The sequence below is a fragment of the Gorilla gorilla genome, chromosome 1 (assembly GCF_029281585.2).
Source record: "Gorilla gorilla gorilla isolate KB3781 chromosome 1, NHGRI_mGorGor1-v2.1_pri, whole genome shotgun sequence".
In the NCBI taxonomy this organism is placed as follows: Eukaryota; Metazoa; Chordata; class Mammalia; order Primates; family Hominidae; genus Gorilla; species Gorilla gorilla.
This window is the reverse complement of record NC_073224.2, coordinates 20,326,343-20,903,058: the sequence shown is the minus strand read 5'-3', so window position 1 is coordinate 20,903,058 and position 576,716 is coordinate 20,326,343. Positions and strand designations below refer to the sequence as shown.

The 576,716-nt window shown below is 41.7% G+C and overlaps 1 protein-coding gene, 2 long non-coding RNA genes and 1 other non-coding gene across 16 annotated transcripts; 1 reads left to right on the top strand and 3 right to left on the bottom strand.

The window, feature by feature from the left end:
* Positions 1-7,951: 7,951 nt before the first annotated feature.
* LOC129529131 (uncharacterized) lies at positions 7,952-51,281 on the bottom strand. Its single transcript, XR_010134359.1, has 3 exons — positions 48,687-51,281; positions 17,194-17,287; positions 7,952-8,057 (listed from the first exon to the last, which is right to left on the bottom strand). It is a non-coding gene; the product is annotated as an uncharacterized lncRNA (long non-coding RNA).
* A 77,481-nt stretch (positions 51,282-128,762) lies between these two features.
* On the bottom strand, positions 128,763-544,055 carry DISC1 (DISC1 scaffold protein). Of its 12 annotated transcripts, XM_019031872.4 has the most exons (13): positions 543,834-544,051; positions 475,896-476,875; positions 468,663-468,732; positions 418,677-418,827; positions 401,580-401,709; positions 397,775-398,010; positions 374,683-374,737; positions 369,537-369,639; positions 351,358-351,546; positions 211,053-211,113; positions 160,984-161,260; positions 143,467-143,584; positions 128,763-133,326 (listed from the first exon to the last, which is right to left on the bottom strand). In XM_019031872.4, the coding sequence occupies exons 1-13, from the start codon at positions 543,898-543,900 to the stop codon at positions 133,187-133,189; spliced, it is 2,577 nt and encodes an 858-aa protein (XP_018887417.4). In that variant the 5' UTR covers positions 543,901-544,051; the 3' UTR covers positions 128,763-133,186. The 12 variants fall into 12 exon arrangements, 11 of the variants coding, with proteins under 11 accessions (XP_018887417.4, XP_055228986.2, XP_063563886.1 ...); XM_055373011.2 differs by lacking the exon at positions 128,763-133,326 and having other exon boundaries at positions 143,341-143,584; positions 543,834-544,055; XM_063707816.1 differs by lacking the exons at positions 128,763-133,326; positions 143,467-143,584; positions 160,984-161,260 and adding an exon at positions 191,130-191,256 and having other exon boundaries at positions 543,834-544,052.
* LOC129529134 (uncharacterized) lies at positions 322,127-359,748 on the top strand. 2 transcript variants are annotated; one of them, XR_008674560.2, is made up of 4 exons: positions 322,127-322,396; positions 336,300-336,497; positions 347,046-347,155; positions 355,571-359,748. It is a non-coding gene; the product is annotated as an uncharacterized lncRNA (long non-coding RNA). The 2 variants fall into 2 exon arrangements; XR_008674558.2 differs by lacking the exon at positions 336,300-336,497.
* LOC115932105 (U5 spliceosomal RNA) lies at positions 499,949-500,064 on the bottom strand. Its single transcript, XR_004068445.1, has one exon. It is a non-coding gene; the product is annotated as a U5 spliceosomal RNA (small nuclear RNA).
* Positions 544,056-576,716: the final 32,661 nt, after the last annotated feature.

Sequence of the window (576,716 nt, the reverse complement as noted above, 5' to 3'; positions counted from 1 at the left end):
GGCATGAGGGTCCTGCCTCGGGGAGCCCCTCCGTGAGGCTGCCGCGTGTGGGAACAGCTGGAAGAAGACCATCAGAAGCTATTAAATATTCAAGGGAACTATTCTGCCATGGAAACAAGAAGACCATAGAGGCCTTTCATTTGTTGAGATTGAAACAATACTTGTGTCTCCAAATTTGTGTGAGCAGCAAGTAGATTATAAGAGTTAGGGAGTTCCTGGCCGGGCAGTGGCTCACGCCTGTAATCCCAGCACTTTGGGAGGCTGAGGCAGGCAGATCACAGGTCAGGAGACAGAGACCATCCTGGCCAACATGGTGAAACCCCGTCTCTACTAAAAATATACAAAAATTAGCTGGGTGTGGTTGGTGCGCACCTGTAATTCCAGCTATTTGGGAGGCTGAGGCAGGAGAATCACTTGAATCCGGGAGGCTGAGGTTGCAGTGAGCCGAGATCTCACCACTGCACTCCAGCCTGGGTGACAGAGCAAGACTCCATCTCAAAAAAAAAAAAAAAAAAAAAGTTGGGGAGTTCCCTGTATTAATCATGTTTGTTTTTTGTTTGTTTGTTTGTTTTTGTTTTTGTGGATTTTTTTTTTGAGACAAAGCCTCACTCTTGTCCCCTAGGCTGGAATGCAATGGCACGATCACTGCAACCTCCACCTCCCGGGTTCAAGTGATTCTCCTGCGTCAGCCTCTGAAGTAGCTGGGATTACAGGCACCTGCGACCACACCCAGCTAATTTTTGTATTTTTAGTAGAGACGGGGTTTCGCCATGTTGGCCAGGCTGGTCTTGAACTCCTGACCTCGGGTGATCCACCCACCTTGGCCTCCCAAAGTGCTGGTATTACAGGCGTGAGCCACCATGCCTGGCCTTAATAATGTTTTATTATTTTCTGTATTTTGATGCTTTAACAACTTTGGGCTTTGCTGACTCTGGAGGGACCGCCCCTCCCAGGTTAACCAATTCAGAGGGAGAGAGAGAGAGAGAGACTGAGTGTACCTTTCATATGCAAAGCAATCAATCCAGAGTTCATACTCCCAACCACTTCCCCTACAGGGTTCTCACACTCTAGGGCACTATCCTCGTGCCCTGGCCAGATGCCAGACAAGTAAGGCCGGCCCTTATGCACCAGAGTCCACTGAAATTATTCAAACTAGCCAATCCTAAGCCTGCTTACCTTACCTTGCCAGTTTCTTCCTGCGGAAATCAAAATAAAAGCTCTTCCCCACAGTTTCCCACCTCCCTCTGTCTCCTGACTGACCCTGTTGTTTCCATATATCTCCATCCCCCACCCTGCATGGTACCCCCCCGCCGCCTCTCAGGAACTGAAGTAACACACTGTTTTTTCAATGGTAACCATTTTGTGATATGTTGACCTTGCTATACTTTATTTTTTAAAACATTAATGCACTCTATTTTAAAACAACCCCAGGTAACACAAACTCATCATTACCTATTTCAGATGTTGCCATGAAGAAAAATAGACACAGGAATTCCTTCCATTGAACAGAATCTGCTCTAATCAAGGAATTTTTCTTGCTCCCAGGTTAGGAAGACCGTCTGGCACAATTTCAAAATCGCTATGAACAAGTAGCTGCCTGGTTTCCCATTCTTCCCTCTTCTGAATGGGAATGTTATTGTTATTTTACGTCTGACCCAAAATTGTATATTGGGAAGGGTGGAGGCAGATAACCTGTGTTTTAAATTCGTAGGCTGTTGGATGATGAGAAGCAGCATAGGGGCCTGACAGAGAGGAGTGCTGATTATCCAGAGATCATGAACTTCCGTGATTGGGTGGGGGTCTTTTTGTCGTTGCCCATGGGGAGGTTAAATTTTTTCGATGTGGAAAAGGAAAGTGAATAACAGTGATCAGAAGAGTGGACCATGGCCTAGGCTACTAAGTTCTTTCCAAGATCTTACGGGTTCACAGCTCATCTGTATGTCCCAGTCTCTACTGGCAATAGGCATGACCACATGCTGGAGTTCAGGCAGGGGGATGAGGTTGAAAAGACGCATACAACTTTTAGCCCTAACCTGGCCTCCTCACTCTCTTCCTCCTAAGTGGCAACTATTAATACATGCAAAGAAGGATTCTGGATGGGCCCTGGAGATGAAGAACTGCAGGTGAAAGAAGCCTGGGTCCCTGAATGACTACCTGGAACAGAGCCCTCTCTACTGCCAATTAAACCTTATGTGAGTGAAAATATTATTTTTTTTCAATGTATATACATTTTTTAATCTTTTAAATGTTTTTATTTCAATAGCTTTAGGGGTGCATGTGTTTTTTGGTTACATGGATGAATTATATAGTTGTAAAGTTTGGGATTTTAGTATACCTGTGACCCAAGTAGTGCACATTGTACCCCAACAGGTAGTTTTTCATGCCTCTCTCCTCTCCCACCCTCCCCACTCTGAGTCTCCAATGTCCATTAGACCACTCTGTCTGCCTTTGTGTACCCATAGCTTAGCTCCTACTTATAAGTGAGAACATGTGGTATTTGCTTTTCCATTCCTGAGTTACTTTACCTAGAATAATGTCCTCCAATTCCATTCAAGTTGCTGCAAAAGACATTATTTTGTTCTTTTTCATGGCTGAGTAGTATTTTATGGTATATATATATATATATATATATATATATATATATATATATACACACGTATATATATTCACACACAGACACACACACACATCTTTTTAATCCACTAATCAGTTGATAGGCACATAGGTTGGTTCCATATCTTTGCAATTATGAATTGTGCTGCAATAAACACATGGGTGCAAGAGTCTTTTTGAATAATAATTTTTTTCCTTGGGGTAAATACCCACTAGTGGGATTGCTAGATAGAATGGTAGATCTACTTTTAGGCAAAAACATTATTTCCCATTAGTGTTGTGACACATGACATTCCTGATGAGGAGAATCTGGAAATACACTAGTTTTATTAGTCTACTCAGGCTGCCAGAACAAAATACCACAGACTAGGGGGCTTCAACAATAGAGATTTATTTTCTCACAGTTTGGAGGCTGTGAAGTCTGAGATCAGGATGCCAGCATGCTTGGGTTCTAGTGAGGGCACCCTCCTGGCTTGCAGATGGCAACCTTTTTCCTGCATCCTCACTTATTGAAGAGAGAACTCTGGTGTCTGTTCCTCTTCGTATAAGGGCACAAGCCCTGTTGGAGTAGGACCTCACCCTTCTGACCTCACTTAAACTTTACCACTTCCTCACAGGCCGTATCTCTAAATTCAGTCACATTCTAGAAAGGGCTTCAACATAGGAATTTGGGAGAAACACATCCAGTTCATGACACCACAAGCCTTACCACTGATACATTATTTGATTCACTGAGCAGTGGTTGAGAACACAAGCTCCAAAGCTCATCCTACCACATATTAGCTGTGTGACCTTGACCAAGTTACTCAATCTACTTTGTGCCTGTTTCCTCACTTACACAATAGGTATTCTAATAGCACATATTTCAAAAAGTTATCATGAAGATTAAGTAAATTAATATTTGTAAAGCTTTTGGAACAGGGCTAGACTTCAAGGTACTATATTAAGCATTAGCTTTTATTTGAATTAGCAGTTCCACTTCTAGTATTATCTTAAAGTAATAATTATAGAGTTATTTACTTACTCAACAAACGTTGAGGGAGCTCTGACAGACATTCCGCTAGTCACTAAGTAAACAGTAGTGAAAGAGTGGTGTGACCAAAGATTTGTAAATAAGAATCTCATGGCCATATTGTTTGAGACAAGAAAAAACTGGAAACAACTTGGATGTCCCCAAATAAGAAATTAGTTAAATAAATTATGCTGTATCTATACAGCAGAATAAAATGTTGACACTAAAGGGATAAAACAGGAAAAGCTTCTAAATGCATAACTACATGGAGAGAGAGTCCCAGTATAAATGTCTGCCTCAGGGCCATTTATTTGCTGTTCTTCCTGCCTAGAAAAGCTGACACATAGTAACTGCTCAATAAATAATTGTTGAATGAATGAACTAACTGAAAAAGATAAGTTGTAAAGTAATATGTACTATATAATTCTATTTCCCAAATACACAGAGAGAAGAGAGACTTCAAAGTTTATACCAAAATATTATAATGACTACGATTGGTCAATAAGATTGTGGATGATTTCTACTTTATCTTTTTTGCTTATCTAGATTTTCTACATTGCATGTAACAACCATGTTTATTTTTATTAAAAGGGCAATTTATTTTTAAAAAGGCAGTTTATTTTGAAATGGGAGTTTATGTACAAAGAATTAAATATAGTTCACTAAGTAAAAATATTAATACAGGCCCCAGAATTTAGATATAACAATGTGACATTTATCAAATGCTGACCATGTGCCAGCCACTGTTTTAAGTGCTTTGTGTACATTATTTACATAACCACAATCTTATATGGTAGTTCCAACAAATATGCAGTAGAATCTGACAGCAGCCACCTTGGGATAACTTGTTCTCCCCAGAACTATGCCAATTTGATCTTAGTTCATGGTCCAACAATTTTTTGACTTTTAAAAATTGTGGCAATATGTACATAACATAAAATCTACCATTTCAATGATTTTTTAAGTATACAGTTCATTGGCATTAAGTACATTCACTTTGTGGGGCAAACATCACTGCCGTCCATCTCCAAAACTTTTATATCATTCCAAACAGAAACTCCATACTCATTAAACAATAACTCCTCCTTCCCTTAAACTTCCTGCCCCCACACAGCCCCTGGAAACCACTATTCCACTTTCTATCTTTATGAATTTGCCTATTCTTGGTACTTCAAATAAGTGGGATCATACAATACTTGTTCTTTTACATCTGGCTTATTCACTTAGCATAACATCTTTCAGGTTCATCCATGTGCCAGAATCTCCCTCCTTTTTAAGGCTGAATGATGTGGCTTAGCTGTGTCCCCACCCAAATCTCATCTTGAATTGTGGTTCCCATAATCCCCACGTGTCATGAGAGGGACCCGGTGGGAGGTAATTGAATCTCATGCTGCTGCTGTTCTCATGATAGTGAGTGAGTTCTCAAAATATCTGATGGTTTTATAAGGGGCTTTTCCCCCTTTTGCTCGGCACTTCTTGCTGCTGCCATGTGAAGAAGGATGTGTTTGCTTCCCCTTCCACCGTGATTGTAAGTTTCCTGAGGCCTCCCCAGCCATGCTTAACTGTGAGTCAATTAAACCTCTTTCCTTTATAAATTACCCAGTCTTGGGTATGTCTTTATTAGCAACATGAGAATGGACTGATATACTGAATAATATTTCTTTGCATGTATAGACCACATTTTGTTTATCCATTCACCTGTCAGTGGACACTTGGGCTGCTTCCACCTTTTGGCTATTGTGAATAATGCTGCTGTGAATATCAGTATACAGATATCTCTTCAAGTTCCTGCTTTTGATTCCTTTGAATACATGCCCAGAAATTGAATTGCAGAATCACACAGAAATGCTGTTGAACTTTTTGAGGAACTGCCATACTGTTTTCCACAGTGGCTGTGCCAAAGCCCCGGAACTCAGAGGAAGCCTGTCTGGTGCCACTTTCCTTAATACCTCTCTTTCTTCCCTATCTCAACACTCCTTGTTTTAACTCTTTAGCACCCTACTGCTTCCCATCACTCTTAGAGAGGGTGGTAGAGGAGAGAGGAGGACACAGTGTGAAGCAGTTGCGGGAGCTCAATGCCAAATTTCAGGTAAGACATTTTTATGATCACTTTCTTCCTGCATAAAGGCGGCAAGACTCTTTGGGCACCTGAATTGTTGAAAATGATGGTCAGGTTGAGATTCCACTATAGAATCTCATTTTTATTTGTGGATCATATTTGTGAAACAATGGAAACAATTGTTGGGGATTCATATGGTTTGGATATTTGTCCCTTCCAAATCGCATGTTGAAGTGTGACCCACAGTGTTAGAGGTGGGGCCTGGTGGGAGGTTTGTGGGTCATGGGAGTGGATCCCTCATGAATAGCGTGGTGCCCTCTCTGTGGTTATGAGTTCACACAAGATCTGGTTGTTAAAAGAGCCTGGCACCTTCCCCCTCTCTCTCTGTCTCCCTCTCTTGCCACATGACATGCCTGTTCCCCCTTTGTCTTCTGCCATGAGTAAAAGCTTCCTGAGGCCTCACCAGAAGCAAATGCTGGTGCTTCGCTTATACAGTCTGCAGAAATGTGGGCCAAATGAACTTCTTTTCTTTATAAATTACCCAGCCTCTGGTGTTCCTTTATAGCAATGCAAAACAAATGATGGGGATGATGAAAAAGTTCTGGAGATGGATAGTGGTCACAGCTGTACAACAGTGTGAATGTACTTAATGCCACTGAACTATGCACTTCAAAATGATGAAAATGCTAGATTTTGTTATGTATATATTATCACAATTAAATATGTATGCATATACGACCATATAGCATCCCCTGGGAAAAATCCCTACTTCAGTTTTCTTCTCTATAAAATACCTTTTCTTTCTGATGCTCAGAATGGTAAGTTGATTACTCCAGATATACACATGCTTAGATAAGAGTAAAACATTATGCAAAAGTATTTTGGTTTTGGTGAAATACTCTTTTTAGCAAGCAATAGTGTCTCACTGTTGGGATAATATTCCTGACCACAGATTTTATCCATCGGGGGACAACTGGGGTAGTGACAAAACCCAAGGCTCCTTCCATCTGACATCCACTGGCTACGGGAAATCCAGTGTGTTACAAATGTTTTTCTTTCCTTTTAGTAGGATTGCCTCTCTCCATTGCACACGACCAGATGATGCCTTAAAAGAGTAAACTCCTGAGAAAACCCTTCTAAAGCAACTGAATTAGAAAAACAACAACGATAGGCCGGGCGCGGTAGCTCACGCCTGTAATCCCAGCACTTTGGGAGGCCGAGGGGGGCGGATCACGAGGTCAGGAGATCGAGACCATCCTGGCTAACACGGTGAAACCCCGTCTCTACTAAAAATACAAAAAATTAGCCAGGTGTGGTGGCGGGTGCCTGTAGTCCCACATACTCGGGAGGCTGAGGCAGGAGAATGGCGTGAACCCGGGAGGCAGAGCTTGCAGTGAGCCGAGATCACACCACTGCACTCCAGCCTGGGTGACAGAGCGAGACTCCGTCTCAAAAAAAAAAAAAAAAAAAAAGCAAAAGAAAAACAACAACGATGGAACTGGGAACCTAAAGGACAATTCTGTCTGCTTTTTAGCTAATTGGAGGCAGGTTTCCTGTATGATCCCTGTGTCCCTTTGCCTTTCTTCACTTCTCCTGAGAGATGAAGTTACACTGCCTCCCAGGGATTGGCCATCCCAGTCCTGCAAGAGGCCAGGCATGCTTTCCTCACTGCAGGGGACTGATGAGTTCATACGACATTAGGGGAGGAGCATCCCAATGACCTCAACAGATGAACCTGGGAGATTTCCCACGGACTGCCCAGCACCGGCCCTGAAGGAGCATAGCTTGGTTTGTAATTTCTCTTACAGATGTTTATTTCTCCGATTTACTGAGATTGATTTTTGGAATGTGCAGCTGCCTGAACTGTGCACACTTTCAGAGTTCGATGTAAACCAGATACACCCTGCCTAATCCATCACCTCAGATTTACATTAACAAGGAGGCAAGCCAGGCAGTAGCAGCCGCCCTCTATCCTCCGTCCTTTTATGCCATTGTTATGATTTTATGCCTCTGCAATAAGTTACACACCCACCTTTTCCCTCACCCCCTATTCAGCTTTGTTTGCACTCCAGGCACAGAAAAAGAGAAAAAACTGCGGTAGATGGAAGCTAAGGCCCTGCAAACCATTCATTCCTAGTTATCCGCTTTTAATACATCACTCCTTTGCTGACAATTTCCACTGATTCTCCATTTTCGTAGATGACAATGTCCTAATGACAGAACCTGGACTTGAGGAGCATATTAGTCTGTTTTCACCCTGCTGGTAAAGACATACTTGAGACTGGGCAGGTTACAAAAGAAAGAGGTTTATTGTACTTACAGGTCCACATGTCTAGGGAGGCCTCAAAATCATGGTGGAAGGTGGCATGGTGGCTGCAAGAGAGAATGAAAGCCAAGTGAAACGGGTTTCCCCTTATCAAACCATCAGATCTTGTGAGAGTTATTCACTACCATGAGAACAGTATGGAGAACTGCCCCCACGATTCAATTTTCTCCTGCTGGGTCCCTCCCACAACACGTGGGAATTATGGGAGTACAATTTAAGATGAGATTTGGATGGGGACACAGAGCCAAACCATATCAAGAGACTACTTTAATTTGCATTTTCAGCTGGATCCCACCCCCTCTCCTATTTGACTTGACCATGAGGTTCTACAGCAGAGGGCCCTGTCTTTCTCATCACTGTGCACGTAGCACATAACACATGCCAGTTGAACAGTTGTTGGGAAAATAAATGAAGCGCCCATCATCTCAAATTTAGTGTCTAGTGAATCTGAAGAGGGCCTGGAAGGAGATGTCCCTGCAATGGTGAGCAGAGACTTAAGAAATCAGAGTGCTTGAACTCCCTTTCCAGTTGTATTAAATGGAGTGCCCTGTGATCCTTCATGCTGGCCAGTGAGAAGAGAGGGTCTGGCTTTTGCCTGTGGATGTTTCCTTCCCAGAAGCTCATAAGCTCTTGCCAATCTTATTAAACTCAGCCGTAAGCTTCTCAGTAATGACGGCTCCCAATTTTGCAGGTGGTCTTGCTGCAGGCAGGCAGGCAGCAGACGAGGCTGTGCACTGAGATCCCATTTCATTTGCTCCAGCTCCTTTCTGAGCTGGAGAAAATGAACACGTGTGTCATCGCTATTTATGTTTTATAAATGCGAATATCACAGTATATCATACAAGATGTAAAACAAATGCACTTACCTGTGATAATGCATGCATTTAATTTAGATGCTAAATACAAATGAATAATGTAATAAACAAGGTGCTGAATGACTAAAATGAACCCTTAATTTCTCACAATTGTTCAAGAAGGAAATTACAGGAAAATATTAATGCTTTTCATAATGATCACTTCACTGCAGGTAAGCAGAAAGCCACTATTTCCTCCTAGGTTATCACTTGTCCCAATTCAATACAATCAATTCAAAGACCCTAGTGTCACTTAAAAACCATTCTTTCTTTAACTTTCATTTTAGGTTCAGGGGTACACATGCGGGTTTGTTATACAGGCAAATTGCATGTCATGGAGACTTTGTATACAGATTATATCGCCACTAGTTAATAAGCATAGTAACTGATAGGTAGTTTTTCGATCTTCACCCTCCTCCCCAACTCCACCCTCAAGTAGGCCCCAGTGTCTGTTTCTCCCTTCTTTGTGTTCATAGGTACCCAATGTCTAGCTCCCACTGATAAGTGAGAACATGTGTTATTTGGTTTTCTGTTCCTGAGTTACTTCACTTAGGATAATGGCCTCTAGCTCCTCCATGTTGCAAAGAACATAATCTCTTTCTTTTTTATGGCTGCGTAGTATTCCATAGTGTATATGTACCACATTTTCTTTATCCAGTCTATCATTGTTGGGCATTTAGGTTGATTCCATGTCTTTGATATCATGAATAGTGCTGCAATGAACATATGCATGCATGTGTCTTTAGGGTAGAATAATTTATGTTCCTTTAGGTATATACCCAATAATGAGATTACTGACTTGAATGGTGATTCTGCTTTGAGTTCTTTGAGAAATGGCCAGACTGTTTTCCACAATGGCTAAACTCATTTACATTCCCACCGGCAGTGTATAAGCATTCCCTTTTCTCTGCAACCTCACCAGCATCTGTTCTTTTTTGACTTTTTGATAATAGCCATTCTGACTGGTGTGAGATGGTATCTCACTGTGGTTTTGATTTGTATATCTCTAATGATTAGTGAAGCTGAGCATTTTTATATGCCTGTTGGCAACGTATATGTCATCTTTTGAAAAGTGTTCATATCCTTTGCCCACTTTTTAATCGGGGTTTTTTGTTTTTTGCTTGTTGATTTGTTTAAATTCATTATAGATGCTGGGTATTAGGCCTTTGTCAGATGCATAGTTTGTGAATATTTTCCCCTGTTCTGTAGGTTGTCTGTTTACTCTGTTGATAGTTTTCATGGCTGTGCAGAAGCTCTTTAGTTTAATTAAGTTCCCTTTGTCAAGTTTTTGTTTTTGTTGCTGTTGCTTTTGTCATGAAATATTTGCCAGGTCATATGTTCCAAATGGTATTTCCTAGGTTATTTTCCAAGGTTCTTAGAGTTTTAGGTAAAAAAAAAACTATTCTTCTACATACATTTTTAGTATACAGACAATATTTTTACATTTTCATGTGGATTCATGGAGTTTTAGAATTAGAAATAACCAGAATGGCCATATAGTTCAATAGCTATCACAGGTGAGGAAACAGAAGACAAGGCAGTTAACAGTTTTCATAGAAGCATTTGTATATATTTCGGAAAAAATGTTTAGAGAATTGATTTTCTTTCCTGGTGCATATGTCACAGAAAATTTTGGCAATCATAAATGAAAATATTTTCTCTGGTTTAATCAACCTTTAGCCAAAAGTTATCTTTAATATGGTACCACACAGGACTTCTTTCTTACTTGCCTTTCCCAGACCAATTTCTTCACACAAAGTTACCAGATTGGATCTCTCTTTGACACCCTCAAAGAGTCAAGGACTAAGGCTGGGTGCAGTGGTTTACACCTATAATCCCAAAGCTTCAGGAGGCCAAGGCAGGAGGACTACTTGAGCCCAGGAGTTGGCAGCTGCAGTAAGCTATGATCACACCAATGCAATCCAACTATCAAAAATAAAAATAAAGGACTAAGTCTGGGACTTAGTCAAGGACCAGGACTTCATGGAAAGTATTCCTCAGGGAAAGGAGATCAGCAGTGATAAGAAACTGTAGTGTGCTTTCCAACTTCTTCACATCTCGTGCCACATAGACTGCTTTATGCGACACACCAGTGTATGCTGACAAGGCTGCTACTGATGGGGAGCGGCTGATTCTGGGAGTTCAGCTGCTCCAGGGCCCACCTGGCAGTCCCAAGAGCTCAGCACATCTGTACCTGTTCCTGAAACACCATTTGGATAGCGTGGGCCTACAGGAGACACAGATGGAGCCCCAGCAAGTGAGGCCCAGTCTGAGGGATCACCCCAAGACAAAGTCACTGAGGCATGTGTGGTATGAATTTATTTCCTGTTTCCTGTGTGTCTACATTTAGCTATCAGAAATTGAATTAAGGCTTAAGTGTAATCTTTACTTAACCAGAGCTGAGCAGTTAAACTCATTGCAAGGTCGTGTCCAGAACACCATTCTGAGGCTGACTAGATTTAAATATTTCATTATTTATAGCGACCTTGGGTATGTAGGAATTACAGCCAGGTGAAGGCACAAAAATTAACCCTGTAGGAGAAAAGTTGGACAAGCAGCTGCCACAGAAAGGCTGATTTCATTCCCCTCTTGATTCCTTTGGTCAGATATATCTCTAAACACTTTCTCAGTTGAGTCTAGACAAAAGAGACCAAAGGTATTGCAGATTTCATTTGATGTATCCTAAAAGAAGTAGAATATTGAAAATACCCAGCATGATGCATTGTTCCGCATAGGCACTCTATAAATAAAAATTCCCTGCCTTTCTTTTTGTTTGCCTCTTTACATAGATTTTTTTTTTAATACTTTCAGTTCTGGGATACATGTGCAGAACGTGCAGGTTTGTTACATAGGTATACACATGCCATGGCGGTTTGCCACACCCATTAACCCATCATCTACATTAGGTATGTCTCCTAATGCTATCTGTCCCCTAGTCCCCCCATCCTCCAGCAGGCCCCAGTGTGTGATGTTCCCCTCCCTGGGTCCATGTGTTCTCATTGTTCAACTCCCACCTATGAGTGAGAGCATGTGGTGTTTGATTTTCTGTTCCTGTGTTAGTTTGCTGAGAATGATGGTTTCCAGCTTCATCCATGTCCCTGCAAAGGACATGAACTTATCCTTTTTTACAGCTGCATAGTATTCCATGGTGTATATGTGCCACATTTTCTCTATCCAGTCTATTGTTGATGGGCATTTGGGTTGATTCCAAGTCTTTGCTATTGTGAATAGTGCTGCAATAAATACACGTGTGCATGTGTCTTTATAGTAGAATGATTTATAATCCTTTGGGTATATACCCCGTAATGGGATTGCTGGGTCAAATGGTATATCTGGTTCTAGACCCTTAAGGAATTTCTACACTGTCTTCCACAATGGTTGAACTAATTTACACTCCCACCAACAGTGTAAAAATGTTCCTATTTCTCCACATCCTCTCCAGCATCTGTTGCTTCCTGACTTTTTAATGATTGCCTTTCCAACTGGCATGAGATGGTATCTCATTGTGGTTTTGATTTGCATTTCTCTAATGACCAGTGATGATACGCTTTTTTTCATATGTTTGTTGGCCACGTAGATGGCTTCTTTGGGGAAGTGTCTGTTCATATCCTTCACCCTCTTTTTTATGGTTTCTTTTTCTTGTAAATGTGCTTAATTTCCTTACAGATTCTGGATATTAGCCCTTTGTCAGATGGATAGATTGCAAAATTTTTCTCCCATTCTGTAGGTTGCCTGTTCACTCTGATGATAAGTTTCTTTTGCTGTGCAGAAGCTCTTTAGTTTAGTTAGATCCCATTTGTCAATTTTGGCTTTTGTTGCCATTGCTTGTGGTGTTTTAGTTATGAAGTCTTTGCCCATGCCTATGTCCTGAATGGTAAAGCCTAGGTTTTCTTCTAGGGTTTTTATGGTTTTAGGTCTTAGGTTTAAGTCTTTAATCTATCTTGAATTAATTTTTGTATAAGGTGTAAGGAAGGGGTCCAATTTCAGTTTTCTGCATAAGGCTAGCCAGTTTTCCCAACACCATTTATTAAATAGGGAATTCTTTCCCCATGCTGATCTTTGACAAACCTGATAGATTGTTTGTTTGTTTGTTTGTTTGTTTGTTTGTTTTTGAAAAAAATGTATCCTTGTCTTAGGGTCCTCAATGTATCAGGAAGTGTATAGCAGCAAAATAGGTCAGATCAGTCAAGTAGAAAAAATAGTACATAAAATATTTTAAAACTTGTTGAGAGTTTGCTACCCTGATAGTCACTATTCAAGGTACTGTGCATGCTGCTGCAAATATGGTCATGCAATACAGAACCACATGTTAAATCAAAGACAGACCACATATGTGATTGTGGTCCGATAAGATTATAATGGAGTTGAAAAATTCCTGTCACCTAGTGGCACTGTAACTTTTGTAATCTCACAGTGTAATTACTTTACTGTTTTCATAGATTTACTGTAGCCTAAGTGTTTATGAAGTCTATAGTCATGTACAGTAATGTCCTAGGCCTTGCTGAACCTGATTCTGCAGGGTGATGAGCTACAAAATTCTTCCCCCACAGAGGAGCCCTCAATAATCCGGTAGACTAGATGAATGTAAGTGAGTCTCTTTTCCCAGAGATTCTAGTGCTTTCCCAGTTGGTTTATTAATAAAGCAGCCATAGAGGCAGAGACAGAGGTTATACATGGGCTCTAATACCGAACTGAATTTCTGCAAGTCTTCTCTAGGTACTACCCAGCAGAAATAAAATTGAGCCCCAAATGCACCACCATAGCACATAAGGACTATCAGCTAACCTGGAGGCAGGTTGTTATTTTTATTTCTCATGGAAAAGCCACATTTTCTAGATTTAAGTTCGTGTTATCTTTCTGCCATGCTTCTGCAAGGAACGCAATCCCTGCAGTTATTATTCACCATGATACCATCTTAACCAACATTGCTTTTATTCAAGAAAGTGGTTTTACAGTGAGCAAATTAAGGCAATGGGCCGATATGAAGCGTGTTTTAAAATATACGATTTATTATTATTCAGGAGTGGTGAGGCCAACAGCTCAGGAGATGTTAGCCATTGAAAGCATAGCTTGTTACAATTCCTAAGGCGTGGGAGCCATGCCATGGCATTGGGGTGGGGGGCACACCAGGAAGCACCAGGTTCAGCCAGGAGGCAGAGGGAAAAACGTGCAAGAGCCCTTATTTCTACACAGAGGGATAGAGAAGGCAAGGCAAGCAGGCTTAGGCTTGGCTAGTGTGAATAATTTCAGTGGGCTCTAAGGCATAGGGGCTATCCCTAGTCGTCTGGTACTTGGCTTTGGGGTGATTAGGGCAGGTGCATAGTAGACCAGAGTGTGAGAGCCAGCTAAAGGAGGCATGGGGGTGTACACTTTGGACTGGTTAATCTGCACATGAAAGGCATGCTCCCCTCTATCTCTGGGGCTAGTCAGGATGGTCCTTGACTATCTAGGAATTGGTTAGTCCTGGGAGGGGCAGTCCCTCCACAGCCAGCAAGGCCTCAGACGCCAATAAATCAGAATACAGAGGATAAAAGACATGATTAATACAGATGGGATTCTCTGCTCCCAGCATGCATCCCTTTGCTCAGAAAGCCTTGGAGAAAACATAAAATGATTGTATTGAAAACTCAGTAAGACTTCTTTCACAAGGAAACACCTTGCAAATGTGGAGTGCTGTCCTCCAGGATGTACTGTATGCTCTTTACTGCTGTTTCTTTTACAACCACTATACATTGTTCAAGAACAAAGGGGTGAAAGTGGAAGTGTCTTCTTGCACTATTACAACTAATGATCCACTTGCAATGTTCACTTCCTATTCCCATGAATTTAGACACTCTTGGGTTAGAGTTCAAAGATGGAATTCATGCCCTGGGGGCCATAGTATAGTTTCTATTAATCCAGAAATGGAGACTTCCACCAAGTCTTTTCACCCTCCTCCTGCCATGGAATGAAAGGCAATAACGGATAGGCTGGTGGATCTCACAATCAAGGGAAACTGAAGCTGCTGCCATACATTGAGGACACGGACCAGGATGCCTGGAACCAGGGTACCCTTTGGGGTGCCTCTCTGTAGTGCCATGTTGACTTGCAAAATTTATCAGATGACCACATCAACTTACAAAACCAAGACAACCAAGGAACCAGATCACTCAAGAATCAGAGTTTTTGTCACTAGGTAAAAATCTCAACCAATTGAGGTGATAGCTGAGGGCAAAGCAAAAATGGAATGAAATGGAGAGGACAGAAGTTATAAATCCCAAATAAAGCCTTGTGATCAGTTGCAGAAGTGAGGACTGCAAAAAGGAAAGACCGACATTTTCTTCCATTCCCCTCCCACTTCCCCCAACTATTTCATAGAGGTATGTTAATAGTGATTCAGTTATCAATTTTGTTCATAGTTAAAAAATATCATGTAGGGATCATGGCTAAATCAGAGGATAAGTGAACATCACCAGACATGAATGCAAGAACCAATGAGGCATTGGACCCCCGTTTTGAGGGAAAGGTTGAGAGATTTTTCATCCATATGAACAATAGTTAAGCAAGAACATATTGGTCTGTAACCTTAAGGGAAGGAGTATGAATATGAATTTTAAGAACCCCAAAGCACAAATTGTGCAGCTATTGCTCAGTTGGCATTTATTATGACCCCCTTCTATTTTTATCTACCTATAATATAGATGCAGGAAAGTTTGTAAAGCACATGTTCCAGACTCCCTTGCTGCTGAAATTTTACCTGTGACCAGTGCTTTCTAAGTCTTGTGGGTAGAAGGGAGCAACCTGGGATGTTGACCTGCATGAAGGGGTTGAATCACCTGACAAGCATGTGAGGCAGTTACAGTAAAGTTTTGGGTCTCCAATAGTTACTACAGCGGTGGTGTTTACACATATGATATGGTTGGGACTATTCACTCTATAGCTTCTAAGCCTGGTTCCCTGGCTCTGAGATATTCTATAGGAAACCTGATATCTTTTAATAAACATTGCTTTCTGCTAAAACTAGTTAGAATGGATATCTTTCTACAACTAAGAGCCTGATTCCATTCAGACTGACCCTCACAGTAACCATATGAAGAAGGCTGTATAGTCACTGCTGTCATTTTACTGATGGAGAAATGGACGCACGGATTAGTCCAAGGCCCCCAAGCTAGTCAGCTGAAAGGCAGGGCTTAAATTTAGGTTATTTAATTCCAAAGCCCTATTATCATCCTCTGTGCTATGTAATATCCAAGGATCTAGCAGACCAGGAGTAGAGGATGAGGGGGAAGAAAAGTAAGTGTAGAAGCAGGTAAAAAAGATCCTCAGAGAATTTTAAATGATTTATCTGTGTAGCCAAAACTGTAAGTGACAGACACTTGGTTCGAACACAAATTTATGGATTCAATTTCTGTATTCTTTTCACTACACCATATGTAAATTACTAGCTGTGTTTATATGAAATTAAGAGCTTATGAAGATGAGGAATTTTAGAACTGTTGGATGAACTGGCTATTTTTGACTATGCTGGAAGGCTTAATGAATGAAAATGACAAGCTCAAGGTTATAAATTCTTAGTTCAAGACATGGTTTAAGTAACAGAATCTAAGATATTCACTCTCCATGTGTGTGCCAGCTTGTAATTAACTTACCGAAAATATGATTCAACCACATTTAGGAATATTAAATATGATTAAATTTAGATATGTTTCTTATAGGGATTACATGAGATTAAGTTATCCTATGGGGACTATTATAAAGATTTGTCTAAATATTTAGAGTACTTATATTTAACATATATGGATCGACTCATACCACTGTAAGTAAGTATATGTAAATGTGAGGTTTGTTTCAACCAAAACTTCAGAAGATGAAGAGTATAATTTTCCATCTCAGCTCCTTGTATCACATTTAAGCCTATATCCCATCTGTTCTAATATGTTCAATGATTTCTCAAAGTTTTTGGTCCACAGTTGGGACTTTTAAAATGTATTCTAGCAATGATGTTTCACTTTTGAAACCCAATATTGTGTCATTTATTAAGGTGAACCTTAAGATGGTGGGAAGGTGGATGAGCTCCATCTGTCATCTTATATTAGAAACATCATAACCAGCCGTCAAGAAGGTGTTTTACCCTGGAATATAAATATTTTATTATTAAAATGTCATGGCTCCTGAGAATATGAATAAATATGTTATTTAAAAGCATACCCAATTATTTATCTATATCAGTTTAGACTCATGGATTCTCATATTATTGTGGGTTATATTAATAATTTATTATTATTATTAATTTTTCTCAAATTTTCACAGATTTGGCCATGAGGAGTCCTTTCAAATTGGTTCTACATACCTTTGATATGTTCCCATCATTTTTTTGAGATCTTCCTTACTTTCTGGCACCTCAAAATGTTTCAGGTTTATCTGGTACTTTCCTTGCCCCAGACCTGGAATCAGAACGCAATAGAAATTTTAGGTAATAGATGATGTGCTTATTGATATTGGGGTGTGATTGCTTCCAGGCCCTCTCAGTCAATGAAACCAGGAGTACATCTGTGATTCCATACTGATATAAATATATAATTGTATAAAGAAATAAATGGGGGAAAAAGAAAGCTTTTTGGTAGATTTTTAACTACAAAATGTAAAAGATATGATGGAAATAGAAAATTACCATTTGGCAAACACCATACAGATCATTATTTCAGTAGAGTCTAAAATTAGCGGACAAAAGAATTAAGCATAATGAGAAACAGAATATTCACATAGTCTCAATGTATCTCCTCACAAGACACTTATTAATTACAAAGAGAAAAATAATCTATTTACAGTGAAGGAAGCTGGCAGACACACAACTTAACCAAGTAATCAAAGTCCCCATCACCAGAAATGGGATGGGCAAATGGGTTGTGTGCTCCTTGTGTGATGCACTGAGAAGTACATAGCAGGACTCTGGGATGTGTCTGGCAGAAGTTCATACATCATCTGAATCTAATCACAAGGAAGCGTCAGGCAAACCCAAACTGAGAAATAGTATCCACAAGAACTAGCCAGTATTCTTGAAAAATGTCACGATCATGACAGACAAAGGAAGATGGAGAGACTATTCCAGATTAACGGGGACCAAGGAAACATGACAACTAAATGCCACGTGTGATTGTGAATCAGATCCCAGATTAGGAAAAGGGCTTCATAGGACAATGGGTGAAATTTGAGGAAGGTCTGCAGATTAGATAATAGGATTGAGTCAGTCTTAACTTCCTGATTTTTGAGAGTTTTCCTGTCATTTGGGAAACCTGGGTGAAGGCTACACCAAAAATTCATTTAGTATTTTGACAACCATTTTCTAAATCAAAAATCGTTTTAAATGAAGAGGTAAAATATTAGAAATATTTTCTAAAAGCATACCCAGAAACAGTTATGTAAAAGGAACCAAATGCGTAGCCATGAAATATTGCTGGCTGTCTGTTAGGGTAGCTGCTCTCAGAAAGACCAGGAGAGCGCCCGGTCTTTCTGAACTAAGGCCGGTTATGACTAACCCTTCTCTTACCTGAGGCTACACTTATTAGCAGCAAAAGGGCAATGACCACAGCAGCCTCTGGAGGCTGGCCCTTCTAGAAGACCAGGTAGGGGAAGGTTCTTATACATCCCGAGTGTACCCTAAGGGATAATTGCATTAGAAAATGGAGTACTTTTTGGCCAGGTGCGGTGGTGGCTCACACCAGTAATCCCAGCACTTTGGGAGGCCAAGGTGGTGGGTCCCCTGAGGTCAGGAGGTCAAGACCAGCCTCGCCAACATGGCAAAACCCCATCTCTACTAAAAATACAAAACTTAGCTGGGTGTGGTGGCAGATGCCTGTAATCCCAGCTATTAGGGAGGCTGAGGCAGGAGAATCACTTGAACCTGAGAGGCAGAGGTTGCAGTGAGCTGAGATGGTGCCATTGCACTACAGCCTGGGTGACGGAGAGAGACTCTGTCTCAAAAAAAAAAAAAAAAGAAAGAAAGAAGGAAAGAAAACAGAGTACTTTTTAATTTAAAATATATATTTAAAAGATGTGTGCTAAAAAAAATTTTGCTACCATCTTCAGCTACCAAAAAAACCACTTGTGACATTATATATTTCAAGCTTATATTGAAATGCACAATTAATGCTGCTATTTTGATGAGCTATCAGTTGTTTGTTTTTCTTTTTTGCAACTTGGATGCTATGGTCCGAATACTTGGTAATATCTGAACTAAGGAATATTTGGATTTCAGGCACTTGTTAAATTTACATTATGAACAATAAGCGCTCTTCTCAGCATGAGAAAATGTTTTCTGAATTCAGGCACTTGTAATAACACGCAAAATTAGTGAAACAGCAATATGTATATTAAATTCTTGAGTGGAAATGACTTTAATGACTCATACGTTACTCATGACATTGAGCACGGAACTTGACTCATAAAAGGTTCTCTAACAGATTTTTAAATGATTTAATATTTATTTATCCTCAAAGTTTATTTGTTTTAGAATATTTGCCTATGCATTGTCTTTTTTTGCAGGGCATGGAGGAATATCTTCTTTGGTTTGCGTGTCCTCTTTGGAATAAATAACTAATTCATCTCCAATACTAGCTTATTTTTAAATCTAAGAGTTCATTATCTTCACTTTCGATAGTCTTTCATTATTGCAATCTCCATAAAGGGGCCCATGGCAAAGCTCCTACTGCTCTGGCCTCTTCTTGAACCCTCGTGGGTGGGACTAGGGTTCCAGACATTCCCTCCTTCTCCAGTGTGTCTAAACATACTCAGAATATCATTTTTTATCTTATAAAAAAGAAGCCCTCTGCTATGCTGAGTATACTTAACAAGGTCCGCAGGGCAAATGTTAATCTATAGGATATACACAGGATGTTTAGAATATGTTTGTATATTATAAACCATATAGCCAATATACCATGTGTATTCACTCATGCACATATACACTCTGCATGCAATTCTGTGTGTTTCTAAGCATATAGCTAAGAATGAAGTGGTTGAAGCTTGCATGGAGGAGGTGGAGACCTTGCTAAAATCATGATGTGTTAGCTAATAAATATAAGTAAAATCTCTGACCACCCACAAATGCTTCAGTGAGAAGAAATGTGCATAATACATTTAAGTGACTGATACATTTTAAATGTTGGAGATTGGCACTGTCCAGGGTAGTGGAAAGAATGTTCGACTTAAATCTAAAATATACAAATCCTAATCCTAGCTCGACCACCTGTTACAGAGTCATCTAACTTTTCTAAGTCTCAGGGGTTTTTTATTTATAAAATGAAGTAAATATGCCTATCTTCCAAATACGAGCAGATTAAACAGAAAATGAATGTGGCCACTTTTTGTAAATATTAAATTGCTTCATTCAGGTATTCCTCAAATATGTATTGAGTGCCTCTGCATTAAATGCTGGGGACACAGCCATAAATAGGTCAGATATTGTCCTGCTCTGATGGACTCTCCCTTCTGATGGAAGACAGACGTTCAACAATTCATTACACAATGTATAGTTTAATTGGTTCTGAAGCCTTTATCAAAGGGACCTATCCTGGCTCAGTCTGGGGAGTCAAAGAAAGCTTTCTTGTATTGGTGTATGCTGAGCTGAGTAAGAATTACAGATGGCAGTGGGAGGAGAGAAGAGAACATTCCAAGCAAAGGAAGCAGCATGTCTAGGGGCTCAGTATCTTGCCCACCGTGGTGCTAACAACAGTAATGCATTTATCTCTAATGCAATGGGAAGTCATTGAGTGTTAGTAGCTTTTTAGTAGCTTTCATTTTTTAAAGCAGTTCTAGGTTCACAACAAATGACAGCAGAAAGTACAGGGAGTTCTCATATACCCTCTAATGTCCTCCAGTAGCCTTCTTGACCATTGACATCCTGCACCAGAGTGGAACATTTGTTACACAATCAACGAACCAGCGTTGACACATCATCATCACCCAACACCCATAGTTTCCATTAGGGCTCACTCTTGGTGTCGTATATTCTATGCGTTTTGTACATTCTACGCAGAGGACATATCTCTATCATTGTAGTATCATAAAGAGTTGTTTTACCACCCTAACAGTGATTTTGATAAAGGGAGAAACATGTTCAAAATTGCCTTTCAGCAGGATCTCCAGTGGCAGCATGGTAAATGAACTGAAGGTGTCCAAGAGTGAATGTAGGAAGTTGATCTAGACTAGAGAAACTTTAGAAATTTGGGTTAAAATCCTTGAAGGTCCATGGAGAGATGAGCTCAAGACAAATGAGGGGAGGAGACCAGAGCAGAGCCCAGCATGGGACAGCAGGAAGTAGCCACAGGGAGAAGGTAACTGGGAGTTCCTAGACAGAGGTCACTCTCACTCTAACCAGAAATTCAATGAGCCCCCTGTCCCTGAGAGTTCAAACAAAGCTCATTGTTCACATGGCTTCTTTAGGAGAATAGCCTTGTGTCCACTCGCTGAAATGTCCATGACTTCGTCATGCCTATCAGGACTTAACGTGTTTAATATTATCAGTTTCCCATGAGCATGTCCTCGTGTTTATTTTCTGAGACACATGATAAGACAGAGATCGGAAAGTGCCTCAGCTTTTCTTAGCTTGACTTTTCCACCTCATTCCCCAGGTAAAAAAAACTGTCCTTAAGAGTGAGGTTTTTCTTCTTTGCAGTTTAGCTTCCTGAGAAAGCAAGGAGGTGTTGCAAGGTCCTACACAAAAGAAGGCAGTCACATTTAGCCAAGGAGAAAGAGAGGGAATACAATCCCAAGTTCAGAAACATTTTCATGTTGACTTTGAGATTTTGTAAGAAAAATTCAAAGTTGGGCAGTTGATGTGTGGCAAAAACTGCAAAACTTTATAGCTAATATGCAAAAGTTGGCTTTTGGAGGGAGTCATTTGCTTGACAAGTACTACTGAGTGCCTACAAATGTAAACTAGACAGACCCTTTCAATTTACCCTTTATCAGCTTTCCTAAACTCGAACAAATGTCAAAGGGCCCTTCTTTCTTCCTTCTTTCCCTCCTTCCTTTCTTCCCTTCTTCCTTCACTTCCCTCTTCTTTACTTTCTTCTTTCTTCATCCCTTCATTCTTTTCTTTCTTCCCTCTTTTCTTTCTTCCTTCCTTTCTTCCCTCCCTTCCTTCCTTCTTTCCTCTCTCCCTTCTTCCCTTCTTTTCTTCCTTTTTTCTCTTTCCATCTTTCTCTCTTTCCTTAAGTTTATTCAAAAGTATGGTGTTTTAATGTTTTCTCCTACTTGAAAACATTCAACTGCTATGTTCTCAACCAAAATATTCCAAAAATGACCTAAAAAAGATCACGTAGAGAAGTCAAGAGGTGAGGTATAGAGTCTTGAGGGAATTCTTCATGTGAATGAGTTTTATTCATTTCCCTGACTTTATCGCTTCATTCTCAGTTGCCCCATTGGCCACTAAAGATCTTTAGCCCTTCCTTTTACTTCTTCAATTGGAGAGATTTGGAAGGGAGGTGGGGACATTTTTAAACAGAGAAGACATAAAAGGAGGAGAAAATATTTGAAAACGCTTGCTTTAAAAAATGTATAGGACACTGACTACAAATAGATTCTGGGGCTCAAATGCTTAGATTCAAAATCCTGCCTCCTCCAACGGTCAGCTGTGTGATTTGAGGCAGATTGTTCAATTTCTCTGTGCCTCTGTTTATTCATCAGTAAAAACAAGATGCTTTGACAGGTTACTTGTCTGGTTAGCAGGACAGTTCTGGGCACATGTTAAATAGAACCTTCCATCACCACTGCTGGAGAAGTGGGGCTCACCACTTTAGTGAACTGATCAAAGTAGCAAAGGGTAAAATCAGAGCAAGGAAATACGTCTTCTCCCTCCAAATGCAGTGCTCTCCCCTCACCATTCCCAGCTTCTGCCTAAGTGGAATCCCCCCAAGAGTGAAGTCTGTATTCAGAATTCTGAATATCTCCCTAGAGTACTTAGCCACAGATGCATATTTCAATTTCTCTCCTTTGGATCACCTTTTCCTTATTGTATTTTACATGTTTGCATTCAAAATTGAAATGTGTTTTCTACCTAAGTTCCCGTCAGTTAAAAATATCATGCAGTACATCCCACTGTGGAGAAGAAATGTATCTAGTTCATATAGTCAGAGAAATATGTGGTTAAAGTCTTTGAATGGCTGTGTAAGCAGAGTGTCTACTCATTAGATGAGCATATACATCCTTTTGTAACTCCTTTTTATTAATAACTCATTCATTAAGCACTGGTTCCAGCAATCTAGAAGAATTACTTTTTAGTTTGCATCTTAGAGAAAATATGAGAGGGAAAGAAGAAACCATGGTAATGTGCCAATGACTGCAAACACAGTGGGACACTGGACCACCCCGATGCAGTCACCCAAGGTTCAGGTTCTGGGGGAAGCATAACAAGACACTCTACCAGCTTCCAAAGAAACAATTCATACAATCAACCTAACCTCGCATTTATCTTGTCTTGACAGTTATTGAGTCATTAATCTTCCCAGTGTCAAGGCATTGTCATCACTGAACCCAACTAAATGAGTATCCATGCAATAAATAGAGTAGAGTACACATGGGTGAGAAAAACCTTGGCAGCAATAAGGACAGCATCACCTAATGAATTACCAGGAAATGTTGAGTAAAACCAGTGGGCAGAAGAGGAGAAGCAGGAAGCGGTGGTGCCAGGATCTCATGACTGCTCCCCACCCCATCATCTTTCTTGAACCAAAGCTACAACATGGCAAGGAGAATCTGTACTAGATTAACCAGAGGCAGAGCCAGCAATGTTTACAGCAAATCAGGGGTGAACACACATGCGCAGGTATGCACACACACCCACTGAGTCAATATTTTTGGGATAAAATTTGATGCAGGATATTAAAAAACATTAAAGTCATCAAAAAGTCAGAATTTTGATCAATTTATTACACTATATTTTAATTACAATTGGGAGGAGAGGGTGTTCTGCCAACTTCTTTTCTTTTTCTTTTTTTTTTTGAGTCGGAGTCTCGCTCTGTTGCCCAGGCTGGAGTGCAGTGGCATGATTTCTGCTTACTGCAACCTCTGCCTCCAGGGTTCAAGTGATTCTCCTGCCTCAGCTTCCTGAGTAGATGGGATTACAGGTGCGCCCACCACACCCAGCTAATTTTCGTATTTTTAGTAGAGACAGGGTTTCACCATGTTGGTCAGGCTGGTCTTGAACTCCTGACCTCAGGTGATCTGCCTGCCTCAGCCTCCCAAAGTGCTGGGATTACAGGCGTGAGGCACCGCGCCCAGCCTTCCCAACTTATTTTCTATGTGTGAGACCTAGAGGCTTCTTCTGGCCCTAAAGAGAATGAAAAGAACACGGAATCAACAGAATGGCAGAGCAAATTGTTGGTGAATACTTGGGAGTATTCACTAAGGTGTTGGTGAATACTTGGGAGGGTATTATGACTCTAAAAGGATAGTTATCAAGGCCCTGAGTATGCTACGTCCTAATATGGCATCACATCTAATGGAAGGATCCCCGTCAGATGACATTCTGGGTAATATTTAATATTATGGGTTGGATGCTCTAAACACTTGATGTCAAAGCCAGGTTGTCCCATCCACGCCTTCCAGGCCCCAAGAAGCTGCTCTCTGGCCTACAGGTGTTCAGCCCGTCGGCTGTACTTCCTTATCCTGCCTCCACCCAGGGGCTGCGTGTACTTCAGGGCACATGAGTCTGAAGCAGTCGACTCCCAACTTTTCTGAATGTGAAGCCCTATTAGTTAAAAACTTTTGAGGATGTGTTCCTTATGTATTGTTACAAATTAATATATTACATTATACACATTTGCTCAAAAGCAGAAAATTTAACAGAATGAGACATTACTTATTTTCTGTGTAGGTCCTATACACAGAAAATAAGTTGGCAGACCATCCTCTTCTCTCATCTGTAATTAAAATACAGCGTAATAAATTGAAAAAATTTCTCACTTTTTTGATGATTTTGATATTATTTTTATAATATCCTGCAAAGATGAACCATTGTAGCTTGCCTGCCTTCTGGGTTATATTCCCCGCCTGCCGGCAGAGACTGTGGAAGCCATGGCTTTTGTGAGTGCCACCGGGCTGGACCTGGGCTCTGCTGGGGCTCCTATTGTGCTGGGTGATCTGAAGTCTGGCCGCTGAATTCTATGATAGGAAGAACAGCTGGGGGAGTTTAGGAATGAGGGGTGGGCCCAAAGGGGTGCTGAATGACTCAAGGCAGATGCATTTAACCAGGTCTGGTATTATCATAGATTTATTTGTTTTGGGAGGAGAAATACAAAATTTTTGGAAAAATGTATCACATAACCAATGGAAATATTTGCAAACTGCTCTCTACGCCACATGAGTTGCTTCTGAAAAGTACTTTCGTTGTTACTGTTAACTTGTCACCTCCACATTGTACATGACTGTGTGTGCTCCTGTGTATATCTTTTCCTTTGTTTTCAAAAACATCCGTGTTCTAGTGACAAGAATGTCCTTATTAAATATTTTCCAAATTTGGCACACTTGTCTTTTTGTAAATGAAAAATTTCTAATTCATCCTTAAACTTTATAACTGTACTTTATTTGCCCTGAGATAACTTAGGAGCCTCTAAGAGGCACAAATTATTTGTATGATCATTCCTTCACCTCATTACAAAATGTGACAATCATCCTATATTCTTAGACGGATGATATCTGCAGGGCTACTGACAAAAGACTCTCTTCTTGACCAAATTCTAGTCAGGCTCCACTGAGCCCCCTTCTCCACTAGGCCTCATCCTTGGCCTGTAAAGGCTTGAACAAACACAAACACAGTTTCTAGCAGCTCAAGGCCACATCCTTAGCATGCCCCTAATCTCCTTAAAGTGCCTGCCTGAGAAATGCAGGGCTGCCCAAGGAATTTACTGTTTGTTTCAGCCAAAACCTGAAGATAAGTACCCTGTCTCGCAGCCTCCAGAAGGGCAGCACTTTGAGAAGGAGCACTTAGAAAACCTAGATAGTTTCCACATGGACCAAGCTTCCTCCCTCCCACCTTTTATGATTTTTTACTTCCCTGACTCTCCTGAGTCCCCACTCACACCTCTCCTCATTCCCTTATTCTTCCTTTAAAATGCCTAGTCACTTCTGCACAAATCAAAGTGCTGATTGAAGTCTCTTCTTACCACTTTAGCTAGTGCCTGGCTTTGTTTATTTTTGACACTGTTTAAGCCAGAAATAGGTTAACTGCCCCACGTCACAACACAGGGGGCATAAAACAAACATGGGAGGTTGGCACCATCAATCCTATTGCCATGGGATGGGTCTGGATGGGTTCATTTCTTCACGGAATTCACAGGGAAAGACAATTGCCTGCTACAGTCTGAGTCAAGACACCAGTATCAATCTGCACATTACCTATCAGTACAACTTATTTTCCTGCTTGTTTTCATTAGATCAAAAAATACATGTAGATTCACCTTCTAGCATTTTCCTTGTACTTCCAGTGGGCCGTATTGCATACACCCCACATTCGGAACCAGGGATCTGAAGAGCAAAGTTATGTAAGGAAAGCGCAATTGGAATTCATGCCCCACAGTCCACACCCCGTAGGAGACGGATTCCACATGGGGTGATTCAGACTTTACCCTGGTTAGCCCTGGCCCAAAAATGCCAGGCTCTTGCATGTGCGGGGCATCATCTGTACAGATGGTATTCCCATCTGACAAGCAGGGCTTTCTTGGATCCACGGGCACTGTGCCCAGTAGATGAAAAATGCGAGCAGCACAGATTCAAGCCACTCTTGTCTTCTTAAAATAAGCAATTCATTTTTTAGGGAGCTATTTTTAATAGCATTAGTTACTTGGCAGCTGTTTCCAAAATGGCTTCCACAATTCTAAGAAGCTGTGATTCATCCTTTGGCCTGGCAGTGTCCTGGGTACATGGAAATTCCAGGGGGAGTTATAAATGCCACTTTTCATGCTTGGAGCTCACCAAGTCCTCTGTGAAGCCAAAAGTGAGATTCGGCAAATTCCATGATAATGAGAAACAAGAACTAGTATTCAGTTGATTGTTGGTCAAACACTCCTGTGTTACCCAGTGTGGGAATCACACACATTAGCAACTGGAAGCCACTGAGGTCTCTCAGTCTGTTCCCTGTAGTCTGGATGGGATCCTTTCTTCACGGTTGTTTTCTGGATTATACTTATTTCCACATTGGCTTGCATTACTTTTTTCTGTTTTTTATTTTTATACTATATTATTTTATAAAATAGTGAAGTATGCATAAAATTTTTTGGTTTTTAAATGTTCTAATTATTTTTATTTGCTTTTCACATTTAGTAAAAATAAAAAATCTCCAATAATACAAAAGTATGGAAAATGAAAAGTAAAAGACCCCAACTCACAACCCCTTCTTCATTTGGCAGAATTAATCACTATTTTGGTTTGTCTTACTTCACTATTTATATATGAATTTATTATACCATATTTAAGATAGATTAGGTAACTATCATTACCATTTTGTTAGATACGCTGCCAGCATTTTCCAAGTAAATGCAAGCATACGCATATATTTTTGTATTTACTATTTTTATTTAGATTTTTCTGTTTTCACTGGGATTATGCTATGTATACTGATCATCATTTCCTGTTTTGCATGTTTTATTTTGCACTTCTTTTTACATTGGCACAATTGCCTTTATAATGGTTGCACGGCACTTCTCTTATGGAATCATCATGATTTATTTAATTGCTCCATATGAATGGGAATTCAGCTTGCTCCAGGTTTTTACTATGACAGTGTGGTGCACCCAACATCCTCACACTTAACAATCTTAGCAAATTGGTCAATTTCTAGACATGAGATCTTTAATATGTGAATTATAAATTGACTAAATAGAACGCAGTTGCATTTGGAGAAAATTTCACCTTAACAGTGCCACCAATCATCATTGCTGTCAGAATTGAGAATTCTTTTAATGTATTTTTAAGTTTTTTAAGTTGTAGCAAAATGCACATAACACAGAATTAGCCTTCTTAAACATTTTAAAGTGTATAGTTCAGTGGCTTTAGTATTACACATTCTTATGGTTTTGCAAGCATTAGCATCATCCATCTACAGAATTCTTTTTATCTTCCCAAACTGAAACTCTGTTCCTAATTTTTTGTTTTGTTTTTCTTGTTTTGTTGTTTTGTTTTGGTTTTGGTTTTTTTTCATGACAGAGTTTCTCTCTTGTTGCCCATCCTGGAGTGCAATGGCGTGATCTCGGGTCACTGAAACCTCTGCCTCCCGGGTTCAGGTGATTCTCCTGCCTCAGCTTCAAGTAGCTGGGATTACAGGCATGCACCACCATGCCCAGCTAATTTTTGCATTTTTAGTAGAGACAGGGTTTCACCATGTTGGTCAGGCTGGTCTCGAACTCCTGACCTCAGGTGATCCACCCACCCCAGCCCTCCCAATGTTCCTGTTAACACTAACTCCCTCTTCCCCCTCTCCACAGCCCCTGGTGACCACTATTCTACTTTCTGTCTCTATGGATTTGATTCTTTAGGAGCCTCATAGGAGTGGGACCATATAGTGTCTGTCTCTTCATGATTGGCTAATTTTACTTAGCATAATGTCCTCAGGGTTCATCCATGGTGTAGCATGTATTAGAATTTCCTTCCTTTTCAAGGCTGAATAATATTCCATTGTATAGATATACCACATTTTATTTATCCATTCATCCATAGAAAAACACTTGTTTAATATATTTTAATATTCACTTAGTTGCAAATTTTCAAATCCTTCATAGTCTAATTTAAAATCAGGAAATTTGAGGAAAACACACATGTATGAGTCCATCATAACTCTATGGTCCCACTGCATGACTTTATAGGTGAAGAGGCACTGATGGTCTGCCTTCCTCCTCTGCAAGTACCTCTGGAAATCTTTGTACAGGCGATGCCATCACCACCCCTCTCAGCAAAGCCAGAGGGCTCAGCCTGCAGCCCAGCCCCTCGTGGCAGGTGCAGCCCTGCTGCTCATCGGAGGGATGCATCGTAGGCATTGTTAACACACAAGAGGAGGTCACTGAAGAATGTGATTGTTCTGCCATTGTGTTTTTCCATGGTTCTTTTTTCTCATGAAACTTCATGGAGAAATTTAAGAAATGTAATCAAAGTATCTGCACTTAAGTTTAGAGCTCACTGCATGTCTTTGTGAGAGTCTGTGGGTTTCTGCTACCACATGACTTAGACGGGTTAGATTTGGGGAGCTCACTTTGTCAAAATTTCCCTGGCATTTTATCTGAAGAACCTAAGTTAATTTTCTTTTTAATGAAACTTTCCTCCAAAATACTTATAAAACACAGAATCTTGATTTATTCTCAATTACTGCCCCAAAACTACCAATTTCATCTCATGACAAGACTAGTAAAAGGCAAAAAGTGAGATGGAAAACAAATTACAAATGTATTCTGGCTGCTGGGTGATGAAAACCAATACATGTAATTTTAAAATAAAGCAAGGACAATTATTTTTCAATAATTTCAGTAGAATTAATAGAATAGGAAAGGAGTCCTGTTTACATTATTTTTGTTGTTCTTGAAGCTCTGGCTTTCCTACAGACATGGCCTTAATAATCTTTCAACAGCACCCTGACGTAGACAAGGTGCACAGGGTGGGAGAACAACCGGGCTTTGGGTAGCACCTGGTCTACAGTTGATAATACGGGACTTATTAAAAAATAATTTTTAGGCAAATAGTAAGGGTAAAGGTTCTCGGTGGAAATTTTCCTATGAGAAACAACCCTCAAACCATTTCTTTTCTAGGCTTAAAGAGCCAGGCCAGCAAGCTTTAATATGCAAATGCAGGCGACTAAAAACTAGGTCCACCCAACATGGCCAAAATGGCAATTCCCTCAGTCTTCTCCTTGTCACCACCTGTGCCAAGTGTCATGGCCGCCTCCAAATAACACCACCTTGTGTTCGGAACATCATGACAACCTGCATTTGCATATTAAAGGAATAAGGTAGGAAGCCCAGGTTTTTCTCTGGCTATGTAAATAACACACCTGGTCAAACCAATCCCCTGGGCGCTATGCAAGCCAAACACCACCTCCTCTAGCATCCCAATATTAGCGACCACTTTTCTGCAGCACAGGAGGTTTCTCTTTGCTCAAATCCCCACTCCCTCTGTCTCTGTACAGGGGAGCTGTTTTCTTCTTTCTTGTCTACTAAATTCTCCACTCCTTAAAATCACTCCATGTGTGTCCATGTCATTTTATCTTAATCGGCGCAATACCAAAAACCCTAGTGTTCCTCCAGTCATCAAAGCCGTATCATCGGCAGGCACTAGATAATTGGTTGCTGGAGAGAAGAGTGAAACACATAACAAGTCATATTACAAACCATAAAAGTTACTTATCCCACCGTTCTCTACGAATCTTTATATTTAAAGCCACAGGCTTTCATACATATGTATTTTGCCAAAACAGAACACTCGGGGTAGTTACAATATTTGATTAAAACCAGTTTATAAAAAGTGTTTATAGAAATGAGCCTCCTGTCAGGAGATCCAGACCATCCTGGCTAACATGGTGAAATCCCATCTCTACTAAAAATACAAAAAAAAAAAAAAAAAAAAAAAATTAGCTGGGCGTGGTGGCAGGCACCTGTAGTCCCAGCTACTCGGGAGGCTGAGGCAGGAGAATGGCGTGAACCTGGGAGGCAGAGCTCGCAGTGAGCCGAGATCACGCCACTGCACTCCAGCCTGGGCGACAAAGTGAGACTACATCTCAAAAAAAAAAAAAAACAAAGAACAAAAAACAAAAAAAGAAATGAACCTCCTAGGGCGTTAACAACATTACTTGTTGTAGTTTACATACAACTTTTTCCAGAAACAGAGCTAGTGTCAACAGTGATACACAATTGCATCACATTTGCTCACAGAAGAGTTCCTGTTTCATTTTGTTTTGTTTCTAGTTGCCATTTTAGTCCCTTATTATAAAATTTTCCCAGAAAAGATGATGGCCCTTCTTTCAGGGAAATGAACAAAGTGTAATATGTTTTAAAAGGTACAGGCCAAAGGAAATTAAGAACTTCCTGGATGAAATTAGGAAGGATTTATTTAAAAACATGGGTAGAAAATAAATCCAGAAATTCTGAGGAAAATGGTTTTTAAGGTGCACAGGTGTCCTGGGGTTGGCTAGCGTGAGGTAGGCAGAAAGAAGACAAAATTACTAGATGTGAATCTGCCCGATGCCACAAATCAAACACGGATCAGCCAATCCCCGCCCCTGCTCAGTGTGTCTGCACACAGGCGCACATACACAGTCCCTATGTGACTTTGGATATTGGCCACGGCTTTCCAAAGTAGCCCCAGAAACATTATCCCCAAAACTCAGAATTGAAGCAGGAGTTGGGGGAAGGGACAGGGGCAGGATGCAGAGAAGTGTGCCTGGGATTCTGTAAACCTGCTCCTAAGCCAAGTGCCCAAAACAGAAGAGCTTTGCGGAACACCAATTTAGTAGAATTTTCCTCCCTCCAGTCCCTTTGTGGCAATTCAGAGATGGCCCAGCTGGCTGATCTTTGGTGGTTATGGAATGGTCACAAAAACAATGACAGAAAAGAGAAATAGGAAAGGCCAGCTTCTGTATCTATTTCATTTTGCCTACATTTTAAGGCAACTAAATTTTTTTTGAGTAACTGAACATCTAAAGGCAATTACGAAAAGTTGACTCATAGTCGTATTTTTTATATACATCGTAGATGGATCAGGCATTAAAGCAAAAATAAGAAATGAAATAATGACATTAAACAAGCAGGTATTCTTTTGTCTCTATAGTGACAATCTTTGGGGAACCATGAGCCACAAAGAAAGCAGGTGCTGTACCACTGAGAACGCTGGGCAGAAGGGCTGCGAGCAGACGCAGTGTCCACTGGGAGGTCAGTGGAGGGGAGGCGCTTTCCTTCAATCCTGGGTCCTTCACTGCAGGAGTTTTAACTTTGGACTCTCTCCAGTTCTTCCAGTGTGAAGACTTCAGCTACATCTCAGCAAGGAGGAAAAAGTGTTTGTTCATCTACAACCCACAGTGTGCTGCACTTGCCTCTGTTTGGATGTAAGTTTTGCTCCCTCTTGTCTTCCTTAGACCCTGCTTAAGTTTGCACTCCCCAGGAGATGGAGAAACAACAGAATGCAAGGAAAGGTCTTTTCCCTTCCAGGCCAGCAGGAGGAAAAACAAACATGGTGGCGCAAGTGATCAAATTATAATGATTAGACACTGCTCTCAATAGGGAGGGCTGAAAATAGCAGGTTTGGGAGGTAAGAGCTCACTCAAGAGAGAGCATAGCATGGCATCCCCAGTGACAGTGACTATGGTGCAGTTCCTTGGAGGGAAACAAGCTAATCTAGGCTGCTGGCACAGTAGGTCAATTTCTGCCTGGTGCCTCCTCTTTTCCCCTAGATAATGGAAAATTTGACTTTCATTCAACGCACCAGGGATACAGCGCAGCACTCAGGGCTTCTGCACTTCTTGCCCCCTTATTGGAGTTGGGTTTAGCCAAGCAGGAGGGAAGTAAGGCTTGGCTGTGCTGGGCCTTTCAGAACTGGACTCCTCAAGACAGCAGCACTCACCGGGGCAGGAGCTATAAGCCCTCTATGTTGACTGACCCTTCTCCAAGACAAGGTGAATATGGAATTCTGGAATTTGGAAAATTGGCCCGGTGTAGCTGCTCAGGAACCCAGTAAGGACAACAGAGACCTTCTAAATGGTGATAAAGTTTTCTTAACTTTTCCTTTCAGGATTTTATTTGCATCTCAGAATATTGTATTAGACATGTCTTTCATTTCCTGTATTTTGATGCTTTGACTTCTGGGGGCTTGCTGACCCTGGAGGGACTGTCCCTCCCTCGCCTCCATCCCCGGGCTAGGTAATTCCTAGAGACAGCAACCAACTTTCCCATACGCAAACCAACCAATCCAGAGCCCATATCCACACCACCTCCTCTAGCTGGCTCTCACACTCAGGGCTACTGTCCTCCATCCTAATTGCCCCAAGACCAGATACAAACAATGAGGGGCAGCCATTATGGCCCAGAACTTGCTTAAATTACTCAAACCCATTGTAAACTCATAGCCCTGCCTTGCCTGCTCCTTCCTGCATAAACCACAATAAAAGCTCTTGCCCACAGCTCTCCCCTCTCCGTCTGCCTCCTGCCAACCCCAGTGCTTTCCCGTGTGCCCCTACCATGGCACGGCATACTTCCTCACCCCTCATCTCAATTCCCCACCCCAGCCCCAGGTCCCATGTCCAGGAACTGTGAGTAATAAACATCTTTTCCATGGCAAGCATGGCCTTATTCTGCATATCAAATTTTCTACTAACACCCTATATTTTCCTAATAGCCCAGGTAGACAGATTTATCAATACCCATTGCAGATGTTGTCATGAAGAAATAATGGACACATGCATTCCTTCTAATGAACAGAATCTGGTCTAATCAAGGAAACTTCTCTATTTCCAGAGTAAGGACTCTTTAGAATGCCTGCCTAGTGGGATTTCAAAGTTGCTATGAAAAGTGGCTGCTTGGTAACTGACTTTTCAATGGCAGTCATCAGTCATTGCCTGATCTGTTGGCCTTAATATACTATAGTCTCAAACAAATTTCAGCCAAAGAGTGTCGCTGAAGACCACTGCAGGGATTCTACAAGAGCTGGATCTGGTCTCAGTGTGTCTTAGTTTAAAATCTAGGTCTCCAGATGTCCAACACTGAGTGAAGAAAAACAAGAAATAAACAGGGCCCAGCACTCAGAATGGGCCCAGGGTGAACCTGTCACGCACATCAGGACCCAGTGCTGTGGGAGGTACTGTCGTTCTGCTGTAGGACCCATGTTTTATTCATGGGGCCCAACCTGCTCTAAACAGCCCTGGGCTCCCCACAAAAAATATTACAAAAAACATTTTTAAAATTATTATTTTCAAATTTCCTTCTATAGGTTTGTTTTTTGGTTAATTATGGTTGCTTTGGGTGTCTTTAAGTAAACTTGGGTGCTCCCATGGTGTTCGCCATGGCTTTCTTACTGTGATCTTCAGATTTACAAAACCAGCCCTGTCGAGGATTTTCTTTTCTTTTTTAATTCAGTTCTCCTTTCCTTTCTCTTTTTTCTTTCTTTTTTAAATAATAATAAATTTTTATTAGATAGCATAATTAGCAAAAGTATTGTGTAGCAATATGCAAGTAATTAAATGTGTTCACTCTTGTAGAAACTGGGACTTCTTGGTTAATATTTGCCTGCAGATCCATTTATCTTCCACAACACTGGAGATGTAATGTTTCTTTCCTGGGCTGGTATTCGAGATCTTGACGTGTGCTTTTTCTGTCTGTAGCTTCCCAGCTACCTGAGCTTTAGAGCAGCTGGGGAATTGTCCTCAGCACTTAGTGTCTCCAGTTCCCATCCCTAGGTACTGCAATCTCTTTTTCAGTTAATTAATTTATTTTTAATTGTCAAATAAAAATTGTATGTATTTATCATAGAATCAGTGGATGATTGGATAAGGAAAATGTGACATATATACACAGCGGAATATTATTCAATCTTAAAAAAACCAAAATCCTCCTTTCCAACTTTTTTTTAATTTTGAAAACTAAACATTTTAGAAAAGTATAAAAATCCTAAAATAAATACATGTGTGTCCACTTCCCAGATTAGAAATTATTGTTTGTCATGTTTACTCTTTTTTAAATAAAAAAAAATGAAACATTTCCAAGTAAAACTGTTACTGGTGGAGGATGGCCAAGTTCTTACCATTTTGAACAAAAAATTGAACAAAACGCACAAACAAAGCAAGGAAGAAATGAAGCAACAAGAGCAGAGATTTACTGAAAACGAAAGCACACTCCACAGGGTGGGAGAAGCCCGAGCAAGTGGCTCAAGGGCCTGGTTAGTTACAGAATTTTCTGGGGTTGAAATACTCTCTAGAGGTTTCCCATTGGTTATTTGGTGTATGCCATATGTAAATGAAGAGGATGAAGTGAGGTTACAGAGTTCTTTACACCTATGCAAATGAAGAGGATGTTTCTTGTCATAGCTGAAGTAGAGTTACAAAGTTATTTACTTGGTCTTAGAAAGTCAGGGTCTTTCCCATTGATTTAGTTCTAGGAAGGCCTGGGGTTCCCTGTCCCCAGACCCTATTCTCCTGCCTCAAAACTGCATATGCCTTTGTCTGCTATGCCCAGGTCTGTCACCCCCTTTTTTTCTAAAAACTATTTACTCTTACCAACTTGATATATGTTCTAGTTCACTTTTTATAACTCTGCATTACATATACATAAATCCATAAGCAAGATAAGTATTATTGTGCTTTAAATTTTATATAGATGGTTTCATGCTATAAACAGTATTCTGTACTTTGCTTAATTGTTTAGATGTATCTGTCTACATCACTGTATGAATGTACCATATTTATTCAGCCAGTCCTCTTCTGATTCTGCAATGAATACTCCTGTATGTGCCTCTCAGGCAGACATACTGGCGTTTTCTTGAGTACATTCACAGAACTAGAGTTTTCTGGGCCTGAAATTATGCATGTTTTAAATTTAAGTAAACATTGTCAACTTGCCCTCCAAATGGGTTATGCCCATTGTTTTTTTCTCCATGAAATTGCTGCAAGGTACATATCTATTTGAAGAAGATTGTTAGGTAGGCCTCCAACATTTTTAGAAAAGAGAGGGAAGCAAATATTTTTGATAAATGTCCAAAGTTTTATTAAAATACTGACAGAAAACATTAACCAGTTATTACGACTACCTTTTATTATGTAAACTTACAAGATATAGTGCCCTGTAAGGTTTGAGGTATAGGATATCTGTGTCATTGCCTCCAACTCTTACCCATAACCACTTCGCTCAGGTTTAGCTTTCCATTTTTTCTAATGGAAAATCCTTACTTTTCCATTCTCTGTCAAGTCTAGCAGTCACAGGACCTGATTCTTGTAACTATACACAACTGTTTAGTAGAGATTCCCTTCTGGAAGCTTCTGTAAAAACCCCATTGTATAGCTGTGACCACATTGGCCACTCTGGGCTTTGAGACATCATACCTTTATGGCTCTCATTGTGTGGCTTGTTTAACTCTTCATCCATGCCCTTAAATCGCCCTTTGAGGCTTTCTGCCTTATTCCTACCTATCCTCATGCTTAAGGCAACCATGAAGAAAACAAAGGTAGTATTTCTTTTAAAAGTATAGCAATCCTAAAATGCTCTTTTTCCAATCAGAAAAGAAGTACCTAATGGGATTTTTACCTATTGATCACTTAGTCATCACTCACTGAGCCAAAAATATAGGGACATTTAAAATATATATATATGTGAGTTACTTTTGGGTTCCAACATTTTAGAAATTGTAACTGCTCTCTCATGTAATTCTCCTAACTCTTAAATTGGATATCTTTCCATTGTAGTGGAAGATTTTAAAATTCATTTGAAGTGAACAAATATATATAATTTTAAAATAGTTTTTAATATTAAAAAATCTTAACAGATTATAATTTCTTCAAATTTTAAGTTTATTTTACACTTTGTATTCATTAAATAACTGACAAGACTCTCAGAAGAAAGCCCCAGAAAAAAATTAGTACTTTTGGAATCCTTCAAGTGCCTACAACTTATTAGATGGTTCTGAATGAAAAAAATAAACTGTTCCTTTTTTCTTCTCTCATACCACAACAATCAATACAGAGGACAAGTGAACAATCAGTGACTGAGTGGATACCAGCTGCATGTCCTCCAATTCAATTCTGATGCAATCTACCTAAAAACAGCATCAGATCCCACAGGTTGAAGATTTATTCAACAAGCCTGTCTCTCTTACTTCCAATGCAATTGCAAACCCAAGGTTGTTTTGCCTGTTCTTCTGACAGACCAGCTATAAATCCCAGGATTTCTTATTTGGATTCAATTAATTTGCTAGTGCAGCTTACAGAACTCAGGGAAATGCTTGCTTATGTTGACCAGTTTATTATTATAAAGGGTGTTACAAAGGATACAGATGAAGAGATGCACAGGGCAAGAGATGCATGGGGGAAGGAGCACAGAGCTTCCACCCTCCAGAAACCTCCTTGTGTTCAGCTATATGAAAGCCCTCTGAACCCTGTCCTTTCGGGTTTTTATGGAGGCTTCATTCCACAGGTATGATTGATTAAAACATTAGCTATTGGTGATCAATTTAATGTTCAGCCCCTCTCCCCTCTCTGGAGGTTGGGGGTAAAGCTGAAAATCTCAATCCTATAATCATGCCTTGGCTTTTTTTTTTGTGAACAGACCCCATCCTGAAGCTGCCCAGGGGCTGTCAGCCATCAGTCAACTCATTAGCATACAAAAAGACACTTATCACTTTGGAGATTCCAAGAATTTTAGGAGTTGTATGCCAGGAGATGGGGACAAAGACCAAATATACATATTTCACAGTATGATACATGGGAAATCTGTTAAGCATTCTAAAAGATGAATTTTCTTTCTATGTAAAAAAAATCACATTTTTAAAAAGTAGCTTATGGTGTCTAGAAAATTCTTAATTATCCAGGGAGCACAGATATAAATCTGTGTATAGAAAATCACAGACATAGTGCTCTGCTGAAACAGTGCCATCTGTGGTTTGCCTGGCCTGCCCTCAGGTCCCTGGAGAGGAATTGGCTATAAACTGCACATTGCAGACACTGGGTGCCATAGCTGGTCTGGTATGATTTCCACAAAGTCTTCTCTCTGCTTCTTCCTATTTGGACTTCTTTGTGTCTGATATGCTGCAATCATTAGGTATTCCACAGGACCTTTGCTTGGTGTTCTGGTGATACACATAGCTATATGTATACAGTCTAGCAGCCTCAAAGGTGTGGTGAAAAATGCTGTGGGTATGCTATACCATGGCCCAGAAAGGGCATCCCCAAAGCAATAGTATTGATTCTTCTAACTTCTGGCCCCCAAAAGAAATAGGTATAATATTTGGAGTGAATCAGACTCAATGACTTTTTTGGTATATATGTCTTCATCAATTAGATCCAACCAGAGAGCTTATATTAAAAAGCAGGATATTTATAACACAGTCCAGAAGCCTTTGATCTATAGGTCTCTATCTTTATATATATGTATGTTTGTTTTTTAATACCTTCACAATAAAGTGACCAACTGTCCTGGTTTGCCTGGGACTGAAGAGTTTCTTAGTGATGCAGGATTGTTTTGCTTCTTAGCTCAGCTAGGTGTGGGTTCTTGTCTCATGGCCAGGAAGAATTAGGCATGCAGACATCAAAGAGTGAGTGGCGTAGAATTTATCAAGCAAATGGAAAGCTCTCAGCAAAAAAAGGGGATGCAGGCAGGCAAGTGCCCCCCTCACAGTTTAATACCTGGGCTTAAGGCACGAATTCCTGGCGGCTCCACCCCATCCTTCTAGTGAACATGCAGGCCCTTAGACTAAACTTCTCTATATTGATTTATTTCCCTTACTGTGCATGTGTTCAGGAATTCAATTTTCCACTGCAGGCATGTTTAGGCAAGCACCCTGTGCAAGTTTCCTTATCTGAACAAAACATCTGATGTAAGCACTTGTGGGGCGGGTAAGAGGTTCTCTGGGGCCCCTTCCCTACTGTTTGCCTAAAGCAAGCTGGCTAACTCCTTTCACTAGGACATGGAATTTCCAATGTTTTTCTTATTGTTGTTTTTAAGAGAAAAGATTTCCCTATGTTGCCCAGACTGGCCTTAAACTCTTGGGCTCAAACTATCTTCCTGCCTCAGTTTCCCAAGTAACTGGGACTACAGTAGCACATCACCCCACCCAGCTAGAATTTTATGTTTTAAAACTGTGAAAGTTCCAGGAAAACCAGGATGACTTGGTCACTCTATTTATGTGTTATAAATATGATTATGAAGTGTGACTACCCCCAAGAGAAGAAAAAGTTCAACCAGGAATAGATGGAGGGGAACAGCTGATTATGGAAGCTCAGGGGAACATTCAGCCGATGAGTGAGGTCAGCAGTCTGGTTTTAAGGCCCGAAGCAAGGCCAGAAAGTGTGGGGCATGATCAGTCAAGATGGACAGAGAATGAGAGTCAAGGTCAGACAAGAGCTATGTGTGCCCAAGGTGTAGGCAAAAGAGTCCCAGCATTTTGAAGAGTCTCAAATAGCATTTTGAAGGTCAAACACTTCCACCTCAAGGCTTCTTTTTTGGTTTTTCTCTTTTTCTTCTCTCACCTATGGACATGCTCTCAAACGGCTTGAATAATTAAGCCAGGTGGGTTGACCTGGCACAGGAAGGTCACCTGGGCAATTATACTCCAGAGCTAGTCTCATGAAGGACAATACACTGATTCATTCTTGGAAAATAAGAATTTAGGTCATTCCCTACCAGATTCTGTCTAATTTTTCAAGGTCCCAGAAATCTTGTAGTTGGGATAGTCATGGGCTGTAGCAACTGGTAATATCTTTCCTTTGCCTAACACTTTCAACTTCTCAAAGTACTTCACATCTGTTTCTACCTACTATTTGCTCTATAGCTCCTAGACGTGCATAGAGAATTATTACTAGCTCCCTTTTGTAGATGAAGACAAAAAAGGCAGAGATAATGATAAGCATTATTAAAATCTCAGGGCTATAAACAAAAGAGCCGGCCTGGAATCTGCGTTTTCTAATTCCCAGTTCTCTCCTAAATTAGGGCTTATATACTTCGTAAAATTACAAATAATATTTTTTTATCAGAAAAAAACTAGAGATGATCTAATGCAATGATTTTAAATGTTTAACATAGCAGAATCATATTGCAAATATATGCAAAATCCATCAATTCTCCCTTTATCCCCATGAACTGCTTCCTAATGCCTAATCTCCCTGGAACCCAGTTTGGAAGTCACTGATGAAGTCTATCCCATTCATTTTCTATACAAGGAAACAGCCAGAAAGACCTCACTGGGATGTGCCTCAGGTTACTCAGCTGGTTAAAGGAAGAACTAGAATCCTGCCCTAGGGTTCTCAATTTTCAGTTTATTATAAACTATCCATCATCGCTTGAGTTTTCTATAGTCTTTTACACCCAAGCAACTATCATAATCTGCATTTTGTTGTTTAAATTCTTTTATTCTCCTGGCTTCATTTGTGATTGCTTATTTTTTATAGCAATAAGTTGAAAATATAAATCAGAAAATTACTTCACAGTTCAGTATTTAGTTTGTTAGTGGAATTCTTTTCAAGCACTTAAAAAATCATATGGGTAAGTTATCAGGGACATCATAAAATATTATAGTTTGCCTAAAAGCACTTAAAAAATCATATGGGTAAGTTACCAGGGACATCATAAAATATTATAGTTTGCCTATCAGTATCAGCATGTGGAACAGAGAAAAATCTTATCAAGAGAAGTATCACAGAGTTACATCAGCAAAATGACAGAGGAGAGTAAACAGCTCCAAGCTCATGTCCCTCCAAAGAAACATAGAAAAACAAGCAGAATTGCCAGAACCAACTTACAGGACTCTCTAAAACAGTCAAAGCTTTACAGAACCAAGTGGAAGCTGAATCCAAACAACAACAAAAAAAGGCAAGTTAAGAATGGTAGAAAAGTTTTGTGGCATTCTTTCATTTGCACTTTCCCCAACCCCTCCCCAACTGAGAAGAGGTCTTTAGGATGGCAGCCTGCATCCCTAGGGTGGGATGCTGATCCCTGGTTCCAGAGAGAACAGAACAAGACTTATGTGTAAATCATTCTGTTTGTCTGCTCTAACTTGTTAAGGGCTACCTGAAGAACTGATGCAAGGTGCTCATCTCTGTTTTGCCTAATGTGGAGATTACTCAAGACAAAAAAGTGGCAGGCATTGCTCAAAATCAATGCAAGATAAATGAGAAACTCACAGCTGCCTTGAGCAAAATATTACAGTCAAGGTTTACAATAGAACACCTAAAGCCTGGGAGAAAAAATGACGATAGTTTCTTTTGGAAATTTGGGCATTCAAAAGCACCTGTGTATACTGGAAAATCTAGAAAGACAAATGGATGCCCAAGGAAGAATGCATTCTCAGAAAACATCTGGGAAGACCCTAAACTTTCACTTTTATCTCTAGACTCAGTGCAAGCAGGAAAGAAAGGTTGAGGCAGGGTTGTAAAGAGCCTGACTAAGTGCTGAAGTGTTGAAGAAGGAGTACACTAGCATAGAGTCATCCACAGAGATGGAAGAGGTGGGGTTTGGAGTTTTTTGTTTTATTTTATATTTTGACTTGTTTAATATTGTTAGCTCTTGATGTTCAAGGAAATCTGTATCAGAACAACAACTGAACACAAGGTAAAGGAACAGAAGTTTCAGGGACACACAATGAAGAATACACAGTCTTCGGAAAAACAGCCTAAAAGAGTCACTAAAGAAACAGATGTGTGTAGCCTTCAACAATCAAAAAGAGCACATCCTGGGGAAGGGGAATAATCTGATTTCCAGAGTTAAACTATTGTAATATTCAAATGTCCGTGTTTCAACAAAAAAAATTGTAAGGCATAAAAAGAAACAAAGAACTCTGGTTCATTTTCAAGAAAAAAACAAATTCACAGAAACAATCCCTGAAGAAGTGAAGTCATTAGCATTACTCTACAACAACCTTAAATCAACTGTTTTAATTATTTTCAAAGAGCTATAGAAAACCACATAAGAACTAAAAAAACTAGAAAAAATATATAAGCAAAATGATGATATCAATAAAGATACAGAAATGAGAAAAAGGACCTATATAGAAATTTTAAAGCTGTAAAGTAAAATAATTGAAATTAAAAATGCAGTAGAGTTTCTCAACAGCAGATTAGAGCAAGCCGAAAAGAGACTAAGTGAACTTAAAGAGAGAACAATTAAAAGTATCCAGTCTAGGAGCAGAAAGAAAAAAAGAATGAAGAAAAGTAAGCAGAACATAAGAACCTATGGGCCTCCATCAAGTGGACCAGCTATGCATTATGGAGTCCCAGAAGGAGAACAGAAAGAGAGATGGGGTAGAAAGAATATTTGAAAAAATAATGGCCAAAATCTTTGCTAAATTTGATTAATGACAAGAATTTACAGATTCAAGAAGCTCAACAAACTCCCATACAATAAACTCAAAGAGAATCCCACTGAAACATGTTACAATCAAACTGTCAAACCCATATACAGAATTTTGAATCAGCAAGAAAGAAATGACTCGTCATGCAGAAGACATCCTCAACAAGGATAATAGCTGATGACTCAGCAGAAGACATGGAGGCCACAAGGCAGTGGGATGACATACTTAAAGTGCTGACAGAAGAAAACTGTCAACCAAGGACTTTAAAACTATCTTCCAAAGGTGAAAATATTAGGATATATGCAGATTTTTTAAAGCTGAGAAAATTCGTTACCTGGAAACCTGCCCTTCAAGGAATGTTAAGGGCAGTCCTTCAGGATGAAACAGAAGGACACCAGGCAATAACCTGAAGCTATAAGAAGAAATAAATATCTACAATAAAGGTTACTAAATAAATATTAAAACCAGTGTTATTGCATTTTTTGTTTGTAACTACACTTTTTATTTCCTACATGATTTAAAGATAATTGCATGAAAATCATTGCAAATCTATGTTATCTGTATATATATATATCATACTACATGAAGATAATATGTATTGTGAAAGGAAAAGAAATCTTGGGGCCCCAAAATCACTAAACTAAAGGGAAAAGTCAAGTGGGGAACTGCTTAGGGCAAATCTGCCTCCCGTTCTATTCAGTCACCCCTCTGCTCACTGAGGTAAATGCATATCTGATTTTCTCACTTGGAGAGGCTAATCAGAAACTCAAAAGACTGTAACCATTTTTCTCTTATGTACCTATGACCTGGAAGCCCCCTCCCTGCTTCGAGTTGTCCTGCCATTGCCTCGGGTTTTCCCACCTTTCTGGACTGAACCAATCTACATCTTACACACATTGATTGAAGTCTCATGTCTCCCTAGAATGTATAAAACCAAGCTGTGCCCCTAATACCTTGGGCACATGTCATCAGGACCACCTGAGGTTGTGTCATGGGCATGCATCCTCAATCTTGGCAAAATAAACTTTCTAAATTAACTAAGACCTGTCTCAGATTTTCAGGGTTCACAGCATCTTTATATTTTATGTTAGGCATACAATATATGAAGATATAATTTGTGACAATAACAATAACATAAAAGGGGATAGAGCTGTATAGAAGAAGAGTTTTTGTTTGCTATTGAAGTTAAATAGGTGTCCGTTCTAACCATATCACTATAAACTTAAGATGGTAAATATAATCCCCCTGGCAATCCCTGAGACTGTGTTTAAAAAATATACACAGAACTCAGCAAGCAGGGCATCAAAACGGTGCAGAAAAAAAAAATCAACTAACCACAAAGGAGGCAGTAATGGAGAAAATGAGCATCACAACAGTAATAAAACATGCAGAAAACATATAGAAAAATAGCAAAAGTAAGTTCTTCCTTAACTTCCTCAAAATTAAATGGATTAAACTCTCCAATCAAAAGGCAGAGTTTGAGAGAATAGATATTTTAAAAATGATCCAACTATATGCTGTCTCCAAATGACCCACTTTAGATCCAAATAGACACAAATAAATTTAAAGTGAAAAGATAGAAAAATATATGCCATGCAAACAGTAACCAAAAGACAGCTGGAGCAGCTATAGGTATCAGGCAAAATAGACATTAGTCAAAAACTGTCAAAAAAAGACACAGAAGGGCATTACATATTGATTAAAGGGTTAACTCATCAAAAAGATTTAACATTTATAAACAGATATGTACCAAACAACAGAGTCCCAAAATATATGAAGCTAACACTGACAAAAGTAAAGGGAGAAATAGATAATTCTATAATAACAGCTGGAAACTTGAATATACAACTTTCAATAATGGATAAAACATCTGGACAAAAGATCAGCAAGAAAATAGACAGCATTAACAATTGTATAAACAACTAGAAACAGACATATATAGAATATCATACACAACAACAGCAAAATACACATTCTTCTCAAGTGCACATAGAAAATTCTCTAGGATGGACCATGCATTAGGTACAAAACAAGTCTCAATAAATTTAAAAGAATTGAAATAATAAAAAGTATCTTCTTTGACCACAATGGAATAAAGATATAAACCAATAACAGAAAGAAAACTAGAAAATTCACAAATATGTGCAAATTAAATGACACACTCTTAAGCAACAGGGGGTCATAGATGAAATGACAAGGGAAATTAGAAAATACTTAGAAACAATTGAAAAGAAAAACACAACATACCAAAATGTATGGGATGCAACAAAGGTAGTATTCAGAGGGAAATTTATAACAGGTAAATATCTACATTACAAAAGATGAAAAGTCTCAAATCAATAACCTAACTTTACACCTCAAGGAACTAGAAAAAGAAGAATAAGATAAACCTAAAACTAGCAAAGGAAGAAAATAATAAAGATTAGAGCAGAGATAAACGCAATAAAGAATAGAAAATCAATAGAATCAATGTAACTAAAAATTGATCTTAAAAACTGACAAATCTTCAGCTAGATTGACAAAAAAGAAAGAGGACACAAATAAGTAAAATTAGAAATAAAAGTGGAAGACATTATTACTGACCTTACAGAAACAAAAAGAATTTAAACAAATACTATAAACAGTTATACGCCAGCAAATTAGATAATGTAAACGAAATGAACAAATTCCCAGAAAAAAACAAATTATCAAAACTGACCCAAGAAGAAATATAAAATCTGAGCAGAATTATAACAAATGAAAACATTGAATCAGTAATAAACCTCTCAACAAAGAAAAGTTCAGGGACAGATGGCTTCACTGGTGATTCTACCAAGCATTTAAGGAAGAATGAACACCCATTCTTCTCAAACTCTTTCCAGAAATGAAAGAGAGGAGAACACTTCCTGATTCATTCCATGAGGCTAGCATTAACCTGATACCAAAGTCAGGTTTCTTGTGATGAAAAGAAATCACAAGAAAAGAAAATTACAAGAAAAAAAAAAAGGAAAATTACAGATCAACATCCTTTGTAAAACAAAAGTACTAACAAATTGAATTCAGCAGCACATTAAACAGATTATGCACTACAACCAAGCGGTAGTTATTCCAGGAATGCAAGAGTGATTCAACACCACCACAAAAACAATGACAACAGCAACAACAACAACAAAAGAAACAATGTAATACAACACATTAATAAAGGAAGGGAGAAAAAATGCATGATAATCTCGATTGATGCAGAAAAAGACATTTGACAAAATTGACACCTTTCATCATAAAAACACTCAGAAAGCTAGAAACAGAAGGGAATTTCCCTATGAAAAACCCACAGATAATATCAGATTCTATGGTTAAAGACTGAAATCTCTCCCCTTAAGTTCAGGAACAAAACAAGAATGTCTGCTTTCACCACTGCTATACAACATTGCACTAAAAGCCCTACGCAGAGCAATTAAACATAAAAAAATAAAAGGCATCCAAATTAAAAAGAAAGAAGTAAAACTATTTTTTTCCTTAGACAGGTTCTTACTCTGTCACTCAGGCTGGAGTGCAGTGGCACAATCACGGCTCACTGCATCCTCAACCTCCCAGGCTCAAGTGATCCTCCCACTTTAACCTCCAGAGTAGCTGGGACCACAGGTGTGTGTCACCATGTTTCATGCGCGTCCGTGTGAAGAGACCACCAAACAGGCTTTGTGTGAGCAACATGGCTGTTTATTTCCCCTGGGTGCAGGCGGGCTGAGTCCCAAAAGAGAGTCTGCGAAGGGAGATAAGGGTGGGGCCGTTTTATAGGATTTGGGAAGGTAATGGAAAATTACAGGCAAAGGGGGTTTGTTCTCTGGTGGGCAGGAGTGGGGGTCACAAGGTGCTCAGTGGGGGTGCTTTTTGAGCCAGGATGAGCCAGGAAAAGGACTTTCACAAGGTAATGCCATCACTTAAGGCAAGAACCAGCCATTTACACTTCTTTTGTGGTGGAATGTCATCAGTTAAGGCGGGGCAGGGCATATTCACTTCTTTTGTAATTCCTCAGTTACTTCAGGCCATCTGGGCGTATATATATGTGCAAGTCACAGGGGATGCGATGGCTTGTCTTGGGCTCAGAGGCCTGACATTCCTGCCTTCTTATATTAATAGGAAAAATAAAACAAAATAGTGTTGAAGTGTTGGGGCGGCAAAAATTTTGGGGGGGTGGTATGGAGAGAGAATGGGCAATGTTTCTCAGGGCTGCTTCAAACGGGATTAGGGGCGGCGTGGGAACCTAGAGTGGGAGAGATTAAGCTGAAGGGAGGTTTTGTGGTAAGGGGTGATATAGTGGGGATGTTAGAAGAAATGTTTGTCGTATAGAATGATTGGTGATGGCCTGGATACGGTTTTGTATGAATTGAAAAACTAAATGGAATAACAGAAGGAGAAAAACAGGTATAAAAGGTCTAAGAATTGGGACGACTCAGGATATCTGATTAGAGAGTGCTTAAGGAGATTTGGCATAGTCCTGCCAGCAAAGATTATTTATTTACTTCAAGAGTTAAGAGTGGCAGTTTGGGGATAGCACCAGGGGATATCAGCTGTGATGGCTTGGAGAAACAGTGTAAACCGGCAGTGTAAACAAGAGCAGGGCATGTATGAGTAGTTGAGAATGGTGAATAGGAGTATAACTAGACAGAAGATAATAGGGATGACAAGTTTTTTGGGGCACAGTCCAAGTTGGTCTGGTGTCTGGAATGAGACTGGGGCCTAATAAAAAGGAGCTCAAATGGGCTGTACCCTGTAGCATTCCGAGGACAGGCCTGAATTCTGAGAAGGGAAAGTGGTAAAAGTATTGTCCAGTCCTTTTTAAGTTGGTGGCTGAGCTTGGTGAGGTGTATTTTTAAAAGACCATTAGTCTGTTCTACCTTTCCTGAAGAAGGAGGACCATAAGGGATATAAAGGTTTCAGTGAATACTAAAAGCCTGAAAAACTGCTTGGCTGATTTGACTAATAAAGGCTCGTCTGTTATCAGACTGTATTGAGGTGGGAAGGATAAACTGAGGAATTATGTCTGACAGAAGGGAAGAAATGACTCCGGTGGCCTTCTCAGACCCTGTAGGAAAGGCCTTTACTTATTCAGTGAAAGTGTCTATTTAGACTAAGAGGTATTTTAGTTTCCTGGCTCGGGCATGTTGAGTAAACCTAATCTGTCAGTCCTGGGTGGGGGCAAATCCTCAAGCTTGATGTGTAGGGAAGGGAGGGGGCCTGAAGAATCCCTGAGGAGTAGTAGAATAGCAGATGGAACACTGAGAAGTTATTTCCTTGAGGATAGATTTCCACAATGGAAAGGAAATGAGAGGTTCTAAGAGGCAGGCTAGTGGCTTGCACTATAGTATAACCTGCCTTTGCTGGTGTGTGGTGATTAGGCCTGGTGGAACCGCCATCAATAAATCAAGCATGATCAGGGTGAGGAACACGAAAGAAGGAAATTTGGGGAAATGGGGTGAATGTCAGGTGGATCAGAAAGATACAGTCATGGGGGTCAGGTGTGGTATCACGAATAATGTGGGAGGCCGGATTGAAGTCTGGGCCAGGAACAACGGTAATTGTGGGAGACTCAACAAAGACTGAGTATAGCTGAAGGAGCCAGGGAATAGAAAGTATATGCATCAGGTATGAGGAAGAAAATAGATTTTGGAAGTTATGAGAACTGTAGAGAGTGAGTTGAGCATAGTTTGTGATTCTGAGGGCCTCTAAAATATTAAAGTAGCGGCAGCCACTGTACGCAGACATGAGGGCTAGGCTAAAACAGTAAGGTCAAGTTGTTTGGACAGAAAGGCTACAGGGTGCGGTCCTGGCTCTTGTGTAAGAATTCTGACCGTGCTAACCACGCCTAGGAAGGAAAGGAGCTGTTGTTTTGTAGAAGGTGCTTGGGTTTGAGAGATCAGTCGGACACGATTGGCAGGAAGAGCACGTGTGTTTTTATGAGAATTATGCCGAGATAGGTAACAGTTGAGGAAGAAATTTGGGCTTGATTGAAGTAATGGGGGCTGTCTGTGAAGCTTTACGGCAGTACAGCCTAGGTAATTTGCTGAGCTTGATGGGTGTCAGGGTCAGTCCAAGTGAAAGCAAAGAGAGGCTGGGATGAAGGGTGCAAAGGAATAGTAAAGAAAGCATGTTTGAGATCTAGAACAGAATAATGGGTTGTAGAGGCAGGTATTGAGGATAGGAGAGTATATGGGTTTGGCACCACGGGGTGGATAGGCAAAACAATTTGGTTGATAAGGCGCAGATCCTGAACTAACTTGTAAGGCTTGTCTGGTTTTAGGACAGGTAAAATGGGGGAATTGTAAGGAGAGTTTATAGGCTTTAAAAGGCCATGCTGTAGCAGGCGAGTGATAACAGGCTTTAATCTTTTTAAAGCGTGCTGCGGGATGGGATATTGGCGTTGAGTGGGGTAAGGGTGATTAGGTTTTAATGAGATGGTAAGGGGTGCATGATCGCTCACCAAGGAGGGAGTAGAGGTATCTTATACTTGTGGGTTAAGGTCGGGGGATACAATAGGAGGACACAAAGCAGGCTTTGGATTGTGAAGAAGGGCGGCAATGAGATATAGCTGTAGTCCAGGAATAGTCAGGGAAGCAGATAATTTAGTTAAAGTGTCTCAGCCTAATAAGGGAACTGGGCAGGTGGGGATAACTAAAAAGGAGTGCTTAAAAGAGTATTGTCTAAGTTGGCACCAGAGTTGGGGAGTTTTAAGAGGTTTAGAAGCCTGGCCGTCAATACCCACAACAGTTATGGAGGCAAAGGAAACAGGCCCTTGAAAAGAAGGTAATGTGGAGTGGGTAGCCTCCATATTGATTAAGAAAGGGACGGGCTTACCTTCCACTGTGAGAGTTACCCGAAGCTCAGCGTCCGTGGTGGTCTAGGGGGCTTCCGAGGCGATCAGGCAGTGTCAGTCTTCAGCTGCTAAGCCGAGAAGATCTGGGAAGGAGTCAGTCAGAGAGCCTTGGGCCAGAGTTCCAGGGGCTCTGGGAGTGGCTGCCAGGTGAGTTGAACAGTCCGATTTTCAGTGGGGTCCCACACAGATGGGACGCAGCTTAGGAGGAATCCTGGGCTGCGGGCATTCCTTGGCCTGGGGGTCAGATTTCTGGCACTTGTAGCAAGCTCCTGGGGGAGGAGGTTCTGGAGGAATGCCTGGCCGCTGCGGTTCAGGCGTTTGGAAGTTCTTGTGTGCTGGAGATGTGGCTGGGGTTTGTCTCACAGTGGAGGCAAGGAATTGCAACTTTTTTCTATTACTGTACACCTTGAAGGCGAGGTTAATTGAATCCTGTTGTGGGATTTGAGGGCCAGAATTTAATTTTTGGAGTTTTATTTAATGTCGGGAGCAGATTGGGTAATAAAATGTATTTTGAGAATAAGACGGCCTTTTGACCTTTTAGGGTCTAGGGCTGTAAAGTGTCTCAGGGTTGCTGCCAAACAAGTCATGAATTGGGCTGGATTTTTATATTTGATGAAAAAGAGCCTAAACGCTATCTGATTTGGGATAAAGAAAAAGGAGCATTAACCTTGACTATGCCTTTAGCTCCAGCCACCTTTTTAAGAGTGAATTGCTGGGTAGGTGGGGGAGGGCTAGTCACGGAACGAAACTGTCAGCCAGACCAGGTGTGAGGAGGGGAGGTGATAAAAAGATTATAGGGTGGAGGAGCAGAGGCTGAGGAAGAATTGGGACCTAGCTCAGCCTGGTGAGGAGCAGGCTGGGGAGGAAGGGAGAGGTCAGATGGGTCTGTAGAAAAGGAAGATTAGAAAGACTCAGCGATGCTTGGGGTTGGTACTGAGGGGACAGGCGGGAGGGAAAGAAGGAAGGTTTGGGACGAGTTGCACTGGGCACAGAGACTAGGAAGGGACTGATGTGTAAAAGAATGCCTGGACGTCAGGCACCTCAGACCGTTTGCCTATTTTACGACAAGAATTATTTGGATTTTGCAGGATGGAAAAATTCAAAGTGCCATTTTCTGGCTATTTGGAACTACTGTCAAGTTTGTACTGGGGTCAAGTGGCATTGCAGAAGAAAATAAGGCATTTAGGTTTTAGGTCAGGTGTGAGTTGAAGAGGTTTTAAGTTTTTGAGAACACAGGCCAAGGGAGTAGAAGGAGGAATGGAGGGTGGAAGGTTGCCTATAGTGAAGGAAGCAAGCCTAGAGAAAAGAGAGAGTAGAGAAATGGAGGGAAGGGGTTCGGGGGTTCTTACCTTCCAGAAAAGTGGGAAAAGGGGTTGGAGCACAGAGATAAGAGGTCGGGGCATGGAAATAAGGGATGGGGTGCAGCAATAAGGGGTCAGCACAGAAATAAGGGATCAGGGCACAGAAATAAGGGATTGGGGCGCAGAGATATAAGAGGTTGGGGCACGGAAATAAGGGATTGGGGCGCAGAGATATGAGGTTGGGGTACTTGCCCCTCCTCTAGAAAAGCAGGACTTGCCACTAAGGGTGAAGGAGAAGGGGTTGAGGGGTACTTGCCCCTCCCCCAGAAAAGCAGAGAAGGGGTAGAGGCAAGGAGAGAAGGGGTTGGAGTACTTGCCCCTTTCCCAGAAAAGCGGGACTTGCCGCTAAGGGTGAAGGACCAAGGCAGGCGTCCCTGCGTGGTCTAACACCTTTGAAACATGGGTGAATGATCAGAGAGGTGTCCCTGCAATGATTAAACACCTAGGGAAGTCTGCCTTCCCAGTCCGTGACCAGCGCCAGAGTTTTGAGTCCACGGATAAAACGTGTCTCCTTTGTCTCTCCCAGAAAATGAAAGGAATTGAAATTAAGAGAAGGGAGAGATTGAAGAGTAGAAAGGAGAAAGTGGTTGAGGGACAGTGAGAGAGGCTGGAGAAGAGAGTAAGAAGAGGCCGCTTACCCGATTTAAAATTGGTGAGATGTTCCTTGGGCTGGTCGGTCTGAGGACCTGAGGTCGTAGGTGGATCTTTCTCATGGAGCAAAGAACAGGAGGACAGGGGATTGATCTCCCAAGGGAGGTCCCCCGATCCGAGTCACAGCACCAAATTTCATGCACGTCCGTGTGAAGAGACCACCAAACAGGCTTTGTGTGAGCAACATGGCTGTTTATTTCACCTGGGTGCAGGCAGGCTGAGTCCCAAAAGAGAGTCAGCGAAGGGAGATAAGGGTGGGGCCGTTTTATAGGATTTGGGAAGGTAATGGAAAATTACAGTCAAAGGGGGTTTGTTCTCTGGTGGGCAGGAGTGGGGGTCACAAGGTACTCAGTGGGGGTGCTTTTTGAGCCAGGATGAGCCAGGAAAAGGACTTTCACAAGGTAATGTCATCACTTAAGGCAAGGACCAGCCATTTACACTTCTTTTGTGGTGGAATGTCATCAGTAAAGGTGGGGCAGGGCATATTCACTTCTTTTGTGATTCTTCAGTTACTTCAGGCCATCTGGGCATATACGTGCAAGTCACAGGGGATGCGATGGCTTGGCTTGGCTTGGGCTCGGAGGCCTGACACCATGCCTAGCTAATTTCTTTCCCTTTTCTTTTTCGTAGAGACATTTTGTATGTTGTCCAGGCTGGTCTCAAACTTCTGGGCTCAAGCGATCCTCCCACCTCGACTTCCCAAAGTGCTAGGATTCCATGCATGAGCCAGTGTGCCAGCCTAATAAGTAAAACTATTTCTACACACAGATTACATTATTCTACACACATGAAATTTCCCAAATAATCCACTGAAAAAGCTACTGATGCTAATGAATGAATTCACTTATTAGCTGAAAGCTGAAAGTCACCACATCAACACACAAAAATCAGTAGTTTCTGTATAACAGTAATGAACTATCTAATAAAGAAATTACAAAAGAAATCTATTTACAATAGCATCAAAAAGAATACAATACCTAGAAATAAATTTATCCAAGGAAGTGAAAGACTCATACATTGCAAACTAGAAAACATTACTTTAAAAAAAATCAAAGAAGATCAAAATAAATGAAAATATTCCTATGATCATGGAAGACAATATTTTTAGGACATCAATACTACCCAAAGCAATCTATAGAGTGAGTGTAATCTCTATCAAAATTAGAACTTCCCTTTTTTGCAGAAATGGAAAAGCTGAGCCTCAAATCCGTATGGAATTTCAAGGCTTGGAATAGCCAAAACAATTTTGAAAAAGAACAAAGCTAAAGGATTTATATTTCCTAATTATACAACTTTCTATAAAGCTACAGTAATCAAAAGTGTGGTATGGACATAATGATAAACATATAGACAAAATGAATATAATTGAGAGCCCCAAAATATTCATTTATCTATGGCCAATTGATTTTCAACAAGGATGCCAAAACCATTCAATGGGGAAAAAGTTGTTTCTTCAACAAATGGTGCTTAGACCATACACACATGTGAAAGAATGAATTTGAACTTCTTCACACCATGTGCAAATCTTAACTCAAAATGAATCAATGATCTAAATATAAGAGCTAACATCACAAAAATCTTAGAAGACAACATAGGGTTAAGTCTTTGTAACCTTCGATTTGGCAATTGATTCTTAAGTATAATACCCAAAGCACAAGCTACAAAGGTGTTGGACTTTATAAAAATAAACAATTTTGTGCATATGTGGGCATAATCAAGAAAGTAAAAAGACATCGTAGAGAATGGGAGAAAATATTTGCAAATTACAGATCTCATATGAATTCAATATTGAGAGTGTATAAAGAACTCTACAACTCAAGAGCAAAAAGAAAACCCCATTAAAAAATAGGCAATGGATTTAAATACACATTTTTCTCAAGAAGATGTACAAATGGCCCATAAGTACAGTAAAAAATACTCAACCTCATTAGTCATTAGAAGAAATGCAAATCAAAACCACAATGAGGTACCACTCCACACTAACTGGAATTGCTAAAATCAAACACCTGTAATCCCAGCACTTTGGGAGGCTGAGGTGGGCGGATCACCTGAGGTTGAGAGTTCAGGACCAGCCTGACCAATGTGGAGAAACCCTGTATCTACTAAAAATAAAAAAATTAGCCAGGCATGGTGGTGCATGCCTGCAATCCCAGCTACTCAGGAGGCTGAGGCAGGAGAATCACTTGAACCCGGGAGACGGAGGTTGTGGTGAGCCAAGATCGTGCCATTGCACTCCAGCCTGGGCAACAAGAGCAAAACTCCATCTCAAAAAATAAGTAAATAAAATAAAATAAAAAATAACTAACCAAAAGTGTTAGTGAACATGTAAAACAATTGGAACCCTCATATGTTACTGGTGAGAATGTGAAATGGTGCAGCTGCTGTGGAAAACAGTTTGGTGGAGCCTCAAAGTTAAACATAGGGGCCCAGGCGCAGTGGCTCATGCCTGTAATCCCAGCACTTTGGGAGGCTGAGGAGGGTGGATCACCTGAGGTCAGGAGTTTGAGACCAGCCTGACCAACATGGTGAAACCCTGTCTCTACTAAATACAAAAAATTAGCCAGGCGTGGTGGCGCATGCCTGTAATCCCAGCTACTTGGGAGGTTGAGGCAGGAGAATCGCTTGAACCCAAGAGGTAAAGGTTGCAGTGAGCCAAGATAGCGCCATTGCACTCCAGCCTGGGCAACAAGAGCGAAACTCTGCCTCTCTCTCTCTCTCTCTCTCTCTGTGTATGTGTGTGTGTATATATATATATATATACACACACACACACACCCCTAAAGAATTGAAAACAGGTACTCAAACAAGTACATATACACATCTGTTCATGACAGCACTATTCACAATAGCCAAAAAGTGGAAACAGCTCAAATGTTCATCAAGAGATGAATAAAGAAATTGTGGTATATACATACAGTGAAATATTATTTGTCCATAAAATAAAGTACTGTACATGCTACCACATGGATGAACCTTGAAAACATGCTAAGCGAAAGTAGCCGGACACAAGAGGTCATGTATTCTATGAGTTTATTCATATGAAATATCCAAAATAGATAAACCCAAGGAGAAAAAGTGCAGGCTGGTGGTTGCTAGGGATGAGACAGGAAGGAATTGGGAGAAACTGCTTATTATTTATGGGTTTTACTTTGGAGTTATGGACATATTTGGAACTAAATAGAGATTGTGGCTGCAAAACATTGTGAATACATAAAATGCCACTGAATTGTTCTCTTTAAAATGGCTAATTTTGTATGAATGTCACCTGAAAAAATTATTTTTTAAAAAAGAAAAATGCCACTCTTCTCAATAGCTTATTTTAAAATTAGCTGAACTTTTGTTTCTATCCAATCTGCAAAAAGAAATCAATAATTTCACATTTAGCTGGCTAATGTTAACATCATCTATTAGCCAATGTGGGCATTATCCGGTTGCATTTGGGTAATATATTTTTCTTCATGTCATTAGGGACCTCGGTTAATAATTCTGATCACCAGATAACCCTAATTGTAGCTAAATCTGACAGCAGATGCCACAGCATATCTTTTCTTTGTTCCATAATTGGTTAGCTCTGGGTTAGGCACAGAGTAAGCATAATCTGGGAATATGTCCTAAAATAATTATCTAAAACCAGGACAGTGCATTAACCATGTGCCTTTTCATTTCTGGTAAGTGTCGTTTGTGAGCTTAGTGTTTCATCCACTTGTATGTTCTCTATAAATTTCATGGCATAAAAGTATATGTTTACTGCATGTTATCAATGGAGAGATACTCTGACTTTATTGCAACTATTATAACCAAAAAAAAAAAAAAAAATCACAGAATGAGCTATGTGGGGAACCTTGACAGGTAAATTGATGCTCAAGCCTTTGGCATCTTGTCACCTGAGCCTGAACCCATGACCTGCTCTGTTGTGTGCATTGAGAGTTGAGTTAATGCCATTGGCAAGCAAGGCATTGAATTAGATAATCTCAAATGATAACTCTTTAATCTCTTTATGAAACAACTGGTCTTGTCTAATTGTTTCCCTATTAAATGTCATAATCAGATTCAAGATGGTGAAAAAATACTGACTTGGTAGCCAGGATGCTAAGTCTAAATTGTATTATGAATAAACTGCAAGTATTACATCAGGAGTCAAAAGGGTAGAGTTTACTCAGAAGGTGGCAATGAACAAAAATGCTCAGCAAATTGCTTGAGCTTCTCAACTGGTGTCGGAATATCTGGTAGTAGATAATAATAACAATAATAATTGGTTATTAAATTCTTACAGAGTACTGGACCCTGGATTAAATGATTTATCTAGACTGATTTCATTTTTATAAGGAGAGAAATAAAAAGGTTAAAGATCTTATTTTTATTTGGCAAATCCATGATTCAAATCCAAGTTTCTGTGATTCTACAGTCTTTAAATGCTTATGTAACACCACGTTCCAGATCCTCTCAAACCATAACTTGGAATACTCTAAGTCTCCAGAGAGATCAGGCATGCAATGGAGTGAGACTGTCTTTCTTGCTAACTTCAATTTGATTTAATGAAAGATAGGAACTAAACAGGTAATTTATACAACTAGCTAGAACTTTTAAAACATAGACATGCATTGCTTAATGATGGGGATACATTGTGAGAAAAGCATCCTTAGGTGATTTAGTGGTTGTGAAAACATCACAGAGCGTACTTAGACACACCTAGATGGTATAGCTCACTCCACATCTAGGCTATATGGTACAGTCTATTGCTCCTAGGCTACAAATCTGTAAAAGTGTGCCTATACTCAATACTGTAGGTAACTGTATCACAGTAGTAATTTTCTATCTAAACATATATAAACATAGAAAAGGTATACAATAAGTATAAAAAATAAAATAGGTATACAAAATAAAAAATGGTCACCTGTATAGGGCACTTACAATGAATGGAGCTTGCAGGGCTGGAAGTTGCTCTGGGTGAGTCAGTGAGTGGGTAGTGAGTGAATGTGAAGGTCTAGGACATTACTATACACTACTGTAGACTTTATAAAGACTGTACACTTAGGCTACACTACATTTACTTAAAAAATAAAGCAATTGCACTACAAGGTTGCAATAGCTACATCACTAGGCAATGGGAAATTTTCAGCTCAATTATTATCTTATGGGACCACCTGTATATGTGGCTCATCATTGACCGAAACATTATGCGGCACATGACCGTATCTCTGAGATTTCTCACCAGGCTTCTGACAAGTTACGGATAAAGAAAAAAACAAAATCCCTCACTTACATTGGTAATTGTGCCTCATGTCCACCAAATGTTTGGTTTTTAAATGTCGATGGGCTGCATTTTTATGCCACAACCTGCCAGTTTGGGATATACATTAATTATATCTTTGGCTCTACAATACCTCAGTGGGTTGGAAGAAAAGAGGCTCACTTTAGTTTTGGGGTTTTTTTTATTTTATAATTTCAATGTTTAGAATCAGGGAGTACGTGGGCAGGTTTGTTACGAGAGTATATTGCATGACACTGAGGTTTGGGGTACGAATGACCCTGTCACCCAGGTAGTGAGCATAGTACCCAATAGGTGGTTTTTAGATCCTTACCTCCCTCACTGTCTCCCCGCCTTAGTAGTCCTCAGTGTCTGTTGTTCTTGTCTTTATGTTCATGTGTACCCAGTGCCTAGCTCCAACTAATAAGTGAGAACATGCAGTATTTGGTTTACTCTTTCTGTATGAATTTGCTTAGGATAATGGTCTCCACCTGCATCCATGTTGCCACAAAGGACATGATTTCATTCTTTTTATGGCTGCATAGTATTCCATGGTGTATATGTACCATATTTTATTTTATACCCAAAGGAAAATAAATTGCTCTACCAAAAAGACACATGTGTTCATATGTTCATCACAGCACTAGTCACAACAGCCAAGTCATGGAATCAACCTAGATACAGCCTAAGAGCATCTTATTCCCTGGCCCAATTCATGCCAGATAAAGAACAACTTTAAATTAACATATGACTCCAGCATTTCTGCTATGAAAGCCATTGAGTGGGGGATCTAATTCTCAATTCACTTCAACTCAATTCTAATAAAATCAAACTCAGTAAATATTCACTCTGTGCCTACTACAGCTTGGCATCACCCGGGACAGATGTAATAAGAATAAGGTCCCTGTTCTCAAAGAACTCACAGGCAAGTATTGAAGTCAGTTGAGTCAACATGAATACCACTCTGGTAGACAGGGGCTGAGACAGAGGCAGAATGTACCAAGGGAAGAGTGGTTGTTGATCCAACCAGGAAAAAAGGAGGGATTTCCAGAGAAGGTCCTCAATGAGCTGAGTTTTGCAGGGTAAGTCTTATCTTGAATGGATAAGAAGACTGTCAAAGGGAACAGCATGTGCAAACTCGAAAAAGCAGCAAGTCAGGCCATAAGCATTCCCAATTCTTTTGCCTCCATCATAGTCACCTAGTCTGGAGTGGCCTTCTAGCAGAATAGTTGGCCCAGGGGCAAGTGATATGACATAGCAGGGCTGTTCAGGAAACCATAAGTAGTTCTAGAAAAGGAGTCTAGCCACACGGTCCTAACCCATCCCTGCACCTTCAATTTTGATTCATCTACCTCCCCTGCATCTGTGTCTCTACCTACCCACAATTCCTCCTTGGCTGAATTTATCCACCACCATTCATATCTACCCGTGGTTTAGAAAAGGACTAATAAAGAACCAGGGCTCACAATGTGGGACTGGAGAAATTGAGAAAAGCTTTACATTCTATTTTTTGTGACTAAACTAAGATAAAAAGTCTTTCCCAGCAAGATACTATTATTATTCTTGGACAGTTCTCTATTTTTAAAATTTGGGCCAGATTATGCTTCTTGCTTTGGAGTTAGGTCAGCAAAGATCATTCTCCTTCCCAGCCCACTTTATTTTAAAAATCTCCATCTGTATTGAATTTGAACTTGAGCAGGGTCTGTTTCTGAGATTATCTTGTCACAGTTGACAATGCTCTAGTGCCCTCTCCCTTGATGTTGGTTGGTTTATAGGGTTTATTGCCAGGTTTAAAAGCTAACTTTCTGGCCTTTCATCTTTGTATGTTCTTATAACAGAAACTCAGAGCAAAAAGGGGTTTTAAAAAAAGGTCCCAGAGAGGGGAAAAAATAGATGAACAGACTATTCATCTAAATATGCTTAGTCTGATATCAAATAAATATATATTTTAGGGGAAAGAATAACAGTATAAACAGAAACATCTCAACCATCTGTCCAAAGTTCTTCCAATATAATTACATCACACTGTGGCTAATGGCTGGTTGTTGATCCAGATATTTGAAAGAGAGGGTAATACCCTCCTGGGATCTCACAGCCATCCACAGCTTCCTGCCTCGTTACCACTTACCAGTTTTTTATCGACAATTAGGATTAGTGAAGAATCCAAAGCTTTCACTGGGAGAAACAGTCTCTGATTTAGTAAGTTAAATTAGCAACTGAGAATGCCTCAAACCTCAGCCTGCATGGTTTAAAGATTTCTTTCTTAAGATAATAGTAAATAAATTCAACCAAAAAAGTGCCCAGGGAAAATGTTGGAGAAAAATCTTCCATGATGACAAATATTAATCATCAAACTCAAGTGTTTATGTACTTCAAGCCTCAGACAGCCTCCTCCAGTTATTAATATTCAAATGTCCTTTCCCTCTAGTCTGCATGCAAGAAGAAAGCATTCAAGTTTCAGGCTTTTATCGGAGTTAAGACAAGAAGATGGCAGACTCTTTTGTTTTTTCCCCTGGAAGTGAAATCTACTTTGTCTATTCACCTTCCGGAGTTTCTGGTGATATATATATTCCTTCTGTAGAGTCGCTGAGCTGAACACCCTCCAGAAACTCAAAAAAGAGGCAAGTCAGGCCCTAAGCTCTCCCAGTTCCTCTGCCTCCGTTATAATCCCCCAGTCTAGCCTGGCCTCTTAGCAGAACAGTTGAGTTTATTTATTTGATCATCTTCATCTCTTTCTTGACAGCTGACTTATCTGAAGCGTTCCTCCTAGGTGATATTTCTTGTACTGGGTCAACAAAAAGTAAGGGGCAGAATTTCAGCCACTTCCAAAGCCCCATAACCCAAATCATTAGGTCTCCCCGAGTCTGTTTATGTTCCCCCTTTTATAAACACAGACGCAGCATGGTAGTGGTGTGGAGTTGATGACAAAGGCTTTCCTTTCTCACCTCCTCCTAGGTTTTTGGCACTTTATCCCTAGCATTCTGCAGCCGACTGCATGGATTCACAGCTGGGAACTGGGAATACAAATCGCTCAGAGAGCTGAGAGGTGAAAGGGCAGCTAGAGTCTCCACAGGGCTCCCAGAATCCCAATTCCCATTCCCCTTATTCCGCTCCCCTCCCCCCAGGGTTGTCACCAACATTAGCCGCTACTGGTAACTGTAGCAGCTCAGGGTCAGCGTTTGCCGCCCCCATGCCAGGCCACTGAGTCAGCGAGGACTGCAGATTGGGAGTGGGGGCCACACTGATCTACTACTGCGCAGAGGCACACTTGTGAGCGGACCGGCTACAGGTGAGGGAGAGGAGTATTGACATTCTCCCCTTAGGAGGGGAAAGGGAATGGTCTTGAGGTCCGCAGGGAGAGATCACAGCTGCAGGCCCCAGTCAGTTCCCTTACTCAAGCTAAGTCAGCGGTGTTCAGGCGCTGTTCAAGTCTTACCCAGCGCTGGTGCCAAGCTATTTCTGATGTTGCATTTCTTGAGTCTAGACTTGAACAGTAAGCATCATTCCTCCAGCCCATGTGGGGTCCAGATGTATATGGCTGAAGGGGAATTCTTTTTACTGCTTCTAGAGGCTCTGGGTGGATAGAAAAATTACTTCACATTCCAGTGTGTTATTTATATGCATTCTTCAGCACTCCATGATAACATGACAAGTGCCCTGAGAATTGGGAATAGAGTTTGTAAAGGAGTTGAGCTGACTCAAGTAAAACAGTGAAGAAAAAAGAAAGACTGGAAACAAATTTGGAGAACTCGACAGAAGGAAGACAAAGAGAAGTAGAAAAGAACTGAGGGCTGGATTTGGGAAGAACCTTGGTTTAGTCAGCTGTTTGTATCATCATCATTAATGGGCAGCATCCATTCAATGGAAGACGGGTAGGAAAATAGTTTAATTGACTTGAGAGAACTCAGGCAGCCTGTAACCATGACCATCAGTCATCTTTCCCTGATGTCGACAATGTTACAGTAACAGTATTAGAGGAATAACACATTTTCTTAGAACTCCCACTTTCAAAGATTCTTTTCTCACTCATTTCTACAGACTTTCATGGGCACTATTTCATTTGCCATCTTCAGTTCTCCATCCCCACCCCAGGGCTCAGAAAGAAGGCTGGGCTTATGGAAAAGGCAAGGGCTGAGAAACAGACAGATCTTGGTTCAGATCTCCACTGTGTGACCTTAGACAAATTACTAAATTCTGACTATCTTCAGGTTTCTCATCTGTGAAATGGAAGGAAACAATGTGCACCTCACATTTTGTTGGGTGGCTTAAAAGAAGCATGCATTAGCATTCAACATATGGTAGCTATTGGCTTCAAACCCATTTTACACACCAGGAAGTTTATCTAACATCACCCACAACTCTGTACTCCAAGCCAAAATGGCTTACCGAAGTCTGTTGCCTCCCAGCCTGCAAATTAAAATAAAATAGGATCCAAGGAGCATTGCAGCATAATAGAATGCATGACGACATGGAGTGAAGACACCTTGATTTGTCCTAGCCCTTCAAGTGCTTACAGAATTGAGCACTTAACATATATGAAGCACTTAACATAGTGTCTGGTATATCAAAAACACAATATCTAAGTGTCCTTTCTCTCTTGCTTCACATTCAGTTGGATAGGAAATCTCATTGGCTCTACCATCTAGATATATTCTCATATATATGTGCATGTGCATGTATGTGTGTGTGAGGCATGGGAATGAGTTATGCCAATATGGGTGGGAGGAGACAACTTATATATACATATATTCTACTCCTTTCCCCAACTCCCGCTGCTACTGTCTGATCTAAGACACACCATTTCTGGCCTGAATGATTGACTATAGCCTCTTAACCAGGCTCCCTATTTGTTCTCTACTTTCTGCTGTCTGTACTTAGCAGCCAGGGTAATATTTTAAAACGTAATTCAAACCACGCCATGCCTCTGCCTTGAGCATTCCAAGGGCTCCTGACTTCATTCAGAGCAAAAGCAAAAATCCTTAAAATGGCCTACAAAGTCCAGCCTAATGTGGCCTCCCCGCCTCCCAGCCCTTACTTCTCTGAGCTCTGACACACCTCTCACTACCCTCCCCCAACTTACTCTACTGTCCCCAACCCCAGGGCCTCCACAGCCAAACCTGGTGTGGGCTGGCTTCTCTCCCTGCTGTGCCTTCCTACTCATACCCGCCTGACTCATTCCCACACTTCCTTGACATCTTTGCTCCAATGTCACCGTATTTAAAATTGTATCTGCTCTGGCTCGCAGCTCTCCTGGTTCCCCTTAGCCTGCTCTCTTTTTCCCACTGCATCACCACTAACCTACCAGGAAAGTGACTTATTAATGGTGTACATTGTCTCCCTGCCGAGGTGTAAGCTCCATGATGGCAGAGATTTTTATTGTCTGCATGTTCGTAGCTATATCCTAAGTAACCCAACCAGTGTCACCCCACAGTAGGGACTCAATTGGTATTTGCTGAATAAATTAATAAGTGGTCACCATCTTTAGAGAGAAAATCTCAACCTCTAAGAGTCTGCAACTCTCCTTTTTCTTTGTTTTACAAATATGGTGGGGAGGAAAATAAGAAGTATGATCATGATCTGAAAATTTCTTTCAGCTCTGGAAGTCAATTTAAATTTACTAAAGCATCAATTTATTCATTCATCAAAGGAATATTTATTGAACATTTACTAAATGCTGAGAATACTAAAAAAGTGAATGCAATAGATTCCCTAATATTCCTAATTTTGTGAGAGAAGTAGACTTGTAAACCAATAAGTGAAGGATACTTAGACAGGTGTTACAGAGTGAAATGAGTGTGGATTCAGAGAAAAGTCTCTAACTTTTCTGGAGTGAGGAGTGAGAGTTGGAAGGCAGAGGACAGAGGCAGAGGAAAAATGCATTTGAGAAGACTTCGTGGAGATGTATCAGTTGAGGCTGGAAAGATGGATAAGAATTTGTAGGTTGACAAAGAGGGATGATATTCCAGGCAAAGGCATGAGGTTCCTGAAGGGGTAGGGTGGGGCGGGGTGGGAATGGTAGGCTTAGGGTAGAGAGGGAACTGAGGCTTTACTCTGCCACTCATGGGAGCCTCTGGTTTGATATTAAGTAGGGCAATTATATAATCATACATAAATTTCTAATACATCACTATGATGTGAAAAATTGGAGGTGGGCGGAATAAAATGGAAGGCGACAGCAATGTTATGGTCATCTCATGTCAGGGTCTTGAGCCTAGGGCTCAAGAGTCAAATACTTCATAAAGGTCACATTCTGAATATATTATTACTTTGTAATCCGCTTTTCTTTCAGTTAGTATAAACATCTTTTCATGTCCTGGACATGAAAAGATGTTTATACTGATCTGTATATACAGATAGTATATGCTAATCTATATATACAGATACCATATACAGATAGCATATGCTATCTGTATATACAGATAGGACATACTAATACTGTACAGATTAGTATGTACTATCTGTATATACAGATATAGATGGACCTGAAAAAATGCTTATACTAACTGAAAGAAAAGCAATTACCCTTAATGACCGCACTATATTCCATTCTCCAGTGTATCTAATGTATTTAACAGGCCCCTTATTGCATATGAAGATATCTTATGAGTTTTTAGCATCTATGTCTACATTCATTGCTTTGATTATACCTATATTACAGTGCAGTCTAAAATAGTCTTAAATAACTTTGACAGATAGTAACTTAGAAATCACTCTCTATGGTAGACAGCATCTCCATTTGATGGATGTGAAAATTAAGCTTTAATGGAATAATTCCCTTGCCTAAAGTCACAGAGCTACTAGTGACCCACCGTGATTTCAACCCAACATATGTGTGGCCTTTGAAGCTCAGCTTATTGGATTAACATTTTGCATAAATACTCATGGAATCCTGTGTCTGGAAAATACTTTATAGTTGTATAATCCATTCTCACTCTAAGGTTTTATAAGGTGGGCAAAGCTCTAACTGAGGATTTAGACCTTTTGTATTTTGACCTCCTTAGTAGACCAATTTTACCCTAAATTAGGGAGCCAGTGACCAGCCCCAAGCACAGTCACTCCTAACCCTCAGGTAGATGGATGCCTTCACAAGGAAACATACTCTATCGGCACCCTGACCCCAGAGGCCCTGATCTTCTGTCCCAGGAATATGTGTGCAGGTGGGATCTTAGCAAGCACATGCTATGAGCTGAACCATTGCTTGCAAGTGTCTTCATCAGGCACTGTGCCTGGTACACACAATTATACACAGCACTTGTCCACCCCTCTTATCACCCACAAAGTGCTGCAGATGAGTATTCCATCTGATCGCAGCAGAAATCATGAATTTGAAGTCTGCAGCTAGATGACATCATACCCTGAAATGGGAGGAAGAAAATGTCAATTTTCATCTACTAAATGTCAAGCAACCAGCTTGACTGATTGTTTTTACTGACTTGACCAGATCGATAGGTTGTTAAGTCATCGTGTTGACACTGATTAAATCAATACAGTTTGATTTGGAAGGAAGAAGCTGATAACAACCGCAAACATTTAAGCAGTGAGCATTCAAATGCTTACTGTGGTGTACCCTGCCGTCTTTGTGCATCATCAGAACTCCTGTCCATTCTCACATTAACCCTGTGAGGTAGGCACTCTTACTATGAACATCTCCATCTCACACAAGAGGAAACTGAGTTTGAGAAAAGTTATACATCTTGCCCAAGATCATCCAGGTAGTGAACAGGCCAGAACTTGAGCCAAGGACTTAGCTATTATGCTCTACTGCTATTGCTAATCGCTTGAAAAATGCTGCAGGACCCAGCTCTTGGTGGAGTTGGATGGCTCCACTGCAGCCTCTGCTCTGCAGGTGAAGGGCAGCAATGGGGCCAAAGTCTTCCGTGGGCCCCCTATCAATAGTGAGCAAATAATTAGCCAGACCACTCTTGCTGTGCTGTCTCAGGGTTTTCTTTTGTTACCTAGTGATAAAAGAGTGTCCTGGAAGTTGCACACAAAGCTAGAGTGAGTTTCTTCATTTGGATTTTTATGCTTCGATGCTTTGAGGTTGGCGGTGGGGAACAATAGAGCTTAAGCCTGGAAAAACTCATTCTGTTGTGTGCCTCACGGGCACAGCTCTGGCCGATGTGTGTGTTTATAGATATTTATTTCCTTGCCTGTGTTGGAATCATTTGAGCCCCCTGTGCTTTGAACTTGAAAGGATCTTCAAAGGGTGACATACCCTCAGAAGTCTGGACACAAAGCTGCTTTCTGCCTGCTCTTCCTCTGGTTGCTGAGCATCACAGTGGGTTTAGGTGGATTATCTTTTCTCTCCCCAACTGTGGCCTAACCGTTCTTACAGCTCCGGAATGTCTTAGTGTTCAGTACCTGTCGTGGATCAAACTGTCCTTAGGTCTGGTATGCTTCAAGCAGAAAGAAAGAAGAATGTTGAGTGCTTTAAAAACTTTCGTTTACCTCTTTCTTGCTTATGATTTTTATTTCAACAAGCAAACATATAGTACTTCTGAAAAGCCAGTTCCTGTTTAGCATCTAGGATGGCCATTTTGATACTTGTCTGTCTTCTGTCTTCCACAAAGATACACTGGCAGAAGAAGAGACAGGGGAACCACTGTAAAGAAACTTAGGGGGGTCTGGGCACGGTGGCTTATGCCTGTAATCCCAACACTTTGGGAGGCTGAGGTGGGTGGGTCACCTGAGGTTCGGAGTTTGAGACCAGCCTGACCAACTTGGAGAAACCCTGTCTCTATTAAAAATACAAAAAATTAGCCAGGTGTGGTGGTGCATGTCTGTAATCCCAGCTGCTTGGGAGGCTGAGGTAGGAGAGTCGCTTGAACCTGGGAGGTGGAGGTTGCAGTGAGCCAAGATTGCACCATTGCACTCTAGCCTGGGCAACAAGAGCAAAACTCTGTCTCAAAAAAAAAAAGAAAAAGAGAGAAGAAAGAAGAAACAACAAACTTAGGGGGACAAGCAATTTGTAACTCAAAAGAGGAGTTCTAAACCTATTTCTGCTCAGTAGGAAGTCCAGTGACAGGTAGAGGGCCACAACATATGATGATAAGGACAATCATCTGAAGCCTTGGATGACTGCCCTACTTTGGAGGAAGCCTGCTTTGGAGTATTGCAATGAAAGAATGAATGAGCAACCCACCCCGCTTTGCAGGAAACATCGCAATGGGACACACTCTGCAGCCAGACCCAAGGCCACGGCCAGAAACAAGAAAGGGTACACAATTTGTGGAGTGTGGCTGTGAGAGGAGATGAGCTGCAGCAAGAATGGTAACGAACCAGGAGACAAAAGACCCGGATTTTGCTTGTTACTCAGCAGTCCCCGCATCGGCTAAATGCAACTGCAAAGCAAGATCATTCAAAGAATATTAAGAATTTGAGAGCTGAAATCTCAAAAAATAGAGGAATCAAAATTACCAGTGTGGGAAAAATCAAAATTTTGTTAGACTTCTTCATGCTTATTTTATGATTTTGCATTGCATTTGTGTTTATTTGTGCACTGGGGAGTTGAGTGTTAGTAGTTGGCATGCAAACTTTTTGATGCCTAGGACTTCTAAAGGTTGGTCTCACCTGGACTTTATCCTAGAAACTTCCATCTTCCATCTAATTCTTGGCAAGTCTGAGGCCCAGTTTTCTTCTTTGATGTTGAACAAGGTTTGATGGAGTGAGGGGTTTGACACGGGGATCAGATGAGGTTTAAACTTAAAAAATCTGGGATCTCAACTAATTTTGACTCTTACATGCTTCCTCCAAGAAAGAGAGATTGCTGATATACACAATATATGGATTGGTTAAAAGAAGAGCCATATTTCAGAAGACTAGCCTGATTGAAAAAGTCTTCTCCTGAAATCAGAAAACCATTTTAACTGTAGGCAGAGGAGGCTTTGTTGGCACTTGGAGTCTACAAAGTGTGAAAAGAGAATAGGTGGGTTTAACCTTAGGAACTATTCCCAGAGATCTCTTAATACTTCTTGTTAGAGATGTGAGAAGGATTGTTTTAAGTATTTCCAGTGAGAACGTCATTGCAATTTCAGGTCTGGAAAACGAAGGAATACTCGAAAAAAAATGCAGATCCACAATTGATTTTTGCAAGCTTTTGTGTTCTCATACCTGGAGGCAAGACCTATAGGAAATGGATCTTCCAGTGCTTCATGCACCATGTAGGAGAGCCAGGCCTCTGTTTCATATTAGATCACTGATGCAGAACCATGATGTAGAGGTGTGTTCTCCTTCTCATTGGGCTTTCTTTTGTGTATTTTATGTAAAGACTCTGTTAAGACCTTGACTCCTTAAAATAGGATTTCCAGTATCTTCCACCCAAGAGAAAGAAATTTATGCCAATCCTTTCCTGCCTGGCTAGTTAACCCTGGGTAAAATCACTCCACCTATACACACTTGTGAAACTAGCCAAGGGGTCCCCGCAGCAGTCAAGAACCCAGAAAGAGCTTGGTAAATTTTGGCTCTCATTTTATTGTTATTTAAGAAGTTAACTAGAATAAAGTAAAGCTATAACAGTTGTCACCACTTGCCATAAAATACCCTTCACTATACACATACAATCTCAGTGGCAACAACACCACAGCCTTTCTAGGCTTGCTGTCTTTACTTAGTGTCTCTTTCCAAAATGAATGCTGGGTTTTGCACAGTTTATTTACCTATTTCATAAATACAAATTCCATAGTCCCACAGATATAATTACCTTCTTCATTCGAGGTGTCTTGTGTTTTTTCAGATGGCCTCAAAGAAACATGCATGATGCTTGGTATGTAACAAAGACTAGCTGAGATGAAGAATTATTTAGAGCTGGCGTGAGAAAAAATTTTGCTAGAGTTCATGATGAATAATTTTGGTAAATGCTCCCAAAGCTAATTAGAACTTAATTAGATACCATCGCACATTATTTGCTGATTGTTTCATGTGTTTATTCATCTTTTCCTTACTGCTTTTTAAGTTCCATGAGCATGGGCCAGGCAAGGTGGCTCACGCCTGTAATCCCAGCACTTTGGGAGGCTGAGGCAGTGGATCACGAGGTCAGGAGATCGAGACCATCCTGGCTAACACAGTGAAACTCCGTCTCTACTAAAACTACAAAAAATTAGCCAGGTGTGGTGGCGGGCGCCTGTAGTCCCAGCTATTCGGGAGGCTGAGGCAAGAGAATGGCATGAATCCGGGAGGCATAGCTTGCAGTGAACCGAAATGATGCCGCTGCACTCCAGCCTGGGTGACAGAGCGAGACACCATCTCAAAAATAAATAAATACATAAAAATTAAAATTAAAAAAATAAGTTCCATGAGAGTAGACATTTTTCACACATATTTAGGTCCACCTTACCTACTACATCTATGCAACATACATATAATTACATAGTAAATAGTTAAGAATAAAGCCCTTTACCCCAGTGTCCTAGACTTACCACAAAAAGGCTTGTATTAGGCCATTCCTGCATTGCTATAAAAGAATACCAAAGGCTGGCTAATTTATAAAGAAAAGAAGTTTAATTGGCTCATGGTTCTGCAGGCTGTACCAGCATGACTTCAGCACCTGCTTCTGGTGAGAGCCCCAGGAGCCTTTTGGTCATGGCAGAAGGCAAAATGGGAGCAGGCACAGCACATAGTGAGAGCAGAAGCAAGAGAGTAAATGGGAAAACCCGCACACTTTTAAACAACCAGATCTCTCATGAACTCAGAGCAAGAACTCACTTGTTCCTAAAGGGATGGTGCTAAACCATGCATGAAGTGTCCACCACCATGATCCAATCACCTCTCACCAGGCCCCACCTCCAACACTGGATATTACATTTCTTTTTTTTTTTTTTTTTTTTTTGAGACAAAGTTTTGCTCTTGTTGCCCAGATTGGAGTGCAATGGCGCTATCTATCTCAGCTCACTGCAACCTCTGCCTCCTGGGTTCAAGTGATTCTCCTGCCTCAGTCTCCTGAGTAGCTGGGATTACAGGCATACGCTACCATGCCCCGCTAATTTTGTATTTTTAGTAGAGACAGGGTTTTTCTATGTTGGTCAGTCTGGTCTCGAACTCCCAACCTCAGGTGATCCACCCACCTCAGCCTCCCAAAGTGCTGGGATTACAGGCGTGAGCCACCATGCCCGGCCTGGAGATTACATTTTAACATGAGATTTGGAGGGGACAAATATCCAAACTATATCAATGTCTTGTAGCATCCTAGTAACTTAGAAAAGACCCCTTTGAATTAACCAGCTTACCTAAAAGAATGCAATTGACCTTTGTGCTCACACACAGGTAGAAAAGTCTGTGAGTAACCCATCTGAACACTGCAGCACCTGACAGCTGCATTTTCCTTGAGGTCCTAACTTTTGTTACAGCTCTGTTTGGAATAATTGTGGATGTGTTATGGCAAAATATCAAGTGAAGGAACCAGAAAAATGAGAGAAATCAGAACTCAGAGGGCGTAAACACACACATACTATTGTTCAATGCACTTGGCTTTAGAGCTGCAGTCTGAACATAAAGCCAAGGGACAAATTCTCTTCTACAGTGAAACTTTCATCAGAAGGTCCCAGCAAGACACTTAAGTTACTTTTGCAATGCTCTCATGCCAAAACTAAGGGTATAAATTGAACAATTGATGTCTTTCATAATGGAGAGTTTTAAAACAGTGCTAGTACATTCTAAGCAGTATGTTTTTATCCTCACAGGAGTTCCACAAAGTAGGTTTTCTTATTCTGCTGTCTAGTTCATGCTGAGCTGCATTCACACTGAAGTGCAGGATGGTGCTTCACTTGCCCAGGGGTCACAGGGTTAGCAGGTGGAGGGACAAAGATCCAACCTTTGTCTGTGCACCTTCAATCATCTTTCCAAATCTTTTCTAGCCTCTTCTCTTCTACCTTCCCTCACTCACTTATCATGGATCCACCAAGCAGCTTCCTTAAGTGGAGGTAGAAGGAGGCATACCACCTGCTCCCATATGGGACATTCCGATTTCATCTTCATCTACATAACAACGTTTTTCCAACTCTGCAGTGCAAAATGTAATTTAAAGTTATTTCTTGGAATAATTATCTTATCTGAAAGTCAATCCACTCCTCTTTTACATGGGATTGGTCTACAAAAAGTAAGATATTTTCTTCAAGGCTTTTTGCTCTTTTCTGCATGTGATGGTGCAGATTCTGGAGGGAATGGTACCACCAAGAATGCTGTCAGATGCTGCAGGAAGTCAGGGACCCCAAAAGCAGGGACTGGATGGAGCCGTGGGAGAGGAACATAAATTGTGAAGATTTCATGGACATTTATCAGTTCCCAAAATTAATACTTTTATAATTTCTTATGCCTGTCTTTACTGCAATCTCTGAACATAAATTGTGAAGATTTCATGGACACTTATCAGTTCCCAAAATTAATACTCTTATAAATTCTTATTCCTGTCTTTAATCTCTTAATCCTGTTATCTTTGTAAGCTGAGAATGTACGTCACCTCAGGAACACTATTGTACAAATTGATTGCAAAATGTGTGTTTGAACAATATGAAATCAGTGCACCTTGAAAACGAACAGAATAACAGCGATTTTAGGGAACAAGGGAAGACAACCAAAAGTCTGACTGCCTGCGGAGTCGGGCAGAATAGAGCCATATTTTTCTTCTTGCAGAGAGCCTATAAATGGATGTGGAAGTAGGAGAGATATCACTAAATTCTTCTCCTAGCAAGGAATATTAAATATTAAGACCCTTAATTACATTCCTGGGGAAAAGAATTACATTCCTGGGGGAAAGTCTATAAACGGCCGCTCTGGGAGTGTCTGTCTTACGCAGTTGAGATAAAGACTGAAATATGCCCTGGTCTCCTGCAGTATCCTCAGGCTTATTAGGGTGGGGAAAAAATCCCACCCTGGTGAATTTGAGGTCAGACCAGTTCTCTGCTCTCAAACCCTGTTTTCTGTTGTTTAAGATGTTTATCAAGACAATATGTGCACAGCTGAACATAGACCCTCATCAGTAATTCTAATTTTGCCCTTGCCTTTTGATCTTGCTTTGCCCTTTGCCTTGTGATCTTTATTGGCCTCAGAAGCATGTGAACTTTGTTCTCCTTTTTTGCCCTTTGAAGCATGTAATCTTTGTGACCTACTCCCTCGTACATCCCCTCCCCTTTTGAAATCCCTAATAAAAACTTGCTGGTGTTGCCGCTCAGTGGGGCATCATGGACCTACCGATATGGGTGTTATCCCTGGTGGCCCAATTCTGCAGCAAAATTCCTCTCTTTGTACTCTTTCTCTTTATTTCTCAGACTGGCACACACTTAGGGAAAATAGAAAGAACCTATGTTGAAATATTGGTGGCTGGTTCCCCCGATAGTCAGGGTGACCTAATCAGTTTCCCAAGGAAGACAGTAGACATCTGTGTCAGGAGCTGAATGTACCTGGGTCCCTCTTAACTCTGTTCCCTTGACATTTAGGGAACTAGCAAGAATGAATGGATGTCCTCGTCACTCTTCCAGGTTTTGGAGTGAAAGAAAGATGGGCAGCATCGCTCTTTGAAGATCGCAAAGCTCCTAATCCAGATGCTAATTCCCCTCTCCATCTGCACGTCCCTTGTGGTTCACAGTGTTCTTAGCTCTACAACCTAAGACAGTGAGGGGTCCTCAGTGACCCTTGAAGAGCTCGACAACACTGGCTTGAAATTCCCAAAGCCCTCTCCAAGTGTTCTTCAAATTCTCCAGCAGCTTTTCTTCTCATGGCTACGCTGGACTGTTTCCAAGCACATTGCCCCACTAGGCGTATTTTGGACTCAGACCAGGAACCAAAACTCCTGCTCAGTCTCCATAAGTAAGATTTATCTCTGACAGCACCCAAGGCAGCCAGGTGCTGAGTTGAACAACTGAAGTTTGAGAGGAAGATGGGCTTACCTCTCATCTACAGCACTTCAGAGGAAGCCTGCTCAGTGCCATCCCGTCACTTGTGATTCACCCCTTATCCAGCCTCCATCACCCTGCATCTGCGAGCTCCCCTTTTCCCATCTCTCCTTCTTTCCTCCACTCAGGTCCATTTTTTTTGATTGATTGATTTTTTACAAATAAACTTAATTTTTTTTTTTGAGATGGAGTCTTCCTCTGTCATCTAGGCTAAAGTGTAGTGGCATAATCTCAGATTACTGCAACCTCCACCTCCCAGGTTCAAGTGATTCTTGTGCCTCAGTCTTTCAAGCAGCTGGGATCAGAGGTGTGCACCACCGTACCTGGCTAATTTTTTGTATTTTTAGTAGAGATGGAGTTTCACCATGTTGGCCAGGCTGGTCTTGAACTCCTGACCTCAGGTAATCTGCCCGCTTCAGCCTCCCAAAGTGCTGGGATTACAGGCATGAGCCACCACACTTAGCCAAACATAAACTTTGTTTTTTAAGGGTGGCTGACACTGCCCATCACAGCAAAATTAAGCAGAAAGTATAGAGATTTCCCATGTACCTCATATCCCCCCTCCCCTGCCCTACACACAACCTCTCCCATTATCAACATCTCAACCAGAGTGGTCCATTTGTTACAGTGGATACAGTGGATACACCTACACTGACACATCATTATCACCCAAAATTCATAGTGAACCCAGTTTACATTAGGGTTCACTCTTGTTGCTGTACATTCATTAGGTTTGGACAAATGTATAATGACCTGTATCTACCATTATAGAATCACACAATCATTGCACTGCTCTAAAAATAGTAGTGCTCTGCCTATTCATTTCTTCCTCCCCACAACTTTGACAACCCCTGCTCTTTTGATCCTCTCCACAGTTCTGCTTTTCCGAGGGTGTTAAATAGTTAGAATCTCACAGCATATTGCCTTTTCAGATTGGCTTCTTTCAGTAAATGCTATGCAATGATGCTTCCTCCATCTCTTTTTGTGGCTTGATAGCTCATTTCTTTTTATTGCTAGATAATATTTTATTTGTCTGGGTGGACTGCAGCTTATCCATTTGCATACAGCAGGCCACCTTCATTGCTTCTAAGTTTGGCAATTACAAATAAAGCTGCTGTAAACATCCCTGGTGTTCAGTTCCTTTTAATAGCAAAATATCAAATCACTCCCCCTTTCTTCTGCAGAGCCCCTTCCTTTCTCCTCTAGTGATTTGGAGCCTGCTGACATAGCCATTCTCAGGGTCTTACCCATCTTGTGGGCTTTTCTGTGAATGCTTTCAAAGATGCTTTTCCCCAAAGAGGATACCGAAGGCAGCCATTTAGATCATTCTTTTTTTCACTATGTGACACAGATGCACTAATTCTTACAATATCACCCTTGTGCCTGACTTATAAATGAGGAAATGCATCTCCACAGAGCTTGAGAAAAGGCCAACATGCAGAATGGTAGATGCTGCAGGTGGGGGCCTGGTACACATACTCTTGGAGCTCACTCTGCCCAGGTCCCCTTAGGTCCTGTCTGTGGCTGCAGCCTCCAAAGCCCTGCTTCTACCAGCTTTGCTACCACGAGCCGTACCTGTAACTTTAGAGAGTCCACATTGGGCGCTAGAGCAGCCTTCCCCCGCATGCCCTTTATGTCTTCCTTCCTCCCCCAGGGCAGCCAGTAGATGTTTTGTGGGTGGTACAAAAGCCCAGCTCCCTTGCCTTGAGGCAGGACAAGCTCTGAGATGTCATTTGCCCTCCAGAGCTCCCCACGAACTCAGGCCGAGCCTGGTGCTTCACCAGAAAGCTCACCTGTGCTTGGCCTCTTCCTCCTTCCTGATCTGTACCCCTCACTCTCAAACAGGTTTCCCCTGGGAGAACTTCTTCAATGAAGTGTTCTCATCATCCTAAAGCCTTGCCTCAGAGTCTGCTTCTGGGCGAACCCAACCTCAGGCGGAATGAGGTTCACCTTTCTCTTAGGCCTGTGAGGAAGGGTTATGGCCTGGGAGTGCTGCATTCTTGGGAAGAGCCCTTGGCTTTCAGGCCCCTGAGGTTATGACACTGTCCACAGGCCTGCCACATGCACAAGGCTGCTGTCAGCATTTCTCTTGCTTCATTCTTCAGAAGGACAGGAATGCCAGATGACTGAAGACCACAAGATATTCAAGAAGTCAAGACCACAAGAGGACCAAAACAAACAAATAGGGGGAAAAAGGACATTGGAATAAATGAGTTAATGGAAGGCTCAGAAAGTAACCAAAATAAGTATAATTCCCAGGGATTATATAAGTTACTGTATCCACAAATGACAAAGAAATGCAATCAGAAGGTGAAAAGGTTTTAGAATTTAACAAATATGAGTGCCAAAATAGGAACAATTTAGTATGAGGATTGGAAGGCAAAGTCAAAGTCATCTCCCAGAATGTAAACCCAAATTATCAAGAGATGGGACAAATAAGAGAAGCGATTAAGAGATGTGGGCCGGGCATGGTGGCTCATGCCTATAATCCCAGCACTTTGGGAGGCCAAGGCAGGTGGATCATGAGGTCAAGAATTTGAGACCAGCCTGGCCAACACAGTGAAACCCTGTCTCTACTAAAAATACAAAATATTAGCTGGGCACAGTGGCAGGTGCCTGTAATCCCAGCTACTCAGGAGACTGAGGCAGGAGATTTGCTTGAACTCAGGAGGTGGAGGTTGCAGTGAGCCGAGATTGCGCCACTGCACTCCAGCCCAGAGGACAGTGCGAGACTCCGTCTCAAAAAATATGTGAAGATGGCCCAAGACCCCGCTATTAAAAGCTATTAAAAGCCAAGGGTTGATGAGTGGACACAAAAGTGCGGCTAGATAAGAGAAATAAGTCCTACTGCCCCATAACACTCTAGGGTGGCTCTCACAAACAACGTCTATTATATATTTTCAAATAGCTAAAAGAGCAGATTTTGAATGTTCCCAACACAAAGAAACAATAAATTTTTGAGGTGATGGATATGCTAATTACTCTGATTGGCTTATTACACATTGTATACATTGTATACACGTATCGAAATATCGGCTGGGTGCGGTGGCTCACGCCCATAATCCTAGCACTTTGGGAGGCCAAAGTGGGTGGATCACCTGAGGTCAGAAGTTCAAGACCAGCCTGGCCAACATGGTGAAACCCTGTCTCTACTAAAAATACAAAAATTAGCTGGGCATGGTGGTGCATGCCTGCAATCCCAGCTACTTGGGAGGCTGAGGCAGAAGAATCACTTGAACCTGGGAGGCAGAGTTTGCAGCAAACCAAGATGGTGCCACGGCATTCCAGCCTGGGCAACACAGACAGACTCCATCACACACACACACAAAAAAAAGAGAAAAGAAATATCACATGTACCCTGTAAATATGTACAATTATTGTGTGTCAGTTTAAAATAATGACATTAAAAAAAAAGTCCCAGGAAGAGATTCCCAAGAAAACAAATACTTTATCAAGAAAATGACATAAGAAAAACCCCTAAACTCATGAAAGACACAAATCTTTCAATGGAAAGTCATATAAATGAAAAAGCTCCACGTCTAGAAACATCATATGACATCCCAGGACACAAGGGATAAAGATATGATCATAAAAGCCTTAAGAGAAAAAGGGAGGAAAAAAATAGTTCTATACTTACAGAGAAATGAGAATCCCACTGACGTTTGCTAAAAGATGTTGGACGGAATCAAAATGGCATCAAAAACTGAAGAAAACAATGATGACAAACTGTCTAAGAAAGATAAGTTCTAAATATCACATCGTTTTCAGCAAATCATGAAGAGTAGGAAAAGGTCCTTTTTAGCATCCTGTGGCATAGAATGTTGACAATGGAAATGCCGAGGTGTGCACATAAAATCGCGCAAACAATTTCAGAAAGCAACTGCCATGCAGAAAGCCATACCAAGGTTCCAAGATAAAGTCTCTGTCACAAGAAGACTCCAGGAGGATGGAGAGAAGGAGGCTGTTATTGCAAGTCACTTATTATACTGCAATTTCCTTACACAGGCACATGGTCAAGTTTTAAAAATCTCTTTGTAACTATACTGCAGGGAATTAAGAGTAGTATGTATTTCATGCCTGACAGTGCTAGAGTGAAAGGCAGCTTTCTCTCTCTCCTCTAGGTTCAACTATTTGGGATTGATGTTAGAGAAGGTCCACTGCCCTCCCTGAGGCCTCCCTGATCCTGAAAGAGTTAGAGGTCAGAAGAGGAGAGTGCATTTAGGGTGGAAATTAGCAGCATACTATCACTCTGTATCCCTGTAAGGACATTTTTTTCCCATTGCCAGCCATGAAAATACAGGTTTTCATGTTTTTTAAAAAATTATTTATGCAACCAGACTTTGTTGAGTAGCTATTATGCACCAGTAGTGTTAGTAGGCATGAGAGGTTAAATACTGAACAAGACAAAATTCCTGCCCTTTTGTAGATTAAAGAAGAAAAATACTACAATTATCCCAAGGATATGGAAAAAGTATTAAACAATACAATTCAAAACTCATTCATTTATTGTAAAAATTCCTTGCAAACTAAAAGTGGAAGGGAACTGTCTTACCATGATAAATTATATCCATCAAAAACCTATGAAAACATCATGCAGAACAGTCAGACTTAGAGGTTGGGAAGACAGAGACCACCCGCACATCACCACTTTGATTCAGCACTGCCCTTGGAGGTTCCAAACGTACAGTTAGAAAAGAAACAAGGGGTAAAAGAAAGAAAAAGAAAAATATGTCCTTATTTTCAGTTAAAATGTTATCATAGATAATAAGAGAAACATTAGGCAATTTATCCAGATTAATATGAGAGTTTAGCAATATGGTTAAATGAAGAGTTTGATGTTACGCAGTAGGGAACCCGGAAACTGACCTAAACATACACTGAAATATGATACAGGGATAAAAGTAGCATTATAACTTATAGGTGAAGAATACATTTTATAATAAAGATGCTGTGATAATTTATTATCCATGTGGACTAAAATAAATTTAGATTTCCTGTCTCACACCACAAAATCCTAAATATATTAAAGACCAAATATGAAACATATAACTTTAAGCTTTTGAAGAAAATATAGGGGAATATTCTGTCACTTCTAAGTAAAAAAAGTGTTTCTTAAACAAAATGGAAAAGACTGACATATTTGATTGCTTTAAAATTTTAAATGTCCATATATTAAACATCATCATAAAGCAAAAAGATAAGCCAAAGCTTGTAATGAAGTTTTCTCACACAACTGGCAAAAGATTAGTACTTAAGATATATAAATATAGATATAAATATACCCATATATAAGATATACACATAAAAATTTAAATACACAAGGTATGTAATTATAGTATTTGAGAAGTATATAAAATTCATTTTAGATATATATGTATGTATGTATAGGTACATACAATGGGAAATGAACAAACCTAATAGAAAAAAAGGGCAGAACAAATATTTCACAATGAGAAAGCCCAAATGCCAATGAGGATTTGGAAAATTGAAAATTCTCATGCAAGTAGACCTGTAAGTTTGCTCAAATCAACATTGGAGAGGAATTTAGCAATACCTAGTAAAGTTGAAATATGAATATTCTTCAACCTAGCAGTTCCACTTCTATGTATATGACCTAGATAAATGCTTGCACATATGTACAAGGATATGCACAAAACTGTTTATAGAAAAGCATTGGGAAAATTCTAAATGGCCATTCCCTCTTCATAGATTGCATAACTAAATTCTCAGATATGCCTATAGTGGAATACTATACAGCAATACAAATGCATAAAGAGAAACTGAAGCTGTAAACACGGATAACTCCAAAAAGAGAATGTTGAGTGTAAGAAGCTAGTTGCAAAATGTCAAACATTGTATATAACATTTATATAGAGTTCAAAATAAAGCAAAACGATCTATATTATTATTATTATTATTATTTTGAGACAGAGTTTTGCTCTTGTTGCCCAGGCTGGAGTGCAATTGTTTTATCTTGGCTCACTGCAACCTCCACCTCCCAAGTTCAAGAAATTCTCCTGCCTCAGCTGCCCAAGTAGCTGGGATTACAGGCACCCGCCACCACGCCCAGTTAAGTTTTGTATTTTTAGTAGAGATGGGGTTTCACCATGTTGACCAGGCTGGTCTCAAACTCCTGACCTCAGATCTGCTGCCGTGGCCTCTCAAAGTGCTGGGATTACAAGCGTGAGCCACCACGCCTGGCCTAAATTATTTTTGATACTTATATGTAATAATAGTATAAAAGCTGTGTGGAAATGCAAGTAGCAAAGTCAGTTACCTCTGGGAAGAAAGACAGGGGCATCTTCAAGGCCCTTGAGACTTCTGCCAATATTACCATTGATGCCCTTCCACCTTTCACTAAAATTCTTTTCAGGATCCTTTAATCCTTCATTGACAGTCTCCTCAAGGCTGCCTGGTCCCAAAGCCAATGCTACAATGTTTTAGCTTTTTTTTGGCCACGGTAGCACCCCAGTCCTGGTACCAAAATCAGTCCCAGTTACTGTTGCCATATAACAAGCCACCCCAAAACCTAGTGGCATACAGCAATCCCTTTATTATGCCCGTAGTTTCTGTGGGTCAGGAATTCAGCTAGTGCACTGCACTCTACAATGTCTTGTGCCTCAGCTGGGAAGGGCTTGAAGGCCATGAATGAATCAGTGGCTGGAGGCTGAAGTTCTCTGGAGGAGTCTTCACTCCTGTCTGGCAGTTGATGCGAGCTGTTGCCTGGGACCTCAGCTACTGGCTGGAGCAAGTTCACACGGCCTCTCCACGTGGCCTGGACATCACAGCATGGCAGCTTCAGAGTAGCTGGACCTCTTACTGTGACAGAACACTACAAAGACATGGGCCTCAAAAGAACCAGGTAGATTCTCAATAAATATTTGCTTAGTTGATAACTCTCATTAAGATATTTCATCTGCTTTTTCTTTGAACAAAGTGACATTATTTTATTGAGTTTACCTTTAAAGATTTGATTTCTCTGGATCAAGATCTCACCGTTCATGACTTTGAGAGAGGGGCTGGCCAGGAAGCAACCTAACATAGTAACAATCCAAAAACGTGTAATGTCTTCAGGGAGAAACAGTGTTAAATAGTTAAAATGATATATGGCAAAGGATTATGAAATTTATTTCAATTTTCTTTCAATAATAACAATAACTCAGGTATAAAATGCTATGAAGTAAAAGTCCTCTAAGAACCTACTATAATGAAAAGTAAAAATGTATGGTAATTAGAGTTTGCATAGAGTTTCAAAAACATTTGTTCTCCAAATGGATGGATATTTTTCTTAAACTTGTATGAATATTATGTGCTTCATAAAGCTTTGCTTTTGCTTAGCATTTTAACCAGGATCTCGCTAGAATTATTTCATATCCAGACATAGCAACTGGTGCAGAACCACAGCAAGGCAATGTCCTACAAGAGAAATGAAGATGATTATTACAGTGTAGCGCTAGTCTATTATTTCATATCCTACTTTCTATATGATCAAGGAATGCTAGGTTCTTATTGGCAGTCTAAGCCTTTGACAGAAGATTTTTTTAAAGGAAAAATGGAAAATATAAAGCGAACTGTAAAACAGGATGAAATGAAAAGTTGGCAGGAAAGAGAGAATCTGAGGGAGGAACAGAATAAAATAAAAGAATGGAGAAAAAGATGAAGGGAGAGTGAAGGGAAAGAGAGAGAAAGAAAAAAGCAGGTAATTGAAACATGATTATAAAGGGGTCAAATTGTTTCTGGCAATGTTTGAAGGGAGAAACATCTGTCTCCATGTGACAGAATGTATTTTTCAGAATGCCGTCTGTATTAAAATTAAAACATGACTGCATGTCATTGCGATGCCCCATCAGAAATATGCTTTGGAGATAACAGTTTATTGGACTAGAGAATCCCACTAATCCTCTCACATCCAAAAAAGCATCTGGTGAAAAATAGCCTCAAAAGACATTCAGAACAATCTGATATTTCTATATAAGCTCCATGAAAAGGGAGTCTTTCAATTAGTGACAGGAATTACATTTGTGTTACTGTAGATTGTATTCACAGTGTGGAAGTGATTACAATGTAGTATATGTCCCTGAAAGCCAAATGATCTGCTCTTTTTAGTTTCTGGTATCAGAAAAAATAGCAAAACTGTCCAACAGATAATCCCCAAATCATGACAAGTAATAAATCTGCCTGCTGAAAAATCTTTAAGAAAACTTCCTCTGGAGGGGAAGGAGGAACGTGGGAGGTAAAACCACATGTGCAGAGTCGCTGATATCAAAATCGTAATATTGCTTCCAGCTCAAATTTCATATTTTATCCTTGTTAAAATACAGAAATGAGACAATGCCGTGAAGGCATCTTTACCGAACTTGAATTTTTAATGCAGCATCGCCTGTGAACCAGACTGAAAGATAACAGCTGGAAGCTGGTACGTTCTGGGCAATTGTTATTTTTGAAAAATAGTGGAAGCAATAAGACATCAAAATGGTCTTTTAAATTCCGTCTTCAGCATGAAGCTTCTACCCTGAAGAGGGGGAATGTAAAACTCCAACTGACTTTGTTGATTAATGGAAATTTATAATCATACTCCATCACCCCTAGGAAGAATGGGCCCGGCTTTGCGGATAGCAAAAGGGAAACTCAGTTAACCAAATAGGGAAGTTTCCTGCTACTTATCTCGCTGGGGAGGTAATGTGGGGGGAAACAGGGGGTGTTGGTTTATGGATATAAAATATGAGTACCCACCCTTTAAGGATTCTATCTCTGGTACTTCCTGACACAGATTTGGGGTTGGGTAGGGAAAATGGAACAGGATGCTGTACCTTATTTGACCTCTCTGTTTTGTTTTGTTTTGTTTTTTGAGACAGTGTCTCGCTCTGTCACCCAGGCTGAAGTACATTGGCATAATCTCGGCTCACTGCCACCTCTGCCTCCCGGGTTCAAGCGATTCTCCTGCCTCAGCCTCCTGAGTAGCTGGGATTACAGGCACGCACCACCATGCCCGGCTAATTTTTGTATTTTTAATAGAGACAGGGTTTCACCATGTTGGTCAGGCTGGTCTCGAACTCCTAACTTCAGATGATCTGCCCGCCTTGGCCTCCCAAAGTGCTGGGATTACAGGTGTAAGCCACTATGCCTGGCATCTGGATCTTCTCATGAATCAAATCTTTACCATGAAGCCTCATAGTTAACTCTTATGCTTCCTCTTAAAACAGTTCTTGGGGCTGGGCACAGTGGCTTACGCCTGTAATCCCAACACTTTGGGAGGCCAAGGTGCATGGATCACCTGAAGTCAGGAGTTCGAAACCAGCCTGGCCAACATGGCAAAACCCCGTCTCTACTAAAAATACAAAAATTAGGAGGGGCACATTGGCTCACGCCTGTAATCCTAGCACTTTGGGAGGCCATGGCGGACAGATTGTCCAAGCTCAGGAGTTCAAAACCAGCCTGGGCAACATGGTGAAACCCCATCTCTACTAAAAATACAAAAAAATTAGTCAGGTGTGGCAGCGTGCACCTGTAGTCCCAGCTACTCGGGAGGCTGAGGCAGGATTGCTTGAACCCGGGAGGTGGAGATTGCAGTGAGCCGAGATTGCTCCACTGCACTCCAGCCTGGGCGACACAGCGAGACACCATCTCCAAAAACAAAAAAAAAAAAACAAAAAAACACGAAAATTAGCCGGGCATGGTGGTACGTGCCTGTAGTCTCAGCTACTCGGGAGGCTGAGGCAGGAGAATCACTTGAACCCAGGAGGCAGAGGTTGCAGTGAGCTGAGATGGCACCAGTGCACTCCATCCTGAGTGACAAAGCGAGACTCTGTCTCAAAAAAAAAAAGAAAAAGAAAAACAGTCCTTGGGCTGGGTGTAGTAGCTCAAACCTGTAACCCCCACACTTGGGAGGTTGAGGCGAGAGGATCACTTGATACCAGGAGTTCAGGACTAGCCTGGGCAGTATACAAGTGAGACCCTGTCTCTACAAAAATATATTTAAAAAAATGAACTGGGCATGGTGGTATGCACTTGTATTACTGCAGCTACTTGGGAGGCTGAGGCGGGAGGATCACTTGAGCCCAGGAGTTCTAGGCTGCAGTGAGCTATGGAGTGCCACTGCACTCCAGCCTGGGCAACAGAATGAGACTGTCTTGCAATATATATTCTAAACGTATTTAGAGTAAGTCTACAATTGTATCCATGTGAATCTGCAAGTCTCACACTTCAAAGAAAAGAATAAAAATATATTTTCTGCCTTACAAACCCTGTCCTCTTCACCACTACTCTTGTCCCTCTCTCAGACACACCTCAAACCTGAAGCGGCCCTTAAAGTCCTCTCCTCTAACTTTCACACCATTCACCATTTTGTTGGGGGTTGCCTGAAGTAGTACCTGCTGTGTCTCTTAAATGTTTTTGCTCACACCTTGGCACCTGCTGAGGCTGAACTAGAGCTGAAGGGACTTGATTTTGGAATTAGAACCTCCTGGCTGAAAAGGTCAACAAACATTAAAAGTGGCTGTGGTGTACCCTTCTCTAGAGATTCTGGGAAAAAATACCATTTTTTTTTTTCTGGGGAATAGCATGAATTATAATCCAGCCCCAAATATGGGAAATGCTGTTAAGGTCTCTTCTACCATTTTATTTCTACCCTCAATGACTTACCCGGGAGTACATAAAAACAAATCTGAGGCTGCCCAGGGCTCTGTTGCCAAGTCTGAGGACTAAGCACTTTGATTTGTCTAGGAAGTAATGAATTCCCACTGTTTTGAAATTAAGACTAGGCCAGGTGCAGTGGCTCACACCTGTAATCCCAGCACTTTGGAGGCCATATTGGGAGGGTTGCTTGAGCCCAGGAGTTTAAATGTTTTTGCTGCAACAGCTTGGGCAAAACAGGGAAACACCTAACTCTACAAAAATAAAGAAATAAAAAAATCAGCTGGGTATGGTGGCATGCGCCTGTAGACCCAGCAACTTGGGAGGCTGTGCCAGGAGATTGCTTGAGCCCAGGAGGTTGAGGCTGCAGTGAGCCATGGTCAAGCCACTGTACTCCAGCCTGGGTGACAGAGTGAGACCAAGCCTCAAAAACACAATGAAATTAAGAGGATTCTCATGTGCTGTGAATTGTACTACAACAAACTGTACCTTTTAATAACAGAAGATCTGCAGGCTTGGTGTGTTTTGAAAGAGAAGAAAGGTAGAAGATGAGGTTGGAGACGGGCTTGGGGCTAGATTATGAGGACTGTGGAAGGGACTTTGAACTTGAAGCAAGGAAAGCAGTCCAAAAATAAAAGTCCAGGTGGGAAATATTTTGGCTTGGACTAAGGTTCCTGCCAGAAGATGAAGAGAAGAGGCTGCATTTGAGATAGTTTTTGAAGTTAGAGCATTCCTGAACTGCTGGTGGATTGGATATTGGACATGGGATATGGGAAGTGAGGGAGAAGAAGGAATCAAGCATGGCTCTAGGATTCTGGATTAGGTAACAGTGTGGATGTGTGTACCAGAGACAAATGGAGAAATAGGTGTGCTGTGAGTGTGTGTGCAAACATGTATGTGTGTTGGGGTTAGATTGACAAATCTAATGACATGTCAAGTATGTGATGGGGTGTGGGAAATGCCACCCCAAAATGTGGTGCCTTGGAAATTGAGAAAACAGCAGAAGCTGGAAGTCCCTCTGATCTTCTCTCACTCCTTTCTCCCTTGAAATGGGACACATAGGAACCAACATTCTCCTCACCCCTTCTTCCCTAAAGCAGACCATCAAACCTAGGAAGGTGACTCTGATCTCCTCCTTTCCTCTGAATACCCTCATGTGTCAGGTATCCTGTTCTATCCCTAGAGGAAAGGAATGTCACGCAGGAACCCCAGGAAGAAACTGAACAAATAGGCCTTCCTAAGTTCCCCCCTTTAGATCATACTTTTTTTTCTCCAGTCATACTTCTGCACCACTGTCCATAAAAATACACGGATCTTCCCATTCCTTTGGTTCTTCATTTCTGAGGGTACTCTTGCCACATAAAACTAATAAAATAAATGTATATGCTCTTCTCTTTTTAACCTGTCTTCTGTTATAGGGGTCTCAGCCATTACTCTCATATTGGGTGAGGAAAAGATACACTTTTTCTCCCCTACATATGCAATTGTATTTTCTGACCTGAATATAAAGGAAGAAATTTAGGCTGGAGGTGAAGATAGGAATAGACTCTGCTTATCTATAATACCTGAAATCTAAGGTGTTGATGACATTGTCCAAGTGGAGACTAAGGAGAGAGAAGAAAAGGAGTAGTGAGCTGGGTCAGATCTAAAAGAAAATATATGAGGGATGGAAGCAGAATAGAAGACCCCATATGATACTAAGAAGTGGTCAGAGTGGGAGAAAGAAAGTCAGGAGAATGTGGGCTTGCAGGTGAAGGTAAGAGAGCATTGAGAATGAGAGGTGATCAGGAATGAGGGTACTGGGAGAGTCCAGAGAAGTAATAAGGAACCCAGTGAGAACTGCTGCAAAGAAGTGCAGTGAGGAGCACCCTGGGCTTCAGTGGAGTTGGGACAGTGTTAGCGTGAAGGGGCAGAGATGATGCTATCTGGAGGGGAATGTTTAAAAGCGTAACTGCAGGCCTGGACACAGTCAAGGGGAGAAGAACACGTGTTGACTGAGTTCGAGGAGATTCCTTTCAGAAGCACAGCTGGAGCTGAGCCTTGAGTGATGTTTAGGATTTCACTTAGCTGAAGGGGAGAAGAGAGATTTTACACATGGGGAATGAACGTGAATAAAAGACTGGACCTACAATTCCAGCATAGTAGGCACAAGCCATACGTAACACCGGGTTCTAGATGTATGCCTAATTCAAATGGAGCTGCACCCTCAGCGCAAAATACACACCAAATGTCCAGGACTTAATATGAAAAAAAGATTGTATAATATCTCATTTATAATTTTATGTGATTACATCTTGAAAAGGTAATCTATTGGATATGCTGGGTTATATAAAAGATTATTATAATTAATTTTATCATTTTCTTTTTTTTACTTTTTAAGTGTGACTATTAGAAAATTTAAAATTACATTCACAGCTCGCCGCCTGTTTCTATCAGACAGTGCTGGCCAGAGATGGAATGAGGCTGCGTGACACAAGGACCACCAGAGGAGAGTGTGTGCTCTGGCATAAAAGAAGATGAGTCTGGATCATTTCAGTGGAGTTTAAGTGGAGAGAATTTCCAAATGCAAGCAAAGAAATGCCAGGAGAAGGCTGTTGGAAGTTCCTAAGCAGGAAAAGGGCTCTAATCTATGGGAAATTCAGGCATAGGGGAGTCTGTGTTTTTAAATAATGAGAAAACTACCCCTTCAAAACCAACCTAAGAAGTCTTCTGTGGAGGGGTGGCCTCTAAGAATAAGCAAGCAGAATGCAGGGGTCCCATGAGCCTTCCTTCTATTCAGTTTCTTTGTCTTCTAGCACTTTAGTCAGCAGACAATCCAGAGCTTGATGTCAGAGGCTGGGGCCTGGAGTTGAACAGTGAACTCACTAGAAGAGAAAGGAGAGCTAAGTCTGTTGGTCAACTCTTGTGAGCATGGCCTGGCAGGAGGTGCCTTATGTCATGGAGTGAGATGGTCAGGCACAAGGACTTGGGAGTCAAGCAGCCTGGGACAAAATCCCAGTTGCCTCTCTTACCTACTGTGTGACTTGAAGTAAGTCAGAGAGCCTCTCTCGGCTTGGTTTTCTCTTTTGTTTAAGGCCTTGAATACTGCACATAGGGCTGCAGTGAGTTCTAATGAGGTCGTATATGGGAAATACATAGCCGGGTATGTATGTACACAGGCGCACTGTGACTCTCAGTTAACATTCATTGTTATCATGGTTGTATCCGTTTAACAGCTCTGCAAGTGGAGGTGTTGAGATACCCATTTTACAGGTGAGGGTGCCGGACAAGGGCTATAATCAGAGCATCGTGATTTCAGGCTCTCCTCAGTAGCACCATGGACAGATCACAGGTCGCTATGAAGTTTAACCTGTGCTCACAACACATTGGGCCAGCTTGGGAGTCACAGCGTGCTGGTCCGTCCCTTCCAGGGTAGATAGCTCCCGAGAAAGAACTGCACTTCCAAAAGAGACTTCCTTGCTTCTGAGAACGTCCTCTCCCCACTTCTCCACTCCTCTCTCTCTTCTCTCTCCCTGAAGGCCTAGAACCCAGTCTCTTAAAAACTGGTAATATGTAGATCGTGTCTTTTTGTTCCTTCATTACTTTGTACTTCACATCTCATGAGTCAGCACAAAGCTTTTCAGTGCATCAGGAGATGTTTATGTTACCCCCTCTTTATGGGAGATTAGGGACAAAGAAGGCAAGAGACTGGCCTTTTTGTGCATTTCTTAAGACACTCCTTCTAACCAGAACCTCTGCAGACAGTGTGAGGCTCCCCATCTTTAAACCTGTATGGTAACATTTGAGAGAAAGCAATTTTTTTTAGTGTAGAAGAATAAGTATGGCAGTGAGAGTGGAGGCAGTGTGTAAGAAGAGAGAATGACCAAGGGCAATGTAAGTGTGAACAAACCTGCTAGCAGGTGAGTTCCTGCTTTGTGGGCAGTCCCTGAGGCTCTGAGAATGACCCACTAAAGAGAGCCAGGCCTGTGGGAGACCCGGTTTTCAAAGACACAGTGTGCAAGAGGGGTTGAAGTCACTGAAAAACCTCTCACCCAAATCTTTATCTCTCCCCACTTGCATTGTATCTGAAATCTCAGCATTACAGCTTTGTTTTTAGAGGTAAGGTTTTATTGTTACTTATGAAGATTTGTTAAAAAGCATCAAACTGCCAGGCACGGTGGCTCACGCCTGTAATCCCAGCACTTTGGGAGGCCATAGTGGGCGGATCATGAGGTCAGGAGATAGAGACCGTCCTGGCTAACAAGGTGAAACCCCGTCTGTACTAAAAAAATACAAAAAAATTAGGCGGGCGTGGTGGCGGGCGCCTGTAGTCCCAGCTACGCGGGAGGCTGAGGCAGGAGAATGGCGTGAACCCGGGAGGCGGAGCTTGCAGTGAGCCGAAATCACGCCACTGCACTCCAGCCTGGGCGACACAGCGAGACTCCGTCTCAAAAAAAAAAAAAAAAAAAAAAGCATCAAACTGTTCACACTAGCAGATAACAGAGGGCCAGCTTAGTGATGTTGCTTATACAAAGTATGACACATCCCTCCCATGGCACATGCCTTAAAGATAGTGATGATGGAGATCTCTGTTGACATGGAAAGATGTTCAGGATATATTGTTTAAAAAAAGGTATGGAAGCAAGATTCCACTTTTGCTTAGGAAAAGTCTTCAAATACACAGATGTACATGAGATGTAATTCAATTTACTATTGAATTATAGATTTTTTCTTTTTGCTTATCTGTATCTTCCAATTTTTCTATTAAGAACAAAGATTTATTCTGTGCTTTAAAATATTTTAAATGCAAGCCATCTTACAAGTTACTTACGAGTTACTTAGTAGGCATTAATTAATAAATAAATTATCCTATTGAGTTCTTGTTTAATTGGCATAGAGTTTCAGCTTTCCGAGATGAAAGAACTTTACGATATTCACTGTACAACAACATGAATGTACTTGACATTTCTGACTTGTACACTTAAATATGGTTAAAATTGTAAATTTTGTTTGTTTGTTTGTTTGTTTGTTTGAGACGGAGTTTCACTCTCTTTGCCCAGGCTGGAGTGCAATGGCGTGATCTCAGTTCACCGCAACCTCTGCCTCCCAGGTTCAAGCGATTCTCCTGCTTCAGCATCCTGAGTAGCTAGGATAACAGGCAGGCACCACCAAGCCCGGCTAATTTTGTATTTTTAGTAGAGACAGGGTTTCTCCGTGTTGGTCAGGCTGGTCTCAAACTCCCGACCTCAGGTGATCCACCCACCTCGGCCTCCAAAAGTGCTGGGATTCCAGGGGTGAGCCACCATGCCTGGCTGATAAATTTTATGTTATGTGTTTTCTACCACAATTAAATATTTTTTAAACCTAAAAAAATGGGGAATAAAGACAGCGGAGAGGAGTATAACAGGGCCAGCAGTGGATTAAAGGCACCCCATTCTCCCAGCACATCTGCAGAAAAATCTTGGCCATGATTCTTATTTTTTAAAACTGGTTTATTGAATGGTCTAAACATCATGGACTTTATTTTTCTTAAACCATTGACTTTTTACATTTTGTTTATTATACTTTAAGTACTAGGGAACATGTACACAATGTGCAGGTTTGTTACGTATGTATACATGTGCCATGTTGGTGTGCTGCACCCATTAACTCGTCATTTACATTAGGTATATCTCCTAATGCTATCCCTCCCCCCTACCCCCACCCTACAACAGGCCCCAGTGTGTGATGTTCCCCACCCTGTGTCCAAGTGTTCTCATTGTTCAATTCCCACCTATGAGTGAGAACATGTGGTGTTTGGTTTTCTGTCCGTGCAATAGCTTGCTCAGAATGATGGTTTCCAGCTTCATCCATGTCCCTACAAAGGACATGAACTCATCCTTTTTTATGGCTGCATACTATTCCATGGAGCATATGTGCCACATTTTCTTAATCCAGTCTATCATTGATGGACATTTGGGTTGGTTCCAAGTCTTTGCTATTGTGAATAGTGCCACAATAAACATACGTGTGCATGTATCTTTCTAGCAGCTTGATTTATAATCCTTTGGGTATATACCCAGTAAGGGGATGGCTGGGTCAAATGGTATTTCTAGTTCTAGATCCTTGAGGAATCACCACACTGTCTTCCACAATGGTTGAATTAGTTTACAGTCCCACCAACGGTGCAAAAGTGTTCCTATTTCTCCACATCCTCTCCAGCACCTGTTGTTTCCTGACTTTTTAATGATCGCCATTCTAACTGGTGTGAGATGGTATCTCATTGTGGTTTTGATTTGCATTTCTCTGATGGCCAGTGATGATGAGCATTTTTTCATGTATCTGTTGGTTGCATAAATGTCTTCTTTTGAGAAGTTTCTGTTCATATCCTTCACGCACTTTTTGACGGGGTTGTTTGATTTTTTCTTGTAAATTTGTTTAAGTTCTTTGTAGATTCTGGATATTAGCCCTTTGTCAGATGGGTAGATTTTAAAACTTTTCTCCCATTCTGTAGATTGCCTGTTCACTCTGATGGTAGTTTCTTTTGCTGTGCAGAAGCTCTTTAGTTTAATTAGATCCCACTTGTCAATTTTGGCTTTTGTTGCCATTGCTTTTGGTGTTTTAGTCGTGAAGTCCTTGCCCATGCCTATGTCCTGAATGGTATTGCCTAGGTTTTCTTCTAGGGTTTTTATGGTTTTAGGTCTAACATTTCAGTCTTTAATCCATCTTGAATTAATTTTTGTATAAGGTGTAAGGAAGGGATTCAGTTTTAGCTTTCTATGTATGGCTAGCCAGTTTTCCCAGCATCATTTATTAAATAGGGAATCCTTTCCCCATTTCTTGTTTTTGTCAGGTTTGTCAAGATCAGATGGTTGTAGATGTGTGGTATTATTTCTGAGGGCTCTGTTCTGTTCCTTTGGTCTATGTCTCTGTTTTGGTACCAGTACCACGCTGTTTTGGTTACTGTAGCCTTGTAGTATAGTTTGAAGTCAGGTAGCGTGATGCCTCCAGCTTTGTTCTTTTGGCTTAGGATTGTCTTGGCAATGTGGGCTCTTTTTTGGTTCCATATGAACTTTAAAGTAGTTTTTTCCAGTTCTGTGAAGAGAGTCATTGGTAGCTTGATGGGGATGGCATTGAATCTATAAATTACCTTGGGCAATATGGCCATTTTCATGATATTGATTCTTCCTATCCATGTGCATGGAATGTTCTTCATTTGTTTGTGTCCTCTTTTATTTCGTTGAGCAGTGGTTTGTAGTTCTCCTTGAAGAGGTCCTTCACATCCCTTGTAAGTTGGATACCTAGGTATTTTATTCTCTTTGAAGCAATTGTGAATGGGAGTTCACTCATGATTTGGCTGTCTGTTTGTCTGTTATTGGTGTGGATAGAAATGCTTGTGATTTTTGCACATTGATTTTGTATCCTGAGACTTTGCTGAAGTTGCGTATCAGCTTAAGGAGATTTTGGGCTGAGACAATGGGGTTTTCTGAATATACAGTCCTATCATCTGCAAACAGGGACAATTTGACTTCCTCTTTTCCTAATTGAATACCCTATATTTCTTTCTCCTGCCTGATTGCCCTGGCCAGAACTTCCAATACTATGTTGAATAGGAGTGGTGAGAGAGGGCATCCTTGTCTTGTGTTGGTTTTCAAAGGGAATGCTTTCAGTTTTTGCCCATTCAGTATGATATTGGCTGTGGGTTTGTCATAAAAAGCTCTTATTATTTTGAGATACATTCCATCAATACCTAGTTTATTGAGAACTTTTAGCATGAAGAGCTGTTGAATTTTGTCAAAAGCCTCTTCTGCATCTATTGAGATAATCATGTGATTTTTGTCTTTGGTTCTGTTTATATGATGGATTAGGTTTATTGATTTGTGTATGTTGAACCAGCCCTGCATCCCAGGGATGAAGCCCACTTGATCATGGTGGATAACCTTTTTGATGTGCTGCTGGATTCGGTTTGCCAGTATTTTATTGAGGATTTTCACATCGATGTTCATCAGGGATATTGGTCTAAAATTCTCTTTTTTGTGTGTGTCTCTGCCAGGCTTTGTTATCAGGATGATGCTGTCCTCATAAAATGAGTTAGGGAGGATTCCCTCTTTTTCTATTGATTGGAATAGTTTCAGAAGGAATAGTACCAGCTCCTCTTTGTACTCCTCGTAAAATTCGGCTGTGAATCCATCTGGTCCTGGACTTGTTTTGGTTGGTAGGCTGTTAATTATTGCCTCAATTTCAGAGCCTGTTATTGGTCTATTCAGGGATTCAACTTCTTCCTGGTTTAGTCTTCGGAAGGTGTATGTTTCCAGGAATTTATCCATTTCTTCCAGATTTTCTAGTCTATTTGTGTAGAGGTGTTTATAGTATTCTCTGATGGTAGTCTGTATTTCTGTGGGATCAGTGGTGATATCCCCATTATCATTTTTTATTGTGTCTATTTGATTCTTCTCTCTTCTTCTTTATTAGTCTTGCTAGCAGTCTATCAGTTTTATTGATCTTTTCAAAAAACCAGCTCCTGGATTCATTGATTTTTTTGAAGATTTCCTTCAGTTCTGCTCTGATCTTAGTTATTTCTTGCCTTCTGCTAGCTTTTGAATGTGTTTGCTCTTGCTTCTCTAGTTCTTTTAATTGTGATGTTAGGGTGTCGATTTTAGATCTTTCCTGTTTTCTCTTGTCAGCATTTAGTGCTATAAATTTCCCTCTACACACTGCTTTAAATATGTACCAGAGATTCTGGTATGTTGTGTCTTTGTTGTCATTGGTTTCAGAGAACATCTTTATTTCTGCCTTCATTTCGTTATGTACCCAGTAGTCATTCAGGAGCAGGTTGCTCAGTGTCCATGTATTTCAGCAGAATTGAGTGAGTTTCTTAATCCTGAGTTCTAATTTGATTGCACTGTGTGGTCTGAGAGACAGTTTGTTATAATTTCTGTTCTTTTACATTGCTGAGGAGTGCTTTACTTCCAACCATGTGGTCAATTTTGGAATAAGTGCAATGTGGTGCTGAGAAGAATGTATAGTCTGTTGATTTGGGGTGGAGAGTTCTATAGATGTCTATTAGGTCCGCTTGGTGCAGAGCTGAGTTCAAGTCCTGGATATCCTTCTTAACTTTCTGCCTCATTGATCTGTCTAATGTTGACAGTGGGGTGTTATAGTCTCCCATTTTTATTGTGTGGGAGTCTAAGTCTCTTTGTAGGTCTCTAAGGACTTGCTTTATGAATCTGGGTGCTTCTGTATTGGGTGCATATATATTCAGGATAGTTAGCTCTTCTTGTTGAATTGATCCCTTTACCATTATGTAATGGCTTTCTTTGTCTCTTTTGATCTTTGTTGGTTTAAAGTCTGTTTTACCAGAGACTAGGATTGCAACCTCTGCTTTTTTTTGTTTTCCATTTGCTTGGTAGATCTTCCTCTATCCCTTTATTTTGAGCCTATGTGTGTCTCTACCCGTGAGATGGGTCTCCTGAATACAGCACACTGATGGGTCTTGACTCTTTATCCAATTTGCCAGTCTGTGTCTTTTAATTGGAGCACTTAGCCCATTTACATTTAAGGTTAATATTGTTATGTGTCAATTTGATTCTGTCGTTATGATGTTAGCTGGTTATTTTGCTCGTTAGTTGATGCAGTTTCTTCCTAGCATCGATGGTCTTTACAATTTGGCATGTTTTTGCAGTGGCTGGTACCGGTTGTTACTTTCCATGTTTAGTACTTCCTTCAGGAGCTCTTGTAAGGCAGGCCTGGTGGTGACAAAATCTCTGAGCATTTGCTTGTCTGTAAAGGATTTTATTTCTCCTTCACTTATGAAGCTTAGTTTGGCTGGATATGAAATTCTGGGTTGAAAATTCTTTTCTTTAAGAATGTTGAATATTGGATCTTGGCCATAATTCTGAGTTGAGCTAATCTTAATAGTTAGGCAATGAGCCACCCCATCAGAGTTACAGTGGGTTCCTGCATTTTGGCAAAATTTACTTAGATCGACAACTAATACCAACTTACAAACTTTCCTCCACAGTCTGCATTGCTCTCTAAATGGCAAAGCTGTTTAACTTATGCTAGAGAAAATTTGATTTGGTGTATTAATGTTCATCTGCTTCATTGATTATTCAGCCTTCTTTCTCTAGAGCCACTTTTCTTCCTGGAGCTTTGTAATATTACCCATCATCATACACACTTTGTTAATAAGCAATATTCTCCTGAGCCATTATTAGAAACGATAGTATGAAATGAGTAAATAATTCCAAAATTATACTAAAAATCCAGAGCAACTGGTAGTGCAGAACCATGTGTATTTACATGGAAAGTAAATCACACAGCAGTATGTGAGCATGGGGAGATGAATGTTCTTGTTTAAATCAGGTGTTACTGAATTGCTAACACTTCTGTGTTACTAACTTGCTAACACTTCAGTGATCACGTGGTCCCCCAAATGGATTCCCTCCAGCACCACCTTACATTGAGGCTTCCACACCCCATTTTTCTCTTAGTCTCTGGCTGGTTTTAACTCTTCTCTAAACCTATTGGTTAAGCCTTTAGAACTTTCTTTTGATATGCTTCCCTTTGCCCTATCCTCCCATTTCAAATCCTGAGTAAGAAGAAAACAAATAAATAAACACAACGACTACAAAATAGCTCTGTAGATAAGTTTGACTGGTCCCTGATGAGCTCACATTCAACAGTACACCTGAACTCCATCCAGCAATTATCATTCTCAAAGGCTCCTAAGCCTTAATAAGCCATCCTCAAAACTCCACATGATTTGTCCTTATTAATGAAATTTTAAAATTCTTCCTTTCTGTTTACTTACCTGGCAATGTTTCTGAAAATTCAGAGCCCTGGCTGTTCAACATTCTTTTCAGTGTTGAACCAGATGCTCACTAAACTCCATCTCATCTTCTGTAACTTAAAATTTATAGGAAAAAAAAAGTGTTCATCTAATAAGATACTTTGGGAGGCCAAGGTGGGTGGATCACCTGAGGTCAGGAGTTCGAGACCAGCCTGGCCAACATGGTGAAACCCCATCTTTACTAAAAATACAAAAAATCAGCCAGGCTTGGTGGTGGGCACCTGTAATCCCAGCTACTTGGGAGGCTCAGGCAGTAGAATCGCTTGAATCCAGGAGGCAAATGTTGCAGTGAGCCAAGATTGCACCATTGTACTCCAGCCTGGGCAACAAGAGCAAAACTCAGTCTCAAAAAAAAAAAAAGAAGAAGAAGATACTTGAAATTAGATGGAAAAAAAATCTTCCAAGTCCTACCAACCTTAACAAAGTTACTTTAGTCTGTATACATCTTGGGATATTTTTCTTACTTGCTTGCTTGCTTGCTTTTTTTTTTTTTTTTTTTTTTTTTTTTTTGAGATGGAGTCTTGCTCTGTCACCCAGGCTGGAACGCAGTGGTGCAATCTGGGTTCACTGTAACCTCCACCTCCTGGGTTCAAGGGATTCTCCTGCTTCAGCCTCTCAAATAGCTGGATTACAGGCGTGCACCACCACACCTGGATAATTTTGTATTTTTTAGTAGAGACGGGGTTTCACCATATTGACCAGGCTGGTCTCGAACTCCTGACCTCAGGTGATCCACCCATCTTGGCCTCCCAAAGTGCTGGGATTACAGGCTTGAGCCACCACACCTGTTTAACTTATGCTAGAGAAAATTTGATTTGGTGTATTAACGTTGATCTGCTTCATTGATTATTCAGCCTTCTTTCTCTACAGCCACTTTTCTTCCTAGAGCTGGCTGATATTTTTCATATGTAGATTTTTTATAACTATAATCAGAGTGTACAAATAATTTAATATGTCTCTTTTTATTTAATACTATATGAACACTTCTCATGTTGTTTCAAAGTTTGTGAAATATAACACGTAATGACCAATGTATTATTTCATTAAGTGAGTTAACTGTAATTTACATAACTACACCTATATTTCAATTATTTGGGTGACTCCTAACTTTCATTTGCTACTATAATAACTTGGTACATGTATATTTTTTCTACATTAGATGATTTGAGTAAGATGCATTCTTAGAATTAATTTTTTTTGGCTGGGCACGGTGGCTCTTGCCTGTAATCCCAGCACTTTGGGAGCCCTAGGCAGAAGGATAGCTTGAGATCAGGAGTTCAAGACCAGCCTGGGCAACATAGCAAAACATTTCCCCCTGAGCCGACATCTACAGAAAATTTAAAAATTATCCAGGCTTTGGGGTGGGTGCCTGTAGTCCTAATTATTTGGGAGGCTGAGGCAGGAGGATCACTTGAGCCCAAGAGTTCAAGGTTGCAGTGAGATGTGATCATGCCACTACACTCCAGCCTGGGCAACAAGGGACACCCTGTCTGTAAAAGAACGAAAACTAAAAATAATAATATTTGGGGGACAATAAGAGACACTTATTTTTGTAGCTTTTGATGGACCTTACAAAACTTTTCTAAAATGATTGTACTGTAAGCCATGAGTAACTAATATGAGTTTATCCCCCCGTCATTTATAAATTTACAACTGAAAAAATATGAAATGCCATTTTTAGACCTTAGACAACAGACAGCACAGGTCTGTGATTCCTAATAGAAGGGGCCAATTGACGTGAGCCTCACAATCACTCCAACCTCACTTTTGGAGATACTTTCTGGATGGTAGTGAATAGGAAACAAAGCTTGAAAAGAGCATAGTGATTTCACTGAACTGAGAAGACAGATATTGGAATCTGGAGTACTGAAGCAGCTAGAATTTGCAGAGGAGGGTAAAAGAGAGAAGAGAGCTGTGGGAAGACTGAACTCTAGAAATCTGTACAGGAATATTCCTGAAGCTTTGGTTAACTACTAAGTATTCATGCACAGAACAAGAAACTACTAGTTCTAGCAAGTAACAACCTTTTGAGATCGAACCACTAAAGAGAGAATATCTACTTGGAAGCTGTGAAATGAACATCTACTAGATTTTGCACAAGCAGGGAGACATTCAAGACCTCCAGCCAGAGTGTAGATACCTCCTTGAATGCCATGAGCATTCAATAGAGACTCCAGCAAAATCATGTCATAGGAGTAAATTAATCTAGCTCTAGGGAAAAAGTTGTTTCAGACCCACCCTAACAAAGTTTTAAAAGCACTCCTTAATAGGATAAAATTTATCTCCAAGAGTAAATTAACAGTCTGCCAGAATGAAAGTTGACACTTATTAAGGATAACAAAAAAAATCTAGACACCAAACAACAGAGCATTTATAATGCCCAGCATATTACAAAAACACTGTCAGATATGTACAGAAACAGTTAAAGGTGAAAAATAACAAGAAGAAAAAAATGTGTTAATAAAAAATTATCCTGAAATGACAGAAGTGTTTAAATTAATAGATATTATAATTATGATAAAGGATTATTACAAATACAATAAAGGATTTAAATGAAAATGTGAAAATAATAAGAGAATAAATAGGACTCAGGAGAGAAATGAGACCCATAAAAATAGAAATTTTAGAACTGAATAATACAACATTTAAAATAAAAATTTATTTCATGGGCTTAATGGCAGATTAAACACAGCAGAAGGAAGGAACAGTGAATTTGAACTCAGGGTTAGGAAAACTATCCAAACTAAAGCATTTATTTTTTTAAATGCTGGTTAAACAATGAAGAGGGACTAATTAAACTGTAGGAAAATAGAAATAAGATTAAAATATATGCAATTGGAGTACTAAAAGAAGAAATAGACATGGGAGAGAAAAATATTTGAAGATGTTATGATCAAATATTTCCTAATTTAGATGAAAGATTCAAGAATATCAACAAAACTCAAGCAAGATAAACATTGAAAACCACACCAAAGCACATCATACTCAAACTGCTAGAAACCAATCATGAAAATTAAATATTAAAAGCAACTAGAAGAAAAAAGATGCATTAAACTCACTTGAGACACAATAAGAATGGTTGCTAACTTATCAGAAACAGGGCAAGTCAAAAGATGATGCAATGATATCTAAATTGCTGTAAGGAAAAAAACTTTCAATCTAGAAATCCAGCAAAAACATCCTTCAAAAATGAAGGTCACCAGACCAAGATGTAGTAAATGCACTTCTTCCTACTCTTCCCACCAAGTTCTTGTAGAACCCAAACCAAGAAAAAACCCACCCCCACTAATAACAAAAACTCTGAATATCACATATAAAACAAATATGAGAAGACTTTGAAAGGTGGAGAGAAGAAAACAGACCAGCGTGAGATCTCAGACCCTAAATAATGACATGGTAGTGAGTCCTTGGTTTCCTCCCCCACTTATATATCCTACATCAGGTGCTGAAGAAGTAGGTAATGTGAAAACATAAAACTAGAAAAGACAAAAAGGAGCCTCAAGAAAAACCTGCTGTGTCTAGCCAAAGGACCAAGAAAGGGGGAACATAGGAAAACAGAAAACCTTTAGACAAAAATTGCGCTACCGCAGCCTCCTACCCCTGCTGGAGTGCTCTCAGAATGGACTGAGTGAGGAGCCAGTAATTTCATTTCTATCAGCAGTAATCAAACACCCCCATACCTGATATCACTGGGGAACATTATAGGGATTCTGAACCCTCAGTCTGCAGTAACGAAGTGCCCCCTCACCATCCTTGCCTGGAGTAATGTCAGAAGAGGCCATATGGGAAGCCAGAACTTTCACCACCATCCAGAATGTTCCTGAACAACCACCCTTATGTAACTGACATTAAGAAACACTGCATCCAGCAACTGTAGAAAACAGTCTTTCCAAGCGTATGTGAAACATACATGAAGACTGAACATATGCTGAGCCATAAAATAAGTCTGACCATGCCTAGAAAGATTGAAATTAATCTTCCTCAATCAAAAAATTAAATAAGAAATCAGTAACAAAAAGAACTCCAGAAAAATCCCCAAGTACTTGGAAATTAAGCAACACACTTCTAAACAACAAATAGATCAAAGAAAAAATCAAAAGGTAATTAGAGAATATTTTGACCTTAATAGCACATATCAAAATTTATAGATTGCAGTTGGAGGGAAATTTATAGCTCTAAATGCTTATATTAGAAAAGACGAAGGAATTTACACCATAGGTTTAAACTGTAAATTTAAAATCCATCTTTAGAGGCAAGAAGAAGAGCAAATTAAATCAATGTAAGTGGAAAAATGGAAATTAAAAAGAAATCAGTGAAATAGAAAACACAAGATCAATAGAGAAAAGTAACGAAACCAAAGTTATTTCTATGGAATTGTTAATGCAGTGATTAGTAATCTCTTAGCTAGAAAGAGAAAAAAACAGAGAAAACCTAACACTGGAGGTTCCAGATTTAGAAAACAACTACTACTAGACCTAAGAAATGAGATAGACAGAAACACAATAATAGTGGGGGACTTAAATACTCTACTGACAGCACTAGACAGGTCATCAAGACAGAAAGTCAACAAAGAAACAATGGATATAAACTATACCCTAGAATAAACAGACATATATATTTACAGAACATTCATCCCAACAACTGCAGAATATACATTCTTCTCATCAGCACATGGAACATTCTCCAAGATAGACCATATGATAGGCCACAAATCTCCATAAATCTAAGAAAATGAAAATAATATCAAATATCTTCTCAGACCACAGTGAAATAAAACTGGAAATAACTTCAAAAAAATCTTCAAAACTATACAAATATATGGAAATTAAATAATCTGCTCTTGAATGATCTTTGGGTCAACAACGAAATCAAAATGGGAATTTAAAAATTCTTTGAACTGAACAATAATAGTGACACAACCTATAAACCTCTGGGATACAGCAAAAGCAATACTAAGAGGAAAGTTCATAGCATTAAATGGCTACATCAAAAAGTCAGAAAGAGCACAAAGAAACACCTTAATATCACACCTCAATGAACTAGAGAAACAAGACCTAAACCCAAACCCAGTAGAAGAAAAGAAATAACAAAGATCAGAGCAAAACTAAATGAAATGGAAACCAAAAAAATAAAAATACAAAAAATAAATGAAACAAAAAGCTGGTTCTTTGAAAAGATAAACAAAATTGATAGACCATTAGTGAAATTAACCAACAAGAGAGAAGATCTGAATAAACTCAATTAGAAATGAAACTGGATATACTACAACCAATACCATAGAAATACAAAAGAGTGGCTGGGTGTGGTGGCTCATGCCTGTAATCCCAGCACTTAGGGAGGCCGAGGCTGGGGGATCACCTGAGGTCAGGAGTTTGAGACCAGCCTGACCAACATGGAGAAACCCTGTCTCTACTAAAAATACAAAAAATTAGCCTGGCGTTGTAGCACGTGCCTGTAATCCCAGCTACTCGGGAGGCTGAGGCAAGAAAATGGCTTGAACCCACGAGGCAGAGGTGGCAGTGAGCCGAGATGGCACCATTGCACTCCAGCCTGGGCAACAAGAGCGAAACTCCATTTCAAAAAAAAAAAAAAGAAATACAAAACAGCATTTAAGGCTACTATGAACACCTTTACATGCACAAACTAGAAAATCTAGAGGAGATGGATAAATTCCTGGAAATATAACAACCCTCTAGATTAAACTGGGAAGAAATAGAAACCATGAACAGATCAACAACAAGCAGTGAGATTGAATCAGTAATAAAAAAAATTGCCTCCTGGCTAACACAGTGAAACCCCGTCTCTACTAAAAATACAAAAAATTAGCCGGGCGAGGTGGTGGGCGCCTGTAGTCCCAGCTACTGGGGAGGCTGAGGAAGAAGAATGGCGTGTACCCGGGAGGCAGAGCTTGCAGTGAGCCAAGATGGCGCCACTGCACTCCAGCTTGGGCGACAGCGAGACTCCGTCTCCCAAAAAAAAAAAAAATTGCCAACAAAAAAAGTCCAGGACCAGATGGATTGACAGCTGAATTCTATCAGACATTCAAAGGAGAATTGATACTAATCCTACTGAAACTATTCCAAAAGATAAAGAAGGAATCCTTCCTAAATCATTCTATGACGCTAGTATCACCCTAATACCAAAACTAGGAAATAACATAACAAAACAGAAAACTACAGGCCAATATTCCTGATGAGCATTAATAAAAAAAATCCTCAACAAAATACTAGTTAACCAAATCCAATATTATGTAAAATAGATAATATATCATGATCAAGTGGGTTTCATACCAGGGATGCAGGGATGGTTATGCAAGTCAACAAATGTGATATATCACATAAACAGAATTAATTAACAAAAACCCATAGAATCATCTCAATAGACAGAAAAAGCATTTTATAAAATCCAGCATCCCTTTATGATAAAAACCCTCAATGAAATAGGCATATAAGGGACTTACCTCAAAGTAATAAAAACCACATATGACAAACCCACACCCAATGTGGGGAAAAAGTTGAACGCATTCCCCTGAGAACTGAAACAAGACAAGGATGCCCATTTTCACCACTTCTATTCAACATAGTACTGGAAGTCCTAGCCAGAGCAATCAGACCAGACAAGAGAAAGAAATAAACGGCATCTCAATTAGAAAAGAGGAAGTCAAACTGTTGCTTTTTGGTGATTATATGACCATATACCCAGAAAACCCTAAAGATCTATCCAAAAAGCTCTTAGATCTGATAAACTAATTCAGTAAAGTCTCAGGATACAAAATCAAGGTACACAAGTCAGTAGCACTGCTATACACCAACAATGACCAAGTTGAAAATCAAATGAGGCACTCAATCCCTTTTACAACAGCTGCAAAAACAAAATAAAACAAAAAACACTTAGGAATATAACTTAACAAAAGAGGTGAAAGATCTCTACAAGAAAAACTACAAAACACTGCTGAAAGAAAACGTAGAGGACGCAAACAAATGTAAACACATTCCATGCTCATGGGTAGAATCAATATTGTGAAAATGACCATACTGCCCAATGCAATCTACAGATTCAATGCAATTCCCATCAAAAATCATCATTCTTCACAGAACTAGAAAAAATAATCCTAAAATTCATCTAGAACCAAAAAAAATCCTGCATAGCTAAAGCAATACTAAGCAAAATGAACAGATCTGGAGGCATCATATTACTAGACTTCAAAGTATACTATAAGGTTATAGTTACCAAAACAGCATGGTACTAGCATAAAAATAGGCAAGTAGAGCAAAGGAACAAAATAGAGAATCCAAGAATAAAGCCAAATACTTACAACCAACTGATCTTTGACAATGCATATAAAAACATAAATTGGGGAAAGGACATCCTACTCAATAAATGGTGCTGAGAAAACTGGCAAGCCACATGTAGAAGAATGAAACTGGATTCTCATCTCTCACCTTATACAAAAATCAATGCAAGATAGATCAAAGACTTGAATCTAAAACCTGAAACCATAAAAATTCTAGAAAATAACATCAGAAAAACTCTTCTAGACATTGGCTTAGGCTAAGAGTTCATGACCAAGAACTCAAAAGCAAATGCAACAAAAACAAAAATAAATAAATAAATGGGACTTAATTAAACTAAAAAGATTCTGCCTAGGAAACGAAATAATCAGCAGAGTAAACAGACAAGTGGGAGAAAATGTTTGCAAACAATGCATCTGACAAACGACTAATATCCAGAATCTACAAATAACTCAAACAAATCAGCAAGAATAAACAAACAAATAAACAATCCCGGCCGGTGGTCGGTGGCTCATGCCTGTAACTCCAGCACTTTGGGAGGCCAAAGCAGGCAGATCACTTGAAGTCTGGGGTTTGAGACCAGCCTGGCCAACCTAGTGAAACCCCATCTCTACTAAAAATACAAAAATTATCTGGGTGTGGTGGTTCATGCCTGTAGTCCTAGCTACTCAGGAGGCTGAGGTGGGAGAATCACTTGAATCTGGAAGGCAGAGGTGGCAGTGAGCCGAGATCATGCCACTACACTCCAGCCTGGGTGATAGAGACCCAGTCTCAAAAAAAATAAAAATATAATATAATAAAAAGAATACCATCAAAAAGTGGGCAAATGACATGAATAGACAATTCTATTTTTCTATGAAAAGATGCTCAACATCACTAATTATCAGGGAAATGCAAATTAAAACCACAATGCAACACCACCTTACTCCTGCAAGAAAGGCCATAATTTAAAAATCAAAAAACAATAGATGTTGGTGTGGATGTGATGAAAAGGGAACACTTTTATACTTCCGGTGGGAATGTAAACTAGTACAACCACTATGGAAAACAGTATGGAGACTTCTTAAACAACTAAAAGTAGAACTACCATTCGATCCAGCAATCCCACTACTGGGTATCTACCCAAAGGAAAAGAAGTCATTATATGAAAAAGACGCATGTGCACAGTTCCCAGTTGCAAATATATGGAACCAACTTAAGTCCTCATCAACCAACGAGTGGATAAAGAAGATATATATATATATATATATATATATATTATGGAATGCTACTCAGCCATAAAAAGAAATGAAATAATGTCTTTTGCAGCAACTTGGATAGAGTTGGAGGCCATTATTCTAAATAAAGTAACTTAGGGATGGAAAACTAAATATTGTGTGTTCTCATACATACAATGTGTATGATAATGTTCTCTGTTATAAGTCGGTGTTAGTTAAGATATGAGGCTGCAAAGGCATAAGAATAATATAATGGACTTTGAGGACTCAAGGGGGAAGCTTGTGAGGGGGCTGAGAGATAAAATACTACATATTGGGCAGAGTGCACAGTGCTTGGGTAACAGATACACTAAAATCTCAGAAATCACCACTAAAAAACTTATCCATGTAACCAAAAACCACCTGTACCCCAAAAACTGTTGAAATAAAAAGGAACATTTTTTTTAAAAGAAATGTTCTGTATCTTGATGGGGGGTGGATACAGGGAGTATGTGGTTTGTCAGAAATCACTGAGACTTGTATATGTCACTATACGTAAATTAAACCCCAATAAAATAATCAAGCTGCAAAAAAGGAAATTCAAACTCTCCTTCCACAAAAAACAAACATCAAAATAATGACTTACCAAATTACAAGGCATTTTACAAATTAAGAAAATTTGCAAGCATTTAATAGATGTAAGTAATATTTTTATTTTATAAACAAATATTGTAAATCAACAAAAGCAAATTCTCTCCAAGAAAAAAATAGGTAGAAGCTATGAAAATCAATTTATAAAAAAAATGATATCCTTTTGGTAACTGTCTCAAAGTCACACAATTACTTTGTTGAAGAACAAGAACTCAAATTCAGATTTCCTGATTCCTTTTCTGTTACACCAAGAGAATGGAGATTGTATCAACAAATGCTGAAAACATTTAAGGGCATGATATTCTCAGAATTATAATAATAATAATTCTCTCCAAATGGATGACATGGTTATCAATAGAATGTTCTTCTATTTTTAAATTAATAAAATTCAAATAATTCTAAAGTAAGACAATTCTGGGAGAAAATTTTAAAAATTGACAGAAGACAGTAAGTTACAAATACATTACAATGCAGTTATAATTAAAGTGTACTGGTGCAAGAATAGACAAATAACTTATTAGGGCAGAATACATACTTTCTTTGTATAGAACTTTTAAAGGGAAAGAGAATATTAGTTAATTAATTACATTGAGATAAGCAAGTAATTTGGGAAAAATCAATTTAACGTCTCACTACACTATACGCTAGTATAAAGTTTTGATATAAATATTTAAAAGTGAAGAAAATAGTATCAAATATAAATGAAATATTTGAGATTAACATTCTGGACACAGAAGGAATTGAAAACAATCTTTAAGGAAATGAGATAGATGGAGAAATTTTGATTTGTTAGGTTATGATGAACTTCTACTGATTGCTGATAAATTCAAAGGTGAAAACAAGAGGCACATTTTGCCGTGGAAAAGTTTATTTTTAAGTAAGATTCTAATTTTAATTGAAGTATAATATTTATACAGAAAGATGCACAAATCTTAGGTGTGCAGTCATTAATCCCTATTCAAAAGTAACCTAACCTATATTCCAACTTCTAATACCACATATTAGGTTTGACTATTTGCAAGCTTTATATACAGGCAATCATATGGTATATATTATTTTGTGCATTACTTAGTTCCATCAACACTATGTGAAATTCTTTCATGTTATTATATGTAGCAGTAATTCATTTTCAAGGCTGTATAGCATTCATTCTGCTGTTTGCCATTTTGATCTATTAAAGTAATGCTTACAAAAACATTGTTGTACATGTCTTTTGGCACACATATGCACAAATGTCTATTGGTATACACTTACGATAGAATTGTTGGTTTAGAAGGAACATATATTATGATGTGTCTAGGTAGATACACCAAACAGCATATGACCCCACTGTTCTATATTCTATACTTGGTACTCCCTCCACCTCTTTTAGCCATTCAGAAATGGAGGAATGGGAGGTATTATACTATCATATTGTGATTTTATATTCCATTTCTTCAATTAATTATGATGTTGAGCTATTTGGTACCATATTTTGTGAAGTATCCATTAAAGTTTTTGGCCCATTTTTAAATTGAGTTGCCTTTTTCTTAATGATTTGAGGAGTTTTAAAAAATATTTTGAATGTGAGTTCTTTGTCATTTACATATACTATAGATATCTTTTTTTCAGTGGATTTCTCATTTCACTTCCCTTTTTTTTTTTTTTTCTTTTTAGGCAGTCTCGCTTTATCACACAGGCTGGAGTGCAGTGGCATCATCTCAGCTCAATGCAACCTCCATCTGTTGGGTTCAAGTGATTGTCATGACTCAGCCTCCTGAGCAGCTGGGATTACAGGCACATGCCACCAGGTCTGTCTAATTTTTGTATTTTTAGTACAGATGGGGTTTCACCATGTTGGCCAGGCTGGTCTCAAACTCCAGATGTCAGGTTATCTGCCCGCCCTGGCTTCCCAAAGTGCTGAGATTACAGGCATGAGCCACTGAGCCCAGCCTTCATTTCACTTTCTTATTACTGTAGTTTTATTAACAGATGTTCTAAATTTTAACAAGTCCAATTTGTCAGTCCTTTTCACTTTGCATATTTAGATCCACATTCCACCTGGAATTTAATTTTTTTTGTACGGTGTGAGGTAGGATTCAAGTTGAGTTATTTCAAATACAGTTATTCATTTGGCACAGCCACATTTATTGAAAAGAACTTTCTTCCTCCCTGCACTGCAGGAACATCTTTGTTATATATAAGTGAACATATATGTACAGCTCTGCTTCTGTTCTTTTTGCTTACTTACTATCTTTGCCCAACACTATGCTATTTTAATTACTGTAGCATTATAATAAATTTTGATATCTGATAGTGTAAATTCTACCTCAGTATTATTTTTTATCTTCTTAGCTTTTTAAATTGCTATATACATATGTGTGTATGTGAGAGAGAAAGTGAGCCAGAGAGAAAGTGAGAATCACTTTTAAACTTTTACCCCCAAAAAACCCACCTTCTAGGTTTTTTACTATGATGGCATTGAATCTATAGGTAAATTGTAGGAGAAATTACATCTTAAAATACTGAGCCTTCCACTTTATGAAAATTGTATATCCTTCTGCTTCCTGCTTATTTATGTCTTCTTTGATTCCTCTCCATAAAGGTAGTTTTATTTTCAGTATAAAGTTCTTGCATGTCTTTAAATACATGTATTTTAAAGATATTTGATTATTTTGTGCTATTTTGAATTCTACCATTTAAATTTTAATTTCTTTAAGTTGCTGGTGTATAGAAATACAAGTGATTTTTGGATATTTGTGTATTCAGTAATATTGTAAAATTCACCTATTAATTATATGTTTTACCTGCATAGATTTTTTTATTTTCTATGTGAAGAATCATTGTTTTTTGTGCATAAAACAGTTTTATTTATTTATTTCCTATGTTATACCTTTATTTCATTCTTTTGTCTTATTATATTGGCTAGATTCTACTATAATAGTGGATAAAAGGGGAGATAGTGGACATTCTTGTCTCTTTCCTGATCTTAAGAGAAAAGTCCTCATTATTTCACCATTAAGAACTTTACTGCAGGCTATCAAATTTTTAAAGTATGCTTTTCATCATTCTTGAGGATAACAGAGATTCTGAACCCTCATATTGTCATCTTTCAAATAATGATGAAAAATTACAAAATTATTTAGATAGGTGGTATTAACTCACAGATTTGTTTTGTACACTATCCATTATCCAAAACTTCCCCTTTTTAACTTTTTTATTTGGATTTTTTCCCTTTAGCTATTGCTTCATAATACTTAATATTATAGATTTTGAATATAGATAAATAAAAAACATAACTGAAATCTATCTACTTGGAATTGAAGATTTAGCCAAAGTAGTTGGTTGGAAACCATCAAAATGAGTTTAGTGGAATAGCATTAGATGTCATTTCTTCATAATATTCCCCATTTCTCTGCATTTCTGTGAAAATTCTGTCAACGGTTAAAAGTTCCGAAGGCCTAGCATTGTTCACTGTCTCTATTTTTCTGAAACATAAATTAATCATCTGGTATGAAAAAAATCACAAAGGAGGGAACACTGTTGTGGTGGAGGAAAAACTGACAGTTGAAGAAGAGGAAGATAATTTGGAATTCAAGAATCAAAAAACTCTGGCTACAGTCAGAAAAATAACTTCATAAAAATTTAACTTTGAATTGTCAATTATTTCAGAATTGGAAATAACTTTTTTAGCCTGGTATATATAGCAGATGCCAATAAATGTTTCATTCCCAGAGAGCTACAAAAATATTTTAAGTCACTACACCACACACTCTGTATCTATAGTAGCTAACACAATGACTTTTGTTTCTTTCCTTATCACTGGCATGCGATTGACCGGCTTAAGTCTAATAAACATCTCCCTGAGGCTGAAGACTTCACACTTCAACGCTCTATCTTTGTATCAACTTAATTAGTCTTCTCACCACTAGAACCATCACTTTCATATACCCATTTTTTACTCACTTTATAAATGAGAAACGGCAAAATGCAAAAAAATAAAAATAAAAAAATTGCATAAGCCGAGACAATCAGCAAAGATGACAAAGGTGCCCAAATGGAGCCACTGGCTGGCAGACACCATGCCCACAGCACCACAGCACCAAGGGGTCCCGTTTTCTGCTAACGTGTCCTGGGACTGGCAGAGTCAGTGTTCTAAAGATTGTTTAGAACTTGACTGTGCAATATTTGAAGTCCTTTTGTAATTACATGCTACCTTTTACCCTCCTCATTTGAAGTATATACAGATAGGAGAGGCAGGGGAAGCAGTAGCCCAGGGTAAAAAAAGAAGTAATCAGTAAGAAAGAACATAGAAACCAGTAAGAAAGAGGTAGGGCTAGGAAAGTACCAGTGAACTGAGGAAGGAGGCCTTCCGCTGTGATTTAAAGCAGGGAGGATTTCGGCTTTAGCAAACTGAACCTAAATAGGTGTAGATATATAGATGTACATATAAATATAATTATGTACTTATGTTCACATACATGAGTGTATACATACACACATATATGGGGGATGGGGAGAGAAACAGTTGAGTTTTTCCATAGGTTCTTCATAACTCTGTGTCCAAAATATTAAGTATTCCTGCATAACAGGAATTCAGGTGTGTTTTTTAAAATATCCCCCAACTTTTTCTCTGAATTTTTTGTACAATGAACAGGTATTACTCACGAGGTCAGGAGTTCGAAACCAGTCTGGCCAACATGGTGAAACCCCTTCTCTACTAAAAACACAAAAATTAGCCTGGCGTGTTGGCATGCACCTGTAATCCCAGCTACTCGGGAGGCTGAGGCGGGAGAATCACTTGAACCCAGGGGCTGAGGTTGCAGTGAGCCGAGATCGTGCCATTGCACTCCAGCCCCGGTAACAATACAAGACTCTGTCTCGAAAAAAAAAGATTTAAATAGAATTATAAAATCATTCATGAAAAATAAATATAAGTAGGGAGTGTGTTATGTTTTCAAGTAGGAAGACCGTGTTGGGGTGGAGAGATCTTCTCTACCTACACAAATACCCCACAGGAGTCTCTGCTGAAGCTCATGGGCCACAGAGAAGCCTGATTCTCAGGAAGTGCCGATTGCTCCAAGTCAGTACATTATTTAACTTATTCATTTTGAATCAAGTTATATCTGGCGCTAAGCCTGTATTGCATATGTTTTAATTTTTCTGTATATTATGTCTTGACATGTTGAAAAAACTTTATGGAGGAGAGAGACAGCCCTCCCTGAGCCAGCTAATTGTCAGAGCCTAATCCAGCTCCAAACAAGCCTCTGATATGCAAACTAACCAACACATCTCCTCTATCCTGCCCTTGCTCCGCAGGAGGCAATATTCCTCTGCCCTAATCATCCCAGGGCCAGGTGCCAGGCAACTCCCTAGTGTGCCACCCCTATAGCTTAGGGCCCTGTGAAATTATGCAAAGCAGCCAATCCTAAACTGTTCACCCACCTTGCCTTTTCTCTTCCCGAAAACTCCAGTGAAGGCTCTGGCCTAAACTTTCCCCCCAGTCTTGCCTTCTTCCTCCCGACCATCCTAGCGTCTTCCCCATGTGGCTCTGCCTGGCATGGTGTACTTCCTGTCTCTAGAACTGTGAGTATCATGAACTTGTTTTCCTGAGCCTCTCCAGTGTCTCCTCTTGTGACCACAGCTGGCTGACCATCTCATAAGAGAACACAAAAGGCCAAACACAGTGGCTCATGCCTATAATCCCAACTCTTTGGGAGGTTGAGCAATGAAGAACACTTGAGGCCAGGAGTTTGAGATAAGCCTGGGCACCATAGCAAGACCCGTCTCTACCAAAAAAAAAAAAAAAAAATTAGGCAGGCGTGGTGGCATGCCTGTAGTCCCAGCTACTGGGGTAGCTGAGGAAGGAAGATTGCTTGAGCTCATGAGTTTGAGGCTACCATGAGCAATGATTATATCACTGCACTCCAGCCTGGGTAATAGAGCGAGACTGTGTCTCTAAAAAAATAAATAAATTGAATAAATAAATACTTTTTAAATAAAAATTACAAAACAAAACCCTCATTTGTCAAATTTGGTAAAAGATTCAATCTCGACTACTTTTTGGGGACCCCTCCCTACTTCCTGCCCCCTTGGGATTTCATGAAAGCCTCCCGGCTAACACAGCCAAGGAAACTAGAGGAGGGCTTCTGCTGTTCAGGCCTCAGAGGCTGCGCTGCCAATGCTCAGGTTCTTGGGCATGTGAAGTTGCGAGAGGGACACCTGCTAATGCCCCCCTCCCCACTCTCCACTGCCAGACTCTGCCACGGGGACATCACTGACTCCTGGCACCCACCACAACCATCCCACCTTGAAGCCCTGCCATCTCCAGGTTCAGAGATCTTCCACCTTCTCCAAGAGAAACTGGAAATCATAGTTTCTGGGAAAATCTCCTCAATATCTTAAAGTTGGCCACCAATTAAACATCTTATGTGCAATGTGGCTGTCTACATGGCCAGGGGTTGAGTTGGCTTGAACTCAGCCCCCAGTGGCCTGGCAATGCTTCCCGTGAGGGTGTTGTGGCAATTCCACATTCTCTCTTTTCTGCTAATAAGCTGACCCAGCAAAAGCAGCAGCACTACTGTTAATTTTTCAGTAACTCATCCTGTTGTGAAAGAAGTATGGGTGCTAACTGCGTGTGTTTGAGGTGCCAGGGAACACCAGTCATTATTTCTAAAATGGGAATAATAAAGCCCTTGCCTTCCAGACTTTACAAGGTTGTTGAGAGGTCAAATGAGTTGGGATGCTACAATGCTCTAGACGAATGCATATATCGTAAAGAAGTTGGGTAGTACCAGGTGGAAGAAGAGAACAGACAGGGAGTACAGGGAGAGCCGCTGGGACTATTGTTGCTCAGAGCCACTCTTGTTTCCTTTACATTTATGATACCTGTTTGCAACAGTAAGCACTGCCATTCTATGTAGCCAAACGGGAAAAGGACAGTCTTTTTCCATGTCATGTAGCTTCAGAATTGCCCCTGTACATAAATGGGATGCATTACCCGGAAAGAACCAAACAGTTCTACGTATCAGCATCATGCTTTATAAATGACAATACACTCATGCCTAATATCCTCTTTTCACTATGGAAGGTCAGGCAGCCATAGTGTGTTTGTCCATTTTGCATTGCTATAAAAGAATGCAATTATAGTAATTGCATTAAATGATGCTGAGTAACTTAAGAAAAGAGGTTTATTTGGCTCATAGTTCTGCAGGCTGTACTAGCATGGCACTCACATCTGCTCAGCTTCTCATGAGGCCTCAGGAAGCTTGCAGTCATGGCAGAAGGTGAGTGGGGAGCTGTCATGTCACCTGGGGAGAGAGGGAGCAACAGGAGAGAGGAGGAGGTTCCAGGCTCTTTTTAAAAAATCAGCTCTTACGTGAACTAACAGTGGGAGCTCACTCATTACCATGAGGACAGCAACGACATATTCATGAGGGATCTGCCCCCACGCTCAAATGCCTCCCACTGCGCCCACCTCAAACACTGGAGGTCACGTTTCAACATGAGATTTGGAGAGTCACATTCAAACCATGTTACCAGGTGTGTCCATTCTAGAGTGGAATGCACAGAAGCAGAGACATGTGGCTGATCTCAGAGGAGAGAGGACCTTGTATCTGTGGCTTAGCCCTCTGGTGCTCAGACAGATAAATGGAACAGAACTAGAGAAATTAATAAAAGAAATTCAGGATATCATATGCACAGAGGCTTTGCTGGCCGTAGTACCACTTTGTGTTTCCTGTTCTTCTTTGTTGTTCTGCTATCATTATTTATTCATGATAACAGGGAATTAGACTGTGTCCTTCAGGGGCAGCCCAACAGATGTGAAATGCAGCAAATGCGAGGGTGTGTGTGTGTAAATGTACCTGAAATGGGTATGGGGACATATAAAAGCTTCAGAAATCACAAGACTACCTTATATGTTTTATAAAACTTTAACATGTGCAAAGCGCTTTTTTATGTGTTCTTTCATAAATTATGCATGTTGATGAACATCATAATTCTGTGGGATTGGGCAAGGGGGGAAAGCCCAAGGTGTCTAGGGTTTCACATTGCAAGCACTAGCTGGAACAGTCCGCTCTTTCTGGAAAAGGCCATCAGACCCAAAGAGGACTCTTCTCTGTGCTGCTTCTACTAATCTATTCTAGATCTGTCCCTTCCCCTGAGAAGTGCTGCTGAGGATGAATGGGCCTGTCCGAGGGTCTAAGAAGGACAAGCAGGGCAGGCTGGAGGAAGCCGCTGACATTGCAAGAGGCACAGATAATGCTGCTTTGGACAACTGCCCAGAGTGGTGCAACCAGCCGGGGCCAAGGGGCCTCTTGCACCAACTGACGTGAATGGCACCTGTTGGAAATTTGCCGATTGTGCATACACATGCTTCATGCAAACCAGGCTGGCTGGAACCACTTTACGCCCTCCTCTTCCCCTCACCCTGCTTCCACAAACACACCCGGACACACACCGACTTACACACATGCAAACACATTCAGGCCCTGTGTCCTCCCAAAGCATCACCTGGCATGGACAGCTGGCTAGCTCTCAGGAGGGAGAGTCAGAATAGAACAGAGCAGATGCTAGCCATAGGAAAATGCTGAAGGAGAAACACAGAGCATGCTGAGCCACGGCAGGAAGAAGGAAAGGTGCTTTAGAAACTGCAGTAGCAATCGTGAAGTAGTACCTGAATCTGGATTGTATACCAGCTTTCAGCCAGAGATCTCAGAGAGCTTTACTAGAATCATTAGAGAGGTTATCATTTCCATTTTGGATGTGGGAATGCACCAAGGGAAAACGGCTGGATCCATCTGACCAAGGGCGAGGAGAAATCCTTATGAGTAAAGAGCCCAAGGTTGTTTCTCCATTAGACTGGTTCAGCTGGTTGAGAATCCAGGCTGCACAGTGACCTCAAACATCCCTACCCTGGGCACTCTCAGTGACCCCAGGTTGCAGGACTTTCCTTTCCATTAATAATGGATCACATGCCACAGAAGAGAGGTCTCTAGTCAAGGGTTTTGTCCTTGGTCCCATCCTGCTAAATATTTTAAACAATTTTTTTTGTGAAAATAAAACCAACCTGATTATCAAATTTGCAGCTGCCAAAAGTTAGGGGAGATGACTCACTTCTTGGATAACGGAATTGCTCTGCAAAAAAACCTCTAACAAGCTGGAATGATCGACCTGAACTAACTTGATAAAATTTAAAAGGAATCAATGGAAAGTCCTAAACTCAGGTTTAGAAAGTCAGCTGCGCTGACACATGACATAGAAAACTAATAATAGCAATCTTTTTGAAAAAGACTTGACATGTTTAGTTGACTCTACAGTTTAGAGAAAAACTTCTAAGAAAGCTAATGCAACCGAAGACACGTTCATAGACATACAGGGTCATGTAGTCATAGAATATTATTACTGAAGGTGACATTAGAAGTCATCATTGCATGATGGAGCAGAAATCCTTCAAGGTTAAATATGAGACTAGATAGAAAGGATATAACATGGGTTCTATCTTGAGCACCAACTCTAATCAATGGCAAATTGCTGCCTGGAGAACCGCTTTTGAGAAGGATTCTGAGTTCTTATCTGGGCTCAGCAGAAAGAAGGGCTGTGAGAACTGAGTGATTCTGTTGTGGTGTAGAGAGGGAGTCCCAGGGCTACAAATGTAGGAATAGAGAGCTCCATGGGCCTGCCTGCTCAGCCCCATGGAGCTCTCTATTCCAGTGTGTCCTGTTGCAAGCACCTGCAACTTCTGCCTAGGCACTTTCTCTTGATCTGCACATGGGGGAGGCTGGGAGTGCTGTGAAGTAAATCCTTCTGACAGATGAGAGTGGGAAGATAAATATCCCTAACATCCTCGCCCCTTAGAGGGAAAAATCCTCAGGTGTGCTCTGCAGCCTCTCCCACAGTTCACCAGCAAGTTAAGTCTCAGTTGCCCATGGCAGTCACCATTGGATGCCTTTCCAGTCTGTCTCACCTCCCCAGTCCTCCACAGATGCTTCCAGGAATCACCTCCCAAATAAACCACTTGCACCTAAATCTTTGTCTCAGGATCAGTTTCTGGGGACACTCACCCAACACAGCTTCTTGTTTGTCATTCTTGATAAAACAAAGAAAACAATAATCAACCCAACACTAGCTGGGCAACATGATCAAGTATAGTGTGAAGCACTAGATCACTGAGAACCTGAGGAGAGAAATCAGGATTATGAAGGGTCTGGTGTCTCTCAGCCAATAAAGAAGAACTCACAGAAAAGGGTGATGATTCTGGGAAGCAGAGAGGGCAGAGGGCAGGAGGCAGTGCTTCAGCTACGTAGAGGCAGTTGAGCATTGAGGTTATCAACACTGAGTTTGGTTTCACAACCCTGAGTATACAGCTCAGAGGTGCCACCTACTAGATGTGTAATCTTAGATATGTTTTTTTACCTTTTTAAAACTTCTCTAAACCTTTGTGTCCTTATCTGTAATATAGACATTGTAATCATGTCTACCTCTTGGTGTGACTTTTGTGAATTAAATGTGATAATGCCTGACTCATAGTAAGTACAAAATAAACACTAGCTACATAAGACAAGCAAGACTTCTTTTTAAGCTCTTGAAGGCATTGTTAGAGCCAGTGTTTCAATATTAAAGGCAATCAGATTCACATTTAAATTAATCAGATCATTATTTTTAAATCATACTGATAATGTGTGTTGTCTGGCAATGAAACTGGCTGCCTTGTGAATGGCCAGGAGGAGGCGAGAGCTGGCTGTGGGTGGGTTTGGGATAAATGCCCCCCTCCCTTGCCCTACTGCCTTCTCCAGCCTCTTTCCCCAGCTTTCTTCCTTACCTCCCCCATTTCCCACCCAAGGCCCTAGACTGTTTAAAATCTCCAGGGACTCCTTTGTTTGCTTTCCTTATAAACATATTCCCAGCAAATGCGTATCTCAAGAGGCTAATTTGGTGCCATCTGGAAAGAGCACTTTCGTCTTCCCCAGCACTTCACTTCCAAGATGCATTTGTACCGAGCCCCAAGGCAAGTGGCTGGGCAGCACAGCTTCGGAGGAACATATGGTGGAGGGAAGCCACCCACGGGGATCCTGGAGAGGAGCTGAAAGCGGACTTCCTCTCTCCACTGATTGGGGTTGTGAACAAAAGGTTCATGAAGACTCCTGCAGCAGGATTGAATAAAACCAGCGTCAGGTGGTCACCCTAGAGCAGGACCCAGCCCATCAGGACTGGGAAGCTCACACTGGCTAGATGTAATTTAAAGTAGACAAGAAACTACCTTCCTTCCTAATCCTCATCCATGCCCTCTCCTCTATGCAGTCTACTTTCACTGTCTCTTCACACTCCACATTGCTACAGGGTCATCTTATTATTATGCTCTTTAGAGAGAGGACACACACAACAAACTGTTACTTTATGAGAATATCTAAAACATGAAAAAGGTATTAGCGCTAGATCATACACAAAATACTCCCACCAACATCAAAATTAACAAAGGATTATTGGCATAGCATGATGTCAATTCCTCTACACATTTAAGGTTATTACTTATTTTAAAATCACTATATTTGAAAGTAATTTGCAGTTTAGAATTTATCACTTCACAAGAATTCCTGAGTAGGCCCAATGATATTAGATAAAACACAGTCAAACGTAAGGGCATTACTTCCATGCTTCCATTGCTAAAGTAATTTTTTTCCATTTAACAAGTGTTGATTGATTGTCTACATGCCAGACATTGTTTTACGTGCTGGGGATTCAACCTTAAAAAAGACAAAGTCGGCCGAGCACGGTGGCTCACGCCTGTAATCCCAGCACTTTGGGAGGCCGAGGTGGGCAGATCACGAGGTCAAGATCGAGACCATCCTGGCCAATATGGTGAAACGCCATCTCTACTAAAAAACACAAAAATTAGCCGGGCATGGTGACACACGCCTGTAGTCCCAGCTACTCGGGAGGCTGAGGCAGGAGAATCACTTGAACCCGGGAGGCGGAGGTTGCAGTGAGCCGAGATTGCACCACTGCCCCTAGAGCAAAACTCCATCTCAAAAAAAAAGACAAAGTCTTTGCCCTATGGGGAAATTATTTCAAACATTAAAAAATAATAAATAAAATTCACTGTGGAATGCAATTCCCTAATGATATATTTGCAATGATTCCGGTGGAAACTATCATAGTCAGAGTACCAACTAGGCCTGCAGAACTCCAAATGCACTAGCCCCAAGTGGCTGCCTTGTCCATTATGTACATTGTTAACTCATAATTAAGGAGAAACAACATGTAGGGAGAATGTGTGAATCCATGCTTTGAGGCCATGTAAAGAAAAGAATAGAGACCACAGAGGTAGCACACCAAGTCATAATACCCTGGAACTCAAGGATGTGTCTTAATTATTTTTATGTTTCCTGCCCCTAGCATATCATAGGAGCTCAACAAGTATTTATTAAACTGAAAAACCTAACATATAGGGCTGGCATTACAGCCAATTTTGTTTTATCCTTGGCCTTTACTGTTGAATATTGTTTAATTCACTGGTTTGCTCAAATTCCCTTGATGGTGTTTCTGCATGAACAATGCTTACCTGCAGTGAGGCATTCTCTTTTCCCTAGATTTGTTCTTCCTCATTTTATCCTTTTAAAACTTATTTTTAATTGCAAGATAAGCCAGGGCTATTGCAGAAAAATCAGCAAAAATCAGCATAAAGAAGAAGAAGAAAAAATTCTCTTCTTTTTCCTGCCACCTGGCAATAATCAGTATAAACATTTTGGTGAGTCTACTTCTATATCTTTTGTGATGTATAATTGGAGGAAGAAAAAAATATATATCCCCTTACCAAGTGCCATTGTCAATTTACAGGGATGAATGGGGGACTATATCCCACTGGGAGTTTATCTGGCCCTGGGCCATTTCTGTTTGGCCAGATCTACCTACTACCCAAAGTTGACCACTGAAAGTCGACGGCTGTGTTGTTGAAAAAGGCACAATGTTAAAGGCTGTTTCCTGTGGTTCAGGGGAGCTTGGGCTGAGCCTGAAAGCAGGAGGCTGAACAAGGCAGAACTGCCATTCTCCCTTATGAGTGTTATCTCCATTACAGGCAGGGAACTTCTGGAAATTATGTTGCATTGAAGAAAATATTTTTTTAATTACTGTGGATTTAAATTGTGAACTCTGTGATGCAAGCCAGCATGTTTTATCTAGTAGATGTCCATTGGAAGGTCACAGAAAGAATCAAGTTGCATAGGTACACCTCAGTGCAGGTGAGAGAGCTCACAGGGTTGGAGGGGGAGGTGGTCAGTGCTGAACTTGAAGTGACAAAGCCCAGCTACTTTGGTGAAGATCCCACCACCCCTATTTACCTCCAGTGATGGTATCTTCACTGAATTGTTTAGAATTGGAGACTAGAGTGGATTACTGAGCTAGGCAGTAGAAGAAAATAGGGTCCTAATCCTACGAGGTGGCAGGATTTTTCCAAAAGAAAAATATAATTTTTATTACTTAAGATAGAGGAAAGTGGATCTCTTTCCAAGAAAAAAAAAAAAAAGAGGGCAGATTTCAATACAGGAGGCAAGACTGTGAAAGCGCCCCCATACAAATTTTAACTTCTTGTTTTTCTTCTCTCTTGGACTCCAAGAATAGTCGTATTTAGCACCCAGGATAACTTGTAGCTACAATCATTCCCTTTCATTTTTTTTAACCTTACGGTCACTCAGGTACAGAGTCACAGGACTTAATGAAGGGGCAGTGAATGAAAATGTGTCCTCCCATATCACCCCTTTGCCGAGGCCAGGGCAGGGTGGCAGTGTATGCAGAGTTGGTCTCTACTCCCAGAGTTCCAGTGATCTCAGATCCTTCTATCCAAGAATACAGTATGACTTTCCATCTGTTTAATTTGGTCCTCATGTCTTCTAGGAGTGTTTCCAAGTTTTCCTTATATAGTTATTAGACATAGACATTTCTTGTTAAAATCATATCTAAGTATTTTATACATCTTTTTGTTATTGTAGATGAGGTCTTTGTTTTCATTACATTTTCTAATTGGTTATTATTTCTGTGTATAAAGACTATTAGATTTCTATATGTTAAATTGTTGGCTAATACTTCAAATACGATATGAAATAGTAGTGACTTTATTGCTCCTGACCTTAGCAGGAATGTCTCCAGTGTCTCTCCATCAAATAAGATGCTAGTCTGGGGGCTAACATGGACAGATATTCAGATACTTTTATATTTTTTTATTTAAGAAATACCTGACTTCTATTTTTTTCAGGGTTTTGAATCATAAATGGGTGTCAATTTTGTCAAATATTTTTTCAGCATCTACAGCTACATCATATAGTTTTTTTTCCCTCTCAGATCTAATAATATGTTGAATTACATTAATGAATTTACTGATATTTAACCAGCTTTGCATTTCTGGAATAAGTTCCACTTGGTCATAATATATTATTCTGTATTATTGGAACTAGTCCATTGTCATAATTTTTCTGGAAGCAAACAGTAAGAAGTGTTTTACTATGCGAATTTATCCATCACATTAAAATAAATGAAAAGAAAAAGGAATTAAATGATATGCAATATATTTTTCTCCTTTTATATGCTTGTCCTTTATAATTTTCTAAAGATTACCTCTATGGCTCTTGGATAATTTCAGCTAGCCCTTTGAGCAAACTGATATATAAATGATTGGGTTTTGGAGATTTGAGCACATTTAATTAATCTGAGCAATCTCTAACTGTATTCTTCCCTCACTCAGTATGTGTGGTTTGCAGAATGTTGCTTTTGACATTAATTAGGTTGCTGATATCCAAGGGGGTCTTTGAAAACTCCTGTATTTTCAGTCCCAAAAGTCTGTTTCCTCTTCAGTTAAGAGGAGTCTTTCCTTTTAATCTTGTCCTGAGTCTAATGCACGAAGTGACATATTTCTATTTTTTTGTCTTTTGGGAAACACCTTTCACTTTTCAATTTTGCTGTTATTGTACTTGTTCCTTGGCTAGTTTGTTTCCTTCATTTCCTGTTATTTTTTGATACATTACTGCAATCAATTATTTTCTGTTTCCAAATATTTACTTCCCACTTTTCTTTCTCTTTTTCTTTTCTTTTTGACAGAATCTCACTCTGTCGCCCAGGCTGCAGTGCAGTGGGGTGATCTCAGCTCATTCCAACCTCTGCCTCCCAGGCTCAGTTGATTCTTGTGCCCTTAGCCTCCCAAGTAGCTGAGACTGCAGGTGTGTGCCACCACATCCAGCTAATTTTTTGTGGGCTTTTTTGTTTTGTTTTGTTTTTGTAGTTTTAGCAGAGACAGGATTTCACCACGTTGGCCAGTCTGGTCTCAAACTCCTGACCTCAAGTGATCCACCTGCCTCGGCCTCCCAAAGTGCTGGGATTAAAGGCGTGAGCCACCATGCCTGGCCACTTCCCACTTTTCTATACTGCCCACTGTTACAGGACTTGTGTACCTCCAATGAGGAGTGTCCATCCTGTTCCATTGATGTTGGCCCTGAGATGTACTTTGACCAGTGGAATGCAAGCAGAGATGCTATATGTCATGTCTGAGCAGAAATGTTGAGCTGTTACAAGTTTCATAATTCATACAGCCCCAAAATGGTTCTAACAGCTTGGGAAGCCTTTTGTTTTTCTCTAATGTTACCACTGTAATGCAAAGCATTTTTGGAGCTCCTCTTTTGGAGTTCACTTCAGAACCATTTTTGAAAACCTTTAATAGCTTCCTATCTATTTTTTGAAGGCATATGTATTCATTGAAAACAACCTAAAGTCAACCACAGCCAAGTACATTTTAATGGGTAAGAGCATGAGCTTGGACTAGGGAAGCTCTGTATTCAAAGCATGGCTGTACTATTTAATTTTTGTGGCAATTTATTCAGGGTAATCACCTAAAAATGGGAGCAATAACAGTGATAAATATTTTTGGCCACCAGCTTTCATTTCCAATCTCTTCTAATATCTTTCCCATATCACAGGAAAGAACATTTCCCAGGTTACCTTGTCTCCAGGCTTCTTGGAAATGGAATGAGATGCTCTGATGTGAAATTCGGACAGGAAGACTGAACCCATATTAGCTTGCTGGTGGCGTACAGTAGTGCAGAGATGTGTGGAGCCCAGGCATTACGAGGCTGCACCGTGACCTCAAGGCACTCCCCTTAAACCCACTCACCTTTGTGCTGTAGGTTGATTATGACCATTGGTGAAGGCTTCTTGTAATTTCCTAACATGAGCAGTAGCAGCAATTTCCTGATTCCTCAGGCCACATGGTGAACCTGAAAGTTAGTGGTGGCCTTTCTTAACGTTTTGTTCTCTAGCCCTTCTCAATTGGAAATTCCTTATATTAAATCACAATCTGTTTAGAACACTTAGCAAGGTTTCCATTTTTCTGACTGATTACTTTTGTCATAGGATTGCTGCCATAAGACTGTCACAGAATTAAATAAAGTAATACATTTAAAATGCTTAAGACAGGGTCTGAAAATATTGCATAGCTATTATTACTATTAGGAAGGTGATCAATATGAACAATACACCCTCAAGTCAAAAAAGGAGGTGACCATCTAGATGAGATTGGTACTCACAGGTGGTATGAAAATTGGATCTGAAGACAATTTCAGAAGAGGAATTAGGCTCCCTAAAATAAGGCTGCCATCACCTGAAAACTCTAAAAAGAAAGATAGTTATTTAAGTGGATGTTTTGATATATTGGTTCTTAAATAATATGTTAATTTTTATTTATTTTTGGAGTATTTTGCTCAGGTTTCCCATCTATGCAAGGGAATGTGAAGGTTGTGAACCAGAGGAAGAGAAGCACCTCCTACCTCCTCCTCCTCTGTCTACTCCTTTTCCTCCTCCTCCTCCGGAAACCCCAGACACAAGGAAGAACTGAATTGACCAACACCTCTTGTATTTTCATGAATTTTTCCTTAGGTCCAACAACACCAGACAAAAATCCAACATCACTGACATTTTAGGAAGGGACTTACCTTATTCACATTCCAGGTGGGTCTTCAGGCTTCCTAGACAATAAGGATAGATATATGAGAAATCAGACTGCAGCAAAAGTACTGGGTGTCTAGGTTGAAGATTGGAAGTGCTTAAAGGGAGAGAAAATAATGTAGAAAGAAGGAGGATCCTAAATATAAACGTTCAGGAAGTTGCAGCCTTGTCAAAGATGGACTTTGTTGCCAAGTACCAATTAAACAATTCACAAATTAACAGTGTGATGCTCATCAGCTCACACTGCTTCAAGGACTGCCTATGAGAATTCCATCATGTTAAACACAAGTTACTTCTGTTGATGTCTTCTTTCTGTGTCTATCTAAACAGTGAATAATAATAGAAGGAGAAAAAGATTAGCTTGAGCATTAGCTAAAAGTTGCTCTATTTTAATCACAAGACACCAAGAAGAGGGAAGAAAGATGTTTATATTTCCTGTTAACATTACTTGGTTTGATATCTGGACTGAGGGAATCCAACATATCCTCCTTCTGCGTAGTGATCCATAAGTTTAAGTCTTCTCACCCATAGAAGGGAGATATTAGTAAGTACCCTGGAGGGCTGTTGTTAGGATTAAGTTGATTTGTGCAAATCATTTGAAAGCTTACTGACCCTTGATCAAAACTCCTCCCAAAGGTGGTTAATTCTTGCTGCCTCCCATGACTGCCTCTCCTGTCCTGTGTCCACCAGTCAGGCTTCAGTCCCAAGTGTGCTGGAGCTGCTGGCAAGAACCTACTGCGGCATCTCTTCCCATTTTTGGGTTCAGTGACGTCATGTTGTTAGCTTGAAACCAGCTCTTTGGGAATATTTATTTCATGGAAATTGGCAAACGCTATAAATCAGGATTTTGTTTTTGTGTCTTGGAGAGCCAGATTACCAGCACCCTCACCCCTGCTTTGTCCCACTTTCCCACTGATTCTGCTCCTACCAAAGTCACTGATGACCTATGTTTAGCTGAGGTCAGTAGTCAGTACATTATCTCCTCTTATTCAAGCTCCCTGAAGCATCTAACCTGGTCGATCGCTGCTCTTTCTTTGAATGTTTTCTTCTCTAGAACTCTACAAACCCACTTGGTTTTCCTCTTACCTTGTCAATTGTGCCTTTTCAAGGTCATTTGTTGGATTTGCCTCCCCTACAGACTTCTAAATGTTAGAGTGGCCATAGCTGTGTTCATTGGCTTTCTCTCTCTGTTAAATACTCTTCTATCCTTATTTGGTCTTACATAGTTTTGTGACTTTAAATATAATCTATAAAACTAGATCTATTTATTTATTTATTTATTTTTGAGACAGGTTCTTGCTCTGTCACTCAGCCTAGAGTACAGTGGCACAATCATAACTCACTGTGGTCTCAAACTTCTGGGGTCCAGTGATCCTCCCACTTCAGCCTCCCAAGTAGCTGGGACTACAGGCATGCATCACCGTGCCCAAGTATTTCTTTTTTTTTCTTTTCTATTATTATTATTATTATTATTATTATTATTATTATTTAGAGACAGAATCTCACTATGTTGCTCAGTCTGGTCTCAAATTTCTGGCTGCAAGCAATTCTTTCATTTTGACCTGCAAAAGTGCTGGGGTTATAGGCGTGAGCCACCACGCCCAGCCGCAATTCAATTTAAACTCATACTGCCTACTCAGCATCTCTGTTTGCATGTCTAATCAACGTCTCACACTCAACATGGCCAAACTACAGATACTCCCCCTCACTCCCACCTGCCCCGCGCAACCTCTGCACAAGTATCTTCGCTTTGCTAAAACCTTTCTCTGTCTCAGCCAATAGTTTTGCCATTTGCCCACTTCCTCAGGCCAAACACCTAGGGCTCTTACTTGATTGTCTTCCCACACACTCTTAACAAATGAGCATAATTTACATGGGTAAAGACCAAGATTCAAGGCTACGGTTCACAGCTATGAACAAAGGTCCCTGTGAAAACAGATGGAAAGTTAGGAATGCAGTCATCCAGAGCAATTGAAAGGAGGTATTCGGCTTGGCGCGGTGATTCACGCCTGTAATCCCAGCACTTTGGAAGGCTGAGGGAGATGGATAATGAGGTCAGGAGATCAAGGCCATCCTGGCTAACATGGTGAAACCCAGTCTCTACTAAAAATACAAAAATTAGCCAGGCGTGGTGGCGGGCGCCTGTAGTCCCAGCTACTCAGGAGGCTGAGGCAGGAGAATCGCTTCAACCAGGGAGGCAGAGGTTGAAGTGAGCCGAGATGGCACCACTGCACTCCAGCCTAGGTGACAAAGCAAGATTCTGTCTCAAAAAAAAAACAAAAAACAAAAAACAGAAAGGAGGTTTTCAAGATGAATCTGAAAGTATAGTTTGATGACAGATAATAATTGTTCTGTAATAAAACAAGTATTCTTTAGGCAATAGAAAAATCACCGGAGGTTTTTGAGCCTGATCTGATCATTGGTTTAGAAAGATAACTTTGGCCATGAATTTAGATGAACAGAAATTTAGAGACAGGGAGACCAATTAGAAACTTACCATGATTGCTCAAGTAAGAGAAGATAAGAATCTGAACTACAGAGTAGACAGAATGAGAGATAAAAACTTCAACTGCTAAAGGCACTAGGACTTGACTGATTGAATATGAGATGAGGAAGAAGAAACAAAAGGTAATCGAGAGTGTTCCAGTTAGTATCTCCTGGAAAACGGAAATGCCGAGAACCGAGGTAAGGAACAGATGAATGGTAGGCAGATTGTGAGGAAAAAAAACAAAAATGAGGTTGGTTTTAGACATAATGTGCTTGAGATGTCTATGAGGCAGTGAGATGGAACAGAGACTCCTCTTAGGGGCCTGCTGGGCACGCCCCACCAAGCTTGGAAATAAAGGAAAATCTTGAGTTCCTTCATGGGAAATTCAAGGCACCTTATCCTTGAGAAGTAAGTGAGCAACCTGAGAAATAAGAAGGTAGTAGTAGCTTAAAACAATCGCCAAGAAAGTTAGTCACAAAATATTTGGTTCCCAGTAGAAACTAAAAATAGCATCTTAACATGTCCTTGAGTTGTTTTTCAGAAACCTGGACCCCCACCACATGAAAGATGTGGCCTGCTGGCACAGAGACTTCAGATGAGGGAAACTGGGTTCTTCCTGAGGGGCCTGGAGGAGGTTACACCCAGGAGCCAGACCTAACGCATCTTCCTACTGACCCCAAATTTTTAAACAAAGCTTTTCTTCCTTAACCAATTGCAATTCATAAAATAGTTAAATCCACCTATAGCCTGTGGATCCCCACTCTGAGGTATCCTTGCTCTTTAGGTCAAACCAATGTATACCCTCCATATATTGATTTACAACTTTGCTCACAATCTCTGCCTCCCTGTCCTTAAAAATCCTTATTCATGGCCAGGTGCGGTGGCTCACGTCTGTAATCCCAGCACTTTGGGAGGCTGAGGCAGGCGGATCATGAGGTCAGGAGTTCGAGACCAGCCTGGCCAACATGGTGAAACCCCATCTCTGCTAAAAATACAAAAATTAGCCTGGCGTGGTGGTGGGTGCCTATAATCCCAGCTACTTGGGAGGCTGAGGCAGGAGAATCACTTGAACCTGGGAAGTGGAGGTTGCAGTGAGCCGAGATCACACCACTGAACTCCACAGCCTGGGCAACAAGAGCAAAACTCTGTCAAACAAACAAACAAACAAACAAACAAAAAACTCTTATTCATAAGCCATCTGGGAGTTGGAGTCTTAAGCATGAGCTATCTGATTCTCCTCACCTGATGCTCTGCAATAAATGCCTCATGTTGTCTCCCTGCAAATCCCAATGTCAGTGTTTGACTTTGCTGCCCCAGGTGGTTCAGTTCAGTAACAGTCGTGATGGAAATGTCCAGCAGAATCAAAGCTCAGAAAAGAGGGCATAACTGGAGAATGATTAGAGGGTACTGATCCATACACAACTTTGAATTTGGGGTTCAATTCGGTACCTAACATGTGGTGAGTGTCCAATCAATATTGTCAATGAATATTATATCTTTGGGAATAATCACTGTGGAGATGTTGTAAAACTTGTTAAAGCAGATTAAATTGCCCATGAGAGAAGAGATCTAGGACAGAGACTTGGAGTATCCATCTTTTAAGCACAAGAAAGAGTAATCATGCAGAAAGATGGATGTAGGATAAGACTATTGGGAATGGAGTGTCACGGAACCCAAGAGAGAAAGGAGGTTCAATAAGGAAGAGATTAGTTTCCACACTGCACATTTCTACTAAAATGTAGAATGGAATGAGGGCAGATAAAATGCTGTTGGATTTGGCAGATCATGTGTGAAAAGAATTTTAATGAAGTGGTGGGAACAGAAACCATACCATGGAGGCTATGGAGTGAGTATGTGATACAAGAACCCAATGGTGCAGTCATGCCTGAGAGTACTGGGTCCTTGTGAAATATCACAGATGTCTCCATAGTCAAGTTTCATAGTTCTGTGGTAGTGGTATAGACAATAATGAATCTTTCAGCCCTTCTGTCCACGCATATAACCCTCTTGTCATGGGCATGTGGAAAATGCCCATCATGACAGTTGTGTCCAGCTTTCTGTCATGTTTCAAAACCAAACCATACATTTTACCCCAATAACTTTGTGTGGCTGACATGGGGACATCACATGTCTGCCTCAGGCAATGTCTGGGGAAGAAAGCTTTCATTCTGACTGCCTTTGTTAATGTTTTTCCTAATTTGGAAAGTCTTTCAGTAATTCAAGAAAATCCTTTCCTTCCTCTACAGGAGAGAGGGATCTCATTATGACTGAGAAAAAAATATCAAGGAAGAGTGAGTCATATTTTCTTGATAGCAAAACAAAGTGACAAATAGGGTGTAGGCAGGTTGAGAGCGACTATAGCAATCTTCTTAGTGGCTAAGAAGATTTCCCATGACCATCATGAATGAATAACGGTTCTACAAGGAAGAGATTTAACAAGAGAGGGAAAGGGGGAGTAGGGAGAGGGTGGGGCTGGGGAGAGCACCTAAATGATTTAATGTTGGTCCCTACCCTCCCCCACTGAATCAGTTTTTAATTCCCCATGTGGCTACTCAAATTAATCTCCCCCAGTGACACTTGCTTGAGATCAATCCTTCCCCTGCCAGGGCCATTTTTCACACGTATCTCTTAGCTTGGGGGTTTCTAGACCACAGAGTCAGTAAATTTGACCCCAAGCCTGTCTGAGAGAAGGCTATCAATTCTTAGGGCAGACTTTTTTTTTCCTCCCAAACCTAAAATTTGGGCTGAGATTTTACTAAGGTTGAAACCTTATGGAAGGAAGGGGTGCCCTGCCTGCCTTTGGAATTTTGTACTGGATACCTGGCATAGGGCTGACTCTGAGGACAAGGACCAGGCCTAAGACCCCGACACTGCCTTGCCCCAGAGCCTCCTGCCTGCTAGTGGGACATAAGGAGTGCATTGGAACACAAAAGAAACAAGTTCACCATGACTTTGCAGACTCACTGAGAATCTTCCTCGCAGCCTCCTCATTATCAAGAAGGACTCAGATCTTCCTAGGCACAAAATATCCAGATGCCTTTACTCAGGTCAAATCTCAAGGCAGGCATCTCCCTGGTAATTGCCAGCTCCTCAAGCCAGGAAGAGATGCCTTTCTACGCTTGTCCTTAAAAGTCAAAACATTGCCTAGCAAGACAACCCTTTAACGCATGCCTTCTGCATTTCTCAACTTCCCTCATGGGAAACTAATAAATCGGAGATGGTTTTCTGTGCATTGTGTGGTACACGCTGTTACATAAAGACCTTGTTAATTTTTTTTTTTTTTTTTCCTCACAGGTTGCAACATGTCATTTGCCTCCCTCTGGCCTCATTGTTATTTTCTCATTCTCTCCTCCCATATTTTGTAAGAGTGCATTGATTTATTGCCATTTTCATTTTTTAAAACATCTTCCTCCTACCTCAACAAGCATTTTTGCCCAAAGTGAGTATTATCAACTTCCCTCCAGTTCTCCTTGTGTTCCTCTGTCAAGTGTTCTTATTCATTCCATTTGTGAAAAAAGGAATTCTCTGGGCCAGCACAAAGCATCTGCTGCTTCTATCCAGGCAAAGAAGGACGGTGGCATGGGGTTTTTATTTACTGAAGGCTGGGACGAATGCAGAGCTAAGTGTGCATTCCTGGTGCTCCTGGCTTTGTAGTTGTTACAGATGCTGTTGTCCTGCTAGGAGCAGAAGCCCTTCACAGAATGCAAAAATCAATGCCTGCGCCTCAGCCTTGCTCTTAAGTGTTAGTAAATGAAAAGGGTGTTTCAGAAGCACTATGAACTCACCCTGAAGTTCTCAAGTAATCAGGAACTGCCACTCTCCCCTTCTCTTCTACAAAGGAAATGCAAATACATGAGGTAAGAAAAAGACATCTAAATAATAAAAGCCCCAAGTGGAAAATATTGGTAAAAATTAGGGAAAAGTTATTAAAGTTAGGTAGAGGCAAAAGAGAATGGCAAATCAAGGGGGTTCATATTGAAATGCACCTTTGGGGAATTCACGAGGGACTGGAATCTGCTTTACCACATTGCTTAGGGGCGGATGATGTGAAACAGGCAGGGGCCAGGCAGTGGAAGGAGGACTGTGGCTAAGGCCATCCCAAGCAAGCTCTGGCTGTGTGCAATTCCCCAAATTGGGGAGGTTGCTCTAGACAAACCCTTGGGCGTTTTTGAGTATTTACCCACAGCTTTGCTGAGCTGAGCAGATTAAATAGAAGTTACCCAAAGCACTTTGCATCTCAAGCATTCAAGTTCTCCCAAGTGTCTGGGACCATCATGAAGATTGGGGAAGGTGGGTCTACAGAACCAGAAATTGAAAATACTCCTTTTTATATTAAGAAATCTACCTGAATTACCAGGTACCTCTTGAGAGTCACTTTTTTAGGTTGAGTACAGTGTTCTCGCTTGACTGGGTTGCATCCCGCTTCAGACGGGTTCTGTTCACTCCGTATAGCAGAAATTTTTTTAAAATTTTGAAGTATGTATGTATATGTTGCTTTTTTTAAAAAAAGATTTTCATATGTATTGGCTCTTTTGAGTTTTTCCACAACCCTGAAAGGCAGGCTTCATTTCGCAGGATCAACAAGGTAAGCGATCAGCTTAAAAAATCACACAAGTGCTAAGTAGAAGAAAACTTCAGTCCAGACCTCTAGTCTTTAAATCCTGGATTCTTCCATGACTCTACACTTTTTATCTGTAGACAAAATAGGAGGAGCACAGACCAATGAGAGCAGTATTGAAGGAGGTCAATACGATATAGCTGTAGGATTGACATTGCTCATTGTAAATGTTAAGAATTGTCCAACAGTGACTCACCTGATGTGGTTATTGTGGATATATTCATGATGAGCAGGAACACCACGAAATCAATTAAACCAGTCAATATCTGGTTGAGAATTCTCCCTGCAGAGGAATGGGCCATTGCTGGGCTGGTCTTTGTCTTCAATTCTGTTCCTAATGCTAATTTCATCTCAACTATACCACTCTTTCTTATCTTTCAGTAGTTTCACTCCTGGGAATCTCTTCACAGGACATAATTTAAAGGAAAGGAAAAGCTACACACATGAAGTTATCACAGCAGCATTACCTGTAACAACAAAACATCGGAAGGATTTAATGTCCAATTATGTGGGAATAGCTATGCTATGGTAGATCAATTTGATAGAATATTATGCAGCAATAAAATAATGATTATAATGATTATATAGCAAAATGGAAAATACCATAATATTAAACACAAAAGAATAATAAAAATGTGCTGGCTACAGTTTGTTGAAAATATAGTTTTGTACGAACAAGGGCTGGAAAAGTGAGAATAGTGGGCTATGCATGAATCTTTAAAAATGATTATTTTACATTTTCTTATCACAAATAAAAATCAAATGAGAAATAATTTTTAAAAACCTGTTGCTCAACATTAATTAAACTGCTGTGTGTGTGTCTGTGTGTAGTTTAATGATTTATTGCATGGATTTAAAACCAAGAGTCCCTGGAGTCGACACTCAAAATTTTCATTGCTTGCTGGATAATTTTCTCTAAGCCTTTTAACCTCTGTAGCTTGAATTCATTCATTTATAGGAAGGGCAATTTTTATAGTAGGAGTTCAATGTTTCTTGAGTGAATAAATAAATAAACAATGGGAAAAGGTCTCATCCCTATAGGAAAGGCTTTGTTTCCAATGAACTCAAGAAGCTGTTTTGTCCTATTGTAAAGCTGAGGGAGGTCAACTGGGCTGTTCTTCATGCTGGTGTTTGTGGTTGTGTCTTTTCCACAGTGGAAAAGTGTATGTGATATGTACATTTAAAAGCACACCTAAAATTGGATAAAACAATGAGTGCATAAGTAGTTCCTGAGGGACAATGAAGAGCAGAATGTGACTCCATTTCCCAAGTCTCCATTCTGCCCACACAATCAATCACCTATCAGGTCTCTTTGATCCAGGGCTCAAAGGAAGGAGACTTGATGTTATTCCCTAACCCAGAAGGGAGAGAACGTGGGTTCCAGAGAGTGCTGAATTTTCAGTACTACACCGCCAGATGTAGTTGTTCAAGAAAATGGCCAGAACAAAATCAATCTCTTGTCTTTAAAGTGATAAAAGTTTCAATGATAATCATTCATTTCTGTATTAGTCCGTTTTCATACTGCCATAAAGAACTGCCTGAGACTGGGTAATTTATAAAGGAAAGAGTTTTAAATGACTCACAGTTCAGCATGGCTGGGGAGGCCTCAGGAAACTTACGATAATGGCGGAAGGCAAAGGGGAAGCAAGGCACCTTCTTCAAAAGGCGGCAGGAAGGAGAAGTGCTGAGTGAAGGGGGAAGAGCACCTTATAAAACCATCAAATGTTATCAGAACTCACTCACTATCATGAGGACAGCACTGGGGAAACTACCCCCATGAATCAATTACCTCCACCTTGTGTTTCCCTTGACACACGGAGATTATGGGGGTTATGAGGATTGTAATTCAAGATAAGATTTGGGTGGGGACACAAAGCTTAACCATATCAATTTCCTTCTCAACTTAAAATCATCTGATCACATTATGTCATAGTTCATACTTGCCTTTTTATCACCAATATCAGGTGCATACCCTAGCACAGTGCTGGGCACACAGTAGGTAAATAAGTAGCAGATGAATCCTGCATAAGCCGCAAGGAGACCTGGGCAACCATTCAACAGCCTGTGTGCCCTGCCCTACTTGAGGGCCTACTCTCAGGCTCATTAATTATGACTTTTTTCTTAAAGAAATTATTTTATTTTTGAACAGGTAAATATATGCATATGGTACCAAATGTTTAAAAGAATAGTATAGAGCAGAAAAGTAAGTCTCCTTCCCATTTTTTTTCCACTAAGTCGCCTGGATCCCTTTCCAGTGATAGCTCTGCAGAGACAAGCACATATGTACACAAAGATTTTTTTTAGCAACTGTAAAGCATTCCATAGTGTGAATGTACAATAATTTATTTAATCAGTCTCCAACTGATGCAAATGAAAATGTCGGTTGTTCTCATTTTTGTCCTTAAAAACAATGCTACAAATGTACACCTGCAATTCTGCACACATGTACCTCTGCAGTTTAAGTGTCTAGACCCAGAACGGCTAAAAGGATGAATGGGAGAATGCATATGGGGGCTAACTAGACATCTGTTGCCCCATTTGGGATCAGGAAATATTTATAAATTGACTGATGGAAATTTTTAAATTTATGATGCCTTCCTATCCAAAAGCTTAATGTGTCTTTCCATGTATTCAATTCTTGTCTCATGTCCTTCATCTTAAAATTTCCTTCATCTAAGGCTTATGCATTTCTTGTATAAATATATTCTTAGCCATTTTCTCTTGCTTTTTGTTGCTATTGAAAATGGGGTCTTTTCTTATACTCAATCTTCCAATTATTGTCTGCATATATGAAGCCTGTTGATTTCGATAGTGTTAATTGTGTAAAAGTTTTTCTGTTGATTCTTTTAGGTTTTCAAGCTTACAATAACATCATCTGTGAATATTAAAGCTTTATTTTTTCTTTTCCAAATTGTAACCCTTCTATATTTTTCTTGCCTAACTAAATTAGCCAGTATCTCCAGTAAAATATTTTCAGTGGTATTATGGGTATCTTTGTCTTGTTCCCAACTCTTAGTGGTAATGTTATTTTCAATTTCCTTAATCTAGGAGTCTGGGAATAGAATATTTCATGATTTTCTGATTTGCTGATATCTGAAAGTAAACACGTGGAATTCTAAAGCATGACTTTATTATAAATGTTTTGTGTGATGTAAGTAACTGTACAATTAATCATCCTGTAACAGAAAGATGAGTTGAATAAACCTGGTACATTTTTCTATCATCCATACTTCAAAGGACAAAAAATCATCAAGGTGCACCATGGCTTGGATATCAGCTTTTATTTTGTATAACAAAAAGTAACCTTAATGAAGCAATAAATTATATGACAAAATTCAAAGATTAGATAAGGTGAGGATATTAAAAGTATTGAATTACATATACAAGAAGGCATTGACCAGTAAATGCATGGTTGCTTTTCTCCACAACACAGAGTTCATAATACTGGAACACTTCTGAAAAACACCAATTGGATGAGGATCTTCAAGAAAGTCAGCCCAGTGTCAGGCTGTGAGTGGTTTTCCTGGGATGACTGGGGAATGGTTAGATTAGGATGATGGTGGGGTGAATAGGTTTGTTGATGCCTGTCTGAGCCTAGACTTCACAGTGAGGCTCCCCTGGCAGTGTGGGAAGCCTCGTTTGCCCCAGGCTCAGTTTCTTTGACTCCCTAGCAAAGATTTCCACAGTGGCCATGAGTTCTTAACCAGGTGAACAAGTAAGTTCCATGGCTCAAAATCTCAAAAGGACATTAAAAGAACTTTAGGAAGAGCACTAGTTAAGAGCATGCTGCCTGTCTCTGACTGTTAGGTTCACTATTACTTCACATTTTACCAGCTCTGTGCCTTAGAAAAAGGGAATTGGTCCTCTTAAGGCTCAGTTGCACCATCTACAAACACCTTCCTTATAAGGTTGATATGGGGATTATAGGATATGACTGTAAGGGGCTTAGCATGGTAAGGGCTTAGCATGGTACCAACCGTTACATGTTTCTGGGGTGGGGAAACCAGCCTTACTGCAGGGAAAGACAAGTTTCCAATATTATATACTAATTTGGAGAAGGATCAATTCAGTTTTGAAATTTCAGAAAGTTGGCCGGGTGCAGTGGCTCGTGCCTATAATCTCAGCACTTTGGGAGGCCGACGTGGGGGTGGATCGCCTGAGGTCAGGAGTTTGAGACCCTCCTGGCCAACATGGTGAAACCCTGTCTCTACTAAAAATACAAAAATCATCAGGGCCTGGTGGCAAATGCCTGTAATCCCAGCTACTTGGGAGGCTGAGGCAGTAGAACAGCTTGAACCTGGGAGGTGGAGGTTGCAGTGAGCCGAGATTGCGGGGCCACTGCACTCCAACTTGGGTGACAGAGCGAGACTCCATCTCAAAAAAAAAAAAAAATGAAATTTCAGAAAGTTGGATGGAACTGGAACTATTACTGATAGATAGCATATCCTAACTCAGGCCAGTGAAAGAAAAATGGGTGACCATTTGAAAGCCAGCATTCCAGCAAGGCAGACAGTATAATATCACACTTACATTCTCATAAAACATCCCAGTCAAATCAGATTCTAACTCCTCATTTCCAGTATGTGCTTTTGCTTGTGGTCTTGGCTATCTCCAACATAAATTTCCATTGTTGTTGTTTTGATGCCTTTAAATCTAAGCCCTAACCTCTCTTGGATATTTTTATGTTCCCCTGACAAAAACTGCTGTATAGTATGATTGAGGATAGACAGTCCTGTGTCTCCCAGGGTCAAAGTGGCTTAAGACAGTGGGGTTGTCCTGAGAAGGTTGTGTAGCCGGAAGAAGCACTCTGGCCCTTAGCGGACTTTCTGAATGACACTCTAAGACCAAGCAAAGACAACAGATGAGTTACAGCTTGTGGTTAAAACATGACTCACCTGCCCAAATACTTCAAAATTTGCAGCAGGGAAATGAACACACTATCTACTAGAGGCACCAAAGAACCCTTATTTCGGGTTCAAACAATTCAAGGCAGTTATTAACTTGCAGAATTTTCAAATACATCATGACCTCACAGAATTATTTCATGATGGTGTCTGAGTAATACAAAACACTTGGGCTAGTGACGGTTAAGATGTCTTGTGTCTGGGAGGCTTTTTGAAAAGACATATGTCGAAGTAGGAATTTGTTATTGGCAATGTGGCCAATCCTGACTCTTCCCAAGTTTTGCTTCACTGGAATTAATTCAAGGATTCCAAGTGCCATGTGACCAGTTCATAATTTTCTTTAGACACAATTATAAATAATTCAGGAATTTGGTTCATCATTGAAAATGAAGTCCAGGAACAAGCTAATTATACTTATTATTAAAATATGTAGAGTGTATTTTGCTCGAGATAAAGCCGTAGGGAACACAATCAGCACATTCACATATTGTGCTTTTGCTTTGTTTCCTGCACCCCAGCCAATTGCTGGCTTAAGCATGGCCATCTCCTTGACTGAGGACAGAAGTGCTGCACAGCATGAAAGCCTGAGCAAAGCACCAGATGCCTTCTGGAAACGCCAGTGTGACTTCAGGAAATGACAAAAATGGTCTCATATCCGTGGATCCTAGTGAAGGCAGGAACATCACTATCCCTAAACACATAAATGAGAACAGAAGCACAAACAGAACAACCACTGGATTAAATTTACCAATCTGTCGCAGGTAGTTATTAAGCTCAACACTCTGCAAAAGTGTGAGTGTGGTTTCTAAAGTGATGTAAATCAGAGTTTGGACTGGGACTTCCTCGGAGAATGCAGTGCTGTACAATACTAGATCTATGGGATATGAATAGGAGTTACATGAAAAAAATTCACGATCCATTAAACTTGGAAAGTTTGAGGTTAGATAAAATCGAGTTTCCTTACTATAAGTTCTCTCTCAGACTAATATGCTACTGTGCACTATGGTTCTCCAAGCAGATATTATGGTATGGTGTATTTACCAAAGGTACTTGACCGGAGAGGGTACTCCTTTGTTTAGAGAGCTTCTCTTGGGGCCGCCTTCCTCAGTGCACTTTGGGAAGTGCTGCCTAATTGAAATCAGCCTGTTTTGCAGCTGTCTCAATAGGAGTCCCAGCTGGGCCAAAGAAGCAGCCCAGCAGGAGCCTGAAATGCCCTTGCATTACTGAGTACTGCACTGATTTTCTGAGTACTACATTGCCTATATAAGTACTCAGTACTTATAGTACTGAGTACTAGCTGCCCTGTGTTACTGAGTACTATGCTGTCCTACTGAACACTACACTGTGTTATTGAGCACTCCACTGCCTTACTGAGCACTGCACTGCCTTATTGAGCACTGCACTGTGTTACTGAGCATTGCATTGCTTTACTGAGTACCGTACTGCCTTACTGAGTACTGTACTGTATTACTGAGTACTGCACTGTGTTACTGAGTACTGCACTGTGTTACTGAGTATTGCACTGCCTTACTGAGTACTGCACTGCCTTACTGAGTACTGCACTGCCTTACTGAGTACTGCACTGCCTTACTGAGTACTGTACTGTATTACTGAGTACTGCTCTGTTATTGAGTACTGCACTGTTACTGAGTACTGCACTGAGTATTGCACTGCCTGAGTACTGTGCTGCATTCCTGAGTACTGCACTGCCTGAGTACTGTGCTGCATTCCTGAGTACTGCACTGCCTGAGTACTGTATTACTGAGTACTTCATTGCCTTACTGAATACTGTACTGTATTACTGAGTACTTCACTGTGTTACTGAGTACTACACTGAGTATTGCACTGCCTTACTGAGCACTGCACTGTCTTACTGAGTACTGCACTTCCTGAGTACTGCACTGCCTGAGTACTGCACTGCCTGAGTACTGTATTGTGTTACTGAGTACTGCACTGCCTTACTGAGTACTGCACTGCTTTCCTAAATGCTGCACTGCCTGGCACTGAGTGAAACAGGTTCCATGGGAAAATGGAACAGGCTCAAACATTTTATACAGGTCCCCTGATCCATCCACAGCCTCACTGTGGGTAAATTTCAGAAAGTCCTGATGAAACAGAGACTCTCAGGGATCCTTTCTTCAGATGCAATCATTGCCACAAAAGGAAAATTGAAAGGTGGCATATCACTGAGAGGCTGTTGTCTTACCAAAATATCTTTTGGAAATTGCATATTAATTTTTCTAAGATAATATTAGATCACAGGAGAAGTAAGGTGAAAAGCTGTTAACTCCAGACTCTGAGGTTAATTAGCTCTCTTAGATTGTGCACCTGTAGGAACGTGTAACAGGTATGATGACAGTCTTATGCTTGGTTTCCTTTTTATAGAATCTTGAATCAGGAAATATTTTAGTTGCAGCAGAAGGCAAATGGCACAGGAAAAAGAGACATTTTTCCAGAATTCACCCCAACTTCTCTCTAATGGGGGCTGAGATGAAACTATTCTCAAATCCTGTGCAAGACATTCCCAAGAATGACATGGAAAAGAAATTTTTGAGTGACATTTAGAAGGAAATTCAGCAAATCAGTCTCTCTCTCCATGTTCCAAATTGCAGACTCCTCAGTTTCAGACTGATGAGAATGAACATGAACCACCTTTCCACTGAAAGACCTCAAGGCTCTGTATCTCTGTAATTGATTCAGGCATCTTAGTTATGCCGGGGGAGGGGAGAGCAGCCCCCCTGGGTCCAAACATGGTGGCCCACCTCCCTCCCCCATCCCGTCACTCCTCAGGCTTGTGCTTCGTGGACACCAGCTGTCATGCAGGAAGCTGCAGCTTCTCTTTCTCCCGCCTCCTTTGCTGGCTGGAGCTGCAGGATCATGGCCTGCAGAGTTTCCTTCACCATCTGGAGCTCCCTCCTGAGAGACTGTGGGCACGTTGTTAAGGAGCATATTCGAAGGTGATCGTGGCCCTCTGCGGCCTCCGAGGGATCGAAGAGCGTGTGAGCCTGCTGGAAGCAGATGGGTACTGACACCTAATTGGAGTTTAAAGTTCTTTCCAATTGTATGAATTAAATATTAATATAAACTTTACACTTTTTCTTTTAAGAATGACCGCAATTTCTACAGTGCCTGAGGTACTGACTCTCTCAAGTCAGATCTTAAAAAGGAAATGGAAGAGTCAGCTCTTAGCGGAGACAGATGGTCAACTCAGATGCTCAATGATATGCAGTTGGCGTGACCATAACTCCGGCTAAGCCCCAAGTTGGGGTGGGGCAACTGTCAGATGCAAATACTCTTGACAGTGGAAAGGGTAGAATGCTTGAAATCAAAATCTCCTTGAGAAATACAGGATTTGGGGTTGCCATAAGTAGGGAGAGGCATACTGGAGCAGACTCAGTTATTAACATGGTCTCTGTTCACCATTAACCAGCCTTGTCACCCTATGCAAACCAGTTAAAGCCTCAGTTTTCTCTTGAAATGATGACTTTGAAACCTCTCCAGGCTCTAACCTGCTGTTATCTGTTAGTATATTCCCAGGGACTAGGAAGGGCACTCAAGACTAGATAGAGTCCATCAAAGGGCAAAGAGAGCTTGCTTTTTCTGGGTTGGTTGGTTGGTTCTTTTCTTGTCTTAAGCTGTTGGGCTCTTAGTTTTCTAACCTATAAAGTTATTTCTCACATGGAGAAAACAATCATAGAGAACTTAGCAAACAGTAATAGATAAGGCTGTAGTTCTCTTAAGAAACGGGTTCTCGTCTGGGTGTTCAAGCAGGGGAATGTTTAACCAACAGTGGTTTTTCCGTCCATACATCATCCAGTTCATCCTTTCCCTTTTTACTTGTAGTCAGAACAACTCTAAGGCAAATGCAGGGTGAGAGTTGGGTTTAACAAGCAAATTGATCCACTTTCATCCAACAGGGACCAAGGGAGAAAGCAGAAATATGTTGACACCACCTAAATATGCTGAAGTCATCACATGAAGCCAGACCACTACAACAGTACTAGATCAGACACGGAGGGAATGGGGAGCTTTGGGAAAGGGAGTCTGACTGTTTACAGACCACCTATGCTACAATGTGATTTTCCCAAAGTGCAATGTCAATGCAGCAAAAAGAGAAAAAGACACCCTTACGAACCACTGTGGAAAGCTTTCCCTTTCTTTTTTCTTTTTTTTTTTTTTTTTTTTGAGACAGAGTTTTGCACTTGTAGCCCAGGCTGAAGTGCAATGGTGCGATCTCGGCTCACTGCAACCTCCATCTCCGGGATTCAAGTGATTCTCCTGCCTCAGCCTCCCAAATAGCTGGGATTATAGGTGTGTGCCATCATGCTAATTTTTGTATTTTTAGTAGAAATGGGGTTTCACCATGTTGGCCACATTGGTCTCGAACCCCTGACCTCAGGCAGTCTGCCTGCCTTGGCCTCCCAAAGTGCTGGGATTACATGCATGAGCCACCATGCCCGGCCTCCTTTGTTTTTTTGAACAAGGAACTCTAGAGGATCCTGGGAATGATGCAAATGAAACTCTTCTAAGCAAACGTGCTGAATGACCCTGAAAAGTTCTGGCAGTTTTTCACCCTCTTGAAGCTTCCCCAGACTCTATCATTTGCGTAATTTACATGCATTTACTGCTAGGGTTCTCTCCTTGCATTTGAACTTGAGGAAAATGGGAGTTGGGTAGGAGGATGATCAGGGGAGGAAAGAATCCAATATTTACCTTTCTTTCTTTCTTTTTTTTTTTAAGAGGCTTTGGTTGCTTCCATTTCTTGCATAGTTCCGCTAATCTTTAGTGAAAACATACCACTTTATACAAGCAAAAGCATAAGTGGTCCCAGACTGAATACCAAACTGGAATTTAATCACAAAGTCATGCTACATCTGTAAAGAGCAGGCATGGAGCTTAAGCAGTTTATGAATCCTGACAAAATCCTGAGATTTAATTACCTTTGACATGCAGCCTGGGACTACATGCCACTATTTGTAATGTGCTAAATGATGACAAAGGTTTTTAGAGAGAGAACTTGAACCAAAATGTGATGTTTCTTTAAAAACTCATAAAACTTCTGGCACTGGCAGAACCCACTGAAAAGGTTAAAAATAAGGAGTGAGAAGTTAACAAAAGCAAAGGATGAAGTTAGTCTATAACTAAATTAACACATCAGCCGCTCCTACAACAATCGCTAACACAGAAGGTGTCAGAAAACCAGCATTTGAGGAGATAACTCCCTAGCTATGGTAAGCTCAGCAAATCAATCAATGCTTAATTATTCTACTTGTAAAATACTGAATCTCGTACCTTCCTCATAGGGTTAGGGTTCAAAGAAATATTTTTTCCTTGTGAGAGTATAGTGTCTTTTGTGAGTCATCATGAGATTTAAGGTTTATTTCTTAATATAACAGATGTAACAAATACCTTAGGCTCTGTCAAAGCAGGGTTAGACATCAGAAATCCTAGAAACCTCATTTAATGAGCCTGTGGGGGGTAATAATCATTAAAATAATAATTAAAATCACATTTTATTTGCAAAGTACTTCTCTCTAACCAACCTGCCTGTAGGATCCCTTACAAAATGTGAGTTACAAAGCATTTTGGATGTACTGAAATGGAAAAGTCCCCAGAAAAAACAATGCAGAATGGGGTGGGGGAAAGCACATTGTAGAATAATTTATATGGAATGATCCTAATTTTGCAAACAAGACTATTGAGATAGCCATTTATAGCTCTAGAAAAAGGCTTCAGGAGGACAAAGTAGTGACCTCTAGGTAGAGGCACTGGGAGGGAAACAGCTTTATTTTCCATACTTCTGTGATATTCACAATGGAAATGCATTGCTTCCATATTTAAATCAATATGTTTATAAAATAAACCACTGGAAACATTTCCCTGTTAAGCAGTTGGGAGAAATGAAAGTGCAGAGAGAGATCCTCTTTCTTTCTTTCACTCATTCAAACATTCAAATGTTTCCTGAGTTTCTACTGTGTGTTAACAAATGTTATGGACACAGCAGCACAGGAGTGAATCAAAGTCACTGCCATCATAGATGGCATAAATACCTATGAGTGCAGCAGAAAGTAAACAGGCGCCATGTTGATAGTATGTCCAGCTGTGCTGTGTTCACAGTGAGATGGGAGCAGCCGTGGGAGGACCTGGAGCAGAGGGGTGACATCGTCAGTTTGGCTGCTGTGCTGAGAATGGATTAAAGAGGGTAAGGGCGGAAGCACAGCGTGACCAGTTAGGAGACCACTGCAATAGTTCAGGCAAGAAACAATCATGGCTTGAACAGGACAGTGGCAGTGGAGGTAGGAGTGGTGGCTAGATTCTGGATGTGTTTTGCAGATACAACCAAGAGCATATATATGGTGACAGACTGGATGTGGGATATGGAAAATGGAAAAGGCATTAAGAAGGACTCCCTGATTTTTTGTCTGAGCAAATAATTAGAAAAACACATCTGTATTTTATTGAGAAGAAGAGGACTAGGAATGAGCATTTGGTGTTTTTGGTAGAGGAGGGAAGGAATTGGATTTTAGACAGGGTAAGTTGGACAAGCTTATTAGCCAAGAGAAGATGCTGAGTAGAAAACAGATATAAGTCTGGCATTCATATTGAACCATAAATTAAAAAAAAGTGTTTTACAACATTTTCTCACTGACTTACAGAAAAATAAACTATCTCATTTGATACATCTAAGCAAGATCTTAAGGCTAAGTAGTAGCTATAATCAGATTTTCTGATCACTAATCCAATAAGCTCATAGTTGAAGCCCATTGAAACACTTGACCTTGACCTTAATTGTTGTCAAAGAGCTGAAAAACAATTGGAATTTTAGGCAAATTGAAATTTTAGGCAAATTCCAAAACTACTGACAATTTAGGCAAATTCCAAAACTAGAATAGAGGTGCTAACTGCACCTAACTGCAAGAATAGGCCTCAAAAAAGCAGAATAATTCTTATGAAGCCTGTGCCTTAGGGGCCTGAGTAGCTAAGTATCTGCCCCCCATAACAGATATGCCACCAAGTACCTGTGGTATCTAAGAAAATTAGCAGATTCATTATAACAACGTCACAGGGATGAACATCCTAACATCTTTAAAACACCTTTGGAACCCAAGGCCATTCTGTACCTCCTTGGAATAGACTATCCACATGGTAGGTAAGCATGTAACTTGTTAAAATGTCTGTGTTTGCAATTAGCAAAGGAGTAAGACAGCAGGACAGGTGCATTCAGGAATAGATGATAAGGCAATATTGTCATTTGGGGTACCATTTGCAAAAGATCCTGGAATTCTTTAGATGGAGTCTTCTGTTTTTATAAGAAAACAATTGAGTGTTTTACTGTCAATGAAGTGTCCAAGTAAGCATTTCAATGGCTTAGTCAAATTTAGGTCTTCGGTTCATCTGACCTAGTTTGATTCAAAAAGAAACAATAGAACAAGTTGAGCATCCCAAATCCCCAAATCCAAAATCTGAAATGCTCCAGAATCCAAAACCTTCTGAGCACTGACGTGATGTTCAAAGGAAATGCTCACTGGAACATTTCAGATTTTGGATTTTTGGATTTGGTATGCTCCACTGGTAAGTATAATGCAAATTATTCCACAATCTGAAAAAAGCAGAACTTCAAAACACTTCTAGTCCCAAGCATTTCAGATAAGGGACCCTCTTATCCTTTGAAAGTGCTGCTCTTTTGCTACATTATTTCTTCTTACCACCATTCCTTCCTGGGTAGCCACTACAGCCCATAGTGCTGGAGAATTTGGTACTGGAGATCCTCATGGAAAAGCCATGAGGATCACAGTCTTTCAAGAGCAAAGAGGAAAACCTTGACTATACCCACGATTGATTCAAAGGATTTGATGCTTGTACACGGAAACTCTGTGTTGCCTACCTTGTGCCAAGCCCACCTCGTGCTCAGCCAGCAGCAGGACAGCCCTGTGTCTACGCCCTTGCCCTCCCCCACCCACTGTGGGGCTCCAACTCTTCCTCGTCCCACTCCAAAGCCAAGTGAGAGCCTAAGGAAAGAACTGTGACTACTATATCTGCACCAGCCCATCACACACAAAGCTTTAGATAGTGTCATCTTAGGCTCTGGGTTTTCTTTCTTTCCTTTCCTTTCCTTTCCTTTCTTTCCTTTCCTTTCTTTCTTTCCTTTCCTTCTTTCCTTCCCTTTTTCTCTCTTCCCTTCTCCTTTCCCTTTTCCCTTCTCCTTTCCCTTGTCTCTTCTCCCTTCCCTTCTTCCCTTCTCTTCCCTTCCCTTCTCCTTTCCCTCTCCCTTCCCTTCCCTTTTCTTTCCTCTTTTCCTTTTCCTTTCCTTTTCTCTCCTTCCCTCTCCTTCCTTCCTTCCTTTCTCTTTTCTTTCTTTCTCTTTCTTTCTCTTTCTTTCTCCTCCCTTCCTTCCTTCCTCTTTCTCTCTCTCTCCTTTCTCCCTTCCTTCCTTCCTTCCTGTTCTCTCTCTCTCTCTCCTCTCTCCCTCCTTCCTTCCTTCCCCCCCTCCTTCTTTGGCAGTGTCTTACTTTGTTGCCCAGGCTGGAGTGTAGTAGTGTGCAATCTCAGCTCACTGCGACCTCCACCTCCTGGGTTCAAGCAATTCTCACGCCTCTGGAGTAGCGGGGACTACAGGTGTGCACCATCATGCCCAGTTAATTTTTGTATTTTTAATAGAGACAGGGTTTTGCCATGTTGCCTAGGCTGGTCTCAAACTCCTGGTCTCAAACAATCCATCCACCTCAGCCTCCCAAAGTGCCGGGATTAAGATGTAAGCCACCGCACCTGGCCAGGCTCTGGATTTTCTTATCTATAAACTACATGAGTGGAGCTCCATGATCCTCATGATCCCTCTTCCAGCCCCTCAGCTCTAGAAGTGGAAAACATCTCCAAGGAGGCAGGACAATCTCCCAAAACTCTCGTTACCTTTGTCCGTTCAAGCTAAAATTTGGAAAGTTGAACTAAACAAGGGTCCTACGGAGCTGTGGTATTTGTGCACAAACCTGGATGTATTTACAGCATGCCCTCAAGCACCACCAAAACTAATCAACTGGGCACCATGCACTCCAAATAAGCAGAGAAACAGAATTCCATAAGGGCTTCCCAGACATGGATGCAAATACAACCACAGATAGAATCAGAGTGTCTCTACCTCGTCTGTGACTGAGGGCCAGGCAGAACTGCCCTGAGGGCTTTGAAATACGCCAAAAATGTACATATCACAGGTGTACTTCTTTTCCTTTGAAAGTGTGTTGTAGAAATTGAAGGAGGAAGAAAATGAGAAAATTCCTGCTTAAAAATCCACCTTAATTTGGAAGGCTTTTGGTTACGATATTTTGAGCGTGGAGGAGACCTTGCACACAGTCAAAATGTTTTTCAAAACATACTGCTAATTAGGACCCCAGATGACTGTGAAAATGCACTAGAGACTCACACTAATGCTCCTGGAAGTCCCCACTTGACTGGCCGTGAAGTCACACCTCCTGTTCCCTTCTCAGGCACAAGGCGTGAGCCACCTCTCCACCACCAGCTCTCCCAATTAATGGTGCAGACTGTTTTCAGACACTCGCTGCCACAGTAGCTGATGGGTTTGTGTTGTTCTTTGGTCATGCTACATGTAATTTGGTGAGCCTGTCAGGACGATGAAGAGGCAAAGGCTCTTTCCTCTCCCTCCTTTGATTTGTCAATCAGTGTCTTCTTGATAAAAGTAGGAGACACCCATGAGGCTGCCCATAACTCGGATATTAAATCAGGAGGCCACAAGGACCTATTTGGAAACTCAGTCCCACTGCCCACCCCTAACCTCTGTTGATGCCACACTAATAGCCCTTATGTACACACATGGTTTATGCAAAAACTGAGTGTTTTCCACACAAAGAATAAACATCCATGGTAGCATCTGTGGCTTGAATCTTTCGGACGTGGACGTCCAATGTGGGCTTACATTAATCACATTCCAATGTGGACTTAGATTAATTGGGTACCCTCTACCTCACATGCACAGTAGGCTCTGGCAGCATGCTTAATGGAACCAAACAAAACACTGCACTCACTGTGCAATCCTTCTGTATTGTTGACAACAAGCTGTTTCTTTCAGCCACACTCAGCATTGTATCTTTGATCAAACATGGAAACACAAACCAGTCAGAGTTTGGCTGGAGGATTCTGGCAGCCTCTCTGAATCTCTAGATAAGCTCTAATTTGAAACAACGGCTTTGATTTGTGTAGGGGAGCCTCCGTAGAGCCTTGTAAACATGTCTTTCTATCTTAGGGCATAATGTTCCACTCAAATTTAAGTGCTGCTTCGTATGAATTCAAAGACACCTTCTGTGTATTTATTCTCAATCAGTGACAGAAGACTGGCATTCGAAGAAAAGTCTGGGTTGAAATCCATATCGTGGTGTAGATTTTATTGGAGGGAGGGAGAGAGCTGACTTCAGTACCTAAACCAGTGCTTCTCCACTTATCACAACAGAGATCAGTGAAATTCTCAAAAAACATAACATCAGTGAAATACTTTTATTATAGCTTAAAAATTTAAAGTAATTGTGTGTTCCATGGAACAGACCTGTCCATTTACTTATAGGCAATGGCTGCTTTCTGATGGGCCAAATAGGACCATGGGGCTTGTGGCTGAAAAGTTCTGCTACTCATCAGAAATGACCTTGTGTCAGCCAAGTTGTTCCCAAGACTTGTTATTTTCAACTGTCAAGTAGGGATAATAATCCCTATCCATTTATAGAAGTTTTATGATAATTAAATGACTTTTCATCTAAGCCACTGTGGAGTTACTGATTGATTCCTTCAAGCATTTATTACAAAATAGTTGAATCAATCTACCTTGAAACTTTTTGTGTATAAATGGGATGTTCTTGGAGCTTGTGACTAATATACTAAGAACTGTGAGACAAATGGACTTGGATAACACTTTTCTACCTAAAATCATGCACTTACCCATGGCTACATTAAATGTACATTGTGAATATAGCCTTATTTAACCCCCATAAAAACCTTAGAGGTGTATGTTATCCTGACATTACAGATGGGAACCCTAATGCTTAAAGAGGCATTATCACTTGTCCACGATCCCGCTGCTATTAAATCTGGCTTCGATCAGCTGTGGAAAAACTAAAAGGATCTTGTTTAAATACTGCTTAACCCCTTTTTTTTCAGGGGTCTTTACTAGAGCTGCCTCCCCAGCTCTAGTAAAAATAAGATCCAATTCCCCAGAATCAAACTAACCTCTTAGAAAATTTCACAATAAGAGACCAGCACAGAACCCTGACTGCAGCCCTCAGAACTGCTACCTGAAGACAGAGGTACAACCCACTTAGGAACTGCCCATCTGCTGAGCTGGGGAACGGGAACTCCTTCAGATCCATTGACTCTCTGCAGCGGGTTCCTCCTCTGTGCCCCATCATCTGCCCATTTGCTGGAAGCCATACCCCCTTACACGTGCTCAAAGATTTGTGACCCCATGAACATGGAATAAATAAAAACGCCATCCTTATTCTATGTTTGTATGCTTCTTTGGGAAACTTTCTGATAATAGCTTAAATACAAGATTTTTAAGAGGCAGGAAATTATGAAGAACAGAATATCTGCTTTTCAAAATCTACCTAAAGCAATGTGAAAATCATTGCAGATTAAGTTGAAGAAATTTTCTGCCCAGCTTAATAAACAAGGTGGAAAATGTAAAGTTATAACAAGGAAGGAAGTGTAGCATTGGCTCTATCATTAAATCACAGTTCTGAGTATTTGTGACTAAGATTAATCCTTGGCCATTCAAAGCTACTTATACACACACACACACATACACACACACACACACAAACACACACAGCCCATAAAGTATGGTAAAAACTGGAATTCTAAAAAGTAAGACAGCAATGACAAGCAAAGACCAAAATAGCTAAATTTCCCACAAACGCATCTAATAAAAGACATTCTACTGAATAGAAAGATGAATGAATAGGGAAGTGTTTTTAGCTAGAGAAGTGTCAACTTGTGATTAAATAACTGAAAGGATACAGGGCTGCATATCCTTTCATCCACTGGGTACCCACCCGTTTGCTCTCAGCAGAACTAACCAGTGACAAACTGCGTCCACAGATCAACATAGAATGGAGTGCTTCATACGGATGCATACCTAAGCCAGTATGTTCTCAGGCCATCTTGCTCACTAGCAGCTAGTTTTGATGAAGGTGTTTGTAGGTGTGACACCAAGGATATTAAGTCTGGTGCAAGAAATTCTATCACCCGGAAGCAGAAAGGACTAAATTGAGTTCAACCATGTGTATATGGTTAGAAGTTGAAAGGAAATAATCTAAAGTCCCGTTTGCTTTGTTACTGTACTGCCCATTACTAGGTAGAGTTGCTAGATAAAGAAATTCAGAGGTGGATTTAGGACGCTTGGTATTGAAAAAGCTCGTAGGAAAATGAGCCAGTCAACTGTTTTCCTTCACCAGGGCCACACAGAGCTGGATTTACACTCACTTGAAACTGCATTTTCTTTGGCTTCCTCGTGTGCATGTCTGAACTTAATTGTTAGTGGTTGGATTTAGCAATTAAAAATACTGAATTGCGGCCGGATGCAGTGGCCCAAGCCTGTAATCCCAGCACTTTGGGAGGCCAAGGCGGGCGGATCACTTGAGGTCAGGAGTTCTAGACCAGCCTGGCAAACATGGCAAAACCCTCTCTCTACTAAAAATACAAGAAAATTAGCTGGGCATGCTGGCGGGCACCTGTAATCCCAGCTACTCAGGAGGCTGAGGCAGGAGAATCACTTGAACCCAGGAGGTGGAGGCTGCAGTGAGCTGAGATCACACCATTGCACTCCAGCCTAGGCATCAAAAAAAAAAAAAAAAAAAAAGAAAAAGAAAAAAGAAAAAAATACTGAATTGCTTACTGAAAACTAGAGCGAAAACGTTTCATACCTGATAATCTCAGAGATCTGAGGTGCTCCGTGCTATAAATAACGGCAGCATCTATTTGTTGCCATCTTCTGAGGCATGAAAAACTACCCTTTAAAGACTCTTTTATAAAATAACTTTGCCTTGCTTAATCTCCAAGATGAAAAGGATATGAATGAGATCTTCATCATGACTGTGGATTGCTGTGTGAAGTTGATCTTCCAAGTACAATAGCTTCTTGCCTATGTCTTCACACTTTTCTCCAAGTTCTGCAGAAAGGATGTAAGATTCCTGGTGAGAGGGGGAAAACAAGATCACTTGTTAGAGCCGTGGACACAGACAGAACACAAAGGGAAGCTTCCTGGAAAGAGCTCTCCCAGTTTCTGCACCTCAGTCAGAATTGTGCTAGGGCCTGTGTCTCCCCTGGGGATCAAACTTGAGAAGTTGTGAACCGATTTCAAGTTACGACCAAAGAATGAGCTTTGTCTATGCAGTTCCACAGGCCACCTCCCTTGTCTGGTCATTTCAAAGTGCTGCTTCCAGTATGTCAAGTCCTGAAGTGGATTTATCAAACAGAAACCCTGAATCTTCCAGCTGTATCAATGGGCAAATTCAAAATTTAATAGGGATTCTTAAAAAAGTGGGGAGAGGGGTCACAGGAGCAACTGGGCTAACCTGTAAGGACAAAGGGAATATTCCTTTAAGGACACAGGAATTGACTAGGGCACTGAACATTTGTTTACACATTGACCACAGTCCCTGAATGCTAGAATTTAAGTGCCATGAGGTGTATACTGCATATAGAGCCGCTGCTACCACCACCATACATGGGAGCTTAAGCCGCATAAGAGCAGGATGATGCAGCACTTTGGGAGGCTGAGGCGGGCAGATCACGAGGTCAGGAGATCGAGACCATCCTGGCTAACACGGTGAAATCCTGTCTCTACTAAGAATACAAAAAATTAGCCAGGCATAGTGGCAGGCGCCTGTAGTCCCAGCTACTTGGGAGGCTGAGGCAGGAGAACGGCGTGAACCCGGGAGGCAGAGCTTGCAGTGAGCTGAGATTGCACCACTGCACTCCAGCCTGGGCGACAGAGCGAGACTCCGTCTCAAAAAAAAAAAAAAAAAAAAAAAAGAGCAGGATGATGATGTCTTTTTGCTGCTATCCCTAGAGCCCCCGGCATAGTATCTGGCACATGACAGGCATGTAGTATTGATTGATTTGATGAATGAACAGTTAAATCTTAGAGCTCCTTCCTTCTCTCACGTTTTCCCTTCAAACTTATTTCTATGAGCCAGAAAAGGGGCTTCTTTATGTCACTTTCCTGCACGAAACCACCACAGAGCAGAGTCTAAACTCTGTCTTCATAGGACCTCGCACAAAGCCCATGGTTCAGCTGTATCCCCTCAACTCTCCTAAAGGCAAGCTAAGCTTTGCCAGCAGGACTAACCCCGTTGCCCTCTCTCATGTTGTTCTTTTTGCCCATGCGTTCTTCCCCACTCTTCTCTGAAACCCAACCTTTCCTTCAAAAGCCCCAAATAATAATTTCACCTTGTAGTGCAACCATTCTGATAAGTTCTGTGTCCACTCAAGTGAGGTAAGGGCCATGGGTTAGTCATTCATCCCAGGGCCCCAAGTTGAATGCTGGGCATGTAGAAGGCCACAGACTTGTAAAGGAAAACAATAAACAAGGTTAAGAAAATGAGAACAGAAGATAGAGATTCTTAGAATAAAGCAGGGGGAGAAGCAAGAAATGAGCTCAGAATTAAAACTTAAATGTAAAGGTAATATTTCCTTAACTAAAAGTGAAAAGCTTAGAAGATACACTAAAAAATTTTTGCAGACCAGACGCAGTGGCTCGCAGCTGTAATCCCAGCACTTTGGGAGGCTGAGGCGGGTGGATCATGAGGTCAGGAGTTTGAGACCAGCCTGGCCAACATGGTGAAACCCCGTCTCTACAAAAAATACAAAAATTAGCTGGGCGTGGTGGTGGGCGCCTGTAATCCCAGCCACTCAGGAGGCTGAGGCAGAAGAATCGCTTGAACCCAGGAGGTGGAGATTGCAGTGATCTGAGATCGTGCCACTGCACTCCAGCCTGGACAACAGAGCAAGACGCCGTCTCAAAAAAAAAAAATTGCATAAGGGAAACTATTAAGATACATATTCAGCTTAAACTACAAGTTTACTACAAAAGCTACAATGAATACCCAACAATAACAACAAAATGCCCAGGTGCGGTAATAGTCACTGTTAAAAAGTCTGGAGATTATGCATTATATAATATTATAATCAGATTCCACAAATAACAATTAAATCCAAGTATATAATTTGATTTTTGCTATGTTAGTTTTAAAATTTACATGCCAATGGCCAACTACTTTAGAATAAAATAGTGCTAATGGGAACTGCAAATAACTTGTAAATATTGGAGAAGTCTAGTATACTGAAGAATGAGCTACAAGCTACAGAATGACTATACGCATTTACTGCAAGTAAGTGTATATAGAAGAGAAATCTAGTGGCAATAACATACAATTGCGGGGACATATGGACACAATTAAAGGAACTTTAATGTGAAGCACCCTTGAAGGTTTACTCAAAATTGACCATAACAGTGGTGAGAAGACAGCAAATACATAAAAATCACAGATAAATATATATATATACACACACACACATATACATATATATGTGTGTATATATATATATATTTTTTTTTACTGACCCTAAAATAATCAGTCAAAGATATGAAATTGAGGGTAGGAGATTACACAGAAGTGTAGACACTGGATAATGAGCAACACCGTCATCACACATGAAATAAATGAGACACTAAGAAAAAGAACATCTGGGAAAAAATGATTGACAGTCATGAAACCACAAATCATACAGGAAGGAGAAAAATACAGTGTTAGCAGGAAAATATATATGACTGAAAACACACTTAAAGAGAGAAAAAGCATAGACTCAGAACAGAAAACCAAGGAATTTAAAACACCCTTAAACGAAATCAAATGACTCAATCTTCATCTTACGGCTACAACAAATATGAAATCAGAGCTAAATTAAACAAATTTAAAATACAGTTTTACATTTCTCCCCCAAACATATAATTCCTGCCTGTTTTCCTTTTTAAATTATGTGCAGATTGATAGTAACGGCATAAATTTTGGAAAGCAATTTCAGACCACATAACAAGCGCTTTAAATTGTTCATATCTTAAGACCCAATAATTTCCCTTCCTGGAATCTATCAAAAAGAAATAATTTGTTCATTTAAATTGAAATAACTTTTATTAAGCCCTTGTAATAAGCATGGAAGAATGTCTATCACATATATCAAATAGAAATAAAAGATTTTTCATGCAAAGATGATGGCATTAAAAGTATAGGAAAGAGGAAATAATTGTCGAACAATAAAGGGAATAGTTAGATAAGTTCTGGTACAGTAGATTTGTATTTAGCCATTAAAGTCATTTTTAATAAAAGAGCATTTAATGATGATGAAATAACTCAAATAGGCAAAACATCAAAATATTTATAATTATTATTTGTGGGGCAGTATTATGGGAAATTTTTATTTTCTTCTTTATACTTTCCTGAACCTTTAACACCCCTAAAATTTGGAAAAAAGTTATCAAAAACCCTAATTCAAACCATAATGAAAAAGGAAGAAATTTACCTGAAATATTTTTTAGTTTTTTTGGAGATTAAAAAACAAACAATGTAGCATAAAGGAACAAATTCAGAGAGCTCAAGTCACCATGTTTGCTAAGAGAAGATCTGTCTGGCATTCTTTTGTGGGGCTGTTTTTCCAAGGCACAAGTTACAGGATCTCTCTCAGGCTTGTGCAGGAAACTCTACTTGTTGGTCTGACAGCTTCTGATTCTGAACTGAGAGGATACTGAATGTGAACCAGGTGGATATGACTTAAGAGATGTATTATTTTACTATAATGCTCTCACTTGGAATCTTGAGAATAGAATTAGTTTAGACCTAAACTGAGAATTGACAGCTGATGAGAGGGTAGATTAATATATTTCTATCAATCTGATAAAAAATTCTGTTCTGTCCAAAGAAATCTGTCTGTCCAGAGAGAGCAGGGTGGGATCAGAACCATGGGTATTGGCTGGGTGCGGTGGCTCATGCCTGTAATCCCAGCACTTTGGGAGGCGGAGGCAGGTGGATCACAAGGTCAAGAGATTGAGACCATCCTGGCCAACACGGTAAAACCCTGTCTCTGCTAATAATACAAAAATTAGCTGGGTGTGGTGGCACAGGCCTGTAGTCCCAGCTACTCAGGAGGCTAAGGCAGGAGACTTGCTTGATCCCAGGAGGCGGAGGTTGCAGTGAGCCAAGATCGCACCACTGCACTCCGGCCTGGCAATAGAGGAGACTCCATCTCAAAAAAAAAAAAAAAAAAAGAACCATGGGTATCAGCTGTGCAAAGTTTCCCAGGTCCTGCCTGTTAGTCCATAAATGAGGGACTAGGCAAAACTTCCTTGGCCATTTCCATGCCATGCCCAGGTATAGCAGAGTGTAGGTGTGGTCATAGCAACACACTTTTCTGGAATATTGCCTCTCCACCATCAAGAAACAGAGTTTATTACTTCTCCTATTAAACCTGGATGGCCCTTGAAATTCCTTCAATGTATGGAACATAGTAAAGGTGACACTGCCTGACTTGCAAAGTCAGGTCATAAAAGGTGACATGTCTTTTCAGATCATCCACCCTGGAACCCAGCCTCCATGTTGTGAGGAAGCCCAAGCTACATGGACGGGCTGTTTGTAAATGTCTGGATGAGAGCCTCAGCTAAAGCCCTAGTCAACAGCCAGACTTGGGAAGGACTGAACCTTCAGATGGTCCCAGCCCCTGTCTTCAAGTCATTCAGCTAACACCCAGACATTGTGGAGCAGAGACACCCTCCTCACTGTGCCCCACCCCAATTTCTGATCTACAGATCCACGAATATCATAAATAGTTCTTTTAAATCACTAAGTTTGTGGTGATTTTGATGCAGCCATAGTAGCTAAAACAGGGGGCTTACATGGGTTGTCCCTACACAGAACCTCGCATGAGTGGATAAAACTATTGCAAAATGCTAGCAGGTAGTGCATCTTCACTGGTACCTAGTTAGGGAGTTGACTGACTAGATTTTTGAAGCTCACTAAAGTGCTAATGCCCAGACTTGTCTCAGGGAGGGGAGCTCCTACCCATGCAGGGCACTATGGCCATTAGGCTGGGAAGTGCAACAAAGACATTACAACAAGTGGCCACTGCCACTGGTCAGTAATCCCAGATCCCTGGCTCCTAGTTCAATGTGTAAGTTCTTGAACAGTACAGGCACATATTCTGAGGGGTGTGTGTGTGTGTGTGTGTGTGTGTGTGTGTGTGTGTGTGTGTGTAGACCAAGTACAGTGAAAATTCCACAGGAAGACATACCACAGTGAGTCCAACATATCTGAGTGCAATACGACCCACAGGGCATCACTTTCTTCCAGCTTTGGGAGAAGTGGCTCTTTCTTCAGGGGACACTTAGCAGAGCAAGGTGCTCAAATCATGAGAGGCAGGTAAGAAATATACAGATTCCTGTCTCCTGGAACCTCACACTGGCCTTGGGGCACACCCACTGCCTAGACTGAAGGACAACATTGCTGTCTGTTTAAATGATCATGTCCTCCTGGTATGTGATGTTTATATGTTACGGTCACACAGGATGGCATAGTCTCTGCAGGAAGCATCAAGCGTATTTCACTACTTCTAGTTTTTCCTTTGCTTGGAAAGCACCTTGCTGGAGTATGTTCTCTCAAACCAGTGGGCTTTAGGCCTTATTCTGCAGAGATCCCCTGGTAGGAGGAAAAGGGTTTTTACTGTCAACCCTACCTCAATTTCTAATTTTATCTGTTTTATTTGCTAAGCCTTCATAGAAAGCTACATAAATAAATAAATAAATAAATAAAGGGAGCTGTTGAAGAGAGTTTGTTTGCTTCTTTTAAAATAAAAGAAACTTTTTTTTCAAAGAAGGTGTCTCAGTGAAAGCTTTGGAAGCACTGACATTTCTGTTTAAGCCAAAATAGTGAGTTGTAAGCCAGGTGTATTAATCAGGAGGCTCTGCCTTGGGTTGTAACTGCAAGAGAAATGGAGCTTCCTTATCTTAACACCATCTTGTTTCCCAGGACAGCAAATGCATTTACAAAGATCTGCCTCCTTCAGGGCTACTAAGAATGTCGGAAACCTTCCCTGAGAATCTTAATACCTAGAAGCAGAGAATGCTGCTGGATTTGGTAGGGGTCTTGGGAACCATCCTCAAGGTTCAATTCCTTTTCTTACATACAAGAAAAGAGGCTTGAAGAGTCACTTTATTTTTTTAAATTTTTTTTTTTTTTTGAGACAGTTTCACTCTTGTTGCCCAGGCTGGAGTGCAATGGCGTGATCTCGGCTCACTGCGACCTCCGCCTCCTGGGTTCAAGTGATTCTCCTGCCTCAGCCTCCCGAGTAGCTGGGATTACAGGCATGCGCCACCATGACAGGCTAATTTTTGTATTTTTAGTAGAGGCGGGGTTTCTCCATGTTGGTCAGGCTGGTCTCGAACTCCCGACCTCAGGTGATCTGCCCGCCTTGGCCCCCCAAAGTGCTGGGATTGCAGGCGTGAGCCACCGCACCTGGCCAAAGAGTCATGTAACTTGGGCAAAGTGGTGATGGAAAGAAATCAGAGAAGCAAACAGCGAGCGCCTGTAGACATGGTGTTCTCTTCCCTTCTACTCTCAGAACTCTGCAAAGTCTCAATTCCTGGAGGGTTCAGTCTTATTAAAGGGATATGCTCCCTCCAGGACTCAGAGGCATAATGAGTGGAGGTGACAATGATAACAGCCATGACAATCTGGAATGCAATGATGGGCACAGGACCTCTCACCCACAAGTCCATAAAATATCAGGCTGGAAGCAGAGAAAAGCAGCGGGCACATGGGAAAGGCGGCGAGAATGTCTCCTTTCCAAATAAGAACGTGAGTATCCAGTCCCATCTCTCCCATCACCTCAGTGGATTCCAAATAAACATATTCTGAACCATGTCCACAATTTCACACACTGAGTGTCTCTCTGTGTGCAATTTGTAACTTTTGCTCCCATTTGTACTTTAAATCAAATGTGACAAAAAAGAGAAAGCCTGCAAGACTGATACTTGATAATTAAAAATACCACCCACTACAAAGCCACTGGGATTCCTAGCAGAAATGGAGTTCTGTAGGATTTGCAATTCTGAATGGATCATTTAAAGTACAGGTTGCTCGGCATTTCAAGGTGTCTTTGAAGACTCTCCAGTAATTTGTCTTGTCAGGCGGTCCTTTCAGCAATTCAAATTATTATTTTTTTCCTTTCTGAACATCCATCCCATCATTTAACCCTAGGAATAATTGTTTTCCCTGTGGGTCAGAATGAAAAGCAGTTACAACAGGTAAATGGTCTGATTGCTACACCTAACACCCCCTCTTTTCAAAACTCTGCAGATTCCACTTCTTCCAGGAACGTTTCAATCCCGAATCTCCAACCCTGCCTACTTCTGGGTAAGAGGAGTTCCTCCCTGTGTGTGTAACTGCCTGTCTCCCTCACCAGATGATGAGGTCCTGGCCCTGCCTCCGTCATCCTACCTTGCTCATAAAAGGTGCTCAGTAATGCTTGTTGAAGTAATGAATGGAGACTCCTGTATCTTATGAGAACTTGGAAGAAGCTATGCTGTTTTTCAGACTACACTTCCAAGAGATCATTTCACCCAAGTATAAAGAGCCAGGAAGGAAAACCAACAAGAAGAACCTTTCTGGATGCTGAACACATGCCTTTGCCTCAGTGCAGCCAAGAACAGCCTTATCTGGGATAATTTTCTTGCCACAGGGACAGCCATGGGGTCCTGGGGCCCTCCACAGTACTGCTGTACACACATGGCTTTTATTGGCCTCCAATAAAGCCCTACCATCTTCCCTGCTGTCCCTCCACACGGGTATGATTCAGTAGCACCGATTCAGCCAGGCAATATTTCAAATATAATTTGCTTAACTCACCTCATGATCAAAACCCGTAGGCCTGAATGTTTGGGCAGAAATTTTCAGCTGTGTTGAATTAGAGCTGATGTCAAATTTCTGTCCTGCTCACCCAACTCAGGGAGCATGATTTAAAAACAGAAAATAGGATTTCCTTTGTTGGGCAGGATTTTCCCATTACAGTGACTTTCAAAAAACATTTTGCTATAAAAGTGTATACCCAGAAAAGCATTCAGTTGCTAGCCTGAGCAGATGTCTAAACCACATGCCCCAGTAGAAGAACAGTCACAAATTCCATGACCAGGGTCTCCAAGGACATTTTTACTTAGTTATAGTTCCCATAAACAAGGCCTAAGTCTTTCCCTATGACATGTGGAAGATACCAACATTTAAAATTTTAGAACTGGAGCTTATATTCAAAGGGTAGGGAATATATTACGAAATAATAATGGTTGTTTTGATAAGAGAAAGTATCTGGTAACTATCTCATCAGGCTGTATCTAGAGTGATGAGGAAATCATATTTATTATTTCTTTTCTGAATAGAAAGTACCTTTGGAAAAGGAAACTGTTTAAGTTAAATTGCTAGGTAGGCAGGTACTACTGTGGCTGCCAATTCTACTTAGGAAAAGCTTCCACACCTAATAGAGCATACATTTGCAGAAATGTTATCATCAATGGAGATTTGCCACAAATTTGAGCAGACGGGTTACACCTTGGGTTGAGTCACTGGATCAAGATGATTTAAACAGTCTATTTCTTAAAATGCTGTCAAGAGTTATTCTAAAGGGAGGGGCTATGTGAAGTCTGTAAGAGTGTCAAGAAATAGAATAAGAAAAATCTCCAAACTGAAGTAAGAAGTACTGCTAGGATTCTAAGATTAATCTGAGAAAACAGGCAGTTACCCTTCAGGTCTCTCTTTCAGACATTGTGCTGGGGGCTATGCAGAGAAGTCATCAGTTACTTCCACCCTTGCTAGGGATCAGTGGTGCAGGGGAGGGGTTAGTACCTGTAGCTCTAGCATGAACCTCCACCTTGGATACGGTACTCTTTGCTGTGACTCAACTGCTTACCCAGATCCTTATTTCCCTCGGCTGTGTAATAAGGCATCAGCAATACCTATCCACAAAAGTATATTTGCCTATCCACAAAAATATTTAATTCCTGCAGTGGAAGTCACAGGCTACACAGTAAAGAAAAAAAAAAAAAAAAAAAAAAAAAAAAAAGGACAGGTGTTCCCTTATGGCCATCAAGCCAACTGTTTACATATTTTACATATTTTGGGGCTATAGCAGTATTTAAGTTTTTAAAAAAAATTTAAAACATAAAATTGAACACAGCACACATACATGCTTACAAGCCAAAAATGCTACTTGAACCTCATAATGGTTGCTACATTGTGAAGTCTCACTCCTTCTCCTCTGGCTTGAGGTAAACCAGATGTGATTACCCCCATCCGTGAGCTTAGCTGATGCATCAAACTATTTCCTTAGTTTAGTATTAAAATCACTGCCTTAAATATGTTCCTTTGGGCTGTTTTCCAAAATACATGCTTGGTAAATACATTTCAGGAATGCGATGTGGTTTTCTCTTTCTTTTTAAAATATTATCTACAAAAAGACTATTTACTTCAAACAAATGCCTGCCCACAACACAAAGAATATATTTCACATGTATTTGACATAGATTTCATGGTGTTTGTCTTTTCATATAAATGCCGAGTTCTACAGTCGTGTAAATGCCAATAAGCAGAGAGGCAAAATTGAGACATTAAGGGTATATCTTTATTACTCTATCTGATACGAGTATTCATCCACATATTCAAATTATACGGTTACTCCCTGAGTAACTGCGTATTTCTTTTAAAAGCATCCAGATGTCGTCAGTGGTAAAGAAAACATCTGAAATATTTAGATCTCTTTAGGTCAGAGCAAGCAATGAATTGTCTTCAAGTATCTGCATGCTTGTTTTGAAGGCGGCTCGGAGAAACGAGCTCTAAATAAAAGTAATTAACAGAACCAAACAAACTGTTAGAAGAAATTGCTTGCTAATTGGCATATGTTAATTGGCCTGTGGTTTCTAGTTTACTTGAAGGGCAACCTTTGAAAAGCTACAGTTTATATTACACGATCATGCAAGAGGATGTGAACTGCTTTTCTTTAAGCACACTGAGTTTGATCGTCAAATCTGAATAAAACCAAACTTCATTAGAACCCTCTGAGAAAATAATCCATTTGAATCCAAAATGAGATTCATGGCACCGGCTAGTACCTAGATACAGTCCGTTTAATAAAAGGATTCAGATTCTGGGGATAGGGACATCCAACCCTAAGGCCCTTTTGTATAAGAAAATAAAAATGAAAAGTGGTTTGAAGGATTCCTTTTAAGGGAATGTGTTCTTTCAGCTAAGAAATATTGAACTGTAAAGGGAAACTATGAAGACAGAATCAAATCCCAAACTCCATCCATGTTCACTTTATAGTAAAACAAATTTGAACTCTAAGTGTTTTATCGTAAACTGTGCAACTATTAAGACTACCATAGTTACTGTTTTTAAATGTCAGTGTTTAATCCTGGTTCTGGATGTCACCCCTTCCAAGTGAGAGCTTGCTTCCCACTCTAAAGTCTCAGGCACCCCTGTAGCTGGAAAGAGATAGGGATGCTATGGTTGGTGGTATCTACTCTTTCCCTCAAAAGGCACTCAGACAAAGAAGAGCAAATGACCACTCTTCTTTTCTCTCACTGTTACCCAAGCTTGTTGGCCTGAGGTTCCTAACCATATCAGCAAAATAAGATCTGCTCTGCCATAATCAATGGTTCCAGGGAATACCTGGGGGCCGGGTGGAGGAGGGGGTGTGGAATAACCAATGGCTGGCAAAGCAGAAATACCAGCATATTCAGAATGGAAGGCATTAAATGATTCACTGAAAAAGGCAGTGCAGTAAGTCTTGGGTAGAGGTAAGATAATTTCACACAGGAGTTTCATGGAACTCCAGTGTTCATCTCCTGCCTGCTCCTAGTTAGGAAGGGCAGGAATAGCTCACGACCAGCTTATGAGGGGACCAGAAGCTCCTGGGGAGTGGAAGCTCTTGACTTTAACTGCCCTGGCTGCCCAGTGGTGGGGAAATCAAATGCACTGTAGCTATGATGAGGGGGCAGGGTGCTATCTCATTTTCCACATTACAAAAATTCTCAGCTACTCCCAGGACACCACTGAGGATTCACTGGATAACACCTCCTCTGTTACAAACGCAGAAAATGAGTCCTTGCCATTCAGGCAGACGCCATCCTGCTATCGATCCCTCAGTCTGCACCAGTGAATGACAAGGAATTTCCAAGGTGAACGGCGTCACCAAGAGCCCTGAGGTTGTTTTCCTTAGAAGCGCTGAACTATTTTTAATTAGTGGAAAAAGGGCCACCGTGAGGCCCTGGAGCATGGGGCAAGGTTCCACCATATTCCGAAAGAAGGAGAAGCCAGCAGATCAGAGGAGTCCCCTTCCTTCCCTTGGGCAGGTGAAGGAGGCTGACAAGCTGATGACAGTAATTAACTGAGAGAACAAGCAGGAGCCAGCTCACTGAACAGAAGAAACACCTCTCTTAGCCACCTGCCAGCTTGTCCCTGGACTCTGCTTTCTCTCTCAAATTCAGTGGCCAGGGCCAGGCCAGGGGCAGGGTCCTGGTAAGCCTGCGCAGTTCTGTTTCTATTGGTCAAGTTGCATTTGTTTCTTAACTTCTGTAGGCCAGTTGTATTTAAATACCCTAATTATACAATCTAAATAAATACTATGTAGAGCGATGAAATACTAATGTGAAAAAAAGTGCTTGTTTCCATAAAAAGCAAGCTGGAAACCTTGGAAAGATTCAATAACATTTAGAGAGAGGGGGAGGCTGAGAATTGTTTTGCAAGTGCTGTTGACGTTTCCAGCCCACTTTAAAGACACCAAAAGTGGAAATTGTTAATGATGCACGATAGGTGAGGTTTACACAAGGAGGGTCATGTGAAAAGCCAATCAGCAGGCTCTACAAACAGAAATCCTTGGTCCTATATCGAATGAATAGCAAATGAGAGGGCACGTTTTCAGCTAGAAACAAAAAGGTTTAAAATACACATGCATCATCTTTTATGATTCTCTGTCTTTTCTGACTTTTTAATTAACCAACCAATTACCAACCCTGGTTGCATCCTGGTTGCTTCTACTGCTCTGCTCTTGGGAAAGATGGCTGGATTTGCAAAACTTCAAAATGTAGTGGAGATAGAACTTTTCTTCATGTCCTAGCTCTTTGCTTTCTCCCCAAAGACATTAAACAAAAAGAGCAAAACCAGCTGATGGGTAAGTGAACATTTTTCCCTTGTCAGTTCTTTTCAAAAGTGGGAGAGATATCAAGAGATCACACATTTTGGGATGTGCTCCTTGGAGAGTCAAAGTGAGTTTCCAGCTGTCCCAGGGCCAGTAAGTGTCAGAGAAAAGAAAGAATCAGATCTGGACCCATTATGGCTGAAGAGGAAGCACTTTTGCCCAATAGAGACATTTCTAGATATAGAAATCAGTTTAAGACAAGGAGGACAAACATCTTCATTGTGGATCACCTTTTCCAGCCTTTTTTCATGTGAAATTGAGTAAAAAGGAATGGAGATACTTATGTTGTGGCTCACAGTATGATACCCCTAAGTGTGACACTTTGGTATGCTGAGTACTTTGAACCAAAGGAGATTGGAAGGCCTCAGAAGCAAGGTCTCTCTGACCTTCTCTTGCCCTCCTCTCTCACACTCCTTTTTCTCCCTGGATGCAAGCCATAGAAACCAGAATTCCTCTTCCTCAAAGCCAGTCTTAGAAACTAGGACTCCTCTCCCTCAAAGCAAACATAAAACCTAGAAAGGTCACTCTCTTCCTTCTCCCTTGAAGACCCTCCATTTAGAGGAGTCCTGCCCCATACCCAAGAGGAATAAATACTATGCAGAGCGTCCAAGAAGAATCTGAACAGACAGGGCTTGCTGGTCCGCTCACCCCCTAGTCTATAACCATTAGATCATACCCATTTTGTCCAATCACATTCCTTCATAGCTGACTATTATTCTGCATTAAACCTGAGCATAAAAATAGTTTTCCCTGGGTCTTTGGGTCTTCATTTCTGAAGCCTCCTGTGCCATGTAAAACTCTGATTAAATAAATGTGTCATGTTTTTCTCTTGTTAACTTGTTTTTGTTATAGGAGTGTTAGGCTTAATGATGGCTGAGGAAAGGTATCACACCTTTCCACCCCTAAACTTACAATGCTTTTTGAAGACCTCAATCTGAACAAATGAGGCTACATGGTTGCGTTGTGTCTTATTGCTAATTCCGTTCATTGCAGCTGTGTTCACACACTGGCTACTCACATACTGCACGCGATGACTCAACATTGCCAGGTCCTCGTTTGGCCTCTTTGGTGAGAGCTACTGGCTCAGAAAGGAAGCAGCTGGGATGAGAAGTCTGGGAGAGTGGTACTGTCCAGGGAGCCCATTATGTAGAAAAAGCAGTGGAAACAGAAAGCACCCCGCAGGCTAGGTTGCAGACAGGAAAGAAAAAAATTACGCAGGTATTATGGCCAGAACAGCCCATACAAAAGAGCCACTTCACAGCGGAGGAAGCCTGGCTCACTGATTTCCCTGGCTCCTGTCTGGCCCCCATTCAATTTCTGTAACATCTATGAACCAGGGCCAACAGCAGCTGATAGTTTCCAGAGTCCTCAGAAAGGCTTGGAGGAGAGCTGTCATGAAACTGGAAGAGGGCTCTTACAATTCGAGGAAGTTCATGCTAAGATTGGCACTGAGCCCTGTTGCTGACTTCCTCTGTAAGAAAGTCCAAAGCAAATTGCTTCACCTTAATGGGCCCAGCTGTAAAATGGGGGAATGGTGCTCAGCAGCCTGGCAAGGACCGTAGACCCAGGAAGGTGTCAATCAACGACAAAGCCCTTGTGATAACAAAGTATCACCAGAACGCACATCACCACGTTGGCCAGATAAGCACGGAAAAGGCTTTGAAAACTCATCTTCCTGTGGACCTCTATAAGAAGTCAGTAATTTTTCATGGAAGATTTGGGTCAAAAAGAAATTGACTGCCTTCAGGGCATCAAGCTTCAGTAGAGAAACCAGTATAGGATGGTCAGACCCAGCAGGGAGTTCTAAAGCAAAACCAACCCAGAGCTGCAAAGCGAATAGACATTTTAGCCACAGGATAAATGCAAAGTACCCAGACTTCAATGGCTCCCGGAAAACACAGGCAGGAAAACAAAAGCACCTTCCTAATGAGACCCTTGTTATCATTTCCCTGTACCTTCTGTAGTCTAAAATCCTGGACCCGAATACAAATGGGAGTTTTCCTTCGTTAAACCTTTCTCTGACTGGGTATCTTCCACTAACTCATTGCTCACGTCTACTTCTTGACAAAAAGTGAGTATATTATACATGTAAAGGAAAATTTAAAAATCTCAAGCACCCCCAAACTCCTTATGCAAAAGGGAAAGTTAAGCCTGGAGACTGAGTCATACAAACAAATAGCTGTAGTTAGCATTATGCATACAAAAAGCATTTTAGAGATGCTTGTGACTGCCAGAAAGAGTGATAGAAACAAAAGTTAACACAAATTAGCCTCTACTATGTATGCGTCTCTCACTTCGTGATGCATCCTTTTATTTAAATCTTCATCACAGCTTCGTGAGATAGTTTTCATTATCCTCTCATGTCGTGGTGGTGTTTTTCTTAACAGATGTGGAAATGCGGCCTGTAAGAGGCCTAACTGAGGATCATGGCAGACTCAGACTCAAGCCTTGTGCTCTTTCCAGCAGGCCAAACTGCGTTTTGATAGTCCTGAGACAAAAGCACTGACTCAAACATCTATAGCCCGGTTTTTAAATAGGTAGACATTTAAAAAAACTTTTTTAAATAATTGTTATAAAGTCATACACAGTAAAATTCACTCTTTCTGATGTAAAGTTATGGATTTAGACATACACACAGTCACGTAACTACCACCACAATCAAGAGAGAGAATACTTCTATCATCCGCCCCCAACTTCCACGCACCAAATTCCTTCCTGTTGCTCTTGTAATGAGTCCCTTCCCCTTTCCTGGCAACAATTTATCTGTTTTCTGGCCCCATAATTTTGCCGTTCTCAGAAAACATTGTCTTAAAATCCATGGCACTCATGAATTCAAAGAACGGCTGCCCTCTCTGTGAAAATAAATCCAGCACTGCGATACAGGAACAGGGAAATGATACTGAAAGCCAGCAAAAGCTATAAGGTCCCCTCTAAAGCACCCACTCACCCCCAAGAAAGCAACAAATAAATATAGGACACCCTCAGCATTTCAGTTGGTGGAGAGGATCTGGGAGGCTTTCTGGGGGACCCCTGGAGCACCCAAACAGCAGCCACCACAGGACCTAGGATAAGGCTCCACTCTTCTTTCATCCTTGACCCCAAGCTTCCTGTTTTTCAACAAATATAGCTCTGTGCTCTTATAGCCAGATAGTGAAATTGACAAGTGCTTATAATGCTATGCAGGAAAACAAATCCTCCTATGCCTGGGAAAGTCTGTCCCCAGAGAGCCTGGAGGGCTCAGGGCTCAGTGGGCAGGGCAGAAAAGGAGGGAGAAAGGGAGGGAGAGAGTGATGGGGTTCAGAATACACTACCCCAAAATATGGCACCTTGGCATTTGAGGAACAGCAGAAGCAGGAAAGTCTCTCTGACCTTCTGCAGCCATTCTTTCCTGAAGCAGGCCATAAATAATTATCTGACCTTCCTCTAAAGTAGATTATAACACCCTCATCTTTAAAGTGTACAACCTATACCCAAAGGAAAGGAGTATCCTTATCTCTGAAGACACAGGGATGCAGCGAAGAATCCGAGCAAACAGGCCTTGCTAAGCTCCCCCCAGTTTATTGCCATTAAATCATACTCCTTTTGTCCAATTATACTTCTCCACATCTGTCTGCTATTCTTCAAACTTAAGCATAAAAATACCCTGGTTTCTGTTGCTTTGGGTCTTCATTTTTGCAGGCTCCTGTGTCATGTAAATTTTATATTAAGCACATTTGTACATTTTTCTCTTGTTACTCTGTCTGTATAGGTGCCTCAGCTGAGAACCTTTAGATGGGTAAAGGAAAGATATTCATTTTTCTCCCCTACAGGAGAAAGGGATCTCTGCTGAATCAGTCCCGGCCTCCAGCAGAATCAATGACCCAGGGACTCCATCACATACCTGGCATGGCTTCTGACTGCCCCACACCGAGCTCCTCCTGGTAGCTCACTTTGGAAAGCCAGACACACCTTCAAAGACTCATTCCCAGAGCCTGCAGTTTCTTCCACCCAGGAAGAAACACCTAAACACTTGCTTAGGTGGCACTTCCCTCCACCCCAGAATATTCTTTCAAGCCATCCACTTGCAGCAGGTGGTAACTTTTCAACACCTCTACCCAGAGCATTGGAGACCAGGCTTTGCTGGAGGATTCCACCTGCAGCACCTGGGTTAACAAATGAGTTCAGATGTCTATAAATTAACGTAGAGCCTGTGACTGGACCAGCAAGGATGCAGAGTGACTGTGGTTGCTTTCTTATAAGACCATGGAATCCAAATATAGGATCAAGGATCGATTTTCTAAGCAGTCCAGAGGCAGTGACTAAGAACACAAATGTCTGCTCTCTGAAGGCCATGGTCCTGCAGATGGGATGTGAGACTGGCAGGGCTGGCCTGGGGAGGTGGCAATTTCCCCACCCACCAGTGGTGAGTCCTGGCAAAGACCCAGGGAGGAAGCACAGCTAACATCTAACATCAACCATGAGACTTGAAAGCCATGTGTCATGATCCTCCCGCGTCTCCATGCTATTTCCTTTCCACACTCACAACACCTGGGAACCTGGGCCAACAAAGAGCTCTGAAGACTCAGGTCATGGCACTGAAATCAGGAAAAACTTCCTAGGGCCTTTTTATGGAAAAGACTCTTGTTAGGGTGAGAGGAGGAAAGTGAGGAGTGGAAGGGGAAGGGAGAGAGGAAAGAGGGGAGAGAAAAAGAAAGTTAAATAAAACCATATTTTAATTTGTAATACATATATCTCAGGCCAAACTTTAGTTGTGTTTATGAAAGAAGAACATTATAAACATTCATTATGATCTGCTTTTGGTAAAAACAATTAATGGGATAAATACATACATTTGAATGTTTCATTCAAATAAATAATAATATATTGTAATATATAGATTCTAAATATATAAACATCATATATGATATATAATATATAATGTATAGTATATACGTTAAATATCATGTATGGCATATATAATCTATAGTGAATATAATAACTATATTATATATGACATATATAATGTATGCTATATATGGTAATTCTATATTAGACTGCATATTCTAATTCTAGCCACTAAATTAGAATGAAAATGGAACTAAATATGCCAAAAGTTGGGTTTTTTTGCTCTTCTATATTTCAAACTTCTACAAAAATTCTACTTTATTTTGTAATCATATTCAAGAGTTATTGAAACTTTTAAAAGTTTATATGCTCAACGGGAAGCCCTCCCAATATTTATTGTTCCCATTTGGAGCATGGTCCCGAAGCACCCCTTAGAATAAGGGTCCCCTCTGGAGGCCATGTGGAAAGGACAGACCTCTTTCTGTTCGCCTCCAGCACAGTGCAGAGAGGGGATGAGGTGAGCCTTCCATTCTTCCAGTGCCTGCAAAGGGGTCTTCCTTTTATCCTCGGAGTGGAGCCTGGGGGGAATAGGAGGAGCAGCTATACAGACAGCTCCCTCTAAGTCATCCATCTGCCTCTCATCTTCTACAGACAGGCTTCCCCTGGCTTCCTGAAGTTGTAGGCTCTGGATAAGCAATCGACAAGCTTCCAAGTCAGCTTCCCACACTTTCCCAAGCAGTGGACACTTGCAGCTGAGACAGAGAGGAAACAAAGGCATAAAAATGAACTCAGTGATGTTTCATCATACCAAGTCGATAGCTTGTCTACCTGGCTAAAAGTCAGCTGGTCATCTTATACTTGGTGACTTAATTTCACAGTGATAAATTATTTCAACTAGAAGATTCATCAGAGGGACCAAATTTGCACACCATCAAGTCACCATGAAATGTGCTGGTCCTTAGCTGCTTGGTCTGCAAAGGCATCCAAAATCCTATGTATTTTTCCAGACTCAGCAGCCCAATACAACACAGTTTCTGCTCATATATGTGTTTCCAGCCCTACTGACTTGCTTTGAATCCTCAGAACTGTCCAACTCTTCCAGGCTAGATCATCTCTCTCTGTCCATTCCCCACCAACACACATATAACCAGGCCTTCATCTGACTAAATCATATTATCTTCAGAACTCGGCTTAAATAACCTTTTTGGGAGAAACATTCCCTGCCTTCCAACTGGAAAATATGATGGATCTCTTAGCATTTTTTACTTTTATTTCAGAGTATTTATGACAATTCTAATTATTTATGTGATTATTGTTTTCTTTTCCCTGAGGGCAGGGCTTGTAAACTATGTTGTTCTCCACTCTATTGCTAGGCTCTATTGTATTAGTCTGTTTTCATTCTGCTAAAAAGAACTGCCCAAGACTCGTTAATTTACAAAGGAAAGAGGTTTAATTGACTCACAGTTCAGTGTGGCTGGGGAGGCCTCAAGAAACTGACAATCATGGCAGAAGGTGAAGGGGAAGCAAGGCACCTTCTTCACATGGTGGCAGGAAGGAGAAGTGCAGAACGCAGGGGGAAAGAGCCCTTTATAAAGTCACCAGATCTCATGAGAACTCACTATCCTGGGAACAGCACTGGGGAAACTGCCCCCATGATTCAATTACCTACTCCTGGTCTCTCCCTTAACATTTGGGGATTATGGGGATTACAATTCAAGATGAAATTTGGGTGGGGACACAAAGCCTAACCATATCATTTCACCCCAGCCCCTCTCAAATCTTAAGTCCCTTTCAAATTTCAAAACCAATCATGCTTTTCCAACAGTACCCCAAAGTTTTAATCCATTCCAGCATTAGCCCAAAATTCCAAGTCCAAAGTCTAATCTGAGATAAAGTAAGTCTCTTCCACCTAGGAGCCTGTAAAATCAAAAGCAAGTTAGTTACTTCCAAGATACATTAGGGGTACAGGCATTGGATAAATGCTCCATCCCAAATGGGAGAAACTGGCCAAAACAAAGGGGCTACAGGCCCCACGCAACTCCAAATTCCAGCTGGGCAGTCAAATCTTAAAGATCTGAAATGATCTCCTTTGACTCCATGTCTCAGAACCAGGTCATGCTGATGCAAGAGATGGGTTCCTATGGTCTTGGACAGCTCCACCCCTATGGCTTTGCAGGGTACAGTCCCCCTCCTGGCTGCTTTCATGGGCTAGCATTGAGTGTCTGCAGCTTTTCCAGGTGCATGGTGCAAGCTATCAGTGGATCTACCATTCTGGGGTCTGGAGGTTGGTGGGCCTCTTCTCACAGCTCCACTAGGCAGTGCCCCAGTGGGGACTCGGTGTGGGGGCTCTGACCCCACATTTCCCTTCCACACTGCTCTAGCAGAGGTTCTCTATGAGTGCTCCACCCCTGCAGCAAACTTCTGCCTGGAAATCCAGGCGTTTCCATACATCCTCTGAAATCTAGGCAGAGGTTCCCAAACCTCAATTCTTGACTTCTGTGCACTCACGGGTCCAACACCACATGTAAGCCTCCAAGGCTTGGGGCTTGCACCTTCTGAAGCAACAGCCTGAGCTGTACGTTGGCCCCTTTTAGCCATGTGTGGGACACAGGGCACCAAGTCCTGAGACTGCACAAAGCTGCAAGGCCCTGGGCACAGCCTACAAAACCATATTTTCCTCCTAGGTCTCCAGGCCTGTAATGGGAGGGGCTGCCATGAAGACCTCTGACATGCCCTAGAGACATTTTCTCCATTGTCTTGGGGATTAACATTTGGCTGCTTGTTATTTATGCAAATTTCTGCAGCCAGCTTGAATTTTTCCTCAGAAAATGGAATTTTCTTTTCTATTGTATCATCAGGCTGTGAATTTTCTAAAATTTTATGCCCTGCTTCCCTTTTAAACATAAGTTCCAATTACAAATCATCTCTTCATGAATGCATAAAAATGCACTGCTTTAAGAGCACCCAAGTCTCGTCTTGAATGCTTTGCTGCTTAGACATTTCTTCCACTAGATACCCTAAATCACCTCTCTCAAGTTCAAAGTTCCCGAGATCTCTAGGGCTGGGGCAAAATGCTGCCCATCTCTTTGCTAAAACATAACAAGAGTCCCCTTTGCTCCAGTTCCCAACAAGTTCCTCATCTCCATCTGATACCACCTCAGCCTGGACTTCATTATCCATATCACTATCAGCATTTTGGTCAAAGCCATTCAACAAGTCTCTAGGAAGTTACAAACTTTCCCACATCTTCCTGTCTTCTTCTGAGCCCTCCAAACAGTTCCAACCTCTGCCTGTTACCCAGTTCCAAGTCTCTTTCACATTTTTGGGTCTTTATGGCATCTTCAACATGGATCATGAACTCAAATATATAGCATGCCCAGCACGCAATGTAAATGTGTGGGGCAGGGAAGGGATGATATAAACCATGACAACTAATATTCAGCCTCAGTGGTAGAAGATAATAGAAAGGAGTGACTGTGGCTAGTTGGGAGTACATATCCCTGTATATGGAGCACATCAACAACTCATCAGCTCAGGCACACTGAAACTATGAGGAATGTAAATTCAATGTTGACAAAATTTTGACTTTTTTTTTGGAAAACCAAAAATCAGGAATTTTCAATGAAAATATATATTTTCACCGATCCAGACAGCTTCATGCTAGATATTTTCTACAGACCTATCTTCCATTTAATAACCCTTCCTTCTACTGTCTTGAATCTGCTGTTCAATCCACTATTGTGTTCTAAGTTTCAGTTACTTTTAATTTGATTTTCTTTTATATATTCCAGTTCTCTGTCAAAATTCTCCATCATGTTCCCTATTTTCTTGGACATATTAATTAACATTCTCTCAAAGCCCATGTCCATAAATGATGAGATCAGAAGGATAAAGAAGGAATTAGGCAGAAGTAATATTAGAAGAGATTATCAGCTAAGAATATCATGTATTGACAAAGAACATCAAACCACACATTTAGGAAACACTACAACTCAAAATAGGAAAAGATCAAAGAAAACACATACCTAGGCCCATCATAATGAAACTTCTAAACATCAAAGACAGAACAAAACTCTTAAAAGCAGTGAGAGAAAAGAAAGGCACATTAACTTCAAAGGAACAAAAATATGGATGACAGAAGTGGTGAAAGCTAGGAGACAATAAAACATCTTTAAAATGCTGAAAGAAATTAACCAGCAATCTAGAACTATGCAATTATTTGAATTTTCTTCAAAAATAAAAGTAAAATAGGCTAGGCATGGTGGCTCATAATGTGAGAGGCATAATGGGACTTCTCTGTACAAGAAGTATTTTATTTCTTGATGGTGAGGATTCCATGAGTGAAAAATCATCAAGCAGTACATTCATGATGTATGTATTTTATGTCTATGCCAATATAAAATAACAAAAAGAGAAAGAAAATATAATAAGAAAAGGAGGAAAGGAGGAAGGGAGGAGGGAGGGAGGGAAGGAAGGAAGGAGGGAGGGAGGGAGAGAGGGAAGGAAAGAAGGAAGGAAGGAGGGAGGGAGGGAGTGAGGGAGGGAGAGAGGGAAGGAAGGAAGGAAGGAAAGAAGGAAGGAAGGAAAGAAAGGAAGAAGGATGGAAGGAAGGAAGGAAGGAAAGGAAGAAGGATGGAAGGAAGGGAAGAAGGAAGGAAGGAAAGAAGGAAGGAAGGAAGGGAGGGAGAGATGGAGGGAGGGAGGGAGGGAATAGATTTTCTGAGCGATGCACTGGAGCAGGAGTGCAGGAATGGGGTCTGGTCCATACTAGAAACAACAGTCCTTAGTTGGGGGCACTTTGGTATTTTTCATTTTCCTAATTTTAGCCAATCTAATAGGTAAAAGGTGGGATCTCGTTTGAAGTTGCATTTCTCCACTAGAATCATTTCATAGCCACTCAGATTTTCTTCTGTGAATTATCTTTTCATATTCATTGCCTATTTGCTTCTTTCTCAGGTTCCCTATCCTTTTCCCAAGGGTTTTGTTGAAGCAGACATTTTATTACCACTTCAGTATCTTTAACTTTTACACTCTATTCAAGTTTTCCATTTATTCTTCTGCCATTTTAATATTTTATATCCTTTATATAAATTAATCCTTTTTTAATGAATTTCAAATGTATTGTTACATGTTTGTTCATATTTTTTAGAAGTATTTAAAAAATTACTTGTTTGTAGATCTCCTTTTCAGTATGTGTTTTACTTATTCTTTTTCTGATTTATCTTATTCAGTCATATCAAAGGTTTGCTATCTTATTACTCCTTTCAAAGAACTAATTTTTCCTTTGTTAATCTTCATATTGATCTTTGTTCACTATTTCATTGATTTGTTCTTATCTTATATTTCCATTTTCCCCATTTCTTTGGATTTATTATCTTACTTTTTATTAGCTTCTGTAAACACTTAACTCATTTGTTTTCTTTTTCATATTTTCCTCTTTTGAAATTTTAATGTTATAATAAGCATATTTAAAGCTCTTGATTTTTGTCTGAGTAATATTTTAACCATGTCCAATATATGTTTATTTAAATTTTTAATTATTAAATATTTTAAATATACAGAAAAATATGGAAAATAATTTAACAAACACTTGTGGGCCTATCACAAAATCTATCAATTTGAAATATTTTTCTGTAATTGCATCATATATATTTTTAGAATTTACAGCATTGTTGTCCAGCAGATTTGACAGACAGCCTTTTCATTATCTTTCCTAATGGTTCCCTTGTTAATTCAAGGGCTGTATAGTGATATGTTTTTTCATTTCTAAATAGAATAAATTTTTTTCACCTCCCTTTTTGTTAGATTAATATCTAATTTTATTGCATACTGGTTGAGAATTAACTCTATAAAATTATCTGAGGGTTCTCCTATCACCTAGTACTTCATTGATTTTTGTAAATTTTCCATATATGTCCAAAAAGAATGAGCATTGTGTTCACTGAATGGAAAGTGAAGGCATATTATGTTATTAAAATCTTTATATATTTGTTTTTCTTGTTGTTTGCTTCATCTATGAGTTTCTGAAATGAGTGTTTTAAATTTCCAACTATAATTCTTGATTCTTCTATTTCCTCCCATAGTTTTATTGGTTGTTTTATGAGTCTCAGATTATGATGTTAGATACCTAGGTGTTCCAATCATTAAATTTTCTAACTGCTTCTTTTCTGTATGTGACAATTTTCATTGTTGATGATATTTTAGCCTTAAAGTCTAAATTTTCTGATACTAAAATTGTTATTCCAACACTCTTTTAATTCAAATTTACCCAGCTTATCTTTTTACCATTCTATTATCTCAGTCTATTTGCATATTTTTAAAATGACTCCAACACAAAATATTTGCTGAATTGTATAAAACCCATTCTAAGATTTTATCTTTGGATTGCTGGTTTTAACCCATGTACTCTCATTACTGTGTAATTATTGGTGTTTTCTTATTGATTTTAGCCAAGTCTTTCGATTAAAAAAATTCCCTTCTTTTTTTCTATTTTTCTTTTTCTTTTTATTAAATTCACATACAATTGTAAGAAAGAGTATAGAGAGATCTCATGTACCTTTACCCAGTTCTTCATAATGGTAACACTTTGCAAAACAGTAGTGCAATATCTTGCCAGAGTATTGACATTGATAAAATCCACTGATGTTCATCAGAGTTCCCCTTGTGTGTGTGTTTTCATAGTTTTATATGATTTTATCACTTGTGTAAGTTCAGGTACCCCTTACCACATTCAAGATACAGAACAATTCAATTATCACATGAATCTCCATGCTCCCTTTTATAACCACACCTGCCTATGTCCCATGCCTCCCCCTCCCTAGTCCCTGGAGACCACTAAGTCTGTTACTACTTTTTAAAATGTTGTCATTTCAAAAATGTTGTATAAACAGAATCATAAAGTAGACACCTTCAGGGATTGGCTTTTGTGTGTGTGTGTGTGTGTGTGTGTGTGTGTGTGTGTGTGTGTGTGTGTGTGTGTGTGTGCTCAGCATAATTCCCTGGAGATTTGTGTATCAATTGTTTATTCCTTTTTAACTACTGAGTAGTATTCCATGTTAGGTATGTACCACAGTGTGTTTAACCATTCACCCACAGAAAGACATCTCGGATACTCCTAGTGTGGGGATATTACGAATAAAAGACGCTAAGAACATCTGTGCATAGGTGTTTGTGTGAAATTAAATTTTCATTTTTCTGAAATAATTGTCCAACAGCACAATTGCTGGGTTGTATCATAGTTACATGTTTAGTTTTGTAAGAAACTGCCAAACTGTTTTTCAGAGTGGCCAACCATTTGCATTCTTATCAAAAATGCATGAGTGATCTTGTTTCTCTGCATCCTCACCAATATTTGGTGTTATAATATTTTTTTGTTTTTGCCATTCTGAGAGGTGTGTAATGTTATCTCATTGCAGCTTCAATTTCCATTACCCTCATTTCTAATGATGTTGACTATCTTTTCACGTGCTTCTTTGCCATCCATACAGCCTCTTCAGTGAGGTGTATTTTATGTCTTTTGCTTCTTTTCTACTCAATATTTTTTAGTGTTGGGTTTTAAGACTTTGTACATTGTACATACTAATACTTTGTCAGATATATATGGTTACAAACATGTCTCCCAGTCACTAGTTTGTCTTTTCATCTTCTTCACATGAATCTTTACAGAGCAAAAGGTTTTACTTCAAAAAGGTTCAGTTTATCAATGTTTCCTTTTACTTGATTGTGCTTCTAGTGTCGAGTCTTAGAAATCTTTGCCTTGCCTTAGGTCTCAAAGACGGACTCCTTTTTTTTTTCCTAAAAGTTTTATAGTTTTATATTTTACAATTAGGTCCTTGATCCATTTTAAGTTAATTTTTGCATGAAGTATGAGACTTAGTTTGAGTTCATCTTTTTCCCTATGAATGTTCAATAGCTCCAGCTCCACTTGTTAAAAATTCTATTGTTCCTTCATTGAATTACTTTTATACCTTTGCCAAAAATCATTTGAGCATATTTTTATGGACCTATTTTTAGGGTTTCATCTCAATTTATTTATAATATGTTGGATTATATTTCTTTGTATATTTTGCATAATAATTGCTCTGTGTATTACAATATGCTGGTGGCATCACCATCAACTGGCACCAATATTTTACTACTTTAAGTATGCAAATAAACCTCCCTTCCATTTCAATCTCTACCTTCTGCACTTTAAAATATTATTGCCTGGCGTGGTGGCTCACGTCTGTAATCCCAGCACTTTGGGAGGGTGAGGCAGGTGAATCACCTGAGGTCAAGAGTCGGAGACCAGCCTGACCAATATGGTGAAACCCCCTCTCTACTAAAAATACAAAAATTAGCTGGACACAGTGGCACATGCTTGTAGTTCCAGCTACTCAGGAGGCTGAGACAGGAGAATCACTTGAACCTGGGAACTGGAGGTTGCGGTGAACCAAGATCACGCCACTGCACTCCAGCCTGGGTGACAGAGTGAGACTCTGTCTCAAAAATAAAATAAAATAAAATAAAATACTATTGTCTTAAGTATCAGATGACATTAAAATTTTTGTCTCAATCACCATAATACAATACATAAAACACATGAGGTAAAGGATATTCTACTGTGTTTCTACTCTTTTTATTCTATATTCCTTTCTGTACCTCCCAGAGAATTTCGTCTAGCTAATCTTTAATCTGCTAACAACAAATACACGGTAGTTTTCTTCATCTGGGAATATATTTATTTCCTTTTCATTCTTAAAGGATAATTTTGTTGTATGTAGGATTGTAGGTTGACAGTTCTTTTCTATTATCATTTGATAATTGTGCCACTTCTTTCTGGCTTCCATAGTTTCAGATGATAAATTCACTGTTATTGAAATTTTGTTTCCCTATAGGTACTAAATCTCTCTGGGTGTTCTCAAGGATTTTTCCTTGTCTTTAGTTTTCAGAAATTCAATTCTTATGTGTCTTAGTGTGGATTTATTTTTATTCATTCTCCTGGGGATTTGTGTACCTTCTTGAATCTGTAGGATTATGCCTTTCACCAAATTTGGGGAGCTTTTAGCCATTGTTTCTTCAAATATTCTTTAGCCTCACTCTCCTTTTCTCCTTTTAGAATCCAGTGATATAAATGGTGGATCTTTTGCTATGTCCCACAGAGCCCAGAGGCTCTGTTCATTTTTTTCAGTCCAATGTTTCTTGTTCAGATTGGGTAAATTCTATTAATCTGTTCTCAATTTCACTGAATCTATTCTCCATCACCTTCACTCTACGATTTAGCCTATGCAGTAAGATTTTTATTTCTGTTTTTGTATTTTTAGTTCTATAATTTACATTTGGTTTTCAAAAAAATTTCTATATCTTTGCTGACCTTTTCTAATTTTTTCATTTGTTGTAATAGTTTAATGAAGCATTTTCATGATGACCGTACACAATTCTTGTCACATAATTCCAACATCTGATTCATCTCCCCGCTGGTATCAGTTGATTCTCTTTCCTCATCCAAGCTGTGATATCCTTGGTTTTTGTTATGATGAATGGTTCCTAATTATATCTTGGGCACGTGGGTCATTATGTTAAAAAACGTTGAGTTCCATTTAATTTTTTTATTTTATGAGGGAATTCTGTTTAGCTTTATCATGCAGGTCCCATCCTACTTTTCTATATGTGGTTCCAATGGAATTTTTATTTTTGAAGCCATTGCAGTGTGGTTGCTTTCGTTTGTTTGCCTTTGAGTTTTGTTTTGGAGTTGGTTGTTTTGTTGTTGTTGTTGTTGTTTTTCTGCTTGATTCATCTGGCTCTAGGAGAACTTCCACTGGTCCCTGATGGTGCTAGCTGAAGGGGCAGAAGGCAGAAGGGGCCTCCCCCCAGGTCAGGTAACTGAATGTCTCTTGGTGCGGGTGTAAAGTCTCAGACTCTGGAGGACAAGAAGACTTCCCTGGCTGGGTACCTACTGTGGCAGAATTCCCCTTGCCCCTGGTGGGGCAGGGAGGGGAGAGGAGAACACTTCCCAGGCTGGGCATCTGTTGTGGCAGGGTCCCTCTTGCCAGGGGCTCCTGGCTAACCAGGTGTCTCTGGGAGGGGAAGGGAGTTGGAGGCCAGGAGGGAAGGAGAGCTCTCCCCTGGCTGCTTATTGTTAGCAGGGCTCCAAATCCAGGGCAGGAATAAACCTAGCTGAGCTGCCTTTGGTTGCTTGGTTGGAGGTCAGGAAATCCAGGTCTAGGTCATCTTTTTTCATGAAGTAGGTATGTAGGAAGCCCCGAAGCTATGTTTTCCCTCTAGGCCTGCAATCCCAAGGCAGATTTCTGTCCTCTCACGGTCTTTCAGAGTTCTCATTTGATCAGCTCTTGCATTATTTTCAGGATTTAGAATTGCATTTAGTGGGAAGAAGCAGAGAGAAATGGTCCATGCCTTTTTTCCCAGACCAGGAATCCTCCCTTACTTTTTAAACATTTTATTTTTTTTCTCTTTTCCTACTTTCCATTGGGTGGATCAAATCTTCTTCTATTGGTCTAAAAATTATACATTATATTTTTGTCTTCTGGTAGTTTCCTTTGTATCTGTAAGATCATATTTATGTTTTTCCATATAAATTTGCTGAGCTTTTCAATTTCTACATCTTCCTCGCAAACAAGAAGAAAAGTGCTTTAATATATTTTCACCTCACTCTCATTCTACCCCATCCCACCTCTGAAGCAATAAATTGATATATATATTTTGAGGCTATATTTTAGTTCCAGATTTTTATTAAGATATATTTTTGTTGTTTGTTCTATTTGTAAGTTCTGTATGTCATCAACAGTAAAAAATTTGCTAAGCTTTATTTGCACACTCTGTGCCACCGCTCATACTGTCCTCCTAGACTTTTCATCTTCTTGAAATACTTCCTCTAAGAATATTCCCAAGAAGCTTGTGCATGATAAATCTTTTAAGTATTTCCAGGTCTCATGGTCCCATTTAAATAATGGTTTTATTTAATATTCTTGGTTCCACATTTTGAAAATATTACTTGATAGCCTCTTGTATTATGTGTTCTACTGAGAAGTCTGAGGTCGATCTAGTTCTCATCCTTTAATAATTGACCTGCTCTTCGAATGTTCTCTCTATCATTGTTTTACATAAATGTTATTACAACCTATTGAGGTACGCCCGTCACCTTTTTTTCTATCCTGTTTTGCACTCTACTAAGCCCATCGGTCGGAGGTTTTATACCTTTTCCTTTTTCTGGGCGGTTCTCAATCTTTCTCTCATATGTTTCCTTCCATTTTTCTATTGATTGTTTTCCTTCTTTCTGGGATTCTTTTTATATGAATGTTGATCTTCATATTGCTTCACTTATCTTTTAAGTTTTCCCTCTGTCTGACTATTGCTGATGTCCTCTGAGAATTTCTGAGATCTTCTGGCTCGCCAATTGGTTTTTCAGCTGAATCCATTTGGCATTCAATGCATTTACTGAAATTTAAAAAAAATTAAACTTTACATTCTTTGCTTTTCCATTTGACTCCTTTTTAGGGCTTCATGTTTCATGTCATGTTTCCAACATCCTTCCTTATCTTTGGGGAATATTTGATATGTGTGTTGAACACCTTGTATGTCTACTTCAATAATCATGCTTCATCAGGTTTTAGCCATTCCATTTATTACCGTTCTTTTTTAACAGTTGTCCTCCAAAGCAGTCTTGTTTATTTTCCAAATGAGTTCTTATTTCCTTAGGCATATTTACTACTTAGGCTGGTCTTGGGTCTTTGGAGAAGTGGATACTGCCAAGGCCCTAACCTGTGCAGGTCCCAATGGGTTCAGGTGGTAGGAGGGTGCAGGGAGAAGAGCCTCTGGGGGAATCATCTGTGCTCCCAGAAATATAGTCTCCCTCAGGTGTAATTACCTACCCCTTGCGGAACAGGGAGGACGGAGATGCTGAAATCCTGGCCATCTGCTTGACCCCCTCCCAGGCAGTGCTCCTCTGCTACTGCTTGTCTAGCCTCAACACCCCGAGCCTCACTGCCAGCAGGGGTTTGTTTCTTGAAGCACCTAGGTAGGATTGGCCTTCCTCAGCAATGTGAAGGAGGTAGAAAAGGTCATGTCTGAAAAGCCCCCTCCACACTGTCATCTGTTTCCTCCCCACACGTGGGCCAAATCACCTTCAGTTACCTGAGGAGTTCTCTGTTATTTTTTATTATGAACTTGACAGATCCATCAACATCTCTCTGGCTTCTATGGTGTGAGCGAGGCTGGATTCAAAGGAAAGAGCCAGCAGCCTAGCTTATAACTTTCCTAAGAAAGGTTTGCTGCTTCTGTAAATAATTTTCTGCAGTATAATGACTGGAATACTGTAACTTTGTGTCTATTTGCTATTTGATGGGACAGAGTATGTGTACCCTGAGTGAGCGTAGTCCCCAAACTTCTCTTAGAATGCACATGTCAAAGTTTGGAAGCCAGTTTGAGGGGATGCTATGCTGAGTGCTGAGGAAAATATGTAGTTGCAAAATTACAGTGTAATTTCATAATACATAATAACTTCATCAAGCTTTAGATTTTTAAGATACCTGCTTATTGATCTGTTTGTGCTAAAGAGAGTAGTGGTTGATTTTGAAGTCTTGAGAAGCTTTGCTATTTCTGCCCAGGGAAAACAATTAGGTCATTAGTAATAATTTTATTGAAGAGAATGACTCACAGCTACCTGAACTGTGCAAGATCTTTGGTGATGTTTTCACAACCAGTAATGAGGCAGCTAGCAGATACAATTTCAGTGTTTGGGGGTAAGTTCTTGAGAACAGAATTGATATTCACCATTCCTGTTATTCCTGCCAGTTGGAAGTAAAATGGGGTCTAGGAGATCATCTGAGTGTGGCTTGAATCCTCCTGAGACCCAGGCATGTTAGTGTTTTTCTATGGGATTTTCTATGGGGAATGGTGCTCTGGGAGAGGGTAGGCAGTGAGTTTGTAGGTTTCTATCCATTTTAGGAGAGTAAATACTGAGTTCTGACACAGATGCCTAGAGTTTCAGCTCTTATACCAAACTCTCTTTCCTGATTTATTAATATGTTCACTTAAAGGGCATTACTATTTTACTCCATTTCTTGGAAGCTTTGAAAATAACCAGGTCCTTAAAACCATAAAAACCCTAGAAGAAAACCTAGGCATTACCATTCAGGACATAGGCATGGGCAAGGACTTCATGTCTAAAACACCAAAAGCAATGGCAACAAAAGCCAAAATTGACAAATGGGATCTCATTAAACTAAAGAGCTTCTGCACAGCAAAAGAAACTACCATCAGAGTGAACAGGCAACCTACAAAATGGGAGAAAATTTTCGCAACCTACTTATCTGACAAATGGCTAATATCCAGAATCTACAATGAACTCAAACAAATTTACAAGAAAAAAACAAACAACCCCATCAAAAAGTGGGCGAAGGATATGGACAGACACTTCTCAAAAGAAGACATTTATGCAGCCAAAAGACACATGAAAAAATGCTCATCATCACTTGCCATCAGAGAAATGCAAATCAAAACCACAATGAGATACCATCTCACACCAGTTAGAATGGCAATCATTAAAAAGTCAGGAATCAACAGGTACTGGAGAGGATGTGGAGAAATAGGAACACTTTTACGCTGTTGGTGGGACTGTAAACTAGTTCAACCATTGTGGAAGTCAGTGTGGCGATTCCTCAGGGATCTAGAACTAGAAATACCATTTGACCCAGCCATTCCATTACTGGGTATATACCCAAAGGACTATAAATCATGCTGCTATAAAGACACATGCACACTTATGTTTATTGCGGCACTATTCACAATAGCAAAGACTTGGAACCAACCCAAATGTCCAACAATGATAGACTGGATTAAGAAAATGTGGCACATATACACCACGGAATACTATGCAGCCATAAAAAATGATGAGTTCATGTCCTTTGTAGGGACATGGATGAAACTGGAAATCACCATTCTCAGTAAACTATCGCAAGGACAAAAAACCAAACACCGCATGTTCTCACTCATTGGTGGGAATTGAACAATGAGAACACATGGACACAGGAAGGGGAACATCACACTCTGGGGACTGTTGTGGGGTGGGAGTATGGGGGAGGGATAGCATTAGGAGATATACCTAATGCTAAATGACGAGTTAATGGCTGCAGCACACCAGCATGGCACATGTATACATATGTAACTAACCTGCACATTGTGCACATGTACCCTAAAACTTAAAGTATAATAATAATAAAATAAAATAAATAAAAAAAGAAAAAAAAAGAAAATAACCAGGTCTTTTTATATGATGGTGTAAAATATCTGATATGTGAATGGCCAATAGTACTAAATTTTCCACCGCAAACTGATGAAGGTAGAATAGTCCTCATGTGTCTGTAGGCATGTTATTCCCTGGGCAACTTAACCTCCAATTCAGAAAAAAAAAATGTTGTTATTAGACATGTTTAAATTTTATTCCTTTGTCTTCTATTTTCCAAGAAAGAAAAAGTAACACTATTTTCCACTGAACTTTTGGAAATTTTAGTCTTCTTCTCCAATGCCATTTCATAATATGAAAGGAAGAAATGTAACATAAGAAAGAGTATTTAACGAGGAGCATGTAGAGGTCATTGTTGGTTGAAACTACCCTCTCTTTCTTGTCTTGCCCTTCCTAATAGAATTTAGTTTATATTCAGGTCTCCCTTGGAACACAATGGATAGCAACCCCTCCCTGGATTCTTAGTTAGAATGTCATGAGATTAAGGCAATTAACCGATGACAATCCCCTTCATAGTTATAGGAAATATAAATTAGGTAAAACCATTCTTTCCAAAACTCAACCTGCCAGACAACAAGGGACATTTTGCAGAAAGGCAGTGCAGCTACTCATCATCATCCTCATCATCCTCATCCCCATCCCCACTCCCACCACCACCATCATCACCATTGTTAATAATTTTTGGTCAGGTGCTGTTCTAAGGGTTGTACATATATTACTTCATTTAGTCTTTAAGACAACCTCATGAGGTAAGATGGTATTGCTACATTGTAGTGTTTTAAAAACATAACCTTTATTCTTTTGACATTCCTATAATAAAGAGCTGGTGTCTATCTACATCCTCCTCTCTTGAATCTGGGCTGACCTTGGTGCCTTCCTTGGAGTAATCAATGGAACAGAGAGGGAGTAATGCCATCTAACTTCCAAGGCAAGGTAGGGAAAGGCCCTGTAGCTTCCACCTGGTTCTTCTGGGACACTTGCTCTGGGACAAGCCAGCTGTCATGCAAGGAGTCTATCTAGCCCAAGACTGTCATGCTGGAGGGACTACATGCCTGGTCAGTGGCCCCCTCTGGGATTCCAGCTGACAGCTGTTGCCATTGCCAGCCACACCAGTGAGCCATTGTGCACGTTCAGCCCTGGTGCAGCCCCGTGCAGAGAAATGCCCAGGCAAGACCTTCCCAAATTTATGACTCACCAAACTGTGAGCAAAGTACAAGGACTGTTTTAGGACAGGTCTCTATTTCACAGGTGAAGAAACTAAGAACTAAGATATAATCAGAAATCAAAGATCTATTCTAATCATTAGTGTAACATACTTCCCTTTCCTGTTGTGGATAAGCCTACCAGCCTCAGATTTTAAAGGGCTTTCCAACTTTGCAGACTATTTAAAATTCGAATAACAATTTATTTTCCTGTATCGCTCCATAGTATACCAGGGTGAAGAAAGAAAGAGAACACCACCAGCAATAATTAAATTGATAATTATATGCAGCAAGAATTGAAGTTTTAAGACACAGAATCAAAGTTATCAGGGCTCCCCATCAAACAAGCCCTTCTTCTTAATTTCTCCGTTTTTTTTTCATGGTTTCCTTATACCTGCCATCATCCTGGCCTGTTTGTTTTCTGTGGCCCCTTGAGAGCAGCGATCCTGTCTCGTGCCACCTCCTCAACTCCTCTAGTCCAAGCGCCCAGAGCAGTGCTGACATAAAGCAAGAACTCAATGCATGTTAAGAGAATGAACCAAATGAAGGCTGGAAATCTTGGTCATTTTTAAACTTGTTATTTTCCTCAGCCCCAGTACCCTCTTATAGATTATAAACTGAGAATACTGTTCAGGTCTGCTTTTCCCCGTTTCCAGTACTACTCCAAATTAAGCATTTTATTTCTTTACTCCAGGAAAACTACAATTAGTGATGGGCCTTTCTGCCTTCAAATATTTCATACTTCCAATCTATCCCATGTAGTATTGCTCCAAAAACGTGAATGCCTCTTATTCCTTTTCAAATGGAGAGAAAATTCTCAGAGGCCTTTCCCAAGATGCCCTCAGCCCTGCTCTGGACTCATTCATTGCACCCCTGTGAGTTCTCCACACACCCGCAAAGTGGACCTCTCACTCTTCCCAGAACAAATGCACAGGTTTCTAATTACAGACGCATGCTTCTTATCCTTTCTCCAAAATCCACACCCATTGAAATCCAACCATTTCATCAAGGCCCATCTCAAGGCTCATGTCACTTTCATATAAAATTCTTCCCTGACCTCACAACCATATGTGATGTCCTTTCTCTGAACTACATGGCATTTTGTAGTACTCTCAAGAGAGTTGTTACATTCTGCCTTGATCTCTGGGTTTTGTCTACAGACGCCTTCTTCTACTGTATGTAATTGATCAGGTTTGGGAATATTTCATATTCATTTTTTAAAACCCTATGAAGCCTATAGACTAGCAAGATGTCATCCACTATAAGAACTCAATAACTAATGAACTGAATGAACACTCAGGGAAGCTACATTCAAAGGACTCCTACAATGAGAAGCGCAAAAAAATTAAGTTTAAAAATACCCATTCTAGTAAAGATTAATAGGGTAAAATCCTTTTTTATAAGTGATCCCAATGGATTCGCTGCATTAAAAACTAAAATCTCAGGGTAAGTCTCAACATGCCACTCTATTTGGCCAGTCTAGTATTGGCTTCTAAGCTGCCCAATAGCTAAATGAAAATTTTTACATTATTTGACTGACTCGAAGTGGGGACAAACTTTCTAAGCAAACACAAACCTGAAATCCAAAAGCGAAAAACAGTGAAAAATTTAGACACATATCAATTTAAACTCTTATGTGGCAAACGTGCCATAAATGAAAGTCAAAATACAAATGACATATTAGAAAAAAATATTTCTAACATGTTGCATGGTCTATGAGTTAGATTTATTAACCAGCAAAGAGTTTTGAAAGTCAAGAAGTAAAAAAGCAAATATCCCAAAAGAAAATAAGCAAAAAAGGCAGACGAAGAAAAAAAACCAGCCAATCAATACGTGATTTCCATCCAATATAAAGATGCGCAGATTCGGAGACAAAGGTCTGGGAGTTGTATAGTTTGCTGTTTTAAAGGTGAGGGATATGTCAGCTGCCTTTTTTAGGAAAGTAATTCAGCAATATTGGTCAAAATTTAAAATGCACATGTCCTTTGCACTAGCTATTCCTCTTCTAGGCATTTACTCTACAGGAATATTCAGACAAGGTAAAACAGACATATAAAAAAGGATGATCATTGCAGCATGAGAAATAACTGGAAACAACCAAATGGAGAAAATTGGAATCAGCCACACTTACTGTTACATATCATACAGCCATTTTTACCTCTTAAAGTTGAAAGACCTCCAAGAAAAATTAAGCAAAAAAGGCAAGGCACAGAACAAAACTCTGTTATGATTCCATTTGAATTTTCTAAAACTAACTAAAGGACATATATGTCCATACATGAGGGAGATATTTCTGGAAGGATGCACTTAAAACTGCTAACAGCTTCCTCAGGGTTGGAGGACAGCAAAGGGGCTTTTCCTTTACATTTTACCCCTGTTGTGTTTTTGTTGATGTTCAAATAAACCACACACACCCTATAATAATAATAAAAAAGTAACATACTTTGTCCACTTATTTTTCCTTTTGTAATTCTGCCAAAGCATGCACAGTCCTTAACTTTGGTGCTAAACATTCCCCCTTTGCATAGATATCCCTGTGATGGTTTGTGGGGCCCCCCGTTTTGATCAGTGCAAGCTCAACGTCAGGGAGAAGGGCTTCCTAGTAAGTGCCCTTCAGAAGTACAAGAGCTCCATTGAGTCTTGAGAACTATAGGATAAATGGAAACACATGCCACACTAAGGGCAGCCAAGGAATTTTAAAGGGAAGCAGGAGCAAGACAAGGAGAGAGCACTCCTCGTAAATCGCCTCTCAGCTTATCCCCTGAATACATTCCAGCAGCTCAACCCAGAAATAGGTGCTGGCCAGACCTTGCACTATAGGTAAAATGCGTTATTCTTCCTACTTCTCAGAACATACGGCTTCCCGAAGAGGGCTCGCTAATAAATGCCAAGATTGGAATGGAAATAGATCTGCTAACAAGCTCTCACCCAAAATATTTTATCTGACAAATGTGTAGGTCAAAGAGTTACAGAGACAATAATTATGTGCAGCTAAGTGGACACATATATCTGGCTGTTGGAGAAAGAAAACATAGAAATGTCCCCAAAGTATTCTGTGTTCTAGAGAAGACAATGAATAAGCCATGCTGCTTGGCACACAGGTGCCGCCTGGTGAGGCTGATGGCTTACCATGAGAACTGCAGGACATACAGGCAGGACTGGTGTCAGGTGAAGGCCTTAGGGATGCTCTCCCTCGTATCTGGTATTCCCTATCCACAAACCAAAGAAGGGGATGATGTTACCTCCAAACACAGTAACTGCAGTTCAGGAGACGTCTATGACAAAGTTAGGAGCAGGAGAAGGGAAATGTCCCAGCAATGGTCAGCCTCTGTTTCTGATGTTGAAAAAGGAGCAGAGCTAGTGGCCTGCAGCCTCATCAGGGTGTGTCTGCAGGGGAAGCAGAGTCATTTCCAGTACCCAAACCCAAAAGATGTAAGCCGTGCCTACTTCTGGCAAAGAAAGCCCACGCGTGACTCCTTTAAGAATGGCAGCCCACAAGTGCGAGACGGAAAGGCGAGAGGGAAGTGATCTGGGCTTTGTCTGACCTCACAGGCTGTCAGACTGTCACCCCAAGTACACAGAAACGGTGAGGAATTTGACAACAGCATGAAGAGCAGTGCAAACAATCACATATGTTTCCTATCCAAGCAGCCTTATCACCCCCCATCTCCCACCACCACAGGGTTCCTACAGCATAAACACCTTTAGCTGTGGAGGGTGGTGCCTGGGTGGGGTGGGGGGCGTGCAGGGGAACTCTTGGCCGGAAGGAGATGTCTTCAGGCCACCTGTGCTTCTGCTTGCCTTCCCCATGTCTTTCCAAGACCTTTAGTGGTGGCCAGGACACTCTGATCTATAACAGGGTGTCAGGCCTTCTCTGAGACTGATGGTAATGCCTTGTGCCTGTAGTGATCTGGTTTCCATGAACTGTGAGATAACAGAACCACCAGACAATACTAAGAAATATCCATTTCTCTTTTTCCCCTTAACTCAGTGTCCCTAAGTATTACAGAGACACATAGTGACGTGAGGATGGACATGGCTCATTGATGAAGTGGAAAGAGTTGGAAAGACTGCAGAACCAGTAGGGGAGGAGAAAACAGTGCCTCTTGAGTCCTAGACAAGGCAGTGCTGCAAGTTTTATCCCAGAAGCACAGGGAGATGCCCTCTGCCTGGAAGTCTAGTGTAGAAGCCAGACTGCATAGGTTCAAAGCCCAGCTCCACCGCTTGCAGTCGCACAGCGTTAGGTAAGATACTGAACTCAGTGCGCATGTGTTTCCTCATCCATAATGGAAGGATGGTTGGACTGTGGAGAGAACTGCACAGGTACTTGATATAAAGCACTTAGACCTGTGCACGTCCTACAGCAAGCAGGGTCTAAGTGCTAGCTCTTATTCCTACCAGCTCTCTCACTTCTGCTCATATGCCTGTCTCAACTCGATCTTCCCAACTCTGTAGTTTCTCACAATCAGCAATTCTATAGCTCTTATCTCAGGCAATGTCTGCTTTATCCCTTAAAAGCCACCTCTCTTTGATGCTCTCCCTCACTCCTCTTGGAAAAGCTAGTTATTCCTTCCTTTGTAGCAACATAGCATTCTGTACCTGTATTTTGACATGAAGCATTTATTTTAATCATCCATGTACATGTGCTTCCCTACCAGAGCAAGGACTCTTCAAGGTCAGGGCATGCCTATGATAAGCAAATCAGCCAGTAAGTGAACAAATTTCTTAAAGGGTTTTCTTTAGCCTGCATTGCGTTATCCTTATGCCATCACCAAAGATTAGAAGAAATCAAAGCACAGACCAGAACACAGAAGTGAGCTTCCAGCAGGACCTGCAGCATGGGTGGACCGTCAGCTGAAACAGCAGGAAGACCTATTTTCTCCATCTCATCTGTTTATGAGCCTGACCTGGGTAGGAAAGAATCTTGATAGATATGTTTCAGCTAACTGATATTACTTCATGGTCATTCTAAAATGTTTGTACCCACCAGTCCCTAAATTGGGGAAGGAGAAAGCAAAAGACCAGAGTAGCCAGGCAAGGAAAATGATAGCAAGGACTGGTTAATGAGAGCCACATGGATGAAAGGGACTGCTGAGGCTGACATGGGACACCCCAGAGGCTGGTGCTGCTTACATAGACAAGGTCTGGGCATGAAGGTGAAGACCTGGTCAATGTGACAATCAAGGAGCAGTATGGGTCAGCATTGTTCGGGGCACATGGCACTTGGGGGCTCCCTCAGGCATGCTCTCTGCTTCCAATGAATGGAAGTCTCACTGAAGTCCATGGAACTTGCACCATTGAAATTATATGCAAATTGTGTGTGTAGGTACATTTTTATGGGAAGAGGTTCCACAGATTTTATGGGATTCTGTCTTAGTCTGTTCCAGTTGCTATAATAAAAATGCCATAAACTGGGTGGCTTATAAACAAAAGAAATTTATTTCTCACAGTTCTGAAGGGTGGGGAGTCCAAGATCAAGGGGCCAGCAAATTTGATGTCTGGTAAGTTCCCGATTTCTTGCGGGTGGTGCCTTCTTGCTGTATCCTAACACGGTGAAAGGAATATGGGAGCCCCCTGGGCCCTCTTTTATACAGGCGCTAATCAGCACTCACGAGGGCTCCACCCTCGTGACCTAATCACCACCAAAGGTGCCACTTCTTAACATCATTGCACTGGGGATTAGGTCCAAGTATATGAATTTGAGGGAGACATGAACATTCAGATCATAGTAGATTGTTAAAAAGATTTGTGACTTAAAAAATAATTAACGTGCCTATGAATCACTTGGGGAATATTATTAAAAGGCAGGTGCTGATCTGTAGGTTGGGGAAGTGCCTGAGATTCTGCATTTTTAAATACACCCATGTGAGGTCAATGTTGTCGGTCTGCAGTCCACACTTGGAGTAGCAAGGACCAAGTTGCGGTTCTTTTTTATTTGAGACAGGGTCTCACTCTGTCGCCCAGGCTGGAGTGCAGTGGCGTGATCTCGGCTCACTGTAACCTCCGCCTCCCAGGTTCAAGTGATCCTCCTGCCTCAGCCTCCTGAGTAGCTGGGACTACAGGCGCCTGTCACCACATCCGGCTAATTTTTGTATTTTTAGTAGGGACAGGGTTTCACCATATTGGTCAGGCTGGTCTTGAACTTCTGACCTCAAATCCACCTGCTCCAGCCTCCTAAAGTGCTGGGATTACAGGTGTAAGCCACCATGCCAGGCCCAAGTTGAGGTTCTTATAAACTAAAATTGACAGCTTCTGGATTGCCAAGTCACATGCACTCATATAATTTAGATGCAAATTGATCTGAATTTTAATACATGTGGTAACATACACGTCACAAGACAAGCTCAGACAGGTATTACTGGCACTTTCTTAGATCCCTTTGAAGTTTAAGACCAGCTCATTGCTAATACCAAAGAACTAGGAAGACTGCTTTAGTCCATAGCCTTCCATCCCAGCTGAGAAAAAGATACCTGGAGTCCCAGGTACCTGGGTCCTTCTTGTTCGTTCAGAAGGAAATCCAGCAAAGAAATATTTTTTTCTTGTCTGGCTTTCATCTATCACCTCTGGAAAACTATTTAGAAAAGCAAGAATGGTCAATAAACTCATTTTGTTCATAGAGAATTTGTACGGTGCTGATTACTTATGCATATAAAAGATCAGATTAGGCCTTTACAGGCAAATTGCAGACTTGGAGACTGCTGGCAGCAAGTTCCATTGGCAAACACTGTCAACACAAAGTGCATCTTAACCCTATTGTCATGGCTCAGCTTTCAGCTGACAATGAAGGCAATGTGACTCAATAGTTCTAAGGCATTCAGGCTAAGCAAAAAAAATCTATCAGGGGCAGGTAGAACCTAGAGCATCTCACAGCTGAATTCTGCATCAACAGCTCTATCCCCAGTACACAAAGTATCATAAAGGCTGCAATCTAAATTGAAGTCTAAAAATAGCACAATAAAATTATTTTCTTCTTTCACTCCACCAGAGAGCAAACAGGCTGACATCAATATCTGCAGGGCACAACCGACTTCTCAGAGTTGACGTAGGGAGAACGATTACACAACCGCCCTTTCTCATGAACAGACCGACTGTCCCAGAAAATAAGGACGAGAAAGTAATTACCCTGTTGCCAAAAACCAATAATGGCTATTTGACTATGATTATTAATGGGGGGAAAAGGAGACAGACCGCTGAGCAGCAACCAACCACCAAGTGAATCAGTATAAGGTTCCAGGAGGGGGATTCACTTTTGTTTTCTTTTCATCTCTCAGCCAGTCATTTGAATGAGACACCAAACTTTAAGCATGGCCCGCCACATCCTTATCAGTATTCAATGCCACTGCACTGTGGTCACATTATCTTCACTGGATACACCAAGTGAAGTGACAGGCTCCTTGCTGTGGGGGATTGTTTTCCTTTGACTCTAAATGTGAAACAGATGAAGCAGGGTAACTGACATGTCAGATTTAGGAAACTCATTTTCAAGGCAGCAGAAAGACATTTTGTAGCAAATATTTACTTCTCTGTTTGTTTCCTACTGATATTGAACATACATGATCTAATCTGAAAGATGCAGGATTTACAATCTCTGTGAACAAAGGGATGTTACGGCTCATTCTAAAGAAAACAACTCCATCAATTCCTTCAGCCCCTGGTGAAAACACTACTGTAGCTTGAAGTAACATTTGTCATAAAAGAATAAAAGGGACCATGAGGAATGTAAGTAGAGATAAGAGTGTGCAATTTCTCTGACTTCATATTGCTCCCTAAAAATCAGTTCCCCTACACTGCCTTATGCATCCATTGAATTCCCAATAGAATATCTGCCTCTAAGTCCACATAAACTTGGCAGCTTCATCCAAAGATGACCATTCCCAACTTGAGATCCCCAGACAGGAGAAGCTGGGGACAGGGAGGGGTGAATTAGAAGATGCTGGATGAGGGGACCGATGTGTATCACCCTCTCTGTGCCTGGCAGGGTACGAGGCACTTTTTATGCATTCTTTCATTCTAGTGTACAATTTCACTGAGAAGTATTACTATTATGATCTCAACTTTACAGATCAGGACACAGGCTGAAGAGCATCTGGTATTTGCTCAGAGTTACCTAGCTAGCTGGTTGATGGATCCAAGAGTGAGTCCCATCCCGATGACAAAACTCATGATCTGATGGCACCAGATTTTCACGCATTTTATGAGAAAGATTTCAAAGTCTCCTTTTCTACCTGGGAAACACAATCTCCTATTCTACACTGAAACCAAACATAGCACTTAGGAACTCATGTGACGAGTCATTTTGGTGTCAAATACACAGCAGGGGACCCATAAAGTCACCCTTACCTGATAATTTTTTGTGGTAGGTCTTGCTCATTTTTGTGAAAATACAGAAACACTTTACTGGAGATGACAGAAACAATAATAGTAGTTACAAATGGCTAACAGATATAACAGATATTCATTATTATGTGCAAAACTGAACATTTCCCTGTGCTACTGGTTACAAACAAAGGCTTCAATTGAAAACTATTTCAAAATTCTGTGTACCCACACGCATACACACAAATATGTCATGACACACTTTCTGACATCTAATCCTTATTATTCTTCCCAGAACTCTAATCTTTAGCCTTTTCAATACTCCTCATCCTACTGCTACGAATGGCAGGAAAACGTTAACTGAGCATGTGCCAGTAATGGTGAAAACATGCTTTTCATACCATTCAATCTGCATAATAGCACACTGAAGGGGGTACTACTTTATTTTCTTTCTTTCTTTCTTTCTTTTTTTTTTGGTGGGTGGGGGGATGGAGTTTCACTCTTGTTGCCCAGGTTGGAGTGCAATGGCACAATCTCAGCTCACTACAACCTCCGCCTTCCAGGTTCAAGCAATTCTCCTACCTCAGCCTCCCAAGTAGCTGGGATTACAGGCTTGCACCACCATGCCTGGCTAATATTTTTTTTGGATTTTTAGTAGAGATGGGGTTTCACCATGTTGGCCAGGCTGGTCTCGAACTTCTGACCTCAGGTGACCCACCCACCTTGGCCTCCCAAAGTGCTGGGATTACAAGCGTGAGCCACCATGGCCGGCCTACTTTATTTTCTTGTATAGACAGAGAAATTGAAATTTAGAGAGATTAAATAATTTGACCAAGATCATGAAACTAGAAAATATTGAGGAGGCCAGAATTAGGTACTCTGACCCCAAAATCTACGTTCTTGACCCCATGCTATGCTTTTTCCTCAAACCCCGTTCAGTTCATGTCCTTGCCAACCCCTTACTTGTGTCGGCCCCTAATCTACATCTCCCTTTCCTCAGCTGTCTTGGCCAGTTCTTCATCCAACTCAAATGCTATACTTTCTTGGTACCTTCCCTTGACTTCCCCCTTGGGCAGAACTAGTTCTTCCGCCATATATTATTCCTTTAGCTCTTCATGTATGTCTGTAGTAATGTCCTTATCATGTCCCAGCCATGAGACAACAAGCTCCTTAAGGGAAGGCCAGATGCCTTACTCATCCTTGTATCCCTGGTCCCCAGCCTGAGGTCTGGTGCATGGTAAAAGCTCCATATAGAATTTCCTAAAAGCCCATCACTGGTTCCATGTTTTGTTTTATACCCTGCCACCCACGCCCCCCATCCACTAGGGATGAGGAACATTTTATCAAGATCTTCTGAGTGACATCTCTTCAAATCCATAATAATATTTTTGAACTTTCCCCCTCTTTTCTGTTTTTGTCAAGCTGAAGAAGCCTGAAATCCATCAAACTATACTCAAAATATTATTTTCTAATTACCTCAATCATCCAATTTCTCTACTTTCCTTTGAAAGGTGTTGTATTCTCCACGTTTTATTTTAATTTGTACTTCCTGGTAAACTTGTACTTTATTTTAAAAGTAACTAAAATTTCTAAATCATAAAATCTATAAAATAGAGGTGGCTGATTTAATTACAGAAGGACTGACTGCAAAGTTATTTTAAGTATTTATCTTTCCTGATACATTTATCTGTCTGTTCAGAGATCAGTAATGACTTTATGGAGTCTGGGGGCAGATTTGGAGTTAGACTGACTGCTCATGTTTGAATCCTGGCCCCATGCCGCACTAGCATGTGATTGTGGACAAGCGATTTAACCTCTCTCAGCCTCAGTTTTCTTGTCTGTAAAGTGGGAATAGTAAAATTATCTATTTCATTGGAATTGGAAGAAAAAATTAGTTAAAATGTCAAGCACTAACCACAACCAGTATCTAAATGAATACAATCATCAACACGACTGCGAGGCCCTCAGAGATCAGAGCCATTGCTACTTCTCTATGCCAATTTATTGCCTCTCAGCTCCAAATGTACATTGACTGCTCAGCAAAAATTTAGCTGATCCCTTCAGATATTTTCTTTGCTAGCTGACACAGTATTAAGTTTTGTCAGTAGAGGGAGCTAGAAAGGCCTTGCAGGAGGAAAGGGTCCCACCCCACCCCCACCCCCTCCCCCCAACCCCCAACCCTTCCCCCCAACCCCCCAACCCCCTCTCCCCCACTGCCCCACCTACTACCTCCCTCCCTGCCACTCCTCTACCTACCCCCCACCCCCACCCCCACCCCCACCCCACCCCTGCGCCCATATCAGTGTGTTCTCAGCCAGCTCCTGAAACGCAGATGGCTTCTCCAGACCCTGCTCCTACAACATGCACAGGCCTCTAGCACCCAGCCCCTGAAGCACGCGTTGTTTCCTCTGCTCCCAGCTCCTGTGATACAGTGGCTTCTCCAGCACTCAGCTTCTGCACCCCCTGACTCCTGCAAGCATACGGCTTCCCCAGAATTCAGCTTCTACTGTCTGGGCAGCTTCCCCAGCATCTGGATGCCAGCATTTCCCAGAAGCCCCTTTCATAGCAGATTGCCACTGGTGAAACAACTCCCTATGAACAGCTTTCCTTGGCATCATGGAGGGTGATGAAGAACTTTCAGAAAGTTCTTCCAGAAGGCACTTCCAGCAGGTTACACTGCTGCAGCATGACACTGACATCTTGGCTATCCAGTTTGCCATGGTCATGCTCTCTCTAACCAGGTCTGGTCTTATCTTGGGGGCAGGAAACCCTGTATCTCAGTCCTATGGGTGGTGGCTGCTTCATATATCTGCTGCTCTTACATTTTTTAGACTTGTCTTTACTTCCTACTGGTGAATCCCTCATGACTCCAGTTCTCTGTTAAAATTAATAATTATTTGCATTAGGCCATCCCTGTTTAAATTACTAGGTGGTTTCTGTGTCCTGATCTGTCCTTGACTGAAACACACTTTGGCCTCATCTCCTTGCTCTTACGATGTACCCTCCCATGCCCTCAGCTTTCATTTTGTTCTTCACACACTCCAAGGCTGTTCTTATCTTTGCGTATTTGTTTTTTTCTGCCTGCAATGACCTGAAATGTCACCAGATCTTCACATGGCTGACACCTGAGTGCTTCCCCTAAGTCGCTTTCCAGGAGCTCCAGTCTAAAGTAGTACTGTCCAGTCCCTGCAGCCTCAGTCACCAGCTAGCACATAAGCCTATTTTATTTTCTTTGTAGCACCATGACTATCTGAGTTATCTTGTTCTTTTATCTGCCACTCTGCTTAATGAAATGTAAGCTTCAAGAGAGCGAAGATGGTGTTTCTTTTGTTTATTGGTACCAGAGCTCCAGGGAATAGAATAGTTGCTAAATGTAAAAGTAAATAATGATGTAAAGATAAGAAGAAATAAAGGAGAGAAGGAAGGAAGAGAGGAAAGGAAGGAAGAAAAGAAAGAGGGAAGGAGAAAGGTAAGGAGGAAGGCAGAGAGGGAGGGAGGGAGGAATTCACTATATCATCCCCTCCCATTCTAATCTAGTTCCCAACCCTAATGCTGCTGATTTAATCAATACTTTGCATTGCCCATTCTCACAATCACCGATGCTTAAAATCCTGGAATCACTACTCTGTTATTTCCCACATTCAGTCACTAAGACTCATTAATTAAAGAAAAAATTGGCCTTACTTCTCCTCTCTCTTCTCTAATAGTATCATCATTCTGGTCAGCTTTCCATGGAATCTTGACTTTATTATCATAATAGGTTCCTTTCTGGTCTCTCTAATTTCACATTCCTTTTCCTTTTTAATCTACTCTTAATAGTGTTGCCAACCATCTTTCTAACATACTGCTTTTCATCAAGCCCTTCCCCACTTCTCTACATACCAATTGTTACTTGTTTCATCACACTTAAAATAATTTGTCTACCTTCTAACACTCTCTTATGTGGCCAAAGGCCACCTAACAACCTTCACCGACCATCAAACCACAATAACCCTTTCTGTCTGGTCAGACTGGTTCTCCCCAGCCCCATGAACAAGTCATGCCATCCTTGTTCTGCGGCCTTCACTCATAAGCATCTCTCTCCCTCCTACTATTCTGGATAGGGACAGTTCAAACTCTACCCCACAGAACCTTCATGGACAACCACAGGCTCACTGGTCAGCTCCTCTTAACTCCTATAGTCCAAAAAACCTCTGGAATTATTTTTCATTAATGTATGTTTTCATTTCTTCATCTTATCAAAGGAAATATGTAAGCTCCATCATTCTCTGTGGCTTCAGGTAGAATGCTGAACAAGCAGGGGAAAATGATAAATGAGAAACCATTGTTAGCCCCCAGTTGAGGATCAGTATGAACTCTAAAACCCAGGGGATCTGCATGGTGATTAGCTAAGATTCTGTTCTACTAGAGCAGTCTATGACAGTCTTCTGTCCAAAGTCACAGTTTCCCTCATTATTCACATATTAAATCTGATATGATACATTTTGCATGCCACTGGTATAGACAACTTATTTTAGAAAAGAAACAGCAATGAAATTTTTCATAAAGATTTTTGTTCTTTTAAACAGCCTCAGGCCAGGCACAGTGGCTCATACCTGTAATCCCAACACTTTGGGAGGCCTAGGCAGAAGGATCACTTTAGCTCAGGAGTTCAAGGCCAGTCTCAACAACATTGCAAGACCCCATCTCTACAAAAAATTTTAAAATTAGCCAGACATGGTGGTGTGTGCTTGTGGACCTAGACTTGGAGGCTAAGGTAAGATAATTAATCAAGCCCAGGAGGTTGAGGTTGCAGTGAGCTGTGATCGTGCCACTGCACTCCCACCTGGGTGACAGAGCAAGACCCTATCTCAAAAATTTAACCTAATATAAAAGGCGATTTTCCCTTCTATCTTCATCTTTTGTACTTTGCATATTTTTCCTCTCTTGAAATTGTTGAGTAAAAGGCTTTCTTTGGCTTGAGAAGATCTCCATCTTTCCTCACACTTCCACCCCTCAAAAAAAGGACCCCAGGAAAGTAAGAACAAGATATCTTTTAGCTAAATGGTGTCAGTCCCCATCAGTTCAAAGCCTCAGGGCTCTTCAGCAAAGAGAAATTAGTGTTTTAAACTATCATATAACAAAAAGTTAGAAACCAACCAAATGCCCTTCAATGAAATATGGTAAGCGAGTTATAGTATGTGCACTTACTGGAACATCAATTACTATTAAAACCATGTTTATAATTATCATATAGTAACATAGAAAAATATTTTTTTGGCAAACCATCTGGCTGAAAAAAAAGCAGTATTTCCAAAATCAGTGCATACAATTAATTATGACTGTTGTTTGTTTTGGGGGATTTTGGGGTGGTATACTGGAATTATAATGAGTAAAACATTAATATCATCACAGTGTGAGTCACCAACACACCCCTGAAAAATCTAAAGAGGATTCTGGTTTCCCATTTTTGCAGGACTGACCCTTTTCTGATAGAACGACTGATAGGTCTACAGTAAGAAAGTAAATAATGGTCTATTTCCCAAGCCTAGGGAGTTTTGCTTTCAAAAGTTGTGGTGCCAGATGCAGAACAATGTGTTTAGTCCCATAGCTTTTGCCTACCCGGGGATTATGAATATATATGGCTAAATTATTAAAAAGCAGTAGAAGGATAAAAATTGAATTAAAATGGTTTTCTATAGATGGAAGGTAGAAGAGAGAATAAAAGTCAGGTTGAAGACAGAATAAGAGTCATACTTCTCTGAATGCATCTTGTTTTATACACTTGACTTTGAACCATAAGGTTAGTGTTACATATGCTTAAAAACAGCAACCACTAGGTAGAAAGCAAAATAAAACTAATAAGCCCATAAGCTTATCGGTGCATTGAGCTAACTATGCATCGAGTTGGTGGTTTAATTACACTAAGGGGAATTAATTAAAGTGATTTTAAAACTCTGCGATTTAACTGTACATCTCTAGTAGAATTTATCTTAAGAACAAAAGAAACTGTAGTTAAATCTTAAGTTGTTTTTAGTTATAGTATTAATAACATCACTATTATTCTTATAAAACTATATGTATCTATATATTATAGTATACTTCTAATATACTATTACATGTGTATTTGCATTAGTATATTTTATATATATCAGTATACTATTACATATAGAGAGGATATATTATTTCATATATAGAGAGAAATATGTACATACATATGCTTTTATATATATATATATATATGTCATTATACTGAGGATATTTGGAACCAAAATTTTCAGCATAAGAGAAAATAAATACAAATATAATATAACATAAATTAAGTAAAACCATGTAATATTAACTTTGAATTGAAAATAACAGTATAAACCTGTGATATCAGTTCTTTTCGTAAACAGTTTTCTAGATTTGACTAATGATAAGGCCAAGTAGCTCTGAGCATCTACAGCAGTGGTCCCCAACCTTTTTGGCACTCGGGACTGGTTTCATAAAAGACTATTTTTCCACAGATCGAGGGGGTTAGGGATGGTTTCGGGGTGATTCAAATGCATTACATTTATTGTGCATTTTATTTCTATTATATTATAATATTTTATAAAACAATTATACAACTCACCATAATGTAGAATCAGTGGGAGCCCTGAACTTGTTTTCCTGCAACTAGATGGTCCCATCTGGGGGTGATGGGAGACAGTGACAGATCGTCAGGCATTAGATTCTCATAAGGAGCAAACAACCTGGATCACCGGCATGTGCAGTTACAATAGGGTTCAGGCTCCTAGGAGAATATAATGCCACTACTGATCTGACAGGAGGCGGAGCTCAGGCAGTAATATGAGCAATGGGGATTGGCTGCAAATACAGATGAAGCTTCGCTTACTCACCTGCTGTTCACCTCCTGCTGTGCAGCCCGGTTCTCAACAGGCCGCGGACTGGTACTGGTCCATGGCCCGGGAGTTGGAGTCCCCTGATCTACAGGACTTAGAGTATGGTCTCTAAATACCATTTCCTACTAAAAGAAACAAGGGCTTTTTTGGAGTAAACACTGATTTGATATTTGGGACAGTAAATATACAAGATGAGTCTAAAACATTTTGTTACATCAGAAAACAATGAAGTTTCTAGGTTAATGTCAAAAGAGTCTGTAGCCAATCTGAAGGGGCTCTCATTGGCTAAAGATGGGGCAATTTGAAAAAGAATAACTTCTGCAAAGAACTGAAATATCACTAATATATGAAACCGTGACTTCCTACTAATGCACATACATTCATACACAAACACTTTTTCATCCTTGTAGGACGCTAGAAAACCAGTTATTATTCTGCAAATGGATGCATTAGGAGAAAGAATTAGACATTTCTTCTGTCTTTCTTTCATAAATTGTACCTCAAGATAATCAAATAGAGGAAAGTTTTTTTTTATATAAGAATTCTGGCAAAAAATGAAAACTGAATGACAGAATTCGATTATGACTATGTTGTAACCCCCCCTCATGAAGTAATGAATCTAAGCCATAATCACCAATGTAGGTAAAAAGCTGATGGGGAATTGGATACAAGAAGGATGGAGTGCTCAACACCTCAACTCAGCAACCAACCTTAACATCACAGGAGGGAGACAACAGACATTGGCTTCCCCGTATGGTACAATAGAAAGTCACACTATTGCTGAAGCGTTCGTGGCCATAAAATCAAATTCTCGGCCATAAATATGACCAAGTCTCAAGACCTAACTACCAGTTTATGGAAAATACAGAAAAAAAAAAACCACATGTGAATGACCACAGGAACACATTTGCCAAATTCTGTAGGACAAACAATCTAGTTCTCTCAACATTACAAAGAAGGAAGTAAAGGAAAAGGGGAGGGAACTGACAGATTAAAAGAGACCTAAGACACATTTCTCAATTTGAATAAACCATTTGTTAAAATAAAATTATGAGACAATTAGGTAAAACTGAAACACTGACTAAATAGCTGATGATATTAAAGAATTCTTATTAATGTTTTTAGGTGTGATAATGGTATTGCAGTTATTTTTTAAGTCTTTATCTTCTTGGAAGCATGCACTGACATATTTATGGATTAAATAAAATGTCTGAGATTTGTTTCAAAATATTCCTGTTGGTGCTAGGGTGGGGGTGGTAGATTCATGGCTCCCCAGATATGTCATGTTCTAATCCCGGGAACCTATGAATTTTATCTTACATGCCAAAGAGTATTTTGCAGATGTGAGTAAGTTAAAGATCTTGAGATGGAGATGATCCTGGATTATCTGGTGGATCTGATATAATCACAAGGTTCTTATAAGAGGGAAGCAGAAGAGTGAGAATCAGTGTCAGAGGAGACGGTGATGCAATGAAGAAGCAGAGACTGGAGTGAGGCACTTTGAAGATGAAGGAAGGGGCCACAAGCCAAGGAGTGCAGGTGGCCACTAGGAGATGAAAAAGGCAAGCAAATGGATTCTCCCCTGGAGCCTTCAGAAAGAACCAGCCCTGTGGACACCTTGACTTTATCCAGTGGACTTGATTATGGATTTCTGGTTTCCACAACTGGAAGAGAATAGCTTTGTGTTGTTTCAAGCCATGAAGTTTGTGACAATTTGTTACAGCAGCAAAAGAAAACTAATAAGGTAGGAAAGCAGGTGGGAGGATAGCTGAAACTAGTTTGGCCACGTATTGAAATTTGTTGAATTTATAAGGTGCATACATGGGGCTAATTATAATTTCTCTAGTTTTGTTTATGTTTGGAAATTTCCACAGTAATCATTTTTTTAAGTCTTGCTAAAGGAACTCCTGTTGGACCTTTGGCAAGGTGCTGAATCTCTCTGAGTCCCAGTTGCCTTACATATTCTTGTTAATAATAGCGCTCACCCCTCATTGGGTTGTTAGGAGGCATACAGCACATAATCCCTTTAAAGTATATAGCAAATTATCCGATGCACAGACATCTTGATGAAGGTTAGTTATTGATACTATCACTGCCTGTCATTTTCAGACATTTCCAACAAACATTTGAAAAATGTCTGAATCAGTCTCTCTACCATGATCATTGCAATCCTCTAAAATGTATTTGTGCCATAAGTATTAAATATTCCATTTTTAAAAGCACTTGTTTCTGTTTGATTGTTTTGATGGTTTCCCCAGAGAGTGAACAACTTTAGCGTCAAAGGTATGGAGTTAAGCCCAATACGGGGGTTATAAAAGAAAGCTCTATCCCAGGAAAGTAAGTGGCTGGCCTCTCAGCTTCCAAAGATTCCATAGTCTTTTTCCCCAGGATGAGTGTCTGTGCTCCTTGTTTGTTCTTCAACATGCAACTAAGAATCAGAACTCTTATTATCCTATGTAAACTGGAAAGAGATCTTCCTTTTTCTGTCCCAAAGTGACATCATCCTCTGAAGCAGCCACAAGAAAGGTCACCCCGGCTTTTTCAGGAACACATTAGCGGTGACTGTTCTGTGTCCCATTCCTTCACAGAAGCACTGCATTTTCTGCTCAGTGGTGGCAACAGGATCCCTAGCGGGGCTTAAAGCGAGATTCACGGCTGACACCCAGAGGCTATGAAATAATCAGCATTTTCAAAAACATCCCTTTTCCTGTATACTGTTCTCAAGTTAACGTTAGGCCCTGGAGTCATGCTGGAGCTGGAGATGGGATTCATAGACCCATTAATGAACACTTTGCACCAAAATAGTTAGGTCCCTTGCTCCTGGCATCTGTCCTGGTGAGAAAGGGAAGCACAGTTGCCAGCTGCCTGGCCTCACCTCCTGCCTCAGAAGTCAGAGGACTTAGGAAGAAAGTGCAGTGAGCCATGTAAATGCTTCATAAGTAAACTAATGAGCATAGGCTAAAATATTTCATTTTCTATTTGAATAAATGTATGTGGTACAAGGGCAATTTTGTTACATGCATAGATTTCCTAGTGGTTAAGTCAGGGCTCTAGGGTACCCATCATCCAAATTATGTACATTGTACCCATAAGTAATTTTTCATCATCCACCCGCTCTCACTCTCTCACCTTTCCAAATCTCCATCGTCTATCATTCCTCTCTCTACGTCCATGTGAACACATTTTTTAACACCCACTTAGGAGTGAGAACACACGATATTTGATGTTCTGTGTCTGGCTTGTTTCACTTCAGATAATGACTTCCAATTCTATCCATGTTGCTGCAAATGACAAGATCTCATTCTTTCATTCTTTTTATGCATTTGTATTTTATGCATTTTATGTATTTCATTGTGTATATATGCCAAATTCTCTTTATCCAATCACCCACTGATTCCATATCTTTGCTGTTGGAAATAGTGCTGTGATAAACATACAAGTGCAGGCTTTTGATACATTGATTTCTTTTCCTTTGGGTAGATTTCCAGTAGTGGGATTGCTGGATCAAATGGAGGTTCTATTTTTAGTTCTCCGAGAAATCCCCATACTGTTTTCCACAGAGGTTGTACTAATTTAAATTTCCACCGGCAGTGTATAAGGGTCTTCTTTTCTCCACATCTTCATCAAAATCTGTTATTTTTTGTCTTTTAGATAATAGCCATTCTGACTGGGGTACAATGATATCTCATTGTGCTTTTAATGTGCATTTCTCTGACGATTAGTAAGTTGAGCACTTTTTCATATACCTGTTGTCCATGTGTATGTCTTCTTTTGCAAAATGTCTTCTCATATTAAAACATTTCTTTGTTTTTGTTGTTGTTGTTGTTGTTGTTTTGTTGTCTTTTGAAATTGAGTCTCTCTCTGTTGCTAGGCCTGGAGTGCAGTGGTGCGATCTCAGCTCACTGCAACCTTGCCTCCCGGGTTCAAGCAATCCTCCTGTCTCAGCCTCCCGAGTAGCTGGGACTACAGGCATGTGCCACCACACCCAGCTAATTTTTTGTATTTTTAGTGGAGACGGGGTTTCACCATGTTAGCCAGGATGGTCTTGTTCTCTTGACCTCGTGATCTGCCAGCCTCGGCCTCCCAAAGTGCTGGGATTACAGGTGTGAGCCACCACACCCGGCCTAAAATATTTCTTAAATTCCTCCATAGGATTTTGAATTTCTTGAAGAAAATTACTATATAGATTGGTATTATTGATTCCTTTTATTATAATACTAAGCTAGACTTAAAGGAACTGGCATAAAAAGCACTGGTTAGCAAATCGTAAAGTTGACAAAATTAAGTGTGGGTATAAGAATTTAAATTCATGCTTCCACCCTTCTGCTAATTATCTCCAGGTTTTTCTAGGGATTCTTATTACGGAAGTTAAGAAAACGGAAGCATCCACTAAAGTGCAGATAAACCAACTTTCTCTCTTAAAATCTATGTGAAAAGATCTGCTTATGAGGTGGCTGATGAAACCACATCTCTTGCCAGATTTTTACTAGGCTTATTTTCACATTTTTTGAGGACCTGCACATAGGCTTGCATTTATTTTCCTGACTTAAGAAAAAAAGACCAGTAAAATGGTCCAATTAAGAAATAATGTTAATTTTTAAAGGTTGTTGGGTTTATTTTAAATGATATCATATTTCGGCATATTTGTTATTGTTGTTGTTTTCAGTCAAGCTCAAACTCTGAGGTGATGCTGAGCTAAACATCCAGGGAGAGACTCACACCTCCCACTCTTGAGACCACGGGAAGGCCAGCCCCGCACCTGCACATGCTGCCCTCCCCATTCTAGTCCCAGACACCCCAATCATGGTTCTCTCCTGCTGCTTTGACTCACTTGACCCTGTTTAGTGTGTGAGCTTTGGAGATGGTGACTTGAGGAGTATGGCTGCAAGAAACACCATGTTGCAAACATAAACATATACCTCTTTAAGAAACAAAAAAATCCCCATCAACTCAGAACCACAGAAACAGCCACAGCTCTTCAGAGAAAGATGACATTAGTTTGGAGTGGGTGTGAGGAGGGTACTCCGTATCATAACTTGCCTGCCAATGCTTAAACAGCTGGCTTTTCTAGCTTTTCTATTTTGAGCCCTGAAAATAGAGTACTATCTAGATGGTCTCCTTGCTATTATTATTAATACGACTATTTATTTAAAAAGGATGTCCCACTCCCAATTAGAATTTTACAATCTTTGTTTGTAAATTAAAAAAAATGCTAGCTCCACTGTTTGGGGCATGGGGAGGGAAACTATAGGCCTAGGAAAAATGCATGTGATCACACAGTGAATACAGATCTGAATGCAGGACTGCCACGGACAAGACAAAACAACTGACGCTTCGGTGGGTTGTTGATGATGTTTATCAACCGCATTGTAGAAGATGCTTGTTCTTATGTTTTGAAACCAGATCAACAGCATCCATGATCCAAGTGATGTGGTCGATTTGAAGGACATGGGAAAAGCCTTCCCTGCCTGAAGTTACTCTTGGACCAGCAAGCCCTGTCCCTCAACTTGCTGCTTCGAGACCTTTGCATGAGGTTGTAGCCATCTTCTAAATGTGTATTTATTCTTCCTTTAAAGAACAAGACATTGGCGGCCGGGTGCGGTGGCTCACGCCTATAATCCCAGCACTGTGGGAGGCCGAGGCAGGCTGATCACGAGGTGAGTTCGAGACCAGCCTGGCCAATATGGTGAAACCCCATCTCTACTTAAAAATACAAAAATTAGCCAGGCGTGGTGGCGCACGCCTGTAGTCCCAGCTACTCAGGAGTCTGAGGCAGGAGAATTGCTTGAACCCAGGAGGCAGAGGTTGCGGTGAGCTGAGATTACACCACTGCACTCCAGCCTGGGTAACGAGTGAGACTCCATCTCAAAAAAAAAAAAGAACAAGACATTGGCATACTAGTATACTAGTCCAACAATTCCCAAAATTACAATTGACTGGAATCCATCAAATGAGGCGATGGGGTCAGGTTGTAGAGGAAAGAGGAGACGCAGCCCAATATTACGGGTTTCACATAGGGCCCATGTACCCTATAGGTACCATATGGTCACCACTCTCAGTAACAGCTTATTTGCTTTTTCCTAAACCTTATAACCAGTTTCATTTGTTTCTTACTCTTGAGTTCAGGTAGTGCTAGTTCATCATAGACTGGCATAGCAACAGGCTAAGACATCAATTGCCATTTTCTTTATCTGCCTCTAAAATCCTATGTCGTGAGGTCTAGTGGCTGTGATTAACAGTTAGAGTTGGAGATTTATGCATGGAATCTGAAGCCAAATGAGCAGTCAATTTGTTTTCAGGAGTCTGTCTCTTGAGATTTGTATCTCTGGATATTGTCCCACTGAATTCTTCTTAGAGAAGAATCCTTCTTCCTAGGTAGACTAACATAGCTGGAGATGAGAAGCCAAGCTCTCATCATCGCAGCTGCTATATAATGCCCTAAACACTCACCACCTGCGAAACAAAGATGGGGCCATATTCATTCCGAAATCATACAGTTACACTTGACTAAACTCTTCCAGTTGAAAGGCTTCATAGTCACTTACAGATCTAAGGAACCAGAAGAAACATACTCCAGGTGAGCCCCTGCCCCTCTGGCAGGCAGAAGGGCAAGACATCTTACAGAAGCACATCTGTCCTTCATGCTCCGATAAGCCACACAAATGAGCACACTTATGCCAAAGCAACCCTCTAGAACAATTTCCATTTGGTAACTACTAGAGTTGACAAATGCCATCAACAAAACAAAAGTAAATTCTACTGAGCAGCAATAAATCAAGAAAATTCTAGAGACAGAGAGTCAATTAAAAGAGACAGGCTTCAGTTCATTTGCAAAGTGAGATCGGGCAGCGTCATTACCACTCTGCACCAGTGGAACGCATCCATCGCAAAACCACAGCTGATAACCAGCATGTTCATTATTTTCCCATTTACAGAATAATAAAGGAAATAACTCAGTCAAATGACTTCGTGTAATTGTCACAAGTCATCCTGTTGGTGATTCTCTTCTTTTTCTTAGTCCACTAAATCATTGTATGATTTCTACTGGGGAATTTTTTTCTTAAAGAAGCACAACTGAAAGTCCCTGCTTTTGTGATGAATGGGAGCTACAGAATTATCTTCTGAGGCTTAGCATACAATACGATCACATAAAATTCTCTCAGCTCGAGAAACTTCATCTTTACATCAGCAGCAACAGAAGGAAAAAAAAATGTTTTCCGCCTGAGGCAGTTGTGATAAGGGATTTAGAACCCGTCCTGGTGTCAGCATCCAGATATAATGGGATACAGCCCAGCACCTAAAGTGTCTGCAGCTCGCTCCCTTGTAACTAATGTTCTCACAGCTGTTGTATGACTCAGGGTGGCTGGAGGGGAAGGGGAAGAGGGAAAAAGGAGCAAAATGAATCATAGAAAATGTTGCATGTAATATTTTGTCTAACCTACATTTGCCACAGCTGCTGCAGAACTGTCAGTAAAGTGAGATAAGGACATTGAGCAAGTCTCAAAAATGACTGCATGCTAGAACTGAGCATCTGAGAAATTCCATGAGGGGTTTTACTTTTATTAATCATGTGTCTGAAGCTAACAGGTTCATACCATGTTAGCAAATTAAACTATCATACAATCTTGACGACGCTTCCTCGAATCATTAAAAAGTCTTCTCATTTAATTAATGACAAATTTGTTATCTACCTACTGGGGTTTCCATTGATACAGCAATTAATTTTTCTTTAAGATTTCCTAACTCCTAGCCAAATGCATCAAAAACACTCAAGCTATAATGGTTTATCTTGAGTTTATAAAAATCATCTAAGATTGAACATTCACCATTAATTAATTAAATTGTCTTTTTAAAACTGTAACAGGTGCCGTGAAATGTGCACACTGTGAAGCACATTGCATATCTGGGGATAATGGGTGCACAGGCTCATAGAGCACCATGGACATAACCTACACAAGACACTGCCTTCCTTAGCTCAGTCTCTTCCTTAGCTCAGGCCACGTAAAAATCACACCTGAATGTCTTTCTGCCAACTTAAAGAAAGAGGAACCCTCTTTTCTCAGTCACTGGGCACCTTGCCAAGTCTCAGACCTTCTTAAATATTGGTTGATTTCTCAATTGATCTCAGTGGGCAGAGTGATCTTATCATTGCTTTACAGCAGAGAAACTTTGGGTTGAATTGCGCAAACCACAGTGGAACCTGTTTAATGAACCCTTTTCTTTTAAGTGATAACCAATCTCCTGTCTATTTTCTATTCTATTAGTGAAAGTCATGGTCATCTTTTTCTTCAGGCTATCTTTCAAAAACACCACCGCATTTGATTAAGTGTCGAATTATCAATGGCAAAGAAAATGATGACAGGAAACTAAGACCCCACGGATTCCATCCTTTTAGTGCTACCCAGATTCTTCCCATGCTGCTAAGTCCTGGGAAGAGGGCCCTCACCAGACAAGCCCACAGGGCTTCACTTCTAATCTTCCGTCTTCTTCTTTTCTGTCCATGCCATTCTCTAGGGCAATATTTTTGCTTTCTCCAAGGAAAACACCAGAAAGAAAGAAACAAGTCATCATCATCACTGGCCATCAGAGAAATGCAAATCAAAACCACAATGAGATACCATCTCACACCAGTTAGAATGGCGATCATTAAAAAGTCAGGAAACAACAGGTGTTGGAGAGGATATGGAGAAATAGGAACACTTTTACACTGTTGGTGGGACTGTAAACTAGTTCAACCATTGTGGAAGACAGTGTGGCAATTCCTCAGGGATCTAGAACTAGAAATACCATTTGACCCAGCCATCTCATTACTGGGTATATACCCAAAGGATTATAAATCTTGCTGCTATAAAGACACATGCACACGTATGTTTATTGCAGCACTATTCACAATAGCAAAGACTTGGAACCAACCCAAATGTCCATCAATGGTAGACTGGATTAAGAAAATATGGCACATATACACTATGGAATACTATGCAGCCATAAAAAAGGATGAGCTCATGTCCTTCGTAGGGACATGGATGAAGCTGGAAACCATCATTCTCAGCAAACTATCGCAAAGACGAAAAACCAAACACGGTATGTTCTCACTCATGGGTGGGAATTGAACAATGAGAACACTTGGACACATGAAGGGGAACATCACACACCGGGGCCTGTCATGGGGTGGGGGGAGTGGGGAGGGATAGCATTAGGAGATATACCTAATGTAAATGACGAGTTAATGGGTGCAGCACACCAACATGGCACTGGTATACATATGTACCAAATCTGCAAGTTGTGCACACGTACCCTACAACTTAAAGTATAATAAAAAAAAAAAAAAAGAAAGAAAGAAACAAGTATATTGGAGTATCTTCACCCCAAAATGCTGTCTCTGAGGTCAAGACGATTTTCTTTTGAGCTCCACTGAGGGTCAAGAGGAGGGGCCTTGGAGCTCCCCAAATCTCAGAAGCGATGGGAAATCCCCCCCAGCACCTGAGCTCTGGAGCCTGGGAACTCTGAGCTCTGTCAATCTCAAAAACGCCAGAACAAGCCAGATCCGTTCTGAGAGCAGCAGTGTGCTCTAGGATCCCTGCCACTTGATTGTAGGAACCACTGAAGGCTCTAAATCTTCTGTCACAGCCATTAGCAAGAACTCAATTACCTCATTTCTTTTTCTTCCCACCCTCTGCAGGAGGTGCTAACAGCTGGCCAAAGGGCAGACAGCAAAAAAACAAAACAAAAAAAAAAAAACGCTGAGTGTTTGGATAATCAGGAGGTTTGGCAGATCCTTAATGGAGGGTATTAGCTACAAGCAAACATCTCTCTGCTCCCCACAATTTCACCAGGAAGATAAGGTATTCTCTTCTGTTTTTATAAAATAAAACTTATTTTTTAATGTAGAGTTTCTTGGTTTCATAATTTCCATGGTGCCATAATTCCTACTAGTACATACTAGTGATCATTGATTAATCCCTTATTATATATAAGAAATAGTTTTTATCTTATTCTACTGTTGTCCCATTGTTATGACAGAAAATCAAGTCTTTAAGAGCTACATTAACCTGGTAAAGGCCCACAGCTCAGAAATGGCCACCCTTGAATCTAGACTATCTGATTCCAGAGCTGGTACTTGATAATAACAATCCTCAGGAGAGGGGTTACTCATGAGGCCCCTTCATGAGCCCCTCCCTAGATGAAGCTTCCAGATAGACCACAGGGAGTTGGCGGTGGACAACACTGCTGCCAACCTCAGGGGTCTTCACTACATAGGGAAACAGAAACAGGTTTGTGTGTGTGTGTGTGAGGACTTTTTGTTTTTGTTTTTGCTTTAAAAGTGATGCCTCAAGAGGAAGGACACCTTTTATATTAATTACTGTGACTGGTACGTCTGCTCAGGGTACCGAGAAGGGAAGAGTTGCCTCCGCCTCACATGTTGTGGTCCAGATGTGAAGAGGCCAGTTCCAATTCGGGGTTGGTGGCTTCTTTTCTTGTTTTGAAGGAAAGACTTTCCTAACACAGGGAGCTGGAATTCTAGAAGATGGAACTCTGCTTTCTCTCTCCGAAGAACTGCATGCAGATTTTTTGAATTGATCTGAGTACTCTGGAAACTAAATTCCATCACAAGTGAACATTTCCTGGGAAAGTTATTTCTGAGTTAAAATTCATTACATGGGCCCTTATACAATGGAAAGTATTATAATGACCAATAGGCCAATGCAGAAAAGTTAATTATAAATTATATCATTTACATTTTACATTGTAAAGTGTTACTTAGCTTTATATACATATCAGTTAATACTTAATTGAGTGTCTAGAATAGTGAACTACTATGGTGTTGAGTCTAATCCCCATCAAAGTGTTACTAATGTTTTTCCTACCTTTGTTTTCCTTCCTTTTTTACTCTTTTTAATTCATGCCATTTTGTTATATTTTATGCATTTTTTCTCTGTGTATGTTTAGCTTATGCATTATTATTTTAAGCATACTTAAGATTTTTCTGATGAGATAAGGTAAAAGTTAAATGCAAAAATCAATGATTATCAAATTAATGATTTCATTTAACTTTGTAGAATTAAGCACTTTATATTTTCTTACAGTTTGCATTTCAAACTGATAAGGTAATGTAAATCATTGTTTCTCTTGTAAAATTGGTCAAAATAGTCAAATAGCTTCAAAGTTCAAAAGTGTATAAATCCGACAATGAATATTTTATGGAGACTGCTATGGTTTAATATTAGAACATAAGTAAATGAATATTTTTTCAACACTCTCTAATTTAAACTGTGTGCACTCATCAGTAAGAAAATTATGAAACTCCAATATTTGTTTCACAAATGGTATACATGTATTACTACATACATATAAAACATTTTTGAAGATAAAATATAAATGGATGAAATTGAAGCATAAAATAGAAATTATAATATGTTCTTCCCAAACTCCAGTAAACTGTTTTGTGTGCACCTGTTTTGGAAACAATTGCTCCAATTTTTGACCCCGGTTCCCATCTTCATTAGATTGAGAGCAGTTGGCAGTTGACAGTCTTTTTTGGCCATGACATACAGGCTCTGGGAGCCTTGGGTGAGGGAACAGACCTTGGTCTTTCAGGTGCTGCTCACCCTGCTGGCCACCTCTGGACATTCATTAGCAGGGTGAGTTCACCTGGCTATCATTCCACATCAGGCTGTCCTATTGAAATTTTAATAATTAAAAAGTAAACATCAGTTTTTAAAAAGAGAACTGGATCATCTTTGTAAAAATACATCAATCTCTAAATTTCAAAGCAAATTTCAGATAAGACCATTGAGTTCTTGATAGCTCCTTCTAAAGCTAAGAAGGGCCTCCAAGGAGGTATCCAACTACTTTCTTCTATGTTCAAAACAGAGTTAAAAGATTTTTTGTTTGTCTTTTCTGATGATAAAAGTGTGATGCACACTGGAAACAAACACTTGAGGAACACACTAGAGGACAAGGACAAAAACATCACCTATAATCCACTAAGTGCTCAAGAGTTTGTGGTAAAGGTTCACTAGAGGACAAGGACACAAGCATCACTTATAATCTACCAAGTGCTCAAGAGTTCGTGGTAAAGGTTTTATGTTGAACTTCAGAAAAAAAAAGTAGAGTTAGAATGAAGAGATTCTAGAAAGAAAAGAAATGTTCACATTAGTCACGCATACAAGAGATTCTATCAGTTAAATGGAACCACTACACCCATCCTCAGGGGGACGGCTTGGCCCACTTGGTCCAGAGACATGAGTTTGCCATCAGGCAATAATGAATTTCTCCTGTACAATGGTTAGAGATATAAGATCCATTTCAACAGGAACCCATCTATAAAGTAAGGCCTTCTGAATATTTCATTTGACCCTTTAAAAAAGATAACAGATAATATGTAATAATTGAGAAAATAAAAACTAAAGCAAGGTTTGGCCATAAGAGAAAACAAGCTAGGAGAAAATCACACTTAACTACTCACCTCTGGAAACAATAACCCTGAAGGAGTGAGAGTAAGTGGGTCAAGCTCTTTAAGAGTCGTTTTTTTCTATTCTATTATATACCACTAAGATTTGATGGCAAGACAAATGGATTTGGGCACTGTATCTTCTCAGGTTGCCTTGACTTTCTGAATGTAATAGTTGAGAATATAGTGTCAAGATAATCAAGTTGCAAATACATTTCCAAGGAGGAACAAGATAAAATTGTGATTTATCCATTCATTCTTGCATTAAATACAATTTGTCTGTTGACTACATGCCAAACAGCATGCCAACCACTTAGAATACAAGGAAAGTAAGGCATGGAAACCTTAGAATACCACTTGGAATATAAGAAAAGTAAAGGCTCCATCTACAAGGAGCTCACAGTCTAATAGAATTAGACAGACTGAGTGAATGCAACACATTCGTGTACGTGGCTACCACTATCGGTACCATCCAGGAAATAGCAGGAGGCCAGAAAGGCTTTATAGAGACGGACAATTGTGCTGAGTCTTAAGGGTGAGTGTCAGCACAGGGGCTAGGTCGGGGAGGGCTCTGCAAAGGTGCTACTGTGGAGCGCAGCTCATGTAGGGAAATGGGCTAGAATGGAGCATCAGTCACCTGGTGCAGATGAGGATTACAGAGATGAGGTTGAACCAGTAGCCTGGAACCACCTCACGAAGAGCCCAAGGGGCAGAGAGGAGGAGGACATAACAAGGACTGTGGAATTTATGCTGGATGCGAAAGGAGCCTAACAGGATGGTAATAAAGTCATTCTGGCTGTGGGAGAAGAGCAGACTAAACTGTTGTGAGCCAGGAGGGAAGAGAGGCCGTTAGGAGATTATTTAATGGGCCAAGTTGCAGGTAGTAGTGATGGGAATGCAGAGGAAAGCCTCTATGGAATGACCAGGTAACTGACTGCAGTCACCCTCCTGGATATTTGGCTATGGATAAGGAGAAGGAGGGATATTCCTAAAACAGGTGGAAATTGGAAAAAAAATCCACAAATGGAATCTCTCCTTTGTAGAAGGAGGAACAGGAATACATGCATCTAACTTATAACTCAGATGGTTACAAGGCAAATCCTTATTTAAACATACACTAAAAGTCCTCATGTAATATTTGTCCACTTTTTGCTTTGAGTTATGCAAGATGTGCTTTTGAACCACTGCCAGCATCAGATACTTCCTAACTTTCTAACTCACTTGATATACTTGATAGAGAATAGATCTTGAGTCCACCTGAGTTTGCCACAATATCTGGGTCTTCAGGTCTCTGTATACTTTGAAAGAGTAACAAAGATAGTGCTATCATTTGAATTTGTCCCCAAAATGGTGACTAGCCAGATTTAGGTTTCTTAGCTCTGATCTTTAAGTATATGCTCTCCAGCATTCTAATGGAAAAGGAGCAATCCATTCTGTTCTCAGCTGCTTCCTCTCTAAAATCCTGTAAGACCAAGAAACGCTAAACAGTGGGAACAGGTGAAGATTTTCATCTTCTTTAATGGATAACTTGAGATGTTAATCAAGCAGTCACTAAGATGCACCACTGTGTCAGGTGTTAAAACTGTTTTCCTATTGTAAAATGTTGATCCTCTTGGAAAGGAACTGTGAAGGTGACGGATTATCAGTGGAGCCCACAGAGTGTCTGAAAACAACCATAACTACTGGGCTCTGTCACAGAGATCCTGATGGTCACCAGGCTTTTGCAGCATCCACTCTGGCCTCCTGTTCTGAAGTGGGAATAGAATTGCCTACTGCCAGAGGGGTTGCAGACTCCTAGCTGCTTTTTCTCCTCCCTGTTCCATTGTTTACACCATACCAGTTCACACAAATCTGACCCAGGCCTCATAATAGCTTGAAATAGCAGGAAAAGAGCCCTCCAGAAGCAGGCTACAGGAGGGGCCAGCTACTATCATGGTCATTTGAGACTGTGGCAGGATCCTAGGTAGCTAAGGTATGTGAGTCAAGAGGCCAGGGGCAAGGTGGCTTTGCAACGTCAGCATGGATGGAGAGGCAGAGAAAGAGGCTGGAGATGACAAAAGATGAGCCTAGGATGTTTACAAATTATTTGCATTAATTCACATATTTATTCAATCATTCATTCAATACATGTTTATTGGGAACCCCTGTACCATCCAGCACTGGCAAATCCCTGAGAATACAGTCCTGAACAAGGCAGACTTAATCTTATTAAGGGAGGAGACCACCTCTCATATTGTCTTATGCCCAATTTCTGCCACCAAAAAAAGAAGAAGTAAAAACTAAAAGGCAGAAACGAAATCCACAAGCAGACAGCCCGGTGCCACACCCTGGGCCTGGCAGTTAAAGATCGACCCCTGACCTAATCGGTTATGTTATCTATAGATTTCAGACATTGTATAGAAAAGCACTGTGAAAATCCCTGTCCTGTTCTGTTCCATTCTAATTACCAGTGCATGCAGCCCCCAGTCACTTACCCTCTGCTTGCTCACATCGATCATGACCCTCTCACACAGACCCCCTTAAAGTTGTGAGCCCTTAAAAGGGACAGGAATTGCTCACTCAGGGAGCTCAGTTGTTGGAGACGTGAGTCTTGCCGAAGCTCCTAGCCGAATAAAGCTTTTCCTTCTTTAACTCAGCGTCTGAGGGGTTTTGTCTGCGGCTTGTCCTGCTACATTATAATACCTGTCAAGGAGCACTTGGAAAGTGAGAATAAATCATTGCAAGCACATTACTCAGTCTTGGTTAGTCAGGGAAGGTTGCACAGAGGAGAAATCTAAACTTTGAAGGCTGAATGGGAAGGCCTGGTGAGGGTGAGGGGTGGGCTGGGAGAGGCCCACCAGGGCACATGCAGAGGGGTGGGGGAGCAAACTATGCCTGTGTGTCAAGGGCAAGGAGACTAGCCACAGCATCTGACCCTTCTGAAGATGACTTCAAATCCCTAAATATTGGGTTAACTATATGAAATTGTCATTTTTCTAGGTCAAAAATGGTGAAATATCAGCAATTTCACATGATTCAATCGAATATTTCTCTGGATGATACTCCTTAACCATGTCCCCTTCTAAATTAGTTTCTTTCCAGAAAAAAAAAAATGCAATGGCATTGGTAAGCATAAGGGAACAAGTATCAGCTACAATAGGGTGATGATGGGGTAGTGATGGGTGATAATCAAGTACATGCAGAGGCCACATGGAAGAATGCCATGAACCATGGTAAGACATTTAGGCTTTATCCTTAGGACATCGGGCAGCCTTGTGCAATGACCAGATTGGTATTTTAAGATGCTTATTTAAAACCACCTGGAGAAGGTGGTAAGAGGGCAACAGTGGAACAGCAAAGCAGGAAAAGTTGCTATTATGATCAGAAGAGGGGCCCACAATGTCAGTGTGATAAAGGTAGGCAGGCTTGTGAGATACTAAAGAGGCAAGACTGACAAGACTGGGAACTGAGTAAGAAAGGAGGCGGGTGAGCCAGCATGAGCCCATGGTGCCCGCCCACCCAGGCAGCCAGGTGGGTGGTGGGCCGTGCATTGGGCTGGATGAACAGGAGGAGGAGCTGACACGGAGGGAGAGAGGATGAGTTCCAGGCACGACTGTTGAAATTATGTATATAGGTTTTCATCTACAATTCCTGGCTCATAACTCCCACACCCACTGTTATTTCTCCCCTAGGCAGTTCATAAAAACTAAAAATATACCCTAATCTCCCCCTGCCTTTCTGTCTTGGAGCTGACCATAAAGAAATTCTCAGCTTTTATACCGGCACCTCGATGTTTTTGTTACTGTAGCCTTACAGTTTAGCCCGAAGTTGGGTAACGTGTTGCCTCCAGCTTTGTTCTTTTTGCTCAGGATTGTTTTGGATATTCAGGCTCTTTTATGGTTCCATCAGCCTTGGGAAAGAATATATGCCCACATCCTCAAAAGCAATTGCAACAAAAACACAAATTGACAAGTGGGACCTAATCAAACTAAAGCGTTTCTGCACAGAAAAAGAAACTATCAACAGAGTAAACAGACAACAGAATGGGAGAAACTATTCCCAAACTATGCATCTAACAAAGGTCTAATATCCAGAATCCATAAGGAACTTAAATAATTTGACAAAGAAAAAACAAATAACTCTATTAAAAAGTGGGCAAAAGATATGAACAGGTACTTCTCAAAAGAAGACATACAAGCAGCCAACAGAAATACAAAAAAAGTTTAACATCATTAATCGTCAGAGAAATGTAAATCAAAACCATAATGAGATACCATCTCACATTAGTCAGAATGGCTATTATTAAAAAGCCAAAAAACAACAGATGCTGGAGAGGTTGTGAAGAAAAGGGAACACTTATACATTGTTGGTGGTAATGTAAATTAGTTCAGTCACTGTAGAAGCAGTTGGCAGATTTCTCAAAGAACTTAAAACAGAACTGCCATTCAACCCAGCAATCCCATTACTGGGTATATATCCGAAAGAGAATAAACCATTCTACCAAAAAGACACATGCTCTCGTATGTTCATCACAGCACTATTCACAATAGCAAAGACATGGAACCAACCTAGATGCCCACCAATGGTGAAATGGATAAAGAAAACATGGTACATTTATACCACAGAGTACTATGCAGTCATATAAAGAATAAAATCATGTCCTTTGCAGAAACATGGATGTAGCTGGAGGCCATTATTCTAAGCAAATTAATGCAGGAACAAAAAACCAAACACTGCATGTTCTCACTTGCAAGGGGGAGCTTTAGCTGGGTACTCATGGATATAGAGTACACTGGGTACTCATGGATATAAAGATGGGAACAATAGATACTGGAGACTGACAGAGGAGGAAGGGAAGCAAGGGTTGAAAACTAATTCCAGGGGTACTGTGCTCACTACTTGAGTGACAGGATCAATCATACCCCAAACCTCAGCATCACACGATACATCCATATAACAAACCTATACATATACCCCCTGAATCTAAAATAAAAGTTGAACTTATAAAAAAGAAAGAAGGAAAGAAATTCGCTGACCTACCTTATCTGACTGTAGGTCATAGACTCTCATTTTGGAAGGAGTCCTGTCCCATACCTGAAGGAAGAAACGCTGCACAGAGAAGCTGGGGAATCTGAACACATAGGCCCTGTCGGGTTTTCCCACTCAGTCTATTTGTGGTAGGTCACAGTTTCTGTCCAATCACATTGCTACATGGTTGTCCATACTTCAATCACACCTATCCAGTGATGTCCCCATAAAAGGCCCAAGAGGAGAGGGTACAGAGAGCTTCCGGATAGCTGAATATGTGGAGGTTCCTTGAAGATGGTGTGCCCAAGGAGGGCATGAAAGCTTGGTGCCCCTTTCCCATACCTCACCCTATGCATCTCTTCATCTGTATCCTATGTAACCTCCTTTATAATAAACCAGTAAATATAAGTGTTTTTCTGAATTTCATGAACCAGTCTAACAAATTAATCAAACCCAAGGAGGGGATCATGGGAATCCCAATTTCTAGTTGGTTGGTCAGAAGCCCAAGCAAAACAACCTGGGTTTGCCATTGGCATTGTAAGTGGGGCAGTCTTGTGGGACTGAGCCCTCAACCTGTGGCATCTGATGCTGTCTCCAGGTAGCTGGTGTCGGAAATGAGTTAGAGGACACCCAGCTGGTATCTGCAGCAGAACTGATTGCTTACTTTTTGGTGGGGAGAAACCCTCACGTATTTCATCACAGAAGCCTTCTGTGTTGATTATTGCATTGTGTGAGAACAGAGGAAAAGCAGTTTGTGTTTTTCCACTCATAAGTGTCCAATCAGTTCTAATGATATAAAGAAGGAGGTGGCCGGGCGCGATGGTGCACACCTGAAATCCCAGCACTTTGGGAGGCCAAGGCGGGTGGATCACCGGCGGTCAGGAGTTTGCGACCAGCCTGACTAACATGGTGAAACTCCATCTCCACTAAATATAAAAAAATGAGCCGGGCATGGTGGCGCTGCCTGTAATCCAAGCTACTTGGGAAGCTGAGACAGGAGAATCGCTAGTACCTGGGAGGCAGAGGTTGCAGTGAGCTAAGATAGCGCCATTGCACTCCAGCATGGGCAATGAGCGAAACTTCATCTCAAAATAAACAAATAAATAAGAAGGTAAAGGAAACTAATGCGTGCCTACTACCAACCACATGAATGCTTTACATATGGTATTTAAATTCACACACCAGCTGGGGAGGTAGGTACCCTTCCTCCAGTTATATAGCTAAAAAAACAAAACAAAACAAACTAAACAGAAAGTGAGCACTTACCTAAGGTTAGGCAGTTTTTATGTGGGAGAGCTGCAATTTAATGGGTGTCTCTTTACCAATACCCACACGCTTATGGCTACAACTGGCTGCCTGATAACCTAATGTAACTTATGGTGTGTGCTGTGCTGATGGCTAAAACAATGGCAGCTGCAGTTGAGATCAAGAAGGATGTGCCAGAAATCTGCCCCGAACACATGGGAGAGGAGGAAGGCCAGACTCAGAGCGGATCATCTGACCCAGGTGCAAGCTCTCCTCATCCTGATCACCTCTGCTAACCACCTGTGTCATAGATTCTTCCCAAGTCTAGGAGCATGGGAAGCAGGGAAAGATCAATCAGGAGGTTATAGGACTGCTTTCCAAGGATGAGAATAAATCCTGTAGTGCCTTGCTTACCCTGAAGAGTAGGGCTCTGCAAGGCAGGCCCTCTCAACATCTCTTAAGGGAAAAGCAGCATTTTAGCTCACGACAGCGTCCTAGCAGACAAAGGCTTAAGGCATAGCCTATCTAAAGAGCTACTTAACAAATTCCAAAATAGTAGCAAAATGGTCTCCATAAAACTAAATGACTTCCAGGGAAGAAAGCGCATATTCCACTCTAGTACTTGTTGCCTTAATTAGGAACAGATTCTGATGACTGGGATTTATTTTCCTAAGCACACATCCACAAAAGCCAGAAACATCTTGTCATGCTGCAGCATCCCTGACATTTCTCAAAGATGAATTCCTAATTGGGTTTTAAAAAAAGCAACCAGAAATTTTCATGCTGGTTTTGATTCAGGATTCAAAACAGAACCTAAGACGTGCATTTCTATATTATTCCAAACCATGTATAAACCGCCTTAAAATCCTTAAGACCCCCTTCAAACACTAAAGTTTAAAAAAGGGAAAAGCAGACTAAGGATGAATTCTGAATTTAATACAGTAAAGAAGATTCTTCTCTTTCTTATGGAACATGAAAACTATCCTGTGATCTCTCCAAGACACTTTTAAACATCTTAATCTACTTACTTTTTAAAAGACAAGATGAGGGCTGGCACCTGCTTTTTCACTTATGGGGTTCAAAAGGCTTTTTTGTGTCTCCCTTTGTTAATTTATTAGAGAAATTGGCCAGCCTTTTTCATTGATTTAACTAAATTCTGTTATAATAAAGAATCTAGATGTGCTACGGAGTCTGAAATACAGAAATTATTATCCTTACCTGCACAGTTTATTCTTAAGTGTTTCCATGTACTTCATAGTATTTTCCTTCACACTTGTTTCTGGGGGAAAAAAAGGAAATCCAAAGTGAATGCAACTGCAGTCACAATTGAATAAAAACCATTCAACTAAAAGCTCAAAGCCAAAGGATTGAGGTCAAGCCACTAGTAATCGTAACATTCTATGTTTGGAAAACACTCAAATCCACTGGAGTGGCTGCCTGAAATCATGAGTTGGGGAGGATTCCGGGGCTCTGAGTGTCTCTGCAGGAGAAAGTCAGAGGCTGGAGCAACAGCGCTGAGCCGGCCTTGCTGTAGTCTTTAAAAAGCAGCTCACTGATAGTCTATCATTGGACGACATGTGCTCTATCTCTTACCTTTCCCAACTGATAGCCATTGGCTCGGTTGTCCAATACAGGGAAAGAGAACCTGACAGTGTAATGATTCCCATCCTACAGATGAACCAGAAGAGCCACACTAGGGGTAGAGGAGGATTGTGGACCCTTTCATTGAGAAATAAACATAAACATGGGATTCTGCCAGTAACTAGAAATCAATTGCTCAACCTCCAATGAGTGATGAGATCAGCTACTCTTTGAGATAAACTCGGCACTTCCTAATTACCAAATGTTGAAGGAATGAACGATTGCTATGGTTCAGCAGATCAAAGAGGCACTTTACAGATAAAAGAGATTTGATATACTTTGAACAAGTTCTTCCCTTTTGCTCATCCGAGGAGTGAAGGTGCCTTCCTCTCAAGATAATAACTAACAGACGTGCACACCAAGTGCCTGGAAGAACACCTGCAGCCAAGCGGTTTCTAGCAAATGGTGGCTGGAATTATCAATGGTGCTGCCATGTCTATTATTAGTATTATTATTGTTATTGTGGGTTTTATCATTGTTTTTATTCCAACCTTTATTCTGAAGGGTTATTTATGCTGAAGGGCTCATATACTCTAAAGTTGGGGAATGTGGAAACACAGAAGCCAGGCTGCCCAGATTCATGCTACTGGAGTGTCTGGGGATTCTTAGACTTCTATTTCAGTCAACTATGTGTAAGGTGAGGGACTGTGGAACTGGAAAAAGTACCCTGCCATTCCTCATAAAGAAACTAAATATTTAGATGGAAATTAAAACAATTAAACATTCTGGTTCATTAGTCCATAAAAGATAAAAAGAGACATTTACACAATGAAAACAACTGTTTAAGTTGGTATCTTTTTTTATTGACTTATGCTGGTCTAACACACAAACTTAGTTGTGCTAGCTGGAGCAATTATTGCAAATTCCAAATGCCCGAACCAGAAACGCCCTCTCTGTTTCACATCCCATACATATTTATGTGCCACACACTGTTCTAGGCATGTGAGATAGCTCAGCGGACAGAAGAGGTAAAGATTCCTGCTTCTGTAGTGCTTCCATTCTGGCAGCAAGGGATGCTAAAGAATAAACATAAAAATTCCATAAAACATTAGAAGGTGGTAATGACAATAAGGATTTAAGGGGGAAAAAAAAAAGACAGCAAGCGAAAAGGGGCTGTAGAGTGGTCAGGGAAGGCATCACTGGGGAAATGACACTGCATAAAAGTTTGCCGAGGGAGGGAAGAGGGCGTCAACAGGCATCTTGCGAATGGAGTAGGCAGTCTGAAGGCCCCAGGGCAGAAGCACATCTGCATGCTCTAGCAAGTGTGGCTGGAGCCAAATGTTCCATAGGGAGAAAAGATGAAGGCAGAGAAACAACCCAGGTCCAATCAAGCGGGCCACTGTGGTAGACTATAGTCTCAAAATGGCCACAGCAATATTTCTGGTACCACATACTCTTCCAGAACCTTGCCGCTCCCTATCAAGAGGTAAAGACTATTTCCCTCTTCTTGAATGTGGACAGGCTGTGACTGCTCCAACCCACTGAGTATGATGGAAGGGATTCTATAACTCTTCTGAGGCTAGAGTCCAGTTTCTGCGTGGCTCTCTGTCCTGGGAACCCAGCCACCATTTTGTGAGGAAGCCCAAGCCACATGGAGAGGCCCTGTGTAGGTGTTTAAGCTGAAAACCTGGGTGATGGTCTTAGAATACATCCAGCACCAACCTCCAGATACCTGAGTGAATGAGCTTTCAGGTGGTTACTGCCTTTGAGTCTGAGGGACCCAGACATCACAGGATGGAGACAAGTCCCCCCCACTATACCCTGTCTGAATTCCTGACTCACAGAATTTTGCACATAATTAATGGTGATGTTAAGTCATTAAGTTTGGGGATGTTTTGTTGCACAGCTGTAGTAACTAGAAAGCCACTATCAGGATTTTGAGTGTTCTGAGTGGAACGGAAAAACACTGTAGAAGAAAAAAATGAGATTGACCTACAGCAACTATGTTGAGAATACACCATAAGGGAGGATGGGGTGGAAGCAGAAAGACATGGAGGAGGTTAGTGCAATCATCCAGGAAAAGATGATGGAGATGTGGAGGAGGAAAAGTAGAATATTTTTTCTCACCCATCACCAGGGTCATGGCTGACATCCCTATAACAAAAGACAGGTTAACAAGAGAAAGGCATGACAAATTTATGTGACCAAAGTTTTATGTGATATAGGAGCCTTCAGAGATGAAGACCCCAAGACCCAGAGAAAACTGTCTATTTTTGTGCTTAGGTTCAATGAAGCATATGAAAAATGGGCAGCTGTGTAGAAACGTGATTGGACAAAAACATGATCTAATGGTGATAAACTGGAGCTCAGCATGGCTGTTTGTTCAGAATCTCCTTGGCCTCTGTGTAGCATTCCTTCCCTCCACGTTGGGGGGCAGGGCAACTGTCACATAAGGGTCTTATGCTCACCTTTCAGGGAAGGTAAGCAAGAGAGTCCTTTAAGATCAGCTCACACAGAAAGACAGCAGATGGTCAGAGTGACCTTTCTGCTTCTGCTGTTTTCTCAGTTTCCAAGGTGCTGTACTTTGTAGTATCATATTCTGTGTCCCAATAGAGACTTAAACTAGTGCATTAGCAGGAGTTAGTGATAAGTGGGCAGATTTTAGATATATTTTAAAGGTAGAGACAATAGCTTTCCTGGTGGGTCAAATGCCAGGTGTAAGAAAAAGAAAAGTTGGCTGGGTGCGGTAGCTCACACCTGTAATCCCAGCACTTTGGGAGGCTCAGGTGGGCGGATCACCTGAGGTCTGGAGTTCAAGACCAGCCTGGCCAACATGGTGAAACCCTGTCTCTACTAAAAATAGAAAAATTGGCTGGGCGTGGTGGTGGGTGTCTGTAATCCCAGCTACTTGGGAGGCTGAGACAGGAGAATCCCTTGAACGTGGGAGGCGGAGGTTACAGTGAGCCGAGATCGTGCCACTGCACTCCAGCCTGGGCAACAAAAAGCAAAACTCTCTTTCCAAAAAGAAAAAAAATAGTCAAGAATGACTACAGATTTTTACCCTAAGCCACCAGAAAAAAAACAGAAATTGCCATCAACTGAGATGGGAAGAATGAGAAGTGAAATGGGTTTGGGGAGACAAGAATTTGGCTTTGGATTTGTTAAATTTCAGAAGTTTTTAGAAATTCAGTGGAGATGTCAAGTGTGAGGCTGGATATCTGAGACTGGAGTTTGGGAAAGTTCTGGAACAGAGACATTGGGGATTGGCGTTTGAAGCAATGAGACTGGACAGTATCACTAAAGAAGTGGGAGTAACTTAAGAAGCCCTTGCTGATCATACGCAACGCGCCATTTATATTGTGATAGCACCTTCTATGCGATGGACAAAAATGGACACACCGCCTGAAGAAAAGAAAGCCATATTCTTATGTTTAAAAAGAATCTAGATGTCTATCAAGTTAATCACTTTGTTAAGAAACTGAATGCTAAGTATTTGCCTCATCTCAGTGTCTGAAGCACCAGTTGGTGACACGCTGGACCTGCACAAGAACTTCCAGGCAAAGCCATGGGCTTTTCTACTTGCCTGGAGGCTGCCATCTAAGGAGAATGCTATGTTGGACTATTACTTTCTTTGGACCCAACTTATCTCCCAGCCAGACAGCCTAAAAGTACCTTGCATGTATTCACTAAGTTGACTCACAACCTTCAAGACAGGCCAAGACTGTAGACAGGGAGTTTAGATTTTAAACTTCCGAATCAATACAGCCACAGACACACTGACTGAGAACAGAGCTCACCTTTTCCTCTCTTCTTACTCCCCTCCTCTTCCTTTCTTCCCTACCATTTTAGGTCCAGTAGAGCAGGGACCTATGAGAATGGCAATGGTAGTAAGGCAAGGTTCCAAGAAGCAAAGAGGGCACTCAAAGAAATGCTGAATACAAAAGGAAATGCTACGAAACAAACAAGACCAGAGGACTGCAGGCCTCCTGATCAGGAAAAAGCAGGAACACATTCACTGTTTCTATTTATTAAGGGAATCTGATATTCAGGTTCAGGCCATGATAACAGAGTGGAATTCATACAATTAGTTTGATGAATCCAATTAAACAAAAACTTGGATTAACAGATTGATAATTAAATGCCATAAATCAGTGAAAACAGTAGAGTGCATGAAACACACATCATGCTACAGGAGTTCAATCTGGGTCCTCCTTCATGCAAGACCATATACTTGGCACTAATTAAATAGAAAAAGGACATGGCTTCCAGGGACACAGAGATAGCTGTGGGACCAGCCTCTTTAACACTGATTTCTCACTGGAGTGCACAGCAACATTTTCCATAAATATTCATCATAACCAATAATCCAAAAATATCCCTATGAGTCTGATGGGAAAAAAAATAACCAAGCTACCCAGCAACAGCTTTTTCAGTGTAAACACGGAAGTTGGAAGGTGGAAGAATGTCAACACGGAAGGCAGGAGAATGTTAAGTGGGAGGAAGTCCAATGAGGTTTCAATGAATTGTATCCCTTGCATAAGGGGACAGCAGTATTTGACATGAAAATAGCATGGGAAATGAGTAACACCCAGGCAGACTTGCTATCAGATTGAATGGACCAGTGATTTGAAGAAACTCCAGTCCCACCACCCTCAATTAATAAGGAAGGCATCCTCAGACGGGATCAGTACGATACGATCTCACCTTTGAAAATGGAAGCCAAAGGGACCTCCCCAGTTTAGCATTAATGGCAAAGTTTGTCAAACATTAGCCACGTTATTGGAATTTTCTAAATTAACATTAAGTACCGAGTGAGACCTGGCCTACATTTATGAAAATAAGTCATCAGATTTCAAAGATCAATATTCAAGAATCAATTTAGATAAAATTAACTCCCACTTAGTAAAATCTTTCAGAAGGAAGATGTGAAAGACAAAGGAGAAATTTTAGAACTCTGAGAAATTTTCAAATATCTAAGGTATTATGCTGTCTTCGAGTGAATGAAAGAACCTTTGTTCGGATAATTAAATCATGCATGAGGATGAAGAGGTAACATAATCCTGAAAAGACCCAGGAAAGTCAGCAATACAGGAAAATGGACTTGCAGCTGGAATGTCTTGGCAGGTAGGACGGCATAAGATTGTGTAAGTCCTTGAAAGATGGTAGATTCTTTCCATGAAGTCCTACGTGAGTGTAATTCCACACTGAAGGGCAAAATGGAAATATCAACCATAAACCCCTAAAACCTAGAGAGTTTTGTCTGCTCATACGCAAATGATATTGACTGTCACATTGGAGACCCAGTGTGTGGACACACGTGATATCAATTTAGCTACCATTTTACTGAGCACTTTCTTTTGCAAGACCTGTTTTAAACACCTTATTCTAAACATGAACTAAATAATAGTATCAGTGAAGCAGCTCTACCATTATCACCATTTTACAGTTGGTTAAATGGAGCAGCAGTAAGGTTCAAAGTCACACTGCCAGTAAGGGATAGTTCCAGAGCTCATTGTTACAAAACACATGACTTCAACTTCATATAACATGACAACAGTTAGTGCACATGAGATGTGAAATCTCAGCACCAACAAAATGAAGCAGGTGTTCAAAGACAGTAAATTCAGGGGAGGCCAAAGGCTGTGCTGTAAAAAGTCAGAGTTACAAAGAGTCCTGACCATTGCAAAGACCAGTCGTCAATAAATGAAAATCTCATTGTTTGTAAAATGTAGGGAAGAACACTACTAGTATATCAGCATAAAATAAATCTACATTGTGTAAAATAAGTTTATATATATATATATAAACATATATATATGAGAGACAATAGGCCAAGGTGATTTCAAAGTAGGTTGCAATGAGAAAATGATTAACAACTTTCTAAAGCATATATCTACACTGGCTCATTCTCCCCAGTGAGAGGTTAATTGTGTGATTTTACTAAAATATTTTGATTTGCATGTATAAATTTATTTATTTGCAGCATTTCAAATACAGCATTCTGCTATCACCTATCTGTGGTAGTTCTAGTTTAGCTAGAACTCTCAAGAGAGGATTTCTGAGTTCAACAGAGTTCAGTCCTTCCCAGGCTTTTGACTACTCAATATAAATTCTCTAGATCCAGAGCCAAATAAATGCATCATTACCAAATTAGCAAGGGATTCATTTCTCATTGTCAGGGCATCGTTCAGTATGTTGTTGTTAATTCTCTGTCTCTTTTTCTCTGATGTTGATAAGATGTTTACAGAGAGAAGGAAAATTAACAGATATGAGTCCTACTGATTTAATAAGTGGTAACAGGGAAAGGGTTTCTCTTTGGAGTTATACCTGACTGTCATTCATACATTCATCTAATGTTTTTTCTTTTTCTTTCTTTTCTTTTCTTTTCTTTTTTTTTTTTTTTTTTTTTTTTTTTTGAGACATTGAGACAAGGTCTTGCTCTGTCACCCAGGCTAAAGTGCAGTGGCGTGATCATAGCTCACTGCAGCCTTGAACTCCTGGGCTCAAGTGATCTTCCCACCTCAATCTCTTGAACAGCTGAGACTTGAATAGCTGAGTCAGGTGTGAGCCACTGTGCCCAGCTAATTTTTTTTTAAATTTTTTTGTAGAGATGAGGGTTCACTTTGTTGCCCAGGCTGATCTCGAACTCCTGGCCTCAAGCAGTCCTCTCACTTCCACTTCCCAAAGTACTGAGATTACAAGTGTGAGCCACCACACCCTGCCTCTAATGTTCCTTAAATGCCTAACACATGCCAGATTCCATGTTAGGCACTGGGGCCACAGAGGTGAATATCATGCTGCCCGTGGGCTTAAGAAAATCAGGCTTGGTAACAGAAAGAGTCACATCAATAGATGACTAATAAAAGCAACAAGTTAGATTCAATGATAAAAGCAGCAGTCATTCTCAGAGCATCATGGAGGGAGATTTGGCCCAGCTTGAGGGGGTTTAAACATGACTCCCTGAGGAAGTGACTGCGTTAGAGATCTTAAAGGATTTTCCATGCTAGCTGATGCAGGAGGAGGCATGGATAATCCAAAACAGCAGTTGCACATAAAATAAGATTTGTGTTTTAGAATAGCAGGCATTTCATGTCATATCATTTTACCTTCCCAATTATTTCCAAATCATTTCCCTCCAAGCTTACATTATGATTACTAGATGGACTACATGATCCCACACCAAAGGAAGACAGAGTAGCTACAGGAAATCAGCCTGTCCAAAAGCACAGGCTCTGAGCTTCCATCACTGCCCTAATAGCCACATTTGAACGTGGAAGTAAGATTAACTAATTCTTCCAGCTTTTCACCTTTGAGTAATGCGAGTGAGAATGCTGAGTTATAGTAAGTAACTTCATGCTGGCAAAGGTACCCAAAGAACAGAGAGTGAGAAAGTGTTTTCAGAACTGGGACATCATCCTGTGACTCAGTTGTCCATGAAAAAAGTAAAATCAATTATTCTGAACTATGTTGATGCCTCCGCTTCCACTGTTTTGTCCTGTGGGGTGGTGTGTGGCTGTTGCTTCCCAGCGAGTCACCACCCTCAGAGAGTTCTGCCCCATTGCCCTTGAACCCTGGAGCACATCTCAAAGACCTGTCTGTCTTGATACTTATGTAGGTAGACACAGCTCCTTGCTTAGACAGGAAGGGAGAGTGGGCAGGAAGAAGGAAAGGAGAAATGAGTAAGGAAGCTCCACCAGGTTTAAAAATGTTTGCTATGTGGTGAGTGCTTATAGTAGATAAAGCCCAGGTACCGATTTTACCTGCTGTGCCTGTCACTAGTTAATTGGGTATCATCTAATATGGTAATTCTCACTTTCCCAGTTCAGACCTGCTCCTACAGGCAATCTCCTGACACCCTTGAAGCACACAGTCTAATAAATCCGCACAAGTCAATGACAAAAGAAAAACCAAATGCTTGCAGTATGGAAAGCAGGTCAGTAAAAAGCTAACACTATCAGTTCCAAGCAGGTTCACTTCACAGCCTCCCACTCACGTGCCTTTGTCAAATGCTTTTTCTAAATGGAAAGACAGGCTAACTTTTCTCAGCAATCCCTGCTGACAGCAGCAGGCATATTTGGGTTTGCTTTCTTGCTTTCTGGCGCATATAACTGAAAGAGTTGTGACCTGGAGATTAATTTACAGTATTTTTAAAATTGCTTAGAATGCCTATTTACTGTCTTACCTAGTAGTATGCAACTGAGAATATGCAGTCTCATTCTTTGATTCTTTCTCCTGTTATTTCCCTGAAATATGGGCATAACACACACACACACACACACACACACACACACACACACACACACACAGAATTTTTTTTCATTCTTTTTTATAGACAGAAGAAGGAAGAAAATTTGGGACTTTGTTTTAAAAGTGGAATACTATCTTCTTAAACAACTTGTGTTTAAAACAAGCCCCAATCCACACTTGATCTTCTTAAGCTAGGAAAAGTGAGCTCACACTGAGTGTTGGCAGGATGCTTCATGTGCGTCATTATTTTGTTTAATTCTCACAATAACTCTCTAAATCCCTTTTGAGGATAAGGAGACTGGGGCTGGGAGAAGTTATTTCAAGGAGTAAATAAAAAATTCAGACCCACTTGGGTTTTATGCCAAACGCTCTGTTTTTACAAATACACAATATTGTTGCCCAGTTGTGATGAAACATAATTTATGAATTTCACTGAGGGAATTTCGCAAAAGGAAATAATTTACTTTTCCCTCTAAAGCAGGGGCTTTTCATATGCAACTGTTAAAAGACACACGAGCTTGTGGGTCTGATGGTCGGTCTGAGCTGTTGCTGTTGGGAGAGACGCTGGGACACTAGCAGGAAGATGTAGTTTGTGCTCAGTGGCCAAGGATGGTGCCCCCTTAAGGCAGCCAGATCCAGACTACGCAGTGTTTTCCAGGCTGGAGGTGCCCTCCTCAACTGTCTTACGAAGTTCCCAAGCAGCTAGCCCAAATACTGCCTGCTCCTTACGCCAAATGGATTTGGCAGGAAAAAGGCCAAATTGGCCACACAGAGGCACAAAGTGAGGTCAGAACCACTTCCCATTTGAGGAAAGCCTTTTGTTGGCTATAAAGTTCCATTCATCACTCCAGGCCTTACTCCCACCTCAGAACACACACATGCTGTCCACATCCAGGCACCGGCCCTCACCCCCACGTGGCCTCACTATGCCTGACTGGGCACCTTTTGCTTATAAACATAGTCTCATTAGAGGCCAAAGATGCTAAGACAACGTGCCCCGGCTAGTAAGACACACACAGAGGTCTCCTCTCCTTTAATATGCAAGTGATCGATACGTGGGTGATGAACAAGTATGTGTAAAAAATTAACACAGGAAAGCTGGGCACGGTGGCTCACGCCTGTAATCCCAGCACTTTGTGAGGCCGAGGCGGGTGGATCACGAGGTCAGAAGATCGAGACCATCCTGGCTAACATGGTGAAACCCCGTGTCTACTAAAAATACAAAAATTAGCTGGGCGTGGTGGCACGCACCTGTAATGCCAGCTACTCAGAAGGCTGAGGCAGGAGAATCGCTTGAACCCGGGAGGCGGAGGTTGCAGTGAGCCGAGATCGCACCACTGCACTCCAGCCTGGGCAACAGAGTTGAGACTCTGTCTCAAAAAAAAAAAAAAAAAAAAAAAAAAATTAACACAGGAAAAATACAAATGATTGAATATCTGCTTCAATCTAGAACAGCCCTTGGACCTACCCAAGAGGGGCCCCTGCCCTGGGCATCATGATAGAGAACCCTCACTTCCAGATTCCTCCAGAATGCCCCTCTGCATGGTGAGGCAGTCACATGGCCAAAAGACTTGCCCCTTCAATTCTGGTCTGTGTTCTTGGTACCCAGAACACGGGAATTTCCTGCCCAAATGTCCCTGGGAGCACTTCTTTTTTTTTTTTAATTATACTTTAAGTTCTGGGGTACCTGTGCAGAACATGCAGTTTTGTTACATAGATATACACGTGCCATGGTGTTTTGCTGCACCCAACAACCGGTCACCTACATTAGATATTTCTCCAAAAGCTAACCCTTCCCTTAGCCCCCCACCACCCGACAGGCCCCGGTGTGTGATGTTCCCCTCCCTATGTCCATGTGTTCCCATTATTCAACTCCCACTTGTGAGTGAGAACATGTGGTGTTTGGTTTTCTGTTCTTGTGATAGTTTGCGGAGAATGGTGGTTTCAAGCTTCATCCATCTCCCTGCAAAGGACATGAACTTATCCTTTTTTATGGCTGCACAGTATTCCATGGTGTATATGTGCCACATTTTCTTTATCCAGTCTATTATTAATGGACATTTGGGTTGGTTCCAAGTCTTTGCTGTTGTGAATAGTGCCACAATAAACATACGTGTGCATGTGTCTTTATTGTAGAATGATTATAGTAGAATGATCCTTTGGGTATATGGGATTGCTGGGTCAAATGGTATTTCTAGTTCTAGATCCTTGAGGAATCGCTACACTGTCTTCCACAATGGTTGAATTAATTTACACTCCCACCAACAGTGTAAAAGCGTCCCTATTTCCCCACTCCCTCTCCAGCATCTGTTGTTTCCTGACTTTTTAATGATCGCAATTCTAACTGGCATGAGATGGTATCTCATTGTGGTTTTGATTTGCATTTTTCTAATGACCAGTGATGATGAGCATTTTTTTGTATGTCTGTTGGTTACATAAATGTCTTCTTTTGAGAAGTGTCTGTTCATATCCTTTGCCCACTTTTTGATGGGGTTATTTGTTTTTTACTGATAAATTTGTTTAAGTTCTTTGTAGATTCTGAATATTAGCCCTTTGTCAGATGGATAGATTGCAAAAATTTTCCCCCATTCTGTAGGTTGCCTGTTCATGCTGATGATAGTTTCTTTTGCTGTGCAGAAGCTCTTCAGTTTAATTAGATCCCACTTGTCAATTTTGGCTTTTGTTGCCATTGCTTTTGGTGTTTTAGACATGAAGTCTTTGCCCACGCCTATGTCCTGAATGGTATTGCCCAAGTTTTCTTCTAGGATTTTTATGGTCCTAGGTCTTACATTTAAGTCTCTGATCCATCTTGAGTTGATTTTTGTACAAGGTGTAAGGAAGGGGTCCAGTTTCAGTTTTCTGAATATGGCTAGTTAGTTTTCCCAACACCATTTATTAAATAGGGAATCTTTTCCCCATTGCTTGTTTGTGTCAGGTTTGTCAAAGATCAGATGGTTGTAGATGGGTGGTGTTATTTCTGAGGCCCCTGTTCTGCTCCATTGGTCTATATATCTGTTTTGGTACCAGTACCATGCTGTTTTGGTTACTGTAAGCTTGTAGTATAGTTTGAAGTCAAGTAGCGTGATGCTTCCAGCTTCATTCTTCTTGCCCAGGATTGTCTTGGCTATGTGGGCTCTTTCTTTGGTTCTGTATGAACTTTAAAATAGTTTTTTCCAATTCTGTGAAGAAAGTCAGTGGTAGCTTGATGGGGATAGCATTGAATCTATAAATTACTTTGGGCGTATGGCGACTTTGATGATATTGCTTCTTCCTATCCATGAGCATGGAATGTTTTTCCATTTGTTTGGTCCTCTCTTATTTCCTTGAGCAGTGGTTTGTAGTTTTCCTTGAAGAGGTCCTTCACATCCCTTGTAAGTTGTATTCCTAGGTATTTTATTCTCTTTGTAGCAATTATGAAAGGGAGTTCATTCATGATTTGGGTCTCTGTTTGTCTGTTATTGGTGTATAAGAATGCTTGTGATTTTTGCACACTGATAACAGCAACTTTGCTGAAGTTGCTTATCAGCTTAAGAAGATTTTGGGCTCAGACGATGGAGTTTTTTAAATATACAATCATGTCATCTACAAACAGAGATAATTTGACTTCCTCTCTTCCTACTTGAATACATTTTATTTCTTTCTCTTGCCTGATTGCCCTGGCCAGAACTTCCAATACTATGTTGAATAGGAGTGGTGAGAGAGGGCATCCTTGTCTTGTGTTGGTTTTCAAAGGGAATGCTTTCAGTTTTTGCCCATTCAGTATGATATTGGCTGTGGGTTTGTCATAAAAAGCTCTTATTATTTTGAGATACATTCCATCAATACCTAGTTTATTGAGAGTTTTTAGCATGAAGGGGTGTTGAATTTTGTCAAAGGCCTTTTCTGCACCTATTGAGATAATAATGTGGTTTTTGTCATTGGTTCTGATTATGTGATGGATTATGTTTATTGATTTGCATATGTTGAACCAGCCTTGCAACCCAGGGATGAAGCTGACTTGATTGTGGTGGATAAGCTTTTTGACGTGCTGCTGGATTCGGTTTGCCAGTATTTTACTGAGGATTTTCACATCTATGTTCATCAGAAATATTGGCCTGAAATTTTCTTTTTTTGTGGTGTCTCTGCCAGGTTTTGGTATCAGGATGATGCTGGCCTCATAAAATGAGTTAGGGAGGATTCCCTCTTTTTCTATTGTTTGGAATCATTTCAGAAGGAATGGTACCAGCTCCTCTTTGTACCTCTGGTAAAATTCGGCTGTGAATCCATCTGGTCCTGGACTTTTTTTGGTTGGTAGGCTATTAATTGCTGCCTCAATTTCATAACTTGTTATTAGTTTATTCAGGGATTCCGCTCCTTCCTGGTTTAGATGGGAGGGTATACGTGTCCAAGAATTTATCCATTTCTTCTAGATTTTCTAGTTTATTTGCATAGAGGTGTTTATAGTATTCTCTGATGGTAGTTTGTATTTCTGTGGGATAGATGGTGATATCCCCTTTATCATTTTTTACTGCGTCTCTTTGATTCTTCTCTCTATTCTTCTTTATTAGTCTGGCTAGTGGTCTATCTGTCTTGTTGATCTTTTCAAAAAACCAGCTCCTGGATTCATTGATTTTTTGAAAGGTTTTTCTTGTCTCTATCTCCTTCAGTTCTGCTCTGATCTTAGTTATTTCTTGTCTTCTGCTAGATTTTGAATTTGTTTCCTCTTGCTTCTCTAGTTCTTTTAATTTTGATGTTAGGGTGTCAATTTTAGATCTCTCCTGCTTTCTCCTGTGGACATTTAGTGCTATAAATTTCCCTCTACACACTGTTTTAAATGTGTCCCAGAGATTCTGGTATGTTGTGTCTTTGTTCTCATTGGTTTCAAAGAACATCTTTATTTCTGCCTTCATTTCATTATTTACCCAGTAGTCATTCAGGAGCAGGTTGTTCAGTTTCCATGTAGTTGTAAGGTTTTGAGTGAGTTTCTTAATCTTGAGTTCTAATTTGATTGCACTATGGTCTGAGAGACTATTTGTTATGATTTCCATTCTTTTGCATTTGCTGAGGAGTGTTTAACTTCCAATTATGTGGTCAATTTTAGAATAAGTGTGATGAGGTGCTGAGAAGAATGTATTTTGTATTTACATGATGGATTAAGTTTGTGATGGGGTGGAGAGCTCTGTAGATGTCTATTAGGTCCACTTGGTCCAGAGCTGAGTTCAAGTCCTGAATATCCTTGTTAATCTTCTGTCTCATTGATCTGTCTAATATTGACAGTGGGGTGTTAAAATCTCCCACTATCATTGTGTGGGAGTCTAAGCCTCTTTGTAAGTCTCTAAGAACTTGCTTTTTGAATCTGGGTGCTCCTGTATTGGGTGCAGATATATTTAAGATAGTTAGCTCTTCTCGCTGCATTGATCCCTTTCCCATTATGTAATGCCCTTCTTTGTCTCTTTTGATCTTTGTTGGTTTAAAGTCTATTTTATCGGAGATTAGGATTGTAACTTCTGCTTCTTAAACTCAAGCAAGCCTCTTTGCCAGCTTAGGCTTCTGAGTGTGCACAGTATGGCCAGTCTGTGCTTCCCTAGGCCTGAGGGTGCAGGGGGCTGGCTGTGTTAAGGGTGTGTGGAAGGAAAGCGAGTGGAAAGGGGCTGTGGTGGGTGGGCTTCCCCAGGAAGCTGACCCTGAGGTAGAGTTTAACACCCTGGATGCTTATTAGGGAGTCTCTTCTGCTTACCACCTGTGAAAGTGCAGAGAAGAGGCAGGATTGCATGGAGCTGCAAAGCATACCTGACAAATGCCCCAGCCAACCCACAGGGAGCTCTGGAGCCAGGGAGCCCTTCTTCCGAGTTAGCACAAGGGACAAGGCTTTTATGCCTCTGCATTGATTGGATACCAGATCCAGATGCAACTTTGGACAAGGCCATTTTCTTTAGCCCCCACAAACCTCAAAGAGGCTGACAGCTGGGAGTAGCTGCAGAAAGCAGATCCCTCCTTCCAGAAGAAGGATCTGGGCAGTGCATCCAAGCCCCCACCACAGAGCAGGCAGACAAAACTCAGACACACATGCTGGAGTATCTGTGCACAAATCTGCAAGACAGTCATGGTGAGGGAAAACAGAGATGTGCAAAAAAATAGAGCTGGAGGCTGGGTTCAGTGGAGCAGTGCTCTGGCACCTCTGCTTTCTGATATAGAGTCCAAGGAATTCAAGCATTCTAAACTCATACCTGGTCTCCTAATCATTAATCATTAAGAAGTCATATTTGTGGCTGGGTGTGGTGGTTCATGCCTATAATCCCAGGACTTTGGGAGGCCGAAGCAGGTGGATTACCCGAGGTCAGGAGTTCAACACCAGCCTGGTCAACATGCTGAAACCCCATCTCTACTAAAAATACAAAAATCATCCAGCTGTAGTGGCACGTGTCCATAGTCCCAGCTACTCAGGAAGCTGAGGTAGGAGAATAGCTTGAACCCAGGATGTGGAGGTTGCAGTGAGCCAAGATTGCATCACTGCATTCCAGCTTCTGTGACAGAGCGAGACCCTGTCTCAAAAAAAAAAAAAAAAGTCATATTGTCAAGTCATGTTCTTCGTCAACAATCATGTTCTTTTTCATTTTCAGTATTTTACGATGCTTTGACATCTTGGGGCCTTGCTGACTCTAGAGGGACTGCTCCTCCCAGGGTCATTCCTAGAAAGAGTAAACAACTAACCTGTGAGCACACCCTTGCTAGGATAACCAAGAAATCCAGAACCCACACCCTCAACCACCTCCTGTACTAGGGTCTCACATGCTGGGCCACTATCCTTTGCCCCTGGCATCAGATAACTAGGGACACCCCCTATACTCCAGAGTCCACTGAAGTTATTCAAACTAGCTAATCCCAAGCCTGGTTGTCTTGCCTTTCCCATTCCTTCTCACAGAAACTGCAATAAAGATTCTTGCCCACATCTTCCCCCTCACTCTCTCTACCTCCTCACCAATGCTAGTGCATCGCCATGTGGCCTGGCATAGCATGGCATGTCCCAGCCCTTGGGAACTGTGAGTAACAAACTCTTTTCAATGGCAGTTGTCTCCTGATCTGTTGGCCTCATCATGCCTGAATAATACATTTTAAAGCATCAAGGTAGGACAATGGAACATGCTATATTTAGCCATTTACTAGACTGATTTATCTCTGAAAATATGCAGATATATGGTATAGGGGCCTTGGGCTGTATCATGGCCCCAGCCCCACATGTATTAGTGGTGAGGCTGCTTTTACCTATATCCACAGTAATTCTAAAATGGACAAAGGAAGAGAAAAAGGCAAGCCTTCTTAGCTACGAGCATGACATTATGAAGGGGCTGAATTTCAACCTTTTCAAACTAGTCCACAGGGAACATAATCCTTGATCTCCCACAAACCCCAGCAGTGTGTGTTATGAGGCTCCCAGACAGCACTTTTCCTGGTAGAAGCAGGAAGGAGGCAATGCCCGGTGCTCAGCACAAGGACCTATGGGCGGCTGGGAGTGTCCCTGCTGGTACAACTCAGAGTATTCAACACAGTTTCCTGAAGCTAAAACATGGCACCTCTGGCCATGGCATTTTCTTTTTTTTCTTTTTTATTTATTTTATTTTATTTTATTTTTGAGACAGTCTCACTCTGTTGCCCAGGCTGGAGTGCAGTGGTGCAATCTCGGCTCACTGCAACCTCTGCCTCCCAGGTTCAAGCAATTCTCCTGCATGGGCCTTCTGAGTAGCTGGGACTACAGGCATGTGCCACCACGCCAGGCTAATTTTTGTATTTTTAGTAGAGACGGGGTTTCACCATATTAGCCACGGTGGTCTCAAACTCTTGACCTCAAGTAAATCTGCCCGCCTTGGCCTCCCAAAGTGCTGGGATTACTGGCGGGAGCCACTGCCCCTGGCCTGGCCATGCCATTTTCTGTTTCCATGCAGCACAGCTGGGAAATAGAGAAGGTTGAATGCACAGCTCTGATGGAAACTATGACTGCTGTCTTCTCCAGGGCCACCCAGCAAGTTCCCTCTTAGGGGAGGAGCCTACACCTCCCCTGCACCTTTTTATACTTGTCCTTCTTCCTGGAAGTAGATCCCAGAAAAACCTGCTTGATACCTGCACTGGCTTTCCCTGGATCTTGAATAAAATCCAAATCCTTCCCAAAACCTTCAGGTGGTGCATGGTCAGCCTTGCTTGTTTTTTCCCTCTTTCCCTCATCCCGTGGTTACCTCGTCCCCTGGCCCGCAGATCACATGTCTGGTTTTCTCATCTCCACTGCAGGAGCTCTTTCCCCATCCTCTGTCTGGCACGCTCTGCTCCCTCCCTGTGGGGGCAGCTTGCTTATCCTTTAAGCCTTGTTCTAAATGTTCCCGCCTTTGAGGGCACTTTCCCCTACAGTTCTTGGCTGGCTGCCACCCTGATAATTTGCTCTCTGATCCTTTACTGGTGCCTCTGCAGTCCTTTTAACAATTATATATTTTCTGTTTTTTATTTTTGTCTTTCCCATTAGAATTCGAGTTTCAGACCAGGCTCAGTGGCTCACGCCTGTAATCCCAGCACTTTGGGAGGCTGAGGCAGGCAGATCACAAGGTCAAGAGATCAAGACCATCCTGGCCAACATGGTGAAACCCCATCTCTACTAAAAATACAAAAATTAGCTGGGCATGGTGGTGTGCACCTGTAGTCCCAGCTACTCGGGAGGCTGAGGCAGGAGAATCACTTGAACCCAGGAGGCAGAGGTTGCAGTGAGCTGAGATTGCGCCACTGCACTCCAGCCTGGCGACAGAGCAAGACTCCATCTGAAAAAAAAAAAAAAAATTGACGTTTCATGGGTAGAGCACCCCATGGTGGGCTCTCCATACACGTTTGTTGGATTATCTATGAGCTCTCCTACCTCGCTTTGCTGGCCTTGCTCCTGGAATCTCACTGTTGCTTTATAAAGCAGAAAAAGGAAGGTAGGAAAGCCTCCCAGGGATGGGCACAGGCAGTGGGAATGTGGGAGCCGGCTGAGTGTTATGAATTAGCAGAATAGGGGTCACTGGTGTCTTATACATCCAAGCTTTGGTGTGAATACTCAGCACCTCCTGCCTGCAAGAAGCCCAAAAACTCTCATTGCAGGCATGCAGAGCAGCCCAATGTAGGGATATCTGTGTAATGTGAAGGCTGCCGTACCAAATCCTAACCCAAGAACTCAGATTCAGGACTGTGGGTGAAGGGGAGCCTCCCACCCACCCATCTGTTCACCTGCATGCCTATGAGAGGAGGTGTTTGTAAGCCAGCGTTCTGTGCACCTTGCTAATGCCCATGTCTTAATCTGCTCCCCACCTGCCATCTGATGGGTGTGGCAGAGCCAGAGGAACATGTCAGCTGGAAAGCAGAGGAAAGAATGTTAAAGCTCCCCGCTGTGATGCACCCACAAGCTGGCCACAGCCAGCCTCTCATTGCAATCAAGAACGTCATGGAGCAGCAAATGTTGAGGCAGAGTCTCAATTTCAGTCTCTGGCTTTAGAAATTGTATTTGGGGTAATGCTAATGTGAAAACTGCATGTATTAAAACAAAGTGCAATAACACGCAGCATCTCTAACAGCTTACAATGAGTGTCTTCTTTCCTTTCTCCCCCACCCCCTTCCTTCCTCTCAAATACACCCTAAAAGAGCACAGGGTCTATGAGAATTTAAAAATAGACTCACATGGATTTCAAGTGGAGTAAACTAAATGAGTCCAATTTTCTATGCCTTTCATTTTAAATTATGTGCTGAATGTCGGGAAGCATAAGATGTAAGTGAGGAGAATACGACATTTAAAATCTAATTTTCAAAAATTGGGTCCTAAGGCAGAACAGTGAAAATGCATTTACACATATAATTGCGCCTGCAAATCAATACTGGCAGAACAAGTGTCCCCCTTGGCTCGGGAGAGTGCCTCGCCGGGGCTCACCAAGCCATGGGAAACCAATTCACTCACTCGGCAGGTATGTGCTGAGTCCCTGCTAGGTGCCAGCTGGTGCACTTGATGCCCAAGTGGATCGTACTCTCCAGCTCACGGCCTCAAGAACCGTGCAAACTGTGAGAGAATTGCACAGGTAAAGCAGTCTTTACCACACACAGAGAGAGGGGAAGGACAGAGGACAAGATAGAATAGCAGTGAGCACCAGGAAAGGCACTTTCTCAGTGGAGGTGGAGGTGAGGGAGGTGTCCTGTCATGGAGGAGGGAAACAGCTGAGTTAAAATATTAAGAATAAGTGGAGAAACTCGGGCATGGTGGCCCATACCTGTAATCCCAGCACATTGGAAGGCTGAAGTGGGTGGATCACCTGAGGTCATGAGTTTGAGACCAGCCTGGCCAACATGGTGAAACCCCATCTCTACTAAAAATACAAAAATTAGCCAGGCACAGTGGCACGTGCCTGTGATTCCAGCTACTTGGGAGGCTGAGGCAGGAGAATTGCTTGAACCAGGGAGGCGGAGGTTGCGGTGAGCTGAGATCGCGCCACTGCACTCCAGCCTAGGTGACAGAGCAAGACTCCATCTCAAAAAAAAAAAAAAAAAAAAAGAATAAGCAGAGAACAGGGCAGGTAGTAGGAAGGAATGCCAATGGTAAGGAGCTCATACGCAGGGGCTTGGAAGAAGAGGGAGGATGGGACATATTAGGGAAACTGAATGTCCGGGCTGATTGAAGATTAGCGTGTAAGGAAGGCAAGAGAGGATGAGAGGGGAGTTTTGAGAAATAAAGATGGAGGCAGAAAACTGAGGGCATGACAAGAAACGTGTGTGAATCCCTGCAGGAGTGTGGATTTTCTCCCACAAACAAAGGGAAGCCATTCAAGGGCCCTACAAAGGAGAATGATACGGCCAGTTTCTTAGTTCATTACAGATGGAGAAAGGTGGGTTGTTAGGAAAGGTATTTAGGAAATAGAATTGACAGGACTTTGTGTTAGGCTGGAGTCATTCATTTATTCATTTATTCGCTCAACAACTACTTATTGAGCAACTACTACATGCCAGGCACTATTCTAACAGCTAGAGCTATGACGGTGAAAAAACAGTATTAAATAAGTGGATATTTGTAAAAATGCTTACAGCAGTTCCTGACACTTGGAAACCACTCTATTACTACTTATTAAATAGAATTAATACAATAAAACACATATGTGCTGACATTCCAAGAGGGAAGACAGCTAATAATAAGCAAAGTGGTAAGTAAACATACAATACGCTGATGCTGATAAGCATAAAGGATGATTACGTGTAGGAGGGGGGCTGTCATTTTAAATTGGGTGGTCGGAGGCAACCCATTTGAGATGCTGACATTTCAACCAAGACCTGATGGAGTTGAGATTACACAATGAATAAAACAGAGAGGAAAGAATTCAGACTGACTCAAGGTTTCTGGTTTTGTCAGCTGGCAGAGTTTCTAACATGTAGGGTTAGATGTGTTTTTAACACAGCCAAGCAGAGTTGCCTAACAGAAGAAAGTCGTGAGGCTTTGGGATTCAGCAGAATGGGGAATAGGGACCGGCTGTCAGTTTATAGGATTAATTGAAGCTATTAGAATCATAAGACCATTGGTGGTGGGTGGATTGGTTTTATCGCTGTGGTACTGCATTGCCACACATTTAGCAGGTTAAAACAACACGAATGATTGGTTTCATGGTTCTGTAGGTCAGAGGTCCAACACAGAAGGACTCGGCTGGCTCTCTGCTCAGTCTCACAGGTTGAAACCATGGTGAACGCAGGGCTATGTTCTCTTCTGGAGGCTCTTGGATTCAAGCCATTTCTGAACTTGGTCAGGTTGTTGGCAGAATCCAGTTTCCTGTGGCCCTAGGCTGAGGTCCTCCTCTTCTTGTGTGCTGTCAGCTTCAGAGGCCGCCCACTTGCCCTGGCTCATGGGCCCCCCTTCACCTCCAAAGTCTGCAGTGGCATGTCATCCAGCACTTCTCACACTTCAAACCTCACTGTCACTCCCTCTGCCTCATGGCTCCTCCTGTACCCAGCCTGAGAAAGTCTTCCACTTGTAAGGGCTCATGTGATTAGATTGGGCCCATCTGGATAAACCAGGATGCTCTCCCCACCTTGGGATCCATAACCTTCCTCACTTTTGCAAAATCCCTTTAGCCTTGTAACATCCATCTTCACCGGGTTCTGGGGATAAGGGCATGGACATCCTTGGGAGGGTCATTATTCTGCCTACCACATCAGGCATGTGGAGGGAAAAGAAAACCCAGCTGGGGACAGAACCAAAAGAACAAAACCTTAAAACGACAGGATGAGAAGGAAGGACCAGTAAAGAGGACAGAGATGGAGTGGTCAGGGAAGCCAAGAACCCCCGGGAGAAGATGTCTATAGAAGCCAATGAAGAATGAAGCGTTTCCAAAGCCATCAACTGGATCAGATGCTGCCAAGAAAGCTTGAAGAATTGAGTGGGATTTGCAATTTAAAAAAAAAAAAAGATTAGTTGTGATCTACAGCTGCTTTCATGCACACACGCAAACATACACGCGTGTTTAGGAATCCCTCTTTCAGGTAGTTTCCTACCAAGCTGCTGTGCTTCCCCACCCCATCGAAGCCGGGTCCCCTTCAGTCCCCAAGCCTCCACTGCCTTCTGAGATCTCCAAGTGCCCTGTCAGCTGCAGCCTGGACATCCCCCCATCCACCCGCCTCCACACAGGCCCAGCCGGCAGAGCCGCAGAGAAGAGACCACGTTCCGGTGCTGTAACCCTGGCCGGGGGCCAGGACCTTGTCAGTCAAATAGATGTGAGCCTGGTTTTGAAATAATCAGCCTGGCTTTATCCCACATGCGTGCTGTCCCTCCTGTTGCATAAAATGAAAGCTCTGTGTGCAGAGGAAGCAGAGAATCAAGTCTTTTCCTACTAAATCCTCTGAGATCGATCCCCCTGATCTCTGAAAGCACTAAATGCCTACGGAAAATCTATTCTCCAACCCCCACAGTTTCCTGGTATTTGTTTTAAGTATTTAAAAAGCATTAGGCTTGACACCGGAATGGCTAATAAGTTAATGTCCTAGATATTTAGGAGGAGCTAGGTATAAAATTATTGGCTTAAAATGATCCCAGAGAAACCATTTCTTCTAACAAGATCATAAAATGCACTTTCCCAGTGAGTCATATATAACTGGCTCAACTATATAATAAAATGGGGATACAGGTTTAATGGAAGACAGAACCTGTTCAACTGCAGATTAGAGTGTAATTTTTGTCTCACACTGCTGTGTGTTTGAAGGATTGTAGTATCTTTTTTTCTGATACTCTTTCTGTCATAAGACTCAGAGATAAGTGAGTAGTTTCTCATTATCACAGGGACATGTTATAAATATGTCAGTTGGAGGGTGACTCCTTTGACCAAAAAGAAGAAATTATAGGAAGTCCAAGTTCAGTTTTTGATTGTACAGGTAATATCAGAAAGGCCTTTGTTGCTACCTTGGAATCTCATTAAGGTTTAAGAAGGAAGAGAGTTTCAAAGGATTGTGAAAATATATTTATTCTGCTTAAATATCCAAAAATAAGATGGATAAAACTCCTATGGGCTCCTTCTTAATTACAGGTATTGAGATTCAGAGACGAGACAAGAGACATAAAGGTAAAGAGCAGTGTCCTCAGCCACCATCATATGCTGTCACCATGTGACAACAGTTCCCGGGATCTTTAGAGACAGGTTTGTCATCCTGTATGTAAACCTAGCCCTGCAACTCACTTCTCTGCCAGTTTTTCCTCTGTACTAGTTTAATTATGCAACTCTTCATGACATCTACCTTCCACAAATAAAAACATTCAAACCTCTTTCAAAATGAAGAATGCAATGCTGTTGTCTCACTATTTTTCACGGTGTGGGTAGAGAGAGTGCAGGGGTGTCAGACCTACCCTACCCCGTCGCATGCCACCTCACCTGCAGGGAAGCAACGCTATATAACTGACCAGCCTAGAGCAGGGGCAGCAGAACTAGGAACCGGGGCTAGATGCTGGGAAAACTAGGTATTGGCTGGATGCTGGGAGAATATGGGCAGGATGAAAACGGTGAATCTATGAGAAAAAAAGTGGAGTGGAAGGTGGCTGGGCTGAATGTCCAAGGTCAAGGCCAAAGAGGTATAGATGACCCCAGGGCCGTGAACCAACCGGGGTCTGAGCTTGAGGAGTAGGAACCAGAATGTTGGGAGGTCAGCTCAGGGTGGTTCCTGGGGTCAGACTTTCACAAGCTCAGGACGTTTCCTGCAGCTGCCTCTCCCCAGCGTGGACACACTTTCCTCTCTTTCAAAGGGGCAGCCGTCTAAACCTGGAATGGCCAGTTTCCTCCTGCAGTTTAATTACGTTGGGAAGAATACAGGAACCACTTAGGTGCTAGAGAGGAGGACGCAGTAAAAAGGTCTATCCACAACTGCAGTCACACCACATGCGCATGTAACTTCCATACGTTCAACCAGGTGCACTCTATGTGAATGTTTTGTGCAATAAAAATTCTGGAAAATTCTATTTTGCATGTGTGTTCTATTAAGTGTTGTCCATTGTGCATGTCCACATTTATATTACTGAAAAAACCCAAACACACAAAACCTTGTGTACTTTATGGGCAACTTAAGGAATTTTCAAGGGCAATTGTAAATGTGCTTAATTTATGCCTTAGGTGTTAGCTTTGGACGCCAAACCCTGTATAAGGTACGAGTCCCTCTACTCACCGAACTGGCTTCTTAAGCCCAACCCCTTAACACCAGGATTACATAAGGATGCAATTGTTTAAAAATGTGTGCATGGCTTTCCTCATCAAAGGGTTTACACTGATTACGTTTCCTGAAATATCTATTGCTGAACAATTTTATATCATGTGTAGAGGACAATATGTACATTTGTAAGACATTCCCAACTTTCAGTGTAAACTTTCCTGCTTTGGAAATTTTAGTCTCTCAATTTTGAGAAGCACTCTAATAAAATTTAGTGCTTTCCTCCTTCCTCACCACGCCCCACGCCCCCAACACCCAATCTTTTGTGAATTTACTTCCTTTGTATACATGAGATTGTTGGAAAAAATCCGTGCTGAAAAATGCGGGGGACCCACCCCACCCAGTGGTGTTTCCAAACGTCTTGTTTTCCCGTTAGATGTCACTTGCATGTTAAACACCCATGACATGCCACAATCCTCTGAGGCTTGGCTCAGTGCTCCCCAGAAAGTCCAGAGAGCAGACTGTATCACCCTGCTGTATTAAGATGTTCAGAAATCTCTTTAACACAATCCTTCGTTGTCCCATTTGGCAAGAGCTCCCTCTGAATGTGAGCACACAAGGGCTATGTCATTTATCTCTCTGGCTCAGTCCCAACCACAAGTTAATCCCTGCAGCCTGTTCAAACAAGAGCAGGAGGCTCTGAGATAAACCCTTTCTTCGGTTTTCACCAAACCGCTCTCTAAATCAACTCCAGTGGAGGATGCACAACCCAGAATTAAGCTCTGCCCCTCAAATGAGGGGAGGACTGGGATGCCCTCCATCACCACCAGTAACCTTTGGGTTATCTCTTCAGAAATGGAAGTCAGGGTGTAACTATGAAATGGAACAATTTGTCCACCTGATCAAAATAAAGAATATGCATTTTCAATAATTTTATTAAACAGATCATTCACATAAGAAACCTAACAATCATTGATTTAGCTGTTTTTCATCCAACTAGGTAACAATATATACGTTACATATCTTACAACTACAAAGGATTACTATTTAAGAAAAATTAATACTAAAAGGATTTCACTTTCGTAAGTTTCATATTTCTACTGTGATTTGTGTTACTTAAAAATGACTTGTTTCTTCACTTATCTGTGCTATGTTGTGTCCACTAAACCACAGCACAGACACTTTAAGAGCAGCTGTTCTTGGGCTACAAGGACATTAACACACAGTCTCCACAGCATGGCCTCCACGCCCTGGATACACACGGAGGCTGAAGAGTAACTATTCCCATAAGATACAATGCTGAGTAGCTGAGACTTCCACATATTGTAAAGGAGTTTATTTCAATATTTAACTAACCAAAGTAGAATTGGACGCTGGGTCAAAAGGAGAGGAAGGAGATGCAGACAGAGATGGCGACCCTGAAGCAAAGGGTGTGTCTAACGCTGCTGGGAAGCCCTCACAGCTATTGCTGCACAGTCACCCCCTTTTCCTGCCTGGATTCTCCCTCCCTCTTCCCACTTTCTTCATTGTTGACTCCCTCTGCCCTTCCTTCCAGTGATATCATGGGAGAAATTTCAGCCTTGTCGAAGGTTGAAAAGGTGAGTGAATATTGGCTTCTCGGCTTCAGCCTCCTCTTCAAGTCCTATGTTCACAACAATAATTTTGCTGGAGCCTGGACCAGGGATCCTGCAGCAGAAATAGCAAGTCATGTTTCCAAGTAGTGCTGGTCTCAAGGGAGGCTCTTGGTGTCCCACCCTGACTCAGATTTGTGGAGGACAGGAGGCTGGGCCAATGACAGAACTCTGACCAACGAGGGAACTGCTCCATTTTGCCCCCAAACTTTCGGGTTGTAATTACACCCCTACTTAACTCATGACACCAACTCTTCCCCACCAATATGTTTGGAGAGACATATTTAATTTTAAAAGATGCAGGTTAAAAGGAGGTTGGAAAATTTTTTTTCTGGAAATTCACGAATGTCCTTTTAAAAATCAGAGATATGATAGAATGTCACAATACTAGGGATGAGAACAAATGTTTTAAGAAGAGGTAGCAAGTGTGCCATAATCAAAATGGCAGATGCTTTACTCACACCACACCAGGCATGTGGAGGGAAAAGAAAACCTGGCTGGGGACAGAACCAAAAGAACAAAACCTTAAAACGACAGGATGAGAAGGTGCCTTAGAGGTGATGATAAGTGGCTGGATTATTTATTTTGTGCAGGATAATTATTAGGCATATTATTATCACTAGATATTTGTTTCTACTTTCAAAGCAAAAACCCAAAGCTCCTCTTACAATTGAAAGGCTGTCAGTGTAAGTGGTTAAGAGCAAGGCTAGCTGAAGTTAATCTAGCATAGCCTGTGAACTCAGGCTAACCTAGGTTAACTTCACAACTTACCAGCACAGTCAACTGAGCTTGGGTAAGATAATTAGCATCTCTACACCTCATTTCCTCCTCTGAAAATCGGGACAATACTATTACTTCCCTCACAGAGTGTCTATAAGGAGTCAAGGAAATAATGGGTACTCGACAATGGTTAACTATTATCATCGCTGCTGTTGTCATTGTCATCATTTTTACCCTCAACACCATCACTATGGTGATGCTCGGGTGGTATAGGGCCATTAGCCTCCATTTCACATATGATTACATTGGACGTTTTTATTAGGAGTATAAACTGGGCTTCATTTTGAAAGTAACTTCACAACTAATTGGCACTCTCCAGGGTTGAGAATTAGAGGCAAAATACGATTTTTTTCACAGGCTGCCAGACTAAAAATTTTGAATTTTAGGATGCCAACTCTAGCGAAATAGTCAATGCATCTACTACAGGATATATTATTCAATTTTAAATGTCTTCACAGCTTCAGTCACCCATTGAGCTTAGAAGAGACATAAATGATTAGCTCCTGGAGAGGCAGTGGGAATGATGGAAAGAGGATGGCTGCAAGTCACACAACCCCAGAAATGCCATGTACACTGACTAGAATGTGAATGGCACCCCTGGAGTAACACAGTACCCTTGAAGCAGAGTGAAAGAGCATAGCCTTTGAGGTCAAGCAAATTGAGATTCAAATCCAGCCCCTACCATGAACTCAGGCATGTTACTAAACCAAAGCTCCATTTCCTAATTTGTAAAATGGAAATAATAATCCCTATGTGTTAGGTTATCATGAGGATTAGAAATACTAAATATTCAGGGTCCAGCAGTGTGTTCACAGGTCCTCAATAGGAGCTATTAATAGTACCATAGCTATTACTTCTATCATTCTATTGGTTCTAATATCAAATGTGGGACAAATATTGGTCTTAAACTAGATCAGTAGTCTCCAGGTATTTTTAAATAATGGCATTTCCCACCAGCACTTTTCCTCTTACCACTAAATCAGGTGGTGCTGATTATGCAGCCCTAAGAAAAGACAAGAGACTCATTGTCCTTAGGTAGGTTATTTTGCAAGATTACATCTTCCCTGGTAGGGCTACTTCTCTCTGCATAACTCCAGAGGCTCCATTCTTACGGTCCGCCACACCAAAGTCCTGACACTGAGTTAATGCTAGAGACTGTGCTTGCAATTTGGGACACTGCCACCAGGTGTCAGTGCTGAGCAAAAAACACGTATGCAAATAGTCGGGCTCCCCACCGCCATGAGCTGGTGAAAAATATCACAGGTGGGACCAGGGGTTGGTGGCTCACACTTATAAAACCAGCACTTTCAGAGGCCAAGACAGGAGGATTGCTTGAGGTCAGGAGTTCAAGACCACCCTGGGCAACACAGTGAGACCTTGTCTATATAAAAAAAATTTTTTAATTATCTGGCATGGTAGCACACGCCTCTGGTCCCAAGTACTCAGGAAGCTGAGGCAGGAGGACCACTTGAGTCAAAGAGTTTAAGGCTGCAGTGAGTTATGACTGTGCCACTACACTCCAGCCTGGGTGATAGAGTGAGACCCTGTCTCAAAGACAAAAAAAAAAAAAAAAACACACAAGCAGTGTCAAAACTGAGCTATATGGTAGGTCCTCAAAGGATGATAGGGTCATCATGTGTCAGAACAGCACACATATTCTGTGCTCACACTTCTTAGCAGACTGGTTCATTCATTCACTCACTCATTCACTCAGTGAGTCCACAAATATTTATTGACCCTGCCAGGAACCAGTGAGTCAAGTTAAAATTTTATACTCAAACCCTCTCTAGGTCAGTATGTCATAAGTAAGTCCCTAGGGCATCTCCCGGTACATGGGCATGCCAACACAAATGCACCAGAACAGTAAGCTGCTGTGCAGACTCACCCATACATCCACCTAAGGTTAGAGCAATTCCTGCCAAGCCCAGGTCCAGGGTGAGTCAAGGGCTCTGAACACCACTGACTCAGAGAAGTCAAGCCTGGTGTAGCTTCTTTCGTATTAACGACCACCAGGAAATCAGGATGACCTTAAAGCACAGGTGGTCCTGCTCCCCTCTGGTCAACTAAGAACTACCTCCATCTCCTGGGGGTCCTTCCAGGACTAAACATGACCCGAGGACTTGGCCAGAGTGGGTCTTGAAGACAATGTCTAGTTTGGTAACAAACATATAGAAGTGGACCAAAAGCAGAATGACTAGAACAGAAGGACATGCCCAGCCTTGAGTGTAACATTGAGCTGCAGAAAAGGTCATGAATGGCTGATTAAGTGCATGTAAGGAGCTAAGAGTCAATCCCAAATGGTAGCCTGGCTTCTGGGCCTCCACCCACACCTCTGCTCACAGATGAACCCCAGAAACTAGACTTGCATCTGGCTTGCAATCTTGTACATCTAGTCTCCAAGCCATCAGCTCCACAGGTATTCTGTTTTCCTTTAGCCAAACAGCTGCAGTGAACTAGACAGCATTGAGTTTGCACCCATCTATGTTGATGGGTGCTTTGTCCTTGAGTATCTTGAAATGCTTCCCCAGCTGCCCCCTGCTCAGGAATATGAAGTCATAGATAATGGTTAGGATCTCAGATCAGTCACAAAACCCTTTTTAGAGGCTATGTGAGCCATATGGGGTAGAGGTTCGGAGGGCTGCTCCAGAGGCTCCCACTGCCTGGCTTGAATCCTGACTGTCACTTCCAGGCAGGAGGCTGTGGGAAACAGACTTAACATCACTGTGCCAACATCATTTAATGCAAAGTGAAATTAAATAAAAATGATGGCAGCCACCTCTCACAGTTAGGGTAAAGATTAGATAAGTTTAATGTGTGCAAAGCACTTAGAGCGATCCCTGGCACACGTAAACAAACGCACAGGAAATGTTAGGGTGAAAAGAACTCAGAGGCAGAAGCCCATCGACCCTCCCGCTGCATCGGGCTACCCTGTGAACTCTGTGTGCGTCCCTGAGCCCACTAAACTTCTCTGACCTCACATCTCTCATCTGCACAACGAAAGGGTTAAAGGACAGGATCTCTAAGCGCCTTCCAATTCAAAAATCAAAGAAAAATAATAAGGGGAACATTTTCTGAAACTCTCTATTAAATAAATACTTTTCTTTTTGAGTGATGCCTGATCGTGAGAGCCTGGTTGATCCCAAAGCCCTTGCTTGTATCAGGTCCCAGGGGTTTTCGGGCCATCTCTCACTCCAGGCTTGATGTCCAGGGCTAACAGGGTCAATCCCACGCTACCTGCAGCTGGCACCATGGCCCCTGTGTCACCCAGGCTCCTAGTGTCATATTAGCAGCCAGGTTTGAGCAGCTCCGCAATCCCTCACCCCTTAACTACTACAAAGCCTGGGGGACATCAGAAGTACAGCTCTCCTTCAACAACAACAATGGTGGAGTGTCCTCCTTTCATACAACTTTTTCTTGTCAGTCTCAAAAGAAAACCAGGATTACCCTTCATTTGTTTCTTTCTTCCTATCTGGTTGTTAATCCTTCAAAAGCCCCTTTTCTGTCCCCTAAACTCCTTGAGCCACAGTGGGCTTCATGACCCAAATTAACTACAGAACAGTCTGCAAAAATCATCTGTTTGCTTGTCCAGAGCACCTTCCCCGTAGCATTTTCCAAGGAAGGCTGATGACTTGCATATTTAAAGAGCAGGCTTGTCTGTGCTTGAAGCTGCGGCCGTGCTCTGAGGCAGCGCAGTGCCACGAGGGCTCATTAAGCCTGGGAAAAATAACAGCACAGTGGCAGACTAATAGACGACAGCATGAATGATTCAAGCCGTTTTCGGGTCTCAGGGTTAAAAATACATTCTTTTGGCTGTGAGATTGTGTATTGTGAACAAGACTACTCAGGGACAGGATTTCCATATTTTGTCAGGAGTGGGGGAGGTGAGTAGGAGAGGAAGGATGAAAAGAACAATAATGATACTTGAGGTTGCCTCCATGAAGAGCTAACTATCCTAAATATATCTGCACCCAATACAGGAGCACCCAGATTCACAAAGCAAGTTCTTAGAGACCTACAAAGAGACTTAGGCTCCCACACAACAATAGTGGGAGATTTTAACATCCCACCGTCAATATTAGACAGATCAACAAGACAGAAAATTAACAAGGATATTCAGGACTTCAACTCAGCTCCGGACCAAGCAGACCCAATAGACATCTACAGAACTCTCCACCCCAAATCCACAGAATATACATTCTTCTCAGCACCACATCGCACTTATTCTAAAATTGACCACATAATTGGAAGTAAAACACTCCTCAGCAAATGCAAAAGAATGAAAATCATAACAAATAGTCTCTCAGACCACAGTGCAATCAAATGAAAACTCAGGATTAAGAAACTCACTCAAAACCTCACAACTACATGGAAACTGAACAACCTGGTCCTGTATGACTACTGGGTAAATAACAAAATTAAGGCAGGAATAAATAAGTTCTTTGAAACCAATGAGAACAAAGTCACAACATTGTAGAATCCCTGGGACACAGCTGAAGCAGTGTTCAGAGGGAAATTTATACCACTAAATGCCCACAGGACAAAGTGGGAAAGATCTCAAATCGACACCCTAACATCAAAATAAAAAGGACTAGAGAAGCAAGAGCAAAGAAATTTAAAAGTTAGCAGAGGACGAGAAGTAAATAAGATCAGAGCAGAACTGAAGGAGATAAGAGACAAGAAAAACCCTTCAAAAAAATCAATGAATCCAGGAGCTGGTTTTTTGAAAAGATTAACAAAATAGATAGACCACTAGCTAGACTAATAAAGAAGAAAAGAGAGAAGAATCAAGCTTGCACATTTCAAACGCAGGTGGGCACAGCCTTCCATACCGAGGATGCCTATGCAGAAAATAACCAAAAATCATCTCCTGCTGTCACTGCCCTTTCACTGACACTGCTTACTGAAAAGCCCCCCAACAGGACAAGAACATTATATTGAGAAACACTGTGTAGAACATTTGTTTAAATATCATATCATCCCTATCTTTCTATGTGCCTTGCCTCTCCAGTTTTAATAGCTGAGAGCAGAAATCAAGTCTTATACTTTGTCCTTTTCTATGCCTTTCAGGGCCCTTCACTGAATGGGTGTTTGCTCTAAATTAATGGAATAAACACCAGAATGGGATGCTAGGGAGACTATAGAATAAATCTCTCAAGAAAAGTCTCCTAAACCAGAGTGCATGCTCACTTTGTAGGGTGGCTTGGATACAGGTCCACAGGAGAACTGCTGAAGGGAGTTCCTAGGTCCAAGTAGACAATGCACATCCCACCTTGGAATTGCAAAAGACAGAGTGGCCTGGCGGGGCAGCCCCCTGGAACTATACCATCAACTTGAGGTGAGACAATGGCAAGGGGTCCAGCCAGGTATAGGTGTTGGGAGACACTTGAGCCTGCTCCGAAAAGGTCCTGATCAAGGGGGTCCAGCATTTGGAAACTAGTTCATGGGCTCCTTGCCTATCTCCTTTGTTGCATAAAAATCCACATGCCTAGCTCTCGTCGCATTTTATCAGGGCCCTTTACTTACTTGTGTGTCCTCTCCATCAATGACTTCCTTCGCATTCCAAGTACTTGGCATGGTTCCTGGCAAAGCATGGTTACCCATAAATAGAACACAATGAAGGGCAACCCAGGAGCAGGGAATGTTGGCAAGGTATGCAGGTGGATGAGGGGTTTCAGGGAAGGATGGCTTTCACAAAGAGAGAACTACATGACACAGGAGAGTAATATGGAGTCCGCAATTCTTGAAGCATTGTACACATTACCAAGGCAGAATTTGATACCAGAACATGATAAAGGTCCAGCTACTTCAACTACTCTGGGAAGAAATGAGGTCTTGGGAAGTTGAAGCATCAGGCTATGCAGAAATCTACAAAAAACAAAAAATAACCTGATGATCCTGCTTTTTAGTGTTCTTAACCTAGAAATGTGTGAGAGTGCCTCATGCTTTGGGTCAGGATTGGTGTTAGGCTTGTAAGCCAATACATGGCTATAAATGGAAATTGCATGGCCACAGGGGTGGAAACCCAAACAGGGAATGAGAATGCTGAGCCTCTCCATCCTCTGTGACTCAAAGAAAAAGGGATTTGCCTTTCTAGTTGGAGAGCAACTAGTTGGAAGGACAATCCCTATACTATCACCATCCCCAAAGGCTTTGTGAGTGGGTTACAGAAAAGCACTGCAGCCAAAACTCTCACCACAGTGAAAGCCACGGTACCTAGAAAGCATCATTGGAATATCTGGAATTCTAAGTAAAAATTCCAGGAGGCCAATAGCCTTCTGAGAAAAATACATGAAGTGATGAAGACAATGCTTCCTCCCCTTGGGAAAATCTCATTCCTCAAATCTGGCCTTCCTTAAAGGAGGTCACAAAGGGAGCATGAGAAGTGAATTCACATTTGAGCCCTCTCTCCACCTAAGCTTTTAGTCCTTAGATTTAGTGGAGGAATAAATCTCTGCCCTTGCCTTTAAATTCAAGGAGCTTCCCTTCTCTTTTGTTCCCTGAGCTTGTCTTCTATTGCTTGTAAAAGTGCTATTACGCCTCATCCTCCCTTTCAGGCTGATCTGTTAATATCTGGACTCAAAGTAGCCACTGAAAATGTCAATTCATCCCTGTAGTGGATCAGGTACAGATATGACAGCCTGGGACCAGTCACCAAGTTTATAGAAATGGTGAGTCACAACAGCTACATCTCTAGATCCAAATGTCCTGTGCCTTAAGTACAGCAAGTTGTTCTGGTGAAAGAATGCACAGTGAAGACAGGCTTCTGGGAAGAGCCTTTGTTCCTGCCATAACTGACGTTGCAATACTTGATCTGGCATTGTGAGTCTTTCTTTCCAGAATTTTGTATATTATACAAAATATAACACATGGATAACACACTAGTTTTTTTTATGTAAACCCACTTTTGATAGGGTTTTGAACTGTAGACATTCTATTGATCCCAAAGGTATTAATTTGCTTATTCCATAATAAGCTTTCTGTTCTCTTAAGTCTATCCACAAATGGGATATGTAGAAGAGCTTTTACTTTTTCAGCAAGTTAATTTTCAGTACGTTAACTGACAGCAACAATCTTGGGTTGAAAATATTCATAGAAATGGAATAACTAATTCTCTTCAGGAACACATAGTTCCATGCTGATAATCACCACAGTGGCAGTCAATTGCTAGCACTGAGTGTTTATTATGGGTGAGATATGGAATTAGTTGCCTAATGCTGCTATGACAAAGTATCGAAAACTGGGTGGCTTAAAACTACAGAAACTTACTCCGTCATTGTCCCAGCAGCCAGAAATCCAAAGTCAAGGTGTTAGTCCAGTGGGTTCCTTCTGGAGGCTCTGAGGGAGAATCTTTTCCGTGCCTCTCTCCCAGCTTCTGGTGGTTGCCAGCAACCCTTAGCATGCCTTGGCTTGAGATGCCTCACTACCGTCTCCGCCTCCATCTTCATATGTCATTCCCCTCTGTGTGTCTGTGTCTGACATCTCCCACTCCTTTCTCATAAAAAATACTAATCATTGGATTTTAGGGCCCATCCTAAATCGAGGATGATCTTATCTCAAGATCCATAAATCTGCAAAGATCTTATAATCCAAGAATGGTCACATTCACAGGTATCAGGGGTTAGGATTTGGACTTATCATTGGTGGGGATACAATTTACCCCATTACAGGCTTAATAGGAGGCATGTTACATGTGTTGTCACCAGTGGAGGGAAGCTCTGAGGTCATCTTGTCCCACACTTTCATGACCTGTGAACATCTGGGTAATATCCCTGGTAGCAGCCATTCAGCTGCACTTGACTCTCTGCAGTACAAGGGAACTCTGAATTCTGACAGAAGCCATTCCAGCCCCAGTCCACTCTAGTGGTTCTAAAGACATTCTTGAGTGCACAGCATCACCATGCAGGTGGTAGTTCTGTCATCATCGTCACCGTTTTTCAGATGAAGAAACAAAGGTCTGGAGTCAGATGTGACTTTCTAAGATCATGCTAACAGTGAGCAAGCCTTGAAGTCCTGTGTTCGGGTTGGGGCCTGTATTTTTAACTGTATGCCATTCTGATTTAGCAAGAAGAGGATAGGGGAGCAGCCAAAAGTTTCCAGATGAATTCTTCAGTCCCTCAGTAGCACCATAAACACGAACCTCTAAGTGCAGAATCACCTTGCCACTCCCAGTGCAATTTTGCCCTCACCTTATCCATAAGACAAATGCTGGTGCTAGGTCAATAACTGGAACAAAAGAATCATTAAAAAAAAAAAAAAAAAAAAAGGCTGGGCGCAGTGACTCACGCCTGTAATCCCAGCACTTTGGGAGGCCAAGGCGGGTAGATCACGAGGTCAGGAGACTGAGACCAGCCTGGCTAACATGGTGAAACGCCGTCTCTACTAAAAATACAAAAAATTAGCCAGGCATGGTGGCAGGCACCTGTAATCCCAGCTACTCAGGAGGCTGAGGCAGGAGAATGGCGTGAACCCGGGAGGTGGAGGTTGCAGTGAGCAGAGATCATGCCACTGCACTCCAGCCTGGGCGACAGAGTGAGACTCCATCTCAAAAAAAAAAAAAATTGTTGCAAATGTCCGTATGTTGCAACATCATGGGCAGTAACTTCACTCTTCAGAATAGCCAGAGAACTCCTATCTCTAAAGGAGAATCAGGATTCTCAATATCACTGGATCTTTTCTTGCCTTGAATTGTTCACATGACCACATTATCCTCATTTCACCTACACAGATATATTCACACCCACCCCCAACACACTCTGCTGAACATCGCACAAAGGCTTCAATAGATTTTCCAGGAGAAATATTTTTGTCCCGTAACTATGGCACTCATATGTGCCTTCTTTGACAAGAAAGCCCCTTCCACTTCCGGTTCCAACATAATGAACAAACACACAGCCTCCTTTGTATGTACAGCTGTTCGTGCTCGGCCACAAAGGGCCCAGGAGCAATACGTGTGGACTGTCCTCCCAAGAGCAGATGGGACCCGCAAAGGAGGCAGGCTTTACCCTGTGCCTTTCTTTTCCAGGATGCATTCCTTTGATTGATGGTTGCCTGTATTCACTGGGGAAAAAGTTCATCTTTTTCACTTTAGATGTATTTATATGACAAGCTCTTTAAATTCCGTGATTCAATCATTATTAGGCTTTCAGGGAAAATATAGAGATGTTGAAATAAGCGACCCTTAAGCCCATAATACAGAAGAGAACAAGTAAAGGAACACAGCAGGACTTGTCAAATGAATGCAAATGAATGCTCCGTTGTACAACTTCAGAAACCGAGCACATAGCCCCTAAGCTCCCATCACGCCTCCTCTGGTGGAAACAATTCTCTGGCCCAAAAATGAAGCTGTTCAGAAGCAGAATTCTTGTTTCTGGTTCTCAGGCTACTCCAGTTGGCACCATTCTATGCCATATACAAAGGCGCCACAGGAGGATCTTGAAAGCCACAGCGCTAACTTTCAGCATCTCCTCTGCATGATGGAACACATGGAATCACACACATCCTAACAAAAACCAAGTCTCAGCAGAGACGTGTTCTTGGGAATAAGCCCTAGGAAACAGCGTCAGCGTGCCTTGTACAGGGTGAGTCTGAAAGTGTGCAAGTGTTTGTGAGAGGCCTTTAGCGTGGAAGCCCATACAGGGTGAGGTAATATCCACCTACAGCAATCAGTGACTAAGGATTCCTTTCTAGGCCCCAAGGCAAAATGTTGCAGAATAAAAAGAAAGAGAAGGCCAGTTTTTGAAACAAAATTTAAACTGGCAGCAGCTTCGAACACCTGGTAAATGGGTAAGCTGGAAGGGAGGGCACGGAGGGCAACTGGACAGGGCCCCAGGGAGCTCAAGTCCAAGATTTTACTACCTGCCAGGAGGGCTCAGTGAAAACGGATTTCTTTTGTTTTTGTTTTGTTTTGTTTTGTTTTGAGACAGAGTCTTGCTCTGTTGCCCACGCTGGAGTGCAGTGGCGTGATCTTGACTCACTGCAACCTCTGCCTCCCCAGTTCAAATGATTCTCCTGCCTCAGCCTCCAGAGTAGCTGGGATTACAGACGCATGCCACCACGCCCAGCTAACTTTTTTTTTTTTTTTTGTATTTTTAGTAGAGACGGGGTTTCACCATGTTAGCCAGGATGGTCTTAATGTCCTGACCTCATGATCTGCCCGCCTCAGCCTCCCAAAGTGCTGGGATTGCAGGCGTGAGCCACCGCGCCTGGCTCAGACTTCTTTTTTGAATCAGTATAGGTATGTTAAAAGCATTTTGGCTGTTTTAAATGTATAAATATTGCATTTTCTCAAGTTGGGAGTTTGTGGCTTTAGTTCTCAGTGCCACTCAATGATGTTTAGAGGTTGAATTTTCTAAGTGAGGTGAAAACACAGAAGGTGCTCTGAGGAGCGCCTGCTGGAGAGCATCCTTTCTTCCTGGGAGAGCTGGGCTCAAAAGGCCGTAAGGCCATCTCACCTGGAACCCAGAGGGAGGGTGCACTCACCAGGACGTGTCCCCCTCCAGCCCTCCAGGGTTATCCTGGCTGACCTGGAGGGCTGGGTGGGGTCACTCTCCTGCCTCAGTGATTCCCAAATGCGTCACTGTGCACCCTGTGTTCCATCCAGAAGCACCACCCCACGGGCAGCCGTCTAGCTAAGTGGTTAGGACAACTATTCCCACTGGAATCAGGATGTCCCAATGCCAAGCCCTGCTCTGCTGCTTGCCAGACATACCCCCTTGGATGAATGTACCTTATCTGTGCCTCACATTCTTCATCTGTGAAAGGGAATAATATTAGGACAAGCTTCGTGGGCTCAGTGTGAGGATTAAATGCAACAATACAAGTAAAAACTGGAGACTAGTACCTGGAACACAGTAAGCAGTTCATACGTGTTAGCAACTATTGCTCTCTTTCTGCCATGAAAACTGCTCTGCAGCTCGACATCTAGGACAAGGTGCATGTCTGTCAGATGCTAGATATTTCATAGCAGGAGCTGTAAGTGCAACATTTCCTTTACCTCTCATGGTGATTCCATGGAGAAGGCATTCATGCTATTCTTTTGTCACGGATGAGGAAACTGAGACTGAAGGTATGTGACTTGCCCAAAGTGCATGGCAGAATCAGGATTCACCCAAATTCCCAAGCCTCAGGGACAGTTTTAGGTGGCCGCATTCTATTATCCTCAATCATGTAGAAATTATCCACTAACTGGCTTTCTCTGAGTGATAGAAAAAGCAAAAAGGCAGATGTTGATCAAAGGGTAAAAAGTTTCAATTAAGCAAGATGAATAAATTCTGGAGATCTATTTCACAGCATGGTGACTCTATGTAATAACAATGTGTCATATACTTGAAAACTGCCCAAAGAGTAGATCTCAAGGGTTCTCATCACACTCCAAAAAAAAAAAAAAAAAAGGTAACTAGTGAGGTGATAGACATGTTAGTTAGCTGGATTGTGATAATCATTACACAACATATGCATACATCAAATCATCACATTGTATATTGTAAATACTTACAATTTTTATTTGTCCAGCATACCTCAATAAAGCTGGGGAGAGGAGCAGAAAGGGCAAATAGAAATAATTTCAAATAGGAAACAAGTAGCCAGTGAGGATCCCAACTTGTTTCTCTAAGTTGACTTTTTGAAGAATCCAACCATAATTTCACATATTATAAATATATTCATAATATAAAAGTATGATATCATAAAATTATAATCATAATATGATTTGCTCTGTAAGTGCTGTAATAAGCGTGAATTTACCAGAATAAAATGGAAAAGAGGCAGGTCAAAAGGAAGGGTCAGTATCTCTATCACCCTTCCCAAACTGAGAACAAATTGAAGTTGACTGACAAATTTAGGGTATGTAGATGTTATGGTGCCCACATTTTTCCATGTGCTCTTCACTGTGCTGGAAGTCTTGGAAGTCATATGTAAGTTGCATGGGAAGGTATGACCATGGTCCTTGGAGCCCTGAGCCAGTGCCCAAGCAAAGAAAGCAGTCCAGCTGACCGGGTGCAGTGGCTCACGCCTGTAATCCCAGCACTTTGGGAGGCCGAGGCGGGCAGATCACGAGGTCAGGAGATTGAGACTACCCTGGCCCACATGGTGAAACCCCGTCTCTACTAAAATACAAAAAAAAAAAAAAAAAAAAAAAAATTAGCCAGGCTTGGTGGCGCATGCCTGTAGTCCCAGCTACTTGGGAGGCTGAGGCAGGGGAATCGCTTGAACCCAGGAGGTGGAGGCTGCAGTGAGCCGAGATCACGCCACCGCACTCCAGCCTGGGTGACAGAGCAAGACTCCATCTCAAAAAAAAAAAAAAAAAAATAGCAGTTCAGTCCTAGGGCAGTGGTTCTCAACCAGGTAGCATTACCCAATAAAATAAAACACAACTTGCCCGGTTAACTTGAACATCAGATAAACAATGAATAATTTTTTAGTATAAAAGTATGTACTAAAATTACATGGGACATATTTACACTAAAAAATTATTCTTATGCACCAGTGGTCATAGCAGCATCGTTCACAATAGCCAAATGCGGGAAGCAACCCAAATGTCCATCTATGGATGAACGGATGAAGGAGATGTGGTTCATTCACACAGTGGAATGTTATTCAGCCTTAAGAAGGAAGGAAGTTCTGACACATGCTGCAACACAGACAAACCTTAAGGATGTTACACTAAGTGAAATAAGACAGACACAAAAGGGCAAATACTGTATGATTCTACTTACATGAGATACCCAGAGGAGTCAAATGCATAGAGCCAGAAAGGAGAACGGAGGTTGCCAGGGGCTGGGAGAGGGGAGGATGGGGACTTAGTATTTAATGGGGACAGAGTTTCAGCTAGCAAAGACAAGAAAGTTCTGGAGATGAATGGTGATGATGTTTGCACAACAGTGTGAATGTCCTTAATGACACTGACCACTTACAAATTTTAGCCACTTAAAAATGGCTAAAATGGTAAGTCTTATATTCTGTGTATTTTACCACAATAAAAACAATTTGTATGGTTTATCTGAAATTCAAATTTAACTAGGCACGCTGTGTTTTCATTTGTTAACTCTGGCAGCCCTATATCCCCAAGGGACATCTGGCAAGGTCTGGAGACATTTTTGATTGTCACAACTGAGAGTTGGGGAGGGGAGGCACTAGCATCTAGTACGTAGAGCCCTGGGTGCTGCTAAACCTCTTACGATGCGCAGGACACCCCCTACAGCAAAGAGGTGTCTGGTCTAAAATAGTGTCAAGGCTGAGAAGCTCTGCCCAAGAGAGGCAACAGGGAAACCCTCACATGATTTTCCCTAAGACCTAAAAATTTTAATTTAAGCCGCTGACTGCAAATGACAGATGTCCACAGGAAAACACAAGTATACAGATCTGATTTGTGTCAAGGCACACCTGAAATTATTTGTAATCATTTTGCCTATTATTTTAATACACAAAATTCTGTGCATAAAACCATATTCTGTGTATAAACAAGTGTATTGTGAGACCACAATAGCTATTACACATAGCTAAAAATAGCAGCCCTAACAGAACTCATTTTGGCTGAGCCTGATACAGATTAAAAGCTTATCAGAAAAAAGGTCTTTCTGTCCAGTCTCAGCCTCAGTATACTCGGTGAGGCACTATAGCCACAAAAATAAAATTAGGAGATTAAACATGAATTTAAACCAAATCCCCACAGCAAAGTTCCCTGACCGGGCCAGAAAGACATACACTTAGACTGCTGTGACAAAAACATCCACAGGAAAGCCAGTGTGCCTGGGAGAAACTCAGCTACGCCCATTTGACCTGACATTCACTTACTAAACCTTTTAAGCATTGGAGGAAAAAGAAATCCACCCAAAACTTGAAAGCAAGCATGGTAAAGTCTTAAACCTGTTTTTGACTATTATAGCTGATAACACAAATGAATGGTGTTTCATTAATGCTGACTTAAGAATCAAAGTCAAAGTAGCAGCTTATTGTCAAAGCTGTTTTAAGAACAACAACAAAACAAGATTAGTGCCACTGAGCTGGTATAAATTATACTCGTGATCTGTCAAGAAAAATCAATCAGTGAGGACAAAACTGGTATTTTCTGCTTCTTAAAAACCATCAGGTTTCATCCATCAACGAAGACTTTGAGTGCAACCAAACAGGTAAAATATGAGGGAAAACAAATGATGGATGAGTTAAGCACTAGGACTGGAAAATTATAAATTCTTAAAATTGAGGAGCTTCATGGAAGGTTATACTTGGAAAGTTCTTTACAGGAAAACTCTATTGTATAGGGAATGGAATGTAGCAAACACATACAGAGGAAAGGAAATCTAGAACCAAAATTAGGTCACAAAAGAATATTTGCAACTGTGGTTTGCGGAGGTGGGAGCTGGTGCACGAAGCCTTCCAGGTATGAAACTTTGCCTTTGTTTTCTTCTCACTTCCTTCATGTTCCTTCCTTCCCCCCATGTCTCTTCCTTCCTGCTGGGCTGGTTCTCACAGCCCTTGCAAGCATGCAAAGAGTCACTAAAAATACTGAGGACTCCTCAGAGCAAAAGAGATATTTTTCTCCTAACTGAGAGTACTACAAGATAATTGCAGGTGAAATACAAAGTTTAAAACCATCTTCAGATTTCACAAGTGTTGTATTCCAAAATAATGTTCTATAACCAGTTACTTGCAAATGCACGTCTAACACAGACATGTTGTATGCACACAGGCACCGTGAGGGCTGCCATCTCATTTAATTGGAATGCAACCAACAACAAGGTCCTCCTACCTCAAACACAACCCACAACCAGGAACTAAATCTGAAAGGCTTCTTGGAGACCAACGAAGAGGTCAGAGAGTGTATGTATGAACGTTATTGATAGGCTACCATTCAGCTCTGAGTCTATCCTCTCTAATCTCACATGAAATTCCAAATCATCTTGGTTCTCTCATCTCTAAGATCCTAACAGATGAAAACAAACAAATTAAAGCAGGAAAAAGCTGAAACAGAGAGAAACACTGCTTGCTGGCACAAATATAGCTCATAGCCTGGAAGGAAGGGATAGGAGAAAAAAGGGAAAATGACGAAGAGCCGGCACAACCTAAAACACCACAGTCCCTGCGGCCTTCTAACTAAGGGGCCACAGCCACACACCACTCCAAAGACCCTGAGGATATGACTGTGAGGACAAAGTCATGAACATGCATCAGATGTTCTAGTTCCAATGCTAATTTTTGCTGTTTTAGTGTTTGTAGTGTAACTACAAGCCATTTAGCCTCCCTCAACCTCAGCTTCTTCAATCATAAAATGAAGATAGTCAAGCTGCCTTTCCAGATCTCCATGTTGAATATGAAAGCAGTCTAAGAACTAAAGTGTGATAACTTGTACAGGTGAAGAATGTTATTTAATTAATAATCAGTAGACGTACTATTTACCCTAAGTCATCAAGAAGAGGTTAGATTATAGTCCACATCCAGAGGTTAGATTATGTCCTTAAAGGCAGGGAAGAACAGTGAGGGGTAGGCTCTCTGCCCATCTTGGGGTCAGCTGCCATGCTCGCCCCACTCCTGCCCCATCGCTGGCTTCCTCTAACATGCAGTGTGCTGGAGGAGACAGCCCACAAGATCCGGAGCAGGAAGGAACTGTCAGTCCTGGCGCTCGCTCGTTCTATGTAGCCTTGGAAAAGTGAACAGAACTCTCCTAACCTCACTTTTCCTCATTATAAAAATGCCTGCCTATGTGATTCTTAATTGTACATTATTATATTTGGAGCCATTGATACTACATAAAGCATCTGAAGACTCTAAAACACTCCCCAAATATAAGAGTGATCGCTTCGCTTCATATTATTCAAGGCATAAGGCAATAGCACATACCTGGATTCTCTTTATGGAAAGTAAGATATAATGCATTCAGCGAGAATGAAATACACTCCTCAAATTTGATTGCACCTCGATAGAAGAGAATGCCTTTCAAACAATCTGAATTATTTAGTAATGCCGCAGGGAAAAGGTAGGAGGATTGTTCAGCAAGTATGTTAGAGAAATGAGTCCTTCAGGAAGTGGAAGGAGAATTGGAATCCTAATATTTCCAACACTTAAGGTTTTTAAAATTTTGTTTTTAATGGTTTCATGACAAGGTATCTGTATTTTAACATTATGATAATTCCTTACAAATTTTCCATTTCCTTTTCTATGTCATACCCCCAAAGAGGGTGTAGATGGCCCAACTAGTTACTAAGAAAGGGCATTTTGGAGACAATGGAATCCGCATAAAAAGTAAATCCTATAAAGATGCCAATAGAGTTTATAACTGGAGAGGAGGGGCTCAAGGGACAAGATCCCAGCAGGGAGGGTTTCTAGGTGCACAGAAACTTACCTGCCCAAAGACCCATCCAAATGCTAGTGCTTGGCCACGTAGGTGTCACACGGGAATAAACTTGTCCAACAAAGTTTAGCCACTGGAGCCAAACTGAATTTATCTTCTCAAGGAGAATAAACTCATTGTGCACAGAATTTGCATTGCTAAGAAGAGCAATGGATTAAATAGAACCCTGGCAACTCTTTGGAACTTTCTAAACACAATTTAGATTGTGGATATTTGAAGGAAAGAAAAAAAATGTAATATCAAATAAGCCTCAGGTTAAATGCAATGTGCTTCTGTAGGTCACAGAATGCAGGCTGCGCTGTGCAAATACCGTAAGGGAAAAATGACAGAGATTTGACACCTAAAAAGTAAGAATGCCTCTAAGAAATTCTGACCCGTTGATGCTACAAAGCCCCCCAAGTTGCAGAAGTCAGTTAGGTAACTTCCATTTACAAACTGTCTACTCTTTCTTACCTCAACTTTCTTAAAGGAAGTTAGTGAGACTTCCTTCACTGTGTATATTCTAAATTGTTTCGTGGAAAAGAGCTACTGTTTGTAATCTTGTAAAAGCAGCTGCTTTCAGCTGTATAATCCACCCCCTGCAAGAAATACCTTTGGGCTCCTGCAAATACAGATTCATGTCAGTCAGGTCCACTGAGATCCACAACCTTGTTATCCCCATGATCTCTGGCTGTGAAGGCTGAGCAGAGGACTGAGCTAGGGTACAGCCTGCTGACACCCTCCAATATTCCTTCTCTTCTGCATCCATATAATAGTGGGGTTTTGTTTTTATTTTTGTTTTTGTTTTCTGAGATGGAGTTTCACTCTTGTTGTCCAGGCTGGAGTGCAACAGTGTGATCTCGGCTCACTGCAACCTCCACCTCCTGGGTTCAAGCGATTCTCCCGCCTCAGCCTCCCGAGTAGCTGGGATTACAGGCGCCTGCCACCACGCCTGGCTATTTTTTTGTACTTTTAGTAGAGACAGGGTTTCACCATGTTGGCCAGGCTGGTCTCAAACTCCTGACCTCAGGTGATCCGCCCACCTCAGCCTCCCAAAGTGCTGGGATTACAGGCGTGAGCCACTGCGCCTGGCCCACATGATAGTGTTTTGAGCCGAGCTTCCCAGAATACATCTGTTGGCTTCCTCTGCAGCTAGACGTGGCCCTGGCCAAAGACCCATGAGTGGGAGTGTCATTGGGCAGCTTCTGGGGACCTTCCTTAAGGGACAACATTCAGATGTCCCTTATGCTTTGTCCCTGCTTTCATCCTGCTGCCTAGAGTGTGATGTTTCTATAAGCCATGAAGTTGAAGCCACACAGGAAGTAGAAAGATAGAAGCTGCACAATCCCCTGAAACCATGAGGCACCAAGCCAGTCCTGGACTGCCTATCTGTGCTTTCATATGAGAGAGAAAAAAGAAAATCAGGTATATTTTAAACAAATATTATTTGGGGTTTTCTGTCAAAACTAAACCTAATGCTAACAGCTATAATGTCAAAAACAAGTAGAAGAGATGGCTGGAGGCGTGTAGTTTGTCAGCGTAACACATTTCCTCTTTAGGCAGAAGAATCTAAACAAAACAACCTCACTAGAAAGAACATAAATGCTTTTCAACTACCAACTCCTTCTTGCCTCGCCTATTTCATTCTTTATTAGCCCTCTTCTGCAGCCAAGCTAGGCTCCTGACTGGTACCAGGACAGTATACACAATGCTCACATTCCTGTCTTGACTATCATTTGCTCTCCACCAAAAGTAGCCTCTCATTTTGTCTTTGCCAATACATATTGATCACATCTTGCAAAATGTAGGACAGAAATGTCGTGGACTTACAGTGCAAGCTGTTTTTCTCCATTACTGTCCCACCCTGGGGGAAGCCATCCCTTTCCCTCCACATGATAAGTTGGAGATGACAAGCATGGCTCATGTCCCTGTATAATCACGGGGACGGATGTGCCACCCAAGCTGAGCCAGTCAGAATCTCCACTGAGACTGACAGACAGGAACTAAAAGAAAAATATTCCTTCCTGTGGTGGGGACAATAAGGCAAAGGATAAAAGTTGGAGGCCACCAAAAGCCACCTCGATGGCCATTTTCCTTCCCACATGGTGTGACCGGTTTGCAAAAGAAGCCGAGCAGAGCTGTGACAAGGATGACTAGGTAACCACCCAATAGGCATTCTCTCCATCATAGCCAAGCTTTTATCCAACCCCTTGTACTTAGCTGAAATTAAATAAATAAAAATAAAACAAAAACAACTAGATTTCAGCTCCGCTTGCAGACAGGGTTTCCAGGGGACACAACAGTGTCCAATGGGATGTAAGCGTGAGCTACTGGTTGAGCTTCTGAGAAAGCTACTTACTAGAGAAATAGATTCATCTCCTATGCACCTTTTCCTCGTGAATTCACTCTGCCTGGAACACAGATGTAATGTCACAGGTGGGGCAGCCGTATTGTAAACAGAAGGCAGCAAACTGTGCTAGGGATGGGAGGAGTGGAAAGATCAAAGGACCCAGGGTCTCAGGGACTCTCCATGCCAGCCCTGGGCTGTCTCCCTCCAGAACTCCTTCCTTGTTGCAAGAGAAAAATAAATCCTCAAATTGTTGAAGCCACTGGGTGGGGGCTTCTGTCACTTAGAGCTGTATGAAATTCCTAACTGATGCAGGATCTCTCACACGGAAACAGAATGTCACAAGTAACAGAACCAAGATGGAAAAATGGCTGAGGAGAGGAGATGGACACTCGGCATGTGGACACTAATGTCGCTGGCTGGAAATCTGGTTTCTTGCATGTTGGCAAAAATGTGAGGGAATGGTCACCTACTGCACCCCGGAATTACTACTTGTCAAAGGAAGCTGTGATACTGGGGAAATCAGAGGAAAGAGTCAGAGCATTGGCATCTGCAGTTCCTTCTTGACATGAAAATGAGAAGTAAACTCAGATGACTGCTGACCAGGCTGCAGGCCTGGAACCAGGGCAAGGCACGAGAGGTCCCCAAGACACTTGTAAAGAGGCTATCACCCTCAGGTGCCTGTCCCGCATTTCCACAACCCTGAGAGTGCCGCCTGCTTAAATGGTGCAGCCCAGGCACCTCGCCTGCCTCACCCTTATCCCGCTACAATCAGGGAAAGAAGGAAATGTACAGAAGGAAAGGAATACAGCCCTTCCAGGAGATGCCCTTGGCCTCACCAAAGCCTGCAATACATGCTAGCTAGTCCCAAAATTTGAGGTCTTCATGGCTGAAAGTGTCAATTTCCACTCTACCCCAACATGAAGCATTTATAAGCATTAGCCATAATATGACAGCCTTATCAAGAAATAAAACTTGTGCCCCACCAGCCACTGGGGGCAAGCTAGATGGCAAAGATGGGATTACAGCTACTGTCCTGGCAGAGGGACAAAGCATGCAAGTAAAAACAAGATGCTTTTTTGGGAAGCTGAGGCGGGTGGATCTCTTGAGCTCAGGAGTTTGAGACTAGCCTGGGCAACACAGTGAAACCCATCTCTATAAAAAATATTGTAAAAAATTAGCTGGGCATAGTGGTGTGTGCCTGTGGTCCCAGCTACTTGGGTGGCTGAGGAGGGAGGATCACTTGAGCCTGGGAGGTGGAGGCTGCAGTGAGCCAAGATGGAACCACTGCACTCAAGCTTGGGTGACAGCAAGATCCTATCAAAAGAAGAACAGAAAGAAAGGAAGAAAGACAGAAAGGGGGGTGGAAGGAAGGAAGGAAGGAAGGAAAGAAGGAAGGAAAGAAGAAGGAGGAGGAGGAGAAGGAGAAGAAATGAAGGAAGGAAGCAAGGAAAGAAAGAAAGAAAGAAAGAAAGAAAGAAAGAAAGAAAGAAAGAAAGAAAGAAAGAAAGAAAGAGAAAGAAAGAAAGAAAGAAAGAATGAAGGAAAGAAAGAAAGAAAGGAAGAAGAGCAAGCTGCAGACTTAAATGTCCCTGTCTGACAGCTTTGAAGAGAGAACTGGTTCTTCCAGCATGCAGTTTAAGATCTGAGAACGGACAGACTGCCTCCTCAACTGGGTCCCTGACTGCCAAGTAGCCTAACTGGGAGGCACCTCCCAGTAGGGGCAGACTGACACCCCATATGGCCAGGTGCCCCTCTGAGACAAAGCTTCCAGAGGAAGGACCAGGCAGCAATATTTGCTGTTCTGCAATATTTGCTGTTCTACAGCCTCTGCTGGTGATACCCAGGTAAACAGGGTCTGGAGTGGACCTCCAGCAAACTCCAACAGACCTGCAGCTGAGGGTCCTGACTGTTAGAAGGAAAACTAACAGAAAGGACATCCACACCGAAACCCCATCTGTACATCACCATCATCAAAGACCAAAAGCAGTTAAAACCACAAAGATGGGGAGAAACCAGAACAGAAAAGCTGAAAATTCTAAAAATCAGAGTGTCTGTTCTCCTCCAAAGGAACACAGCTCCTTGCCAGCAATGGAACAAAGCCGGACGGAGAATGACTTTGACAAGTTGAGAGAAGAAGGCTTCAAACGATCGGTAATAATAAACTTCTCCGAGCTAAAGGAGGATGTTCGAACCCATTGCAAAGAAGCTAAAAACCTTGAAAAAACATTATACGAATGGCTAACTAGAATAAACAGCATAGAAAAGACCTTAAATGACTTTATGGAGCTGAAAAACATGGCACGAGAACTACGTGACACATGCACAAGCATCAGTAGCTGATTCGATCAAGTGGAAGAAAGGGTATCAGTGATTGAAGATCAAATGAATGAAATGAAGCAATAAGAGAAGTTTAGATAAAAAGGAGTAAAAAGAAACAAACAAACCTCCAAGAAATATGGGACTATGTGAAAAGACCAAGTCTACGTCTGGTTGGTGTACCTGAAAGTAATGGGGAGAAAGGAACCAAGTTGGAAAACATTCTGCAGGATATTTATCCAGGAGAATGTCCCCAACCTAGCAAGGCAGGCCAACATTCAAATGCAGGAAATAGAGAGAACGCCACAAAGATAATCCTCAAGAAGAGCAACTCCAAGACACATAATTGTCAGATTCACCAAAGTTGAAATGAAGGAAAATATGTTAAGAGCAGCCAGAGAGAAAGGTCAGGTTACCCACAAAGGGAAGCCTCTCAGACTAACAGTGGATCTCTCAACAGAAACTCTACAAGCCAGAAGAGTGGGGGCCAATATTCAATGTTCTTGAAGAAAAGAATTTTCAACCCAGAATTTCATATCCAGCCAAACTAAGCTTCATAAGCGAAGGAGAAATAAAATCCTTTATAGACGAGCAAATGCAGAGAGATTCTGTCACCACCAGGCCTGCCATAAAAGAGCTCCTGAAGGAAGCACTAAACATGGAAAGGAACAACCAGTACCAGCCACTGCAAAAACATGCCAAATTGTAAAGACCATCGAGGCTAGGAAGGAACTGCACCAACCAACGAGCAAAATAACCAGCAAACATCGTAATGATAGGATCAAATTGACACATAACAATATTAACCTTAAATGTAAATGGGCTAAATGCTCCAATTAAAAGACACAGACTGGCAAATTGGATAAAGAGTCAAGACCCATCAGTGTGCTATATTCAGGAGACCCATCTCACGTGCAGAGACACACATAGGCTCAAAATAAAGGGATGGAGGAAAATCTACCAAGCAAATGGAAAACAAAAAAAAGCAGGGGTTGCAATCCTAGTCTCTGATAAAACAGACTTTAAACCAACAAAGATCAAAAGAGACAAAGAAGGCCATTACTTAATGGTAAAGGGATCAATTCAACAAGAAGAGCTAACTATCCTAAATATATACGCACACAATACAAGAGCACCCAGATTCATAAAGCAAGTCCTTAGAGACCTATAAAAAGACTTAGATTCAAACACAATAATAATGGGAGACTTTAACACCCCACTGTCAATATTAGACAGATCAACCAGACAGAAAATTAACAAGGATATCCAGGACGTAAACTCAGCTCCACACCAAGCAGACCTAATACACATCTACAGAACTCTCCACCCCAAATCAACAGAATATACATTCTTCTCAGCACCACATCGCACTTATTCCAAAATTGACCACATAGTTGGAAGTAAAGCATTCCTCAGAAAATGTAAAAGAACAGAAATTATAACAAACTGTCTCTCAGACCACAGTGCAATCAAACTAGAGCTCAGGATTAAGAAGCTCACTCAAAACCGCTCAACTACATAGAAACTGAACAACCTGCCCCTGAATGACTACTGAGTACATAACGAAATGAAGGCAGAAATAAAGATGTTCTTTGAAACCAATGACAACAAAGACACAACATACTAGAATCTCTGGGACACATTTAAAGCAGTGTGTAGAGGGAAATTTATAGCACTACATGCCCACAAGAGAAAGCGGGAAAGCTCTAAAATTGACACCGTAACATCACAATTAAAAGAACTAGAGAAGCAAGAGTAAACACATTCAAAAGCTAGCAGAAGGCAAGAGATAACTAAGATCAGAGCAGAACTGAAGGAGATAGAGACAAAAAAACCCTTCAAAAAATCAATGAATCCAAGAGCTGGTTTTTTGAAAAGATCAACAAAATTGATAGACCGCTAGCAAGACTAATAAAGAAGAAAAGAGAGAAGAATCAAATAGGTGCAATAAAAAATGATAATGGGGATATCACCACCGATCCCACAGAAATACAGACTACCATCAGAGAATACTATAAACACCTCTATGCAAATAAACTAGAAAATCTAGAAGAAATGGATACATTCCTGGACACATACATCCTCCCAAGACTAAACCAGGAAGAAGTTGAATCCCTGAATAGACCAATAACAGGCTCTGAAATTGAGGCAATAATTAATAGCCTACCAATCAAAAAAAGTCCAGGACCAGATGGATTCACAGCCAAATTCTACGAGAGGTACAAAGAGGAGCTGGTACCTACCATTCCTTCTGAAACTATTCCAATCAATAGAAAAGGAAGGAATCCTCCCTAACTCATTTTATGAGGCCAGCATCATCCTGATACCAAAGCCTGGCAGAGACACGACAAAAAAAGAGAATTTTGGACCAATATCCCTGATGAACATCGACAAAAAAATCCTCAATAAAATACTGGCAAACAGAATCCAGCAGCACATCAAAAAGCTTGTCCACCAGGATCAAGTGGGCTTCATCCCTGGGAGGCAAAGCTGGTTCAACATGTGCAAATCAATAAACATAATCCAGCATATAAACAGAACCAAAGAGAAAAACCACGTGATTATCTCAATAGATACAGAAAAGGCCTTCAACAAAATTCAACAGCCCTTCATGCTAAAAACTCTCAAAAAACTTGATATTGATGGGATGTACCTCAAAATAATAAGAGCTATTTATGACAAACCCACAGCCAATATCATACTGAATGGGCAAAAACTGGAAGCATTCCCTTTGAAAACTGGCACAAGGCAGGGATGCCCTCTCTCACCACTCCTATTCAGCATAGTGTTAGAAGTTCTGGCCAGGGCAATCTGGCAGGAGAAAGAAATAAAGGGTATTCAATTAGGAAAAGAGGAAGTCAAATTGTCCCTGTTTACAGATGACATGATTGTATATTTAGAAAACCCCATCGTCTCAGCCCAAAATCTGCTTAAGCTGATAAGCAACTTAACCAAAGTCTTAGGATACAAAATGAATGTGCAAAAATCACAAGCATTCCCATACACCAATAACAGACAAACAGAGAGCCAGATCATGAGTGAACTCCCATTCACAATTGCTTCAAAGAGAATAAAATACCTAGGAATACAACTTACAAGGGATGTGAAGGACCTCTTCAAGGAGAACTACAAATCACTGCTCAACAAAATAAAAGAGGACACAAACAAATGGAAGAACATTCCATGCTCATGGATAGGAAGAATCAATATCGCGAAAATGGCCATACGGCCCAAGGTAATTTATAGATTCAATGCCATCCCCATCAAGCTACCAATGACTTTCTTCACAGAACTGGAAAAAACTACTTTAAAGTGCATATGGAACCAAAGAGGAGCCCACATTGCCTAGACAATCCTAAGCCAAAAGAACAAAGCTGGAGGCAACACACTACTTGACTTCAAATGATACTACAAGGCTACAGTAACAGCATGGTACTGGTACCAAAACAGAGATATAGACCAATGGAACAGAACAGAACCCTCAGAAATAATACCATACAACCATCCCACAACCATCTGATCTTTGACAAACCTGACAAAAACAAGAAATGGGGAAACGACTCCCTATTTAATAAATGGTGCTGGGAAAACTGGCTAACCATATGTAGAAAGCTGAAACTGGATCCTTTCCTTACACCTTATACAAAAATTAATTCAAGATGGATTAAAGACTTAAATGTTAGACCTAAAACCATAAAAACCCTAGAAGAAAACCTAGGCAATACCATTCAGGACATAGGCATGGGCAAGGACTTCATGACTAAAACACCGAAAGCAATGGCAACAAAAGCCAAAATTGACAAATGGGATCTCATTAAACTAAAGAGCTTCTGCACAGCAAAAGAAACTACCATCAGAGTGAACAGGCAACCTACAAAATGGGAGAAAAGTTTAAAAATCTACCCATCTGACAAAAGGCTAATATCCAGAATCTACAAAGAACTCAAACAAATTTACAAGAAAAAGTCAAACAACCCCATCAAAAAGTGAGCAAAGGATATGAACAGACACTTCTCAAAAGAAGACATTTATGCAGCCAACAGACACATGAAAAAATGTTCATCATCACTGGCCATCAGAGAAATGCAAATCAAACCCACAATGAGACACCATCTCACACCAGTTAGAATGGGATCATTAAAAAGTCAGGAAACAACAGGTACTGGAGAGGATGTGGAGAAATAGGAACACTTTTACACTGTTGGTGGGACTATAAACTAGTTCAACCCTTGTGGAAGACAGTGTAGTGATTCCTCAAGGATCTAGAACTAGAAATACCATTTGACCCAGCCATCCCATTACTGGGTATATACCCAAAGGATTATAAATCATGCTACTATAAAGACACATGCACACGTATGTTTATTGTGGCACTATTCACAATAGCAAAGACTTGGAACTAACCCAAATATCCATCAATGACAGACTGGATTAAGAAAATGTGGCACATATACACTATGGAATACTATGCAGCCATAAAAAAGGATAAGTTCATGTCCTTTATAGGGACATGGATGAAACTGGAAACCATCATTCTCAGCAAACTATCACAAGGACAGAAAACCAAACACTGCATGTTCTCACTCGTAGGTAGGAATTGAACAATGAGAACACTTGGACACAGGATGGGGAACATCACACACTGGGGCTTGTTGTGGGGTGGGGGGAGTGGGAAGGGATAGCATTAGGAGATATACCTAATGTAAATGATGAGTTAATGGGTGCAGCACACCAACATGGCACATGTATACATATGTAACAAACCTGCACGTTGTGCAGTGTACCCTAGAACTTAAAGCATAATAAAAGAAAGAAAGAAAGAAAGAAAGAAAGAAAGAAAGAAAGAAAGAAAGAAGGAAAGAAAGAAAGAAAGAAAGAAAGAAAGAAAGAAAGAAAGAAAGAGGAAGGAAGGAAGGAAGGAGAGAAGGAAGGAGGGAGGGAGGGAAGGAAGGAAGGGAGGAAGGGAGGAGGGAGGGAAAGAAAGAGAGAAAGAAGAAAGAAAGAAAGAGAGAGAAAGAGAAAGAAAGAAAGAAGAAAGAAAGAAAGAAAGAAAGAAAGAAAGAAAGAAAGAAAGAAAAGGAAGGAAGGAAGAAGGAAGGAGGGAAGGAAGGAAGGGAGGGAGGGAAGGAAGGGAGGGAGTGAAGGAAGGAAGGGAGGGAGAAGGGAGGGAAAGAGAGAGAGAGAGAAAGAAGAAAGAGAAAGAAAGAAAAAAGAAAGAAAGAAAGAAAGAAAGAAAGAAAGAAAGAAAGAAAGAAAGAAAGAAAGAAAGAAAAGAAAGAAAGAAAAAGAAAGAGACTCTTTAGGCTTAAAAACCACATCGAGACAAAATTTTTAATGTAGTTATTCACTCATGGGATTGACTGGGAGGATATAAAACAGAAGCCCCTTAATTTTTTTTTTCTTTCTTCTTATGCTTCCTTTTTTCTCCCCTAATACATATGCATCTCCTGTTTTACCTTCAGGGAGCCAAATATAATTACTAAACATGGTCACAATGTCTGCCAAAAAGCACGGTGGAGCAATAAGGGCAAGGCACCCTCTAACCTGAACGGCTTTAGAGAATCTACTTAATCTGTTACAAAGCTTTGGGAAGGACAGTGCCATCGCAATCACCCAGCTGTAAATATCTAGCAGACTGGCCTGACTTTTCTTTTTAGTTTAGTTTAGTTTTGTTTCTGTCCTTGCTTTCACACACAGCTGCCTTATCACTGGGAAACACCTATATTCACCCTGGACTTAATCCATATCCCTCGTGCATAAAGCACCCCCTGGGATATTTTAAGATCCCCAAACTTACACACGTGAGTGAATTCAGTAATAGTAGGGATGCCATCCTCAAGAACAGGCAAAAATATCAGGCATTGTACTTACGTCTCTCTCACTGATTCATGGATCAAAATCCATGCCCTTGGCCGGGCATGGTGGCTCATGCCTGTAATCCCAGCACTTTGGGAGGTCAAGGCGGGTAGATCACCTGAGGTCAGGAGTTCAAGACCAGCCTGACCAACATGGAGAGACCCCATCTCTACTAAAAATTCAAAATTAGCCCGGCGTGGTGGTGCATGCCTGTGGTCCCAGCTGCTTGGGAGGCTGAGGCAGGAGAATCACTTGAACCTGGGAGGCAGAGGTTGCGGTGAGCTGAGATCGTGCCATTACACTCCAGACTGGGCGACAGAGTGAGACTCCGTCTCAAAAAAAAAAAAAAAAAAAAAAAGCCATGACCTCAGTGAATTCATTTTAAACAATCACAGAGCAACAGAGAAGTTACAAATATAGTACAAAGAACTTTCTATTTCCTGGACCATTTGAGAGTTGTTGACCCGCTGTTCCTCCACCCTTGAATACCTTAGTGGATATTTCCTAAAAACGAGGGTATTTTCCTAAATAACCACAATATAACCATCAGAATCAGGAAATCGATAATGATAGACTACTACCATCGAATCCTCAGGCTTCATTGAAATGTTGCCAAATGTCCTGATAATGCCTTTTGTAACAACAAAAGGGTCCCCCATGCCCCTCAGAATCACACATTGCACTCAGTTCCCATGTCTCTTAGTCGCTTTGAGTTGGGAACAGTTCTTTAGTCATTCCTTTATTATTTTTTAAATTAAGACAGGATCTGGCTCTGTTGCTCAGGCTGGAGTGCAGTGACACAATCATGGCTCACTGCCACTTCATCATCCCAGGCTCAAGCAATCCTCCCACCTCAGCCTCCCAAGCAGCAGGAACTAAAGGTGTGCATCACCACGCCAGGCTAATTTAAAAAAAAAAAAATTGTGGAGACGGGGGTCTCACTATCTTGCCCAGGCTGGTTTCGAACTCTCGGGCTCAAGCAATCCTCCCACCTTGGCCTCCCAAAGTGCTAGGATAATAGGCATGAGCCACTGCGTACAGCCCGGCCATTCCTTGACTGTCTTGACCTTGGCACTTCTGAAGACCACAGGCCAGTTATTTTGTGGAATGCACCTCCATCTGAGTTTCCCTGGTATTTACTCATGATCAAACTCAGGTTTGCATTTTTGTTGGGAATATCCCAGATCTGATGTCATGGTGCTCTTGTAGCTTACTGTGGTGGCTAAGGACTTCGACTTGTCCCATTGCTGATGATAACGTTGATAATTTGATTAAGGTGCTCTCTGTCAGGCTTCTCCACTGTAAAGTTATCCTTTTCATCTTTGTATTTAATAAGTATTCTGAGGGGATGTAATTGGAACTATGTAAAAATCCCATTCCTCATCAAACCTTCAGTGTGTTTATTTGCATATGTGTGGACTCAAGATTTTTCTATCTTATTCACTGGGTTATCATCCACTAATATTATTATTATTTATTTTTATGCTCGATTTATGCCCTGTTTGGCAGTGGGAACCCAATCTGGCTGACTTGGGGATCCTTTTGCATGTCCCCCATTTTTTGAGCTTTTCCTTGTTTTCCAGCACCAACAGGGCTCTAGCTCAGTCTGCAATTTCCCTGCTTGTATTCAGCAATTGCTCCAAAGAACTCTGGTTCCTCTTAGTAGAAATGAGTATTTAGAAGCCAAGAATTGGATTCTAGGGGTGTTCATTGTTCTTGGGATGTCATTCTTCCCAGACTCTCTCAGTGGGCAAAGCTGGGAGTAGACATATAAATGCATGTGTACATATACACATTGCCTTGATATTCCTGTATCTATCTGTGTATTTAGGTTCACAGCAATACTCCAGTTTTACTCTCATAACACAGGGTTCCTTCTAGTTTTGTCCCTTTCCTTATTTGTACCTCTCTTCTTCACTAGTGAGACACCAAACTTTCAGAAGGGACCCCACAGAAGTGACATTGCAGCTCCCCTCACCAGCAGTGCTTACTTTGCTCTACCTGACCTAATATATTTAGGACTAAATTGCTAAATTGTTCAAGAAAGAAAAGGAAGAGAAGGGAGAGGACAGAAAAAAGGAAGAGAGAGTAGAGCTCCAATGAATTTTTGAGGGAAATGTAATGTTAGAGGAAGTCTGGCCTGGAACAACATGTAGCTGTTAATCCTAAAAATAATTTCTGGGCTTCCAAACCTGCACCCACAGGATGAGCAAAGCCTCCAACTCAATACCTACCTCAAAGGTGCCATAGATGAAGATAGATGAAGAACCAGGATAGAAGCATGGATCACTGAGGAGAGAGGACTGAGCTTCCAGGCTACTTAACCTTGAAATTCACTCCCTGCAGGGCCAGTGTCCTGGCTCCCATGCTGCCTGAACCACACCACCCCTTGCCTGCTCCAAAGCAGTAACTGCTTTTGCAGTTTCTGCTGTGCCCAGCCTGACTCTCTATAGTCTCTTGACTGCAGCAACAGAACAATCTTCTAAACACATGAGTCAGATCACGTGACTCTTCTGTTAAAAACTCCGAAATGGTTTCCCATCTTAATCACCAAGTTTCTAACCTCCTATTATACTCAACCCCACATGATCTGTTGCCCTTTTCCTTGCTGTTCTCACTTTCCCAGCCCTCCTCTCTCCAAGTTTCACTTGAGCCTCCTGGCAGCTCCTCACACATGCCCAACACACTGTGGCCTAAAGGCCTTGAGGCTCCCTCTGCCTGGAACATCGCTCCCCATAAATCCACACTGTTCGTCTGCTGCTTTTGCAGAGGCCTCTGCTCCAATGGCACCTTCTCAGAAAGGCCTTCTCTGACCACACAGCCTAGAATACAGCCTCCCCACACAGGCAATCCTATAGCTTGAGGTTGATGTTTCTTCCTAGCACTTGTAATCACTCACACATGGTATTTTTTCACATATTATATATTTATTGCTCATTTATTTGCCTGCCTTACTCCATGTAAATCTACAGTCTTATAGGCTCTTTGATTATAATGGGTTAAATTGTTGAAGTCCTAACACCTAGTACCTGTGAGGGTGACCTTATTTGGAAATAAGGGAGGTCTTCACACATAACATTCATTAAGAGGAGGTCATACTGGATTAGGGGAGGCTCTAAACCTAATGACTGGTATCCATCTAAGAAGAAAAATGGGCCAGGCATCATGGCTCATGTCTGTAACCCCAGCACTTTAGGAGGCTGAGGTGGGAGGATCACTTGAGCCCAAGAGTTTGAGGCTACAGTGAGCTATGACTGCACCACTGCACTCCAGCCTAGGCAAGAGAGTATGACTTTGTCAAAAAAAAAAAAATGAGAGAGAGAAAAGGTGGAGGAGGAAGAGGAGGAGGAGGAAGAGAGAGGAGAAGGAGAAGGAGAAGGAGAAGAAGAAGAGATACAAAGACACAGTGATACACAGGGAGGGAATCCACAATAGAGACAGAGATTGCTATGATATGTATACAGGCTCAGCATCCTTCATTCAAAATGCTTGCAACCAAAGTGTTTCAGATTTAAAATGCTCCAATGAGCACTTTATTTGAGCATCATGTTGGTGTTCAAAAAGTTTCAGACTTTGGAGCATTTCAGATCGCAGAGATTTAGATAGGGATACTCAACGTGTACATATCAAGGACTGACAAATCAAAGCCTACAACCTGGAGCTAGGACCGCTCTAACAACACCTCGATTTCAGACTTCTGGCCTCTAAAACTGTGAGAAAATACATTTCTCTTTGGAGTAATTTATCATGGCAGCCCCAGGACACTAAGATAATGATTTTTTTTTTTTTTTTTTTGAGACAGAATCTCACTCTGTCACCCAAGCTGGAGTGCAGTGGCGTGAATTTGGCTCACTGCAACCTCATTCTGCCGGGTTCAAGTGATTCTCCTGCCTCAGCCTCCCGAGTAGCTGGAACTACAAGCATGCACCACCACACCTGGCTAATTTTTGTATTTTTAGTAGAGATGGGGTTTCATGATGTTGGCCAGACTGATCTTGAACTCCTGACATCAGATGATCTGCCCACCTAGGCCTCCCATATAGTGATTATTATTTTTATAATAATCATTGTATATCCAACCACCTAGAATACTGCCTGTTACATAATATGCACAAAAACAAATAATTGTTATATGAATAAGTGAACAACTTTAAAAACCTATGCTATCACCCACTATGATCATCAACTTATCCAGGGCCACTGCTAGCCTCTGTGGTGCCCATACGTTGCATCTGTGCCAATCAAGAGGCAGTGTCCCTCTTTAAGACACTTCACTTCTTTTTGTTAAAAAGTTGCCATAATGTACTGATTTTATGAGGACAAGACCTAATATGTATAATAAATATAACATGTTTAATATTTATTATGTATATGATAAATATAATAAATATTCAAAGTGACTCGTATCCCATGAAACGTGGGGCTCTTGTTCACTGTTCAACCTGAACTACCATACACAGTGGCCCTGATCCAGGTCCATAACAACTGATGCAAGTACTAAGGTCAGAATCAGAATTCAGGATAAGATACAAGGCAAAGGCAGCAAGAAGTCACACCCTCTCTTCTGACAGAGAGAGATTCTAGTCGCTCTGAGAAACAAAATAAACAGGAGATAACCTATGAACAATATTAAAGCAATACACTGCATGATTAAATATATAATAATAAAGTACAGTTCGGAAAGTAAATGTGCAAGTGAACAAGAAAAAATAGGATCAGAAGATGATGGCATCATTGCATTTGGGTCAGAAGCAGAATAACTACCACACAATTTGTCAGTGTCTGCAGTGTGCCATACAAGCCTGATTTCATTAAAGGTGCACAGAGCTTCATGGGCTGAATGCTCCCAATACGCTTCAATATCAGCATCCTCTCCAGTGAGAATTAATGAGATTTAGTGACGTACCCCAATTAGGTAGCTAAGAAGAAGCAACCCTGAGATATGAACTTGGTTCTAATTGTTTGCAAAGCCTGCATTTGCCATGCACCATGCTGTCATCTAAGAGCAAATTTTAAGGAAATTATGGACAAGCAAAACTGGTGAAATTAGAATGTTCTAAAATTAAATTTACTCAATTTTCGTTTCTAAATAAGAATAATACCATGTGCATAGCATTATGACATCTACTAATTATCCCCGTACACTGTATCTAACCATATTCTGAAATTGATGTTTCTCTGATAGCCGTTTGAAGACAGGCCAGCCATTTGCAAGAGAATTGGCTCACTGCATGACTTAGTGCACCCCATTGGAAGCAATAACATTTGAGAACTATCTGCAGCAGTTACTGCCAATTGGTTTATTCAAACCCACTCCAGTCTACCATTCCACCCCCAAAACACGTTTTCTCTACACTAGAGACTTAAAGCAAAGGACTGCACTTCCCATATTGCCTTGCCATTGAGGTTCTGTATGTGGCTGACTTCCGCCCCACAACCAAACCCATGGCAGACTAGAAAGGTGGTAATGAGCATCCTGAGGCAGCAGCTAGAGTAGATTTTGTTGCCTCTAAGAAAATACGCCTATTTTTCAAATCCTGTAATGTATACGCTTTGATGAATGAAACTAGTCTGAATATTATCATTAATTACTGTAGGCATTAGAAGACTACCAGTTGCCTTGTCTAACCTCCCTGTCCTTCTCTTACCCTAGGAGATCAGCAATAGCATTGAGGAGCTCTTTAAAAATGAACAAAATGCATCTGGCATGCACAATTTTTCCCATGGCAGAAGAGTAAGTGATTCCTTGCAAAGCTTTCTGAAACAAGCCATTGATTCTCTTCCTAAGAAAGTAACAAAACAATATGGCCTTATACCGAATATAACGGTTCACAAACCCATAATTCTTCACTTGGTCATATTACCAGGTGACCTTGGGCAAGTCATTTAGCAAACTAATGTCTCCAAGGAACTCTCTCAGTTTTGTTTCTGAAGGACAAAAATGAAAGGTTTTTCTACTAGTGAACCACTTAGGCCAATTAAGAGAATTATTTGTAGCCTTCCCTCAGATCTAGATGACTTTTTCTAACTGCACCCACTGCTTCTTGTGATAAAATTTATTTCTTGCAGAACAGCAGTGACTTAAAGCTCCACCGCAGTGGCATTTTTCCATGAATGGGGAATGTGTGCTAGCTTGCACATGGACAAAGAGAATCTGAGCTAAGATTTTTTTAGGAGCTTCAGTGTCAGCTGATAATCGCGATCTCCTGTTGCGGGGCAAGGAGGAAGAAAAAGATTAAACTATAGTCCCTGCTGAAAGCAAACGTGAAAGGCAGCAGGGTGCAAGAGAAATTTACATCCCAAACACAGGCTAGACTATTCAGAAGACTGCATCTTAAGTTAATGCTATAATAAATAAAATAATTTTATTTGCATTGCACAGCTTCAGAAGCTTTTACTCTGGGAATAAAATCTCTATCCTAGATACACTGAAATCACTTACATAGTCTCATATAAATCAGAAGCTCCAATAAATCTAGTTGTATATATTATGTGCCTATTTTGGGAAGCATGGGAGTAGAGAGGGGTATAAAATAACATAGAATGGAAAATCTCTGTATTTGATCACTGTGGACAAAACTATTTGTACCATATTAGCAAAAAGTACTTTTCTCTTTTATTGCAATTACTGGATTACACGACAGACTCGCCAGAAAACAATAATCAAATGCTCATGCTTAGAAACTAAAAATACACTGGGATGATTGGGACATTTTATCTCTAATTTCAGCACTAATGATGATGATTATTAAAATATATGTATAAAGAAATCAAACCTCAGGCTTTGATCGGGAAGGGAGCAAAGCTCTGAGTACTTATTGCTATAAATTTCATCCTCCATATTAATCAGATCATCCAAACCAGATGCAGCATTTTAATTAGGTAAAACTTACAGCCACATTGAAGGAAAGGCATAGATCAAAGCATAGACCAAGACCCTTTTGATGAGTCAAGGGGCCAATGTATAGAACCTGGAAGGAGGTCATGGCCCACACTCACCCAAAGGCAGTGGTTCTCAGAATGTGGTCCCCAGACCAGCAGCATCTGTGTCTCCTGGGAATGTCTTAGAAATGCGCATTCTCAGGCCTTACCCGACACTACTGAATCACAAGCTCAGGGACCCAGAGCAGCCTGTGTTTTCAACAAGCCCACCAGGTGACTCTGACGCATACTATCATGTGACAGCTACTGTCCCAGAGCTCCAAATAGGGAACGGAAGATGGAATTCTACCCTTTTCCTGACTTTTTGGAAACTAGTCTGAAAACCCTCAGGAGAGACAAGCAGACTGTAGCTAGCTGGTTGGGAAATCCACACTGAGTAGCCAGTGTTCTGAGGATTTCCTGGTAAGATCTGTCCTCCACTCTTTCCATCTCATCTAACTATTTGGTTTTCTTTTGGTTTGGTTTCTTTTTTTTTGGTTTTTTGTGGGGTTTTTTTTTTGTTTTCTTTTGTTTCATTTATTGTTTTGTTTTGTTTTTAGACAGTCTTGCTCTGTCACCCAGGCTGGAGTGCACTGGCATCATCTCGGCTCACTGCAACCTCTGCCTCCTGGGTTCAAGTGATTCTCATACCTCAGCCTCCTGAGTAGAGGGGATTACAGCCATGCGCCACCATGCCCAGGTAATTTTTTGTATTTTTAGTAGAGATGGGACTTTACCATGTTGGCCAGGCTGGTCTCTAGCTCCTGGCCTCATGTGTTCCACCTGCCTCAGCCTCCCAAAGTGCTGGGATTACAGGCATGAGCCACCACACCCGGCCTAGTTATTTGTTAATGTAGAACATTCAACAACTCTTTCCAACCTTACTTGTTGATTTTCAACCTCAATTCCCAAATTATATTTTGTTTTATGGTGTTCTGTTTACTTCAAAACTTTCCATGGTCAAGAAGTAAATGTCCAGGTTTTTCTCCTCTTGTCATCCCATTCAAGTTCAATTAAAGAAAATCTTCGGTCAATCAAAACATCCTCCTTCCCTTCACTCACTCTGCCCAGCACAGATTTCAGCCCTTCCTGGGCAAGGGTCCTTCACCTTCCAGAGTCTGTCCAGCTGCATGGACTCCAGAATTGGCCCACTCCTGAGTTCCTTCTGAACATGAAAACAGTGACAAGAATATGCATTCTTCCTAGAATCAGTATGTTATATTTTTAGGGCCCAAGTACACAGACATTTGTACGGATGGCTTATTACGTGTAATTGTAAGAAATATTATTATAACCATTGTTAAACATTTGCTGGAGGTCAAGGCTATAAATGACCTAAAGTGAATATACGTAGATTTAACTCTCTGCTCACACTCCTGTGTACATGTGATACTGCTTTGGTTCACTTGATTACATCTTGCTGTTTTGTCTAATGTGGCTGTATCTTTCTCCCTGGTTCTGTTCTAAGTCTCTTGAGGGCAGCAACCACACCTCTCACTTCTCATGAAATGCAAATGTCCTTAAAATGAGATTCAATAAATACTTGCTCGTATATATTTAATCGAGGGCCACCTCTCCCCTGCCCCAGGAATGTGCCTCTATAACACTATTTTGGTGTTTTAGCACTTGAGTTTTGAAGCTAGATTTTCTCTGATTTTAAGAAAAAAACCTAAAATAAAACATCCCTAGCTTAAGCTAACCCTAAAAGAGCAAATGACAGACAAAGCTCTATCTGTTCTTGAACATGCCAGTGATCAAGTGTGAAGTAAACCAGGTGTTTCAATGCACCAGGAGGCCCTGTTACTACAACAGCACACGGTGACCAGCTCAAAATCAGATGGGAAACTTTGTGTCAGAGCACTGACAGCAGCCCAAAGCAACAGACTCTACAATAAACGGCTGTAAAATGCTGCTGCAAAGAAGTTTTTCAGATGCCACAAATAGGCTGGAGGTTGTTACAGGAAAAAAAAAGAGAAAGAAAAAGATGATTTAGTCTGTGCTGTATGTGTGAAAGAAATATTTTGGCCTTGTTCCATAAATGATAACTGAAATGCTCTCTGGACCGGTCAATTCATCAGGGGAAGATAAAACAACCTGCCACTGTAACCCAGAGAGGAGAAAAGTAAGGATAAAAGATCAAAAAGCTCCATTCATTTCAAGGAAAAGACACAGTGACAAAGAAGCTATATCAGGGTTGACTATTAATTCAAGACCTCCTCTTATTCTGGCAGAAGCGTACCCAAGTCAGTTCACTGAGGTTTGGCTGCAATATGCCCTCCCTCTGTTGCAAGTGCTCAGCCCTACAGCCTCTGTCTGTTGAAATCCCACTCCTCCTTCAAGATGTACCTCCAATGTCACTTCCTCTCTGAAGTCTTACCATGCCCTGCCAGGCAAACTGAATCCCCACCTCCCCCTTCCAGCTCCTTCTTCACTCCTGCTGTGGCGTTGGCCCCGTGGGTTCACGTGTCTGATCATGTATGTTTCTAGATCCCGTAACAGACAGTGATGCCAGAAGGGTGGGAACCATTGCTCAATTACCTTTGTTTTACTCACAGAATCTGACATAAGGCCAGTCACCTTGCACATCAGTATTCAAAAAAATCTTCTATGGAATTGTTAAACTCAATTATAGGCAGGACTTCACTTCCCAGCAGTGGCGCCTCTATTTGATGTATTTTACAGGTATAATATTTACTGAACGACATGGTGCCAGACACTGTGTTGGTGCTTTAGATACGATCTTTCTCAATCTGCCACATTCTGTGAGGAAACTGGTGCTCAGACAGTCTAAGAAAACATAGCCCTGAGATTTAAAGCAAGGGTCACCACAGAAGATATTGTGGGTCCCTGAGCCACTTATACAACATCTATAAGCCTCAAGTCCGGCTCTATGAAACTGGAATGATTATATTTTAGTGCTTTAGCCCACTTTCTAGAAGAGCATCAGAAAGATGAAACACCACAATTTTTAGAAGAAGGGAGAACAGTGAAAAGCATAAACTGAAATGGAAAAAAAAGTTGCATTTGATATGTTTCTTTTTCAAAAGTGTCAGAATCGGTATATAATTTGTATCTCCTGAAGGAGTAGCTGTCAGTAGAAGCCATACCTAGAGTTCTGTCCTGACCTCTATGAAGAGACAGCTTTAAAATGGGCAGCTGTTTTATGCTGATTATTTAAATACCATACCCCTGTTGCAAGAGCCTGCCCCGGACCCCAAGTTCAGGGAAAATGTAGGGTATGTCAGGTTGCTGCATCCAGGAGGCCACTCTCATGACCATTCCCTAAATGTTTCCCATTGAATGCAACCCCAGATCACACCACACCAGTAATTTCATGGAAAATGATGCAGTCGGCTATGAACAGCCATCATTGGTACGATGAAACTCATAGGAAGGGGGAATGTAGTGGTAGGAAAGTTGCCGTGACTCCACACCAGCCTTTTGGCCTCTGGAATCACATGACACCATTTCAGCCTGTATGATGCTAGAGAAACCCCAGAAAACAAGGAATTACCGAGCTACGACAATAAGCCACGAACTGTGACGTGTTCTAGACCAGGGAGCAGCATGAAGGGATGCGTATTTTAGAAGAATCACTGCATTGTAGGAAATGAATTTGGGGCAAAGGTGTACTGTAAGACAAGGACGAGAGGGCGAAAACCGGTTCTGAGGCAACTGCAGTAGTTCAGGTAGGTGAGGATGATGCCCAGGGAGAATAAGAAGATGGAAAACTTCCCAGTTATTTTATGAGACTGGTACAGCGTTGATTCCAAAACTGGAAAAGGTAGTATGAAGAAACAAAATTACAGTTAATTCCATTTATTAATATGGATGCAAAAATGCTTTAAGAATTAGTAAAAAAAAAAAAATCTAGCACAGTAGTAAAGAATAATAGAGTTTATCCCAGGAAAGAAAACAATAATTTAATTTTTAAAACCTTATTGATCTGAATTTACAACATATGTGGAAGTAAAAGTATGACAACTGTAACACAAATGACAAGAGGGAAAAATGTAAGTATGCTGTTGTAAAATTATTTATCTCTCTCATATATATAAATATACACACATATATATGAGGGAGATACATATATGGGGGAAATATATAATTATGTAGTGATATATAGTGTGTGAGTGACAGTATACATATAAAATATTTATGAGGCTTTATATTATAAAAATCTTAAATATATTATTCATTAGATACACATACACATAAAGTGGAATAATATTGTTTGAATGGAAACTATGACAAGTTAAAGACGCCTAGAATGAACCCTAAAGCAACCACTGAGGAAAATAAAACAAAGTGGGATAATAATAATTCAAAAAAGAGATAAAACAGAATACTAAAAAATACTCAGTTCTAAACGAAGGCAGAAAAGAGCAAAAAAGAAAAAAAACAGATGGGACAAATAGAAAACCACTAGCAAGATAGTAGATTTAAAGTCAAACCTATTCATCATTATATTAAATATAAATTGATTAAATATTCCCATTAGTAGTCATGACAACTTTGAAGACAAAGGATGCTCAGTCCGTGTGTGTGTGGGTGTGTGTGTGTGTGTGCATGTGATAAGATGGGGAGAGGGAGAGCTGTCATACCACATATCAGAATGTCCTCTAATGCTATAGCAATTATAGTGTGGTATTAATTCAGAAAGAAACAAACAGATCAATGGAAGAGTATGCGGACTTATAAAAAGATGCACACACACAACAGATGACGTACAAATCTGTAGAGGTTATGATGCTATTAGATACTGATTGATATGTAAAAAGACAAAATTATACCTCTATCTGACACCAAACACATCAAAAATTCCAGATGGAAATTTTAAAAAATGTTTTTAAAAAGTAAAGCTACAGAACAAAACTCTTCAAATTAGAAGAAAATACAGAAAACATTCACATGATCCTGGGAGTAGGAAACAACTTATTAAACAAGAAATAGAAAAAAAAACAAGGAAAAGATAAAGTCATCTTATTTAAAAGTTTTAAAATTTTTTGTATGACAAAAACACTGAGAAAAAAAAGACAATCCAGAGTAGAATAGTAGAATATACAACATTTGTGTATCTGTAATGTTTTCTTAATTAAAAAGAACAACACTAAAAATAAACTCATAGGTTCACTTGAATCAAATGTGGTAAAATGTTAGCATCTACTATACATGGGTGTCCACTATGTTTTTTTCTGTATCTTTCTATATTTCTGAGATATTTCATGTTAAAAGTTAACTATCAAGAGACGAATTAGACATTCATACGTTCATGGAGTGAAATCTCTGATCACTGTTATATCTTTACTCTGGGACCATTTTAAAGTTTATATTAGAAGATCGTTGTTCCTTCCTGTCTCCAGCCAGCATATGCAATACCACACCCAACACTTCTGGTTCTCCCTTCTTTTTACTTCCCATACTTCCATACTCAAAACTACGAATTCCCAAACTAGTATATACATGCTGGTATACACGTTTGTGGTATGTGGTAAACTGCTCTATCCCTCATATCATTTCTAATAAGAAGATCCTTGGAAGCCACTGCAGGGCTTTCATGTTTTCATGATATTTTTGAGGCCATTAATGACCATCGGTGGTAGATTGTATTCATTGTTCATAAGTCCTCCTTCTCTCCTTTCTCTTCAGTACAGGCAGAGTAAGTGTCATCTCCCCATGCCTCTGGATGTGACCAGGTGCCTTGCATTTGCCAATGGAACACCAGTGGTCCTAACGTATGCCACGCCCACCCAGAGGCTTTACATGCCCTTGTATGATTGTCTTCCTATCTATCTTCCTTCCTCCAGTCTACCATAAGAATAGCATGCCCCGCAGGTAGCCCAGTCCCAGAATTACTCAAAGTAGATCTGACCCAACCCACAAACACATGGCAAAGCCACAAGATGATGCACAAGTCCATGAGCAAGAAATACATGTTTTCCTATAAACAACTGAGATTTGGGGGCTGTTTGTTATACTACATTATCAAAGCAGGAGCTCACTAATATATAACCTTTTATTAAATTTCCAAGATGATTTTCTGTCCTACACTCTGTTATTTTATGCTAAGAATTTTAATAAGTGCCTGCTCAACTAAGATAGTCCTCTTTATATTGCATTTAAAGCTTTCTAGACTATCGAATTTTATTAACCACACATATACACATGATCCAAGGTCTTTTAAAGCTGGGTTCAAGTTTTTTTTTCAACCTTATCTCCTGCGATTAACTTCTCACAATCTACCCTCTGATTTTATTGTGATTTTAATTTTTAATATGCCACATTGTTTTTTGTTTTTGTTTTTGAGATGGTAGTCTTGCTGTGTCACCCAGGCAGGAGTGCAGTGACATGAACACAGCTAACTGCAGCCTCAACCACCTGGGCCTAAGCAATTCTCCTACCTCAACCTCCTGAGTAGCTGGAACTACAGACACCAGCCACCATGCCTGGCTAATTTTTGTATTTTTTAGTAGAGATGGGGTTTCGCCATTTTGGCCAGGCTAGTCTCGAACTCCTGACCGCAGATGATCCACCTGACTCAGCCTCCCAAAGTGCTGGGATTACAGGTATGAGCCACCACACCTGGCCTGCCACATTCCTAAACATTAACTTAATAAAGCTTCCCCATCATTTGCATGAGATATTCCCTACTCTAGGAATTATCTTTCTCCTCTTTAGTTATTTATTTATTTATCCATTAAGGCTCAAATCAAATATTATTTTTCTTCTATGTTTGTCTATCCTAATGCCCCCAGAAAGTGTACTCCATATCAGCAGACTTACCATTTTTTTTTTATAATTGCCTGTTTTTATATTCATTTCCCCCACTGGATTCCATCAGAGTGAAGATCACGTCTCACTTGTTTTAGTACCTTATTTGTTTCCAATTAGTATCATCACCCTCCTCTCTAACATAGTTAATAATCTTTTCACAGGTGTTCTTTAGTCCTCACAGGAAACCGGTGAGCTTGTATCTTTACCTCTATTTTATTGGTGAGGACACCAAGGCACCATAGGGTTCAGCAGTTTACTCAAGGACACAGTTTATAAGTGAGGGAGCCAAGAAGGCACTACTTGGACACCACACCCCACACCCTTGACAGTCATACATGCTGTCTCCCACAAAACTGCTTGCTAAATGAATGGATCCACCAAGAATTCTCTGTGTTTCATGTTTAATGGGAAAAATCATTCCCAATAGAATCAATCTTCTTGAAGAATGAAATTACTTTTGTGGAATCATATACTGCTTCTTCTTCCTGACACCCACCTCCTCCACCTGTGGCATTAACATTATCCAACATTATGTGGCCATTCCCAGGTGTGTCAATAGTTTGTCAAGTATCAGCATTTTTCTCTTGGTAGAGCAATCAATGCCAGCAACTGTTCTAAGGTGGTGGTGGGGCGGGAGACTCTTTCAAGCAGGGACTTTCTCTTTGAGGTATTTGGAACCTCCAGCCAGAAATATTCTTGGCAATGGGGTCAAACAATTCACCTGATCGGCTGACTCAGGAAGCACCTGTAAGGATACCTGTGAAACCTCTGTTGAGCTAAGGCTGGAGTCTGCATTGTAGAAAGGGAAGCCTGCAGGTTATGGCTACTTCTCAAACATGGAATCTGTCCACAGATCCATCCAAGTCCACATGGATCTGTGGTGCTTTCTACCAGGAAGAAATAGTCTGGTGGGTATAATATCATTTTTTAAATAATGTTATCTTGACCCAGCTCTCAGGCCCTGGCTAAAGGCCAATGGAACAGCAGGTGATGCCCATACCTCCCAACAACTCCTCTTATTGGGATCTTACACTCAGGACCACTATCCCCTGCCCTAATCACCCCAGACCAGGTACCAAACAACTAGGGGCAGCCCCTATATCCCAGAGCCCACTGGAATTATTCAAACTACCCAGTCCTCAATGGGCTTGCTCTCTCTCAGCATTCCTTCCTGCAGAAACCACAATAAAGTCTCTTGCCCTTATTTCCCTGCTCCCTCTTCCTCCTGACCCACCCTGGTGCTTCCTCACGTGGCATGACACAGGATCTGTGAGTAATTAACTATGTTTCAGTGGCAATTGCCTCCTGATCTATTGGTCTTACTCCACCTCAAATATCCTATTAACATTACAGGTTAGACCAAGCTTGTCCAACCCAGAGGCTGTATGCAGCCCAGGATGGCTTTGAATGTGGCCCAATACAAATTTGTAAACTTTCTTAAAATATTATGAGATTTTTTTTTTTGCGATTTTCTTTTTTAGCTCATCAGCTATTGTTAGTGTTAGTGTATTTTATGTGTGGCCCAAGACAATTCTCCTCCTTCAAGTGTGGCCCAGGGAAGCCAAAAGATTGGACACTCCTGTTGTAAACAGTAGAATGCAGGGTTTAGCCTTCAGCCAGAGGACAAGGAAGCAGCAGTGTTGAGTAACTCAGTGGGAGCGTGTCTATCCCTCAGTTTCCTAAGGCTTCTGTGCAGCTATCAAACAGATGGTGAGAGACACATGTGCCACGCTTATTCCCACTCTTTGTCACAGGAGGAAAATGTGAGCATAGCATTAACTATTTAAAAAATTAAAAATGCTGAACACAGCACCCAAAGGAAAAGAACAGGAAACATAATCAGCATGGAGACAGAATACACTCTCAGGAGGAATGATCAGTAAGTAAGAGATGTATCTGAAATTACGAGGATACGGTATCATTTATTTATCCTTTTCATTGCAATTAAATATACATTACATAAAATTTACCATTTTAACCATTTTAAGTGTACAGTTTATTGGAATCAAGTATACCCACACACTATTGTGCAACCATCACCACCATCTATCTTCAGAACTTTGTCATCATCTCTAAAACCCAGCACCTATTACACTTAACTCCCCATTCCTCCCTCACCAGGGCTGAAGCCCCTGGCAATAAGCATTCTACTTTCTGTTTCTATGTATTTGACTATTCTAGCTATCTAAGTTAAATCATATATAGTGTCATTTTTAAGGAATTTCAAGTACTTATTATTCAAAAAATTTTAAAAACCAGTGATGTGCCTTTTCTGTTTGACCTTTATTTTTGCTTTACGAAAGTGGATTTGTGCTCGATCAATACTGCAGAGACAATTCCATATTTTACGTATGCTCAGTATATGATTTCATAGGATCTTTACTGAAAAAGAAATTTCCATCCCTATATTTCAGCAGTCACTGTGTTTTTTGCTTACCCACGATCAGAGCCATAGAAGGCACAGATTACTCACACATACAGAGTGAAAATAAGCAGTTTATATTAAAGCTCTGTGCAGCAGAGCAGCAACTACACAACTTATTGCACACCTTGAAAAATCCATGAGAGAGGAAATAACATTTTTAGCAATTCAAAGAGAAAAACACTCTCTAAGCACATTCTGGAGTCTAGGAGAAGCCATTTCTCATAACAGCAGCCCCCAAACCCAAGAAGTACTAGAACAACAAATACAGAACAAACCACACCTCCCTTCGGTATTAACCAATTTAAGTCTTTTGAGCACAACCCAAATTATAGCTACATGTGACAGCAACATTGCTTTTCTAAAAGGCTTTTGTGAAGGTAATTTTTGAAAGGAGCTCCTGATATTTGTCACAATTGAAGTCATCAACTTCCGCTCACATAGTGTCGTCTATGACAGCCCCTACATGTTTTACAGAGAGAGAGAGAGAGAGAATAAGGGCAGTAGATGAGAAGATGAAAAAAAAAAAAGAGGGGGAGAACTGTGTAGATTGAAGCATGTGTGGTAAGAAGAGCTCTAGATTGAGTGTCAGAAACTCAACATCTGAGATCCAGTGGGATCACTTCCACTGTGAGTGCAGCCAGGCCCCTTCAGCTCTCAGGGTCTCCAGTCCCTCAACTGTAAAACTGGGAAGGGTGCTCCTAAAGAGTCCAGAAACAGATTAAATCTCTCCTTATCTAAAAGGAAAACTTGTAATCCAATCACCAAACATACTTGCTTTCAATAAGCAGTGACGTTTGCTGTTCTATCACACCAGCGATGATTGGAAAATGATACTCTACACACAAAATACTTACTTCTCTGGCTTCGGTTTTCCTATCACTCAATCTTCCTCTCAATTTGATGTTTCTCTGAAGCCACAAATACTCTAAGTCTTCCCTAGGCTTCAGTCTTAGTCTTGGTGGCGTGTACCCCGCCTTATGGACAAAGGTGGCTTGTCCTGCCCATATGCTCATGTCATTCCATCTGGATATGGGGACACTGAGGCTGGAATAGACAAACAGCCATCTAGAGGCAGACCCAGAACTCTCAGTTCTTGCTGTCAACTCAGGTGCTTTCTGCCTAGAGACTCCTGAAGGACTCTACTTACTGAAATCCACAAAATCTACCATCTGAGAGTGTCTTCTTCTGCAGAAAGAGTGCTCAGAACACCAGGAAAATGGCCCCAGTGCCCCCAGGAGCCAAGGTGGAAACATGTCTCCCATTCAGAGATGCAGGGAGGCTCAGCCTCCCTCAAAGGATCGCATATGGAGATGTGGGGCTACAGGACTGCAGCAAGCTGGCTTCATCGGGAATTCTATCTTTTAAACCAAAACTCAGGGGAAAGTGCCCAGGAAGAAGAAAGAAGCATCCTCTGGGCCCCTGAGCAGGAGAGTGGGTCACCCAAGGGCATGGGTGCTCAGCAGCAGCAGCCCTGTGGATGGGGGCACTGGGGTGGACACTCTTTTTTTTTTTTTTTGAGACAGAGCCTCACTCTGTCGCCCAGGCTGGAGTGCAGTGGCACGATCTTGGCTCACTGCAAGCTCCACCTCCCGGCTTCACGCCATTCTCCCGCCTCAGCCACCGAGTAGCTGGGACTACAGGTGCCCGCCACCATGCCTGGCTAATTTTGTTTTTGTATTTTTAGTAGAGATGGGGTTTCACCGTGTTAGCCAGGATCTCCTGACCTCATGATCCACCCCCCTCGGCCTCCCAAAGTGCTGGGATTACAGGTGTGAGCCACCGCACCTGGCCTGGGGTGGACACTCTTCTAAGCCTTCTAGGATCATCATCTTCTCATGAGACAGGGTTTTCCTGGCACCTCTTGTCTCCCTCCCCTTGCTCACTTGGCTTACCTGCTCTGGTATTCAGACCACCCCCGCATCCATGGTACCTTCCTATCTGCTGATCATGCAAACAGCCTCCGCCTGAGAGCCCAGGGCCAGCACGCCTTCCAGATGCCGTGCAGTTGCTCTTCTTGACTCATAAATCTATCCCTGTCCACTATCGCATAAGAACTCCCTCAGTACCCTTCCCAGATTGCATTCTGCTCCACTGCTTCCCCCAGAAGTAACTATTTTTAGGGGATTATCACTCCCATCATGGATTTATCCTTTCCCTTCACATGTATGTGTCCTTAAGACATATGGAATGCTGCTTTGCATATTTTCAAACCAAATAATTGGTCTCATACTGTGGGCATTCTTCTGGAACTTGCTTTGCTCGCTGACATGATGAGATTTACAGGAGATTTATCCATGTTGGTGTGTGTAGCTGTAGCTCACTCACTTTCACAACTGTATAGTATTTTGTTATCATAATTCACTTATTCATAAAATAAATACTCCAAGAATAAAACAAGGAATAATTCACCTTTAAAGTTAAAGGGCCTAAAATTAGAATGAAGCAAATAGTAGTTGTCAATCCTTGCTTCATTTTCCCCACTTCCTTGAACCAATTTGATGTCAGGTAATTAGTTTAAATCCTCAGCAAATTCAGTTACGTTCATTTCTGGAGTGATAACTTACAAATAATCCCATGTTTTAAACAACAGAAACAAGTTTTTGTAGTAGAATACAGAAAACTGGACTAATGTCCAGGTCGTAACTGCCCAGTCCTATAGACTTAATGGTGTAACTCACAAGTTTGGGAGAAAAGTGTGGGGATAGGGATTATACATCCATCTAAAGGATATACCAGGATTCAGATATTCTACAAAAGGAACTCTTTACATGAATGGAGCAAATCCATCTGTCTATGATAAAATAGCCCAGTCTGGCACCTTATGTTCATCCTTCCACCTTCAAATGGAAAAGAACAAGTCAACGCTACATAACTCCTTGGTGCCAGGGAGAACGGAGGTTGGCAAGTGAAGAAGTCAAGGCACTAGGATAAATGGGAAAATGGGAGCCACAGAAGAAGCCAACACTTTGAAGACATGGCTGGTCCATCTGTCTTTAAGAATTGCTTCAAGAAGGAACCAGCTGTCTGATATTGGAGAAAGCAGAATAATAACGTGCACTTAAAATAAAATTATATTAGCAAGTAGTCAGGTCTGGGCCAGGCACAGCGGCTCACGCCTGTAATCCCAGCACTTTGGGAGGCTGAGGTGGGTGGATCACGAGGTCAAGAGATCAAGACCATCCTGGCCAACATGGTGAAATTCTGCATCTACTAAAAATACAAAAATTAGCTGTGCATGGTGGTGCACACCTATAGTCCCAGGTACTCGGGAGGCTGAGGCAGGAGAATCGCTTGAACTCGGGAGGTAGAGCTTACAGTGAGCTGAGATGGTGCCACTGCACTCCAGCCTAGGTGATAGAGCGAGACTCCATTTCAAAAAAAAAAAAAGAAAGGAAAGAAAGAAAGAAACAATAAACAAAGATAGAAAGAAAGAAAGAAAAAGAAAGAAAGAAAGAAAGAAAGAAAGAAAGAAAGAAAGAAAGAAAGAAAGAAAGAAAGAAAAAGAAAGTCAGGTCTGTTCTGTTTTGCTTATTTCCAAATCATACCCAATGTCTTCCTCCTGTTTTATTGGCTTTTGGAGTTGAGCGCTGAGTATTTCAAATCATTTTGTAAAACTTACCACCAAGGGACAAAGTAACAAAACCTTAAGAAGAAGCACATATTGTTTGTATTCCATAAGACACATGTCTGTAGATACACGTGCAAACTGGACGGATTCAATTCAGCAATGGTATTTAGAGCCTGGGGGAAGGAGGAGTGAAAAAATGGCATTTCAGTTACCCACAATGTGTGTCTTTCCTTATTCAAAACTCAGACACGTTTTTCTTTCATGGAAATTCTTTCCTTAACAACTAACCTCACCTGGAATTTATATTCACAGAAACTACCCAAGAGTTTTGAAGATTTACCACTAGCAAACCATAAAGAGGAAGCCATGTCAATATTACTTAATAAGTAAAATCACTATGAGGATATTACTCATTGCTATAGGGGAGTGCTATGGTTTCAATGTGTCCCCAAAGTTAATGTGTTGGAAATCTGATCCCCAATGTGGCAGTGTTAGGAGGTGGGGCCTAATGGGAGGTGTCTGGGTCATGGGGGCACCACCCTCTAGAATGGATTAACGCCGTCACTGTGGGAGGGGGTTCATTAGAAAAGGACAACTTGGCCCCCCCTTGCTTGCTTTCTCTTGCCCTCTCTGCCTTTCCACCTTCCGCCATGGCATGATGCAGCAAGAGGCCCTCTGTTGAGCCAGCCCTTGATCTTGAACTTCCCAGTCTTCAGAACGATGAGGAAATATGTTTCTGCTCTTTATAAATTACCAAATCTATGGTGTTCTGTTATGGTCACAGAAAACAAAGACAGAGACTAGGACAACTGAGTGGGAATCATTTGATCTTGCAGTCTTAGCTCCTGCTTTTAGCTCGAGCTCCACACAGTTCTTTCTCTTGCTACCACCTCTTTCTCTACCTCCTCCCCTTTTCCCACTGCCACCATAGACACTATTAGAAAATTCCTCAGAGTCTCATTCATGAAATGCATATCCACAGGACTGACACACGGACTGGTTCAGAAGTGATCCAGAAAATAGTGAAACAAACCACAGACATAATCCCAGACTACCCACATAAATGCAGTAGCATGAGAAGGTACTTGAAAGAGGGGAGCCTGGATTTAATCCTATGATCTTCAGCTGAGGCTTTCATTGCCCGGCTGGGTTGCTTCGAACAGGCTACATCGGGCTTGAATATCTGTATTCACATTTTCAGGCAGACAATAACTATCACTGGAGTATTGTGGGAACTCACTCCCCTATCACATTCCTTCCCTCACTCTTATCTCCATAGCTCAAAAATGCTAAAACTATAAACTATGATTCAGCGTTCAAAACTTCTGTGGTCCTGTCATAATAACAGAGGGCCAGACACTAGGGGCAAGACAGAAAATCCAATTAATCCTTCCCCCATGGGCAAACAACCTTATCAGATATTTTCCTTTAGCCCTAGCAGAAGTTTTGCATGAGAGATCCCACCTGTCATTTTTTCGTATGTTTCAGGACAAAATCTCTGAGGCAGCATTTTTATTTTAACTTGGAGGTAAGTTTTATTAAAAATGTCTGTTATGACCAGCTGGTGTCAAACCTCTGGTTTGCTAACTAGACATCAACTGAAGAGGCTGCCTTTCCCTCTGTTTCATGAAAATGAGCGTGGTGAACTATTAATAACAACTTCTAAAGCCAGTTGGCCATGGATCAGGTGGACCACGGAAGGACAAAAAATCCTGGGGGAGACAGAAGAGAGGAGGGGACAAAGGAAAGCCTCTCCTTATATATTCCTGCACTAAATGCATTCTTTCCCCCATCCCAGGTTAATTCCTCCTGTAAAACCGGATCACACAAAGACAGAACTCAGATTATATTCTGGTTTTCTTTTTTTTTTTTCCATCTTTTATTTTAGGTTCGGAGGTCCATGTATGATTTGTTGTATGGGTAAATTGCATGTCATGAAGGTTTGGTGTAGAGGTTATTTCATCACCCAGGTAACAAGTATAGTGCCCAATGGGTGGTTTTTCAATCCTTACCCTCCTCCCACCCTCCAATCTCAAGTAGGCCCCAGCGTCTATTGTTCTTATACACCCGAAGGAAGATAAATTGTTTTATCATAAAGTCACATGCACGCGTATGTTCATTGCAGCACTATTCACAATAACAAAGACATGAAATCAACCTAAATGCCCATCCATGGGCAGACTGGATAAAGAAAATGTGGTACAAATACACCATGGTATACTACACAGCCACAAAAAAAAGAAGGAAATCATTTCCTTTGTAGCGACATGGATGGAGCTGGAAGCCATTATCCTAAGCAAATTAATGCAGTAACAGAAAACCAAATACTGCACGTTCTCGCTTATAAGTGGGAGCTAAACATTGAGTACACATGGATTTTCTGATTTTCCTGTTATTGTATTTGTTATATTAGCATAACAAATGTTATCAAATACCAACAATGAGTCAGATGCAACATTGTCCAAAAAAGAGCTGGGTTCTCTCACACTCGGAGGTTGTCACTGCAGAGCAGGTACATCAGTCCCTGGGAACTGCACCATCACCCCGCACTGAGTGGCCGGGTCCCGAGTGTGGAATGCAGCTGCCCTACCCCAAAGGAGATGATTCTCATCTCTCAAAACTTAGATCTTGAATGTGAACTGCCATTCCCCTGCCACCCACCCTGGGCAAGGGACCCTCAGGATTTGTCATGTCAGACCACCAGGCATGTGATTTATTTAGCTGGCCATCTTTGGTTGGCATTCTGACACTTCCTCCACAGTAAGAAGCCCCTCTTACTTCTGAGGGGCTCTCAGGTGAGGCTGGCAGAATTCTGGAATTCACAAGCAAGGTGGCTAACCCTGAACGCATCATGTTTCTCCTGCACCTGATCCTTTTCCTCTATCCTACCCTCAGTCAATTGCACCATCCCCATGTAGTCAGAGAAGCCAGCAAGTGAGACTCATCCTGAAATCCTCATCCTTACCTTGAATTTCTCTCACCAGCTCTCACCAGGCCTCAGGCTCCCTGCCTGTGGCCTCACCTGCCTCTAACCTGCACCCAGCTGCCCAGCACAAGTCTGACAATATGACCTTCCACCTTGCTGAGACCAATAGTGGCCCCTTGAGGCCTTCAGGAGAAAGCTCTTTGGCTTGGCACACAGACTCCTCATGTGGGACCCAGCACCTGGCAACTCGATGCCTCCTCTCTGACCTGCCCCACATGGCCACCCACTCACACCAACCTCATCACAAGTCCCTGTGCAACAGCTGGCACTGTTCCTTTCACTAGGCCAGCCCCTCTCCACACCACTACCACTTACCTATAGGAATGTGAGCTCCCGACGGCAAGGGGTTGGTGGGGGGAGGGTTGGGTTTTTTTTGTTCATTGCTGAATTTCCTACACCTAGAACATTTCTAGGTACTTATTAGCGAAATCTAATTAATATTATAGAGAGAAAGAAGAATGAATGAATGAATGGTTATTCAAGACCCAGATTACGTATCATTTTTCTCTTGGGAGCATTTCTTGATTCATCTTATTAATCTCAACAACCAAATCTGTTGCCCTTCGCTTGCACATCTCTTTCTGCCCACATCAGCAGTGGGCGCCTGTCTCATGGCATCTGTCGCTCTGTGCTAAGGCAGCTCCCACGTGTCTACAGCACTGAGTGACGAATGAGCCTCTTGGGAGCAGAACCGTCTTATGCTTGTGCTCGTGCTCTCTCCAACCCCCACCCATTCCTTCTTCTCCTACATATCTGACACCAACAACCAGGTGCCCAGCCCTGTATCCTGCGTGTCACAGACATCCCTACAGGCCCATCATTAATGCACAGTGATGAACACATAATAGACTGTCCACACATTTCAGGCCATTCCACGTTCACACCTAGATAAGGAAACTTTTGCCCTAGCTAATCACAGCCTGACTTCCAAGGGCAGGTCCAAATGCACGCCATCCATTTGGCTCTGTGCTGCAAACCTGACTAGGGACAGTGATTAAACCTTTCTGACCTAAAAAATTGAAAGCCTTTTCATTGCATACACAGCAAATAAGGTACAAATTACAACATGCAGGTACAGTAGCATGATGCAACATGATACACATTATGTTTCATATCTAATACGTTTTGTTTATTCAAATGACACCCAGAGGATTTATGTAAGGAGAAGTGAGACAAAGAGACCAATAAGCACAGTGTGAAATAAACTGCTGAGGTATGGGACAGAAAAATCAAACACATTTTCTCTGAAAGATTTCCAAATCTAATTCCTGTCAACTATGTTTCTCCTTTTTTGTGCCTGAATGAATGAAACAGGATTGAGGGGATTCTGGAGATCACCTCATTTGAGGTGACAAAAAACATCGCCGCATTCCAGCTGAAAGAAGGATGCTTCTTTACCTGGCCATTTCTCATGGCTCCAGGGAATATTTAGAGATTATCTCTTCCCTTGCTATAGGGACCCTGACTACCAGTGCTGCAAATAAATCAGCCTGAGATGGCAAGAATAGTGCATTCACCCAAAAGTTAGCCGTTAAAAATCGCTATGCCCATATTTACTCTGTCTAGCTAATCTGTGCCCGCAAAGCCTGAAAGAAGAGCCAAGTCCTCCTGTGGCTGCTGTGCCCTGGGCCCACAGCAGGGAGGAGTGGAGACGGGCTGGCAAGCCTGGGCGCAGACCCTGAGTCTCTACCGACCAAGCATGTGACCTCAAGCAAGTTCCTTTATGCTCCTGAGTCTCAGATGCTCATCAATGAAGCAGAGTGGAAAATCAGACCTGTGCAGGCTGTTGTAAGGGCTAGCTGTGAACTTGCAAGGACATGGCACACAGTGAATGAGAGTGATGATTATTGTCATGTTCTTGTTTCAAAATTTCTGGGTGTTCAGAAGCCTCGTGTGATGAGAACATTTTCACTGGCTCTGGAAACTTTGACTGATCAGCATAGTTTCCAGAATGAGACACGAAATGGGCACTAGTTAGTGTCACCTGCCCCAGTGCATGGTGAAGGAAGAGGAAGTGCTCGTCTTGAAGCGGGACCCTGGCTGGGAGTGTGGATGGGTTGAATTATGTCCCCCCGTCCATAAAAGGTCTGTTGGAGTCCTTAACCCCCAGGACCTCAGAATGGGAACTTATTTGGGGATAGGGTCTTTACAGAGGTAATCAGAGTTCAAATGGGATCATCAGAGTGGACCCTAATCCAATATGACTGGGTTCTAATAAAAAGGAGGAATTTGGACACTAATACAGACCCAGAGGGAAGACCATGAGAAGAGACAGAGGGAGAAGACGGCCACCTACAAGCCAAGGAGAGAAGCCTGGAACAGATCCTTCCCTAGAGCTCTGCAATCTTGCCAATGCCTTGGTCTCAGACTTCTAACCTCCACGACAGTGCAACAATGCGTGTCTGTTCTTTAAGCCACCTGGTTTGTGGTCTTTGGTTATGGCAGCTCAAGCAGACCAATGCAGAGGCCCTGTTGCCAGGGAAAGTCCACTCTTGGTGACTGCGGTGCCCTGCAGTAGAGACCAAAGTATCTCTCTTCTCTTGCCCACAGCATGGTGTTGAAACCATCCCTATAAACTTTTTTTAAATAAAATTCGTCAGGGAAGAAAGAGAGGGGAGAAAGGAAAATAAACCCAGCTTGCAGCACACTCAGCGTTAATCATGAGGCCAGCCTGGGCTCCAACCCCTTCCTCAGAGTTGTTTGCTGCCTACTGTCTTGGAATCACATAGACCCTAGATCACAGTTCCCCTTAACTGCTCTATTGATAACACCCTGAACATCATGAAACGTTAAGTTTTTCCTATGAGATATTCCTTCAGGTCCTGCATTCTGAGGGAACGGCTGACTCAGCTGGTCTGAGGGATCCCTTAGGAGCTGACCCACTCAAGAATACAGTTTCCACATCCCGATGATTTCATCCCCCCACCTTGCCTTGCTCTCCATGATCCCCTTAAAAACTCCAGCCCAGAACAACTTGGGAAGACGGATTGGAGGGTCTCCTCCCCTCTCTACTTGGTGCCCACTGACCTTTAACTCTTTTTCTGCTGCAAATCCTGCTGTCTCCATGTAATGGGTCTATTACTGTGCAGTGGGCATACGAACCTGTCGGTCCTATAACAGTGTTATCATCTCTGCCCTACAAGTAAACACATGCCTAAGAAGCTTTAACTTGAAATAAAATCAAGAGCAAAAATTTTTTAAGTATTCAAACTTTAATTTGAATAACTGCTCTCAAACTAAGAAATAACAAAATGAGACATTCTTCTCACTACTCTCAACCCAGGTGACATTTCCTCATTGCCTTAGTCTGGTTTTTATTGCTATAACAGAATACCTGAAGCTGAGTAATTTATAAAGAAAAGGAATTTATTTCCTATAGTTACAGAGATTGAAAAGTCCAAGGTCGAGGGGCAGCATCTGGTGAGAGCCTTCTTGCTGTTGGGGACACTGTAGAGTCTCAAGGTAGCACATGGTGAGAGGGCTGAGCATGCTAATATACTACATGCAGGTCTCTCTTCCTATTATAAAGCCACCAGTCCCACTTACAGGATAACCCATTAGCTCATTATTTCATGAACAGATTAATCCACTCATAAAAGCAAAGCACTCATGATCCAACCACCTCTTAAAGGCCCCAGCTCTCAACACTGCCACATTGGGGATTAAATTTCAACATGAGTTTTGGAAGGCACAAACATTCAAACCATAGTACTCACCCATGTTGCTATAATGACTCTCCAGTTTGCATGTCCACTGGGACTTCACTCTGAGTCCAGACCTCTGTATCTAATTGCTTCCTTGATTCCCACTTGGACATCGCCAATGCACCTCAAATTATGTACTCTTAATGTACTAGAATTATGATCCACACCTCCCTATCTCTGATCCATCTCCAGAGTTCAAACACTACCATCTAACCAATCATAGACCACCCATCTGTTTCCTGCCTATGTCTTGAACAGGATCATTCTTGTCACCTCTCCCCTCCCCTGCCCACCATGCCCCCCACCCAAAACATTCCCTGAGCCCATCAGACATTTCCCCACCCATCTCTCCTGGGTCCATGTACTTCTTTCCATCCTGGCCTTTCCCTGTCTACTGCTTGCCTGACCTACCATCACAGCCCCCACAGGTCCTTCCAGGCACTCCTGCCTCTTTAGCCCATTCTGCTCACAGGAGGCCATATGGTCTTTGAAAAGCACAAATCTGATCACATCACTGGCTATAGCAAACCTTTCAAGGGAGCTCTCATGCATTGCTGGTGGGAGTACAAATTGAAATGGCCACTTTGTAAAACTGCTTGGCAGGATCCATTAGTGCTGAACATATGTATACCTTAAGTCCCAGAAACTCCACTCTTAGAAAAACACCGAAGATCAGGTGAAATAGAATCAACAAGTAGCTCATAGTACAGTCTGAGCATCCCTAATCTCAAAATCTGAAACGTTCCAAAGTTTGAAACTTTTTGAACACTGACATGACGCTCAAAGGAAATGCTAATTGGAGCATTTCACGTTTCAGATTTTCAGATTAGGAATGCTGAACAAGTAAGTATCCTATAAATATTTCAAAATCTGAAGAAAAAAAAAATCGGAAACACTCCTGATCCCAAGCATTTCAGATAAGGGATACTCAACCTGTAGTACTGTTCCAAACAGCCAAACACTACCCAAATGTCCACAACAGCAAAACTGATAATTAAATCATGTTCTATTCACACAGTGATTTATGGCTATAAGTAGCAATCTGGATGAGTCTCATGTTGTTGAGTGAAAGAAGCCAGGCACAGAGAATAAATATGGTATGACTCCCTTTATATAAAGTTTCTAAATGGTCAAAATTAACCTAGTGTTGTTACCAGTCAGGATAGGGTTGCCTTTGGAACGTGCTGAAGACTTGGAAGGGCTAAGGGTGACTTTTGGGGGGTTAATAATGTTCTGCTTGTTGATTTGGTACTGGTTGCATGATGTGTTCACAATGAAATTCACCCAGCTCACCCCTATGGGTACTTTCTTGCACGCATATTACACTCCAGTAAAAAAGGCATTTAAAAAAATGACAATGACATTGACAACTTTCCATTGCCCTTTATATAAAGATGAAAGTCCTTCACTTGCTTCAAGAACCTGCTTAGTCTGGTTCCTGCCTGTGTCTTGAACCCAGGGCTACCCCTCTCAGCTCCCCATCTCTGCTGACCTCACTGGTCTTTTCTCCATCCCTTGAAGCCAGCAACCCCTGTGGCCTTGCAGTCTTTGCACAGGTTGCTTGTTCAGATGGTCTGGTGCTCTTTTCTCCCCATCTGTTACTACTGTCCCTCAGATCTGAACTTGTCACTTCCTCAGGGCGGTCTCTCTGTGCCCTGCCCCTAGCCTGGTCAGGTGCCCCATTTCACACTCTTGTACCTTCCTTCATGTCACTTGTCACAATTTATAATTGCCTGTCTGTGTCTTTGTTTTAAGTTTTCCTCTCCAACTAGACTATGGGCCATGCAGTCAGAGTGCCTATCTGTCTTGTTCATCACTGTATCTGCAGCACCAAGCCCAGCACCTGCCTGATAGAATATGCTTAATAAATATTAATAAAAGAATGAACTGTTTTAAGGTATCAGTGTCATTTCTTTGCATCAGACATTTCAAAAGACTATTTTCTGAAGTTAAGAAGTTTGATTCTTAATGTTTAATTCCTTTCTGCTGCAATTTGAGTTCATGTATCTTCATCTTGCCCTCAGTGAATATGAATTGAGATACTTACCACTCAACTTCCATTTACCATGCACTCATTTTATATCTTTGAATTTAGCTATTAAGTCATTTTTTATTTTCATCTGTTCAGTCGAAATAAGCTGATTCCATGCACATCAGTCATGCATTCCTATTCTTCAGTTGTGTTTTTTGTTTTAAATGTAAACGCAACCATGCAAAGTTACATGGAGGAAAAAAACTGATCTGAACATATATGTTCCACCAATAGGCTGATAGTGGGCAGCTGTACCATACAATCTCATAGAGTGTACCTAAAATAACATTAATACCTAACATCCACTGAACACCAATGGGAAGAGGAACCAGAAACTCATGGTACTCAAGTATTGCGTTGAAAGCTGGTTAGTAAGAACCAGAAGTAGGACTTGAATGCAAGCAGCCTAACTTGAGTACCTTAACCTTTACTTGGTGGGATTACATGAATACTTATTTTTTCCCTCTGCCAACAAGATAAAAATACAAAATTCTGGATGCGTGTATCTTGACTTTTCTTTAAACAGTAAAGGAGGTAAGTTATAGTCCCATTGTACATTGAATTTAGCCATTACACTTACATTGATTCACTAGTACAACATGACCTTTTTCTCTTGGTGCTCAAAACCGTAACAGTGCTTGTCAATAACCTATGTCAGGAATATACGACAAAGATGTCTGTGAACATCCAGTAAATTTTCCTGGCTGTACAAGGTTGGCCTCTGCAGTAAGAAGGTGGGCTCATGTGAGCCACCCCTGAGAATGGTAGGTGTCACAGAGCTCTTGATAAGAAATGGGTCCTCATATTAAACTAAATCTTCCCCTTCTAATTTTTAGTTCTTTACTTGTTGGGGAGATTTCCTTGTGACTGCTGACTTGACCCATTGATCATGTAACCCCAGTCTGCTCTCCGCTCTCCGCTCTCCCTCCAGAGTGGCCCTTTGGATGGCTATGATATCAGTACTCTTCTGTGGCTCCCACCAGGCCTGTCTCCACCCAGGTGGAACCATTTAGCAGTGGGCACCCTGTACACACCCTGCCCATTACCCTAAGCCTTTGCTTTACCATTAACAATGAGGGTGGGAGGCAAACAAAGAAAGGTGGGAGGGACAAAGTAAATCCACACACCTGTCACTGAGGCAGCAGCAGAAAAGAATCAGTCATGATTACTCCAGCTGTAGCCTGCCCACCTCTGTTTTGGCTTCAGAGACAGCCTGCTATGGCCCCTGAAAACCATAAACCCTCTTGAAACTCATTTGCTGCACTGAATTCTAGGATTCAGGAATGCTAAAACGTGTGGAGTGTTCAGACACAAAGCTTTAAAACCCAGATTGCAACTATCACAGGTCAGTGACAATTACACCATGTCTACAAAAGGCAAGCTTGCTCTGTAGGCTGCAGCCACTGTTGCTACATGTTGCTAGGAACTTAAGATGTTAAAAGACATATGAGATGGGAAGGTGTATTAAGCCATCCTTGCATTGCTATAAAGAAATACATGAGGCTGGGTAATGTATTAAAAAGAGAGGTTTAATTGGTTTATTGTTCTGCAGGCTTTACAGTCAGCATGAGGCTGGCATTTCCTTGGCTTCTGGGGAGGCCTCAGGAAGCTTACATTCATGGCAGAAGGCAAAAAGAGGCCAGGCACATCACATGACAAAAGCAGGAGCAAGAGAGCAAGGGGGGAGGTGCCACACACTGTTAAATGACTAGATCTCATGAGAACTCACTATCATGAGGACAGTACAATGCAGGGGGGGATAGTGCTAAACTATTCACGAAGGATCCACCCTCATGATCCAACCACTTCCCCCCAGGTCCCTACCTCCAACACTGAAGATTATATTTCAACATGAGATTTCGGCAGGGACACACATCCCAAGTATATCAGAGGGGGTCCTTCAGAGTGTCCTTGCTGTATATTTGGGGCTCTCGGGCCTTTTCAGCCCACATTTATCAGTCATTTCCAAATAGAAACTAGTTCAAGAGCATTCCTAGGAAGCTGAGTTAATGGGCTACACCATGGCCCCATTAGCCAACGTGTCCTCGCCATTCACATACCTTCTGGTACAGTTTGCTTTATGCTTTTTCCCACTTTTGTCCTCTTTATTTGTGGCCCCAATTCCCAAGCCAAACTGTGTGGGGGAATTGTGAATGATCTAAGTTGTCCATTATAGACCTTAGGAGAAAGTTGGAAGGAAGGAGAAGAGCAAAGCCAAGCCACACCTGCTGTCACCAGACAGGAGAGTGAAAATGACCATGGAGCCTTGTACCTGGTAATTCAGAGGGAGTACAGTTTAGTTCCTTCAAACTAATATGTTTAAATAATGATAGACCTAGATGTGTTAGAGGGAAATTTATAGATCATCTCAACTCTTTTTCTCATTTACAGATGAGAAAACAGTGAGGTCAAGGCCAGGGAAGTGAATTGCCCAAGTACCCAAGGGGTGGTCAATACTGCTCATGATTTCAAACCTTGGTAGGCAGCTGGCCATCCTTACAGCAGCAGACATTGCCAGAGCGCCCAGGCAGCAGGATGAGGAGTCCCTGGCTGTCTAACACTCGGCTGACAAGTGGCCTTCACTCACCAGGGCCGGGGGCTGGTGGCTCATGTCCCCTTACTCAGCTGACAGGTGGCCTTCACTCACCAGAGCCGGGGGCTGGTGGCTCACATCCCCACAGGTTCAGCTGCAGAGTCTTCTCCTCTCCCTATCACTGACCATAGCATCCTGGATCATCTACTCCAAACATTACAGCTTAATAAAAATTCAGCTTGCCACAGACAGGGCAGATTTTACAAAGATAGAGATTGATTTTTCTATCAATGTTGATATCCATGGGTTAGACAAGTGAGAGGACAGCATAAGGTTGGTAGAGAACCAGATGGCCACATCCTGATGATGCTCTGCCTGGATCCTGAGGGCTTACGATGTCTCCACCCTAGTTTCTGAAGGAGATTGTTTTCATGTCTTCATTGGTATCTCACTTAATGCTATGGTATTCTTTTTTTTTTTTTTTTTGAGATGGAGTCTCGCTCTGTCACCCAGGCTGGAGCTGGAGTGTAGCGGCGCGATCTCGGCTCACTGCAAGCTCCACCTCCCCAGTTCACGCCATTCTCCTGCCTCAGCCTCCCGAGTAGCTGGGATTACAGGCACCCGCCACCACGCCTGGCTAATTTTTTGTATTTTTGGTAGAGACGGGGTTTCACCATGTTAGCCAGGATGGTCTCGATCTCCTGACCTCGTGATCCGCCCACCTCGGCCTCCCAAAGTGCTGGGATTACAGGCGTGAGCCACCACGCACAGCCTGGTATTCTTAATAATTCAAATGGTTAATACAGGGTTAAATTGTTTTATCGTTTTGAAGCACAGGACTATGAAAACAAGTGTTTTTGAATGGAAGGGACAAAAATCAATGAGAGTGAGTTAGGAAGTCTTTGGCCACGTCATGTGTTTGAACATCACTATTTAAGAATATTGGCTGGGCGCGGTGGCTCACGCCTATAATCTCAGCATTTTGAGAGGCCGAGGTGGGCAGATCAGGAGGTCAAGAGATCGAGACCATCCTGGCCAACATGGTGAAACCCCATCTCTACTAAAAAATAAAAATAAAATAGTTGGGCGTGGTGGTGTGCGCCTGTAGTCCCAGCTACTCGGGGGACTGAGGCAGGAGAACCGCTTGAACCCAGGAGGCAGAGGTTTCAGTGAGCCAAGAACATGCCACTGCACTCCAGCCTGGTGACAGAGTGAGACTTTTTCTCAAAAATAAAAAATAAAAGATTATTTAAGGCCAGATGCGGTAGCTCACACCTGTAATCCCAGCACTTTGGGAGGCCAACAGGCAGGTGGATCACCTAAGGTTAGGAGTTCAAGACAAGCCTGGCCAACATAGTGAAACTCCATCTCTACTAAAAATAAAAAAAATAGCTGGGCATGGTGGTGCATGCCTGTAGTCCCAGCTACTCGGAGGCTGAGGCAGGAGAGTTGCTTGAACCTGGGAGGCAGAGGTTGCAGTGAGCCAAGATCACACCACTGCACTTCAGCCTTCAGCCTGGGCAATAGAGCAAGACTCTGTCTCAAAAAAAAAAAATTATTTAAGATGCCCTCTTCCAATGATAGAAGTCATAATTTGGGGATTCCAATTACATTTTCCACACAGAACCCCTCTGACAACTTTCTCTTCTTAGAGTCAGTCTCCCATGGCAGTGAAGATCCATGTCTTTTGCAGTTCCTTGGCTCTGTGGGAATGATCTAATTATGAGGTTGAACCCATTTTCCTTGACAGCTGGAAATTTGTCATCTGCATTTTCCTTAAGGATATTCCTAACCTGCCTTCTCATTAGTAAACTTGTCCTTACAATTCCTAAACCCTCCCAACTCATTTCCTCCTGTGAGTGCACCACCAGATTTTATAAGTACTCTATTCACTTTGGTTTTCAAATCACTAATTGGTCCCTTGTATAAGACCCAATGCTATGGAATGCAGGGGAGGGACACAGGAAGGGGCGCTAGTCAAAGGACATCATAGAAAGGGGCTGAAACACAAGTCTTTTGACTGCTATCAGGCTGAAGTCCGCTTTGCTTCTGATCTGCAGCCCTACTATAAATCGTTGACCTCTTCTTGGCTTTGAAATGGAGATTAGTAGCCTCGCATGATCCTCTTGTGCCTCTCTTACCAGGGCACTGATGGGAAAGACTCCCAAATCTTTCATAGTGACTCAATATCAGATAATGGGTTTGTTCTTCCCAAGGTCTCCTTAACATGGCCACTTTACAGCGGAAGTTCTTGTCGGAAATCTGAGTGCAGAGTCGGTGCTTGTGAGATTAGGCCCTGGAGGTGAAGGCCCTTGCAGGGCTGCACAGAAAGGACATCAGGCCTCCCACCATCTTCTTCCACAGCAATGTCTTCTTCATGGAATAGACAAACTCCTGACGGATGCCTGGAATACATCTTTATATGCGGCAGTGGGAAGCTACATGCAACCGGAGATTATTTCAGAATGTAAAAGGAAAAATTAAAACTGAAAGTGTATGTCAAAGCCAATTTCTTAAATAATTGCTTATCTGGGGTAAAAGGAACCTACCTCTGAAATATGCACTTATCTTGAAAACAGGCAGGCACCCCAACAATAGATCATGTATGGAAAACGAGTTGGGTGGATGAGTAATTTAATGAGAATTTTCTTCAACTGGTTTCCAAAGCATTGTGAAGACTGTGTGCCTGTCATCTGGATTGGTTTAAAATAAAACTCAGTTGATTTTTTTTTTTTTTAAGAACAGATGGAAAGAGGGACACAAAGGCAAACAGTATGCAAACAACAGCAGAATTTCAAACAGGAGTGGGTAAAGAAATGGAAAATAAACAGAAGTCTAGGAAACAGCTACAACTTCAGCCCTAGAAAGGCATTTTCCAATCTATGATGTAGACACTTTAAAGCTGAATCATCTCTGTGACTCCATCTGCAGCCAAAGCATCAGACTGTGGAGTCTTTTAGGGACCTAGAGAGTGCAGGTATCACTAGATCAGGGTCAAACTTTCAGGAGCATTTGGTTTCATTAAATCAATAAAAGGAGTTAGGAGTAATAAGAAAGTTTTCAAGCAAATGGAGAGAAATAACCTTACAAAAGAACCACATGACACATACCTTTTTTTTCATTACTAAGATGGGAGATTAAAAAAACAAAGAATGAAAGAAAGCCAATGTTGAAGAGACTGAAGTACTTACATAATTCAATAGGGTAAGTGATCAAGTACTAAAGTGAAAGTTCTCATTTTTGAGATATAGGTATTGATCTGCTCACACAATCACATCCCCCCGCCTTGCATGCATCAGGCTGTCTTCACGCTGTTCACCGACTGAAGGCTTCCTGCCACTGCCCACAGAACTGTCCCAGTGCACGGCTGAGGGCCTCTGCCTGGCAGAGTCCCCAAGAGAAAGCCAGAGGAAGTCCAGGTGTCCGCTGTGGTACACAGATGGGACTCTCCAGTCTCTGAAGGTGAATCTAGCGCACACAGTCCATGGCTCTCCTTTGAATTATGACAGGTGAGACACAGACCAGAAAGAGTTGTTGGGAAATGTCACATGCAGGATCTGGCCAGGGTGCCACCAAGCTGCCCTGGAAACAATTCAGAGCTGGTCTCACCACCCCTGACCCCACATGCCACACATATCACACGCATGCACCCCAAAGGCAAATTCAAACATTATAGAGACCCAGAGACTGCTGGAAAATCACACTCTCCACAGTCAGGCACACATGAGAGGCCGCAATTTAGGGTGGGCTGACTTCCTTTAAGACAGAAGACAAAGAGGCGGAGATTAACACATGGTTGGCTAACTATGGTAGAGCCTGCTAAGAGGGTTGTCTATATTTGAACTTCAGGAATAAAAGCCACCAGCTACAGATCGTTTGAATTCAGCTGCACTTCCACATCAATGACACAATTCTAGTCAAAGAGAGAACCCACTTAGCACTATGGGCAGAAGAGTGTGCGGCTGTGTTCACTGTTGGTGCCATCCAAGGAAATGTATTAATTAAAGTAAGGATAATTGTGATTCTTCCCCAAACCACCTCCCTATCCTTCTCCCTCTGCCCAGAGTGGGTCCCTTCCCCAGAACCTTCTATTCTCTCTTCCCACATTAGGTGCTGCCCTCAGAACCTGCCTACACTCTGAGGAGAGAATGGAGACTAATAGGCAATGCTCTGCAAAGTATATATGCATTTATAGCCTAGTCCAAAAGGAGTCTGTGACTCTAGACTTTCCAGCACCAACCAACAAGAAAGGGAACATCACAAGGCCCCGGACTTGCTGCATCAATGACTGCAGTCAGCTTTGAGGCTCCTTTGAGAAGTAGAGACCCGCACACAGTATCTGCCCCATTCCACACAGGTCCAGCCCCCACCACATCCCCAACAGTGCACCCCCAATAGCTGTAAGAAGAAAAATGCTGGGTACATATTACAAAACTGAGATTCCCATTTATTCTCAGAAAGTGCATTACTAGAGCAAAATTAAAGTCATGATCGTTCGAAAATCAGATAAGTTTGAAGAAAATATTTATTCTTTAAAATATAATCTAAATTAGTTTTTAAATTAAGTCATTTCACCAGGCATATCTCAGTTTGTGGAGGAAATGACAACAGCATAATAATTTTGGAAGGAAAAACTAATGGCTAATCTCTAAAAACAGAGTTTGTAATAGGTTAATAGGCTGGCAATAGTGAAGATATGTCTATCATTCTCGTTTGTCTTCTTGACCATGTTTTGAGGGCTTTTTGGGGGGCTGTCAATCTCCCAAGCCCCAAACATGCCACAGTTCGTGCTGCACTGATCAAGCTGAAGCCTTATGGAAACTGAGGGAGCCACAGCTGGGCAGCACACCCTGGTCCAGCTGCCTTCCCACGACGAGCTCAGGATAACACCAACAGACAGCTCAGGCCACTCAGAGATGTAGGTCACAGAAGCCAGCACACGCTGGCCAACTACTTATCACAAGCTGCAAATCTATTACACTTGAGATCTTTGGATGCATTATAGGGAAAAGAGGGGAAGACAGGTATCTCTAATTAGAACCTTTTGCCTAGCTCATCTAAGAAACGACTTTAAATTGTAGTGGTCCATCACTGTTTTATTAATTGGATGCCCATGGGGCTCCATGCACTTATCACACTGGCCCTTATCTTACCTTCCTACTAAATAGAGCACATTGGCCTTTGCCTCTTGGTGTCCTGCCTGGGAGTGATGTTCCCGTATCAGGAGCTTCTCCTGATGATCCCAGGCAAAATGGTGGCCAAGTGTTCAAACCTCATCTTCTGAGCCTTCGTCACTCTCCCTTTCTTATATCCTGCCCCACCCTAAGAACTGACCTGTCTCTAGGACCCCCGTACCCTCAGATCTCCTATAACCACTGCTTACAGGCTCAAGTAGTGCCCCCAGAGGTAGTCCCTTTGCTAGCTTTTTCCTATTTAAAGTTCAGCTTTGTGTTCTGTTTTTCATACACGGGCTCTCCCCACGTCTAAAGGATAGTAGGAATTTTATCTAGAAAAAAATATGACTGCTGAATAAGGCAAGACCCCTCTCAGGAACCAAGGCCCAAACAATTTCATCTCAAGATCATCACAAAGAGACTCTGCTATGGTTTAGATACTTGGCCCCTCCAAAGCTAACGTTAAGATTTGCTCCCCAATGTTTAAGGTGGAGCCCAGTGGGCAGTGTTTGAGGCATAGGTGCAGGTCACCCTTGAACAGATTAATACTCTCCCTCAACGGTGAATGAATTCTCACTCTATTAGTTCCCCCAGAGAGCTTGTTGTTAAGGAAAGCCTGGCACCTCCTCCTCTTTCTTGCTTCCTCTCTGGCCAGAGATCACATGGCCAGAGAGGAAGCAAGAGAGAGAGGCCCTCACCAGATGCAGATGCCAGTGCCATGCTTCTTGTACAGCCTGCAGAACCATGAGCCAAATGAACTTCTTTTCTTTATAAATTCCCCAGCCACAATTATTCCATTATAGCAACACAAAATGGAGTAAGACGCTATTCATTAAGTGGAAATGGATCATCATAAAGGTCTTCATCCTTGTCATCTCTAACACAGGCTTGACTTGTATTTTTGTTGAGGGCCATTTTTACTTTTTGCACTTCACACTCAAGACAACCAGCAAGTCTGTTCCTGAGTTAAGTATCTGTAAAGACAAGAGAGACTCCCCGGTGGTTGTATATCTTTCAGGCATATTCTTCTCCCAAACCCGACCATCTGCTTCCTTCACCACTTTTCATTCACTCGTTCATTCATTCACTCATTCATTCAAGCAAGCTGATATGTTTGACATGCTGATATGTAGTCTGTGTCCCAGACTAAATGTCTTCAAGATCAGCACTCTCTATCAACCTTTGAAGCTTCTCATTATGGGTCCAGCAACGTGGCTTCTTCCTCGCATTTAGGGCAGCAGGGTGGGGGGCAGTACATACCCCTGCTCTTGTCCTGATTATTATTACCCCATGATTGCATTTCCCCATTGCTCCTCTCAAAAATGTATAACCGGTAACTCTTTTTTATTTTTTTTCCTTTTTAGAGACAGGGTCTTACTCGGTCACACAAGCTGGAGTGCAGTGGCACAATGACAGCACACTGAAGCCTCAAACTCCTGAGCTTGAGCAATCCGCCTGCCTTAGCCTCCTGAGTGACCAGGACTATGGTTGCTTACCATCATGCCCAGCTAAATATATATATATATATATATATATTAGAGATGGGGTCTTGCTATGTTGCCCAGCCTGGTCTTGAACTCCTAGCCTCAAGTGATCCCCGCGTCAGCCTCCCAAAGTGTTGGGATTATGGACGTGAGCCACTGCGCCTGGTTTGCTGACTCTTTCTAAAGGCCCTAGATTTCATTTCATGTTATCATCTTCTTCACCTCTCTCACAAAGAGAAAAAAAAATAAGGTTTGATTAGGCTGCCAGCTGTTTCGAGGATGCATAGTTAAAGGCTGGTCTAAGCACATCCCACCACTGGAAACTTCCATGACAATGGCCTTGAAGCTCAGTATTGCCTAGCAAAACCACTGGCAAACCCTTGAGAAGGAATAAAGAAAGAGATGAAAAAGAAAATAAAGGAAAACGATGAAAGAGGGAAAGAGGAGTTAAGGACAGAGTGGAAAAGGGGAGGGAAAATAGAGAAAATAAGGACTAAGAGTGAAAACTGGAGACAAGATAGGAAAGCAGAATCTCTTCCGATCTAAAAAGGGGAGAATGGAGGGTTTGGGGCAGGTGCTACCGAGCACTCTCCTTTGCCCACCTGAGAATGCCAGCCACATGCATGTGACTTCTTCTCAAAAACAGAAATAACTGTTGATTTTTTTATGCCTCTGAGTGGGAGTGTCCTCTGAGGTTTTGTTTTTCTTGTCCCCCAGCCAGCTAAGCAGGAGCTTTAAAACACACTCAATGCCAAAGCACACTTATTGCAATACAAATGGAAGATTAGCAGAGGAATGCTAAGGGGACAGTGGCAGCTTTTTTCTCTCCCTTGCGAATAGCCAGGTTTGAAGTGCTCTGCTCACCTTCTACAGATAGTCTTAACCAAGCTGATGATTCAGGCTTGGTGGATTAAAAAGACTGTGTCGTTTCATTAAGCCATACATAGTGCTCCAATTGTTTCCTAACCAGGGTTTCCAGTTCTTCAGTTTATAATCATTTGCAAGGACTTAAAACTTTTCTTTCTAAACAAATCTAACTGTATGGGAAGATCTATCAACAACAGGAGAGGAAAACTGCTGACTTATGGGTAACACGACAATAACATATGGGCCACAGGGCTGTGTGCCCAAGACTCATCTTTTTTTTTAAAGCTTGAAAATGAATTCCTCCTGTCCTGCACACTCAGGAGGGTTTACTAGCAGCCTAATTAATTAAGAGCATCTATGTATCTGATGGGGATGCTCCCATGGCTGGAACAGGCGCTCTCTGCTCCTCCTGGGTACCTCACTATTCCCTCTATTATTATTATTTTTTAAACACAGTTCCAAACCACTTTTTACAGCCTCCAGGGTCTAGCTACGGGAAACCTTCCACGAATCAGCCCCAGTTCTTCTATGCTGTCTATTCTCATCTGAAGCAAAAGAGGTACATCCGTTGCATGTTAAACAATTACTTTCTTTAAATCTTTCTCATTTCCGATCACATGGAATGGCAGTGTGATAGCTAACCAGACATGTGAATAAGTCATGGAAGATTTTTTTAAAGCAGATTTAAATAAAATATCCCTCATTATGGTGCTTAATTCCATCTACTGCTAAGAAGACAGCCATCTGGAGAATACCAGCAAGGTGGGTATTAAGGAGGCACGCACACCCCATAACGTAACACTGAAGCAGAGGTTTGACGCCAGGCCTCAAGAAGACTGGTGATGCTATCAAGAAGGAACGTAATTGTGTTGATTTATGTGTTATTTTTATTCTGTATTTTAAAGGCATGAAGACTAGCTATCCCGAGGTGATAAATGAGGTCTTAGAAATGGCATCTTTCTTTTGAAGTTTGTCCCACGAAGTTATACCCTCCTGCGGCAGAGGATGAGCAGACGGTAAGCTTTGCCACAGCGCCCTCTTGTGTTCAGAGAACCGCAATGACAACATTTCCTCGTATTAAGAAACTATCATGACTTTAATTACAGATTAATTATACCCTTTCGTCAAGGTTGAAAGAAGAATCCATACAAAGCACGACGACTAGAAAGTCGAAGACATGCTTTCTTTTCTTTTATTCTTTTTATTGTGACATCATGTCTCTTCAATGCCCTTTCAATTAATAGTAGTCGAGCGCTGGGGGCTGAAGTCAGACTCTCTGGGTTCAAATCACAGTGCTGTGTCCTGCAGGCTGTCCTCGGGCAAGTTGCTGACTTCTCTGTGTCCAGGACTCTGCATCACAGTACTTATATCCTAAGGTAGTAGCGAACATTAAATATTAAGGACTTCGAAAGTGCCTGGAGCCTTGTAATAAGTGTTAGCTGTTGGTCATTATCATTGATGTTATTTTTTTTAATAAATCAAAGAATTGTTACATTTCTGCTTGAAGTGACTTCAGAGATAATTAAATCCAAGTTTTTCATTTTGTAGATGAGAAATCTCTGGTCCAAAGGAGCAAAGTGAACTGCCTACAGTTGCCTAATTATTCAATGGCAGAGCTGAAACTGGAATTTAAATCTTCTGGTTCTCTAGGGCCCGGGTTTCTGTCTTTTCTGGAGAACAGCTCCCATAGGAAGCTCTTTTTGCTCTGCATGTGCAGGGGGTAGACTTGCAGGAACTTCATGCAGGGCCCTGGGGGGATGTGGGCCGCTATGGGAAAGGCACTGAGCCACACACACACACACCAGGCTCAGAGGTCTGGGCACAGGAGTAATGAGTTGAGTAATCCCTGTCCTTTTTTGCTATGACAATGAGATCGATAATCCAAGACTTACAGAACTGGATGATGTGAACTATAGTCTGCCTAGAAATATTGGTCTTAACCACTTTCAGGAAGACTAAAATGACCACACACATATACCAAAAAGTCTAATGCTTGTAAATCTGTTTTTAGAGTACCAGATTCCTAAGCTGCCATATCTTCTGAGATAATATCCAACTCCAAAGGCTGAGCTTCCAAGAGGGCCTTGTATGAATATGGAACTAAGAGGCACACTGGCTGCAGACCTGACTTCTCTCATGCACTGTTTCTGTTCATTTTCTTTTTAAAGAAAATATCGTATCACAAAAGGAAAAATGTCATGTGATTCCACTTTATGAGACACCTAGAGTAGTCAAATTCAGAGACAGAAAGTAGAACAGAGGTTGCCAGAGGCTGGGGGAAGGGAGAATGAGGAGTTATTATTTAATGGGTGTGGCCAATATTGCCAAGGAAATAGATGTCAGTCTACAGATCAGTTAGTGTTTACATTTTCAAAATTCAACCTAATGTTTATTAGGCTAAAGATTATGTTATCTTGAATTAAGACTCATAATACAACAAAGGTTTAGCCTCCCATCCTGGGTGAACCTCTGGGATTTCTTAACCTCCTTTTGATTTTCTGGCATCACTGAAAGCCGACATATAAACAAACCAGTGTAACACAATCACTGCCCAATGTATTGGTGGTCTTTGGCAAACATGAAGAGTGGGCATTAACGAATGATACTAGACAGTTCTCTTCCCCTGCAAAGACATGTGGACTTCAAATAGGAAACATCAGCATACAGCAATTGTCAGACTCCCAGGTCAGCATGTTTGTTTGGAAAGAGCTCTAGAGTGAAGACCGAAAGACGGGGTTCTGGCTCCAGCTCACCTACACACTTGTCGGACCTCGGCAAATGGAGTGAGTTCTCTGGGCCTTTGCTTGCTCCTCTCTAAAACAGGGACTCAATAGGTGATCTCTAAAGTCCTTCCGTGATCATTCTGTGACCTGGGCCCATTACCGCTCCAGGTCTACCACAGCCGTGGTGTGGAGTGCTATTCATAACTACATAACTGAGAAACTTTCAAAGGAGATTTAATTGTACTAAGACTACCATGCAACCAAATAAAATAATTAGACTGCTACTTTCTCCTTCTGGAATAATCTGATATTCAGGATGAGAGATTTAACACAGGATTTTATATATCAAAACAAAAATAAAATTGGAAGGAACAATATACAAGAATTTTTGTATAAGGAAGCCTTCTTAACTTCTACCTTTCTTCTTAAATGGTCATCACGTCGTTCAGTACCAAAAAATGGTGTCCACCTCCTCAGATTTTTTGTTGTTGTTGTTGTTTTATTTTGTTTTTGAGACGAGTCTCCCTGTCACCCAGGCTGGAGAGCAGTGGTGCGATCTTGGCTCACTGCAAGCTCCGCCTCCCGGGTTCACGTCATTCTCCTGCCTCAGCATACCGCGTAGCTGGGATTACAGGCACCCACCACCACATCCAGTTAATTTTTTGTATTTTTAGTAGAGACGGGGTTTCACTGTGTTAGCCAGGATGGTCTCAATCTCCTGACCTCGTGATCTGCCCACCTCGGCCTCCCAAAGTGCTCGGATTACAGGCGTGAGCCACTGCGCCCGGCCCACCCCCTCAGGTTTTCTAATGACACTACCAATATATAGAAAACAGAGGCAACGCTTATGAGCCTCTTATAACTGAAACTCTTATAAATGAAAGATCAAGGTGCTTGTTATACAGACGAGATATAGGGAAGCCTGATGTAGGAAAAAAAATGAAAACTTCTAAGATTCCTTTCTGTTTTCATCTGAAAATTTGCCCTCAGAAATGAGAATAATGAAAAATTGCAAGTATCGTTTTATAAATGATGAGCCGCGTGTGTTTTTATTGTTAATTTTGTGTGACGAAAACTATGTTTCACCTCCAATGTTCATATACTGCTACCTGGCTATACTCTGCAAAAGGATTTATGAAAAAGATCTTCATAAAAAAAGTCTATAGTACCAGCCAGTACAGCCCTTTTGTGTGGAAAGGCACTAAACAGAACTCCCCAGTGCAAGAGCAAAGGGCATTTTTCTCTTCAGGGGACACAGTGATTTCCTCCAAGAAAAGGAAGAATTGAATAACCGCTTTGATTCTGAGTTTCCGCTCATGGACTTCTGATCTACACTGGTCCTTTTCCTCCACATTGTTCCTGGAGAAACTGGTAGTAGACTAGACCTTGGCTCCAGCATCCTTTCATTCTTACGGAGATGAGAAACCAGGGACTCATTGCCCTACTTTCTTAAAAAGCCCAGGGCAAAGAAATGGATGAACTCACCTAGAGATTCTGATATTGGAAAGAAGTTGCAATCTGTCCCATGACAGTTTTATGAGAAGTTCAATCTACCCCAAGAGTCTGAAAGAAACCATATTGTCTTATTAAAAGCAATGGTTCGAATCTACCTGAATTCAACATAAAACTATGCTTTTGTTAAAAGAATGTTTTAGGCCAGGCGCGGTGGCTCACGCCTGTAATCCCAGCACTTTGGAAGGCCAAGGCAAGGAAATTGCTTGAGGCCAGGAGTTCGAGACCAGCCTGGCCAACATGGTGAAACCCCTTCTCTACTAAAAGTACAAAAATTAGCCAGGCATGGTGGTGGGTACCTGCAGTCCCAGCAACTGTAGAGGCTGAGGTGGGAAAATTGCTTAAACCTGGGAGGCAGAGACCGCAGTGAGCCAAGATCGCACCACAGCACTCCAGCCTGGGCGACAGAGACCCTGTCTCAAAAAAAAAAAAAAAAGAACATTTTATAAACTATGTCAATCAAAACTAAATTCTTGTTAGTTCTATATTTTCATGGCAATGAGCCTGCAGACCCTGTGAAGACATTACAAACTATGCACGTGCTGAAACTTGGAGCTTATCTGCAAGCTAATGAAGACATGTTGGTCTTTTATTATCCCTTTTATTACCAAAATGGGGTGACCAACTTTATTATACAAAAGCCATATAAGTCCTTTGCAGAGTCAGAGACTAACTCTGTCACTTATTTGCTATGAATGTGGGCGTTTTTTACTTACATGAGCCTCGATTTCAACAAACTGAGAACAATGTCTACCTTCAAGGTCAGAAATAAACTAATATTCATAAAGTATTCCCAACTGTGCCTGACACACAAAATCTCCAGCAAACGGCAGCCGCTGCCAGCATCACATCATCACTCCATGGTGCAAGTCATTTTGAAATGATCACATGATTCAAAAATATTACCAAACTAAATGTCTTTCCAAGTGCAGCAAAGATATCCAGATGTTTCCTGGGTCACCTGAAGTCACCATTATTAACCCAATAAATGGCCAGAGACACTTAAATCCTCTCTAGGTGAAGAATGAAGAGGTCTTTCTAGTTCTGATTCTATAACATTAACTAAGGGTTGTCTGGATACCACCCTTAAGTAACAAAACATTACAAAGCAATCATACGCCAGATACTTCATTTTAAGACAGAAATGGCAACTGAAAATCAGAAGAAAAAAATTTACCAAGTTCTTTCATAAGCAGACTATTATTCTTATCCTCAAATAACTAAAAATTATCTGCTAAAACCATCGAAGTAGTCATTTCTTGAGTATACTTCTTTGGAGTCCAAATATGACACCACTAAGGGAATCCTCACAATGGGAAACAGTTGCCATGAGTGATGAGAACACCAAGAATGCTCAGCTCAGAGGCAGCATTCCATCTCTGCTCTGCCTAATAATAGCTGCTGGAGCTATTTCCAGCCACTTAGGCCTCTGAGTCTCAGATGCCTCACGTATAACACCACCTACTCTACAGGGTTGTTTTGTAAATCAGAAATGAAATAAAACGATGATAAAGCTTTTTATCATCCGTAAAGTAATATAACTGTTGTCAGGTATGGTGGGTGCTGGAGCCATCCTCCTGGTGAGAGCCAGTTGATAAACTTTCAAGAATTTTGTGAGCCACTTGTTAAACCAGAAATAGCTGGAAATCAGCCACAGTGGGAGATTTACACTATGGAAATGGCCAGACGTTGCCTATCAGGACTTTTTTTTCCTGGAGAACTGGTTCCTAAGCATTTAACAGCACATTATTGGTCCTAGTCGCTGTTGTAAATAGATATAAAGCTTCCTAGGCCTACAGATGAGTGAGCAAACATTAATGGGAAAGTAATCTACTATGAGGTGATATCTCAATCAGATTCTTAAAACATTCATTGTATGAGCAAAGCAAGAAATGAGAGCATACTAAGAGATGAAAATGGAAAAATATCACGTGACAGCAACCTCTTGTACGTGCTGTGGTCTGACCTTGATATTGAATGGCATCATCAAATTGCATAATCACTAAGATCTACCAAAACGTAAAGCAAGTTAAAAGCTAAATTTACTCAAGGTATAGTGGCTACTGTAGTGAAATCAAAAAGAAATAAATACAAATAACTAAATAATAATTAGGCTCTGAGAAAAATTCAGTCAAGTATGTCCTTTCTGAGAAAAAACTTCCAAAACCACAACAACCAAAAAAAAAAAAAAAAAAAACTTGTCAAAATCAATGACAGAGTCTGGGTGCAGTGGCTCACTCCTGTAATCTCAGCACTTTGGGAGGCCAGGGTGGGAGGATTGCTTGAGGCTAGGAGTTCAAGACTAGCCTGGTCAATGTAGCAAGACCCCATCTCTAATAAAAATAAATAAATAAATAATAAAAACAATGACAGAACAGGCTTTTAACCTCAAAATGTAAGAAACACTCCACCCGAAGGACACTCTCAATCATGTCTCATTGCATCTTTGTTAGACAGATAACCAGTCCCACCCTGATGGATTTCAATTCATACAATGGCACCATCAGAGAGCCCAGATGAAGCTCCTGTTTCTCATGTTCTTCAAGGACTTTCCTGTGCCGACATTCACAGGAACAGAACAAAACTAAGTTGAAGACTTTCTTTAGATAAAGGAAATAGAAAAACACAATACCATTTGAAGGCAAAAGTGCTCTTGGGGAAAAAAATTGATGAGGGACAGAATCATCTTCAACTGCTAGGTCCAAAAATGCAGTCTGCAATTCTGCCAAACTCATCCCACACAGGACTCTGCTGACACAGGTTACTGTATAGCAAGAGGATGAAACTGGCTTAGATTAGAAAGATTTGTCCCAATTCAAGGAATGAATCAGTGAGAGATAAAGGGTAGGGGAATGTGTCTCATTCAAGCCAAATTTCAGTTTTTGCAAGTGCAAAAAGATAACAAAAAATGAGAATTGTGGGGAATGGAAAAAGCTTGATAGTGATAAGTCTGAAGATAGAAAAGAATAGACTCTGCAGCCGGCAAAAATATTATGACATGGAGCCAGGAGGGAAAAAATGTTGGCCCTTTATTTTCTTAAATTCTTTCCTGAAAATGTGGGCTTTTCATATCTGCTTAACCCTGAGAAGGCTCCAAACACACACATCCTAAGACATTACACAAAATATTTTTTGACATGTAGGTTTCTAATCCAAAAATCTGAAATTTGAAATACTTCAAAATTCACTATTTTCTGAGCACCAACATGATGCTCAAAGGAAATGCTGACAGGAGCATTTTGGATTTTGGATTTTGGATTTTTGGATTAGAGATGCTCAACAGGTAAATAAGCAAATATTCAAAAAAACATCCTAGATCTAAAACAGTTCTTGTCCCAAGCATTTTAGATAAGGGATACTCAACCTGCATTATTATGTTGAATGTGTCTTTGGCTTAGAATATTGTCAGTTTTTCATAAACTAGAAAAATCAATCAGATGCCAAGATTCTTTAAAGTTTTATAGATTTCTGGAATAAAACCCTAAACTATTTAGAGTTAATTTACTTTGCAAATATGAAATTGTATGGAAGAAAAAGACATCACTCCATTTCTCAGTTTTTCACCCTTGATTTCCAATTTTCTGTGGTACAAGATCTCTACCTAAATCCACATTAAAGCATTACATTTAATCTCCTTCCATCACTAAGCCTTTTACAGAGTATGAAAACTGGAAGCCACCTTGCCATGGGAACCCACATTCTCTCTGATTGACAAACTTTGTACTGCTGGAACAATACATGGATGGGAAAGAGGAGCCCCAATGAAAAGCTCAGCTCATCAACCCTCCAAGTCCTCAGTTTTCGACTAACACAAAATCTGGCAGAAGAGCCCAGGCTTCCTTACTCTCTGGCACTCATGCTCTCCATCATCTACCAGTGCTTCTTGTTTTCTTAAGAAGAAAAACTCAGTCATAATGCAAAAGAAAAGAAAAAGTGGTTACATAGAAATCCACTTTCAGAAAAAGCCAGAGAGATTTTGATGTAATAGCAACAAAAAATTTTGAAGTAGGCAACAAATGGATGTTACAGACTGATGTTTGTGCCCTCCCAAAATTCATTTGTTAAAATCCTAACCCCCAAAGCGATGGTATTAAGATGTAGGGGCTTTGGGAGGTGATTAGGTCATGAGGTTAGAATCTCCATGAATGGAATTAGTCCCCTTACAAAAGAGGCCCCAGAGAGCTCCCTCGCCCCTTCCAGAATGGGAGGACATATTGAAAAGGCACCATCTATGAACCTGGAAACAGGCCCTCACCAGACACCGAATCTACCACTGCCTCGATTCTGGACTTCCCAGCCTCCAGAACCATGAGAGATACATATCTGTTATTTATGAGCTACTCAGTCTATGGTACTTTGTTACAGCAGCCCAAATAGACTAAGATAATGGAGATAAATAGAAAAATAGAGCAGGGTGGACAGACCTAGATCATCAATGAAGAAACAAGTGAAAATGTGTCAGATAGACATGGGGCACATTGCAAAATTTTTTTTGGTGGGGGGATTATACAGGAAACTAGGTATTGTTTTTAAGCTGAATTCTCAGAACCAGAAGTATGCTGGTTTCCAAAATAGGTTGATGAGATGCAGCTCCCATAGATGAGACCGTGAGCTCAGACACCATTCCCCAGAGCCAGCTGAGGATGAGTGGGCACTCAAGAGTTATAGGGTGTATTTTAAAATAGAAATTAGCTTCTGGATTTTGGAGACTTTTCCAGAATACCTCTGACCAGTCAATAGCATTCACAAGGGTGACCCTGCAATTCATCAACGTTTTACATTTCCAGACCCCATCTCTGAGGTTTCCACTTTCCCCAGATACTTGGAGAAACCTGGGAATGAGGCAGGAGTTATTAAAATACTAAGAAGGCCAGAAGCAGGAAGGTATGGAAACTTCCACAGCACTCCCCAGAGAAACGGAACATGAGGAAGAAACTTGGACTTTGCAACATCTTTTTTGAAAGTAAATAGAAAAAGGAAGACTACAGGAATCGACTCCAAATTGTAACCTTCAGCAGAACAACAGAAAAGGTTGTCTAACCCAGCGAGTGCGTGAAATAGTAAGTAGGAAGGTTGAGAAAGAGTAGGGAGACGGGGAAGACAGCATGCAACACAGACTGGAATGAAGACGAGCACCCTTGCCACCTCCAGAGACAGGCAGAGCTCACGACACAAGTTCAAAACAGTGCTCCCTCCTCTTAATAAGGCTTTCAAAAAAGATCCACAGGAAATTAACTGGTTTTATCCACATGGAAGACTGATAATCAGCCCCAAATGAATGATAAATTGACTAACCATTGGAATTACCTGGAGAACTCTGAAAAACATGCTGAGTCCAGGACCACCTTGGACCTAGGGCCCAGCAGGTGGCCCGGATGCTTAGCCAGGGAAGAGACCCATGGCTATAAATAAGCCCTGACTTAATGTCTTGGAAGACAAGGCAAGAAATTCAGTGAGGCTATATTTTATGGGGCAACTGAATTATTAATTGAGTTAGTAAAATCTGTTTTATTTTGCTTTTTTGGTGAAACAACTGAACTGACACAAGTGGTTGTTTGCTTGGATGCTTCTCCAGGCTCCATCCACAATTGTGTTTAGCCCGGCAAGCCACTGGAATGAATTTCCCAGCTGCAATTTAACCCGGGCCTATAGCGGCAAGAGTTAGCTGATGTTTTTCTCCCTATGCTCAAGTGCCTTCAGAGAAATTTGACTTCAAGGTGGGGTGGTGGCAGGAACTTAGGTTTCTCCTCTATAAACCTTTTAGAAAATGCTTGGAAATCACAGCCACAGAAACCAAGCAGCATTCTCGAATGCACTAAGCGGCCAGATTCCGGGTAGCCGGTCCACATTCTTTCTCAGTGTGGCCCGTCTAGTTCTGACAGTGAGAAGTCATGGCTGCATTTGGACTGTGCTGATTCCGGAAGAAAGTCAAACAGACTTCAGCTAACTTCAAGATTCTCTGTAACAAACAAACAAACAATTTTTTCAAGATTCTAATCATTCTAGGTTATTGTTTGCCTGTGTTAGTTATAAAACCCCAGCATCACAAAAAATACTTGACAAGGTCCATGGAGAATATCTAGTATAACCCTAATTTTTGCTGTGAGGAAACTGAGGCCCATGGTGTTCAAATGACATGGCAGGGATCTGGGACAAACCCCACATGTCGTGATTCCCAGGCCAGTGGCATCTTCACACACCTGGAGTGCCATCAGTGACACTTATCCAGATAATCAATTATAAACATTTTAAATCAGTTAAATAGATCAGAGTTTTCCTGTGCTAGACAGGCTATCCATGTCAACACATGACTTCAAAATGTGTGAAAACATAAGAGTAGTACTTTAATTTCTGAAATAAATTTGTACTTGGGAAAGTGGGGCTGACATTGGAGCCTATAGTTCTGGAGGGTCCTCTAGAGCCCTTGCCTTTCTGTCATGACCAAAACTCACAGAGTGCCTTGACCGCTCTGTGACCCAGACAGCTGCAGGTTTTTCCCAGCAGGCTTGAACCCAAACCAGGGCCTTGAACATTCCCACACATTGATAAAGGTATCTAAGCTTTTGCCCAAAAAACTGAAAGAAACTGGCCCTGGCCCTGAGCCAAATTCCTTAAACCCTCATGTAAACTCCATCCCCTGAGCACCTCGCTGTGGATGTTTCTAGGTGGAAGACCCCTTTTTTCATGCTGCCGCTGCAGGATTGCTGCAGCCCACTCTGCCTAAGTTTCCCTAATGAATGCTTTGGCCTGATCACTCCGGCTTTTACTGCTTCTTTCTTCGGAATCTCAGTAGGCCCCATCTTGGGAAAGTTTGGGGCACTCCCTTGTGGGGACTCCCCTGCCACCACCTTTGGGGTAATTCCAATGATGGGTTCAGCAGGATGAAACAAGGTCACAAAATCAAGCTTCAAGAGGATATGAGGGAAAATACCATGACTTCAGTTCCCCACTGAGCAGCACTGGGAACCATTATAATTGCAACCTGCTCACGCAGGGCAGGCAAGCTCCCTGGGCCGCAGCCACATAAAGAAATGGCAGGGGCAGGTTTTCAACTAGAAGGTCATGTGCCTGAGCACAGGAGAATTACCCTGGAGCAGGGACATGAGAGAGAATCAATGCATGGGAACTAACTGGGCTGCAGTCACTGAAAGCACCTGGAAGTAAGCTCATCCTTAAAATAAATATGACAAATTTCCACAATATCCACAACATTGTTTCAGCAACTTTGATTTCAAGCAGCATTTCATTACCAACTGCATTTTAATGGGCACCCCGAGAACAGAGGGGAAGCAGAATAGGGGAAGGCGGAAAGGAGATGATTAATTGCTCTTATGCTCCTGGACTTGCCACCTTCTTCCTGCCTCTTCATTGCAGTTTCTGCCCTGCATTTTACCATCCACATGCCACAGGATTCATTATGTTCCAATATACTGTGACACATAAATCTGCAATCCAACCGAGAGCTCATAAAGGTCACCATCCAAATTGGGCAACCCATCTCCCATCTGATCATTCTTCCAACTAATGAGCTGTTTAGGCTCACACAGCTTGACAAACATTTGTATGAGTTTATGTTTGCTGAAGCCTTCGGCATATGCACGTCAAGCCAAAAACAAAGCTAGAAGTGTCATCGCCGGATAGTCACCCAGAGAGTGGCAGCCACGACTTTCATGTTCAAAGTGCCATTTTAGGATCTGAACTTAAACAGTACAGCAGCTGTTTGATTTGGATATCACATAAAATTAATGGCCTAACTAGCAATGAGAACCTTTTTTGGAATATGCACGTGAACATATTCAAGGAAGAAAGATGTGCCTAGGGTTTTTTCAGACTTTGAATCAAGTCCCAAATTAGAGACTTGCTTTTGTGGGCTGTGAAAATGGACCAACTGAAGAGAAAGAAGGGGAAACGTCACTTCCCTTTGGATATAATCACCCTTAAAGTCATTTCATGGAAAGGAAAATAAGCCATACTTAGGAAGGAGAGAACATAAGGACTCTTGGTTTAAGGGCATGAGGAACATCTCAATTGCTCATCCTCAACGCCTGCCCTCCAACATTTGTGGTTTAGGCTTTATGCTGTAAATGCAAGAAAAGGGACTACTTCATGAAGAGAGTTCAAAAAGAGAAGTGGGATTTCAAGTTTGGGAAGGAGGATTGTTATTTGTGTGTTTGTCTTAATGGAAATTAAGTTTAACTGCTTGCATCAAATGGGGAACATTCTATCACTGTGGATGAAATAACTTGAGCTCATTTATAGAAAGTTATTTTTGTCTTTTTAATGTACTGTTTAATTGACAAAAATTGTATGTATTATATATATAACATGTTATTTTGAAATATACATATGTTATATAGAAAGTTATTTAAATATGAGACACTCTTTTGTGATTCTTTACAGTACAGTGTAAAGTGAACAAAGACACTTAGAATAAGGTGTAAGTTTTCAAAAGTGTCATTCACAAATTTAAGGATTCGCAAAGGACGCTGCATTAACATTGAAAACCAAAATTTTCTTCAACTTTTTAAACTTCTTTTATACTTCCACTAAATAAATTTCTTTCCTTACCTAGAATTTCTTATTTTTCCTTTGATATTTCCTTACATTAAAGAATTATTGTAGGGGCCAGGCACAGTGGCTCATGTCTGTAATCCCAGCACTTTGGGAGGCTGAGGAAGGTGGATCACTTGAGGTCAGGAGTTTTAGACCAGTCTGGTCAACATGTTAAAACCCCATCTCTAGTAAGAATACAAAATTAGCCAGGCGTGGTGGTGGGCACCTGTAATCCCAGCTACTCGGGAGGCTGAGGCAGGAGAATCGCTTGAACTCGGGAGGCAGAGGTTGCAATGAGCAAGATCGCACCACTGCACTCCAGACTGGGCGACAAGAGTGAGACTCCATCTCAAAAAAAAAAAAAAAAAAAAAAAAAGAATTATTTCAGTTCCTTAGTTTCTTGTATCACATACCTCCAAGTACAGGGTGATACACTACACACCACACAGGAGAGACGTAACTTTGAAGTCTAGGATACAAACTTGAATCTTTCCAGAACATAACAACTAGAGGAGCCTTGCAAAGATTTAACAGCAGGAGGAGAGGCTGACAGCAGGAAGAGCACATGAGAATTCAGAGTTGTAGCTAAGTGTTTTATTAGAAGGTTTACATATACTGCTCTACATTTTATATAAAAGAACTATATGGAAATGGATATTAGTAGGTATATTTGCCAGGAGTTTTTCACATATTACACATATTTAACAATTTCACAGGCATTTTACTTTTTAAAAGTTTTACAATTCTATATATCACATCTATCATATTTCATATTATCACATGTATCACTTCAGTTGTCCCTCAGAATGACTAGAATAGGATTTCATGCTCATTTTATAGATGAGGAATTTGAGGCTCAGAGAGAAAAAAATTAGAATGACTTACCCACAATCACTTAGTAAGAGGCCAGCCGGGATTAAAACTCAGGCCCGCCAGGCAACAAAGCCCCAGCAGAAGCGAGCCTCATGTTGTTGATTTATGTATTTGTGAGTTGGTTATCAGCCCCAGAGTCATCGTGACCCAAGAATCCCCTTGGGCCGCCCTAGACTGACCACCCCACCCAGATGGGTGAGCAGCTTGACCCTTCGTCTAGGAGATTGCTACACTCATCTCAATCCTGTGCAGTAAACAACAGATTATTATTGTCAGTTTAGCTGCTAAAGGACGTTGTTTAGGGCGGTATTTCCAGTCTCATCAGGGCCACTGGGACTCCCCAAACTTAAGTTCAACCACAAATTCAGGGATACAGGCACAGGAGATGCCAAGCCTGCAGCGAGCCAGGACAAGGCAGCTGCTGTATCTTGGCCCTGGGTCAACCCTGGAGCCTATCTTAGCCTGTCTTCAGCCTAGTTCAGCCTACTGCTCTGCGTGGCAAGTTCCTCACCAGTCAGCCCTTAAAACAAGAAGCCAGTACCTTCCTCACCAGTCAGCCCTTAAAACAAGAAGCCAGTACCTGTTCCCATTCCACCCTCTCAGTTCGGAAGCACTTTAATGCTAGTACAGTCATGTACCACTTGTCCACATTTTAATCAGCAACAGATCATGTATGTGATGGTGGTCCCCTAAGATTATAATGCCACATTTTTACTGTACCTTTTCTGTTTAGATATGTTCAGATACACAAATACTTACAGTGTGACAATTGCCTACAGTATTCAGGACAGTCACATCTGCACAGCTTTGTAGCCTAGGAGCAATAGGCTGCACCATGTAGCCTGGGTGTGGAGTAGTAGGACGCACCATCTAGGTTTGTGTAAGTACACTCTATGACGTTCACACAATGGCAAAATTGCCTAACGATGCATTTCTCATAACGTATCCCCAACATTAAATGATGTAGGACTGTATTTGATTATTTTGTTTCTACAAATATTATTCTCTTCAGTCCTTTTTTTAAAGGACAACGGTAGTTTATTAAGGTCTAAATACCTCCAGAAAGAATGCTAAAGGCAAATATCAGCAAAGATGTCTAGCAGGGCTTCAATGCATCCTCAAGCAGTGGTACTCTTAAAAGCAGAAAAGAGTAGAATGCATTTGGTTCTGTTTAAAAATCAGATCCAGAGGGCATTTCCTAACTGCAGTCTAATCTTTTAGAGCTGCTATAAGGTCAAATATTGGGCCCAAATCCATAGCTATGTGGCATAATCCCTTGCAAATGACAAGATGAAATTTGCACAGTAAAGAAACTTCAACTTAGTTACAATTCTATTTCCTTTTCATGTTAAAAACAAAAATCCCTGACTTCTTTCTACTCAATATCATTTACAGTCTGACCAGTGCTTCTCCACCATCTCTCTCCCCAACTTCATCCCATATGGAAGATGGAATTGGCACCCATCTTCATTATTACAAAGCTGATGCATTTAGCCCTTGATATCAATGCCAGTTTAGGCAGAGAGGGAACCTCAATTGGAAAATAATTATGGCTGCTTAAACTGTGAAGCCTGAGGAATCAGAGAATTAATTAGCCACTCCTGCCCTGACTTAAACAAGACCAGGAGCATGTGCCCCAAATGTTGATATAGGAATGCTTTACAAAATATTAGGAAAGTTCATGATCCTGACTGTCTCTTGGGTTAAGGGTAATGCGTTTAAGAAAGATGCATAGAAAAGATGCATAGAAAAGCTGTGTCTGATTTTACATCCTTCATACCCTTGCTGTGCTCACCCCTGTGAGTAGTTCTCCTATATCACCTTTACTTAGCAATGCAAAGGGAAGTGAAACCAATGAATCGTTTTGGAACATTCCACATCTAAAACCTGAGATAAATAATCTCTGAAATAAAGATTCAGAATAATTGAATCAATGAGCAACTCCAAATGTCACCTTCAGATATTCTGAAATGAGATATCCCTCATCTATTACAGAGGAAAAGTAAAATCAATTGAAATTTGTTTTTGTCAGTCAGGCCTTTGGAGATGAGCCGACTGGTGTTTAATCCCATGCTACCCCTCGCTGGCTGTGTCATCTCGAGCAAGTTACCGAACCTTTCAAAGCCTCCATTCCACGACTGAAAAACAGGAAGAGCAACATCCCTCCCTCACAGTGCTGTTCCTGCTGTAGCAGTAGAAGGTCCTGGACAGGTCCCATACCTCACAGCAGCCAGACCTCCCCCTAAGCACCCTCTCCCATGAAGGAGAGTGTGTGAGCCCTTGGTAAACCTCTCACCTTGTGCACCAAAGCTGTCCAGGTTAACACTTTGCTCCCTCCTTTCCAAAGACAAGGTCCCAATTTTATATTCTAAGCCTTTTGTAAAACAGAGGTTCAGAAGAGTGGGGAACTCTGCCTCCTCAAATGCTCGTTCTTCCACCGGCCATGCCACATTCCCACTCAACTGGCCCACATGAAGACCAGCCAGCCTGGCTGCCCTTCTGTCCTCACTTCTCATGGCCCTTACATGTGAGATGCTCCATGACGACGCATCACGGCCAACTCCTCTCCCCATCTCTGTCTCCGCCACAGCCTTTAGCACCTGTAAAATGGGGACACCTGTGCTGGGGGAGCCCCAAGTCTTCTTTCAGGTCTGCACTTCCACGTGAGGTGTGAAATGATCTCATTTCCACCCCCTTCGGACAGGGGTGAATGTGGGCCTGAGCCTGGGTTTGGCTATGTGAGTGACTATATTCAGTTTCCTGCTGCTCAGTGCTGACTGTTTTAGAGCAGGTTTTGCAGCATATTTATCGCCCCAACTCTGCGAGAGGAAGCTCAGTAGGTACAGGTAATCATCTGTACATTCAGGTTCCTCAAGGACATAGGAGTTAGAGAAAGGCGGCGAATTACCCACTCAGAACAGTGCCGTGAATCTAAAAGTCAATAGCCACCCATATAACCACTGGATCATTAGCACTTAAAGTTGCCTTCGAAAAACACAGTTAAAAAATATACTCAGAAGCTCTTGTCATCCACCTGCCACAGACGTGTGAGGACATTTATGGTAACAACAACTAACATATGGATGAGAATGTACAGTAAGTGCAGGAGAAGCGCTCAGTAAGTGCTCGTCCTGTGGAAGGCAGGCCCCCTTTAGAAGTCGGGGCATACCGACCTCTCCAGGCACATGATCCTGGGAAGCACTGCTGCCCTTGCTATGACCTTCACACCCTGCCAGTGCTGGTTTCCCTGTAAGAGTGTCTGAGATGACTAGGTGACAGCAACAGCCTAAGGAAATCCAAAATTAAAACAATGAGCTATTTGTGTTCCCACTTCTACTGAAGGCTGGCTGAACAGATAGCAGAGAGCCAGAGCGTCGGACTTTCCCAAAAGGAAGAGATATCAGGGCAATTAAAAATAAAAAATGAACCAAAGACGTACCCTTTAAATAGAAGTGCCCCACTATACCATATTTAAAACAATTCTGATAGAATATTATTTTGCTGCTTCATACAAGACAAGAGAAATCTCTTCTTTTCCACTTTTCTTCTTTTTTTTAGTGTATAGAGAACTCCAAAAACACTTCTTAACAGAGCAACAACTTAGGCTGCATTCGTACAGGATCGATAGCTCTACAGTGTATTTTTTTACCTGTCACCATCCACACAATTATTTCAGAACATTCCCTGTCAGGTTCTACTTTGTGCTCCGCACAACTCGGGAAGATTTTCATCACCCCAAGGACATGTGAGAGAAATTTATGGTTTACTAGAAGGTTAAGCAACTCAGGCCCTAGCATTGTACAGACAGACATGTCTTTCAAAAGGCAACAGATTTACTTGATGGTCAACTCTGGCGTCATTGGTAACTCGCTAAAGGCTGTCTGTCATAGGATCCTACCTCACGCCTCCGTCTGTTCCCTGATTTAGTGATCAGTAACAGTAATGCCAATGGGGACACAATAAAGACAGCCGAGGGGAAGGCACCCCCATCATCCAGGGACCCCTCCACCCTCCTCTGTTCCTTGTCACATGCACCAATTATGCAGTCCTGCTCTTGGCACACTACCAGAGTTCTCTGTAGGTGGGGCCCAGCCCTCCCACAGGCATTTACTCTTTCACAAAAAAACAGCACAAATCAAGATTAATTAAGATACAGAAATCTCAAGCAAGCAGAGATTTAGTGACACTTTGGACACCATGGTGAGTGCTATGGAAGCGTTTTAATGTACAGAGTCTGTCTCATGCTTCCAAAGTTCTGTTCAAATCAAACCACTGAATGCAATAAGGATCGAAGACACTAGGGAACAAAATGGAAAATAAGACCCAGTCCTTGCTCTTAAAAATCTTACAGTCTATAGGAGAAACTGCATATGTGCTCATGAGAATATAAAACCAGTTCCTGAAGAGAAACCAACGTGTTATGGTGGTGAGAAGACAAAGGTTATATTGAGGATCAGAAAAGGTATCCGACTCTTTCATGAGCTTGTATAATAAGTCACAACTCACAGTGAACTGTGTCATGCTTTGTCTTTGACCTAAAATCATACACTTGGAAAGAACCTAAAGGATCATTTGATAAGCAAAATGGTATGAGGGAAACACACACACACATACACACACACATATACACATGAAAACACAAACATACACTACACCACACACACACACACACACCACCATCATCATCATCAGAGCCCTGCTATTGGCTCCTGGTTATTGACTTGGGGACCTTGGGCCTGTTGTCTAACCTCTCTGAGCACTAGTTTCCTCTTCTGTAAAACAAGGATAGGCCGGGCACAGTGGCTCACACCTGTAATCCCAGCACTTTGGGAGGCCGAGGCGGACAGATCACCTGAGGTCGGGAGTTCAAGACCAGCCTGACCAACAGGGAGAAACCCCGTCTCTACTAAAAATACACAATTAGCCGAGCGTGGTGGTGCATCCCTATGATCCCAGCTACTCGGGAGTCTAAGGCAGGAGAATCACTTGAACCTGGGAGGCAGAGGTTGCAGTGAGCTGAGATCACGCCATTGCACTCCAGCCTAGGCAACAAGAGCAAAACTCTGTCTCAAAAAAAAAAAAATGAGGATAATAATTCCACCTTGCAGGATTGTTGTGATAAGTAAACATAACATATATCAAGAAGCTCAGCAGGTACAAAGTGTTCAACAAATAATATCTCCTGATAATTGGACTAGGTTCCTCCAAAGTGAACTTCAAAAGACTGTCAGTTCTTGTCTTTTAAATATTCACTCATTTATTCATTGTTTCACTGCAAACATTTACAGTAAGGCCTCTATGTGAAAGACACTGCAGAGTGTGAATATAATGTAATCCCTGCATCATGGGATATGATCTAATGGCATAGTTTGATACTGCCCAAAACTTGATCCAAGACATCAGGCATAATATGCAAGGGACAGGGAAGAAAGGGGGCATTGACACCCATCTCCAATTCACCTATGCACAAATACTGAAGATCACTGAGGTTAAGTAACTGGCTGAAAGTTGCATGTGTTATTTTTTGGACAAACTGAGAAGTGATCGGGGTCTTTTGATGACTAGTCAACTCACAAGATTATCTTTGACCAAGTAGATAGACCATCCTGGACACATCCTAGAGCCTTGCTACACAAAGGAGAGGCGAGAACAGTAGCAATAGCATCACTTGGAAACTCATTAGAAATGCAGATTCTCAGGCTACCCAGGACCTCCTGAATCACACCTGGCATTTTAACTAGCTTTCCAGATGGCTCAGATGGATGTTGAAGTTTGAGAAGCACCACCCTAGAGGAACTTCAAAAGACTGTCAGTTCTTGTCATTTAAATATTCGCTCATTTATTCACTGTTTTTCACTCAGCAAACATTTACAGTAAGGCTTCTATGTGCAAACACTGCAGGGTATGAATACAGTATAATCTCTGCATCATGGGATGCAGTCTAGTGGCGCAGTTTGATGCTGCCCCAAACTTGATCCAAGACACCAAACCTGTTATGCAAGGGACAGGGAAGAAAGGCGGCATTGATACGCATCTCCAAGTTCTCCACATCACTGTGTACAAAAATACCATCTGCTTGTTAAAACAATCAAAGCCACAGACAGGCCTGGAGTCAGACCAGCCCTGTTTCTCTCTTTGCCCAGGGGAGGGACCTCAGGCAAACTGCCTCCTTTTGATGAATCCCACCTAAAAAAATAAAGTCTTGGACTTCAGGAACATCCAGATTCTTCCCAGCAGCTCTCTTCATTTCTTCCTAACTCTTCTGGTTTTATTCATTTATTTATTTGGCAAATATTTGGCAAATATTTGAGTGACACTATCTGCTGGGGATTGCTACAGTGCTGGGGACATTGGTGACAAGATAAATGAGGCCCTATCAGCCAGCAATAAGTACCACACTGAGCACTGAGACAGGGTAATGAGATCTGGCATTGCTGGGTGGCTGCTTTCCATCGGATGGTCAGGGAGGCTTCTTGGAGGAACAGGATTTAACTTGAGGCCGAAACGGCACAAGGGTAGAGCCATATAAAACTAAGGAGAAACCATTTTAGGATGAGGGAACAAACCCTGAAGGTGTGAACAAGCTCGGTGCATCTAGACATGTAAGGAAGGTTCCAGCATGTGAAGGAGCGAGGAGGGAGAAGGGTCCGGTGAGGTCTTACAGCAACTGAGGGTCCAGCCACATGAGGCTGAGCAGCCAAGGTAACTTTCTGGATTATTTTCTGTGTGTGACCAGAAGAGTGCTAGGCAAGGATCTGATTTTAAATTCTCTTCTTATAAAATGAGGTATGGAATAGGCTGCTATGGACTGAACTGTGTCCTCCCCCAAAACTTATATGTTGAATCCCTAATCCCTGGTACTTCAGAATGTGACCTTTTGGAAACAGGGTCTTTACAGAGGTGATAACATTGAAACGAGGTCAAGAGGTTGAGCCCTAAACCAGTCTGATCGGCGTCCCTATGAGGAGAGGAGATGAGGACACAGACACACACAAAGGGAAGGCCATGTGAGGGAGGACGCAGGGAGAAGACAGCCATCCGCAAGCCAAGCAGAGAGGCTTAGGGAGAGACCATTTGTGCTGACACCTTGATCTCGAACTTCCAGTCTTCAGAGTTGGGAGAAAACAAACATCTGTTGTCCAAGCCACTCAGTCTGTGGTTTTCTGTGGCAGTAGGCCTAGCAAACTAATGTAAATTTAAGAACAATGATCTTTATAATAACAGAGAAAACAGCAAATTCTCCTGTACTTCTCTAATTGGCGCATGTTCTTATAAATGCTGGCTTAACCTTTATAACTCTCTCCAAATCTTAAACTGGACTTAAAAGTCCTTCAAGCTGGTGATCTAAACTCTAGTTCTGCCCAATCCCAGAGTATTTTTCCAACAGTTCCTGAACTAATCACAGGCAAATACCTGAGTTTCCTTATCACGTTATCCTGCCTGAGTTTCTTTCAGCTAAGAAACATAAAACAAAAAAACTCACGCTGTTTCTTCCGGTTTCAGTTAAAAGCCTCTGCCACTTTAGTTACTATGTTGCCTTAAATTCTAAGATGCACTGTCTTTTTTGTTTTTCAACATTTAAAAAGTAAAGATGCGATTTGGAACTGGCGTGTCCCTGCACCGTGAGTGTCTACCTGCCTTTGTCAAATCCAGGATGCATCAGACAATCACTGGCATTGTAGAAGCAAGAGAATGCGACGATTTTCTGTTCCTTTTGAAAAGGTAAATGAAAAGCTAGGACAGAGACTCTTTTTCCACCTTTAACTTTGGCAGTTATGTAGTGGCAGAAATTATAGAAAAAGTATAGCTCTCACTTAGAAAGGCCAGGGTCCAAATCCCTGGATGGCTATGAAGATGCTGCCCGCATTCCAAGGCAGACAGTGTCTTCGCAGTTGTCCCGTCCTGTGGGCCCCTCCGTGGGCTTTGCCCTACTGCCTGGATCCTCCATCCCTAGTTAGCAAGCTCTGCATGCCCAGCTCCTTCTGAAAGCTGCCTCCTCCTCTCTGCCCTAACAGTGACCTGGTCATCCCTGGAGGGTCTCATGGCATCTGCAGCCACTCGAGTGTGGATGCTCACTCCCCACCCCTACCCAGCAGTCAGTGTCCTCCCACGTCCCTAACGTGGCTCTACCTTCAGGTATAATCTGCTGCTGCTTGAAGGCTCAGGGCATGCAGCTTCACCCCAAGCTGTCCTTCTCATTGCTCTCATCTGGGACATCCCCCTTCTCTGGGGGCCTTGATCCTGGACCTGCACCTCCTCCCCACCCCGAGCCCTGCCGCCATCCTTGCATCACCAGGGCGACACCTGGGCTTCTGGGTCCTTGGTCTCACCATCCCACCTCACTTCACCTTGGCTTCATCTGCACCAAGCTCCCAGCCACCTTGCCACCACTTTTCCCACACCCCAGTTATTTCTGCCTCTGTTCCATGACCACATCCAGCCACCCACCCCTCAACCTATCACTTTCCCTTCTTTATCAGCCTCCAGTGTAGACATAGCCATCCATCACTTCACTCACCTTCCTGCCACTCCGTTCGGCTCCCGAACCCAGTTGCCTTTCTCCTCTACGTGCCTGGAAACCCCCAGCCTGGCGTGCTCGCTGTTGCCATTCCCTCTCCCTGAAGCAGGCTACTGAGCACAGCTGGGGAAAATGCATGATCTCAGGGACACTGTCCCCAGAAGTCACTGGGCCACCTTCCAAATGGGCACCAAATCCACCTGGCAATTCTGTGTTCCCCGTGCCAGGTCTCCCCACCTTCAAGGCACCACAGCAGACCTTTCCCCACTCTCCTCAAACCTCCCCCCGCCGGCCTTCCTCCCATTCACTCACTCACGTGCTCACTCATGTATTCATTCAAAAATGTTTGTGGAGACCACAGCCAAACCCGGTCCAGAGCTGGCACCAGGATGTGGCTCAGTCATTCATCACCCTTCTCTGCTTTCTCTTTGTAAACCAAAAACAAAATTCTAAGTTCCTCAACCACGTAAATGGACTTCCTGCCAGGCCAGAGAACTCTAAAATTTAACCAGAAAGACTGGCTCAGGCTATGACGGGAAGTAGGGTTGAACATGCCTCAATATACCCTCCGGTATTAACATCAACACAGACCTTACATCTGATAATAAATATTTACAATCTAGTCTCTCTGAAGCCTGCCACCTGGAGGCTTCAGCTGCATGAGAAAACTTTGGTCTGCACAACCCCTTATTGAAACCCAGACATTCCTTCTTATTGATAATAACTCTTCTTTTTTTTTTTTTTTTTTTGAGTCAGAGTCTTGCTCTGTCGCCCAGGCTGGAGTGCAATGGCACAATCTCGGCTCACTCCAAGCTCCACCTCCCAGGTTCATGCCATTCTCCTGCCTCAGCCTCCCGAGTAGCTGGGATTACAGCCACCCACCACCATGCCCGGCTAATTTTTTTTATATTTTTAGTAGAGACGGGGTTTCACGTGTTAGCCAGGATGGTCTTGATCTCCTGACCTCGTGATCCACCCCCCTCGGCCTCCCAAAATGCTGGGTATTGATAATAACTCTTTTGACCAATTGCCAATCAGAAAATTTTTAAACCTTCCTATAACCTGGAAGCCTCCCTGCCCGCCCAACTTGCTTCAAGTTGTCCTGCCTTTCTGGACCAAACCAATGTATTTCTTAAATGTATTTGATTGATGTCTCATATCTCCCTAAAATGTATAAAACCAAGCTCCATGAAAACCCTAAACCACAGGGTTCAGAGAGCTTCTGGGCTGGTGAGGCCATGGCAGTGCTGGGAGGTGGCGCACCTGGCGGGGGCATGGAAGCTCTGCGCCACCCCCATACCTTGTCCTATGCATCTCTTCCATGTGGGCTGTTCCTGAGTTGTATCCTCTACAATAAACCTGTACACATAAGTAAAGTGTTTTCCTGAGTTCTGTGAGCCACTCTAGCAAATTATCAAATCTGAAAGGAAGGGGGGCTATGAAAACCATGGGCTCTGCACACAAGTCGAACAGAGCTAAATGGAATTCCGGGACAACCAGTTGATATCCAAAGAGTTAGTGTGTCCCTAAAGGCAGGGGAACCCCACAAACAAAAACAATCCGTGCTCCTCACACACTCCTGCCGGTCCTCCCTCATCCCTGACCACAGTCTCTCATGCTTCTTTGTGGCTCCTTGTTCCTCTGCCTGTCCCCTAAAGATTAATGTTCTTTAGGATACTCCTTTGCACCATCTTGTCTCTGCACTGGCTTTTCCCATGCACTCTCATCTATCTGCACGGCTCTAATTATAATCCATATGCTGAGAACAGCCAAAGCCCTGCCGTCAGTCAGCTCTCCTTCCTCAGCTTTGCAACCAGCTCTCCACTGAACATCTCCACCTGGGTGTCACTCAGAAACTGCAAACTCAACTGGCTCAAAGGAGACGTACAATCTCTTCTGAATCTGCTGTTCTTATGGCCTTGATTCTAATGAATACCACCCACCGGTGGTCCAGGCCAGGAAGCTAAGCTTCTATCTTATCTCCTCCCTCATGATCACCTTGCACCTCCTGCCTCTAAGCATCCACTCTCAAGTCCCGTTGGTTCTCACTGCTGAACAACTTTGTAATGTATCCCCTCCTCTTCGTTCTCACAGCTGCTATCCTGTCACCTTCCTCTCTCCTGCCACTGGCCTCCCTGCAGGGGGATGGCCCTCGTGCCCAGTGTGGAGTGGATTCTCTCTCCATTCTGCAGCTGGACCCAGTGTGGCCTTTTTTTCATCCCCCCAGTGCAAATCTTATCAGACCACTCCCTGCTTAAATCTGTCCAAGTGCCTCCTATTGCTCTTAGGACCATTTCCAAGCTCCATAAATGGTGTACAAGCCCACCTGGCCCCTGCCTAATTCTAGAGCTGAAGCTCTCCCCACTCCTCCACCCCACTGAACAACGCAGCCCCACTAAACTTCTCGCGGTCCCCATAAGGAAGCTTTTCTCCATCACCTCTCATGCTTGTTCTTTCTTCTGCCTCAAATGGGCTTTCCATACTTTTCTCCATTTTAACTTTTACATATCCTGAGTAGCAGCTTAGATGTCATCTCTTCCAGAAATCTTTCCCGGCTTTTCATACCTCCCCATCATACACTTATCTGACTGTACTGCCGTTGTCTGTTTTCTGGTGGTGTCTCCCAGTGGGCTCTAGCATTCTAGAGGACCAGGATGGTACTGTTAGGCTCAGCACATGTAACCAGCTGCAGACACAGCCTGGCACGTAGTGGCTCACTATAAAAATTAGTTGAAATAAAGGACAGATTTACCATGAATCTAATGGCACATAAGCCTCAGGGTCCCCCGCTGTCACAAGTCCCCTTCAAACCCTGTATCCAAATTTGAATCATAATTCTACATATTTTTTTCTTTAAATAAGACCCATACTCAAATTGTGTAAGCTCCAGTCCTCACAAAACCTGGACCCACCATTGGTTACATAAATGAATGAGGGGGAAAGTGAGGCTCACAGAAGTGAAACAGCCACCCCATCTCATGTCCCTCTGATGTGGCACAATGAGGATCTGAATTCACGTGTCTGACACAGCTCACACTCCATCCAGTGTGCATAACAAGCAAATCAGCTCATCACTCCTAGCCTCAGCTTCCTCATTTAGGAAGGAATATGTTTGCTGCATGGGATGTATAAGGAATAACTCAAATAATATCTCCAAAGTACCTACATAGGAGTTGGCAAATGAATGATTCTGAAATATCAGACTGTTGGATAAATAATACTTTGAAATACCGTACTCCACAAGTCTCACTCAGTTCTCAAGTTCAATATCCATTGAAATGGAGTTCTAACTCAGCAAACCTTTACTAAGCCCCTATTCTATGCAAGGATTACAGGAACTGGGGGCAGAAAACTAATAGCCTCGAAAAGGCTGGGCGCAATGGCTCACGTAATCCCAGAACTTTGGGAGACTGAGGTGAGAGGATTGCTTGAGACCAGAAGTTCAAGGCCAGCCTGGGCAACAGAGAGAGATCCTATCTCTACAAAAATGAATGTTTTAAAAATTAGCCAGGCATGGTGGTGCATGCCTGTAGTCCCAGAAGCTTGGGAGCCTGACGTGGGAGGATCAAAGCCCAGGAGTGTGAGGCTTCAGTGAGCCATGGTTGCACTACTGGACTCCAGCCTGGGCAACAACACAAGACCCTCTCTTAAAAAAATAAAAATAAAAAACAACAAGAAAAACTGGCACAGAGGCTAGGGAAATAGATATTTAAACAAATAATTACAAAGTATGCAAAAAGAATTAAATATCTTCATCGTTTTTACTGTTTTCTAACCTTAACATTTTGCTCTTTTTGTGTGTGTGTCTAAGGAATTATCTCTTGCCCTCTTGTCTGAAGTTGACTATGTAGTTGATTAACAGTTATTAATAATTAACAATTCTACTCAGCCATAGAGCAGCCTTTGGTTACAACCTGAGTGATTTTTAAGGAGACTAAGTTAAAGCTGTGAATTGAACAAAAACTGAATAAGGTTTTTATGGGTGTCACCACACAAACCCTCTAGGGAGGGAGTAGTTCCTTGAAAAGAAGCCAAATTTAACTTAGCCAACAGCACAAGTTAAGAGGTCAGAAAATATTCAGTAGGCAACTCCCTCTCTGATACTAAGCATTTAAAACATTTGCACATTTGTAAAAGTTGCACCAGCATGATGCACAGAGCAACCACACTGACCAGCGAGCTGGATAACTGAGGTACAGCCTGTACAAGAGCCTGAGAAAGATCTACCACCCACTCTGTGACTCCTTGAGGGGTGACTCGCAATGCTGTGGAAATTCAGGGTCTTGGGAGTGTGCACACCTGGCTTGTGCCAGGCTTTGCCCCCTGGAAGGTATGTGGGTTTGGGCCAAACCTCACAAAGCCTCTGCTTAGTCAATAATAATAATAGTAGTAGATAATAATGCACTAATAGAGATCCAGGTTGAGTATCCCTTATCTGAAATGCTTAGGACCAGAAGTGTGGATTTCAGATTTTTTTCAGCTTTTGGAAGATCTGCATTATAATTACCTGTGGAGAATCTCTAATTTGAAAATCCAAAATCCGAAATGCTTCTATGAGCTTTTCCTTTGAGCATCATGTCAGGCCTCAAAATTAGTTTCAGATTTTGGAGCATTCCAGATTTTGGATTTTCAGATTAGGAATGTTCGACCTGTAATCAATCATAACACCAACCTCATAGAGAGGATTAATGAGATAAGACAGGTAAAGCACGTGGTAAATGAGCTATATGTCTTCAAGATTTTAAAATTTTTTAGAAATTTACACGCAGTAAAATTCACTTGTTGTACAGTTCTATGGGCTGTAACTTGTAACCATCACCACAAACAGGATACAGAACAATTCCAAGGCCCCTAAAGAATTCCCTTGGGCTGAGGCGGAGCTTGCAGTGAGCTGAGATCGCGCCACTGCACTCCAGCCTGGGTGACAGAGCGAGACTCCGTCTCAAAAAACAACAACAACAAAAAAAAAACAAATAAAAACAAAACCAAGAATTCCCTTGGGCTGTTAATTTCTAATCAGACCCTTCCCCAGCCCCTCTCCCAATTCCTAAACCCTGCCCTTAGAGGTCTCTTTTCCAGAGCATCATATGAATAGGATGCTACAGTTGTAGCCTTTTGAGACTGGTTTCTTTCACTCAGTACAATGTATTTGAGATGCAGCCAGGTTGTTGTGTATATTGATAGTTTGTTCCTTATTACTGAGTCGTGTTCCATTATGTGAAGGTACCATAGTTTGTTATTCTATCTACTCAGTGAAGGACATTTGACTTGTTTTCAGTTTTAGGCAATTATGAATAAAGCTGCTATAAATATTCATTACAGTTTTGTGGAATATACATTTTTATTTCTAGAGGATAAATAAGTACCCAGGAGTGGAACTGCCAGGTCACATGGCAAGTGTAATGTTTAACTCCATAAGCCACTGGCACTGTCTTCCAGATGGCTCTACTCTTACATCCCCACCAGCGATACTGACACATCCCACCAGAGATGTATGAGCAATTGGCCTGCTCCACCTTCTTGGCAGCACTTGGTGTTGTCAGTATTTTTTATCTTAGCTATAACAGGAGTGCAATGTTTGGGTTTTTTTGAGATAGAACATTTATATGAGACTGTGTTTAATCATCGACTTTTGATATAGTTTAGATGTTTGCCCCCTCCAAATCTCATGTTGAAATGTGATTCCTCAATGTTGGAGGTGGGGCCTTGTGGGAGGTGCTGGTGTCATGGGGGCGAGTCCCTTATGCATGGCTTGGTGCCCTTTCTGTGGTAATGAGTTCACACAAGATCTGGTTGTTTAAAAAGAGCCTGGCACCTCCACCTCGCCTCTTGCTCCCTCTCTCGCCATGTGACACGCTGGCTGGCTCCCCCGCCCTTTCCGCCGTGATTGTAAGCTTCCTGAGGCCTTGCCAGAAGCAGATGGCAGCACTATATTTCATGTACAGCCTGCAGAACTATAAGCCAAATAAACTTATTTTCTTTATAAATTACCCTGTCTCAGGTATTCCTTGATAGCAATGCAAACAGACTAACACAACTGTAATACAAGAATGTTCAGGAGCAGTGCAGGATACAGAAACCAAGTTATTTTAATGGCTAGCCACGACCTTTCAGAAATCTTGAAAACCCCAGCCTGGTGAAAAGGTATCTCATGGTTTGGCTCTGTCCACTTCTCCAGCCTCATCTCCTTTCATTCTCACTCTTACACCCTTCAGTCTAGCCAGATCAATAATCACATAAACTAATATTTATTGAGTCCTTATGATATGCTAGAGCACTAAGCCAAGATTGTTACATGTATTATTACTTTACCTACTCATGGTCCTAAGAGGTCAATATTAGTAGTAGTATTATTTCTACTTTACGTGGGAGGAAACATACTCAGAGTGATTAGCAAACTTTCCCAAAGTTACACAGCTGCTAAGTGGTAGGGCTGGGATTGGATCCCTGTCTCCTAGATGTGCCACGTTCCTCCGACCTCTGAGTCTGTGCTCTCCTCTTCCCTAATACAACACTATTTCTGCCCCTTCCATCCCCAAGCCACGGTGCATGCCCTGCCTCCTCTGTGAGGCTCTCCCTGGCTCCTCGAAGGCATCCTTGGTTGTCCTTATCTCTGCTGTCTTGACACCCATTGTTTATTGCTTCATTTCATCCTTCAACACATCGTGCCCTATTTGCTGTGTACATGTGCCTCCTCCACCAGTGACTGCAAAACTCTTGAGGTCAGGAATCACATCTTGTCACCCTCCCACTCCCCAGTGCCTATTACAGTAGCTGGCACCTGAGACGCGCTCAACATGTGTTGTAGGAGTTGAGGAACAGCTAAGGCTTCTGAATGAGAGGCCAGGCGGTGACACAAGGGTCCACTGCTGCACAGGTGTTTTAAATATAAGCTCACAGCCCTACAAAATGCATCCATACAATGAGCAAAAATGTAGAAGCAAAAGAAGGGCCTTACACAAACTTACATGTAACTCTTGATATAGACTCTCAGATATCCATCCCTATCAATAACAAACAGAACACGAGGTATAATGCAAGATGACAACAGGGACATTCACCCAATGTTAACAGCTTTAGGCCAAAGGGCAAAAAACGAGAGTGGAAGAGAGAAGAAAGGAGTCCTTTTCTATATTCTTGCTACAGTTGTTCTCCTTCCTATTTACATAGGCATGGAGGGGGTTTTTTCCTCCGCTTATGTGTCACAGGGCTATTAAAACTGTTTATTCCTCCCTTAGTCTATCACTCTCAATAAAGAGGATCATTTTTAATATTAAAAAATAATAAATTCATTTGCCTGGAAAGTTCCTTGAGGAACATGGAGTCATCCTTTCCTCTGGAAAACCGGAACACAAACCATTCCAGATAGATGGGTGCTTAAGCAACCGGAACACAGTTCAAACACAAAGGCCAGGAAGAGGCAGCTCTCTGCAGTGTCTGCATCCCATGAATATATGTTAAATTCATAGATTAATTTTTTAAATTAAAGCATTTGAATAGTACAAAATATTAACAGTCAAATGCTTCATGGGCCACAGGTTCTTCTCCAGTATTCTCCCAAGTGAGAAATTTCAAAACTGTAGAGACCATGGCTGTGCATTAATGAATCCAGGACTTTTTATCTATCTTTCTTATCTATTGATAAATGTTTGCAAACTCTAAAGGCTTGAATACAGAAGTTTAGCCTGTCTTAGAGAAAAAACGCCTCTTAAAGAAAAAAAAGGCATAAATGAAAGGGCATTCACACAAAGAAGTATATTAATATTTCAGTTGTGGCAACCAAATTTTCCATTCCCAAACCAGATTAGGAACTATTTTTTTCCAGCATCAGTTCCCATGACCCACATCCACAATGGCATGCTTCAGTTTCCCAGGAATTACCTGCTTTGGTTCTAATGTAGGTTTATCCCTCTACAAGTTCCATAAGAAAACATTACTTGTGCCACCTCCTCACCTCCTCCCTTTCATTTCACCTTCGCCCCATCATTTCTTCAAGGTTCACATGTAGAGAGTTAAATACAATAACTGTTTCCACACTTTAATGCAGATAATAAGTTTTTCCAGTGAAGCAGAAAAAAAATATATAGATCAGAAATACACCAGTGTCTTAATGATAAATTTCTTTATTCAGTGCTTTGGGGACCTCATCATGTAATTCTTCATGGAAGAGGGTGACTTCATATAATTTAATCAATGAAAAGACAGAGGAGAATTTGCTTTAGAAACTTCTATGCCCATATATCATGTAAAGGCAAACAATAGGCTTGTTCCGTGTTTGGTAATTAGTTGTAAACAGCTACACTTTGGGATAAAAAATATCATGTCTCCCCTTGAATTTGCATACAAGTACCTTAACACATTTCACGGTGACAGCCACGAGCTGGTTTATATACCTAATGGAGCCTGGCAAGACAGGATGACCTTTCTAATTGTCATTATGAGAAGCACAATTGCAAGTGACTTTGAAACATATGGTAAACTTCATTATGCTAAAATATAAAAGCTTCTACTTTGGGGCTCACGATTAATATTAATGTCAGACCTCCTGAGAAAAAAATGTACTCTAAATTTTATATTGTATAAAACCCTCTCAATACTAAAGAGAGCATTTATTTATAGTCTTCAGTCTTCTTCATAGATGCTATTAAATATTACATTAGATGTGGCAAAATAGAATGAATAATCCTGAAACATTAAGGGAAGGATAATGATTACCTTCCCAGCATCAGGTCAAGTGCCATGCAGGGTGGGAACAGAGAGACTGACTATAAATATGGGTCCAAGGAGGACAGAGGATGTGTATACAGGAGAGTCAGTGGGGCCCGACTCAGATCACACGGGGAGGGGCGGGGTGGGGCTTAGCGCACTTTATCCAGAGCACGCGGACATCCTGGGAAGTTAAGGTGGTCAGAGGAGCTGACCTGATTAGGCATGGAAGGAATGTAGGAAGTGAATGTGTGGATAGATAAGGGTAGGGGATAGTCCAAAGGTGGAGAGGAGAATGTGAAAGCCAATGGGAGCAGCCAAAAGCCGTGGGAAGACATGGTCGGGCTGGAGGGAGAATGACTCCCAACAGCTGCAACAGGTAGAAAGGTGCCTTCCTGAATCCGAAATCATAGAAATTTCTTATGATTTATGGTTACACATCATCAATGGAAAAGGATCTTTGCCTTAATATCAAATGTTGTATATCGTCTGTGCAGACAAGGGCAGGGAACTATTGCAAACCCATTTTTCATGCCCCTGGTGACAGTTTCAAAGGTCATCCTATCTGGCATCCTTCCAGGACAGGGACGACCTTTCTCTACCATTTCTTTGAACCCCCTCCTTAAACTGCAGCTTCAAGGGCCACAGACACCATCAGGACACTATCCGTTCACCTATGAAATAACAGCATGCCTCTGGAAGGAAAAAAATAGTCCTGTAAGCAGGAGTTGTTTGTATAATGGATCAACTTAAGAAAATGGGAAATAATAAAGAAAAAAACAGCCAAAGACAGTGAAGTACAAAACATGAGATGCATCCTGAAGAAAAATAAGGTCTTGGGTAGGATACTGAGTACTTCTCTCAGTTTCTGTATTTTAACAGTGGAGAAAATGTAAAATAATACCTTTCACAGATTTACTGAAAAAAGTGAAACTGGTTTATTAAGGTCTCAATTGTGGCAGTTCCCTGAATATCACATTTGTTTGAAAGGCCAGGTCCAATGCATATTAATACACAGAGTGGAAATAGAATGTTTTTACTCAGAAAGATCGGTCTATGTTGTTTAGTACATCATTGCACCCTAATGCCTTAAGAAGTTTAAAATCCATTCTATACCATTATCTCAACATGATATTATTTTTTATACTTTGTTCTTGGTCCATTATTAATCATGATGAGGGGTTAATTTCACAAATACACACACACATACAAATAGGAAAAAATGATTGATAACCATATTATATAAAGAGAAGAAAACGACTAGGTGCCTCCTTCAAAATAAAACCAACAGACAAAGGACATAGACAACACACTGTCAGGCCTCTGAGCCCAAGCTAAGCCATCATATCCCCTGTGACCTGCACGTACACATCCAGATGGCTAGTTCCTGCCTTAACTGATGACATTCCACCACAAAAGAAGTGAAAATGGCCTGTTCCTGCCTTAACCGATGACATTATCTGGTGAAATTCCTTCTCCTGGCTCATCCTGGCTCAAAAGCTCCCCCACTGAGCACCTTGTGACCCCCACTCCTGCCCGCCAGAGAACAACCCCCCTTTGACTGTAATTTTCCTTTACCTACACAAATCTTATAAAACAGCCCCACCCCTATCTCCCTTCGCTGACTCTCTTTTCGGACTCAGCCCGCTTGCACCCAGGTGAAATAAACAGCCTTGTTGCTCACACAAAGCCTGTTTGGTGGTCTCTTCACACGGACGCGAGTGAAATTTGGTGCCGTGACTGGGATCGGGGGACCTCCCTTGGGAGATAAATCCCCTGTCCTCCTGCTCTTTGTTCTGTGAGAAAGATCCACCTATGACCTCGGGTCCTCAGACCAACCCGCCCAAGGAACATCTCACCAATTCTAAATCCGGTAAGCGGCCTCTTTTCGCTCTCTTCTCCAACCTCTCTCACTATCCCTCAACCTCTTTTTCCTTTCAATCTTGGCACCACACTGCAATCTCTCCCTTCTCTTAATTTCAGTTCCTTTCCTTTTCTGGTAGAGATGAAGGAGACGCGTTTTATCTGTGGACCCAAAACTCTGGCGCTGTTCACGGACTCGGGAAGACAGTCTTCGCTTGGTGTTTAATCACACGGGGACGCCTGCATGATTATTCACCCACGTTTCAGAGGTGTCTGACCACGCGGGGACGCCTGCCTTGGTCCTTCAGCCTTAGTGGCAAGTACAGCTTTCCTAGGGGGCAGGAACCCCCTACCCCTTCTCTCCATGTCTCTACTCTTTCTTTTCTCTGGGCTTGCCTCCTTCACTATGGGCAAGCTTCTGCCCTCCATTCCCCCTTCTTCTCCCTTCGCCTGTGTTCTTAAAAACCTAAAACCTATTCAACTTACACCTGACCTAAAACCTAAATGCCTTACTTTCTTCTGCAATGCTGCTTGACCCCAACACAAACTCGACAGTGGTTCCAAATAGCCAGAAAACGGCACTTTCAATTTTTCCATCCTACAAGATCTAAATAATTCTTGTCGTAAAATGGGCAAAGGGTCTGAGATGCCTGACGTCCAGACATTCTTTTACACATCGGTCCCTCCCTAGCCTCTGTTCCCAGTACAACTCATCCCAAATCTTCCTTCTTTCCCTCCTGCCTGTCCCCTCAGTCTCAACCCCAAGCGTCACTAAGTCTTTCTAATCTTCCTTTTCTACAGACCCATCTGACCTCTCCCCTCCTCACCAGGCCAAGCTACGTCCAAATTCTTCCTTGGCCTCCGCTCCTCCACCCTATAATCCTTTTATCACCTCCCCTCCTCACACCCGGTCCGGCTTACAGTTTCTTCCGTGACTAGCCCTCCCCGACCTGCCCAGCAATTTCCTCTTAAAAAGGTGGCTGGAGCTAAAGGCATAGTCAAGGTTAATGCTCCTTTTTCTTTATCCCAAATCAGACAGCATTTAGGCTCTTTTTCGGCAACTATAAAAACCCAGCCCAGTTCATGGCTCATTTGGCAGCAACCCTGAGATGCTTTACAGCCCTAGACCCTAAAAGGTCAAAAGGCCGTCTTATTCTCAATATACATTTTATTACCCAATCTGCTCCTGACATTAAATAAAACTCCAAAAATTAAATTCCAGCCCTCAAACCCCACAACAGGACTTAATTAACCGCGCCTTCAAGGTGTACAATAATAGAGTAGAGGCAGCCAAGTAGCAACATATTTCTGAGTTGCAATTCCTTGCCTCCACTGTGAGACAAACCCCAGCCACATCTCCAGCACACAAGAACTTCCAAACACCTAAACCGCAGTGGCCAGGCATTCCTCCAGGCCTGCCTCCCCCAGGAGCTTGCTACAAGTGCCAGAAATCTGGCCACCAGGCCAAGGAATGCCCGCAGCCCAGGATTCCTCCTAAGCCGCGTCTCATCTGTGCAGGACTCCACTGAAAATCGGACTGTTCAACTCACCTGGCAGCCACTACCAGAGCCCCTGGAACTCTGGCCCAAGGCTCTCTGACTGACTCCTTCCCAGATCTTCTCGGCTTAGCAGCTGAAGACTGACACTGCCCGATCACCTTGGAAGCCCCCTAGACCATCACGGATGCCGAGACTTGGGTAACTCTCACAGTGGAGGGTAAGTCCTTCCCCTTCTTAATCAATATGGAGGCTACCCACTCCACATTACCTTCTTTTCAAGGGCCTGTTTCCCTTGCCTCCATAACTGTTGTGGGTATTGACAGCCAGGCTTCTAAACCTCTTAAAACTCCCCAACTCTGGTGCCAACTTTCACAATACTCTTTTAAGCACTCCTTTTTAATTATCCCCACCTGTCCAGTTCCCTTATTAGGATGAGACACTTTAACTAAATTATCTGCTTCCCTGACTATTCCTGGACTACAGCTGAATCTCATTGCCGCCCTTCTTCCCAATCCAAAGCCTCCTTTGCGTCCTCCTCTTGTATCCCCCCACCTTAACCCACAAGTATAAGATACCTCTATTCCCTCCTTGGTGACCGATCATGCACCCCTTACCATCTCATTAAAACCTAATCACCCTTACCCTGCTCAATGCCAATATCCCATCCCACAGCATGCTTTAAAAGGATTAAAGCCTGTTATCACTCACCTGTTACAGCATGGCCTTTTAAAGCCTATAAACTCTCCTTATAATTCCCCCATTTTACCTGTCCTAGAACCAGACAAGCCTTACAGGTTAGTTCAGGATCTGCGCCTTATCAACGAAATTGTTTTGCCTATCCACCCCGTGGTGCCAAACCCATATACTCTCCTATACTCAATACCTCCCTCCACAGCCCATTATTCTGTTCTGGATCTCAAACATGCTTTCTTTACTATCTCTTTGCACCCTTCATCCCAGCCTCTCTTCGCTTTCACTTAGACTGGTCCTGACACCCATCAGGCTCAGCAGATTACCTGGGCTGTACTGCCACAGGGCTTCACAGATAGCCCCCATTACTTCAGTCAAGCCCAAATTTCATCCTCATCTGTTACCTATCTCGGCATAATTCTCATAAAAACACACATGCTCTCCCTGCTGATCATGTCTGACTAATCTCCCAAACCTCAATCCCTTACAAAACGACAACTCCTTTCCTTCCTAGGCATGGTTAGTGCGGTCAGAAGTCTTACACAAGAGCCAGGACCACACCCTGTAGCCTTTCTGTCCAAACAACTTGACCTTACTGTTTTAGCCCAGCCCTCATGTCTGCGTGCAGCAGCTGCTGCTGCATTAATATTTTAGAGGCCCTCAGAATCACAAACTATGCTCAACTCACTCTCTACAGTTCTCATAACTTCCAAAATCTATTTTCTTCCTCACACCTGAGGCATATACTTTCTGCTCCCCCAGCTCCTTCAGCTGTACTCACTCTTTGTTGAGTGTCCCACAATTACCACTGTTCCTGGCATGGACTTCAATCCGGCCTCCCACATTATTCTGGATACCACACCTGACCCTCATGACTGTATCTCTCTGATCCACCTAACATTCACCCCATTTCCCCATATTTCCTTCTTTCCTCTTCCTCACCCTGATCACATTTGGTTTATTGATGGCAGTTCCACCAGGCCTAATCGCCACTCACCAGCAAAGGCAGGCTATGCTATAGTAGCTTCCACATCTATCATTGAGGCTACCGCTCTGCCCCGCTCCACTACCTCTCAGAAAGCCGAACTAGTTGCCTTAACTCAAGCCCTCACTCTTGAAAAAGGATGACACGTCAATATTTATACTGACTCTAAATATGCCTTCCATATCATACACCACCATGCTGTTATATGCGCTGAAAGAGGTTTCCTCACTATGCAAGGGTCCTCCATCATTAATGCCTCTTTAATAAAAACTCTGCTCAAGGCCGCTTTACTTCCAAAGGAAGCTGGAGTCATTCACTGCAAAGGCCATCAAAAGGCGTCAGATCTCATTGCTCTAGGCAACGCTTATGCTGATAAGGTGTCTAGACAAGCAGCTAGCTCTCCAACTTCTGTCCCTCAAGGCCAGTTTTTCTCCTTCACATCGGTCACTCCCACCTACTCCCCCACTGAAACTTCCACCTATCAGTCTCTTCCCACACAAGGCAAATGGTTCTTAGACCAAGGAAAATATCTCCTTGCAGCCTCACCGTCCCATTCTATTCTGTCGTCATTTCATAACCACATAGGTTACAAGCTGCTACCCCGTCTCTTAGAATCTCTAATTTCCTTTCCACCCTGGAAATCTATCCTCAAGGAAATCACTTCTCAGTGTTCCATCTGCTATTCTACTACCCCTTGGGGATTGTTCAGGCCTCCTCCCTTCCCTACACATCAAGCTCGGGGATTTGCCCCTGCCCAGGACTGGCAAATTGACTTTACTCACATGCCCCAAGTCAGAAAACTAAAATACCTCTTAGCCTGGGTAGCCATTTCACTGGATGGGTAGAGGCCTTTCCTACAGGGTCTGAGAAGGCCACCGCAGTCATTTCTTCCCTTCTCTCAGACATAATTCCTCAGTTTAGCCTTCCCACCTCAATACAGTCTGATAACAGACGAGCCTTTATTAGTCAAATCAGCCAAGCAGTTTTTCAGGCTCTTAGTATTCACTGAAACCTTTATATCCCTTATGGTCCTCCGTCTTCAGGAAAGGTAGAACAGACTAATGGTCTTTTAAAAACACACCTCACCAAGCTCAGCCACCAACTTAAAAAGGACTGGACAATACTTTTACCACTTTCCCTTCTCAGAATTCAGGCCTGTCCTCGGAATGCTACAGGGTACAGCCCATTTGAGCTCCTGTATGGATGCTCCTTTTTATTAGGCCCCAGTCTCATTCCAGAAACCAGACCAACTTGGACTGTGCCCCAAAAAACTTGTCATCCCTACTATCTTCTGTCTAGTTATACTCCTACTCACCATTCTCAACTACTCATACATGCCCTGCTCTTGTTTACACTGCCGGTTTACACTGTTTCTCCAAGCCATCACAGCTGATATCTCCTGGTGCTATCCCCAAACTGCCGCTCTTAACTCTTGAAGTAAATAAATAATCTTTGCTGGCAGGACTATGCTGAATCTCCTTAGGCACTCTCTAATCAGATGTCCTGGGTCCTCCCAATTCTTAGTCCTTTTATACCTGTTTTTCTCCTTCTCTTATTCCGTTTAGTTTTTCAATTCATACAAAACCATATCCAGGCCATCACCAATAATTCTAAATGACAAATGTTTCTTCTAACAACCCCACAATATCACCCTTTACCACAAAATCTTCCTTCAGCTTAATCTCTCCCACTCTAGGTTCCCACGCCACCCCTAATCCAGCTCGAAGCAGCCCTGAGAAACATTGCCCATTATCTCTCCATATACCACCCCCAAAACTTTTCACCATCCCAACACTTTACCACTATTTCATTTTGTTTTTCTTATTAATATAAGAAGACAGGAATGTCAGGCCTCTGAGCCCAAGCTAAGCTATCATATCCCCTGTGACCTGCACGTACACATCCAGATGGCCAGTTCCTGCCTTAACTGATGACATTCCACCACAAAAGAAGTGAAAATGGCCTGTTCCTGCCTTAACTGATGACATTATCTGGTGAAATTCCTTCTCCTGGCTCATCCTGGCTCAAAAGCTCCCCTACTGAGCACCTTGTGACCCCCACTCCTGCCCGCCAGAGAACAACCCCCCTTTGACTGTAATTTTCCTTTACCTACACAAATCTTATAAAACAGCCCCACCCCATCTTCCTTTGCTGACTCTCTTTTCGGACTCAGCCTGCCTGCACCCAGGTGAAATAAACAGCCTCGTTGCTCACACAAAGCCTGTTTGGTGGTCTCTTCACACGGATGTAAGTGAAACACACAATGAAAAAAAGTAGGCCGGGCATGGTAGCTCACTCTGTAATCCCAACACTTTTGGAAGCCAAGGCAGGTGGATCACTTGAGCCCAGGAGTTTGAGACCACTCTAGGCAACATGGCATAATCCCGTCTCTACCAAGCCAGGCCATGGTGGCACACGCCTGTACTTCCAGCTACTCGGAAGACTGAGATGGGAGGATTGCTTGAGCCCAGGAGGTGGAGGTTGCAGTGAGCCGAGATAATGCCACTGCACTCCAGCCTAGGTGACAGAGTGAGACCCTGTCTCAAAAAAAACTTATAAAGGCACAAAAAAACAAGTTGAATGTATTAGTCAAAGATATGCAAAAACAAGGCAAGAATTAAATACCACTCTGTTATTATACTGATAATCTTTTAAAAAATAATGCTTATTATTAGAAAGGATGGATTGGTAGTATCAATTAAATTGCTATAACCTGCAAATCAATCTGCAGTATGTATGAAGCCATAAAAATGACTGCATTCTTTGGGTCATTAATCCCAATCTTGGCACTTTATCTTCAGAAACAAATTCATGAAATAATCATTAAATACCTCAGAATAAGGAGGTAGTTAAGTAAGTCACAGTATATTGATTCTTGGACTGTTATGTACATAAAAAATAATAAATTGGAATATTATAATGCAACCAGGGACACAGAAGTGTATAATGAAGAGTATGGCTCTGAAGTGAGACAGATGAGTCTCATTCCAGTTCTTTACTTCCCATATACAGAAACTTGAGCCACTCTGCTAATTCACTGAGCCTCAGTTTCACACATTGGTAGATTGGGAATAATAAATTTGTCTCAAACTACAGTTACGAGGATTAATTGGTGCCATGCTCTCACTATTGTCCTATAAGGTTAAGGACAGATAGAGGATGTAAAATTGCATCCTCTTTCTCAGTACAAGTGTGTAAAAAGCTTTCCTGTGCTGCAAGCACAGAAGAGAATGCAAAAAATGCAACCAGGGGCTCTGTTATAGAAGTTGTATGATAAACATTTTTCATTCATTTCAAAAATTTTATTTTATGCTAAAGGTATTTTTTGAAATAAATTAAAATTTTATCCTAGAGTAACTCCAGACATTTCATCAGCTTTGACTTCAGAGAATTTCTCTATAATCTTTAGGAGAGAATTACTTCACTTCCAAAGGCTGACAGATTTGCAGGATTCCAGACCACGGGGGAATGTCAGTGTTTGGTGACCTTCTTAGGGCAGACATGAAGTTGGTATCCAGCCACTACTGTTACTCAGTCTCTGAAAACAATGGAGTTGGGTGAAAGGTATACAGACACTTGCCAAATTCCAATGTATATGTCTCACCCAACATAACTGGTACATATGAAGCAAAGTAGAATGCTGGATCCAATTCAGAGTTAAAAAGAAGCCCAAGAGTTCAGTCACCCTGTCCAAATCAGACAGACCATGCAATCGTAATATAATTGTATTTGGTTCTTTCTTGGGGAAGGAAAATATCAGATTTGGGGCGACTGGAAGTGTAAAGCAGTCATAGTAAACATAGGAAAAGAGAGACATTCATAATGGGTTAATACACCAAAAATTAAACATCATTTTGGCAAATAAAATTTGGTTATAATTAAACCAAAATGCAAAGTGTGTCATCAGTTGTTAATGAGTTATTAAGACTCCAGAAAGCATAATGTCAAAAGAAAAATAAAACGACATTCTATGACTATGCAGGCTTGTGGAATATGAGCATGCCTGCCTCATAAATTTTTGATGATGCCAAGTCAGTAAATCCTTAAGCAATTCTTGATGGTTTCTGTACTGGCCATAAATATTAAATTGCACTGCATTCACTCAGGGTTGTCCACCCCTACAGTGATCCAGCCCTCCCCAGTTACAGAAAAGCCTCAATGGAAAGTGGATTAGACACAGTGGCCATCCCCAAGTCCAAAAACATAACAGGACTAAGGGCCCAGGGCAGCAAACACTAGCTCCTCAAAGCAGTCAGGGCAGGAAAACATTCATCAGCATGCTCTCTCTCTAAGAGCTCAGAGAATCTGAAAAATCAAATTAGCAACAAGTGATGATCTCTCCAGTAAATACCATCTCTCTTGGGTTGTTAACATATGGCAGCTTCAAAGAAAAAGTACACAGCTAAAATGGCAGGAATGTGTACAGGAAGCCATAACTCATGATAATGCCAAGAAGGAAAACAAAATATTTCTTACCAAATTAATCATTGAAAAAACTGTGACCATATAAAAGAGTCATATTTAGCCAAGTAAAATTAAATTCTGCAAAACCTCACAAAATCAAATTTGGTTTATAAAGAATCAACCTTCATTCCTGAAAATCCTAAATTATATAATAGTTTAAATTTTTTTTATTTATGCTGGGCGCAGTGGCTCATGCCTGTAATCCCAGCCCTTTAGGGGGCCGAGGCAGGTGGATCACGAGGTCAGGAGTTCAAGACCAGCCTGGCCAGGATGGTGAAACCCCATCTCTACTAAAAATACAAAAATTAGCCAGGCATGGTGGTGGGCGCCTGTAATCCCAGGTATTCGGGAGGCTGAGGCAGAGAATTGCCTGAACCCGGGAGGTGGAGGTTGCAGTGAGCCAAGATCGCGCCACTGCACTCCAGCCTTGGCAATAGACTGAGACTCTATCTCAAAAAAAAAAAAAGTTGTTTTATTTAACTAAAGTTCAAAGCTCACTCAAAAGAAGCCTAGAAAGATTGACATCACATGTTGCAAATTGAATTCCTTGTAATCAAAAGGATGACAAATTAGTAAATTCTTAAAAGCAAACAGGGCTTCTAACTACTTCTTTACCAGGAACTGAGTAATGTATCAATCTAACAACCAATGCATTTACTTATAGGAATACAAAGGAAAACATTGCCATTTCAGCATTTTAGAATAGGAAGCAGAACTAGCAACAGTTCTTTGAAAATATACAAAAAACTGGTTTGAAGTCAATGAATATGTATCCAATTAAATTGCTATAGTTCAACTTCTCTCTGATTTATGGTAGTATGCCAAGTTTCTCCTAGTCACCCTTCGAAAATAAAGAATTGAGGTTTTAATACAAAAGATATGAGTTTCATAGGGTGATAACCTATAGAACCTCCTACTACTGAGTTAAATTATCCATCTGCTATAGCAACATGGCAGATAGTGGATTGTCATCTCAGGCACAAAATATAGGGAGGGTGCTTGAAAACTTCAAAAATGAAAAAAAAATACCCGTCTTTTCAGGATGTTCAACATCATCAATAGATGACTTTTTGTAGACTTTTGTTTTGTAATTATGAATCTATGAGTGTGGTATTTAGGTAGGGTGATGAGGTTGCGGGATGGATAGAGAGACTGACATTAGGAATCAAGTTCATAAAGAACATAAAGCAACGTCAAAGGTAAAATGGCAGGTAAGAAGGACTCAGATGGTGGCCTTGCCCCCTGAAGGCTCTGTGGCAGGATGCTTCCTAAACCTCAGCTTCTTCATCAGTAAAACAGAGATTCCAGTGGAGCCGGTACCACAGTGGTCCAGAGGATGAGATGACTAAAGTATGTCAAGTCTTAGCATAGTGCTTAGTTCTCAAGTGCTTGAGAAACAAAAAGAAAGGGATAAGTCTTTGTTACTAAAAAGAGGGTGACTTCGTACAAGGGATCATTCCTTTTCTTCAAAGAAAACATTAAATCCACAATAGCTGTAGCTCATCCGTGCATACAGAAATCTGTGCCCAAGAAATACATACTGAATATACACAGTAAAGAGCAATGGAAGAAGAAATCTGCAAAGAACTTATATTTAAACCTCTAAGGATCTATATGAAAGATAATGTGAATAATAGAATTTGGTTTTATTAATTCCAGGTAAGTTCTAATGATCATGACAACATATTTTCAAATCATAGGGATGATACTAAAACATAAAGCATTAGGCTGAAGTTGTGCAGTTAACTGAGGGTGGTACCAGTCCTACCTGGGGGCATTGAAAAATGGGGGTGGGAAGAAGAGTTGGATGCAGGCCATGACCAGGGATGTGAAATGTTCTGCAATACACGGTAGGGTCCCCATGCAAAAAATAATCCCCTCACCCAAAACATGGCAAATAGGCTCTTCTTTAAGATCATGAAGTTCCACTTACCATCACTCTTAGCTTAATCTTCAGGACATTATATGAGTGTGTGTGAGTACATGTGTCTACCAACATTATCAAAGCCCAGAGTCCATATGAAATGTACAAAGAGACTCTAATACACACTGATTAGTTAGAATAATCTACAAAGCAGAAAATCTGGCAGATATTTAAGAGACACATGTACCCACCCTATTACATAGAGTCAAGTTTCTGCTCTAAATGAATTAGCATGTTAAAAAAAAACTGCCTGTTGCAATTTGGTATGAAATATAATTGAAAACATCATTGTATTTCCACCCAGGGGGTAAGTGACTTACGTATTTTAAGGGAGTATAGAAACAAGTAGAGAGACAAGTGAAAAAAGATGTAACAATAGTAGGGACTTTAAAAAATATATATGGATAAAAGTGGGAAAAGGAGATCAAAAGTAGCTGAGAGCAAGAAAATAAACGAACAAAGTATAAATTGAATTGTGGAAATTCACATACAAGGGGCTAGAGTTAAAAGGGACCTCAGTAGCCAGAGAGACTATCTAATTCATCTCTGGACCATGAGGGCCTGCCACAGCGCCTAGCATATTGTAAGTACTCAATAAATGCTTGTGGAAAGGATGGATGGATGGATGGATGGATGGATGGATGGGTGGGTGGATGGATAGAAATGCAACTTCAAGATCTGGTTCTACAGTATTACATATGAAGCAATTGAGACTCAGATAAAATTCAGTGAGTTGCTGAAGATTATTCATTCATTGAGCCTCACATTCTGACGTTATATATATCAGGTGCTATGCAGATGACTAGGGAAGGGCAGGACTGAGATTAAACTGACGCCCCCTACATCCTAATCCAGGCTTTTTCCACTGTATGGGGATGCCTCCCAAAAGAATTATCACAGCGACTTAATAAAGGAGGGAGAAAGTTAGTTGCAAATTTCAAGCTTAGAAATTCACAGGCAAAAATGGCTGAAGGGAAATAATCACACTAATAGTGATGCAAGGATGTAACTGGAAAGGAAAAAATGGAGAGAAATTAAAAACACAAACAGATTTAATCAGGGTCCTGATAAAGTGATAATGTAATCAATAAGGCAAATCAAAGATAAATGATTAGAGATTTAAAACCTCAGCCTGTCAGAAAAACCTGAGGGAAAAGATTTTGAATTTTTTTTATTTCTTCCAAAAGATCCTATTTGACATATTTTTTTAAATCTAAATGACCGAAGATTTTGAATTTGGAAAGGCAGACACATATGTATTTCCCATATAAACATCTACATTTCTTTCCACATAGCACTGCAACACTCATCTGGTTCCAAAGCAGACGGCTTGGCCCTCTGTTATCAAGAGCACTACCACCGTTCTGGCCCGGAGAGCTAAGTTTTCTTATACATAGGTCGTAGCCAAAGCTCAGAGGAAAGAAGTGACATTTGGTGAGTGTACAGGATATGTTCTCCAGCCACTTTTTAGGTACTAAGTTACATCTTGAAATAATGTCAGAAATTGGAAGATGCCGTATTTAAACTTCACTAGCCCAAGCCCTAATTCACCTCGATAGTTTAATATCTTAATGTTTCTTAAAATTTGAGGAATCTTAGAATGACCCCTTTAAAAATCTGCTGAAAAACTGGATCTTTTTGTGGGAAAAACTGTACATACCTACATATCTAAAATGTGTATGTGGTTTCAGTCTCTCCTGTGCACAGTCCCTCCCGCTTTGAAGGGATCCCCAACATGTTTTTTTCCTAGAGGTAGTTGGTCACAACCATCGGATAACATGCTTATCACCTGGGTGATAAAATATTCTGGACACCAAACCCCGATGACATGCAATTTACCTATATAAAGAACCTGCACATGTATTCCTGAACCTAAAATAAAAAGTTGTAAAAAATAATAATACAAGTAAAAGAGCTTTCTGCATGTGTTATAAATCTGTTCAGGAGGACTTTCCACTATGCTTTCAAGAGAATTGTCTTGAAGAATTTAGCATCACTCTGAATTCCCAAAAAACTCTGTGCTTTTCAAGGTGCTTTTGAGGAAGAAGGATGATGCTTCAACTGTCTTCTTTGCTCTGACTTCTAGGAAGTTCATTATCACATCATATTCTCAACCAAATAATTAACACTTGACATTGGCATTTTCTTCTGTCTTTGTTTTTAAATTTTATTGTTGTTTGCTAATTTTATTGTTTTTATATTTGTTGTATGTATTGTCCCGGCTCTCCATTTCCTCCCTCTCCCTGCCAATAAAAGAGACCCATAGATTTTATTCTTTTGTTCTACTTTTTCATCAATGTTTCTTCTACATATATCTGACATATATGGAAAAAAGAATTACTGCCTATATATGCAGAACTTGTAACTCACAGGATTTCTAAACTAAAAGACTTTTCTTAATAGGTGTGAAGTGAAATTCTGCAAGTAGCTGCATCTGGGAACTTCAGAGTTAAACCGATACCTCAGTATAATCTGTCACTGCTATAGTTTCTTTTCTTTGACCTCCAAACCTTATGTTGAAATTTGACCCCCAGTGTTGAAGGTGGAGCCTAATGGGAGGTGTCTGGGTCTGGGGGCAGATCCCTCATGAATAGCTTGGTCATCAATGAGTGAGTTCTCACTCTATTAGTTTCTGGGAGAGCTGGTTGTTAAAAAGAGTGTGTCATGTCCCTTCTCTCTCTTTTTGCTTCCTCTCTCACCAGTGATCTGCCTAAGCCAGCTCCCCTTCATCTTCTGCCATGAGTGGAAGCAGCCTGAGGCCCTCACCAGAAGCAGATGTTGGCACTATGCTTCTTAGACAGCCTGCAAAACTGTGAGCCAAAGAATTCCCTTTTCTTTATAAATGACCCAGCCTCAGGTATTCCTCTATAGCAACGCAGATGGACTAAGACACTCATGCTTCCTTTCATTAGCTATTTCAAGCTCAAAAATTGCGAGACTGTGCCAAGAATTAGGGCAGGATCTTGTCATTGTGAACTTACAACTTTTCTATCTAAAGCAAAAGGTCCTAACCCCAAACCGTAATTGGAAAGGTGCCTCTACTCCAACCTCATTGCCCTTCAACTGCCCCTTCTCTGCCTCCCATTCCCCTCTTACTCACCGAAAGACAAATGAGTTTAGGCTGGGCACAGTTAGCCATCGTTCTCAGAAAAACAAACTCTTGCTGCTTGGTATTCTCACTTAGAATCCCTTCACTTAGCTTATGGATCACCCTACACAGATTCCTGACAGCTCACTGGGCCAGGGAAACAGCCAGATTTTTGAGCTACATCTGCAGTATCTTTTCTACTCAGGCAGCTGGCATAAGGTGGGAAAATTCATTAACATGCTAATGATGTCCTATTTAAAATTCTAGTCCTGATTATTCTGTGATTAAATCTCTCCCCTTGACGTCGGTTTCCTTTATAGCTGAGTTACAGTGTGAAATCAACAATATTAATAAAGTACAATACAGATTATCAATTTATACACAAGGGATGGTGAAAAACTGTTGCGTAAATCTGAGGGCTGTCCTTTTTTCTTGAAAAGCAGTTGTAGGCCGGGTGCGGTGGCTCATGCTTGTAATCCCAGCACTTTGGGAGGCCTAAGCAGGTGGATCACCTGAGGTCAGGAGTTTGAGACCAGCCTGGCCAACATGGTGAAACCCCGTCACTACTAAAAAAATATAAAAATTAGCTGGCCTATAATCGCAGCTACCTGGGAGGCTGAGGCAGGAGAATTGCTTGAACCTGGGAGACGGAGGTTGCAGTGAGCAGAGATCGCACCATTACACTCCAGCCTGGGTGACAAGAGCAAAACTCTGTCTCAAAAAAAAAAAAAAGCAGATATAGCAAACTGTAAAAGTTGCTGATTTTTTTCATTCCACCCTTCTTTAAATAAACACACACATTGGAATCCACAATAATTAAATGTTTATAGTTAATTTCCATAAATATTCAAGGCTTGGAAGATAGATTTAGCTTTTCCTTCTATTTCACTGCACTTAACATTGCTCCAAATTCAAATGTGTTATCCTGAAGTCTCAAGAACAGCTGACAGGACTTAAAGCACACTTCTTTATCATCTCTTTATAGAGATTGTGTCTTGGCAACAAAAGCCAATGGATTCGGTGATGAGATCTGTCTCCCTTTGCCCTTGAGTACCTTAGCATATTTCAGTTCCTTTTCTATCACCGTATTGTTCTATTGCTGACACTCCAAACTGAATATCCAACTCAGACAACTCAAGCACCTTCCAAGAAAGACAAACTTATCACTACCCTCATTAATTTGGAAAATGAATAAAGAAGCAGAAGATTCAAGGTCCAGATCTGCAATCTAAAATGCAGGAAGAGAGGACTCATTCATGTGTCATTTTAACATCTGGCCCCAGTAAATGAACAAATATTGATGGTATAGTATATTTACTATTTTAAAAGACATCATGCTGGACACCAAAGCAGTACAGTGAAACCTAAGAACAATGTTCTGACCTCGGTGGACTCACAATCTAGCCAGAGACACAAGATACAATGATATTTTAAGTGATGCATGCAGCAAATTCATCTCAGGTGCATCATTAGAGATACACTTCACATCATTAAAAGGTCTCTGTATGAGAGACACTGCTAATTGTTCCCTAAGACTGCAAATCTCCCCTTTTGCTACGGAAACAGAATTCATCACTTTAGTGGGGCACATTGCTGCCCAGGGTAAGGACAGCTCCCAGCCCCTCTTGCAAGTAGCTGTTACCATATAACAAGGTTAAGGTCACAGGGATGTGGCCGTAGCAGAGATGTGTGCAGATTTCTAAAAGCGTACGTAAAGGTGATAGATGAGCTCTCTTCCTTCTTTGTTTTTTTTCTGACTGGACTTGGACATGCATGTGGCTGGGTCAGCCAGGTTGGACTGAATGGCACATGTTGTGGGGCAGAGAAGAACAAGATAGAAGAGTCTGGGTTCCTGACAAGCAGGGTGGCTTGATCATCCATGAGTTGCCTTTTTCCCCTGAACGCTGCATTCCACAACTATTGTTGGAAATCAAAATCTTTTTTAAGAATACTACATATTGCTCATTTCTTAAATGGTTTCATTCTCTAAGGCTAAAAAGAGTCATGGTACATGCATGCATATGTGTATGTGCATAAGTACACTCTCCTTTGTACTTCCTCTACATTTAAACTTGAACACAAAGCTCCCTCTGAATTTTTAACCCTCAAAATACAAAAAAAGCTGAATATGGACTTTGCCCCAGTTTTATCACATTTTAATAAATAAAAGCTTCAATATATTCAGGAATTCATTATTTATTTGTTTCCCACACTCTCAACCCTAGATTATTAATTTGGTTCACCTAAAGCCAACTCACCTCAAATTGGTTAAAAAAAAATTAAGCACGTGTAAATCAATATATAGGAAAAGGGTGGCTGATCCAGCAAAATCCAAGTGTAAAAACATAAAGAGAGGCTTCACAACAGTAATGAGCCATCTGCAATTTAGAATCATCCATGGTAACAATCTCTCATTCCATTTGTTTATGTTTTATTCATCATTGTGAAAATACTTAGTGAAGTGACAATGATGAGATTCAAAAATACTGCATGGTTCTTTTTTTAAAAAGAGATATTAATGGCTTTCAGGGGCTCAACTATTCAAATGAAAATATTGCTGGACTAAATTTGCTCAAATTTGTTCACTTCCTCTTCATTCTTGGATATAATATATTCTTCATTTTATGACAAAAAAACTATGTGGTGAAAACATGAGAAATTCCGTAGTTTCCATCGTTTATACATTTAAAAAATCAATAGCAGAAACCTACTTCAAATGTACAGTCCTCATTCCTATCATGACAGAGTAAACCAGGCTGTGGTGTCTTGGGTGAGCGTGTTGTCATTCCCTAGTACTATAGTTATTTAGCCTCAAACGTACTGTCTCTAGTTACATATATGGCAAAAACAAGGCTTGACCTTTAAGAATGAAAAGAAAAAAAGATAAGTACTGACCTGTTAAGCCAACTTCAGGGTATTCATTACAAAGAAGACAGACTAACTACTGAACATACTCTTTGATTCTAATATCTCTATGAAGAAACCTCTCTCTACACAAATTGACAGACATTTTAAAAGAAAATTTATTCATCCCAAATTGATGCACTTAACTTCAGCTAGCTGATTTTATATTTCTCAATCTAGCTTATAAATACTACTCTTCATTTACTTCAATTTACGGAATATTTACAAAAGCCCTATTTCAAATCTGGTTCCTATCAGCCCCGTTATTTCTTATTTCTTCTTAAATAAGCATACTTTGTAAAATATAGCCATTTATTCATATATATATTTCTTTCGTTTTAGTAAATGACATTTATTTAGGAACCATTTTTTAAGAAATCAGTTTTTACCATCTCAATTTGCACTGAACCAGCGTCTTCTGAGACCATCCATCTGGGTGCAAATCTCAGAGTAAGCTCAGTTACTCTTAACAACTGGAAAAGGAAAGAACACAGGAACACTTGAACTCCTCTGACAAGCAGACACTTTGGCTAAGGCAGCATTCACATCTTCTACATCATCCTTCCTGGGGAAAGAAGCTCTCAGAAAAGTCCACACATAGAAGAGCCACTTTATGGTCTTCCCTCAATTTTCTCAGATCAGCCTGATTTAGTCTATGATTGTGCAGACTAGGAGACGGAGCCAAGGGACAAAAGGAAGATAATTGTCACACAAAGAAAATGCTCAAGACCTTGCTAAGGGAGAGACTGCTCTAAATAATAACAAGGCTATTAGCAAACACAGGTTGAGACGGGGAACAGAAAAAGAAAAGATGTCACATGTGAATATGAAAACAAAAGCTGACAAGTAATTCCATTCAGTTTGCCAAGGCACCTGCCAAAAATGTCCCCAAGGAAAAGGGCCATGTGTTCCATGACGCTCTTCACAGTGACGTTCACATAAGGCACACAACATTCTGCCTGGCCACAAAACACAACAAATATCATCAATATCTTGCCGGGGAACAGTTGTGCACTACCTACCATAGGCAGTCTCCTGGTGCTCCACTTCTCTTCTCAGTCTGTCGTAATCTTCTTTAACACTTCCCAGCTTTCTGACATTCCTGGAACTCAACACCAACAGCTTGCTGAGGAGTCCCTCCAGCCCTTCTCTCTCTGATGTTAATGATCTAATCTCCTCGGTGAGGTCTTTAGCCGTACAGAAATGGTTTCCTACAGCACATTGTGGGAGAGAAGGAGGGAAAACAAGCTTTACAGCATCCACACACATGGAAGATCTAGCAGCAGCTAATGTACATTCACAGCATGGGCAAAGAAACTGCACTTTGAGATTATGTACAATTTCCTTAGCAGTCCTTTGGGGAAAGAACCTGGAAAAATATTGCTCTCCTTAAACTGGAAAAATCACCGTCTTTTTTATCACCTTATTCTTGTTATGTCCATTTTAGGAGTTCCATTGGTGAAGCCATCTCCCGTAAAGTATGATGACACAAAAATGTCCCAGTGGAATCCAGAGAAACCACAATGTGTCACTCCATTCCAATAATATACAAATGTCAAAGAGATGACATATTATAGCAGTGTGGAAGGGGACTGGGCCATATAATCAGAGTTGACCTTAATTAAATTCCTCCCCTGTTACTCAAATTGTGTGACCTGGAGCAAGAAAATTAGCACATCTGGGGCAAATTTCTTATAAAATATAATTGCAATAACACCTGACTCATAGGTAGTTACAAGAATAAACAAGAAATTCTGTAAAGCACTGAGAAAAATATATGATAAATTAAATGTAGCAAGATTGCAGGATACAAGGTCAATATACAAAAATCAATCTTATGTCTAAATAACAAAAAACTAGAAGATGATTTTTTAAAAAATACAATTTACAAAATATTTTAAATCTCATAATACTGAGGGATACCTTCTTTAAATATGTGCAAGAGCTCTACAGTGAAAACTATTTTTCAAAAACTGCTGAGACAAATTAAAGACAAATAATTTAAATGATACACTGTATACATACACTGGAAGTTCAATATTGGTAAGATTTCAATTTTCCCCACATTGATTCAGTGATTTAATATAATTCCAATCAAAATGTTATGAGGTTCTTTTGCAGAAATTTATGTGCTTATTCTAAAACGTCTAAGAGTGAGCTGGGTGTGGTGGCTCACACCTGTAATCCCAGCATTTTGGGAGGCTGAGATGGTGGGTCCCTTGAGGTCAGGTGTTCAAGACCAGCCTGGCCAACATGGCGAAACCCTATCTCTACTAAAAACATAAAAATTAGTCTGGCACAGTGGTAAGCACCTGTAATCCCAGCTACTCAAGAGGCTGAGGCAGGAGAATCACTTAAACCCAGGAGGTGTAGGTTGCAGCGAGCTGAGATCCTGCCACTGCACTCCAGCTTGAGCAACAGAGTGAGACTTCATATCTAAACAAATAAATAAAATCTAGAAGAATGAGCCCATGAGTTTGAGGCTGTAGTGCACTATGATTGCACTTTTGAACAGGCACTACACTCTTGTCTGGGCAACATAGCAAGGCCCCACCTCAAAGAAGGAGAGGGAGAAAGAAGAAGAAGGAGGAGGAGGAGGAGAAAGAGGGAGGGAGGGAAGGAAGGAGAAGACGAAGAAGAATGAAGAAGAATAGGAAGAAAGAAGAAGAAGGAAGAGGAGGAGGAGGATGACCAAAGCAATCCTTAAAAAGTGAGTCTTGGTTTCAAGACTAATGCTAAAGCCACTATAAATCAAGGTAATATGGCATTGAATATACATAGACAAACAGATCGATGGAATAGAATAAACAGTCCAGGAGTGGATTTGCACATATACAGCCAACCAAAGTGCCAAAGCAAGTCAATGAGGAAAAGAAAGTATTTTCAATAAATGGTGCTGGAACAACTAGCTATCTACATGGAAAAAATATTAACCTTGATTCATACCTCAAACCACACAAAAATTTAATTAAAGGTGAATCACAGGCCTACATGTAAAAGTTAAAACTATAAAGCTTCTACAAAAAAAATAAATGAATATTTGATTGACTTTGGAGTAGGCAAGAACTTCAGATAAGATACAGAAAACACTATTTTAAAAAGGATAAATGGGCTTTATCAAAATTAAAAACTTCTCCTCATCAAAAGACACAACTAAAAAATGAGACGACAAGTCACAGACTTGGAGAAAATCACTGCATTATGTTTAACTGACAAGGAATTGAATACTACAACTTGACGATTAAAACACAAATGGTGCCATTGAAAAATGGTCAAATGACTTAACAGGCATTTTACAAAGTAGACGCACAAATGGCTAATAAGCATATGAAAAAACATTTGACATCGTTAATCATTAAAAGAAAAATTAAAACCATAAATATTCCACTACAAGCCCACTCAAATGTTTCAAATTAACTCAACTAAAAATGTCAACATTCACAAGGGTATGGAGCAACTGGAACTCTCACGCATGTAAAATGGTCCCTTCAAGAAAAGTTCTGCCAGTTTCTCATAAAGTTCAATGTATACCTACCCTTTAATCCAACAATTCTACTTCCAGGCATTTACACAAAAGAAATGAAAACACGTCATCAAAAATATTTGCACTCAAATAAATGTTCACAGTGTCTTATGCCTGAGAGCCAGCCCCATACTGGAAGCAACCTAAATGTCCATCAGCAGGAAGATGCAAAAATAATACTATAGCTATGCAATGAAAGACTACTCAGCAATAAAAAGAAACAAACTCGTCATACATGCAGCAACATGTATGTGTCTTTTTCTTTCTTTCTTTCTTTTTTTTTTGAGACAGAGTTTTGTTCTTGTTGCCCAGGCTGGAGTGCAGTGGTATGATCTCGGCTCACTGCAACCTCCGCCTTCCAGTTTCAAACGATTCTCCTGCCTCAGCCTCCCAAGTAGCTAGGATTACAAGTGCCCACCACCACGCCCAGTTAATTTTTGTGTTTTTTAGTAGAGACGGGGTTTCACCATGTTGGCCAGGCTGTTCTCAAACTCCTGACCTCGTGATCCACCCACCTCAGCCTTCCAAAGTGCTGGGATTACAGGCGTGAGCCACCGCGCCCAGCCAACATGTACGTTTCTTTAGAAAAGATGCAAAAGAGTAGTGCCACATGATTCCATTAAGTTCTAGAACAGCCAAAATTAATCCATGGTAGAAGATATCAGAACAGAGGAGGGACGATGATGACTGGGACAAGACAGGGTGTTGTTTCTTGAGTGATGAAACTGTTCTATCTCTTGGTAGGGCTGTTCATAACACAGGTGTCAAAATTCAAGAACTGTAAACACTTAAGACCTGTGCATTCCACTGAATATAAACCATACCTCAATTAAAAAGAGGGAAAATTAAGAAATTTTTAAGCATGAACATTGAACAATAAATAAATATATAACATTAATGAGTGTCCCATAAATTAGTGTTAATTAGAAAACCCCACTGTGTTTTCTAAGAATTTATAGTAACCACAATCACAATGATAGCTACAAACTTTCTCACCTTTAAATGTCATCACAACTTTAGCAAACAGGTTATATCTTATATTATTATTATTATTATTATTATTATTTTACATCTTAACATCTCTGAAACAGGGATGTGTCCTACAATCACCATCAGCCAGGAAGTAGTCAGGATGCAGTGGTTATAACTGGATTGTTTTCCCTGGCCTGGCTGACCATCTGCAACCCCCTGGTGTTTCAATGTACAAACTATTTTAGGACCATCTGCGTACTGGCTGTTGCCTGAAAATCTTGTGTTGATGTGGATTTGTAAGACTGGGAAAGCACCAGCATTCAAAACTTGAAGAAAGGTGTTAGCAGTTTGGCAGACAATCCTACAGAAAACACTTTATTCTTGGGGGAGAAAAAGTTGCCTCCCAACAACTTCAATGGTTCACAGGATGATGATGTGTGAGGAAACACAAACCTCGACAACGTTGAGTCCAAATGTGTTTCAGAAGACTCAGAATGAAGAAGAAGATGCCAAGGAAAACCTTAACCAATTTATTTTCCTTTTTAATGAGTGATATGTGATTTTTCAAAAGCCTAAATACATCTAAAAGAGCTATATCAGTTAAGTATAAGATAAAAATTCTAAACCATAGAAAGCACTGTTACTGCTTAATTGACAGCAATTTTTCTTTCTTTGTAATATATAAAATAATGGGTGCTTTTTATGTTCACTGAAATTCATATTGTTATCTCTTTTTACAGCTGGGAAAGCGGAAATCTGGAGAACTAAAATATCTTGCTGAAGATCACAATGCAGTAAAGCATAGGGCAAGTTTCCAACTCGAACATCACCCCAGAACACTTCCTTTTAAACATAAATTATGTTGCTAACTTTTTTATTGTTACTTAGCAGGCAGATTTCAAACTGATACAAATGTTGAAAATGATACGAAATGTCTTCCCACCTTAAAGGCATTCTGAAACCTAGCGCGTAACATCTGTCACTGAAGTCCATAGTTTCCAATGCCATGATTGGATAAAGACCCTATTGAGACTCATGTGTTTGTCTCTCACTGTTTTAAGCAACATAACAAACACAAAAGAGAACAAGTACTGCTCTTGCTCTCCAGGAAGTTACCATAAAATAAAGGGGATAAGGTGCCTTCCAAAGAAAAAGCAAATACTAGGAGAGGTCAGAGGAGAAGAGAGATTATTCCAGAAGGAGAGACTGAGGCAGATTTCAGGAGGGAAGAATATAAGAGTCCCAAAAGAAGAAACAGGAACCCAGGTTAGAGAGCAATGGGCAAGGGGTAGGAGGTGAGACTAAACTCACAGGGAAGTTGCTTCAAAACAATAGTGCCCCAAATGCCAAGCTGATGGGTTGGACCCATTTAGGAAAAACCCACAAAGTCCACAGGAGAGCAGACTGCACTTCCATGAGCTTCAAGCTGTAAACAGTAACCTCAAATAAAACTTTTCCCGGATCAGTAATTTCCATCCTGAACAATGGCCAAGTCAAGGAAGCTGAGGATCGAGCCCCCTACCGCATGCCACAAAGAACCTCAAGGGACCCCACGCTCTGGGGAGCTCGCAGGAGGACCAGCACAGAGGTGTGACTGCGTTGGGGCAGGGTGGCCACATGTACAATGTTGTACCTTCCAATGTTCCTCCTTAGGCTGTGCTTATGAAGTCCCAACATGTCTTCTGGGCTGTGTTTTCAACCAAGAGAGTTAATAAAAGGTGGGATGGGCACCAACTATGCCTCCAGAGACACCAGGCAGAATATGCCACAGTGTGCCATGTCCTCCTGCAAACAGTCAGAAAGAAAAGATCTCTAAAAGCAAATTGGAAGAGACTATATATACAGAGCGAGTGCCGGTACAAAAGTTTTGCTGCAAATACACCCTCTAATCCCTTGCAACCCATTGCAAGCTCTAGAGACCAGTGCCCTTGGTAAAACATAGGAGAGATCATTAATTAAAGCCTGGGCCCTTTCTTTGATCCTGAGGAATAAGGCTTGGGAAAATGCACAGTGATAAAAGTGAACATTTTAAAAGAGCAGAATGAGTGTGAATTCCCAAAGAGACCATTCATATCAAAACCCAAGCCATGAGAAAATGCTACAATGCCCTTGATTAATACTTCATAGGCATTTTGACCTCAGATCTAATCCCATGAGGCTTAGACCAAGACCTTGCTTGATGCAGACCTCTCTGACTGCTGAAATTGGTCAGGAGCTCAGTGATGAAAATTTGGAAAGTCAATGCTGATACCTGAAGAAAGTCCCATCAGAGATCTGTGACCTGAATCTTCATAACTTTCACAGGCCCTTTCTAAATGCCAAGGAGGATGTGTGTGGAGAAGAATATGCCACCTATGGCATCCCAATATACCTGTGCCCGCCTGCTCTTCAACAAGGGAATGAAACCTGGGTATTCTCATAGGTTTTTTAAAGCACTTGTCAACATATTTTATTCCGCAAATAACACAATTTAAAATTCAGCTAGAATTTGCCATTTTCTGTCAGGGTTGTGCATTTCTTCCAGTCACCATGACTTCCTGAGATAGCCAAAACACAAAATTTAAATTGTGTTTAAATTAAATAAACACAATTTATGCTGAAGCTGACTTTACCCACTCTGTTCCAACATTACTTATCCTCAGCATCTCTGAATTCAAATATCAGCCAGGTGTGGTGGCTCATACCTATTAAGCCCAGCACTTTGGCAAGCCAAGATGGGATGGTTGCTTGAGGAGTTGGAGACCAGCCTGGGCAACATAGCAAGACCCCCATCTCTACAAAAAAATTAAAAAATTAGACAGGCATGGTGGTATGCACCTTTAGTCCTAGCTACTTGGGAGGCTGAGGTGAGAAGATCACTTGAGCCCAGGAGCTTGAGGTGGCAGTGAGTCATGATCATACCACTGCACTCTAGCCTGAGCAACAGAGCAAGACCCCATCCCTTAAAAAAAAAATACCTGCCCTCTGTACTTCATAGCACCTGGGGCATTTTGAACAGTTCTTCCTTCACCTGAGGTCATTATTTGAGAATCCAATTTTAGAGATTACAATGCTCTCATTACTTGGATTGTATCATTTAATCTTCCCAACAATCCAGGAAGGGGAGTCTCTTAATGATTATCCTTGATTTCCAGTTAAAAAATCTAGACCCAGAGGTAACCTTGTGAAGGTCACAAAGTTTCAGAGTTCTAAGATCCCATGCGAGACTGCTGAACTTGAACTTGTTTCTTCTGATCTCATGTCAATAAGTGACTTAGTCAATACCTGGGTAGAAAACATCACTAAAGTGAGAGAGCACATGGTGAGGGGGATGAATCCTGTGCCCACATGGTCCCTTTCACCTGCCCAATCCTCAGGCCTCTCACCTGGGGTACCCCTCACACACATGGCACTTTCCTGAACTCATGGACATTTCAGTTTGTAACGATCCTCCTAAGATTATCTACTTTCACCTATCCACATTTGAACTATACTTCTTTAGTGGAAAAAAAGAAATAAAGCCAGTGCTGAGAATGATCAAACTCCAGAAATAGTAGAGTGCTGTATAATTTGTCTTGCGTGACACCAGATCTTTCAAGGAACTGCAAGCTCAAGTGCGCAGTTAAGCAAGATCAAGATCTACCTTTGTCTTTCAGAGCCTTCCCTTGGCAAGGTCAAGGATATCCGCGGTGAGCCTGGGCTGGCTGAACCAAAGGGCAATGGAGGCAGCCAGGAAGCCCCAGCCAACTGCTCCCCTCCCCAACCCCCCTCTCCCTGGAGGTTCCTTCAGCTAGAATTTGCCATTTTCTGTCAGGGTTGTGCATTTCTTCCAGTCACCATGACTTCCTGAGACATCCAAAAGCATTTGCTGTGAGCAGAGCCCCATGGCTGGCTTTGCACATCAAACATTTCAGACAGCCATATATTTCATAGCATACAAGGGGAAGATAACACTGGACACACAGAACTTTCCAACAGCTTGAGAAAATGTGGTGCCTGGTGACTGACTAAATATACAATCGGACAACAGCCAGGCCATAGCAAAAGATGGAACTCTGATCCACAAGGTGCAGCAACTTTCCCAGAAAACAATACCCTTACCCACAAAAAGCAACCCCGGAAGCCGGCCTGCTCTAAATCAGACCTGCTGGAAGCCAAATGGCTCTCTAGTAACTATCCAGGAAGCTAAATAATAACTTCTGTAACAATTGGCCCAAACTGTTCAGGACTGGATTAATAACTGATGGCTTCCCTAATTTTTGTCCCCAATTCCAACTTAGGACCCACCAGAGAAAGCCAAATATGCTCCCCTGACCAAGCACACAGGATGTTCGCTTCTAGTGAGCCGCCTGCAGCTCCCCCGCATCGATAACCTCCAATCGGGGCACACCTGAAGCCTTCGCCTTTTTCCACTATAAAGCTCTCCCACTCGTCTGCCCACCTTTGAGTCTCTGCCAAATTGCAAATGATGGTGTCTGACTCCCTTGCTGTAGCAAGCTCTGCATAATAGCTTTTGCTTATTCTCTTTGGGTAGGTCTTCATTTCTTTTCACACCAGATAGGCATCATCTTTGAAAACATCTTTATTGGGTCTCTTGTCTCCCTCCTGCAGCCACTGATCTAAATCATAGACTTTTTTAGAAAGAGGGAAAATAGTAAAGAAAGAAAGCGATTGAGTTGATGCTCCCAGCCACTGTCTGTACCCTGAATTTTGTTTTTCTGCCATATGTCATGTGGCCTCTCCTGGACCATCGTCACTGTTTCTCCTGCTTCCCTGCAGCTGCAGACACAGGAGTGCTGTGTAGGTCTGGCCTTGAGCACCCACCCACCCCAGTACAGAGCCAGCCCCTGCTGTTCTGAATCAGTGCAGTGACCACTTAGAACACAGTGCCCATGCCTCTGTGATCTGAACTGCTCTTTCCAGTTCCATACAATGTTAAGAACCCACTTAAGAATGTTTTAATCATTCAGTAGTTTTTCGTGGTATATAATAAAAAAGTGATTTAAATACAATCTATTTTATTTTAGATTATATCATTAGGGGTTATTTTACAAAGTTACCTTTAAATACTATTGTAAATAAAATTAATAACAAATAAGCAAAATTCTTACTTTTCCTTGTTTGACAACTGACATGGTCAATTTAATTTCCTTTAAATTAATTATGTAAGAAAAGGATATTTCCTCAAGGAAATTTAAAATGATATATATTTCTTGGTTGGGTGCCAAATATTCATTCAGAAGATGGAAATTTAAATCCTTGTTTCTAATTTAAGGAAAAAACTACTTTCATTATTGGATGTGTGAAATTCACCCATTTTGTGTTTATCTAGAAAATCTAGTTTATTGTCTAAATGTTCTTATTTTCCCCAAAAGCATCAGTTAGGAGAGAAGATTTCAAGCTGCCATTCAAATACAATTGTGTGCAATGAATACACTTTGGGTATAGATAGTTTTTATTCTCTATAAATGAAATGCCAAATTGGATAGAACCATCCTTTTTTTTTTCCAAAAAAAAAGGCTTTTGGAGTATCAGAGATATCCTCTTATGTTATTTTAAAATAATAATTATTTGAGCTGTTTGCTTCTTGGAAGCAGATAACAAGGGGGCAGGTGAGACAAAAAAAAATATATATCCAAACTGAGGTGAGACCAAAGATGGCCAATCTAATAACCAGGCAGACGTCTCTGCCTGTCCTGGGAAGATTCCCTCACCAGGCTCCCTCACTGGCCAGAGGAGCCCACTTGTTGGGCTGCCAACTGGTTCCTATAAATTCTAAGGCAATTAGAATCATGTGGTGACTGTAACGGGAATGACACAGCTGCCCAGGCATTAGAAGGAAACCACACCCAACGGCTCAAGCCAGCAGCGAGAGATAAAAACTTAGAGGCATCTCTCCTGACTAGCAGACTGGGCTCCCTGCTTCCCCACTGCTTCCTTTAAACAGGCCATTCACATATTTGCCTGAAAATTTACAGTGACCCAGACCCTACTCCCTATACACACTGCCAGTTGCCATGTGCCTTGTTTCTCTCTCTCTGCATGATGCTTCATTCCTATCTGGAGTGGCCCAGGGACAAAGGACTGCCCTCCCGACTCTCTGTGCCCTCCCTGCCCAGGATCCGAAAATTACACTTTTTGAATTTGTTTCCTACTGTGGTGTATATTGCCTTTGCACCTTCCATCTGAAGAACCAGGGGATGCCCCAGGCCAGGTTTTATCTGGGATGCCCAAGAGAGCACAAGGTTTGGCTCCCAGCACCAGAGCAATGGGCAGGGGGGCATAAACTGAACACAGGAAAGGCAAGAGCCACAAAGACATATAAACAAGTTTCCCAGGCGAGGAGCCCCTGGTCACAGGTCAGACAACTAGGCATTGGGCCATCTACCAGATAAAAGAAGCATCCTATGAAAGGCACGCAGTAAATACCATGTCCATCTCCCCCTTCATTTCCCCTTAGGGCAGTTTGCTAGCTGCTCTGGGACTGGAACCTCAGTTTAGCTGGGGTCTCTCAGAACAGACAGCTAGATGAATTAAACAAGGAAGTCTCTCAGCCTCAGGCACATCTTCCAGGACAAGAGGAAGGCCAGGGGAGAGTAAGATCAGCGATCCTACAAGATGTGCTTCCAGGCCAAGGCCAGGTTGCAGTTGCAGCTACTTAGCCATGGTGCACGGTGGGCCTGGAGCTTCTGGGTTTGCAAAGGTGTGACTCAAGAGTCCATCTGCCAGCAGTGAGCAGGGCAGGGCAGCTCTCCTCTCACTGGTACAGTGGTTCTAGCCCTCACAGGACATTAAAACCACCTGGAAAGTGTTTATGAAGGTTCCCATATTCAGGAACAATCCCTAGAGATTCTGACCAAAGGAATTTGGTGCTGCCTGGGTATCAGTATTTTTAAATTTCCCCAGATGATCCTAACATGCAGTCTGAGTGAAAAACCCAAGTTTGATGGCTACAGGAATTTACAGCTTCTCTGAAACATACAGGGAATAATACCAGGGCCATACACTGGAAGTCCTTCTGTCGGGAATGCAAAGAAAAAAGAAAAAGATGGCCAACATCTACCATTTTAAAGGGATTCCAGCAAGCATATTATTAAATGTAGGGCTGCCTCTGGCATCTGGAAGCAGCTTGGGTGCCCTGGATATAATTCTCTTTTAAAAGTTTTTTTCACAGCTTTTATAGACCACTTAAGACTGGCCTTCATCTTGTGCCAAAATAGCAGGGCTGTGTTTGTTTAGCTTCAAGATTTTCAGGTCCAATTGATTAAAAAAGGTGAGTGAGAAGCCTGCCAACACACAATGAGGCTGTCACCCAGGCAGCTGCTGCTGCTGGCTTCCAGCATCCAGAAGCTGGAACATCAGCCAGCTCCAATCACCTGACAGAGGATGGATCCTATGAGAAGGAGGACCGGGGCTTAAAACCAGACGTACCCACTGAAGTCAGGGCAGGAGACAAAAATCCTAGCAAGTGAATGAGGTATGAAAACAACAGATTCTAGGGATCAGCAACCAATGAATGAGGGTCCATTTTTTGAAAAACAAATACTTCTACTGGTTGTCTTTTTAGTGCCAGGCATTAAACAAAGTGGAAGAAAAAAATTGGAGGGTGACTCAACAGATGGACCAGATCAATAATGAGGGGTAATTTGAGCAGGACAAGGCTGGAGCTGGAAGTGCAGGCAGGATGCCAGCATCAGAGCAGCCAGGCATCAGAGAGCCAGCCTTGACTACTCGCCGGGCCTCAGGGGCTGAGCCTTTGTCCCAGGGCAAGGGAGTGGCCAGAGCTTGGCTGGCCCCATTCCAGATGAGGACTGTGATACCAGTCAGGTCAACGAGCACCGATAGAGGTAGGGCCCAATATAGGACCGTGTCTCACAATGGTGCAGACCCGCAGTCCAACACACAGGAAGGATGCTTGTTGCTAAGTCTTAGACACGGGAACTGGAGGAGGGTTGAGGGCCCCCAGCAGTGGGAAGGCAGGCATGGCATGCAGACGGTGGACGTGGACTCAAGACACCAACTCTCATCGCTACAGGTCCGTGGTTTGGAAAGTCCCAGCACCATTCCAGAGAAGGAAACAGGCCCAGGTTTCTGATGGGGATGGGTAGTAGCCACAGAGCACAAGACAGCCGCACCCACCACACACTTGCTGTAGTGCCACACTCTCGGCCCTAGAGGGCACGGATGCTTTCCCTTCGCTCTGCCCCAGGGCCAGGGCCAAAGCCATCAAGTCCTGGGCAGAGGGCGGGAGCGTTCAGTGAGAGCAGCAGAGGTTAAAGAGCTGCTCTTTTTTGAGATCTTTGCTCTCACTTCCTTTCCAGGCAGCCAGTTCAGCAAGGTGGGTCTGGGGCTGCCTCCTGGGAGAAGAGGCCTTTCACCCTCGAACCCTGCAGGACCTCAGTTTGTCCCAGGGCAAACCTCCTACATTGGGCAGTTAGGTCAGACCTGCTTCAGGCCTTGGAAGACTCTCTTCTCCTTGGCTTCTCTTACTGCACTGGATCCAGCCAGGACACTGATCAGACCTCCAGGGCCCAGGTTAACAATATGTGGCCCAGCTCTGGGAGAGAAGCCATCAGGTCTCCCAGGCTTTTGAACTTGGAGCTGAAAACCAAACAAAAAAATGAATCCACCCCATTGACAAGTGGCCCAGCCTAGTTGGCCAGTCAGGAGACTGCACAGGCACTGAGGCCAAAGCTGCCTTGGATTAAGAGGTATGGATGCCACCGCTGCCCTTTTACTACAGGTACACTCGCCGGGAACCTGTAGCACTGAGTGACACCTGATCAGAGAGTCACCCACTGGCTGGGTCTCCCCCAACTCAGATGCATGGCTAACAATCGCTAGCTAAGCATGTATTCACTCTGTGGAAAGCCACGTCACGTTCATATATTTATTATCTCATGTATTAATATACTGATGTACCACATTATTCTAATTCACTACCTCACTTAATTCTTACAACAACCTAATGTGATAGGCAATATTATTATTAGCTCCATTTTACAAATGAAGAAACAAGACCTGAAAAGGTTAAACAACTTGCCCAAGATCATTCAGCCAAGTCATGATAAAGCTGCACTTGAACACACACTTCTCAGATTCCAAAGCCCAAGTTTCTCTCTACTAACTGTATGGCCCCTGCACTCAAAAACTGAGAAATCTCTCTGCCCTGGTGAGTTTCTTCCTCTACATCAGTATGCATAGAGCTCAGGGCTGTACTTTCCTTCTCTAGTGATATGGTTTGGATCTGTGTCCCCATCCAAGTCTCATGTTGAAATGTAATCCTCAGTGCTGGAGGTGGGACCCAGTGGAAGGTGATTGGATCATAGGGGCAGTTTCTCATTAATGATTTAGCACCATCCCTCTTGTTGCGATAGTGAGTTATCACAAGGTCTGGCTACTTAAAAGTGTGTGGCACCTCCCCCACCCCCCTCCTCCTGCTCTGGCCATGTGAAGTGCTGGTTTCCCCTTCACCTTCCGCCATGATTGTAAGTTTCCTGAGGCCTCTCCAGAAGCCAAGCAGAAGCTGCCATGCTTCCTGTACAATTTGCAGAATCATAAGCCAATTAAACCTCCTTTCTTTATAAATTACCCAGCCTCAGGTATTTCTTTACAGCAGTGTGAGAACGGACTGATATGTCTAAGAAGGACAGTAACAACAGAATCCACTTTTGCTATCGGCTTTAAACCAAACTATCCTCTGCTGAACAGGAAAATTGAAACAGAAATAGAGAATGGAAAAAAAAGAGGTGACTAAAACACATTTAAGGTGTGTACAGTGAAAAGGGAGAGAAACAATGGGCTTTCTAAATTACTTTTCTTAATGTGTATTACACCACACTCAACTGGATATATTAATATCATCATGGTTCTTCCAAAAATCAATAATTACCTATCTGTAGTAGATTTCCTATACTAGCCTATTTTTCTTCCTTTTTTCATTTCTAACATCCTAGTTAATTCCATGGCTCCCAAGCTGTTACCACATCCATCCCTCTGTGTACAACATGGCCGGATTACGCTTCCTAAAGTCTGGTTTTAATCATGTCACTACTCCGCTAAAACATTGTAATGGCTCCCTAAAATGCTCTTATCCTTAGCCTACAATTCAGAGCTCTGTGTATCCTGGTCCTAACCAACTCTGAAGAGCTACCACAATACTAATCCTATACCTGGGCCAATCTAGACTACTCTTCCTCCTGAAGAAATAGCTGAGCTTTTCCTCCATATTCAGCCCAGGCATATCTAGCTCCATTCCACTGTGGCCAGTGGGAGAACACAGCTATCAAAAAAGAAGAGACATTGAGCCAGGAGCTCATGCCTATAATCCCGTGACTCCAGAGGCTAAGGCTAAGGATGGCTTGAGCCTAGGAATTCAAGGCTGTAGTCAACTATGATCTCACCTCTGCACTCCAGCCTGGGTAACAGAGCAACACCTTGCCTCAAAAAAAAAAAAAAAAAAGGAAGGAGGATCTTGTCCTGTTCTCTACTGCATCCTCAGTACCTAGAACCAGATCTGACACTTCCTAGATGCTCCATGATATTTTTCTTTTCAGTAAATAAATGGAACAGGCCATTTCCTCTGACTGAAAAGCTCTCTGTCCAGGTCTTCAGTTCTCAAAATCCTTCTGTCTCAATAAATACTGTGGCACTTTTTAGAGCATGGCACTGAAACTCTTTGACACACCTCTATAACGTTGAGACTTGTTATAGTGGCCCTTCCCTTGAATCAGCACACCAGGAATGCCGGACCAATAAAACACAATGGAAGTAACACTGCAGTGGTTATAAAAATATGCCCACCAAATTCTTTAATACTCCTCCTTTGGGGTAAAACCAGTTTCCTTCCCCTTGCCTGTGGGCTGAACTGAACTTAGTGACTTGCTTCTAGTCACTAAGCAGAAGTGATGCTGTGTGACTTTGAAGGCTAAGTCCTAACAAGACACTGTGGCTTTTTTTTTTTTTTTTTTTTTTTTTTTTTTGAGAGGGAGTCTTGCTCTGTCACCCAGGCTGGAGTGCAGTAGCGCGATATAGTAAAGCTCACCGCAAGCTCCGCCTCCCAGGTTCATGCCATTATCCTGCCTCAGCCTCCCGAGTAGATGGGACTACAGGCACCCGCCACGACGCCTAGCCAATTTTTTGTATTTTTAGTAGAGGCGGGGTTTCACCATGTTAGCCAGGATGGTCTTGATCTCCTGACCTCGTGATCCGCCCACCTCGGCCTCCCAAAGTGCTGGGATTATTGGCGTGAGCCACCGCGCCCGGCATCTGTGGCTTCTGTCTTATTTGCTCTCTCTCCCTCAGATCACTGGCTCTGAGGAAATCAGCTGCTATGTTGCAAGAGGTCTTATGGCACAGCTCTTGTGGCAAGGAACTGAAGCCGTCTGTTAACAACACATGCATGAGTTTGGAAGCAGATCTTTCAGCCCCAGCCAAGCCTTTAGATGACTGCAGCTCCAAAGTGTGTCTTAACAGCGACCTTATGAGACCCTGAGTCAGAGCCACCCAGCTAAGTCACTCTGGACTCCTGTCTCTCAGAGACTGTGAGAGATAAAGGTTTATTGTTTCAAGCTATGAAGTTTGAGGAGCCACTTATTACACATTAATAGAGATGCATACCAGTTTCTGAATTCAGACCTTAAGAATAAGAAATTTCCATTTCCTTTCTCTTGGGACACTTGCTCTTGGAACCTAGCAGCCATGTTGTAAGGAAGCCAAGCTGCCTATAGAGAGGCCCACATAGAGAGCACTCAATAGCCAGACCATATGTATGCACCATTTTGGGTGTGGATTCTCCTGCCCCAGTTGAGCCACCCTAGCTGTCCCTGCCAAGCCCTGCCCAAATTGTATTTCCATGGGCAAAATAAATAACTGGTAACATTTTAAGTCACTACGTCTTAAAGTGACTTATTTTTTATTAGGCAGCAGTAGATAATGAAAATAGATTTTGGTATCTGGATATGGGATACTATTGTAACAAAATCCTAAAATTGAGGCTTTGGTTTTAGGACTTGGTAGTAGGCAGAAGCCTCATGGGCCTCAGTGAAGGATAAAAAAAAGTAAGAAAAATATATCAGAAACTAGAAAAAAAAAGATCCTTGTAGTGGCAAAAAAGTCACTCAGTTACCAACTGAGGCAATATAAAAAAGAGTCCCTAATAATTGTAGTTAGATATCCAAGGAGATTTCCAGGCAGAATACAGAAGTGCCCACTGACCTCCTGTCAATGCCTGTGATGAAATGCAAGAGAAGAGAGATGAATTAAAGAATAAACTGTTACATGTAAAGGAGCTAGATCTGGCCAGGTTTGAAAATGAAACTAATTTCTTATTCCTACTCTCTGCAAATGGCAAATAATTCTCAAATTAAGAAAGGACCTCAGGCCATAGATCAAAGTCAGGATGGATGTATTAGCCCTTTCTCACACTACTATAAAGATACCACCTGAGACTGGGTAATTTATAAAGAAAATAGATTTAGTTGACTCACAGTTCCCCATGGCTAGGAAGGCCTCAGGAAACTTACAATCATGGCGAAAGGCAAGTGGAAAGCAAGGCACCTTCTTCACAAGGTGGCAAGAAGAATGAATGCAGGAAGAACTACCAAACACTTGTTAAACCATCAGATCTCATGATAACTCACTCACTATCATGAGAACAGCATGGGGGAAACCGCCCTCATGATCCAAACACTTCCCACCAGGTCCCTCCCTTGAATGTGGGGATTACAATTTGAGATGAGATTTGGGTGGGGACACAGAGCCAAACCATATCAATCAGTCTGCAAATCTAAGCAAATCATAGAAACTTGAAGACAGACAAAAGACCCCCTAAGAATCTTAAGGACCTCCCTTAAGATCCTCTCCATTCAGGGCGGATCACGAGGTCAGGAGATCGAGACCATCCTGGCTAACACAGTGAAACCCCGTCTCTACTAAAAATACAAAAAAATTAGCCAGGCATGGTGGCGGGTGCCTGTAGTCCCAGCTACTTGGGAGGCTGAGGCAGGAGAATGGTATGAACCCGGGAGGCAGAGCTTGCAGTGAGCCGAGATCACGCCATTGCACTCTAGCCTGGGCGACTGAACAAGACTCTGACTCAAAAAAAAAAAAAAAACTCAAGATCCTCTCCTTTCAATAGGGCTTTTAAGAATCTTACCTAATGGAGTGAGGGTTTGCCCATTCTGAAGGTATTGAAATAGGAAGAAACAGAAATAGCATTATACGCAGGAGTTGCAAACAAATGTTGACCACCTTATCACTAGTATCACCCATGGGGACAGCCCATTGACTGAAAGGTCGGTCCACCAAAGAGCATACAGAGCAACCAGAAAATAGTGAGGTCAAAAGGTCAGTTACCAGGAGGGTTAATTCAGGTCATCCTTCAGCAGATCAGGCCTCACCAATTTTCTCAGCTGACCAAAGAGCTAAAACAGGAAACCCGCGCCATACGCAATATACCATCTTAGGCATTTTCCCTGGAGTCTGAAGAGAGATTGTTCACATTGGAGTGAGGCTATCTCTGCTGCCTGAATTATACATTTCTTCCCTTGGGCTTAATACAGACTCATCCACCTGTATTCCTGGGAAAGATATATTGATTAAGAAAGGCAAAAACCCTAACTCAGAAGCAAGACTGTGTTCAATCTTCTTTTTTTTTTCTCTCAGCAAATGGGCCCATAATTTCAAGTAAATGGCATGTGAAGCTGTTAAGAGCCAAGCCCCACATTTGCGCTGCCATGTTCTACTGGTTGTAAATAATACGTGTGACTGCACCAGGGACCAAATTGCTCATTAGCTGCCAACATTAGTTGTTTAATGATCTGAGGAGCAGAAGCTGCCAATTATTGTATTCCTTCTTAAAATACCATTTAAAACCCATACATGTAATTATTATAACTTTTTGTTAAATTTTTATGATTCTTTTGAAGCTGATGAGCTCTGGGTCCATTCAACCTATAAAACTCAGAGAACTTTTTGAAGCTGTCATTACATAACTGGGTTAAAAATCCATATATAATACACCGAGAGAGGGCCTGGACTTTAGCCCCAGATCTGCCACTACTTAGCTAATTGAGTGACCTTAACCAAAGGTCACATCCCGCAGCCTCAACCTCCCCATCAGTCCATTCGGATCACGGTCTCTCTCCCATCTACCTAATATAGCAATTGTGAAAATAAAATAACAAATCCAGAGGAGTGTTTGAAAGCACTAATGATAGGATAAGATACTGTTTTCAGAGACTCTTGATTTCAAGCTACTAATTAATGGAAAAATAAATTCCTTAATAACTGCCAGAGTAAGAGGGAGCATAATCCTTTGAGGATTCGCCAAGTTTCTATGACTAGATTTTCAAACTGAGGACATCAATTTGTCTCATGCTACCATCCTTCCCTCTATAGGAAGGGTCTGATCACACCTAATAATCCTCATTCAGAATTTACAGATACACAATGCTACATACACATCTGCTAGAATCATATGGCACACAGAGTACATTTAGTCTCTAAACTCTTCAAGAAACAGGAACTAGAAGTCCCAAATACGGTACTCACTTAAACAACTTGTGCTATATTATGTGCATATTAGTGAAACTTCCCAGAAAAGCTTTCAGATGTCTGAGAATGACATAATAACAGTGGAATGTTCATCGAGGACAAAACACGATGCGCTGGTAGCTGTCATTATTTTAGTTGGATAGCTTCAACGTCTCCTACACTGCCAGTTACCTGATATGGCATGCATTTTGGCTTCAAGCAAGGCTGGTAGTTGGGTTTCAACATCGTTAACTTTCTTCCTCAGGGTGCTGCAGAATTTCTCACTCATACACACCTAGGGGGAGAGAAATGACCAGGAATCATCATTTATTCAGCTAAAAATCAGAAGGCAGTGGAACAGCCAGGTCAGAGATTTCTGGGTTTGTAAGTAATTAAAAGGGGTGATGAAAAGTAATTGGAAGCCAATGTTCAAAAAGCAAGCAATGGAAAAAGAAAGACAAAGAAGAGAGGGAGAAAGGGAGGAAGGGAAGAAGGGAGGAAGGGAAGAAGGGAGGAAGGGAGGAAGGGAGGAAGGGAGGAAGAGAGGAAGGGAGGAAGGGAGGTAGGAAGGAAGGAAGAAGGGAAGGAGGGAGAGAGGGAAGGAGAGTGAGAAATAAGGAAGGAAGGAAGGGAAGGAGGATGGGAAAAAAGAAGGGAGGGAGGGAAGAAGGGAGAGAGGAAGGGAGAAGGAAGAAAGAGGGGAGGAAGAAATAGGAAAAAAGGGAGGGAGGGAAGGAAGGAAGAAAGGAGGGAGGGAGGGAGGGAAGGAGGGAAGGGGAAGGGAAGGGAAGGGAAGGAAAGAGAAGGGAAGGAGGGAGGGAAATGTAGGAAAAAGAACAAAAATAAAGTGAGCAATGGCATATTCCAAGCATATGCCCATCATCACCCCACATCCAATTACAAAACTGATAGGAGCTAACAGAGAGCAACCACAAGCTAACATAATTGCATCACTCCTGCCTCCTGCCTTCTCCAGGCCTCTGCCGAATCCTCCTGTCTGCATCACTTTTGTAGTCCCAGGTGGTTTGGCTCACTCATACCCTTCCAGACTGCTCAGTCGCTGCCTGGGAGGAAAGGCCTTACTGATTACCCACCCAAAATAGCAACCTCCCTTGGCCCTCCCTCTGCTTGATGTTTTTCCACAGCTTCCTCTCAGATGATACACCATGTAATTCTATTCCTTTGTTTCCACATTGTCTCTCTGCTGGGATACGAGCTCTACGTGAGCAGGGACTTTGCTCTGTGCCTGGCACATAGTACGCAGTGAATAAAGATATGGCCATTGAGATGAAGGTCAAAGCTGCAAGCTAAATTTAATTACTAGTATTAATAGACACTGTTTAGGGAAACTTTGAAGGCAGATAGATACTCGCTGGCAAGTCAGATTTGAAAAATAGACAAGTAACTCTCAATGAGGTTTGAGAGTTTTATCATGTATTTTCCCATGACATTCCAAACACATCCTACAGTTTTTTTCCTTGGTTTTTCAAAAATAGCAAAAATCTTAAATCTTAATTTCTTTTTCCAAATGTCTTTAGGTTATCTTTTATTTTGTTGGAGGCTAAAACATCACATTATTTTCCTTTTTTGAACCCTTTCAACAGTCTCAAGACTTTTCATATGCCAATGTTATATAGACTCAGATTAATGAGCTACCTACAAAAATTTAATTTCCCAGAAGAATCTAGGGTTTGTTGGACACCATCAACTTTAAATGTTTTCTTATATCAGTTTGAATTGAGATTATTTTTAGAGTCAAAGCAGACCTCATCCATCCTGCCTAAAATACTCCACTGTTTCTCTCATGGACTTCCATATGTTCTATTCAGTGGCTGTAATTTTCCAACATCTTTTTTATAAAAATCATTCTCTGGATGAAGATGACAGTTTGGTAGCCTCTAAACCAAAGCATGCACTGGTGATGTTGGGCATCCGCATGTCCAAAGTAATTAATTCCGAGACCCTTTCAACAGTCTTGAGACTTTTCAGAGTTAAAAGGAAGATATCCCTTCCCCCAGCACCAAGTCTTAGTTTGGCTCAAACCAGATGACTGGCACATCCCATCCTATCCATTTAATAATGTCATCTGAGGTCTGAGGGAATTTCCATTAACTCTGTAATACCAGCCATAATTCTTATGTCTCATCCAGTCTATGTCAAATATTTCTGATTTTAGTGAACAGTATCTGTTAATCATAATTGAGTCAGTTTCTCCTTTGTTGAGCAAATCTATCTTTCAAGCTGTCAATATTAATACTAAACAACCTTTCTGAATCTTCTTATTAAATTGCAATGTTCATTCTTTCAGGCTCTGCTGGATGTAATCTAATATCTACCAATCTCCAGATATCCCATTTATTTCCAACTGTTTCTTCCATCTCATTTATCCCTTAATTACTTTTGGTTTGGGTAACCCATAAGAGTTTAAGAAATGTAATGAGTGCAAGGAAGGTTTCATTTCTTTCTGAGACAGGAATCTAAAGAATATCAGGTAGGGGTGTGTGTGTGTGTGTGTGTGTGTGTGTGGTGTGTGTCTAACACACTAGAGAAAGAAACCTATGTCAAGCTGAGACCTTGGTCTCAGCTCATGGTCACTGGTCAATCTAAAGTACAGAGAAAGGTGTTTTGTGTGACTGGACAGTTTTGTTTTAATTCTCTGTGGACTAATATAGGCCCCTGCCCACAACACACACACACATTCATGTCTGTGCACACACACCTATCCACCTCTGCACACACACATACACATCCCCAGAAAACCTGTGTATCCTTTTTATTTACAAATAAAATTGGACACCAAGGAACTCATTATCAAATGGGGCTTTTATGTTTACATTTTAAAATCAAAGATGTGAGTTCCTTAATTTTATGGAAAAGCGAAGTAATTATAAAGTTTTATAAATGTAGTAGAGAAGGTATGTGCAATGGTTGGAGATGTTTTTTTCCCCCCAGAATTCATAGGTTGAAAGTCTAACTCCCAAGGTGATGGCATTAGGAGGTGGGGCCTTTGGGAGGTGATCAGGTCATGAAGGTGGGGCCCCCATGAAGGGGATTAGTACCCTTATAAAGAAGCCCCAGAGACCCCGCCTTGCCCTCTTTCTTCCATGCAGGAATACGACAAGAAGTCAATCGTCTGCAGCCTGGAAGAGGGCCTCTCACCAGAACTTAGCCATGCTGGAACCCTAACCCCAGACTTCCAGGCTTCAAAGTGATGGGAATTAAATTTCTGTTGTTTATAAGCCACCCCGTCTACAGTACTTTGTTATAGCAACTCAAATGGAGTAGGACTGTATGCAAACAAAACAAACCATTTTTGATATTTGGGAAAATCTAAGATCTTTAATAGTAGTTGGAAATTTTCAGCAAATCCTAATATTGGGTACATATCAGCATATGTGTGTATCCACAATATACAGTGTCATACACACACCCATATAAGCACCATCTGCATTATATAATAGGCACACCTGTATCCTCAACGTTGGTGTACAGATGCATTCATATTACCCATACAGTATGTTCTGAAGATACTCAATAAACTCAGACCCAAGACAGTCCTCCCATCTTTTAATTCTACATAGAAATCAGGACGCACCTGATAAACAGTAGAAAATGTAAGAGAGGCCAGGTGTGGTGGCTCTTGCCTGCAATCCCAGTTTTGACACACTGAGGCAGGAGGATCGCTTGAGCTCAGAAGTTCAAGACCAGCCTGGGCAACCTAGCAAGACCTCATCTCTACTAAAAATCAAACAAATTTAGCTGGGCAAGGTAGCATATGTCTGTAGTCCCAGCTACTTGGGAGGCTGAGGCAGGAGGATTACCTGAGCCCGGGAGATCAAGGCTGAGTGAGCTATGATCATGCCATTACACTCCAGCCTGGGTGAAAGAACCTTTGGGTGAGCAGAGCAGAAGTCAAGCATTTCTGGGTCCCTGGTTCCGATGCTGTCTTACGGGCACCACTTGTTCCTAACAGGAAGCTCTCTTTGTACACAAGTTATAATTACCCATCAAACCTGTGGCTCTGTGACCTTTAGCAAAATCACTGGGTGTTGTTTTCAGAAATAAATTAGATACAGAAACGGAGAAAATGCACAGAGTAACTCCAGACATTTTTGCCAACATCACATCCCTGATTCTGGCTTAGCTGCGGTGATCCCTTGGCATGTTTCCTGATCTAGGGTCCAAGACTTTCTTTCTCTGGGCACAGAGACCGGAAGAGAGTCCTTCCAGGCCAACAGGCTCTCAGCTGCGTTGCTCTCTGCTCAGCAAGCTGTCCTTTTTACATTTTGACCATGGTACAACCACCCCTCGTTCCCAGACCAACTGCAAATAATGAATGATTCATACCCAGTTCTCTGCCACAACATTTAGTCATAATTCACAGAGTAATTGATCCTGTTTCTCAGTCTGTCAATAACTTGGCCAGGTATAAATACATATGAGAAGGGCTTTTGTTTTGTAAACTGTGGTTATCCTAACTAATGAGGACATTGACTATTTAATTGACTGTGCTCTCAGGGAATAATGAAGACGTATTCTGTCTGTACACAAACCAAGGTCTTGCTATGGCCGTATAAACGATGGATAAAGTAGGCAAATGATTGTCAAGCCAACTGAAAAGCTTTAAAGAACAAAAAAACAGTCACCAACTGTTCCATTTGTGAGGAAACCAGACATTGCCCTCCTGGGAAGAAAAGTAATTAATTTCTCAAATTACTACCATCCTGAAAGCATTTTTTTTTCTTTGAGATGGAGCCTCGCTCTGTCTCCCAGGCTGGAATGCAATGGCGCAATCTCGGCTCACTGCAACCTCAACCACCCGGGTTAAAGCAATTCTCCTACCTCAGCCTCCTGAGTAGCTGGGATTACAGGCACCCTCCACCACACCCAGCTAATTTTTGTATTTTCAGGAGAGACAGGGTTTCACAATGTTGGTCAGGCTCGTCTCAAACTTCTGACCTCAGGTGATCCGCCCACCTCGGCCTCCCAAAGTGCTGGGATTACAGGTGTGAGCCACCGCACCGAGCCCCGAATGCATCTTTAAGCAAAGGCTTTCAATATGCATAGTGGCAGTCCTTTTTCAGTCCCTAAATTGACAGCTCCTTTTGTAGCAAAGGCCAAACCAGTCCATTTCTGGGGTGTCCACAAGTCAAGACCTCCACTATGACAGAAGCACTCTCTCCTGGCTCTTTTAACTCATCATTGGGCCTGCAAAATGGCTTGACAAAGTCTACATTTTTTTTTGCAGAAGCCAGGTATACTAAGATCTAGATGTAAAATCAAGTCAAAGGAAAACTTCATAGGCTTCTTTGGAAAATGGGAATATAAAGGTACTTACCTTAGTAGTGATTTCTTTAAGTGACAAGTTGAGGGATTTTATTCTTTCCTGGAGGCTGGAAGAATTAAAAAGAGGAGATTGGTCTTCTTGGTAACACAATTCAATACCACTACAGTTAGGAACACTGCAAAAAGTGAACCTTCCACTGGTCTGATGGACGAAGAAGTGCAGGAGGAAAGATGATGCCAAATTGGCTCCATTTGACTACGGAATAAATATGGTGCTAGGAAACAGACCTTTCCTCCCTTATTATGCCTTACTAAAGCTAGTATTACAATTTTATCATGCCCAGAGTGTACATCTACTGATAACGGGAAGAACAGCCAAGGTGTGCTCCTGGCAGCAAAGGATTAAAATCTGCATTCCTATAACAACCTTCCCAGAAGGAAGGTCTACACTGAGTAGTGTCTCACCAGCAGGGAATCAAATAGTATCTATTTGGGTAGACAATGCAATTCAGCAAATATGTACCCAGTGCCCTCTGCATTCGGCATTGACATAGAGCATAAAGGAGAGACACATATTTAAAGTATGTCTGAGATAGCACCCCCTTAGGCTTCTCCTGCTTCTCTTTTCTCCGTAGCACTTTTCACCTTGACATATTTATTTATTCATGTAATTTCTCTCTCTCCCACTGGAACTTAAGTTCCATGAAGGCAGCGACTGTCTGTTGTGTCCACTCCTGCATCCCCAGTGCTTAAAGAATTCCTGGAGCTTGTTAGTAAGCCCTCAGTCAATACCTGTAGAATGAATGAATCAATGCAATTAAGAGTCAGATCTTACTCTGAAGGTTGTTACCTAGTGGACAAGAAACACAGGCATGCAATTCGCTATAATATAAAGTGAGAGGAAAAAATTACTATAAGGGGAATAGAAAATCAATACTAGGAGAAAACTGCTACATAAAAGCTGTCACCAGGCAGAATATTGTCTGCCTTGAGCAATGGAGAAAATAACTTGTGCAGCAATTTAGAACTAGGAGATTGGTGGGAAAGCTTACCAGAAGAGGTGAAAAGTGAACTGGGCCTCAAAGGGAAAAAAAAAGAGAATGAAATTCTAGCAAGAAGATAAATCTAACTGGACCAAATGGTTCTCACAGGTGAGTTGTGAAAGATAAACAGGGAAATGACTATTTCTGGTAGGAAACGAGAGAGAAGGATGGGGTGGGGCCTATCTGTATCTATAATGTTTGCTTATTTATTTAGTTAGGGGCCGGGCGTGGTGGCTCACGCCTGTAATTCCAGCACTTTGGGAGGCCGAGGCGGGTGGATCACCTGAAGTCAGGAGTTCGAGAGCAGCGTGGCCAACATGGTGAAACCCTGACTCCATCTCCAAAAAATAAAATAAAATAAATTTATTTAGTCAGGGAAAGAAAATCAAAGTAAATATGGGGTAAATTCTACTATTTGTTTAATCTTAGTAGTGGATAAATGAGTGTTGTATTTTTAAATATGTTTGAAATATTTACAATTAAAATATTTTTAAAGAAATATCAAGGGCAAGCTCTAGTCAGTATTAAATGCCAGACTAAGGAGTTTTGAGTTTTATCCCTCAAGCAATGAGAAATCATTCCATTTTTTAGCAAGAGAGCAATATGAAAGAAATGTTTTCGTTTTTTAGAAAAATAATTGGGCGGCACTATGAGAGATGATTTGGAGGAAGAAAGTCTGAATGTGACAAAACCAGACAGGCCTCTTCAGCAGTGTAAGCCCGTCATGGGGTCCATGGGCCCCGCAGAGTGATAGAGGTCAGAAAGGGGAGGGAAGAACAGGACTGGATTATGTGGATGCTCAGAGCAGTGAGAACATCCTTTCTAGAGTTTTCCACTCTTTCATGCATTCATGAACTCACTCATTCTTCAAATATCTATCTACTGGGCACCTGGCAAGCTAGGAACTTAGAGCATGAAGACATGGTTCCTGCCCTCAACCACTTACTGCTGCTAGAAATGCCAGAAAATGTAACAGATGCTAGAAGAGGAGTGATTACTTGATTAAATGATGACCTGCAAAGGAAAGGTCAAGGTTTCTGGGGTATGTGTTGGGAGGGGAAGGGAAAGGGTGCAGGGTGTCAGGAAATCTCATACCAGAGGTTGCCAAATATCAGAGCTAAGCTGCCAATTTGCTGATTTTTGTTTGTTCTTCAACTGTAAGAACTATATTTTGATGTTATCACATCCACCAATTTGTCATTTCTGAGTATAAGCAAACTTGTTTCAATTGTAAATACCTGGGAACTGGTGCGGGTCCGTACTAATCAGTCATTACCACTTTAGACCTACTTTCAACAGAGGAGGGTTTTCCAGTCCAGCTGAGATCAGCCCAAATGGAATAAGTGAGGGTTGACAGAGGTGGGGCATGTGACACCAGACTCTTCAGAATTCAGGAGCTGCCATCTGACAAAAATTTGTGTACTCAGTGGGAACAGTGGAAAACAACGTTTGGAATCCTGCCTGGAGAATGCTAGACTCTGGCTGGCCAGGGATTGGATCTTTTGAGAGAATATAAGTCAGAGTGTCACACAGACATGGAGATTGGGGCAGATGAAACCACTTAGGGTGGTGAGAAGGACAGAGGACATCCAACATGGACCCGTCCTGGTTCTTCCTCTGATTCTAACAGCAGCACCAGCTTTGGGTGGCTAATGCCTGCTGCCCAAACTGAAAACCTTCCTTGGGCAGAAATGCACTTTCCCTTGCTGGGCTCGTGAGAGTCCATTCAACAAATACATTTTTAATAAATGGTTCAACACATCATTGAACCTATATGAGCATTTAATAGTATATTATAAGTAGGTGTTCCCAATCACACACAAAGACTAGCCCATGCATTAACAATTCAGATAGGTAGTAGATCCTCTTACTGATACTGAAATTTTAGCTGACCAAAACAGCAGTGCCTTTAGCTAATAATGCCCAACATATCACAAAAAAGGAGGTCAAGCACCATCTTTCCAGGGGTTGACACAGTTCACTGGTCTGGGCTGAGATCTGGCCCTATCCCAGAAAGAAAATTAGTCTCCTCTCAGATATCCATGTTAGAGGAAGGAGGCAGTGATGCAGATAATTAAATGCATTGTTTTATATTTAATTTGATTTATAATTAATTTATGCTATATTCCTTTTTGCAACAGATTTGACTTCCCAATTACGTTTTGCTCAGGCTACTATTAACATTAGTTGTATCCCTGGGGTACATACAGAATAAAAGCAATTGTTGGGGGAGCAGACGATATGAGGAATCTATATACTATGCTAGTGGGTTTCAGGCTATTTATAGTAGAAGAATTCTCTCAAACCAAAGTTTACACAGCACTATAAAACATAATAAAGATAACAGGGAATCTGCTTTTATTGAAGTGGGGTGTCTGGCCTAGGGTACAAAGATGTCACATTAGTCCCCCAAACATACACACATGTTGCTGCTGCCATCACACTGTGGTCCCCAAACCGTAATTCCAGGAGCAGGACTACAAACCGAAAACCAGAAAATAAGACCAGTTCAATGTTGATAAGCAAGAGTTCCGTGTACTTTAATGAGTGAAACCAATCCCCACTTTTTAAAAAACTTGCATATTATTCATAACAAACAAGAATTATCCTCTCAGATGAAATTATGCCTTACCCTAGAAACACACAGTTTGTCCAAACAAATTAGCGAATACGTTTTCAGAAACACACCAGACCTAATTTACCCAAATGAGTATCTTCATTCAAAGTGGCTGCCCTGGAAATAATAGAGTCCAACATTTATTGAACACTTACTATGTACCAGACACTCTCCCAAATTCTCTATGTAGATGAGCATTTTAAATTCTTATTATAACTCTATGAAGTAGAAACTCTAATTATCTACATTGTAAGACAAGAAAATTTCATCAAAGAGACTAAGAGAGGTTTAAGTAACTTTCCCAGGGGTAACCAGCTGGTAATTATGGGAGATTAAACAGTAACCCAGGCAGTCTAACTATCTGCTCTCCTAACTACTGAACAATACTAACTACCGCTCCCAGAAGCTGTGTACCTATTTAAAATGAACTGCCATCATCCAGACAAATTTTTGGAATTCTATTTTAGAATTTTGTTCAATGTACAATATAATCAATATCATGATTTGTAAATACACATTATTCTTTACTCACAAACTGGTGTTCCAATCATATGACCAAATTTCACCCTCAACAAATGAAACCTTACAAAAATTGAGACTACTGACATGAATGTGCTGCACAGAACGCACATCAGTAGCAGATGGGCCTGGGGGTGGCTGTGGCAAAAGAAAATTAAATGCAAAGGTGCCTGTCACTGGTTGAGTTGTGTCCCCCAAAATTCACAGGTTGGAGTCCGAATCCCCAGTACCTAAGAATGTGACGATGTCTGGAGATAGGGCTTTTCAATAGGTAATAAATTTAAAATAAAGTCATTAGGGTGAACCCCAATCCAATATGACTGGTATCATTATAAGAAGAGATGTGGAAGGCCGGGCGTGGTGGCTCACGCCTGTAATCCCAGCACTTCGGGAGGCCGAGGTGGGCAGATCACAAGGTCAGGAGATGGAGACCATCGTGGCTAACACGGTGAAACCCCGTCTCTACTAAAAATACAAAAAATTAGCCGAGCGTGGTGGCAGGCGCCTGTAGTCCCAGCTACTTGGGAGGCTGAGGCAGAAGAATGGCGTGAACCCGGGAGGCGGAGCTTGCAGTGAGCCGATATCATGCCACTGCACTCCAGCCTGGGCGACAGAGCAAGACTGTGTCTCGAAAAAAAAGAAAAGAAAAGAAAAGAAGAGATGCGGAGACAGGCACATGTGGAGGGAAGATCATCTGAAGACAAAAGAGAAGACAGCTGTCTGCAAGCCAAGGAGAGGAGCCTCAGAAGAAACCAACCCTGCTGACACCTTGATCTTAGACATTCAGCCTTCAGAATTCAGAGAAAATAAATTTCTGTTGTCTAAGCCACCCTGTCCATGGTACTTTATTACGACAGCCCTAGCAGACTCATGCATGTGGAATTTTCCATTTCTTGTGGTATGATGAGTTATATGTATTATTAGGGCACCACATACCGGTGCTTCACGATCAAGGTAAAAAGAGTTGCTACTCCATGTAGCAGCAGCAGCAGGTCCAACAGAAAACACGGCACTCTTTTGTTTTCTTCAGACTGACGGTTTCTTTTCAATCTGCCCAACTGGGAGACTGTGGGCTGCTACAATAAATGTGTGTAGAACATTACCATTCTTGTCTGTAGTTTAGGAGCTAAGTATTATGAATGGTGGCTCTAAGAAAATGTTATGTGAGAATGTCTTTGATTTTTAAAAATGATTATTATGGATTTTTAAAAATCATTTTTAAAAATGATTACAGATTATGATTTTAAAATTATTATTTTAAAATGATTCATTAGAAATGAAAAAGGGCTCCCTTCAATACTCTTGCAATATCACAAACAGAATGCAATCACTGATGTCAAAAATATGAGTAATAAAAATTCAATCTGGGGAGGGACAGATTGCTTCTCAGCCATAATTAGAAGGGCAAATGGAATTTAAGTCAATAACAGTCACTAATCTAGATAATACAAGCCAAGACTTGGTCAAGGGCCAGAATGAGACATTTATACAGGAGGAGACAGCCAGGCAATTTTGGTTCAATGACTTGGGAGTGAGAAACTATTCTAAAGATAACTGATCCGACCAAAGAACTGTCTCTACTTCTACCACTCTGCTCCAAGCCACGGGCACCTCTCCTCTGAAATGCTGCAATCGTCTCTGAACAGTTCTTCTGCGTTCACCCTCACTCCTCTACAGTCTGTTCTTGAGATGTAGCCAGGGTGAGCCTTCACAAGCATGTCAAATAAAATGCCACTACTCACTCCATCACACCTGGGTCGAGCCAAGTCTGCAAGGGCCTATATGGCCCATCTCTCATCTCGTCTCTTACCTCCTCTCCTACAGCTCCCTTCTTTGCTTACTTCACCCTGGCCACAGAGGCCTCCTGACAGCTCCTCAAATCTGCTGTGGCTGGTGCAGGGTCCACTGCCTTGACCTTCTGCCCCAGCACACATAATGGGCCAACCCCCTCCCACCTGCAAGTCCTTGCTCACCTCTGACCCTCTCAGTGAGGCTGGCCTGACTACTCCATTGACAGCTGTAAATTTCACATCCACTCGTCTTCCACCCCAATCCCCAAGTCATGTTCATTTTCTACTAACCTACATGTAACTTACTAATTTATTATGTTTGTTATTTATTTCTGCCTTTTACTACTAGAAAAAGAATTTCATGTGGGCAAGGATTTTTGGAGAAGTACTTGAAGTGCTTGGTACACAGTGTGTGCCTAATCAATATTTGATTAATGAACGATACTCACATTCTTGTCTTCTAAGAAATAAGTGGGGTGGGGTGGGGTGGGGTGGAAGCATCCTCACCTCTGCTAGAGGCACACTCAAACCACAGGATGGGGAGCGGCTCCATCTTTATCCCCATTTCCCACCACTGCCCCCTCAGGATCAGGGATTAAAGGCTGCAGCTGCTCTTGACTGTATGGCTGGGGTGGAGCTTTGCATGACAGAGAAAGAGGTTAAAAACTTGGAGTCAACTCATGAGATGTCCTCTCTTCTTTTTAAATTGCATCTCTCAGAAGTCTTACTCTCTGGTTTATCTCTGTTAGCAGGTTTCCTTTCATGGGCTATATTACGTGTTGAATTGTGTTCTCCACAAAATTCGTATGTTGATGTCCTGACCTCCACACCTCAGAATGTGACTGCAGTTGGAAATAGGGTCGTTGCAAATGTACTTTGAGTTAAGATCAACCATACTCCGACATGACTGGTGTCCTTATAAAAGGGGAAATGTGGATTCGGGGACATGCATAGAGGGAAGATGATATAAAAAGACACAGGGAGAAAATGATCATCTACAAGCCAAGGAGAGATACAGATCCTTCCCTAACAGTCCCCAGAAGGAAGCAACCCTGCTGACACCTTGATTCTTGGACTTTTTTTGTTTTTTTCTGAGATGGAGTCTCACTCTGTCACCCAGGCTGGAGTGCAGTGGTGTGATCTCAGCTCACTGCAACCTCCACCTTCTGGGTTCAAACGATTCTCCTGCCTCAGCCTCCCAAGTAGCTCAATCACAGGCCTGCGCCAGCACACCCAGCTAATTTTTTTGGTATTTTTAGTAGAAATGGGGTTTCACCATATTATCCAGACTGGTCTCAAACTCCTGAGCTCAAGTGATCCACCCACCTCAGCCTTCCAAAGTGCTGGGATTACAGGCGTGAGCCACTGCGCCCGGCTGATTCTTGGACTTCTGGACATGATGAATTTCTGTATTTAAGCCAGGTGGCTGTGGTGCTACTTTATTATGGCAGCAAACTAATACAGGCTGGCATGGGAAGGAAGACAATGTGGAGGGTCACTCATTCCTGCCTCTTAGAATGGCAAGAGCTAGAAGTCTGGAAGTGAGGTGTAGGCCTGGGCAAAGGGCACCAGTGGTCTCATCTGGGAGCCTGCCTCTAGCAAGTGCCAGATGAGTTCTCACTGCCAACATGCTGCCAAGATCAGAAGATGGCTCCAAAAATTCAGAGTGATTGTGCTTAGAGCATCTTGCTCATCTTTCTCAAAAACCTATAGCTACTGCTATAATGTCAATGTGTCCTCCAGAATTCACGTGTCGGAAACTTAATTCCCAAGGCAACCGTGTCGAGAGGAGGGACCTTTAAGAAATGATTAGGTTACCAGGAATCTGCCCTCATGAATGAATTGATATCATTACTGGTGGAGTGGATTCCTGATAAAAGGGTGAGTTTGGTCCCCTCCCCTTCTCTGTCTCTCTCTTTCTCTCTCTGTCTCTGTCTCTCTCCCGCGCTCTCTCTCGCACACATGCTCTCACTCTCACTCTCTCTTTCTCTCTCTCTCTCTCTCTTGCCCTTCTGCTTCCTGCCATGGGATGATGCAGTAAGAAGGTCCTTGCCAGATGCAGGCCCCTCAACCTTGAACTTCCAAGCCTCCAGAAGTGTAAGAAATAAATCTCCTCTCTTTATAAATTAGTCAGTCTGTAGTAACAAAATGGACTAAGACAGCTGCATTGGGCATCTATTTGGTTAGAGAATCCCATGCCCCAATCTAATAGCAACTAACAACTATTTACTTGGTTTCTCCAGATCCTGTCCCTTAGGGAGGCCTATCTCAAGAGCCTTATAACATACTTAAATCCACACCCTCTCTTAGTAATACTTCCAATACTTGCTTTAGATCCAGGCAAAAGAACGCCTTCCTTGCTCTCTGCCACATTAGAGGGCTCTGTCCTGATCCTCCTTATCCTTGAGGGGAAGGGTAAATGGGTCGCCAAAGGTACATGCCACCCAAAGCTGGTTCAGGCAGCCAAAAACCAGAAGTGCCTTCCTGAAGAGCCAGGAGGCTGCATCCTGCCAGGGCCTCTTCTCAGAGCACTGCTCCCAAGGGTGGACGCAGTGCAGTGGGCATACCTCTAGGCCCAAGCAGTAGTCAAGCACAGGCTACCTTGAAGGGTGTAGATATTACCTGGGCATACAGGCTAGGTTCCCATATAAAACCTACCATGGTGTGGGACAGGTGCAAGGGTAGGAAGACAAGGTGGGAAGTTCCATTTGACCCCTTACTCTGGGACACAATGTCAGGCAGGCCTGGATAGACCCCTTTAATATTATATCCTAAAGAAACCACCTCTCATTCCATACAATCTTTGGTAGTTTATTACCAGTTCCTGGTACCACCAGTAACCCAGCCATAACCACCTTAGCACCTGGCACTGGAGGCAAAGCCTTGGCTCTCGGCATTAGAGGCACACCCAAGGTGACAACAACACACCTGCCCCAAAGATGAGCCTTTGAAGAACAAACTCTGTTCCCGTTCTTATCTGGACCTCTGCAGAAAAAGAATATTAACGACACTTAGAGAATTACACCACTACCCCACTAACTTTCTGCAAGACTTTGAACAAGTCACTTTCATCTGGGGCTCCATTTTCTCAGTTGCAAAATGAGGATGTTGGACTAAATTATTTCTAAAATCCTTCCAGGTTGACTACCCCATATTCTTTAACTGCTCTATCATTCAAAAATCTTTTACTAGCCTTTTTTATTTTTAGGTATTTAGAGAATCTAAAAAACACAAAGGTTTTATAAAGTGCCAGGTAACACTGATAATAGAGACAGAAATATACAGGAGACACATGTTGTTTTTTACTCTATAATAGAGTAATAGAGACAGAAATATACAGAATATATTAGATGAGACAGAAATATAATAGATAATAGAGATATATTTGATATTAGAAATATACAATAGAGACAAATATACAGGAGATACATGTCGTTTTTTACACTAAGTGAGGGATGTGCTTTTCAGCTAGGAAGCTAACTGTGCAAAGGGCCTGCTCCCTGCTGACAGCTGTCCGCTCATCTTCCTGCCTGTGTATATGAGGCTTTATGCTGAAGTTCCACTTCAGCAAAAAGCTACAGGAGATGAGAAATTCAATTTTATCTCTGCACAGCCTTCTCTCTACCCTCTCCCTACATTCCCTATCCCATCCCCTGTTTCTTGTTTTGTAAAACTCAGTTTAAGAATGAGAGATTATTACTAAAGCAAACTACAAATGATGGAAAGAGCAAAATGACAGCTATCTTAGCATAGGCGCCACTTGGGCCTTTAATTAAAACACGCTCACACAGCCAGGTATGGTGGATCACGTCTGTAATCCACGCACTTTGGGAGGCCAAGATGGGCAGATCACTTGAGCGCGGGAGTTCAAGACCAGCCCGGACAACATGGTGAAAACCCGTCTGTACCAAAATAATAATAATAATAATATAAAAATTAGCCAAGTATGGTGGCATGTGTCTGTGGTCCCAGCTACTCGGGAGGCTGAGTTGGGAGTATTCCTTGAGTGCAGGAGGCTGAGGCTACAGTGAGCTATGATCGCACCACTGCACTCCAGCCTGGGTGACAAAGCAAGACTTTGTCTCTAAATAAATAAATAAATAAATAAAATAACACACACACACACAGACAAATCTGTTGACATTAACAACCTTGCCAATGACTGCTCAGTCCCCTCACCTTCTGTCAGAGGGCAAGTGGATAACATAATGACTGTGGAAACAGCTTTAGGAAATTCATGTTTATCTACTTGGCCTTTTTCTTTCCTTAGACCCTTCTATCCTCACAGCTGACAATGTCACATGGCACCCATCGGACATTCATGGAGCACAGAGGCACAAACGCCATGAATTCCTCTAGACTTCAGATGATCTTGTAAAGGCACAACAGGGTACATAAATTCATCAGAAGCAAGCCATTCTACATGGCTATAAAAATGACTCAAGCTGGTTATCTGAGACCTTTACTTCTGGGAAAGCCAGTGTGGTGCAGTGGAGAGAGATCTGAGCTGACAGGTAGGAGCACCAGGGCCTCTGCTTGCCATCCTTGCCACCTTTGGCAAAGCACATTATCTCTTTCCAGTTCGGTGGTGGCTGAAGCCAGAGAGTTTGCTGGACTCAAGCCAGACACTCACCTTCGTGCTCACCAACTAGCTCATCTTCTGAGGATCATGGGAGGAATGAAGTATAGAAAGACCATTTCATAAATCATGCAGACATATACCATACCTGTATTATAGTAAGAAAATATTTTAGAGTAATCTGACCAAAATCAGACACATAAATTTTTAACAAGGGCGGAATAAATATATTTAGAGTTTTTCTGTCTGGCCAAGGCTAAGGACATTAAGTAAAAGAACCAAAGAAAACTAGGCCAGGGAAATACTTGAACGTTTAGTTCTTTGATTCTTTCTCTGAATATACATCACATCATGACTCACATTCTCCCTATTTCTCTGAATTTCAAGGATACTGTGTCTTCCACTAGGATGCTACACTCCAATATTCTGAGTCCTTTTAGTAAAGTACAACTTCTCCAAATAACTCAGCAAACTGAAAATGAGGTGTCACTTTTTTTTTTTTTTTTTTTGAGATGGAATCTCGCTCTGTCACCCAGGCTGGAGTGCAATGGTGCGATCTCGGTTTACTGCAACCTCTGCCTCCTAGGTTCAAGCGATTGTCCTGCCTCAGCCTCCTGAGTAGCTGGGATTACAGGTGCGCACCACCATGCCCGGATAATTTTTGCATTTTTAGTAGAGACAGGGTTTCACCATGTTGGTCAGGCTGGTCTCAAACTCCTGACCTCGTGATCTGCCCGCCTTGGCCTCCCAAAGTGCTGGGATTACAGGCGTGAGCCACTGTGCCCGGCGGATGTCACATTTTATAAGACCATGAACCCTTTTTAATAAGATGCACCCATGTAACTCATATCATAAGGGATAATGGAGGGAGAAAGAGAGAGAAAAAAAATGAACATAAGGATTTCTGATCTTTTCTTGGAAAAGATTTCCTGTGATCGAGGTGCTGATGCGAAGGCAGTGAGCAGAGGAAAGGAGTAAGCCCTAATAGTGAATTTGCTGAACTTTCCAAATTGGCACATATGAGTAAGGTAGCACACACACGCGTTCACACCCTCACCCCATGCCATCTCTTGCAGGTCCCCAGGCTTACTGGGAAGCTCTGCCTGACATCACAGCATCACAGCATGCATTGAAGTCCAGTTTCATCAAAAATCACAGCTTTATTTTTAACTGATGAACTTGGTATTTGGCTTATCCAAATACTCCAAGTATTAATTCAACCAGATCTTTCTCATTGCCTCAAACAATCTTATTCCAAACTGAAACTGTAATTCATGTGCCAAAAACATTTTGACTTACAGACATTTGTCTGTAGGAGATTTTGGTGGTTTAATAATGAAAAAATGAGAACAGGAATCAGAAATATGAACAGCCTTATGTTCAGATCATAATCATTCTCCTTTCTACCCCTTCCTCACAAGTTCTTTAATGATTCTTTTTTACAATAATAAGGAAATAAATTACCAGCCTCTTATTTTTGGAGACTGGTAATCAAGTCAACTTCATATTTTCAACTATTCTCATAACCATGATGTATTTAAATGTTCAAACAAGATTTCAGTACTTGGGCTCTAGAGCTTTCCCCCACCCCCAAAAACTCATGTGAGTTCAACCCATTAAATACTACAATTTGATCTAAGGGGAAAATGATACTACATCCAGGCTTATTCTGTTACGTGATCCAAAGGCAACTTCATATTTCCATTTCAATTACTACCCTCCCTTTTTGCTGATTATTTAATAAGTAATGTCCAGTTGCTCCCATGGGAACAACTGAGTTTTTAAATAAATACCCAGAACTGCTTGCATTTATTTATTTATTTATTTATTTTTATTTTTTGAGACAGTCTTGCTCTGTCACCCAGGCTGGAGTAGAGTGACACGATCTCCACTCGCTGCAACCTCCACCTCACATGTTCAAGTGACTCTCCCACCTCAGCCTCCCGAGTAGCTGGAACTACACAGGTGTGCCACCACACCCGGCTAATTTTTGTATTTTTTTTTTTTGGTAGAGACGGAGTTTTGCCATGTTGGCCAGGTTGCTCTGAAACTCCTGACCTCAAGTGATCCTCCCACCTCGGCCTCCCAAAGTCCTGGGATTACAGACATGAGCCACTGTGCCCAGCCATTTGCATTTATATTTAATACTAATTTTTAAAACATATTCTTGCTTCTCCTAAATTTCTAAGTATTTATACTTTCCATAACTATAAAGTTTGCCAAAAACGTTGTACTTTCTGCTGTGGGTTTATTCTTCTTTTCTGAATCATCTTTAATTAACTGGCGTCTGGCTAAGAATAAGCATATGCACAGCTCAAGTCTGCAGAGACAATTTTAACCTCACATTTCTCTCAAGCATCTCTCAAAATCTGTTGACAAAGCAACAGATCAGCCTGATTCCTAAAACTGGGGAATATTGTCGATTTCATTTCCTAAAATGTTTCTGTGGGTAAACTAAAGATGGACATACTTTATTGGATAAGAAAGGCAAAAATAGACCACTGGTGAACAAAATGAATGAACAGTAGGAAAAAAATCCAGTTGACTAAAGGAGAAATTGCATAAAGAATCCAAACACCAATATCAACATGACTCAAAGAGGAAGCTAAGGAAATTTGCCAAAGAGGAAGTACAAAATAGTAATGACAATGAAAGTCAAGATGAATGTTTAACAACGATCTCTATATAAGACACAGCACCCCCCACTGAAAGCAGCTACAGGAAATCTAGAGGTTCTGTCTGGCTTTGCTTTGGGTCATCTTAGCAGCCTAGCTATCAGCACAGGGTAGATTAATCACCCTTCCACAGCTCGAAAAAGGTGTGCTCTTAACTGATTAAATTCTCAGCAAGCAATGAGCTGGTATTTCCAACCTGGGGATATTCCCAGCAGTCACTGGAGAAAGGTCTATCTGAGCAGAGCTAAATTACCTTCTGCTGGAAGATTCCAAAACTTCTGCTCTTCTCCCAGAGTTTCAGCTCAAGGTCTGAAGAAGAGTTTAGCCTGACATACTAAATTAACATCTGAAAAGTTAAAGCAGGGAATAGTAACATACAACTTACAAAAAGGAAAGAATAAGAGAATTTGATAAAGGGAACAGAAGATTGCAGAAGACATGTAAATTACAAAGAAATTAAGTACAGAACGGTTCTCAAGGTGATAATAATGGAAACTAAAAGGTGAAATCGACTAGGAGAAAGACTTAAAATAGGTCACATGCTTTCATGTTTGTGAGAGTTGACTTGCAGCTGCAATATTAGAACTAGCTATGATCATTCTAAAATGACTATCTCTCATCTTTGATAATCCATGGGGCTCCAGTTGAAAATAATTAATCTAATGCCTAAATTATATAAAAGAGAAATGGATGAGTCTACAAATCACAAGCCTCCAAAGAGCTACCTAAACAATAATAATACTAAGAATAATAGACTCATGTTGTAAGCTTCTTAAAGAAAACAAGCCCAGAGAATTTGTAAAATATTAAAATACAACATTATAAAATACATATCCATTTTTTCACCCTCCTTTGTTCTAAGTTATTCAAAAATCATCGTAAACGTTACTGTAGCACAAAATAAAGTCTTTTTTTACATCTGCAAGTAAAACAGAATTCCTCCCTTGAGTTTCTCAAATATAGCCTGTTAACTTAAAAATCACACAATTTATCAATTTAGAAAGGAGAGCTTTATTTCTTAAAAGGGGGTTACAGCCTGCAAGGTTGCCATTCTAACAGGCTGGGAAGCGTAGCCTCCGGCAGAAGCCATTAGCAGGCACTTTAAGGGAGGGACAGGTAAGACAGGAATTTACACAGAATAGGTTGACCAAGGCCAGTCACGCTTGTAATCCCAGCACTTTGGGAGACCGAGGCAGGTGGATCATGAGGTCAGGAGATTGAGACCATCCTGGCTAACACGGTGAAACCCCGTCTCTACTAAAAATACAAAAAATTAGCCGGGCGTGGTGGCCGGTGCCTGTAGTCCCAGCTACTCCGGCGGCTGAGGCAGGAGAATGGCGTGAACCCAGGAAGTGGAGCTTGCAGTGAGCTGAGATGCACCACCGCACTCCAGCCTGGGTGACAGAGCGAGACTCCATCTAAAAAAAAAAAAACAAGAATAGGTTGACCAAGTATACATATTCCACAGGTTATAGCAGGAGCTATGAATATTCATGAAGGTGGTCCTAATGCATGCATACTGAATAAGCATACATGTTATATACAACTTATGTTCACCTTAGGGTGGAGACTTAACATTTACATGTATTACAATTAGGCCCTCTATGTAAAAGGCCTTTTCAGAACACAAAGGCACTCAACTGTCTCTAAATAGGCCAGAAGCAGTCCACAGTTGGTCTTTGTATCAGATGAAAGTTACCGAAATCAGTCTCTTTTCTAATGAAAGCTGCAGTTATGGCTGGTGGAACAGGGAGTCAGTCAGTCAGCATCTGGCGGTACAAGGACTGCCATGGTTTTAAGACAGCTCATCTCTAGGACAGTGCTCGTTTAGCCGCTAGAGAAAAAGAAAACCAAGGTGGCAGTCAGAAGGTAGTTTACTCTTTAGGTGCAGGGGTGTGAGACTTATCCCTGCCTGGCATGGCCTTAGGTCTTGTTTATAATTTGGTATCTTATTGCCACCGAGAGTCTGTTCCATCAGTTCTTATGATCTCGTTTTAGCATTGATGCTGGTCTGTTGTTGTGTCTAAGCTACAAAAGGGAGGGATTATAACAAGGCAAATCCGACCTCCCGGCCCACTGGGGCTGGGAACTCAGTTTGTATGGAGTATCTGGGGTCTCCTTGGCCAAGAGGGAATCCGTTCAGTGGTTGGAGGCTTAGGATTTTATTTTTAATTTACAATGCAATGAAAACTGGAAATGGGGGTCCTGTTTTATTGGGAACCTACATTTCCTGGTGAGCAGCATCTGTACCCAGCCAGATAGGGGGGATTTTCAAATCTCTTCCTTCTTTTCCAATCCTCTTCCTCCTTTACCAGATTATAGTCTGGTAAACTTTTCCACGTTGCCTGTAATGACGACTTTCCAGAAGAAAACGGGAGGATATACAATGGTGAGGCGAGGTCTAAGCTCTGAGCTGCAGCAGCAGTGCTTGGAAAGCAGGCTTTGCTCAGGTCCATGCTCTAGGGACCAGCCCTAAGGAAAGTGCCAGCTAGAGCACCGTGGCCTGTGGATGGTCACAGCCTGCCCAGGGAACTTTAAAGAGGAACTTAACATAGAACTCCTAGGAATAGAATTATGAGGGGTTTTTAGGCAGCTTATTTTAACTTATTTCATAAAATACTAAAGTGCAAAGTATTGTAGAACCAGAAAAGACCTTCCACGCCATCCAGTTCAAACCCTCTTTTCACAGACAAGTAATACCAGTTCCTCTAGCCCTGGGGTGGGGCCTTGCTTTCCAGTTTCTCTTCCTCTCACATTTCTTTATTTGGAACGTCTGACAGACCTCTCTGACTTGAGACAGTTGCCTGTTTGGTCTTCCCAGGCTGTCTATTTTTAGATACACCTTGGCTCCAATCCAATCAGGCAACACTAGGCACACAGAGACAACCATCCCTGGCCTGGAGGGACATCCATTCTCTTTTCCTTGGGCCCGCAGACCCACGCTCTGCTGGGCTGGACTTCTTTCCATTGCTGGACTAAGCACTCTGTCCAAGGCCTGGTCTCTCCCAGGCCATCAGTGTGAACCATCTCTGGATTCCCTCTGCATTAAAAATTGGCCAAAGACGTGAGGGCACCGCTTTTACAGCTGTGTGAACTTGGACCCTCAGCAGCCTCATCTGCAAAATGGGCATAAAAGCAATATATTGCCCAACAAACCTTATAGGGTTATTGTAAGCAAGTATGACAGTTCGTAAATAACAGAGATATTAAAATTAGTGTATGAGTATCATCACCAGTCTAACTAAGAAGGACAGACAGGATAAATTTGAGCGGAGAGGGCACACCTGCAGGGAGGTCCTGAATGCTGCAGATGTCGCCTATGCAGGGAAGCCTCACTCCGGGCACCCATCTGGCCAGCATTGCTCACACACTTCTGTCTCACTGCATTTGCTGTCTTGGCAAATATTTTTCTGCCTCATGAATTCCTGAGAAAAGCAAGATGTCTACTTTACTTAAAAAGGGGGGTAGGGGAAAAAAAAAACCCTGTAATCCCAGTGACCCAGGAGGCTGAGGTGGAAAGATCACTTGAGGACAGGAGTTCAAGTCTAACCTGGCAACATAGCAAGACCCCCATCTCTATAAAAAATTAAAAAATTAGCCTGGCATGGTGACATGCACCTATAATCCTAGCACTTGGAAGGCTGAGGCAGGAGGATCACTTGAGCTCAGGAGTAAAATGCTGCAATGAGCCATGATCATACCACTGTACTCCAGCCTGTGGGACAGAGGGAAACCCCATCTCTAAAAAAGAGAGAAAAGTCCTTACCAAAAAAAGGGGGGTGGAAATCAGAATTTCCTAGAAAAATGCAAAGCTCTCCTCTTTCTCCAGATGATTTCTAATGCTCTCAGTCCCATAAAGCCATTGTCTTGGCAAACCAGTCAGGTAGAAGGCAAAGACAGAGGAGAGAGAAAGACAAAGCCCAGAAGTGGAGATTAAAGAACAACAATCTTCACGAATGGAAAAGCAGCTTGGAGACTGCTGATATGCTGCAGGGATATTCTCTGCAGTCTCTGCATGACTCCAATTTGGTGGCTGCCTCGCACTACCCCCGGGGCAAGAGCATTAATGGGACCCCTCCCACACAGCTGCCTCCACGCAACCCTCTTTGAGAATCTCTACCAGGATCCTAGATTCGGGATCAGTTTTCCAATTCAGGCCTTGCTGTTTCACTGTCTCCTCACTCTAACAAGATATGTTTCTGAGGGAAAAGAGGAACTATTGATTTTTTTTTTTCCCATTCAGTTGTGAGCTGGTGAATTACATTATTTCAAATCTCACTTGCAAGGAGGACTGACATCAGCAGGGACTGCATGTTATGGACTGAGCACAGGTGTGATGAGGATGCCTGCAGCACCCTGCATAATCAGTGCCCCTGGCCAGGGAGCCCTGGGCAGTTTAGCTAGTGGTTGGGGGCATGGATACCGCAGAAGGCCTGGCTCCTCTCCACCCGCCAGCCTCCCCAGCCCAGCCCTGCTGCGAGGCTCCCAGACTCTCCAACCAAGGCCCAGCCAGCCCTCTTGTAACCAGGGGTTGAGCTTGTTTCACACTTTGTGCCAATGGTTTGTAAAAAGATGCGACATGTTTCTTCCAAATGCACAACAAGCGACAATTCGTCCATGAGCTGCCAGAACACATTTCACATGAAGCATGAAAAATCCGAGGAGCTGAGGAATGAAGAACTCAACCCCAGATGAATACAAGCCAGTCAAGCATTTCTAAAGAATGTTAGAAAGCATCCTAGGCAGCCCTCCACGTCATCACTGTGATTATTACTACAATTATTCCTCCCTCACTTTGCAGTTAGCCATATGCATGCTACATGAGGTCACAGGCTGCCCTCCCCTGGTTTTCCAGACACATAAAACCAACAAGAAGCCAGGTGAGGCTGAGCTAATGGTGCTAGAGAGAGACGAGCTGCAAATCACCATTCTCCTCAATTTACGCCAAATAAATAGATGGAACCTCATGCCCACGTGGAGGGATGTGATCCACAGAAAATCTTGGACACTGTCACCTCCTCCCTGTGTCCCCCATCTTTTCCCTCTCCTCCCTCCCCCACCCCCACATCACAATCCCATTACAGAGAATGGGAGTGCAGTCAGCAGGGGGTAGAACAAGAACCATGGGTTTCATGTGGGAGAAGAACCAAGCTCACTGGGTAAAGGTGGTTCTTCTAAGACCCTCACATCAAAGGAAGACTTGCAGGAGAAAACAAGGCACTTGTTTTAAAGCAGGGGGGTTGAAATCCCAGGGATGAGAGAAATTCAAATGAACATATCTTTTAAGTGGTTCCTGTCCTTTCATGCACCCCTGCTCTGTCAGCTTCCATACTGTGGAGCTCCTCATTCTCCAGTGCTTAAAAAGGGTTCTCCTTTTGTTCACTGGAAGAAAACCATTTTTGTTGACTCTACTCAAAAAGTGTCTATGATGTCTCTGGGATGGTAACACTTCATCTCCTCCTGCTAAGTTATTTGATCCAGAACACAGACATTGGAAAATTCAAATGGCTTCTTTGATTTCTGTTATCACACCCAAACCGAAAATCATTGGGTGTCCTTGACCCCAGCACATGCCCTCTACTTCCAGCCCATCTCTGACATTGGCCAGGGGGTTCCCAACAAGCCACAGTCAGAAACGATGGCCTCCATGCAAGCACGTAAGTCTCCACCAGTGATACATCCAGAAATGTCACATGCTATTAGGAAGTTTCTTTTCAAGCTGTTGGGTCGTTGTCCACGAAACAAAGCGTATTCTTCCCTTTGCAATTGCATGTTAGAAAGTTGAGTAAATTACAAACAGACAGCACCCTGAGTTTGTATCTGGCCTCTATGAAAATCCTTATAGATGATGATAACAGTCGTGATGTTGAGTGATCTGTTTCTCTAGGTTTTGTAACAATACTAGTCTCTGCAACTTCTCTTTATAAGACTTCAAGGTTTTCCTGTTTCACAATTTGTCTGGCTCTCTCCATCTGGCCTAAGAAGAGCCTATTCTCATGAACAACGAAGGCAGCTATTGATGTATGTAAGATGGGTTCATTTGGCTAAATATACCTACTGGATATTCTCCCGAAGTCAGCATTTTCTAAAAGACAACCAATACTTCATAGCAAAAATTAGGTTAACAGGATCATGTCCAATTAGTTAAAAATACTGGACCAAGCAATCTCTCTGACCTGTTGAGCCAGCTGGTTCTACACTGGTTTCTTTCAAATGCTTCACTTCTGCAGATCCATGCTGCAGCCCATCAGCTCGGAAAAGACATATCTTCCTTCTCAAATGGAAAGCCCAAATATTGATGACGGGTTTCTCTAGTTGATGGTTACGGCAGGGAGCAGTCTGATGCCTCACCTCCCTACAGTGGAAGAAAGGAAGCTGACCAATCAAAATGTGCACCTACACAGCCCACACTGCCCTCCAGATGCGGCGATACCTCCCTGCACCTCAAAGTAAATTAGACTGATGCCAAGGATCACCTCTTGAGAATCACCCAGATGATGAGGACATCTCAGGGTGGCCACACTCCAGCCACACAAAACTCCAGCCAGTGCTGATGGCCTCTGCTCACCATGAGTGTTCCATGCTGCAGGCACCTGTATAACTTCCTTATCGCAGGAGAGAAAGGTCATGTTATTAACTAGTCATTAGATTGTCCAGGTTTTTTGTACCTTTTAACTGCTCTGGTTTATTCCTACCCTCCCATGAAACTCTTCATCCTTACATTCCTTTTTTTTTCCTTTGAGTCAGGGTCTTGCTCTGTCGCCCTGGCTGGACTGCAGTGGCACAATCATAGTTCACTGTAATCTCGAACTCCTGGGCTTGAGCAACCTTCCCGCCTCAGCCTCCTGAGTAGCTAGGACTACAAGTACACTCAATCATGCCTGGCTAATTTTTTTTATTTTTATTTTTTATTTTTGTAGAGATTAGGTCTCAAATTCCTGGACTCAAGCATTCTTCCCGCCTTGGCCTCCCAAAGTGCTGGGATTATAGGTGTGAGCCACTGTTCCCAGCCTCATCCTTACATTCCCAAGATCTCCTCCTACATGAAGCATTCGTGGTTTCTGAAAGTCCTTGAGATACCCAGGTTTTCCTATAGTCACCTCAGCACAAAAACGTGGCAGCCTGTTCTTGACCTGACCTCTGTAATCTCAGTGGGAATGTTCGGATTGGGGATGGTGGATTCTCCCAGAGGACCCCACACACAGCAATGCCCCATGTTCAAGATCATCCTCATATATAATTTCCCTAACAGCATCATAAAATCCGAAAGCCACAACTTTTGAAATGCCTTTCAAGAACCTATCCAATTGGCTGGGTGCGGTGGCTCACGCCTGTAATCTCAGCACTTTGGGAGGCCAAGGAGGGCAGATCATGAGGTCAGGAAATTAAGACCATCCTGGCTAACATGGTGAAACCCTGTCTCTACTAAAAATACAAAAAATTAGCTGGGTGTGCTGGCACAAGCCTGTAGTCCCAGCTACTCGGGAGGCTGAGGCAGGAAAATCACTTGAACCTGGGAGGCGGAGGTTGCAGTGAGCCGAGATCACACCACTGCACTCCAGCCTGGGTGACAGAGAGAGACTCTATCTCAAAACATACAAATAAACAAACAAATAAAAACCTATCAAAGCACTAGATTACTCAGTAAAAGTCACACATTCATGCCTTCTCTGTGACTCATCCTGATTAAAAGGCAAACCAGAGGATACAAGTAGAAAACCAGACCAAGTTCTGGGCTCAGTTCTATCAGCCAACCACACTGTGGAGCTCCTAGTTTTAGATGAGGAAAGAGAATTAGTCATAGAAATAGCTTCCTTGGCTCTCTGGAAGGAAACCATCTTTTATTGATTCAGGCCCAAAGACAGCCATAGTTGTACACAAGATGGTCTCTTACTAGCTACATCATCAGGGAAACTTTCTGAGTTTTTGTTTCCTCAGTTGCAAAGTGAGAACATAACAGCCTACCCACCACACCAAGGCAATAGCTGAAGAATGGTTCTGAAGGTGCAGGTGGGAGAGAACAAGCTGTATTCAAGGGACCCGTTTCATTTGGATGAAAACCGGCAACAATCCAAATCTCTTCCCCTTCTCCATGGGCATGAGCCATGGGTTGAGAGTTCTGCCTGGAAATATTCGGGATAGAAGGGGAATGGGAGGAGATCTTAAGTAACTCCCTAGAATAGCATGTGCCGCTTGCTTTTATAGTCTGGATAGGATGTGATACATGTGGAAGACAGAACAGTCGTTCACTAAACACAGTAAGATATATTTGGACGGGTAGTTTGAAGGCCTTCAGAAGACTGAAATTTCCACTGTAAAGACGACAACTGGAAGCACAATAAAGTGCTTAGTACCATCCAGGCTCTGCTGAGAGTTTTCTATGTATTACCTCGGTTCATCCATGTGATAGCTCTATAAGGTAGAAATTATTATCAATACCCCTCTCCTCAAATCAGCAAATAATGGGTTGAGTGAGGAGTTAACCTTCAACTCCAGACTATCAGGTGGCAGAGTCCGTATTCTCAACCACTACAGGTGGTGAGTTGTAGGAAGTCTTTTCTTCAGCACAGTGGCCAAGCCGACCATTGCTCCCACTCCTGACTCTACCCACGTAGCACTTGCAGTCCTTACTGCTCATCTACCCATTCTGGTGCCACTCACTTTTTTGTCCAACATGTGTAAGTGTGCGTTCTGTATGTCTCAGAAATGAGAGTATGAGCTCTTGAAGGGCAAGAAAGATTGGGTGCAATGGCTAAAACCTGTAATCCCAGCACTTCAGGAGGCTAAGGCAGGAGGATCACTTGAGCCCAGGAATTCAAGAGCAACCTGGGCAACATAGAAAGACTTCACCTCTACAAAAAAATAAAAACAAAAAAATAGCTGGATGTGGTGGCCCAAGCCTGTGGTCCCAGCTCCTCCAGAGGCTGAGGCAGGGAGGATCGCTTGAGCCCAGGAGTTCAAGAACAGCATGCGCAACATAGAGAGACACCATTTCAGCAAAAAACTTAAAAAAAAAAAAAAAGCCAGATGTGGAGGCTCAAGCCTGTGATTCCAGCTACTCCAGAGGCTGAGGCAGAAAGGATCACTTAAACCCAGGAATTTGAAGCTATAGTGAGCCATGATTGTGCCACTGTGCTCCAGCCTGGGCAACAAAGCAAGACCCTGTCTCTTAAAAATAAATAAATAAATAAAGGGCAAAAAGTAGATGTGTATCTTATAGACATTCCATGATACAGAATACAGGGATGATTCTCACTCCAGAGTAAAGTGGAGAAGACCGGGCTTCAGAATTAATGAACAGGAGTGTAAATATCAGTTTTCTCTCTTATTAATTAGGACTTTGGGCAAATTATAACCTTCTTAAACTTTTTTTCCTCACCTGTAAAATGAATACAACAACCGAAGTAACTCATAGAGTCAGCTTATAACACTGCCTGGTACATGGTAAGCACCCAATACATTTTAGCTACCAGTAACAATCCATTCTTCCAGATGGGAACTTTGTCATTGGGTGTCCCTCTCTCAATAGCTTGCCTCTTCCCTTAGTAAGAGGCATAGTTCATCCAGATGATCGTCCTCAGCAAAACTTGGCATTAGGATCTCTAACCAATTGAACTCCAACAGTTCTCAAAGGGAGACAGGGTGTCCTGAGGGTGTTTGGAAATGGGGAGGGTGCATATTGGAATGGGGAGGGTCGCTGGCATTTAGTGGGTTAAGTGGCCAGGATGTGAAATAACTTGCAATGTTCAGGACTGCCCCACACCGTGAAGAATTTTCCCACCCAAAACACCAATGGTGCTTCCACTGAAAAATACAGACTGCTTGGGAAATGTTTAGAAATGAAAGACAGCAGACAAAATCATTCCAATGAACAGGTCAAAGAGGCGAGTGACCCAAAATCAGTTAGGAAATCACCAGTACCTCCTTATGGTTTCCGGTGGCTCTGCATGGAAGGGAATCTGACCGGCTGAGGCCAGGGTGTCCTGCAAGGCCTTGCTGACCTCCTGCAGCTGACCCAGGGACAGCTGCCCCACCAGTGGGGTCAGGTCACAGCCCTGCCACTGGAGTTGCTGCTCTTGCTCCTCTATTTCCCTTCTCAGCTGTTGATCTTTGGCTTCCAGCACAGACATCCTTGCTTGAAGAGCTTCGATTTCTTTCTGTAGAGAATGAGGAGACAAGATTTTATAAATTAACCCTGCTCACGGCAAACTTCTCTGAGGATAATGACTCATTTAAATGAGAATTGGCCATATGCACCAGAACCACAAAACTCCCCTTCAGAGGCAGGCAGATTTTTGGAGGCTTGCTGAACTGGAAATATCATGCCAGCTTTATATTTCTAATGAGTTGGCATAAGGAAAAACATTACCTCCCGAGCATTAAATAACTATGAGGGGTGAGCCAAGAATTTGACTTGGAAGAACCCAGCAGATACATAAATGACTTACTTCATTTCGGATGGATGAGTTAGGACACAGGGCAGGGAGCCTCATGCACCTGAGGTCTGAGCTAAGCAGGTTACCCCAGCCACAGACCAAAACAAGAAATGCAACCGACCCTTTGTTAGTCTGTCCCCAAACACAAGAATTCAGAGTACAGAGAAAGGTAAAAAATGGCTTCTTAAGTCTACAGGACTGAGAGAAGAATGAGATGCTTCAGATGGTGCCATGCAGTCTAAAGTTCATGAAAATATAAATAAATGTAATTTCTACGAATATAGCACACTGAAATCCAAATAATACATAAAATATCATTTAATATTAAGGTCAATTAACTAAACAAGCAGCAGGTAATGAATGCCCGTCATGTGCACAGTGTTATAGTAGATCATCGTCTCACTGCCCATATGATTCTGAATAAAAAATAAGACTCTTAATTAACATACTCCCATGTTTTGTGGGGATAAGAGCGCAACTCTAATCCTGGGTGTCTCCTAACCTCTTATTCACGTTCTCTCAGCCCCAAGGTGCATCACCTACAACTTCTACCTCCTGAACCCACTTCAAGTATGGGAGTGGGGAGAAGAATTGGGAGTTACTAAAGAATGTCTACTACCAAGACATTCTAAGAAAAAAGTAATGCCTCAGTGTCCCCAATTGCTCCAAGATTACAGTATTACTGACAAAGTCTCTCAACTAACCTCTCTACCTCCACCTTTGACTTCCTCTACCCTATTCATTTCTTTTTCTTTTAGTTTTTTTAACTGGTAAAACACACATAGCATAAAATTCACCATCTTGAGCATTTTTAAGTGTAGAGTTCAGTGGTATTAAGTACATTCACACTGTTGTACAACCATCACTGCCATCCATCCACAGAACTCTTTTCATCTTGCAAAACTGAGACTCTGTACCCATTGAAAACTAATTCCCCATTATTCTCTCTTCCTCCAAGTCCCTGGGAATCACCATTCTACTTTCTCTATGAATTTGACTCCTCCAGGTAACTCAGACAAGTGGAATCATACAGCATTTATCCTTTTGCAACCAGTGTATTTCACTTAGCATAATGTCCTCAAGGTTCAACCATGCTGTAGCGTGTGTCAGAATTTCCTTCTGAGACTGAGTAATATCTCATTACATGTACATACTCATTTTGTTTATCATTTATCTGTTGATGAGCACTTGAGTTGTTATCATCTTTTGGCTACTGTGTATAATGCTGCTATGAACATGGGTGTGTAAACATCTCTTCGAGTCTGTGCATTCAATTTTTTTGAGAGAGATATATACCCAGAAGGGGGGGTGGCTGGACCACATAGTGAATCAATTTTTAATCTTTTAAGGAAGCTGCATACTGTTTTCCTATTGTCTTACATCCTATTCCTAATACAGGAGTCAAATTATTTACAATGTGGTCAGATCATGTCACTTCACTGCTTAACACCATCCAATGGTTCCCTGTTGCAATCTGAGAAAAGTCCACATCCTTACAAGGCCCCTTTATCTCTGACTTCCTCCCCAAATCCTCCCCCTCGTTTACACTGCTCCAGCCACATGGGCCTCCAGCTGCCCTCTGAACACAGGTGGCCCACTCCCACTCTAAGCCTTCATGTTGGTATCCCCCTGCAGGATCCTCTTGCAGAAATTTCTGCAAGGCCTACTCCCTCTCCTCTTTGAACTGTTGGGTCCAATCTCACTTCTCAATGAGTAGACTCCATCCTCCTCCACATCATCTTAGTCTACTCTGTGAAGCTCTTATCACCCTATAACATACCAGTTGTGTAATAGAGGTTTTATTATGTTTATCACTTATTGTCTATCTCCCCATTCTCACCCCTAGTGGATCAAAAGCTCCCCAGGAATCTCAAGCACTTCAAACAGTATCTGGCACTTAGTGAACCCTTAATAAATGTCTGTTGAATAAATGAATATTCAAGTACCTTTCCCAGAGTGCTTCAAACACTAAGTGCCCAGGGCTAAAATTATTTTCTGTACACTCTGACTGTCTCAGGAATTGTGTAGACCTTTAATTGGCAAATATTATTAAAAATCAAAAACCAGATTTCACATTTTCAGCTATCCAAACGTTATAATGATGCACATTGACTATGTAAGTGCTCAGTTAATGGGGGAAATAGTTTCAAATAAATTGCCCTGACTTTTTCCTCCCTTTGCCACCTTACTCTTGCAGTGACCTGGATGGGGCAAATTCACATAACACGAATACTCTATGGCCGGAGCAGAGGTGGGAAGCCTCCAGCCTAAGCCAGGATTTGAACTTGGGTGTTGAAGACCTATGCTCTTCCCATGAAGTCACGTTGCTTCTAATCAATGTGTCCTCATCACTCCCCACTCATGCTTCACAGCTCCAGGCTCAAGCAGGCATGGACCCTGTTTCAAGATTCCCTGCCTCTGGGGTGCCCTGTCAACTTCCAGAGCTCTGGCTTTAACTCAGTGCTGCACCCAGATTTGTAGCCCCTCGATGATTCTTAGCCAATTTGCATCCTCTGTTCTGGGGCAACCTTGGGCTTCCACGCAGCCGGCTAATCATTCCAGATGTGCCTGCCTTGCTCAGTCCGGACTTACAACTCTGTCTCTTAACAACTGCAGCTCACAGTCTACCATGATAGGAATTTCCATAAAGGATTTTCACAGCACAGATGTCTTTCTGCCTTTCAAAGGAAGCTTCTAAAGGTCAAAATGATAAGAAGTGGCAAATTGGCCTGGCAGACAAGAAAAGCATATTCAAAAGGTAATGAGGAATATCGAAAACAGGCACAAATGCTGCTGAGCTTTCAACCCTTGTTTGTAATGAGATTCCTACAAGCCTTCTAGTCATTCCCACCATCTCTCCTTTTTGTACTCCCCGGCTTGACAGCCAAGGCTCTAATTGCTACACTCAAGGAAAGCAAAGACCCACTTGGCTGCATTTGGCTTAAATGGATAAGAAAAATGCCGGCTTGGCACGGTGGCTCACGCCTGTAATCCCAACACTTTGGAAGACTGAGGCAGGAGGATTCTTTGAGCCCAGGAGTTCAAGAGCAGCCTGAGCAACATACTAAGACCTGATATCTACTAAAAATAAAAAAATTTAGCCAGGTATGGGGTTCACACCTGTAGACCCAGCTACTTGGGAGGCTGAGGTGTGAGAATCACCCAGGAGCTCAAGGCTGCAATGAGCTATGATTGCACCACTGCCCTCCAACCTAGGCAACAGAGCAAGACCCTGTCTCAAAGAAAAGAAAAATGCCATCATATTTCTTGAAGATCTTTCACCTGCTCACCTGTAGCTGCTGCTTTTCCTGAAGAAGCCAGTCTCGTCTCGTGATGGACACGTGCAAGCTGTCCTGAGCAGTGGGTTCCAACAGCCTCGGCTCCATTCTCAGTGGGGTGCGGGTGTCATCTCCGCTGGCCCTTAAAACAACACATACCTATTGGTACAGGTATGCAGAAGCTGAAATCCTCATGTTGACAAGTATTTTAAGAGTAAGAAACTCCAGCAAGTGGCCCCCATCTGTTCTCATACTTAGGAGCGTACTTACCTGTTTTTAGGATGAGCTCCTTAATGTAAGTTTCTACCTGAATTACAATCTCTTGTGATTTTTGCTTTTTCCCCTTAGTCAGAATACTATTATGGGACCTGCACTGTCCGATAAGGTAGCCCCTGACCACATGTGACACATGGTTAGCCCAAATTAAAATGTGCTAAAAGTGTAAAACACACACCAGATTTTAAGGACTTAGTATGAAAATAAAGAGTACAAAATAACTCATTCGTAATATTTTTAAGTTCATTATATGTTGAGATAATATTTTGGATATATTGAATTAAATGTATTGTTAAAATTAATTTCACCTGTTTCTTATTAATTTGGGGGAAATATAACAAGATCTTTATTCAAATGATTAGGAGTATTGAATTCACACTCACTATTTCTGAAATTCACCAGTTCCCTTGCCTTTACGGCATCCACCCTTCCTCTGCTCATTTAGAATCTTCCACTTTGCACTAATGTTTGAGTCACTAGTCAATGAGAAGGTTGTCACTGAGGGTTTCAGAAGATTTTCTCCCACAATCAGCTTTAATCACAGAGAAATACACTTCTTGCAGAGCCCACATCACATTTTTTTTTATTCCCAGCACTTATCACAGTGTTGAACTTAATAAAATTAGGCCAAGAGTTCTAGAAAATGCAACTGAGCTCCTGGCAGAATTTTCACTTGATTAACTTTCTTCTTAATTTTTTTTTTTTTTTTTTTTTTTTTAGATAATGTCTTACTGCGACACCCAGGCTGGAAAGCAATGGTGCAATCTCGGCTCACTGTAACCTCAGCTTCCTGGGTTCAAGCAATTCTCCTGCCTCAGCCTCCCAAGTAGCTGGGACTATAGGCGTGTGCCACCATGCCCAGCTAATTTTTGTATTTTTAGCAGAGACAGGGTTTCACCATGTTGGCCAGGCTGGTCTCGAATTCCTGACCTCAAGTGATCCTCCCTCCTCCGCTTCCCAAAGTGCTGGGATTACAGGTGTGAGTCATCGCACCTGGCCCTTAATCTTTTTTAATGTGGCTACTAGATCATTTAAAATTGTGTATATGGCTCACACTAGATTTTATTGGATAGCACTGCCTTGGACTATCCAAACAGGGCCAAATTCCAGAGCTGACCTTGATGGAGATTAAAAGGAGGGGTGACTGATTTGCAGATGCTTGGGTGCGAGCTTCTCAGAAAAAATTTGCTAAAACACTGTCAAAACCACTTAAAATCTTTTAGGTTCCTTCTCTTATTCTTGCTGGAGTTGACATATTTGGTGACAGTGATGCTAGTGAAAATGTGGCACAGGTTTGGGCCTTATGTTGGTGAGCTGTCTTTACAGGAGACTTGTTGGTATTTGTCACCAAAGAATGACAAATTCACCCTTAAAACAATCCATTTCTAATGGAATGCAGGTGGGCAGGAAAACAATTTACCCTAAGCAAAACTACGTCAACAATTCAAGGAAGCTATGTCCAAGAAAACACCATCAACTAAAACTAATAGGCGAACGACAAGTTGGGAAAAATATATTGCTACATATATGGCAGAAAAAGGGATAATATTGCTAATTTATAAAAAGTTATATCAAATTATGAAGGAAAAGACAAGTGCACCAACCAGAAATTCCAAAAAAATGGAATACGGCTGAGCGTGGTGATGCACACCTGTAGTTCCAGCTACCTGGGAGGCCGAGGCAGAGAACTGCTTGAGCCTAGGAATTTGAGACCAACCTGGGCAACATAGCAAGATTCCCCCACCTCAGAAATAAATGAAGTGTTAAGGAAAATGATTATTATCCAAAGTTGTTTTTTTTTTTTTGTAGGGGGGACAAGGTCTAGCTCTGTTGCCCAGGCTGGAGTTCAGTGGCATGATATTGGCTCACTGCAACCTCTGCCTCCCAGGTTCAAGCGATTCTCCTGCCTCAGCCTCCAAAGTAGCTGGGACTACAGGCACGCACCACCACAGCCAGCTAATTTTTGTACTTTTAGTAGAGACGGGGTTTCACCTTGTTGGCCAGGATGGTCTCGATCTCCTGACCTGATGATCCGCCCATCTCGGTCTCCCAAAGTACTGGGATTACAGCCATGAGCCACCAAGCCCAGCCTCCAAAGATAGTTTTAAATGAAAATCCAAACAACATAAAACATCATCTTGCACCTAACAAACTGGCCTGGCAAAGGTTTTCCCAAACCATAAGTCTTTGGTGAGAGTAGGGAATAAGAACGAGACTTAAAATTAAATATAACTTGGGATTCTACATTCCCACATCTAAGTACTGATTGCATGTAAATAATCATAGTTTTACACAAAGATCAGCTACAAAAATCAGGTTTTTTTCTTAGTAGCCCAAGACTGAAAATACTCTAATCGTGCTCCAGCATCAGGACCTCTTAGCAATGCTAAGCAGCCACTAAAATTAGGTCACACAAGAAGATACACTGGCCTGGAAAATGTTCACTATTTATTGCTGTTTTTTCTAAAGCAGGTTTTATGGCAAAAAGTATGAAATGAACCATTGTAAAAATATTAATAACATGTATATAAAATAAAAGAAAAATATTCACCAAAATGCTATCAGCTCTTATCTCTGGGTGGTGGAATCATTTCTTTCCATTGAGCTTTCTAAAGTTTCCATAGTGAGCATGTATCATTTTTACAACTGTAACATAAAATGTTTGCCAACACACACTAAGTAGCTGCACTTTTGATTTAAATATTTTAACATAGCCAATCAGTCTTGTAGCTCTTGAACATGTCTGTGTTTTAAATAAAGCTCATCAATAACATCACCTTCAAGGTCATCTTCCCCTGCAGAGGAGCAGATATCTGTAGCTCTGACACTTGGAGGCATAAACTCAGCATCCTAAAAAGGCCAAATTAAACCTATCCCCTCCTTCCGTGGCATCTCCCACACAGCTAGATCTTGTCTGCCACCTTTGTACTTATTTCAGGGCTCAATGAGGAGAAGCGTGAAGCTGCATGTTCTTATTTATATATTAACACAGGGTCGCACTGCCTCCGCATTTCTTAGAAAAGAAAATGAGTAACTGATCCTAATATATGTTGTGCTATGTTTGTCTCCTTTTACTCCTACCCCATTTCATTCATTCATTCAGAAAAAGAAAAAACATTACTGAGCTTGCCTGGTATGTACTATGGATTGTGCTTGGCTCTGGGGACACAATGCTAAACAGTTCTTGGTTCTTCCATGGAGCAGGAGAGACAAATGCATCAACAGAAAAATTACAAAGCAATGAAGAAATGGGCAATTGCAAGGCATGGACCAATGACGGTAGACTTTAAAGCTGGGGGAGACTCTTCCCCCTTGCTGAGTCTTAACTTGACACTTACGAAATAAGTGAACCAACCAACCATGGTGCAATGAAGCAGGCTTCATACATTTAGAAACAATACTAGAAAATATGTCACCTCAGTTTTTGTAAGTTAGAAAACAGCAGTTACAGAAAAACGAACCTTGCTTTTGTTCCTAAGTCTACCAAAAAGATCAGATTCTCTGAATAATCTTAAAGGTCACTTATTGTAACATATGACATAATTTAGAAATCTATTCTTTGTTTCATATGCTTAAAGGCAAATAGCAGCAGCAAGAAAAATGTTTAAACTGATAATAATAAAATAAAGTACTATGAATCAAGAATGTATTGTTCACCAGACATTATCTTTTGATCACATTCGCTTCTCATTACAGACCTAAGATGAAGATGCTATTATACCGGTTTTGCTGATGAGGAAACCGAGTCCCAGGGGGTCAGGGTCTAGCCCATGGCCATGCAGACAGCAGGAAGCAGAGTTTAGGAGTCAATGCGGATCAGGCTGAGTCTCAGGTTCCTGCTCTTTCCCAGATACCACATGCCATTAGGTTCTCAGCAAGCCCAGAAACTTCCAGCTCCCCTGCCTTCCAGTCACATCCACACACACCCATTGTTTGAGTCCTCTTGGTGGCTATCAGCAGGGCAGTGCAATGTGGAGAGTGCACAGCCTGTGGAGGCAGAGGCCACGCTTTGGGTCTTGGTTCTGCCTTTTTCACACCATGTCACCGCACTTACCTAATCTCTCTGAACCTTACCTTCTTCGTTTTTAAAATAAGAATGACAGTGATGATGATAACAAAAATGGCTTCCCTATGGAGCGAACTATGGGGAAAAAACTGACTTGATAAATGACCACTGAGCATCTCCTGTATACAGACCCCACCTTCACACTGGGGCTGTTTGGGGATGGAGACAGAACACCTCCATCCTCAAGAAGCTTGCTGTTGATCTCCCCAGGATCTCAATGTTTGTATCGGGAAAATGAACACTGTACTCATGTCCAAAGCACTCACTTTCTGATGAAAGATGTGGGCCAGGCATGGTAGCATAAGCCTGTCATCCCAGCACTTTGGGAGGCTGAGGCAGGAGGATCACTTGAGCCCAGGAGTTCTAGTCCAGCCTAGGCAAGATGGTGAGACCTTATCTCTACCAAAAAAAAAAAAAAAAAAACTAAAAATTAGGCACAGTGGCACGTGCTTGTAGTCCCAGCTACTTGGGAGGCTGAAGTGGCAGGATCACTTGAGCCCAGGAGTTAGAGGCTGCAGTGAGCTATGATCATGCTGCTGCACCCCAGCCTAGGCAACAGGGCAATCAATACCACAAAGAAAGGAAAGGAAGGAAGGCAGGAAGGCAGGAAATGCAGGCAGGCAGGCAAGGGAAGGGAAAAGAAAAGAAAAGGAAAGAAAAGAAAAGAAAAGAAGGAAGGAAGGGAAAGAAAGAAGGAAGGAAAGAAAAAGAAAAGGAAAAAGAAAAGAAAGGAAAGAAGAAAGAAAAAAGAAAAGAAAAAGAAAAAAAGATAAAATGTGTCTGAGGATATTTACATGCATCAGAAGAAATGTCTGGAACAAAACCATCCTACTACTGTCAGGTACTGATGTCTGTGGGAACGAAACACACTTCCTCCTCTGGGCTCCAGAGTCTCAGCCTGTTTGCACAGTTCCTCGTTCCTGACTGTGAACCTGGAGGGAAGGGATTGAGCTCATCTCATGGTGAGGACCCCAGTGCCCAGCACTTAGTAGCGGCTTGGCAAATATTTATAGAATGATTCAATGAGTCTGTGTCCTAGAAAATCCAGAAGTCGTTTATATTCACTTTTCTATTGCATTGGATCATTTCTTTGCACTAATTTATTCCCCAATTTGCTCTGCTTATGCTAATAGGACAAGTTTCTTGAATTTCCTAAATAGATACCATCTGGGTCGGGATGAGAGTCATTGAAGGAAATCAACACAGAATTGAAAATTAGCTACAGAGGAGCTACAGGTGGGCAACTGGGAATTCTCTATATTATCATTAATCACATTCATTACTTAATCCATAAGAAAATCCCCTGTGATTAACCAAAACTCTTCTGTCTGTCTCTCATATTCTTACTCCAGGTAGAGAAAGGGATCCACAGATGGCTGAGTGATGGCCCCAGGACACACTGTAGCTCAGTAATGAAGCAAGGGACAGGCTTCCGTCTTTCAAATCTTCTGTCCTCTGAGTCAGGCTTCCTCTCTGTTCTGCAATGTTGTCCCCTTTATATTTAATAATTCTCAATGTGTAATCCCTGATGTCACTGCAAATTAGCATCGCTGCTGTAAACTAATCAGTATGCAAAATGAGCAAATCCCTCAGGGGCAAGAAATAAAAACATGCAGGGTAGAATGTTAGAACAGCACTCAGTGCCAATGGGGATTCAGGTGTCCAAGATCACACCCAGAACCCACAGTTTCATACAGGTCTCCATCGGCACCACCCCAGTATGGGAAAAATCTTGGCCTTTTCCATCAATTATTTAAAGGAGGATAAAATCCATTCATAAAATAAGATCCTACATCACAGAAAAAATTAGCTCCAAATTGCACAGGAAAAATGTTTTCATTCCATTGACAATTTTTACCATGTGACTGTTTGAATGCATATTTCAGGAATATTGAAAAAAGAACGAAGAAATCGTCTAGGTGTCTGTGGTTCCTGTGCCAGCTTGTTAAGGGGTGCACGCCTGTGATGAGCCTACATTGCCACCTCCTTCCCAGCCCAGCACTCAGGCCCCCTGGGGCCTCTAGTGCCCTTGGCATTGCTCAAGAGGCCACCTTCAGAAGGCTTTGCAAGTGAGAATGTTGACAGGGCAAGGAGAAGCCAGGAAATCCACCTGTGAGAAAATCCTGCACCGGAACTGCTAATGACAGTGCTGTGGTTTATGCGTCTTCACATGTAACACAGGAGGTCCTTCTCTGAGACCCCTAATGTTGTCAGAGTACCAGAAAAATTGCTTTGTGCCACTGCTGGAATCGCAGAATTTTAGTCTCAGAAAGGACCAAAACTAACAAGGCCAATGTTCTCATCGTCACAGTTAGAAAAACGCAGTCCTGAGGGAGTGCCACCTTTCAGATGACTATTTCTGGCAACAAGAGTTGGGTATAACTCTTCTGATTAAGGTTGCTAATCGCTGCTCCCTACTGATGACTATCCTATCAAATTTATGTCATACGACTTGTGTGTCCCATCTCTCCCTCTTTGGGAAGATGGTGATAAAGAAGGGGTTTGGGCCAGTCATAGAACCAATGAAGTGCACTTTACACCTAGAAATAGCTTGCTCATTCAATAAACGATGCCCTAAATTACCAAGGCCATTCTGAGAGCACAAAAGAATGTTGTAAAATTGCCAGAGACAATACAGGTAACTTTATAATTCTTCCATATATATATGATTTGGGTCTAAAAAGTAAGGAGCATGGAGAAGTCACATTCCTCGGGAAACTGACTTTCATTGTTTTATACAGTCTTATCCCACTCATAGAAATGACCACCGGGCAAGAGAGACACATGAATATTTATCTGGGTTCATAATAGTTATGCCTGATGCCACTGGCCTCAGGACAGACTTCAGTTGAGTTTGAACAAAGAGGACGATATGGAAGACCTTTATTTGGGAGCTTTTATTTATAATCCAATAGTTCCAAAACAAGTTCTGAGAAGTCCTCTGTGGCTCACAACTTATTTTTCCCCCCTTGTCCTTTCTCCCTTCTCTTATTGAGGCCATGACTAAGGGTCTGGAGTTGGTCTCCTGGGAGTGGGACACAGGGCATGCCACTGTCTCTTGTGGTTCCCCATCTCCTGATCTGATTTGGGGTTCAGAAATATATCCTGGTTTGTTGGTAATAACAAATATTTTTTTCTTAGCAATGAGATCTTGCTCTGTCAGCCAGGCTGGAGTGCAGTGGTGTAATCATAGCTTGCTACAGCCCCAAATTCCTGAGTTCAAGCAATCCTCCTGACTTAGCTTTCCAAGTAGATAGGACTACAGGTACGCACCACTGCATTTGGCTAGTTTTTTTTTTTTTTTTGAGAGATGGGGTCTCACTATGTTGCCCAGGCTTGCCTCAAACTCTTGGTCTCAAGCAATCCTCCTGCCTCAGCCTCCTAAAGAGCTGGGATTACAGGTGTGAGCCACCACATCCAGCCAGTAGTGGTAATTTTCATGTTGTATCATAGCCATCTCATTTTATATCCTGGGTAAAATGTGTCTGTAACAGTTATTTTCTGGTCTCATACAGTGTATCTTGATTCCAATCTCAAGGGCTTAGAGCTGACCATCACTGAATTCTGTGACACTGAATGCTGTGTTAGTCCCTACATGACAACCAAAGGGAAATAAAGAATCACATGTTTCAAAGGCAATTGAGGAGCAATTGGCCAGAGGAAGAATGACTCTGTCCAAAAGCATCATGGTGCTGCACAACATTCATCTTCTCTGTTCCCATCTCAAAGGAAGTATGCTAGTGGGAAATATGTGGACAGGCAAACTGGGGCTCTGCCTTGATAAGCCCCACTGGAAAACCATGATAGATCTTTGTTTTAAACTTTGTTATATTTTGTTTGCTTGAGTTTGAGGTTATCCCCTGGGAAAAGGTCTTCGATAAAGGACATTTTGTTGTGCATGCATACAAACACATACATGCACACACACAATTTCGGTTACAAATAGGACCAGTTTTCACGTACATATTGGTGAAGATCCAGTGGAAAAACGCACGGGGTGTATAGTTAGAGAAATGCAATGTATTCATGAGAAAATTATCTTCCAAATGTGTGATGATAGTAGGCCAACTCTCTCTCTTAGGAGAAAGGAAAAATAACTTTCCTTTGATTGGATGGAAGACACAGTAGGAACAGAAGCCTCTCTCTTCTCTTCTGATCCCTGTTGTCACAGGATATTGACGTAGAAATTTCCTGTTGCTCCAGAGTTGGAAACTAAAGCTGAAGGACACAGACCTAAACGCTCTGCATTCTGAATCTCTAATGACGGAGTGGAGCATCCTACCCCTGGGGTTGCTCAACCAGCACCTCTGCAATCAACCACCACTCTCAATACCCACCCACCTGTTGGCCATGTAGGAAATGGGTCTTCATGAGAGACGCGTTTTTCTCCCCTACCCCATGGTTTGCCTATCCAAATCTGGCCCACATGGGAGTAAACTCTTCTACTCAAACCCAGTGGGAAAAAAAAAATCCACTAGATTCACTCATAAAGATTGGGGGTGCCCTGCAAGAAGGAAGACTGACATCTAATTCTCCAACGTGGATATCTGTCTATATTTAGGTTCTCTTAACAGCAGAGCCTGAGACACGGACCTGAGTACAGGTTGTTTTTTGAAGAAGTGATTCCCAAGAAACTAGAGTGAGAAAGAGGAAAATTCAATAAAAGGTTCATTGTGGAGCTGGTCACCACATGGACAAATGGAACCCAATGGTCAAAAGGTTCCTAGTAGTAGGAACCTTCTAGAAAAGAAAAAAAAAAAACAGTGTGGAGCATGCCTCAGAACTGTTCCCTAAGAGGCTGGGTAGGCTGGGGCATTATCCACCCCCACCCCTCCTTACACAGGTTCCGAGGACACCTGTGCAGACAGGCCTGATAAACCTGTTGGGTGCCTGAGTGGAAAGCCGACAGTGAGCACGGTTCCCAGTTGTGGAGGGAATCGGAGGGAGGCCAAGGGATTGGGACACAGGGCACCCAAACTGTCCGCTGCAGCATTGTTTAAGCAACTCACTTCTGATGCGTTGCTGCCCCATAAACCAGGGAAAAAGGAATTAGAGAGACCTAGCAGGGCAGAGAGGGTCTATTATGGGGTGGCCTGAGCATATGCCATTTGTTGTGGCAAAGATACATGAACTTCCCACAGGAATCAAGAGGATATCACAAAAGTTATTCCTCCAACAAGCAAATCCATTGGGCCAGAGGACCCCACAGAAGAGGGGTCAAATGACTTGAGTACCGATATCTGCCCTCAGAGGAACCTAGTTAACCCCTGAAGATAGTTAAAGCTCTCTTGGCTGCTGGCAGGATCTGAACATAACCCAGGGTGCCCTTCTACACGAGTTCAGAGGATTAAACAGTGTTTCTCAAAAGCTGAATTAAACTGTGATTTTTAAGAACAAAGTGACAACAAAAATAATAAAACATAAAGTATCTGATTGTATCTGGATGTTTACAGCTTCTTAAATCTTATCCTAAACTAAATTTTCTTAACCTGGGAACCAAAGACCCTCTAAGGACTGAACGAATAACTCAGGAGATCTGTGAGTCTCCTGAAAATACACTCAATAGTTTTCATATATGTACATGTGTACACGTGGTTTTGCAATAGAGGAAGTCCGTAGCTTTCATCAGCTTCTCAAAATAAATAAATACTTGATCCCAAAAAGGTTAGCAGGCACTTATTTGAGTTATTAATTAGTATTTAACATTGTTCATGTTGATACAACTATTTTATTTCTACAGGAAAAGCACCACTCATTCAAAAATATTATATATACCCCTTGACTCGGAGAGCCTGTGAGAGCGGTTTCTGTCCAGGCTCTGGGCTGTGTGGGCTTCAGCCTGCCACCATGGCCCCCTGGTGGTCACTGTGAAAACAGCAGTAGGTAGCTGGCACACTGAAAGGCAGGTTTTAAAAAAATTTTAGCAACGAGGTGATTGTGTTAATATGCATTAGAAAAATTTCAGAAAGTTAATTTCAACTCATTATTTTCTAGTTACGGTAATAATAAGACAGGTGGATTTAGCAAAACAAAAGCCGAGATAAAACATAAATAACTGAAGTTTAGAAACCAGTGATCTAATTTAACCCCCTCATTTTCTGATGAAGGGAGTGGAGTTTGGAGAGGTTCGATAACTACACCAAGCCATATACAGCTGGTTGGTGAAAGAGAAAGGACCAGAAATGACCTCCTATCCAAGGTTCTGTCAAGATTCTGCGCAACTCCTTCTTGCTGGCAATTTCAGAAGAAAAGCTGAAGGAGCATTTTCCTCTAGGGCAACTGAATCCCAATAAAGTGAAGTCAGTCTCTCTCTCTCTCTCTCTCTCTCGATATTCACATATACGTTTGTGAACCTATATATAGCTACATATGCATATGTGTCACATTCACACATTCAATGAATATAGAATACAGATTATGGGCCAGACACTATTCTAGTCTCTAGAAATAGAAAGATAAATATAATACAGTCTTGTCCTCAAGGAGCTTATCATCTGTCAGAGTAAACAGATATTCAAGAAAAGAGATGTATTTAAGACCTAAGCAGAAGTGAAGTCATTCAAGGTATGCTGTCATTCAAGGGAGAGGCAGTGTGACTGATGAGCAGAGCTTTGCAAGGATATTTGTTTCACTAAGTCTGGAAGAATGGGGAATAGTTGGTAACAACAATGGGGCATGAGCAAGATCATAGAATCTAGAAACATTCAGAACATGGGGGTAACATATAATATTTCAGTAAGTGTCTATTGCAGATGCTGGTAATGTCTAGTTAAATGCTGGGCAGCTGGGCAGGGGCTGGATCGTGAAGACTTTTAATGTCATGCTAAGCAATGTGAATTTTATCCTGCAGGAAATGCGGAGCCATTGAGCATAACGTAATATTTCTATCGTGGCCTTGTGGAAGATGAATGAGAGGTGGTAATAATGGAACCAGAAATACCAGCAAGGAGACCACTGCAATAATCCAGATTTAAAGTGTTAAAGACCAGAACTAAGGCATTGACATGCAGGTGAGACAAGTGAGTGGAAATGAGAGAGACAGACAGTGGACACAACAGGACTTGGTGACCAATGACTGTGGGGAGGGATGGAAAGGGAGGATCCAGAGATGCCTCAGAGTCCTTGCTTGGGTAACTGGGTAAATGGCAGTGAAAGTCACTCAGACTGGGTATATAGGAGAAGGAACTGAATGGGGAGAACAACGGTAAATTTAGTTTAAAAGATAGCAAACTTAGTAAAAGGCAAGGATAAAGAGATAGTAATGTTAAGGATAAAAAGATACTAAATTTAGTAAAAATAAGGGAGATGCTCAATAGAAAACTGAACTGTGGATTGGAATTCTGGAGATAAATCAGGGCTAGAGATAGAAATTTGGGAAAAAATAGTATAGAAACAGTATCTGAAGCCTCAGAGCATTTGAGACCACTGAGAAAGAAGATACAAAGTGAGAAGAGAGGAAAAGCTAGAACAGAAGACAGAAGAACAACAATATTAAAGAGAAAGGGGCTGGGCATGGTGGCTCAGGCCTGTAATCCCAACACTTCAGGAGCCCAAGGTGGAAGAATTGCTTAACCCCAGGAGTTTGAGACCAGCCTGGCCAATAGAGTGAGACTGTCTCAAAAAAAAAAAAAATTAAGAAGAAAGGGAGAGAAGGAGCTCATAAGACATAAAGAAGAATGGCCAGAAATGTAGCAAGAAGACCAGGAAGGGTGAAATCATGAAAGCCAAGGGAAATGGGAGTTTTAAGAATGAATTTATTAAAAATTCTAGACACTGCCATGATACATAGCAGAATAAGAATTGAAAAATGTCTTTTAATTTAGCAAATAGAAAGTCATTGCTGACTTTGGTAGATATTTGAGGAGTGATAGAGATAGAAATCAGGTCACAGTGAGCTCAAAAAGTGAATGGAACATTCACTGGCATAGTATACAGACAACTCCTGTAAGGAAAAGGAAAGAGGATGATAGCTCAGAAAGTAAGCCAACAGTTAATATTGGCTTGATAAATGTTTAATAAAGGCCTATACTTTTCTGGGGGCCTTATTAGGTCAAACCCCATAAAATGTTTGACAGGTTTCAAACAGTCAAATATAAGAGATGTCTTTATGGTGTAACCTAATATAATTAAGAATGCATGACACTGGCTTTTAGTTAATCATATCCTATCAAAAACTTAGGCAAGACCACAATAAAAGCATCACTCTCTGCTATGGTTTGGATCTGTGTCCCCACCCAAATCTCACGTTGAATTGTAATCCCCAATATTGGAGGTGGGTCCTGGTGGGAGGTGACTAAATCATGGGGATGGATCTTTCATGAATGTTCAACACCATCCCCTGGTGTTCTCGTGATAGAGTTCTCACAAGGTCTGGTTGTTTAAAAGTGAGTAATACCTCCCATTTCTCTCTCTCTTGCTGCTCCAGCCATGTGATATGCTAACTCCCCCTTCACCTTCTGCCATGATTGTAAGTTTCCTAAGGCCTCCCCAGAAGCCAGAGCAGATGCCAGATCATGCTTCCTGTACATCCTGCAGAACTGTGAGCCAATTAAGCCTCTTTTCTTTATAAATTACCCAGTCTTGGGTATTTCTTTATAATAATGTGAAAATGGACTAATACAGAAAATTGGTACCAAGAAGTGGGGCATTGCTATAAAGTAAAGATACCTGAAAATGTAGAACTGGCTTTGGAATTGGGTAATGGGCTGAGGTTGGAAGAGTGTGGATGGCTCAGAAGAAGACACGAAGATGAGGAAAAGTTTGGAAATGCCTAGAAACTGATTGAATGGTTATGACCAAAATGCTGGTAGTGATATGAACAGTGAAAGCCAGGCTGATGAGGTCTCAGATGGAAATGAGAAACTTATTGGGAACTGGAGTAAAGGTCAATTTTGTTATTGCTTAGCAAAGAACTTGGCTGCATTGTGCCCCTGCCCTAGGGAATCTGTGGATCTCTGAACTTGAGATTAATGATTTAGGGTATCTGGTAGAAGACATTTCTAAGCAGCAAAGCATTCAAGATGTGGCCTGGCTGCTTCTAACAACCTATTCTCATATGCATGAGCAAAGAAATGACCTAAAGTTGGAACTTATATTTAAAGAGGAAACTCAAAGCATAAAAGTTTGGAAAATTTGCAGCTTGGCCATGTGGTAGAAAAGAAAAGCCCATTTTCGAGGGAGGAATTCAAGCAGGCTGCAAAAATTTGCATAAGTAAAAAGGAGCTGAGTGCTAATAGCCAAGACAATGGGGAAAAGGCCTCAGAGGCACTTCAGAGACCTTCATGGCAGCCCCTCCCCTCATAGGCTTGGAGGCCGAGGAGGACGGAATGGTTTCATGGGCCAGCCCCAGGGCCCCACTGCTCTGCACAGCCTCAGGACACTGCTCCCCATACTGCTGTCAGTTTTTCCAACTCCAGACATGGCTCAAAGGGGTCCAGATACAGCTTGGACCACTGCTTCTGAGGGTGCAAGCCATAAGCCTTGGCAATTTCCACATGGTGTTAAGCCTGCAGGTGCACAGAGTGCAAGAGTTGAGACTTGGGAGCCTCTGCCTAGGTTTCAGAGGATGTATGGAAAAGTTTGGTTGTCTAGGCAGAAGTCTGCTGCAGGGCAGGACCCCTCATGGAGAACCACTACTAGGGTAATATGGAGGGGGAATGTGGAGTTGGAACCCCACACAGAGTCCCTACTGGGGCACTGCCTAGTGGAGCTGTGAGAAGGGGGCCACCATCCTGCAGACCCTGGAATAGCAGATCCACTGGCAGCTTGCATCCTCAGCATGGAAAAGCTGCAGGCACTCAATGCCAGCCTGTGAGAGCAGCTGCAGCATCTGAACCCTGCAAAGCCACAAGGGCAGGGCTGCCCAAGGTTATGGGAGCCCACTCCTTGCACCAGTGTGCTCTGGATGTGAGACATGGAGTCAAAAGGAGATTATTTTGGAGCTTTAAGATTTAATGACTGCCCTACTGCGTTTCAATTTGCATGGGGCCTACAGCCCCTTTCTTTTGACCAGTTTCTCTCTTTTGGAACAGGAGTATTAACCCAATGTCTATATCTTGGAAGTAACTAACTGTTTTTATATTTTACAGACTCTCACAGGCAGAAGGGACTAGGCTTGTCTCAGATGAGACTTTGGACTTTTGAGTTAATGCTGGAAATGAGTTAAGACTTTGGGGGACTATTGGGAAGGGATGATTGTATTTTGCAATGTGAGAAAAACATGAGATTTGGGGAGAACATGGGTGGAATGATATGGTTTGGATCTGTGTCCCCACCCAAATCTCATGTCAAATTGTAATCCCAAGTGTTGGAGGCAGGGCCTGGTGGGAGATGACTGCATCATGGGGGTGGATACTTCATGAATGGTTTAGCACCATCCTCTGGTGCTATTCTCATGATAGAGTTCTCATGAGATCTGGTTGTTTAAAAGTGTGTGGCACCTCCCTCTTTTCTCTCTCTCTCTTGTTCCTACTCTGGCAATGCAATGTGTGTGCTCCCCTTTCACCTTCCACCATGATTGTAAGTTCACTGAGGCCTCCCCAGAAGCTGAGCAGATGCTACCATCATGCTCCCTGTACAGCCTGCAGAACCATGAGACAATTAACTTCTTTCATTTATAAACTACTCAGTCTCAGTTATTTCTTTATAGCAATGTGAGAATGGACTAATACACTCTCCATCCAAATTGCAGGTACGGTTAAAGAGACAATAATATAGCAGCCTTTGCCAGCCCGGACTTAAAAGGTAGCACAGTGCACTGATTCAGGGCCAAGACGCAAGCCAGACAGTTGGGTTTGTGTCTCCCTCAGCACTCACCTGCTGGTGGATCTGCCTAAGTTTCTTAGCTTCTATTGGGCCTGGTTTCCTCATCCTAAAATTCAGGTATAGATGTAAATACAGATCTCTATACACGTAGATATCAATATATAAAATAATACTACCCCCTAGAATTGTCATGAACATTAAATGAGTTATTCAAATGAATGAATGAGCAAACTGTAGTCTATCCATACAATGGAGTATTATACAGCCTTGAAAGGAAGGAAATTCTGACACATGCTATCAGATGGATGAACATTGAAGACACTATGCTATGAGAAATGTCAGTCACAAAAGAGCAAATATTGTATGATGTCACTTCTATGAGGTACACAGAGTAGTCAAATTCAGAGAAATGGAAATTAGAATGTGGTTGTCAGGGACTGGAAGAGGGGAAGGGATGGGGATTTATTGCTTAATGGGTACAGAGTGTCAGTTGGGGAAGAGGGAAAAGTTCTGGAGATGAATGGTGGTGATGATTGCACAACATTATGATGTATTCAATACCACTGAACTGTACACTTAATGGCTTAATCACTTAATCACCATCACTTAAGATGGTGAATTTTATGTTATGTGTATTTTACCACAATTTTCAAAAATGGAAATAAATTAAATGAGTAACTTCTAAAGCACTTAGTAACTGTTATGAAAGTGTTTGTTAAATAAATAGAAACATAATAAATTAGCTAAATTTATTGTGTCTCAATCTTTGTGCCCTATTTTTACATGCTAAAATTTTCCCAAGACTGGAGTAGACGACAAGAAATAACCCCAAAGATAAAAGAATGAGAGAATTACAGAGAAAGTCAATTTGGGAGTGGCCTCGTGTGTGAAAGAGGAACACACAATGTTGCAATGATGTCTCAATGTCAGATTAGAAAAGAATGAAAATGGTGAGGTGAAATTCACTCTCTATTGAAGAGAACCATGAAAAAGTTCACTAAGCAAATAGTTATAAGGAAGCACCTACCAGGCGCCATTCACTCTGCTACATGCTACTGGCAAAACTGAAAGTAATTGGTCTCACTGTGCAGGCAGGCTTCAGGGAGGTACCAAGATAAACTAAATGTATAATGCCATGTACACTTAATAGGAATAGGCCAGAAAATCTTGTGATTGTCAGGGCCAGTTGGAAGTGGGAAATAAAGTGGAATTGTTGTGGCCATGTTGATAACTAAGTAGAACCAGACCTGAATTGTGATGAGGCTCATAGCATTCATAAAACACCTGTTCCCTCTCAGACCTTTACCTGGGGAGAAAGGGAACACAAAGGTAGATGGAGCAGTGGTTCTCAGCCTTTTTAAGCATGCCAATATCTGGGAGCCACCCTTGCCTCCCACACCTAGACATTCTGACTTAGCTTGCCTGGGGAGGAGCCTGGACATTGGTAGGTTTTAAATCTTTCTAAGTTATTCAAACATGAAGCCAGGACCACAAGCCACGGGATTAGAAGCAGCAACTGCTCTCTATATATTACTAATCTCAGAAGAGCCTTGGGTGACACAAATAGCAAATGCTGCTCAGGAGCTGGAGGGCAGAGTTAGGAGGAGGACAGATTTTCATCGCTCGGTCAGAGGGGACCATCTGTTTATCTTACAGGCTTAATATGATCACAGGACACCAAGCTGCCTCAACAAGAGGAAATTACCCCCACCTTCTTAGAAGGGTAGTTTCCCAAGAGATGCTTCAGACCTGGGATGCAGCTGCACTTGAGAAGGTTCTCTCTCTGTCAAGTGGCAGAAAAGTCTTCTTTCTAGAGATGCATGACCCACATGGGCCATCTCTCACTCTGGAAGAATCCCCACCTTCCCAACCAACAAAGGGCCCTTCCCAGGAAAGGCAGCCAAGGGTCTCTACAGCTAAGCTCCTCCCAGCTCCTCACTATGTGGGAGCTGAGAGGTAGGAAGAAACATGAGGGGAAAATGGTGACAATAACAAGTACTCACTGCTGAGTGGTCCCACGGCGCAAGGCAGCCTGGACTTGTGCTGCCAGGTGACCCAGGAAACTGCTAAGAGCTGGCTGCCTTGAAGGAAGTTGAAAGTGCAGGCTGATTTTCTCTTGTTCTAGGTCTTCTAGTCTTTGTTGTAACGTCTCAGCTGGAAACCCAAAATGATGAGAGAGAGGAAAAAAGAACCATGAAATGCAAAATAGATAGCCCCGGTGTCTCTTAGCTCCAGTCGTAGTGAACCTTTGCCTTAATGACATCATGAGAAGGTTACTAGTTTCTAGGCCAGCACTTTCATCTCTCAGTTGGTACTTCTAAGAATCTTCTTTGCACCAACAAGATGGCTCCCCTATCTTTTATTCTTTTAACTCTCAAAGGTCATTGTTGACATAGTGATATGATGGTCATAATTATGATCTTCACACAGAGGGATACTTAATATTAATTATTTTAAAAGCACAATGAGCATTTTGGGGGAAAAAAACTATAATTTTGGTGAGTTTTATATAATTACTTTTTTAAAAAAAATCAGTGCCCAAGTTTTGATTTTAACATTTCCTCAGAAATTGCACATCCAGATAGAGCCAGTCACAGTTACTAAAGCCATAGAAATGATGTTCGAATTCTACCATGCTATAGATGACTATATATCCACTTCTGCTGTAAAGTAGGGGTTCCATTATATTTTAATGACCTTAAGTCTACTAGCACAAGGTATAAATATAGGATCTGTGTAATACAATTTTTTCTTAAAAATAAAAATAAAAATAAACTCCAGATCATTTGGAAGAGTGCTGTCAGCAGATGGTTGATTAGAGATGCCTGGCATTCTGCCTGCCCCCCAACCCCCACCAAAAAAAAGGACCAAGGCAATGAATAAACAGCTAAGATTTGACAGTAGTGTTGAAGGGAGGGTGCTGGAGTACAGTGGGGGAGTGAAGATGCAACTGTGATGAATGGCAGTCCAGAAAGGCAGCATGCAGGCACTCAGCCTCTGCAGCCCTGTATCCCCTGCTCAGATTGAATCTGCCTGGAGTCAGGAGGGACTTATTGCATGGAAAAGATAAACAGACGGACCTCATCAACTCCTATTGACAGAGCAAACACCTACAGTCGTTGCAAAAGGAGAATCTCACAGTTCTTGCAAGCCCTGAGTCCAGTTTGGAGAGCTGCCAGGAATCTGCACAGCTGCATTGCTCCAGATTAGAAGCATAAGGTATGCACTCCCTACCCCTATCCCACACCCTCTGTTGAACCTTTAAAGAATAATTAATACCAATTCTTCTTAAACTATTCCAAAAAATTAAAAGGCAAGGAATTCCTCCTAACTCATTCTACAAGGTTAACATTACTCTGACACCAAAATGAGACAAGGACACAACAACAAAAGATGCCAACATCTCTGATGAAGAGAGACACAAAAATTCTCAACAGAATGTCAGCAAACAGAATCAAACAACACATCAAAAAGATAATATACCATGATCAAGTGGGATTTATCCCAGGAATGCAAAGTTGGTTCAAACTATGCAAATCAATAAACATCATACATATCAATAGAATGAAGGGCAAAAATCATATGATCATCTCAATAGATGCAGAAAAAGCTTTTGATAAAATTCAACATCCCTTCATAATAAAAAAAATTCTCAACAAATTAGGTATAGAAGGAAACTACCTCAATGTAATAAATGGCATATCTGACAAACACACAGTGAACATCTTACTGAATGGGGAAATGCTGAAAGCTTTTCCTCTAATAAATGGAACAGCACAGGGATGCCCAACTGTCACCAGTCTTATTCAACAGAGCACTGGAAGTCCTATCCAGAGCAATTAGATAAGAGAGAGAAATAAAAGACATTCAAATTGGAATGGGGGAAGTTAAATTGTCCCTATTTGCAGATGACATGCTCTTATATCTAGAAAAACCTAAAGACTCTAGCAAAAAAACTCTTAGAACTGATAAATGAATTCAGTGAAGTTGCAGGACACAAAATTAATATACAAAAACCAGTGGCATTTCTATACATGGACAATAAACTAGCTGAAAAATAAATTAATAAGGAAATTTCATTTACAATAACTACAAAAATATTACAATACCTAGAAATAAATTTAACCAAGAAAGTGAAAGATCTCTGCAAGGGAAACTATGAACCATTGATGAAAGAAATTGAAGAGGATACAAACAAATGAAAAGACAGCCCATACTGATGGATTGTAAGAATTAATATTGTTAAAATAACACGGCAATCCCTATCAAAATACCAATGACATTTCTCACAGAAACGGAAAAAAAATCCTAAAGTTTGTATGGAACTACAAAAGACCCCAAATAACCAAAGTAATCATAAGCAAAAAGAATAACACTGGAGGTATCACACTACCAGACCTCAAAATATACTACAAAGCTGTAGTAACCAAAACAACGCGGTACTGGCATAAAATTAGATACACAGACCAATGGAACAGTATTGAGAATCCAGAAATTAATCCACATATATACTGTCAACTGATTTTTGGATTTTTGACAAAGGTTCCAAACACTAATTGGGGAAAAGAAGGTCTCTTCGATAAATGGTGTTGGGAAAACTGTATATCCGTATGCAGAAGGATGAAAGTAGACCCCTGCCTCTCACTTTATATGAAAATCTACTCTAAATCAATCAAAGACCTAAATGTAAGACCAAAAATGATAAAATTATGAGAAGAAAACAGAGGACATCAGCCTGGGAAAATATTTTATGAATAAGATTTTAAAAGCACAGACAACAATGGCAAAACTAAACAAGTGAGATTTTATCAAATTAAAAATCTTCTGCACAGCAAAGAAAACAATCAACAAGGCCAGGCCCAAGGGCTCACACCTGTAATCCCAGCACTTTGGGAGGCTAAATGAGGAGGATCACTTGAGCCCAGGAGTTTAAGACCAGCCTGGGAAACATGGTGAAACACCATCTCTACACAAAAATACAAAAATTAGCCAGGCATGGTGGTGTATGGCTGTCGTCCCAGCTACTCAGGAGGCTGAGGTGGGAGGATCACCTGAGTCTGGGGAAGTCGAGGCTGCAGTGATCTGTGATCATGCCACTGCATTCTAGCCTGGGGAATAGAGTGAGACCCTTTCTCAAAAAAATAAAAGAAATAAACAATCAACAGAGTGAAAAGACAACCTACAGAATGGGAGAAAATGTTTGCAAACTACCCATCCAACAGGGGATTACTATCCAGAATACACAAGGAACTGAATCATCTCAACAAAAGAAATACAATCTAATTTAAAAATGGGCAAATAATCTGAACAGACATTTCTCAAAAGAAGGCATAAAAATGGCCAAAAATGTATTTTTAATGCTCAACATCACTGATCATCAGGTATATGCAAATCAAAATCACAGTGAGGTATCATCTCACCCCAGTTAAGATAGCTATTATCAAAAAGACAAAAAAATAAATAAACAGCAAATGCTTGTGAGGATGTGAAGAAAAAGGAACTCTTATACATTGTTGGTGGGAATGTAAACCAGTACAGCCACAATGGAGAACAGTATGGATGTTCCTCAAGAAACTACAAATAGAACAATCATATGATCCAGCAATCCCACTACTGCACATTTATCCAAAAGAAAGGAAATCAGCATCTCAAAGAGACATCTACACCCCCATGTTCTTGCAGCATTATTCATATTAGTCAAGATATGGAATCAATCTAAGTGTCCAACAACAGATGAATGGATAAAGCAAATGTGGTGTATATCCACAATGAAATACTATTCAGCCATTAAGAATGAAATCCTGTCATTCTTGGCAACATGAATGGAACTGAAAGACATTATGTTAAGTGAAATAAGCCAGGAACAGAAAGTTAAACATGTTTTCACTCATATGTGGAAGCTAAAATGAGTTTGTTTAAATCCGTTTTGCATTGCTATAAAGGAACACCTGAGGCTGGGTAATTTATAAAGAAAACAGATTTATTTAGCTCCTGGTTCTGCAGACTTTACAAGAAGCTTAGTGCCAGCATCTGCTTCCAGTGAGGGCCTCAGGGAGCTTACAATCATGGCAGAAGGCTAAGGGAGAGCAGGCATGTCACGTGGCAAGAGAGGGAACAAGCAAGAAATGCCAGGCTCTTTTAAACAACCAGCTCTCATGTGAACTAACAGAGTGAAAACTCACTCATTACCATGGGAAGAGAATCAAGCCATTCTCGAGGGATCCACCCCATGACCCAAACACCTCCCACCAGGCCCATCTCCAACACTGGGGATCACATTTCAACATGAAATTTGAAGGGGACAAACATCCAAACTGTATCAGGGTTGATGTCATAGAAGTAAGAGGTAGGATAGAGGATATTAGAGGCTGAGAAGGGTAGGGGGAAGTGAAGGAAAGGGAGAGATTTGTTAAAAGTTACAGAATTACAGCTAGATAGGAGGAATAAGTTCTAGTGTTCTACAGCAATGGAGAATGACTATAGTTCACAATAGTATATTTTAGAGTTTCAAATAGTCCGAAGGATATTGAATGTTCCCAACACAAAAAGATAATGAATGTTTAGGCTGAGCGCGGTGGCTCATACCTGTAATCCCAGCACTTTGGGAGGCCGAAGCAGGTGGATTGCTTGAGGTCAGGAGTTCAAGACCAGCTTGACCAACGTAGTGAAACCCCGTCTCTACTAAAAATACAAAAATTAGCCAGGCATGGTGGTAGGCGCCTGTGATCCCAGCTACTCAGGAGGCTGAGGCAGGAGAATCACTTGAACCCGGTAGGTGAAGGATGCAGTGAGCTGAGATCTCGCCACTGCACTCCAGCCTGGGCAACAGAGGAAAACTACATCTCAAAAAAAAAACAAGAAAATAAATGTTTGAGATGAAGGATATGCTAATTACCCCGATCTGATCACTATATATTATATGTACTGAAGCATCGCTATGTACCCCATGAATATGCACCATTATTATTTGCAAATTTTTTAAATGGGGGAAAATCAATTGACAGAAAATAAAGATATTAAATTTTTTTAATTAAAAAATTTTAATTACATATTGCATAATGCTCAAAGAATGCACATAAATAAAATGTTATACAAGTTTTAAGTATGTTGTGTTTATCAGTGGCTCATTATTAACGAGGATCTCTGGACTATTGATTTTCATTTCTTTTACATGGAAACATTGAGAGAAGGATTCTGTAGATACTCTTTAAACAATTGTTTATGAGTTTAACAGGTAGTGTTTTTTCCTAAGTTAGTTAGTAAAAACTTCTCTATCTAAAAGAATAGATAGATAGATCACCCATGTTGGATCCATGGGTGAATTGAAATGTATTTCTAAAATGCAGGTAAGACTGATCTTTGTGTAGCTTTTTAATTGTTCTGTGATGAATAGGTCATGGAAAAATGAACTTTTGCTATTTGTTGGGATTCTCTCACTGGCCCTTATGTGGCAAGTTTTGGTTGTCTCTCACCCATTACATATATTCCACCTTTGTTTCTTATGGAAAAAAAAACTATGCTTTCTGGCACCAAAAAAAAAATTGATTCCATTTTCTTTGCTAATAAAGTGTTGGTATCAAACTATTAAAAAATTTTAAATAAACTGCAGAAATTGGAATCCATTCTAATGAGAACTTATCTTCAAAATCCAATGCCCAAAGAATTAGAAAGTTTCGCATAAAACTATTTCTGCAGAAATGGAAGGACTGAGTTTTAAGATACCATTCATCAGAGCTTCCCTTCTGGTGGTCCTTGGCAGGCTGGTGCACTAAGACCTTGATCCTCTTCACCCTGGGGCAGTGGGTGGGCCCAAGGCAGCTCAACATCCCAAGCCTTCACCTCGGGCCATGAGCACTTACTACTTAACCCCAGTGTGCAATACAAACATTATCCTTTTTTACGTCATAATGAGAAAATGTTTTAAGAGTCTCTACCCTAGATCACAAAGACTCCCTTATGTTCTTATGGCTCTATAAGCCATTTTCTAAGGAGGCCATTTTGATAAGACTCAAGTCTAAATTAAAACACATTTTTCAACAAGCTTGTCATTTTGAACAAAACCTTTTATCATACACCAGCAGAGAGTAACATGAGTCACAGTGTGCCTCTCAACCTAACTCTTTTCCTGCACTGGCCCATTCCCGAGGCACACACCTGGGTCCCAAAAAGGTAGAGGAAAGGGCAGAAAACTTGTGTCTCTGAGGCTGTTAAGTGAAAGACATTCACATAAACTTGCCATATGCATTGAAACCTATAGCCGGAAACTAAGCATTTACCAACAGTTCATTCTAAGGATACTGGAAAAGGTCATCTGTCCAAGATCAAGTCCCAGGTAATTAGCAGATCTCTCAGTCTGTGCCACCTTCTTCAGAAGTTACTGCAGAAGCTAATTCAGACACCCCACTTAAAACACGCAGTAGAGTCTGGCCTGATAAGACCTTCTAGGATAATGCTGAAATGTACCCATTCCTTAACTGACACCAAGCATTCAAACGTTTATATGATTTCTTTCTTAATATTTTATTTCTTGTTCTACAAAATCTAAATTTTCGTGAAATGCAATAAAGTTCTTGAATTATGTGTTCTAAAATAGCATCCTGATACAGTCATAATGTATGTAAAGATGCATCCAGATCTGTTCCATAGGGGTTAGGAGAAAACCTGAGTCTTCCCCACCTCTGCCACTTCTAGCTGTCTGACCTTCAAGTTACTTAACCTTTCTAAGCTTCAGTTTCCTGCTCTGTAAAAAATGGGGTTAATAATAGTATCTCCATCATAAGGTCTTCTGAGGATTCACTGAGATAATCTACGCAAAGCATTTAGCATCATGCCTGGCACTTTGTACATGTTCAAAAGGATTGTCTATTATTAGTAATATCATTAAGCACCGTCTTCAAATTCCAAAAAAAAATTAAAAACCCAGTCTAGCCTCCCTCTGCTATCCACCGTATTCTAAACTATACCCATCCACTGCCAGATGAAAAGTTCTCAGAGAGTGCAGGCTGATCCAACAAAATTAAACACTGGAAATGGTAAACTGGCTGCCAAAAATTACACTCACAGTGAATTCCAAAGAAAGATATAAGTTATCGCAGAAAATATCTGTGATTAGCTATGTTCCATGCTGCCACTCACCTTCAAAAGGGTAGGCATCAAAAGCTACTACTTTCTCTCTTTTTTTTTCTTTTTTAAGACAAACTGTTGCTCTGTCACCTATGCTGGAATGCAGTGGCAGCCTCCAACTCCTGGGCTCAAGCGATCCTCCTGCCTCAGCCTCCCAAGTAGCTGGGACTACTGGCATGTGCCACCACAACTAGCTTTTTTTATTTTTATTTTTGTAGCTAAGCAGCCCTGTTATGTTGCCCAGGCTGATGTCAAACTCCTGGGCTCAAGCAATACTCCCACCTCAGCCTCCTAAGTAACTTGGACTACAGGTATGTGCCACCAGGCTCTGTTTTTTAAATTTTTTTTTCAGAGATGGGGTTTTGTCATGTTGTCCAGGCTGATCACAAACTTCTGGCCTCAAGTGATCTTCCTGCCTCGGCCTCCCAAAGTGTTAGGATTGCAGGCGTGAGCCACCATGCTCAGCCCCAGTTATTTTTTACCTTATGATTAGAAAAAGGCATCAGGATGGTCACCAGCAATTGTATAGCTTCAGTGATGATCTCCAATTTCTAAATTATCTCCTACTCCAGCCTCTCTCACGGCTCTCAGCTACTGGGAGCTTCCACTTGCCCTGCCAGCACCACCTCTGGTTAGCATAAGGGTGCATCCTACCTCCATTCTGACAAAAGCTGGCTCTCTGGGTTCCCGGAATGACACCCCTATTCACTAATTGGATATTTCAGGCAGAGGGAGCCATGAGGCAAATACACGCTCAATATGTAAGGAACACTCCTAGTAGGGTGAACCAAGGGGAAAGTAGTAGATGAGGGAGAGAGGGTATGAGAGTGGGCTTGATCTTCAGAGCCATATAGGCCATTGTAGCAGACTTTGGTGTTCACCCCAAGGGAGATGAGAGCCACTGAAGGGTTCTGAGCAGAGGACTGGCATGATCTAGCTCATGTTTAACAGGATCACCTGGCTGCTCTGTTGGGAACACATTGTAAAAGAGCAGAGCCCAGAGACCAGTCACAGGGTCACTGATGTTCCCCAGGCAAGACCTAAGGGTAGCCAGGACCTGGAAATGAAAGTGCAGGTGCTGAAAAGTGGTCGGATTCAAGATGTTCTCTGACAGATCGGACATAGGGAACCAGAAAAGCAAAGTTGCTGTGAGAGGAGCTGGGAGCAGGGTTCAGGAGAATCTGCCATTCCCATTGCCAGAGTCATTCTTCCTCCACATCCAGCCCAGGCTAAGTCTACCTCATCCATCAGATCCCAGTATCTCCTCTGGTCCTGCCAACCCTCCAGGTAGGCTCCCTGCTCCACCAGCTCCCTAAGCACAGGCAGGTTCTCCTTGACAAGCCACCACACCCTCACCTCCACATGTTCAAGGCCTCATGCATCCACACAAGAGGCGCCATGACACAGTGTTGGTCATTGTATGGTGACCTGCACCTGGGATGCTGCCTGGCTCACAGCAAATTGTTCAAAAAATGTGTCTGATTCCAATGAACTTTAGATTCCCTTGTTTTGTTTCTTGTTTTTTTATGTTTTTCATAAGCCACTTTAAACCCTTTTCATTAGCAACTAAATGAACATAAGACATAAATCTCATCAAGTCTTAAATCAAGTTCACTGCCTACCTACCTAGCAAGATGTTACTCTGCCTTGCAAGGGCACTATCCCATCCAGGCCTTCAGCTTCAGATCCTTTGCTTTGTCCTCTTCCTACATTTCACATCCTCGTGAGTCTCTCGTGGTATTTGACATATTCACATCTTCTCCATTTCTACTGTCCCCAGTCTAGCCCGAGTTGTCAGCACTTCTGCAGGGGTGAATTACTCTCTGTCTGATCTCTCTCACTCCTTCCATGGTTTCCACACATCACCAACAGAGCGACCTTCCTAACACTCAGATGTGCGCAAGCTGATAAAATGCAGAAACATCTGCTGGAACCTGGCATTACTCCAGGCACTTTCGTACATGTTACAGGTTGAGCATCTCTAATCCAAAAATCTGAAATTTGAAATGCCCCAAAGTCTGAAAGCTTTTGAGTGCTGACATGATGCCATAAGTAGAAAACTGCACACCTGACCTCATGTGACGGGTCATAGTCAAAATGCAGCCAAAATTTTGTTTCATGTGCAAAATTATTTTGAAATTTTGCATAGCATTAACTTCAGACTATCTGTATAAGATGTACAAAAAACATAAATGAATTTCATGTATAGGCTTGGGTCCTATCCTGAAGATATCTCATTATATATGTGCAAATACTCTAAAACCCCCCAAAATATTGGAAATTTAAAACACTTCTGGTCCTAAGCATTTCATAGAAGAGGTACTCAACCTGTAATACAAAATCTTCTCAAAGGCCTGGAGGACTCCATGTGCGCTGCAGAACAAAGTCCAAACCTCTGCCCCTGGCATTCAGGACCATAAGTGAGCTCGCTCAGCCTCCCTGTCTCTTCTCCATGCCAGCACTTTGCTCCTGAGTCATGTGGGGGAGGCATGACATTGGATAGAACACAGAATCACAACACTAAGGATCAGGGTACCCAGATCCGGGCAACGGCTTTGACACTAACTGTGCATATTCTATTTGACAAATCACTTACCCCACTTAAGTCCCAGAGCCTCATGTGCTAAATACGACCAATACCTCCACAAGATGTTTTTAAATCATGATTGTTACAAAACAACAAAAAGGTGCATCCGAGACCTCCTTGTCTATGTCAGTTAGTGATGCTATTACAGAGTACCATAGACTGGGTAGATTAAACAACAGAAATGTATCGCCCAGAGTTCTGCAGTCTGGAAGTCCAAGATCAAGCTGCCAGCATAGGTTCTGGTGAGAGCTGCCACGTTGCAGGCAGCTGCTTTTTCTCATGGCAGAAAAGGAACAAGCTACCTCTCTGGTTTCTTCTTATAAGGGCACTAATTCCATTCATGAAGGCTCCACCCACATGACCTAATCACCTCCCAAACACTCCACCTCCTAATACCATCGCATTAGAATTAGGGTTTCAACACAGGAATTTAGGGAGCACAAGCATTCAGTCCATTTCACACCTCAACGGGGGAAGGAGGAAGCTTTACCCAGATTGGCAATCTTTGTCCATGTGATACAGATGATGTGGAAATGGTTCCTCTGGGAGAGGAGAGTGTTTGAAAATGATTGACAAGACTTTTTCACCTTTCAAATGCCATGTTTATTTATTATTTCATCTGTCACTCAATTAATAATGCTTTTGGTAAATCAACATTGCTAGACTGTTGGGCTACAAAGATGAACGAGTCACATTCCTGGCCCTTGAAGAACTCAGTGCCTGGGACTGGGGTCAAAATCATAAATGGGCCTTCTCTTCTCTTCCTGTGCAGAAAAGGCGGCAGTGAGCGGCCCCATTGGTAAGTTGGGAGCCTGTACAGGAGCACACAGGTGGTCCACTCACCAGCACCAAGGATGAAGGGTCTGCCACACAGAGGCATCTGGCAGCACATGTGGTGATGAGCCTGCCAGGGCCTGGGGATGAGGCACATCGAGGGGAACACAGCAGCAGATGGGGAAGACAGCTGAGATAAATGGGAGATAGGTTACATGGAGAAATACGTAAACAAATGAAGGAGTTAAGGATATGAAGATAAAGAGGGCCAGATTCCTGATTATTGGAGAATGTTCATATAATCATGGAAAGGGGGAAGGGTAGAAAAGATTCTAATGACTTGCACTGGAATTGGAAACATTAGCATAAACTACTAGTTTTTAATATGCAAACTCACAGGTGAATATGGAAATAGTGAAGGAAGCATATGAGTGCATTTACACACATTTTCTATATTTACCTACTGAGAAGGCCTATAAGTAATGACACCTCAGTAGCCATGAGCACACCAAGCACACAGATTCTGATTTCTAAACTCCATCCATCCATACAAGGAACCAGAGCTCCTGGGAGAAATGGCTGAGGCCAGGGCTGAGGCAGGGGCAGTACAGATGTGTCTACAGCATCCTGTCGTACAAAAAAATTAAGAAGTATTCAAAGGCAGATGGGGACATGTCAATAGAACACAAGAGACACCTTGAAGAAGTTCCTCTGGTCCAAACCTGAGACACTTTGAGAATCAAAATAATAGTAATAAAGTACAGCCCATTGAAGAGAATAGGAACCAACACATCCATGCTAATAGAATGCTGACTAATGGAAATGAATGATGAAATGGAGGTTTGATGGGGAGTAGGCATCAGAATAATCATAGACTATCATGCCCACAACATACTATTCACATATCAAAGGAAACATGGGAACTTAGTGCTGGAGAAACCAGGCAGCCACAGAATGATGGGGTGATGAAGGTTACCATCCACAGTGGCGGGAGGGGTCCACACTGTGTGACACCTGATGTGAACGCACAGTATCATTTCCAAGAGGTTCTCATTAGGGTTGCATGACCTGAACCCGGTCATGAGGAAACATCTGAAAGACCCAGGCTGAAGGTCATCCAACAGAATGTAAGGTCTACACTCCTGAAAACTTTCAAGGACATGGAAGACAGAGAACGACTGAGTACTAATGAACTGCTCAAGCAGGAGGAAACTTAAGAGCTACAACAACTGCATGCAATGTGTGTTCCTGAGTCAGAAAGGAGAAAGGAGCATCACTGGGATGCTTGGTGAAATGGAATGGAGTCTGTAGACTGGAGAAGAGTGTTGTATTAATGCTGACTTCATGACTTGGAGGAAGCTGAAGTTTGGGTGCATGGGAGAGTGTCCTTGTTTGGGGGCATACACAATGGGGTACTTAGGAGTGACAGGGCATCATGACTCACACCTGTAATCCCAGCACTTGGAGAAGCCAAGGTGGGAGGATTGCTTGAGCTCAAGAGTTCAAGACCAGCCTGGGAACATGGCAAAACCCCACCTCTACAAAAAATTAGCCAGGTGCAGTGGCACATGCCTGTAGTCCCAGCTACTCAGGAGGCTGAGGTGGGAGGATGGCTTGAGCCCAGGAGGCAGAGGTTGCAGAGAGCCAATATCATGCCACTGCACTCTAGCCTGGGCAACAGAGCAAGCCCTGACTCAAAAAATAAAAATAAAAATAAAAATAAAACTGCAGCTTGCCCTCAAGTGGTCAGAAAAACGTTCTGATAACGGGTGGATGTATCCAGCTCAGGAAGGAGCCAGCTCAGGCATGAGAACGAGGGAGATATGTGAGCTCTTTGTAGCATACTTGTGACTTTTAAGTGCAGAATTATTTCAAAATATGTTGTTTTTTAAAATATTAATACATATCCCTAGCACTACAAGTGCTGTATTTGTGACCTTTCTGTTCTAAGTCTCCTCATGTGTGAATCCTATTGTGCCTTTAAGAAAACCTCCTCTCCTATTCTCCTTTCTCTGTTTGGCCCCGTGGTCAAAAAAAACATAACTCACCTTTCTCTGACTTTTCTTTATTTTAAATCTCTGCAGTCTTTCTCTAGACATTGTTAATGTGATTTCAGTTTATAGCTCAAGGTTTAAGACCAGCATGCTGACAAGTGTACTGCACACAGCAGGTGCTGAATAAATGTGGTTGAACCCATCTGACTAAAAGAACAGCAATAATATTAGAAATATGACTTGCATTTTATAAGCATGGCTGAATAGTAGAAATAAAATAACTCAAAATTAACAAAGGAAGATATTCCTAAGCAGTAGGCAAAATAATGCATTGAAGAATATGTTCCAATTGATAATATAAATTCTATTTATGAAACAAACATGTTTTACTCGTAGGACCTCAGCAATAGAAATGTTAACCATCATCTCATTCTATTCTGAAGCAAGTGGATGTTATTTTTTATGCTACTGCAACATATTTGCTAATGTTTAATTGAAGGTCAATGCTCATCTGTTATTCTTTAGCACATCAGTAATAAGTGACTCTTACTTGGGTGACAATGAGGAAACAGAATGAAAGAAAAGTGCTTTCTACATCTATGAATAAATAATCAAATAAGCATTTATAAGCAGCAAGAAATCTTCACACATAAAGACATCCTGCTAAATAGATTCGATTCCCACTTCCTTGTTGTGTCTGCAGGATGACAGAATATATGGTGTAGACCATAGACCATATTCTTAGAGGCTGTGTAGCCATTCTAATTCTAAGGAGGTCTTTTAAAGCTACAAAGCAATCAACGTCTTCATAAGTCATTTTTCTTTGATTTTTACATAATGGCCAATAAATGAAATTCACTGAGAGCTGAATATTCTAATTCCACCTTACCATACACAAGATGTGTGGATGACCACTTTGCAGAGAATTAGACTGTAATAAAATGTATTTCAGACTAACCTGAGCACAGCTGAGCCAGTCTCAGACATTTCAGAACACTGGAGTTTGTCGAGTTTATTTTCATGAAAATCAGCCATGATTGGGGCACTGAAGACTTCAAGCATAATAATCATTTTTGAGCATCTGCTACATGCCCAGAGCTATATGTATATTCTTTCACAACACTTTGCAGAGTAAGAATACAAATGCAGAAAGTGAAATTCAGAAACTTTAAGTAATTTACCCAAGGCCTCACAGCAAGAAAATAGCAAAGGCAGAATGTGAACTTGATCTTTTTCGGTGCTAACCTCTGGGCTTTTGCTATTACTTTTCCCAAGAGCCACTCCCAAAGCAGTACCTTCCCCTATAGTTTCCTCCATGACACAGGGGTCTTGCCTATCTGTTTGATCTGGGTCCCTGGATACTGGGGGATCCACAAGGCAGAAACACAGCCTCATTCAGCTCTGTCTTGCCAGTAAAAAGCTCAGTGTCAGGCATGCAACAGCCACTGGTGAATGCTGAATAAATAAATGAATGGGGCTGGGCACAGAGGCTCATGTCTATAATCCTAGCACTTTGAGAGGCCAAGGCAGGAGCATCACTTGAGCTCAGAAGTTCAAGATCAGACTGGGCAACATAGCAAAACCCCATTTCTACAAAAAAATACAAATAAGTAGCCAAGTGCAGTGACACATGCCTGTAGTCTCAGCTACTCAGGAGGCTGAGGTAGGAGGATGGCTTGAGCCCAGGAGGCAGAGGTTGCAGTGAGCCGATATCACATCACTGCACTCCAGCCTGGGCAACAGAGCCAGATCCCGACTCAAAAAAATAAAACTAAAATAAATGAATGAGTGTTTCAGTTTGGATGAGGAATAAGATAAACATAGAAAATAGCAACAATTTTATGAGCACTGCTATGTGCCAAGCACATTGCTACATATCAATCATTTTATCCTCACAATGATCCCACGAGAGAGTGGTTACTCCCACTTTGGAAATGAAAGAAAGAAGCTTATAGAAAGTTTGAGAAAATTTTCAAAATTAGTCACACAGTTATGTGGATTCAGAAATAAAGCCAAGGTCTGTCTGACTCCAAAACCTATGTTCTTAACCTCTGTGTTCTTTCTACAGGAAAGATTCTATCCTTTCACTGTGACATATCTGGAAATACATATTTGCATGCTTTATACAAATGCAAACTATTCTATCAACTCATTTTCCACCACGTCCACCTCTTTCCCATAGGAAGTATTCAGTAGCCAACAGAAACAAACAAAAAAAACTCTCCAAAATGGAAACAGCCTCAGATCCAATTCTAGGGGAATGGTTAAGTAAATTACGGTATATCCACTCATAGAATGGTATGCAGTAAGTCAATGAACAATTAGGAAAACAGGAAATATTTTAATATTACAAGATAAATCAGGATACAAAATATGTAAATATTATCTGTACTTTTTATTAAAAGTATGTTTTTTAAAAAGTCCTGGGAAGAACTAAGAGTTTTGACAATCAATCAGTCAGTGTGATTTTGAGTGACTTTATCTCAATTTCTCTACTTACAAAGCCAGCTACAAAATTTGAGCTGTTTATTGTTTAGAAAATTATTGTATTATTAAAATAACCTACAAGTTACTTATGCTACTCTTTGATTTCTGCATAAAAGTGGAGATTTGGTTTCCTCAAATTCTTAATGCTAAACAGCTTAGGGTAAGCTTGGTTTCCATAGCTCATAGATCTTTTCAGGGAACACCAAAGAGGATTTTTAGAAATGTTGTATTTTAAGCTTGCCCAATGTGTGGAAAGAAGACTGGGAAATCATTTTGTTGTGATATGAAAGGAAAAACAAACCTTTGGAGATGATACAAAAATTTTGGAAGACAAGCAATAATTTAACTGTGATATCTGCCCACTCAGCACTTAGCCTATTGCCTTGTTCTTGATACATATTTGTTGCTTTGCTGACACATTTCAGTGGGATATGTGGTTCTGAAGCTAGTGTTCTTCCCTAGCAAGAATTTGCCAAGTAAACTAGTTAAGTTGTGAATGACTAAAATAGAAAAAGTACTTACACCAGGGCTTGAGTGTGTCATATGACTGGCAAGCTCTAGCAAGCTCGTGCGTGTGTGCGCATGCGTGTGTGTGTGTGCATGAGAGAGAGAAAGAGAGAGCACGTGATGCCAACAGGCCTTGCAAACATCCTTAAGTTGCAGTTTATAGACAACACAGAAAACACAAAATTTCTCAGGATCACAAGCTTCTGAAGAAAGAGCTTGATTATGGGCACCTCCAAAATACTCATTGCCCCACAACTTCAAACAGATTCACAATAAAGTGTTCTTTCACCAAATGTCAATCATCAAATGTCCCAGGGAAGTAAATGACCAACTGAATTTTTGCTACTTTTCATTAAACCCTCAGATTTTCAGAACTATACATTGTTTCTATAAGTATGTCTTCACAGATGCTATGGAAAAGTGAATCACTTATATATGTGGTCCAGGCTTATGGTTCAGACTCAGGGATGGAGGCATCTTCACTCACAACTGTCCAGGCAAGAGAAATGAGTTTGTCCACTTCTTTTTAAATGCAATGGAAAGTGCTCATAAACATTCCCACCATCACCAACACCACCAATACGGCCACCACCACCACCAGTCAGGTCATCATCATCATCACCACTCCTACTACCCCCACCACCACTTCAGCCATCACCACCACCAATACTCCTACCACCAACACCACCACTTTTACCATCACCACCCCCCTAACCATCACAACTGTCACCATCACCCCTACCATCACTACCATCATCACCATAACTCGTACCACCACCACCACTACTCATGGCACCACCACCACTCCCACAATCACCACCACCACCACTACCACCACTACTCATGGCACCACCACCACTCCCACAATCACCACCACCACCACTACCACCACTACTCATGGCACCACCACCACTCCCACAATCACCACCACCACCACTACCATTCCTACCATCACCACCACTACGACTTCTCCCACCACTACCACTACCACAATCACTCCCACCATCACCACCACCACCACTACCATTCCTACCATCACCACCACTATGACTTCTCCCACCACTACCACTACCACCATCACTCCCACCATCACCAGCACTGCCACAACCACCACCACTCCTACCATCATCACCACTACAACTACCACCATCACTCCCACCATCACCAGCACTGCCACAGCCACTACCACTCCTACCACCATCACCACTACAACTACCACCATCACTCTCACCATCACCAGCACTGCCACAGCCACTACCACTCCTACCATCACCACCACTTCTACAATCACCACCATCACCACCATTCCTACAACCACCACCACCACTTCTACAGTCACCAGTACTCCTACCATCACCACCACCACTCACTACCACTACCACCACTCCTACTGCAATCACCACCATTCCTACCATCACCACCACTCCTACCATCACCACCACTCTTGCCATCACCACCAACACTCCTACCATTACCACCACCTCTACCATCACCACGACTCCTACCTACCATCACCAACAACACTCCTACACTCTTCCTGAGCAAGAATTTGCCAAGTAAACATCACCACCACTCCTACCATCACCACCATCACTCCTACCACCACTATCACCACCACTCCTACCACTACCACCATCACCAACTCTGCTACAACCACCACCACTCCTACCATCACCACCACCACTCCTATAACCACTACCCACTGCTTCTACTATCACCACCACTACCACTCCTACCACAATGACTACCACCACTCCTAACACTACCACCATTACCAACAACACTGCTACAACCACCACCACTCCTATCATCACCACCACCACTCCTATCACCACTACCACTGCTTCTACCATCACCACCACCACCACTGCCACTGTTCCCACTACCTACACCACCAACTCATCTCTCACACGTACTATCATCAGCACCACGACCACTGCTACTATCACCTCTGCTAGCACTCCAACCACTATCACCACTGTCACAATACTACTATCGTGGCTCCTACCTATTAGTAGAAAGAGCAAACTATCCAACTTTCTACCTGTTTATTAAGATATATGCATTGAAAGCACTTACTGGAGAAAGAGGAACATTCCTTAGATCATATCCAAGTAGCCATAATACAGAGAACCCAAAGGAAATAGCAAAAGACAAAATGCTACTCAGCCACACAATCAAAAACGTCAAAAAGGACACACATCGAAATATGAATGGTGGCTATGTCTACAAAGGATCTCTACAAAGGATATTTTTCTTTTATTTATACTGTATATCCCGATGCCTACATATTTTTACAATGATTATGCATTGTTTAAATAATTTTTTAATTTCTAGTTTCAGAAATGAAAGATAATTTCCAACTGGTATCTTGAGGCATTTCTAAGTAGAATTCTGTCTGGGATCGATTTGCATAAATTATGAAGCCAAACAGAGATGGGTCTGAATTCCTGCTGGGGCACTTCTTGTCTCTGTGACCTTTCTGATCAATACACTGGACACAAGGTTGTAAAAAAATTCATGATGCGATGTATGAGAAACCCTAGGCACATAGATAGCTAGTTATCATTATCTGTCAAGCCTTGCTATGCTATCAAACTCAACTGTAAAGTATGCACCCACCCACCTTTCTCATGTAGCCTTCAAGTCAATACAACCTTGGAGAGTCCTCATGACGGTGGAGGGCAAGAGAGGACTTTATGGCTGAGCAGGGGTCCAAGGTATTCACACTATAGGGTCAGGATTTAAGAGCATGAGTTCTGAAGAAGCTGTCTCAAGTCAAACCTTAATTTTACTCTTTACTAGTTGCAAGATGTTGAACAAGTCAGAACCTCTCTAAGACTCAGTCTCCTTGACAGTGAAAGAGACAGTGAAACTAGATCTACCTGGTGACTTTGTTGTAACTGTTGAGAGCAGAGTGTCTGGCTCAGGGTTTGCACAGTGCCAGGGAGAGCCATTGCCTTGGCTGTGAGGCAGGGGAAGAAATATTCCACTTAAAGACGCTTTATAAGTCAACTTGCTAAAATTATGCCCAAATGGAATATGTGCTAAGAAAGCAGCTTTTGGAAAAACTGAATAGACTATATCTCTTGGTGGCACTTCTCAGTTAATTTGGAAACTTTTGCAAAATTCACAGCTCTTTCAGTGCACAAAATTAACATAACCTTGATATATTAATAAAAATATAACAAAGTATTAAGAGTGATACAGAGGTAGGAGGTGGGGCTCAGACACCAGGCCTAATTGAGGACTGGTTAAAACAGGGAGGCAATGGAAGCACCTTTTCAAAGACACGCCCAGTGTGCCATGTTTACCATTGCCATGGCAACACCTGAGAGTTTCTGCCCCTTTCCATGGCAATGATCCAACAATGCAGAAGTTACCACCCTCTTCCTAGAAATTTTTGCATGAACTACCTCTTAATTTGCATGTAATTAAAAGTAGGTATAAATATTACTGCAGAACTGCCTTTAAGCTGCAGGAGCAATCACAGAACTATAACACTGCCACTTCAATAAAGCTGTTTTCTTCTACCACCATCTTTCCCTTGAATTCTTTCCTGGGCAAAGCCAAGAACCCTCCTGGGCTAAGCCCCAGTTTGGGGCTTGCCTTTCCTGCTTCAATACTGCCTAAAAACTGGGCTACAACAGAATATCCTTTCAAGGTTCTGTCTTAATCCTTAAAATATTAAAGTGAAATTCAGGAACCCAAGCTTGGAACCTAGAACTTCCATTTTCCCATTTGGGGTTATACAGGGAAATGTGATAGATCACGCCTACACACAAAACTGTGATTTTTTTTTTTTAGCCATTTAAAAATATGTAAACTCTGAAAGAGAAACTCTTATTTAAAATGTAATGGCAGGCTCTCCTACATAAAAATAATTTTACACCATATTCTTCATTTTAATTGAATTTAGACATATATTCAGTCATCACCAAAATGGGTTAATTACTTAGACTAGGACTAACTCACTTAGCAATCTAGGTGCACAGCTGATAAATGACCAATTCTGTGCACCGAAAATTGAAGTTTATTAGGTATAGTCTAACTAGGAGAGAAATTAAAAGAATAATTCTTTATAGCATATTATCATATCTTACCCCAGCCTACCAACAAGGCCATGGGAAATTTCTGGCAAGCAATCATCCAACTTATACATTCAGCCAGTTGTTATTGGGCCAATTCCATATTAACAGTAACTGTAGAAACTGCACTACTGAAAAACGTTTTATTGGGTGCTATGTTCACTAACTACATTTGGGGTGACAGGATCAATAGAAGCCCAAACCTCAGCATCACACAACACACCCTTGTCACAAACCTGCACAACATGTACCCCCTCAATCTAAAGTTTAAAAATAAAAAATAAAAATAAAAGGTCAATGTGACTGGCTGCAGGAATGTAGGGAAAAAATAAAATCCAAATGGTCACTTTTTTTAGTTTCTTCTTCATTGGCTTCTTTATCCTTCTCCATGTCTACAGTGGGTTTTGGACATTGGAAACACTATTGGCACTGAGGCTATTTTTGGAATCATACAAATGAATGAATTCAAATGCCATTCATTATTTATCTCTATTGGTTTTTGGTTGCAGTCAGTGTTCACTATTAAACTGGACATGGCATTTAATTCATTCCTGTGAATAGATTTTTCATGAGTAATTTGCTCTGCTGGTGTTTTCACAAAAAATTAGCTGGACGTATCTGCTTGTCAGTGCTCAAAAACCACAGGCTCTCTCACCCTTTTAGTGGTAATCGCTGCAGCCTATAATCTTTTAAGACATAATTTTTTTTTATAGAATATTTTTCAGCTCATTCATCTATAATAGAATTCAGAATATCAGAGGAGCACCATTGAGCAACCACCATCATCATTATTTTTTAAAATATAATTCAAACCACACTGATGTGTATATCCCTTTCTGGAATGGACAAATGGAACACACCAGTGTTAGGCCCAAAGCCAAGGGGGTTGTACATAATTGGTCTCTGGCTAATGACATGGCAGCAGGAACAGCTTAAATTCTTTGAGTGATGTAAAGGTATCAAGATACAACAGCTAGTCAAAAAAAAAAAAAAACCCTAGAGGATTAAATAAAATATTTCCACTAGCCTGAGCTATTCCAATTTGGATGAAATTCAATCAGAAGGCAGAAAGCATGCTAGAATATTAGTTTCTTGGAACAAAGCAGAATGACGCTATTTTCTTTTGGCTGAAGAGCAGCAATACAAATAAAACAGTGACCTTCAATTCAAAGGCAATGTTAATAGAGAGAAATCACAAAACTGCAGCCAGTGATAAGAATAACTAATAAAGAGCAATGCTTCTAGCACACTGTGAACCTGCGTATGTACTGGACTCAAATATGCCTCTATACGATTCCTCAGGGATCTAGAAGTAGAAATACCATTTGACCCAGCCATCCCATTACTGGGTATATACCCAAAGGATTATAAAACATGCTGCTATAAAGACATATGCACACGTATGTTTATTGTGGCACTATTCACAATAGCAAAGACTTGGAACCAACCCAAATGTCCAACAATGATAGACTGGATTAAGAAAATGTGGCACATATACACCATGGAATACTATGCAGCCATAAAAAAGGTTGAGTTCATGTCCTTTGTAGGGAAATGGATGAAGCTGGAAACCATCATTCTCAGCAAACTATCTCAAGGACAAAAAACCAAACACCACATGTTCTCACTCGTAGGTGGGAATTGAACAATGAGAACTCATAGACACAGGAAGGGGAATATCACACACCGGGCCTGTTTTGGGGTTGGGGGAGGGGGAGGGATAGCATGAGGAGATATACCTAATGTTAAATGACGAGTTAATGGGTGCAGCACACCAACATGGCACACATATACATATGTAACAAACCTGCACGTTGTGCACATGTACCCTAAAACTTAAAGTATAATAAAAATATATATATATATGCCTCTATAAATACTAAGGAGAAGCCGAAAGATACGCTGTAGAAGGCTCTGCAGGACACATTTTAGAAGTACTTTCTCAAACTCCTCAGATGCCATGCAGATTTTAGAAATAAAATTTCGTTAAATGGGAACATTTTCCAGAGCAAAAATGCAATAGTAACAGAATGCAGATGGAAGAAAGACCTCAGGTCCTTGGTAGAACAAACTAAGTTCACCATGTGGTTTCATATGTCAAGCAGTTACATCTTTGGCCGTTAGGCTCTTCACTGGTTAAGTGTATAACTCCAAGGATAGAGCTCCAAGACCTCTGAGCTACAAAATAATAGTTGGCAGCTCAATGACTCTTACTAGGTATTAAAGCCTAACTCCTGGACCCAGATGGGAACTCCTGGTAGGTGCTATCCAGGAGCATGAGGACTAAGCCAGAGGCCCCTGAAGACAGTGGGCGATTGTGCCTTGTTGGCAGCTGCCTCCCGAACATCTACTGCACTGTGTGCTGTAAAAGGCAGTTAGGATTTGTAAAATGAGAAGACAGTCTCACTTTAACAAGAGACATTCTCTTTAGACACTTTAAAAAACAAATCTTGGCTTTATAATGCTTTAAGCTAGGATCTTAAAGATTAACATCATAGATTGCACAAAATGTGATCCTAAAGATAAACCTCTAAAGATGAATATAATGATCAAGTAAACACTAAAGGGATGCAGCATGATTCCTCCATCTTTGTATGAAATCCTCTAGCATACGAAAAAAAAATCAAGTTTTAAAACTGATTTATCTGCTTAAGAGTCAGGAGACCCAGATTTTAGTCCTGGATTCATCCTAAACAATCTTATAATATAATTTTAGGGTTTTTTCTTACCACCCCCCTACCCCTCCTTTTTTTTTTAGACAGAGTCTCACTCTGTCACCAGGCTGGAGTGCGGTGGTACAATCATAGCTCACTGCAGCCCCGAACTCCTGGGCTCAAGCGATCCTCCCACCTCAGCCTCCCAAAGCGCTGAGATTGCAAGGCATGACCCACCACCACACCAGGCCCTATTTAACCCCTCTAAGAGCCACTTTACTCATCTCACATATGAGAAATAACACTAGACCAACTCATGCCACCAGATTATTGTAAAATGGTGAGAAAAGAATGCCTGTGAAGAGTTTTGAAAAACACAAGTAGAAGAGTTGTTACAAAAGTAAAAATGATTCCAAGAGATTGCTGTCATGGGTTTAATTGCTTCTTGATTCAGATTTAATTCTACTCTAGGGGCGTCTCTCTGAAACTCAGCCTATATTCAGTGAGTCCCAAAACGTAGAGGATGGTCAAATAGAGGAGGAATTAATGGCCAGTCTTGCCCAGTGTTTACTTCTTCAAAATGTAAAATGTCCATCCCTGCCCCCTGTCCTAAACTCGCTCTGTCCTCCATTCACACATGTAGGACATGCAGCAGTCTCCCTTTAGGGCCCCAGGCATCAGTGGTTCTGAACCACCTGGAAGTTATTAAGCCCTCTGAGGAATACTGGGACATGTTGATATATGAAATTCTATCTTATACACTAGCAAAAATATCAGTAACAGAAAATAAGAATCCATTATAGGTGTGCAATGTAAAATTAGAGTGAGAAGCACAGGTGTCCATGAAAAATAGAGAAAAAGCAAGCTATAACACGAGAGATGATAGAGAGTTTCTGAGTATTCCACGGATAATCATGTGCTATGTTCATCCATTTTATCATCTTGCAGACACCTGAAGACAAGCAGGAGCAGGCATGGATGAGCTGGTGTTTTAAGAAAAGAATCAGAATATTGCTAATTACCAAGTACTGATTGCATTACTACGCCAGCCTTATTCCAAGGTTGATTCTATTAGCTTGAGAGCCTGCTCTTAATGAATAATCCTGAATAGTTACACCCCAGATTCTTGCAGGGAAGGGTAAAATCTCACTGCAGACCCTTATTTGTCCATCATAGGCTAAGAGAGAGATCATGGATGTGATTATGGATATGATATTTCTAGAAAGATGATGCAGTCCATCCGTCTCTCTTCTCTTGATATTCTAAAACCACTTCCTGAATTGAGACAGAGCAGTTAAGCAGCATGCCATGGAACCAGATCATGTGGCCACTTATAAAACTGTCTTTGCCCAAACGCATTTTGGAGTGATACTATCAATTTATAAGAACTGGCCCCTGTTGTGTCAACTGCTTTTGAGAATATTGTCTTTTACATTATGTAGGGAGGGAATACAGCCCGTCTTCCCTGCCCTTAGGTATCCATGAGGAGGGGCTTTCCCTGTTGCCCCGCTGCTTTCACCTGTCCAGGGAGATAGACTGAATTTCCCCACTGGTAAACTGGGACCTAAGACTGAGCATGTGTAACTCAGTGCTTCCTCTCTCCCTCCTTGGTGGAGGCCAGGTGACCTTGGGCAGCACTCATTTGCTCTGCTCCTCCAGAAACTCAGGTTTACAAGGCCAGGCCTCAAAAAAAAGGTGCCTGCAATTCATCACTGCCCACAGCTGCACGGGCAATTCTTGTTCTGGGGTTTGGTATTAGGAAGTCCATTGTTGCCATATACCCAAGCCACATTCCATAATGTTATGTTATCAGGAACGATGCTGATATTTAGATTTCCATCTTCTTCATGCCTTCATGTTATCTCTCACTTGGTTCATAACATGGAAAAGCAAAATGTTATTTTGGGGCTGTGCCTGTTATTAAGCTATTGTCTCTCCCCTCTAAATGTATCTTTTTATCTTCTGTTTTGTGATGCTGAGGCTGGACCTCTGTAGACCAACCATGTTTCTGACTTTGCTGCCAGCTCCAAAGAGACTGCAAAGCTGGAGGAGGAAAGGGAATGTGCTCCTTCCTGTCTACTCCCTGCTTTCAGCTTCTTGCTCCTATCTGCCACTCCCTAACAATGCTAGGCTACACCATTTCAGTGTGCAGTTTCTCCAGCACTCGTAGGACCAGTCTCATTCCCTCAAAGACACCACCCCCGAGACCAGCCAGTGTCACCCTCTTGGGCGTATGGATCCAGCCCAGAAGGGCCTTCAGCCAGCTCAGGCAGCACTAACTGAACTTTTCTCAGCAAACCGAAAATACCAACAATGCAGGACAGGCAAGCCCCCAAACCGGGGCTTATCCCAGGAAGGTTCTTGACTTCAACCAGGAAATAATTCAAGGGCGACCTGGTGGTGTTAGACAGCAATCATCTTAATGAAGGGTACTGCTCCTTGCAGAGCAGGGCTAACTCATAGGCAGCAATGCAGAGTCAGCAACATATGGGCTCTCGGAACTGTGTTTATTCCCACTTTCAATTACATGCAAATTAAGGGGTGAGCTAGTGCAAATTGAGGGATGGGTTATTTAGAACTTCCTAGGAAACGGGCAGTAACTTCCGGTAGTTGCCATGGCATTTGTAAGCTGTCATGGGGCTGGTGGGATGTCTTATGCTAATGAGCAATAAGGGCAGTTAGGGATGGCTTTTGTCGCCATCTGCTGGTTTGCGTCAGTTTCTTCACTTGACCCTGTCTGGACCAGATCCTGTTTGGGTCAGGAGGCTTGTGAACACAAAATAAGTCTTGCCAGTTTCCTACCTCACCACCATTATTCTAGGATGTATTCTGTGGGTGCAGAACATGAGAATCACTAGAGCTGATCATCAAGAGGGACTTAAGCATCCCCACGAAGCCTGATCACTGGGGACGTCACTGTGGTTGCTGCACAGCGAGGGCTGACTCCCCCTCCCTGCTTCCACACCACCGTGACCCTCTCTGTGGTCACACAAAGCCGTAACAGGCCACGAGGGAGTGACTCACTGATCCTGGAAACAGACAGCGACCCTGTAGGTCCCGGGGAATCTCTCCTATAGTGACATGGACAACAAAGAGCACTAATGGATGTAGACCAAATCCTGTAGAGAAAGCCAACAGTACCTGGTTAAATGGGAATTGGCCTTTTCATTTGTAACAACAAAGCTATGCTACACAGTTGGCTCTCAGAACCACCCTGACAACTACCCTAACCAAATGACAGTGACACTTGAGAATGTAAAATAACCATTGACAATCAAACGCCAAATGCCAAAATTTGAGTGGAGATAGGCCACAGTTAAGAATAAAAGACACAGGGCACCTCACTGTTTAAGGGCAGACTCTGAAGCCAGGTCTCCTACTGAAGACTGCTTAAGATTAGGAATTCCAGGAAAAGTTTGCGTCTGTGTCTATACACAGATGACTAAAGGAAGGAAGAAGAAAAGAGAGACTGCCTTTGGGGGAAGAGCTAGGCTCAAGGCTGTGACAACTCTTTACCTCCCCTCTCCTGCAGCACAGCGGTTATTGTACGCTGGTTCCCTCTCCTGGGTGAAGGGCTTCAAGACAATCACCTTGAAGTTTGGGGATGTCTACAAGAAGGGTAAACTGGTATCACACTTGGGGCTGTGTTTGCAGGGTTCTAGAACCCACAGGCCACTTCACTGCCATCTTTAAACATAGTAAGAAGTCCTCGGGAAGAAATCAGGGTGGAAGAGTCAGGATAAGGGAAAAGGCTCTTCTAGAGCCCCGCTGTTTGATGAAAAACCAGGAACTTCTAGGTCCCCAAGGACCCACGCAGGCAGGCAGGGCCCCTGGGCATCCCAGGAGACAGCCCAGGGAAGCAGCCCTGCCCCCTTCCCCACACAGAGGATATGCCAATTGAGCATGCAAAGCCAAATGAAGTACCAAGGCCATTGTTCAAAATACTGGTCCAATCTATTAGCAGGTGACAATATCCATTTAAAGGATGAAGACCAACATTCACTTTTAATGAACTAGAATAGAACAAATACAATATCAGAGTGGGCTGCATTTTTGTTCTATGTATATAAAGGGTCATGGTGAGTTTCCTTCCTGGAGTCACCATCACAAACTGTGAAAGCCACTGACCTAGGGAATTAATTGTCCAGACATCGGCACTGGGCACAATAAACTTGCCAACAAATGCTCCCGGTTGTTTGGGTAAGAAGATGTAGCCCACCCCACAACCAACAAAAAAGACGGAGGAAGAAGGGAGGGAGAGAATGAAACATCGGTTCTTGCCTTTCCTCACCCCAACAGCCCCAGTGGCTGCAGAAGTCTGTCTGCCAGGGAAGGGAAGGAGAGATGAATGGAAGACTGAATTTGAGAATAACACTAACAGTGGCTGACAGTGTCATAATCCAATTGATGAGACAAAAATCACCAGAGCAGACTGTTATAAGACAGAATAGGACCAATATTTTAAAATGTTTGCTCTGGACAGGCCATCAGAGAAGTCTGATATAACAGACATGCTATATGAAATTTAACCTTTGATGTAACCACGGGACTGCACAGAAAGAATAACGTTCACTTAAACCAGACCAGAAATAAGTTCTGTACAAAGAGTAAGGTCATAGTCAGTGCACCTGATCTCACAGCAACAATTCTGGAAGCAAGGGAAGATCATCGCCGTTCCACAGACTTGAGTTTGCAGGTCTTCCTGCAGGAGCTTCCTGCCCAGATGTTCTGCCTGCAGTTACGGTTGACCCTTGAACAACACGGGTTTTAACATGTGAGTCTACTCATAGGCAGACTTTTTTTCAATAAATACGGTCTGTATCAGGGGTTCCAGATCCTTAATCCAACATGGATCAAAAATACAGCTTTCGCCAAGTGTAAAACCTGCAGATATGGAGGGCCGACTTTCCATATCCACTGAAAACAAGACTTGAGTACATGTGGATTTCTGTATCCACAGGCGTCCTGGAATTAATCCCCCATGGATATCAAGGGACAACTGTAGTCCCATATTGCCACCAAGGGGAAAATGATTCCTTCATAATGGTCCTAAAGGCCTCTGAAGTTTAATTCCCGTAACTGACATTAATCATAGCATATTTTTCCATTTGCTTTTGGGTGGTTTTTCCCCCCTACAAAAATCTAATTGTCCCAACACAGAACAATAGCGGTTTTTTCATGCCATGATAGGGGACTGGGAAACGCGTGGGAGAAACGGTACAGTGGGCAGAAATGCCCACTTGGTTTTTTTCAAGCCCATGGCCAGCATCCAGACAGTTGCTACCCTGAAATAATGTTAAAAGGGAGAGGAATATGATGCTACCCTGATCATAAATGAGCGTATTCTTCCACATGGGTCCTCTTTTTCTTTTCATGATGTCTAAAGAAGTCATGATCTACGCTGTGTGGATATCTATTTGTCTTGCTTTGTTTAAATTTGGGAAGTTTCATTAATAGGAGTTTGGTTCAGGATGTTGAGGCTTCCATGGTGGATCCAAAGCAATTGGTTCCAGCTGCCAAGAAGAAAATGAATACCTCTGAGTGGAATGGACACAGAGGATAACATCCTTGACTGGGACTAACAGTATTTGAAGCACTGTGATGTTTATGCTGGACACACTTGTTCCAGTGTGGGTAAGTAGAAAGATCTATTTCATAGAGCACTCCAGGCAGAGCTGTCCGCATTCTACAGAACCCCATTTGTATCAAATACCATGGTCATTCCAGGTTAAGCATCTCTAGCATACTGTGTTTTTTACTCAAAATTCAAGCTTCTATCAAACATGAAAAAGAAGCCCGGATTTGGGAGGAATCTCTTCCTTTCTCTCAACAATAGTTTCCAAATATCTGAGATACCATTTTTGAAAGTCCTTAAGGCAGCGCTTTTTTTTTTTTTTTTTTGAGATGGAGTCTTGCTGTGTTGCCCGGGCTGGAGTGCAGTGGCATGATCTTGGCTCACTGCAAGCTCCGCCTCCCAGGTTCATGCCATTCTCCTGCCTCAGCCTCCCGAGTAGCCAGGATTACAGGTGCCCGCCACCACACCCGGCTAATTTTTTGTATTTTTAGTAGAGATGGAGTTTCACCATGTTAGCCAGGATGGTCTCAATCTCCTGACCTCGTGATCCGCCCGCCTCGACCTCCCAAAGTGCTGGGATTCCAGGCGTGAGCCACCACGCCCAGCCAAGGCAGTGCTTTTCAAGAATTTTTGTTTACTTCTTGATTTTTTTTTTCATTGTTTGTTTTTCTTTTTCTTTTTTTTAGCAACAGAGCCCTTGTTGAGATGAAATCTTACTGGACTAATAACAGATAGAAACCAAAGTACTCTGGATGAAGCTTCCCTTTCAGCCTTCCCTAAGGCATCTCTGAGGCTCCTCAGAACACGACTTGAAAAGCACAGCCTTCTGGTGTTCTGAAGAGAATACATGGATCCAAAAATGTTGAACAGCTGTAAATATCAGCAACCCCAGGTTGCCAAGTTTTTGTTGCTGCCCCAAGTCCATATGATATAAATGAACATTTCATTGTATAAGGTCTTTAAGAAAAATAAAAGATTTATATCTTTTGATACAGTTTTGATATATCTGATTTCATAAATATGCATCAAATATTAATCTCAGCCAGATTTACTTACTTGGAGCGTGAAGCCAAATCCTCAACTGTGGTACTAAGGATTTTATTAGAATTCTAACTTTCCAGAGAGTATTTTTAAACATTTTCTTCTAATTTTTTCTCTCCTAAAAACTTTTTTTCTTTTTTTTTCCCATCTGTAGTGTGGAAAAGAATAAAAAGCAGATAACATTATCCACAATACTCCAACCAGGGACAGCCTGAATTAATATGTTGACATAGCTCCTTTCAATCAGCACAGTTTTTATATGTATTATTTCCTGTTTCTCTCATCAGCCCAGCGAGGTAGGTAGAGCTAATGTTATTGTACTCATTTGGCAGATGAGGACATCATTTCTCACATCAGGACAGACCTGGCTCTGGAAAAAAGCTGGGAAAAGTTCCAGAATGGCATGCCCATTCTCCATTGTCAATTTTCATGATCCGTATCCACAGTTGCTGTTCACCCCAAATGAAAATGTAACCCTTCCAGTGACTTCCTGCAGAGGTAAAGTAAATTACCTGTGGTTATTAATGCAGTCAGTGTCAGAACTAGGTATGCAACGTGAGGTGACTGGTAGCAACTTCCTCCAACAAACCTGTAAACAAAACGACAACACGTTTCCTACCTGCTGCTCAGAACCACTTCTGCCCTGTGACTATCTGGGAGAAGGAACAAACTTAAGAACTTCACATTTTAGCCCTCATGCAGAAAAGCCCCAAGGGAAAAAAATCACCCAGTGGTAGAAAACTAAAAGTAGTCAAGTTAGGGAACGGCAAAAATGAAGCATTAGAAAAGCTGAGAAGAGGCCGAGTGCAGCAGCTCACACCTGTAATCCCAGCACTTTGAGAGGCCGAAGTGGGAGGACCGCTTGAGGCCAGGCATTCAAGACCAGCCTGTGCAACATAGTGAGACCCCGTCTTTATAAAAAATTTTTAAAATTAGCCAAGTGTGGTGGCATGCACCTGTAATCCCAGCTTCTTGAGAGGCTGAGGCAGGAGGATCGCCTAAGCCCAGGAATTTGAGGCAGCAGTGACCTATGATCATGCCACTGCACCCCAGCTGGACAACATAGCGAGACCCTGTCTTAAAGAAAAAAAATTAAAAAGAGTAAAGAAGAAAACATCCTGTGGTAAAAGCAAAGAGCGAAGAGGAGAGGAAGACAGCTTACAAAGACAGAAAAGTCAAAAGACTATAGTGGGGTACCTGCGAGTGACCAAGTCCTTGGCAATGAAAATTCATTATGAGCAAATCTCACCTCACAATAAACTCCCAGAGGAACTAATTACACTAAATGTTCTGGCCATGACTTAGGAAGTAGTCATCTCTAAGGCACCCTTGGGTATATGGAAGTTGCCACGCTCTGTAGCAAACAGGGGCTGCTTCAGTGTCTGTCTCCTGTCGGGTTAGTGTTCTATCAAGCCTGTCAATTGCAACTTATTTTGTGTTATGAGACAAGCTGGCACATTGTATAAAGGTCAAGTGGAAAACTGTCCCTTCTGCTACATCGCTGTCATCAGCTACTAAAGGTCATTCCGCCCAATACATGGCTGTGATGGAAAATAACTTTGTTTGTCTACTGTGACATATGAAAAAGTCCCTCTGCTGTGAGCTTTTTGGTTTCTCTCTACTCTCAACAGGCATCAAATTAGATGCGCTAAGGTTATCTAAGAAAATGATTATCTAAGAAAATAATCAGTTCGCAAATAAATTTGAACAAAAAAACACAAAGAGATTAAAAAGCCTATCTCTAGCAGATCTAAAATACCTAAATATTTTACCGGTGAGTATAATTTAACAAACATTCATTCTGAATGATATATAACCCAAATATTTAGCATGCACCATCTCATTTAATTCTCCAAACAACCCTATTATCCCATTTTATAGATAGAAAAAATAAAGCTTAGAAAGAATAATTTGTCCAAGCTTATACAGCTAGCAAATGGCAGAATTGAACTTTGCAGTCAGGTTTTTAACAAGGTTGACCTGAAAAGCGCTAATGCTTTATAATTCTATTGTTAGTAGAGTTATCAGCTATTAATAATGTAACAATGATAATAAGATGATAAGTGATAATAAGATGAATTCACCTGTTCATCCAACAACCACTTCTTGAGAGGCTACTTTGACCAGGCACTATGCTAAGCGCTGGGGATAAAAAGTAAAAATGAATAGGGTCTCTTTCTTTCCCTAGGAGGCTAACAGTTTAGCCAAGAGGACAGCCAATAGCTATACTAAAACACAATATGTATGAGGATAGAGAATATATCGAGCACGCAAAAGAAGGGGCACTGAAACCAAGTCTTTTTTGTCTTTTTGGAGACAGGGTCTTGCTCTGTCACCCAGGCTGGAGTGCAGTGGTGTGATCATAGCTCACTGCAGCCTCGACCTCCTGGGCTTAAACAATCCTCCAGCCTCAGCCTCCCATGTAGCTGAGTCTATAGATGCACAGAACCATGTCTGGCTAATTTTTTATAGACATGGGGTCCTGCTATTTGCCCAGGCTGGTCTACAACTCCTGGCCTCAAGTCCTTCCACCTCAGCCTTCTAAAAAGCTAGGATTGTGGCATGAGCCACACCATGACCAACCAGAAACCAAGTCTGGATGACCTAGTAGGAGAAGGAGGTGGTAAGTGCAGGCAGAGGTACTAAACAGTGGACAAGGCAGTATGCCTTCAGGAACTACCAAGGGACTAAAGAGAAAGTTGCGGCCAGGTGCGGTGGCTCATGCCTGTAATCTCAGCCCTTTGGGAGGCCGAGGCGGGCAGATCACCTGAGGTCAGGAGTTCGAGACCAGCCTGGCCAACATGGAGAAACCCCGTCTCTACTAAAAATAGAAAATTTGCCGGGTGTGGCGGCGCATGCCTGTAATCCCAGCTACTCGGGAGGCTGAGGCAGGATAATCGCTTGAACCCGGGAGATGGAGTTTGTGGTGAGCCAAGACTGCACCATTGCACTCCAGCCTGGGTAACAAGAGCAAAACTGCAACTCAAAAAAAAAAAAAAAAAAGAGAGAGAAAGTTGTTTGAAGTGGGGAAGGAATGGCAAGAAATGAAGTTAGAAAGCTAAGCAAGGGCCAGGGCAAGAAGCTGGTTATGGCAGGCCATATTTAACATTTGTCCTGATAGTGACATTAGTCACGCAGAGAGATGAAGTAGAAAAGCAATTGTAAATGAGTTTTAGAAAGAAGACTGGTTACAACATGAAGGATGATTGGAAAGGGATTGAAGGATGATCGAAGGATGCTTTGGAGGGGGATGAAAATAGAAACCAAGGACCCATTAAGAGGCGAGTGCGTGTGTCCAGACAACACTTACGAGATCAAAGGACAGAAGGAAGAGATGCTTAAGAGATAAAACCGAAAAGGTGTAGTGGCTCATGTCCCGGGAGAGCTGAAAGTCCACGATGACCCACAGGCTTTTTTCTGCTTGACTTGCCATTCATTGTAATAGGGGATATGGCAAGAGGAGCTGGGCTGAGATGTAACAAAGATCAGGAACTTCTAGAGGGATGGTGGGAAAAAGATAGTCTTTAGATCTTAGTTTGGACATTCTATACAATAGCATTGGAAAATAAAATGGTGCCATGAATTCAAGTCTTTTTCTTATTAATGAAGAGATTTGACTGTCAAGAAACAAATGGACAATGAAAGCAATTCTCACACTATGACAAGCAGGCAAATGAAGTAAGGAGGTTGTGGAATTGTCTGATGCGTTCATACAACACATAGAATTATTGAATGGTGCTCAGTCTATGGGACCTGGAGAGTTTTGGCAGTGAGAAGATTGCTGGAGTGATCTCTCTTCTTCACTGCTGCTTATTTTCCAACTCCACTCAGTTCCTACTCTGAATACATGACCCTTGCCACCTTGACCCACTTGATCTACCTTTCCTCATCGACAAGCAAAACTGAAATGGCCAATGCAGGACCCCACGCCTATGGCTCAGTGAGACAGAGACAGCAGAGGGAGGCGGGCCTTGGCTTTTCTGACCAGTTCAAACTGTAGCAAGGCTCCAGACTCCAGATCATACACGATCAGCCTAGAGACCCCCAGCTACCACTACCAACACCAAAGCAGAAAAGAACAATCCCTCCTATAACTTTCTACCCACTCGTGAGATGCCCTTTGGTTCTGCCAAGGGCCTGCCTTCCTCCAACTGAAGACTTTGTTAACCTTCAAATATTTATATACCATAAAGGTTTTTATTTCCGAGACTTGCAGGAAACTTATTCACATTTCCCTAGAGAACTTTTTTTTAATGGGCCACAATTCATCTCCCAAAGACAGGACCTCTAGAGCAGCTGATGCATTCATACCATGCTTTGAAGCCCTCGTTGACTTAGGAATAGGAGCTGGGCCAAGCAACAGGATGAGAGAACAGCCAAAGACAAGCTGCAGAGCTTGCTAAATCTGGAAGGAACCGCCACTCAAGATTTTCTTCTGGCGTGCCTCTCTGCCATCCAGAACGTGTTGGTAGTGGATTTGATATTGATTTTTTATTAGACAGGATGCAAGATTTAATTAAGTGCCCAGACACTTTATAAAAACAAATTAGCTGTCCAGTCCATCACCCAGAGCAAGGAATTCCACGAAGGAGCACAGGCGCCATCTCGTTGCCATTATGCAAAGGAAATGGACTCCATGTTTGTAAATGACCATTTTAAATGGAAAGATTAAATGGTTACCTGAGAATTACACCTTAGCCTTCTCTGCCCATGAGGGTGAAGGCCACAAAACAGTAGAGACCCACAGAAACATAATCAGAAGAGAGAGAGCTTTCAACCTCTCTTTCTTCAGTCTTGTCTTTAGTATTCCATGTATGTCCCATTTTCCTCCTTCCCTTTCCATTTTTTTCCTTCCACTCTTAAAAGCAGGATTGCCAGTTCTTTCAAAGCCCAAGCAGGGTTTCAATTTCATTTTCTCAGTGTCATCCAATGTCATGCAACAAAGCATCAGGCAGAAAACGAGAGATTCTAGGTCATGAAATTTAGACTGCAGATAAAAAAAATAGTTTGCCATACGACGATGTGAAGAGTAGTCAAGCTTTAAATGCTTCTTTATAATTTGCATGTTTTAATATATGTTGCTTTACTTCATTTCCAATTTTTTTTTTTTTTTTTTTTTGCAGATTGAAAGAAATCAGGCTATGTGCAAATAAGCTTCTTATTGCCAAATAGAAAAGAAGCCAAATCATTCCATCTTATTTTCTGCATGCTATTGGCACTAACTGCTGGCAGGGAGATTTTTCAGAAGCATCCACACTTTACACAGTGTTTTCTAACATGTAGCACCCGGGGGTAGCGGGTAAGTGGTAGGTAGAAAAAGAAAAGGCAGCAAATAATTCTCCAATACCTCCAGGCACTGTGCAGGCATCTCACACACATCATTATCACATTTAACCTTCCACCCACACAGCAGGATAGGTATTATTATGCCTAGTTTATCCAGGAAGAAGCCAGCGCTCAAGGACAGAAGACAAAACAAAAGTGTGCTGCGTGGCCACACTGACATTCTGGTCTCCTCACCCAGTCCCCCTCCATTCCCGGCTGAGCTGTCCTCATCCAGAGGTACAGAGACAGTTACTAAACATTTCACGGCTCTTTGTTTGGAAACTATACCTCAACTAACAATATACTAAAATTTAAAACTAAATATGTAAATAAATGCATTAAATTTTTCACAGCTCATGAAGGTGCTTTTAGTACTGACTATCCCAGGCTGATTAAGAGTTGATTATTTCTAAATGGCACTTCATGTAGACATAGAAGAGTTAATTCTGCCAACTGAATTCATCAATCAGTCAATTCAGTGAGAAAATGTGGTCCAATCAGTCCCAGAGTATATATATGTGATAACCTATTGATGGGCTGAACTTTTCCTGAGCCCAGCACATAAAGCTCCCGGAAAGACAGCCACAGTGAGAGACAATCAAAGGTTACTTTGCTCCCCAGTAAAGATCAGACAAAAGTCTCTGGAAAATCTGTTGCAAGAGGCACCTTCAAGCTAACATGTAAGACCAGGTTTTGGGATGGAAATGACTGTATTGACCAAATGAATGAACTCTGTAAGGAGTGTTTTCATTTTAATCTTCTTTATGCATTTTTAACATCCCTCATTTTTAAATTCATATGCTGCTCTCAATCATTCCTAACTGCTTTGTGTGTGCAAGTTTCACTAGGCAATAAGCATACTAGCTACTATTTTTATCTGCACTGCACCAGTTCCCCCATCTTCTCCTAACAGATGTACCCACCTCATCACAGAGACAGACAGGTAGCCAGGCCTGGCTAATTACAGTACCTCATCCCTTTGGTTATGGTCATTGGTCCAAGGAGTCAGCACCTAACCCAATCCTTTCCTGAAGGTTTTCATACTGGATCCAAGAGGGGAAGTCTCTTTTTCTTCTCTAGTCGTGTGTTGTTAATTCAAAAGTCTTCAATTGCCACATGGAATAAAGTGGTGTGATCATTTTAAAATATGCCCACAAGTTCTTTGACATTCTTCCATCAAAAAAATGGTCTAATTCTTCTCCCCTTGAAGATGGGACAACTTTGATGACTTGTTTCAAATGAATCCATGTGGTGGAAGTAACAACATAATTTCTTAAGATAGATTCATAAAAGATGATAAAGCTTCCTCCAGCATACTGTGTATGTGCATGTGTGTGAAAGAGACTCCTCCATCTCTTTCTGTCTCTCTCTCTCTCTCTCCCTATATCTTTCTCTCTCTCTCAATCCCTATCTCTCTCTCTGTCTCTCTTCTCTGCCTGTCTCTCCTTGTCTCTTTCTCTCTTTCTCTCTCTCTCCTCTCTGTTTCTCTCTTCTCTCTTTCTGTCTCTCTCCCTCATCTCTATCTCTCTATCTGTCTCTTTCTCTCCGTCTCTGTTTCATACATACCTGTGAGTAGAATTGCTGAATCATATGGTGATTCTATGTTTCGCTTTTTTAAGAACCACCAAACTTTTATCCATAATCATTGCACAGTTTGGAGTTAAACTTTGTTTAAGGTGTGAGACAAGAGTCCAACTTTATTCTTTGGATGTGAAAATCCAGTTGCCCCAGCACCATCTGTTGAAAGAACTATTTTCTCCCATTGAATGGACATGGTACCCCTTGTCAAAAATCAACTGGCCACATATATATGGGTGTATTTCTGGGCTATTTTCCATTTTTCAATGTAAACTCTATTTACATGTTTCAAGGTAAAATCTATTTTACATGTTTTAATGTAAAAGTCTTTCACTTCTTTGGTTATATTTATTTCCAAGTATTTTATTATTTTAAATGCTATTATAAATAGAATTATTTCTTATTTTCCATTTGGAATTGCTCATTCCAGGTAGATAAAAACATGACTGACTTTCACACCTAAAACTTAATAGAATTTGTTCATTAGCTCTAGCAGCTTTCTTGTGGATTCTTTAAGATTTTCTACATATAGGATAATGTCAATCGCAAATAGAGATAATTTTACTTGTTCCCTTCCATTATGATGCCTTTTATCTATTTTGCTCTGTCTATAACTTGCAGTGCAATGTTGAATAACAACAGTGAAAGCAGATATATATATATCTCCTATATATATATATCTCCTATATATATATCTCCTATATATATATCTCCATCTCCTATATCTATATATCTCCTATATATATATCTCCATCTCCTATATCTATATATCTCCTATATATATATCTCCTATATCTATATATCTCCTATATCTATATCTCCATCTCCTATATATATATATCTCCTATATATATCTCCTATATATATATCTCCTATATATATATATCTCCTATATACATGTATCTCCTATATATATGTATCTCCTATATATATATGTATCTCCTATATATATATATCTCCTATATATATATCTCCTATATATATATATCTCCTATATATATATCTCCTATATATATCTCCTATATATATATCTCCTATATATATATCTCCTATATATATATCTCCTATATATATATCTCCTATATATATATCTCCTATATATATATCCCTATATATATATCTCCTATATATATATCCCTATATATATATATCCCCTATATATATATCCCCTATATATATCTCCTATATATATATATCTCCTATATATATATATCTCCTATATATATATCTCCTATATATATATATCTCCTATATATATATATCTCCTATATATATATCTCCTATATATATATATCTCCTATATATATATCTCCTATATATATATCTCCTATATATATATCTCCTATATATATATATCTCCTATATATATATATCTCCTATATATATATATCTCCTATATATATATATCTCCTATATATATATATATCTCCTATATATATATATCTCTCCTATATATATCTCTCCTATATATATATCTCCTATATATATATATCTCCTATATATATATATCTCCTATATATATATATCTCCTATATATATATATCTCATATATATATATATATCTCATATATATATATATCTCCTATATATATATATCTCCTATATATATATATATCTCCTATATATATATATCTCCTATATATATATATCTCTCCTATATATATATATCTCCTATATATATATATCTCCTATATATATATATCTCCTATATATATATCTCCTATATATATATCTCCTATATATATATATCTCCTATATATATATATCTCCTATATATATATATCTCCTATATATATATATCTCCTATATATATATATCTCCTATATATATATATCTCCTATATATATATATCTCCTATATATATATATCTCCTATATATATATATCTCCTATATATATATATCTCCTATATATATATATATCTCCTATATATATATATCTCCTATATATATATATCTCCTATATATATATATCTCCTATATATATATATCTCCTATATATATATATATCTCCTATATATATATATCTCCTATATATATATATCTCCTATATATATATATCTCCTATATATATCTCTCCTATATATATATATATCTCCTATATATATATATCTCCTATATATATATATATCTCCTATATATATCTCCTATATATATATATCTCCTATATATATATATCTCCTATATATATATATCTCCTATATATATATATCTCCTATATATATCTCCTATATATATATCTCCTATATATATATCTCCTATATATATATCTCCTATATATATATCTCCTATATATATATCTCCTATATATATATCTCCTATATATATATCTCCTATATATATATCTCCTATATATATATCTCCTATATATATATCTCCTATATATATATCTCCTATATATATATATCTCCTATATATATATCTCCTATATATATATATCTCCTATATATATATATCTCCTATATATATATATCTCCTATATATATATCTCCTATATATATATATCTCCTATATATATATATCTCCTATATATATATATCTCCTATATATATATATCTCCTATATATATATATCTCCTATATATATATATCTCCTATATATATCTCTCCTATATATATATATATCTGCTTCATGATGTCCTAGAGGTCCCTTCAGTTCTCTTTACTTCTCTTCATTACTTTTGCGTTCTGCTCTTTAAACTCAATAATTTCCATTGTAGTATCTTCAAGTCCACTGATTCTTTCTTCTGCCTGCTCAAATCTTCTGTCAAACCCTCTAGTAAATTCTTCATTTCAGCTTTCAGTTTCCAGCTTCAGAATTTCTGTTTGATCAATTTTTATAATTTCTATCACTTTATTTCTCATTTTGTTCATACACTGTTTTTCTGGTTTCCTTTAGTTCTTTGTCCATGTTTTCTTTTAGTTCTTCGGACATCATTAAGACAATCATTTTAAAGTATTCGTCTAATAAATTTGATGTCTGGGCTTTCTCAGGGATAGTTTCTGTCCACTTATTTTGCCTCTTTGAATGGGCCATGTGTTCTCGTTCCTTTGTATGCCTTGTGATATTTTGCTGAACATTGGGCACTTAAATATTATAATGTAAACTCTGGCTATCGGACTCTCGCCCTTCCCCAGGGTTTGCTGTTTTTTATTTTTGATGGCTATAATAGTCCATTTGTAGATACTTTTCCAAACTTCCTTTCCCAGTCTTTGCAGATTGGCTCTGTGCTGGGGAACTCCTACAATACTTACCCAACCTTACACTTAACTCAAGGATCAGCCTGAAATGAAAGCTTAGGGTCTTCTCTCCTCTTTTCTGAGCATGCATCTTGCCCCAAGTATATGCATGGATTTCTACATTTTCCTGTATACCTGGTGCTTTTGAATGTCCTAATTTCCCACAGAATCTCTTCCAGCTTTTGCACCTGGACTTTAGATGGTCTATTGTACACCTCAACCAGTAATCTTTTGCCCCAGGTTTTTGCAGTTTGTTAGCTCACTTTGAGCATTTGCAAGCAATGCCTGCCATTTTTCCAGCCTATGTTCTAAGTTAGGCTAAGCAGAGATACAGGCCTATGTCAGTCCTTAAGGTAGCCCCCAGACAGGTTAGAACAGACATCCACAATAAGTAAGGTCTTCTCTAGTCCCTCTGTAATCAGGGACCAGGGTCCTACACTGGGAATGAAGGCTGTCATCATCAAGAGAACTGTCTTGCTAGAGAGAAGGCTGGGACAAGAGCAAATAAAAATGCTACAAAGTTTCCCACCATTTTCAAGTGGTTTTCTTTATTCAGTGTTTGCTTGGTTGCTTAAACTTTTGCCTATTTTCCAGAGTTCTGATCATGTTTGTTCTAATGGTTTCTGTTTGTTTTTCGATGTTTCTGTGGGGAAACAAAGTTGGAGCTGCAAATTCTACCATTTTGCTAACGTAACTCTTTGACACTGTTTTAAGTTTTTTGGTGGTTATGCCGTATATAAGTTGGATGTGGCTGCTGTAACTAATTACCACAAACTTACAGGCTTAAAACAACATAAATTTATTCTCTCATAGTTTCAGAAGCCAGAAGTCTGAAATCAGTTTTACTGAGCTAAAATCAAGGTACTGACAGACTGTATTCCCTCCCAACATTCTTGGGGAAAATCCTGTCCTTGTCTCTTCCAGCTTCCAGTGGCTGCTGGAACTCCTTAGCTTGGAGCTACCACTCCAATCCCTGCCTCTGTGGTCACATCACCACCTCCTCTTCAATTGGTTCAATCTCCCACTGCGTCTCTCAGACATGATCTGATGTCATATAGGACCCACCTCAGATAATCTGGGATGATGTCGTCATCAAGGTCTCTAATTCAATCACATCTGCAGGGCCCCTTTTCCAAATATGGTAACATTTATAGGTTCCAAGGAGTAGGATGTGGATATCTTTGGGGAGGGGTGGGTATCATTCAGCCTACCACATGCAGCAATAAATAACTAAAACAAGGGGTTTGAAAGAATAAGCCACAATACAGATAAAAAAGTGAAGAACCTGTTAGTTCTGATCACTCTTGCCACCTCTGGTCACACCAAATAATAAGTCCTCTTTTCAGCTGGTACTAGGTTAATTTGTGTCTCTGCCTATTGAAATATGTCCTCATGGCCGGGTGTGGTGGCTCACGCCTGTAATCTCAGCACTTTGGGAAGCCAAGGTGGGTGGATCACGAGGTCAGGAGATTGAGACTATCCTGGCTAACACAGTGAAACTCCGTCTCTACTAAAAATACAAAAAAAAAAAAAATTAGCCAGGCATGGCAGCATGCACCTGTAGTCCCAGCTACTTGGGGGGCTGAGGCAGGAGAGTGGCATGAACCCGGGAGGCGGAGCTTGCAGTGAGCCAAGATCACGCCACCGCACTCCAGCCTGGGCAACAGAGCAAGACTCTGTCTCAAAAAAAAAAAAAAAGAAAAGAAATATGCCCTCATACAAAAATAAACATCAATTCTAAAAAAAAATCAATTCTAATGGTAGCTGAAGTTTCACATATTTGTACTATTTATGTTTTATTCCAACTAGGCTGTATACTCCTTGATGGTGGGCTATTTTTTTATGCATAGTTTGTCCACCATGGCATGGTAAATCTGGCAGATATTCAGTAGATAGTTGTTTGTGTGAAGGGATACCATGATATACTGGCCTAAGAGCCAGGCTCTGCGATAAAACAAAATGTGAAAAACAGCTAAGTTCACTTGTGGGAAGAATCAACTTACTTGTGTCAAAAAGTCTGCCTTAAAAAAAAAAAAGTTTCAATCAAATGTCTACATATGACCACATTGACCACAGATAGTCAAACTAAATTATTCAAATTTTGTGGAAATACCTGAATGTATTTAGTATTTAGCTCTGTCCTGAGCCCTTTAGGCTTCCTGTTTTGGGCTAAATTATATCCCCCTGCAATATTCATATGTTGGAGTTCTAACCCCCAGGACCTCAGAATTTAATTGTATTTGGAGACCGGACCTTTAAAGAGGTCCATTCAGTTTCAATGAGGTCACAAGGATGCATCCTATTCCAATATGACTGGTGTCCTTATAAAAAGAGATTAAGGCACCAATGCATACAGAGGGAAGACTGTGTGAAGACACAAGGAGAAAATAGCTGTCTACAAGCCAAAGAGACAGGCCTCAGAAAAGACCAACCCTACTGACAACTTGACATAGAATTCCAACCTCCAGAGCAGTGAGACAATAAGTTTCTATTGTTTAAGCCACACAGTCGGTAGTACTTTGCCATGGCAGTCCAAGCAGACTAAGACATCCTTCCTGTTAAGGATAAATCAACCATTTGCACCAAATGCATAGTTTGGACCTAAAATTGTTGTAATGGGAAGGTACATGTCAATTTGGGGGCTTGCATCTCATCATTAGCACATCCCTTTCATTTCTATTGAGTTGTTTGTTTGTTTGTTTGTTTGTTTTTGTTTTTGAGACAGGGTCTTGCTCTGTACCCAGGCAGGAGTGCAGTGCAGTGGCACAATCATAGCTCACTGCAGCCTCGGCCTCCCAGGCTAAAACAGTGTTCCCACCTCCACCTTCCGAGTAGCTGGGAACACAAGTGCACGACATTGTGCTTGGCTAATTGTTTTTGCCATTTTTTTGTAGAGATGGGACCTCACAGTGTTGCTGAGGCTGGTCTCAAACTCCTGGGCTCAAGCAATTCTCCTGCCTTAGCCTTTCAAAGTGCTAGGATTACAGGTGTGAGGCTCCAGATGATCGAAGTCACTGCCTCATCCTGTCTGACCACCTTCTATGAAGCAGCTGAGGTCTTAGGTCCAAGACCTACCTGGGATCCCAGGCAGCCTCTTAGCCACTCTAAGAGGGCAGAAGAAGCACAGAAAACCTATGAGAGCAGCTTCAAAATCAGTCTTCTAAGTGCGAGAGAGACTTCCTGAACCACATTCTGCTTCATCAACCGGACTCTATAACATGAATAGCTTGTGTCTCTTACAGATTCTCATAGGCAGATGCATAAAACGTGAGTAAGATGTGTCCACTGTTGGCACGACTTCCTGCTACAGCTCAGCTAGTAGGAAATCATGTACAAGTTTCAACTAAGAACCATTTAGGGAGAGGACATAGAGGAGAGAAAAAAAATTCTTTTGGCTTGGCTTGGTGTTTTGTATTCAGCAGCACATCTAACCTTGAAGCTGTCAGAGTTTATCATGAATAATGCACCATGACAACATTCCATGTGATCCTTATAGGACAGACTGATGCCCTCATAGGCAGGGAAGGCAAAGCAGCGTGGTCCCATTCCCAGAGAGAAACACATCACGACATGGCAGTTAGGAAGGAATGTTCATGCCACTGTGCTTCTACCTCCAGAGCTGCAGGGGTTCCAAGAAATCCTACCAAGACCTAAGAAAGAGTCAAGCGTGTACCCAGATGCAAAGCCAAGGAGAAAAGGCATCACTGTGAAATCACATTTTATGCTGTGAATGAGAGGGAAGTACATCAGATGCCAATAAGCTTTCGCATCTGTGCACAAAGCTAAAATCTCAAGTAGGTGTCACTTGACTCACTGCATGCACCCTTAGAACCCATGAAAAATGCCAACACTTAGACCTGCAAACACAAATGGGCAATGCTCAAAGTCACTATTGGCTATGATCTCTACCTTTAACTTACAGAATTGTAAATTCTCCTGTAAACAGGAAGAGAAGCTAAGACAATGCAACCAAACTAAATAAATGACATTTTGTTCATATTCTCTTCCTATGGTATTTTTGTCTTAATGTATAGCCCATCTCCCAATTTTTAAGTTTTTACTTAAAGTAAGAGGAAGCAGATATACAAGCTTATGCTCTTCTGAGAACAATGCTGAAGATTAACACAAGAGCTAATTTCCTAATTAGCACTTGTTTTTTAGATAAAAATAGACGAATTTTTTGGATAAAATTATGGAAAATTTTCCTGCTACCTCCCAGTGTAGAGCGCTCATCTGTTCCTTTCCTCACTGTCATGTAAATAAGAGCTTCCAGAAGTCAGAAACTTCCTAGCTAAGTTTTGTCCTCAACTGTCTACAAAGCTCAGTCTTCCACAGTGGGATACAAAATGCTCTAGACCCAGTAGGGATGGGAGACAAATTGGCAGAGTGGCCAGAGCACACAGCTGGTCCTCCCTCTCAGCAGCTTCCGTGACCTCAGTTGAAAACCAATGATAGTGACAATTCTTCCCACAGTAATCACATGATGTAATCAGGCAACGAATGGGAATGTGCCCACCATGGAACAGACCTGCAAAGGGGGTCGTATCTCAGCCACCCAGAGAGCGGAGATCTCAAGAAATTTTATTTTTCACAAATGCCGATGTCCAAACATCTCTTCATCTATTGAGGAAATCCCAACATTGTTATGTATACGCACAGTGCTTACACACAAAGTCAACGTTGTTATAATGCACTTTCATGCAGTCAAATTTCTGATGTCCATGGAGTCAGGAAAAAGTCTGTCTCATTTCTCAGAGAGAGACCAGTTTGCCTTCTACATTTGTTTTCTCTGGGCCCTTGACAATTGGATGGTGCCTGCCAACATTAAACACAGATCTTCCCTACCTAGTCCACGCAGACTCACACTAATCTCCGCGGAAATACCCTCAAAGAAACACCCAAAATAATGCTTTACCAGGTTTCAAGGTATTCCCTAATCCAATCAAGTTGACACTTAAAATTAAGTCCACAAGTCCACCCCTTGTCAGCTTGGCACCTATATGCATCTTCTTAAACCATACCTAATTTCCAAATAAAGACAATAAAAAGGTAATAGTTCCACCTACCATGATGTAACTAACATGACACAACTGAAAACCCACTAAATCCTTTCCCCACATTTGGTTTTCAGAATTCCAGCATGTGGGATTTTAATCTCTCAGGATTGTGATTTTTCAGGATTGCAGATGTTAGGGATTTTAGACTTTAGGGATTTAGACTTTAGGAATTTGGGGTTTTAGGGATTTAATTTTGGGAGATTTCAACATTCAGGATGATGGCATTCAGGATTGTGTCTTTTGATGTTATGATTGGCACCAGAGCAGCAGCTATCTAATAAAACAAACATATCATAAAAAGAGGAAACATAAAATGCATTTCTTTTACTTGGCTGCACTATCTTAGCTTCTTTTCTTGTTTGCAGGAGAATTTACAATTCTGTAAATTAAGGGCAGAGATCATAGCCAATGGTGACTTTGAGCATTTCCCATTTGTGTTTGCAGGTCTAAGTGTTGGCATTTTTCATAGGTGCTAAGGATGTAGTGAGTCTCATGACACGTACTTGAGATTTGTGCTGTTGATTTGGGTTTTAATCAACAGATTTTGTTAGTATACCAGGACAAGGTGATATCGCAAGCAGATCTCACAGCAAAGGAAGGGAAAGCTCTATAGAGCACAGACAAGAACACTCCAAAGTCCTGGTGTGCAGGCAGGGAGAGAAGTGCCTTGTTCAAGGGAGCTGCAGGTGGAAATGCACTGGTAGTCATGTTTGCTTTTTTTCTGTGCAGACATTATAAAGTGACAGTTTTGCTGGACCTGTCTCTCTGAGCAGATTTCAATTGCAGTCCACTTTTTAAGTCAGAAAGCATAATGATACAGGCTGCCAAGAAAAGCATTTATGTTCCATGGGCCCCCAGATGGCATCCACATCCCATTGATTCTGGCAGTCCTGAGGATACAAGAATGGCCGATTGTATTCAATCTTGTTTTCTTCTTTCTAGACTGGAATGAAATGCAGGGAAAAGGAAATCTTTGGGGTTGTGCTGTGTTCAGTCACATCAACACTTCTGTGGCAGGGATTCTGGTTCTAACTGCCAGGCTCCTGGAAGCCACTGAGACACCAAACCCTATGGGAGGTGTAAGGCAGGTTCCCTGTGAAGGAAAGGGGTATCTGGTTGGGTAATTTGCACACCATCACTGACGAGAAACTGAGGATAGAGAAATCTTGCTCAAGACATAATTCAGACAAAGGGACATTATGGTAATTTAGACAAAAGCTGGTCTCACCCTAGAGTGTTTTTATGCTTGGCCTCTGCCGCCATCATTTTTCTTTCAATGTCTGTCATTGTATATAAATGTTTATTATACTAGAGTTGTGTCATAATGGATATGAGTTGAGACAAAGGATAGAGAAAGTAATACGATGCTGGCTACTTTTACTCCAAGAAGGAAATTCTAAACAAGCAGAGTGAAGCCAGCTGCTCTATATGTCACATTGATATAAGTCACTGAAATGCTGACTTCCCAAAATTGTGTTCCTTCCTTTTCACAATCTCTCCTTGCTCACATCAGAAGTGGAAGTGAGCATGGTCACTGGTGGACATGGGACACGAGCAGCCAGGGGGATATTATGGAGCCCAAACAGGTTCAGGAACAACTAGAACAGTAACCACATAGAAACTTGTTGCCCACGCCCACCTTTTCTCTGCCCCACCCATGTCAGAGCTGGAATCCTTATCTCCAGTACTGACCACAGTTCCTCTCTCTGCAGGACTCTGAGGTCTCAAACTTGCCCCTCACCTGACCATAAGCACGGAATAGGCATTAATGCAATGAATCTAATGAATCCTCTTGGAGAAGGACGCTATGTAAATGCTATTAATGAAAAGCCTTATTCTTTTTCTCCCAAGCCCTCCCACCTTATGCAAGAATATAAGGAAATATTAACTTTACTTCCCTAGTGATGGAGAGATGTAATTAGAGCCTGAGAAGGTTTTCCCACAAGGCATTAGTGGGGAAATTTGCCAGCACTTTGATGAGATAAAACATGGAACTCTCTACTCTGTGCCAACTGCTTCTTTCTTTGGAACACAAAGTCATTTTTATGAGTGAAACTAGAAAGAAAGAGCAAAAGAAAAAAGCAGCAAAAACCAAGGGAGATAAGGTCACCCTCTCATTTCTTCTGGCAAACCTCTCAGATTCTGGCAGACCCCTTCCCCTGAGACAGAGCAGGGCTGCACAGCTGCTCCTAACAGAGAAAAAGGAGCAAATTCAAGTAAAAACTATGAAAAAAAACTCAACAATTCTTAAAATGTTTAATAGTTACCCTCAATAAACTATATGAGAGAAGAAATTGTATTCAAATCTTATTTGAACAAATCTCATAACAAATTCACTACCTTCCAAACCTTCCTAATGACTTAGTAATCAATTTAAAATAATTTACCGATCACTGACAAGTCCAAGTACTGAGCCCTTTTCTGATCCATTTCAAACCATAGTCAGCCGCAAGTCTCCTTTCAAGCCCAACTTTGGGATGGTGGCTCATGGTAACAGTGCCCTTTCTCCCTCTTCTCTTTGCCGGAATCCCCTGCCTGTTGCATCAAACCCATCCTTCAGGACCCATCTAAACTGCCTCCTCCTCCACTACTTTGATTCTTCACCCACCCCAAGAGCTCTGGCAGAAGTCATTTGTCCCTTTTTGGGACTGTCTTTGTCTGCCTTTATTTATTTATTTATTTATTTATTTATTTATTTATTTTTTGAGATGGAGTCTCGCTCCCACTGTTGCCCGGGCTGGAGTGCAATGGTGCAATCTCTGCTCACTGCAACCTCCGCCTCCCGGGTTCAAGCGATTCTCCTGCCTCAGCCTCCCGAGTAGCTGGGATTACAGGCGCCTGTTACCATGCCCGGCTAATTTTTTGTATTTTTAGTAGAGACGAGGTTTCACTATGTTGGCCAGGCTGGTCTCAAACTCCTGACCTCATGATCCACCCGCCTTGGTCTGTCTTTAAGGGACATATTATGTATAGCTTTATTATTCTTACTGTGTATTATCCAGTTTCCCCTCCTGGACTGCATACTCCTTGAGATGCAGATCTTGAGGACGGCATTCAGCATGCCTTAAACACGGCGTTGTGATTTCTTATATGCCATTATTACTCTACGTGTGGCTCACAGGCTCGCAGTATGCGCATCATTTGGGAGATCATTAGAAATGGAGTCTCCCACCCCACCCCAGTCCTACTTAATCAGAATCTGCTTTTTTTTTTTTTTTTTTTTGAGACAGAGTCTCGCTCTGTCGCCCAGTTTGGAGTGCAGTGGCGCCATCTCGGCTCACTGCAAGCTCCGCCCCCTGGGTTCATGCCATTCTCCTGCCTCAGCCTCCTGAGTAGCTGGGACTACAGGCGCCTGCCACCACGCCCGGCTAATTTTGTTTTTGTATTTTTAGTAGAGACGGGGTTTCACTGCGTTAGCCAGGATGGTCTCGATCTCCTGACCTCGTGATCCACCCGCCTCGGACTCCCAAAGTGCTGGGATTACAGGCATGAGCCACCGCACCCGGCCCAGAATCTGCATTTTAATCCATTACCAACCCAGGTTATTCACAGTACATTAAAGTCTGAGAAGTGCTGTTATATACGATGGATACTTAATAGATATTTTTCACATAAGCCAATTTCTATGCAAAGATCTTCCCCTTCACCCACTCCCACCCCCCATCCTGGGCACTGCAGATGAGCTGAGAACTAAGCCCACCTTCAGGTGGCAAGAGTGCTTTCCTCTCGTTCACTCTAGCTTGCCATCCATAGCCTCCATGCATTCAGAGGGCAAGTCATTTATTAATTAATTCCCTCACACCACATTTACTGACGGCCTGCCTCCTATATGCCAGGCATTGTGCATATTCCACAAGAACATTTACCTCTCAACGCACTGAATCGGGTCTGTGGGATTGGGAAGAAGGCAAGGGGAGTGGCATGTAAATCGTGTGTCCTGTGCCTACCAGGATGCTTGTCTGCTGCATAGATTTCTGGTGGATCAGGAAGGACACAACCCATAGACTCAACCCCTCTTCCAGGGCTCGGCTGGCTGCCGCCCCCCAGGCCTAGTGCTCACTAGCATAAACTCTGCACCAGTGTTTTCTCAAGCCTCAGGACACTCGTCACCAGGAAGGCTTGGGAAAACACAGAATGCTGAGCCCACCCTGAAACTTCTGATGTAGTAAGTAGTGAGGTACCAACAAGAACGGAAAAAGGCAGAAACACTAAAGAAGATGCCTGTATTCTTTGAGCTTCCCTGATGAGGTGTATCCTCTCAAACCCCATTCCCTTAGGTGTTGCGGAATGTTTGGAGAAAAGATTAAAGAAGTGAGGTCTCCATTTAATGAAGCCATTGAGAGAACCAAGTCTAGAAAGTTCACCAGGTCCTAAGCAGGAGCAGGGGACAAACTAGGGCCTGATTGGCCTACTTTTTCACTGCATTGTAAGCTTTATGTGTTACAGTGTCATTAAAGGTAGAGAGTCCAGGACTCAACTCATGGTAATAAAAATAAATCTGTGCAATAGTGGGCAGCTTCAAAGCTAGATGTAATTATCTCTCATAGATGAAACCCAGCGGGTGAGCCCTGGCCCAGGAATAGCTCATTTTCTCCCTGCCTACAGCTGTGCCCGGGCTGAAGCCACTGATGCTGGGCTTGAGGGGTGCCTTCCCCTGCCTCCGACTTGCCTCCTCTCTCAGGCACCTCATCCTCCACCCAGTGTTATTATGAAATCAAGTGGCCTGTAGAAGGAGGACTGGGAGAATGTCAAGAGTCCCTCCTCTGTCTCCAGTCCTTTCTCCCTTCCTCCCATGCCCCGTGACTTTCTAAACCCAACTGCAATGGATAGGTAATGAGAACATGCAACAGCATTTCCTAGAACAGGATTTTCTACCTCCTTTTGGAAATCACTTATCTTATTCCCATAGTGCCCTAATTCCAACAGTCTATGACACATACAATGAGAATGTCACATGGGCTAAAGGCTGAAGACCCATGCCTTAAAGCTAACCAGCTTCCAGAAGAATCCTTAAACCTACATTCCATTTCCATACCAATCCTGGGTGTCCTAACTTGCTCAATAGCAGGAGTATCTATCAAGTTAGTAGGTGCCTAGGGGAATCTACATGTCATTTTCAGCCCTTTCTCTTTCCCACACCCAGCAGAAATGGGTGTGAGATCTTGCAATGAGCATCTAAAGTTTTCAGGATTGTTCCCAGGACAACCATACCTGAAAGCTTTCCTTTGACTCAGTCTACCCTGTGCCCATTCAACCCCCATGTCAGCCCTCATCTGCTTGCAGCCCAACTTCTATTTTGGTGCCTCATTTTAGTTGGTTTTTTTGTTTGTTTGTTTGTTTGTTTGTTTGTTTTCCTGGCCTCAGATCAGTCCCTCTATCTCTGGTCTGATGTTGTAACTTCTTTTTCTCTTGGGTATTTTAGGCCATGTATGTGGAAATTTGATGCATGTGACCCCCTTTGGCACAGTCTGACATTTCTCAAATTCACCTCATTTCCTATCTCTGGTTCTGGAAATTATGAAGTCAGAAAGCCCCATGAAGGCTTACGTTTACTGGCATCACAAGGGCAGATACCATGTCTGTCTTACTTTCCTATTGTCTCCCATATTACCTAGCATATAATAGGTGTCAGACAAATATTTTTTATGAACAAGAGGATTATAGATACATCACACCATGGGCAGACAGGTGGCAAGCTAATATAATTTTTATTCTGTGAGTATGCTAAGTGTTTCTGGACAATTGATGAGGTTATATTTATAACCCAAAGGATTAATGTTCATGAAGTACTTTGAAATCTACAAAACAATAATGCTGTAAAAGAGTCAAGTATTCCCTGGTGGAGATGATCAGAGGAACAGATTGTACAATTCTTTTGGGATTCAAAAGGTAGATATGAGTAAAGATGGAAAGAAAAATGGGACATGATGACAAAACAATCAATAAACAAATTAAAACTCACCTTTATCATAATCATCATTCTCAATTGCATCTTCCTGAAGTTTCTGAAGTTTTAATCTTAAGGATATTACCTATGTTGGTTTAAAGGGGAAAAAATAAAAAATTACAATAGAATTCAAGCAAACATTTTTGTGAAAACTAAGAACATCTAGAAACTGTTTCAAAACTGAACTTCTTCATTCTCTTTTTAAAAAAATGCACATTTTTTCAATGCCAGATGTATTAGTTTCTCCAAAAAAAACCTATGTATAGAAAAAGTGTAATTTGAGCATAATATCCACATAAAAAGTTAAAATGTTATTTTATTTTAAACAAAAACATCACACTGTGCCCTCATCTGCATGAAGAAATGCATAATGAGAAGGAATACAAATTTCCTGACCAAATGGTCTCTGTTCTAAACCTCACATTTAAATTATGAAGGTAAACACACCAAAACTGGGAGAGAAACCAAGAGAAAAAGAGCATGAACTTAAGCTCAGCAGGCTGTCCTGAAAGCTTGAGTAAGAATGATGGCAAAGCTCTCACAAAACCCTTCTGAGAAGCCCTAAGGTTCAAATATTTTCCATTACAGAAAAGGGCAGTCTTATTTAACCCACATGGAGACTCAGTGATCCAGTTACTTCTCTGAGTGTTACCAATGGGTTGATTTAGCATCATTGATATGGTTTGGCTGTGTCCCCACCCAAATCTCATCTTGAATTGTAGCTCCCATAATTCCCACATGTTGTGGGAGGTAATTGAATCATGGGGGTGTGTCTTTTCCATGCTGTTCTCATGATAATGAATATGTCTCATGAGATCTGATGGTTTTATAAAAGGGAGTTCCCCTGCACAAGCGCCCTCTTGCCTGCCACTGTGTAAGATGTGCCTTTCTCCTCCTTTGCCTTCCACCATGATTGTGAGGCTTCCCCAGCCATGTAGAACTGTGAGTCCGTTAAACCTCTTTTTCTTTATAAATTACCCAGACTTGGGTACGTCTTTATTAGCAGCATGAGAACTGACTAATACAATCATTGTTCTTCTCAGCAGGAGACCCAAAAATTTACTGACAATGAATTCTTGGCCTACCAATGAATGGATTTGGGCTTGCTCCCTGAAAAACATCTTCCTCCCATTCTTTGCCTGGCTCACACCTACATTTCCTTCAACCCCTAGCACAAGTGTCGTCTCCTCCAGTCTGTGTTAAATGTCCCTCCTCTATACCTCCATTGTGACCTGTACTTGCTTCTATTCATAGACCCATTCAACAAATATTTACTGAGTGCCTCTTAGTTATCAGGCCCTGTTTGTATTGTGTTGGTGTAACAAGGATACATCATAAAATGCTTAGCCCTCTAGACTTACATTCTAGGCAAAAACATAATACAGTCGGCCCTTGAACAACAGGGATTATGGGAACCAACCCCTGCCCTACACAGTTGAAAATCTGTGTATAACTTTTGACTTCCCCAAAACTTAACTACTAATAGCCTACTGTTGAACAGAGACCTTACCAAAAACATAAAACAGTTGATTAACACACATTTTGTTTGTTATATGTATTATATATGCATTCTTACAATAAAAGTAAACTGGAAAAAAGAAAATGTTATTTAAAAATCATCGAGAAAAAAATTCAGCATTGACTAGATGACGAAAAAAATCATAAAAAACAGAAAATAAATTTCCTATTCATTAAGTGAAAGTGGATCATCATCAAGGTCTTCATCCTTATCATCTTCACCTTGAATAGGCTGAGGAGGAGGAGGAAGAGAGGTTGGTCTTGCTGTCTCAGGGGTGGCAGAGGTGGAAGAGAATCTGCATATAAGTGACCCTTGCAGCTCAAACCGGTGTTGTTCAAGGGTCAACTGTAAGTTTTATGGCACCTTAGCAAGTGATTAATGCTATGAAAAAGGAAAAGGGAGAACCACGTTATGGGGATCAGGGATGCTGGTAGAGGGTAGAGGTTGCAATTTGAAATCTGATCTCCTTGAGATGGTGACATTTACGCAAAGATTTAAAAGCAGTAAGGGAGTGAACCACGAGGCTGTCTGGGAGAAAAATATTCCCACAGAGGGAAGAGCCAGTACAAAGGCTCAGGCAGAAGTGTTTCTGGTAAGAAAGCAAGACGTGAAAGTGAAATGAAAAGCAAGTGGGAGCAAGAATGCCACTGGATCTGGGGCAGATTGATGGAAGGGAAAACTATAGAGAATGAGGTCACACAGGTAATGAGGACTGTGTCAAGAAGAGACATGAAGACCATTTAAAAGTTCTGATTTTACTCTGAAGTTCATGGAGCACCACTGGAGAGTTTGGGGCGGAAATGCACATGATCTGACTTATGTTTTAAACAGTTTCACTGTGGCTGCTGTTAGTAAGAGCAGAAGAAGGGAGGCCAGGTAAGAGGCTATGAGAACATTCAGGAAGGAGATGACAGGAGCTTGGATGATAGTGAGGATGGTGGCAATGGTGAAGATGGTGAGATGTGATCTGATTCCAGATATATTCAGAAGACCACTGGTTAAATATAGAGCCAACAGGATTTGCCAATACATCACAGGTGGGGTCTGAGGAAAACGCACCAGGATGATGCCAAGGTTTGTTTTGTTTTTTGTTTTTTGGGGTTTTTTTCCTGACCCATTGAAAGAATGGAGTACTTATTGCACCAGGTTATAGCCATCATTTTGCTTTGTTTGGTTTTATCTGTGCACATCATTCGACCTTGAGCATCTGGGGGGCAAGAACTATTTTGCATCCATGTATAAGATGCTAGTACTTACCCTGACTTGATTTTCCACTGCTTTGGGCACATGGAAAGAGTACAAGTGCCTCTCTCCTTGTTCTGCTGAACAGGGTATGAGTGGCAGTGATGGGGTTACCTCTATGCTGAAGCATTTGATCGCTCTTGTAGGACTCCCTAACATTCTCTTCCTCATGTCTGTGACTAAGGGGGTCATATGTTCAGATGGTGCAGGCTGGGTTCTTGCCCCCCAAAAATCTCTGTGGAACATGAAGCATACGCAAAAAACACAATTTTGTTGTGTTGAGCCTCTAACGTAGTGCCTGTTACTAGCCTGTCCTAATACAATCTCCAAAGCCTAGCATAAGGCATTGTACTAGTTGTCATTGATAAATGCTTTCTGAATGAATGAAAGAATGAATGAATAATCATATTAACCCCTTTGTCTTTGAATTGTTCTATATTACAACTGCAAAGTTTACCAGTAACTTAGTCCTATATATTAGGGACAGAAGAAAGGCTGTGTGAATGGTTTGAGGGCCACATAAAGCTATAGCATTACCATCGCCACACCCAAATGATGGTATCATTAAACATTTATTAGAACAGAAGCTGAAGAAATGCAGGAAACAAGGTCAGGAAAAAAATTCATTTACAGCCAAAGCCCACCCCGTGATGCCCGCCTCGTCCAGTGATCTCTATAAGGCCCTGAATGGACCGCCCTGAGATATGTCTGAATACCCGTCTTTGCTGGAGGCACAGCCCCAGTGGCCATGTCTTGCACTGTGCCACAACCCTGCCTGTGGAACGTCCTATAATACTCTGCAGGCAGAGTCCTTCATTTTTCACCAGTTTCCATGGCCTTAGGTGGAGCCTACCTTGCAGGGCCCACTCCACTTCCCCTCCTCTGCATGCCTGGTCACCAACTACCTTTATTACCATCTTCTCAGTCCCATGCAACCCCTGGAAATCTCGCTAAGCAGCGATTTCTAAACAGCATAAAATATACACAGTCGATTCTCCTTATTCACAGTACTGTAGTTATGTTCTGTAAAGTTTCTGTGAATACTGAATTAGGGAATAATGAAGCATTGCTCCTAGGAGAAATACAGGGTAGGTTCCCATGAACCCCTGGTCACAACACCTTCCTCCATCGGTCAACACATAACCTTGTTCTATGTGTGTTTCTGTTTAAAAACATCTTATTTAATATGTATTATTGATCCATAAGCATTGTACTCTGGCCAACAGCACTCTAACTCACGCCTGAATAAAGTTTCTGGAGCACCTGTATCTTCTCCATCAGGCCCATCACAGCCTTCTGATGCTTACGAGCACTAGTTGGCATTAGCACTATGCTTGGGGAGCTTTTGCAATGGTTAACTCACCAATAAAGAGCACAAAAATGTAAAAAAAGATGGCATTAAATAGACCACAAAAAGGATACTAGTTTGTAGTATGAGAGAGAAGGTAGAATGTCATCTGGTCTGACCTTGTTTGACCTAAGTAGAAAGCGTGTACATCAGGTGACCCAAATATTTTGCCACTCTGTGCAGGTTCAAAATTACCACGAGGCATGGTGGCTCATGCCTGTAATCCCAGTACCTTGGAGGCTGAGGCAGGAGGATCATTTGAGGCCAGGAGTTCAAGACCAGTCTGGGCAACGTGGCGAGACCCTCATCTCTACCCAAAAAAAAAAAAAAATTAGCCAGGCATGGTGGCATGCGCCTGTAGTCCCAGCCACTAGGGAGGCTGAGGCAAGAGAATCGCTTGAGCCCAGGAGTTCAAGGTTACAGTGAGTTATGATCACACCACTGCACCCCAGCCTGGATGACAGAGACCCCGTCTCTTAAAAAATAAAATAAAAATGAAAAATGACCGTAAAAGTGCTGTGAGTACTGATTTTGGAGTTAACAACAAATTTTAGCAAGTAGACGAATTCACACATATAGAATCCACAAACACTGAGGATCAACCATCTTTTAGAAGAAGCTGAAACTTAAATTCCTGAGATTCTCATTTTTACGTAAGTAGAAGCGAGAGGAGGTTAAGGAATTAAAATATAATATCAATAAGGCCCCCAAACACTAGAAATCCTACTCTTTCAAAGGATCTTTTTGGAGATCCTTCACCCGACCTTCTGCCCTGTCCCGAGGGCCTCAACTGCAACCCCAGTGAGCAGTCTGGGGCCTCTGCGTAAGCACCATGGGAAAACAAGTCCCTGAGCAGCCCACCTCATCACAGACAATTCCCACTGTCAAGAGGTTCTTCCTCCTATTGAGGCAAACTCTGCCTTCCTGTAAGTCCTATGCCCTGGACTGTGTTATTTCTGTCATTCCCACTACTCTGTTAATTCTGCTGTCACACAACAGATACTCAAGTACAGCCTAGCGTTACTTAATGACAGGGATGCATTCTGAGAAATGCATTATTAGGTGACTTCATCATTGTGTGAACATCGTAGAGTGTGCTTACACAAATCTGGATGGTGTAGCCCATTACACACCTAGGCTAGATGGAATAGTCTATTGCTCCTTGGCTACAAACCTGTGCAGCATGTGACTGTACTGAATACTGTAGACAAGTGTCACACAATGGTAAGGTATTGTTGTATCTAAACATATCTGAACATAGAAAGGGTACAACAAAAACACAGTACGATAATCTCATAGGACCACTGTCACATCATATATGTGATCCGTCATTGACCAAAATGTCATTATGCAGTACATGATTGTAATTGAAGAGAGTGTCATGTTTTTCCCTGCCCAGCTGTGGGATTGCCATAGACAACAATACTTACACTAAAGAAAAAGTGTGTCCAGATTCTACCATTTGAGATAAGATAGGAATTTAATTTGAGCGATGGGCAGAAGGGAGAGCTTCATTTGCTTTTGACTCAAACTCTCTAAATTGGAGCTATTTCTCTAATGATGACAATGGCCAATTTCTGGGTACTTGCTAGATGCCAGGCCCTGTCTGAAGCACTTTGCACATATGATCACATTTAGTTTAATTAACTGGAGAAGAGAAACACCGCAGGAAGGTAGAACCTCTTGCAAAACCCAGGTGAAAGATAACAAGGATCTGAGCCAGGGCAGCGGCCATGGTGATGAGAGACATATTAGTAGTAGGACTGAGAGGGCTTGGAAGCCAGCCAGATGTGGAACGAGGGAGAGGGAGGTGTGGAAGATGGTTGTGGTTTCTGGCCTAAGAAACTGGATAGATTCTATGCATTCAAATCAACCAATATTGGAGGCCCTTCAGAACAGGTTTGGGGGAAAGACAAGGGGCACTGGTTTAGGCGATGACTAACCGGAAGACTCCACACATCACCCAGAATACAAGCCTGCATCTCTGCTCTGACCTCACTCCCTCTCTGCATAATAAATCAGAGGGCTGGGCTGAGGTCCCTGAGGGCTGAAACAGGGCAAACAGGGACAGGGCTAGAAACATCAGACTATAGATAAAGAACAGAAGGGAGATGCTCTTTTGGGGAATGAGCATGAACTTCTGCAGATTACTCCTCCCAAATGCCTGATGAGTGGGTGCTCCACTTCCCTATGTACATGAACATATCCACACACCACACGCAGAAACACACGAGTGCACACACACAAATACACTCGCACGTGCATGCACAAACACACATGCACACACAGCACAAACATGCACACACACATACACACGCACACACAGGCACACCTACATGCACACACATACACACACAAACACATACGTACACACACACCAGGATTAAAATACAGTCTGGCAACTGATGAGCCACAGAGCATCTCTACCTGGGCTTCTCTGGGAACTTTTGTGGGTAGAGGAACCCTGCCTACTTCCGGCTATACCCACCTCTCAGATAACTGGATGGACAGAATCATCATAAGGCTGGGCCTTAGATGTCTCCAGTTTGTACTTATTTCCACAGCAGCTACATTCTCATTTGAGCCTTAGAACAATCCTATGAGTTGGTGTTATCTCTAAATATGGAAACTGAGAGCCAAAGAGGTTCAATGACCAGAAGCGAAGTCTCCCAACCCTGTGGAAGGTAGCAGCCACTGCAGCAGGATAGAAGGGAATGAGTGAAGCAGATGAAGAGCAGGATCGCCCTGAGAGAGGGCATCCCCATTTTTGTATCTCTCAACTCCTTCCAAACATCACCCAGCTCAATCTCCCCTGCCCCCAGTTTCCTGTCTCAAAGCAGAGCTGGGCTGCATGAACCACGTCTCACCTAAGCCAGGGCCTGCGGAGGAGCCTGCGGCCCAATGGAGAGCAAATCTGAGCACCTAAGTGACAGAGAAGACAAAAAGGAGAGTAGATTTGTGTCCAATTCAAAGAGACAGAAGTGCAGCAACATCCTGTGCAGCCGGCTCCAAAAGGAGCTGCTGCAGCTTCCAGGAGGAAGTCAGCTGAGCCCAGAACCCCTCATTTCCTGCCGTGTCTGCCCAGTGCTAATCTGAGCTCACGACAATCTCGGGCCGCAGAGGTGGAAGAGACACTGACCTCCATCTGCCTCCGGTTTCTCAGCAGGCAGTCCCGCAGCACTGGCTCCCATTTCCTAAGCAGGGTGTCCCAAGAGTGGGCATCCCCTGAGCTGCTGCTCCCATCACCACCACAGCCAGCCAATGAGGGATCCAGAGAACTGGAGGAGCCAGGGTCCATGTCTGGTAAAGAATGCATGTCACGCTCTGGCCTGGAGCTGTTCCCTGCGGCCTGGGCCAAGTCCGCCGAGACTCGTGTAGCCAAGAGACTGAAGGGCCGAGAGAGACATCGCGGGTCCTCGTGAGGCCCGTCCAAGCTGGCAGCTTTGGCTCCCATCTCCTGGGGGCTCTGGCAATGGGACTCGGCCTCTCTGGATGGTGGGCAGCCTTCTGCTTCTCCACGTTCCCCGGCAGAGCCAAGCGAGAGCTGAATAAAGCTAAAGCTTGAGGTAAAGGCACTGTGAGAGCCAGGAGGGGTTGGGGGGACCTCAGGGCCACAACCAGGGCTGCAGCTATTGCTACTCAACTCTGCTGATGGCAGAGAGCCTGCTGCCCGGACATGTCTTCCTCCATCGCTGAAGGCTGCCTCCCAGCTGGCGTCCAGGGTCTCAGAACTATCCATGGCTGCAAACTCTTGCTGCCACCCAGCACTCCCAGGGCCACACAGCCTGCTAAGCTTGTCAGGCAATCTGGTGCCACCTCTGAGCTGAATCCCAAAGTGCGCCGAGGCTCCTCTCACAGAGGTCACAGTAGGGGCTGCTGCGCTCTTGGAAACAGGGCTCCGGACCAAGAGGCTTCTCGAGTCAAGGCCACACTGTCTGGCCCTGGACTCCGAGTGGTGGGACTCCTCGCCAGACACCCCTCCTGGGAACCGGAACAGTGTGCCCACTGCTGGGGAAAGGAACCCGATCCCAGGCCCTGTCGAGCTTCTCATGTAGCCCGGCCTCCGTGCCAGCCGCCGCCTCCGAAAGCACGCTGCAGGTGGTAAGCAATCCTGGCTCCCTGGGAAGAAAAGAAAAAACAGCACCATAAACATGCAGATCTTACTGGCCCAGCTGGAACTGCATCTGGAGAACATCCCTAGGTTTAAAGGTCATCTCTCGGTACACTTGTCAAAGATAGATGCTGGCTCAGTGGTCCCAGGGCCAATCCATTATGTAAATCCTGACAATCCTCAGGAAGTATTTGCCTGGAACATGTAGAAATCAACATAGCATCTCAGCTCCTCGGTTTAGCAGAGCAGCTGGCACTGCTGTACGCTATGCCAACAGGTCAGCATGAACACAACCTTGGCAGCTCCTGAACCCTCCAACATCCTGCCTGTTGGTCTTTTATGGCACCTCAGTACTCTCATCCTGGAGTGGGCCTGGAAAGCAAATGATGTGAAAGAGGAATGCCAGAGCATGCCTCTAAATGAGATCCAACTATTTACTCTAGCTATTCGTCGAACATGTGAATGTTCACTAGCTGAGCTATCCATGTCCCTGCAAGACTGATCTGTTGCCGCAGACCATGGATAGCTGGCTGTGCCGCAATGTATGGCCATCATCTCATCTCACTCAGTGGATGACAGGAGGCCTGCTTGATGTGTTCTCCAAACCAGCACTGCATTCCCTTCCCAGCTATGCTATAGGAATAGGAACAATAACAAATGCTGACTCCTCATTGCCTGGTTCAAACCCTGATTGTACCACTTGCTGGTTGTGTGACCTTCCACAAGTTACTTAACCTCTCTGTGCCTCAGTTTCCCCATCAGTAAAGTGGTGATATTAACAGTAGCTCTCTCATAAGGTGGTTGTGAGCATTCAACTAAATGAGTTACTATTTGTAGACAGCTTAGAACAGTGCCTGGCCCATATGATGATAGGAGTGATTAAAATGTTATTATTTTTAGATTGCATAGCATTTTGCTACTCATAATGTGTTTTAATTTACATTAATTTCATTCACTCCCGACCAAAACCATGTGAATCAATCAGACCCGAAACTATAGCTTTCCTTTTATATTAAAGGCAACTGAGATTCAGAGAACTTGACTTTCCAGAACCCCCTGCAAGTAGCCAAGTGACCAGGACAAAGTCTCTTGACTTTACTGGCCCACACAGAGCTCTCATCTCAGGACCCTGCCACATTGCAAATCAGGCATGAAAGTAAAACTAGGCAGCACTAGGCACAGCTGTAATCATACCACGGCCTATGGCGAGAAATGGAACAAACTTCACTCCAGGCCCACACATCCTGCTTTGCTTCCCAGAACAGACATGGGCTTGGAATCTTTGTCCTGTTAAGCCGAGATCACTAGGCATTAAGGATCCCACTGAGCTACGATCATGGCACATGCCATCTCCTAAAAGGGGTGGGGGTGGCATTGATAATCTCTGGGGAAATGAGCACAATGACCTCTAGCCCCCTATTTCCTGACTTGAGCATCTGAAGATAACAGAGCCCAAGACTTCCTCACAGAGTGACTTGCTCTTGCCAACTGCGGGGAGCTCCAGAAGGGCTATTGCTGCCCGGGGTACACAGAATTCCGGAAGCTTGCAAGGAAGGGAGGAATGGAAGCAGGGACCATGAGGTGGTGGTGGAGGAACTCAGAGTAAAGAAAGGAAGGGAGGCATTTAACACTATAACCCTAGGAGTTCGGTACTATTCCCATTTTACAAATAATACAGCTAAAGCTCAGAAAGCCTTACTTTGCCCCAGAACTCCCGGATCATGGTTTCCCAAAGCCCGGATTTGAACTGAGGCTTGTCTCGTTCCAAAGTGCATGCCCTTTCAATTCCCTTTGCCTACAAGTATATCAGCGTAAAATGCGTAAGATGACAGGAAGGCAGAAGAAACATTTCATTTTTTTCTTTCTTTGTTCAAGACAGAGGCCATGCAAGTTGAAGCCAGTAGAAAAGGATGTGATGAGATGTACAGAAGGAATCCGTCATCTGAGGATGTGAGGCTCCCTGCAGTGTCCGGGCCCGACCGGCAGGGGCAGCAGTCGGAACAGGGTGGCCGGGCGTTAGGAGGGGGCAGAGAGAGGCCCTCAGGCACACGCACTACTCATACCCCCTTGCAAAGCAGGCAAAACGTTCTCCAGAGAGCAAAGAATCCGAAAGGAAGTTAGAGAAAACACTGAATTCTGGTTTCAATTACCAAAGGAAAACAATTCAACAATTTCGTATCTTGAAAAATGAGTCCAGTGAAACCTATATTGTCCGTGGTTTAAAAAGACTTTTAACTTTTTTTTTTATGTAAGTCCAGTCATCCAGATAACCCTTCTGAAGTTAAAACAAAAAGGCTAAGTAGAAAATAATTTGTTTGAAATTTCTTTTCCAAGGCCTGAGGGCACTTCAGCCTGAGTAGCCTTTTCTTTTTTTCTTTTTTCTTTCTTTTTTTTTTTGAGACAGTCTCGCTCTTGTTGCCCAGGCTGGAGTGCAGTGGCACAATCTCGCCTCACTGCAACCTCCGCCTCCCAGGTTCAAGTGATTCTCCTGCCTCAGCCTCCCAAGTAGCTGGGATTGCGGGTGCCTGCCACCACGCCCAGCTAATTTTTGTATTTTTAGTAGAGAGGGGGTTTCACCATATTGGCCAGGCTGGTCTCGAACTCCTGATCTCAGGTGATCCCCCCGCCTAGGCCTCTCAAAGTGCTGGCATTACAGTTGTGAGCCACAGCCACCGCGCCCAGCCCCTGAGTAGCCTTTTCCAAAACCACTCAACCAAAGGTCCTGAAATCCTGCAAGCCAGGTTCCAGTTGCAGCACAGTGAGGTTACCCACTGTGAACCCTTGTTTCTACCGGGGCCCTGGGAAGCTGTGACGAGCTGGGGACCAGAAGCAACAAGCCCAGGAGGGCAAACGTAAGAGAGGTGTTTACCAAACGTGGGAATGAGATATGGGAACCACCTGGCTTCTGCACCCTGCTGAGGGCTCCTGCAAACCATCCCCTGGCCACTGGCATTCCCAGAAGGTGGCCTGAATAGCAAAGACTGTCACACACTATGAATCCTAACCCTCAGAGGGCAGAGGGCAGAGGGCAGATCCGGAGGGCACTGCTGGAATCTGCTAGAAGAATTCCAGGAAACCCATATAAGGCAGGAATGAAATCTGTAGGAAAAACTCCCAGTTTCCCATAACGAAAGGCCATTTTTTCTCACTATTTTTTCCTCTTTTTTATTTTTATTTTTTGAGGAAACTTATGACATCCCCTGTGACCAGAATCAATTCTCACTTACATATCCAAGTCGTGCCATCACACCTTGCAGTTCAATAAGGATTAGGATGCATTCAGACCTTGAAGACAAATACTCCTTTCCTAGCACATAAGTGCAATCAGCTCTGAAAGGAGGTTCAAAAGGGCAGGAAGCAACATATGGCAAGGTGAAGAAAAAGCCCAAAGTGCAGGCAGGTTTTGAGAGCCGGTTAGGAAACAAGCCGTGCCCTCTGTGCTCTGTGAAACCCAGAGATGCCTCGTTCCACCCATCTAGTCCAGGAACGAACGACTGAGCAGGGAAAGGGAGCCTGGCGCAGCTTTCTCTGCTCCTCGAGGCCTCTTGTTCCGCAACAGATCAATTCTAGAGGGAAGCGCTGATGCCTTACTTCCTCTCTGAAGCACAGACCTGCTTGCCCTGGTAATATATGACCCCCATCTCCACCTTATTGAGCCCAACAAGCTCTGATTGGAGGGAAGTGAAAGCAGCTTAGAACAGACCCAGATGTCAATGGGTCTCTATATACAGTCCAAATAGGATGCCTGGAAATATATGTTTACCTAGCTTAGAAGGAAAATTGAGGCAAGCCAATATTAACCAGCCGGATCAGCAAGAATCCTGTCAGCCCTCCCTCTTATGTTCTCCCTTCATCTATCCAAATCCTTCCCAGCCTTCAGCTTCCAATCCCTCCCCCATCAGCTCCCTTCTCCTGATCACCCAGTCAACAGGGCTTCACCAATTGTCCGTATCACTCATTCCCTCCATCACTCATTCCCCCCTAAGTATTGTTAACACCCAGCACTGTTAATTATTGTCTGTGGTGGATATGAATTGTTTCCAGTTTATACTACACAGAAGTTTCCTGAGGTCCTTATAATTCCTAAAACAATCCTAGTTTACAGTATATCGGAGAAGAAATTAAAATACACATTGGCCAGACAATATTCATTTTTAAATATGAAATCTTAAACATGCAGTTTAAGAAAACATGATACTCAGTTTTTGTCCTGGAGCAGTGGCTCATGCCTGTAATCCCAGCACTTTGGGAGGCTGAGGTGGGTGGATCACTTGAGGTCAGGAGTTCAAGACCAGCCTGGGCAAAATGGCGAGGCCCCATCTCTACTAAAAATACAAAAATTAGCCTGGCATGGTGGTGCACACCTGTAATCCCAGCTACTCGGGAGGCTGAGGCAGGAGAATCACTGGAACCTGGGAGATGGAGGTTGCAGTGAGCCGAGACCACACCACTGTGCTCCAGTCTGGGTGACAGAGCAAGACTCTTGTCTCAAAAAAACAACAACAAAAAATGACACGTGGGCTTGGGCAGGTCACTTGGCTGCCCCATACCCCAATAATTCTAAGGTCTCCTGAAGGGAAAATGCTGGGACCTCGAGAATGCTGCAGGGAATGCACCAAATAGCAAGAGAAGAACACGACTTTACAAAACATGACTTGCATATAAATTTATAGTGGAAGCATAAAGGAATATATTCTTTTCAGGGAAGGAATTTTAATCCCATCTGTCATGGTTGGGGTGTAAGATCTTAATACATTCAGGCTAACCAAATATTCAGAACCATAAAGAAACAATAACTCCCTCTGGATTAATTTGTTTCCAAAGAATCAGAATCCAGTAATAGGCACTAAGCACAAACACTCTACTGAGCCAAAGTCCATCTTCCTTCAATAATTCAGAGAGCACTTAAGTCTTCTGAAGTGCCTTCAGGTCACTGTAATAAGCATCCAGTGAGCAAGGCAAGCTGGGGGTGGAATAAATCAACCTGTATTCTATTTCCAATTTAATCATGTAATCCATTTCCATAAAACAATTCCTTATTGAACACTAGATGATACATGGGGTACAGACATAAACAAGACACCATCCCTGCCCTCAAACTGCTTATGCTCTAGCAAGGGATGTCAGTCAGGCATACAAAAACTGTTACAGGAATTGAATGTACTCTTTCAATCATGGAGGAAGGAGAATTCAATTTGAAATTAAACTAATGGAGGAACCTGGTTAGCTCAGTTGGTTAATGGTTCTAAGGCCTCCCATGAGCTCCAAGTTATGTGTCACCCCATGAAACCACCTCATGGGATTAAAGGGAAGAAGGGTGCTGCATTTGGTGAAAAAGAAGTGAGGGCCGTCACAAACACATCTTTAATTTCTACCAGAAACAAAAGGTTTTTTGCCCTTTGAGAAAATGAATGCCACAAGTCAGTCCCGATGCAGATGCATTTTGTGAGTTAGTCAGTTTGAACTCAGAAGCACTAAGGAAGGACAGGGTTACATCCAGAAGCCTGATCCCACAGCTCTCCTATCAATAAGGTGGCACAGAAATACTAGAAATAGAGTAGCAAACCCACACGCCATTGTCCATGTTTGCAAACACAACACACACACACACACACACATTTGTACATACTCATACAAGCACCAGGGTAAGGAACAAAGAGAAGGTTCTAGAACTGACATAGAAGAGGAATTATCACACTCTTCTCTCTTTATTCCCAGAAATGTCAACAAAAACATATAAGTGTAAAATCTAATTAATCCCTACTTTGCTAACTGACCATTTCTGACATTTTAGAATGTATGTGGGTTTGGAATTGACCTCCCCTACCATTTCCTGAGGCTTCCATTGAATTTTCCCTATGATTTTTTTTTTTACTTTTCTTTAATTGTGGTAACATATATGTAACATAAAATTACCATTTTTACCATGTTTCAATGTATCATTCAGTGGCATTAAGTACATTCACATTGTTGTACAATCATCACCATCATGCACCTGAAGAACTTTTTCACCTTCCCAAACTGAAACATGGTACCCATTAAATATTAACTCCCCATTTCCCCCTGCCCCAGTCCCTGGTAACCACCATTCTATTTTTATCTAGATTTATTCATTATTAATTCAACAACCTGGGCCTAAGCTTGGCCTAAAATTGGAAGTCCAACAGAAAGTGCATTTTCAACACCACCATCCATGTGCATGAAGGAACACTGTTGGGGGAGCACACATGCGTGATATAAAAATAATACAAATCTTATACGGTTTGGCTGTGTCCCCACCCAAATCTCATCTTAAATTGTACTCCTATAATTCCCATGTTGTGTGGGAGGGGACCTAGTGGGACATCAATGGAATGATGGGGGCAGTTTCCCCCATACTGTTCTCATGGTAGTGAATAAGTCTCATGAGATCTGATGGGTTTATCAAGGGTTTCTGCTTTTGCTTCTTCCTCATTTTCTCTTGCCGCCACCATGTAAGAAGTGTCTTTCACCTCCCGCCATGATTCTGAGGCCTCCCCAGCCATGTGGAACTGTAAGTCCAATTAAACCTCTTTTTCTTCCCAGTCTCAGGTATGTCATTATCAGCAGCATAAAAATGGACTAATACAGTAAATTGGTACCAGTAGAGTGGGGCGTTCCTGAAAAGATACCCAAAAATGTGGAAGCAACTTTGGAACTGGGTAATAGGCAGAGGCTGGAACAGTTTGGAGGGCTCAGAAGAAGACAGGAAAATGTGAGAAAGTTTGGAACTCCCTAGAGACTTGTTGAATGGCTTTGACCAAAAGCCTGATAGTGATAGGAACAATAAGGTCCAGGCTGAGGTGGTCTCAGATGGAGATGAGGAACTTGTTGGGAACTGGAGCAAAGGTGACTCTTGCTATGTTTTAGCAAAGAGATTGGCAGCATTTTGCCCCTGACCTAGAGATTTGTGGAACTTTGAACTTGAGAGGGATGATTTAGGGTATCTGGCGGAAGAAATTTCCAAGCAGCAAAGCATTCAAGAGGTGACATGGGTGCTGTTAAAGGCAGTCAGATACATAAGGGAAGCAGAACATAAAAGTTCAAAAAATTTGCAGCATAACAATGTGACAGAAAAGAAAAACCCATTTTCTGAGGAGAAATTCAAGCCAGCTGCAGGAATTTGCATAAGTAACAACAAGCCAAATGTTAAGCCCCAGGACAAAGGGGAAGACATCTCCTCGGCATGTCAAAGGTCTTCACAACAGCCCCTCCCATCACAGGCCTGGAGGCCCAGGAGGAAAAAAAGGTTTTGTAGGCCGGGCCCAGGGTCCCCATGCTGTGTGCATGGGGACTTAGTAACCTGTGTCCCAGCTGCTCCAGCCATGGCTGAAAGAGGCCAACATAGAGCTCGGGCCGTGGCTTCAGAGGGTACAAGCCCCAAGCCTTGGCAGCTTCCACTTGGTGTTGAGCCTGCAAGTGCACAGAAGTCAAGAATTGGGGTTTGGGAACCACCACCTAGATTTCAGAACATGTATGGAAATGGCTGGATGCCCAGGCAGAAGTTTGCTGCAGGTGCCGGGCACTCATGGAGAATCTCTGCTAGGGCAGAGGAAGGGAAATATGGGGTTGGAGCCCCCACACAGAGTCCCTACTGGGGTACCGCCTAGTGGAGCTGTGAGAAGAGGGCCACCATCCTCCAGACCCCAGGATGGTAGATCCACCGGCAGCTTGCACTATCCACCTGGAAAAGCTGCAGACACTCAGTGCCAATCTGTGAAAGCAGCTGGGAGGGAGGCTGTACCCTGCAAAGCGACAGGGGTGGAGCTGCCCAAGACCATGGGAACCCACCTCTTGGATCAGTGTGACCTGGATGTGAGATCTGGAGGTCATTTTGGAGCTTTAAAATTTGACTGCCCCACTGGATTTTGGACTTGCATGGGCCCTGTAACCCCTTTGTTTTGGCCAATTTCTCCTATTTGGAACAGCTGTATTTACCCAATACTGGTACCCCCATTGTATCTAGGAAGTAACTAATTTGCTTTTGATTTTACAGGCTGATGGGCAGAAGGGAACTGCCTTGTCTCAGATGAGACTTTGGACTGTGGACTTTTGGGTTAGAAGTGCCTTTTGCCAGGCCGGGTGTGGTGGCTTATGCCTGTAATCCCAGCTCTTTGGGAGGCCGAGGCAGGCAGATCACAAGGTCAGGAGTTCAAGACCAGCCTGGCCAATATGGTGAAACTCTGTCTCTACTAAAAATACAAAAATTAGCTGGGCATGGTGGCGGGCGCCTGCAGTCCCAGCTACTCAGGAGGCTGAGGCAGAAGAATCACTTGAACCCAGGAGGCAGAGGTTGCAGTGAGCCAAGATCGCGCCACTGCATTCCAGCCTGGGCAACAGAGCGAGACTCTGTCTCAAAAAAAACAAAATACAATAAGATAAAATGAAGAAGTGCCTTTCACCTCCTGCCATGATTTTGAGGCCTCCCCAGCCATGTGGAACTGTAAGTCTAATTAAGCCTCTTTTTCTTCCCTGTCTCGGGTATATCTTCATCAGCAGGATGAAAACTGACTAATATAAAATGTATACAAATATAAATCCAAATGTGTATATGTCTGTACACAAATATACATATGAAATATTTATAAACACATATACACAAAGAGAAAGGTAGACATCGATATGAAGATGGCGTGAGAGAGAGGGAGAGTTCTATGCAAGTGAAGCAGTCCTTCCCACTCCCTTTCAAAATCCACCAACCGAGCAGGTCAATCAAGGAATCGCCACAGAATCTTGCACTGGGCTTGCTGCCATCACATTCACCAACGGATACCATCCATCTCTTTGCCAGGCGGATTGTTTTCCTAGGCATGATTATTCAACAACTGCTCTTTCTTGGAGAGGCGAGCCACTCTACCCTGTTGGGGCATTTCAGTCATCTGGAAAGCTGAGTGGACTGCAGGTACAGACGCCAACAGGTCTGCAGGCCACCAGGAGTTCCACCAGAGGCAAAGCTCTGTCGCTGTTTTCCTGTCAGCCTCCTGATCACCCAAAGGCTAGAGATTTGACTCCCGGGTGGCATTCCCACAAATGCTACTTCCTTACAACAGCCTCACAGTCGGAAGGCATGAATCCTACACTGAATTGGCTTTTTATTTAATTGTCTACAGTCTCAGCCCAGAATCACTGAAACTGGAATGACTGTTCTGCTTGGAACAGTCTTTTAGCACAGGAGATAGATACGTGCTAAAAGTATAAACAAAAGCAAAAGAATGATAAACCAGTCTTAACAGGGAACAGGACGTGATGTGCAAGGGACCTCAAGGGTAATGTTCCATTTTTAAGCCTGCTGGTATTTACACAGGTGCCTACTGTATTATTCTCAAACAATACCTAGGAAAAAATGCATGCAATTATATAGTAATTCAAGGGTAATGTTCCATTTCTTAAGTGGTGGTTACACAGGAACTGATTGTATTATTTTCAAACAGCACATGTAAAACCTATGTGTAATTATATATTAAACACATAATTATATATAAATACAGTTTTTTTAACTGTGAAATATTTGATAATACTTTTTCAAGTTGGGTGCATATATGCCCCCGTAGTCCCAGCTACTCGGAAGACTGAGCTGGGAGGATCACTTGAGCCCAGGAGTTCAAGGCTGCAATGAGCTATGATTGCTCCTATGAATAGCCACTGCACTCCAGCCTGGGCAACTTAGCAAAACCCCGTCTCTAAAAATTAATTATTAATTTTTCAAAGTCATGGTACCTGTCCTCAATGGAGCTCATGGCTCCCTGGGGAAGACAGACATGTCAACAAGCAGATGCAGACCAGGCTGTGAGCAACTCCACTGCAGGAGGCCAGGAAAGTAAACTGGAAGGCTGAGGCTTCCCAAGCCAAAAAGGAGGGTAAGGTCATTGCCGGTGGAGAGAACAGCAAGCACAGTGTGAAAGGCAGTGTTGAGTGCAGCCAGCTTGAAGAAGTTCAGAACCACTGGGACTTGGGTACAGACAGTGTGGCAGCTGTGGAGGATGAGGCAGACGACAGGATGGGAATAGGCCCAGGGTGGCTTCCAGGTGGGGACCGAGAGGACAGGGCCAAGGCAGGACCTGGGCCACAGAGAGGTGGAAACACATGCCATGCAAGTGGGAAAGCCAGGAGGGTTAAATGAGGCCACCTAAGAAGGCAAATCCTGAAAGAAGAAGAGGGCTTGCGAAAAAAGTGACCAGAAACCACCCAAGGAAACCACACTGGGATTCCAGGAGGGGTTGGTCACAGAGGGGGTGTTCACAGAAGGGTTGGTCACAGAATACAGGCAAATTACATGCATCCTAGATGTGCCCAGGAGGATAGCTTGATCCCAGGAAGGCAAGGCGGCAGTAAGCCACAGTCACACCATTGCACTCCAGCCTGGGCAACAGAGCAAGACTCTGTCTCAAAAAAAACAAAAAAATCATGGCGGTATCTTTTAAAAATTCTGAGGTCCAGATCACAACCAAGACTGATGAGGCATGGGCCTCCGGTATTGGTGCTTCTTGACACTATCCAGGTGATTCTAGGGGGCAGTCAGGACTGGAAAGCTTTGTTTTAAGGAAAAGTCCTATTTAACATCCTAGTACACTTGGGATTCAAATGCATCATAAACTTTAATGATGCTAGAGAGGTTGTTGCTTTGCAGAATACTCTCTCTCCCCCAATCTTTTTCTATTTCTTGAATGTGGTTTTAGCTACTAACTACTACAAGTAGAAAAAGTATGGTCTATATTTAAAATTTGTCCCCATGCCTCTGTTCTAAATCTTCTACCCTACATAGGATTTCCCCTTTCCATTAGACAATGAGAGTCCTGGGCCCCACAAGGAAGGTGACAGATGGCACCAGCGTCTCATTTTCTTCATCAGTAATGAGGAGAAACAGGCCACCCAGCAGTTTGACATCCAGCCCACTTCGTGTTTAAGGGTCAAAAACCATGCATGTGACATACAGTGTGGGATCCTGGATTGGATCGGGGAACAGGAAAAGGATACTGGTGAAATCTGAATAAGATTTGTAGTTTAGTTCATTGCACCAATGTTCATTTTTGAGTCTTAATACATGCACCATGATTATATAAGCCCTTACCGTTAGAGGAAGCTGGGTGAAAGGAACTTTGTGCTGTCTTTGCAGCTTTGCGATAAATCTATAATTATTCCAAAATAGAAAGTTTATCTAAAAAAAAACATGTATATGCACACAGTTTATGGACCTGGACTTAATAGCAGAAGATGAAATTCAGCTCTGCCTCTTATGAGTGAGCATGGTCAGGTGACTAACCTCTCTGTTGCTTCCATTATCTCATCTGTAAAATGGGACTCCACCCCTAGGATTGCTGGAAGGATAGATGAGATTATGACTTTAACCGCGCAATACCATGCCTGGCACAGAGTCACTGAAGGAAACCAAAATAAGCCACTCCAAACTATGCTGCTTTGGAATATTGATTATTTTGAGCTGAAGGCACTTGAAAAACAGTAAGTTCAGGGAAAGGTTTTCTCTAAACTCCCTTTATCTCCTCAAAACAGATGTGCCAAAGGGAACTCAGTTGTCATGAATTCCCTTCCTGGAAGTTTCATCAACCAGGGAAGACAGATTTGTATTGCAGGAGATGAAACTAGGAGTCGACACCACACCCAGACAAACTTTGTCACAAACTCTCCTATCTTCCATCTGCTGTTCTAACAGCACATTTCTAAGAATCACAACCTATATCCTTCTCCCCTTCCCCTATGAAAACAGTATATAAGCTCTCAAATCTCACCGCTCTTTGGGGTATTCACTATTTTTTCCTGTGATGCCCCCCATGCACATAATATTAAAAATTAATAAATGGGCTGGGCACAGTGGCTCATGCCTGTAACCCCAGCACTTTGAGAGGCCGAGACAGGCGGAATACCTGAGGTCAGGAGTTTGAGACCAGCCTGGCCAACATGGTGAAACCCTGTCTTTACTAAAAGTACAAAAAATTAGCAGGGTATGGTGGCAGAGGGCACTTGGAATCCTAGCTACTTGGGAGGCTGAGGCAGGAGAATCGCTTGAACCCAGGAGGCGGAGGTTGCAGTGAGCCAAGATCGTGCCATTGCACTCCAGCCTGGGCAACAAGAGTAAAACTCCTTCTAAAAAAAAAAAATTAATAAATGTCTATGCCTATTCTCCTGTTAATCTATCTGTTGTCAATTTCATAGACCCAGCTAGGGAATCTAGGAGGGTAGAGGAGAAGTCACTTCCCCTCGATTGCCATTCAGTAACTAGAGTTATTTTCAATTCATGAATAAAGATGAGGCAAAGGCACCTGGACCTGACCACCAGGGAGGTGGAGTTCAAGGCCAAGGTAAACCAGGGCAGCCTCAGCTCTGACCACAAGCTTTTTTTTGTACTGATGAAGTTCCCCAGGGGGACAACGTGATTTACACACACACACACACACACACACACACACACACACACACAAGTCAGAGCCCAGCACGGATCACATAGACACTCTATCTATGTTCTCCATTGACCAATACAGTCTCAACTCTCTGATCCAATTTTTCTCTCCTTGTTATGCCTGGATCTCTCTCTCCCAGCTGAAGCAGGTGGCTGAGGAATTCAGTAGCAAAAGATTCATAAACCATGTGGAAGGGTATGCTTCAAAATGCATCAAGCAGCCTCTCTCCATTGTGCTATTAATTCTCCTAAACGATTGTCTTTTTCTTTTAGTGTAAAGTGCTACTCCAAAATCTGATCACCATCTGAGCCCCCCTCAAGAGTGCTGCTAGCTACAGATGGGTGTCTCTAATGAATGTTTTAACTGTTGCCCTAATAAAATATGGATGAACCAGAAGGAGCCCTCTGTGTAGCTGTTATTTCAAAACAACTAAACAACTTAAGTTTCTGCTCTTATTTTTTTGCAGCAAAGAGCTGCAAACTCTTGTATCCACCCTAGTAAAAGACAGCTTCTTTCATGCTAGTCCATCTGTAAAGTTCACAGTTACCTTTTTAATGCCATATTTTATGCATGGGCTTATTTTCATGGCTTTCTAAATGCTCCATTTTGCATGCCAACTTAGATAAGTGTCTATTTTTAAAATGATCCCAAATTTTCAGTATTTCACACAGAAACAGCACACTGGAAGCTGGAGCATCTTTTAAGTAAGTTCTTACTTTGTGCTAAATGTTTATAATACTCAGAATGTAAGCCCACATCAAAGCTTTGTGCCACTTTAAATGCCTAACCTTAAAAATAAAACCATTATAAAATTGCAAATGTCCTGCTCTATGGTCTTACTAAAAAACAAGGGGATATTCAGTATTTTTTTTTCCACATGTTAGTATTGGAATGTAGTGCACTGGTATGAGGGAATTAAAAGAACAGCATAACACGACTCCTGTGTTATAGTGATCCACACTCTCAATAAGCTGATGTTACAACAACCTGCTGCTATATGCACAGGGGCAGGTGCTGAGCGTGACCTGTAACTTACCTGGGTCTGAGATATAAGAAAGCATTTATAATAAAATACAGTTGTCTTTTATCTATACTTGAGGACCCTTCTTTTATAAAATTTCTCTAGTCTCATTTCATATAGAGACACTATATATAGTTTCCAAGTTTTGGTTTTTTGTTTGTTTTTTTGACAAGAGTCTCACTCTGTCACCCAGGCTGGAGTGCAGTGGCACGATCTCGGCTCACTACAGCCTCCGCCCCCCGTGTTCAAGCAATTCTCCTGACTCAGCCTCCCAAGTAGCTGGGATTACAGGCATGCACCACCATGCCCGGCTAACTTCTGTATTTTTAGTAGAGACGGGGTTTCCCCATGTTGGCCAGGCTGGTCTCAAACTCCTGACCTTAGGTAATCTACCCACCTCGGCCTCCCAAAGTGCTGGGATTACAGGCACGAACCACTGCACCTGGCCTTGTAAGTTTTAAGAGGCCATGACTACATACAGAAAGCTCAATTCTGTCTGATGAATTCAAACAGCATTAGCATTTGGAGTTGATAACTAGACAGGGGCTGGACTGAAGTTAACCTTTGTGCTGCCTACAAATAAAGAGGCTGTTTAAACCAATTAATACCTTATGGAAGACGACAGTGGGAAAACTTAGGATGTTTAAGAGAGCAAACTGTTTTCAAGTACTCATTTACATTCAAACAGTGCACACTAATTATAAAGAATTCTCGTCTCTTCTTGCCTCTGTAATGCCTCTCCATTACAGAATCATCTTGAACAAAGCAATACATTTTACTGTTAAGAATAAGTCTCCGGGAATGCTTTAATGCTTAAATATCTGAAGTGTGCTTTAGTTATAACAATGTTTTCTCATTGTGGAAAGCAACTAAACATTTTTATTAAGTGCCTCTTAAAAGCTTTTGTATCCAAAGTGGCATATTTTATGGTTTTTAAATTATTAAAATAAGGTGCTACTGTCTCTACCAATCACTCCTCTCAGATAGCTATCACTTAAACTCTCAGATCAGGGCCATCTGCCAGAGGAGGCAGGAAGCAGAGGTGCTGGCTGCTCCCCTGAGGGCTGGGATTCAGAATATGGCAATGAGCTGCTCTTAGATATCTCAGCCAGGCACAGACCAGCATGGAGCTAAGTGCCCGCCCGGTCAGAAACCAACCAACAGAAAATCACTCATGCAGTCCAAGACAGTGCTTGCCAGGAAAGTGAGTGTCCCTCAGGGACTGGGAGTCAAAGGCATCAAAGATGGGGAATCCCCCAACAGGCACAAACTGGCCAGGAAGCTGTGACATTGCCTGGCTCTCTAGAATTCAAGTCACCCATGTGAACCCATCTTCACGATCCACTATCCATTAGAAAAGAAAACAAATGGCAGCATCCCAGGAATGACAAGACTATTAAGAGACAGAGCAACGTGGCCGGGTGCGGTGGCTCATGCCTGTAATCCCAGCACTTTGGGAGGCTGAGGTGGGCAGATCACGAGGTCAGGAGATCGAGACCATCCTGGCTAACATGGTGAAACCCTGTCTCTACTAAAAATACAAAAAAAAAAAAACAATTAGCCAGGCGTGGTGGCGGGCGCCTGTAGTCCCAGCTACTTGGGAGGCTGAGGCAGGAGAATGGCTTGAACTCGGGAAGCGGAAGTTGCAGTGAGCCGATCAGGCCACTGTACTCCAGCCTGGGCAACAGAGCAAGACTCCGTCTCAAGGAAAAAAAAGAGAGAGAGAGAGAGAGAGAGAGAGCAACGTAGTCAAGAGAGTTCTGAATTTAGACTGGCCTTAAGCCTATCTCTACCCCTCTTTGACTTGCCCAAGTGTAACTTCTCCATGCCTGTTTTCTCATCTGGGGAAAGTTCATTCTAATATCTTCCATGCATGGTAGTTGAAAAGATTGGAGAACATGAACTCATGCTCCCCTAGAGAGCCTGTGCCCTGAGGACCTTGTCCACACTGTCTTCTCTCAGTCTATAGATGATCTATGGCCGCTGATTTCAACCATAATAGTGGAAGCAAATGTCTCCGCCACACGGAGCTGCCCGCCTGCCGAACAGACAGAAGAGTTCCTGCTGCTTCTCACCACGCTTCCCTGGGTTCTGGTGGGTATAAATAACACATTCGTCCTCTTTGACCTCCTGTTTACAATTCCATACTGACCATCCCCCTCTGTTAACAGTCTTTCTTCAGACAAGACCAATACTATGTATTAGATGTCCATTTTTTTATTTACGATCTCATTCCAGTCTTGCCTTCCTGAGATTACACTGCAGTCACTTTGGAGCATAGGATGTTTACAGACAAGCCCTGAGTTACTTCTGTAGATGACTAATCTCATCATTATGTATGAGGCTTACCAGTTTAATATTCACAGAGAGGGTCTTACAGCAAATCAATGTGTTGTTTTTTGGTTGGTTTTTTTTTTTTTTCTTTGAGACACAGTCTTGCACTCCAGGCTGGAGTGCAATGGCACGCTCTCGGCTCACTGCAACCACCACCTCGCAGGTTCAAGCGATCCTCCTGTCTCAGCCTCCCAAGTAGCTGGGATTACAGGCATGTGCCACCATGTCTGGCTAATTTTTGTATTATTAGTAGAGACAGGGTTTCACCATGTTGGTCAGGCTGGTCTCAAACTCCTGACCTCAGGCGATCCACTCGCCTTGGCCTCCCAAAGTGCTTGGATTACAGGCGTGAGCCACCGCACCTGGCATGAAGTGTTGGATTTTAATTCAGTCAGTTCCCACCTGGGTGATCCTTAACAAGTCACTTAGCCTCTCCAGGTCTCAGTTTGCTCATCTGTAAAATGGGGATAATCCCCATATCCTGAAAGGCTGTCGTAAGGATACAATAAAATCATGAAATGTTTGTTCTTTATAAAACACGTTTTAAATTTGTGGCAGGTGACGTTAAATGCTCAATAAATTTTAGTGTCTTTCCCCGAGTTGTTCTGAGCCCCCGAAGTCATTCCTTTTTTCCGATAACATTTTGGAATTTTCCAGCACAGTCTTTAAAAAGAGAGAAGAGTTACGAATTTTCTCCCTTTTTCCTTCTTTATGGGAGGAAAATCTGTTCATCAGTTAAAGTAATATTATTCAACAGTCTGCTTCAGACTTAGTTTTTTGGGATTTTTGTTTTGTTTTGCTTTTCTGTTTTATCTTCCTAAGAGAGTAAAATGCAGTAAAGAGAAAATAAATGGGTATGGGCGAATAGAAAAACAGATAAGTCAGTAGAAGTTTACAAACTATCAGGAAAATATCATCTAAGCTGTAGGCAACTTCTGATAAGTATAAGAAACTCATGAAAATTTTAATAGATCTGTATTTTACCCTAGAGTTACAGAAACCTTCTACATGTGTGCGCCCTGACCAGACACTACTTTAACAATCTCTCCTTTTCCTTAAGGGAGAGGTTAACGGGAAAAGTGACATTTCACACACTCTAAGCACTCAAAATCAGTTTTTCCCCTGCTTCTTTGTTTACCTTCTCAGTCTCTGGACTAGCTTTCTAACCCCTGGCAACATCCAAAGGCCTATTTCTTTTTTAAAAGGGGTCTTTAATAGCTAAAACAAACTATAAAAGTCTGTTTTTCTCTAGAATGAGCTTTAAAACTGGAGTTAGCTCTGGCTGAGGGAATAGAGCCTTCTAGGTACACAGCTTATTTTGAAATAAATGAGGCAATCCTGGATAATAAATTGGCTTTAATTCACTTATTACACTGAAGGAATGTGAAAATGAGATTGGTAAATTGCTGCACTGGTCTTTGAGGAATTTGGGAGAATAGGAGACATGTCAACACACTAGAAAGACAAATATTGAATTTATTTTATTTAAACAGGAAATAAGAAATGGGGAAAAGACAATAGTATTTCTTAAGAACTCTACTGTGGGTCAGGCATGGTAAACTATGGGAGAGGTAGAGTCATAAATGTCTGGATTTTACCAAAAGGATTTAAGAAGCAGCCTCTCCTGATTTCCATGTGTAGAAGTGGAGGCTGGAGACACAGACCGGTGGGACAGGTAGGTGGATTCGTAGCTGGGGAATAACAGCTCCAGGCCAAAGGAGTCTAAATCCTAAATGGTCACAGGAAAGGTCCCACAGGGCTCTTTCCTTTGACCTGTCCTCTTCAACATAATGGATGATAGCATTGGGACCTAAAAATGTTCCAAAGGGTTGAGACTAATATACCACTGGTATGTATCAAAACAAAGTAGAAATAATTTAACTAAGCAAAGAGAAAGGAGTACAATATACCAGCAGACGCTGGGGGCAGTGGCCCACGCCTGTAATCCCAGCACTTTGGGAGGACAAGGCGGATGGATCATCAGGTCAGGAGCTTGAGACCGGCCTGACCAACATAGTGAAACCCTGTCTCTACTAAAAATACAAAAATTAGCTGGGTGTGGAGGCGCACGCCTGTAATCCCAGCTACTCAGGAGGCTGAGGCAGGAGAATCGCTTGAACCCGGGAGGCGGAGGTTGCAGTGAGCCAAGATCGCATCATTGCATTCCAGCCTGGGCAACAGTGGGAACTCAGTCTCAAAAAAAAAAAAAAAGAAAAGAAGAAACAAATAAAATATACCAGCAGACTAGAGCTATTTGGAACAGAAAAATGGAGCTCATGGAGGAAAAGATAAGATGTCACACATTAGACAAGGGAGCAAGAAGGACCTCGAAGACAAGAGAAGACAAAGACAGAGAAAGCCCTCATCCAGAAGCCCGCAAGGGATGAGGGCAATGGCGCACACGGGCCTCTGTGGCTGTCCCTCACAGCAGCATCTTTAAGGATGCGGCCCAGTGGTACACTGGTACCTTCTAGGGTCTCTCAGCCACCTTGAGAGACCTACTAGCCCAGGAAATTTTGAGAGTAAATGTACATGTATGAGGGAGAAATGTACAAATAGCATCTCTATCTGATGATAAGGTGAACTATTTTCTTAGGGTCAAAAATCAACTTCCAACCGGTTCACAATAGATCCTCCTTCCTGCTTAGATCTTTGTCTCTGAGGTTGAGTGTTAACCACCACAAAGGCAACAGAGCTAAGCCACACTAAAATGTGCAATAGGGTAGGGCTGGGGAAGAGGCAGGGAGAGAGACCCCAGGACCCAGCAATCATCCCAAAGCAAAAAGATGTGTCATTCTGGCAGGATCCACCAAGAAAGCGCTACACTTCGCGGGCGGGAGTAGCCTAAGGACCAATAAGCAGGACACACATGGATGCCTGTGAATCTGTATAAAGCCCATACCAGCTGTGTGCAGAGTATCAAGGGTCTCAGCTTTTCATTATCAATAACATCTTTTAAAGAGATATTTTCTTTTTACACACTTAGCGTTGGAAGTCTCTCATCAGCTTTGTTTTAAATCCACCAATTCAGAGATTATGCTTGTGGGCACATTTTCAATCATACTGCTATTCTTGGGAAAGGACCAGACAGGATTAAAATCCTTCCCAGCCTCCAAAAGAGCCCCAATGACAGCAAAGGTAAGTCTGGGCGGGGGTAGGAATGGGGTGAAAACAAAGGGACATCCGGAACACTACACAAATCCTCGCTCCTTCTAGGTGAGTTTTAAGGTTATCTGGGGAATTTTTTTCTGTCATCAGGCTGTGTTGTTATATTGGCTACAAGTTTATTTAACTTTGCTCTTAGGCAGAACTACATACACATGGCCACGAAGGCCATACAAAGCTGCTTTTCTTACAACTTCCTACAATGCTTAACCTAACAACAGGTACTCTGTGTACCCAACAAGTGCTTCAATGTACTGCAGAGAACTGCTTTGATGATGTGTGAGATCACCAAGCTGAGGCTGCACACCCGGGTCACACCTAGCCTGGTGATGAGACAAAAAGAAAATCAGTTATTTCTCTGCACTTCATATTTTCTTTGTGTTCAAATTAGACAAGACATTAGAAAATACATTGTAAACTCCAAAGTGCCATAGAAATGAAATGTTTTACTAATGCTACTTTCTACAGTTGATAGCATGGTCTTATCCCAATAGCTATGGATCAAATATAGTAACAGCTCAGTGACTGCCCACATTATTCAATTCCCATTACTCTTCCTCCCAAAATTACAAAGCTTCAAAATGGCACATATAACAGATGTGACGCAGAAAAAAATCAGAGAGGGATTGGAAAAAAAAATCAAAAACTAGCTTGACAAATCTGACATAATCTGATGTCCATTTACGCATCATAAATTCACTGAGCACTTACTAAGTGCCAGACATATTCTAAGCTCTTAACATATTTTATGTCATTTAATCCTCGCCAAAACTGAATGAGATAAGGATCATTATCACCTTATTTTTAAGATAAGATCACTGAGGTTTATAGGAGATAAGTAACACAGCTGGTTAGTGCTAGCTCCAGGACTAGATCCCAGGAAGTCTGGCCTCAGTTCTACCCTATTCTGCATACAACGGGCACTGGCTTTTTATACGAGAGTCTGGGATAAATGCACATGTCTTAGAGCATAGGACTAAACTCCTAAGGAGTCTATAGCTCCTCTTTTCACAGTTGTCAATACTCAAACGTGAGCTCCAAAAGTATAATTACTCAATGATGTTTATCTATGAGACATTCCAACCTTTCAGAATAAGCAGCCTACTAAGAGCTCTAAGAGAAACACGACACAGTCGAAGTGTCCAAACATCACTGCCTTGAATTAGGTACAAAGATCTTCATGCTTCCCAGTTCTTCAAATCTTCCAAAGTTGAAAATGTGCTGTAGTCCATTTGGTTTCAAGTAGAGCCTCCTAATGAAAGATCTTTTCTAGTGAATGGCATCAGACTTAATCTGACAGCCATTCAGAATTTACAGATTATGTGGAAGGAAAGAAATCTCTGGAGAAAGTGACCAGGTCAAACTGGAGTTAAAAATAGCCAAGAAGAAAGCCAGATGTGGTGGCGCCTACCTATAGTCCCAGCTACTCAAGAGGCTGAGGAGTAGCCCAGCCTCCTTGAGCCCAGGAGTTCAAGGGTATAGTGCATTATGATAAACCTATGAATAGCCACTGCACTCCAGCCTGGACAACAGAGAGAGACCCCAGTCTCTTAAAAAAAGAAAAGAAAAGAATGAAATAGCCAAGGAAAGAATGCTGAGTGAGTCATTTTCCCACCTCCAGTGGACAGCACACCAGTAATGGAGTGGGAGATATGTTGGAGGAAGTAATAAAGCACTAAAACTGCAAGTTATTTAATTCTTTATAATGAAAACAGATTCAAGTTCAGATATTCAGTTATCTTTCTTGAATGGCAAAGGAAGGCACAGAATTAGAGCTGGCTTCAAGCCAAGAACCATTGCACCTGACCCTGGGGTAAGCCCCAGGGAGTCCCCCTGCACTCACCAGAGGTCACTCATCAACTCAGCTTCATGGACAGCTTGACCAGAAAAAAGAGGTTAGGAGCTTCTGCACCAAACTAGTTAGGCATGAGTGTGATCTGGGGGTCACGTGCATCAAAATCACCTGGGAGGTTTGTGGAAATGCAGATTTCTGGGCCTCTTCTCACCTCTCCCAAACCAAACCCCCAGGTCAGGGAGTTAAGGAACAACAGGTATCTTTCCCAAGTGTCCCAAGACATTAATTAGTACAATAATGCCAAGGCAGACAAGGTGGGTAAAGTATCTACAAGTACTTCTGAGATTGAAAAGGAAGCTGTCTGAAAGGCAGAAATTTTCAAAGGACATGTACAAAGATCCACAGAAGGGAAGCAACCAGGAGTAAGCCCAAGGGGGTCACAAAGCAATAAGAAAAATGTCAAGAAGACCAAAGGCCAGAATGAGCTCCACTTCCTGTAAATATACTAAGGACAGCACAAAGGTGTGCTTCAAACAAACACACAAACAAACGGAGCAGGACAAGAAAGTCAACCAGGCAGGGAAGTGCCCAGTATCTAGGGCACAGTGGTAATAGATAAGAGAGAAGACACGGCAGAATGACATAGCTCAAATTCTCAGCCTTCATCTCTATTAAAGAAAATGATCTTCAGATTGAAAAAGATAGTGGTAGCATAATTTAGGAGGAACTGAAGCCCAAGAGAGGTAAAAAGATAGAAAGAGAGTACCTAGCCATTTCAAATGAGTTCATGTCCCCAACTGAGGTCAAATCAGTTAGGATCTAGTTCTAAAAGAACTGACAGACATGATGACAGAAATATACTCAATAGACCTTGAGAAATCATGGACTTACTGAAGATTAAAGATTGACAAGTATTCTCGTTTCAAGAAGAGAAAAAAAACAGAATCTAAGAAGCACAGACTAGCCAGCCAGTTATATATTCTGGATGCAATTCTAAATGAATAATTAAAACAATCCTGTTATGAGCAAAACAAATCAGGCAACCTCTGGCACAATATAATGGAATAAAGACAGTTAATGACACCTCTATGAAACCCACTGAAATGAGCAAAGTGATTGAGAAATTGGGGAGGAAAGTTTATTGACAATGCATCTTATGACCACTTCAAGACACCTACTTTGTACCCAGCAGGGTTATAAGCATTTTACAAATATTAATTCATTTCATCTCATAGCAGTGCTATTACTAACCTCCTTCACAAATGAGGAAAACTGAGGAATCAAGAGGTTAAGTAGCTTGCCCAACCTCACATGGCTAGCAACTGGAAAAATTTAAACTAAAACCCAGGCAGTTTTCTCCATAACTATGCTCTTAACACTATATTGCTTCTTAAAACCATGAGAATACCTGCCAAATACTGTAAAATGTGGATAAAATTAATGGCAGACACAAAAACCAATACAACCTTCTCCAGTTCTTAAGGAGTGTTTTTCCAAGGTCCTTTACTCAGGAGAATGGAGAGTTCAAGCATGTGTTGGGCTGGGGAGAAGAAGGCGGCTATTGGCCAACTATTAATCTGAGCTATGGTAATGTTAATTTTTTTATGATAACCTAGGAAGATTTACCATAGGCCAACTGATGCCTGCCTGGGTGTTCTGCTCAGTTCATTCATAATATGAAGCCATCTCAGAAGCAGCAAGAGGCACAGTTATAGCTGAAAATAGAGTCAATGGCATGGAATATCAACTTGAGAAAATAGCAAAATGCAAAGGAAAAGGTAAAAAAAAATAATGAAAAGGAAGATGATATATACACAAGGCAAACAAAAATATGGACAATTGATGTCCCTTGAGAAGAAAAAATAAATAGGAAACCAAACTAAACCTACAAATAAAAGATCACACAGCTCCTAAAAAACAAATTGAAATATTATGACCAACACCAAGATGTCCTGGTAAAATCACTGAAATCCAAAGAAAAAAGAATGAATCCTGACTGATTCTCTGAGAAAACTCAAGTCATGTACAAAGGGCAAAATTAAAGCTGGCTTCCAAGGCAATATTCAACGGCAAGTAACACTCCCTATACAGTTTGGATGGAGGCGGGGAGCAGGGCATACTCAAGAATTTTATACCCAGCCAGGTTGGCAGACATTATAAAGACAATAAAAAGTCATTATTTAACATGCATGGATTTGGATACTAAAACAACCATAGGCTTTCTTGATTAAAAACCTCTAGATGGTGAAATCCCAACAAGCAAGCAATAAATCACGACAATGGACTTGGGAATGGCAGGGCTCTTTTATGAAAGGACTACTGGGGAGTGCTGGATCCTTTATACAAAGCACCAAGACTGAAAAATTGGTTTAAGTCTCAGAGTTGTTCCTCTTCATGGGAATCTTTCGTAAAAGGCACAAGATTTATATGATCTGAAGAGAAACCAGGATAAACACTGAACAGAATGTCAATGTTATAACAGTGACATAAAATAACAATATAACTAATGAAAAAACTAATATTTGACATTTGTATAGCACTTCCTGGTTTACCAAAGCCTTTTCCATACAATACCTCATTTCAACCAATTTTAGAGGTGGAACACCTTAAGGCTCAGAGAAGCAAGCTGCAAAGGCACTCTCACAGACTTTCCAACCCAATCTTGACAGTCTTTACACATGTACCACCTGTTGCACACATTTTGCTTATAACCCCTATTTTATTTTTGTGTTTTTTTAACTTTTAAGTTCAGGGTCACATTTATTTAAGTTCAGGGGCACGTAGGTAAACTTGTGTCATGGAGGTGTGTTGTGCAAACTATTTCATCACCCAGGTATTAAGCCTAGTACCCATTAGTTATTTTTCCTAGTCTTCTTCCTCCTTCAACCCTCCAATTCTTCAATAGGCCCTAGTGTGCATTGTTCCCCTCTATATGTCCATGTGTTCTCACCATTTAGCTCCCACTTATAAGTGAGAATATGCGGTGTTTGGTTTTCTGTTTCTGTGTTAGTTTGCTAAGGATAATGGCCTCCCGCTCCATCCAGGTCCCTATCGCGTTCTTTTTTATGGCTGCATAGTATTCCATGGTATATATGTACCACATTTTCTTTATCCAGTCTATCATTGATTGGCATTTAGATTGATTCCATATCTTTGCTGTTGTGACTAGTGCTGCAGTGAACATACACATGCATGTGTCTTTATAATAGAAAGATTTATATTCCTTTGGGTATATACCCCATAATAGAATTGTTGGGTCAAATGATATTTCTGTCTTTAGGTCTTTGAGGAATCACCACAGTGTCTTCCACAATGGCTGAACTAATTTACACTCCCACCGACAGCATATAAGCGTTTTTTTCTCCACAACCTCGCCAGTATCTGTTATTCTTTTACTTTTTAATAATATCCATTCTGACTGGTGTTAGATGGTATCTCACTGTGGTTTTGATTTACACCTCTCTTATGATCAGTGATGTGGAGCTTTTTTCATATGATTGTTGTCTGCATGTACGTCTTCTTTTGAAAAGTGTCTGTTCATGTCCTTTGCCCACTTTTTAATGGGGTTGTTTGGTTTTTTTCTTGTAAATTTGTTTAAGTTCCCTATAGATGCTGGATATTAGACCTTCGTTGGATGCAGTTTGTAAAAATTTTCTCCCATTCTGTAGGTTGTCTGTTTACTGTGTTGATAGTTTTTTCTGCTGTGCAAAAGCTCTTAAGTTTAATTAGATCCCATTTGTCAATTTTTGCTTTTGTTGCAATTGCTTTGGCATCTTCATCATGAAATCTTGGCCCATGTCTATGTCCTGAATGGTATTGCCTCAGTTATCTTCCAGGGTTTTTATAGTTTTGATAACCCCTATTTTGTACACCAACATAAAGACATCTAAGGACCTAAGTGTTCTCCTAACAATTCCCAGGCATCCCTATCACTGCAATTCTTCCATGTCATCCCTATTAACTCTCCTTTGCTCCCTGACTTCCCTTTCTCAACCAACTTGAGGAACTGCTCTCTGATATCAGAACAAGGGCTCCTTCTATAAAAATGATGAACAGGGAGCTTCCTCAAAAGAAAAACTGATAGACTCCAGTCACCATTGCAGGAGAACATCAAATAAGGAACAGGTGAAGAAACTGGAAGGGTGAGACCTAAAGAAGGGAAGGCTGAAAGGACACATGAGCACTGACTTCAGATATGTCAAAGACTGCCATGGGAAATGGCAAATTGTGTGTTGTCTGTCACAGTGGGCAGTAATCTGATCCATGGCCCATCTCTCAAGCTCCGTGGAAAGCCATGTCCCAAACACCAGCCAGTCTCAAACCACTTCATGGTGCTTGTCGATTTAAAGGATACTTTTATTCTTTTTTGGTATCACTACTATCACTGGGATATGACAATCACTCCCCATAATTAGAAGGTAACCATACAAATATGGTTTGCTGTTGGCCAAAGATTTTGGGACAGAAGTCTGCTGAGCTCTGTCTTTATAACAAAGGGAAATGAGAGTTAGAGAAGGTTAAAGATGCACTAGCAGCAAATTGAGACTTTCGCCTTAGCAGAAGAATGTGAGTCAATGGTACCCCACGCCATGTCCTTGTGACTCTGAAAATCATCTCTTGGACCACTGTGTTGCACATCCCACACCTGGACAGGAATGGCCGCTTGAGGTGAAAAATGTTCCCAAGCGATCTATAAAGTTATTCTAGTTTATACCCACAAGAAGGAAGACAGGAGTTCAACAGGAAAACACATGTTATAATATATAAAGCTTAAGCTAGTAAGTACAGTATGCTGTACTATACAGCATAATGCCTATAGCTAACAAACACTGCATTGTATACTTAAAATTTGCTTAGGGTAGATTTTATGTTATATGCTTTCACCAAAAAAAATTAATCATAGTAATAATAAAGAAGAAACTTTGGGAGTTGAGGGACATGTTTAATGATTGGTTTCACAAGTGGGATTCACAGGTGGTTTTCACAAGTGTGTTGTACTTATCCTGAAACTTATCAAGATGTATGCATTAAGTATGCCCAGCTTTTTTTTTTTTTTTTTTTTGAGACAGAGTCTTGCTCTGTCACCCAGGCTGAAGTGCAATAGTGCAACCTCAGCTCACTGCAACCTCCATCTCCCAGGTTCAAGTAATTCTCCAGCCTTGACCTCCCAAGTAGCCTGGATTACAGGCACCCCCCACCACGCCCAGCTAAGTATATACAGCTTTTTTTATGTCAATAAGACCTCAATAAAGTAGTTTTAAAAAAATAAGTAACATTGGCAACAATGGAAAAAGCATCTTTATAAATGCTAATAATATTTATTTTTTAATGTCCTACAAGTTACAAAGCACTTTCATTTACATCATTCCACCTAATCTGTTCAAAGTAGTAACTATTCTGTCCTTGAGATAATTCAACAGAAGCATCACTCAGGACAGACGATAGCTAAGGCCCTTTCCAACACCAACAATCTCAGAATGTGGGCTGCTTTACCACCTTGAATTTGAATTGCTAATTTTTAAAAGAAGGGGAATTTTAAGTTAAAACTTTAACCCATGGTCAGTAAGGAGGCTGAATTGGATTTACTGAAGTAGAAATCAATTTGATTTTAACTCAACAAAGATGAAGCACATCCAGGGGAAGTGAACACAGTAATCACTCTGGGTGTGTGTGTTAATATGACAACACATCATAGGAAAGAAAGCACTGCCCTGCAGCTTATCAGGAACAGGAGGGCTCAGGAAAGGTCACTGAAGGTAAGGAAGTATTTAAGCCCTGAGTCTGCAATTTAAAAAGAAGTAAACTCCAATGAAGTCAGACAGACTGTAAAGCTCAAGTGTGCAAATTAAACTTTTCTTCCTACCTCCCTTGGCAACCTTTGGACTGCCCCAGATTTATCCAAACTGAAAAGAATAAGACCTCTGTGGTCCTCTTGGGTACCTTAAAGTTAATGGAAATAATTTCACCAGTTCCTCCTTCTTTTAAGGGGTAGTAGATCCAAGCTGCTCTGTAAGGACTTCCTTCAGAATACAGGCTCCTGTCTGAAGGGCCAGGCTGTGCAAGGGGATCATAGCAGGGAAGCCAGCTGGTTTACTTGCTTTGAAGGTACCACATCTTAGCTACATTGTTTGAATATTCGCCTGGAAATACATAAACATTTAAACACAAATTCCAGGAAGCCCAGAGGGTTTGAGGCACTGCCATTTTGAATTTAAAGGGAAAGAACAAGGCCCTCTCTGAGAACTCCTAATCACCTCAGCAGCTTCCTCCTCTGCAGCCAGTCCTGACCTCTCCTCTCCAGATTCTACACATTGCTAGTCCTCCTCAGAGCCCATTACGACGGGGTGAAGATGAACGCCTTTTTCCTTCACTAAGAACCTTTCATTTTATCCTTCAAGCTGGCGAGGTCACAGAAGTGTCATGTATAGAAATGGCTGGGAGAGCCCATGCCACCTGAAGCGTATGTAGGGAGGGGTGGGCAGAGAGGCTGGGCAGCTGCCTGGCCTGTGTCTGTTGGCTTCTCTCACCTTATTTTGCATCATACCATTATTTGTTAAAAGATAACAGTTCTATGTAATGATAAATTTAAAAATGAGATTAGGTATTTGCTAAGGGTTTCTTAGCTGACACTGATTGTCATATTTTATTTATGCGCCAGGGAGAAGTTCCCATGGCCCTTTAATTAGATTAGCTCTAGAATTTGCCATATTTCTCTCAGAATTCCATCTGTCTCTCCTTATTATCCTAGTCTTTAAATCTTTCCCTGGAGAGATTAATTCGTACTGTGCTTTTTTTTTTTTTTTGTGAGACAAAAGCTACATGACACAAGATGGCAGACATTCTACGAGATACAAGAACAGCTCATAATGGCTTTTGCTTTAATATGACATGAAAAGCTTGGGGTTGTAGTTATCAATAAACTCAACCTGAGTGAACAGTGGATGTGATGTGGGTGCCAAAAAAAAATAAGCATTACCTTGGCTTGCATTGAAGAGATCTAACATTCGGATTAAGGGAGGTAAAGACCTACTGTTCCCTGTCCTACTAAGACCACATATGGACTATTCCTTTCCTTTCTAAGCACCACCTTTTAAGAGAAAAGAGCCAGAAAGGCAATTAGCATGGCATGGCCTTAAGTGGAAGTGAGAGCCCTTCCACACCCACAGAGGGTGACAATGCAGCTGATGAAGTGCCGCTCTGAAAACAATCTGGATGGTGGCAGTGGGAGGGAGAGATGCAAAGGAAAAGAGGAAACTCTGTAGAACTAGTTCAGAAATCATCAGGAGGGTAAGGAAAGCAGAAAACCTATTGTACAGTTGACCCTTGAACAACATGGGAATTAGGCATCAATCACCTGCACAGTTAAAATTCACTGTAACTTTTGAATCTCCAAAATCTTACCTACTAATAGGCTATTGTTGACCAGAAGCCTTATTGATAACAGAAAAGGTCAATTAACACATATTCTGTATATGTATTATATTCTTACAATTAAGGTAAGCTAGGGAAAAGAAAATATTAAGAAAATCATAAGGAAGAGAAAATGTATTTACACTACTGTACTTTACTTATTGATATTGTAAGTTTACATTGTCTGCTTACAAGCTGAATCATCTGTCTGAAATGGTGGGCAACCACAGTGCAGATTTCAATTTATAGCACACATCAAGCAATTCAGCTTTTACTTGTAATGTCATGACTTTTCTCTGCTTTTTGGGAGCACTTCCAGCATCAGTAGTGGCACTTCGTATGAGTCCCGCTGTGTTACTCAAAGTTTATAGCATTGCTCTAAACACACAAAAAATGTGAGAACTGAAAGAGATAACTTTCATTGCAATATGCAATTTACTGGAGAGAGAAACTGCTCATGCGCAGACGGTTAGCATCACATGGCATTTTAAGTGGATACTTCCCACACTTGAGCTCACCACAATAGCAATGTAGGTGGCAATGCAGCGATTATTACCATAGTACCTTATGTATACAGTTAATTGTATGCAATTATGATTTAATACTGCATTTTTATGTTGTTTCTATTTCTCTCCACTGCAAAGGATGCCATGTACACTCTGTTTTCATACGTTTTGATAAATTTTTACTTTTTAGAATAGATGTGTGTATCATATTATGGTAGTAAATGATAAAATAGACTAGTATCTACATATATTTTATGCATTCATGACATAGCTTTTTCTTTTTTTTTTATATTTCTAGGATACATGGTTTGTCTGCGAGTTTTTTCAAGTTGCCACAAATCTCCAAAAATATTTCTAATATATTTACTAAAAAAAAAATTCATGTAGAAGTGGACTCACAGTTCAAACCTGTGTCATTTGAGGGTCAACTGTATTAGTCTCCTATTGCTGCCATAACAAATTACTATAAATTTAGTGGCTTCAAGCAACACAAATCCATTATTTTACAGTTCTGGAGGTCAAAGTGAATCTCACTGGGCTAAAATCAAGGTGTCAGTGAATTCCTTGGCTTTGGTCCCTTTCTCCATCTTCAAAAGCAGTTGAGCATCTTCAAATCTCTCTCTGACTTTGACTCCTGCCTCCCTCTTTCCTTTATGAGCACCCTATGATTACATTGGGTTCACATGGATAGCAAAGATAGTCTCTCCATCTAAAGATCCTTAACTTAATCTCATCTGCAAAGTCCCTTTTTGTCATGCAAGGTAAAATATTCATAGGTTCCAGGATTGGGATGCAGATATCTTTGGGGGGATATTATTCTGCCTACCACAACTATCATTAGATATGGGGGGATGTGGATAATGAAAGGCTTGAACTTCGATCTCAGGCAAGATTAAGTTCAAGAACTGAAAGGTAAATATTGTAGATGTTTAAAATAACAAGCAGTGGAGTCAGGGAGATCTAGGTTCAAACCTTGACTCTTTCATGTGTGAGTTGGATAATTTTGGCAAATTACTTAACGTCTCTGGGTCTCAGTTTCCTCATCTGAAAAACAGGGATAAGCATAGCTTCTCCTTAGACTGTTGTGATGGTCCAGCTAGATATAGATAGATGGATGGATGGATGGATGGATGGATAGATAGATAGATAGATGATAGATAGATAGATAGATAGATAGATAGATAGATAGATAGATATGGCATTAGCACATGAAACTGAAGCTCACAAAATTAAACAGTTTGGCCATATCTTTCCAACTTAATACCTATGATGCTTCTATTAGCTAATCCTTAGGATTAAGATCAGTATTTGGGCCTAATTTAGGGAGACATCTGTTAATTCATTAAAAAAATAAGATTCTGCATCTATATAACAGTAATCATTGCCAGAAACTTAAAGGAGCATTAGCCCCCATGGAAATAAAGCTCTGGTTATGGAAGAGACCAAACAAATAGATTAAATATAGCTACATGTGTCAAATAAATAAGTATCAAATGTGATGTGCTAAATAAGTGGTATAGGTATATGCAACACATGGAGGGTAAAGGATGCAAGTTGTTAATCTTAGCTCATACAAAAGGCTTCCTAGTGGGGATGGAACTTGAAGGAAAGCATCAGATTTCAGGCAGGAGGGTGGAAAGTGATACAACCAAAATGAGAATGTTCATTGCAAGTTGTAGGGGCAGTGTAACTGAAGTAAGAATTCACATAAAGTACAAGGGACTTAAATGCCAGCAGGAAACAGGAAGTAACTGAAGACTGCAGATGTCCAGGATGTCCACATCAAAGTGATGTGGAAATCATGAAAGAGGCTGGACTAGCCCACATACTGCATTATTCAGGCATTTGATTGCAGAGTTGTCTATTACTCCCTTCATTTCTGTCAACATTTGCTTCGTATATTGTGGAGCTCTGATGTTTGGTGCATATATGTTTTGAACTGTTGTATCTTCTAGGCAAATTGACCCTTTTATCAACATATAATGTCCTTTTTTCTTGTAAAAATTTTTGACTTAAATTCTATTTTATGATATTAGTGTAGACATCGAAGCTCTCTTTTTGTTACTATTTACATCTTGTTCTACGCTTTCACTTTCAACCTTTAGATCTAAAGTGTTTTTAGATCTAAAGTGGGTCTCTCATAGCATGCAGTTAGATCATGTTTTTCTTTAATTCATTCTGCCAATCTATGCTTTTGACTGGACGTTTTTCGTTTGCTTGTTTGTTTCTTTTGTTTTGTTTTGTTTTGTTTAAAACAGAGTCTCGATTACTAATATGGAAGGACTTACTTTTGCCATTTTGCCTCCTTTATATCTTACAGTTTTTTTGCCCCTCATTTTCTCCATGACCAGTTTTCTTTGTGTTTTGTTGACCTTTTTTTTTATAGAGGCACATTTTGATGCCTTTCTCATTTCCTTTTGTGTACATTCTATAGATATTTTCTTTCTGGCTACCATGGGAATTACATATAATATACTATAGTTATAACAATCTATTTTGAATTTATACCAACTTAACTTAGGCATACAACAGCAACAGGCTGGAATCTGCCTGAGATAGGTCTGAGTTCCCGGGGAGAGGGGCAGCCACCATCTCTTTGGTCCAGTAGACTTGGCCTTTCCAGCCTGCCAGCTTTGGAGAATACAAATGGTCCAGATGAGGAAGCGCCCCCAACAATGCAGCACAGCTGCTTTGCCACACTGTGGCCAGATTGCTTCGTTAAGTGGGACCCCGATTCATTCCTCCTTACTGGAAGGGACCTCCCTGTGGGGGCTTCAGCCACTCCAACAAGGGTTCTATTAACAGAACTCTGATCTCTCCCTTGGATGCAGCTCCCAGGGGGAGAGGCGGCTGCCATCTCTGTGGTTCAGTGGACTCAACCATTCCATCCAGCCTGCTGGCTTTGGAGAATGCAAACAGTCCAGATGAGGAAGGGTCTGCCACAATGCAGCATACCTCCTCAGACAAAAAGCAGCAAGACTCATCTTTAAATGGGTCCCTGATACCATTCCACCTGACTGGGTGAGACCTCCAAACGGGGGTCTCCAGCCACCTCTTACAGATATGTTCTGGCCAGCAACAGGTCAGTATCCCTCTGGCACAGAGCTTCCACAGGAAGGAACTGGCAGCCATCTTTGCTGTTTTGCAGCCTTCACTGGTGATATCTCCAGGTACAGGAAAAACCAAGGCAACCAAGGTCTGGAGCAGACCCCCCGCAAACTGCAGCAGCCCTACGGTAGAGTGGCCTGACTATGAAAAGAAAAACAAACAGAAAACAACAACAACAAAAACATCAACAAAAAGAACCCCACAAAACCCTATTGAAAGGCCAGCAACCTCAAAGATTGAAGGTAGATAAGCCCACAAAGATAAGCAAAGAATCAGTGCTGAAAACTCAAAAAGCCAGAGTGGCTCTTCTCCTCCAAATGACAGTAACACCTCTCCAGCAAGGAAACAGAACTGGGCTGAGGCTGAGATGACTGAACTGACAGAAGTAGACTTCAGAAGGTGGGTAATAACAAACTTCACTGAGTAAAAGGAGCATGTTGTAACCCAATGCAAAGAAGCTAAGAATCATGATAAAACAATACAGGAGCTGATAGCCAGAATAGCCAGTTTAGAGAGGAACATAACCAAGCTGATGGAGCTGAAAACACACAACATGAGAACCTCACAATGCAATCACAAGTATCAATAGCAGAATAGACCAAGTGGAGGAAAGAATCTCAGAGCTTAAAGACTATCTTTCTGAAATAAGACAGGCAGACAAGAATAGAGAAAAAAGAATGAAAAGGAATGACAAAACCTCCAAGAAATATGGGATTATATGAAGAGACCAAACCTCCAACTGATTGGAATACCTGGAAGGGACAGGGAGAATGGAACCAAGTTGGAAATCACACTTCAGGATATCATTCAAGAGAACTCACCCAACCTGGCAAGATAGGCCAACATTCAAATTCAGGAAGTACAGAGAACCCCAGTAGGATCCTCCATGAGAAGATCAACCCCCAGACACATAATCATCAGATTCTCCAAGGTTGAAATGAAAAAAAAAAATTAAGGGCAGCCAGAAAGAAAGGCCAGGTCACCTACAATGGGAAGCCAATCAGACTAACTGAGGACCTCTCAATGGAAACCCTACAAGCCAGAAGAGACTGTGGGCCAATATTCTACAGTCTTAAAGAAAAGAATTTCCAACCCAAGATTTCATATCTGACCAAACTAAGGTTCATAAATGAAGGAGAAATAAGATCCTTTTCAGACAAGCAAAGGCTGAGAGAATTCATCACCACCAGGAAGCACTAAATATGGAAAGGAAAAACTGTTACCAGCCACTACAAAAACACACTGAACTACACAGACCAGTGACACTATAAAGCAACTACATAAACAAGTCTGCAAAATAACCAGCTAGCATCATGATGACAGGATCAAATTCACATATAACAATACTAACCTTAAATATAAATGGGCTAGGCCAGGTGCAGTGGCTCACACCTGTAATCCCAGCACTTTGGAAGGCTGAGGTAGGCAAATCACCTGAGGTCAAGGGTTCAAGACCAGCCTGGCCAACATGGTGAAACCCCATCTCTACTAAAAGATGGTAGGTGCCTGTAATCCCAGCTACTCGGGAGGCTGAGGCAGGAGAATCACTTCACCCGGGAGGCAGAGGTTGCCGTGAGCTGGGACTGCACCATTGCACTCCAGCCTGGGTGACACAGAGTGAAATTCCATCTCAAAAAATATAAAATATATATATATTTTTTTTGGGTAAATGCCCCAATTAAAAGACACAGAATGGCAAGTTGGACAGAGCCAAGACCCACTGGTGTGCTGTCTTCAAGAGACCCATCTCACATGCAAGACATACACAGGCTCAAAATAAAAGGATGAAGGAAAATTTACCAAGCAAATGGAAAACAGAAAAAAGTAGGGGCTGCAATCCTAATTTCTGACAAAACAGACTTTAAGCCAACAAAGATCAAAAAATACAAAGAAGGGCATTAATAATGGTAAAGAGTTCAATTCAACAAGAAGAGCTAACTATCCTAAATACATATGCATCCAATATAGGAGAGCCCAGATTCATAAAGCAAGTTCTTCGAGAATGACAGACTTAGACTACTTAGACTCCCACACAATAATAGTGGGAGACTTTAACAACCCACTGACAATATTAGACAAATCAAGACAGAAAATTAATAAAGATAGTAAGGACCTTAACTCAGCCCTGGATCAAGTGGATCTGATAGACATCTACAGAATTCTCCACCACAAAACAGCAGAATATACATTCTCCTCATTGACATATGGCACTTACTCTAAAACTGATCACATAATTGGAAATAAAACACTCCTCAGCAAATGCAAAAGAGCTGAAATAATAACAATCTCTCAGACCACAGCACCATCAAATTAGAACTCAAGATTCAGAAATTCACTCAAAACCACACAACTACATGGAAACTGAACAACCTGCTCCTGAATGACTCTTGGGTAAATAATGAAATTAAGGCAGAAATCAATAAGTACTTTGAAACTAATGAGAACAAAGAGACAATGTCCTAGAATCTCTGGGACACAGGTAAAGTGGTGTTAAGAGGGAAATTTAGAGCATTAAATGCCCACATCAAAAGCTAGAAAGATCTCAAGTTAACAACCTAACATCTCAACTAAAGAACTAGAGAACCAAGAGCAAACAAACTCCAAAGCTAGAAGACAAGAAATAACCAGGATGAGGGCATAAGTGAAGAAGACAGAGACATGAAAAACCCTTCAAAAAAATCAACAAATCCAGAAACTGGTTTTTTGAAAAAAATAATAAAATAGATCACTTGCTAGACTAACAAAGAGGAAAAGAGAGAAGAATCAAATAGATACAATAGAAAATGTTAAGGGAGATATCACCACTAACCCCACAGAAATACAAACAACCATCAGAAAATACTGTAAACACCTCTATGCACATAGACTAAAAAATCTAGAAGAAATGGGTAAATTCCTAGACACATACACCCTCCCAAGACTGAACCAGGAAGAAATTGAATCTCTGAATAGACCAATGAGTTCTGAAATTGAGACAGTAATAAATAGCTTACCAACCAAAAAAAGCCCAGGAACAGACAGATTCACAGCTGAATTCTACCAGAGGTACAAAGAAAAAGGGGTATCATTTTTACTGAAATTATTCCAAAAAATTGAAAAGGAGGGACTCATCCCCAATTTATTCTATGAGGCCAGCATCATCCTGATACCAAAACCTGGCAGAGATACAACAAAAAAAAAAAGAAAACCTCAGGCCGATATCCTTAATGAACATCAATGCAAAAACCTTCAATAAAATACTGACAAACTGAATGCAGCAGCACATCAAAAAGCTTATCCACTAGAATCAAGTTGGCTTCATCTCCAGGATACAAAGTTGGTTCAACATATGCAAATCAATAAATGTGATTCATCACATAAACAGAACTAAAGACAAAAACCACATGATTATCTCAATATATGCAGAAAGGCCTTCGATAAAATCTGGCATCCCTTCATGTTAAAAATTCTCAATAAACTAGGTATTGAAGGAACATACCTCAAAATAATAAGAGCCATATATGACAAACCCACAGCCAATATCATACTGACTGGGCAAAAGCTGGAAGCATTCCCCTTGAAAAACAGCACAAAACAAGATGTCCTCTCTCGCCACTCCTATTCAACATAGTATTGGAAGTTCTGGCCAGGGCAATCAGATAAGTGAACAAAATAAAGAGTGTTCAAATAGGAAGAGAGGAAGTCAAATTATCTTTGTTTGCAGATGACATGATCCTATATCTAGAAAACCCCATCATCTCAGCCCAAAAGCTTTTTAAGCTGATAAGCAACTTCAGCAGTCTCAGGATACAAAATCAATGTGCAAAAATTGCTAGCATTCTTACACACCAACAACAGGAAATCAAAGAGCCAAATCACAAATGAACTCCCATTCACAATTACTACAAAAAGAATAAAATAACTAGGAATACAGCTAACAAGGGAAGTGAAGGACCTCTTCAAGGAGAACTACAAACCATTGCTCAAAGAAATCATACAGGACACAAACAAATGGAGAAACATTCCATGCTCATGAACAGGAAGAATCAATATCATGAAAATAGCCATACTGCCCAAAGCAATTTATAGATTCAATGCTATTCCCATTAAAATACCATTGACATTCTTCACAGAATTAGAAAAAACTATTTTAAAATTCATGTGGAACCAAAAAATCCCAAATGGCCAAGACAATCATAATCAAAAAGAACAAAGTTGGAGGCATCATGCTACCCAACTTCAAACTATACTGCAAGGCTACAGTAACCAAAACAGCAGGGTATTGGTACAGGAACAGACACATAGACCAATAGAACAGAATACAGAACTCAGAAATAAGACCCAACACCTACAACCATCTGATCTTCAACAAAATAGACAAAAACAAGCAATGGGGAAAGGACTCCATATTTAATAAATGGCGCTGAGAGAGCTGGCTAGCCATATGCAGAAAATTGAAACTGGACCCATCCCTTACACCATAAGCAAAAATCAATTCAAGATGGATTAAAGACTTAAGTGTAAAACCCAAAACTATAAAAATGCTGCAAGACAACCAAGGCAATACCATTCAGGACTAGGCATGGACAAAGATTTCATGATGAAAACACCAAAGCAACTGCAACAAAAGCAAAAACTTACAAATGGGATCTAATTAAACTAAAGAGCTTCTGCACAGCAAAAGAAACTATCATCAGACACTTTTCAAAAGAAGACATACATCCGGCCAACAAACATATGACAAAAAGCTCAACATAACTGATCATTAGAGAAATGCAAATAAAAACCACAATAAGATACGATCTAACACCAGTCAGAATGGCTGTTACTAAGATGTCAAAAAACAACAGATGCTGGTGAGGCTGTGGAGAAAAAGGAATGCTTTTACATTGTTGGTGGGAGTGTAAATTAGTTCAACCATTGTGGAAGACAGTGTGGTGATTCCTCAAAGACCTAGAGGTGTACCATTTGACTCAGCAATCCCATTACGGGGTATACACCCCCAAAAATATAAATAATTGTGTTATAAAGACACATGCATGTGTATGTTCATTGCAGCATTTTTCACAATACCAAAGACATAAAATCAATCTAAATGCCCATCAATGATGGACTGGATAAATAAATGTGGTGCATATACACTATGGAATACTATGCAGCCATAAAAAGGAACAAGATCATGTCCTTTGCAGGGATATGGATGGAGTTGGAAGCCATTATCCTCCAGAAACTAACACAGGAACAGAAAACCAAAGAACGCATGCTCTCATCTATAAGTGGGAACTAAATGATGAAAATACATGGACACATACAGGGGAACAGCACACACTGGGAACTATCAGTGGGCAGTGGGTGGGAGGGAGAGCATCAGGAAGAATAGCTAATTGATGCTGGGCTTAATACCTAGGTGATAGGATGATCTGTGCAGCAAACCACCATGGCACACGTTTACTTGTATAACAAACCTGCACATCCTCCACATGTACCCATGAACTTAAAATAAAAGTTGAAGAAAAGAAAAAGAAAGAACGAACAATCCTAAAATTCATATAGAACCAAAAAAAGAGCACAAACAGCCAAAGTAATCCTGAGCAAAAAGAACAAATCTGGATGCATCACAATAACTGACTCCAAATTATACTGCAAGGCTATTGTAATCAAAATAGCATGGTACTGGTATAAAAGTAGATACATAGACAAATAGAATAGAATAGAGAACCCAGAAATAAAGCCAAATAGTTACAACCAACTGATCGTCAACAAAGCATATACAAACATAAATTGAGGAAAGGACATGCTATTCAATAAATGGTGCTGGGAAAACTAGATAGCAACATGTAGAAGAATGAAACTGGATCTCTATCTCTCACTATATACAAAAATCAACTCAAGATGGATTACAGACTTAAATCTAAGACTTGAAACCATAAAAATTCTAGAACAAAACCTAGGAAAAATTATTTTGGAAAGTAGCCTAGGCAAAGAATTTATAACTAAGACCCCAAAAACAACCAACACAAAGATAAATAAATAAGACTTAAACTAACATGCTCCACACAGCAAAAGAAATAATCATTAGAGTAAACACACAACTCACAGAATGGGAGAAAATGTTTGCAAACTATGCATCCGACAACAGACTAATACCCAGAATCTACAAAGAACTCAAACAAATCAGCAAGGGGAAAAAATCCCTTTAAAAAGTGGGCAAATGACATGAATATACATTTCTCAAAATAACATATACAAATGGCCAAGAAACATATGAAAAACTGTTCACCATCACTAATCATCAGGGAATGCAAATTAAAACCACAATGAGAAACCACCTTATCCCAAACAGAATGGCCCTTTATTAAAAAGTCAAAAAACAAGAGATGTTGGCATGGATATGGTGAAAAGGAAAAGCTTATATACTTCTGGTGGTAACATAAATCAGTATAACCTCTATGGAAAACAGTATGGAGATTTCTCAAAGAACTAAAAGTAGATCTACCATTCAATCCAGCAATCCCACTACTGGACTATGTACCCAAAGGAAAAGAAGTCATTACATCAAAAAGACACCTGCATGCATATGATTATCACAGCACAATTCACAATTGCAAAGCTATGGAACCAACCTAAGTGCCCATCAATCAATGAGTGGATGAAGAAAATGTGGTATATATACACCATGGAATACTAGTTAGCATAAAAAAGAATGAAATAATGTATTTTACAGCAACTCAGAGGGAACTGAATGCCATTATTCTAAGTGAACTAACTCAGGAATGGAAAACCAAATACTGTACTTTCTCATTTGTAAATGGGAGCTAAGCTATGGATACACAAAGGCACACAAAGTGATATAATGGACTTTAGAGACTCAGAATAGGGGAGTGTGGGAGGGGGTGACTTTAAAAGTTACATATTGGGCACAATGTACACAACTTGGGTACACTAAAATTTCAGACTTCAGGACTATACAATTCATCCATGTAAGCAAAAACCACTTGTACTCCTAAAGCTATTAAAATACTTTTTTTAAAAAAGAATTTGTTGGTTTGCAAGCATAAAATGAAAGGGAATAGAGTCCAGATGTTTGTCCAGAAACTTCTGAGTGTAAAGCCTTGGAAGAAATGACTGCTTCTAAAGTCTGAGGAGTAAGAAACAAGATTGAAAAGGCTTTTGAGTGACACAGGTAAAAGATTCCGCCTTGTAGCAAAGAGCTAATTAAGAATTTTGCCTTCCCATCTGACCCTGAAGGCCTCAAGGAAGTCACCATCTCATTGACAGAAAAGGGTATTAGGGTAAGAAAGTAATATAATAATTCAAGCTTGGTAATAATATCTAGGAAAAAAACTTAGGGATTTGCTATTGGCATAAAAAACTTAAGGGAAGAAAACAGAACAGAAACAAGTAATCCAAGCACAGAAAGAAAAATACTGCATGATCTCAGTTACAGGTGTAATCTAAAAAAAGTCGGAAGTAGAGAATAGAAGGGTAGTTAGCAGGGGCTGGGGCACGGGTAGAAGTGGATGGGAAGATGTTGGTCAAAGTATACAAAGCTTCAGTTAGACAGAAGGAATAAGTTCTTGAGATTTATTCCACAGCATGGTGACTATAGTTAATAATAATTCAGTATATTTCAAAATTGCTAAAAATTTCATACCACACACACACAAAAATTTCATACCACACACACACATGTGAAATGATGGATATGTTAATTCGCTTGGTTTAATCATTTCATAGTAAATAAATATATGAAAGCTTCACATTGTACCCCATAAATATGTAAATTATTATTTGTCAAAAATAAAAGTAATTAATTTAAAAAAAAACAGAATCCTATCAAATTTTTGACATAAATGTATGGCCAAAGAAACCATGAGCCTGGACTAAAAATAAAATTTTTTAAAGGCGTTTGTCTATTTGAGCCTTGAAACAACAGCAGGGCACTAGAGGGCTGCAAAGCTGTGTACCCTCCTAAGATGGTGGACTCCCCTGCAATCACTTCAAACGTAGCCATTGAGAATATAGTGCAAGAAGGAACTTGCCAGGACAGAGCTCGGACCATGGAGACCAACTGAGAAGAGATTGCCTTTTCTGGCAAAATCAAGGTCTAATCAAGAAAGTTCTCCCACCCTCTGGTTGAGAACCTCCACCTTGCCTACCCAACTGGATTCCATTGTTGCTTTGGGCCTGTGATGACTGTGCTGCCTGCTCTTTACCCTGTTCTAAATGGGAGCTTCTAATGTTACGATGCTTCCCTGCTTCATTGAAAATTGGGAGGCGCTAGGGAGGAGGCAAATAACTTTATTCTCTTCTAGTTCATAAGTCATCAAACCACAAGGATCCTCATTTAGATGTGATGGGGAAGACAGCACATCACCCAGAGATCCTGAACAGTCACTAAGCAAGGTGCCAGGGCTGGATGGGACTTAGGGTCCCTCACTCTGGGAGGGGTGTGTACTGTGTGTGAGGGGAAAAGCAAAACAGGAATTTGGTAAACAGTAGGGGAAGCTCTGTTAGAGACTGGCTAGTATTCACCAAATGTATTTCCTTTCCTCCCCCACACACAGATGAGTGGCATTTCCCAGCCTCCCTTGCAGTTTTGTATGGCCATGTGACATTCTGGCCAATGGAATGGGGGCAGAAGCAGTATCTGCCACTTCCAGTTCTGATCCATTAAAACCTCCTGTGACATCGTCTTCACTTTCTCTTCCACTATCAGCCAGCTAGGCAGCAAGGGCCAGGGCAACCTTGCAAACCACATGCTGGAGAGGGCCTGAGTCCCTGCATGGCCATGCAAGGCACAGCAGCCCCTCCACGCAAGCCTGGTACCTCAAGGTAACCATCAGCAAATGGAGAGAACCTAAACTTTACATAAGGAGAAATAAACTTCTGAGGTGTTAAGCCACTGAGATTTCAGAATATATGCTTTAGAACTAGCATCACCTTAAATACAAAAACTTAATACTGGCATGTTCTAAAGGTCAACAACTATGAACATTCCAATTTAATGTAACTAGATGAGTAAATTATGGTGTCAGCATGGAATACTGTGTAACCATTAGGCCGGGCACAGTGGCTCACACCTGTAATCCCTCCCTTTGGGAGGCCAAGGCGGGCAGATCACCTGATGTCAGGAGTTCAAGACCAGCCTGGCCAACATGGTGAAACCCCGTCTCTACTAAAAATACAAAAATTAGCCAGGTGTGGTGGCAGGCACCTGTAATCCTAGCTACTCAGGAGGCTGAGACAGAACAATCGCTTGAACCAGGTAGGTGGAGGTTGCAGTGAGCCAAAATTATGCCACTGCACTCCAGCCTGGGCGACAGAGCGAGCCTCCATCTCAGAAAAAAAAGAAGAAAGAAATAACAGTGTAAAGTCATACTGGTTGACATGAAAACATATCTGTGCTATACTACTAAGTGGGAAAAAATTAGGTTGGAAAACAAGATGCAACATAATCCCATTTCAGTAAAGTTGTATGGCTCTGTGAACCTTCTAGAAGGATGTTCCCTAAATCATTAACAGTGAGGAATATGTGACTTCAGTGATCATTTCATCTTCTCCCATACATTTTTCAGGCTTGTTTGACTTTTTACAATGCCTATGATTTTAAATATAAAAACAACAAAGCTATGTTTGAGCAGTAAATGTGTTATTTTTCCTCCAGTTGACCCTGTAATGTCCATTTCCTTTAAGAGAGTTTTCCCATCAGTATTGAATATTCAATATTGAGTATCCTGAAAGCATTACTTCAAGCAAATTGGAAAACCTATGGGTAAGAAAATAACACGATAATAACGATAATAACACAATAATAACAATATAACTTGATAGTAACAATCTTATCTAGGCTCAGAGCACATGTGCACATTTCACAGTTATTCTCATTCATGTATAAGAAGTGACATGATGGATTCTGTTCCAAGATGGCCAAATAGGAACAGCTCTGGTCTGCAGCTCCCAGCATGATCGATGCAGAAGATGGTGATTTCTGCATTTCCAACTGAGGTACCTGTTTATCTCATTGGGACTGGTTGGAGAGTGGGTGCAGCCCACACAGGGTGAGCCGAAGCAGGGCGGGGCATTATCTCACCCAGGAAGCACAAAGGGTCAGGGGATTTCCCTTTCCTAGCCAAGGGAAGCCGTGACAGACTGTACCTGGAAAATTAGGACACTCTCACCCAAATACTGCGTTTTTCCAACGGTGTTAGCAAACAGCACACCAAGAGATTACATCCCGTGCCTGGCTCAGCAGGTCCCACACCCATGGAGCCTTGCGCACTGCTAGCTCAGCAGTCTGAGATCGACCTGCGAGGCAACAGCCTGGCAGAGGGAGGGGCATCTGCCATTGCTGAGGCTTGAGTAGGTAAACAACGTGGCTGGAGAAGCTTGAACTGGGCGGAGCCCACCGCAGCTCTCCAAGGCCTGCTGCCTCTGTAGACCCCAGCTCTGGGGGCAGGGCATAGCTGAACAAAAGGCAGCAGAAACTTCTGCAGACTTAAACGTCCCTATCTGACAGCTCTGAAGAGAGCAGTGGTTCTCCCAGCATGGTGTTTGAGCTCTGAGAACAGACAGACTGCCTCCTCAAGTGGGTCCCTGACCCCTGTGTAGCCTAACTGAGAGACACCTCCAAGTAGGGGCCGACTGACACCTCATACAGGCGGGCGCCTCTCTGAGACAAAGCCTCCAGAGGAAGGATCAGGCAGCAATATTTACTGTTCTGCAATATTTGCTGTTCTGCAGCCTCCACTGGTGATACCCAGGCAAACAGGGTCTGGAGTGGACCTCCAGCAAACTCCAACAGACCTGCAGCTGAGGGTCCTGACTGTTAGAAGGAAAACTAACAAACAGAAAGGAATAGCATCAACATCAACAAAAAGGACATCCACACCAAAACCCCATCTGTAGGTCACCATCATCAAAGACCAAAGGTAGATAAAACCACAAAGATGGGGAGAAACCAGAGCAGAAAAGCTGAAAATCCTAAAAACCAGAGCACCTCTTCTCCTCCAAAGGATCACAGCTCCTCGCCAGCAACAGAACAAAGCTGGACAGAGAATGACTTTGACGAGCTGACACAAGTAGACTTCAGAAGGTCAGTAATAACAAACTTCTCCAAGCTAAAGGAGGACATTTGAACCCATTGCTAGGAAGCTAAAACCCTTGAAAAAAATTAGACAAATGGCTAACTAGAATAAACAGTGTAGAGAAGACCATAAATGACCTGATGAAGCTGAAAACCATGGCACAAGAACTACATGACGCATGCACAAGCTTCAATAGCTGATTTGACCAAGTAGAAGAAAGGGTATCAGCGACTGAAGATCAAATTAATGAAATAAAGCGAGAAGAGAAGTTTAGAGAAAAAAGAGTCAAAAGAAACAAACAAAGCCTCCAAGAAATATGAGACTATGTGAAAAGACCAAATCTACGTTTGATTGGTGTATCTGAAAGTGACGAGGAGAATGGAACCAAGTTGGAAAACACTCTGCAGGATATTATCCAGGAGAACTTCCCCAACCTAGCAAGGCAGGCCAACATTCAAATTCAGGAAATACAGAGAACACCACAAAGATATTCCTCAAGAAGAGCAACCCCAAGACATATAATTGTCAGATTCACCAAGGTTGAAATGAAGGAAAAAATGTTAAGTGCAGCCAGAGAGAAAGGTCGGGTTACCCACAAAAGGAAGTCTGATGACTAACAGCAGATATCTCAGCAGAAACTCTACAAGCCAGAAGAGAGTGGGGGCCAATATTCAACATTCTAAAGAAAAGAATTTTCAACCCAGAATTTCATATCCAGCCAAACTAAGCTTCATAAGTGAAGGAGAAATAAAATCCTTTACAAACAAGCAAATGCTCAGAGATTTTGTTACCACTAGGTCTGCCTTACAAGAGCTCCTGAAGGAAGCACTAAACATGGAAAGGAACAACGGGTACCAGCCACTGCAAAAACATGCCAAACTGTAAAGACCATCAATGCTAGGAAGAAACTGCATCAACTAACAGGTAAAATAACCAGCTAACATCATAATGATGGGATCAAATTCACACATAACAATATTAACCTTAAATGTAAATAGGCTAAATGCCCCAATTAAAAGACACAGACTGGCAAATTGGACAAAGAGTCAAGACCCATCAGTGTGCTGTATTCAGGAGACCAATCTCATGTGCAGAGACACAAATAGGCTCAAAATAAAGGGATGGAGGAAGATCTACCAAGCAAATGGAAAGCAAAAAAGAAAAAAGCCAGGGTTGCAATCCTGGTCTCTGATAAAACAGACTTTAAACCAACAAACATCAAAAGAGACAAAGAAGGCCATTACATAATGGCAAAGGGATCAATTCAACAAGAAGAGCTAACTATCCTAAATATATATGCACCCAACACAGGAGCACCCAGATTCATAAAGCAAGTCCTTAGAGATCTGCAAAGAGACTTAGACTCCCACACAATAATAATGGGAGACTTTTAACACCCCGCTGTCAATATTAGACAGATCAACAAGACAGAAGGTTAAAAGGATATCCAGGACTTGAACTCAGCTCTGCACCAAGCAGACCTAATAGACATCTACAGAACTCTCCACCCCAAATCAACAAAATATACATTCTTCTCAGCACCACATCACACTTATTCCAAAACTGACCACATAATTGGAAGTAAAGCACTCCTCAGAAAATGTAAAAGAACAGAAATCATAACAAACTGTCTCTCAGACCACAGTGCAATCAAACTAGAACTCAGGATTAAGAATCTCACTCAAAACCGCTCAACTACATGGAAACTGAACAACCTGCTCCTGAATGACTACCGGGTAAATAACAAAATGAAGGCAGAAATAAAGGTGTTCTTCGAAACTAATGAGAACAAAGACACAACATATCAGAATCTCTGGGACACATTTAAAGCAGTGTGTAGAGGGAAATTTACAGCACTAAATGTCCATAAGAGAAAGCAGGAAAGATCTAAAATTGACATCCTAACATCACAATTAAAAGAACTAGAGAAGCAAGTGCAAACACATTCAAAAGCTAGTAGAAGGCAAGAAATAACTAAGATCAGAGCAGAACTGAAGGAGATAGAGACACAAAAAACCCTTCAAAAAATCAATGAATCCAGGAGCTGGTTTTTTGAAAAGATCAACAAAATTGATAGACCACTAGCAAGACTAATAAAGAAGAAAAGAGAGAAGAATAAAACAGACACAATAAAAAATGATAAAGGGGATATCACCACTGATCCCACAGAAATACAAACTACTATCAGAGAATGCTATAAATACCTCTACGCAAATAAACTAGAAAAATCGAGGAGAAATGGATAAATTCCTGGACACATACACCCTCCCAAAACTAAACCAGGAAGAAGTTGAATCTCTGAATAGACCAATAACAGGATCTGAAATTGAGGCAATAATTAATAGCCTACCAACCAAAAAAAGTCCAGGACCAGACGGGTTCACAGCTGAATTCTACCAGAAGTACAAAGAGGAGCTGGTACCATTCCTTCTGAAACTATTCCAATCAATAGAAAAAGAGGGAATCCTCCCTAACTCATTTTATGAGGCCAGCATCATCCTGATACCAAAGCCTGGCAGAGACACAACAAAAAAAAAGAGAATTTTAGACCAATATCCCTGATGAACATCGATGCAAAAATCCTCAATAAAATACCGGCAAACCGAATCCAGCAGCACATCAAAAAGCTTATCCACCACGATCAGGTCAGCTTCATCCCTGGGATGCAAGGCTGGTTCAACATATGCAAATCAATAAACGTAATCCATCACATAAACAGAACCAATGAGAAAAAACACATGATCTCAACAGATGCAGAAAAGGCCTTCAACAAAATTCAACAGCACTTCACGCTAAAAACTCAATAAACTAGGTATTGATGGAATGTATCTCAAAATAATAAGAGCTATTTATGAGAAACCCATAGCCAATATCACACTGAATGAGCAAAAACTGGAAGCATTACCTCTGAAAACTGGCACAAGACAGGGATGCCCTCTCTCACCACTCCTATTCAACATAGTGTTGGAAGTTCTGGCCAGGGCAATCAGACAAGAGAAAGAAATAAAGAGTATTCCATTAAGAAAAGAGGAAGTTAAATTGTCCCTGTTTGCAGATGACATGATTGTATATTTAGAAAACCCTATCATCTCAGCCCAAAATCTCCTTAAGCAGATAAGCAACTTCAGTAATGTCTCAGGATACAAAATCAATGTGCAAAAATCACAAGAATTCCTATACACCAATAACAGACAAACAGAGACCCAAATCATGAGCAAACTCCCATTCACAATTGCTACAAAGAGAATAAAACACCTAGGAATCCAACTTACAAGGGATGTAAAGAACCTCTTCAAGGAGAACTACAAACCACTGCTCAATGAAATAAAAGAGGACACAAACAAATGGAAGAACATTCCATGCTCATGGATAGGAAGAATCAATATCGTGAAAATGGACATACTGCCCAAGGTAATTTATAGATTCAATGCCATCTCCATCAAGCTACCAATGACTTTCTTCACAGAATTGGAAAAAACTACTTTAAAGTTCATATGGAACCAAAAAAGAGCCTGCATTGCCAAGACAATCCTAAGCAAGAAGAACAAAGCTGGAGGCAACACACTACTTCAAACTATATTACAAGGCTACAGTAACCAAAACAGCATGGTGCTGGTACCAAAACAGAGAGATAGACCAATGGAACAGAACAGAGCCCTCAGAAATAACACCACACATCTACAACCATCTGATCTTTGACAAAGCTGACAAAAACAAGAAATGGGGAAAGGATTCCCTATTTAATAAATGGTGCTGGGAAAACTGGCTAGCCATATGTAGAAAGCTGAAACCGGATCCCTTCCTTACACCTTATACAAAAATTAATTCAAGATGAATTAAAGACTTAAATGTTAGACCTAAAACCATAAAAACCCTAGAAGAAAACCTAGGCAATACCTTTCAGGACATAGGCATGGGCAAGGACTTAATAACTGAAACACCAAAAGCAATGGCAACACAAGCCAAAATAGACAAATGGGATCTAATTAAACTAAAGAGCTTCTGCACAGCAACAGAAACTACCATCAGAGTGAACAGGCAACCTACAGAATGGGAGAAAATTTTTGCAATCTACCCATCTGACAAAGGGCTAATATCCAAAATCTACAAAGAACTTAAACAAATGTACAAGAAAAAACAAACAAACAAACCCATCAGAAAGTGGGCAAAGGATATGAACAGAAACTTCTCAAAAGAAGACATTTATGCAGCCAACAGACACATGAAAAAATGCTCATCATCACTGGTCATCAGAGAAATGCAAATCAAAACCACAATGAGATACCATATCACATCAGTTAGAATGGTGATCATTAAAAAGTCAGGAAACAACAGATGCTGGAGAGGATGTGGAGAAATAGGAATGCTTTTACACTGTTGGTGGGAGTGTAAACTAGTTCAACCATTGTGGAAGACAGTGTGGTGATTCATCAAGGATCTAGAACTAGAAATACCATTTGGCCCAGCGATCCCATTTGACCCAGTGATCTAAATTGCCCCAAAAATTTAGAATTGGGGCAATAGCAAAATTGCTATTTATATACCCAAAGGATTATAAATCATGCTACTAGAAAGACACATGCACGCTTATGTTTATATGCAGCACTATTCACAATAGCAAAAACTTGGAACCAACCCAAATGTCCATCAATGATAGACTGGATTAAGAAAATATGGCACATATATACATCATGGAATACTATGCAGCCATAAAAAAGGATGAGTTCATGTCCTTTGTAGGGACATGGATGAAGCTGGAAACCATCATTCTCAGCAAACTATCACAAGGACAAAAAATCAAACACCGCATGTTCTCACTCATAGGTGGGAATTGAACAATGAGAACACATGGACACAGGAAGGGGAGCATCACACACCGGGGACTGTTGTGGGGTGGGGGGAGTGGGGAGGGATAGCATTAGGAGATATACCTAATGCAAATGACGAGTTAATCAAAATAATAAATGATAACACTGTTATTGTAAAAAAAAAAAAGAAAAGTACATATTCTGCTATTGTTGGATAGACTGTTCTGTAGATGTGTGTTAGGTCTAGTTAATTGTGTTGCTCAAATCTTCTATTTCCTTGTTTTTCTTTTCTGTAGTTCTAGAAATTGTTGAAAGTGAGTATTGTTATCTCTAAAAAAAAAAAAAGAAAAGAAAATGTGGCACATATACACCGTGGAATACCATGCAGCCATAAAAAAGGACGAGTTCATGTCCTTTGCAGGGACATGGATGAAGCTGGAAACCATCATTCTCAGCAAACTATCGCAAGGACAGAAAACCAAACAGTGCATGTTCTCACTCATAGGTGGGCATTGAGCAATGAGAACACTTGGATACAGGATGGGGAACATCGCACACTGGGGCCTGTCGTGGAGTGCGGGGAGGGATAGCATTAGAAGAAATACCTAATGTAAATGACAAGTTAGTGGGTGCAGCAAACCAACATAGCACATGTATACCTATGTAACAAACCTGCATGTTGTGCACATGTACCCCAGACCTTAAAGTATAATAAATTTTTTAAAAGACAAAAAAAAAAAAAAAAAAGAAGTGACATGACATAAACTGCCTGGTCTCTGCCCTCCTAACCCTGGGACATCAGGCAGACCTTGAAAGCTGGATATTATCATTTGGGAGGCGAGGAGAGGGCAGTGCAATGAAGGTCCCTGCTCTAAAGGCCCTGGTTTGACTTGTACAAGGAAGCAGTAAGGTGCAGAAAGGAGCTTCAGTGGGAGCTATGGCCAGGCTTTGAAATCTTTCCCACACCAGCATGATGACCGGTGTGTCTACCACTGAGCTCCCTGCCTTCCAGTTAGCCAGGGTGAAAGAACAACCAATCCTCTTCTGACACAGATCTCTCTGTTATTAGGATCACAGAAAAGGTGGCCATGGTGACGATCCTGCCTTTGGGGTTTAGGTCATAGATGACTATACCTATGCTTAAATAGTTATCATAAAAATAGAGTTTTGAGCAGAAATGTGGATCCAGAAAATAGATTTTTAGAAAAATTAAACTACCAATAATGTCCACAGTGAACAGAAAGAGGCTGGTGGCTGAAAATCTATTTAAAGGCTACTGCGACAATCCTGCATGCATGATGAGGATGGAAAGAGAAAGGAAGAATTCAGTCACAGGATCCTAGGGCGCAAACCCAGGCCCTAAGTACCCAACAGATTCAGAGAGTCCATGTGCTAAATGTAGGGAAACTAAGACCACTCCAAGTATCTCAAGCAAAAGAAATTTAATATAGGGAATGTGTTACAAAGATATAGAAAGAACTAGAAGACAACAAAGGAGAAGGAGAGGACAGAAGTAAAAAGGAAAAGGGAGTCATAGCTAGACACCCATCATTAATGCTCCTAAACGATGTCCCTTGGCCTGCTCAGTCTGCTGTACTGTTGAGGAGGTTGGGCCAGTTGGCTCTGAAGCCACCAAGGAAGTGCTACATCCACTAAGATTGGAGCCCCAATAAGGGTGTTACCTGAAGGGTTGCTGATGTTCCAACTCACCCCTTCCTTACTATCACTACAGCAACTGCTTGCAATGGCCTCACAGTAAAACCCAGAATCAGAAAGTTTTTTTCCTCCGTCTTACTGGTCTCCCACCAGTGCCTCCTATTAACAGAATTTAACAGCAAATGAGCTGGCAAGAAAGCCTGGGATATGTAGCTTTCTGGCTGCTAGCCCTAGCAGTAAAGAGCAAAGCACAGGAAGGTAAGTGAAAGGCCAGCCTACACTCTTACCCGTTGTTAACAAATGTCCATTCTGAAGGATATGTACAGGGCAGTGGTGAACAAGCAAGGTGATAGGGAGGGTGGGGGTTATAGTCCTTGCCTTCAAGGAAAATCCTAGAGAAAATGTAGAATTTGGGCAATAGCAAAATTGCTCCTCTGACTCTATGGCAATCAGATCATTGAAATTAAACGGAAATGACCAAGTTGGAGCCAGATAAAGCATGCCATGTGCCCTCTCCAGAATTCTCTGTCTGCTACACTAAAAATAACATCTTTCTCTTGTTGACAGAATTGCAGCTAGCACATATGGTACCATTGTGCAAATTTTTAAAAGGTATCTTCTCTGGGGTGGTAAAATATAAAAAGATGTCCTCTTAGGGAGGGTAAATTAGAAAAAGGTGGCACCTCTGAGCTGATGAATTAGAAAAAGGCTCACCATCCTCAGCACCAGGGCTCCATTCACCCCTCGGCCAGTACCATTGTGTGGGACGTCACCTGCACAGCGGCAGGCTGCAGGCCACCTGCAATATGCTACCATTTGTTAAGCCCTTTTATCTCTCATCTTACGTGATCCTCACAATAGGCCCACAAAATAAGCAATATTACTTCCTATCTTACAGACGAAGAGAATTAAATAGCTTATTCCCAGTCATATGCTTAATAAGTGACACAAGAGCTGGCAGAGATGTGAAATCTAATAATAGCTCCTCAATAATAATATTGAGCGCCTACAGTGAGGCAGAAACTGTATGTACTTGAAACTCTACACATCTGACCGCAGTCAATTCTCTTAACAGTATGAGGTAGCTAGTATTCTCTGTATTTCACTGGCCAATTTTTGACTGCTAGGAGAACAAGGACATCAGCGTCCCGGGGAAGCCCCCCACCCTGTGTATACAGTGTGTGTGCCCAGTCCCCGAGCCACCATGAATGGCATTCTTTCATTTTTTTTTTTTTTTTTTACTAGTTATTGCCTCACTCAAAGGAGGCCTAAACACAGTGAGATCTGAAGGGACAAGGAAACTGAATAGGAATATCTGAAGCTGGGATTTCCTGTGGGTTTTTCTATGAGTGAAACAAAAAGCTCCTTTGACTCTGGCTCTTTCGGGGTCCCAGGGAACAAGATGGCATTATCTCTGCACTGAAGGGCCTTTGACTCCCACACTCACTGCAGACAATGCTAAAAGAACACCCAAAGAATTAGCGAAATGGCCTGCCAAGTCCCCAGCTTTACAGAAGCTCTCCCTTGGTGGAAATAGCTCACAAGTGACAGCTCTGAAAATTTACAGAGAGCCGGCAAGGTTTGGTGGGAAGGCAATAGACCGAGTCCTCATCTTCTGCTGTTCCAGTGCATACTCAGGTTGAGTACATTTTCATAACGGTTTTATTAAATAGATTTTCACTGTGACTATTTCCTCCCTGGAGCTAAAACACCTGAGAAGCCAAGGAAGAAGGAAAACTGTGTTTAGAGAGAAAGGCAATGACAGACACTCTGCTGAGCTGAACTTCTTTTAAGGTTAGAATGCCCTCTTTGGGTATGAAATTATACCAGCAAGAGCAGGGAATTTTCTGAGCCAGAAGAGATTCAGAAACACCAAAATCCACACAATGTCCTAATGGAGAATTGTACAGAGCTTACATTTCATATAGATGAAAATGTTATATAGGTAAAACCAAAATTCAATTGCACAGTGAAAAAAAAAAGATTTACTGGGTCAAGAACTGTAACTCCTGTAACAGACCTACCTATATGTGTTGTTACACAGCCTTCACTGTCCATGATACATTTGGTATCAATCATCCACACTGAATCATCTCATCGCCAGCAGCACTAGAGATACTTACGAGAGGTGACAGCGTGCTGGCAGTCCTCGCAGCCCGCGCTCGCTCTCGGCACCTCCTCTGCCTGGGCTCCCACTTTGGCGGCACTTGAGGAGCCCTTCCGCCCGCCGCTGCACTGTGGGAGCCCCTTTCTGGGTTGGCCAAGGCCGGAGCCGGCTCCCTCAGCTTGCAGGCAGGTGTGGAGGGAGAGGCGCGGGCGGGAACCGGGGGCTGCGCGCGGTGCTTGCGGGCCAGCGCGAGTTCCGGGTGAGCATGGGCTCCGCGGGCCCCGCACTCGGAGTGGCCGGCCGGCCCCGCCGGCTCCACCGGCCCCGGGCAGTGAAGGGCTTAGCACCTGGGCCAGCAGCTGCTGTGCTCAATTTCTCGCAAGGCCTTAGCTGCCTTCCCGCAGGGCAGGGCTGGGGACCTGCAGCCTGCCATGCCTGAGCCTCCCCGCCCTCCGTGGGCTCCTGTGCAGCCCAAGCCTCCCCGACAAGCGCCGCCCCCTGCTCCACAGCGACCAGTCCCATCGACCACCCAAGGCCTGAGGAGTGCGGGCGCACGGCAGGGGACTGGCAGGCAGCTCCACCTGCAGCCCCGGTGCGGGATCCACTGGGTGAAGCCAGCTGGGCTCCTGAGTCTGGTGGGGCCTTGGAGAACCTTTATGTCTAGCTCAGGGATTGTAAAAACACCAGTCAGCACCCTGTGTCTAGCTCAGGTTTTGTGAATGCACCAATGGACACTCTGTATCTAGCTAATCTGGTGGGGAGGTGGCGAACCTTTGTGTCTAGCTCAGGGATTGTAAACGTACCAATCAGCGCCCTGTCAAAACAGACGACTGGGCTGTACCAATCAGCAGGATGTGGGTGGGGCCAGATAAGAATAAAAAGCAGGCTGCGGGAGCCAGCAGCGGCAACCCGCTCTAATCCCTTTGCACGTTGTGGGAGCTTCGTTCTTTCGCTGTTTGCAATAAATCTTGCTGCTGCTCACTCTTTGGGTCCACACTGCCTTTATGAGCTGTAACACTCACCACGAAGGTCTGCAGCTTCACTCCTGAAGCCAACGAGACCACGAACCCACGAGGAGGAACGAACGACTCCAGACGCACCGCCTTAAGAGCTGTAACACTCACCGCGAAGGTCCGCAGCTTCACTCTTGAGCCAGCGAGACCATGAACCCACTAGAAAGAAGAAACTCCGAACACATCCGAACATCAGAAGGAACAAACTCTAGACACGCCGCCTTTAAGAACTGTAACACTCACCGCGAGGGTCCGCAGCTTCATTCTTGAAGTCAGTGAGACCAAGAACCCACCAATTCCAGACACACTCAGAGCCCAAGATAGCATCCTACCCACCACAAGAATAGCTCACCTTGATTGTCATTGCTGGTTGGTATTTAATGGGGAACCTTGACAGTTCCAACCCTTTTCCTTCAGGCCTATCAGTGAAAGCAGTTGTCCAGTTCATCTTGTAAGACCAGCAGGGTCTCCAGAGCATGGACAGACTACAGGGTAGGTTATCATTTGTCCTAAGGCTGGAAAATGTGGCATCACAGGATTCATCCAAAAGGCAGCATCGGGAGAGTCTATACTAGTCAGCACTCCAAAGAGTGTAAGTCAACCAGGAGAATCCAGGGGTCAGACCAAGGATCAAAAACCAGGGAGGGGCACAGCGTGGTGGCTCATGCCTATAATCCCAGCACTTTGGAAGACAGAGGCAGGAGGTTTTCTTGAGCCCAGCAGTTTGAGACCAGCCTGGGTAACATAGGGAGATCCTGTCTCTACAAAAAATAAATAAAAATAAAAATAGCCGGGCATTGTGACACACTCCTATAGTCCCAGCTACTTGCAGAGCAGAGATGGGAGGATCACTTGAGCCCAGCAAGTAGAGGCTGCAGTGAGCTGTGATCATGCCACTGCACTCCAGCATGGCACACAGAGGGAGACCTTGTCTCAAAAAAAAAAAAAAAAAAAAAAAAAATACCAAGGAGGTCTGGTGAGCCCACAGTTTTGGAAGCTGAGTTTCAGAGGCACTCCCACTCAGAGCATACTGCTGTGTTGCTTTATGGAGAAGCCAGCCTGCACTTACACTCCGGGAATGTGCTGAAGCTGGGGGTAACAATACAACCCCATGATGTCTTGTGCTCATCTTCCCCAAGACACCCTTATGTTCATCTGTTCCTCCATTTTGCAGCGCTGTACCTGGTGGCTCAGAGACCAAAGGCAGCATATCAGCAGCCTGTCTCAAGAAACGGAGGCAGTACAATAGTAACTGAGGCTAAGAACTGAAAGTGGAGGAGGAGGGAGAGAGGGGAAAGGGAGGGAAAGTAGCAAAACAGCTATTAAGCACAAATCCATGATGCATCATCTCTAATTCCAAAATCCAAAATTCTCTGAGAACCTCAAGCCTTCTCTAATTCATCTGGCAGTAATCTGACCTGACTGAACTCACATGGTGGCAGAACCTCATGTGCACAGATGTGAAGCAATTTAGAGTCTTCATTTATCCTACTTAGTGGGAATAAGCATCTGTTTTGCTGTAGAAACACTAATGTGATTCAGATAACATTACATATCTGTAGAAACACTAACGTGAATCAGATAACATTAATCCACTTGGACCTGGATTAGGACAGGAGGGAGCCACAGATCACTGGACAAGCAATAAAGCCAACAGATTATAGGCAGCACTGGCTGCTGGGGACAATACAAGCAAGTTTATAGTAAAAGCAGTTCTATACACATAAATGATGACAGGTTGTGACAAACACTGATCACATTGGACCTTCACTGCAACTCTGTAAATTGAGGGCTGATATTATTATCCCCATTTTCACAAGGGAGGACACTGAGATCTACAGACACTAGAGGACTTATGCAGGACCCTGAACCTCCTTCCCCATCCACGTCCTTACCACCTGGCCACTCAGCCGGTTGTGGTTAACTATCACTTATCCACAACAATAGCAAGCAAGTTGAAGTATTTTGATCACAATTTAAGTGAGTTTGCCTTTGGAATGTACCTCTGTGCTTCTAGGAGAAGATGCATTTGTCCAGTGTTTCAGGAATGCACCATACTTCATGATAAATGATGAACGCAGGAGGTGTTGGGAGCACCACAGGTGTAAGGGTTGGCTAGGGGGATGCTGCAGTGCCCCATGCTTCATCAGTCCCCTAAATCCACTCCAAATTAAAATCAAGATAATGTGCTTTGATATGGAGAATGGACATTTTTCTCGAAATGTGTAGATGGAGGCTCCTTTAGAGATTTTTGCCACTTTTGGCATGTTGATCTTGAACATGCAATCTACATGAAAAGTGTGCTTGTGAGCCCAAGCAACATGAAGATAAGTGCCTTGTGCTCCTCTTTCTAACCCAACCGTTACCTAATCCTCTCCCTGTGATGTTTCAAGAGCCACTCCTGGTTGGGGGCAATTCTACCTACTCCTGCATGCCATGGTGGCTATATTACACATGCTGTTTTAAAGCAACCCAATTCAATAAGTCTTTACTGTTACTATAAGTCTGACATGAATTATAAGAAGGCAAATGAGACAAGGTTTGTCCTCAAGAAATTTACCAGACTAATACAAAGACATACTCAAAACAGTGGATTTCTCTCCACTAAATTCCTGATGATTCACACTTTCCCTGCTCTGTGATGATTAATAGTTATTCATTTTAATCAAAGGCAGTCTCCTAATTTGGATGTTGTCTTTTAAAAAGGATATTTTACTCATTAAAAAAGAGAATAACGAGTAAACACAGCAATAGGTAAAAAATAGGCTGGTATAAAAATAGACACATAGATCAATGAAACAGAATAAAAAACCCAGAAATAAAGCCACATATTTACAACCAACTGATCTTTGACAACACTGACAAGAACATACACTGGGCAAAGGACACCCCTTTCAATAAATGATACTGGGGAAATTGGATGGCCATATGCAGAAGAATGAAACTGGACCCCTATACCTCATCACATACAAAACTAAATTCAACTAAAGATGAATTAAAGTCTTATAAATAAGACCCAAAACTATAAAAATACTAGAAGAAAACTGAGGGAAAACTCTTCTGAACATTGGTCTATGCAAAGAATTCATGACTAAGACCTCAAAAGCACAGGCAACAACAACAACAAAAAAAAAACATAGGCAAATGGTACTTAGTTAAACTAAAAAGCTTCTGTAGAGCAAAGGAAATAATCAACAGACTTAAGAGACAACCTGCAGAATGTGAGAAAATATTTGCAAACTATGCATCCAACAATATCCAGAATATGCAAGGAACCCAAACAATTCAACAACAACAACAACAAAATAATTCCATTAAAAAGTGTGAAAAGGACATGAATAGACATTTTTCAAAAGAAGACATACAAATGGAAAAAATGTTCAACATTACTCCTAATCAAAGAAATGCAAATTGAAACCACAATGAGATGTCATCTTATGCCAGTCAGAATGGCCATTATTAAAAAGTCAAAAAATAACAGATATTGAAGAGAATGCAGTGAAAAGTGAAAAGGGAAATTTTATACACTATTGGTGAGAATGTAAATTATTAAAATCGCTACGGAAAACGGTATGGAGATTTCTCAAAGAACTAAAAATAAAACTACCATTTAATACAGCAATCCTACTATTGCGTATCTACCCAAAGGAAAATAAATCAATGTATCAGAAAAATACCTGGACTCATATGTTTATCACAGCAATATTCACAACAGCAAAGATATGGAATCAACCTAGATGTTCATCAACAGAGAACTGGATAAAGAAAATACAGTATACATACAAAAGGGAAAACTATTCAGCCATACAAAATGAACTCATGCCTTTTGCAATAACATGGATGGAACTGGAAACCGTTATCTTAAATGAAACAAGTCAGACACAGAAAGACAAATATCACATGGTCTCACCTACAAGTGGGAGCTAAATCATGTCCACACATGGATGTAGAAAGTGGAATAACAGACAATGGAGACTCAGAAGGGTGAGGATAGGAGGAGTGAAGGATGAGAAATTACTCAATGGGTACAATGTACATTATTTGGGTGATGGACATCCTAAAAGCCCCGACTTGACCATTAGGCAAACTATGCATGTAATGAAATTGCACTGTACCCCATAAATTTATATAAATAAAAAACTAATCATTTGACCCAGCAATCCCATTACTGGGTGTATACCCAAAGGCTTGTGAATCATTCTACTATAAAGATACATGCACACATATGTTTACTGCGGCACTATGTACAATAGCAAAGACTTAGAACCAACCCAAATGCCCATCAATGATAGACCGGGTAAAGAAAATGTGGCACATATACACCAAGGAATACTATGCAACCATAAAAAAGGATGAGTTCATGTCCTTTGCAGGGACATGGATGAAGCTGGAAACCATCATTCTCAGCAAACTAACACAGGAACAGAAAACCAAACACCGCATGTTCTCACTCATAAGTGGGAATTGAACAACGAGAACACATGGACACAGGGAGGGGAACATCACATACTAGGACCTGCTGGGGGGTAGGGGTCAACGGGAGGGAGAGCATCAGGACAAATACCTAATGCATGCGGGGCTTAAAACCTAGATGACAAGTTGATAGGTGCAGCAAACCACCATGGCACATGTATACCTATGTAACAAACCTGCATGTTCTGCACATGTATCCCAGAACTTAAAGTAAAATTTAAAAAGCAGAATAAAATTTTAAAGATAGTGTCAATATAAATTCATACCAAGATTAGCTGAAGGGAAAGTAACTCCCATAAGACATCTCATTTTGTTTCCACTGAGCCTGTTCTGACTCCTTGAAATGGCAAAAACAGGGGTAATAACAGTATCTTTTATCATGTATTACCTAATGCTTTTCAAAAAAAGTTTGAAAAACACAATAAATATTTGAATAAATGCACTTAGATAATCCCAAATCAGAGTCAAGAAAATATATAAAAGTTAAATTCAAATGATAGAATTTGTCCATTTTTCCATTCAAATTACAATTTAAGTCAAGTAAAGAAAGACACACAAAAGCTGCATGATTAGGAGGGAGTGCAGCGCTCATCCTCCTGTCCCTAAGGCCGATTAGCCAGCTGGGTGAGAGATGAGATCATGAGTTCTGGGCCAATGAGTCACTGCCCTTCACCATTGCCCCCAGACACAAACAGCTGCAGGTCTCCCAAAGCGTGTGTCCACCCTACGGAGCTGCCACCCTACAGAGGAGAAAATGTGGGTGAAAGTAAGCAAAAGCAACATCACAACCATGAAATTAACTCAGTGTTCTACAAATGGAGAATTATATATCTCTTCCTGAATGAAAAGCAGCATATTTCATACACAGTGTGGAAATCAACATTGAGTAAATTGTTTTCAAAATTGTCATACCTAGGAGTAAACCCAGCAATAGGTAAATTATAAATTAAAGGAGCCCTTCTTTCTTCCTCCATCTATCCATCCATCTAGCCTGTAAGGTATTTATTAGGCATCTACTAGGTGCTAAATACTTCTTAATGATTTTAGTACACTCCGATGTGCCCAGTCATTCTGATGAAACAATATCCAGAAACTTCATGAGAATGAATTCTCTTTTTTCCACGGGACTATAGGCTTCTCAATGGTGTAGACAACACTATCTATTTGAATTTACATATCAATTTACACATATATATACAAACAAAAGTATATATATTTTTTATATTCAAGAGCTGTCATAGTATCTGACTATATAGTGTATGCATCTCAATACATATTTAAACTGAACTGAACTTCTGAAACTCCTGATTCGTTTCAAAAGATATAAAAATAATAGACTTGGTTAATCTATGCATTGGATTAATCCATCCTAAATATAATTAAGAGTTTGGTCTAATCCAGTGAGAACAGAGTAAACCATAAGTGTACTACATAGATGAGGGAGTAAGGAGATAAACCAGAACTGAAACCTTGAGTTGAAGAAGTCTACACTGGAGTCAGAAAAACAGGTTATATCCATAACAAACTATAACAGAAGAAAGAGAGAGCAGACGATTCCAGAGAACCGGGGAAGGCTGAGAAGCATTATTGATTTGCTAGGTGGTAAATAAGGGATGACATTTTGATGTGTTCAGATTGGGAGCAAGAAAGACGGATTCTGTAATATTCTCGGTGGGCAGAATAATGTGCATAATAAAAAGGCCAGAGTGTCCGTTTTAAGTGTTTAAGGGCCAGTGTATGGAAAGCTTGAAAAGAGATGCTAATAATTTGCTTGGGGGGAGATAATGAGTCTCTGAAAGCCCTTTCCACAGAGGAACAATAACCCAATCAGATCTGTGCTTTGTGAGGACTGTCCTGGCAGCAGTGTGCAGGCCTGATTGGAAGGAGTTACTCAACAGAGACATAATGACATAATCCAGTATCAGAACTGGGAAGACACAGGAAGGCCTGGAACACCTGAAGAGGCATCCTAGGTGTGGCTGTTAAGCTCTAAGGCCTAAGAATACCAGGCTCCCTTAGTTCTTCTCTCTAGACTGGATGGCCCTTGAGAACAATCTACATTTTTGTTTTTGGGGGAGTTTTTTCATTTTTTTTTTTTTGAGACAGGGTCTTGCTGTGTTGTCCAGGCTGGAGTGCAGTGGCTATTCGTGGGCACAAGCATAGCGCACTGCCACCTTGAACTCCTGGCCTCAAGCAATCCTCCCTCCCCAGCCTTCCAAGGAGCTGGGACTATAGGCATGCACCACCATGCCTGGCACTCTACATTTTTAAGTACCCTGCAATGTACAACACTGTACTGTGTATACAGTAGGTGCTAGTATTTGTGAATGAATAAATAAACACAATGGAAGAAATTAATGGATAAGTTAATGTCTCTAGGAGATAATTCTATAAACTAAGGAACACAAAATGATTAATAGAGTCGAGGTAATTTAAGGCCCCCAAATCTACTGTTTAAATTGAATACAGATGCTCTATCCCCAAGGACAGTGTCTCACATTTCATTTTGCTTGGCCTGCAGCTATAACACAAGACGCTAGGGAAACATTAAGACTTGTACTGAAATACACAAACTTTTTTCTTCAGAAGATTTGTGATCCCAAAACAGCTCTTGCAACTCTTAAGTTTCCAGTGTAGCAGAAATATTAGAACCCCGTTTTATCTCTGTATTTACTTTTTTTTTCACTTGACCATTGTAAAATAATCTTCCTTTTCCTATCAGTGTTGGAGTAAGATGAGGCATACTTTCACTTATAAATGCAAAACACGCACATTCTCCTGTGTTAAAAATAAAGTCCAATAATCAATCCACTCACAAACCAAGAGATGACAGGTACAGGCCGGGCGCGGTGGCTCACTCCTGTAATCCCAGCACTTTGAGAAGCCAAGGCAGGCGGATCACTTGAGGTTAGGAGCTCAAGACCAGCCTGGCCGACATGGTGAAACTCTGTCTCTACTAAAAATACAAAAATTAGCTGCACGTGGTGGGGCATGCCTGTAATCCCAGGTACTTGGGAGGCTGAGGCAGGAGAATTGCTTGAACCTGGGAGGCGGAGGTTGCAGTGAGCCAAGACTGCGCCACTGCACTCCAGCCTGGGCTACAGAGTAAGACTCCATTTCAAAAAAAAAAAAAAAAAAAGATGACAGGTATGAAAAAGAAAAGTTAGGTAGGTGTACATGTCACAAAATGCAATTTCAACTCAGATTCCACATTCAGGACACAACTTACTCATTAAACTTTAGATATTTCACCTTTCAACCTGTGAAAGCGATTAGTCTCCATGCAAGGCCACCTGTCAAATGCACGTTTCTACTCCTGGTAGATTTGTTCATCTGGGCGAACATAATTGTGTTAATGATCAATATCAATCCTAGACATGTACAGCTCTGGGGAGTTAAAGTAGCTATGACATTCGGGCAGATGACTGCAAAGAAGCTATCTAGGCTTCCTGAAATGGAACCACCTGGGCAAGGGAAGGAAGCAAAATGTGGAAGCCCAATGAGCAGGGAATAGGAAATTTACACAGTAGCTCAAATCCTGCACAATCCCAATCCTGCAGGACAACGATCACAGCATCTTAGCACTGGAAGGGTTCCCATTCATCATCCCACGCAGCCCCCTCCCCAGTGCAGAACCCTCATGACAGTCACCCTAGAGTCATCCACACTGCCCTACATACTTCCAATGACAAAATGCTCTCTGCCTTTCGGGGTAGCCTATTCCATCAATGGATAACTATTTTTAGCAAGTTTTTAATTTAGTCAAAAAGTGATACCTTTCTAATGTGTGGCTGTCATGCTAATTCTAATTCTGAACCAAGTAGCCACTCAATAAACGTTGAATGAATAAATAATGAATTCATGAACAAATAGATTCCTAAGGATCCATTGACATTTAGTGTAACAATAGTAATTACTTGAAAATCTACGTGGTTTTTTGTTTGTTTGTTTTTTTGACGGAGTCTCTATCTGTAGCCCAGGATGGAGTGCAGTGACACGATCTTGGCTCACTGCAACCTCTGCCTCCCAGGTTCAAGCGATTCTCCAGCCTCAGCCTCCCAAGTAGCTGGGATTACAGGCGCACGCCACCATGCTCAGCTGATTTTTGTATTTTAAGTAGAGATGGGTTTCTGCCATGTTGGCCAGGATGGTCTCGAACTCCTGACCTCAGGTCATCTGCCCACCTTGGCCTCCCAAACTGCTGGAATTACAGGCATGAGCCACTGCACCCGGCTGAAAATCTAAGTTTTTAAGAGCCATCATGGCTCAAAAAAAAGGGATTCGGTTCAATTCATTTAATGCATCTTAAGCAGGGATGAATTATACAGAACTATGAAATGAAACACAACTTAATGAAAACAGTTCTAAGTAAAAGAAGAGGAGACAGGTTCTAACAATCACTCTGCTGCTGTTTCTCGCTTTTCTCACCTGTAAAAGAAGAAGGCCAGATTACATGATCTCTACTGCCACTCAATACTGTACAATAAATATATGATTTATCTTCAGAGATTGCTATTCCTCACCTCGAGGAGTTTACTGTCTTATTTGCATTTCTCTGAGAGTTCAAACTTTGAACTCTGAAAATAAAGGGTAAAAGTCCACCCATGACAGGCAAATGTTGTGGCTGAACAGGTAGAATTTTATCCACATTTTTTTATGGTGAGCAAGCACAAGGCCACGTGGCTGGAAAATTAACCTGAAGTTGACATGAGAAAAATAATCTGGGGCTACTTATTTCAATCACAGTCGTGCATCACCTATTGACAGGGACACGTTCTGAGAAATGTGTCATTAGGTCATTTTGTCATGCAAACACCGTAGAGTGTACTCACAAAAACCTAGATGGTATAGGCTATGACACACCTAAGCTATATTGTATAGCTACTGTTCCTAGGCTACAAACCTGTGCAGCATGTTACTGTACTGAATACTGTAGGCAGCTGTAACACAATGGTAAGTACTTTTCCATCTAAACATATCTAAACATAGACAAGGTACAGTAAAAATACACTATAAAAGATGAAAAATGGTACACCTCTATAGGAGGCTTATCATGCATGGAGCTTGCAGGACTGGAAGTTGCTCTGGGTGAGTCAGTGAGTGAGTGGTGAGTGCACGTGAGGGTTGAGGACATAATTTTATGCTACCGTATTTATAAACGCTGTACACTTAGGCTATACTAAATTCATTTAAATTTTTTTCTCAACAATAAATTATCTTTAGCGTACCATAACTTTTTTTACTTTATATATAATAATTTTTTAATTTTTTTAATTTTTTGACTTTTTTATAAAAACACAGCTTAAAACACAAATACATTGTGCAGCTGTACAAAAATATTTTTTCTTTATATCCTTATTATCCTATAAGCTCCTATTTTTAATTTTTATTTTTTTACTTTTCAAACTTTTTGTTAAAAACTAAGACACAAACACACACACTAGCCTGGGCCTACCCAGGGTCAGGATCATCACTATCCCTGCCTTCCACCTCCACACCTTGTCCCATTGGAAGGTCTTCAAGGCAAAAATACGCATGGAGCCATCATCTCCTATGATAACAATGCCTTCTTCTGATACCTCCTGAAGGACCTGCCTGAGGCGGGTTTACAGTTAACTTTTTTTTACTAAGTAGAAGTACACAAAATAACAATAAAATGTATAGTAAATACTAGGCATTAGGAAATTGACAGCCCAGTATAATCTTATGGGACCACTCTCACATATGTGACATTGACAAAACATCATTATGCGAGGCATGACTGCACTTATTTTGAGACTATGTCTCTGTATACATAGTCCTCAGTAGCATCATTTGTTAAATAAGGATGCCGACATCTTACCTGCCAGAACACAAGGAGTTTAGCCAATTGGTGTTTTGAAACTTCATCTGACAATAAGTTCTGTGATTCTGTTTATAAGTCTGTGACCAGTGACCCTAGTGACTGGAGGGAGCCCCATAATGTCTAGCATCCATTTCTGAGTCATGACAAAAAGCCAAAGGGGAAATGGGGCAGGGAAAGGAAGCAGATACAGGACGAGTAGTCATATAAGAGGTTGTGCACACCATGTGAGCCCCTGCCTACCTTCTACAGCTAAATGTCAGTATTTCATTCATTGCCCAGCCACAGTTCTCCCTTCCTGCTTCTACTTGGTGTGAACATTTGAAAGCTCATTGCAAAGTCTTCGCTCAAGAGAAACAGCTGGTGAACTCTCGTTTTGAGAGAAAAAATGGATTCTGAATAGCTAAAACATCTGGAATTTTAAAAATTACATGATTGTTGCACAGAAGTCATTCGCTAAGGAATTTTTACCACAAAGTCATTAAAGTTAGGAACTAACAACGGAAGACTCCTCGAGGCTAAAAGTCTTATATTACTAAACGGTGCTGACTGAAAAATGGCTCTTCACCAGTGGTTCCAGCTGTGCCAGGAGGGGACCCTCCTCAACCCAGGGTGGCTGCCAAGGGAATCTCTGGAAGCAGTGGGCTCTGCTTGGATTCATGAGAACACAGCATATAAACTCAGTTACCATCATTATTATCAAAAGAATGATTCTGGCCATGTGCAATGGTTCACATCTGTAATCCTGGTACTTTGGGAGGCTGAGGCAGAAATTGCTTGAGGCTCAAGGTCAATCTGGCCAACATAAGGAGACCCCATCTTTTTTAATTAAAAAAAGAAAAAAAAAGAATGATTCTAATTCTGGTCTAATGACCCTAACCTAAAATATTACCTATTTTTGTACTCAGAAACTTTGTGTGCTGGTCTTTAAATCTTGTTTAAAGGGCCCGGCGCAGTGGCTCACGCCTGTAATCCCAGCACTTTGGGAGGCTGAGGCGGGCAGATTACAAGGTCAGGAGATCCAGACCATGCTGATCAACATGGTGAAACCCTGTCTATATTAAAAATACAAAAATTAGCTGGATGTGGTGGTGGGCGCCTGTAATCCCACTACTCGAGAGGCTGAGGCAGGAGAATCGCTCGAACCCAGGAGGCAGAGGTTGCAGTGAGCCGAGATCGTGCCACTGCACTCCAGCCTGGCGACAGAACGAGACTCCGTCTCAAAAAATATATATATTGTTTAAAGGTCACCATTGTACCCTCTCTTTGCTCTGAAGGTCCTGCATCAAACTTTAACCAAAACCACAATAAAATTCAAATATCAACAATTTAGTCTCTAATCCTTCTCCAATCAAAATTTTTAGATTTAAAAAAAAGAAAAAGTTTTAATGAGCATAATAAATTGGCTTTGTTCTACATTAATGTCATAATGTTTGAGCAATTAGCAAGTACTATTTTTGTCATTTAACAAAAAACAATAATAGTTTGCCTCTCACTTTTGGATGGATGCATGCTGCACAGAAATGGGTTACAAGGACAGAGACACCAAGCTATTTGTCTACCTTGGTGAGATTACAGTATTTTTTAGTGTTCACTTACTTGTTTGTAGCTTTCTGTGCTTCCTGTAATGAGCATGCATTGCTTTTGGAAAAACAAAAACCAATAAGATAAACTTAATTTAGGAAACAAATAAACTAGGAATTGTTTCTGCAGCACAGAAACGGAGCATTCACGCTCCTCTCGGAAGTTTCTGCTTTCTTCTGGAGGCATCTTGGGTGAGCAATGAACTTCCTGCAGAAAAGTCCTGGGGCCCAGCCCTGCAAAGTAACCATGACACCCAACGCCTCGATTTCCGGTTACACCTCATGTGCTATCCTAAGGGTTCTGGCAAATGAGTGTTGAAACAAAACAAAACAATCCAGATACCACTTAGAGATTTGTGATGAGATCTTGCAACCTGTTCTTTCAATGTTTTAATAACTTTTCTGCAAATTGTCATCATTTGTTTTACAAGAAGATAGTTTAAAGTATATTTTATAAAACAAGTCTGAGGGAAATTAAAATTATGCCAAAGCCTCTTTTGCCAGGATTAACAGTTCACTCTTACATTTTGGGTCTATAGATATGCAGGATGGAGGTTGGGTCTGGTGGCTCAAGCCTGTAATCCTAGCGCTTTGGGAGGCCAAAGTGGGAGGAATGATTGAAGCCAGGAGGTCGAGACCAGCCTGAGCAACATAGCAAGACTCCAACTCTAAAAAAAATAATTAGCTGGGCATGGTGGCATGCGCCTGTAATCCCAACTACTCAAAAAGCTGGAACAGGAGGATCTCTTGAGCCCAGGAGTTCAAGGCTACAGTGAGCCATGATTGTGCCACTGCACTCCATCCTGGGTGACAGAGCAAGACTCTGTCTCCTAAAGAAAAAAAATTACCTAAATTCTAATATAGGTCTGTTCTGAATCACAGCTCCACTCTATAATTTCAGTTTGGCAAGCGGCCAAGAACACAGTTGTGAGTGGCACCCACACCAGGGTTCTAATCCTGGCTTTACGCTTAAGAGCTCTGTGGGCTTGGGAACCAAGCAGGGTGACCCTGAACCTCAGCTTTGTCATAGGGAAATGAGGACTGTAATCCCAGTCCCATAAAGATGCGGGGAGGATTTCATCAAAGGAATTCATAATAAAATGTCTGGCACATTGTAAGTTCTAAAAACCTGCAGATGTTACCATTCCCTCCTAGTACTATCATGTCTTATATGTGCATAGTGACTCATACTCCACAAGGTGCTTTCAGATCTTTTGCCTCATTTAATCCTCAGGCAATGCGATCAGTACAAAAGGCAGTAATTACTACCCCCATTTTTCTTTTATCTTTTTTGTAAACAGATGAGAAAACAGGCTCAAAGTCAAAGAGCCCAAAAAGCGGATGTCTTGTCCACAGCTCTTTTTGCTCTGTGGCACAGAACTGAACCTCAGAGGACTTCATGTACCATGCCGAGCACAGGAGAACTACATGTGTTTTTAAATGCCCTACTACTCCTGCATTAATCAAATCAAACTGGTATTCTCACATTACTCCCAATTATTTAGATTTTGCCTAGGAAAAATAGCAACTAAGGTTTTTTGAGAGTGCACTGGGTATTTCAGGCATTGGGCGAGGTGCTTCACTTCCACCATCACAGTTAAACCGCATAACAACCCTATGAAGCAGGTACTGTCATAGTCTCCTGCATGTCCAGGATTGACATGCAGGCAGACTGTCTCCAAACCCCAGTTCCTATGGTCCTAGTGCTGTCCAATTCAAATTTGTCCAGTTGATGATAACACTTTGCAAATTGATTTCCCATACAAGAAACCTAACGACACATGGAGGCCAGGCTATGAGTGTTCTCTTTTACATTTCAGGAGACTGAGGCTCTGAGAGGTTAAGCGACTGACCCAGCCCTGTCCTCACCCAGCAAGAACACAAGGCAGCACTCCCTAACTCCAAATCTCACTGTCTTTGGAAAACCTCACATTTTAAGAGTGAGAAGGCAGAAGTCCTGTCATTGTTGAAAAACAACCATCCACAATCATCACTAAGAGTTGACAGCGAGACCCGCGCTCCAGGCGGTGGAAACCAAGCAGTCTCCGGCTTGGGCCGTCCCCGTTACTGTAGCCAAGTAGGAAGTGGGCGGTGACACTGATTTCAGAGCAGCCCCTAGGGAAGGCACAGGCACCAGTTCCTGGTCCCGCTCCCAGCCTCCTCCCTCCAGGTCCCCTAAGGGGTGGAACCCGAGATCCAGCTGGGTCTTGGGGTTAAGGCGGGCGGGACGTCCCCTGTCCCGAGGGGGCGCAGGCTGGGGCGCACCGCAACGAGAGTGCAGGCGGCGCACGTGTCCCAGGACGGATCCAAACCCCAAGCACGCCCCTGCAACCTTTCCCGGTCACCTGGACACGCAGCGGCGGCGCGGGTCAGACTCCTACAGTTTCGCAAACTGCGGGTCCCGGGGATCGCTGCACAGTCCTGGGTCAGGGACCTGGCCCGGCTCGGCGCTGGTGCCCGGCTGGCAGCCCAAGACTCGCTCTTCTCTCAACCTCGCACGCCTCGCGTCCTGCCTCAGTTTCCCTCACCTCGAAAAGGGTTGTTAACAGAGGCACGCCCTGACCTACACGACTTCCTGGGGGCCAGAGCGCGCCCTCCTTGCCAGGACCCCCCCAGGACGTGCTAGGACTCTGTGGCAGCTCCCCTACCTGCGCGGTGGCTCACGCCGCCGCCGCCGCCGGCGGCTGGGGCGCCCTGAGGACCCCCGCCTGGCATGCGCCCCGCTGCCAGCTCCTCCCGCTCCGCCTGGGCTGCCTCCTGCTCGTTCCCCGAGGCCAGAGGCGGGGGGAAGGGAGCAGCGCGCTGGAGGGGAAGTGGGGAGGGGGCTGGCGACGATGGGGGCGGCTCCTTTCTTCTCCTCAGCGAGTCCGCCGTTTCCTTTCCAGCATTGGCCCCTGACGCGCGCGCGCGCGCGCACACACACACACACACACACACACACACAGACACACACACACGCTGCTGGAGCGGGCGGGGCCAGCGGCCCTCACAGCCTGTCTCCGGGATCTCAGGACCTCAGAAAGTTTGCTTTCACTCTGACTCATTTCGGGAAGAAACAAGAGGGGAAGTGCAGGAAGCCTCCAGGATGGGGTACAGGAGGGCGCCTTCCAGACGCGTGATTTAAGAAGTGACCACACAGTGATGGAGAAGATGGAGGGATGTGAGGGGCTCCTTTATACAAAGTGGGGGCGGGGGGGCGGAGTGGGGATAACTGATGACCCTGGAAAGAGATGAGTGGGAGCAGATGTTTAGAAATGAGATAGGATTCCAACTTCTAGCATCTTCCAGCAGCTCCGGGCTGGTTCCAGGACACAGGCTGGTTCCAAGACACAGGAGTCCATGCAAGCTCCTAGGCAACTGACTCCCCCCTTCACCCCTTCTCTTTGGTTCATTCAAGGAAGCTACTGGAGCACCCCCTAGGTAGCACCTGCTATAGGACAATGGGTACAAGGAAGGGCTACACATGAGCTCTTTGCCCTTAAGCAGCTCACTCCAGGCTAGAAGGAGAGCACGTGCATAGAAAACGAAATCACAACATGAGATAGAATGTGCCATGTGCCAGAGGCTTGGCACAAAACCTCTTGCAATGGTTCAGGGATAGGAGGGAGAACTGTGAAGAAGAAGGGTTGGGGAGACGTTCTGCAGGAATGGGAAGGATCTCCTTAGAATGAGAGGAGTTAAAACTAGAGGAAGGCTGAGGTCCTTCAAAAGCTGAAGATCTTAAGACTGAAAGCACACAGTTGTACTTAAAATCAGTGTGTTTGCCCGGCATGGTAGTGCACTCCTGTAGTCCCAGCTACTCGGCAGGCTTAGGTGGGAGGATTGCTTGAGTCCAGGAGTTCAAGGCTTCAGTGAGCTATGATAGGGCCACTGCACTCCAGCCCAGGTGACAGAGAGAGACCCCCCCACATCCCCACCACATCTCTAAAAATAAATAAATGTATGAATATCTAAGGCCGGGCACTTTGGGAGGCCAAGGTGGAAGTTCACTTGAGTCCGGAAGTTTGAGATCAGCCTGGGCAACATAATAAGAACCTCTTTTTTTTTTTTTTTTTTTAACTTTTAAGTTCAGTTTGTTACATAGGTAAACTCATGTCATGGGTGTTTGTTGTACAGAGTATTTTGTCACCCAGGTATTAAGCCTGGTGCTCATTAGTTGTTTTTCTTGATCCTCACCCTTCTCCTACCATCCACCCTCCAAAAGGCACCAGTGTGTGCTGTTCCCCTCTATGCGTCCATGTGTTCTCATCATTTATCTCCCACTTATAAGTGAGAACATGCGGTGTTTGGTTTTCTGTTCTTGTGTTAGTTTGCTAAGGGTAATGGCCTCCAGCTCCATCCATGTGCCTGCAAAAGACATGATCTCATTCTTTTTTATGGCTGCATAGTATTCTATGGTATATATGTACCATATTTTTTTATCCAGCCTATCATTGATGGGCATTTAGATTGATTCCATATATTTGCCGTTGTGAATAGTGCTGCAATGAACATGTGTGTGCCTGTGTCTTTATAACAGAATTATTTATATTCCTTTGGGTGTATACCCAGTCATACGATTGTTGGGTCAAACAGTATTTCTGTCTTTAGGTCTTTGAGGAATCACCACACTGTCTTCCACAATAGCTGAACTAATTTACACTCCCACCAACAGTGTAAAAGTGTTCCTTTTTCTCCACAACTTCTCCAGCATCTGTTATTTTTTGACTTTTTAGTAATAGCCATTCTGACCGGTGTTAGATGGTATTTCACTGTGGTTTTGATTTGCATTTATCTGATAATCAGTGATGTTGAGCTTTTTTTCATATGAATGTTGTCCACATGTATGTCTTCTTTTGAAAAGTGTCTGTTCATGTCCCTTGCTCACTTTTTAATGGGGTTGTTTGGTTTTTTCTTGTAAATATAAGTTCCTTATAAGATGCTGGATATTAAATATTTGTTAGATCACAGTTTGCAAAATTGTTTTCCCATTCTGTAGGTTGTCTGTTTACTCTGTTGATAGTTTCTTTTGCTGTTCAGAAGCTCTTTAGTTTAATTAGATCCCAGTTGTCAATTTTCGCTTTTGGCATCTTCGTCGTGAAGTCTTTGCCCATGCCTATGTCCTGAATGGTATTGCCTAGGTTGTCTTGCAGGGATTTTATAGTTTTGGGTTTTACATTTAAGTCTTTAATACATCTTTAGTTAACTTTGTATAAAGTGTAAGGTAGAGGTCCAGTTTCAATCTTCTGCATATGACTAGCCAGTTATCCCACCACCATTTAGGAAATTCTTTACCCATTGCTTGTCAAAACCCTTTCTATAAAGAAAAAAAAAATTTAATTAGCCAGCACAGTGGCCTGTACCTGTAGTCCCAGCTACTTGGGAGGCTGAAGCAGGAGGATCACTCTAGCTCAGGAGGTCGAGGCTGCAGTGAGCAGTGATTGCACCACTTCCCTCCAGCCTAACAGAGTGAGACCAGGCTAATAGAGTGAGACCCTGCCTAAAGAGAGAGAGAAACAGAGAGAGAGAGAGAAGCCTCAAATCCTGCCTGAATTTTTAGCCTAGCAGCCTGCCCTTCAAATTTCAAACTTGCTAGACCTTAAAATCAAGTGAGCCAATTCCTTAAAATAAATCTTTCTCTTCTTTCTCTCTTTTGCCTCTTTCTCTATCTTTTTCTTCTATCTCTTTCTCCTCTCTTTATCTCTCTCCGTTTCTCTCTTTCTCCTCTGTCTCTCTTTCTCTTCTGTCTTCTCTATCTATCTGTCTATCTATCTATCTCTCTTCCTGTCCTCCTCCCACTTGCTCACTCCTTTCTTTGGGTCCCCTTCATTAGTTTCCCCCTTCTCCCCACCCCTTATCTTGGACCTCCCCAGAATTTAATCCATGGCTTGCTTCTCTTCTTGAGCATCCCTCATACTTGACCTTACTCATCCTTCTCATCCACTTCCAGGGTTTCAACCACCCGATGCAACCTCAATCAGAATCCCTGACTGCAACCTCTCTCCCAAACTCCAGATTCATATTTCCAACTTACAGATTCTGCTGGGTTCTCGAAGTTAATATCACCAAAATTATTCTCATAGTCCTCTCTAGCACATTCCCAAAACTGCTGCCTTTCCTGTAATAAACTTTTCTTCAAGATAGCTTTACTCTCTTCTTGTCCTCCCAGCCAATCCTACATCCCCCCTCACCTTCGCCCTTTCATTCAGTCATTGGATCCTGTCCTTTCCACCTCAGAATTGTCTTTTGTATCCATTTCCTCCTGTCCATCCCTCACTAGCCCTAAATTAGACTGAGCTTCATTGTATTTCCAACTGCCCCCTCAACAGCACCACTTGGTTTTCTAAGAATCCATTCAAGCCAACCAAATTGAAAACCATTCCCATTCTTTCCCCCTCGATTCTGTACTTCTAATTGTGTTCCATACCTCCACCACTGGTCCTACCAACCATCTCATTAGCCCTGTGGCATAGTCTGGAAGGCATCATACTATGTGGTTAGGATGATACGCTCTGCACTCAGATAACGGCACTATATCCGAGCTCCACTACTTCTCAGCTGTGGACTTTGAGAAGTTATTTAACCCTCTGCTAAGTCTCAGTCTGCTCATCTGCAAAACAAAGGTAATGGTGGTACCATAGAAGGTTGCTGTGAGAGGGTCTGATATATGGTCTAGAGTGGGGCCCAGGCAATGGATTTTTTTAAGTCCTCCAGGTGATTCTAAAGCACCGTGAGGGTTGGGACCCCCTTCTGTAGTGGTAGTATGGACAGATTTGTGGTAGATGCAGAAAGACTGATTAGGAAACAGGTAGGAGTTCCAGGTAAGACACCATGAGCATTTGTAACGAGGATAGAGAAGATATGGCTGGCTGAGCATGGTGGCTCACACCTGTAATCCCAGCACTTTGGGAAGCCAACACAAGTGGAACGCTTGAGTCTAGGAGTTCAAGACCAGTATGGGTGATATGGTGAAACCCTATCTCTACAAAAAAAAATTAGCTGGGTATGGTAGCATGCACCTGTAGTTCCAGCTACTTGGGGGACTGAGGCAGGAGGATCACTTGAGTCTGGGAGGTTGAGGCTGCAGTAAGCCATGTTCATGCCAATGCACTCCAGCCTAGGTGACAAAGTAAGACCTTGTGTCAAAATGAGAGGAGAGAGAGCGAGAGAAAAAGAGAGAAAATGGGGCCATATTCAAGAGACACTTAGGAAGTAAAATTATATGAAACTTGGTAACTAGATATTGAGGGTAATTGAGAGGAAAGCATCTAAGATGACTCCGGCTTTTAATTTAGTTGACTAGGCTAGGTGGATATGGTTCCCAAATATGTTTGTTCATTATAAGCACTTGGGGAAAATTTATATATTTTTTCCTAGCTGTTATGTATTATATATTCCTAGTCTTATCAAAGACCTATGTGCAAGATTATTCTATTTTCACCTTGATTATTCTGGGAACTATGTTTTGCAGAATCACCTTCCCTGAATGGATCCCAGCTACACTTGGCCAAAAGAATAATATTTGGGAGGTGGCAGTGAGCAGTAGTCATTTTGTTCTAAGGTTACTGTTGGTTGGAGACAGTCAGAGACAGATGCAAAGATGCTGGTGGTTTCCAGTTTGCCCTGTCTCTCCCTATTCCATGCCCAGGTCTCCTCCTCAACTACTAGCTCTATGGACCAATAGCAGCCCCAGGCTCCCTATGAGATGCTTGTCTGCACATTCACAGAGGAAGCAGACACAGAACCATCAACCTTCTGTAGATGTCTATACCAACCCCTTTACAGTCCTCTTCCAACAGCTGTACATACATAGCTCCCAGATTTTCTGTAAGCCCCAACTCATTCACCCACACAGGGCTGGTTAAACACCTTTCTCAGATCCTTCATCTCCCTTTTTAGACTTCTGCTTCTCCAGCTCTTCTCACAATTGTGTGAGGTCTAATTCCTGTAATACATTCCTTACTCCACAATACTTATAGTGGTTCTCCTTCTCCAATTGATCCCTCACTGGTAAACCTCCCAACTCCAAATCTCTGGTGTGGGTACTATAGCAGTCTTCCTTTACTTTTTTGACAGCTTTCTCATTCCAACACAATGCTGTATTAATTAGCACTCTTAATTGCAACTAACCAAAACCAATATACTCTAACTTAAGTAAAACAAATTTTGGTGAGGAAACAAGAGTCATTTCATGGAGCCTGAAGCCATAAGGAAGCTGCTCTTCTGGAAACACTAGAGCCAGCTCTGGAAAGCCAGAAGGACCCTGGAAGTCTTGCTCATCCCTACTTTTTTCTGCATATCTGCTTCCAGTTGCTTCTGAGTTTAACTGTTTGTAATCCAGCCACATGAAGAGCTCGACCCTCTTGTTGCCGATTCTGGATCTTTAGGAGCAAGATCCTAGTGAGCTCAGTAGGTCGGGGGTCCCTCTCTCAGGTCATCAAGTGTAACTGAAGAAGTGGACCCCATAGGAACACAAGACAAGCATAGCCCCCAGGAAACCAACCCTGAATGAGGGGCAAGTGGAGACCATCACTTTGGACAGCCATCCCCAAATGTGCCTACTTTAAATGTCATGGTGAAGATTAGACACCATGAATCCTGCTGCCTGCAAATAAACAAATGACATCTATAGTTTCCCTCTGCTTCTAAGTTCTGGCTGCTAACACATGTAAAGGTTGTCCACAGAGAGGATAACAAAGAGCAAATGATGAAGGGATGATTGTTCTATCAATCTTTTAAATTTAAATTACTGGACAACTCTTTCTTGTGAATACTACCAAAGTCTTCATGAGATTGGAAATGGAGTAATGCCATGCTGACACAATCTGAGGTCATAGTCTAGAATCTTTGCATCACTAGCAGGATCGGCAGTTGCTCTGTTGCATTGAAATTATGCATATCTACAGATTACATTTACACAGTCAATGAACATGAAATACTAGAGGTATGAAATTGTAGCCAGAATCTAGGAGCTCAGAGGAAGTAAAATGTACAACTCTTTTGCCAGGTAACAAATACTATATGATTCCACTTATATGAAGTAACTAAGTAGTAAGATTCCTAGAAACAGAAAGTAAATTGATGGCTGCTGGGGACTGGGAAAGGGGAAAATGAAGAGGTGTCGTTTAAAGGATACAGAGTATCCTTTTTAAAAAGTTTTGTAAAATAAAAGGTTCTAAAGGGCCGGGCGTGGTGGCTCATGCCTGAAATCCCAGCACTTTGGAAGGCCGAGGCGGGCAGATCACAAGGTCAAGAGATCAAGACTATCCTGGCCAACATGGTGAGACCCCGTCTCTACTAAAAGTACAAAAATTAGCTGGGCATGGTGGCACGCGCCTGTAGTCCCAGCTACTCAGGAGGCTGAAGCAGGGGAATTGCTTGAACCTGGGAGGCGGAGGTTGCAGTGAGCCGAGATCCCACCACTGCACTCCAGCCTGGTGACAGAGACAGACTCTGTCTCAAAAAAAAGCTCTAAAGATCCATTGCACAACAGTGTGAATAAATTAATACTACTGACCTCTACACATAAGCGTGGTAAATATGATGGGGTTTTTTTTTTACCACATTTAAATAGAAATAAAATATTATCACTACCAAAAATTGTGTTTAAGAATATGTAAATCTCTTAGAAGTTTACTAATAATAACTCATGGACACTTACAACATGATAGACACTATTCTATACAATTTAAACTTGTTAAAGGTATTTCACCTTTACAATAACCTGATTTCATATCCATTTCCAGACGAGGTAACTGAGGCACAGAAGGTTAGAACTTACTCAAAATCTCAAACATAGTAAGTGGCCGAGCAGGGATTTGGGCCCACGAAATCTGGCTATAGAGCCCATATTCCTACCCACAATCATATACTGTTCTCTCACTAGAGAAAATGGCATTTTCTGATGCCTGAGTACAAACTGTCACTCTCCATTCATATAATGAGACTTATACTTAGCAAATAAGTATGCTGAGTTTTCATGCATAATATTCTCTTCCCCTTCCCTTAATTTTATTCCCAGAGGAAGATGAGACGGGAGAAGGTGGGCTATGACAATCATGCTTTATATACAATCAGTGTTCCTTTTCATCTCCCCTTCTAAATTGTAAGCTGTTTGAGGGCAAATGTCATGCCTTATTCATTTTTGCATCCTGTCTGCCCAGAGACTTGTTGGAATGAATGATCTAAATTAAGATTCTGACTCTTGACAGGCTAGTTGATTTATCTGTCAAGTGTCCTGCAAATTCTCTGAGTATGGCAATGATAGATACTCAAGAAAATTCCCATCAAGTTACATAACTAGAGCTAAATAGGAAATATTCTCATTGAGAACAATAACAATGCTCAAACAATTCTGGGAAATTTAATTGTTTAAAGGAGATCTTTTGTTTAAAGAAATGTGAATGAATTGGGGAAAAGAAATCAGTCTTAAACTCAGGAAATAACATTAGACAACATGAAGACTCTCATTTGTTAATGCCTGGAAATAGGAAGTTGGTTCAGTTTCAAATACCATCAGATAGTGGCCATGCCAAAGGATGTTATCCTAGTGTTAGGCTAAATATATAATGTAAATAACCTTCCTTTTGCAGTGAATATTGTCTTAAAGCCACAAGAGTGAGATAATTCATGGGAAACTGGCAGAGAGGCTGCAGGCTCCCGCTCTAGACCTGTGATCCCGAGATGCCTGAAACTTGTGGTCATCTTTACCTAACAGTGATTAGCCTCCGCTAGAGATGTGGCACTCAAAATGCGTTTACATGGTCAAACAGCCAAAGCCATTAAGGAAGGGCACATTAATTTTACTCTGCCTAAAGACCTACCACTCAATGGTTTAAACCTGTTTCTTCCAGTTTACCACATGTAATATAGGAACAGCTAACCCGCCTAACTCAGAATCTCTCCAGTCAGAGATTTATTCACAATTAAATAGTTCACTGTGGGAGGACTGCTCCTCCCCTGGCTGCTCGGTTTTGAATAAGTAGACTTTGTTCTCTATCCGTGTCTACATTTACTCCAACTTCCACCGAGGAAGAGACACTCGCCCCCCTCTCACTGTTTATCACCTCGGCCATATCACCTATCATTCCTAGGTGATAGGCACCAGCCCTCTCTTTCCATCTTTCACATTGATTGTCTCATGTGACCCTTGACACGTAACACTTTGTTACTCTCACAGCTCTCATATACAGGGGGACAACATGAGTGGCCATAACAATAGGTGGCAACCTTATTATCATTAGAAAGCTCAGCAATTTCAAGCCTCTTTTTCTGATTTTTAATCTTCTGGCCAACCTCTCTTCATTGGTTTTCTGACCCAATCCTCTCACAGCTGATTTTTATGTTGTCTGATCAGCATAAATTCCTGGCTTGTGTCTTCTTAATGAGAGAGAGGGGACCTCCCTGTCCCCCAAAACTGATGCACATTGCAACCATCAGAAGCTTTTAAATGCCCCAATTCAACAGCCATATTAGAAGATCTCAGGAGGCTCTGCAGGCAGTTTCAAAGACAGCGTCTGTAAGTGGACCACTGTCCAAAGTCAGGAGTTCATCTCATTAATGAAGTGCTTGACGTTAAGCCACTCACATTTTTCCCATCTCATCCATGTTCCTCGTGTTACACAGTGAGTAAAGTAATCGTGTGCTTTAATCTTCTCTTGCAGATGCTGTTAATGGTGAGGTCTCTGTAAGGCTATTCCAGGGGAAGAAAGATTCATGCCATTCAGCTAATTTGAAATTTGAATTCAAGAATTGATTAGGGGTTCTTTCTCCAATTAAATGTGTGTGTTTGGGGATACATCACTTAATTTTCTAGCTTCCTTCTTTGAAAACAAAGGGGAAACCAGATGAGTGGCTTTTAAACTTTTGTTTCATGGCTGGTTGCTAAAAATTTAAGAAAAAAACAAGAAGGTGAGATATATAATGACACTAACATTTTATTTTGCCAAGTAAATTTACTTTTTTTTTTTTTTTTAAGATAGAGTTTTGCTCTTTTTTGCCCAGGCTGGAGTGCAATGGCTCAATCTCGGCTCACTGCAACCTCTACCTCCTGAGTTCAAGCAATTTTCCTGCTTCAGCCTCCCGAGTAGCTGGGATTACAGGCACACGCCACCATCCCCAGCTAATTTTGTATTTTTAGTAGAGACAGGGTTTCACCATGTTGGCCAGGCTGGTCTTGAACTCCTGACCTCGGGTGATCTGCCTGCCTCAGCCTCCCAAAGTGCTGGGATTACAGGCGTGAGCCACCGCACCCAGCCATACATTTCTTTAAAAAAAAAAAAAACTTCTACCAACTACCATCGCCACCATTTCATATAGAAAAGCCTTCTTTTAACCTCAAAAACATAATAAATATGTGATAGAAGCTAGGACAGTTCCTTAAAAAGAGTGAATTTTGCTTTCTCAAAAGCTCATTTATCCTGGTTTTTCCTTTCTTTTTTATTTTGTCCTGGCCAGTGAAACTTCCATAGTAGGTAGAACCAGTCCCCAGCTGTGGTCTTAGGGACCAAGTAATGAGACAGCCCCTGAGCTGAGGAAGCCAGAGAACTTCTCTTTTCGGTGTGATGCAGAGTTTGCAAAAATAAGCTCATGAATATTATTAAGCTTTATGTTATGAGAATGTTTACCCGTTTTCAAGTATAAACCTGTTTGTAAGATTTTGAATTTCAGATTTGGCCTTTCAGAGGACAAAACTGGAACATAGGCATAAGAACTAAACTACCAGTAGCCACAGAGGCACTCACCAAATATTTCTGAGTTGCTGGCATCCAGACACATAGTGGGAATGCCTTCCCAACCTCTCTGAAGCTGAGGATGGCCATGTGACTGGCTTTGGTCAGGGAAATGTGAGCAGAGGAGATATGCTTCCCATCTGGGCGGAAGTTTAGAAGCCAGTGCTTGATTCATCACTCTTTTTCTGCCTCTATAGTATAAAAGTCTTCAGATGGAGCTTCTGTCAGCCTTGATCCCAAGAGCCTCTGTGAGTAGGATCTCGCCTGTAAACTTCTATAAAACATAAAACATGAACAAGAGAAAAGGAAGCATACATTGAATTAAGCTACTGAGACATAGGTGTCTTTGTTGCCACCGGATAACCTATCTCATCTTGATTAGTCTACCAAAGTTCTCTCAGTTCTGAAAGCCTGTACATGAATGGCCACACGATGTCTCAGATCGTAAGTTGTGGAACTGGAGCTGCTTTCACCAACAATACTGTCGTCAACAGCACTCACGTTCTTCAATCATGCCGCCTCCCCCATATCCTAACTAAAGTGGTTCTAATATTGAGCAAGGCATTATTCCAGAAATGAAATCCAAGGGCTTGGCAATAGTCAGAGCACATGAGGGCAGGATCATGACAACATGGGGAAGAGAAGATTTCACATGGTAGAGCACTCCTTGGGGGATTTCCTTGCTCTAGGTTGGAATCAGAAGGTTAAAAGACTTCCAATCTGGTTTCAAACTGTTTTATGGGACTTAAAGAAATCTTAAAGAGGAAGAGGAGACTTTTCTTTCATTCATCAGGCATCTGGGACTATGGATACAATGGCTGGAGCTCTAGACGCCATCTTGAACCTTGAAGACAAAGCCACAGCTTAGGAATGGCAAAGCAGATAACTGGAATTAGTCTGGTTCCATGACAACTTTGTGGGGTTGCCATATCCCCCCTGGATTGCCTTCCTTTAGATTTCCTTTATGGGACAGAGAAAAATTGTTACCTTGTTTATGCCACCATTAGTTGTTTTTTCTTATATGAAGCCAAGCCTAAATCTAACTATTATATACCATTTTTTTTCATTATTTGAAAGATACTGTTTATCTCATTCTTTTAAAAATTTTTGGCTTTTTGGATTTTTACAATTTAAAATAATGTATATAATTTATTTTAAAAGAAATATGAGGGCTGGGCATGGTGGCTCATGCCTGTAATCTCAGCACTTTGGGAGGCCGAGGTGGGTGGATCACCTGAGGTCCAGAGTTCGAGACCAGCCTGGCCAACATAGTGAAACCCCGTCTCTACTAAAAATACAAAAATTAGCTGGACGTGGTGGCAGACACCTGTAATCCCAGCTACTAGGAAGGCTGTGGCAGGAGAATTGCTTGAACCCGGGAGGCGGAGGTTGCAGTGAGCCAAGATCGTGCCACTGCACTCCAGCCTGGCAACAAGAGCAAAACTCCGTCAAAAAAAAAAAGACAGAAAAGAAAAGAAAAGAAAGAAAGAAAGAAAGAGAAAGAAAGGAAGAGAAAGAAAGAAAGAAAGAAAAAAAAGGAACTAAAGAGGCATATTCTTTTTATTAATGTGTGAACAGAGCATGGAGCCCACTGGTGTGAGGAACTGACCTTGGGGAGCCACATGGATTCCAGGCTGCCCTCCTTCAGTGTCTGAGGCTCAGCTCTGATGCATAGGGGTGGGGAGGGTGGCTAAGGAATTTTTACTTTAATCATCTTGGTCAGGTTTTGAAGGCTTTTGTTACCTGACCCTCTCTTCACAATGGGTTGCCATCTCCAAGTCTTTGGCCTGAAACCTCTGAGAATATGATTACCACTTCCCTTCACCTTTTGCCTATTGAGAAAAGCAACCACTACTTCTTTTGCTCTGACTCCAGTCAGCTTTTTGCGCTTTCTCAAAGAACAATAAGTCATTACATCTCAACTAGCCTTCTAAACAGCCAGAGTTTAAACTGAAGTGTATGTATATGTGGTACATAAGGAAACTTAGGGGTCTGAAAGTACATCATGAAAATCTTGAGGCAATATTGAACAACTTCCTTTTTTAATCTCCAGGGATCTATTTAGCCTCTGGGTTTTTAACCTTTCAATATATCATTTGATTGGTAGTTACCCGTTCCTGAGGCCACTCAGGTGAGGAGGCTCCAGCAAGGGTATAGAAGAGGATGAGAATACATCCCTGAGGCCATGCTACAGCACGTGAGAACAGAGACTGAAGACCAGTGATGACCACTGGAAATAGTTTACAATTCCACTGTGTTAGTCAGTTCTCATGCTGCTAATAAAGACATGTCCGAGACTGGGTAATTTATAAAGGAAAGAGGCTTAATTGACTCATAGTTCAGCATGGCTACGGAGGCCTCAGGAAACTTATGATCGTGATGAAAGGGGATGCAAACATGTTCTTCTTCACATGGTGGCAGGAAAGAGAAGTGCAGAGTGAAGGTGGGAAAGCCCCTTATAAAACCATCAGATCTCGTGAGAACTCACTATCATGAGAACAGCATGGAGGTAACTGCCCCCACGATTCAATTACCTCCCACCAGGTCCCTCCCACCACACGTGGGGATTAATGCAACTACAATTCAAGATGAGATTTGGGTGGGCACACAGCCAAATCATGTCATCCACCAAAGATATTCCTTGCTCCCAGGTCATCTTCCACCACCCATCTGCCGAGCTTTGCTTAGTGATTGACAGCCGAATTTATCACCAGCCTGGTTGCCATGGATTTGGAAAGGTCAATCTGCAGCTGCCTACCCCTCTATCAAAACAACTGAATGTGAATTCTAAAGCCAAATAGACATTCAAAAAAGTTATCTGTGCAAAATTCTTTCCATTCAGGCATATATGGCAAGAACTGACTCTAATGACATAATGCATTTGAACAGTTTCATATGTAGCAACCCTCAATCATTGCTAGTTTCTATCTTCCCTTCCCCTATTCTGCTATTATTCATTTCACCACCCCAACTGAGAAATAAGATGATTTAGTCGAAGTTTGCATGAAGTATTATAAAGAGGTTTTATCATCTTGTCAGGAAGGCATTTTTTTCCATTCATTCTTCAAAGGAAGTCATTCTCCCTAACAATCAAAATCATCGATTTTCTTTACCTGTCTTCCAGGAAATGACACTGAATGAGCTAACACTATTGGGGAACGAATAGCACCGACAGCCCTTGAGGCTCTTGCAAAAGCACTTGCCCAATGAAATGTGCATTCACCCACAGCTCCAGCTGCCCCTCCTGCACAAGGTCAATGCCAGAAGCTCATCTGACTGGTTTGCCCCCAGGGCCCTTGAAACAGCAAAGCTGCACACCGTGATCAAACCGTAGCCCTTCCCAGGAGACGCTGACTAAAGCACTTCACTCATTGAGAAGATTTTGTCCTAATTCAGAGGCTTTCCACCTTCCTGCTCATGAAGAGCTGATTTGGAACATCCCATGATTTGCTACAGATGATGGTTCTAGAAGCACTGCCTGAGCACACCAAGACTATGTGTTGATATTCTCATAGACATTAAATCCATGGTTTCATCTCTTTGGTTACTGTTGCCATCAACCAACCTATGCATTTAATTAGCACCTCCTGGATACACAAGCAGTGCTAGGCATTGCGGGGGACGCAAAAATTAGCTGGTTGCTTGGCAGCAAAGAGAAGGGAAAAGGGATGAATAGACAGACCGCAGGAGATTATTAGGGCAGTGAAATCATTCAGCAGGATACTGTAACAGTGGATACACGACATTATGCATTTGGCAAAACCCATTGAATGTACAACACAACGAGTGAACCCTAATGTAAACTATGGACCTCAGTTTATAGTAATGTATCAATATTGGCTCATCAGTTGTAAAAAATGTGCAACCCAATGCAAGATGTTAATAATAGAGGAAGCTGTGGAGAAGGGGAGGGAGTATACAGGAACTGTGTACTTTCTGTTCAGTTTTTCTGCAAACCTAAAACTGCTGTTAAAAAGAGTCAACCCAGGAGGCGGAAGTTGTGGTGAGCCGAGATCGCACCATTGCACTCCAACCCAGGCAACAAGAGCAAAACTCCATCTCAAAAAAAAAAAGTCTACTGGTCGGGCACGGGCACGGTGGTTCACGCCTGTAATCCCCGCAGTTTGGGAGGCCAAGGCAGAATGATCACTTGTGTCCAGGAGACCAGCCTAGGCAATATAAAGAGACTCTGTCTCTATAAAAAGAAAAAATAAAGTCTATCAATTCAAAAAAATAACAGGCTACTTGAATAGATGAGACTGGCTCACACGTAACAGAGGACATGCAATAAGGCAGTAGGTAAGCAGGTCTGCAGTGACATGGTTCAGGATCCCAGGTGCAATTATTTCTTCCACTTCCTGTGATTCCTCACATTTTAAATTTTAAGGCTGTGAACTTCACAGCAATAAGGACCAACTAAGAATAAGCCTATGAAATTGGCTTGCACACCATCAGCACTGTACATATCTAAATAAAGTCATAAATAAATGTGTTCTTTTTAATCCTAACCTTGGAGAAATTGAGAAGAGAAAATGAAACACACATGAGACAGGTGATAAGGAGCACACACCTGCCAGTTTGAGAAGAGCCCTCCGCAGCATCGGCCATTTGGCAGTGGTGGCAAATGGAGTGAGCAGAGACTAAATATCTGCATTCCACTGGTGGCCATGATAGTAATAGAAAATGCGTAAGGCGAAAGTGTTCTCACAGGACCATACAGGGAAGTGAATCATCCTGGATCACACATGTCTGAGATCCTGAGCTTCACACCTTGGGTCAGATGTGTGTTGTCAGCTGAGAAACTGAGCTGCATTCTTGAGCATGAGCCAGACGCCTTGACAGATGGTAAGTACCTGCTCCTCCGGGCACCCATCATCTAAGCAGCCTGGCAGAAGGATCCCAGCTCCCTGTGCCCAGCTGGTAATCTTCTTATGTCCTGGGGCTTAAGACGTGATAGCCCTTTGCAATTGTTCTTTCCAGGCAAAGGTTAAAGCTGAGAAGTCTGCTTTACACTTAATTGTTTATAGTAAGAAAGACAGATACGGATAGACAGACAAGCCAGGGATTGGAAAGGAAAACTGACAATATCCGACATTGCTTATTATTAGAGTTTCAAAGCATTTTCTCATCCATTCGCTCTTTTGATTATTACAACCAACATTTGGGAAAGCAGGAAGGAATCATTCCAATTTTATAATAAACCAAAGAAACTGAGATGCAGAGAGTTGCCCACAGCATGGCTAGTAACAGGCAGTGCATCCAACAGGATTGGATTGCCCAGCAAACTTTCTGCACCCAAATAAAATACAGGTTCTGCCTGCAGGGGTCTTGGCTCTTTGGGGAGTACACAGAGACACATTTTTTAAAGTTACTTAGAACTTCGGAGGAGGCAGAAAACCACTATGGGCTCAGGTGGTCTTTGTGAAAGAGGAGAGAAGACAGGGAGAGTCTCTCAGGCAAGAGGAAAATTGAGAGTCAAGCCACATGGCTTGTCTAAGAGAACCCCCAACCTGCAGCTGACAGCTCATCTTGGCGAGAATCCAGAGAAGACAACTTCAGAGATGAAGGTGAAGGCCAGGTTGTGAAAGGCCTTTAATGCCAGGCTAACTAAGGGGTTGAGCTTTTTTCTCATCACCAAGAAGGAGCCATTAAAGATTCTGAAGCAGCGGGGAATCTGTACCAACTAGGCTTTCGGGGAAAGATGACCCTGAGGGAAAAGAGAGGCAGCAGGATGAGGAGCCCAGGTACGGGGTTGGGAGGACTGGAAGTGGGAAGCAGGAGAGAGGTGGTGGGAAAGTGGAAGGGAGTTGGAGTGGAAGGAATTGAGAGGAAAGGACCACAGTGCAAGGCAGTATGAAGAAATAATGGCACCCCTAAAGTTAAGTTTGAGATTTGGGCTGGATGTGGTTGGAAGTCCCTAGCAAGTCATAAGAGATGATGGGCTGATGGTCAGGAGAAAGGTCAAGAGACATTTATCTGTGTAGATATGATCATTGAAGCATTAGAAGGGATAAGAAGGTTGAATGGGAACGGAACACTGAAACTTGGGTCCTACTAACTTTAAGGAGTTGGATCAGAAAGGCAAGCAAGAAAAAGATGTAAGAGATGGGAAGAGAAGCAGAACAGAGGGAAGGCAGCACTCCCAAGAAGTCTTCCCAATCAGGCCCCTGGCTCCAGTTGTGCCCGTTGCCTTCTTTACACCAACTTCCTCCCTGTGTCTAAGCTGGGTTCATGTTCCAGGTCCTGCCACACTCCAGAAGTGTAGTATCAAGTTAGAGACTTAGAGACATCTGCGGAAGTTTACTAGTCTTGTGACAATCCAGAGCAAAGTCATGAAAACCAGACAAAAATAGTTTCAAAAAGGAGATGTGGGACTGGGCACTGTGGCTTTGAGAGGTTGAGGCAGGAGGATTGCTTGAGGCCAAGAGTTCAAGAACAACCTGGACAATGTAGGAGACCCCATCTCTGCAAAAAATAAAAATAAAAACTAGCCTGGCTCAGTGGCATGTACCTGTGGTCTCAGCTACTCAGGAGGCTGAGATGGGAGAATTGCTCAAACCCAGGAGGTTAAGGCTTCAGTCAGCTGTGATCACGCCACTGCACTCCAGCCTGGGCAACAGAGCCAGACCCTGTCTCAAAAAAAAAAAAGTGGGTGAGGGGGGAGATATTGGGCAATAAGAACTGCAAAGACAGAACAAGTAGGAAGGCAAAAGAGAAGAATTGCTTCAAGGGAGCTGTTTCAGGTAGAATTCCAGGAGCAGGCTGAAAAGGTGAAGGTGCTAAGGAGGATATGGATGGCACAGAAGCAAATGTCCAGCATACTCCCTACTCTTTCAAGAAGTTTTGCAGAGAAGGGAGGGCAAGTGTGGGGAGGAATTGTCAATGGAAAGCAAGAGAAAAAGAAGATTCTTTTTTTTTTCTGAGACGGAGTTTTGCTCTTATCGCCCAGGCTGGAGTACAGTGGCGTGATCTCTGCTCACTGCAACCTCCGCCTCCTGGGTTCAAGAGATTCTCCTGCCTCGGCCTCCTGAGTAGCTGGGATTACAGGCGCCCACCACCATGTCCAGCTAATTTTTTTTTTTTTTTTTTGGTAGAGACGGGGTTTCACCATGTTGGCCAGGTTGGTCTCAAGCTCCTGACCTCAGGTGATTCCCCTGCCTCGGCCTCCCAAAGTGCTGGGATTACAGGCGTGAGCCACTGCACCCAGCCAAGAGAAGGTTCTTTCAGATACTGTAACATGGTTATAATTAGGCAGAGAGTCTCAGCCCTTCAGCTGATAAACAACTTCAGCAAAGTTTCAGGATACAAAATCAATGTACAAAAATCATTGGCATTCCTATAAACCAACAACAGTCAAGCTGAGAGCCAAATCAGAAAGGCAATCTCATTCACAATTGCCACAAAAAAAGAATAAAATACCTAGGTATACAGCTAACCAGGGAGGTGAGAGATCTCCAACACTGCTCAAAGAAATCAGAGAAGACACAAACAAATGGAAAAACATCCCATGCTCATGGATAGGAAAAATCAATATTATTAAAATGGCCATACAATCCAAAGCAACGTACAGATTCAATGCTATTCTTATCAAACTACCAATGACATTCTTCACAGAACTAGAAAAAAGAAACTACTTTAAAATTAATATGGGGTCAGGCGCAGTGCCCAATGCCTGTAATCCCAGCACTTTGGGAGGCTGAGGTGGGTGGATCACCTGAGGTCAGGAGTTCGAGACCAGCCTGGACAATATGGTGAAACCCCGTCTCTACTAAAATTACAAAAATTAGCCGGGTATGGTGGCATGCACCTGTAATCCCAGCTACTTGAGAGGCTGAGGCAGGAGAATCGCTTGAAACCAGGAGGCAGAAGTTGCAGTGAGCCAAGATTGTGACACTGCATTCCAGCCTGGGCAACAGAGTGAGACTCCAAAATAATAATAATAATAATAATATGGAACCAAAAAAGAGCCTGAATAGCCAAGGCAATCCTAAGCAAAAAGAACAAAGTTGGAGAAATTATGGTTCCTGACTTTGAACTATACTACAGGGTTACAGTAACCAAAACAGCATGGTACTGGTACAAAAACAGGCACATAGATCAATAGAACAAAATAGAGAGCCCAGAAATAATGCTGCATGCCTACAACCACCTGATCTTCAACAAACTAGACAAAGACAAGCAATGGGGAAAAGACTTCCTATTCAATAAATGGTGCTGGGATAACTGGCTAGCCACATGTAGAAGATTGAAGCTGGACCCCTTCCTTACACCATATACAAAATCAATTCACAATGGATTAAAGACTTAAATGTAAAACCCAAAACTATAAAAATCCCACAAGACAACCTAGGCAGTACCCTTCAGGACATAAGAATGGGCAGAGAGGCTGGGCACGATGGCTCATGCCTGTAATCCCAACACTTTGGGAGGCTGAGGCAGGTGGATTGCCTGAGCTCAGGAGTTTGAGACCAGCCTGGGCAACATGGTGAAACCCCGTCTCTACTAAAATACAAAAAATTAGCTGGGTGTGGCAGTGTGCGCCTGTAGTCTGAGCTTCTCTGGAGGCTGAGGCAGGAGAATTGCTTGAACCCAGGAGGCGGAGGTTGCAGTGAGCCAAGATCGTGCCACTGCACTCCAGCCCGGGCGACAGAGCGAGACTTTGTCTGCAACAAAAAAAAAAAAAAAAAAAAAGAATGGGCAAAGATTTCATGACAAAGACACCAAAAGCAATCGCAACAAAGGCAAAAATTGACAAGTGGTATCTAATTAAACTTAAGAGCTTCTGCACAGCAAGAGAATCTACCAACAGAGTAAACAGACAACATACACAATGGGAAAAAATACTGGCAAACTATGCATCTGACAACGGTCTAATATCCAGCATCTATAAGGAACTTAAATTTGCAAGAGAAAAACAAACAACCCCATTAAAAAGTGGGCAAAGGACATGAACAGACACCTTTCAAAAGAAAACATACATGCGGCCAACAAGCATATGAAAGAAAGCTCAATGCCACTAATCATTAGAGAAATGCAAATTCAAACCACAGTGAGATACCACCTCACACCAGTTAGAATGGTTATTATTAAAAAGTCAGAAAATAACAGATGCTGCTAGGCTGCAGAGAAAAGGGAACATTTATACACTGTTGGTGGGAGTGTCAGTTAGTTCAACCATTATGGAAAGAAGTATGGCGATTCCTCAAAGAGCTAAAAGCAGAACTACCATTTGACCCAGCAATCCCATTACTGGGTGTATACCCAGAGGAATATAAATCATTCTACCATAAAGACACATGCACGCGAATGTTCACTGCAGCACTATTCACAATAGCAAATACGTGGAATCAACCTGAATGCCCATCAATGACAGATTGAATAAAGCAAATGTGGTACATACACACCGTGGAATACTAAGCAGCCATAAAAAAGAACAAGATCATGTCTTTTGCAGGAACCTGGATGGAGCTAGAGGTCATTGTCCTTAGTAAAGTCACACAGGAACAGAAAACCAAATACCACATGTTGTCACTTATAAGCAGGAGCTAAATGACAAGAATTTATGAACACAAAGAAGGAAACAACAGACACTGGGGTCTACTTGAGGATGGAGGGTGGGTGGGGGGAGAGGAGTAGAAAAGATAACTATTGGGTACTGGGCTTAATACCTGGGTGATGAAATAATCTGTACAACAAAACCCTGTGACATGAGTTTACCTATGTAATGAACTTTCACATGTAACCCTGAACCTAAAATAAAAGTTTAAAAAAAATGGAAAAGAGGGCAGTCATTACCGGGGTAGGCAGAGGGAGGAAAAAGCCCTTAAGAGAAAGATCAGCAAGCTAAGGAAGAGGAGGAGGTGTGCAGGCTGGGAGTTGAGCCCCACTGCACTCCTCCTTTATAGGGTAGCAGCAGGATGCAGGAGAGATATCAGCCTCCCAAGCATCACTTCTCAGGAATGCAGCGGAGCTAACCCCGCTAACTGCAATACTATGACAGGGATTCTGAAAGGGCATTCCTCTTATAATTAGATACCTAGGTACTGGGAGGCAAATAAAAATCATAATAAAAGCCAACAGTAATGAGTTTACCGGCCAGACACGGTGTTTTATATTTTCATCCCCGCATTTCAGGCAACCAAGATGAGGCGGGAGGATCGCTTGAGCCCAGGAGTTTGAGACAACCCTGGGCAACATAACGAGACTCTGCCAAAAAATTAAAATCAACGAAACTAGCCAGGTATGGTGCCAGCACCTGTAGTCCCAGCTACTCGGGAGGCTGAGATGGGAGGATCACTTGAGCCCAGGAGTTCGAGGCTGCAGTGAGCTGTGATAGCACCACTGCACTCCTGCCTAGGAGACAGAGTGAGACCCTGTCTCGAAAAAATTTTTAAACATTTTTTAAAATTAAGAGCTTACCTATTGTCTGTTACCATTATGCCAAGGGCTTTACTTTGACCATTTTTTCAGTTCTCAAAAGAATGCTACAGATTTAGTACTGATGCAATTACCCCCATTTCACAAACGGGGAAACTGAAGCTTTAAAGAGGTTAAATACCATGCCTATGTCTAGGATGTAAGCAATGGAGCTGGACATCTTGGGGACTCCAGGACCTATGGTCCTAACCATGGTTCTTGGGATGGCTTACTGCCTCCCAGGGTGAGCTGGAGTAACTGGAGTAAGTGGACCCAGACAGGACAATTAAGCATTCCTAAAAGTGGAGCATTTAGTACGTGAAGTGTCTTGGTGCAGCATGAAGGCCAGAGAAGATGCAATGAGATAGATTAGTGTCAGGTCCTAGTTGACTGAATGGCATTTTGATCCAATATTTTAAAAATCCCTGGATTCTGTTATAGGGGCTCCTCACTTTAAGGAAATCTGATATTCAAAATCCAAACTTAAGTAGGAATAACAGCTTGTTCATTGAGCAGCTACTGTGCGCCTTGGCATCACACCAGGAGTTTTCTAAACATGACCTTGCAACTGCACAATTCCGCCAGGCGAAATTATTAGCCATATTCCCAAGCCAGCCACTATGAGCTGAGTTGTGACTCTCCAAAATTCAAGTGCTGAAGCCCTAAGCCCCAGTGCTTCTGAATGTGACCGTATTTAGAAATAGATCTTTAAGGAGGTAATTGGGTTAAAATGAGGTCATTCAGGGTGGACCCTAATCTAATATGATTGATATTCGTATACGAAGAGGAGATGAGGCCACAGACACAGGACACAGACACACCCTGAGGGGTGACCACGTGAGGGCACATCAAGACAGCAGCTGCCTGCAAACCAAGAGAAGCGGTCTCATAGGAAACCAACCCAGCCAACACGTTGATCTCAGACTTCCAGCCTCCAGAACTGTGAGACAATACATTTCTGCTGTTTAAGCCACAGTCTGTGGTACTTTGCTATGGCAGTCCTAGCAAACTAATGCACCAAGGAATCGAGTCTGAAAGTCTAGTTTTTGTCCAAAATCACGAAGACTGTGTCAGAGCTAAGAATGCAGTCTGTGCTACTGCAAAACTTACACAACAGAAGGGCCCTCTCCTGTACCAGAAGGTTTGCTCCAGGCTTCTGAGTATCAGCTACACTGTTTCATCAAAACACAATTCATTTGACAAAAGCCACTTGCCCTTCTGGCAAAAGAGATCTCAAGCAAAGAAAATTCTACTGATTTCACTCATGCCCCCTTTGTAGATGGTGATGTTTCTATAATGAAGCATTTAAAGATTCTGATTCCATGTCAGAAAATCTGGATGGACTGTTATATATGAGAGAAAAACTATGTTTGCATATTGATCAATGAATGAAAACAACCTGAGAAATGGAAACCATTTGATTTGGTGAAGTAGGAGCAAATGAAGTAAATTTTTAAGTGATGTTTATTTCCCATGTTATATAAGGTTATCTGAAAAACAAACATTTAAAATTTTTCCTTTTAAACTTTTTTCACATTCATATTTAATACTCCTTTTGCACTAATTGCCAGAAATTAGCACCCCTCAAAACTTGTGTGTGTGTGTGTGTGTATATATATATATGTATGTATGTATGTATATTTTAGATTGAGTCTCACTTTGTCGCCCAGGCTGGAGTGCAGTGGCGAGATCTCTGCTCACTGCAACCTCTGCCTCCCCAGTTCAAGCAATTCTCCTGCTTCAGCCCCCTGAATAGCTGGGATTACAGGCACGCACCACCATCCCTGGCTAATTTTTTGTATTTTTAGTAGAGATGGGGTTTCACCGTGTTGGCCAGGCTGGTCTCGAACTCCTGACCTCAGGTGATCTGCCAGCCTTGGCCTCCCAAAGTGCTAGGATTACAGGCATGAGCCACCTTTCCCTGCTCTATTTACATTTTAAAAAGACCTTTATAAATTTAAAAAGTTAAAATATATATTATAAAAGTATCATACACATGTGACAATAAAAATTCAAATAGAATTTTAAAAATTCAAATAGGACTGAAGAGAACAAACTAAAATATAAGTGGTTGCCCAAGAACCATCTTTAAGCATCTCTGGGCTTTAGTTCTTGCAATGATTACTTCTCTTTGTGACACTGTGTTATTTTGATCTTGACATTTTTAAAGAAAACATGGATTGACAGATACAAATGTCTTTGCATATGTCAAAATACTTTTAAAAATAAATAAAGGGGAAAAGAGCCTCTCAGAAATGGCCACTAGGTGGTAGAAGTTGACTAAAAACTGCTTTATTCGGTAGAGCCATCTCGATTGCTGCCCGCGACTTTTTTCCTCTAGGGAGAAGGGATTTCTTCAGGGTCTTCTCCTGAAATATCCAACGTCTCCTCCTCCAGCCCCTTTGCTTAGAATGCCCTGTAGCCATTTTAGACTGCACACAAATGGAGATAACATAAGCAACCTCTCACCTTCCAGAGGGCAGGACAAGATGAAGAAGGAAGATCTTCAAAAGTGAAAGGTTAAGAAAGACAAGTACACACCCATACACACACCAGTCCTACCAAGGCAATGGTGACAGCAGGAAGAGATGGCTGCTCTTCCTCCAGAGCAGCTGTGCTGCAGACCCACCTGTCACCCAAGAAGGAGAAAAGTGAACAACAGCTTCTGCCCTAGTGGGGCCTGAATTAACTCGTAAGTAGAAATCCCCAGAATCTCTTTGCGCTTTGGTCTGTGCTATTGTACTTAACACTTGCTCAATAAAGACTTACTGATTAGACTTAATCTCAAAACCACATTTCTAAAGCACCAAAGGACTATCTTTTGATTCATTAGATGCTTCTTGAGCTCACACAAGTGCCTAAACAACAGGGGGAAAGGTCTTAAAGATAAATAAAATAAAAGGCTTCTGTTTTTTTTTTTTTTTTTTTTTTGAGACGGAGTCTCACTGTCACCCAAGCTGGAGTGCGGTGGCGCAATCTCGGCTCGCTGCAAGCTCCGCCTCCCGGGTTCACGCCATTCTCCTGCCTCAGCCTCCCGAGTAGCTGGGACTACAGGAGCCCGCCACCACGCCCGGCTAATTTTTTGTATTTTTAATAGAGACAGGATTTCACCGTGTTAGCCAGGATGGTCTCGATCTCCTGACCTCCTGATCCGCCCGCCTCGGCCTCCCAAAGTGCTGGGATTACAGGCGCGAGTCACCACGCCCGGCCAGCCTTCTGTATATTTTTCTATATGGCCAAAATGTTTAATGATTCTAAAAACTGAGAACAAACACAAGCAAACAAGTCAAAGGAAGAAAATGTTTAAATAAGAAAAATAAATGGGCCGGGCGTGGTGGCTCACGCCTTAATCCCAGCACTTTGAGAGGCCGAGATGGTCGGACTGCTTGAGGTCAGGAGTGCTTGAGGAGGTTAGCCTGGCCAACATGGTGGAACCCCTGTCTCTACTAAAAATACAAAAATTAGCTGGGCATGATTAGCGCCTGTAATCCCAGTTACTCAGGAGGCTGAGGCAGGAGAATCGCTTGAACCCGGGAGGCGGAGGTTGCAGTGAGCAGCACTGCACTCCAGCCTGGGTGACAGAGCTAGACTTCGTCTCAAAAAAAAAAAAAAAGAAAAGAAAAATAAATATCAATAACCCCTTCACACAAGAATTTTATTCCTAGAAATTTATCCTTAGAAAATATGTCAATAGAGGCAAAAACTACAAAAGTGAAACTATAAATCTAAATAGCCAATGATTAATAGTTAATTGTAACATTAGTTTACTAGATCATTATCTATCCTTACAATCATTTTGAAGACTATGAAAAAATGAGTCATGCATAATAAGTTTACAGGTTTTTTTAGACATGAATATAACTAAGTTCACTAAAAGGCAAGCAGACTAAGCAGAATAATGTGTCTTCATAACAGTATGCCAATAGTAAGATCCAGAAATTGACTGAAGCACTGTGTTTTCATAAGAAGTACTAAGGATTCAATCTCCCAGCCTATGGCCCACAAATGTGATATGGTTTCACGCTATGGTTATCTTTTGTTTATTATCTTTGTTTTACAGTTGCCATAGCAGTAAAATTTATTTTCAATAGAATTATTAAAGTTTTCTTTGCTAACTAAAGCTTATTTTTGTTTTGAAACCATTAGCAATGTAAATTTACTCCCAACTATGCCAAACACAATGTTTACATTTTGTATCAAATTTTAAGCCTGTAATAAGATGTAGGCATTTATAACCATATAAATGTCCTTCTTCTTGGGCAAGATGAGGGGTTTATTTACCATGGCAGAGTCCAGGTTCTTTTGGCAGTCGTGGGATAGACTATGCCATCCCAAGGATAAAATCAGCTATTTATGCCAATGTTTACATGGGAGAATGAGTGACACTTAAATTCATGCTCTTAAAAAAAAAGAAAAAGTGATCCTCTTCTGGATGTTATTTGCGTAGATTTTGGCAAGGAAAAACTGAGCTTCCTTGGGCTAGGTCCAGAACCTGCAATCCCAGGACCTCTGCGAAGACCTAAGGGCAGCAGAGGTTGATTAAGCCCAGCAGAGAGATCTATTTCCTGGCTGATTCACAGACATAGCCTTCTAAGTCCTACAAAGTCTCACAGTGTGCAGAGGATGAAAAGGAGACAAGTTCTGTTGAGAAGAAAGCTAAGGGGTTCTCCATACCTTTCCCATTAGGCTGGAGGACTGACATTGACATCATTAGACCAGCAACTTTATGACCACTGAGTTCCCAAATCTTTAACTTCAGCCTATACATTTCCCCCTAAACGCTTTTTGCTCTAAAATCAAGAGAAATGTATATAATGTGTCTGATTCAGTGGTGCTTTCATATATATGCCATATTATATATATTTCTCAAATATGTATGTATATATACATTTGTGTACATATAATATATATATTCATATTTATATAAAAGCTATTTAACTGCTTTAAAAGGACGAGATAGCCCACCAGAAGTTTTGTGATTATGATAAAGTGGAATTAAGTCAAACTTTGGTCTTTCAAAATAATAGACAATCAATAACCTGAAATTAATAACTTTTCATTTACACCTATACCAAAATAACATATTCATAAATATAATGAAAAAGACAAGAATGTATAAAGTGTGTGTGTATATGTGTACGTATGTGTGTGTGTGCATGCACACCCACTAAGAATATGTAAACTGGGTGGGAAATTAGTCTTAAAAGAAAAAAATTTTTTAATTTGAAGGAAAATATAAACTCAAAAAACAATACATATTATTATTATACATTCCCTCTGATAAAGCCTAGAAATCAGTTTAATAAAGGAATATATTGAAAGAGATGTTTAGTACAGTATTTTAAAGCTTGTTTAAGACAGCAAATTCTTTGCAAATGGGAATTAGAAGCTAGGTGCCTATTTCCAGGAAAGAGAGTTCTGTATTGAAAAAAACAAAGGACGTATGTGCAAATAAATAATCACTTCCATTAAATTGAGGGGTCAGAGACCAGCTTGGCAGCTGCAACAAAGAAAAATTTGTCATCAAAACTCTTTGGCCCTTCATTCCTAAAATAAATTTGGAGCTAATTAGCTTTCAAGACTTTTCCGGGTTTTTTTCCACAGTGACAAGACAAAGAAACAGACTTAAGATAAAAACCAGATGTCAAAGTTTACTGGTCATTTGTTCATGTACATTATATATTTATATGTCTATGTCACTGTTAAAGTTGCGGTTTGGCAAAGTTGCAAACACAGTAGGTGAAATAAACTTCGTGGGCCTTATTCTGATTGTGATTTGCCTTTCAGTGTGGAAGGTGCCATGTGCTAGCATGGCTGAATTCCTCCTGGTCTGAAATGCATTTTACTACTCTGTTAAATGTTGCTTAGTACAGCTGCCTTTGGCTGCTCTTACAATACAAAACAATTCTGTAAAGACTTCCAGAAATCATAGAGAGCATATAAATTACATCAGCTCTTTTCCATCGGTATTAGATCTGCTTACAGTGATGACACTGTTTCCTGTCAAATGGTGAATCTGGGCTACTCAGTACTTGCCTTGGAGAATACAAGAGGAAAATATAGCTATATTTTTCCCATACGGATATCAGTGAAAACCCAGGAAAAGGAGAAATGAAAAGATAAGCAGGGCACATTCAAGTTTTTCTAGGACCTCTGTTTAATTTCTGCAGGATCCTGAACCCATGTCTATCTTTGGTTATAAATAATAAATGTTAAGCTCCACGACAAGCAAATGGGTTTACAACAAGAGGTCTCTATGCAACTAAGAGCCATGGTCAGCAGCTGATTCAAGATCCCAAAATACTGTACTAGAGAGGTCCTTGAGAAGGTGCCAGATGGAAGGAAAGGGTAGATAAAATGTATTTGAATAAATGAATTTACATTTGAATAAATATTTTTACTACAGGCTCTAGAACTTTCTTTACTTACAATTTTAAATGAGATGTGGCTGAAGGCACAATAGGACAATTCTCCTACTAAATGGTTTGTACCTCCAGGTTTCTGTACAAATAGTTCTTCCCTCAAAAAACCGGCTAGGTTTCTGAGTGTTTCTCTGTTAGGGTAAATATGGTATACCATAGTGTTTGACTTACATTTTATGGAGTCATCTAGGACACAGAGTTTTTTTTACTTTTTTGTTGTTGTTCAATTATCTGTCTCCTCATAGGATCTACTTTAGAGTTCCAAATCTACCAAGTCTACAAATACGAAATTTGATCCAGTCAACTGGCATTCATTTTCCTTTTTTTTTTTTGAGACGGAGTCTCGCTCTGTCGCCCAGGCTGGAGTGCAGTGGCGCGATCTCGGCTCACTACAAGCACCCCCTGCTGGGTTCACGCCATTCTCCTGTCTCAGCCTCCCGAGTAGCTGGGACTACAGGCGCCTGCCACCACGCCCGGCTAATTTTTTGTATTTTTAGTAGAGACGGGGTTTCACCGTGTTAGCCAGGATGGTCTCCATCTCCTGACCTCGTGATCTGCCCGCCTCGGCCTCCCGAAGTGCTGGGATTACAGGCATGAGCCACTGCTCCTGGCCCCATTTTCCTAACAGTTTTCATGGGAAAAGACGTTATAATTTCCTTCTGTAGTTTCTCGAAATGTTATAGAGCACACTCACAGACAAGGCATTCTTGAGCATATACAAGACTTTAGACAAACTTTCCCACACACCAAATTTCTAGCTTATTTTTCTAAACTCAGAAGAAATAGAAAAATTGTTATATCTTTCATTGGACTGCTTTTTCTGTTACTGGGGTTTATTTGCAGTGATCACAGTTAGGGGTTGGTTGGTGAGATAGTTTGGATATTTGTCCCCACCCAAATCTCAGGTTGAAACAGTAATCCCCAACGTTGGAGGTGGGGCCTGCTAGGGGTATTTGGATCATGGGGGCAGATCCCTCATGAATGGCTTGGGCCATCACCTTGGTGATAAGTGAGCTCTCACTCAGTTCACACGTGATCTGGTTGCTTAAAATTGTGTGGCACCTCCCTACCCCAACTTGCTCCTGCTTTCACCGTGTGATGTACCTGCTCCCCTTCGCCTTCTGCCATGATTGAAAGCTTCCTGAGGACTCCCTAGACGCCAAGCAGGTGCTGCTGCCATGCTTCCTGTGCAGCCTGTAGAGCCGCGAGCCAATTAAACCTCTTTTCTTCATAAATTACCCAGTCTCAGGTATTTCTTTATTGCAATGCAAGAATGGCCTAATACAGTGGGTTTTTGGTGGGCAGGAAGGAAATGAATGACAGCTTCATTTCCAAATACAACAGTCCCCGCTTATCTGCAGTTTCACTGTCCGTGGTTTTTAGTTTACCCTTGGTACAGTGCAACAAAGCATTCTGAGAGAGAAGGAGGCCGCATTCACATAACTTTTATTAAAGTATACTGCTATAATTCTATTTCATTATTAGCTATTGTTGTGCATTTCTTACTGTGCCTAACTTATAAATTAAACTTTATTGTAGGTATGTAGAGGGAAAAACAGTATGTCTAGTGTTCAGTAGTATTTAAGGTTTCAGCCATCCATTGGGGTCTTGAAACATATCAATACCCCATGGATAAGGGAGGCTGCTATAGCTTCAGAGCAGACACTTCTTTTATGTCAATCCAGTGCACAATTACCCCTTTTCTCCAAAGTCTGTCCCCACACACCCACTAGCTGAGTTCCTGGCAGCCCTTCTATATTAAGAGACCTATGTCCCTAACCCAGCTGTTTCTTGGGGACTATGGAATTGTGATCTCTGTGTTTGGCTGAAACTACAGTGATATAATCTTGGAAGAAAAGAATGAAGCAGATGAGGCCTGGGAATTCCTGATGGCTTCTTGCTCCCTGGGTCTTGGCCCTCAGGAATGCAGATGTCCTTCACCAGCATCCTTCTAATAACTCCCTTTTTGAGTAAAATAATTCCAAATGGTTTCTATGCGAACATTGACTAAGAAAGACTATATTTGTGCCAACATATTAAATGATTCATTCTGTAAGGACTATTTCATGTACAATGCAAATAAAGAAAGGAGGCTCAAACATTAATAGAAGAGTATTTAACAATTTTTAAAGGTATAAATGTAGCATTTATTCCTTCCAACCTCACTCCCCAAATAAATAGCCCAGTGCTGATATATTAATCTTCATAATAACATTGTCACATGGCAAGAGACATATTTCTTTCCCCCCACCACCCTCTGTTAAGAAGACTGAGACTCGGGGAGGGAAAGCATTAGGAAAAATAGCTAATGGATGCTGGGTTCAATACCTAGGTGATGAGTTGATCTGTGCAGCAAACCACCATGGCACACGTTTACCTATGTAACAACTCTACACATCCTGCACATGTACCCCAGAACTTAAAATAAAAATTTAAATTAAAAAAAAGAAGAGGCCGGGCGCAGGGGCTCACACCTGTAATCCCAGCACTTTGGGAGGCCAAGGCAGGTGGATCACGAGGCCAAGGGATCAAGACTATCCTGGCCAACATGGTGAAACCCCATCTCTACTAAAAATACAAAAATTAGCTGGGCGTGGTGGCACACACCTGTAGTCCCAGCTACTCGGGAGGCTGAGGCAGGAGAATTGCTTGAACCCAGGAGGTGGAGGTTGCAGTGAGCCAAGATCGTGCCACTGCACTCCAGCCTGGCAACAAAGTAAGACTCCGTCTCAAAAATAAATAAATAAATAAAATTAATTAATTAAAATAAAATAAAGAAGACCACAGACTAGAACCCACGATTGCTGACTTGGTCCAGATTATTTCCATACACAAGTTAAAGCATGTGGACCACAAAAATAAAAGTCTTTACAAAGACACTGGGGAAAAAAATGTTCATATGTAGAAAAAAATAAAGATATTCTGGGGGGAAAAAGGGCTGGGAGTACAATTTGTATATCGACTAAACCAGTTTTGTAGCAAAGCCAATAACTGTCTTTTATTTGTTTGTTTGTTTTTGTTTATTCTCCTGTGGTGCCTTCAAAATATAATTATGGAGATAATTTCCTCTATCCCTGAATGGATACTTGGGCAAATCTCATGATTTCTGCATTCACTCTTAGATAATGGATGGTTCGACAGTGTTAAGATCATAAAATCAGCATTGGTTTAGTAACTTGTACAGGTTCAGTCCAAGATACTAACAAGCCATTCAGTCCTCACTCAGAGTCCTTCTCTTCTTGGCTAAGTGACGCCTAAAGACTGCCTGCTTTGGAGAAGAAGGTGTGGGCGCCTTCGCCTCTTCTGCATTCTCCCACTAGCTGCTGTTTGGGGCCCTTCCTGGGGAGAGGCAATGGATTCTACTTAGCTGGGTGGCTCCCTGCACTCTGGGCTTGACACAGTGAAAGCAAACTCTTACTTCCATGAAGCAATTTCATGGGCTTTTGTTTTCTTTTTAATTACCCAATTGCTAAGGCCTCTCACCTAATTCTCAGGCTTTGAACAAAACATTCCACCCCCCAGGCTGCTTTTCCCCACTGTGCACTCCACATGGTTTCATGCTGCTGCAGACTCCACCCTTCCCAGTGGCTCCCCAGGCAGCACTCACAAACTGCTCTCGCCAGCTCTCCCGCGGAGGGACCTACTCTGGGGGACAGGAAATATTGAGAGACCTTGGCCTTGATATTCCAGAGGTGACAGCACGCTCCTGACCTCACTGCTGGTTGGTGAACCTGCCTCTTAGCCCCTCCATTTCCTAAGGTGTCAACCCCATTCTGAATGTGCCCCAACTTCAGCAAACACAAATCAAGCTCATGGACAATCCTACTGAAGCCCTTTCCCCAGCCATGGGCGGAGCAGAGGAGAAGAGGAGAGTCTGGAGACAGGGCATGGCATAAATACGCCTCCTCTGACTATACTGGAATCCCCCTCTTTTTCATTACTTTGTATGTGGTATTACATACAACATAAAACTTAGCATTTTTACCATTTTCAAATGTATAGCTCGGTTGTATTAACTATATTCACACTGCTGTGCAACTATAACCGCCAAACAATCTCCAAAATTCTTTTAATCCTCCCACACTGAAACTCTGTACCCAGAGTTTCTAACATGAACTCCCCCACCTCCGACTCCCAGTCCCTGGCACCTACCATTTGAACTTCCTGTCTCTATGAATCTGACTTCTCTAGGAACCTCATATAAGTGGAATCATACATTATTTCTTTTTGTGACTGGCTTATTCTACTGAGTACAATATCCTCAAGGTTCATCCATGTTATAGCATGTGTCAGGATGGAATAATATTCCACTGTGTGGAGAGACCACACTTTGTTTTTTCATTCAACCATCAGTGGACACTTGAGATGCTTCTACCTTTCAGCTATTGTGAATAATGCTGCTCTGAACATGGGTGTACAAACATCTGTTCTCATCTCCTTATCCCTGACCCTTTCTAAGTTTTGCCCACGTGGGGTTCAGTCTTAACACTCATTTTTGTATTTGTTGTCCATTACACATTAGTGTCTCAACTGATATCACACAAAAAGAAACACATCTAACATTCTGTTAGGTCAAGACCCAAAGATAACCTTAGGCTCTATTCAAAGTCCTCTAACTTTTTTTTTTTTTTTTTTTTTTGAGAGGGAGTCTCATTCTGTCCCCCAGGCTGGAGTGCAGTGGCACGATCTCAGCTCACTGCAACCTCCACCTCCCAGGTTCAGGCAATTCTTCTGCCTCAGCCTCCCAAGTACCTGGGACTACAGGCACGTGCCACCACGCCCGGCTAATTTTTGTATTATTAGTAGAGACAGGGTTTCACCATGGTGGCCAGGCTGGTCTCGAACTCCTGGCCTCGTGATCTGCCCCCCCTTGCCCTCCCAAAGTGCTGGGATTACAGGCGTGAGCCACCGCGCCCAGCTTCAAAGTCGTCTAACTTTAAACACTGCACAGGTCTTACCTCTCTGGGGAGGTTTTCCTCTGGAGGCTCCTGTCTGCACTTCCTAGTTAAGGTTTTCAATATGGATTGGTCCCAGTCAGCTCCTCAAAAATACAACCAAATATTAACATAAAGTTACCATGTGACCCAGCAATTCCATTCCTCGATACACACCCAGAAGAAATGAAACTATGTCCACATAAAAACTTGTAGACAAACGTTTATAGCTAGCATAAAACTCATGACAGCTGAAAAGTGGACATAATCCAAATGTCTTTCCACTGATGAATGGATACTCAAAACTGTGGCATATCCATTCAGTGAAATACTATTTAGCAATAAAAACAATGAAGTACTGATACAGCTACAATATAAATGAACCTCATATTAAGTGAAGGGCCTACTCTGGGGGACAGGAAATATTGAGAGACCTTGGCCTTGATATTCCAGAGGTAACAACAGCACGCTCCTGACCCCACTGCTGGTTGGCGAACCTGCCTCTTAGCCCCTCCACTTCCTAAGGTGTCAACCCCATTCTGAATGTGCCCCAACTTCAGCAAACACAAATCAAGCCAAACACACAAAAGTGAAGGAGGCCAAACACACAAAAACATACATATTGTATGATTCCATTTATATAAAATGTTTAAAAAAGGCAAATCCATGGGGACAAGAAGTAGATTAGTGGTTGTCTAAGGTTGAGGGGAGGGAACGGAGAGTGACAGCAAATGGACACACGGTTTCTTTCTGGGGTGAAGGAAATAAAGGTTCTAAACTTAGATTGTAGTGATGATTGCGCAATTCTGTAAGTTTACTAAAAATCATTGAATTATACATCTAAAATGGGTGAATTTCATGATACATAAATTACACCTCAAAAAACTGTTTTTTAAAAATATAACTCAAATATTTAACAAGTATAATTCATGACATCAAAATACAGTCAGTTACTGCATAGAATCAAAGGCAAGAACTTTCTTTTATTTATTTATTTATTTATTTTTTATTATTATACTTTAAGTTTTAGGGTACATGTGCACAATGTG

Coding starts and splice junctions, on each gene's coding strand:
- DISC1 (XM_019031872.4), bottom strand. CDS start 543,900: ATGCCAGGCGGGGGTCCTCAGGGCGCCCCAGCCGCCGGCGGCGGCGGC. Junction 374,738..397,774: donor CCACCGGAAACCATAAGGAG/GTACTGGTGATT, acceptor TAATTCTTCCAG/CCTCCAGGAAAGAATAAAAT. Junction 369,640..374,682: donor TTAAAGAAATCACTACTAAG/GTAAGTACCTTT, acceptor CTCTCCCCCTAG/GTGTGTATGAGTGAGAAATT.